Here is a 469,788-nt window from a genome sequence, read left to right on the forward strand (position 1 = left end):
GTCTCTGGGTCCAGGGAGAGCCTGTGGTGACCTATTGCTGAGCTATCCCTGCCAGTTCCCTGGTGGCCAGATAAGGGTAACTTTGACCAGTGATGATGGCTAGACTTAACCTTGAAGACCAAAAGGCATGAGCTCTGTTCTTCATGCTTACTTATTTGTTTCAGGAGACAGGAAATCAGAGGGAGAGATGATCAGATGGTAAGTGGAAGCCTGCCTTACTCCCCCCACACATATCCTCCCAGTTCTGGGTTCTCAGACTATGAGTATAAAGGGTGGGTATTTCCAGGAGAATCGAATCAAAATGGCCACCAGGTAATGCTGGAACAAGGCCCTAAATCACCTTTCAATGTTGGCGTTAGTCCGTTGGTTACTGGATCATGAGGAAGCTCGAGGAGGAGGAGTTATTTGGGCTTGGCTAGTGTCACCTGCCGTGTACTCTCTCAAACAGGGTGTCTGGAATTCCCATTCTTACCTGGAGTGCGATGGAGTTAGAAGGTGAACATGAGACTTTCTTAGTTCAGTGTATGATTAGTTGCAAACAGTAGACGTTTCTTTCTCTTTAAATTTGTGCTTGGGTTGGTTCCTTCAGATCCATGTGGAATATCATTTTCCATTAACTTTTAACTAAGGCCTCCCTTTTCCCTACTCCTCAAACACATGTATTTTACATTATAGCCCGAAAGCAGCATTTTGGTGTATCTCAATATTCTGACAACCAGAATACCTATACCAAAGTGAACTAATTGATTGTCACTTCTGTCCAGGGGTCTGATTGCGAACAATGGAGCATCATGGTGATGCAATTTGGGAGCAGAAAAGTTATCAGTTGGCCACTAGATCTGGGAAGCTGTCTTAATGTAAAATTTCACCAGATAAAGAAATTGAGGATTTTTGCTGCAGGACTGACTCAGGAAACCAGGCAAGATAGAGCTGGGAAATAAGTGTTTTTGAAGTAGGGAGACGAATTACAAGTTGCGTGGCTGTTTTGTTCATTATTTTATCCTCAGTGTGTCTAGTACATGTCACATAGTAAATGCTTAATGAATGTTGTAAAGCAGAACCATAAGAAATGAGTTGGGTCTTATTAATGAGAGATGACATACATATAAAATAAAAACACCTTAAAGGCTCCACTAAAAAACTGTTATAACTAATAAACGAATTCAGTAAAGTAGCAGGATGCAAAGTCAACATACAGAAATCATTTATATTTCTATACACTAACAACAAACTATCTGAAAGGAGAATCAAGAAAGCAATTCCATTTAAAATTCCATCAAAAACAACAACAAAAAAATTAAGAATAAGTTTAACCAAGTAGGTGAAAGACCTGTTCACTGAAAACTATAGGACAGTGATTCCAGAGATTAAAGAAAATGCAAATAAATAGAAAGATATCCTCGGTTCTTGAATTGGAAGAATTAATATGGTAAAAAATGTCCATACTACCCAAAGCAATCTATAGAGTCAGTGCAATCCCCATCAAAATTCCACTGGCATTTTTTCACAGAAATAGAAAAAAAAAATCCCCAAATTTGTATGGAACCACAGAAGACCCCACATAGACTCTCCTTCTCAAACTATTCCTAAAAATTCAAGAGGATGGAAAACTCCCAAGGTCATTTTACAAGGCCGGCATTATTCTAATTTCAAAACCAGATAAAGATACTACAAAGAAAGAAAATTATAGGCCAATATCCCTGATAAAAATGGATGCAAACATTTTCAATGAAATATTAGCAAACCAAATTCAGCAATACAATAAAAGGACCATACACCATGAACAAGTGGGATTTATCCTGGGGATGTAAGGTCGGTACACTACCTGCAAATCAATTACCAGGATATACCACATAAACAAAATGAAGGATAAAAATCATATGATCATATCAATAGATACAGAAGAACAGTTTAAAAAATCTATCACCCATTTATAATAAAAACTTGCAGTAATGTGGGAATGGAGGGAACATACCAGCAATCCAGCCATATATGACAGACCCATAGCTAATGTTATGCTCAACAGGGAAAAACCAAAAGTGTTTTAAGATCAGGAGTAAGAGAGGGATGTCCACTTTGCTGCTCTTATTCCACATAGTACTGAATGCCTAGCCACAGCAATCAGACAAGAAGAAGAAATAAAAGACATCCAAATTGGAATGGAAGAAGTAAAACTGATTATATAATACTGTATATAGAGAAGCATAAAGACTCCACACAAAAAGAAACCCCTAAAATTAATAAATGAATTCAGTAAAGTAGCAAGATATAAAATAAATATTCAGAAATCCGTTTCATTGTTATACACAAATAATGAGCTATCAGAAAGGGAAACTAATAAAACAATGCCATTTATAATTGCTTAAAAACAAAAACAAAAACTCCTTGGAATAAATTTAACCAAGGAGGTAAAAGTTCTGTACCTGGAAAATTATAAGACACTGAAGAAAGAAATTGAAGAAGTTACATATAAATGAAAGCATATACAATGCTCATGGTTAGAAAGAATTTACATCATTAAAATATTCACACTGCCCAAAGCAATCTAGATATTTAACACAATTTTTATCAAAATGCCAAATGGTTTATTTCACAAAACTAGAAGACATAATCCAGAAATTTATATTGAACCACAAAAGACCTTGAATAGATACGGCAATCTTGAGAAAAAAGAACAAAGTTGGAGGGATCATGCTACCTGATATCAAACTATACTAAATGGCCATAGTAATCAAAACAACATAGTATTGGCATAAAAACAGACATACAGATCAATGGAACAGAATAGAGATCACAGAAATAAACCCACATCTATATGATCAATTAAAACAGGGTGGGGCAAAAGTAGGTTTTTAGCTGTTTGTATGGAAAATAATACAAAAATTAATAATACAAGAATAAACTCTGTTTTGTGTACTCACGTCTGTGACACCTATTTTTGCCCCATTTTGTATCTGACAAAGGAGGCAAGAACATACAATGGGGTAAAGAAAGTCTATTCATAAACAGTGCTTGGAAAATTGGACAGATGCACTTATAAAAATGAAACTAGACCACTTCCTTACACCATACACAGGAATGAACTAAAAATAAATTAAAGACTTAAGTGTAAGACTTAAATGTAAGACTTAAAACCATAAAAATCCTACAAGGAAATATAGGCAGTAAAATCTTGGGCATTTCTCATAGCAATATTTTTTTTCTGATATACCTGGTCAGGTAAGGGGAACAAAAGAAAAAAAAATAAATGAGACTACATCAAATTATAAAGTTTTTGCACATAACAGAAAACCATCAACAAAATGAAAATACAACCCACTGAATATGAGAATATACTTGCCAATGATACAGTCAATAAGAAGTTAATAAAAAAATTTATATTACTCAAAATTAAAAGTAACATAATCCAATTAAAAAGTGTTCAGAGGACCCAAATACACATTTCTCCAAATAGCCAAAAAACATAGAAAAAGATGCTCAACATTATTAATCAGAGAAATGAAGATTAAAACCACAATGAGATATCACCTAACACCTCTCAGAATGGCTATCATTAGTAATAAATCAACGAACAGCAAGTGTTGGAAAAAATGTGGAAAAAAGGAAAACTTCGTGTACTGTTGGTGGAAATACAGATTGGTGCATCCTCTATGGAAAAGAGTATGGAGGGTTCTCAAAAATTTTTAAATGGAACAGCCTTATGACCCTGTGATTCCACTTCTGGGTGTGTGTTCGAAGAAACCCAAACACTAATTTGAAAGAATATATGAACCCCTATGTTCGTTGCAGAATTATTTACAATAGCCAATTTGTGGAAGCAAGCCAAGTGCTCGTCAATAGATGAGTGTATAAAACAGCAGTGCTACATATATATAATGAAATTTTACTCAGACATAAAAAAGAATAAAATCTTACCAATGCAACAGTGTGGATGGACCTAAGTGAAATAAATCAGAGAAAGACAAATACCATATGATTTCACTTATATGTGGAATCTAAAGAATAGAATAAACAAACAAAATTGAAACAAATTCATTGATACAGAGAGCAGATTGATGGGAGCCAGAGAGGAGGTGGGTTAGGGAGCTGAGTGGAAAAGGTGAAGGGATTGAAAAGTACAAATATGATAGTCTATCAACTATGCTGTATACCTGAAACTAATACAAAATGATATTGAATGTAAATTGTAATTGAAAAATAAAAGAAGAAGAACAAAGCTAGAGACATCACACTTACTAAATTATATTATAATGCTATAGTAATCCAACAGTATGATACTGGCACTAAAAACAGGCACATAGATATAGATTAGTGAAACAGAGTAGGGAGCCCAGACATAGCCCCCCACATATATGGTCAAGTAATTTTTGATATGGGTTATCAAGTACATATAATGAGGAAAGGACAATTTCTTCAATAAATGGTGGTGGGAAAACTGGACAACCACATACAAAGAAAGGAAACCGAACCCCTATCTTATTTCACTCACAAAAATTAACTCAAAATGGATCAAAGATTTAAATGTAAGACCCGAGTCCATAAAACTGCTAGAAGAAAATATAGAGAAAAAGATCCATATCAGTCATGGCAATGAATTCTTGGATAAGTTACCAAAAGCACAGGCAGTGAAAACTAAAATAAACAAGTGGGTCTACATTCAACTAAAGAGCTCCTTCCCTGCCAAGGAAACAACCAATAAATTGAAAAGACAACCTACAGAATGGGAGAAAATGTTCTTTTTTCCTGTTTTAAGTTTTCAATCTTGAAATTGCATACTAATATTGACAGCGCTTTCTTCAACTTTATGTATGGCTCCTAAATATTCTAATATGCCTCCTAGGAAAGTGTGTCTCTCTGACTGAAAATGATTATTGTAGAAACCATTACTCTAATGACGTAATCTAAGATCAAATTATCTTTTATTGTTTGACAGCTGCATATGTTAATCTTGCTTTCAAATAAAACTCCCTTGTCATTTCATAGGTTATTGTTAAACTTTCTCCATATTCTGTAGCTTTGTGATTCATTTTTAGGTAAAAGAGGTAGATCTTCTACCAACTCCTATCAAATGTCGCCTTGATAGTTTTAGTGCTTTGTTTCTTTGGGTTTGATGGTGATTTTCACTGCATTCTTCATTCCTTCCAACAGCATATCATCCATAAAGTTGATGTATCCACCCATAATACAGAGTCAAAGGAAGCAGGAGTTTTTAAGATAGAAATATCTTTCTGATGGAGCTCTACTCTGTACAGAAACAATTTCTGTGGCATTTGAGTGTAAGAGTACAATAGAGTGAAACATTCCTGCAGCTTCTTCCATTCCCTTGGTTTCATGTTCTCAATAGGACTTAATTTGCACATTTAATATAAAGTTTCTTGCTTTGTTAAAGGCAGCAGAAAAGTTTATAGCAAGTGTTGTTTAACTATTTATAACTTCACATATTGTATTGTTAAACTAGGAACAGTTAATGCTGGTACTTATGGAAACTGAACCAGGGAGAAATTATCACTTAACTAATAGAATTAAATTCAAATGCAGTCTCTTGGCTCGGGAGTTCTTTCCTTGAAGGATTTATATACTTCGTCAAGATGTAAAAATTCAACTTGAAACTCTATATAGGCCTTACAGTGGAAGACCAAATTTTGATGAGTTAAATATTAACGCAGCATATTTATGTACAATTCAATAATATTTATTATACTTAACTTGACATTCACAGTGAAATCATACCTCTATTTTATCATTTACATTTGAAAATTTACAGCATATATGTCATAATCATTTCAAACTCTTTAGGAAATTTTAGAAAATTTCAGCTCAAATGTTAGAATTAAGGATGACAGGCACAGCCAAAACTAAAGAAACAACATTCAAACAAATGTACAAATATTGATTCCACAAATACTGTGGTGGAAAACATAAATGTCACGAATCAGGGCGGGAGCGTTCATTCTGTCTCGGTGACGTCTGAAGGCACCTGCGGAAGAGCCACAGCGCGGATTAAACAGGCACACGGTGCGTTTAGCTGTCCCAAGTTAATCGGATTGCGGATGGGCGCCCCGCATACTCCGCATGAAATTCTATGAAGACCCGATGTGAGGAGGCCACGAAGGGGGCTATGTTAGTGTCCTAAAATTGAAAAGAAAAGAGGTAGCAAGTTTTATTTTTCACAAATTTGAATATTAAAAAATGTTAACATAGTAAAAATAGTACCACATAAAGCAGTAAAAATTTACAGTAAATTGTCATGTATGTGTAGCAGTAATCTTGTTAAGAATTACTGTACATACTTTATAAAAGAACATTGCTGGAGTTAGGGGTTGAATGGGATGTTATGGATACAGAGTTTCCATTACTGGGACTGAAGAGTAATGAAAATGTTTTAAAATTGATGGTAGTGATGATAGCTACACAACTTTCAATCTACTAAAAACTACTAATTATACACTACATGAATTATACCTTAGTAAAATTATCATTACAAATGGAATTTCCAATTCAAGTTCTCACTAAATTTTAATTTATCTGATAAATACTCATATTTGCAACTAAAACAATCACATGAGTATATTACTCTCTCTCCTTAATATCTATAGTTTTCTTTGAGTATTTATTTTCATGTCCTTTCTGTGGAACAATGTGTGTTTGGGGGAGGGACTAGTAAATGGGTCTCAGCTTTCTCTCATTTCCTAATCATTCATTTAACAAATATTTATCAAGGGACTTCCCTGTTGCCGGCATTATTTTTGGCATTGTGGATATAAAAATTGAACCAAACAGTTAAAAGGCCTTGCTCTGGTGAAGGGACATTCTCACAGGAGGCTGCGAACCATGAGCCACGTGAGTCAGTAAACTACACAGCAGGTGGAGATTGTCCTGAAGTTTGCAGACTGGGGCCTGCTCCTCCGTTCTGCTGGTCTCACTGCATCAGTCTGTCCCAAGAGCCATCAAAAGGCAGTAAATGATTCAAGTTGAGTGCAGCACAGAGGATTTTTTCCCAAAGAGCTATATCAAGGTATATACAGTATCATATATTCTCAAATGTGTGCAATTTTTTTCTTTCCATTTTAATCTGCTCCCAAATTTCCACTTATTATTTTATGCTGGAAAACAAGTGTGAACGAACAGTTAACCAAAGTTTTAAACTCTCCTTTGATTCTCCTCACTTTTCCTGTTATTCTTTCATGTTTAGATTTTGTAACTGAGGGTGAACAATGATATTTGTTTTCTCATACAAGCTACATCTTCAAATCATCACATGATTAACAACCTAAGGAGTGACTGTTTACTTTCCATCGCTCTGGAAAGTAAACTGATTTTGTTGAACTTGAAATGCTAAAGAAATCAGTTATATCTCTAATTTAAAAAAAGAAAACAATTACTCTTAAAATGATGTCCACATTTATCAAAGAAAACATAAAACTGGTAAAATATTGTAAACACCCACAGTTAAAAAAAACCCTAACATATCTAGTTATAGACCTTGAGTTAATGTGACATTGGTCTAAGTGGTAGTTAAGTTCTCCTCTCAGTGCCTCAGTTTTCTTTTATCTGCAAAACCCACATTTTCCTTGTTCTTTCCACATCACAGAATTGTCACTGTGGGGAGCAACTGGAGTTGTATGTTTGAAAGTCGCTGAAAACAAAACAAAAAAAAGCCATTTGGATATAAATTAATGGTGCTGTTAAAGTGGCCTCTTTTCCTCCCTTTTGAAATGTTTACAAATTTCAATGTTTACAAACATCTAAGACCTAGTCAGCCTCTAAATCTGAAATGTGAAACACTGACTGGCTTCTCTTTTCTGTGAATCCCCCTGAACAACAGCGATTCAGTATCTACTGGCCAGTTGACTAAAATTGCTCCCCAGGTAATTAACACTGTATATAGAACTAGAGCTACCAGAGAGTTTTTGAAAGTGTTGTCTATAAACCAGAGAAGTTTTGTTGAATAATGGAATGCCATTCAGTGATTAAATACAATACACCAGAGATTTTATTGGTATGGTAAGATGTTAATGATATTTGGGTAAGTGAAAAAACATACCACAAAACAGTATAAAATATGTGTGCATATGCAAACATGCTCATGAAAGGTATTTTTAAAAAATACATGGCAGAATTTCCAGGGATTTTAAAAAATGTATTTTCTGATAATTCTGAAAATAACATTGATCAATTTTATGAATAGTGTTATCTTAAAAAAAAAAAGAAAAAAAGAACCTACGTAAATTTCCAAGTGATGTAATTCTGTCAGGTTTGATTAGAAAGCCTAAATGGCTTGAGAGCAGAACAGTGAGAAGCATAGACCCTCTCCTCAGCTGTCACATTTTACCAGAAGTAAAAAGGAGAGAGCCATCAGGGCTCATGCCAGCAATGCTGAGTCAGTATCAGAAGTCTAACTTGATGTTTAGGGAACATCTAGTTCATCAGAATTTTACAAAAACAATCAACCTACTTGTCACCAGACCAATCTTTAATATCTGTGTACTTCTTCAAAGAATAACCACAATTTTCAAGAAGAAGTAGATGAAATGGACCCAAGCATTTACATTTTCTAAAGTTCTAATCATGGAGAAACCAACATGGGTATTCAACCTTGAGTGGTACATTGAAATGGAGCTTTTAAAAAACTACGTGCAGTGGCTCCTCCCCCAGAAATTCTGATGCAGTAGGTGTGAGTACTGGAAGTCTGCAATGTAATAACTGTAACTGTAACTGAATAGGTGATTACTATGTAAAAAACTGTAAATAACTGCATAGGTAATTCCAATGCACATTGAGATTGGTAACTATATTACTATTATTTTAACGCAATGCCCACTAGGTGGCACTTGTGCTCCTCAAAATAGAAAAGTCAGAAAATTGTACAGAATATGTAAAAGTACATTGTGCTTTGTACTTCGCATGTGTCTGCCTTTAAAAGTGTATACGAAGTTACTTTCATTATTTAAACATAATAAATGGGAATTTGAAAATCTGGCTTTACTCACTGTGCCACAATATGGTGCAGAGAATGGAGAATTAACATCTGGTCCATCATGGAGTATAAGATAGTTCTGGACACAGTCTCCTGGATCATCAATGCTGATGAAATAAAAGTGGACAGTGACATGTCTTCCAGCAGGAGCAATGATGGTCCATTCGCAGTGAGTGTGGTTTGGGTAAGTGCCTGGATAGCCTGGGCTGGTGAAGGAGCCACTGTCTCCATAAAGAGTGCCACCACAACCTGTAAGAAATAATTGTGAAAAGTTTGATATGACAAAGTAGCTGGAGTCCTTTAGTGCACTTGTACGGCAATAAAATGAGTTGTTTCCTTAAGGTGCTGAGATCCTCTTTAGGAATAGTGAAGGTGGAAACGTTTTTCCTGTTTCTCTTTGGGGCCAAATCCCTCCCACTCCCTCACCACCTGGCCTCCCCAACCCCACCCTCCACACTTTTCTCCACCATATATTCCTTTCCCTCTAACATGACTTAGGGACAGCTCTCTTCAGGTCCGTTCTTTGAAAATGGTGTGTTGTGAACACCACGGGAAAACCAAGAACTACGTTAAACAACTATAGGAGAACGTAATTAAATTTGCTGTGTATTTTTGATGGTGTAGAGCTCTCCATAAGCAGTGAGTTCTTGATAATGATGTGGGTGAAGTAAATTAAAAGTGAAATTCTAGGCCTGAACAAAAAAAGAATGTATTATTGGAGGTTTGGGGAGTAATTATAAAAGGGACTTTACCAGGCTTATAACTGACAGTTCCAAGATTGACATACTTAAAGCCAAAACACTGTAAGTATTGGTGTTAATTTGTATAATTTGTTCATTTGTATATGAAAACTACCATTATTTAGGCCAGTAGCCCTGGGCATCCAGGTTGGTGCTGCACAGGAAGAAGGCACATGGCCTGACATGAAAAAACCGGGTTGGGCTCTGACTGCCTGAGTGTGGTCCTTCCTTTGCCAAGATCTAGCTTTGCATTTTGGGCAACTCATTGATTTGGTGTCTTATTTTCTCATCTGTGAAATGAGGGCACTGAAGATCCTCTTTAAGCATCTTTAGGTGCCAAGATTTTATTATGTATGATTGTCTTGATAGAACCCTTTTCTTGTTCCTCAGTTTGTTTGTTTACTTATTTATTTTCTCCATAGAAAGCAGGAGAATAATTTATTCCCAAAGATGGTGAAGTAAGAGAGTAATCCAGAAAATACACTTTGGTGTAATTCATTTGGGACAGATCTACCCTTTTTAAAAAAAAAATAATTTGTTTGTTTGTTCGTTTAATTTTTAGAGAGAGGGGAAAGGAGAAAGAGAGGGACGGAAACATCACTGTGTGGTTGCCTCTCACGCACACCCAACAGGGGACCTGACGTGCAACCTAGTAATGTGCCCTGACTGGGAATCAAACGAGCAACACTTGGCTCGCGGGCCAACACTCAATCCACTGAGCCACAGCAGCCAGGTCCAGATCTACCCTTGAACATGCGCTCCTGTTGGCTGCTGCACTAGAGTCTTGCTGTCTCATGACAGCTTTTAAACACTTCAGGGATTCCCATGTCATGAGCAGGCGGGAGCCATCTTAACATCCACAGGTTGCAAGGAAAGAGTGCGTGTTTCTCAGAAGAATAGCACCTTCGATCACAGAAGAGTGCACAAACATTTTATGCCATCAGCACAGTTTAAAATACTGCTTTGTCGAATATGGTATTCAACTGTGGCGTGAATGTTAAAGGCAGCTGATGGCCAAAACAGGTGAATCAAGGAAGATGGTCTGGGTTTGGAGGTGATTTTGCATCTAGACTTCGGTGGCTGAGCACTGGAGAGTGGGTCTTCTTCCTCAAGGCCGGTGGTGCTTGAGAAACCAGATGGTTTTATGTTACAACTGTGGTCCAAAGAGAGGATTGAGTTGGGCCAGAACTGCAGTCAGCCAAAAAAGATGGTAGCAAACTGAACGGGTCACCAGCAGGTAACTCCCTGGTTGGAACTTAGGGATGAACCAAGGCACCAGGAGGCCAAGAATTCCCCAGAACATGCTCACCACGATCAGAGGCACCGTGAGACTGCTGTATACCATGGTCACGCTGGTGCTGCCAGCCCCTGCCCCATTGCCATGCTTTGGTCCCACCCAGTCCTCAGTATATTTAAAATGAGTCATTTTAATCATTCTTATTTTGAAAGTGTTTAGGTATTTTGAGAACATTTCACAAAGTATTCTTCCTCTCTTAAGTTAAAGGCACTGACATGACTTAAATTTCCTTCAGTTATTTGATAATCAACCAATCAAAAATGTACAAAGGTACTTATTGCCCTGTAAAAAGCAGTGAACCCCAGAACTACCAAGAAATGACTGGAATTGCAAGGAACACAGCTGCTTATATATGCACACATATGTGTTATTAATGTGCCTTTTTGGTAAACTCTGTTTTTGATACTCAGAGAACTACCATGATCAAACCAAATGTTAAAAATATGACAAAAGCAAAATTTATAAAGGAGGTCTAAAAATCTTTATATTTTATCTTTTCTTTATATGTAAGTATATACTTTAATATATACTAATATACAGAAATGAGTAAAAGCAGAATTGAAAAGAAACTCTGTGTTTCATTATTAAAAATCTTTCTTTTTATGAGAAAATAATCAAGCATACAAATGGTTAAAAAGATAAGGTCATTTTAATGGCCTTTTCCTGTCAGACACATTGTGTTTTTCTCACCTACGTTTACTTTACCGTACAAAGTGTAAATGTCTTACCAGAGTGTGACGAGGTCCAGATAATTTCATATCCATGACCGGAAGTTGCACTGTCACTCTTAAAATGCAGGTATAGTTCATTATTTTGAGGGAAGATAGGATTTGGCAACAGAATTCCACAATATGTGCCGAGTAATGGTGAACTGCTATCACTTCCGTTTCTTACCTTTAAAAATGAGTCATTAATTATTAATCTTAAGCATTACGGTATACTTTCTTCTTCAACTTATCATTGCTATATATTAGCATACGAGGGGGACCCAAAAACGAATTTATTTATTAAAAATTGTGTATTTATTCTTTCATGTTTAAACTTCAGTCACCTTCAAAGTACTTTCCATTTGATACAACTATTGAGACATTTTTTCAACTGCTCAAAACAGTTTTTGAACTCATCAATTTTGATGCTTTTTAGCGCTTCTGCCACTTTGTGTTTCACCTCTTCCACATCAGCAAAATGTTTCCCTTTGAGGACTTTTTTCATTCAGGGAAACAAAAAACAAAGTCACTAGGGGTGAGACTGGGTGAATAGGGAGGGTGGGGCATGGGGGTCATGCCATTTTTGGTCAAAAACTGCTGAACACTCTGCACGGTGTGGGCAGGTGCGCTGGTAAATCACCCATCATGAAATGGGCAAATGCATTGAAGAGTCTTCAAAAAAAAATTCACTGCAGCTGACCACAGCCTCTCACAACAGTGCCAGCTGGTAGACTGATACAGATGGGTTCCTAGAACACTCACCTACTCAGGAAGCCTGTACTACAAGGGTCCACCCTCCAGAAGGCAATTCCTGTTTTTCTTGGTTCCCCCTTGTATAAAATAATGTTCAAACAAAAGGAATTTTTGTGTGGCAAAAGGAGACAACTCAATAAATTTACAGAATTTCTGACTATTAAGATATGCAGCGTGCAGCAAGAGTAGGTTACAGTTGTGAGTATGTAAAACACAGCCTATTCTTGTATTATTATTTATTAATTATTATATTATTTTCCATAAGAACAATTGGATACCTACTTTTGCCCCTCCCTGTATTTTAAAAACACATTCTGTAGCTAAATAGATTTTTTTTCATTGACTGCATGGAGTAAACATATATTAAAAACAGGAAATAAGTCAGTATGTATATAACCACATATACACGGTGAAAACAGCCACATTCTGTCGCCAAGCCTGGCTCCTGCTGTGCATTCTCAACCAGCCCAACTCTGAGGAGCACGTCAGTCATGCAGGTATTGAACCACCTCGATATGTTTGAATGATGGTTTTATTGATATCGTCGTCGGCAGCCGTCCGTCTCGAGAGACGATGGTGTAGCTTCTTAAGAGTCTATCTGCACCGCCGAGAATAGCTGTGCAGTCCGACTCGGGAGTGACACGGTATCTGTCTCCTCCCGTGTTGAATCGACATCTTGCGATGACGCTGGAGTGTCCTCTCCAGTGAAGCTGAAGCTACAGAGCCTGGGCAGGGTGATATGGAGGGTCTGCTGTTGCCCATGCAGCAGACCCCCCCTCTCTTCGCAGCTGAAGGATCCAAGGGAAAGACGGAGTCAATACAGCTTGGCTTCAGGTGCGCCGCAGGAGTTGCCGGTATTGACTACAACGTCAAACCGCCTTAGGGACTCCGACTCCGGATTTTCTGTCGGGGTTTACTCCCTTAGCCTTTCCCCTGAAGAGGTATGCCGCAAGGCAGCGGAGGTTTTTTGGAGTCAGAGTTTTCCTTCTCTGATGTGCCCTGACTGGAAGATCGAACCAGCGACACTTAGCTCGCAGGCCGACGCTCAATCCACTGAGTGAAACCAGCCAGGGAGTATATATGTAATATATGTATATATATATAAATATATCGAGAGGGGAAGAGGGGAAGAGAGAGAGAGGATGTTTACATTGATAGAATCTGAAAAGATGCTTCCCAGTAGCAATGAACTCTGTGTAGGCGGGATTTAAGTAGGCAATGACAGGCATCCTTGGGCTATATTAAGAACAAATTATAGCACAGAAAAGCAGATGTAACTAAAAATAGTGGTTGACACATATCACTACCATAAGAGCAACCAGAAGCTATATAACAAATGAAGATTTGTTTCCTGTAAGTAAATTTAAATGTAAAAATATAATGATAATAACCTCAAGGAATGACAGTTTTCAAAAGTACAAATGTGTACAATGAATTCTACTCTCAAATGAAATATTTCTTAAAAAGCAGAAATCACTTCTTGCTATTTCTGTGCTTGATGTTGGGTGGTGGTAGAATAAATATTTTAGAGGTTATATCTCAGGAATAAACCATGTCATCATTTTCAGAGTGCTTTCAAATTTCTACTTTGGTTCACTCATTCATCTCTCACTTAATTACCCCTTTCTCAGTGTTATGGATCTACTTACTCATTCCCCTTTTAGCTCTTAGTAGCTACACTTTTTTCCCATTCTCTTGTTAAGTTGCATGTTAAATGTCTATGTAAGTAACTGTTGCATAGGGAAACCAGGAGCAAAGTTCCTCTCCTCGTGGAATCCCACAAACAACACAATTCTCCCAGCCACAACGTGTAACAACACATGTGAAGTGTTCCTAACCAACGAATTCACCCAGGCCTTGGTATCCAGAATTTTAAATGATTTTCAGTCATGTAGGCATGCAGCACCCATGTGACTGACGTTAGCTAATCATTCTCCAGCCCCCCACCAGAGGTAAAGCTGACACAGCATGGCCCATACTAGACATACACCTAAAATAATTGAAAGCAGGAGTTCAAACAAAACTTTGTAAACAAATTGTTCATAGCAGTACTGTTGACAAAGCTGACAAGTTGAAACACCCAGATGTCCATCAAAAGATGAATGAATCAATGATTCTTTTCGAGTCATGTGATAGAACGTTACTCAGCCATAAAAAGGAACAAAGAACTAATTCATGCCACAACACGGATAAATCAAAAACATGATATACATACTCAAAATCTTGGAAGTTTCTCCATTCCCTTTATAATTTCATAATTTAACATTTGGTCTACTGTGATTGTCTTAAGTCATAGAGTTTCTTAGAGGTTTAGTGGCTAATCTTGCTGGGTTGTATTGATCTGCAGAGGCTCCTTTTAGGTCTATGTAGTAGCCCATGGGAGAGAATAATGCCTTTCTGGTGCTTTTTGGAGTATTGTGCTAGGGGTTTAAACCAAGTGCCTTGCTATGGATAGAGTAGCCAGTGATCTACCAGGAGACAGAAGTGGGTGCCATATCCAAGAAGACCAGATCTGCTGCCACTATACTCTTGGCTTTGGATCTTGTCCCTGCTGATTATCTTTTAGAAAGTTGATGTTCTGAGAGGAAGAGTGAGATATGAATCCCTACTGAGCATGCGAATGACTTGTTCTAGTCATTTTTCTCTTCACAGGAACCGTGACAGTGGTAGACATTAGAGAGCCCTGGAAGGGAGGGGGAAATTCTGAAGACAAATGCAAACTCCAGATGTGATCTAGGGCTTGGCCTTCGTGTGGTATTAATACAGTTGGAATCCTCAGTGAGAACTTTCCGTCCCTGCCATAGTTAGCACAGATGGAACGCTGAGGCTTGCTGGTACGGCTGCACTCGATAAGCCTAAGTCGCAGTTTCATCTCTTTGCTTATTGGACAGAAAGTTTCAGACCCATTTCTATGGAGAAGGGAAGGACAGCTGGGGGGAGAAATTCTCACCCTTCAATGCCTGAGAGCTGGCCTTAACTCCAGTCAGTAATGGTCAACTCAGGCTTGAGGTGAGAGGGAAGCAGCTGCGGGGGGACTCAAAATGACAGGATAATTCTGTCCTTTCTCCATATCCCACTCCTCCTCTCATTTCTGCTTTGCACTTCATAGAAATATTTAGACTCTGCAGTGAGTGGGGTCTATAGGTCTGGATTTAACACCCTGATGGACACGAACAATATTATATTTCTCTCCCCATCTCCTCCCTGCTACAACACTCTCCTTCAGTTTTCTACCATGGCAAGTATTGCCCTAGAAAAAGGCATAAGCTTCCTCCCAGTACCTGTCACACTATAGGTTATGAATATTCATTAGAAAAGGACTTAGACAAAGATTATAGGTGAGAACTTTCCAGGAAAGTAAAAACACCATAATGGGTGTAAAGGAGTAAACACACTTTTTGGAAACCTTACAAAAACTCCCCTGTACATGAAACAAAGAGAACTTCAGTAAAGTCAAGATTCAAGCTCAATTCTCCGAGGAATTCAGCATCCCTTCCATATATGAGTTTATTTCCTGAGAATAAATTGATTTTCCACAGAGCTTGCAAAGGACATCCAGGTGAGCCCTGGGATTTTTATGGAAAAATGAAGGTACCAAGCTTCACAGTCTGCATTAGATATGGGCTCATTTAGAACATCTTCCCATGAATAATAGCGTAACAGTCCTCTCACTTACACAATGTAGGTGAAGAGGGGCCAAAGAAATGCAGAGGGGGCTCTTCTGGTTTACAGGAAATAACAAGGGTGCAAGAGCTCAAGAAGTGTGGTTTTGCTTGCTCCAGGCCCAGGAGGTTCTCTCCTGTTGTGTTTGGGGAGACAGAGCGGAGGGGGGAGGAGGGAGGAGGGCAGCACATGGCAAAGCTGCTTCTTTGTCCAATTAGAGCTTTCCAGCAGCCGTTGAGGAGAAAGGAACACACACCCCTCCTGCCCCTGCCAAACACTGGGTCAGAGAATCATTCTCCTTGGAGAACCCTGAGGATGCCTCCCACTAACTGTGGCTGTCAGGGACATCAGGCTAACTATTTAGTATCATTTGGTTTTACTTTTGTCTCCACACAAAGCACACTTCTTATAGTCAGTGCTGTGGTCCACCTCCAAAGTAGCACTTTGCACTTGAACATCCCTCTGGTCCTTCCAGTCTGAACTCCCACAACAGCTCCTCCAGGAAGCCTTCTGTGTCCCTGAAGTGACAGTGTTAGTCCTTTGCACATTAAGTGGGAGTTGACTCTTTTCTTTCTGTCTTTCCCACTGGACTATGAGCCTCCTGGGGGCCCTGAATATATCTTGTTGCCTATTGGGTTTCCTTCTGGTGCCTGGTCACAGAAGGTGCTTGGTAAATATTTAGGGAATGAAATTATAATGAATAAATTAATGAAATGAGCATGGATATATTTTTAGCAGTAGCAGAGAAAAGGGTAAAAAATCTGAAGTGATCCATCATCTTTTATATAATTCATTCACATGAGATCCAAATGTATGTTACCTCCAGGAAATCATGGCTGCATTCACTTGAGTCCTCGATGCCAAAGGAATGAAAGAAGAGGGAAATCGTGTGGTTCTGTGGGGCTGTGAGAGTCACTGTGCAGTCCATGTTGTTGTCATAACTATCGGGCCACCCGGGACTCTTCAGGTGGCCAAATGCCTTGTTATAGTGCCTGTTACAATCTTAGAGAAAACAATATTCACAATTAATGTATGTGTATCAATATATAGTGTTCTTTCAGTCTGACAGGAATAATTTAAAAATGATTACATTTAAACGCTTTAGGAAAAAGCTAACCCAGCCTTTGTATTTGCTTTGAGATCACTGAGCTCCCTGGAGGTGAGGTGAAGGGCACAAGGTGCAAGTGCAGAGAGGTGTCTTGTTAACAGGAAATGCCCCCATGTAAATGTAGAATACAAGCACTCGCCTTTGACGATGAATATTCTAGAATCCTCTGTATTTGTTCTGATCACATTGAGGTGGAATTGGCTGACATTAAGACTCTTTTCAAGAATAAATCCTCTATTTCCAAGATAGAGTCTTGTCTGAGGATTTCCCTTTAAAACCTTCAATGAATTATCTCTTCTGATAGAACTGGCAAATTGTTGTTCTTTATCATTTTTGGTAAAAATACACAGAGTATATTTACTTGTTTTGATCAAAGGAAGTATTAGTTTTAATCAATCTTGAAATACACATCAAATAAAGTGTTCTTGGGAAGTAAACTTCTCAGTTTTACTAATCAACCCTTTCAAAGCTTCTTGGTTTTGACATTCAAATGAATAATTAATAAAATAACTTGTATAATTTTAAATTATGCAACAACATAAACCTTGAAGAATATGCTGGCATTCTAAACATTTTAATTAGCATTATTCACGTTATCTCTTTGGAAACCAGCTTTAGTGATTTGCTAAATTGAGCCTGGATTCTAGGGAGGAGCCTTAGCTCCTATGAGTGTGGTTCACATGAACAAACCATGAGTTCCCCACAGGAGTCCGTTCTAGCAGAAACTGTGATGATGGCAGATTTTCTGTACAGAAGATAAAGTTCCAGGGCGTACCTGCAATCTGGTAGGTAAAACCCACTCTAGAGTTTTCGTTAAAAACTTCGAATTTGAAAATGACAATTGCAGTGCTCATAGAAGAATAAAACGTTGGTACAGCTGAAGCATTTCTGCCACAGAAGTGGATTCTTGGATGTCCACTACTCTGAAATGACATGAAAGGCAAATCACATTAGATTTTGCTTCAAAAGAGAAGAGGCCATAGCAGAAATTAAATGCATATAAAATGTGCTTAAATATTTAGCCATGGAAACTAGTTATAGTGTTTGAAGCACTCCGCAATAAGACTGACATTGGCCTTGGAATCCAGAACTGTCTCACATTCTCTAAGGGACAGAAAGCAGGAGGCCGAGTTTATGCTGAAACCGCCAGACAGATACTTGCCTCCTGCAAATGAGACCCTTCTGCTCTCTTCATAACTGCATTCTGTGCCCTTGCTCTGAACACATCACTGTCCAAGCTCACTCCAGTTCTCCTACTGAGGTTTTTCCTAGACTGGAGCTCCATAAGACTAACCTAGCACTGCTTCTTGCCCTCACTACCCCTTAGCAACTCTAACCAGAGACTTCGGTACTGCTATGAACCCCACAAGGCTACGAGTGACTGTAATGAGGTCCCTGTTTCCCCTGTGTAACACCTGCGCAGCCCGCATCGCTTCCCAAGCAGGTAAGATAAAGGCAGTCTAACGCCTATCAATCCTTGCATAAAAACAACGTGTATTCAAGTCAGGACATCTGCTGCCTGCCACCTAGATTCCTAACACCTGTAGTTATTGGGCATCTCCTGAAAGGCCCACTCCCCAGTCCTGCACAAAGTCCTGCTACTGTTCTGTGCTTCTACCCTGCCCTGTCTCCTGCTGTTGGTGCTTTCCTAACCTTGCCTGTTATACCCTCTGAACTTTAACTGCATTGTTAACCACTCCAATATACATCCTCAACCTTTTCCATTGTGGCCTTGAGTGAAACCTGGTCTCCAGCAGCCTCTTGGTGGAGGCCATTCTTTTCCCACACTTCAGTTCACTGAGTAGGAACAGGGTGGGGGAGGTCAGGGATTCCCAGGCTGCTGCTTCCATCAAAGCCAATTCTCCTTTGGGAGTCTCTACAATCGGCCAGAGATGTTCTCTGACTCTTCTCATCATTCTCACTTACCTTCTTTCTGGTTACTTCCCTGCCTTAACTAAACACTTGTGGTATTTTAGCTCAGTCATTTTATGAACCCTTTATGAACAGTTCAGTGTTCTTACGGGGAATCCATTGACCATCCTATTTGCATTCCTTGATACCAGTGACTAATCTCTACTCTCTGTGGTTGCCCACCCCAATGCCAGTTATCCAGTCAGGTCTTTTTATTACTTGCAATGCCTCTGCCCCTCATTCTTTCACGATCCTCCAACTATAGCTTCTCTTTTTACTCTTGGACACCTTGGATCTTCCAGTCCCTCTTAGTTATCAGTCGATTTCTTATCTTTCTCCCTCCTTACTCAGATTGAAACATTTTGTTCTTTTCTTTTATTCATTCAGTTGAAGGACATTATTCATTCATGACATAATACTGAGTGTTATTTGAGGACACTCCAGATGTCATTATGACACAGAGCTGTCTGGGTCCCTATAAGTAGCAAGTCTGCAACCAGATGGTAGTCTGTTCTGATCCACATTGGGAAGTTTGGATTCATGAAGCAAAGAGAAATTGAAAAGAGCTTTAACCAGAGGGTTTTTCCCACTTGGTTTTACTTCCTTCCAGGAAGAGTACCACTGGGGTACACAAACAGTATTCTGAAAACCAATAGGATGATGATAACCTAGCATCCTGACCATGTGGGGGCATAGGATGTGCTTCAATGTCTCTCCTTTGTAATAATTCAGCAAATCCGGTGTCTATGTGGCAGCCGGTACTTCTCAAACCTCTCTCCACATTGGGGTCAGCCAAACTGCCTTTTCCACCTCCACCAAGATACATGTGCTTAGGATGAGGATGACTTGAAAACTCAGAAAGAGATAGACTGGATTCTCTACTATTTCCAGCCAGTCCGTGGAGGGATTGAACATGACACCCCCAAAATGAACTGAGGTACATTGACTAATCTCCAACTGCAGTGAGACAATCCAGGTATTCCCAGGTGTCCTCCAGGCAGTCACCCTCAGCTCCCGGCTCCTTGCTTTACACACGTTCCCTGGATAATCTCATTATTCTCATTGTTTGAGTCATGTGATGACAACAACCAAACCTTCAGGCCTGCCATCTCTATCACGTCTTTATGTCCAATTGTCTCCTCAATATCTTACTCCACGGGCAATTTGTACTCATCTTTTTTTTTAACCAAAACAACATTTTTTTCTCTTTTGGATTACCATAAATATAGTCCCACTAGATTAGAGCCATATGGCCTCTTAATTGATTTCCCTGTGTTCTGCACTGGCTCCTTCAGTTAACCCTATACATAGATTCCACTGCCTATAGAAGTGTTTCTCCAAGCATGGCCCATGAAGGACCAGCGTCAGAACACCAGAGACGCTCATCAGAAATTCAGAATAATGGGTGCTATGTGGGGAAATCAGTCTCTGAGGGAGATGCCCAGGGGAATGTACTTGTATCAAGACACCCAGATATTTCTGCTGCACACAAAACTTTGAGAGCTCCTGACCTAAAGACCAAGTCTAGATTTCTTAACACTGAAATAGAAGGTTTGTATGTAGCTAAAATACACATTAAGCTGGAAGTAACTGACAATTTATTTCATTATGCCCTCATTATTTCAAGTGTATTGCAAGTACTAATAAAAAGGTCACTAGATGTGACTGTCATTCAAACTATAATTATTACCTCCGGCGTGTCCTGGAACTCTAAGTAATTCTGGTGGCAGTCTTGCGAGTGCAGCTGTAATGCCCACACAGTTATCTCGACCTGCTGATGTGGTGGAGCTTCAAAAACCCAAGTACAGGTGGAAATTGGGACATCGGGGTTTGATGAATTGGGTGATGAAATATTTTGTGGGGTCCAACTTGCATTATATGTTCCCCCGCAAGTCACTGAGATGAGAAAAAAGAACAAATTTTAAGACAAATTTTACTCATATCTCATCACACATAAAATATTTAAAATTCTGCCTTCCCTATGCTTCCAGCACAAAGGAACTATATTTACATCACTCTATGGAGAATTTAGAATATATATTCTGGACCAAGAGTGGTAACAAATTTGTATTATAAATTAAACACAGAGTAGTTAACATGGTATTTAGTCATTGACATTGAGTTTAGATATGTGTGACATTATTTTTAGTGTATAAATACACATGTTTCATAATATATTAAAATGTCTCAATTTACTCACTGTCGATGAAGGTATATGTAGCATTAAATCCTTCCTTTTCTAAAGTTGTGTCACTGACAAATTGAACTGTCAGGAAGTTTCCAGAAGAGACAAAGGGAGCAGGTACAATGGAACCACAAAACGTTCCAGCCAGCCTGGCATTTTCACTCTCTCCGTCATATAACTGAAAGGAAAAGAGTTCATTAGTTCTCCATTATTCACAAAGAAGTTGCAGATTTTACACTAAAATGGATGTGAAGTCCCAATAGGTTATGATAAATAATCTTACATTGATGTACTTAGAGCTAGATTTCATTTAGGAACAGAATAGCTATTAAATCAATTATAATATAATGAGTTTCAGTAGAACCCTGGTATGATGCTTACAATTGTTTTCTAATGGTGAAAATAACATATGATTGTAAAAACAATGTGTCATTACAGTTAGCAAACCCATCACTAGCCTCACATCCGCTCTCACTACCGTGCTGGTCCAACCCTTGCCTGGGTTCTCACTGCAGCCTCCCCATGGAGCACCCCACTTCCACCCTTGTCCCTCTTTAGCTTGCCCTCAACATGTCAGCCAGAGGATACAGTTAAAGCATAAGCCGGGCCAGGTCACCACTCTAAGACCCCATCTCACTGCTTGCCATCCCCTCAACATAAAAGCCAAGCCACTAAAATGGCCTCAAAGGCCTAATAGAGTCTGCTCTTCACTTCCCCTCCCCACCCCCCCAAACTTCCACTCTGCTAGCTTACTGTCTCCACTTTGTTTTTTCAGCTCCTTGAGCAAATCAGGCACACTGCTGCTTTGTAGCTGTTGCGTTTGCTGTTCCCTTTGCCTGGAACACTCTTCTCCTACATAAGCATGTGGTCTGTTCCCCTTTCCTTCGGTTCTTTATTCAAATAGTACTGACTCAATAAGGTCTTCCTTGGCCACTCTTTCTAAAATAGAAACTTGGTCATTATTCTCCTTCTTTCCTGCTTTATATTTTCTTCAGCACATGCATTGCCTCTACATACTGTATGTATTACTTATGTTATTGTCTTCCATTCTGCAGGAAATGCAAGTTCCATGGAAGCACAGATTACTGTCTGTTCTATGCATTAGGAGAGTGTCTGGCACAGAAGAGGCACTCAATAAATAGCTAATAACTGAATAAGTGCTTTGATTCTTCCCTTCCAATATCCACCCGCTGCAACCCTGTTCTGTCCCAATCTTCTTTGTATCGGTAAATGGCTCTAGCTTAACATTTCAGTCATCCTTGATTCCTCTCTCTTTTCTCCTACTTGATATTTATCCCATTCTACCTTCAAAATCTATCTCAGAGGCTCCTCTCCACTGCACAACCACCATCGTCCCTCACCTTAGTCTTGTAACATCTTCCTGATAGATGTGTTTCCACACAGCAGCCACAGAGTTCTCCACCAAATGGCCTCGTGTTTGCACACTTAAGTCAGGTCACATTCCTGCTCATCCTAAGATGCTCCAGTGGATTCCCATTGCACTTAATGTAAAATCCAAGCTCTTTATGGGGGTTTGCAAGCTCCTACCTGGTCTGGCCCAGGCCCGGGCCTGCTCTCAGCCCCCTCCCACTCTCCTGCTTCCTATAACTCCTCCATCCCAGGCCCAGTCCCTGCTGGGCCCCAGGCCTCTGCATGCTGTTCTTTTGCCAGAAGCATTCTCTCCTCAGCTCTTGGACAACAGGTCACATTTATGAGATCTCAGCTCAAATGCCACTTCTTGAGAGAGGCCAGCTTTCTCTAATGTGGCCCTCCCTCAATGTCTTCCTGTTCTATTTTCTTATTATAATCAAAATGTATTTTATTTGTTACTTATCTACTTCTTCTGTTTTCTTTCCCTACAAGATTATAAATTCCACAGGGGAGAAGGCTGATTTTTCACTGTGGTATCACCAGCACCCAGAACAAGTCCAAGCCATAAGACCCATTGACAAATGCCTGTTGAAATAGTGGGTACTTGGTTTTTTGTCCATTACTAGAAAACAAAGTTTTCTCCAGCTGAGTAATCTTCATAGAATTTTTAAAATCCGTATGTGTGTAGATCTAAATATTGAGTTTCTAAAAAAACTGTGGTGTGTTGTAAACCTGAGAATAGCCATGGCCACTGACAGTATTTTAAAATGCTAGGAAAACATAAAATGGAAATAGTTAAAAAAAATAATAATTTTATAATAAACAAAAAAAATGACCACTAGATGGCACTGTCTCCTCTGCTTAAACATGATTTTAGTGAATTTAGAGACAAGAAATTCAAGAGTTGAGTCGTCTATCTCCTCATTTTGTAAAAATAGCTTGTCCAAGTTTTAGCTAATGTACTTTTTCTGGTTAGCGAGTTGAACTTTTATTTTAAACATTGCTGCCTTTATCAGTACTTTCATATTAGCAAGCATTTTTATTCTATGTACTGTGTGGCAGGCCTCTTGTGGTAGGTCCTGTACATACGAGGATGTATAAGGCACTTCCCATACATTCAAGATACTAATCTGACACTCACAAATTAGTGGGAGAGAGCGATCCATAAATTAAACGCACATATATAACTGTGTATGAATTATATATAAAATAAAGAAAAATAAATGCTACAATAAAAGAATAAATGTGACAGGGGAACTCTGATGATGGAGTCAGAGAAGACCAAACACAAGCATTTGAACTATTGTTTAAAGTTAAGTGGAGACCTCCCATCCCTACAGAAGAGGGAGTGTATCCCAACCAGATGGTCCATGAAGCAGACGGCCACCGAGGTACAAAAGGCATGCACGTCTCAACTGCTTGCCACCTTCTGACATGCTTGGGGATTAGGGTGAGAGGACAGACTCAGGATTGGAAGGCACATTGGGACAAGACTGAAGTTCCATATGTTTCATGCAAAGAGGTTTGCATCTTCTGCTGTAGAAGTGATAAGATCTGCTTTGGTTTTTGAGTAAATAGCTAGTAAAAGAGATGGAAGGGAATTGCATAATGCCTGGCTTCAAGATGGTGTTCACATTAGCTCATTCACTGCCACAGTAAGATTTCTCTTCATTGAGTTAAAGTAGACAGGTTGTGGCCTCCAGACTATTGATATGGGCTCCTGAGCTTCTCGTAGCCAAAGCCAAGATTTCCTCCATCTCCTCTCCCATTCCCTGGTATTGCTAAATCTCCACTGTGGACTTTTGCAGGGTAGCTCCAGAGCATGTAACAGCAGGTGCACTGTATGGTGCTGGCGATGGGAGTCACATGGACTAGGACGTAAAGGGTGCCCTTAGGACCTGCACAGTCACTCGCTGCGACTTACTGCATCGTGGGCACATATGTTGCCTGGCATAACTGCTTCAGACCTGGAACTTAAATTATATTCTAAGTCTTGTGGATATAGATAAGTTCAGAGAAGAATTTTGTGTTTTCTCAGCTCTTAAAACTTGTTGATATTAGAATCTACTTAAGATCTTAAAGGAACTGTACAAATAATTTAGTAGAAGACAGCCACTCACTACAACTACTACAAGATCCTGCACTTTATCCAGCCATCGACTTGAGCAGTAGAAAATGGGGACAGATATGTTTGAATTTTAATTTCTATGAACTTTAAATGCAAAAGGACAATAGATTTTGATATTGGACTTTAATTCTTTATGATTTAACGTTATTTTAGACATTAATTTTGGGGGGAATTTATCTTTTAATGTTTTCCTGGAAATTTGATAACAGGAAGATTTTTATGTTCTTATTTGGAGCATCTCTACATTACATCTTAGAGTATCTTCATAAATTCTTTGATTTTATTGAGGACCCTCTGTAAGAGTCTGCTGGACAGCATGCTTGGGCATAATTTGGGATAGGAAAAAGAGAAGACAGTGATTTTTCAGGGCTGAGCTCTGATCGATTACAGAACCTTCTGGGAAAAATGTTATACTGGTCCCAATGGTCTTGGGAATGATTAGAATCAATGATTAGACACAATAATTAGAATCAGCTGTATAAATGCAGGAATTTTTGTATCATTATTATGATTATATCTCAATGTTCTTTTCCAGTACTTGGAATAGTATCTGGAATAAAGTGAGTGCTTGAATAAACATTTATTGAATGAATGAATGGATGAGTGAATGAATGAATTAATAGTACCTACTGCCTCATAAGGAAAGGAGCCTGAGACCTTGATAGACTGCAGATCTTCTCCCCAGATACGGACACCCCTCTCCAGTGACTGACCACAGACTGAATGATTAAGCCCAGTGTGTTATGATAGATTTCTCAATGAAGACAGTACTGTCCCCTGGGGGGACAGCAAAAGTGTGATATTTTTGGGTCATCAAAAATTTGGTGCTATAACTGACATTTAATATTCAGCAGCCACCTGGAAGGATCCCATTGTGTAATTCACAGGAAAGTTATGCAAAGTGAGGATTTACTTTATGTCCACATAAATGAATGGCCTGCCAGACATTTGTGTATAAAAAACTGTTTACAATTATTTGATTCCAGAACCTAAATTCATTCAATATATAAACACAAAAATATTTTTGCACAGCTTTAACATTCACCCAATTTCCAAGAATGCAACTGCTGTGTAAGTTGAAGGGAGAATATCCTTTATTTTCTTTAGAACTATTTTATTTTAGTTTTTCTATCATTTTAGAAATTCATATTGCAGATGGTGATGCTGCTATTGGCATTTAAGTTACAAATACAACGCACCCATAGTAGTTTAAATTTATGCTTTTACATTTGCCATGATTCCACGTAGAAAAAGAATCTGACTACTTTACCATCTGACTTTGTGTAGTTGTGTCAGAAAATTGCTATATTGAAATCTGCACTATTTAATGGACTACTTTTCTTTTATTTCTCCTTTTCATCGCCATTAGTACATTAAACTGATTTTTTGAAACTATGTATGTGGGTAGGCTATGGCATAGATGACTTTCACCCTGGATGGTCAAAGAAATTTTACAAAATATTGGTGGAAAATGTTAGGAAGAAGCCATCTCTTTTCTGCTAGTTCCATATTTCCTGGCAGAGACATGCCAGCTAGGGTCCCAGTTCTGAGCGTTGTCTGACATTTCAGTCACTGACCATAACAGATGAGAAACTTGACCAATCGACAAATTGGTGCCAGGAAGCTGGGCACACTCTGCATAGCTTGTAGCCCCTCTGTCTTTTCTTCCCTTTGGTAGCCAGCCTTCACTGGAAGCTTGCTTTGTGGTATTCTTCCAAAGCTTGGCTCAGTGAGTGATCCCATCTAAGAAGACTTTCCTAACCCTAGAATGATATCATTCTCTCTTCTGTTCTACTTCTCTATGTCGTTCATATTTATCATTTTGTCACGTTGTATAATAATTTCTGTGCTTCCATGTCTAGTCTCCTCACTCCACAGTTCCTTGAGGAACTGTAGTTTTACCTTTCCATATCTCTAGTGCAGGCAACAATACACAGCACAGAATGATGACACATGACTCTTTATGGAACAGATGTGATTTGATTTCAAAAGCAACCATTCAGTGAAATGCACAATTCACTATGTATCTTAATAATTTTCCAAGTAAACCCTTTTAAAAACAATAGAGATATAATTATGGATGAATAATGGAACTGGCAAGTTTTCACTTATGTATCTACCTACAGAATTGAATTAAGATAGCTTTTCTAAAAAGTGGTTTGATTATAATATCTAAGAAACAATCTAAAAGGAATCAAATGTCCCATTTATAACAGAGACTCTCTTTAGTAAAGATACCTCCAGGCTTCCCATTCCAAAGACTGTTCTTTGATGTGCCCATTTAGTGTAAGCTGAAAAGGTTGCCAAGTGAGGAAAATTGCTTTTCGAAGAATAACAATAAAAGTAGATCTGAACAGAATTTTTTCTCTTTTTTAATTACAACTCAAAACTAGAAAATAACCCCTTGTTTTCAATATTGCTATTTCTGTCCTAAAATTACTAGTTGTTTTAATGACATTATCAAATCACAATCCTCTATATAGAAATGGATCTTAAGAATAAATCTTATCAACCTTCTTAGCAGGACTAAACCCAAAATACCTTATATGAATTTATATTTAAAATAATATATATGTAAGTCAATTATTTTTAATATGTTAATATTAAGAAATATTTCTTGATATTTATTAAGAAATATTTCTTAATATTTAATATTAAGAAAAGGAGATTGTACAACCTCATGCCCATCTGTAATTTTACAAAGGGAAAAATAAAGAAATAAATTTGTTTACAAATTATGTCAGGCACAGTGCTGAACACTAGCATACATTATCTTTATCCTCAGAATTACCTTGCAAGATCGGTATGGCTCTGTGGTCTTTTCATTTGTTTTTTAATAGATGCAGTGATACAATCAGAGAGACATGAAATTTGTTGGGTGGCAAAATTGGGTTTGAGTCCAAATTATCTTCCTCTAATACTTATTACCTTTTTGTAAAATCAAGGTAACTCTTGAACTGTTTTGGACATCAGCTTTTCTGCTGCTCCCAGCCATTTTGGTCTCATTTTAGGAAGGAAGAATTCAACCTAAACTGACATTTCTTGTTATCTCTAGTTTTTCAGGAACTCCCTCTGATCCTGCTTTTGTGCCAGTACTTTATTTAAATGGTTGTCATCCAATCCAATGAGTTTTTCCTTCATCTTAACCTTTCCTGGCCTCTAATTTACAATTCAAAAGTACTGCCTACCCATCCTTGGGAAAAGACTCTCACCTTGCTGGGACACTACACTATTCCTGGTTGTTTTTGGTATTTTTGCCTTTTGTTCTCCAGCTGCCTCACTGTGAACCTTTCCAGGAATTGAGGGGAGCCTGGCTTTCCAGCCCCAGGCTGACCCCCTAAAAGAAAGCTCTGGTTCCCCTGATTTCAGAAGTGTTCTTGTGCTGTCTCCTTTCCTGTCTGTTTGCTTGCTGGTTCAGTCCATCCTCTGCCCGCAGCAATGCCATCAGTCTGCCCTGCTGTGATCCAGCCCGCCCATCAGTTACAAATGAATGGTCTATTCCTGGCAGCAAGGACTTACGCTCTCCCAATGAAAAGGGGAAACCGAGGAGACCATATATAATTTAGTGCTCAAATGTGTGTTTCACCTGTGACTTTTTCTTCCCTCTTTTAAGGAAAACAATTTCTTTAAAATTTAACATGATTTTCAACTTAAAAGTTTCTCTTGCACCAGGCTTGTCATCTGTACCATCTCTGTACCCTCCTGACATGACGGTAACCTCTCCTTGGGGCACTAACTCCAGACTCTCCCTGTGACAATTCACCCTGAATCCTGATTCCAGATTAGACTCCTTAAATTCCGCTTTCAATATACCACTCTCTGGAAAACCTCCAATCACTCCGTACTTTTAACTGCATAAAATCTAAATTCATTAGTTTGACTTTCAAGATCCTTCGGTCTGAGCATTCCTCCACTTACATGATCTTGTTTCTTGCTACTCTTTAGCAATATTCTGCTCTAACAAAGCCAGCCTCGTTGCTCCTTTTCAAGAACATGCGCGTTCCAATTTCTATGCCTTCCTTTATGCTCACCTGGCCTAGAATGCCTTCTCTCCTGACTCGAGTAAGGTTTTCCCCTCACTCTAAGAGTCTGTCTTGTTCACACCAGACTATCCTGAACTTTCCAACCTTTCAAACTTGCACATTGCTTCAATCCTGCATTCAATGCATTAGCTAGCACTTAAATATGACTATCCTGATTGCTTATTATAGACTTGCCTAGCCATCCCTTAACTTGGTAAACAGATTTAGCCTCCTCAGGGTCAGAAGTCTTGCCATGCTCACACTTTCCCCTCCCCCACAAGAATATAGTAGTATATATTGATTGACACTACTTAGAACTCTAAATTTAAATTCATATAGCTAGAGACTTCCGGCCAAGATGGAGGCTTAGACGGACGTGCTAGGTCTCCCTCTACAACTAGAGAGGAATACAACTACTTCAAAACAAAGGATAACTAGAAATTCCAGAAAATAAAACTACACGGAAGCCCAACATATGAAGTTATAAACCAGCGGCGCCCTTTGGGCAGGTAAGAGCAAAAGAGGGCGGCGCTGTTTGCGTTCGCACCTGGGACAGCGGCGGGGAGAACAATCCCGGCTGCAGTCGAACCCCCGGCAGCTCGCGACCCCAACGCTGGGGAAAGCAGCCACCACATCGCCTTGAACAGTGAGGCCCAGGGGGGCGGGAGGACGGATCCCGGTCTCCTAGCAGAATAACTGTGTGAATCCATCTTGGACCCCCGCCCCCAAAGAAAGCGCCACAGGGCTGCGAAATAGGTCGCGGACAGTCACCAGTTGCTGGATTGTGACGACAAAGCACCACGGCACAGCAAGAAAGGCTGCCGAACGGCGCCGGTTGCTGGGTCATTACGAGTACACAGGCACTGCCCCCTACAGCCGGCCCAAGAAAACAAAACGCATCTGTCAAAATGAGGCAGACAACTATAGAAATCCCGGTGGCACAGCTCACCAGGCAACAGATGGAGAACCTGACAGATGAACAGATAAGAAACCTGTCAGATGCTCAGTTCTGGGCCATTGTTATCAGGTGGCTTACAGAATTCACAAAAGATCTGGAAAAAGATAAGAAAGAAGCGAAAAACACTCATAACGAAAGGAACAAAACCACATACGAGACAGATGGTGAGGAAAAAAAATCCAGAGTTCATTTCAACAAACTGGAATATGGAGAAGGAACAAGCAGTCAACCAATGCAGAGAGAGGAAATGGGAAGCAACGATGAGAGGATCAGAAACCTCTGGGACAGCTATAAAAGGCCCAACATAAGAATCATTGGTTTGCCAGAGAGCGAGGAAGATGAACTAGAACTTGAAAAATTGAGTGAAAATATAATAAAGGAGAACTTCCCAGACTTGGGGAAGGGAATAGACTTGCAGGTCCAGGAAGCAAGGAGAGTTCCCAAGAGACTGGACCCAGGGAGAACCACTCCAAGACACATTATAATCAAAATGTCAAAAATTAAAGATAAAGAGAGAATCTTAAAAGCAGCAAGAGAGAAGAAAAGAATTATGTACAAAGGGGTCCCAATTAGACTATCAGCTGACTTCTCAAGGGAGACCCTGCAGGTAAGAAGGGACTGGCAAGAAATATTCAAAGTAATGAAAATCCAAAACCTACAACCACGAATACTCTATCCAGCGAAATTGTCATTCAGAATAGAAGGACAGAGAAAGTGTTTCCAGGACAAAATAAAACTGAAAGAGTTCATTAGATCCAAACCACTGTTATATGAGATGTTAAAGGGACTGGTTTAGAAAAAGGAGGGTCAAGACAATGAAATCTAAAATGAAAACTGCATCACAAGAAACAACAGAAGCTAGGGAATTGAAACAAAGGCAAACTAAACAGGCAACGAGAGTGGAAAAAGAACTATAGGTACGGGGAACATATTGGGGGGAGGTCAACAGGGAGGGGGAATGGGGAGAGGGAGGGAGATGATATAGGAATTAAGGATCATGGTAGGAGGGAATGGAATAGACAGAGAGAGGTTGAGAAGAACTGTATGCACAACTAATGGACATGATCTAAAAGGGGGGGACAACTGGAGGGAGGGGGGCCACCGGGTGGAGGGGAGCAGAGGGAAGGGAAATTGGCACAAATGTAATATTATAATCAATAAAACACATTAAAAAAAAAAGAAAAAGAAATCAAAAAAAAAATTCATATAGCTAGATAGGTACAATAGTTTAATATTGAAGAGTCATTAAAAATTGAGAAGTCTCTTGATTTATTTTTAGTGAGACTTAGAACTAAAATATTTTCCACATCTAAAGTTAATATAAAAAGTGAATATATAAACTTTAAAAATAGATAAATTAAGGGGTGATTATTTTTATGCAGGGTTTGCCAAAAGTCCTTTGAGTATTTTTTTCTATATAAGTTCATCCACAGATCATCTTCTGACGAGGCATGGATAAACAGTGCATCTTAGAGCAAAAGTTAGATGCTACACAAAGTTTTTGATTCACCCATATTAAAGATTAATTTGATATGAAGATACAGAATATGTACCATTATACATCATATTCTTGAAGAATTTGTCATTTTAAAACTTAGTGGTACTCACAATTTTTAAAACTTCCTGTGTGGTTTAAAATGGAACATACCATGTGACAGTATAGATTAGAATACTGTGCTAAGAAATATAGCAGCCTTACCTTTACATAATCATAAACGCATCTTCGCATGACAGATACTGACTCCAGAGAAAATGTATTGAAGGTGAATTTAATTACTTTGTTTACAGGTGCAATTATGAACCATATGCAGTTTAAATTCTTGTCATATCTTCCATTGGAATCAGAATCAGGAGACACAAAGGTGTGATTTGAGCCTGTCAGATAACCACCACATCCTTGCCGAGGCCCTGTGTTAAAACAAAGACATCACTAAGCAGGTAGAAGAGAACAGATCTTAAATTCTGCATGGAGGCTTTAAAAAATCATATCATTTCTATTTTCTCCCATACTTTATAAACATTATCAGCCTGTTCACTGAGCTTCGGTGGGCTTACGCAGGTGTTGTTATTTGCCTTAAGTTCTTTCTTACCTCTTTCCACTCCGCTCCTTTTGCCAACCCCTCAGTCCATTTCTTCTCACTCACACACAGTTGCTTAGAAAAGCAAGTGACCAGAATGGTTCTATGAGCATTTTTAGACCTGCTGATGTGATTTATTAATGATTTCTCCAACCTCAAAAAACCCAATTTTATAAAAAACAGTGTTTTGCATAATAAAACTGGTGGAAACTGTGAACATGTTTTAATTTTATGGTTTTGTTTTATGAACATTATCCAATTAAAAATTGAACTTATGAAGAATTTACCCAACATGCTAAGAAAATTTGCTCCTAACAAACCATTTATTTAAATAATCTGTTAGAAAGAGGCTGACAGGCATTTAACACTATGGTTCAGTTTATATTAAACCACATTCTATATGTAATTGTTTCTCCCCCCCCCCCCTCAAAGAAGGGAAAGCTAAAGAAGGCCTTCACTGAAGAAAAAAAATCTACTTTAAAATAAAAACTTTGAAATTCAGAATAAAAAAAGAGATTAAAAATATCCCTGATATACCTAAATGATCTAGTATGAAAAGAATATGGAAAAACCTCAGAACATTGGACTTAGTTTCATTCACTCTGCAGCCTAAGCCAACACCTCAGAAATGATGTAAGAAGAACATAACGGAAAGAAAAACTGGATAATTTCAAAAGAAACAGTGAGGATGAATTAAGCTCAAAATAGCCCTAAGAACACTGGGGATTGAATAGGCGCTCAAAGTAATATCCATAAAGCTTGCACTCTACACAAATATAGATCATTACTACTTTCAAAGTTAAATTTCACTGACATTGGCCTTCACCAATTTTTCTCATTTCATTTATTTAGCTGTTAAAAGTGAAAGAGTTGCTTTCAACATTAGGGGGCACTAAGATTTTGGACTTGGGGCTTGGCCGGAAATACGCACAATGGCAACCCTCCTCCAACACAAAAGATATCCACTCGCAGTGCTTTTCAGGAGAGATGCATTATTTTGTAGGTCAGACTGTCTTGGTCATAGTTCTAAGTCAGGTCAAATTATAGATTATTTGCACAGATGTTTACTGGGACTGAAATGCTTCCAAAAGCCCCATTTTCTGATATTTCCATATATGGTATTTAGGACAAAATTATTCTGAAATCAAAGCAATGCACAATGCTTTGTGACATAACTCTAATACTTCTTTTCATAGTAAACAGGCCTGTGAAGTAAAAAAAGAATTGGAGTTTGCACAGCCCTTATTTTGGTATCAACTAATTGTTACTTAAGGAAGCCACTTAAGCTTATTGACATATAAAGCAGGGAAGGACAATTACTTAGGGTATTAATGAATTAATAACTTTATTTATTCAATAAATATTGTTTTAATATTCAAAAAATATATTTAGTATTGAGGTAGGAAAAAGATGAATAGTAGTCTAATAACAATGATAGGACATAAGTAATGACAGTACAATTTAGAAACTGATAGGTGCCATAGAAGAGGCAGGAAAGGTTTGTGAGTTTTGCAAGAAGTGGGGAATTACTTCAAGCTATAAGGATCTAAAATGTTTAAGGAGGAAGTGACATTTGATCTGGATCTTGAAGGATAAATAGGACAAAGACCATATAGAGATGGGGTTGGTACTGGCAATTACAGGCTGACAGAACCTCAGAAATAAATGCTAAGTATGCACAGGAAAGCATAATTCTGTCTGTAAAGACAATAGAGAACTTGAAAGAATAGTGAGAAGTAAGATTAGGAAACAGATGGGCTGTTCTATAGAGGGCCTCCATGTCAGAGCATTAAATTTGACATTTAGACTTCATTCTGTGGACAAAGGGGTCCACTTGAAAGGTTTTTGATCAGGTAAGTGGTAGGGTCAGAACGCACTATCTAGTCAAATCTGATATAAAATTGTACCTGGTAGTATGGGACTAGCAGAAATGACACCAAGTAGGGGGACACCACCCTGGTTTGGGCTGGAGGCAGCAAGGGGAGAGGAAGAGTTGGAGGTTTGTATATAGGAAAATGGGGTTGTTTGACTATTTTATTAAACATCAGCTCTAGAAAACTAAGTGCTATCTTTTAAAATTCAAGCTATATATTTTATCACTACTTGTTTATTAATTGTTACTGATAAGTTAGTAAGGGCAGAATGACAGCTGTAGTTGGGCACATTAAGTGCCATTAAACACACTTATTTTTCTACCATCTAGTGAATTCCCATCCATCAGCATTTCCTTCATCAGTCAAGTTGCATCAGAAGCACTCTGTAATGTCACTCTAATCTTCTTCCCCAAATTGGAAACACTTCTGACAGAAGAGCTATTTCTCCAGAGAAAGAAATACTACTACTACTACTACTACTACTACTACTACTACTACTACTGCTACTGCTACTACTACTACTAACTAACAATAATAATGTCACCAGACAGAAAGACCCTTCCTCCAGGGACCCCAGAGCAAGAATCCAGACATCATAGTCATGTACTGGCATAGACTGAATGATAGATCAGATGATTCTCAATTCTCCATTCTCTCTGTCTTCAGTTTTTCTCTTTGAAGTGCACTAGAATGGACAGAGGATATATTTCTGTCCACTTGATGTTAGGCTTGGCCATGTGACTTGCTTTAGACATTGGAATATTGGTGGTCATGAAGAGGAAAGAGGTCTTAAATAGACTTGTATTTTTGCTTGGCCTTTTGTACTCCCATGGTTCACCCAGAGCTCATGCCCTAGGTGACTGCTGGTAAAAGAGAAAGTAGATGTAGAGCTCACCTGAACCCAGCTTGAAGTCTAGGGCCAAGTACATTTAACCTGCAAGCAAAACAGTCTGCAGACCCATACATGATAAAAATAAATGCTTTGAGTGTAAACCACTAATATTTGATGGTTTGTTATGTGCCCTTATTGTGGTAATAGCTGACTAATAAATAGCTTGGGTTATCAAACTGCAATGAAGCACATTGCTTAATTCTTAAAATACACACACAAAATTTAAAAATTGAAAAACTAAGATCACAGATAATCCTTTCCAAAATAGTCAAATAATTAAGTAAATAAAACATTATATGACTGAATAACCATATTTTTTTTGCGCTATAAGATGCATCTGACCATAAGACACATCTAAGTTTAGAGGAGGAAAACAAGAAAAAAAAATTCTGAACCAAATGGTGTACTAAAATATTTAATAAAATGTAACAAAATAATATTTCAACCATGTAAAGTGAACAGCAGTCAACAGTGGTATTAAGGACCATAATCACTGTCATTAACAAATGAGAGACTTTAAGGTTCAAGTACTCTTCTAGTTTTCTGGGAATCCCAAGAACTCATCTCTAGTGTCAGAATTTATGACGTTCAGCTGCTCACAATCACTGATATCACCTTCTTCACTGTCTTCATACTGACCAGATGCCCTGAGATTAAGCAGTAAAGTGGGACATTTAAGCATCCCCAGGGGTTTTGTGTGGGCCTATCACTTCCTCTTCTAACAGCTGTCACCACCACTGACAGACAGGTCAGGTAATACACATCTTGGTCTGTGATGCAATATTCCCTCCATAAGATGCACAGACAAATCCCCCCCCCCACTTTCTTTGGGAAAAAAGTGTCTTACAGAACAAAAAATATGGTATATAACTCATATATGATTATGAGCAAATATATTATATGAGTGAATACTCAAATGATTGAAGTAAATGTATGAGTAATATGAGTAAAGTAACATAAGTAAATGTCTTCTGGTTTTCGTATGATATAGGAAATTATTATTATTGCTCTGATCCCCCCACTCTTTTAAAAAATTTTTCCAATTACACTTCACATTCAATATTATTCTGTATGTTCCACCCATTTTTATAATTAAACAATACAAATGTTCTGTGCTTTTGTTCATCCTATGGCAAAACATGTGTCTTTGGGAAATATAAAGATGAATATTAACAAAAGAAGGGTTTCCCACAAAAAAGTACTACTGCCATATTATATTGCTATATTTTGACAATAATTGAGTAGAATAGGAGCACTTTGACTATGAAATAGTTTCATACATAAAAAAATAATATTTACTGATAAATACATTGGTATTTTATTATAAAATGCCTTTTAAAAAAACGAGTATAAGACCTTAACCTTGACATGTGGCTTAGCATCATAAATCCATCATCTTCCTTGTTACTACACAGTAAGTGCCATTAAACACACTTATTTTTCTACCATCTAGTGAATTCCCATCCATCAGCACCTCCTTCATCAGTCAGCTTGCGTCAGAAGCACTCTGTAATGTCACCCTAACCTTCTTCCCCAAATTGGAAACACTTCTGACAGAAGAGCTATTTCTCCAGAGAAAGAAAATGTTTGGCTACAAAACTATTGGAAATAAAAACCCATAGTAAGCAGTGAGATCTGGGTCAAGATCTACTTAATTAAAAATCAGTAACTGAATTCTAAATTACTTCTCTCCAGTTATTAAACTTCAGAGTGAAGCTCAAGCCAGGATAAATCTGATAAGGTAAGAAGTAGCTATATTATCTAAGCAAAAAAATAAATATTGAAGGCTTTGTGGAGTCACATACAATTCTAAATAGTTATTTTGAGAATTGAAATTTTTGTGATGGACATTACATGTGGCTAATATTTTGTTGAAGTCATCTGGATAGCATCTCTCTCCATCGCTAGACACCTACTGCTCGGACAAATGGTGGGTCGCTGGCATACCTACAATAAGGAGTGGCCTGACTGCAGGCATCTGCCTGTTCCCCAGTGGGCCAGCTGCAGCTAGCTGTAGGTTGTAGTTGAAGAAACTTCAGTTTTGCACAGGACATGAAAAAATTGAAAGCTGTTGCCTTAGAGAACTGGGGGTGAACCAAGGGAGCTTGTTATTTTGAAAGCTGTATGTAGTGTATAACTGCCCTAAAGCAGCTGAATCCACTTTAAAAATTTAACTAGGTTCCAGATGAACCCGTTTTGTCTCTTTCTCTAAAAGTACATTGAATTGCCCTGGCCAATGTGGCTCAGTGGGTAGAAGCATTGTACTGTAACCAAGAGGTTGTGGTTCCATCCCTGGTGCTGGCAAGTACGGGAGACAACCAATCGATGCTTCTCTCTCATACCAATGTTCCTCTCTCTCCTTTCCCCTCCCTCTAGAAGCAATGAAAAAAATGTCCTCTGGGAAGGGTAAAAAAAAAAAAAAAGTAAGTTGAATGTATTATTTCACTCCCTAACTTCCATCATATGCATCCTTTAAGGTATTATATTTATGTTACACACAAAAAATTTTCTTAATGGTTTTTGTAATATGAGTTGCATGATTTTTTCCTGGTTGTTTTTACTAACATCACTTGATTTGACTTATTTTAGATATCCTAATTTGAAACCCAAACTAATTTAACTTAGAATGCATATTTAGTCTGGTAATATTTGGGAAGCATAAAACTAAATTACTAAAAGAAAGGTAATTTATTAAAAGAAAAGTAATTCCAGCAGCTAATCAGTAGCTAAAGTCATGAGAAAAAGAGCAAAGGAATGTATAAGAAACTTAGAATAATAATAATTTTATTATCTTTTAATTTATTTTGCTTTATTTGGGTATTCCCCTGGCTGGTTTGGCTCAGTGGATTGAGCGTCGGCCTGCGAGCTAAGTGTCGCTGGTTCGATCTTCCAGTCAGGGCACATCAGAGAAGGAAAACTCTGACTCCAAAAAACCTCCGCTGCCTTGCGGCATACCTCTTCAGGGGAAAGGCTAGGGGAGTAAACCCCGACAGAAAATCCGGAGCCGGAGTCCCTAAGGCGGTTTGACGTTGTAGTCATCACCGGCAACTCCTGCGGCGCACCTGAAGCCAAGCTGTATTGACTCCGTCTTTCCCTTGGACCCTTCAGCTGCGAAGAGAGGGGGGGTCTGCTGCATGGGCAACAGCAGACCCTCCATATCACCCCGCCCAGGCTCTGTAGCTTCAGCTTCACTGGAGAGGACACTCCAGCGTCATCGCAAGATGTCGATTCAACACGGGAGGAGACAGATACCGTGTCACTCCCAAGTCGGACTGCACAGCCATTCTCGGCGATGCAGATAGACTCTTAAGAAGCTACACCATCGTCTCTCGAGACAGACGGCTGCCGACGATTTGGGTATTATTGAAAATACCATAAGTATCCATGATTAGTCCCAGGGCATTTCATGAGGATCATTCTTGCCAACTTTGAAATTTAAAAAATGATTTACTAAGGAAAATGATATGATCATACCAGCTGATGCAGAAAAAGGATTTGACAAGATCTAACACACATTCATGATAAAAACATGTAGCAAACCAGGAATAAAAAGGAATTTTCTCAACTGGATAAAGAGTATCTACAAAGATTCCACAGCTAATATGATATTTAATGGTGAAAAACTAAATGCTTTTCTTCCAAGATTAGAAACAAGGCAAGAATATTTTTTTCTCACTACTCTCATTTAGCATAGTACTGGAAGTTCTTGCCAGTGTAGTAGGCAAGGAAAACAATATATACACTGGAAAGAAAAAAGTAAAATTGCCAGTATTTGTAGATGTAAAAATCCCAAGGAATGCACAAAAATTCCTAGAACACTTACAGTAAATTCAGCAAAAACGTTGGATATAAGAACAATACACAAAAATCAATCACATTTATATATACTAACAATAAACATGTGGAAACCAAAATTAAACACTCAATTACTCCAAAGAAAATGTTATATTTAGGTATACACAATGAAACATATATGGAATCTGTTTGCTAAAAATTACAAAATGATAAAAGAAATTAGAGAAGATCAAACCAAATGAAGAGCCATATGTGTTCAAGGAATGGAAAACTCAACATAATAAAGATGACAATTATTTCCAAATTGATGAATAAGTATAAAGCAATTTCTATCACCCAGCAAGAGTTTTCTGTCAACATAAAAAGTTTATATGAAGTTTTCATGGAAGGGCACAGGCCTTTGAATAGCTAAAACAATCTGGACAAAGAAGAATGAAGTAGCAGCATCAGTCTATCTAATATTAAGGCTTAGTGTATAGCAATAGTAATCGAAACAGTGTAATATTGGTGGAGGTTTAGTCACTTAGATCAATGGAACAGAATAGAGGACCCAGAAAGAGACCCTCCTCACAAATATGCCTGACATGTTTTCCAAAGTTGCAAAAGCAACTTAACAGTGGAAAAAGAGCCCTTTCAACAAATGGTGCTAGAGCAATTGGACATCTAAAGGTGAAAAAAGCTAGCTCCAACCTTATTCTCAGACATTAAACAAAAATTACATCAAAATGGATCATAAACATAAAATGAAAGATATAAACCATGAAACTTTTATATGAAATCATAGCAGAATATCTTTAATAGTTCAGGACAGGCAAAGAGTTCTTAGCATTAACACCAAAAACACTATATATATATATAGATATCTATATATATATATAAAGTTGATAACCTGGGCTTTATCAAAAATAAAAACTTTTGTGCTAAGAAAGGTCTTGTTAAGAGGATGAAAAGTTAAGCTATGAATTGGGAGAAAATATTTGTAAACCACATAAAACTACTATTTCAGAATACATAAAGAACTCTCAAAACCCAATAGTAAACAAAACAAAAATCCAATTAGAAAATAGCAAAAGATATAAACAGATATTTCAGAAAAGATGATTTACATATGAGAAAAGAGCACATAGAAATTGTTTAGCATTAAGGAAATGTGAATTAAACCACATTGTCACCTGGAATCCTGGCCAAAGTAGTTAGTCTCACACACACACACACACACACACACACAGAGCTCATTGTAGAATAAGGCACTCTACAATGGGATGGTGGGGCTTGGGAGTTTCAAGTATGGATAGCACAGAGAGTACTCTTCAGTGACTTTCTAACCAAAATGACAGAAAACAGATGACAATGGAATAGCATCTTAGTGCTGAATAAAATAAATGCCAAATTATAATTCTACATCCAGAAAAAAATCCCACAAAATTGAAGATAAAGACTTTTTCAACAAAACAACAAAAAATTTGAACCAGAAGTTTAGCAATAAATTAAAAATAAACTAAATGGAATTCTAAAAGAAAGAAATTGATCCCATATGGAAGCATAGAAAATTCAAGAAGAAAAAATAAAAAACAATGGTAAATGTATGTAATTACTAATTGCATAAAACAATAAAAATGCTTTATTGCTTAAAATATACATATAATTAATACAGTTAACATTAATAGCACAAAACAGGAAGTGGGTAAATGAAGTTAAAATGTTTTAAGGTCCTTGCACTTACCATGAAGTAGTAAAGAACTAGTTTTAAGTTAGACTCTAATGAGTCAAGAGTGAATATTATAATCTTTAAAGTAACATCCAAAAGAAGAGTGAAACAATATTTAAGTAATAATTTTTAAAGAGTATAAAAACTGATCAATTCAAAAAGGTGAGAAAAAGTAATTAAAAAAAACGTACGAAAAGGTTGGACAAAAAGGATCCAAGTAATATAATGACCTGTTTAAATCCAATAATATTTGTAATTTTATTTGTTATAAACACATTAAATTCTTCAATTGAAAGATAAAGAAAAACAAAATCCAAACATATTCTTTGAGATAGGAAAAGATTGACAGTGAAGAAGTTGAACAATATATACCATGCAAACATGAATTGAAAGAAAGTTAGGGAAGCTGTACTATATTGAAGAAAGACAGTAAGGCAAGAAGCATTAAAAAAGGAAATTGCAGTATGATACAAGTTAATTCATTGAGAAGATATAATGATTTTTTAAGTATATTTTATTGCTTATGCTGTTATAGTTGTCCCAACTTTTTCCCCTTTGCCCCTATCCACTCAGTATCCCCTTCTGGCCAGCAATCTCCCCCAACTTGCTTCATGTTCATGGGTCAGTCATGTGTATAAGTTCTTTGGCTTCTCTCTTCCCTATACTATTCTTAGCATCCCCTTGTCTATTTTGTTCCTGACAATTATGCTTCTTAATCTCTGCACCATTAACTCCTCTCTCCCCCTCCCCCCTCCTAGCTGATAACCCTCCAAATGATTCCCATACCTATGATTCTGTTCCTGTTCTGGTTGTTTGCTTAGTTTGTTTTTGTTTTTTAAGATTCAGTTGTTGATAGTTGTGAATCTGTTGCCTTTCTAAAGTTTATGGTTTTGGTCTTTTTCTTAAATAAGTCCCTTTAATAGTTCATGTAATAATGACATGGTGATGATAAATTCCTTTAGTTTTACCTCGTCTGGGAAGCACTTTATCTGCCCTTGCATTCTAAATGATAGCTTTGCTGGATAGAGTAGCCATGGCTGTAGTCCTTGGTTTTCATCACATTGAATACTTCTTGCCAGTCCCTTCTTGCCTGCAAAGTTTCTTTTGAGAAATCAGCCGACAGTCTTATGGGAACTCCTTTGTGGTAACTCTCTGCTTTTCTCTTGCTGTTTTTAAGATTCTCTCTTTATCTTTAACCTTTAGCATTTTAATTATGATGTGTCTTGGTGTGGTCCTCTTAGGGTCTAGCTTGTTTGGGACTCTGTGCTTCCTGGACTTGTAGGTATATTTCCTTTGCCAAATTAGGGAAGTTTTCTTTCATTATTTTTTCAAATAAGTTTTCAATTTTTTGCTCTTCCTCTTCTTTTTCTGGCATCCTTATAATTCAGATATTGGTACATTTAAAGTTGTCCCAGAGGTTCTTAAGCCTCTCCTCATTATTTTGCATTTTTGTTTCTTCATTCAGTTCTGGTTGAATGTTTATTTCTTCCTCTTGTTACAAATTGTTAATTTGAATTTCAGCTTCCTTCCCTTCACTGATGGTTCCTTATATATTTTTCTTTACTTCACTTTGTGTAACCTTCATTTCTTCCCTTATTTTTTTAGTGTATTGAGTTCTCTAAGCATCCTGATCACCAATATTTTGAACTCTGTACCACGTAGGTTGGTTATCTCCATTTCATTTAGTTCCTTTTCTAGAGTTTTGGTCTGTTCTTTCATTGGACCACATATGTTTGCCTCCTCAATTTGGCAGCTTCCCTGTGTTTGTTTCTGTGCATTAGGTAGAGCTTCTTTGATTTCCTGTCTTAGTAGCATGGCCTGTGTAGCAAAGGCACCTATAAATTGTGTGTGGTGGAACCTTAGGTAATTGCCAGGATGGGGCTACCCACTTCACTGCTTTGTGGCTCTGTTTTTGGTGAGGGGCTCAGAGAGGGAACAACACTGCTGCCTGGCTTCTGGCAATTTTCCCAGCACTTGCCCCATTTCCAGTCACTTTGTCCACTTCCTGTATGTGATTGGTGGCCTTCCAGTTGTTGCTATGGGTTTTGCGTATATTCTAAGACCATGTGGGCCCTTTAAGTAGAAAAAGTCTGGCAGTTTCTTCCACTGCTCCAACCCCCTCTGGGTTTTACAGCCAGACGTAATGGGTTTTTTTCTCAGAGATGGAACACTGGACTATGCAGTCTGGCCTGGGACTGGGATCGCTTGTTCTCAGGGTATCCCTCCTGATTTTTATTCACCACATGTGAATGTGCGACCATCTATTCTGCTGCTGCCTGCCTGAGCCACAACACCTCTCCACCCCAACTCCATGACTCTGCCCCTCCTACCTGTCTGGATGAATGTGGCTTCTTTAAATCCATATACCTTGAATTTCTGACAGTTCTGGTTCTTGAGATCTGGTTGTAATTATTTCTATGGTTGTAAGAGGAGGAAAAGCATGTCTACCTACACCTCTGTCTTGACTGGAAGTCCAAAGAGATATAATAACTTTTAACGTATATATGCCATGTAGACAAGGACAAAACTCTAGCCCAGACCTTCCTACTGAGCTCCCAATTCTCATTAGCTGGATATCTTAAAGGCACCCAATTCTCCATACCAAAACTGAAAATTATTAGTTCTACAAAATATGGTCTTTTTCTATTAATTTTATATCTGGTAGTGGCATATTGTCCAGAAACCTTAGGATCCCCATTTTTTCCTGTTCCCTCACTACCTCATTCATATACTATTGTGTCCTGTTGATTCTCCATCTTTAGTATTTCTCCTTCGATCCTGTTCTTCTTTTTTTCAAAATGCCACTGCTCTCATTACCCCCTGCCTTAACTACTGCAATACTTTCTTAATTATTTCCTTCCTAAAATTGCTGCCCCTACTTCAAAACATCATCCTCACACATGCCTTCTAAAACAAATCTAATTAGATCATAGTATTCTTCAGCTCAAAACAATCAATGGTTCCATCAACGTTTCCATTTTGCCTATGAGACGGAGTCCCCCACCTCTAGCCCTTCTTATCTCTACTGTCTCAGTGTCTGCTGTTATCTGCCTTATACCCCAAAGCGCACCAATGTGTAGATAAGTCTGCAACCTTTGAAATGTGTTGCATCTGTAACTTTGTACCCATTTTATTTTCCCCACAGAATGCCTGTTTCCCAATGAAGGCCTTCTCTCCCTTCCAAGTTAATACTATTGCTCAAATTTATGGCATGCTAAATGAGAGCCAGGGAATGTTTAGTATAATCTTTACTACAGCCCTATGTGGTAGTTACTATTACTGTGCTCATTTTACAGAGGAGAAAATCAAGACAAAGGACAGGTGATTTGTCTAAGGTCAAACTTGGGACTTATAAGAGCTGGGTTTGAACCTAGGAAGTCTAGCTCCAGAGCTTACATTCATATCAATTACATTATAATTGAGGGTTCATAATATTTGTGCTCCTTTCTCTAATAATCCTGTCCTCTTTACTATTACCAAAGTACCACTGAGCCTTTTTTTTTTTTTTGTCCAAAAGCATTTATCATACCAAATTTACAATTATTTGCTGACTCTCCTACTCAAGTAAACTTCTCAACAATAGGGAAAAGTTCATTGACAGCATAAAAAGTAGCTGGTGAATATTATTGAACAAGCAGTAAAGGAATAAATAGAAAATATAAACAGTTATTAGATGGATCTTTGCTTTCTAGTATAAGTTTATATGAAAAAAATTAAATTAAATATACTTCTTGATTTATAAAGCTGTTACTATATTATAAACATTATGTATGTGTGCATGTGTATGAACATATGTGTATATATATAATTTTTTAAACAAATTACTTTTTGGTTCTATGTATCAACCTATTTTTAAACTAGTTGAGTTGACTTTTGTGGCATATTTGATTGTGAAAAAACAATTAGCAGGATAACAATAAAAATATGAAAATATTTTAAATGCTGCCTAAGGGGCAGGTTTTCAGTAGGAAAATGCTTCTCTAGCCAAAAATTTCCAATGATAAATGGTGTTAGATGTCTGTTACTTAAGAAAATTTAATCCCTGAGTATTAGATTTTAGCAGGCAGAGCAAATTTAATAACATAAAATTCAGGACACATTAGTGTACAGCAACACTATTTTTAAAAAGTAAAACTATTTACTCAACATTGACAATTACAAAATCAAAAGTTATCAATAATTTGAAAATGCTCTGTTTAGAGAGATCAGGATAAATAGCAATGTGCTACCTAATAGTCATAAAATAGGTTACAATAAAAAGGTGGAATTCATAAAGTCAGGTCAAGCATCCAATAGTTTTTAAATAATAATTAAAATAAGGAATTGTTTTATTTTTCTTGTTGATATATTAGGTTGCGCATGATTCTATGGACATTTCAACTTTTATTACTATAGTGACAGTATTATTTAATTGACACTGGGATTATTTTCCCAGTTCTGTTCAAGATTTGCTAAGGGACCTTGGCAATTCACTATTTCTTTGTATTTAAGTCCCCCAATTTGTAAGTTAAACTATATAATAAGAATACCATCAGGGTTATATCTTAAAAATAAATGTCCAAACTCCTTCATTTTGTTAAAATTTTGTGGTAGGGAATTTTACTAGATTGGAGGCCATAATTTGGCACTAGAGTTCTTTTGTTATACAAAGATTTATTATTGCTATATTCCAATTCAATTATACATTACATAACTGTGTTAATTCTTTACCTTTATGCCATGCAAAGCCAATGAGAGAAATGTGACGTTTCAAAATCAGAAAGATATCTGGCTTTTATTGCATATACATAATGTATAATATATTATAAAATACACATATTATATAATACATATATATAAATATAAATATTATTTATAATCTAAATACTATAATTATTTACTTTTCTATATTAGAAAATATATTATTTTACATATTTATATAAGTATATTATGTAAGGTTTATATTATAAATATAACAAATTTATAATATATTATATAACCATCTTTTTATATATATAATTATTTATAATACAAAATTATAGTATATAAGTATTATGAATATAACTACACTGTATTCTACTCTGTATAGATAGTATATTTTATTAAATACATATTATATCTTTCTTTGTGAAAAGGAGGGAAAGTGACTGCTATATTTATGTGAGATATTTAGATACAACAGGATATTACCAAGTATACTATATGGGAATAGGTACAAATTTGAATGCTACTACTAGAAAGCAGACAATGTTAAATGAGAAGATAAAAGTGGAGAAAAGCAGCTCCTACCTACTCAAAAGAGTAAGAAAAAAAGAAAATGACTTGCCTCTCAGAAAAAGTCCCCAGAATCTCCCTGCATGTCTGCGTAAATTTGTTGATGGCCACAGAAGTGATCTGGGCTACCTGGCTCAAAGCTTAGCTTTATCTCTTAGGTACCCTGGACTGCTGATAAATTACTTAATTTCTTTACACCTTATTTCCTGTCTTTTGGGTGGTTGTGAGGATTAGATGAGATGTTCTATATGAAGCTCCTTGTGTGGATGCTCAAGGACAGGGGCTGTTATCATTATGTCCTGGGATTCTGTGACAAGTCTTCACCTGGGAGTGAGCAGAACAGAACATAGAGCTACCACACAAAGGTAACAGATTTGTTCATGTCAAAATGAAGGGAAGAATACAGTCCTATAGACCTCATAATGTTTTGTTTTTAAACAATTGATTTACAGCCAAAGAATTTTTTAAATGTTTACTGCTAACTAGATATGCTTTGCTTGTATGCTCCTGGGAACACTACAGCAAAGCCAAGCCAAGCTGAGTAAGAATAATGATTATTATAGGGAATCTATGGTTACACAAAATTTAACCCCAAACATCCAATTATCTGAGACAAAACTGGGTTACATTTTAAGGAGTTCTGTGGCTTAAGTTATAAAGGATAATTGTTTCCCAGTTCTTGTTTACCTGAATGTTTTTTGAAGTGTTATCTTACAATTTATCATTAACTCACTTCTATCACTCAGCTTGGTCTCCACAATACCATCTGGTTTTATTTTGCTACAGTCACCCATTTAAGACCAGGGGTAGCAATCTGGTCATTTATGTGTGTGGGGGGCAGGGTAGGGGGTCACAGACTCTGGTGCTGGAATATATTTAATAAAAACCTTTCTTTTCTTTTTGCTGATGTGGAATTTTACTCCTCTCTACTTGCTTTTGTAAGGTTTTGGTGAACTAAGCATTTGTTAGTTTCTTTATTGTATTTCTACATTCTCAGCTCAGCAAAAAACCCTTTTCAGTAAAATGTACAAAGAATAAACTGCAGATAACCTTGTCTTTGGTATCAGCTCCCAAGAGGAGCCCAATCACCAGTGAAAGTTACAAGACTTAAAAAGGGCGGAAATAAGCTTAGTCTAGTTTTCTGCAAATGGGTTTACAATTTCAGCTCATCTCATTGTCAGACTTTATCAGAGGGAGCAAATGACATTAAGAGAATAGACAACATTGCTTTCGCGTAATACCCCCATTATTGTTAAACTCAGAGCTATTTAACAGTGGCTTAACAAAATTATCCAAGCTATAATTCTACTATCTTATTGCACTTGTACTTTTATTTTTTAGATTTAATCCTTATGGTATTTTTTTCCATTACAATTTAGTCTCCTTTATAACCCCCTACCCCCCAGCAATCACCATGCTGTGGTTTGGCAGCTTATATCAGGCCGCTAATTAAGAACAGACATATAGATCAATGGAACAGAATAGAGAGCCCAGAAATAAACTCAGATCTCTATGGTCAGTTAGTATTTGACAAAGGGGGAAGGAACATAAAATAGAGTGAAAATAGCCTTTTCAACAAATGGTGTTGGGATAGCTGGACAGGGACATGAAAAAAAAATGACACTAGACCACCAACTTACACCATACACCAGAATAAACTCAAAATGGATGAAAGACTTAAATGTAAGCTGTGACAGCATAAAAGTCTAGAAGCAAACATAGGCAAAAAAAATTTCAGATATCCCATACAGTAATATTTTCACCAATATATCTCCTAGGACAAGGGAAATAAAGAAAAGAATGAACAAATGGGATTACATTAAACTAAAGAGTTTCTACTCAGCAAAAGAAAACATCAGCAAGATGAAAAGGGAACTGACTGTATCGGAGAACATATTTGCCAATGATACCTCAGACAAGAGTTTTATCCCCAAAATATCATATATAAAGAACTTATATGACTCAATAGCAGGAAGACGGACAATCCAATTAAAACATGGGCAGAGGACCTGAAGAGACACTCCTCCAAGGAGGACATACAGAGGGCCCATAGGCATATGAAAGGATGCTCAACATCACTAGCCGCCAGAATGACGCAAATTAAAAAAAAACACACAATGAGATACCACCTCACACCTGTCATAATGTCCATCTTTAACAAATCAACAAACAAGTGCTGGTGAGGATGTGGAGAAAAGAGAACCCTAGTGCACTGTTGGTGGGAATGCAGACTGGTGCAGCCACTGTGGAAAAAAGTATGGAATTTCCTCAAAAAACCTAAAAATGGAACTGCCTTTTGATCCAGCAATTCCTTTGCTAGGATTATACCTGAAGAATCCTGAAACATCAATTCAGAAGAACCTATGCACCCCTACATTCATAGCAGCGCTATTTACAATAGCCAAACACTGGAAATAGCCTAATTGCCATCAGTGGATGAGTGGATCAAAAAACTGTGGTACATTTACACAGAGGAATACTATGCAGCAGAAAGAAAGAAGGAACTCTTCCTTTTGCAACAACATAGATGGAACTGGAGAGAATTATGTTTAGTGAAATAAGTCAGGCAGTGAAAGACAAATGCCATATGATCTCACCTAATACAGGAAACTAATGAATGAAACAAACAAGCAAAATAGAACCAGAGGCATGGAAACAAGTAACAGACTGACAGTGATCAGAGGGGAGTAAGGAGAGGGAGGAAGGGGAAAAGAAGGGGAAGGGTCTAGTCAAGGAACTAGTATGAATGACCCATAGACATGGACAACAGGGTGGGGATTGACTGTAGGAGAGGGACAGGTGTGGGCGGGGCAGGAGAGAGCCATGGGGGAAAAATGGGACAACTGTAATCGAATAACAATTTAAAAAATGGAAAAGAAAAAAAAAGACAATAAAATAAAAAAATAAAATAAAATAAAACACACACTTTCTATACTTTCCAATCAATTTTGCTGTGAACCTAAAACTCCTCTAAAAAATAAAGTCTTTAAAAAAAGATCATACTATAAAAAAATCAAAAAAAGAGTTCTCTAGGCCCAGCTATTTCCTCTTTATTTTTTTTGATGTTTTAAAATTATGAATTAAATTCCCTTAATAGTTAGATGGCTGTTTATATTATCTACTTTATATTGAATGACTTGTGGTAGTTTGTAGTTTTCAAGGAATTGAAAAATTTTATCTAAGTTGTAAAATTTATGAGTATAGAGTTATTCATAATACTTCCTTATTGTTCTTTTTAAAATATCTTTCAGGTCTGCAGTGAAAAAAAAAGAATAAATAAATAAATAAATAATTTTAAAGGAAAGAAGTGCATAAGACATATACACATTGATATTTAGTGTCTTTGAATATTCTTATGTTTACTCTTTTATTGTTCTGCTACAGAATTTTAGAATGCCTCCCAAGGTCCAAGTTTAACACCAAAACTGTAAAATTTAAAAATAACCAGAAACTAAAAGGAATTTCACATGTTCTTATATTTTCTCCATTTCTTGTGATCTTATTTTCCATCACTGGGGCTCCAGGCTCATCAGCTTTCTCTGTTTCCCTTTTTTCTTTTTGATTCCCTCTTACAATAAACCCTTGTTCACCTCCCTCAACTTCATTCCAACATGGCACATGTTTTCCTTTAGCATGTTTGAGAGACATTTTCCAAATGTTAAGGCAGCAGGTAAAAAATCCAGAGATCAGACACACATGACCCAAATGTTGAATCTGATTCTATAATCCTAAGTCTCTGAGAATGAAAGTGATCCAATTTACCCTTCCAAATAATAGCTGAACTATAGAAAGCATAACTGCATTTTGAAAGTGAAGCAAATCTAGATATAATATATAATATGTTGTATATATTTTATACAATATAAGGTAATTATAAAGTAGGTATAATTTATTCACTTATCTTTTAATATGTTCATACAGCCAATATTGTTGAAGTGACAGTTATGTGCTAGGCCTCTGCAAATCCTTAGAACTTAATTGGAAATTGGCTTTTCATTTCAGATTTAAATTATAAAATGTACTTTAGGGTTTTTGGGTTAGATTTCATGACAAAGCGAGTAAGAACCAGAAATCACTGTACTGTGAAATGAACCTGTGGCTAATAATGACCTGTCACCCCTCCCCCACTTTAGAGATAAGGTGGTGTGGGTCATGGAGCGCTGTAAAAATCCAGGACTTCAATATGACTTTCTAATACAAACAGTCTTTCTCTTTGATATGTATGATATTTTACAGGAATTATCTACTTTATCCCCACCGCATGCTTAGAAGATACAGAAAGTGGTAATACTTCAAACTGTTCTTTATGAGTAAAATTGAGCTCAGATCTATTACAGGACTTTTCTAAAACATCTCACCAGGCGAAGACATAATGAAGCAATTGGTTCTTGGCCACCTACTTTCTAGTGTATAGCTCTTCCCATTTGGGTGTGTTCCCTCCCACCTTGTGGATTGTGATTCACTTTGTCCTTGTTAAACATGCACTTTGGTATTTTTGCCTTTCTTTAATAGCACAAGTCTATGAGTGTGACCTAATGCCACCTGACTCATTCTCTATATGAGACATATTCTGGATAAAGGAAGACACACAGTGGCCCCCATCCTCAGCAGGTTGGCCGTGGGCAACAGGGGGCCAGGAGTGTTAGTCATGTGTCCAGGATTTATAGCTTTAGGTGACATGAACCTCTTGTCACTGATATCCCCTTGTCCCTAATATTGCCATCTTCTCCAGGGCGATACCTTGTCCTTCTAGGACATGTCATCCTGAAGTGGTCAGGCTTCACACTCTCCTTGGCAATTCACTGATCCAAATGCCTACAAATGTCATACCTAATTGGTCCAGCTTCAGTTTTTGACTTTGACATTTTGCCAAAGTGTTATACAATACATTCCTTTAGAAACAAATAAAATGGCTGTGGTACTGAACAGTAAATAAATATACTGTAAATCCACAGTCTAATCCTATAGCTACAAGTTTGGTGTCTAATGTAATGAACATGTCATGGTTAGACTGACTGAGTAGCACTCTGTCATGTACCAATACAGTAAGAGGATATGGGGGCTTTGCTGGTTTAAAAACATGTTTGCAAGCCTGAAATGCTTTATGAGTGATGCAGGTGAGCAAGGTTATGGTCAAAGCAGATGCTGGTGGTACAGGAGGGGCTGAAACTCAAGTAGCAGAAGTTAATAAAGAAAGGGTGCTTGTAAGTGTCGATTGTGCACTGTGGAGCATGCCCACTTCAGACAGATCCACAGGACTGATGTCTTTTAAACTTTATGAGATTATAGATACCATTGACAATCAGATGAAAGTTATGCACTCTCTGGAGAAAAATGCTCATATTTGCAGATAATTCCAGGGTTTCACAGATCCCCAAAGACCAGTAAGATCACTTTGCTGATTATCAGTCATTTGGGATCAATTATTCATGTTGTGTTGGAGTGCAGGAGGGAAAGAGAAGACAGGTTTCCATTACAGTGAGATGTCAGCGTCTGTGAAGTGCCTGATTTGCTCTTCCTGCCCTGGTATCCCACCAGGTGGGCTCTTAGCAGCTGCAGCTCCATGGCAGAATGAGACCCAATTTCACTACCTATTTAGTAATTAATAACAAACGAGGAGACATTTTCCCCAAATGTGTCAAAACTCATTAGCAATACAAATATAACACATGCACGAAGAGACACTTACCTAATAATCACATAATTATGTGAGCTGGCTCTTTACTGATTTCTGAAAAATTAGAGCTGGTGTTTCTAAAGTATCACCAAATGTCTAATCTAAATAGCAAAACTGCCAAGCTCTGGTGTTTTAATCAAGATGAACTGAACTGGGATGTTGCGGACTAAAACGGTCTCTTCTCTACATTAATTATGTACTCTGTGAGGATATTGATTTCCGGGCTGAACTGACAGCATTGGAAACAAAACTCCACTGTCCGGTCCACAAGGTTGCTTTCCTCGCTACAGGAAACAGTGGTTTTAAATGGATGAGATGGGCATGAAGGGGGGGCATCCCATTAGCCGAGTCTAAGTTTTTTCACCCAGATCACTTCCATAAACTCTAGAATTCCATCTCCTCTTATTCTTCCTCCCTTTTTTCTCACCAGAAACAACAAAAAATAAACAAAGCAAGATTAAAATTATGCAGAATGATTGGTTAATTCATATGTGTAGCCTCGAAAGCTTTCTGATGCCATTCAATTCAAAATTATAACACTTAGGTTTTCATTAAAAAATTACCACTAAAAATTACTTAGAATTACCTAAATATTTCCAAGTGGCTGATGGTGTGTAAAGATGAAAAAGAGTTCAAAGCCACCATCGTGAGGGACAGAAGTAGCACAGTGCAGGGAAGTAGTGACACTCCACTTCTCTCTGCACTTGAACCTTTTCTCCGTCTGTGAGCAGAGGGAAATGGTAATTGACTCAAAGTGCTCAGTGCTCACAGATGAATGGTGCCTCTGACAGTATAAGATTTTTCTTCCTATGCTATTTCAGTTCAGTGAAAATCACAGTTAAGTCCAAAAGTGTCTACTTTGTAGCCAGAAACGCATAGCAATTTAATGAGGCTAGAGAACACCGGCTAACTTGGCGAGCCTCGTGCAGATGACGACCATGTGGAGTGCTTAAGACTCTTTCAATATCATGTGAGAAAACAGGAGGGAAAACAACAATTTGAAAGCAGGTAATAAGAGCAAATACAAATAGATGCCATTTGATTCTAAAATATGTGCTAAAGGCGAGTATATGGGTTCTATTGCACAATAACAATCTTTAAGGGAAAATTAATTTTTCTTTCAAAATAGCCTCCTGTGTTTTGTACACCACTCCACTTAGGCAGGGCCATTAAGGTAATGATGCTCTCTGCCCCTGAGACTTGCTTTCAAGTTATTGTTGGTACAGCTCAGTAAGGTAGGTGATGAAGTGATTTTCAGATACAATTTGTCATGATGACTGGCTTGTTGTGAAGCCTTCTAAACACAATGTCTAATTGTTTCCCTCAAGAAACACACACACATAAAAAAATCATGCTAAATGCAAAGAAGTTTAAGGTAAGCTCTGCTTTGAATCAGAGTGATGAAGGTTACCCACAGCATGTGGTGAAGAGAAATAAAGAATTTGAACAATAAGTCAGGATTCTTGTAGAAAACTTCCCAGATTTCTCTGAGACTTCACAGAACATGTGACTTGTTTGGTGAGCTGTTCATTTTCAGAACACTAATTACATCTCTATTCAAATGGAAGAATCAAAACATTTTCCAGAGTCAAATGTAAATTATCTTAGATTGTGCTACTGGGGCTATGAGGATAGATAAACAGAGGATTGATTAGCCACCTTATATGATTTAAAGCTCTTTGTTAATTTTATATAGATATTATTTCTCACATGCAGTGAGAATAAACTGAGGTATTATTTTTGATTTCTCTTCACATTTAGCTTTTCCTTTTACCTCAAGATAGTGCCTAGATCATTATTTCCAGCCCAAACTACAACTTCCTACGATATATATTTTTAAATATCTCACAGGCCCTCCAACCCTAAATGCTCCAAACAAAATATAATATTTCTTTCCTAAATCTTAAGTCTCCTAAAGCACCACTATCCAACAATTTACTCATAAAATGTCATCAACAATGCATGTCCTTATGTAATAACCCAAGGTCCAAATGCTGTTTTTCGCATGTACCTTCTGAATACCCCTGCAATCTCTGCCCTTTCTTCTGTTTCCATTCCGGCTGTGCTAGTTTGAACCTTAAACATTTCCCATCCGGCATTCTATGATAAGCTTTTTCCTTCTCCTTCTCAGGTCATAAGGTCCCCCAGTACTTTCTCCACACTGGTACCACTATGATCTTCCCAGGAGTGATCTGCCCATTCAGTATTTACCTAAAATTCTCCATGACTCTTATCCATTTTAAGGATAAAGTCAACATAGGCTATGGGACCTTCTTTCTTGATCTGGTCCTGGACTGCCTTTAGGCTCAACTTTCACCATTTCCATGGATGATAAACTAAGGTTCAGGCCTCACTGGAGGTGGTTTTGTAGACAGGCTTTACCTTATTATACTAGAGAAGTACATTTGTTGAGTGATTTTTAAAAAAATCAGAATATATTATACATAATTTTAAAAAATCATAGTTTTATGTGACATTCCTCTAAAGGTAAAATGAAAAGCAACTTTAGTCAGGTGAAAAACTTAAATAAAGCAAAAGTAACAATCATGAAAAATAGATTTACATGTCCAAAATTCTTACCCAGTGTTTGTCGGAAAGATATCTTCCAACCTCTTGCTGTTTGAAATGAATCTGTCTTGAACACCAGAAGCATATTATTATTGCTGCTCTTAAAATTTGGTGGAATCTTGGAACCACAGAATTTGCCAAGAAGGGGGTCACTGATGTTATAACCATCATATATTGCCAGGTAGTCTTGGGAGCAGGAAATGGAGGGAACCACATCAAAATCAATGAACCTGTGAAATGAACCTTGTCAATATTGATGTTCTCCATTTGGATTTCCACTAAATAGTATCTTTACTTCCTGATCCTCCCCCGCCAAAAGACAAAGGATAAAAGCAGAACATCCCAGCTTTCTTGACAGGAAATATTAGAAACAAAATACTACTTTACTAATCAATTCAAAAGTTTAGCCAAATTTTTTAAGTGACTTCAATATGTCAAAAAGTGTGATAAGTACTGAGGATATAAAAATGAATTAGATATGGATTCTGGGAGTTTAGAGTCAAGGACATATTAAGTCTACCTGAGATTAAGTTATGGCAAGTTGAACTTGTATGTGTGTATATATATATATATATATATATATATATATATATATATATATATATTTCATTTCAGTTTCATTAAGAGTATAGATTTAGCCCTGACTGGCATGACTAAGTTGGCTGGGTATTGTCCTGCAAAGCAAAGGGTCACCAGTTTAATTCCCAGTCAGAGCACGTGCCTGGGTTGTGGGCCTGGTCCCTGGTTGGGGTGCACGCAGGAGGCAACAGATAGATATTTCTCTCTCACATTGATGTTTCTCTCCCTTTCTTTCTCCTTACCACCCCATCCAAATAAATAAATAAATATATTTTTTAAAGTATAGCATTTACTCTGTTCTCGTGTTGTTTTATGCCATTAAGTGGTACTATCACCTATGGGGAGGCACTAAGGGTGGAGGAAGTGCTGGTTTTAGAATCAGAGCTCCAGCCTCATTCTCACAGTCATTGTTTCCCTCTTTTAATGTTGAAGTTTGTAGTAAAGTTAACTGAAACAAAATGCAAAAACAAACTATGGCATCTGGCACATAACAGGTGTTTTTTTTTTTTTTTAAAGACAAAACAAGTGATTGTTATTGTCATTTTGAAAACCATTAAGAGGTGTTCTGATACACAAAAGTAAATCTCTTAGGCAGTTAGAAAATGTACTCTTTCCGAGGCAGCATGGGGAGATACCAGAGACATGGTTTTGGGAAGAAATTTTAAATGGATTCAGATACAGACTCTTCATTTAATAATGTATCAATTTGGGAAAGTTATTTCACCTTCTGGAGATTCGGTTTTCTCATTAATAAAATGGGATTAGTAATATATACCTTACATGACTGCTTTAAGAATTAAATAACAGAATTATGAAAAGTGTTAAAGTTTTTTGTGTGTATAATAAATGCCCAAGAAATGGAAACTGCTTTCTTTTACCCTACTCATGCCCTTTGATTTCAAGATAGACTTGTAAATTTACACCTATAACATGAAGCTCCTTTGAAGCTGTTGGAAAATTATAGCAGCCATTTTAACAAGTGTAGTGCCTGTTTTCCCCCCTTAACCATGCACTATTGGCGTGTGTGAAGGGTAGGAGGCTCATTTCCCAGGTTACCATTCTCTTCTACACTTCTGTTGAGAATCAATGCTCTCCATAATTAAGGAAGACCTTACTGTAAATAGAGCTAAAATCATATCTTAAGAAGGTAAATTTGTCTTACATACTTGAGCAGAATCACTTTGTTGTCTCTAACAGTGATGTTATACAAACAGTGCATATCATTAGGGTAGTCTGAATTTAAATAGGCTGGGCTAGCGATGAGTCCAATGGAGAAGTTGAACACACCACCACAGGCTGCAACAGAAGAAAGGAGAATGTGCAGAGAGCCATTAGTACTCCTACCATGGAAAAGTAATTTTTAGATCATCTTTAATATTATATCTTTCCCCCTAAGAGTTATACTAATTATTTTTTTCTTAAAGCAACTTTAAAGCTCCCTTTATTGTGTTTACAATTAATTCTGATTTTTCCATCGAGGTGAAAGGAGGAGACAGTAAGCGAGTGGAAGCAGGGAAGAATATTTTAAGGCACATCTTGGAATAGAATAAGTCTGAGTCAAATTAATGGCCAAGAAAAAAAAAAACATTTCATGCATTGGAATGTAACTGTCCTTTCTCTATATTTAATTCACAGATTCAGAGGGAGTATAGTGATAACTGGAAATTTAGAAAAGACCTGCAGAATTCAAGGCACATTTTTGGCATCTGAACTCAGGAAGGTCTGCTATCTAGATTCAAATTTCCTCTGTCAAAAATAGACTTTTAAAAGGTGAAATATTGGAAATCATTCTGGGAACGTTTGAACTTAGTTCTCTCTGTGGGCTCAAATGCATAGCTCCTGGGTCCTCTGTATGTCTATTTAGCTGTGAGACTGGTAAGGACTATACTTGCCCAAATTTATCTTATTGGTACCCAACAAGCATGAGGAGGCTAAACCACTCCCCAGCCTGACCCCAGCAATCCACAGCCCAGAGCCGTTATTTACTCTCATTAGTCAACAAAACAAACAACCATAACAATATAATAAACCTATTATAAAAATATAAAATTATTTTTTTTGGAGCTACATATAAGGAGGATTAGGTTGTGCAGCCTAATGATGGACAGTGCACTCCTCTCATTGCAGTGAGGAAGGTTTATATTTAATTTAGTATGATTCTAAAATTAGAATGAGGTTAGTATATTTTGATGTTATTTCTATGGTTTATAAACTATCTATGGATATGTTCCACTTATATCTCTTAGAAAGGGGAAACAAATTGTGGCTGCCATTTAAGGCTATTTACTTATTGATGTGTTTCACCTTAGCTGAGTCCACTTTGCAGGGAAAGCTGTTCTCTATATGCCCATGAGTATTACTCTGCTCAGACCCCAGTGGACATCTGTAGTGAATTAAATGTCAGATCTGTGTAGCCATTACTCAGTTTCATCTTGTACACAATTATGTGGCCTCTGAAAGCTTATCAAAGCCTAAATAACTCCCAAATTTGTACCTTGTCAAGATTTGAAATCTTATCAACAACTCTTTAAATGAGACTCTCCTGGCAGATATGTGGAGCTTTGCACACAGTGTTTTAGAAAGATGAGGGATTAAAGAATATTAAAAGAATATAAAGCAATGCTGTAACTCCCCCCAAAAAACAGTTATACACAAAGAGTAAAACAATTCAATCTTTTTTTTTATTTAACAAGGCAACTGGGGGATGTTCACTGTTCAGTTCTATTCAGGCTGTGCCAACAGACCTACAAAGCCACAAACAATAACACTTTACCAAAGGGGGTCAGGACTCTGATAGCTGTTCATGTGAATGAATTGTGAGGGCCTTTTTTCATGAGTAGCATTTTCAGTCTTCTCTGTGGATGGAAACAGTCATTTACTTGAGAGATAATTATTTAACTTTCTACTTTTAGAAAAGGGCTTGGTCAAGTAGAGACAAAACAAAAGTTTTGCAAGATTTCTGTGTCCCTTTCACTGAAGTTGGAAGTGGGAAAAACATTGTCAGCAAACTAACTAACCAATTTTATTGCAGGAGAGGAAAGGGCTATTCAAAATAGGGAAATATACTTTCATGATTTTCAAATAAACAGAAATTGAATTGTCTTTAAAGAATTGAAGCAATCCTGGTTGCTACAAAGTCCTTTGCCCAGTGTGTGACTTGCCTTCTCACATTGACTTTGACATAGAGAAACTATACATTATAACAAAGTTAAATACATCAATTTTTCCTTTTCATTTAAGACTTGCACTTTTTATATATTGTTGAAAAACCCTACTGGAAGATCATAAAGTTATTCTCTTAGATTTTTTAAATAACTTTTTACAATATTGCTTTTCACATTAGCAAAGTGACTTGGAGAAAAAGAAATAGGCATCTAGATAGTCCAGGACAAAAAGTCACCTCAATGCAACGTACAAACATTTAAAGATGGCAAAAATATTCATTTTAACTTAAATTATCAAAATGAATCTCAAAGTTTCATTTGATTTTCAAAAATAGTTCTAACCAAGTTCATGAGAGACTCCCCATTTAAAAAAAAATGTCTAAATATTCAATATTTCTGGACCATGAAATTCATTGATCACTTTTGCCCTTAAGGTCTTTGAATTTTCAAGTTGGTGATCTATGAATCACAATTGAAACTCCTTATGGAAATCACTCAAGAAGAAAAGGAAATTTCACACATCAGTATGGTTACTCACAGGTTGTATGATAGGAAAACTTGAATCCAAAGTCAGTGGTGTGTGAATTAGAGTAGAAGTTAAGCAGCAATGGACCAGAGAGGGTAACAGGAGAGAGGAGCTCATCACCACACACAGTAGCAAAAGGTGGGGAGGCAATGCTTTGACCCCTGATGATGTGCACACCGTCACTGTCACAGCTTCCTGTTATGGCTGAGCGAGCTGTACAAAGCATGAAACAACAAGCATTTTAATCAGAAGCAATATAAACAATTAATGCTGTAAACATTCAAACAAAAACAATGAAGATTTATGCAATTTACATAGAAAAGGAAAAGAGAATCAAGACCTTTTTTGGTAAGTCATGATTTAACCTGGTTTCCTGGAGAAGTGAGGTTTACCCTAGTTACATAACAAGCATGAGTATAAGAATACAGGTAGAACTTCATAAGAGGTAAATTCACTTTGATATAACCCAGAATTTTCTTCCTCTATCAAATAGTTTTTTAATTCGGTGATTATAAACTTAGGACAGTTTTGCCCCCCATGGACATTTGGTAATATCTGGACATTTTCAGCTGTCATGCTGGGGTATGCCACTGGCATGGAGTGGGGGGAGCCTAGGGATGCTGCTAACTATGCTGCAATGCACAAGACAGTCCCACACCCCATATCCTGCATCCACAACAAAAGTTGCCTGGCCCCAAACATCCACAGTGCTGCTGTTGAAAAACCCTACTTGAATTTGAAGCTATGCTCAGATAAAGAATTCCTATCACGGAGAGACAATTAGAAATCCCTTAATGTCTTTTGAACAATGGTTATAAATGTTCACACAAACAATATTAGCTTGAGTTTAATGATTGTAAAATATATATCACCATTTTGTTTTCTAATTATAAGTAAACACATGTTACAACCCACCCTAAAGAGAAATAAAATAACAGAATAAGAAAAACATTAAAACCTTTTATCACAACTTATGAAGTCACTTTTATATATGAATTTATACTATTAAAACATTAATTGAGATTCTACTGAACATGCTCTTTCATAACCTAATTTTTATTAACATAAAATAACATAACATATGTATTTTATATGATTAACTATTCTTCTAAAACATCAAATTTAATGTGTATAACAAATTTTAATATATAGATGCATCATGCCATGTTCAAGTAATCCCCTAAGCTTAGTAATTCTATTATTTTCCACTTCTTGTGATTAAAAATACTCTTGAAACAAATATTCTGTACATAAGTATTTGTGGATGTTTTTCATTATTTCATTAGAATAAATTTTTAGAAGTTGAGTTACTGGTACTAAGGTAACTAGCTAAAACTACACTACAATATTTTATATAATTGCATATTATGACATGGTGGACTCTGAAATCAGACTACTTGTTTGCTGTCAGAACTCTCTTATAAATTAAATAAATTATGATATACATTTACTTTATAGTTTCAGGTTCCCAGTCTAAAGACCTTGCTTTAAGGGGAACCATGAGACCTAAGACAATTCAGTTAGGTTAAATTTCAAGACCTGGAATTAACAATAAATGTTAACTGTGCTGGTAAATATTAACAATCAACTCTCCAAAGAGAAAAAAATAGCTCTGATTTGTAGTATTTGCCAATTTTCATGGTATAAATACCAATATAGTGCAATGCCTGGCACATAGCAAAGGTGCCATAGGTCAGCTCTGTTAGGCAGAAGCAATTTGTTTTTGGGCAGACCCCTGACCGCAACCTCTCCTCTGTTAGGAAGGCTCTTTGTATTATTTATTTTATTAGATTAAAGTCGTCTCACAAAGAGGGCCGTTTACACTTGCAGGTGGAACCTTTGTTGTTTAAATTCTCCCAGGATCATTGCCTTTTGCCTTTTATCTAATCGTTGAATGCTGGGCTTCCGTTTCTAAGTGGAGCTTGTTAGGAAGGAATTGCTTAGAGGAAGGCACCCTTCTCCACTGTGGGGAATCATAGCAGGTGGCAGGTGCAGCTGAGAGCAGAGAGGTGACACTGCTAGGCACTGACCTGGGCCTTGTTCCTGGCACAGGGCAGTGTTTGAGTGTCTCCAGCAGTTGGCTGGAATATGCCTAGGTGCTGGAAGCTGGCAGAGAAAACTCCAAACTATGACCCTGGGGACTTTCAGGGACACACAGCAGCAGATGTCTATTCTTGGCTAGGGCAATTAGCCTCAAAGAGGAAAGTCAGCAGGAAGAGAAAAAGGCTTTCACTCAGGGAGGGACACTACTGATGTACATTTGGTACAGTTTTCAGCTGCAGGAGAGAGAAGGCAGCTAATTAGATGAAATAATACTACCTGGAGATTTTAGCTGATCCAGGTGGGGACAGAAAGAAGCATAACACAGATAGGAAATTTTATTGTGGTGTTTTTGAGGCAGCCATTTTGACATTGGTGTGGCAAAAAGAAAAAAAAAAGATGTGCATACCAGACATTACTGACCCTTAACTCTAGGTTTGCACGATTTGACCATCTTCCTCCAATTTCCCCGACCTCTGCCTCTGGTATTTGAGTTTGTTGTTTGTTTAGCTTTTTTTTGGGGGGGGGGTGATGGTGGGGAGGAAATTCCACATGTGCTCTTGAAAAGAATGTATATTCTGCTGCTTTGGGGTGAAATGCTCTGAAGATAACAGTTAAATTCATCTGATCTCATGTGTCATTTAAAGCCCCGTTTCCTTTTTGATTTTCTGTCTATCCATTGAAGTCAATGGGGTATTAAAATCCCCAACTATGACTGTATTACTGTCAAAGTCTCCCTTTATATCCATCAAGATTTGCTTTACATATTTAGGTGCTCCTGTGTTGGGTGCATAAATGTTTACCAGAGTTATATCCTCTTGTTGGATTGCTCCTTTTATCATTATGTAGTGTCTTTCTCTATCCGAAATGTAGCCTTTGTTTTAAAATCTGTTTTGTCAGCTATACATATTGCTTCCCCAGGTTTTTTGTTTCCTTTCCATTTTAATGACATATCTTTTTCCATCACTTTACTTTTAGTCTGTGTGTATCTTTCATTCTGAGGGGGGTCTCTTATAGACAGCATGTATAAGGGTCTTACATCTTATTCATCTACCCTCTTTTGACTGGAGCATTTAAGCAATAAATATTAAAGTGATTATTTATAAGTATCTATTGCCATTTTATTCTTTAAACTGTGTTCCTTTTTTTTTTTTAAACCTTCTCTTCTTAAAGCAGGACCTTTAATATTTGTTCTAATACAGTTTGATGGTAACAAACTCCTTTAGCCTTTTTTTTTTGTCTGGGAAGCTCTATTTCTCCTTCAATTTTAATTGATAGCCTTGCTGGGTAAAGTAATTTGGCTGTAGGTTACTTTTCATCATTTTGAATACTTTATGCCTTCTGACTTGAAATTTTTAATTGGAGAGATCAGCTGACAGTCTTAAGGGAGCTCCCTTATAGGCTGCTATCTCCCCTTTTCTCATCCCAGATCCCAAAACCCCAGACTCTCCTCAGGTGACTCCAGTCTGCATTGCCCTCCCTCCACTGGAGCACAGGGCACGTGTCTGTGAACAAAATTTTGCCTGTTGGCTCTTTAACAGGGTGCTTGTGTCTCCAGAGGACGCTGCCTCTCCTTGGTGGACAGAAACCCTGCCTCTTCACAGATGCTATGTGCCTGCCTCTTCCCCCCTGCCCCCATCTCTCAGCAGGGGCTCTTGCAGCTAAGAGATATCACTCTGGCACCTCAGTCATGGCCCAAGGAAGTGGGGTGGGGGCAGTCCCTTTTATGTCTCCGCCCTTCCTACCAGTCTTGATATGACTTCTGCAAATCCATGGTTATAAGACCCCTTTCCTGCTAGTCTCTAGTTGGTTTTTCAGTATGGCTGTCCCCCAATTTTGTTGTATTTCCATTTTGGCCCTTGGAGGAGGTGTGTTCAAGATCCACCTACTCCACAGCCATCTTGGAAATCAATTGACAGTTTTTTCTTTCATTACTTTGAACCAGTGTCGCTGGTTCGATCTTCCAGTCAGGGCACATCAGAGAAGGAAAACTCTGACTCCAAAAAACCTCCGCTGCCTTGCGGCATACCTCTTCAGGGGAAAGGCTAAGGGAGTAAACCCCGACAGAAAATCCGGAGCCGGAGTCCCTAAGGCGGTTTGACGTTGTAGTCAACACCGGCAACTCCTGCGGCGCACCTGAAGCCAAGCTGTATTGACTCCGTCTTTCCCTTGGATCCTTCAGCTGCGAAGAGAGGGGGGGTCTGCTGCATGGGCAACAGCAGACCCTCCATATTACCCTGCCCAGGCTCTGTAGCTTCAGCTTCACTGGAGAGGACACTCCAGCGTCATAGCAAGATGTCGATTCAACACGGGAGGAGACAGATACCGTGTCACTCCCGAGTCAGACTGCACAGCCATTCTCGGCGGTGCAGATAGACTCTTAAGAAGCTACACCATCGTCTCTCGAGACGGACGGCTGCCGACGACTTTGAAATATCACCCCCCTTCCCCATATCCAGTTTCATGCTACCAACGTGAGGTCATTAAATGCAGAATTTGGAATAGAATCAATAGCATAATTGATTGTTGCCAGATGGTATAAGTTAGCTTCAGCACACCACTGCATAGCTGCTCTCTCTCTTCCTAGACATACCTGAGGAGCACACTACCCTCACACTGAGAGCAGCTACCCTACAGCCAGGAAAGAAACCAGCCTTAGGATGAGGCTCCCATTGAGAAGCACAGAGTGAGAATAAAAAAAGTAGAATATCTGGTGACTTAATTAAAATGCTAGATCAAGCAGATTTGAGGCACACCCAACTTTGAGGTCTTCTATAAGTAAAACCAACAAATTGACCTTTTATGTGTAAACCAGGTTGAACTAAGTTTCCTATTAACTATACCACAGAAATTCCTAATCAATATAGTATGTGTTGCCACAATCATAATCACTGTTGTTACAATTTTTTTATAGAACCCCACCATCCTGAGTACTGTTGATAAATTGATTACTCCAAGGTACAATATCAGACCCAGTCTAGGCCAATCCATTGTGTTCAAATTATAACTTAGGAAGAGGGAGTCAGTAGTAGAAGTCAGAGATGTTCAACTTGGAAAATAGCAGCATTTATCTCTCCTGACACATGATGGAAGCCAGGCTGTAGTTAGGGAAAATGGAGTTGTCATACAGAAAGCAGCAATAAGAGAGGGGAAAAGAGAGAGCATTCTGAAGGCTCTTGTTCTTGCTTCTACATGTTCTGGGAGTCCTTCCTATTTTTAAACCTTCCTTTGGGGAGACGAGATAACCCACTGTCCTTCTTATAAACTTTAATTTACATCTAAGGTAACTTGAAGATAATCTGCCACTTTAACTGAAATATGCTTGGTGAATGCATTTTTTACATATCTGTACATTAAAAAAATTCCCTCTGCTTTTTACACTTAAGTATTATCTTAGATAAAATTGATATTTTTATCAGGAAATATCTATGCAATTTATATCTTAAGTCATTTTAGGAATGTATTTGGCTCCTCAGATAAGTGCCTATCTAATTTGAAGAAATCTTGAGGTATCAATTCAAGATACATATATTAAACTAACCTCAAATAATTCCTTTAGTTTGAAAATCCCAGAACAGATATGCTTCTAATTGGGCGTAAATCTACAAGTTAAAAATGTGAAATACTTAATTTCAATGACCTTATCATATAATTAGAAGCAATATAATTTTAGAAAATAGGACAAAAAGGAATAGATTAAACTCAGATTAACAGTTTGAATACTGCGAGATTATGTATCTTAATTATAACCTCGAATTAGTCTTGAAGACACCAATAGCTCCACTGGAATTTTAAAAGTTTAGAGTAGGTTAGTTTAAGGGAGAAAAAGATATGCACTGCTTACAAAAATATCTTCAGCCAGCAAAAATATATAAAGTTATAAGTACAAAACCACAGATATCTGAAAAGAAATATTGTTGATGCTAGATTAAAATGTTGACCTCACACTGACAAAGCTCCTACTATGCAGTTATTCTCTAAGTATTTAAGTAGTTGGCAAGGTGATATACAAGTTCTGTCTGGAAAAAGTCCAGCCGTTGTTAATATAATGAGAACAGTTTGTACAACATTGATGTAACCTGGCAGCCAAGGAGAGTGGACTGGAATGTGCATGGGTGAACAGTGATGACTTCACTGTACTAGTCAGTGGGTATGGTAGACACCAATGAGTGAGAATGTGTACTGTGTGGCTGTCACATTCAAAGTGACTGAGCAAGTAGGACAATGAATCTGCATCATATTTTACGTTAAGCTTGAACAGTCCTCTGTGAAAACTAGTTGGAGGATTCAGAAGGCTGCAACTATGGGCAACTGGTAATTGACAGCTACATCACAACAACATGTCCACTCATGCATTACATCTCATGCAGAGTTTTTTGGCAAAACATCAAATCACCCAGGGGACTCAGCTCCCCTACGGCCCAGAGTTGGTACTCTACAACTTTTGCCTTTTCCCAAAACTAAAATCACCTTTAAATGGAAAAAGATTTAGACCATCAGTGTAATTCAGGAAAATAAGAAAGGGTAGCGGTGGCAAGTGGGAGAACTGAGCGAGGTCCAAGGTACCTGCTTTGAAGGGACTGAGGTGTCATTGTCCTATGTACAATGTTTCTTGTATCTTCTATCTTCTTTAATAAATGTCTCTATTTTTCATATTACATGGCTGGGTACTTTCTGAGCAGACCTCATAGATCACAGTGATAGTTTTAAAAAATAATAAAAAGACCATGAAAAATAAGGTAAGATGCATCATGTGCTTGATTATTTTTTCAAATAATTAATTAAAAGAACTAGTTTAATTATAGAAATGTCACCATAAAATAGAGGTGATATATCTCTATTGAGACATAATCAAAATTCATTGATTGTTTATAAAAGGTTTGTATTTAACAATAAGGAAGTTGGGCAGAGGAAGTTGAGAGGGGATTTTAATATTCTGTAGATAGCAACAGAATATTAAATAACTAAATAAACCATTAAAGATAATCTGTTCATTCTCAAGGCCTGACTCAATAAATTGTGAAAGTTATGATATTTGGCAAGTTGCTTGATGGATTAAAACATTCTTGTATCCTTTCCAGTAGTCATTTCTTTTTTTTTTTTTTTTCCAGTAGTCATTTCTTTAAAGCAGAAATGGGTGTCCTTCCAATTTTTTTTTCCACAAGAAATCAAGCATTACATAATATCAGATCTTATAAAGTTACCTAAAGTCTGAGAACATATCAAGGATTATTATTATAAAAAGGGTGATATACCAGAAACTGATATATAAAGATGTCATTAGACATCAAGTAATTCACACATATACAGCTTTTTCTCAAGCTCTGCATAACCTATCACTGTATTAAATCAAAGATATCAGCTTTAATTTTCAGTGGGAAGACACTTGGTGATAAAGACCACAGGCATCAGAAAATAATGATAGTAAACACTTTTCTATAGTAATAGGGGGAACCAATTAAATATATGAGCAAAACATACACAAAACTCTTAAGTAGAATAGGTATAGTTAAATACAACCAGGATGATTGCCTTTTAGAACTTAGGTCTGTAAAAAGTTCTTTAAGGAGCAAGATGAATATCAAAGTTGAGTTTATGACCAACAGGTAGCATTCAATCAAACATATGAGAATGTGTCAGGAAGAGAAATATCCTGGAATTGAACAATACTTTCTCCTTGGACTAGAGCTCATTTTGTGGGACAAGGAGCTACATTTATTCTTAATTCTATCTTCAGTAAGCAATTTGATATATATTCACTACTGAAATCTCTGAGGTGTAAGATGACCCTCCAGGATTTGTTTTTATGACTATTTTCCAACCTTCTAAAAACCTTTAAAACACATCTATTGTTTAAAATTGGTAGGCTCTATTCAACATACTAAAATATAATTTTCATCATATTTGGCTTTATTATGACACAACATTCAATTCTGAATTCCATTATGATTCCAAGAACTTGGAGAGAATTGAAAGGGAACCAGGAATGAGTAATTCAGCAAATTATATCGTCGGCAGCCGTCCGTCTCGAGAGACGATGGTGTAGCTTCTTAAGAGTCTATCTGCACCGCCGAGAATGGCTGTGCAGTCCGACTCGGGAGTGACACGGTATCTGTCTCCTCCCGTGTTGAATCGACATCTTGCGATGACGCTGAAGCTACAGAGCCTGGGCAGGGTAATATGGAGGGTCTGCTGTTGCCCATGCAGCAGACCCCCCCTCTCTTCGCAGCTGAAGGGTCCAAGGGAAAGACGGAGTCAATACAGCTTGGCTTCAGGTGCGCCGCAGGAGTTGCCGGTGTTGACTACAACGTCAAACCGCCTTAGGGACTCCGGCTCCGGATTTTCTGTCGGGGTTTACTCCCTTAGCCTTTCCCCTGAAGAGGTATGCCGCAAGGCAGCGGAGGTTTTTTGGAGTCAGAGTTTTCCTTCTCTGATGTACCCTGACTGGAAGATCGAACCAGCGACACTTAGCTCGCAGGCCGACGCTCAATCCACTGAGCTAAACCAGCCAGGGCATAGCAAATTATATAAACTTGTGGAATTAAGATTCAGACTGCAATGTTTTTTTCCTGAGAGTCATAGATAGGCAGAGATGCCTAAGAGGAGTACAGATAGAAAAAAATTTTTTGGTTGAAACATTTTAATATTGTAGATAAGATAAAGTTTTTTTCCAGTAAAGTTGCAAAGGGCTCTAGGGAGAGGTGGGTGAATTAGGGGACAGCTGTTGAATGAGGTCTGTTGTCTGTCTAATTACCTTTGCTCCAAGTAGCTGGTTACCTCAATGGAGGTCCTGATTCAGCAGGAGAGAGAAGCATGTACTAGTATCAAACTAAGCTCCACAGAGTGTGCAGGCCAAAGTTTAAACCACAGGCAAGTGAAGAATCTCATATAACTAAAGTTTCTCCTCTAGTGCTAGACCAATTTGCATAAAATATCAATAGAAACTATTTCAAAAGAACCATTGCCCAATGCTTTCTAAGGTAATGAATTGTGAAATGTGCCTACATACTGATTTCTTTAGAAATGATTGAGAAAGCAAAGAGAAGACATGGTGAATAGTTGAGTAATGTCACTTAAAAAACTTAGATTAAATGATGAGGTGGAATGTGAACTAAGAGAACTGACAAAACTCAGTTTTTGTGCTTCTTAGTGGAAAAAAGGGCAAAGGAAAAAGTCTACAATTAAAGTTTTTCTTTTTCCTTTTAGCTTTATATTAGGTGTAGCTTGTAAACCAGGTCTTCTAAGTTAATAAAGGAGAATTCAGCCCTGGCTGGTATGGCTCAGTGGATTGAGCACTGGCCTGCGAAGTAAAGGGTTGCTGGTTTGATACCCAGTCAGGGCATAGGCTGGGATTGTGATCCAGGTCCCTGGTTGGGGCGCATGAGAGGCAACCAAACATTGATGTCTCTATCCCTCTCTTTGTTCTTCCCTTCCCCTCTCTCTAGAAATAAGTAAATAAAATCTTTAAAAAGAGAGAGGGAGAATTCAAGCAAATATTATATAGGACTTCCTATCTGGCTGTTCTGGAAATCTAGCCCTATTCCTCTGGGGGCTTATGAGGCCATCCCCTTAGGACAGTAAACAAAAGCATTTGCCTTTCTCATTCTCTCCACTTCCTGTGCTTACCTGCTACTCTTCTATTGAGTTCTTATCAAAAGATACTCTGGATCTGAGAAAATTGAGTTTAGAATTTGCCTAGATATAGGAATGTTTTTGTTAACAGCTTCTAAACTCTTCATTATCATCATGTGAATCAATGTTATTAATGAATTTTAATGATAGAAAAATCAAGGTACAGAAGGTATTCACTTGCCTTAGGTTATTACATCCACAAATTGCATTACCTTATGAAGTAAAAAAGAAATATGGCCTATAATCTTCCCAGCAACTTGGAGGCAGCTACTTGACCACGTGAATGATAAAAACACAAAAATATACTTCTACACTGTTCAATATTTGAGAAAATAAAATAAGTATTTATTTAATGACAACGGATTACACAGTAAGTACCAACATTGGAAGTTTCTTGCTTATCCTTTGCTGTTAACTTTTGTCTGTTTCTGGTTTCATTTTTGACCAAAAGAAACATTTTGAATTTTGTCCATTCCCACTTTACAACTTTTGAAGACACTGTTCAGGATACCAAAGCCATTTTAGTGTTGAGTTTATATTCAGAAAAAAAAAGTTGTTATATAAATAAATGTTCAGATGAAAATTTCTCCTATGACTTTTATTTTTAAAAATATATTTATTTACTTTTTAAAAAAATTTTAACTTATTTGTTTTTAGAGAGAATGGAAAGGAGAGAGAGAGGGGGGAAAGGAGAAAGAGAGGGAGAGAAACATTACTGTGGTTGCCTTTCACACACCCCCAACTGGGGACCTGGTGTGCAACCTAGGCATGTGCCCTGACTGGGAATTGAACCAGTGACACTTGGTTCGCATCCCATGACTTTTAAATGATTTCATTGGAATTTATATATTAAGTAGCGATTATACAGAAAAGATAAGTCTGTCATTTATAGAATGACTAATATTGAAAATGTAATAATAATAAGAAAGATGGAGAAACTTAGGCCAACGTAAAATATCATAACATACTTTTAAAGCAACTTTAGTGGAAAATATTTTAAAAAGAAAAAATAAAGTAGTTACTGACCCGTTGTAACCTTTCTGTATGAAGAGCACTGGTATGTAACTGAATAATTGCTATACCAGCCTGAAGAGAAAACCTTTCCTAACCAGCTGTCAGTGCTTAGTAATCACAATGTGTGAACAAATGTGTCTGCAGTATTTTACAGCCTGGGTTAGCCCACCAAAAGAACAGATCTAGAACCCTCCTCTCCGCCTAGGTCAACGACGGCTCTGCTGGTATATTAGGCTCAGAAAGACTTAGTCATTGGGACTTGGTCCCTCAGAAACAGTTCCTATGGACTATAGCAGTTTGAAGGGCCAATGATCCTGGGGAAAAAAAAAAAAGGCTGTGATCTATCCTGAGAGCAATTCTCAGTTTTATCACAACATACTGCACATGAATTCTTTGGTTCATTTTAGAAAGAGTAGAAGGTTATTTTTACTGTAGCTAATGAATCTCTAGCTTCTTAATGTTATTCAATGAACATCAGCATTGATATGATCAGTGATAAGAATCTAATTATAAGTTTGATTAATGTTGCCCTTTCTGGTAATCATTATAATTTAATTAATCTGTAGCCAGAAATTATCTATTTAGCAGTTCGAAAATACTGAGTACTTGTAACACTGGAAATGTCAGAAGGCATTATAAGAATATTATCTTATTTTTTAAAGTCAGTCTTTTCAACTGGGGCATGATTAGCAAATCTATTAGTAGAAGTTGAAATCACTTAATCTGCAAAACCAAATATCTGCTTTCAGGCAACTTGTAAGGGCACATCTGGAGATTTGATAAGACAATGGCCACTCAGATGAATTATACTTCAAAAAATATGCTTCTACAGGCATTATCTGCCTTTTATAACTACTATTTTATATTTTTAAAAGAGAAAGTGATTATCAAAAAGATTAAGCAATTTTCACAGTCAGGTGACTAAGTTAAGTGGTCAACCTGGCATTTGGGGACCCATCTAAAATGCTGTGCTCTCCCCTGCCACACCCCATGTCAGGTACTCAGAGTATGCCGCCCTTTATCCCACCTAGTCAGCGGAACTCAGGGAGCTCCAGTTTAGAGTAAGTATAGGTTCCCTTGTAATAATACACATCTCATTGGTATGAGTAGTGTGTTTTTGTGGCCATAGTACATAGTACATCGTACATCTGATACTGTCTCCTTTTTCACTCTCAGTAATATTGGCATATGATATTCTTCTGTTTATATCATTTAATTTAATGAGAACAAATACCCATACAAATACACAATCTAAGCCACATGTTTCCTCCTATTACTAAAACAACTTTCCCCCGAACATAAAAATAATAGAAAAGGTATGAAGAAAATAAGTATCACAATCTATGGCATAGTGGTCACAACTCTTCAAGAATGGCCTAAGAACCTTACAGATTTATTCACATGTACTTATGTTAAAGAGAAAACTGGATCATCTTACATAAAGTGTTTTACTTTCTCTTAATACTGTATAAATCATGGATATCTTTTTACATTACTGGGATGTGGTGCCAGCAAATGCTGAAAAGATCATATTTAACTTCATATTTCATTTCTACAATGACATACATCTATGCATACTCAGAATTTTCTAGGAAACACATGTGCCCCAAACCACAACTTGTGAAAGGTAGGAAAAGGAGGTCAGAGAAAAAGGATCAAATGAGAGAGAGCCTTTGTATAATTTATCAGTGCTTGAGGACTGACAAGTCATTTCTATTTTTATGAAAACTAAATTTCCCAGATACTGACTACTGTAGAACATTTTGCTAAATATAAGTTTTCACTGCAATGGTAGACTACCTAAAAAGAAAGAAGTTTTCATTGTGCAGAAATAGCTTGATAAATTTACAGGTTTATTACAATTAAGAAACGGAAATTTAATTTGTAAAAAATATTAGTAGGACTGAGTGGTTGAGAACACCCATCTACTTGAAGAGACCTATCTTCTGCAGTATCAAAGCACCCATTAACCATCAAGTTGTGTCTATTGTAGACACAGCCCAGCCCAAACCAGAAGCTCCACTGTTCTCTTAGCCAACAGCCCATTCCCTACAGTTGTAATGAATCCAAAGAGGTAGTTGTGGTTAGAGATTTCACAAACTTATGGGATTGATGAAGATGATAAAAGAGAAAAGAGATGAGAAGTGTCCCATAATAACACTTAAAAGTACAGTTCAGATATTTATTAATCTTACTTTAATAGCTTCTCTTGCTAGTTACAGGGTGTTCATGACTGTGGGTGTGATCATCCACATGGATGTCCATAGAGTATAAATGCAAATGGATTAATTAAAAGCTATTATTAAAACGTAATGCATTTCAGACTTACTTTCCTTAATCTACTTACTTGATGCTGTGTTCTTAAAGCTCTTGTGTTATTATTTTCACTTCTGGATGGAATATATAGCATGGTAAATGTGTTCTTGAAACATTGGATGGAATTTTAATGAAGTTTATACCAAATACACTCTGTGACATTTTAAATGTTTTCTTCAAATGGTGATTTTAGATGATCTCTGCCTCTACTTATTTCTTATTTACGTATTAAGAATTGACTGCAGGACTTCCGGCCAAGATGGAGGCTTAGACGGACACGCTAGGTCTCCCTCTATAACTAGAGAGGAATACAACTACTTCAAAACAAAGGATAACTAGAAATTCCAGAAAATAAAACTACACGGAAGCCCAACATATGAAGTTATAAACCAGCGGTGCCATTTGGGCAGGTAAGAGTTAAAGAGGACAGCGCTGTTTGCGGTCGCACCTGGGACAGCGGTGGGGCAGCGAGGAATCCAGGCTGCGGTCAAGCCCCTGGCGGTGCGCGACCCCAACGCTGGGGAGAGCAGCCGCCGCATCGCCTTGAACAGTGAGGCCCAGGGGGGCGGGAGGACGGATCCCGGTCTCCTAGCTGAATAATTGTGTGAATCCATCTTGGACCCCCACCCCCAAAGAAAGCACCACAGGGCTGCGAAATAGGTCGCAGACAGGCAGGCGCCGGTCGCTAATTTGTGACGCGTACACAGGCACTGCCCCCGACAGCCGGCCCAAGAAAACAAAACGCATCTGTCAAAATGAGGCAGACAACTATAGAAATCCCAGTGGCACAGCTCACCAGGCATCAGATAGAGAACCTGACAGATGAACAGATAAGAAACCTGTCAGAGGCTCAGTTCTGGGCCATTGTTATCAGGTGGCTTACAGAATTCACAAAAGAGCAGGAAAAAGATAAGAAAGAAGCGAAAAACATTCATAACGAAAGGAACAAAACCACATACGAGACAGATGGTGAGGAAAAAAAATCCAGAGTTCATTTCAACAAACTGGAAGATGGAGAAGGAACAAGCAGTCAACCAATGCAGAGAGAGGAAATGGGAAGCAACAATGAGAGGATCAGAAACCTCTGGGACAGCTATAAAAGGCCCAACATAAGAATCATTGGTTTGCCAGAGAGTGAGGAAGATGAACTAGAACTTGAAAAATTGAGTGAAAATATAATAAAGGAGAACTTCCCAGACTTGGGGAAGGGAATAGACTTGCAGGTCCAGGAAGCAAGGAGAGTTCCCAAGAGACTGGACCCAGGGAGAACCACTCCAAGACACATTATAATCAAAATGTCAAAAATTAAAGATAAAGAGAGAATCTTAAAAGCAGCAAGAGAGAAGAAAAGAATTATGTACAAAGGGGTCCCAATTAGACTATCAGCTGACTTCTCAAGGGAGACCCTGCAGGTAAGAAGGGACTGGCAAGAAATATTCAAAGTAATGAAAATCCAAAACCTACAACCACGAATACTCTATCCAGCGAAATTGTCATTCAGAATAGAAGGACAGAGAAAGTGTTTCCAGGACAAAATAAAACTGAAAGAGTTCATTAGATCCAAACCACTGTTATATGAGATGTTAAAGGGACTGGTTTAAAAAACAGAAGCTAGGGAGATGAAACAAAGGCAAACTAAACAGGCAACGAGAGTGGAAAAGGAACTGTGGGTACGGGAAGCATATTGGGGGGAGGTCAACAGGGAGGGGGAGTGGGGAGAGGGAGGGAGATGATATAGGAATTGGGGATCAGGGTAGGAGGGAATGGAATAGACGGAGAGAGGTTGGGAGGAACTGTATGCACAACTAATGGACATAATCTAAAAGGGGGGGACAACTGGAGGGAGGGGGGCCACCGGGTGGAGGGGAGCAGAGGGAAGGGAAATTGGCACAAATGTAATATTTTAATCAATAAAACACATTAAATCTGAAAAAAAAAAAAAAAAGAATTGACTGCAATTTACATAAGAAAAAACTTACCTTCCAAATGGAAAGACACAAAAGTCAAGAGCACCACAGACTGAGGATTAGCCTCTATGAAATAGGTGCAATTCATGTTGTTGTCATATTGCCTTGGGTAGTTTGGAGAAACAATGTAACCTGAAGGTTTGGTGAAATTACTTCCACATCCTGTGTAGGGAGAAAAAGGCATTATCAGGACATTCATTCTCACACACAGTATCTTTTTATCAGTGAGAAAAAGACTCAAGTTTCCTAAATTCTACTGAGATGTATTCCCTGAAGTACTCAAATGGAAGAAACAATAACAAAGAGAATGGAGTTCTCATTTTAAAAAACAATTGAGAACATTACATATTTTTTTAGAAAATACTGCAGGTTTTGAGCTAAATAGTAGAAAATTTTACCACAAAACTATTTCAAATCACTTAATTTTAAGATAGTAAAGAAAGGATAACTTTTCTATTTAAAGATTTAATTTTGTTCATGTAGGTAAAATAATAAGAGTGATGAAAAGTGATTTGTACCAGATTGGTACACCTGATGGTTTTAAAATATCTTATTATGTTACTAAAAACTATATTATTTACCACTGTAATCTGACCATAACAAATACCTGCTTTAAAAAAAAATGGTTGAATGTACTAATCCCAACTCTTGGAATCCCTGGTGTCAGAAACAGAGCTATTTTTTTTATCACTAAAATGACATTTGTTTCCATATCACCACTAACAAGTTAATCCACATTACTTGCTGGTCTATCACATATTAAGCACACATGGTTATACACATATTCACATAACACAAGGAACCTGGTGAAGACTTAAGGTTAGGTCTAGATTTGTCTTCCGTTACCTCCATTCTTTCTTTTATTTGTTTCGGAAGTAACCTTTCACTGAATTATTTCCTCCAATTCCTTTCATCAAACTTTTTCCTAAATGGTGGTTTGCAGTTAGTAGCTACTTGATTCAATTCGGCCAGTAGGCACACACCATTGGCTCTGAGGCTTAAACACTGCTACATTTCCTGCTAACCTCATTTGTGAGTAGTAACAGGAGAAGGAAGGGAAAATTCTGAAGAAAGTGGCTCGCAAAGTTTACTTACCATGAGAGTCATCTAGGTGAGAGCTAAAATATGCCCGGCCATGCCCACAGAAATTCTGAATTCAGACAGGTTGGCTGAGGGCCTAGAATCAGCATGTTTTAAAGCCCCAGGTAACTTCAGTGCAGACAATCAATGTGCCTGGTTGTCTACTAATTATCAGCCTCCTGGGCACCTGCCAAATTCCTGGCCACTCTGAATTTTAGAGTTTATTTTATTTTATTTTTTAATTTCTTTTTTATTATTGTTTTATTAAAGTGGTCCCATTTTCCCCCCATTGCTCGCCCCTGCTCTGCCATCCCTGCCCCTTTCCCACAGTCAATCCCCACCCAGTTGTCCATGTCCATGGGCTATTTACACTAGTTCCTTGACTAGACCCTTCCCCTTCTTTTCCCCCTTCTCCCTCACCCGCCTGCTCTCTGGTCACTGTCAGTCTGTCTTAGTGGCACTCAGGCATTTTATATCATTGCTCAATTGACCTATCATTTCATTCAATTCCATTCTCACTGACTTTTGAAAGGTGGGAGTTCTCTCAGGATTAGGTGACCAAGACACACGCTTCCACGTGGACCCCCACTTCCAGCCAACCCTGGTGCAGTCTTCCACTCTCCCCTAGCCTACCTGTGGCAGTCACACCCCTTCAAGGACCTCTCAGTTTGGTTTTTAGTGCCACTTACGGCTCACGAAGGAAGCAGAGAAGCCCTGAGCTGGGGCCTCCTGAGACTGGAAGACAGCGGTGAATGCATTTCTTGGTGTGATGATGGCACTGGGAGCCATGTTCCCACAGCTTGTGGACAACAGCGTTTTGTCTGCCGCCTCCGTTCCTGCCCACACCTATACAGCCACAAATGTAGTTGAATACTCAAGCTTTTTTCATCAATATTTTAATGTAACTATACTGAAAATCATGGTATGAAGGCGTATATTAGCCTAAACATAATTGTAAATAAAGCACATGCAGACCTGCAATATTTTCTTTTAAGAATACTAGTTTTAAGCTGCATTTTAACTGCATGTCTCATTTTTGCCTTGTCGAAGGAGATTGTGTTTATTTTCTGTAGGTAGGCAGTAGTAACTGAAAAAAAAAAATCTGTCACTATTCAGTTTCCTCTTACCTTCTCTAGGTGCCCTGATCTAGGTAGCTGAGCTTGCTAGGTGCCAAGAGGGAGATGAGAGAGAGAGAGAGAGAGAGAGAGAGAGAGAGAGAGAGAGAGAGAGAGAAATGTGTGGGGCTTAACATTTGTCCTGAGTGGATGGAAAATTGTGGGTTATGAGTAGAGAAACATTAACAAGCAAGAAGCCTGTGGAAATTAATACTTTTGTGGAGCATAAAGAAAGTGGGTGTGAATTCCAAGTATACCAGGTCTGCTAGGGAAAGTCCAGCCATTGTTAATACAACAAGAATAAGTTGCGTGACATCGATGTAATCTAGCAGCCAAGGAGAGTGCACTGGAATGCGCATGTGTGAACAATAACGACTTCATGTACTAGTCAGTGGGGGCAGTAGATGCCGTTGAGTGAGCATGTGTGACCATCACATTCAAAATGGCTGAGCAAGAAGAGCAACAAATCTGCATCAAATTTTGCATTAAGCTTGAACATTTCTCTGTGGAAACTAGCTGGATGATTCAGAAGGCCACAGCTGTGGGCAAACAGTGATTGGCAGCTTCATCACGACAATGTGCCCGCTCTTGCAGATTTTTTTGGTGAAGCATCAAATTACCCAGGGACTCAGCCCCTTTACAGCCCAAATTGGGTGCCCAGTGACTTCTGGTTTTTCCCAAAACTAAAATCACCTTTTTTTTTTTTAAAGATTTTCTTTTTTTAACAAGTAATTAAATTAATTAATTAATCAATTTATTTATTTTTAGAGAGAGGGGAAAGGAGAAAGAAAGGGAGAGAAACATCACTGTGTGATTGCCTCTTACATGTCCCCAAGTGGGGACCTGATGTGCAACCTAGTCATGTGCCCTGACTGGGAATCGAACCAGCGACACTTGGTTGGTTCGCAGGCTGACTCTCAATCCACTGAGCCACAGCAACCAGGGCAGTAAAATCACCTTTGAAAGGGAAGAGATTTAAGGCCATCAATGAGATTCAGGAACATATGACAGGGCAGCTGATGGTGATTGGGAGAACAGTGTGAGTGAGGTCCCAAGGTGCCTACTTTGAAGGGGACTGAGGCGTCATTGTCCTGTGTACAATGCTTCTTGTATATTGTATCTTCTTTAATAAATGTCTCTATTTTTCATGTTACATGGCTGGATACCTTCTGAACAGACCTTGTAAATGTAACTAGCATAGTACATTGAAATAAATCATAACAGAATTTCTGCCAAGGTTGAACTTTAAGGCTCAAGTTGAGGAAAGAATGAGATTCAGTCACTATGTTCTATTATTCACTCAAGACTGTGTTAGCAACTTCTGCGTAGATTTGGTCTGTCATTTAGTTAGTTTGGTCACTTAAAAACAAATTACTGATATACTCATTGGAAAAATAGTTGCTGAGGAATAAATGGGAAGCATCAAAGTTCCAAATTAAGCCAATACTGACCAGCCTAGTGAAGGCCATTCATCATAGAATCACAAATTTAAATACAAAATTCCAACTTTGAAAGGGGCTGTAAAAGAACTCTGAGAGCATATAATTAAGGAGTTCTACCTGATTTGGGGAGCGGTGATCCTGCCTAAGGAAGCCCCATGGCATGAAAAGGCATGTCTAGTTCAAAGAATAGAGAGAAACTAAGTAAGGGGAGAGGAGAGGCAAAGAGTCCATGCAGGCCTTGTGGTATGTTAGAAATCTGGGCCACTGTCCTGAAAATGGCAAGGAGCCTCTGGGAAGCTTAAGACTTGAAGACATTTGGTTTTTAGAAGATATTACCATGTGAAGAATAGAAAGAAAAGAGAAGATGCTGGGAGATCTGCCAGGAGGGTTTTGCAGTAGTTCAGGCAAAACATTGTGGCATCTAAAATGTTGAGTCACTCAAGAAAAATATTGATATTAGGTAATGAATACATATTATTGGGGAAAAAATATTATTAAACACGTTTAATCAGGGAAGATACTCCTAGATGAAAGAGTCATTTTGCCATTCTCAGAGCAAAATTATTATAAGCAATGTCTGGAGGCCTTTTTGTCATACTTGGTGTGTGGGTGGCATGTAGTGGTTCAGGGCCAGGGATGCACAGGACAACTCTCCCCAGCTAATAATTATCTAGCTCAAGAAAGCAAGAAAGTTATTAGATTTGGGTCAGTCTTTCTTGACTGTTTGATTTTTTTTATATCAATTTGTACAAAATTACTCATTTGAACATACCACTTTCAGGACTATTTTCAACAAAGCAATAACACATCAAGCCATTAAAAATATTTTTGTTGGCATATTAGTTGATAGGAAGAGGAGTGAAACAGCATGGATTCATAGCACCAATTCAATACTTCTCAGTTCTTTAAAGAGATATCATTTCAACTGAGTTTTTAAACACTTGAATCCATTAAAGTCATTTTATTAAAATCAAATTTTATTTCCAATTATTAGATATGAGAGGAGCCTGGCACTGGAGCTACTGTGAACAAAGCACAGATATTCTGTCAAATACCTAAGATAAAAATGTGCCAGGATACAACTGAACACCAAAGAAACACACAATCCAATTTAAAAATGAGCAGACTACTTGAATAGACACTTCTGGAAAGAGGATAGATATACTGATGGTGAATAAACATATGAAAAGATGTTCAATGTCACTAATCATCAGAGAAATTTAAATTGAAACCAAAATGATATATCACCTAACACCTGTCAGAATGGCTGCCATTAATAAATCAACAGATAACAAATGTTGGTGAGGATGTGGAGAAAAGGGAACCCTACCTAGTGCACTGTTGGTGGGAATGCAGACTGGTGCAGCCACTGTGGAAAACAGTATGGAATTTCCTCCAAAAATTAAAAATGGAATTGCCTTATGATCCAGTGATTCTACTTTTGGGTGAAAATCTAAAGAAATCCAAAACACTAATTCAAAAGAATAAGCACCCCTATGTTCACTGCAATATTATTTAGAATAGCTAAGATATGGAAGCAACTCAAGTGTCCACCAATAGACGAGTGGAAAAAACAGTGGTTGTACATATATATGATAGAACATTACTTGGCCATAAAAAAGAATGAAATCTTACCATTGTGACAGCATGGATGGACCTAGAGGGTATTATGCTAAGTGAAGTAAGTCAGAGAAAGACAAATATATATGATTTCACTTATATGTGTAATCTACAGAACAAAATAAATGAACCAGCAAAAGTGAAAAAGACTCATCAATACAGAGAGCAGATTGATGGTTGCTAGAGTGGAGGGGTGTTTGGGGGCTGCACCCAAAGATGATGGGATTAAGTAAAAATTGATAACTATAAAATAGCCATGGGGATGTGAAGTATAGCATAAGGAATATAGTTAATAATACTGTAATAACTATGTATGGTGCCAGGTGGGTACTGAAAATATCAGGGAAACACTTTGTAAAGTTTATGATTGTCTAACCAGTATGCTTGTACACAACTATTACAAAGTAATATTGAATGTAAATTGCAATTTAAAAAAATTTTAAATATATGTCAGGAAAGGAATGCACACTACCAATTTTCCCTAATATCCCTTTTAGTTTTTAATTTTTCCCTTAACTATCCAGGGAAAGAGTATAGAGAAGTTTTCTAGCCACATTTAGTAAAATTATAAACATGATTTACTAATATCTGCATATACTATTTTTACAAATATTACTGAAAGGCAAGGTGATAGAAGCTAACTTTCAATAAAGTACCTCAAGTTCTTTAACAAAAAACTTCAAGAATTATTTATACCTTTCTGAAGTCATTAATTATGGATCTGACAGCTCTACCTTTTGGCCCAAGACACAAATGTTGTAATGATAATAACTTTAAAGAATAATTAAGTATTCATTGCTGTCTTGTCAGTCAGGAACTCATGTTATTAGCTATATGACACAGGAATCATCAAACTACTGGATCTACAAAATATGACAAAATTGTCATCAGGTCCAAAACTTTTTGACTTACTTAAGTTTTCTATAAGTTAGTGATATTTTATCATTCAAGTAATTTAAAAAAAAACTAATATTTATTGAGAGAACTCCAGATTTATATGTGCTTATAAGATATAAAATAGAGAAATCCCTGTACACATATTCCTGGTTTCCCCAACATTGGTAACCTGGAAAACTATAGTGTATTGTAAAATACGGACATTGATAGAATCCAATAATCTTGCTCACTTTCCCAGTTTTCCTTGTACTTACACTGATGTGTGCATATTCAGTTATATACAAGTTCTACACCACTGCATTCAACAGCTCCAACACCATGAGGATATCTAGAGTTGCCCTTTTATAATCACACAATTGACTTCTGCACCCCTGGCTCTCTAACCTCTGTCTTTCTGTCCCCCATTCCTAAAATATTGCCATTTTTAAAACATTATATGAATGGAACAAGAGATTATGTAACTCTTTGAGGTTGGCTTTTTTCACTTGGCGAAACTCCCTGGTGATTTGTCTAAATTGTCAGTCTATCAATAGTGTGCTTTTATAGAGTTGTACTCCATGGTTTGTATGGACTAGAGTTCATGTAATCATTTAACTGTTGAAGGACATTTGCACTGATTCCAATTTGGGGCTATTACAAATAAAACTGCTATGAACATTGATACATGGGTTTTTGTGTAGATATAGTTTGCATAACTCTGGATAAATGCCCAAAGTGAAATTGCTAGATCTTAAGGTAAGTGTATGTTTAATTGTATAAGAAATGGCCAGACTGTTTTTCAGAGCAGCTATACCATTTTACATGTCCACTAGCAATGGATAAGTGATGTATCTTTTCACATTCTTGCTGGGATTTGGTGTTTGTCATCGTTCTTAATTTTAGCCATTTTGAGAGGTATATAGCAGTATCTGAGTGTGGTTTAATGTGCACTTTCCCTAGCAGGTAGTGATGTTGAACATCTTCCCATATGCTTATTTACCACCTAACTATCATCTTTGGTGAAATACCTGTTTATATCTGTTACCCATATTCTAATGAAATTTTGTATTTTTACTGTTGGGTTTCAGAGTTACATATATATCTGGGTAGTAGTCAGTTGTCAGGTGCATGGTTTATAAATCTTTTCTCCCAGTCTTTTGCCTGTTTTTTCATCTTCTTCACAGAAGAATTTACAAAACAAACAATTTTCAATTTTGATTAAAAAAATTAATTTTTCTTTTTATAGATCATTCTTTTTACATGTGGTCTAAGAAGTTATCACCTATTTCTAGGTCCTGAAGATCTGCTATTTTTTCCCCTGGAAGTTTATAGCTGTATATTTTACATTTCAGTCTATGCTCTATTTTTGAGTTAATTTTTGCATAAGGTGCAAGTTTTAAGTTGGCTTGCTATAGTTGGATTCTTCTTGATGGTTTTGCCCACCGACTTTTGTATCTGTTATCTGAAACAGGAGTCTCAGGTCAGTAGGGAAAAGACCGCTTAGTTTCAGCAGGGCCCTGACTTGCCCCCGTCTGCTAGTGCTGTTGCTTTGACCTGATCTCAGAAGGATTTATATTGTACCCGGAGGATAAATGGGCCTAAGAAATTCCTCATATCCATATTGACAATTAAAAGACTTTGAAGTCTTACGTCTATATAGATGTTGACTCAGTCCATGAGAGAGAGAATTCATTTGTTTCATGAAAAAAAGCTATTAGGAAAAGTGTATATTAAAGGTGTTTTATCATACACATATTTTATATACGTGTGGGATTTTTATTTAAACAGTCGTCGGCAGCCGTCCATCTCGAGAGACGATGGTGTAGCTTCTTAAGAGTCTATCTGCACCGCCGAGAATGGTTGTGCAGTCCGACTCAGGAGTGACATGGTATCTGTCTCCTCCCGTGTTGAATCGACATCTTGCAATGACGCTGGAGTGTCCTCTCCAGTGAAGCTGAAGCTACAGAGCCTGGGCAGGGTGATATGGAGGGTCTGCTGTTGCCCATGCAGCAGACCCCCCCTCTCTTCGCAGCTGAAGGATCCAAGGGAAAGACGGAGTCAATACAGCTTGGCTTCAGGTGCGCCGCAGGAGTTGCCGATGTTGACTACAACGTCAAACCGCCTTAGGGACTCCGGCTCCGGATTTTCTGTCGGGGTTTACTCCCTTAGCCTTTCCCCTGAAGAGGTATGCCGCAAGGCAGTGGAGGTTTTTTGGAATCAGAGTTTTCCTTCTCTGATTTAAACAGTAAGCATATATTAATTAGATATAAAACATAATGTGAGAGATGAGGTAATAATAATATTAACAATAAAAACCACTTTTATTCATTAGGTGGTTTTATATCCCCAGTACTGAACACTATGTTATACTCTGTTACCTCTAATGCTTAAAACAATCCTACTAAAGTAGGAATTGTTCTCTTTATTTTATAGTTGAGTAATTTTAAGTTCAAGTGTTTAATTAGCTCACAGAGGAACATGCAGGTGGTAAATGTAAGAGATTTGAATAGAGTCCAGGCTAATGTAAACTGAAGCCGATGTTCTTCCCACTAAAAGGCAAAGCCTATTAGAAATAAAGCATATAAGATGCAAAAGAGCACAGATGGAATGAATACATAATACAGTCGTCATGGTCAAAAGTCAATGAAAAGTGAGGTCAGTGCCACATGAGCAGCAATTGTAAGACAGCCTTGCTGACTGCCCCACTGTCATTGTTTTACATGGGTTTCTCTCATGGTCTTTTCAGCTTGTGGGCTCTCAAGGCCAAGGTGAAGGCTGCACTAGCCACTCCTCTAACCTTCTGTAATTTTTATCGTATAGTCTAAATAGTGTCTGTAATGGCACTTCACATTTATTTTGTCCCAGAGGATTTATTAGGGAGAGAGAATAAGAAGAAAAAAGAACAAAATCTGACCTTATCTTTAGTTTCTACAGAAAGGAAGAACCATTAGTGCACACGAGAATTTAGTAAGACCAGAACACAATCTCCTTAAGTCACTTTTCTTATGTATTAGTAAAGGAAAAGTCACACAACTCACATGGCAATATGTGTGTTGTGGTTCAAAGTTTAACTCCTAATATTTGATATTTCTCGCTTTTTTAATTCAAGAAATCCAAGCAGCAAAATTGTCCTTTTCTTACTTTGAGAGGCAATGAGTCATTTTTACTCTAAATGTTTATGTTCACAAAACCAGTTCTGCTCCAATTAAATAAACAAGCCAACTAACCTTCACAAAGCTGTTTTGACACTGTCCATCACTGCTAGGAATTAGGAAGTTGTTGTCAAAGCTGATTTCCAAGTGATTGCTTTCATGAGTAATGACTGTCCAGGAACATCTGCTGTTCTCAGGAAAGTTCTGAGGCCAGCCAGGGGATCTGATTGTACCATTATCCGAATGAAGTATTCCACCACAACCTTCAAAATTGTCATGGAAAAAGTCATTAATTTGGAGGAAAATAACAACTTTGATAACCCAGGACTTCTAGAGAAGATAAATTGCTAAATGCGAGATTTTAGCTTGTCTTTTGTTATGCATAAGTCCCTGGTCTTTGGGGCAAGCATACAACAAGAACGTTCAGTCAGCAGCAGGTACACTGAACCCATAGGAAGTGCCAGCTGCTGCTGTTTTGTCACACCTCTAGGAACTCAACTGAGAACTCTCATCCTTGTCACAAAGAGGATGGGTTTCTATCCTGTTTTCAGACAATACCAATATGTTATATTCCCCTGGAGGCTGTGTAATATTTGTGGCCCAGCAATCCCAAATTGTATATTTTATTACCACAAACTCATGAGAATACAAGTCTTTACTCATTTGCAATTTTACTCTAACACACAGGACTAGAGAAAGTGATTTTGAGAAGGGGAAATTCTTCCATTAATCATCCTGGTTAATTCATATTAAAACACTGATGAGTGGAAATAAAGTACATGAACTGACAAAAAAAAAATCTAGAATTATTTTATGTTACTGAAATACATAAGACATGACAAAAGAAAAAAGTATGAAACTCAAGACAAAATAAAGTTAAATTAAAGAGTATTTCCTATTTCTTTTGCTTTTAAATCAGTGGTTCATCTAAAACTCCCCTCTGACTCCAATAGCAACCGGTGCTTTAATGAGGGAAAATTTGACTCATTCCATAAAGATCTTCATAATAACTCTGACTCTCCTGGAAAGAATTGCCCTATGTGTGTGACATTACAAGGCTCTAAAAATATCCTGACTAAAGTATCTGATGCAAGTTCTTATATTTTCTGGGAACTTCCAGGAAGTTCATACTTTATATACACAAATGTTACATTATTTGAAATCAAATGTATAATAATTTGTCATGTAGCACAGGTAGAGCACTCATTCATAAATCACAAATCTTGTTAATTTGTTGCTTAGCACTCTTCAATGGCTCCCCACTACCTAAGGGATAATATGGAAGCCAAGACTTCACATGACGTGACATACGCTCACTATTCATCAGTCTTCCTTCAGGCTTCCAATATGTTTAGTTACTTGCAATTCTAACACATCTTTTCTATTACTTGTGATTCTGTGGTTAGGCTTTGCCCTTTTTCCTATGGAGGCAGAGTGGTGAAGTGTTAAGACCAAAGTTTCTGGGCTCCAGTGTCTTTATTCAAACCCCGACTCTACCAATTATTAGCTACATGACCTAGGTAAATTATTAACCCATGTATCTTAAGTTTCCGCCTGTGTAAAATGGAAAAAAACATGTATTGGTGCTGTGTCTTCCTTACAGGGGTGTTACATGAGATAACACATTTAGAACTGAGTCTTGCAGAGAGTATACAAAATATATACTTGCTGAGTTAGTTTTTAAAAATTTTAAATATCTCAATGAAAAAAGACAGTAAGTACAGACAATGTTTTCTTACCTAAAGTTTGTGTGCTCCACGTAGCATAAAATCCACCATTTTGCACTGAATGGTCCGAGTTAAAAATCACCACCAGCTGGTTTGAACCAGACTGGATTGGGCTGGGGTTGGAACTTCCACAGTATTGTCCTATTATGGGTGATCCAGGAGAACCACCATTCCTTACAGTGACAGAGTCCCAAGCACAGGTTGCATGGATTTCAATATCAAAGTCACTGAATGTAAGCTGCAGGAGAGGAAAGAAACAATGAAGCACTCATTATTTTATGAGTTGTGAGTCTATCTACCTAGAGTTAGATAAGGTCCCTATAAATCCTTTTATTTTGTTTTAATTTATATAATTTTATATTTGTCTCTTATTTAATTCTCCCTTGCCTTCATCTCTTTTTATTTATTGAAGTTTCTCTTGGAAATTATGAAAAAGAATATTTCTCTCCCAACTAGAGTTATTAGGGAGAACTCCTCAGTCCCCTGAGCTGGTATGGCAAGTCATATCAAGCACATGAATACACCTCACTCCTGGGTGTGGAATTATCTTCTACATATTGCTTCTCCAATGCTTGAAAAGGAGAGTTTATTCTTCATTAATTGTAAACTTATAGATGTCACTCTACAAGAGAGAATTTTATGGATAAAATAATCTGATTGTAAGATCAAAGCCTAATATTTGCTTATTGAAAGAACTCTGTTCCCATACAAGACATAAAACTGTAGTTCTACAGTCTCAGAAGTAATTTTCTCAGTCATCAGAACTCACAGTGATGGTGTGGTCTTGTGGGGCTTCCAACAACCAAGAACAGTGGGTCAAGCTGTCATAAGAGGCTGGATAGTTGGGGCTTGCAATCACTCCACTCTCACCTATCTGTATTCCACCACAGTCTGAAATTAGATTTGTAACCTTCTAAATAAGATAGGAAAACAAAACAAACAAACAAAACCCTGCACAACCAACATACATAATACTTAAAGCTTTCATATATTATGATTTAAAAATAAAATAAATGAATGAAGAGATTAAATTGGATAAAAACAAAGAAAAACTGGGTTCAAGATTAGAAATAAAAAGAATCCAATATACAGAATCACATGGTGAAAACAGACTCAAATTTAGTACAAGGCAAAAAGAAGATAATATGTATCATAATGCAGAATAATTAGATGTGTCTGGGTAACTAAGAGTAAAGGTACTAGAGACAAAGTAAATAAAATAGCTTTTCTTGAAAAAACTAGGCCAATGAAAATAAGTATAAGTAGGAAGATTATGATTAGTTCTATAACTAAAGACTTTGTCACTTGATAACAAGCACATGTGTCTGTAGTCAGTTATTAAAGTATACTCATATATATTAGCATAGCAGTTGAAAAAAAATACATATATAAAGCATAGTATGGTATGATGTTTCACACAAATAACACTGCTTCCTGAAGTCTGACTCTTTTCTTTCAATCTGATAAGGAAAAATAAACTGGCAAAATGGTTGGCTGGGTAATTAATCACACTCCTTTTCCCAAACAACCATTTGATTATAGCATAAAAAATGTTAGATAAAATTATAACCGAAATATATTTTGATTCATGTTGTAACTTAATGGGAAGATAGATCTCCAAAATCAACAAATAATAACTGGACTCAAGTTCTGAGAGATAATCTAAAACAGAAAGTGTATTAGTCCGAGAGGATACAGAACCAAGATGTGGGTCCCAGGGGTGGGAGTCTAAGGTTCTGATGACCAGAGAAAGAGAACAAATAACCTCACACCTCCAGAAAATTGAGAACTAGAGTTGAGAGTTTACATAAAGTTGGGAATCTAAAAGGACTGCCACATTAGTGAAAAGGAACTTAAAAACTTCAAGGGCCCAAAGAAGCAGCAAGGAGTAGTTCTGCCTGTCTTGGGTGAAATTTTCAGGTGCAAACTGAATGTCACAGATGCAAATCCAACACAAAACATTAGAAATAATATCCAGTAATATTCTCAAAACATACATCATGACTAAGTAGGGTTTATCCTGGAAATCAAAGAATGGTTTAACAAGAAAGATCATTCAACATAATTTATCACATTAGCATATTAAAGGAGGAAAATAGGGTCATTTCAATAGATGCAGAAAAGATATTCAGAGACTTCTGGCCAAGATGGAGGCATAGATAGACATGCTGCATCTCCCTCCACAACTAAGAAGGAATACAACTACCTCAAAACTAGAAACAACCAGAAGTTCCAGAAAATTGAACTGCATGGAAGTTCAGCAAACAAAGATATAAAAAAGAAATACTCATCCAGACAGGTAGGAGGGGCAGAGCTGGGGGCAGAGAGGACGTGGTGTGGTGGCAGCAGCAGTGGTGGTGGCAGCAGTGGCAGCAGTGGCAGCGGTAGGCCGGCAGAAAGCACAGTCACAGGTTTTAAAAAGTCAGGAGGGATACCTGGGGAGCTTTCCCAGCTCCTCACCAAACCTCACAGCTCATGGTCCCAGCACAGGGGAAAATCAAGCCTCATTGCTTCTGACTGCAGACCAGTGGGGGTTGGGCTGGAGGCAGAAACTGCTTGTCTCAGCAGAATCCGCTTGTTTAAAGGGTCCCCACGGTCCTAGAACATCCACAGACCCACCCACTCTGGGAACAATGGCCAGGGCAGCAACTAGACGGGCGCCAATCCAGTGCAGAAGTGGGAGAGGAGCCTGGAAAAGGGGCAAGTGCGGGGCAGGCAGCATTGTTCCCTCTCAGACCCCTCCCCCACATACGGTGCCACAACATGGTGAAACAGGTCGCCCTAAACTGACGAATCCCTAAAGCTCCGCCCCTTACAACATAAAAGGAGCTGCAGCTCTACCTGGGATGTGGAGGCAAACAAACACAGGAGCCTGTCAGAATGAGGAGACAGAGAAGTATGGCCCAAAAAGGGGAACAGATCAAGGTTCCAGCGGGAGAACTAAGCGATGAGGACAGAGCCAACCTAACAGATGAGGAGATAGACAACCTAAAAGATGAAGAATTCAAAACACTGGTGATAAAGATGCTCACAGGCTTGACAGATATGCTTCAGTATGGCAAACACATAAGGGAAGAAGTGGAGGCTATGCTAACTGAAACGAATGAAAATCCACACAAAACCAATGATGAAGGCAAAGAAACCGGGGCTCAAATCAATGATTTGGAATATAAGGAAGAAAAAAACAGTCAACCAGTGCAGAATGAGGAAGCAAGAATTGAACAAAATGAGGAAAACTTCCCAAATTTTGTGAAGGAGATGGACATTCAGGTCCGGGAAGCATGGAGAGTTCCAGGCGAGCTGGACCCAGAGGAGAACACACCAGAATGTATCATGATTGAGATGCCAAAGGTGAAAGATAAAGACAGAGTCCTGGGGGCAGCAAGAGAGAGGCAGAGAGTTGCCTACAGGGGGTGCCTATAGGACTATCGGCTGGTTTCTCAGAGGACACTCTGCAGGCAGGAAGGGACTGGCAAGTAGTATTCAATGTGTTGAAAGGCAACCTGCAACCAGGATTACTCTATCCAGCAAAGCTATCATTTGGAATGGAAGGGCAGATGAAGTGCTTCCCAGACAAGGTAAAGTTAAAGGAGCTCATCATCACCAAGCCATTATTATATGAAATGTCGAAGGGACTTACTTAAGAAAAAGAAGATCAAAACTATGAACATTAAAATGACAACAAACTCACAATTATCAACAACTGAATCTAAAAAATAAAAACAAAATCCAACTAAGCAAACCAGAATAGGAACAGAATCATAGGTATGGGGATCATTTGGAGGATTATCAGCTGGGAGGGTGGAGTGGGAGAAATGAGGATATGGTGCAGGGATAAAGAAGCATAATCAGTTGGTACAGAATAGACAGGGGGATGTTAAGAATAATATAGGAAAGGGTGAAGCCAAAGAACTTATATGCATGACCCATGAACATGAACTAAAGGGGGTGAGCTTGCTGGAGGGAAGGGGGGTACTGGGCAGATGGGAGCAAAGGGAAAAAATTAGGAACTATTGTAATAATCAATAAAATATACTTAAAAAATATTTGATAAAATCTCATATCCACTCCCAGTTTAAAAAAAAAAAAAAACACCTTTTTTTACACTATGAATTTAAGGGACTTTCTTCATTCTGATAAGGAGTATTTATTAAAAACGTAAGAGCAACCCATATATTTAACAATGAAATGTCACAGGCATTGACATTAAGGTCAAGAAAAGATGCTATAATCTGTTTCAGTCAAAAGTATGATGATAGCTAGTGAAACAATACAAGAAAAAAAAATGAAGTTTTGGGGCTGAAAAAAGCACTATCATTTGCAGAAGATATGATTATTTACACAAAAAGAACAAAGATAATTATAGATACAATACTCAACTAATGAAAGTATAGGAAGATCGATTGGCTAAAAATCAATGTAAAAATTAAAAAATTCCTAGATATCAGCAACAACCAATCAGAAAACGTAATTTAGAATGTCTTATTGACATTAGCAACAAAACCAGTAGCAACTTAGAAATAAATCTAACAAAATATATATGAAATCTTTATGGAAAATATTATTAAAATGTTATCTATCATTTTATTGCCAGAGTTTGAGAGCTTAATAACTCTTACCTGTAAAGGAATACTCTGCATGGAATCCAATATGCTCTACACGTTCATTGGTGACAAAGTGTATCCATACCTGAGGATAAGGTATAACCAATGGCACTGTAGGTGCTGAAGGTCCACAAAGTCTCCATATCAGAGGCCCATCAGCATAATCTGAACAAAACGACACATCAAGTGCCATTATTTATATAGCTTTTAAGAAATATAGTCAGTGAATTCAGTAGGCATCGATAAAAAGTACTTCAAGGTATTCATTGACACCTATTTAAATTTTTCATTAAAAGCAGACATTTCAAAAATTTCCTTTTCATCTTTGTCAACTGCAAAAAGAAGAGACCTTCCAAAACAAAAAACGAACAAGCAACAGCAGAAAAACATGTCTTTTTGGTATGGGCCCTTTCTCTAATGTAGGTGCCATTTTGTTCCAATTTGTGTTTTCATAACTATTTTAGCAAATCTAAACTGAGATGCAATTAATTTTTTTTTTTTGCAATTAATTTTTTAAAATAGTGTTTTGGTTATGCCTTGTATAAGAAATATAATACCAACAGTGACAAACTATATTAGATAGATAAAAGTGGTTAAGTGCCTAATATTTTAATGATTTTTTCACTGTATTTAATCAACTAAAATAAATGGCGTGTTCAGTACTCAGGCCAAGAATTATCATATTTAGAGCTGAATATTTTTATGAAGCCAATGATTAATTTTATAGAGAACTTATTTGCTCTTTTCTTAGTCAAACAACATCACTGATCTTATAAGTCAACAAAATACAGTATGTTTAACTGCCTCTAAAATGAGGGAATAGAGAGAAGACTGCATTCAACTGATATACAGCTGCTTTATTTGATTCTATAAGCCAGCGGCTTTGAGCCAGTGGCAGTGGTGAGGGCTTACCAGAATCACATGCAGAACATTCTCAAACTGCTACTTCCATTTCTCTCTTAAGCCTTTTTTAGATTTATCTATCTCAGAGAGCCCACATGATTCTCCTGCTGAGCTCATTGATTTGTGATCACAGAGTTTATCGAATTCTCTTTCTAGAAATTTATGTCCTCCATGTTCTCAAACTTGTCATTGATTCCTAAAGCTGCCCCAGAACATTGCCACCAGCAAACAACATTAGCCATTGTTGCTTTCGGCCTCCTTTTCTTTAAATTTTGCAATAACATGGACCTTGGTGAACCCTGGATGACATAGATGGTCTACAATGTTACTTTCCTTCTCTATTTATTTTTTTAATGTGGAAAAGCATGGCAGTGTATTGATGCAGGCAATTCAATGGATAACCTCTACCTTGACCATGGGAAAGAACTAAAATGGACTCATCTTTTTTAAGTGATGATAGTTAAACATTCTTAAGGAATTATGGTTTACCAAGTACACCTCCATCCTTTTCTGTCATGAAATCAAAGACAAACTTGACTGCTCTGGAGATGATTCCTCATATAGCCCCCATGGACTTCTCCATCTCGTGTATTTCAAAACTTCCTCTGACTTCTAAGGCCTAGGTAGAATTCCGTCGCTGCCTTTGTGAATCCTGCAAGTTCATTAAACCACTGACATTCTGACCATTTTTTTTTTTTTTGTTCCACTCTTTGAAGAGAGGAGTCCTGAGTACAGTAATAGATTTCAGTTGAAGGGACCACCTGAACTCATTAAGAGCATGAAGACAACTCAGAATCTCTCCTGGGTAAATCTCACACAACTGAGACATGCAGTTAGGTTTTAGACACTGATTCATCACTCTCACTGTTCATAGGGCATGTTTTCGTCAGCTGAGCACACAGAGTTTTGTGCTCTGTCTTACCAACATTGTTTTGGATCTTATGTATGTATTTTACAGACATCTGACTGCTTTAATTGTTGGTGGCCTCCAGACATAAGAAGAATACTGTACATAAATGGGAGAATGGTCCTTGATTGAACTCACCCACTCGGAACTCCAGGACGTCAAATTGACAGTCTTGGTGACTTTCTAGGTAAAAATCTTCAAAATGAATATAAATGGATGAATTTCCCTGATTTGGATTGCTGAGTATCCATTCACAGTTTAGGTTTCTTGAGTAATTACTGACTCCATTATAGCCAGGAGAAGTAAAGTTTCCTTCAGGGGAATTTGTAAGGGACCCACCACACACTAGAAAACAAAAGGTAACAGAGAAAGTAGTAGTAAAATTCATGCCATAACGGAAGATACAAACAATATAGAAACAAGCACTAAAACAACAGCAGCAACATTTTTACTGCTTTCATTATTTTTTTATGGTGAAGTCAAGGTTGTGGGTGAAGGGCTGGCTCAGGCATGCAAACCCATGGAAAAAATTTCTGTAGGTTTAGAACAAATATGTGCAAAAATAATCCCCTTCCTTATTTCTCTGTAGGTGAAGAATAGGTGCATGGGATTTGGCAGTGCATTAATATCTCCTAATTTGATCCCACTGTTCATTAATATTTAATTTAGAAGAATATCAAAATACAACAGTGGTCCCAATGGCTTCTGCTTAGCAATTTTCCACTTGATCTAAGAATTTAATTGGATCAAACAGATGATATAACATTACACTGCCAATGAATTTGCCCTTTTCAATAGGGAATAAACACTCTGGGTATCAATAAAATAACTTAAAGCATTTCTTAATACTCAGTTTCACTCTTCATAAATTTAAAACCTCTTGGAGAGTAACACCAATCCAGAAAGTAGGACGATATCTGGACTAGAAAGACCATACCTTGCTTAATTTTTAAATACTCTCTGTCAAATGTGAACCCCTCATTAATTTACACTGAAATGTGTATATAGATCAATGACTAAGAAATAATCAAATCTGTCTGTCTTAAATTAATGTAGTTACTCTCTGGAAGTGAGTTACCTTCTAAGAGGCAGATCATCTCTCAGCATGAAAGAACGACGGAAGACCACAGAGCTGGAAACCAACTATAATGGCAACATTGCGTGGAACTGAGCTAGCACCTCTTTTAACAGCATTTTTTTTTAAGTTTTAATTCACAACGGCAGTTCTCTTTCCAAAACCAAAGGTTTTTTCATTTTTATTTTTTAATGTTTTAAAATTTTTTATCAACTTGGGTTTTCTATCTAGTATATAGATCTGTTTCACGCAGAAGATCCTGGATGTAACTTTTAATCACTGAAGTGAAATAGATGGCTCTGCTGCTGTAGGGACACCTGCAATGCATATGGTTTTATAACATTCTGTATTACCTGCATCTTCATTGGATGTATAGGAAGCAGTGAAGCCTCCATAAGGCCTGGATCCATCAGTGAAATAAATGACTTTCATTGTATTTCCTGAAGATTTGATCTCATCACTTATATTCACACTGCTACACAGCTTCTCGAGTTGGGGTGAGTTACTTCTAATGCCATTGAATACCTGTTAGAAAAACAGTTTAACCTTTAGACACACAGTCCATCTTACTGAGTACGTCCTCTGAGGTTATATGACCAGTCCAGACACACTTCCTTCTAAGGAAAGCCTGTGCTAAAATGAATTACTTAACAATACATCTCCTAGCCTAGTGCCACAAACCACTATATTACACAGTGTACATTTTGTGGCCTCAGGATCATTTCACTAAATGAAAATACAGCACTAAAACTCTCCTGCCATGTGATGACAAATGAAAACCTGCTATACTCTTTGTAACAGGAAACAGTGCTCTAAATGTAAAGTAGATGTGCCAACACACTTCCACTGTACTTAGTTCACACAGTTCACTGACAGGCAGTTTTTCCTAACAATGCATCAGGACCTTTAAGAATGAAGGTTTAACTTTTAGTCTCTGATCATGTGAAATATGTAATCAAATATTTTAAAATGCCTTGAAAAGCCAATCTCAATATCAATAATTCTTTCCTAATTACTAGTAGGCTTAAGCTTCAATTCTTTTAGTAATTTGAATTGAAAAACATAGATTAGAGTATTGACTCCAAAATATTAAACAATAACTCTAGCTATGCACATAGTTATAAAAATTAGCAATGTATTATTTCACTTCTGTACAAAACCAAGTCAATGTTTTAGCATACTTGGTTTTCACAGTACAAGAAATATCTAGAAGTAACAAAACAGTAATTGAATGAGTGATTGTTTGACATTCTTTTTTTAAAAAGGATTTGAGTGGATCACAATTAGAAATAATGATTCAGAGTATCATACTAATAGCTATGGAGAAAGAAAATGTACCCCATCACAAAAGATATAGGCTTTATTATTTACTATAATTTATCATTAAACTTAGCTCCTTCCTTCCTTCTTTTCTTCCTTCACCCCTCCCTCCTTCCTTCCTTCTTTTCTTCCTTCACCCCTCCCTCCTTCCCTCCCTTCCTCCTGTGTTCCCTTCCTTCCTTCCTTCCTTCCTTCCTTCCTTCTTTCCTTTCTTTCTGATAAGTTCTCAAGTAAATAAAGGGCGAGCAAAGGGCAACCCACATCCCCTTGTTTGGAGTAGAGTGACTAGCAAACAAACAAACAAACAAAGCATTGAACCTATAAAAATCTATTGAAAAAAAAGGGAATATGGACATCATATTGAAAATTCAGAAATTAATTCTGAAACTCTTTCTTTGTTGGAGTGTTAACCTCCCCAGGAGAAAAGACCTATAGATGTGGCATTTGTAGTTTCCACTAATTAAATACCCAAGTCTCCTCCCTTGTAACCTCCCATGAAGCCCACACGTTGATGGCCCCAGTCATGTACACAGAGCTTCCAGTGAGCTGTTGAGTACTTCATCCTAAATATAAATAAACAGCCAAGGGTTATCAGACATTTAGAGAAACATCTAATGTCAAAGGCAGAGACAAATACAGTAAATAGGAAACAGGAACTTAAAGGAAATTGACTGCAACAAAAGCAAATACTTTAAAATCATGATTAATATAGCATATATGTATGTGAATGTATTAAATATATAGACTTTTAAATATATGATATATACAAGAATAAGAGTAAAATAAGTAGAATTCTAGGTATACACATTCTCAAAACTTTATCACTCATCTCCATTTCCTGACCCTTAAGAAACTGAAAGAGCATATGCCTTTCCAAAAACAGGAAATTAACCAAGATAAGGAAATGCTTATATCATAAAGCCAGGTATCCAGCCCAGGAGAGGAATAAAGGGATTTGTAAATTTGAAGGGAAATCCCAACATGCAGCTGGCATGAGGCTTGCAGCTGATGAACAAAGGCTCAAGGAAGAATCGTTGGCAGCCGTCCGTCTCGAGAGACGATGGTGTAGCTTCTCAAGAGTCTATCTGCACCGCCGAGAATGGCTGTGCAGTCCGACTCGGGAGTGATATGGTATCTGTCTCCTCCCGTGTTGAATCGACATCTTGTGATGACGCTGAAGCTACAGAGCCTGGGCAGGGTGATATGGAGGGTCTGCTGTTGCCCATGCAGCAGACCCCCCCTCTCTTCGCAGCTGAAGGATCCAAGGGAAAGACGGAGTCAATACAGCTTGGCTTCAGGTGCGCCGCAGGAGTTGCCGGTGTTGACTACAACGTCAAACCGCCTTAGGGACTCCGGCTCCGGATTTTCTGTCGGGGTTTACTCCCTTAGCCTTTCCCCTGAAGAGGTATGCCGCAAGGCAGCGGAGGTTTTTTGGAGTCAGAGTTTTCCTTCTCTGGCAAGGAAGAATATTGCTAAGGAAAATGAATGAAAATGATAAGGGTGCTTCATTATACAAGGTAGGGATATATGCCTGGAGTGGAAAATATGTGGAAGAAAGAATTAGTGATGAGTTTATAGAAAACCAAGAAAATGTAAAAAGGACACTATAATTATTATTATATTTTTTAAAAAAAGCAAATGCTACCTGGCTCAGTTGCAAGTTGTATTTACATAATTATAGTAATGTAAACATTAAATAACAATTTAAGCAAACTGGGACATAGTATTTTTGTAGGAAGTTGGGGGAGTATGTGAAGTGTGCATACCACTGTGTGTATTTGGAGGGCAGTGGGGCTGGTCTGTGAAGAGAGCTAAATCCTCATCATCCATAGTTAGGGGTAGAGAGATAATGTCTAAAATCCAAAAATATTAAGAAGTAACAGAATAGAAACATTAATTTGAAATAATAACTGAAATTTCATAAGAAATAGCTAAAAGAGTTGAAAGTGGGTGTCTTTGGCATCTATGATTCAGAAATGGGGAAATGACAAGACATAATTCAGAATTTGTGGTTATCATTGTAAATTTCATTTTAATTGTTTGAGTTCTAAAACTGTGACTCTTCATATTATCTTTCCTGTAGGGCATGTGAATATTCTGCTGGCAAGATCCTTAATTATCATTATATTCAGTATGATCTCAACTATGAAAACCATTTCAGAGAAAAAATAAGCTAACATATACATCAGCATTTTAACAATGAGTCTGTAGAATTCCAAGTATTTTTATATTTTTTATTTTTCTAAACTCTCCTAATTTCAGTCAATAACATCCATTATATTTATAATCAGCAAAATAGATTAAAATTAGTACACAAATGAGTTTATGTCACATGTTTACAATTACATAATATTATTCATTGCCAAAAACTAAAAATGTATCAAAATATGATATAGTAGGAGTACTTAATTTTTTTTCTTCAGATATTAGAACTTAGCAAAATTTTAAGCTTAAATATGATCATTTTAGGGTAATAGATAGTGGTAGAAACATGCAAAGATATTTTATATTTCTGAAACTCACTACCCAACAAGAGACAATTAAATGGAAAACAAAAGCGACTTGTTCTCAAAAAGAATAATGATAGTACTTCCACTACTTATTCATTCAACAATTATTGTCCTCCTTACATGTTAGGCACTGAAAGTTCAGCATTGAAGAAAGCTGAGTGCATGTCCTAATGGAGTTCACATCCTAGTTGGGGGAGCAGACAATAAATAGCAAACACATAAATATGTGGACTGTCAGCTGGTCCAATGTGCTGTGAAGATGATAATGTAGGCAAAGGGAGAGGCCAAGCTGAGGTCTATTTAAAGGATCAGCTTTTGAGCAGAGACCTGAATGAAGTGAAAGAATAAACCAGGCAGCCATCAAGACAAAGGCAATAGTGCATGTGAAGTGGGTTGGGGGAGGGTCTTGGCATATTCAATGAACTGAAAAGAGGCCAGTGTTGCTGGATCCTGGGAGTGTGAGATAAGATGCAGGGGTAGAAAGGGGAGGGGCAGAAAATAATGTAGGGCCAGTGGGCCATTGTAAAGATTTGGGATTTTCCTCTGAGTGAGATGAGAGGATTTTCAATGAGAGCAACATGATCTGATTTACATTTAAACCCATCACACTGGCTGCTGTATTGAGAATGCAGGGAGACAGGGCTGGAAGTTATTAAAATAAATCTAAATAAGTGGTAATGGTGGTAATAGCAGATATGATACAAGTGGTTAGATTCTGGATCTTTTTAAAAGATACAGCCAAAGGGATTTGCTTATGGATGTTATATAAGGTGTGAGAAAAAGGACTCCAAACAGACATTATGGTTTTTGACTTGAGCAATCAGGAGTTTGGAATTATATAATTTTCTGAGATAACACCCTGAAGAAAGGACAAGTTGGGTGGGAAAATATGCTAATATTAATCTACCACCACAAGTAAATATGCATATAGATCTGTCACTTCACAATTAACAATCTTCTTTCACACTCATGGATCTCACTTTTGTCTTTCGCTAAGGGCAGGCAAAAATGCAGAGGGTACACCTCAAAGCATTTGAGCTTGACAACACGGAGGGTAAGTCACTCAGCACCTCGGGCATGGAACAGTGTTATGCAAGACCACTCATCTGCTTAAAACTTCTGGTGGTGGGTTGTTCTGTGACTGGTCCCATTCTGCCATGTGCTACCCAAAGGTTTAATTTCTCTGTTTACCCCATTTTGCCATGTATAATAGTGATTAGTTCTTAAAATTTATCCTGCCTATGACCCTGATGTATGTTGTGACAATAGTTTCTTAAAACAGCTTTTACAAATATTGCAGCAGTTTATCATGATTTTGTTCTATCTAAAACACTTAGAATTTCCCAGAGATACAGTTGTACAATGGTAATATTCCTGACCTAGTTTTCTGACTATGATTTACGAGTCAATAAACCCCTTTACCAATGGAATGTAATATCTCTGACTGCACGGGACACTTACAGTCACATGCTCGCTGCTGCAGGACGAATGAGCTTCCAGCCTCAGGTTGTTAAAAGTTAGGGTGACCTGCTTTCCTTCCTGCACAGTGATTCTCCACTCACAGATCCGGCCATGAGGATTTGGGTTTGGATAGTTGGGAGAAGTGAATGTCCCAGTAGGGCCCTGGAGATCCCCACCACATTCTGAAGGGAGGAAACAAAAAACAAAAAGCAAGGGAACTTCCAATGAAACCAAATTGACACTTTTTATAAAAACGTAAGTGTTTTTCTTTTCATTCTCACACTAGACAAAAATCATTGCTCTTATTTATGTGAACCCTGAGAAAGAAGACACCTACTAAGAAGGGATCTCGGTTACCTGTGCTCAAAATTAAAAAGCAAAGCCTAGAAGCCATTTCTGCACAGGGGCCTCTCAGGGAGAAGCTTGCACTGAACTGCTCGCCACACTATGTTTTTGCCATCTGAGCCAGCCCTTATAAAGGAGGTCCTGGAATACTATTTCTACCAGTAAGCCTGAAGCTTCCCCATCCAATTGGAGCTGCACAGCTATATCTCCATCAGCTTCTCCATCAGTCAATCAGAGTGGCTCCATTCTGTCTAATCAGGCCAGTACCTTGTAGATGAATCAAACTGTGAAACTGAGAGTCCTCAAACCAATCAGGTACCAGGAGTGGGACCTTCTGCCTATATATAAAGTTAGCTTTCCTGTGCTTTGGGAGCAGTTTCTCTTTCCACCCAAGACTGTGTTTCCCCCACTAGAGGTGAAGCACCAAAGATGTGTCATCAGAGCAGAGAAGAGCATACCAGTGCGAGGTAGAGCAGACCACAGCAGAGCTGTCTAGCCAGAGAGGGGCCTGGCCTCAGGGCTTCCTAGTCTCAGAGTCATCTCCCAGCCATGCTGTATCACAGTTGAGTCATTCTGCACAGAACAAACTTTCCTCTTCACTGCACCCCAAATTGGGGATTCCTATTGGCACTGAATTGGTGCCAAAGACCATCGGTTGACATTTGTAACTATATGTATGTGAGGGCTTTTAGAGAACATTTGTATTCACTTCCTATTTCTAATACTAATATTTAATCTTTGTTTCCATGGGTGATAGTTCACAGCTTTTATCGTCATGGCCCAAGAAATATGGCAGACCAATAAATACAGTAACCTCAGAGTCAGGAAACCATAGGGCTAAAGTAATTATCCTTTTTTTTTTTTTTTTTCAAACAAGATCTTTATTTCACCTGTCTTTCAGGGAATTTGGAATACAAATTCTGAGTAGGAATAACAGGCCAGCTTCCTTAAGATGAGTAATGTAGTACAGCTCCAGCCCCTTATGTCTCCCCCTTCTGCTAGTTCCCTTCCTGTAACATTGCTCACAGTTGTGGTTTTTCACTTATTGGTGTGACTGTTGGATTAACATCCACCTCTCCAATAAGCTGAAGACAGGGGTAATTTTTGTTTGTTTGTTTTTTGCCCAACTGTTACAACATCAGTCAGTGCCTAGCATAGTGTCTATCCAGTGTAGGTGCTCAATAATATATATATATATATATATATATATATATATTAAAATAAATCCATGAACTTACCTTCCAGACTGGACTCAAACCGTAGTCTGAATCCTGAGGCAGTCAGAGAGCCATCTGTGACAAACCTGACCAAAGCAACATTGCTAGAAGTATCTATGCTGTCAGGAATGATGTTTCCACAGTACCTGCCCAGTAAGTTTCCTGTGAGAGTCAAATAAGTAAGTATGTATATGTCCAGGTGAAGAAGATAGAAAAAGATAAGATTAGCCATGGAGAAAGGATAACCTCTGTCAAGAGAAGCAGGACAAACATGAATAAAAATCAGTATATTCAAATATATGAAGGGTAACAAAAATGGCAATCAATCAAGGCTAGGGCACAAGGAGGAAAACTAGCTTATTTCGTTAAGCAGATGGTCTGAAGAAATAGAGTGCCATGTGTCCACCTCATATTATTTCCAGGCTAAATTACCCTTTCCTCTCCTTACTGGACAGGATGTCCCACAAATAATTGTGTATGACACTGGAACGTCTCAGCAGGAAGAAGATGCCTTCCCTACATTGTGTCTTCTCAGTGTGGTCTCCATGGTAAGCAACAGGACACCTGTGTCTCAGGACACTCATTGTTCATGCGTGCATCCAGGGAGAAAAAGCTGGCACTTCCCACATCTGTTTGATCTGTACTTCTTTGCCAAAAATAGACATAGTTTTGCTTTTCTTGGAACTGAGGAAACTTCAAAGGCTGAATGGGTACATGTGAAAATAAACACCCCCCAAAAGAGAGCAGGCATATTTTACTGACCAGAGGTATAGCTTTCCCAGATCTCAACAAAGTCTTTTTCACAGCCAGAGGAATTCTGAAGGTTAAAGTCTTCAAAATGGATGGTGAGAGAGCGTCCCGAGGCACCCTGGAGATGCCACTCACAGAATAAGCCGTCTGTGTACGGAAGCGTTGGATATCCAATGCTTTGGATGACACCACTTTGCCCTGTCACTCTTCCCCCACAATGAGCTGCAAAATCAAAGAACAGTATTCTATTAGAAGTTTAACAGATTTCACCAGCACATTTGATAACTTTTAGGTGTCAAGTGAACATGAATTGAAGTTTTAAAAATTCTGAAAATGTTTGTTCAGTGCTTCCCTTACTATTGGAAATCTACTGTGGACGCAAAGAGAAATGACACAAGTGCAGTTCAATAATGGCAAATGGAAGCCCAGGAGACTGTCAAAGGCATATTCTGGGTCACCTCTAATTCTCTTGGGACGCCATGGAAAAGCTACTAGTCGTAATTACGTTTTATTTCAAGAACCCACTGATAGACTGATAGGGCCTGCCTAGTATTCTGTGTTGGTGATTCTGAAGACAGTAGAAATTCTGCTGCAAAGGGTGCTGTGGTTCATTTCTGATGCCTGCCGTTTCCAGTTTAACTATCAAATATATGTTTTACTGCAGTAACTGGTACCTCAGGGCCTGGAAAATAACTATTCAATTATTTTTCATTAGCTGGATGTGATAGACTGAATTATATACAATTTGTATCAGGCTATGAAACAACCTATAGTGTAGGTTAAATGTTGCTCAACTATGTTTTCCAAGTCCTGGATGTATTAAAATAAATGTTTGGTTAGTGTCCAGACTCACCTTCAATTCTATGTAATTGTGACCATATTATAGTGAATTTTCAGTATGCATATTTATTGCTCATTTTTAAAGAAGGAAATTGAGCCACTGAAGAGACATTTGCTTTTTGTATAGTGACTGATTTGGCACTAAAGGCTTAGGGGAAAGGTATCTCAATTATCTATTAATGACAAGGAGTTCAAAATCACTGTTCGAAACATAATTAATATTTACTAAAGAGTTTCACTATTTAAAGTAATACATGTTTTATAACTGGAAAAAATAAGAATTTAACTGAATATGTTTTTCACAAACGACTTAGAAAAAATACAAAATATTCAAGTTTATTTTTTATAAGTGTTTTAAAATGCAAATCAAAGTAACAATTAAAATTAATAAATGACTTGAAGTTTTAAACATTTATATTCTTTACTTATTTCTGTCATTACAATAATTATTAAAGTTATTATAATTTAGTAATTATAAAAGAAATACTTCTTTCATAATAAATGGTGTGTTTTTTAAAAGAATTTTAATATATTTATTCTATCACTACTTTTTTATTGAATATGAAAAGTATTGTTACCTATAGAGTACTTGGCCTTGAATCCCATATGAGTGGAGCTGTTGTCAGACCGGAATCTCAAATACATCACCTCTCCTGAGGACAACTGACTGCTGGGCAAAGATGTCCCACAAAACTTGGAAATTACTGGTGCGTTTGAATCAGCTCCATCTCGCAACTCAAGGTAATTGGATGTACAGCTAAAGTGAAGGAAATTTCTGTTTAATATATAAAGACAATTGCTTTGACACATTTTGTTTAAAAGAAGATTTCTCTCACTTTTTCCAAGAGCATTACTAAACTATCCTTTTCAAAGGAGAAGGCACTGTGACAGAGTCGATTTAAGTGGTGTGTCACTTCAGAATAGTTTTCCTAATTATCACACACCCTTTATTTAGTTAGTAGCTCAAAAAGACAGGTTCTATATGTGCCACACTGAAGAATATTCACTTGCCTTTCGTGCTCTGTATTAGTTTTACAAATTTAAAAGTCATTCTCAAATTACCCCCTAGGAATTAAAAAATAAACAAACAATTATTTTGTTTCACATGGTGATTCAACACATTACACACGACACAGATGAACTCTCTCTTGACAGCTCTGTGACCAGGACTAACGGAGAGTCTCAGCTGGAATTTTCTATGTCTGTAAAAGAGGGCAAATATTTACCCAATATTTCTTGGAAAAGTCAACCAGCCAATAAATGCCAACTGAGGGGGAAGAGTGACATTGTATAAAGTGCCCAGAAATGGTAAACAAAAGCTCCTGTATATGTTTTGTACCATGCACCTATTCATGCAAATGGATGTACACTTGTTAAATGAAAGAAGAAATACAGATTTTTTTTTGTCTGTGTAGTCATTTGCTTTGTGTTCATCATAGTAAGACTAATTTCCAGTATGTTATCTTTCAGAATTCTTATTAAATAAGGATTCAAATTTGTATTGTACCTGCTTGAGTCCTGTTTCTGACACCCGTGGTGTCACATAACAGAAATCTCCACCTTTTAAACAAATGTTTTATCATTTATGACACTCAGGATGAGGTTGGGCAAATAAATACTAATCTACCAGACACTATTTTTCCTGTGAGAGGAAGAGCAGATCACATAAATCTCAAACAGCCATCCTCAATGTCTATTGGAGGATGTACATGGGGTCACCAGGCACGATATATGTACAGAATCTGCTCAGCGGACGGGAGAGAGAGTGGCTGTCAGGCAATGTTTTCAGGCTGGAGGCACTGAACATTTTCCTTCTCCATTCCTAGATTCCCTATGCCTTCATTGCTAAGAAATGAAGATGGAAATTGTACTGAGACATGACAGCAAAAAAAGAAAAAAAGAAAAAGGACTAACTCTGGGTAGGTGAAAATTAGATGGATGTGACCTACTTGGGTGTTACTTCGATACTGAATTGATCTTCAAACTGAAGACTTATGAGCTTTCCAGAAGGAGCAGCTATGAGCCAAATGCAATCAGCGTGTTGGGGATAATTGTCTGGGTAGTTGGGGGAGGTCACATATCCAACAGAATCCGCATCATGGACGTAGATATTGCCCCCACAGGCTGTCAGGAAACACAGTTAAATCAATCTATAATCTGGAGAAAGAGGATGCAACCAACTACCATAATCATTTTTAAAAGTCTCTTTATCTGTATTTCCAATCTCAATTTCCTTTTATCTAAAATTTTCCTTATTTACTTATAAGCAAATAAATTCTGAATTTGCTATCAAGTACCAAGTGTGTTACTTTTTAATTTGCCAAACTCATATATCCTCTTTGGAAGTTTCACTTTTCCTTAAAGCCAGCAAAATGCCCAGCGCACAGTGTATGCAGTAGGACATCACAGAAGCATTACTATCACCCACCACTTAACCAGGTGTGTAAATGCACTAGTACCTGTAACTGCCCACTGCCTGTCCAGTTCACCAGAATGATGCAGTCTTGATCTTAATGTGTTTGTTTAAAAGACTTAGCAGATATATATTGGCACAACTTTGTGGGCATTGACTCATTGTGTTTCTTGCAGATATAGATGCATTTGCAGAGCAAGGGATGACTGGCATGAGAGAATTTATTAGCCAGTTTTTGCAAGAAGATAAATGAGCTTTCTACATTTTTCTAAAAGACCAAAGTATTATGTAAAAAATACTTCCATTTTATCAGCAAACAATTTTTTGACAATCTTAGCAAGTGAACCAAGCAATAAACTGGCTAAACTGGGTACTTGGAATGCTAATGAAACTAATGTGTCCAATACATTATAGCCTCACAGATATAGGATCTACTAAATTCTATTGACATTTATTTCCACTATCATTCAGCCACTTATGGCCATTTCCTGAATTTTGTCACTACCCAGAACTCCTTCATCTCTGAAACCTTAAAATGCAAATCTCTTTGATTGCCTTTAACTCCCTCTCTCCTAGTCTTTCTTTCAGAATTCTTGCGAATTCTCGGTTTCGTGGTAGTATTCAACTCAAATCATCAAAATTTCTGCCACTACAAATGCATGTTCTTCAGTGTCAACACTGCCAAGCAATTCTCCCATTTTTCCATATAGCCCTGGCCCATTGCTCAGTTGGTTGGAGCATCGTTTTATACACCAAAAGGTGGTTGGTTTGATCCCCAGTCAGGGCATATACCTAGGTTGTGGGTTTGATCCCTAGTCAGGTTATGCAAGTCTACCAATCAATGTTTCTCTCTCTCTCTCTCTCTCTCTCTCTCTCTCTCTCTCTCTCTCCCCCCCTCTTTGTCCCCCCACTACCTCCCTCCTTCCCTCTCTAAAAATCAATTAAAAATATATATTTGGGTGAGGATTAAAATTAAATTCTTTTTTATAACAACAGCTATTTAAAACTTGACTATATGCCCCAAACTCTTCATTCTCTCCCTTTCGTGTCTAGTCTCAGCACAGGACTTTGAGTTTTACTTTAGAAAGAAAGTAGAAGTCAGATGAGACCTCTCTCAATTTGTTACTCCCTCTTTTGTTACTTTTCTTAAAAAATTCATTTGGTTCTCTACCCTCCTTTAGTTTTCCCCTGTACGCTGCCTTCCTGTATCACTGGGTCGGGCTCCCATTCCATTCTGTCTCCTCAGAGACCTCTCCCTCCACTTACACTTTTAATCACTCTCTCCCTTCACTCCTCTTTGCTCCTTTGATCTTTCCATATATTACAAGCTCAAGTCATGTACAGTCACTTTCTTTACTTCCTCACCATCTTCTTTTTTTATTCTCTTCATCTTCCCTTTACTTTTCAACCCCATGAAAGCACTCTTGTGCAGGGCCACAACCGCCTCACAGTGTGTACCCAGAGGTCTTTTAAAATCTTTATCCCATATCCACAGCATTTAACGTGGTTGGCCACATCTTCCTTCTTTACATTTTGTCTCTCAGATTCTGGGACCTTAAGCTCTCCTCTCCTTCTTTGACCCATCTCACTACTCCTCTTTTGGTCTCTGAGTGCCTCTTTCTAGGCCTTTCCTAGCACTGCTGGAGATCTGAGGAATCCCTCCAGAGGCCCTTCATCTTCTCAATCTAAATAATTTTCTGATTAATGTCATTCATCTGCAATACTTAAACTATTATATAACCAGTTTGCTAATGAGTCACATATTGCTAGATTCAGTCCAGATCCCTGTTCTGACCTGAGTCTTAGACTCCCATTCCAACAGCCTACAGGATGTCTCCAATGGATGTAATTTAGAGATATCAAACTGACCACATCCCAAACTGACCCTATTATCTACTTCTTATCTATAGGTCCACATGAGTTAATGATAGTATCATCTCTTCTTACTGACTCCCTATCCATCTTCACTGCCTTAGTTTTCTTCTTAATATATTTTACCATATGACATACTGTATATCATTTATTATCTATTTTAACACTAAAATTAAGTTCCATGAGGACATGGATTTTATTTGTTTACTGCCCTAGCCCCAGGACCTAGTATAGTGTCTGTCACATACTGACTTCTTAAATTTGTGAGATTGAAGTATTCAACCAGCCAGAAACCTATGGGTCATCCACAGGGCCTCCCATCTCTTCCCTCCTTTCCCACATCCAACTGACCTCAAAATCCACTAAATTCCATATTTATAACATCTCTCAATATGCCTTCTCTTCTACATTCTTACTGACATTGCCTTAGTTCAGGGCTAATACTCTTTCCCTGAATTAGTCTTTCACCCCATCTCTCTACCTTAGTTTTTTCCCTTTCAATGTGTTTTTAGTGCTGCAACCACACTGATGTTGCTAATCTGGTCATGCCACTCATGCTTTGCATTAAAATCTTTCAAGAGCTCCCCACTGCCTTTCAGTTAAGATCATAACTCCTTATGATGGCAGCTATGGCCCTTACCCTATGATTCCTGCCTGCTTCATCACCATTACATTTATCTCCTTTTGACTCTGTTCTCCAGCAGCAGTGAATTCTTTCAAACCCATGGTTATGCCTTATCGCATATCGCTTAACCATTGAGACTTTATATGTTGTCCCATCTTTTCCTCACTGATTAGCATGCCTCTGTTCACCTCCTTCCTCTGGAGCCTTCTCTGATCCTTTAAGCTAGGATAGGTGTTTCTCTTATGAGTCTGCATTGCTCCTAATGCGCTCTTCCATCTAGTACTTACCATGCCATGTTTATATTGTACTTTGCTGGTCTGTCTCCTCCACTGCACTGTGAACTCCTTGACCAATATTGGTAGCTTGCAAGGTATAAAGTACTTGGTAAATGCTTTATTAATTAATAAGCCAGTTAACTGGTAAAGATATAGAGCACTGAGCATAGGAACATGGAAATCTCAATCGATCATACTTAAGGAGTGTCTCTGGGGAAAGATGGTATAGAACTAGGAGGATCTGTTGTCAAAAGTTGTTTTTCAAATACCATGTTGAAGGCTGAGAAATGGTAGTGGTGGGGAAGTTAAGTGTGGTGGAAAGATAGATGGTGGAAGTAGAAGGCTAATTGTATATAGTTAGGGAAAATGGTTAAATTAAAAAGTTGGGTGAAACAAGAATGATCAAATTGTTGGGGTTTCCCAGCAGTAGGTTTTAAAATCAAAGGACAGCTAAGTCTAATATTAAGATCCAAAAGATGGGCAGAAGGTAATAGTCATCCATTCTTGTATGACTGGAGGGTCCACAAAGGAATAATAAAAGTCAGTGTCTGCAAACAGACCTTTAGTTTATCTGGATTTGCACTAAATGTTGACTTTAAAAATATAATGCAAGACTGAGTCTAGCATGGGTAAAAATGGAGAAGTGGAGTGGGCTGAAGTCTCCTCACTAAACATAGACACTGCTACTCTACAAAGTCTTGGGACCAGGTGAAATCTTGCCCAGTCAGGACTCAGCAGCAAAGCTCAGCATCAAGACAGGGAGATATGAGAAATTCCTGACCTACAACATGATGGTGCTGGTGTCACAGAGGTGTATTTTTAAAGGCTCCTTTCAAGTGCCAAAGCCATGTGTGCTGCGATATGACAAAATGACATTTCCTGTAGTCACAGAACCTACTTGAACTACTAGCTGATTTTATTTTTTTTGTATCTGTTGGTGGAGACTTATTTCTTTTCCTTTCCCAAAATGAAGAAATTATGCTGACATTTTAAATTCTCATATTTTGGAGAATTCAGATCTGACTTCATAGATTAGTATGTATTGGTATGTATTTTGAAATATATTCAAAAATCTGAAATGGAGATCATAGGGTTATTCTGAAATCCATATTATCTAAGTTTGAAGCAAAAACATACTCTCTTTTGATACTACTCCCTTGTCTGAAGTTATTCTTATTTACTTCTTTATTCAATGAAACATTATGTAAAAATAAATATTACAAAAATTAAATCATTATTAAATATAATTATAATCAAGTATAATTAAGTAAAGGTAATTAAATAAAGATCACTACTCTAGTATATAGTTAAATGGGTAATAATGGAGAATTTTGCTTTGTTCATTCACTTATTACAACATAGCCTTGGAAAAAGAACTGAGCCCTATTTTACTTATCTGTAGAACGGAAACAATGATATCTTCCTTAAAAAGTAGTCATAATGAGATATTGAATGTATTGAGCACAGAGCAAGTACTTGATAACAGGTAGCTATTCTCGTTACTCTTGTTTCAGAAAAGAAAACTTTACATATTTTTCTCAAATCTATTTAAACAAGGAAGACCAAACAATTGCAGGGAAAGTACAGAGATTATTCTCAATGAAAATACTTACCTAAACTCTTTGCCTCATATCTGATCTTAAATCCTTGCCCCCCGTTACTATGATCAGAAATGAACTGAACAAACATTTGATTGTCTGAGGTGAACAGAGTGGATGAAGGACGACTGCCACAAAAATGGCCATTTCCTCCATGGGGTCCCAAGGGTGGAGAATGGATGTCAGGTCCATTTTTTAGCTGGAAATACAAATTAAAATTGTATATATTCCTTCATATCAATAAGGATGAAGTACAAAAGTTCTATTGATTTATGTTCCAGGAGAGAAAAATCATCATTTTATTTTCTGAATGAAATCTGCAGAGAAAATAATGAGAAAAAAGTAGCAAACAAGACCTACCACCAAGGAATCCCCCTGGTTACAAGAAGAGTCTGTATTTGGAATCTGGAAGGGCTGCTCAAAATGGACAGCGACGGTCAGACCACTCTGGACCAGGACGTGCCAAGAGCAGTTGAGATTGGGAGGGTAGGTCTCCGGATAGTTGGGTGATGTGATAATCCCTCTGTTAGCATGCAAATATCCACCACAACCTTCCCAGGAAGAAACAAAGGAAATTAATTTTTTAATTGAAAAATTAAAAAACCCTTCTAAATAACAGTTACAACGAGATTTTTGGGCTTTTCTGTTTTTCTTGAGAATTTTCAAACTTAGGCAATGGAAATGTGGTTTGAAACTAACTGAGGCCAAAGTGCAGTGGAGGAGACAGACAAGCAAAGAACAAATTAGAGCATGGCATTTCGCGAGTGTACACTATACTGGCTCCTTGTTGCTAACATTGGGAAAGGGAAGTAAGCAACAGAGACAAATAACTTTCATGAAGCTTACTTTACAGCTAAGTAAGACATACAATAAATACATGTAATATGTGAGATGGTGTTAACTTTTCCAAGGAAAAATGGACAAGGAAAGGGATAATGGCACTGAATTGGCTGTGGAAGTTAGAAAAGCAAGGTCATTGGAGTAACATCTGAGCAGGACCTGAATGAATTGAGAGGTTGAGCTGCAGGCATTCCAGTTGAGAAGACATTTGGTGAAAAGGCTTGAGTTAGTGGTAAATACATCATGGAAGTCAGACTGGATGAAGCAGAATGAGAGATCCAAAAGGTAGCAGGGTAGGTCATTCAAGAAACTAAAAGGACTTATTTTTAGTGAGAAAAGGAAGATATTGAAGAGTTTTGAGTGTCAGAATGGCACAATCTGACTTAAATTTTAAAAGAATCACTCTTTCTGTAAACTTAATCTGTAAGAGGGGGCAGGGAAAAGCAGAAGCAGTGTGTGCAATAAGGAGTGGTTTCTTGAGTCCAAGGAGAGATGATAGATGCCTGGACTAGGGTGGTGAGGTAGGAATGTGGAAAGGGGTTGGAATATAGATATATTGTGTGAATAGAACCATTTTTATGTGTTGATGATTAGGATTTATAGAATGAGAAAAGATGAATTAAGAATGATTACCAAGCTTTTTTGCTTAAATAACTAGAAGAAAGTACTTCCTATTTACTAAAATTGAGAAGATGGAGGCATGAGAGAGGCTGGGGGAGGTGGTGGAAGATGGTGGGAGTCAAGAGTTCAGTTGTCCATATGGCAACTTTAAATATCATGGGCTGTCATACACACATACATGTAATAATAAATGATAAAGAGTGAGAGGTTGGAAGTTAAGGAGAGGGAGTGGTCAGAGCAGGTGGAAGCTTGCCAGCTACCAGGCACCAATCAAGCTCATCAGTGAGTAAGAGTAGAAGAGTGAGTTCGAGGAGCTAAATCTCAGAGGTGGAAATTCATCTTGCATCTGTCTAATTCCAAAGTCCATTCCATTAAATCACTATGCAGCCTGGCTCCCTTGAGGAAGACAATTTATCTTCAATTGTTCTCTGCTCCACGAAAGGCATACATAATAGTGAAGAGTATTAATGTTTAAGCTCTAGACTGATCATCTACCTTAAAATTATGTTTTTCAGTTAAAAAAACATGAGAGTCTTTTGATACTCCATGTTCCAAAGGCTACTTCTCAAACTTGAATCTAGTTTGAATTTAAAGTTATTATTGAACTTCACATTTTGTCAAGTTTTGAAACTCAGTCACATACACATGACAGCCTGTCATATACAGTGCACATTCTCTGACTCATCAAATTCATATTTCAAGACCAACAAGCTCTTTCTGTCACCCTTTCATGAATTTTTCAACTAACGGCTTGTGAAGATATCTTCTGTATTACTTTGGTTATTTCTTAGACTGATGATAACTCTGACTTGTTAACTTCTTTGAGGCATAATGACTTTGTGCTGTCTCCTAGTTCCAGCTACAGCTAGGCTGAAAATTTGTTTTAAAGATCTTACTCATCTGCCTACTGTGGAGTGAAGATAGAGACCTAAAAGCAGGGGATTCTTTTGTACAACTTGGCTAGTTTCTTGGATCAGGACTTGGTGCCTGACATAAGGATAACCACCCAGAGGCTGGGCAGAGACCTCTGGGCTCCGACTTACAGGAAACTTGTGTCCTGGCCTGAAAAAATGAGCAGAGTATATTAGGGAGTGAGCAAGAGATAGGTGAGATGAAATGAGATGAGACAAAAGAAATTCAAACAAAGTCTTAGAACACCTTACTCTTGTGAAAGGATGCATTAAAGCCTGCCCCGGTGATACTGAAGTCCGAGGTAAACCGGATCCACATGTACTCTCCAGTAGACCGAATGGGTCCAGGGATCTCTCTGCCACAGAGAACTGCTAGTTGTTGGGCCATGTTATTGTCACCTAGGACCAAAGAAAGGTAACACCCACATGAAATATGTGTTCAGAATCACCTCCACCATCATCAGCAACCCCACGAAAGCAGCTCACACATTTTTCTCAGAACATCATCATTCCTAGCATATAACAGGAGTCTCTAATACAAGGACACTCCGGGGACTATATCACTGTGGCTCCAGTTTGTAATGGTGCCACCTGCCTTCTTCTCTACCCTTTATGATAAAGACTTCTTTGACAGTTCCCACTGTCTTTCTAAGAACTGGCTGACAGTTCTTGCTGGTGCTAAAACTCAAAATCAGAATATGAGGGATTGGGAGTAATTGTGAAACAGTGCTAATGTGTGCATTAGACATTGATCTAAGTTATTCTGATTGCTGAAGATCAAGCATCTAAAGGAGAAAAAAGGTTGGTTCTTCAGCCTCAGATCGTATACTAATGTTATAAGGTGATTTGCCAAGATGTGTGCCTTCAGCTCCAGAGATGTTTTCTTATTTTTCTTGTTTTCACCCTACATTTGTTTATTATTCATTTTGCTGTTAAAAGGGCACACTTAATGTCCATGTGTGGAGGAGGAGAAAAAAGAATAGATTCAGCGAGTGTGCTCCTCCAGAGACACAAAGAAGAGCTGGGTCACCTCACGGTCCTTTTTTCTTTGGCTTCCCTTAGAGAAGTTCAGTAAATGCAACCAGTCAAAGCCAGAAGGGAGCAAAGGGAACTAGAACATTAGAATTCCTTGGCTGGGAAAACACATTATTTATTCCTGAAGGCTGAGAATTAATGAACTTCAAGCTTATAAAAAAATAAAAATAGAATATGAGACGAAGAAATTTGTCCTTTCACGCAACCAGCAAAATGAATCCCTTTGGACACTGACCACTAACTAAAACTCACTCATTATTAACTATTTTAATAAACAAGTTACTGTCTGCAGTTACAAATGTAATGGCATAGCTCTAAATACAAGACATTTGAAAAGGCATTCTTAGGAGTGTTTCTAACTTCTAGAAACCTTAGTATTTTTTTACAGTTTAAAATTTATCTCTAACCTTTTTTGCACTTATCTTCACTGTGCAATTTTGCTACACATTTCACCCAAAATTGTTTCTGTTGACTTATTATCTAACCATGTGTAATGCCAAATTTTGAAGTTACTATATATTAGTATTTATTTCATGAGTATATGTCAACTTTTAGTGAGAATGGGGGTTTCTATTCTAAACTTCACCCAGACTGACGAAACAATGCTTATCTCTAAATAAATACTTATTAACTAACTGGTTTATAGATAACCCAATAACCACAAGATGATTTGTCCCTCCCTTCAAATCCTTAATAAATACTGCAGTATTTCTAGAGCTTTCCACAACCTCAACATACGCATTGTAGCAGGAATGAACCTGATTTTTATTTATGCAGTCTTTGGTTTATTCTTGTATGTACCTTGACCAGGGATCAAACCCACAACCTTGGCATACTGGGAAAATGCTCTAACCAGCTGAGATACCCAGCCAGGATTGAACTTGGTCTTTAAAAGAGAGGGGCAAGTCTAAGAAAAGTAAAGGACTAGGACTAGCAAGTAATTTTGTGACTCACTCTCCAGTTCAGCATCCTTATTTTAGAGAAGGAGAAGTTAAGGCCCCATGCTTATTAGTAGCTGGCGTTTACTGAGCAATTACAGTACTATTACCACTTCGAGTGCTTTACATATAAGATTTAATTTTATCTTCACAGCAACACTATTAGGTAGGTAATACTATTACGCTCATTTCATAGCTAAGAAACAACCTTAAAGGGGATATACAATTTGCCTAAGGGCATAGCACAAAGAAGTCAACAAGGGTTTGAAACTTTGGCCAGTTAACTCTAGATGCCCAGACTATGCTCTCAAATGATTTATTTAATATTATAAAGTAAAATAAGATCTAGGAATAAAAGTATTACTGATTTTTGTTACATGTTTTTTTCTTTTCTTTTTCCTTCCTTTCTCCCTCTCTTTCTTCCTTCTTTTAACTATTTTTTTTTTTAGGCCCAATGTAGCATCATGGACTCTCAGTTTGTGGTCATCTTTGGTATGCAGAAATTTCTGGTACATGGCCTGGAAAATACTGATTCAATTTTGAAACATGACAACTCTGCAGAATGAATAAGCAGGGGGAAGATGACTCAGTTCTCCCAGGAAAGCCACAGGGACCTCTCCCGGGTGGCTCCAGAATGTCCACAGCCACCATGGGGCAAGAGGCTATAATTACTGACCAAACTACCATTGCCTGTGGCCAATGGGTTCTAGATATTTGCTTCAAAATGTTCTATGACCTTGCTACTCAGAAGCAGAATTATGATTGGACAAAGAACAAATAATTGAAATGGGACTTAAAATTTAATTCTAAAAGTATATTACTACTGTGCAAATGGGAAAAAAATACCCAGCAATAAACACATATTCACTCAATAACTATTTCTTAGATGAGTAAATAAATAGATAAGGAAAGAACGAACTTGTTGGGTGTCTACTCACATTGTTAGAGAATAAAAAAGAATCTATATGGATAGGTGACAACCAATTTAAAATACTGTCATTGTTTTTGGTACATATTTCAATTCACTGAGTGCTCTCAAGCAGCTCTTTGTCTCAGCAACACTTTCATTCTATAAAGAGGATATGATGAAAACTCTTTTAGAAATATCTCTATCAAAGTAAATTGAAATTTGCTAGAGAGTTTTGCGTTCATTACTTTCCCAGAGCCTCGCAACAACCTCATGAGGTAGATGTTAGTCTCTGTTTCACAGATGATAAAACAGACTTGGATCCATTTAATAATTTGTGCAAGGTCACACAGAAGGAGAAAAGGACAGCTCCTTAGGTGTGAGGCTTCCAAGAAAAATTATTGGTGGAACAGAATCAATAAAAGTAACTTTTTAAAATAACCATAATTTGTCCATTGATGCAGTTACCTACTAAAGATATTTTTTAAGTTTCCATTGGGCTCTGAAAATTCAGAATATGTATGAAAAAACATACAAACTTTATTGCATGAAAAATTTAAAATTTTAATATTCACAGAAATGCTTTGATATGAGGAAAGATAATAATTTCTCTGGGCAATCAGATGATAGCTGGTTGTTAATAATAATGGGAGAAAAGTTATGATTTATTATCTCATCCTGTTCGTATGACTGATTTGAGTCTCTACTAGGGTTCAGCCTCTGCAGAAGAAAAATAAGGCACCTTTACCATTTGATTTTTCTCAATGTACTTACTGCATCTAGGGTTGAAGGGAAAAGGGAACCACAAGTTTGTACACTAGCAACCAGGGAGCCAAAAGCAAGCACGTTTGTTTGATCCAAAGGGAAAAAAAAAAAGCCCTGAAGCATTTTTCATCAATTTAACATTTGGAAATTTTAACATTTGGGAAATTCATACAAAGCTTTGCATCTCTCACACACCCTAAAAACTAAGATCTGTAATATTGAGCCTGCATTCCTATTTAACAGCTGCCTGTTTAATTCTGTTCTCCAGTTTAACACTTCACTGGTTATGTTACCTGTTTGTCCAGCATCTATCATATAGAGAAGTGGTTCTCAAACTCTAAAAACCATCAGAATCACCTGGAGCAGGCACTGGAGTCAGGCAAGTAAAGCACCTTGAATCAGGGCAAAATTTTAGGAGGTGCCATACCTCAGAAATCAAGATAAACAAATTTGTAGTGTAATGTTTTACAAATTGACTTTAATGTAAAATAAACAAAATATTAGAATCCTACTCTGCACTTTGCCTGGTCCTGCCGTACTCTCCTCGCCCTCATTTTGGCCCTTAAATGACAGGGCTTCTTAAATGACAGATCTAGGACCCATCCTGAGAGGTTCTAGTTTAGTAGGTCTGGGGAGGGGCTCCCTCTTTGCATGTCTAACAAATTCCTAAGTGATGTTGATGCCGCTGGTCTGGGGACCACACTAAGAAACACTGATCTCGTCAGCGGGTACGGCCTCCTTATTCTTCTCGGCCCCATGCAAACTGTGAAGCACAGTTTGTATATGCTGTTTATTGGTATTATTCATATACTTCAATCAATGCATAGCAATATCACACCTATGTATAGAGGAAAAGATAAAAAATATTGGCCCTTGATTCTACCCATTCTACCCAGAGATTCAGTAGACAAAGAGAATTGAATACATTGCAATTATAAATACTTTTCTTGCTTGGATCTTAAAGTCATAGATATAAAATATCAAGATATACTTTCAAAGCCTTTTAACAAGACAGCAGCACTACCTGGAAACTCCGACTATTACTTCCTACTTAAGCCATGGGTTGTGTTTCTTCTTAGGAATGTAATGTTGTTCCTGACACAGTTTCGTGGATGATTTTTTAGAGACAATTTCAGTTTCTTTCTGTTCCTCAGAAACTGTAGCTAATTCTAGTATTTGATGCCTTCATTGACCATAATATCTGTAAAATTCCTTGCAAATGAATGAAGGTAGTAAACAATTATGATCATAACTGAATGTAACTAAATATGTGCCAGTGTGTAAACTTGGTAGTTTTTTGTTTTATTTACTTATTTTTAGTGTTTCTCACCATCTCGTATCACAAGTTTGTCATAGTTGCATGTTCCATGAGATTCAATGTCCAGGGAGAGGATGTTGAGTTCCACAGTGGAATCAGGAGCCTGGAGAAGCCACGTGCAGTCCGCATTATTATCGTAGGTTTGAGGCCAGCCTGGGGAAAAGAGAAAGCCTGGCGCCTCGCCTGTCCTCAGGAGCCCACCACAAGCACCTGGAGAAGGAAAAAGCAGCATCTTTGGAATACCTCTTTCACTTTAGTGCCAGTCCTGTGCTGAAATAAAATAGCCAATTAAGATCATTTTCTCAAAGAAATCTATAAATATTTTTATTACACTCACTGATTCAGACAGCTGTGGTTAACATAAATTTTCTTTTTGTGAACTAAAACAGATTGTATTTTACTTTTTCACCTTAATTTTGCCACATAACCCATTCATTAATGAGTGCTTATTGTTTGTTAAGCATGAAGCAAGCTTAGTTAGAAAAGCTTATTGTTGTTATTATCTAAGTAGAATTCTGTTTTCTGTGTACTTCAATCTTTATCTTTTTTAGTACAGCTATTCATCATGTAATGTACAGCTAGGCAATTTTGAAACAATTTTCAATTTGGTAAACTGAAATGTTTAAAAAGCACATGAACTTATAATAACAGCCTTCATTATCTTATTCAGTTTTTTAAAAATAACAGCTTTATTGAGCTATTATTCACATAACATAAAATATACCCTTTTGAAGCGTACAGTTGAGTGATTTTTAGTATACTCACAAAGTTTTGCAGTCATCGCTGGTATCTAATCTTAGAACATTTTTATCATGCCAACAAGTAAGTTCATACTCATTAGCATTGGTTCTCTATTATCCACTCCATCAGTCCATGGAAATCACCCCTCTACTTTCTATCTCTATGGATTTGCCTGTTTAGAACATTTTTTTATTTTTTTAAAATTATATATTGATGATGTTATTAGGGTTGTCCCAATTTTTCCCCCTTCACCCCTCTCTACCCAGCATTCTCCACTCCCTCAGGCAACCCCCCACCATTGTTCATGTCCATGGGTCATGGGTATAAGTTCCTTGGCTACTGCCTTACCTGTACCGTAGTTTACATTCCCATGGCTATTGTACTTCTTAATCTCCTCACTTCTTCACCCATTCACCCACAATCCCTCCCATCTGGCAACCATCAAAACGCCCTCTGTATCCATGATTCTGTCTCTGTTCTTCTTTTTTGCTTAGTTTGTTTTTTAGATTCAATTGTTGATAGATATGCATTTATTGCTATTTTATTGCTCATAGTTTTGATCTCCTTCTTTTTCTTAAATAAGTTCCTTTCATATTACATAAAAATAATGGTTTGGTGATGATGAACTCCTTTGATTTTTTTCTTGTTTTGGAAGCTCTTTATCTGCCCTTAAGTTCTAAATGATAGCTTTGCTGGGTAGAGCAATCTTGGTTGTAGATTGCTGCCTTTCATGACTTTGAATATTTCTTTCCAATCCCTTCTAGCCTGCACATATCAGTCCCTAAAAAGAATGTCATTTATTACCAAACACACCTGTAGCAATGGTAGGTAAGGGACCAACAGAAGCATTCATTGCAAACCACTCCAGAAGGAATCCTTTCCCTGAGACTGAAGAGTCAGAAGAAAACTGAAATGTCAAAGAATTTCCTGTGGAGCTAAAGGATTCAATCTGGGTACCACAGTAAGTTCCAGTCAGGCGGGAATGAATGCCAACACCATCATAAATCTGCATATAAAAAACAGATAATAAAGCATAGTATTAAGGCAATTACCTCTGTTTTCATCCTTAAAAACTAAAAGAATGCCTAATGTTATTATAATTTTATCATAATGGGAAAGTAATAAATGAGAAAACATAAATGTCTTAAAATAAAAATGTCATTAAATGTATAATATGATTGCAATGATTTAATGTGTTTTAAAATTACTTATACCTTTGCTGTTGAATTATAGTTATAAACATATTCTATGTGATACAGCTCATTGTATGACTTAAAGTAAAATTTGGTGGTAGAAAAGTAGAAACCAAGATAATCATACAAAAATAACACTTATTGACTGTGCTTTGGGGCCTCAAAGGGAATTAGGAAGAAAGGAAAACAGTAACAAGAGGAAAGGTTTAATGAGAGAGAGTGGACAGGCATCGTAAAGAAGCTCCTATCTCCACCGAAGTCGTCGTCGGCAGCCGTCCGTCTCGAGGGACGATGGCGTAGCTTCTTGAGAGTCTATCTGCACCGCCGAGAATGGCTGTGCAGTCCGACTCGGGAGTGACAATCCCTGCCGCACTTGTTACAGGTGAAGGCAGATGGCCGTTGTTGCTGCTGTTGACGCTGCTTCCGCCTCGATCTTTTCTGGACTGCCTCCTCGTTGCGCGCAGCCTCTGCACGTGACGTACCTTGCCTGACCGCGAGCCTCAGCACACCTTCAAAGCACTCAATAAATCTTTTACATTTGGCTTAAAGTATTAAATTACTTATTTAGAAATGTATTTTATGATAGTTCCCAAACACACAGCACAGAGCACATTTTTAAAAAATTTCGCACGTGGATGAATGCTATCCAACCACATTGGCTATTCTCTCTCCATCTTCTTCTAAATAGTTTGGAACAAATCCATTGTAATTGTTATCATAAATTTCTCTACTGAAGCTACAATATAAGCTCAGTTTTTCAAATTATGTAATAATTATTTTCTCATATACTGAGCATCTACCAGGTACTGAGTTCTATGTGAGCCACTGTGAACCTAAGATTAATGAGAAATCATGACCTTCAAGGATATGGTAGTAAAGTATTCAAACTCATATATTTCACATATATCAAAACATCAAATTGTACATCTTCAATATATACAGTATCCGTTTGTCAAATATACCTCAATAAAGCTGGGGGGGAATCTGATAGTGTTTTGAAATTGATATGATAATCAATGTCTGGATGTGGATGGCAGCGATCACCACAATTTTTATATTTTTAATTATTTACTTATTTTTAAGTGATTCTTTAAATTTTAATATCCTAGTATAAGAATAAACAGGAAATAAGGTATAAGATAAAATAAATAATTAAGCTATACATATTGCTCAGACAAAGCTCAAGAGGCAAATTACAATAATGATTTAAAAAATACAAATAAATGTAATACCAAAATTACCTCTGTACAAGTAATCCAGAGGGGGTAATCCTGATTTAAGACAAACAGACCATCCCATACAATTTGCAAATGCTTGAATAGACATTAACTTGGATTTATTTTTGCCAATAGCAATTCACTAAAGTTATAAGCATCAGTTGCACTTGGAAACTCACCCTTAATTTGTCATAATAGCAGTTATACGTTGATTCAATGTCCATCTCCAAGATTCTGCCATGGACAACTTGAGAGGCATTCACATTCACTATCCACTGGTAATCAGAGTTGTGGGGGTAATTTGTAGGCCATAAGGGAGAGGCAACTTTCCCATGAGTTCCCACAATATTATCATTGCCAAACACTGGGAAGAAAAACAGAGGAGTAAATCAGACCTACTTAGAATAACACTTTAATCAAATGACAGAAACAAAAGGCAAGGGGTATTGAAAAAGAAGAACTTTTAATCAGCTGTGATGTCTTTTCTGAACACTGAAAGAAATACAACTTCCTTTTGGGTTTCTGTGCTATCTATTGGTTCCTGGAGGAGGGTGATTTTGTGAATGGTATTCCATCTCCTTATAGAAAGTTGCATGGTGTGAAAACAAAAAATAAATTCCCACTTGAAAAAAAGATTCCCAACCCCCAGGAGACTTGGGGACATGGGAAGGTGGGGGTGACCAGTCCCATTATCTAATTTTCTAATTTTGGTTTACCTATTTTGCTTTGTCTTACGAGAGAATAAAATATGTTTGTAAAGACAAGAGAAACAGACACCTGAGAACCATATATGTAATAGCTAATTATGGATAAGTTGAGTTAGAAAATAAAAATGTTTAATATTTTATGCTATTAAAAGAATATCCTGTTGTTACAATAGCTGAGCATTTAAAGTCAATCCCAAAGTAATACTAAATGTTTCTAATTTGAAGAATATAGAGTTTATAGGATCAAATGAAATACACTTGATATAAATGCACCAAATCTGAACTATAATACCTTAAAGACTAAATGCTATCATGAAAAGAGTTTAATTTAACAATGAGGTAGAACTAAGGCTTAAGAAAAATATTAGAACCCTTGAGCAGTCTCACCCCATATGTAATTTGAAAATAGTGTTATCTTTTCTTGTCTGCAACATTCATTCTGGAAGCCATCACTAAATAGAACCAACTTACCCTTGGCAAATGTGGCCTGGAAGCCTATGCCACTGCCTGAGCCATCGGAGACAAACCTAACCCACAGCACATGCGCAACCACGGATGAGTAATTGAGGGGGAGGGTGCTGCCACAGTATCGCCCCACCAAGTGACCATTGGCGTCATCTTCCCGAATCTCTACAAAATCTCTGCTACAATCCTGAGAATCTTCTAACTGGAAAGTTCTGATTTGAAAAGAAGAAATAAAATTTAGGGAGAGTAAGTTGACAGAATAAACTTGGGGATTATCCTGAACCACATGCTGAGCTAACCTGCTCACTTTTTAAAAATGTATCTAAGTTTTATCACAGTTTTTGCTAACAAAAAATGTCTTTCATTCCAATTTGTGAAAATATCTGATCAAGAGATACAAAGATAATTGAAACACTGTTTTCTAGGAATTTTTTCTTTAGGGGAAAACTTGGTCAAGAATACAGAAAATATATATAAGGGGGGATACTCTAAGTGCCATCAGAACTATAAAGAGGTGTAATAACTTTGATACAGAGGCACCACATTTGATTGTTGGGCTCAATAATAGCTTGATGAAGAGATTTTTTTTAAATATGGAAAGGTAAATATTGGTTGAGTGTAGGCACAGAAATGGTGAGCAGAGAATGCATGCCAGCAGTAGCATATATGCAAGAAAGGGTGGGCATATTTAGAAATCATGAGAGGTCTAGTTTGGTTAGAACTTTGAGTAGTTTACTCAAAAAATAAAATAAAATAAAAAGACATAGCTGGGAGCAGAATGATGGGCTAATTTTGGCAGACCTTTAATGTCAATGAAAGGCACACTCAATTCCTAAAAAGGTAGAAAAAATATAGAATCTGTAATTACACAGGCTAGTGTTCAAGCATGTCCTATTCAATTTGTCTTTTATTCTGCAATTATGATGGCATGAGGGAATGAAGGGTAGGAAATAATATCTATCTCATGTAATGGTCTTTAGTAACATATATAAAAAGTCTGAAACATGTAGGTACTAAATCAATGCTTTTAAAACTTGGCTTTCATGCTTTTAAATTTTGAATAGAATCGGGATAGTGTGATATTGGTGTAAGGGGTAGACAAGTGAATGACATAGAAGAGAAAGTCCAGAGAAAAATCCACAAATATTGAGCCAGTACAACCCAATCCATAGTGTCAAGAGAATTCAATGGGGAAAGAAGTTGTTTTAACAACTGGTGCTGGAATAACTGGATATCTTTATGGAGGAGAAAAAGAACCTCAATCCCTGCCTCTCTTCATACACAGAAACTAATTTAATATTTCTCATATGTATAAACTTATAAAACCTAAAACCATAAAGCTCTTAGAAGAAAACATAGACTATCTGTATAACTTTGGGATAATATTTTCTCAGAATGCAAAAGGCACTACATACATGATTGAAAAATTAATAAATTTGACTTAATAAAAATTAAAAATATATCTTAATTAAATACATGAATTAAAAAATGAATAGGCAAGTCACAGAGTTTGGAGAAGAGGGAAGGAGAGACCAGTAGAAAACAAATCTAAGAAAAGACTCAGATCTGGAATATAAAAGGAATTCCTACAAATAATGAAAAATTAGTCAAATTAAATATGGACAAAGGACTTGAACATACACTTTGAAACAGATATGAGTGAATGGATAATGAGAATGTAAAAAGTACATCACTAGTCATCAGAGCAATGTAAATTAAATATCACAATACCATTTCACACCCATCAGAATGGCTAAATTAAAAAAAAGATTGACAAGATCAAATGTTGCTGAACATGCAGAGCAACTGGAAGTTGCATATATTTCTAGTAGGAATGTATAATACATTAATACCACCAATTTGAATAATTACTTGGCAGTTTCTTATAAAAACACACAATTAATGCCCCCAAAATTTCACTCCTAGATTTTTATCCCAGGAAAATAAAAAAAAAATGATCATGCTAGTATCCTGAATGTAGTAGAACTCTTGCAACTCAAAAATACAAAGACAAATAACTCAATTTAAAAATGGCTAAGGACTGGATAGAGCTTTCTCCAAAGAAGATACATGAGTGGCCAATAAAAATATGAAAAGGTACTCATCATTATTAGTTATTAGAAAAATGGAAATCAAAATCACAGTGAAATATCACTTCATATTCATTAGGATGGCTATTATATTTTAAAAAGTGGACTATAACAAGTATTGATAAAGACGTGGAGAAATCATTACTGTTCTGCACTGTTGGTGAAAATATAAAATGGTGCAGCCACTGTGAAAGACAATTTAGCGGTTCCTAAAAAACTTAAATATAGAATTATCATGAGATGCAATAATTCCATTTCTAGGTATACACCCAAAGGATATATAATTATACCCAAAGGATATATTTAAAAAATATATAAAGCTATTTAACTATATCTATCTTATATAAACAACTCTATATAATTATATATAATATAGGTATAAACAAAACTATATATATAACTTCTTTGATAAATAAACAAAACATATATAAAAATACACATGCAACTATATCTATAATATCACATTTATATATGTACATACTCTAGAATATTATTCAGCCTTAAAAAAGAATGAAATTCTGATATATGCTGCAACATAGATGAGCCTTGAAAACATTATGCTAAGTAACATGAGCACAGAGGTGCACATATTGTGTGATTCTACTTATATGAGAAATTCGGAATTTGGGAGTTCATAAAGACAGGAAGTAGAATGGAGGTTACTAGGGGTTGGGAGCAGAAGAAAAGGGGAATTGTTACTTAATGAGTACAAAGTCTCTGTTTAGTATGATGAACAGGTACTGGAAGTGAACCACAGTAGTAGTGGCAGCAAATTGCGGATAAGTGTAATGCCACTGAATTATACACATAAAAATGGGTAAAATGTTGATGTGTACATTGTGTCTTTTCACCACATTAAAAAATATTGAGGAAGTCTGAGTGGTAAAATTAGATAATCAGAGCTCTGTTTGAGAATATTATCTTGCAGTAACATGTAATAGTAATGACTACCAGCAACAGAAAAATATATTTGTTTCTTTGCTATAGGGAATCTAAAAAAATGATATATCACCCAAGTGGAGCTATCTATTGGAGCTAATATGCAGGTTAGGACTTCAGAAGAGACCCTGGGGTTGTGCTTGGAAATCACCTATATGTATATGGTAATAGTTGAAAGCATGGCTAGACTGGGGGTTTAGAAATCAAAGATTGGGACTAATAAGTAGAGAGAGATAAGAGATGAGAGCAGAAACTTAAGCAAGACTCATTTTCTGAGTACAGTGGTCTCTCTCTACACTATATCTGGTTCACTTATCGCAGTCTCACTGTATCGCAGGATTTAAAAAAATATTATATTTAATTATTTATTGCAGATTTTTTGCTATATCACGGGGTTTTGTGGTACTGTATACGTATGTTGTTAAAGTTATGTAGGTTTAAGAGTGTAGAATAAATATAAGGTTCCTACTTTGCAGGGGGGTCTGGAACGTAATACCCGCAATAAGTGAGGGAATACTGTACAGTGAAAGGAGGAGAAAACAACAGACACAGGAGTGGTCTGAGAAGTGTGTGTGCAGTTTTGTTAGCCATAATAGTATCATCATTGGAAAATATGCTCAAATTGTTTTCTTTTGCTTCTCAGGAAAAAAAAGAAGAGAGGGAGATCATTTTCCTGAGCAGATGATTTACATGACTCTGCTTCTGAACCTTTCTACTCAATGTGTGGTTCGTGATCCCGCAGCCTCAGCACCACAAGAGAGCATGTGTGAAAGGAAGAATCAGGGACTGCCAACCAACTGAATCAGACTATGGATTTTAGCAAGATCTCAAGTGGTCAGTATGCACATTAAAGTTTGGTCCACAGGTCCAGCAGATTACTAAATGCAAGTTTTTTCTGTTTTGGTACCAGACGGGTATGATCCAGTGCTAAATGCAGAAAAGACATTTTTATTAGAAGTGATGGTAACATGATATTCACTAGAACCAAATTAAACTTAGCTCAGTACATTTTAGAAGCAAATCTGCTTTTCCAAACACTTTGGCTAAGGTCTGTTAGTAAAAATATGATGTGGAACAAAAATAGTACAATCACTGTTTCTCATTATCTCATTTTGATTTCTGAACCAAGATCAATCACTTTCTAAAAGCACTCTGCAAGCATAAAATATGTATTTTGTTAATTCCTTGACAAAAAAACTTCTTTTTAATTTTTATTTCTCCCTGGTCCTTTTTGTTGCAGATTCAAGCATAAAATTTCTTCAGTTTTTCTCCCTACTCAATTTCACCACAGTGTCCGCGATCCAAACCCCATGTTTCAGAACTCGAAGTATTCCATATGCTTCTCTCACACCCCAGAGGAATGTTTCCAAGCACTCATCTGGATATAGTTTAGAGCAGGGCAGAAATAACTTGCAGGCCTTGCCATAAAGACTTTCTCATTATCATCTACATAGAGAGGGACATCTTGCATTCTACAAAATTTATTTAAAAAAAAAAAAAAACTCAAGCAAGTAACAAGAAACAATAAAATTAACTTCTTATGTATAAGAATGGAAAAAGCTGAGTCATTACGATTTGTCTCTACAAATATTAGGATTTTAGTCCCTTAAAGAGTAAAATGAATGAAACTTGCTTTTTTTGTGTTTAGCTCCCATCTTCCAGGAGAGTCCAGTGTAGTCCAATTGGATTTGACTGTGACTTACCACACAAGATACTTTAGAAATGGCAAAGTGAGAGAGTTTAACAGCCATTGAACATCTGGTATGCATCAGCCTTGTGCTATACATTTTAAATCTGACATTTAAAATCTTAACAGTGGCCCTTTATGTATATGATTATCTGCTATAGATTAAATGAATTTTCTTATGTTTTAAATAAATAGCTTCTTGACATTAATTTATTAGTAACTTATCAAGAAATAGAATCTTATTGGTCTTAAACATTACAATGCCTGGTGCAGTTCCTGGCAACTACCAAGTATTAAATTGGTCAACAATGTAAATGTGGTAGAGATCGAGAAGAAAAAGATAAAAAATAAGCTCTTTTATTGGGCAATTATGAGACCTAATAAGCCATGTGAAGAACTTTGGACTTCATCATTAGGATAATGATCATGTTTTATTCATTACTATATATAAAGCATCTAGCACAGGAGTAATATCTGCCCATTATATGCCAAGCATGTAGTAGGGGCTTAACAAATATTGAGTACAGGAATACATATATATCAGATAAAAATTATGTATATTTCTTCTCATACAGAACTTCGTGCTTTTAGTAAAGACAAAGCAAACAAAAACCTCTCTTTCTTGTGTGGCAACTTAAACTGTCAGTGACTTTCAGGCACTCAGAGACCTTTGTTTTAACACAATGCCACTTGTACACTGAAGAGGCATTGTCTAATTGATGGACTGAAAGCAAGCAACTTGAGATGTCTGAACATGGTCCAATTTTAAATCAATTTTTAAAAGTCATTCTTGATGCACAGGATAGCATGTCTAGGAGAAGGAGCAAGACTATTTTGAATAAACAGGCCAAGTGTCTTCTAAACAATTCTCTCCCCTCAACACTAGCTTATTATAATTTCTTCAAAAACAGAACTAGCTATCTCAACCAAACCCCAATAATATGTAATATAGTATAATAAATACTTTTAATTTAAAATGTGAATTTAAATACCAAAGTGTTATTATTCAACATTCATTAAGCATTCATTACCCGTGTGGCATGTCACAGGCACCTCTGTATTGATGACTAAAATGTTCCATTTCATTTAACACATGCTTTTCTTTCTTTTCTAATTATATTTTATTGATTATGCTATTATAGTTGTCCTGATTTTTCCCCTTTGCCCCCCTCCACCCAGAACCCCCATTCCCTCAGGCAATCCCCACACCATTGCTCATGTCCATGGGTCATGTGTATAAGTTCTTTGGTAACTCCATCTCCTATAGTACTTTACCTCCCCATGGCTATTCTGTAACTACTATTTGTACTTCTCAATCCCATCACCTCTTCCCTCATTCAATGTTTTTTACTATCTACTTATAGACAATTCATTTATTGTTGTTTAATTTAATTTAAGACCACTCAGATCAGGTGGGATCCTCTGGTTAATTCCATATCCATAGTCCATATTGGTACAGTCATAGTTCATTGAGGACCATGAGAGTGATTTTACAAATAAACAACTAAGTTCCAAAAGTTCCAAAAAAATTACTAAATTATTCTTCATAGGAACAGAAGGAAAGGTAGATCAGGGTTGGGGGAAGGGGAAGCAAGGTATATGGGTAAGAAGGCTTAAGAATCTAAATGTTTGTAATTAAAAATAAGACATAAAATTACTGTTCTCTGAAAATGAACACTCCACAAATTAATGCTCAGACATGTACTTCTGGTAATATTAGGCAGGACTCTAGAACAATTATCAAGAGAGTTTTAATACTATTTATAACCCAAACTATGACTAAACTAGAGGAAATTTGGAAACAGACTTCCTAAAGTTCCGAATGTATTAACAGTTGCTTGGACACATGCTATTAGTTGTCCATCCTATTAGTAACAGTGCTTCCTTCCTGCAGATTCACTGAAACAATGCACCATAAAAAAGGATTTACATAAAAGACAGCTGGAGCCGGTTGCCAGGGGAACTGACGATGTTCCAAACACATTCCACATTAGAGGGATAAACTTCTGGGTAGCCAGGGCTGTTGAAGTTGCCTTCAGTCATGTGAAAGTCTCCACCACAAGCTAGAAGAAAAGAGAAAAAAGTGAGTGCCTGAACAGATCAAATACAAGAAGACACCACAAGATAAAGGAGAAAGAATGCTAAAAGGAGATGTTAATAGCATTTTTTTTTACATTAAAAAGAAGTGCATGCCATATAAAATAAGGAAAAGATTGTGAAAACTAAAAGCAACAGGGTATGATAGATCAGAAGAAATCTCTGCAATTTTTTTTCTAAAAGACTATTCTCCCTGTACACTATAACTTTATGTAATAGAAGACTTGTTTTAATCCTACAAGGACTCAGTATTTCTAACCAAGATGATTTCAACCCTGGCCTAGAGCAGAAGGCAGTATTCCAACCTTTTCCTCTCAGGAGACAAATACATACAGATCTCCTAGGTGTTCTAAGGCTTTTAAATGTTAATAACAAAGAAGTGGGCAGCTGAAAAACACACAGACTGAAAGACCCAGTACTGTGTGGCTCCTCTTTCCTCTCATTCCCATGTGCCACCATCCATCAAGCCATCAGTGACAACACACAAACCGTGCCTGAGTTCAGCTGTGTGGTCAGGGAGACGGGAGAACAACAGTTCCCCATTCATAAGGGATGCCATTGGACATTGTCAATTAGAGGTTGCCTTAACCAACAAATCATGGAGGAGAACACCAACACACTGACAAGCAAGCCATCTGGAATCATTCCAGTCAATTCTCCTCACTTCCTGAGTTCACTATGAGCAGCATTAGTCACAATAGCCAAGGTTTGGAAACGCCCTAAGCATCTATCAGCGGATGAATGGGTACACAAGCTGCAGTACAGAGTTCACTACTACTAGAATTTGTAAGTATGTTAATCTAATTTGGAGGAATGTAAGATTAGGCACAGAGGTGATCTCAGGAAACTAGCTTCCAACTCTAAAGGTAAAAAGAGTCCTGAATAACAAACCTAGAAATTCAACCACATTTCGCTTAATTCAGGAGCACCATTTGTTAACATGACTTACCTGACGACGATGCGGCATAGGTAGCATGGAAACCATCAGAGGTCATACTCGAATCAGAGATGAACCTCAGTGTCAGAGCGTTGCTGAAGGAGGTGATGGGGTGGGGCATGGAGCGGCCACAATAGCGGCCTAAATAATGAAAACAATGACAAGGGAATGAACAATAACATGCATGGGCCATTATTTCCAGTAAATGTGGGTTTACTAAAATCACAAGAAACCAAAGAAAAGAGAAGAAATCACTATGAGGAGGAACCATTTAAATCAGGGTCAATGTTTAAGACTATTTTGAGAATTAAAAATTATATAAAAATATAAGCACAGGAGAGTTGGTTCATAAACATGATAAAGGACTTTAGAGAAAGGTAAGAACAATGTAGATAGCCTGGTTCCAAATGTAACTAATCCTAAAATCTCTCGCACAGTAAGAACCTGCACAAATAAATGTAGTAATATTTAAAAAGCAAAATATTGTAGCTGAGAAAAGTGTGGGTGCTAGAACCAGAATACTTGGCTTGAACACCTAGCTCTGCCATCTATCTACTAGCTATGTGACCTGGGCAAATTATTTAAGTTCTCTGTGTCTTGGTTTCCTCATTTAAATGCTCTGTGCCTCAGTTTTCCCACTTGAGAAAAGAGAATATTGATAAATAATGAAAACTATATCGTAAGTGTATGAGGATTGAGTTACAATTTGTTAAGTTCTTAGAGCAGTGCTCAGTACAATGTGAGTTTTCTATGGGTTTGTTGAATACTATACCCTCGTTATTGGTCAAATGCTTATAGATAAGCAATACAATCAGAAGTGTGCACTGAGCAGAGTGTATTCATTGATTGCCCACTATTGCCTCAGGCACACTTCTGGACCCTGGGGATAAACAATGAGCCAAACAAAGGCCCTTCTCTGAGGGAGCCCAGCCCATCTTCCAGTACAGCATGAGAAGTTCAAATAGGAGTCACTCATGGAGAAAATAGAAATAACCTGAGATTATTTTACTTGAGGGCATTTCAGAAACTAGATAGCAGCAATGTTTACTTTTACTGGGATACCTTACAAATCAAATTCCATATTATTTACTTATGATTTTTTTTTTTGCTTCCACTGAAGAACAAAACCAGAAAAAATATACTCATTTCAATAAAATATTAATAAGAAATTTCTCACAGAATAGTATTTAATGCTGGGGTAGACTGCATTTCACTGCTATATAAATTAAAACTTTTTAGTGCTCGCTTTGGCAGCACATATACTAAATTAAAACTTTTTAAATTTAAAAACGTACATAAACTAGTCACATTGTTGCATATGAATAAGCTGAGTTTTTCAAACCCCACACTGAATCTTGGTTTCATAACCACTAATCATCTTTACTTGGCTTATACTGCTCTTCATGTTTATTGGAAACATTCTAACCTTGAATGACAGCACACACATATGCAAGAATATAAATAAAACCCAGACAAGGCCACAGATGGAAACGAGAGCACCAGCCACAGTACCTCGGAGGGGCGCGTCATCGTAATTGCCATCCAAAATTTCTAAGAAGTCCTGTGCACACGTTGTGCTGCTTTCAAGTTCAAAGTGGGTAAAGGAGAGGGTAATATGATTGACTGTAAGGAAAAAGAGAAGTCCGTTTAGTAAAGTACTGGCAAATGAAACATACAGGGGGAGAAATTTTACCTCTGATGATTTCGTAGGTGGGTTCTCCAGCAGGGAGGCCATGAATCGGGCAGACACACACAGGGGCTGAAGGGATTAAAGTGAGAACGGCTCTGCTGCAAGGTTTCCTTCGAAGAGCAATGGAATCCATGCGTTTGAAAATGCCTATAGCATCTGAAACGCTAGTCGAGAAGAGGACTCTTGGGTAGGTATATACTTCATGGACTATGGGGAATAGCTTGTTGGAATACAGAATCTTCACACATTTTTATATCAGCCATAGCTATGTTCTTCCCCTAAGTATTTTTCTCAATAGAATAGTTTCTTAAATCATGGTTCTTTATGTATGCTTGTAAATAAGACACTCTTTTATCACTGCCACACATATCCTACCTAGCATTGCCAGTTTTACTTTTAAGTCCAGGCCCTCAAGGAGGTTCAGTCATTTAAAAAGAAACCTTTGACAATAGCGTGGTGATTATGGAGGTGGAAGAAGGGGGTAAAAGGGAGATAAATGGTAGTGGAAAGAATACAACAACAACAACAAAAAAACAAAATTAAAAAAAAATAGCAAGCTGTGAATTGCCCAGCAGCAAGTATGTTTTCCTTTTGTTGTTCTTCCAGGGCCCCTAATCTTTGGAATAGAATCTGCCCTTGTTGCTGGCTTTGAACCAGTGAGATCTTTCAGCTAAATGCTTTACAACTCATTATAAATTATCCTTAGGTGCAGAACAGCTGGTTCAAGGTTGGGATGGAGGGGGACTCTTTGCCTAAGGCTGTTTCTGGAGGGCTAGCAACTTGCTTTGGGGCTCTGTGCTCTAGGCTGCAATCTGCTGAGGACTACATTACCAACCTCCGAACCATATGCACATCAGTAAAGATATCCATTTAACTCTTAACATCCCTAGGACTAGCATTAGAGAATATTTAAGCCAAAACTAGTCATTTTTTAGATTACCTAATGGGGCCTCATTAGCTTAAGTGACTTCCCTATTATCACACAGGCCATTACTTATAGATTGGAGTCGAGAGCTTAATGCCTTTCTCACATTGTGTCTGAAATCATAAATTTTTCCCGAAAACCTGAATGAAGGGCAGCGCTCATCTGAAACAAAGTTCATAATGACCCTAGGATCACCCTCTTTGCAGTCACTTTGCTTGAGTCCTTAAGGGTCTCCTCAGTTTCTTTGTCTATAAAAGGTGAACAGTAATCCTTACCATCAGATTATTACCAGGTCAGAAAATGAGACTCTAGGATTTCAAAAGCAAAATAATGTAAGTACTCATTAAGTGCTTCCTCCGGGCCTGTGCTGAGATTTCTTTTTTTTTTTTTTTAATACACGCACTGCAGGAGAGACCAAGTTTTATAATTAACTTCCACTTCGATTAAAGATCCATACACTTATGGCATTGCTTCCCAAACTATGAGATATTAATTTTCCAGTCTATAGTTCCTACTACTTTATTCACTTAGCAACTGTTTTTATGCACATGTGTCAAAAACTATTTATCAATTATTCTTAACTTCAATCTCACATGCCTGTTAATATAGCAAGGTTATAGGTTTTTATTTTTCCTTTGTTAGGCCTTGGAACTTAAAACAAAATTTAAATTAAGAATAAAAGGTAAAATAACTCCACTATCCAATTAGGAAACGCTTGTTCTTGATAAGAAATTAGTCATAGATGGACTTTCCCACAGGCACCCTCCGTCCTGGATTCCTTTTCTTCTTTATTTTTGTTACTTACATGGAGGTTGAGCTTGAATTATCCAGCTGCAGTTCTGATTGTCTGGATACTTAGCAGGGAACAATGGAGAGGATATTGTGTCAAATGAGTTGGTGAGGATGTAGCCTCCACAGACTGGGGAACAAACAAACACACAAAGGTTATATACTTTTGATGCCCACTGACTATGCACAACAATTATTTGATGAATGAAAACATAATTGATTTTTTCTTATTTCCAAAATTCAGGCCAAGGAAGTAATCTGCCAAGGAAGCTGCACATAAACCGTGAGAAAATGGGAATGCACTGTACATTTACAACAATATTCTTCAATTACAGGAAGTGGGTAGTGACATAGTACACAAGATTAAATGGCTATGAATTGACCAAATAACTGAAACAAAACTCTGGCATTGATTCACTTACTCTGACTACTCATTAGTTATATGTATAGAAATAACCTGTTTAGGGAGAGGTTTTTCTACGAAATCAATATGCAATTGAATAAGACTTTACCAGGATAGCTGTGGATTATCAGAGAAGTGGGAATACAGGAGGAGAGAGTCTGCTACCAGTCAGTGTGTAAGAGGAGTCTCAGGGAGGAGACAGTGGCTACGGGAGGAATTGTGGGTGAGGAACACAGTGCGGGGAAGAGTGGTCTGAGCAAAAACAGCAGACAGGACTGCAACTGCACAGACTTGGCTGAAGCATGTGGCACTTGGAGAGTATTGGAAGTTACATTGAATAAAAGATCAGAGCAGGTCTTGGGCTCTCGAGTAACATCTGGAGGAGCTTGGGCTCCATTCCCTAGGCAGTGCGGTGCCAGGACAGATATCATCACTTCCAAGGGCATGATCAGAATGAGGTTTTTGTGAGTGGACTTTGAAGGAAGATGGGGGAAGCATGGGTGAGATTGAGTAGGCCTATTGGGGACTTTTTTTTTTTTAAACTCTGAAGCAAAACATAAGTGTTTAATTAATGGAAAAAAGATGTGTTCACAAACCTCCTTCTCTATAAAAGAACAGAGATTGATTAACTTATGCACTCTGTCTCACTCCAAAGTGTACAGTGTATCTCTGGGATACCTCAATCCAGAACTATCCCTAGCCAGGGCTCTTTTCCAATAGAATGCAAGCAAGGGTATGGAAACAGACAAACAATTAAGCAGCCTAAACTTATTTGAAATGGCAAGGATCATCTGAATAAAAATCAGAAGCTTATTGAAGCCAGCCAACAACCCTTCCTATTCTGGGTTCCATCTTTGACAGGGGATAAAGGGTTCATTTCTAGGAATTACCAGATAAAAGACAATGGGTATGAAATCTAGTAAGAAGAACTGGAAAGTGGTGATTAAAGAACAAGAACAATGGAAAACAACCTTGACAGGTAAACAATGGCGGGATTCAGAAATGCGGGCAACCGCTGCCTCAAGGGTTAGAATCTGACTCTGCAATACATTATAAGCAAGTCTTGTAACTTACAGAGGTATGTTTCCTTCTGTCCTATAACCTTGGATAAATGCTAGGTAACTTATCTATGGATAAGTGAATTTGGATAGACACTTAAAAAAAAAATCGTATCTCTAGTATTAAAGCTACTTTTAAGTATTATTCCAAAAACTGTTTGAGAGGTACAGACATCCAAAGGAAGTTAGCACCAACTTAGACAATAGGAATATTGAAAGGATCAACAATTGGAACAATTGCAAATCAGAGTTTCTTGGTTCTAATATTTAAGTTTTTACGTAGTAAGTAGAAAGCTGGGACCAATTTCTAAGGATCGGTTTCACTTTATTGTAGCACCAGGAGAGGCACTTAAGCATAGATGGCCTGTGCCTCCAAGATCCCCACTGGTACCTACTTTGCTGGAAATGAGCTCGGAAGCCCCTGTTCTGTCTAGAAGGGCCAGACTGAAATCTCACAAAGAGGCTGTTTTTTGAAGAAGTGATGGAGTTAGTTAGCTGCTGTCTTCCACACACACGGGCAAGGCGGGCACTGGCGGAGCTTAAACCATCGTATGCCTACAAAGAAAGACGGCAGGGAAAATAATTGTCCAGAACTTTATACTTACAACCATGGACTATCTGCACATTGGTGAGCTACTGGGAAACAACACATTTGCTTGATCGGGTGCTTTGTTTTGTTGCTGTATCACACAGTTCCATGGGAATGTCCTAGTCTTTGGCCATTTCTAAGGACGTGCTAGGGATTTCAGCAGGAGTGTCTCTGCCAGAACCACTGTTAGAGCTCAGATGACTTTAATACCATCACTGTCACAGCCCTCCTTCCTCTTCCAATTCCAGTGCAGTCACATCACAGGTCATACCCACAATATGTTTTGAAAATGTTTGATGAAAAAGTGAATACAGGAGCAAATCAATTAAATATAATGGTGAGCAACGAGTCATTTTCAGAAAGCCAACATTTGACAGCACTTTTTGTCCTTCATAGGGTTGTGCTCAAGAAGCAAGAGAAATGATAGAATTCACTTAAATGATACAGGGATGTGAGTTTGATTTAGAAAATTACCTCAAAAAATATATTGTCTGCTCAGTACGATGCTGGGACTAAATGACATCCCATACTTACCAATGGAATAGAGTTTACATTACATGCACCCAAAATTTCTGTACTGGTTTGTGAAGCTTGCTCATTTTCTTGGAACTCTGTGTGTCAGTGTGAAATTTTGAATGCTCCTATGTGCGAATCAGTGGCAAATGAATTCTTCTCCTTTGGGTGATTATAATAATAGCAACTACTCATTAAGTGCTTATTATGTGCCAGAAACTGGATTCAGTCTTTCACATACCTTAGCCCATTTTTTTCCTCCCAAGAATTCCTCTATTTTTAACAAGAGGAAAATTGATGTACAAATAGCCTAAGTAATGTGGCCAAGTCACACAATTCCTGAGAGGGAGCAGGTCATATTGAACCAGACAGCTAGATTCCAGAGTACAGAATTGAAACTCTCATTGTGTTCAATGAAAGATATCAAGTAAGTAGAATAGATGCATACACTGGCCAACTACCAGGGTGGAATTAAAATATGAAATTAAAATATGGTTGTTTCATTCAAAATAAATTGTGACTTACATATAATTAAGGAAGTCTTGGGAAAAATGTGAAGTTCAGGGAAGGGACACACCAATAACTTTAAGTATCTAGTGATGATTACAATCAGTGTTCTCTTTGGCACATGAGTATGATTGGGAAGTATTCTCAGTTGAGTTTATACAAGTACATGAATCAAACATTAAGAGAATTTTTAACTCTCTCACAAGGGGGGCTAAATATTTTACAATAATAAATTTTAAATAAATGTGGTTCTGAAGCAGCAATTATTTCTTTTTGTTTTACTTTTCCTTTTTTTTACTTAATGTTCAAATTTTAAATCTATATATCCAATAAATAAAACATTAAAACTTATTTTTATTCAACATTTAAAGATGGATTAAACTCTAAATTACATTTTCTTAACCAATTCAAAATATACTTTCCAATCTCGTATGACTGCTTTTTTTTTTTTTTTTTTGAACATTTTGGATACCTTAAATAGTAGTCAAAATAACATAAATCATCATTACAAAGAGGACATACAGATGGCCATTAGACATATGTAAAGATGCTCAATATCACTCATCATCAGAGAAATGCAAATCAAACTCATAATGAGACACTTCATACCTGTCAGAATGTCTCCTTTCACAAAGTCAACAAGTAACAAGCATGGGCAAGAATATGGAGGAAAAAACCCACATGCACTATTCATAAGAGTGTAAAATATTGTAGCCACTATGAAAAACAGTATGGAGGTTCCTCAAAAAATTAAACATAGAATTACCATATGACCCAGCAATTCCACTTCTGGAGATTTAGCCAAAGAAAACAAAAACACTAATTTGAAAATGTATATGCACTCCAATGTTCAATGCAGCATTATTTGCAATAGACAAGATATAGAAACAAATTAGGTATCCATCAATAGATGGATAAAGAAGTGATATATATGAATATGAATATTATTAACCAATAATATATATAATGGAATATTATTCAGAAATAAAAAATAATGAAATCTTATCATTTGTGACAACATGGATAGACCTAAAGAATTATTATGCTAAGTGAAATAAGTCAGAGAGAAAGACAAGTACTATATTTTCACTTACATGTGGAATCTGAAAAAAAAAAAACAAAAACAGAAATAGAGTCATAGATACAGAGAAAAAGATGATGGTTGCCAGAGGGAAGGAGAGCAGAGGAATGGGTGAAAAAAGATAAGGGGAAATAAGAGTTACAACCTTCCATTATAAAATAAATGTCATTGAGATATAATGCACAGCCCAGGGAATATGGTCAATGTAATAACTTTGTATAGTGACAGATGGGTACTAAACGTCTATTGCGGCATAAAATGTAAAATAACTATATTTTATACCTGAAAATAATATATTATTGTATGTCAACTGTATTTTAATAAAAAATAGTCATGAGAATCATAAGCCCCAATTCTTTTAAGTGGTTTCCTCTGGGATGGAAGCAGGGAACGTATCAGTGTGGGCTCCACATGGGACTTCACTGTCTTTTTATAAATTTATTTCTTTGGGAAAAAAATAACTTGAAGCAAATATGACAAAATATTAATATTTAGCAAGTCCAGACAGTGAAATATTTTTGTTCATTATACATATTTTATATGTATTACATGGGCTGTACTTTTCTATATACTTAAAATATTTCATAATAGAGTTTTCAATTAAAAAAGAGAATTTATATAAAGGAAATAAATTGGAAATGTAGACTAAGATTCATATATAAATATGCTCTTCATAGAATTTTTATAAGAAAAAGTCCAGATGTTATCTAAGTAGAAAATAATAAGCTAATAGCTATCTGAATTCCAATTTTATATAGTTGATCATATAGCCAAAGATAATATTTTTAAGAAGAAGTGTATTAAATAATGTTAAGTAAAAAGGCAAGATACAAAATGATGTGCAGTTTCACCTCATCTCTGTTTATGTGTGCATAAACATGTATGTGCAGGTTTGCATGTATTTGTGTGGGTAGGAAATAAGCCAAACTTTTAATAGTGTGTCTCTGTATTGCAGTATTATGGATAGCATTAATTTCTTTTCTGTATTTTAAAAATGTAATATCAGGAGCATGTAAAAATTTTAAATAAGTTATATATTTAAACTGTTTAAGTGTTTAGCCAACCAGACATGTAAATGATCACATACACAGACATGACAATATACTATTCATATAACAGTACTGCAGTATTTAAGCCAGATGAATATTAATGCTGCTTAACTGAACCTTTTGCTGCCTGACAGGAATGTATCGAGTCACATGGCTATGCTTCTGCTTTAAGATCTGCAAGATATGTGTTAGTTAACCAATATCGACAACTGTAACAGACCTCTCTCCAAGCTCCAGGCTCATATATCCAATGGCATTCCAGACCTCATGCTTGTATGGCCCCATAAACCTTGAAAGTGAACATCACAAATGGAAGTAACCTCCTTTCCCCTAATTCCTCCTTTACTTCCGTTCCTTGCCTCAGGAAATGCCAGAAGCGTGTATACAGTTGCTAAGCCATTTTAGATCTCTCCCTTATTCCCCTCAATCCAATGGATCTTGTGTTCTGTCAATTCCCCTCTGATGTATCTCTCGGCTGCCTTCCCACCACCTGCCCTGCAGATCCTCCTCTTGGTGTTTTGGTGTGGGACCACATCACATCTTGCCTAAGTCACCACAGCAGCCTGACATTCTCCCTGCCTAAATTTGTGCCCTCATCAATTCAGTATCCAAATTACTGTCACTGTGTAGTGTGTTCTTTCAAAAATGTAAAATGTGATACAAAAGGAAAGGTGCGCATACCAATACTTTAAAAAACTGAACTACATAAAGACAGGCAATCACTGACACTGCTGGAGAACCAAAGAGCAAGTGGCTGGCACGGATGCAGTGCCCTTCGGCCCACAGCCCGCCTCTGTGGTCAAAGCCTGGCTCACTGAGAAACTTGTGCTCACCTTACTGAAAGTCAGGAATACAACATGATTGAGTGGGGGGAAATGAACATTAGCTTCCTCCATAATTCTTGTATTTTCACTTCTAGGAATATATTTCCTCACATTGTTGGAGAGCAGAGGGTGGGAAACTATTTCTACTGAATCTCCTATCCTCTTGTTTTACTAACTTTTATCTTGTTCATGGAGAAAATAAACCAACTAAATGGGTGAGTTAAAATTACTAAAAACTGGAGTAAAGAGATATCTATTTTAATTTAAAAGCAAAATACAGCATATTTTACAATCCTCAAAGTATGGCAATGCTTCAATGTTGAGCATTTCATGCAATTTATAAATGTAAATGAATATATGCTTCTGTTTTCATTTTCTGCACTATTACTTTTTTTCTTCTTAACTCATTTGTGGCTCTTCTAAAAGGTATCAAAATAACACACTTATGAAGTGATAAAATTCACTGAGATGATATATTGAAGAATGTGTGAAAAATTATAATATATATTTTAAGAATAACAATACTTTAAGATAGAACAAAGTGAATCTATTTATAAACTAATGAGAGTTAGCAATGAACTGAGGATTATGAATCCAGTTCTGTAGCTCTGTGTGCCTAAGGTTCACAATTTTTAGAAAGGAAGTGAGGACCTTTAACATAGTTTGAGTAGTAATAGAAGCAGTAGTTGCAATAACATAAAAATTAGGAGTAGCAGCTAGCACTTATCTGTACCAGACACTGTGGTAAATGCTTTAATACATTCTTTAAAATTCAATCTTTCTTACAGTTTTATTTTTCAGTTGCTAAGATTGAGACTCAGAAAACATGATTAACTTGCTCAGTCACACTCTGAGTAGTGTAGAGCTGGTCAGTATCCATCTGATTCCATCCATCTGACATCTCATCAATTATCATTAAACCAACTGAAAAGATAAAATCAAGTATCACTCATTGAGAGTAGAATATTGAGTTAACCATCAGTCTATGAAGCTAAGTGAGATGTTTGTGGTATCTGAGAAAGATAATCATGGGAGCTCTGGAAGTATAGAATGGAAGTCTCCTCTCACTTACCCAGCTCTAAAATAAAGCATCCTGTGGCATTTTAGAAATTCTTATGGGGGCCCTGTGGATTTCAGAGTCATTGGCACCTGTCATGCATTCCATCCCACTGAATATGCATGGGATTACCAGCATGGCTAATTTAGCAGACTATGTAACAAAGGCACAATGTCTGGGACCAATAAATAAACCTAAAATTTATATTCTCAATTGCTAAATTCAGTTCTATTTTTGAATTCAGATATAAATCACTCACGTCCTTTTCTGGTTTAACCACAACCTGTCTGGTCCAGCACGGTCTCTTTTCTCACCTCGTCCCTTGGCTTTCAACATGGTCTGTACTCTTTACTTCACTTTAAATTCCTTTTTGCAACACGTTTACTGCTTTAGATTGCTTTAAAGCTTGTCAGGGTAAAAAAAAAAAAAAATGCAGTGAAGAATAAGATATTTAGAGTCCAGAAAGGATCATTTCCATGAGGTTGTGAAGTCAGTTTTGAGGATAAGAGTCCATAAAATATTTTCACATGTTGCATAAGGAAATACAGCTGCTGATGGAATTCCCATTTTGGAATACTAACTGCTCGAAGATAGAGGAAATGTTAAGTGATAGGGAGGGGAATCCCTCAGGAAATTATCCAAGCTGTTAAAGTCATAAATGTGAGGACAAAAATGAAAATATTACTCATTGTAGCTGCCTTTCTTTGGGGTGGGGAACTGGGAAGCATCGGTTTCCTCAGTGACATTTTCCAGCTGTGCTTTCTGAAATTAAATACCAAGTTAGATTCATAGTCGTACATCTCATGGACATTGTCGCTCTTATCCCTTTGTTCTACTTATCACACTTAGTCTTCAAATTTTACTCGAGACTATAAAGGCTAATAATTTGCTATTGTTCCAAGCAGTGACTCCAATGTTAATATAACGAGAAACCCAAAATCATTTTATTCACAAATAAACAAGCGTTTAAGGAGATTCTGAGCTAACATATAAACAAAACAAAACAAAGCCTGTGTACAAAGACTGAGAACTGCAGCTTTACAGCTTTTGGTGACTAATTTGGCCCTGGCATGTGAAATGGCTAAGCAGGTTTTGAAAAGTAAGTCACAACTTATTTTTATTTATTTATTTAAATAGAAGATAATACTTTTATTTTTATTTATTAATTTTTTATTGATTGACTTCAGAAAGAGAGAAACATTGATTTGCTGTTCCACTTATTTATGCATTCATTGGTTGATTCTTGTATGTGCCCTGACCGGGGATTGAACCCGCAACCTTGACACATCGGCTTAACCAAATGAGCTACCCAGCCAGGGCACAAATAAAATATTTTAAAGAGGTCATCCTCAAGTATAAAATAGAAACTAAATTTTCTGTGGTGAGAAGTGAAGGAGAAAATGAAGAAATGAAGGTGAGGGAGAAGAGATTGATTTGTCTTGGATTTATTTATGAAACGACAAATACCTAAGGAGGAATTGTTTCCATCATCTCTTTGAAGCACTGAGTCCTATTATTCCTGGGTCTACTTGCTCTGTTTTGGAAATGAACAATGTTTTAAAAGGAAACACATTATGGGTAGTGTCATAAAAAATAAAACAAAGTGTGGGAACTGCTGTGTTCCACCCTGTACCTTACTGTCAAATAATGTTCATAACAACAGACACTGTAGCTTTGGGGTGATGGTGGGGGCATCTGGTTTTCTTCAGTTTAAACCAAACACTTTGCTTTCCTTCTCCTTGATCAGTATAAAACGTTTGGAAAAGAAAGCGGTTACTTATCTTTGTACTAGGCTCCCTGAGCCCTAGTGTATGTTTTCTCAAACCAGAGCCTGGCTCTGGACTGTGGTCCGCTTGCTTTTATCTGTTTCTTACTAATTCTCACAAGGCACACATTCCATTGTGCTGAGCAAGAGGATGCTGAAATCAGAGGTCAGAGCCTCCAGGGCGGGGGAGTGGGGTGGGGGTTGGTGCTGCTGAACTGATTTCTCTCCCACTCTCCCACTGAGCGACATGCAGCATTTCCCAGAGATCAGTAAGAACGTGCGGGGCTACATGAATTTGAGGCTAAGAAGAGAGACTCTAATTAAGCAATTAAACTGTCAGTCGGAGATCACTTTAAAACTCAGCCTTCCTGAAAGGAAACATAATGGAGCCATTTTCCCGTTGACCGTACAGAGTCATGCCCAGCCAGTGCTGCCTTAACAAGAATGTGTGTCGTTCAGGAGCCAGGAGCAGAGCCCCCGAGGTTAATTAAACCGGCCAGTCCAAAGAGATGGCGCAAGCGTATTACCAAATTAGTTGAAACTTGAGTACAAGTCGAGCTTTGTCATTAGCACTCCATGATGCCATGGTCATTTTAATAGAAGTCAGAAAATTCAGTTTCTCTCTTTTCTCATTATAGCAGCATGTAATTCTAGAAAACCCACTTCTGTGATGTTATCTAAGTTCTCATGTGGCTCGAAATAGTGAGATTGTCTATCCATAGTTGTGTCAGAGAGTGAACTCTACACAGCACATTCCCAAGTGTGTCATCGGCAATTTTCCACTGATCACTGCAGGAGCAGAGATAGCAAAAATTTATTTATTCCTCTACTCAGCCACACATCTATTAGTAATCCACGCATTGTATAGATTTGTGTCTCTGAAATACAAAGATGGCTGCTGTGGGTTGTATGAGAAGGAACGGAGGTTGTGTATTACTGTTCCATTTAAAAATTTTCATTCCTTTCTTCCACTTGCTGAATTTCGCCTTCAGTTCCATGAAACCAAGAGTGATGACTCGGGGCTGCATGTGGGGTTACCCTGCCTCCACTTACAACCCCTGGGGACCAGGCCAACTATTGGAGGAGCTCTCTTCTGTATAGCAAGTGGGATGTGGAGCTCCTCTCCTACCCAATGCCTGGTAGCCTTGTGGCCCAGAGGGTGACCAGAAGTTTACTGTGTGTGAGTCTGACTGAGACCTCCGGAATGAACCCACCACTGGTTTTGCCGGACCCTTAGGGTCCATTCCTTCAACTGCTACCTTGCTCTCCTCTTTCTGCCCATAAACAGAACTCCAAACAGGAGCCTCTTCACCAGTTTCTCTCTTTCTGTGTGGGCTCCCCAGGCCCTTGATTTTATAAATGAGAATTAAAGATCTCCAGGCCATGAAGAGTGAGTGGTGGTACCATGCCCAGATACTGGTGCCTAGCAATGCCCAGCACTTACTAGACACCACAAATTGAATGGATGAATGGAATACACAGACACTATCCACTTCATATTTGAAATCCTAACACTTCCTTATATCAGGCTCATCTTAAGGAGAATATATGATGGTTCCAAAGTAACCCTAATTTTATTTTCTCTCCTTATTTTCCCAGGTGTCCTGTATTCTGCCATTCAGTTCCTTGTACATAGGCTATAATTTTTATATTTTACCAAAACACTTATTCTTACTTCAGGTTTGCCTGTGTTTCAGTGCTGATTCTGCTGTTAAGTTCTACCTGGTGTTGATGCTGACCCATCTGGACATCAGTTTTCTTATTTTTAAAATAAGGAGATGACAGTAAATTATCTCTAATTTCTCCTGTTCCAACTTTAACATTCTATGTATCTAAGTGTGTATGACTATCAACCATAATGACTGTTAAAATTAATATTTCTACTTCTGACAATCCAAATTGTTACGGGAGTTTAAAAACCAAAACAAAACAAAACATGATGGCTGGTCTCATCCAAGCACAATTTACCTTGGTATTAAATAGTACACTTGAGTTCTATTAAAAATTCCATGAACACAAACATTATCTGGCAACATCACTGGCAGCTAAATGTTTTTCTCCTTGCTAATGACTCTAAGTAACAGGAGCATGAAATTAACTTGCATGTCTCCAGAATGAATGATGGGCTTTGTATGAAATCCGACTGCAGAGATATTGTGTAAGATATTGGACTTTAAGGTACGTTTCACATCCAGTGTCCATTTGCCTGTAAACACTGGATGGCTGGCGCTTCAGTGCCTGCCTTCATGAATCCCTGGACAACTAACTGTAACTTGGAGCCAGGTATCCAGACTCGCCAGGACATTGCCTGCCTGGTTCCAAACTGCTGCCGACCTCCCATCTCTGTAATTGAGTCCATTTGGCAACCATTCACAGCAGATCTCTACCCCAATTTACCTGAACAGTCTTTATCTTTTTGTATGGGTGATTTGTAAATTGCAAAAACAAAAGTGATTTTAGTTTGTATATGATTTATTCAATTTTTCAATATAAATAAATTTGAAAGTCAAAAAAATATCTTATGGACAAGAATGTGTTCCAATTTCTCATTCTGAAAGTATGAAATTTATAGGACTAATCCAGTCTTCTTTAGGTATCTGCTCTGATAACATGCCTTCATCAGTTATTCAGTTCCATTTACCTCTTACATTCAGCTGGTCTTTTTCCACCAGCACCTTGTTCTTTTGACATGCCTAAGTTTCTCCATCATTAAAAAAAATAACTTCCCATTGATCTTGCCTTCTCTCCATATCATTCACTTCCATAATTCTGGTAAAAAGCTAAGATGCTCCTGCACCCTCTAACCCACTGTGATCTGAAGTCTTCTACTACTACACACACCATCCTGTTCTTATAAAGTCATCAAAGACCAAATCCAGCTCCCGCTCTTTTCCAGTTCTCCACCTACCTCTCTGAGTATCCTTCCTCAGTCTCCTTTTCCCCTGTTCCTTCATCTGCCTCTACAATGGTGGCATTTCCCAAAGAGTTTACTTGGCCCTTTTGTCTATACAAAATACTCCTATAAGTGACTACACTTACCTATGTGGTGTTAACAACCATCCAACTATACAGAAATTATCCTCAAATGGGTATGTCCAGCTCACACCCCATGCAGAGCACTGAATTCATGTGTTGGACTCTATAAAGGATATAGTGTAGACCTTTAAGTTCCAGTTCCCTTCCTCAGTAGTCTACCCCTTTACTCACTTAGTTAGCAGCAACACCATTCACCTATTCTTCAAGAGAATAGTCTTAACTTCTCTATCACCCAGCCCATCCTCCACCATGTAATTAGCCTCTAAGTTTTGGCAATTACAGCACTTAAAGAGTTCTCCAATATGGCCTTTCTCTTCATCCCTGAGGCCCCTGCCCACGGTTTTTCCATAGCTTCCCAAAGAGCCTTTATCCCATCTTTCTCTTTCTCTGCCAACCGTATTGTAACAACTGCCCGTTATCAGTGTAAAGTGTGGTTTTGAGTATATTGATTCTTTGTTTTACAGAAAACTTTCATCAGCCCCATGTTGTCTATAGGATTATTTCAAATTCTTCACAGAGCATAAAAAAGCTTGTCCAATTTGGATGTCTTCTGTAGAACCTTGGTCTCCAACACATAGCTACACTCCAGGCACAACACTCTGCTTTCCTGTTCCCAAATGTCTGGGCACGTTCATACCTCTGTGCACCATATCCCACATTCTTTCCCTAAAGCTTCCTGTCCTTGCCTCACCACCACATTTCTACCACTGAAATTCGGCCAGTTAAATGTCATCTTCAGTGAGACCTTCCCTGGCTTCTGGGCCTCAATGTATCATTCTTGTTTTCTCCTGATTATTACTGCAACTTTTTGAGTCCTAAGTACACTAAATGCTAGGCACTGTGCTAAAGCCAAGATTAATAAATAGGTTTTTCTTTTACTGAAGACCTTGAGGCTTAGGATCACAAGAGGGAAGTGCTGGGTCCTGAGGCCATTGTTCCTCCTAGCAGCCCACACCATCTTCCTCTTTTCAGTGCTAATTGATACGCCTCTGGGGACACTCAATAGTGGCATTGTAATAACGTGAACTTTCTATATGACAAACAGGTCACTTAGGTCATCTCAAATAACCCAACAACAAATCTGACACAATCCCATTTCATAGTTAAGGAAACTGAAGTGGAATGATTCACTTTCCTCCAGGCAACACAGCCAGAAAAGGGCAAAACCCAGACTCAGTGCCAGGTCCGCATCACCACAGAGCTAGATTTCTCAACCATGGTACTGGGTGTTTCCCATGGCTGGTGTAGTTCACTATGTATATCAATGTATCACTTAAGTGCTTAGTGGCATTAGCTTCTGAATGGCCCAGCCACCTACTGGCAGGGATACTTCAACTACTTCATACAGGACTTTCTGATTCCAAAAACTTGTTTGGACTATTATTTTTTGTGCTTTGCCTTATTATTCAGACTGGACTCCTCCCGGCACCTGTCATTGGGTTTATTTTCCTATCTCCATGCCTATAACCAGGTCATATTTGAGCTTTCACTTCCTCCAATCTGTTCTCTCTTGCTACAGTTAAAGTCACGCCCAGCTGCAGGCTGAGATATGGCAGTGATTAATAGAAAAGCCAGGCTGTGTATTTATATCTCCAGTAGATGGAAAATTCCCCTCACAACCATGGGAGGGAAATAATGCATCCATGCTGTGTGTGCTTTTGACCTAGGCTTTGTGTTGTTCACATACCATTGTATGTTGAATTCCATGGTTTATGGACTTTGTCAAAGACAAGAAATTGTACCTGGCACCATCCAGAGGGAGGGCACAAGTGATAGAAATGTCCACCGCAAGCAGAACTATGAGGTAGACAGGTTGTCTCTGGCCCAGTCTAACTTCTCTTGAAGACCCCTCTTCTGCTTCAAAGCTGTATTTTGCCTTCGTTTTAAAAGGCTATTTAGGAGAGTACAGAGTTCCTGATTGGTAGGTATTTTCTTTCTTCAAACTGAAAATATCACACCATTGTCTTTTTCTGGCTTCCAATGATCACTATTGAAAAGTTAGCATTCAGTCTGCCACTTCCTAAACGGTAATCTGTTCTCCCACCCACCCACTCCTCTGACTGAATGGAACATTTTTCTTTATCTTTATTTTTTTTAAGATAATATGACTTTCTATTTAATGTGCTTAGCTGTTTGGGTTCCTTGGAATTGTTGTTTCTGTACATTGATGTCTTTCATCAGTTTTAGAAAAGTCTTAACTATTAGCTCTTCATATATTGCTTCTCCTCTAATTTTCTCTTTTCCTTCTGGGATCACATTAATACATGTCATGCCCTTTTATATCTGTTCTGTATGTGTTTTAACCTCTCCTTTGTATTTTTTTATCCTTCTGTTTATGCATGCTTTTTGCTAGATAGTTTCTTTTGACTTATCTTCCAGCTCAATATGTATAGCTTCATCTCTGTCTAATTAGTCTAATATGTCAAAAACAAACTTCTACTGAGAATTTAATTTCATCTATTACATCTATCCAATTATATTTTTTCAGTTAGTTCTTTTTTTCTTGCAATGTCACTTTTTTATAGCTTGTAGTCTTTAACAGTATTTTTATTTTTACCTCCCAAAGTTTAGTAACCATAGTTATTTACCAACTTGTGCCTGAAAGTTTTAGAATCTGGCATGTTGGTGTATTTGTTTCCATTGTCTGTTAATAATGTTGTATCTCATTCGTGCTGTATCATTTTCTCGTGTACTTGAATATATGGACAAAAGCAGTCTCAAGTGCTAGGCTCACATCTCTCTCTGATATTAACTCGGAATTTCTTACTAGTTGTGAGGTCTTTGTTGCACATAGGAAGATGGTTGTGAGGTCTTCATTGCATATAGGAAGATGTTTTTAAATATCAGCTAAAATTTTAAATTGTCTATGTCAGGAGAGTTGGTCTGAGTTACCACTACAGAAAGGAGATATCCTAAACCTTAAGTTTGTATAATGATTTGCTAATTTAGATTGTGCAGATTCATTTGGAAGGTTAAAACATAGTCATAATTCAACTGAACTTTCAAGTATATTAATAATTTAATTTTATAAAATAATACTTAAAATTACACCATTGGACTGGACCTCTTTGAAAAATGTAAAACAATTTTTGACTTTTCTTGAGTTAAATCTGAAAGCTAGCCAGTTGGAGTTCACATAAGAATCTGTCAGGAAATTAAAATAGAAATATCCATTAGCTAGGAAAATTTGGTTAGTATTTTAATAAAGTATTACAAAATACAAATAAAAGATAAAAACCTTTTGTTAAAAAATAACTGAAACAAAAAAATCTCAAAATAAAACCTTATTCACTTTTAAATTCAGCATATAGCATTAATTACAGGTGAGAATGTATTAAAGTTTTGGGCAGTAACAGAACCTTTTTGTCATCTAACCAACTAATAGCTATATCCCTTCTCTTCCACCCCAATCTCCCAATATATTCTGTCCTATCAGACACTTATTTGTTCAAATAGCAGATTGAGATATTCCGATGTCAAGAAAAGTAGAACCCTGTGAGAACTTCCAAAGGCTTAAAAATAATTTATTTAAAGTTATGATAAATCCATTCCTCCACTCCACATATACTTTCCTAATCTCTATTGCAGCCAGTTCTGGACAATGATATATAAGGGGACTTCTATGAAAAGTTGTCTTTCTTTTATTTTTTTAAAGATTTTATTTATTTATTTTTAGAGAGAGCAGAAGGGAGGGGGAAAGAGCACGAGAGAAACATTGATATATGAGAGAAACATCGATGGCTGCCTCTCACATGCCCCCAGCTGGAATCCTGGCCTGAAATCCAAGCATGTACCCCAACTGGGAATCGAATCAGTGAACTTTTGGTTTGAGCGACAACACCCAACCCAATGAGCCACACCAATGAGGGCAAATTTTCCTATCTTAGATAACAAAACACAAAACAGAAACAACTAATCCTACTGCTTCTCTGTTTCCCTAGGTTTGAACTCCACAAAATGTTTGGAACTGCTGCAGCCATTTTTTACCATGAGGTAACAAACACAAAATGAAAAGGCAACACACTAAGAAAGGTAGAGCAGAAATTGAGTTTCTAAGTAATCCTGAAATTTCCTACCTTCTGATTTGTATGTAGATAAAAAAATAAGTAACTTCATATTTTTAAGTTGCTAATCGGTAGATTTCATATGATTTGATGTTGAAAACACCCATAACTAATATATTTGTTGAATATGCTCACATGGCAATGTTTTGACCCAGGTTTGACTCCACACAATGCTTGGAATTTGTGTTACTTACTATAATACAAGAGTCCTGAGGTTCAAGGTCAAAGTCAGTGAAGTTCAAGAGAACACGGTGACTTCTCTCCACTTGAATGACCCAGGAACAGTCACTGTTACTTCTATAAGGACTGGGGTAATTTGGAGAATGAAACTCTCCACTAGGAGCCTGGAAAATCCCACCACAACCTGTAGGTAAGAAACTCAGTTCAATAATGAGAAGAATCCCTGATCCATAAAACTTTACCCCATAATCTGGTAGCATAGGACAATATGCTGCTTTATTTGACTAGCACTTCTATGTAGTCCATGCTAAACATTTTGAAGACATGAATACCCACCATTAATTCATTCATCCCAACAAAACAAAGAAAGACAACTAAGAAAATACTTCAAATACTTTAACTACTGATGCTAAAATTTATTTTAAAAATACTGAAAGGTAAATGCAAATGAAATCATGTTTCCATAAAGCCATTAAATGCCTCATCATGGTTCTCTAAAAATATAGCAAACTGCAAGAAGAACACATTTCTTTCCAAAGATTTGATTAATTTAGTAGTACATGCTTTTATAAGTAATTTAATATCTGCCTTTTAAAATTTAATATTCTAGACCTGGTACAGTTATTCAGTTTTTTTATTCCCATGACATTATCAAATACATATCAACCTTTATCTCCATGACCTACAATTTCTTGCATTGATGATGACATATACAAACCAATAATGAAAAAATTCAGTATTATTTTCTAACAACTGCAAATCATTTGGGGGTAATTTAAATAATATATATTTATAATTCTCATTAAATTTATATGTTTTTGACTCCAGGAAAGATGTGATATACTTATTATATCACCTTACTGTTGCAAATGTAGGACCATTAAGTAGCTTTAGATTATTTTTTGCTCAGGCATTGTCTAGAAGTCACTAACTTCTCTAAGCTTTGATTTCCTCTTTACTATGATGAGTATATGAAATGAACTTACCTCACAGGGTGGTTGTGAGGATAAAATGAGAGGATTCCTATAGAATAGTTAGGAAAGTTCCTGGCACATAGTAAGCACTCAGTAAATTTGGCTACTATGAGTAATTGAATGGGTTAACATTTGCTAAAATATTTTGTGCATTAATTTTTTATTTAGACTATCTGCAACAGGTAATTTAATCAGACTGCCTAAATTCTTAGGCAGACTGTCACTGGTAATTCCTTGGAATTTACAAAGTTAACATTTACAGCTTTGGCATTTGCCAAAAATCCAAAGGTCTAAACTATGGCATGAAGTAATTTACCACTTCACTGATGCCCCAGCTTGAGGCTGGTGAACAGGCACAATTCCTTAGAGAGGAAGGGGCTCTAACCAATCACCCCACTCCTGCTCTCACCATGGATTCTCATATGTTCCTTGTTTTTACATACACTGTGGCTCCTCCGCAGTTAAAATCTACCCCGTGTTTTAGGGAAGAGGATATGCCAAAGCAGTATTCACCTTTTGGGAAGCCACAGAGTTGTTAGGATGTAGCCTTCATACCTCTCTCCACTCATTTCATGAACGTGAACAAGGGCTTGGCTTCAGTACTTTGAGATTTCTCTTTGGTTCACTCACCTCCAGGGACTGCTTGCCATGAGACATTGAAGCCTCTCCCACTTATGAGGCTGTCAGTCTTAAATCGGACTGCTAGCTCATTTCCTGTGCTGGAGACCTGCATGGGATTCTGTGATGATCTCCGGGAACAAAACTGGGCTATCCTGGGAGACTGGAAATCAGGGCCTCCATAGATCTAGGATGAGATGTAGAAAACAAAGACTTAAGAGATACATTCAGCAATTACAGCCCCCCACCCCCTGATTCACTTTTACCACCAGTTCTTGGGTTTTATTATCATTAGAAATTGGAATCTCAGCCTCCCTGGGTGGGGATGAACAGTAAAACTTGAACTGGAATTTCAAAGGCACTCCCTCTGTCTTGGGAACATACAAGTTCAACCACCCACAAAATTCCTGTTTGTTTTATCACCCAAAATTGTAGAGTTGAACTGAATGGATAATCCAGAATCTTTCCTATCTCCCCTCTTCCTCTCTTTCATATCTTTACTGGCTTTCCTGTTTCTTTGGCATAGGTACTACAGATAATGCAGCTTCAAGTCTGACTGTCTAACGTTTCAGACATGTTAGAGTAGGGTTAGTATAAAGCCATTTTGTTTGTGAACATCAAGTTTATTGAAAGCTATTGATCTCCCAATTACATTTTTAGGATTTTCTACTTTATAATCTGAATATAAGATTAGGCATTTAACTATTATTTTTGCTTCTTTGGAGGGAGTGAAAATATGACTTCTATTGATGTGTTCTGTGGTACCTTTAAGAGTGGAATACTTCTCTGTTCCTACTACCAACATGCCCACATGGAGAGACATGACCAAGATCACCCAACTTCTACTCAGGAATTGCCATGTATTCTCTGCCTCAGTATCTGGATGGTGTCCCTTAGATACATCTCTTTTGTCCTCAGACGTAGGCTTCTCCTATTTGCAACTATCTATCTGACCAGCATCTGACACCCCAGTGACACATTTCTCCCAGCAAGTGCCCCCTTGGTCTCACGTCCAGCATCTTGCAAGCAAGTCCAGTGCAGCCCAGACCAGGCCTCCAGAACACCTCACACACAGGTTTCTCAATCACTAGTTGGCCTGCTTATCCAGTGTATGTGTTATGAGGAGGTGGGTGAGAAATGTGGGGAAGATAACAATCAAACAGAAGATATTGAAGAATAAAATTAGGCTTTCAGTTAAGATGGCAATGTAGGTATTAATAAATACACTATTCACATTTTCTCACAACCACATCAAAATTACAACTAAACTACAGAATAACCATCATTCAGAGCTGCCTGAAATCTAGCTGAATGGAGGTTCTACAACTAAGGATATAAAGAATAAAACACATCAAGACTGGTAGGAGAAACAGAGACATAGAACAAACCGGTCCAACATCCACATGTGGCAGATAAAAACTGGAAGGGATATCTGGGCTGTGGAGGTTTTCCTTAAGGAGCGGTGGGTACCAGCCCCACATCAGGTTCCCCAGCTCAGGGTTCCCGTGCTGGGAAGGGAACACCCTATAACCTCTGGTTGTAAAAATTGGTAGAAATTGTGGCTGAGTGAGACAGAGGGTGGCTAGAATCCCAGATATTCCTCTTAAAGAGCCCACACATGGACTTACTTGGATTTACTTCCTCTGAGTTCTAGTACTGGGGCAACAGCTTGAAAGGCACCAGGGACAAACAGGAAGGAACAGAACTGTCTGTTGTAAGAGTGAGAGGTAGAGGGGCATATTCCTCCCAAACAGACGAGCCAGCAGAGGTCATTATTCCTTTTTTGAGCAAGCAGGTAGGTGCCATATCTGACTCTCCATCAACCTGGAGACTTTTTGCTTCAGCTTGGTGATTCCCAGAGACCCTGCCCCACCAACTGGCAGGCCCACTCAAACTGTTTTCAGTGGCCTGTCTTGGCTCATGCTTCAGACTTTCCTAAAAATCTCTCAAACTAGCAGCATATGGCTTCAGCAGGCCCTCTACACCTCACTAAGTGGCCCCAGGCCTGGCACTAGCAACATCTGGCCTTGGTTTGTAGCTTGGCTTCTCCTGGACAGCTCCAAGCCCAGCATAAGTAGCAGCCATCTGAAGATCACTTTGTAGTTCATGCTGGGAGGTCCTGTGCAGAACATAGGCAATGGCTGATATTGGCATGTACCTCCTGAGAGGCCCCAGAGCATCAGACCATATCAAAGCACCACCCAACCACCTCCACAAACAACACACTAAAGCATGGACTCAGCAGGCACCAGAGCACTGCTGAAGTAAGTTCTGCTCTGTGGGTTGGGCCCCTGCACATCTGGTCCTCCACAGTGGTCCCAGCCAGTCCTTGGAGTCTATCAGCCTGTGGGTAAGCCCCTCCCATTAAGATCCCAACAGCAATCAAGGCTCAACTACAGCACGAGGGTGTATACAATCCACACAAGGGGGCACACTTGGAGTGCCCATTTTGTGTGACAGGGGAGGCTGTGCCACTGGACTCTACATGACAGCTACTACATTAGGCAACTCTACCAAGCCTGGGAGATGTAGCAGCTCTACCTAATACATAGAAACCAACACAGAGAAGAAACCAAAATAAGGGGACAAAGAAACAGATCCCAAGTAAAAGAAAAAGAAAAAGGACTAAATGAAATGGAGGCAAGCTAACTAACAGATACAGAGTTTAAACAATAGTTTATAAGGATGCTCAAGGAACTTATTGAGAACTTCAACAGTGTGAAAAGGACATAGAAACCATACAAAGAACCAGTCAGACAAGAAAGATACAGTAACTAAAATGAAGAATAATTTACAGGAAATCAACAGTAAAGAAGATGGAACTGAGACTCAAATAAGTAATTTGGAATATAAGGAAGCAAAAAACACTTGATCAGAACAGCAAAAATAAAAAAGAATTTTAAAAAATGAGGTTAGTATAAGGAGTTTATGGGACAACTTCAAGAATACCAACATTCACATAGTGAAGGTGCCAAAAAGAGAAGAGAAAGAGCAAGAAATTAAAAAACTATCTGAAAAATTAATAGAAGAAAACTTTTCTGACCTGGTGAAGGAAATAGGCATACAAGTACAGGAAGTACAGAGGGTCCCAAACAAGATGAGCACAAAGAGGCCCACCCCAAGAAATATCATAATTAAAATGCAAAAGGTTAAAGACAAAGGAGAATCTTAAACACAGCAAGAGAAAAGCAGTTACCTACAAAAGATCTCCAATAAGACTGTCAGCAGATTTCTCAAAAGGACCTTTGCCAGAAGGGACTGGCAAGAAATATTCAAAGTGATGAAAAGCAAGAATCTACAGCCCAGATTACTCTACCAAGCAAAGCTATTATTTAAACTCAAAGAACATATAAAGAGCTTCCCAATCAAGACAGACTAAAGAAGTTCATCACCACCAAGCAAATATTACATGAAATGTTAAAGGTTCTTCTTCCAGAAGAAGAAAAAACGATAAAAAAGATGAATACTAAATGGCAATAAATATATAGCTATAAAAAAAAAAGAAAAGGTTTGCATAAAATAAAAAGTTGACAAATATATAACACTAGGTAAAACAGGATGCTCTGGATTTTGAGCAACAGAGAAGAAAATAAGTCACTTTCCCTAAATTTCAGAGAGATAGATAAGATGACGTCTTACAAGAAAACAGATGGAATTCAGAATCAGAGGCTGCTTCTGAGTTTATCGTATGATTTTCTTTTTTATATTTTTCATATCTGTGCTTTGATATGTTTGCCTAAAGAAAGAAATGGTAGCATTTCAAACTTTAAAAAATAAATTAATTTAATTTAATTAAAATAAAAAAAGATATTGACCCCCTATCCTCCTCAGGTCTTGTGAAACTGAAACTTGTGGAAGAAAGACCATTTTGGGTGACAGTTTTGAGACATATTGGTCCCTGGGTCCACCCCTTTGTCCCGCATGTATGCTCATAATTCTATACTCAGGATTGGAACCAGGAAAGCAAGGCTCAGGAAGACTTCTGTGCAGCACCCTCCTAACTGTGATCTGCGCTGCTCTCCACCCCCAGTTACTCCCCTACCATTCCTCGGGCCCCACCCCTTGCCCACCCCTCAGGGATGCTGTTGACTGATAGGAGAAACACTCAAGTGTTCTCTGGGGATAGAGAGTGAGAACAGCAATCCCAGTTTGGGGAAGTATGTGATTTGAATCTATAATGATTTCTTTGTCTGATTAATTTTCCCAGCCATGTGGGAAAGGCCAAAATGAATGAAACTGCTGTTCCACAGAAGGCTGAGCACAAGCACTGTAATTGCAAAGGAATGAAGCAGGCTGACAGCATCATGCTTATTTTCATTAGGAGGAGCTATGTTTGTGTGGCCCCTCAGTCCCATCCAAAGCAGGGTTTCAGGAAGAGCCCTGTGTGGCCCTTTACATGTACACATATGCAAATGCAAGAAACAAGACTGCTTCTTGTTTAGGGTGTCCTTTCCCATTTTGAAGATTCCCCCACCGCCCCCACCCCCACTTCGTCCAGTGCAGTCCTCAGAGAGAGAAACTGACAGCATGTGCTCCTAATCATCCAAGCCCAATAAGCAGCACACATTTGGAGGGAACTCAACTGAGCACAGGGGTTTAGTTCTAACAAAGAAAAGTTGCACATTGGCAAAACAGTCTTTGTTTTCCCTGCTCATGGGTCCCCTTGAGAATACAAACATAACGGGTATGAGTCAGCAAGGCCTAGAAGCCTCCAGAAGAATAAACACTACCACTTTTGCTTCCCTTCTTACTGGGATGGGCTCAAAAGACCACCACTGAGAGAGCAGAGGAGCTAACTGCCCACACCAAGCAATGGTCTAGGGTTATTGGACCAAGGAGTGGATTTCCTTTTTTGCTGTATGCCGGTTCAGACTCCCTTCTTAGAGACTGAAGAAAAATCAGCCAGAGTGTTTCCATGACCCAGACAATAGATGGTGCATTTGGCTTCCATAAATAAAAGCAATAGTTAGCACATGACTCCTTAAAAGAGGAAAAAGTTGGAAAGAATTTCAGGGTGTGGTTCATTCGACTACGGCATATGACTAAACTTTAGGGGGAAGAGAATAGGTCTAAGGATTAGAGATTTAAAAATGTGTTTTTAGCAAATTCTTAGAATATAGAACTTTTCAAAGGCTATGGTTTTAATCTGTTTTGAATATTTCTTTCTGCTCTGTTAGCTCCATTTATTGTTACAATCAAATCAGCATTCCAGGGTTATGAGTAACCAAACAGCTGTTGATTAATGCAATTGGCCACTTTCTGGACATGGATTTTTGAAGAAAAATATTGATTCCTACTGAAATTTGGTGACACCCAAGTAAGCCCAATACCTGGTGACAGTGAGGTCCTTCTTGGCTCCACTCAGCAAAACAGGAAAGGATAATGTGCAAGCTAAGAACAGATGGGTCAGTGTTTCTAGGCCACACACCCACCATGGGTAACAAGTTGTGAGACCTCATGCTAACACATTATCAGCATCTATGGTATGAGGGATAGAAAAATTTATTTTGTCATGTAGATGGAAAAGGGGATCCATACGAAACCTGACAAGCTCAGGAGAGGCCTGCATGGCAGCCTTGAAAACTCAGAGACTAAAAGTAACCACATAGGATGATCTGCACATAAAAATTTTTAACTAAAAGTAGGCCACAGCAGGTAGTCATGTCCTAGGCCTGTAGCTTTCTTTTTTATGAGTAACTTTTTAATTGTATTTTTTCCATTTCCATTTATGCCCCTTTACAATGCCCTCCCTCCAGTAATTACCATGCTTTTGCCCATGTCTCTGAGTTCTTTTTCCTTTTTGCTCAATCCCTCCACACAATATAATCTCCTCCATAGCTGTCAGCCTGCTCTCTATCTATGAGTCTGTCACTATTTTGCTTGTTAGTTCAGTTTGTTCATTAGATTCCACATGTCGTCGTCGGCGGCGGCAGCCGTCCGTCTCGAGGGACAATGGTGTAGCTTCTCAAGAGTCTATCTGCACCGCCGAGAATGGTTGTGCAGTCCGACTCGGGAGTGACACGGTATCTGTCTCCTCCCGTGTTGAATCGACATCTTGCGATGACGCTGGAGTGTCCTCTCCAGTGAAGCTGAAGCTACAGAGCCTGGGCAGGGTGATATGGAGGGTCTGCTGTTGCCCATGCCTGCCTTTCTCTGACTGGCTTATTCATTCAGCATAACATTCTCCAGGGCCATTCATACTGTTGCAAATGGTAAAATGAAGTAGCCCAAGTGTCCATCAGTAGATGAGTGAATATAACTACTCTGGGACATTGACACAATGGAATCCTACTCTGTGGTAAAAAAGAAGGCCTGTAGCTTTTTTGACAAAGGTCAATCCTTACTTTAATTGAGCCTGTCTATCTTTTTGCCTCTAAGATAACATACCTTTGAAATGTCAGTGAAATCCCCTTTCCAAACCCCTCAGGGCAATCCAGCACACCAGAGCACCAGACCGAAGAACCTTTCTTTGGTACCTTGTTCTCCGAATACCATCTCTATGTGCTACAAGTGTTAATTATTGACTGTCCTATGCTCACCAATGTAAGTATGTGCCTCTCATTTTACTCTTTATACAATTCCAGAGATTTCCCTCTTCACTTTCTCCCACCCCCTTGATCCATCATGAGTGGATTTCATGTAACCCACTTTATGTCTCCTCCATTGATTCTAATGTATAAAATAAGCTGCAAAACTGCTGTTCTCCAGAGTATTTATTGAGATTTTGCTTTCCAGCAATTGTCAACAGTTTGGCTCAGAGGAACTCATAAAAATTATTTCTAGGTTTGGGCGATTCTTATATCAATGATTGTCATTAACATAAATTTATCACAACATTTTCCACCTGACTTGACCATTTTCAGAGAGGTCAAACTAGGTTTCTAAACAAAAAGTAAGGAAGTTACTCATTTCAGCCTTAAAGAAAAACAAAAAAACCTCAAAGTATTTTTCCAAGCTCTGATTTTGATGGAACGTTGAGAGACCACCTTGTCCAAATAAGAGCAAGCCCCACACAGACTGCAGCCCCCTCTCCCAGCCCTCTCTGCGCAGGCACAGCGCCCTGCTTGATGCTGCGGCCTGGAGAGCCGCTCTGTCCTTCGGTCCCCAAAGCTGCTGCAGGGAATGGCTCTGCTCTTTTCTTTCTCACGTAGTGGTGGGTGTGACAAAACCCAAAGCACAATGAGCCCATTTACATTTGCCAAGTGGGCAACAATCTCCCGAGCTTTGGAACACGAAAATGAAGAGTTTGGAACACTTTTCATTACTGCAGAGAAGTCTGCCGCCAGCCTTTTGTAAGTGTCAAGGGGTTTACGCAACTGAAGATCTCCTTGCCAGCAAGAGACCGTTTGAAGATTCCACATTGGAGTGTCAGTCCTACTTCATGCTGAGTGTGAATTTTGGTTGCTACCTTATTCTCTCCTTCTAACATACAGTTCCTCTTCTGAGATGGAGTCATGGCTTGGCAACAGTACTTATATGAAGATGAGGGGATGAGTGTTAACCCAAGGACTTACCAGCTGTCCAATTTCACTTACTGCTGCAGCATTATCTTCTTTTAGAGATACCTGAGCTGTTAAATGCAATTCCTAGTGACTGCCATCACTCTGTGAAGGCATTCTTTGAGAACCCCATTTTTTTTCAAGGAAAGAATTTGTTTTATAATTAAATAAAGTTGTTAAGTGTTCAAGTTTTCATAAAGTACATGCCAGTTATTTCAATGCCTGGTGTACTGCCCACCTCTGTCTTTTTATACTGGTTTACATGGAGTGCTGAGTGGTGAATGCATTCAGTCCACAGCTCCTCCACTCACCAGCCACCCTTGTCATGAAAAATCCATCAATCTTTTTGAGCCTCTGTTGACAATGGTAAAATGGGGACAAAATTCCCCTTCACCTCACAGGATTATTGAACATTCAAATGGGAAAATGGATGTCAAAATCCTTTTGTAAATCACCGCAAACATGTGTTATTATTATGGTGTGTCAATCACAAAGACATTTGGATGTTTTCATTCATTCTAAATACATATGAGTGTTCACTATTTGCCAAGTATTCTGTGGCCCCAGGGGTATAGCAGTAAAATCAACAAACAAAGAAATCAGACAAGTACCCGCCCTCACAGAGTTTAGGTTCTACCAGATATAGAACCCTTGTCATGATGCGCTATACAGTGCCTCTTCTTAGGGGGTTGGAGTTCTGTGTATACCTGGAAGCCTTACATTTTGCAGATAGGTCAAAGTTCAGGATATATACTATAAAATCTTCTGATGACTAGATCCCTGCAGTAAAAAGCAAATTATAATGAATTCTCAAAGGCAGTCATAATTATCTGAGATAAACCCTTTGCAGTAGTGTTGGAAAAGTTCTTATTTTCAAATGCCTCTAACTGCCTAAGGGACCATTTTGTTAGAAACCTGCAGCAGATGCGTTTTGCACCCTGCTCCATGTGGGCCCTCTCCCGCTGCAGCTGCAGCCCAGGCGGCCAGTTCCTTTGCTTAGGGCCATGCCCCACGCAGTGCCTCTTCTCTACACTCTGCCTCCCCACTGCCTCTCCCAGGGGACCTTCCTCAGACAGAAAGTGTGGGGCTGGGGCATTAACAAGGCCAAGTGCATTCTTCCATCATTGGTGGGAACTCAAACACCAGTGCCTCAGTCTGGTATCCTTAGAGGGATGTGTCTAGGGTGAAGTCTTCACAGGAGCTCAGAGGGTACTGGAAGGATTAAGCCCAAACTGCCCTCAGGGGCTCCTACTCCTGTACTCTCTCGTTCACGAGCTATGCTCCCTCCACTCCTGATTAAACTGCCTCCGTCAAGCTTTTAGAGAAAACCAACCCCAGATATTAATCCCATTTGTCTGCAAGTATCATTCACAAAAAGCTGATGCTCATCAAAATTTCTAAGAATAGAACACCACTCTGAACACTGGAAAGAATTTAGAATTTTTGCAGTGATTTCCAGTTCTACCCCAAATTCTGGAATGTGCTGAAAAGCAATCTAAATTCCTACCTCCAGGACGTCAAACTTGCAGCTTTGGTGATACTCCACATCAAAGTCATGGATGGTGAGCTGAATGCTACTCCCAGGGGCAGTGTGAATGTACCATATACACTCCTTGCTGGGGGGGTACGTGTTAGGGTACCCGGGGCTGCTGAAGGAGCCTGTGTTCCCTGAAAGCTCCGCACCACAACCTGTTGAAACACCAAGGCTCAATCAGTTCAAAGTGATCACTGGCCACTGAGAAAAGTTAAAAATTCAACTAACCAAAAGATAATTGGAAATGCACATGACTAATTTAGGAGAAGAACCATAAAGTTATAATAAAGCTATTAATTAAGCAGTTATAAAACAATGAGGAAAAATCATGACTGCAACTTATTAAAGTTGTTCTCTTAAAAATACATTAATTATATCATTTTTGCAATAATTTTCAAGTCCTTATTCTCACCACATCAAACCTTTGGTAATATTTTCAAAATGTCATTCTAATTTTCAGTTTTTTCTTTATATTTAGGTAAGAGTTACCTAGTAAGAAGTACAATGGACTAAGTGGGCAATGTCCGACAGTGAACACCATGTCTCTCAGTCTTTACCTCCTTGTATTTAATACATTATTTCTAAGTGCTTTTCAGACTTAAGATATAGAACTGTAAGTGTGTATTAATAAGGAAAGAAGCCAGTCTGAAAAAATATGATTCCAAATATATGACAAAACCGTTAGAACGTGCAACACTAAGAGTGAACCCAATGGACTTTAGATGATTATAATGTGTCAATGTGGGTCCATCAATTGTAACAAATGTCCCACCTGGTGGGAAATTTCGATAATAGAGGAGGCTGTACCTGTGCGGGGACACAGGTATATGGGAACTCTACCTTCCACTCAATTTTGCAATGAACCTAAAACTCTTCTAAAAATTAATTCTGTTTAAAAAATAAATTATATAGGTCCTTATCCAAGCAACTTTTATCTAAGAACCAAAGAAACAAATAAAAACCAATATATTAAATACAAGCATGGGAAAAGCCTGAAGCATGTGTCTTATGAATGTTTATGTAGCATACTGCAGAAGGTGATTACGGCAAATCATTACAATAAGCAATCAAATGCTGCAATGTGGTATACAGTAAAGAAAGAAAGAGAGAAAGACAGAAAGAAAAAAAGCACCACTTACTGAGTTCTTAGCTGTGTTTTACATACATTTCCTATTTTAATTCTCATAATAACCAAATGAGGCAGGTATTATTAGTATCTGCATTTCTCAAATGAACAAATTGATGCAAACAAGTGGCTTGCCCAAGGTCATCCAGCTCACTTGGTGCAGCCAGGACACCAGTGCAGGCAATGTGGCCATGCCAGAGTACCTCATTCCTATGTTCTACAGACTCACATGGTTTGCAGGAATTCAGACGGAGATTTGAGAATGGAGAGGGAGAGAAAACTTTATGGAAGAAATAAAATTTGAGGAAGGCCTAAATTTTAAAGACAAAATTAGAAAATAATTAAAGATAAAATTAGAAAAAAAAAGATTATCTTAATTCCTAATAGCAAGTTTTGTTTTGGTGATTAAAAAACAGTTTGCTTTGTTAACGTATTTGGGCCTCCTTTTCTATTTTTTTCAGAATATTCTTTATGGATTGGTAAATTCCTTCAAGTACCTTTTCTTATTCTGCATCAAGGATTTTTCATGTGTAAAAAATAATAGTGTCTCCTAATTCCATTATGAATATATATGCATTTGCACATGAATGGAATTAAACTCTTATGACTAGAAACTAAACTGCCATGACTGAAAATCTAAGGCACTAAAGCTGAGATCATGTCTCCTCTCCACCCTACACACATTTGTCCTGTATAGTGATTTAGAAAACAGTTTTTTCAAAGTTCAAAACATATATTCTCTACACAGAATCTCCACTTAACTAAAAAGAACTGAGGAGAATTCTAAAAATTTTGATGTGCTCAAGAAATCTAATTCCAGCTCAACAAGTTACCATCTTCTTGAGTTATTATTTTCCTGCTTCTATTTGAAAACCTCTGTGTTCTCAGACTTGAGATTTGTTGCAGAGCAGTATCTTTCCTATGGCCTATAAAGTTCCTATTTTTATTTCTGTTTAAAGTCCTGTGAAGAGGTTGTTTTAAAATTAGACATGGAGACATTGTTTATAGACTGTGGTGAATGTTAAAAAAACATAAATGCCATGAAAGATAAGAAAATGTTTCCCCTACTACAACAATACATGGAAAGTATGTCTGAAGCCAAAATCAGCAGATCGTATATATCCTCAGTACCAGTGCACAACTCCAGAGGGCACCATTCACAGAATATTTCATCAAATGATACTTTTTAAAGTTGTCCAATTCAGTGGGCCATATAAATCACCTTAACATATAAAACCTTTTACTAAAATAGGTTTTAGGTAAGCAAAGTCATTCTGTTACCTGATATTTTCTAAGATAGATTTTCAGCTCCTATATTTCTTGATATCAGTTTTTATCACATTAAGTAATTCAATGGGGAAAATTTTAGAGAAAAATAACTCTGTGGCCAAATAATGTAAAAGTGAGCAAGAAAGGGAAGCTTGGGTACCTCATCTCTGCATTTTTATTTGCCTCAGTTCACCAGACAATCTAATACAATTATTTTATTACAGCTGATTCACCTAAAAAGCTATACAACATTTTTCCATTGTCATTTCCAATTGTTTTAGGTTTCCTTGTAAATTCCTTTGCAAATAACAGGATGCCAGTAGCCTTTAACTAGTCACTGTAAACTGAAATGATAATATCAGGTTCTTGGTATTCAGGAATGCTTTGAAAAATCATAGTACTTCTTTTATTTACCCACTTACAGCCCTTAAGACCCACAGTGTGCTTTCCCTAAAATTTTAAAGAAACAAAAACAAGGTTTATAAAAACATAACAAAATTTTAACTTTCTCTTCTCATCAATGGTGCTTATGTGTATGCCTTCTAAAGAGAAATTCCAATACTATTAACAGTGATACCCTATTGGTGAAATACACAGTGTAAGTTGTGAGAAACAGAGAAAAACTCTAGGAGCTTTCTGTCTCTCCTTCATGCTCTCACTGCCTCTAAGGTTTAACATATCAGAAGGCAACAACTTCGAATTAAAAGTTCACATGCAAATAGTATAAATTAAATTAGCGATATTGTGAAGTACTTGAAACTATGAAGTAACTGGAAAATAGATTTTATTCCGATAATTACGGTAGAAACTCTGTCTTTGAATATTTAAATGCTCAAAGAGATAAAATTAAATTTCCAGTTCCCATTCATTCAATAAATATTTACTAAGCATATGCCATAGTACAAGTCATGCTGTAGAAGTCAGGTATAGTTAATGTCTGTTGAAAAAAAATTCAGTCATAGACATAAAAAGTGCTATTACCACATCCCTCCTGCAAGTCATTTAACTCTTTGCTTTCCTTCATTTTCAAAGAGTAATTTCAATAAGTTTTGATTTTAAAATAAACAATCAGTGAATTATCTTATTCTTCACATGTTAATTGGTGATAAGTTATGATAAGAATGAATAAATTGTCATGCTGAGGTTTCAGGAGTACAAAGTTAGCATTCAGCCAATTATGCTTCACCCTCTTGGGTATCATCACTTGTTCCTAGATTTTGGGACACTGACCAATGTGTAGTTGGTACTAGGAAAAAGAAAATATGCCAAAATATATATTTTAAAAACTGGAAAGAGGAACAATGCCTGTTTTTCCTATGCTCAATTTTAGTGACAAGGGAAAACATATTCACAACAAAATTAGAAAAATTTCTATTAACAAAAAAATTAAATATATAATGAATTATTTGATACTCTCGAGACGGACGGCTGCCGACGATTTGATACTTTGTTTCATAAATTCAAGCTATCATTAGGCTAACTGTGAAACAATTAGAACATGAATTTGGAATTTTATAGTTATGGATAAAAATAAAAAATTATAAATTCTTACCAAGAGTTAAACTTTTAAAATTATAAATGAAAGCAAATAATTATAACTCAATAGATTTACAGTTTTTTAAATGTGTAATGTGAGTCTTCTGAGTGGAATTTTTATTGTTTTCCACTTCATTAGGTGCAGAAAAGGGAGTCAGTTACAATATAGAAAATGTGATTTAGGACCAGTATCAACACATACTAACCCATTTCCAGCAAAAGAAGTACCAAGATAATTTAAAAATCCTATTGTGTGTAATTCTGAATATCAGAAATGTTTTTTAAAAGCTGAAATGAATCATAAGCTAAATGATTTAATTCTACGTCATCAACAATTTTTGTTCATATTGAATAGCAAAGCTGTTCATTTTATTTGATTTACTATCTTTCCATTTCCTGTGGTAGAGTCAAGATTTGTTTTTGTTTTATTTTTAATAAAGATTGTGGAATTCAAAAAACTAATTTGGTAAGCTGCTTTACCTGTTTAGTTGTTCTCAGTGTTGCTAATGTCTAATACTAAAATCTTTCTACATAAAGTATCTACATTTTACTTTCCTATTAAACTTAAATTTATTTGGGGCCAGGAAGGGGGAAAAGTGTTTTGTTCACTGCACTACTTCCCTTTGTGTGGGGTTTAGGATTTTACAGCTCTTGTTAAAATGCAGTTTCCCCTGAATGAGTCACAGAAGAAAATCTGTTTTTAAATCCATCTGCCCATTTTGGAGATGGAAACAACAAGGTTTTTGGAAAACATCAGGTGTCTACATCATTTAGAGTAAAAATAATGGTACAGGCATATCTGCAAATATTAAAATAAATGAAACTGCTGAGAAGACACAGTTTAGCAGCCTATGCAATAATTTTAAAAATCATGTCATTGTCAGGCATGCTTATGACTTTGGGTGGGTGACTAGGGGGTCAGAACAATGGGAAAGAGAAATGGAAGAGAGACAAGTCTGGAGATAAATGTTATAGCAAACAATCGCTATCATGAAATAAGAGATGATGTTTAAACTTCTAATATTCTCTTCATCATCATGTTATCTGGTTGAATAAATGATAAAATATAAAAGAAAATTTTCAATTTCTTCCTTTGTAACAGAATTAGTATTCAACCTCATAGGGTTGTTATATAGATTAAATGAAATAACCAAAGTAAGGTTTTTAGCTAAGTGCTGCATATTATAATTCCTGTACATGTGTTGTAAATTAACAGTTATCCAGATACAGAATGATATTAGAGAAATACCTGCAGCTAGAAGAGGAATTACCATACCAGCTAAAGAGCCATTATGAATAGCTGAGATGTAAGAAGTCAATTATTAATCAGTTAATAATTAAGCTACAATAAAGGTAGTTCATATTTGCATGGTAATTCAGTTTTTAAAAGAGCTTTTAACAAGCATATTATCTTATTTAAAATTTATAGCCACTCTATAAAGGTGGGCCCACTTTAGAGATGAGCTAAGTGAGGTTCAAGAGGCTACTGGATTTGTAGCTTACATAGTGAAGGGAAGATCTCGGGCCAAACCCAGATCCTCTCCCACCATGCACCCCACTACTCCCAGTTCTGTGTTCTCTTCATGCTGCCTTATTGGGCACTGCAGCCTTAAGGTGCTGGAATGGCAGTGCTGAACACTGACTGGCTCCATTACTGTTCTGTCCAACTACGAGGAAAACATCACCATAGCAACCTGAAAAAATAAATACAGCAAAAATCTTCTTCATTTAATTTGAGACAAATGTGACAAAATCTAATATATTAACATCAATAGACATCAGCTGAACTGGAATAAAATAATGTCCTAAAGAGAATCCTATGCTTTTCAGCTTTAATTAGTTAATCCTTGCAAAATGTTTAGTACTGGTGACTGATAATCTAGTTGATTCTTTTTCCTCCAAACACCGTCATGAGCTGAAAGGAAGTGCTTACTTTATCAACAGGAAGCACATTGATGTACTGAACTCATACCAAGAAAGAGTTAAAAATTGTTCCTAAACCTGTTTACTCATGAAGATAATCTGAATCTTTCCCATTAAAGGACTTTGCAAACACTTTTCTGTTGTTTAAAGCAAGAAATGAGTTATAATTTTTAAAAAATTTATCATACTCTTTATGACAGAACACAATGTATGTTCTATTTTCAAGGTTTTGGGGTTGCTGTTTTTAAATGAAAGAGCTTTATTAAAAGCAAATCAGCAATAAAGCAGCTAAGTGGAATCAGAGGCAGAGTTTCAATGGTATATTCCATATTTCCCTATGATTGCAGTCACCTTTTTGCACTTGGAATTTTCCTGAAACTGTGTTCCATAAACCAATAGCAGCAGGAGGGCTGCCAGTTTGGAACTGATGAAGCCCACCTAGGCTAGAAGGACAGAGACAGAGAGCAGCCCAAGAAGACATCTTCACATACCTTATCTTCTAATTTTTTGAGGAAAACGCCTTATAAATTAGTGGTCAATGTTAAAAAGATGTTGAAAAGCCTAAGTGTAACAAAAGCATAAATCTTAAACACTCTAAAGTATGATGCTCCCATGCTTCATTAAAATGACTAATTTGTATTTCAGTAATTTTCTATAACTTAAAAACTCTCTTCTTCAATACCTCATTGGTTAGTCCACTTTCCTTCTGAAAGGTACCAGGGAAGCATGTGGAGGGTGTGGGGTCACAGGGAGAAGTTACCAATAAATACTCTTTTGGTGGGGCAGGTATGACATGAAATGGTGACTAAGTGCTCAGAATTTGGGGAAGACCCAAACCAAGGCAAAATGAACTGCTTTCTAGAATAAACAGGCCCCACTTCTGATACAATGAGATATGCAAATATTATAATTAAGATGATTTTGAACAGAAACTTTCAGGTCGGGGATGGGGTGTTATGGGGTGCAGGACCAAAAAAATGACATCAGTCTGGTCAAGATAGCATAAAGTATATAAAACAAAATGAAGTCACTCCTGTCAACCAAGAGGGCTGTCAGTCAGCTATGACACTTTGGTTCAAGAAGGAACCTACCTAAGTCACCCTAGACACATATGGCAAGGAGACTCACCTAAGATATCTGGATATGTGACCAGAGCAGCTGTGTCTACAGAGGGACAACCCATAGATAGGTTCCTGGGGAAATTCCACAGTTGCCATCAGGGGTGCCAAAACACTTATCAAAAGACCCAGAAGGGTGGAATACACCACTTTCAGACCATTGCTGAGATAGCCGAGCTCCACACACCAGAGTGCTGTTCCATTCAGTGCTGATCTCCTGACTGCCGTGCCACCAGAGGCTCTGCCGTGCTGGACTAAGAACTTTGTCTGCTCCACTGCCCACCTTGCTCTGGATTCTTCCTTGAAAGATGCTGATGTCTCCCCTGCCCACAGTGCTGTCTCACAGACCTGTTGACTGAGACTCTGTGTGTGTATTATATTTCCCTTAGATTGTTAGAGTGTGAGTAGGATATCAATGTATGTTGATGTTCTACTTTGAGTGAACCTGCATTCAATAAAAGCTGAGCAAATAGCATAGTTACCTTGTGTGACTCTTGCCCATTCTTTGGTGCCAGGTTGGTCAGTAGGCAGCTAGCTGAGAAGTTGCCCAGCTAACTTATAGGATAGACAGGTATGGAGGTGAAGAAGAATGTGAGCTCCTTAAAATGACCAAAGCCATCTGAAGGTGACTGTGACATGTATAAGAACCATAAAAAGTCAGCGATTCTTGGTTTGATTTTACCAGTTAATTCCCCAATAGTATAAGAGTGTATGCCACTCTCCTGAGAAAGACAAATGATAGGTATATATCCTATGAAGAGAGAAGACTAAAATCTGTTCACTAGTACTCTCTGAAGACAGAGCCAAGGGTGAAGCCCCAGAATTCATCTGATCTTAAGGATATGCAGATCAATTTTCTGGGGGAACTTTGTGGGTTAGCAATTATTCCGTAAGGACAGAGACACAAGCTGGAGCAATAATGTGATGAAATCAGAGAAGAAAACCAAGTAATATAAAGACCAAGGAATGTGAAATTCTTCTGAGGAAAAAGGAAGAAGAAAGAGGACAAGGCAAGGTGACTCCAGGAGCTGAGAAAGTTATCAAAAGCTCTGGAACCTCCTGTAGTGGGTTGAATAGTATCCCCAGACATTATGTCCATGTGCAAAGTGTAATGTGACCTTATTTGGAAGTAGGGTCTTTGCAGATGCTATGAAGTTAAAATGAAGTCATACTGGATTAAAGCAGTACTGAAATTCAATATAATTGGTGTCCTTATAAGAAAAGGAAAATTTGGACACAGGCATATAGAAGGAAGAAGGCCATATGAAGAAGATGGAGGCAGAGTTTGGCGCTACACATCTACAAACCAAGGAAAGAGGATTGCCAGCAGCCAACAGAAGCTAGAGGAGGTAAATAAGGATTCCACTCTAAACCCTTACAAGGGTGGCCCTGGTGACACCTTGCTTTTGTCCTTCTAGCCCCCAGAACTTCAAAAGAATAAATTTCTGTTGTTTTGAGCCATCTAGTTTGTGGTATTTTGTTATAGCATCCCTCTGAATCTAATATACCCCCATCCTTTTCCCAGTTAAGAGGATATACAACTCAAAGGCAGGCAAAAAATGGTAGCAACTATGAGTGTAACATCTGAAGGAGTATGAGTTTGTAAGCGCACCTTACTCCCTCTTATATTAACTAGTTCCCATTATCACACAGAAGTTTAGATGATGGTTGACTGAGGATAAGGGTAGAAGATAGTCTATATTAGTCTGTTTGGGCTGCTGTAATAAAATCCCATAAGCCGAGTAGCTTATAAACAACAGAAATTGATTCACTGGTTGACTGATAGATTGATTGTTGGGTAAGGGCCCTCCTTGAAATCACAGAACTCACATGGTAGAAGGGTACAAGGGATCTCTCCAAAAACTCTTTTAAAAGGGCATTAATCCCTTTTGCTGAGCAGAAACTCTTTAGTTTGATGTAATCTAATTTGTTTATTCTTTCCTTTATTTCCCTTGCCTGAGGAGATGTATTGGTGAAAATATTGCTACGTGGAATATCTGAAATTTTCCTGCCCGTGTTTTCCTCTAGGACTTTTAAGTGTCATGGCTTACATTTAAGTCTTTGACCCATCTTGAGTTTATTCTGGTGTGTGGTATAAGTTGGTGGTCTAGTTTCATTTTTTTACACATACCTGTCCAGTTTCCCAACACCATTTGTTGAAGAGGCTCTTCTCACTCCATTTTATGTTCCTTCCCCGTTTGTCGAATATTAGTTGACCATGTAAATCTGGATTTATTTCTGGGCTTTCTATTCTGTTCCATTGATCTATATGTCTGTTCTTAAGCCAGTGCCAGACTCTTTTGATTACAGTGGCTTTGAAGTATAGTTTGATATAAGGTATTGTGATTCTTCCTACTGTGTTCTTCTGTCTCAAAATTGCTGTGGCTATTTGGGATCTTTTTTGGTTCCATATAAATTTTTGAAGTATTTGTTCTAGGTCTGTGAAATATGTCACTGGTACTTTAATAGGAATTGCGTTGAATCTATGAATTGCTTTGGGTAGTATGGATGTTTTAATGCTGTTGATTCTTCCCATCCACGAACATGGTATATGATTCCATTTATTTGTATCTTTCTTAATTTCTTTCTTCACTGTTATGTAGTTTTCTGAGTACAGGTCTTTTAGTTCTTTGGTTAAGTTTACTCCTAGGTACTTTATTGTTCTTGTTGCTACAGTAAATAAGTTTTTTTTTTTCTAGTTTCTATCTCTGATATTTTATTGTTGGTGTACAGAAATGCCTTTGATTTCTGAATGTTGAGTTTGTACCCTATTTTTTGCCAAATTCAATTCTTATGTTGAGTAGTTTTTTAGTGGAGTCTATAGCATTTTCTATGTACACTCTCATGTCGTCTGCAAATAATGACAGTTTTACTTCCTCTTTTCCACTTTATATGTCTTTTATTCCTTTTTCTTGTCTGATTGCTGTGGCTAGAACTTCAAGACTATGTTGAACAGGAGTGGAGAGAGTGGACAGCCTTGTCTTGTTCCTGATCTCAGGGGGAATGCTTTCAGTTTTTGTCCATTGAGTATGATGCTGGCTTCAGGTTTCTCATATATGACCTTTATTATGTTGAGGTATGCTCCCTCTATTCTCATTTTGCTGAGTGTTTTTATCATGAATGGGTGCTGTACTTTATCAAATGCTTTTTCAGCATCTATTGATATGATCATGTGATTTTTGTCTTTCATTTTGTTTATGTGGTATATTACTTTTATTGATTTGCAAATATTAAACCATCCACATCAAACTAAAGAGTTTCAGCTCACTGAAAGAAAACATCAGCAAGATGAAAAGGAACCAGCTGTATGGGAAAACATATTTGCCAATGATACCTCAGACAAGTGATTGATCTCCAAAATATATAAAGAACTTATATGTCTCAACACCAAGAAGACAGACAACCCAATTAAAAAATGGTCAAAGGACCTGAACAGACACTTCTCCAAGGAGGACATACAGAGGGTCCATAGGCATATGAAAGAATGCTCAATATCACTAGCCATCAGAGAGATGCAAGTAAAAACCACAATGAGATACCACCTCACACCTGTCAGAATGGCCATCATCAACAAATCAACAAACAACAAGTGTTGGCGAGGATGTGGAGAAACAGGAACCCTATTGCACTGTTGGTGGGAATGCAGACTGGTGGAGCCACTATGGAAAACAGTATGGAATTTCCTCAAAAAACTAAAAATGGAACTGCCTTTTGAACCAGTGGTTCCATTGCTAGCATTATACCCAAAGAATTTTGAAACCCCAATTCAAAAAAACTTAAGCACCCTTATGTTCATAGCAGTACTATTTATAATAGCCAAGTGCTGGAAATTGCCTAAGTGCCCGTCTGTAGATGAGTGGATCAAAAAACTGTGGTACATTTACACAATGGAGTACCATGCAGCAGAAAGAAAGAAGGAACTCCTACCATTTGTGATAATATGGATCGAACTAGAGAGAATTATGCTTAGGGAAATAAGCCAGGCAATGAAAGAAAAATACCATATGATATCACCTAATACAGGAAACTAATAAACAACACAAACAAATGAGCAAAACAGAACCAGAGGCATGTAAACAGGGAGCAGACTAACAGTGACAAGGGGGGAAGGGGGAGGGAGAGAAAGGTGCTAAGTAGGGGAAGGGTCTAGTAAAGGAACTAGTATAAATGACCCATGGACATGTACAATGAGGTGGGGATTGACTCTGGGAGAAGGGGTAAGCTGCATAGAGGGAGCAATGGAGGAAAAAGTGGGACACTATAATAGAAAAACAATAAATAAAAAAAAATAAAATGTTCCTTCAAATTAATTAATTAAATAAATAAATAAATAAATAAAAAGGCACTAATCCCAATCACCCTATCACCTGCCAAATGCCCCACTTCCTAGTACCATCACCTTAGGGGTTAGGTTTCAACACATGAATGGAATTTTCAGGGAACACAAACACTCAGACTCAGGTAGGTCTACTATTGAGAAAACTAGAGACAAACGTAGGGCTAGGTACCACATTAGGAGGAAACAAGCAAACTCAAGAACTAAGGACAATAATTTGTAGCATGGAGGAGTCAGTAAGGGTTTAGAAAGTTTCATCTTCCCTAAGGACTTCATCCCAGCCCAGATTTTGTGACAATCATTTTGTCTCACTGATTGACATATAGCCATGGATACAGAGTAATCTGTTATCATTGCAGGAACAAATTAAAAAGGAAAAAAAGTGAAAGAATAAGACCATAACATAAAGTTAATGACTTGTAAAACAGCCACAAGGAGCTTAAATATCAATGTTGTCCATAGTTACAAAATGACTTTTAAATTACTATATGTTATATGAATATTCAAAGTTAAGATTATCATAGCCTTCTGACATTTTAAGATGTCCTAAATCTTAATATTACTATGTTCTACCTTAGTACACCATTAAAGAGACGTGAACCCAATGAGCCATATTTTATAACTTTTCATGAAATGTAAAACTTAATTTCCTATATATTAAAGAATAAAAATCTTTTATTTTTCACCCAGAAAATTATAGCCAATCTCATCATCTTTTTATTTTGATCAACTATATCATTTTCTTTCTAATCTAGCCATGCCAACCAAATTTTAAAAAATGGTTTTCCAGAAGGAATTCTTTGCTTACAATTCAGGGGAAATCAATCAATCAGTATCTCTCTTAGACATTTTTAGAAAAAATTATTGAATATTTCTGAACAAAATATATTTTTAAAAAGTATAAAATATCTTCCAAGAAAATGAAATGAGACCAAGGCAACTGGTCTCGTAAGCAGTCCCGCCAAAGGCTACTTTATGAAATCCTCAAACAAACAAAGACAGGGAAATGTGTTCTCTTTATGCAATTTCCAAGTTCAACCCTCATACTTTTATCTAAAAGTATTCATTCTAATCCTGCTTTGTGTCAATTTAGTTATTTTTGGTACAAAGTGCTCTTGTAGGAAAAAACTCAAGCCTCTCCCCTAGGTCTCTGCATCACTTGACACCATGCCCTCGCCCCCCGCACCACCGCCCCCTCCCCACACAAATTCCTTCTGTCACCTTTTCCTGACTCCTAACCTTTCTTCCCCATGGACAAATGATCAGACACAGGCGCACCAGGCCGACAGTTGTGATGTTCTCTGACTCTCCGAGCTCTGTCCAAGCAGAGCCATGAGACAGTTTTCCATGACTGCAATAGCAGGATAAGGGTCCTTTGCAGGGCAAATGCTGCAGGCATCCAACCAGCCAAGATCCTTAGCCTACAGGAGGCACAGCTCCCTCTGGGTGGACTCCTAAATTAACCAAATCCTCAAGGGCTCCACTCCACCCCTCATTGTTTACCTCTCTCAAACCAATCTGTTTGGGGACAGCTGTCCTTTCACTCCCCTTATAAACTAGTGGTAACAGAGTAAATAATCTCTGTGGTCAATATCAACAGTACGTAGCAACTCCAAAAGAAGAGAACTTTTAAATAACTAATGAAGCAGATACTGTGTTGAAGAACAGACAAACATCTGCTATTTTGAACTAGGTCATTTACTAAGTAATCTGCTTCCCTGCATTATTGCTACTTGACCCTGAAGAAAGAACAAACTGTGTATTTCAGTGGGAAGACCTTGAAACCAGAACATTTTTTATGTGAGAAAGATAGCATGCACTCATTTAAAAACACTCATGTTCCTCAGTGGGAATTTAGTTGCAAAATTGCCTGCGGTAAACTCCAAACTTCTCTGCATTATAGTATCATTTAACCTTTTTTTTGCAATGAAAAGTTTTAGGGGAAATTTTTGGCTTTTAGGCAAAGTGCAACTATTAAAAACACCGCCTCTGAGTTTGATACCACACACTTGGTTTTGTGTTCTGATTTTATCACTTACTGGATTTGTGAGTTTGGGAAAGTTACTTAACTTCTCCACAACTCTTTCCTCAGTTTTCTTATCCATAATATGGGGGTGATGATGCTCATTTCAGAGAATTATTGGGAGGAGACATGAGATAATATTTTTAAAACTCTAATCAAAGAACCCAGTACATGATATTATTTTTTAAATCAAGTGTCATTTTTTTAAATGATGACATCAATATTTTTATGTGATAACATCATTTTTAAATAACATCAATATTTTAAAAATAATTGCTTGGTCCAGTAATAATAAATGAGATGTCAATCAAATCAATGCACCAAGCATTTAAATCACCTTTTCATTCACTCTGTACAGGGCAACATGGTTTATTTTTATCATAACTAATGTCTTAAAATAAATTTTAAATTACATTTAGGTAGTAAAATTGATATTATTTAGCCTGAGAGTAGTCTTATAAGTATAATTAGGAGGAGAAAAATCAGGGACAAACTAAATTAATGTGATTACTTATATAGAGAATATAAAATTCTATTAAATCTTCTAGAATGTTATTACTGCCCTATACCAGAGATTCATTCTTTGTTTGGTGAGTCACTGCCACTGAAGGCGGGCACTAGCTTCTCTGAGTACATGGTGACATACACATTAAACAAGTCCTTGGATACATAATGTTAGAGACAAATATGGCAATATTTAAATAAATGCTCAAAAAAAGAAACCTCTGGGGACAAAAATTAAGGTTCTACAATGAACCTCATGTCTGTTCTGTGTGGGTTTAGTTATTTTCGGTGCCTACAAAATTTGAAACTGAAAAAGTGTGTGGTTTCTTTTTTCACATTGTACGAAAAAGTGTGGAATCCCCTAGAAAGTATGTGCAATATCTGTCAGAGATTCTGTTGCTAGGGAAACAGAACACAAACAAAAGATTCCAAAAGCCCTTCCTTTGGCCTAAATCTCAAGGACAATTACAAATTATGCAATATATGATTTGGGAAGGTCATAGTTGCTTGAGGGTTACTATTTTTCTTTTTATAACTGTTTCAAAAAGTAGTAATGGAAACTGAACTACAACTTTTTCACAGTAGTGACATGGGAATTGTACCCACTGGTTACAAAACTCGGAGCCAACATTAAACGAAGGTCAGCTATGTGTATGTGTATATTCTGCTGTTGTCAAGGAGGCAAGTAATGTCAGGATTTAGCTTTTCCACTCATTTTGAAATGTCTGCATTTGTTTAATGCTGTCTCTGATTGCTAGGACCCTGCTGAAAAAATGCTGAGGCCAAGGCAAAAAGAGCTGCAAGATTTTTTCAGTAAATTATTATTCCAGTTTTACAAATGTGAATTACTTTATAAACAGATTTTTTTTAATTAGCATCATCCATAAAGAACTTCTTCGCAAAAAAATGACATAAGTGAGAATTTGCCAAAAATAAATATCAGACACAGTGTCGTAATTCTGAAATCTTTGCTTTGGTTCTACACTAAGGCTGTATTCATTTGCAGTCTCCAAGCTTAAAAATTTTCTAAGAGTATCACAAAGACAAAGGTTCAAAATATCAAATAGGCTGAAGTGGCTAGAATAAACACAACAGGACATAGCGTGTAGGAATGTGAAAGAAAGACCACTCAGCATTTAGGGAAATCGGTTTTAACTTCAACAGGATTGTTTCTTAAAAGTGTCTATTGTACTTATGTTTCTACCCAAACTAAACAGGATTTCTTTCATCTTATTTCACACCATACAATAAAACAATCCCAAGAGTTTATGTTTGTCTATATCAAAAAATTGCTTACAAAATCACTGAATAAAGGATGCATTTTTTTTTAATCATAAATAAGGTTATTTTAGAGACAGATTGGGACGGGTGTTTTACCACTTCTCTCTTTGGGATATTATATATCACCACTTATCAGGAAGTAACACTGAGAAAGCCATTCATCACCAGCAGAGAGAAAGGTCTCTGCCTGAGATTAGGACCAGACGGCATGACTCACATCCTACTCTTGTGAGCACACCCTGGAATCTTTGCAAACCACGATTCATAAATTTACTTTCATTGCAAGCATCATACCTCCAGATTGTGAATGTCTGCGCTGTGCAGAAGCAAGGCTCAGGACAGACAAGAAATAAAATCCAAGTTCTGGCAATGGCTCTTATCAATTGGTCTCTTACAACCTGTCTTGTCTCAAATTCAGTAACTTCCTTTAGCTCAGTATTTCTCAACAATTTTTGGCTCATTATTGCCCTTCAAAGGAGCCTTCTTAGTTATTTTTTCCCAGATTCTCCCCCACAAAAGTTAATAATACAGATTTACTACATATCTATTATGTGTTTTATATAATATATATGCATATATATAGTTGTTATGTATTATATATACCTGTACTTTATGCATAAAAACCTTGTTTTTTTTTTACCTTTTCAAGAACCAATTTTCATCTCCTTGGGGTTGATATTGAGAATATGTGCTCTAGGTAAAATACTTGCCAGTTACAAAATGTTGGTGTTATCCTAAGCTTCCCTGCTTCTACTTAAGAAATGTCTTCCTGTCTTGCATATTCATCTGACTCACCAATTCTTGTACTACAGCTGCCTGGAGGATCTCTTGAACTCCCCCAGGCTCTCCAGGATCTCTTCCCTGCCTCACAGTCAAGGATTATGGATTTACCCCTACACGTGTTTTCCATACTAAATTACTAACTCCCTGAGGTCCAGGATGCTATCTCCCTCTTCTCTACTATAAATAAATTGAGCCTCACCCCTAAATTAATATATTGAAGCCTTATTGCCCAGTATCTCTGAATATCATTGTACTTGGGCATAGGGATATAATAGAGGTGATTAAGTCAAAATAAGGCCCCTAGGGTGGGCCCTAATCTAATCTTATTGATGCCCTTATATGAAGAGGAAACCTGGACTCACAAAGAGTTACCAGGATGTGCAGAGAAAAGGTCATGTGAAGATACAGTGAGACGGTGCCACCTGCAAGCCAACCAGAGAGACCTCAGGAAAAATCAAACCCACTGACATGTCAAGTTTGGACTTCCAGCCTCCAGAACAGTGAGAAATAAATTTCTGCTGTTTATTTACCCAATCTGAGATCTTTTGTTATGGTCACCTGAGCTAACTAATACACTCTCTATATTCTAATTTTCAAGCCCTGAACGTGATAGTGAATCAATATGTGTCAGTTAGTTGGTTGAACAAATGATTGAATGAAAACATGGTCTCAATAAATACCTGCTTACAGAAGGTATGTCTAATCACTATAACATGGTTAACAATGGCAAACTGTCTATCCTTTGGAGGGTAGGCACCACAGATCTGATAGAGCACAGTTTATCCAGGTGATTACCAGCACTCGGGAAAAGGCAAATGGATAATGAAATTACAAAAGGTAAAACTTTGTCCTCAAAGGGTGAACCTTCCTGAATCCCCCCCACCCCACCCCATCTCCCACACATACTCTTAAGTCCCAGAAGGAATAAAAACTACAAGTTAGAAGATTTCCCTTGAAAGACTAGCAATAAAGGACAATTGAAAAGTCTGTGTGAGGGAAAGAGAACTGGAGGGAAGGTTTAAGACCTTCCTGGAATGTTGCTGACCTCCTGGAGGTTCTTTGCCAGGGCTCTAAAAGATATATATTTTAAAGAAGTGCTCTGATACTGAGTTGCACATCCCCAGGTAGTCAAGAAGGCGCTAGCTCATGTTCAAACCAAGCCAGCCACGGAGGATCCTGATTTTTAAAGTGTTCTTCCCAAGCCAATTTCTGAAAACTCTCAAGGCCTGAGAAATCTCATTAATAGCTAAAAAGAAAATAAAATGAACCAGCCCCATTCAAGAGACTGATGTCATCTCTCTTCCCAAAGAAAAGGCTACACTTTCCTTTGTGAAAATCCAGGGTGACATCACCTCCTGGTCACATGCCACTCAGCCTTTCCCCGCTACCGCCAGCCTCATGAGGGGTCCTCTTCCTTTGCAAATATCACTCTTTCACTCACAAAGCTCCTTGCCCTTGTTTGTGTGTGGAATTCCATTGCCAAGTGAAAGCTGGGAGGGAGAGCAGAAGAGACAGGGGTGTGCACAGCTGGCCAGGAGGCCCTATTCACACAGCTTGCAGCACGTTCTATATTCCCTTCAGCAGCCCAGGCGGAGGCCCCCGAGGTGAATTCAACCTCCAGACAATGCTGTCAGTGCTGAATACTGTGAATGGTTTAGTCAGGCAGGGAAACTGTGGCCATTTCTTTCTTTTCAGGGGGGACTCCCTTTGATGGCTCGCATAAAGGCCAGGCAGTGTGCTTTAATCTCCTGTCTACAACGCCACTTTAAAAATGGGCCCACAAACTAAGCCTGATTCTAGTTCCATTTTCTTAAAGCAAATAGAAGATTTGTGCCGTCAACAAAGAAGCATATTTTGGAAACGGGTTTATTTGTTAATGGACAAAATGAAATGTGTGGGGATTCTTCCTCAGCAGCAATGTTCAGAAAATGATGTGTCAGACTGGGTGGGCCCTGGAACTTGAACCTGAATCTGAGATGGAGACTTAGAGAGGTTTTGTAGAGACAATTTTTTGAATCACGTACACATTCACACATTCGTGTGCACACACAAACACACATTCAAGAATATTACTATTATGGTTTTCTTTTTAATTGAAATCTTGTTTTCTGATTATAAAAGTAACATATACTTACTATAAAAGTTCAGTAACTTCAAAATTGTGTCAGTAATTTCATTCCCCAGTTGGAAAAAAAAGAGTATTACCGTTACACTTAAAAATTGAGACTAATTTTTACATTTATTTTGTATCAATTTGTATTTTGACTTTTATTTTATATTCTGAGCCCCCAACTTGCCTTGTTACTTCAGTCCTTCAGGATCCTATTCAAAACCCAATTCCATGAAGTTGGATAGATTTACATAAAAGAGAGGATGGGTCCCTCTCCCTGCCAGTCCCTAAATGTGTGTGACCCGAATGCTCTGACCACTGCTCAGCTCAGCACTGTTCCCTTTGACTCTGGACCCTAGCCAGTTTGGATTTTGGGGTCCCTCCTACTCACCCTGTATGTTCCATCCACAGGATCATTCTTCTACTTGGAATCCTTTCTTTCTCCTACTTGTCTAGTTAACTCCTGTTCACTCTTAAATTTCAGTTCAAAGGACCTATTTCTGTGAAGGACTCCTCTGACTTCCTCAACTTCAAATCCCCTTGTGTGTGCTTCCTGGGACCTATCATTTATATTTGTTTGTGTGCTTTTTGCTTGGTGGCTACTTCTCCCGATCACCCATAAGCTCTAGGACAGTTGGACCCAGGTCTGCTGGTAGGAGTCACACACTGTCCCTAGCTCTTACACAGCACATGGACCAAAACAGTTCCTTAACATCTGTGGGATGAACACATGGATAACTGAGAAATCAGATTTATGTCTTCAGTTCACTTACGATGAGTAAGAAGTGGGGGAAATGTGTCCCATTAAAAACTTTTCCCTGATTCTCATCTATTCTGTTGGCCAGTCTTCTTAGGCTATTATCTCAAGTTAAAGACCTAGTTCAGATGCAGAGTATAAGCACTGTGTACTTATGGCACTGCATGATTATAGTATATGATTAGTTAATTAGTTAATTTTGCACAGATATAGATCACTACTCATCCCCTTACAGAAGATTCTTCCCATGTATTTTGTATATAGTGGGTAACACAGAGTTAAATTTTTTTCAGTTCTGGTCCCAGCTGGCAAAGTTTTGTTACGTAATTCTGGGTCCAAGCTTAGCAAGTTTTCCGCAAAGTTTCGAAATAGTAAACGGGAAAAGACAATAGACAGAGTGTGTCTTTGACTCCCCTATGAAGACAAATTTCAAAGAGAACTGATAGAAAAAATATTTTCCCAACAAAAACACAACACTGTCAGCAAGGAGTCATCCATGTCTAGTATGTTGGCTGGAAGAACCCAGTGATACAGTAATCGGTATAGTTAATGACCATTAAATCGTACTCCCTAGGGTGGCCTTGGCTAGAACAGCCTGGAAGGGAGGGGAAGCAGTCCATTGAGGAGAAAGGCATAACTAGCAAAGTCACTGATCCTAAAACTCTCCATCCTTGAATTACTCAGGGAGGTTTTTAATTAAGGAATAGCCAAGGCCCCACTGCAGACCAATTGAATCCTACCTCTGGAGATTGGAACCCAGGCACAGTACTCATTGAAAAAAAAAAAAAAAACAGGCAAGTATAGTGGGTATGTAGGGCTGAGAATCTCTCCCTTAGGCCCTGAGCCTCAGTCTCCTGGTCAGCATTTCTAACCTCCCATCTTTGTCTCCTGTGAAAGCTTTGGATCTCTTAAGCAGTAAGGTTCTTTTCCTTATAGGGGTCCCCACTCTTTGCCTGAGTTTGAAAGACTGAAGATATTATTCTGCTGTTATTACAATGAGCCCTGGGAATGCCTTGAAGCTTTCTCAAGATTTGTAACAGAGCAGGGGAGGGATCCCAAAATTCCCCACAGCCTATGGTTTTGGGGATGAGGGAAGAAGATAATACAGCTTTTAAGGTACTTTGCATATCTGTAGCAAGTTGGTAGCTACATAATAGCCGTGCTGCTGCCTTGGTAAAAGGGCTGATGATATTGCTTAAGATATTTTTCATAACAATGATGTATGGTGCCTGGGGTCAGCATTTAAAATTAGGGGGAGCCATGAAAGAAGGGGCTATGAAGTTTGAAAGGAGGCGGAAGGGCCCCCCCACCCTGTCTGCATGAGGTCTGATGTGAAGGAAGATACCGTGTGCTTTCGGATTTAGAGCTGGAGTAAGAGGAGCATGATGAAGAAGCATGTTGTAGCAGGCATGTGGGAAGCAGCAGCTATTGAGTTTGTTGCCAGGGTTTGGCCATTCGGCCTGGGCTGATAAGAAAGCAGGCATGCTGCTGCTTTGATTGTGCCCACTCTAGCTGACTCCAAAGTCACCAAGGACTCTGCTTTGCAGATCCAGACTCTATCTGGACTCTTGGAACTCAGGACATATGGAGAGGACACTCAGAACTACTGCCTTTCCCGGACTTCACTATGATCCAGTGTAACATGGCACATGCTTTCCTGGACTATTATACGAAGGCTGATGACATCATACCCCAGAACCTGAAGGACAGAGCTGACAGATAAGGGATGGGAAACTGTTGGGCTTGGTTTTAGTTTATAGCCTTTTGGGGAGCAAGGAAAGTGCGGATCTTGTAGAAGAACAGGTTTCTGAGCAAGAGTGCTCCCAGCTCCTCCAAGGTTGGAACATTGTAAATAAAGACCTATTTTTCTTAACACTAATCATTGGGTCATACACCAAGGTGCAAGAGGAATGGGCCCTGCTTTGCTTGGTAACAGAATCAATGGATGCTGTCTTTCTATAATTTTATTTCTCCACAGTAGCATCTGCTCTTGACTTGTTCATCCAAGTGTGGTTTACAGAAGAACATCATCAGCATTAGTTATGAGTTTTTAAGAAATGAAGATTTATGTGCCTTACCTCAGCCCCCCTGTATCAGAAAGTGCATTTTAACAAGTGATTCATGAACACATGAAAATCTGGGACATTTTCCCAGATTTTCCTGTTTCTTCTAGGTCTTTTCACAGTCTCTAGTTTTCTTAGAATCACACAGTTCTAAATTACAGAATACTGGAGATGAACTGAATCAATCTAGTGTCTTCATTTAATAGATCAATACATTGACATTCCAAGGTTAAATGTACCTACTTGATGAAGAGGATGGTGGAGAATTTCTACAAGCTTAATAACTATAGTTTATTAACTTTGGGACTTGATAATCTGTATTTCAAGCTACAAGTGGATCTGTGGATAACCACTGAATGGTTTTAAACATTGAAAATCCCATTCTTTGAGACTTCTGGGCAAGATGGAGGTATAGACAGATACGCTGCATCTCCCTCCACAACTAAGAAGGAATAAAACTACCTCAAAACTAGAAACAACCAGAAGTTTCAGAAAATCAAACTGCATGGAAGTCCAGCAAACAAAGATGTAAAGAAGAAATACTCATCCAGACAGGTAGGAGGGGTGGAGCCAGGGCAGAGAGGATGTGGTGTGGTGGCAGCAGCAGTGGTGGCAGTGGCAGGCCAGCAGAAAGCACAGTCACACATTTTAGAAAGTCAGAAGGGACACCTGGGGAGTGTTCCCAGCTCCTCACTGGACCTCACAGCCCTTGGTCCCAGCACCAGGGAAAATCAAGCTTCATTGCTTCTGACTGTGCAGACCAGTGGGGGTTGGGGTGGAAGAAGAAGCTGCTGGTATCAGCAGATTCCACCTGTTTAAAGGGTCCCCACAGTCATAGAACAACCGCAGACACACCCACGCTGGGAACGACAGTCCTAGAATGTCCGCAGACCCACCCACCCTGGGAACGATGGCCAGGGCAGCAGCTAGAGGGGCACCAGCCCGGTACAGAAGTGGAAGAGGTGCCTGGAAAAGGAGCAAGTGCTGGGCAGGGGGCATTGTTCCCTCTTGGACCCCTCCTCCACATACAGCACCACAACGTGGTGAAACAGGTCGCCCTGTACTGATGAATCCCTAAGGCTCCACCCCTTACAGGGAGCATAACAGGAGTGACAGCTTGACTTGGGACCCGGAGGTAAACAAACACAGGAGCCTGTCAGAATAAGGAGATAGAGCAGTATGGCCCAAAAGGGGGAACGGATCAAGATTCCAGTGGGAGAAGTAAGTGACGAGGAAATAACCAACCTAACAGATGAGGAGGTAGACAACCTAACAAACCCAGAATACAAAACACTGGTGATAAAGATGCTCACAGGCTTGACAGATATGCTTCAGTATGGCAAACACATAAGAGAAGTGAAAGCTATGCTAACTGAAATGAAGGAAAATCCACACAAAACCAATAGTGAAGGGAAGGAAATGGGTTCAAATCAATGATTTGGAACATAAGGAAGAAAAAAAGTCAACCAGTGCAGAATGAAGAAGCGAAAATTGAGGAAAACTTTCCAAATTTTGTGAAGGAGATGGACATTCAGGTCCAGGAAGCACAGAGGGTCCCAGGCGAGCTGGACCCAGAGGGGACCACACCAGGACACATCATGACTAAGATACCAAAGGTGAAAGATAAAGACAGAGTCCTGGGGGCAGCAAGAGAGAGGCAGAGAATTGTCTACAGGGGGTTGCCTATAGGACTATCAGCTGATTTCTCAGAGGATACTTTGCAGGAAGGAAGGGACTGGCAAGAAGTATTCAATGTGATGAAAAGCAACCTACAACCAAGATTACTCTATCCAGCAAAGCTATCATTTGGAACGGAAGGGCAGATGAAGTGCTTCCCAGATAAGGTGAAGCTAAAGGAGTTCATCATCACCAAGCTATTATTATATGAAATGTACAAGGGACTTACTTAAGAAAAACAAGATCAAAACTATGAACATTAAAATGACAACAAATTCATAATTATCAACAACTGAATCTAAAAAAATAAAAACAAAATCCAACTAAGGAAACCAGAATAGGAACAGAATCATAGGTATAGGGATCATTTGGAAGGTTATCAGCTGGGAGTGGGGAGGGAGAGAAATGGGGAAATGGTGCAGGGACTAAGAAGCATAATTGGTTGGTACAAAGTAGACAGAGGGATGTTAAGAATATAGGAAAGGGTGAAGCCAAAGAACTTATATGCATGACCCATGGACATGAACTAAAGGGGGTGAGCTTGCTGGAGGGAAGGGGGGTACTGGGCAGAGGGGAGCAAAGGGGAAAAAATTGGAGCTACTGTAACAACATAATCAACAAAATATACTTAAATTTTTTTTTTTAAATTACCAGTACTAAAAAAAAAAAGAAAATCCCATTCTTATGTTTGAACAGAAACACACTCAGTCTCCAGTTTATAATCTCAGAATGGCTAACACCTAGATATATAACAGGGCTATTCAGTTAAATATAGCACTGAGATTCATATAATAAATGCACTGTCATGCTAACAACCCTCAAGAGTCAACCACGACACACATTTAGGCCTCATCTGTGCTCACCCCTGACTTTGGCAGTAAGGCCACTGCCCCAACGTCTGTATGTGGTTCCTGGTATAACACTGCAACTCTTCTTCTCTTTCAAATTGATTGAAACAGACCAGTGAGCCCTAAAACCTTAGTTGAGAACTGCTACTATAATTTTCACAAGGACTGTAATTATCAAGTCTGGATCACTCTAGGAGAGTGGTTCTCAAACATTAATCACCATGGAGACCAGTTAAGACACAGTTTATTGGCCCTTCTTTTAGAGCTTGTGATTTTGTAGGTCTGGGATGGGGCCTGAGAATTTGTAATTCTAACAAGTTCAGGTGACTCTGACGCTGCTTTGGGGGGAGTGTGTTTAAAGACCACGGGTTTGGGGCCTTTTCTTTTTAGGCGGGGCCACATGAGTTCAGTCAAGAAGTTTCAGAACTCCTGTTAAAAATGAATTATCATCTTCAGAGAAATGATTATGCTACCTGCTCTCTGAATCTCCTACCGTTTGATAGGTGGGCTCTGGCGTGCCCCTACCTAAGTGGCAGGTACAGCGCACACTCCTGGCTGAGCACATCACTAGCTTACATCTCTGCTTCTGCTCCCTCAGTGCAGTTCTTGTCCTTCCCTTTCTCTCTCTGATTGATTCTCATCCTTTCCCTTCCATCCCATCATTCCTTCTCTTGGGGCTGTCAGAGTAAGCCTGAAATCTCATTCTATTTCACCCCTCAACCTACCTTGCAATTTGCTTGCCACACCCAGGTAAAGATCTTTATCTTTAAAAACTTCATACTGCTTCCTCCTTCCTCTTAATTTAAGCAATCTATCACTGCACCTACTTAAGCAGTTATCCAAATCCTGTCCACTTTGACATCACTTCCTCTTTTGGCCCTAACAAGATTTCTCTCTCCAAGAGCCACCAATGTCTGAGTAAACTTTCTAAGGCCCAGCACCAGATCACTACCCAGGTTCAATGAGTATTAATGGAATTGTTTCCAAATACAGAACTAGAATGGGGACAATTCTTGGTCAAATAACACTTATGAAATATGACTGAGATCAGCATTGGACTTACCGTGAATGAACCACTGTATCTGGAATCCTTTCTCATGGTGACCAACCCCATCGGTATGGAATAGCACTTGGAGAATGGAGCCTGTGGTACTTCCTGAAGGTGGAATATCTGCTCCACAGTAGCGTCCTATCTTCTGTGAGCCATCATAGAGCTAAAATCAAAGAAAAACTTTCCAATGTAAAAAAAAACTTCACATGGTTTGTCAGATGGAAAAGGCAAAGTCTACTCATATAGCAAAAACTGTTCCTTGGCTCAAAAGTTAAGGTTAAATCTGCTGAGGTGGGTTGAGTACATATGCTTAACATAGGATTCAAAACAGAAAATTATATTGCAAGAGTTGTAGGGCTAATTTCTAAGCCAAACAATTTGAAAATCCAAATATTCGTTGGTTTTATGTCAGTCTAGCAAATTCCCTTAAAAGTATGATCCAGACACAGAATAAGGAGAAAAAGTAAGCTGAATAAGATGTGTTAACACATCGACACATAAGAGTTGTTCAATAAATAGTAGTATTATAAGTGTAAGAGGTAAGTTTTTAAATAAATACTAATTGTAAAAGATCAGACATTTTAGAAAGCTATGAAAAAGGAAAGTAAAAAGTTAATCCCATTGAAGATAATTACTGTTGATATTTTAATACTAGAAATTTAGTTGGCCAACATTTTTTGGTTTGTATATGTGTACATACATATGTATAAAGGTATATCAATATATGTATAAATATCAGCTACACATTTTATTGTGTTCCCTATTTTATACTAAGAATTTCATTAAATTGTCCATGATAACTTTTTTAGTGGTAGTATAAGATGTTAGTAATACACTTATTTATATTATAATTGTTTTTGTTCATTTAGGATATTTTCAATCTTTTTTGCAATATAACCATTTATCTAAGATGTTGAACTTTCCCCAGGAAAGATTTCTATAAGGGAAATGAATGAAAGAGTATACAGTTTTCCCTTGCTTATCACGGGTATTACATTCTAGAGCCCCCCCCCCCAATGATAAGTGAAAATCCACGAAGTAGGAACCTTATATTTATTTTAGTATTTATATATATTTTAAGGCTTTATAAGCCCTTCTGACACACTTATAAACCGTTCCCAGTCCCTTATTAACCTTTCCCACTCCTTTATAAACACTACTTATGTTCTTTAACATATTCTACACTCTTAAACCTACGTAACTTTAACAACAAACATATACAGTACTGCAAAATCCTGCGATATAGCGAAAACTCTGCAATAAATAATTAAATATAATATTTTTTAAAATCCCGCAATACAGTGAGGCCACGATAAGTGAACCGCGATACAGAGAGGGACTACTGTAATCTTTTGTTGCTCTTCATGTGTATTATTTAATTTCTTACCAGAAAGTTTATGCAATTTACCCTCTCACTAGCAGTTTACAGAAATGTTTTGTGCAGTGGAACTTCCGCAACTATGACTATTATTTTTAAAATTGGTGCAGACAGTAAAAATTTATGGGGTTTTCTTTGGCAATTGTATTAATTTTTGTTACTTTGATACTGAAGTTTTTTCATGCTATTGGTCATTTATATTTCTTCTCTTGGAACTTCTGCTAAGGTCTTTGCCCATTTTCCCACAAAGATATATATGCATCCTGTTGTGCACCGTTTACCTGCCTCATTTAATAATTTCAACAGATACACAGCTTTAAACTGAAAAAATAAACCTCTCAGCCATATCTCTTCAGTCAGGAAAGATGATCCTCATGACTCACACCACAATGTTTTCTTTTAATCTAATACTTTAAACACTTTGTGCCAGTTCCCCTTGGGACAGACTGACTCCTCATGACAACAAAGTGGAAGGTATCTGATCATAGATTCGTGGAGACTCACACATGTAAGAGTGTGTGGAAGTGTATGTGTTTGCATGTCTCTGTAAGGGACATATATAATTTGCATTCAACAAATTGCAAATTGACCAAATTATTTTTATTTACTAAAATGTTATGATGAAAAATACTGTTTGAAGCATACTGATTTGAGCATGAAAAACTTCATAATCAAATTCCACAAAGCACCTCCATGGCAACTTCCCTAATCCCTAGAGCAGGTCATTATATGTACATTTTTCTTTGAAATGCCTAGGCTCTTTATTTGAGCTTCTGCGTAAGGATGGTCTCATTCCATTGCATTCTAGTTACAGGCACATGTGTCTTATCTCCCCTGCTGACTATGAATTTCCTCAGAGCCCAGACCTCCTCTGCAATCCCCTCAGTACCCAGAGCAGGGCAGCTTCCCAATACATCCTCAGTGGATGAACACAATAATTTCCCCGCAGCTGCATTTATTTTAATGGGACTTATCTGCGCTATTTCTTGAAACCTGCAGAGTTAGATACACATTAGGCTCTAACAGTCCTAAATTTTAGCATGTTCCTTTTAGGCAACAAATGGTCTGGATCCTTTGTGGCCATTCTATGAAGTGGGGCAGGGTCTGGTCCAGGTCATAATAAATTTCAGATTTATAAATCTTGGCTTGTCTCATTCTGTGTTCTCAAAAATGGCTGTTCAATAGATATACATCCTTGTGAGAATTGGGGAGAGGCCAGTAAAGATTTAAAAAGGAACTCAGAAATCCATTATATCACTCACTCTTCAGTACGAAACCTAAGCATTTTAAGCAAAGGAATAAAGATGAGATTTATTTTTCAGGTTTACCACTTTGACTTCCTTTTTACTTTTTTAATACTGCTTCAAATGTGTATATTTATTATCAAGTTTCTAATATTCTAGATATTTGACAGAACCCATAATGAGGGAGCAAAAGTAAGAAGAACAAAATGAACATAAAAAAAACATGTAAAAACAACCAAAGCCCTTGGTCTCAGACCAGAGGCCGCACCATCTAATGCAGGAGGTGGAGGTGGGGGTGGAGGCCCATGTTGCAATCTGTTTACTGCTAAATTACTGCTTCACTGTAGGCTATTTATCTCAGCTCTACTTTATTAAATGCAGTGTAGGAATTCCAATTCAAAACTAATTAATACAAAAATAAACATACTGTTCCCAAGCAGAGACTTAATAAACAAGAAAACACTCTGCTGTTTTCTACTTCAAAAGGCTCATTCTTAACTTTGAATTGTTGTTCAGTGACCAAACCTTTAATTACTTCATTTTTATCCAACACAACTTAAGGTAAGACTTCTCTATAACCATAATTGCTCTAAACTTGATGGATCTTCTGAGATACTAGCTAGTGACATTTGGAAGCCATATTTTAGATTCTACTTAAGGTCATAAGCAGTAGTTTTGTCTCCTGGCTCAGCAAGGTTAAGAAACCTGATATTTTCACATAACTTGGAGATTTCTTTTTCCCCTTCCTTCCGGATGGGATTACTTCATTGAAGGAAAGTCCCTGAAGCCTAGTTGTTCTGAAATAACACATTGTGAATGGGATGGAGGCAGGGGCAAAGGGAGTGGGTTTGGGGGGAGCACTGATGAATGACAATTAGTTTCTTCTTGCTTTTGAAAGGAACAGAATGATACATTAAAATAAACATCAAATAGAGATGGATGAAAATACTTAAATATAATGTCAAATAAATTAACAAATTAATTAGTATAAAACAATACCTCTTTACGAAAAAGTCCCATACCCCCAATTTTATATCCTTCTAAAATTTACACTTAATTAAGTCAGTTTTTTTGTTTGTATTCACACAGATGGCTAACGTCACCTCTATCATTCATTTCAATGTAAATTTACCACACAAAACAGGAACAGTCATTTTTCAAAGTATACAAATACTGGTAACCATGGCAACCAGTAGGCACCCTCTGATTCTGTTTTCAGATCAAAATGTTAACCACAGGACATTCCAGCTGTGACTCATTGCAACTGCTGGCAAGCAATGGGCCTGCTAAGGGTATGATTTCCCCTGCTTTTGGAAAGCCTAAAGATCTACTAGGTTGAAACAAATATTTGAGGTTGGAATTAAATTCATATAAAGGCAAACTAGTAGAAGTTAAGAAGAAAAAGAATAAGATTCTCACTTTGAATGTGCACATCTAATTTAACTGTGTTTAGAGATTGTTGTTGTTTTTAAATACCTGAAATGATGCTTTTATTTTCAAGGTAGCCATTAAATGTATTTTCAAATGCAGATTTGTATTTATACAAAACCTCTTGTAGAATGTTTTCAGTTATTCCTTTAAGGATACTATTCATTTAGGATTTATGTGGTTTCAGTCCTTCCCCCACCCTGAAATATCTTAACCACTCTTAGGACACTCGAAGAGGAAGGAAATCTCTTGCCTAGCCGCATTGAAAAATTTTTATCTACTTCCTTTGCATGGGTTTGATCATTTGACACATGCAGAGGTTATCAGACCATTAGTAACTTCAGACTCCAGTTGCAATGTAAAATGGTTTGTGGATTCCCACTAAATATTAAGGTGGAAGGTACAAAACCAAAAGCACATCACTGACAGAAAACCTACCTTACAATTTTTTGTAAGATTAAGGGTTTTGAGAGTACTTTAGGAGTTACTGGGCCTCAAGTCTGGAGGAACCCAGAGGCAGCTAATGTTCTTTCGGTGGGAATTAAGTTTATGAACTGTAAGGACTCAGAACAGAAATGTGCTTTTCAAGTGCCTCTACGTCACTAAGTTATTTTTTTATTTTGAAAATTTGTGACTAAAATTGTAACTAAATGTCTCATATGTATGAGGTTGGATGTATAAATTGACTTCTAAACTCATTTTAGAAACACAGTAACAAATAAAACTCAGCCTTTTCTATTTTAGATTGGCACCAATTCATACTTTTTAAAACTAATTGCTTTTCTTATTTACTTGAAATTTTTCTGGAAGAAAATTCTTTGTTATAGTGAAGTATTAATTTTAAGAAGTAATTAAATATAGTCCATGTAGATAAATCAATAGTTTATTTAGGATAATGTCATTAAAATATAGAGAAACTTCTGGGAAAAATTGGTCCATTTTCTATTGTAAATCTTTAAAACCCCAAAAACTTTATCCTTCAGAGTTTAATATATAATTGAAATAATTAATTTGCAGTGAGGTAGAGTTCTAGGTGTAGTACAGAATCTCCTAATAATTGTAGAGAACAAAAATTCTAGTCAGTGTAAGGAAGATAGTTAAATTTCTAAGAACTACACTTAATGAATTCATACAGCAATTTTTTGAAGTCAATGTCACTAATAGAAGATTAGAATTGAGTTGGAAGCCGGAAAGAAATTTTACTGTAGGAACATAATAGGGTATATTCAATGTGGTCAGGGTCTAGGTTCATTGTTCAGTCCAGCTCTAAAATTTGCTTAGAATATCATGTTGTGAAAATTACTGAACCTCTTGAATTAAAAGTTCTTTATAAATTTGGCATCACAATGGTTCTTATCTCATAAGCTTGTTTTAAATAGCAAATGAGACAAATCCTGTACTAGGTTAAGTGTGAGGACTGGCATGTGGAATATGCTCAAAATGTTATTCTTACTCTTGGTCAGAGGCAAAGGGAACCAACATTTTTCCCAAAGAAACCACTCCAGAAATAGCTTTGAGAGAAAAAAAAATATGATGGCTATAGAGAACTGGAGCTGACTTATGTACAACATTGCACAGAAGTCATTCCTGACTGACCAGAGAGGGAAGCAACAAATCAATGAATCACCTATGAGGGAATGGAACGGCATGACTTGCAGCACGTTCAGCCTAGTGATGTGTGGAGACTGAGCCCAATCCAGATGCATGGGGTGCACAGCCCAACACCAATCATATTGTGGAGGAAAATTAAACATCGTGCGTGTGTCAGGTGGAGGGAGACGGGAGACTGTGGATCATCACAGGAGATGGTAGTGAAGAGAACATTAGAAAATTTGCCAGGGATGCCCTGGTGAGGTGGAGAGGGGAGAGACAACTGGAAAGGAAAATGGATCTATGTGAGGTTTTTCCTGTGGCAGCCTCCTCTGCCCTTTCTGCCTGGCCCCCCTACAGCTCTGGCTGCTTAGCTATGGGAGCTCCAAAAGGGTGGAGATGGAGAATTCTTGGAGCACCTCTTCAGATTTCCCCACCCTGAAAAACAACTATAACAGGACCCACTTAATAACTTAATAACTAGTCTAATAACTAGCCTCATTAAACTAGTTATTAAGAATGTTGTGGCTGAAGTTTACTCACAAATCTGGATAAACTTGGACCTTTCAGAATTTACTTGACATTTGAAGGGCTTTGAACTGTTCCTGTAACAACAGTAGAAATTGCCAAACAAGCATCATAGAGTAGGGCAAAAGGCTCTCATCGTGGAGAGAAGCCCAGAGGGTAAAAACTAATCAAACTGTGGAGCATAAATCAGATGAAAGTTGAAGAGGAGAGCTAGTGAGCAGAGCATGGTGGACTCCAGATAGCTCTGTGATGGCTGAGGAGGTGAAGTCTCTTCCAGTAGGTGGTAGGCAGTTAGACAGGCAGGAGCAGAACAAGGACGACAGGCCAGGTATGAAATGTCACCAGGGTGGAAAGCCCTAGGTGCTTAGCAACAGGCAAAACTGGAAAAAGTAGGACCTCACCCCCAGGGCAAGTTTCCTCCCCTACCATATCGCTGGTCATGAAGTTTAGCCCCTGACCTATGATATAGCTGGTCATGTGGTTTGGACCTGTGCCTGACCTTTCCTTCCCTAGCATGCCGCAAGTCCTGGGTAGATCGCCTGAGAGGAGGAACAGGGGGGCCAGAGAATAGCCTCACAGGACTCCCATACAAGCCCTTGCATGACCATTTCCCCCAGCATTAAGCCCTCAGAACAATGAGGTTCTGACCTGCATCAAATGATCTTGGAAGCAATCTTGGATCAGAGTTAACCACAGAGACACTTTGGTCAAACTAGAGATGACATCTAGGTCTCAGTTGTGTTTCAGCTCCAGGCCCAGAAAAGCAGCAAGGCGAGGAGGGTGACGCCATGGCTGTCATCAGGATCAGCTGTAATGACTAATAATGCCCTACCCTAGCGCTGACCAATCAGTACAGACCACGACCCTGAAAGGACACACCTGAAAAGCTGATGAATATTCTACTGAGATCCTTCCCTGAAACCGCCCCTGAAGTCTTGGCCTTCAATCCCTCAAGAGAGGAACCCAGGGCGAGCTCTCGCTCTCTAGACCATTCCTGCTAGAACCTTCTTTCCCAGTGTTCTTTGCTCTCTTTCTCCTAAGCTGCAAGGGCTCTCCTTTTGCCTCTGTAACTTGTTTCCTGAGCCCACACCCAGCTGGCTCTGTTTTCCTACTTCTGTGACTTTCTAAATAAAATTTCACTACAATTTGAAATCCTTGGCTCTGAATTCTTCTCCTAGCCGAACTCAAGAATCAAGGTTGCTGAGGGCGAATCACTGAAAACAACGGGTGCCATTTCGCCGCCAACAATTAGACTCAGGGCCACACAGTGTACTCCCACACACGGGCACACAGCTTCCCCCAGGCACAGGAAGAGCTGTGCAGCCCTGTGCTGACAGGGTGGGGCAGGAAATGTGAAATACCCATCTAAAATTAAACAATTACTCACAATGCTGGACATTGCATGACAGCACCAAACCCACCAAAAGACCACATTCGCAGTTACTTTGTGTCACTCAGAAGTAGAGGTCTGTCTCAAACACAGACCAGATAGTCTCCTTTCCAGGCGGTGGCTGCTGTTGTCTGCTCTTAATCGCGCACTCACATTTTTATTTCTGCTTTCTTCATAGTACTCGTTTTAGAAGCCACAGAGGCTAATTTGTTTTGCTTTTTCCTATTTTTAAAAATCATTGTTTAGTCATAATTGTGTGTAAAAGATTTAACTACAAAGATATTTATGTGGGCATTGTTTTAACAGTAGATATTTGAAAAGATTCTAAATGCTCTACAACAAGAATTGGTGGCCGCATTGTGACACTGGAAGATGTGCTGTTGTAAATGATATGGTCCAGTAAATGACATGAAGAAACATTCACGAGCCCTTGCTACGTGGAAGAAAAAGTCATTATAGGACAGTACGTACAGGATGATCCCCTTTGAATATTAACATAAAGTAAATATATAAGGAGAGACTGCAGGAAATAAATACAACCAAATATTATTATTAGTGATGTAATTTAGGTTATTTTTATTTTATCTAGGCTTTTCCATATTTTCCAAATTTCCTGCAATGACTATATATTCTTGTGTGATCAGATAAGCTTTTTTTTTTTTTTTAATGTGGATTTTTTTTGTTGGAATAGCAGGGTTTTTTTAAAGGTTTTATTTATTTATTTTTAGAGAGAGGGTTAGGGAGGGAGAACGTGAGGGAGAGAAACATCAATGCGTGGTTGCCTCTCATGCGCCCCCAACTGGGGACCTGGCCGGCAACCCAGGCATGCGTCCTGACTGGGAATTGAACCAGCGACCCTGTGGTTTACAGGCTGGTGCTCAATCCACTGAGCCACACCAGCCAGAGCCAGATAAGCTTATTTTTAAAGCATTATCTTTGGGGACCAATTGATATAACAATGTAGATATACACTGGTAATGTTTTTCATACCCTTTTAGGTTCTCAATACCCAGCTGCTCTAATAAAAACATTATATTGTCTATCTCCATGGTCTTTTATATGCATCTCAAAATTATGCATAAAAATTAGTCCATTAAAATGTTATTAAATAAGGTCATCTCCCCAGTATTAACTTAAAACCATATTTTGTCTCTAGTGCTTCTGTTTTATAAAAACTAAGTTTTTATTATTCATTAGACTAATTCTTTATTAAAGAGGAATTTCTTTAGATGTTCAGGGACTAAATACTCCTGACAAGCCTAAGCTGTGATAGTCACAGATGGAGACCTAAATGCCTCTTTCCCTCCCTTAGTGGTAAGTGAAATACTTTGAGAGCCACGCGCACTCTCCTGTGGGCACATGAACATTTAATTCCGTGAACCACAGCCATCCTCTGCCAACTGCACCGTTACAGTGAAACTCTAAACGTTTTTTTTAAAAGTATTCAGCCTCCTAAAAGCCTCACCATCTGCTACAGATGAACTCAGAAACAGGGAGGAACCTGGTTTGTAGAACAATGTGAAATCACAGGACCTTGAGCTGGAAGGCCTTGAGAACTGCCACGCAGACTCTTCCCCAGCTCAGGGAGAGTAGAAGAAGAAAGCTTCTAAATAGTAAATGTAAGACCTGAAGGGTCATAATGACAGTTCTTTTAAAAACTTCTGAAATGTTACAATTGGAAATCTTTCCTATTTTAAAGCAGACAATCAGTGCAATTCACTGAAACCCACAACAATTTCTAATTTTAAAATCTAGCATTCTGATCAATGTGTTCTTGTCTATGCTGTGTGCCTGTTAGATGGGGCAAGAGACTTTCCACTTTCTTACCTCTGGTGGTCTAGCTGAGCAGAGCTAGGTGAGGATCACCAGGAAAGGAAGGTGGATAGAGCAATTCCGAGTTCTGAGCAAGCATCTAATGTAATTTTTAGTGGCTTCTGGGAAGTGTGGAAATGATCAGTAGATCTGATTATTTTTCATCCTGATTCTGTCCATGTTTGAGAGGCTACTGAGAGGGGAAACACAGTTTCTTTGGAATCTGAGAGAGCAGAGGCACTCTTTTGAAGGCTGATGTGTTTGCCTCATTAACTGCAGCATATTAACTCAATGGCATGAAAATTCTTCATTGTGAGGGATGGTCAGGAAAGAAAAGCATTTCCTTCTGAGAAAAGGGGTGTTAAGCACACTGAATTATCTCTCTTTTTAATGTTTATAATTAAATAACATTTTACTCAGGCAACTTTAGACTTTTAAAATATCTTATAAAATGTTTCTTGTTATGCTTAATGACACTAAAAAGTATTTGGTTTAATTAACCAAAAGATAACACTTCATTCTAAACTGCTTTTGAATCCAGATCATGCTTAGTGCCTTGCTAGACTCATATCTGGTAGAGAGACATAGAGCTGTTTGCTATACAGTTGTCGCTTTTTATGCAAGTTTTTGAATAGCAGTTGTACTCAGACTGAAACAACTTATCTCTGAATTATAAGCAACGTGCCGGCATCCTAGAAGCAAACTTTCTCTGACAGTCCAGGAAGCATGACTCATCTGCTCAGGAAGTGTTTAAGTCAGTGCTATGATGATAAAAGTCAGCTTAGACTTAGTGCTTCTAACACATAAAATTTTGCCTGCTTCTGTGCAGTCCTCCAACTGGCAAAGGGGATTTTAACTCCCCACTTCTTAGATTCAGATATAGAATCCATGTGAGTTCTGCAGGAAAACTGAGAGGTGAGGGACCGAAACCCTGCTATCAACACATGGGGCCAATCTCTGTTAATCACAGCTGGGAAGGTTGTTTTGGAAATAGCTCTTCGTTCACTGCAAAATGTTTTAGAGAGCAAAAATTAATCCATAATACTGTGCTTACATTGAAATAATAATAGACAATATTTATAAGCACTTAAAAATAATATTTATTAGCTGAGTATTATTACAAGCCCTTCATCTGTGTTGCCTGATTTAAAAATCTCAGCAGCTCTATAATGCCCATTTTAGAGTTTTGGAAACTGAGGATGTAAAAGTTTAGTAATTCTACATTTTATTTTTTTTATCTTTTTTATTTTTTTTTCAGATTTAATGTGTTTTATTGATTAAAATATTACATTTGTGCCAATTTCCCTTCCCTCTGCTCCCCTCCACCCGGTGGCCCCCCTCCCTCCAGTTGTCCCCCCCTTTTAGATTATGTCCATTAGTTGTGCATACAGTTCCTCCCAACCTCTCTCCGTCTATTCCATTCCCTCCTACCCTGATCCCCAATTCCTATATCATCTCCCTCCTTCTCCCCACTCCCCCTCCCTGTTGACCTCCCCCCAATATGCTTCCCGTACCCACAGTTCCTTTTCCACTCTCGTTGCCTGTTTAGTTTGCCTTTGTTTCATCTCCCTAGCTTCTGTTTTTTAAACCAGTCCCTTTAACATCTCATATAACAGTGGTTTGGATCTAATGAACTCTTTCAGTTTTATTTTATCCTGGAAACACTTTCTCTGTCCTTCTATTCTGAATGACAATTTCGCTGGATAGAATATTCGTGGCTGTAGGTTTTGGATTTTCATTACTTTGAATATTTCTTGCCAGTCCCTTCTTGCCTGTAGGGTCTCTCTTGAGAAGTCAGCTGATAGTCTAATTGGGACCCCTTTGTACATAATTCTTTTCTTCTCTCTTGCTGCTTTTAAGATTCTCTCTTTATCTTTAATTTTTGACATTTTGATTATAATGTGTCTTGGAGTGGTTCTCCCTGGGTCCAGTCTCTTGGGAACTCTCCTTGCTTCCTGGACCTGCAAGTCTATTCCCTTCCCCAAGTCTGGGAAGTTCTCCTTTATTATATTTTCACTCAATTTTTCAAGTTCTAGTTCATCTTCCTCACTCTCTGGCAAACCAATGATTCTTATGTTGGGCCTTTTATAGCTGTCCCAGAGGTTTCCGATCCTCTCATTGTTGCTTCCCATTTCCTCTCGCTGCATTGGTTGACTGCTTGTTCCTTCTCCATATTCCAGTTTGTTGAAATGAACTCTGGATTTTTTTTCCTCACCATCTGTCTCGTATGTGGTTTTGTTCCTTTCGTTATGAATGTTTTTCGCTTCTTTCTTATCTTTTTCCTGCTCTTTTGTGAATTCTGTAAGCCACCTGATAACAATGGCCCAGAACTGAGCCTCTGACAGGTTTCTTATCTGTTCATCTGTCAGGTTCTCTATCTGTTGCCTGGTGAGCTGTGCCACCGGGATTTCTATAGTTGTCTGCCTCATTTTGACAGATGCGTTTTGTTTTCTTGGGCTGGCTATAGGGGGCAGTGCCTGCGTACGCGTCACAAATCAGCGACCGGTGCCTGTCTACGACCTATTTCGCAGCCCTGTGGTGCTTTCTTTGGGGGCGTGGGGGTCCAAGATGGATTCACACAGTTATTCCGCTAGGAGACCGGATCCGTCCTCCCGCCCCCCTGGGCCTCACTGTTCAAGGCGATGCGGCGGCCGCTCTCCCCAGCGCCGGGGTCGCGCACCGCCAGGGGCTTGACCGCAGCCGGGATTCCTCTCGCCGCGCCGCCGCTCCAGGTGCGACCGCAAACAGCGCTGCCCTCTTTAACTCTTACCAGCCCAAATGGCACCGCTGGTTTATAACTTCATATGTTGGGCTTCCGTGTAGTTTTATTTTCTGGAATTTCCAGTTATCCTTTGTTTTGAAGTAGTTGTATTCCTCTCTAGTTGTAGAGGGAGACCTAGCGTGTCCGTCTAAGCCTCCATCTTGGCCGGAAGTCCCTACATTTTAAAAGGCATCAAATCCTCAAGAAGATATTTTTGTTTCCTTCATTGTTAATTTTTTAAAATTAAGAATTGTTAACTTCAAGAATTTAATAAAGTCCCTATTCTCTATAATAATAGAGAATAACAAAAATATTCTTAAGTTTACAGTGATAATATAAAAAACTCCTGTTAGTCAGTGGAATCAACATTATATTTCTTAACCATAAGTGGACTAAAATGTTGGCTTTATCATTTATCATGTATCCTTTGTGAGAAGCGTCAAAACACATTAATGAAGCAGGCTGCAGACAGAAAGCAAGAGGAAAATTAAGTGTCTTAAGAAATGAACCATTAATCATATCTCAACCTAAAAAATTGAGTGCTCTTTATTTGTGAATTTCTCTCTATCTAACTCAGGTGCTTCTCTTATATTAGGATTGGTGCAAATAATGACAGTGAATGTTTATGTAAGTGCTTACCTTGTGCCAAACTTTATTCTGACTATCTACCTATATAGATATATATATTCATTTACAGTGACTATACCATTTTATTGATGGGGAAATTGGGGCACCTAGAAGCTAAGTAACTTGCTCAAGGTAACATGGCTATTAAGTGATTAAGTCTGGGTTTAAACCCAGGCTACCTGGTTCCAGAGGCTTCAGTCTTAAGCACCATGCTAGACTGAACAAGTATGGAGGCGACTGAGCAAGACTGCATATTCTATTATGTAGCCTGGGCACCTGTAAGGTATTCTCTATGAGTGAGCAGTAGATGAGGCACAAATCTTTGCTTATTATTAGCTTTCCACAGAGTCAGCAGATATAAGAGCTGGTTTAAGCAGTTCTAATTCCAATGAGTCCCCCAGAAAGAGACCGAAAGATCCACAACAGAGAGTAGTGTCTGGAGCTGCTTCCATCTTTGGTTTATGTTTAAACCCCAAAATTTGGAAAGTGAGGTAATAATTGTTTCTGAGACCTGTACAGAATCATGTGACCAAAAGTGTTGTGAGCCACACACACAAACTGTTTACATTTCACTTATTAGAGAGGATGCAAAGTCTTTAAGGAATAAAAGAAATCCAAATACTATCAGGTGCTGTACACATGGAGTAGGGAATTTGGAGGAGAAAGAGAACAAACTGAACTGTCCGAGCCACTGAACAGACTGGACCAAAGCTCTGCCTGAGAGAGGAAGAGAGACTTCACGAGGGAGGAGCAGTCATTCATAAGTGGCAGGTCACGAGGAATGGAGATGGCATTTCCAAGAGAAGGAAACTGTTATAAGGGTAAGAAACAGTGTCCTGAATGTTTGGAGGCAGAATCTCAATGGCCACAAGGCAGCTTTGCTCTCTCTAGAAGAACTGTGGGGGGGATTGGGGGGATGGATAATAATAAACATTTCTTGAATACCAAATATTTGCCAGGTGTGTAGATTACCTTATAACAATTTTATGAGTAATGCAATTGTTCCCTCCATCTTACACATGAGGAAACTGAGGCAGCAAGAGGTTAAATTTCATGTCCAAGGTCACAGCTAGTGTGGGGAAGCCAAGCCTTGAACCCCAGTGGGCTCCAGAGTCCTCACTCCAGTAAGAAAGGACGGAGCATGAACTGGGTTCCATAACCTTCTTACAGTGTAATCTTGAGTACTGTTACTCATCCGAGTCCCAGTTCTCCTGTCTGCTAATAAGTGTAAAAAATCCAATTATTAGACTACTGTGAGGATAAGCAATAATATCTATCAATGTGCCTATAACAGTGCCTAGCACATTGTAGTAATTTATTGTTGTCATTCTCAAAATAAACATCTGAGATGTAAAAGAGAGCTTTCTAATATCTCACAAACTTTAAAATTTCACTTATTTGTATAAGGATAAAAACAGGAAATATTTAGAAAGTATCTCTAGACTAATGCTTTCCTTAAAATGGTCTGTGTTAGTTAGAATTCTGGGCAAAGACTAATCTACCTGGAAGGCTGCCTTTGGTGTCCCCTCTGTTTCCTCCTTTGGGGGCAGCCCCACTCTCTTCCCTGGTTGGTACCCTCTGTGGTTCTAATAGGCGGAATCCTGGTGTCTTTGTTCCCTTCACCGCATTACCCCCTCTCATTCTAAGTGCTGAGGAATCCATCCATTACATCCTACTCCACACAATGTGAAGAACTGTTGCCACCTGTCTCACCTGGATGGCAGAAACCCCTCACTGAATCTGCAGTTACCCTTACCTTCCTTCAATTTATTCTGGGAACCAGAATTTTAAAAAGTACCAATCTGAGCAATCTTTTTCCCTGCTCACACTCTTGAGAGCTCTCCTGCTGCCCTTGACAAGGTTACCGGGACTACACACATACCCACACACTCTGCACCTGCAGGGCCCTGCCCACCTAGGAGCCCAGCTCAGCCTCAGCCACGCTGGTCTCCTCTCAGTTCTGACAAAGATTCTCTCCTTGGCCCAACTCTAGTTAGGCTCCTTTGAGCCACCTTATCTACCAGGCCTCAAATTCAGCCTATGGAAACTACAGACTCCCAGCACAAATGATTTTATCTACTTTTCCCCCCACATTAAAAGACTTCAACACTAATGTGGTTTCTGACAGCCCAAGGCCACAGACCTAGGATGACACTGGCTGCCCTGAAATGCCTCCCTGAGAAAATACAAGACTGCCAAGGCCAGCCAACACCTGAAGATAGGCTCCCACTACCCCTCTTAGAGCACTTACTAAAAAGAGCTTAAAATTGTGAGCCTCCCAGTGGGCCTTTGAGAAGTATATGTATCTCCAGTGATTCAGAGTGTCTTTCTCAAGGATCTGAAAACCATTCCTCTGAAATGTCATCATCAGAAAGGATAGGGCCCTGGTCTTCCAGTCTCTGTGAGAGGAAGAATCCTAACTCCCACACTGCCAACTTCCAACAGACTCAGCTGGCTTGATCGCACTTAACTGGCCAAGCCTCTGTCATCTTTCACTTCTGGACTCTGCTGGAGCTCCCGCCGGTGCCCTCCCAACTCCCTCATTTTCCCTTTAAAACACCCACTCACATCTATGCAAACTGAAGTTGAGTTCAGCACATACTGGGTCCTTGTCCCTATAGTAGTAGTATATTACGAATCAAAATCTGTCCTTCCCACTGTGACTAGTGTCTGCCTTTATCCTTGACAGCCCTTCAAACCTGCAGCTTCCTTCACAGCTTGCTCAGTTATTCCTCCTCAGGACAACTTCCCTCACCCACAAATGAGCTTGGTGCTCCCATTTCATGTCATCAGAGCACTCAATAATATTCCCTGATAGCACATAACACAACTTGTAATTAAATTTGTACTGTGTGATAAACTGATTAACATGTCTCCTCTGTGAAGACAAGCAAAACTGATGTTAAAATAGTTATTTCCATAGCTTATGTGTCTAAAACACATTTAAAGAACTGAATGAATGGGTAATGTATGAGCAATGCATATTTACAATAATGACAGCTTGAGGAAGTACCACAGCAAAAAAACAGAACAAAAGAACAAACCCTATTTTTATGTAATTCAGCTTTCCCAGATTTAATAGAATTTGGGTCTCTTGATTTGTGAAGCATCTATCAACATCTGTCATGGAAAGAGCTATAGAATTTCCCCATAGCTCTTTGTGACTCTCACTTACATGGGTTCCTAAGTCACCATGTGGAAAACGAGGAGTCCCTGCACAAAACTTGAATATGATTGAGAAATAAACTTGTATTAAGTGTCTGAGAATTTATGAGTTCTGTGCTGCAACAGCTAGTATTACCTTAACTAATTACAATGTCACAGGGACCTGACATTTTACAGTCGCAGCTGGAAAATGATGCTCAGACTGCAGACTCAGAAAACAGGGATATTGATGATATTTTCATCCATTCTTTTATTTAAAATGCATTATTTTGTACTTGAAAGGAGGACATGGTTGTGTAATAAACAATGATATGAACATCTGGTGAACACAATGACATCAGCAAGAGGATTTGGCAAGAGGTGAAATGAATCTTATGAAGACTAGTGGGAAATGCACTTGACAGAATCCACTGGCATAATCAAGAGGACCTGAAACTGGCATAATGGAAAAGGAAAAGGAATGAAAGGATGTGATAGAAGACAATAATGGCAAAGATGCCAAACAAAGAAAGGTGGGAGAATGTTTAGGATCAGAATTCAAAAAATTTAAAGTACATCACATTTTTACATAATGAGATAAATGTAATAACAGTATTGCCAGGCGTTGATGAGACAAAGCATATAATTCAGCTATAGCAATGGGAAAACAAGACATGTTGAAAAAGAAACTTTGGTAGCATTCAAAGGTATATGTTAAGAGGATACCTATTAAAATACTTAAAATTTCCCAGAAGAGAGCTTTGAAGTGAGGATGCAGTGTGCTGTTGAGGTAGAAGTGGGCTACAGACTAGGAGGTTTTGGGGCTCCCCTATTGAAATCCCCAGAGATTTTGATTGAGTGTGTCTAGGGTGACGTCTAGGAATATGTTTTTATAGCACGATCCCCGGGTGATTCTGGAATGCAGCCAGAGTTAGCAGCTGGTTGTAGGGGCTTTATCCTCTAGTATCAGCTTGTTCCTCAGTAGAGACCACAATTTTTAACACAGGAAAAACTGAAGCAAAAAGAGATAAATGGGAATGACCATGGGGACATGATTTCAACTATCCAGACATCTCTCAGATGTCTCTTTCTGGAAAAAGCACGATACCTGATTAATTCTTTCTGTGTTCTTCTCTCTCAGAGTGTAAGAGTGAAGAAAAGTGCTACCTTGTACTAATTCTGGCCAGCAAAGAGGTGGTTGCTAACGTAGAAATGACCAAAAAATTAGGAGAGCAGGATCGATTTCCTTAGCACCTGCGATGGGTACACACAGTAGTCCTAGGCCTCAGGTTTCGTGGAGCCTGACTTCCAAAGGACATTTGAGTCCATGGACCAATGAAACAAAAGAAGGGCAATAGAAAAAGGATAGAGTCCACAAAGTCAAGCATAACTTTGACAACAGTAAAAGGAAAAACCTCTGAAAAAAAAAAAAAGAAATTCACATGGCTCCATAGGACCTTTATGACCATTTTATGAGCATATATACAAATCAGCTAACTTTGGGAAACAGCACAGTTAGAAAAAAAAAAAAAAAGTATTTTTTAAAGCTATCATTAAGGCAAAGAAAGATAGTGATGTGGATTGGGCCAACACCTGCAGAGATAGCATAACATGGTGAAGAGGAAGTAGAAACTTGCCTCATGTGTTTTGAAACTGGAAGAAGACACTGAAATCCAATTTAAAAGATAAGACAATCAAGCCTTTAAAAGAACTTTTTCAGGTTTGAATGAATTACATACTGTAGTACTTAAAGGTACAGTCACTACAGAACTAATCTAATTTGCCGAATGTGTATAAGAAATGTTTTAGTGTGAGAGCAGAATGCATGCTCCTGCGCAAAGATCGTGCCTCTGCCCACACATGTGAACTGTGGACAGAGACAGATGTGTGATCTGGTCAAACTGCCTGGAGGAACACCCAGCCACATACTGGCTGGACTCCTGCCTTTGCTGTCAGGCTCAAAAAGGTGAGCCACCTGTGCTGGTAATTTGTTGACAATGGTAGGTCTGGTTGGTTGGAAATGCTTGAGGTGAAAGGTCATGTACAGATGTAAAGTCATGGCTGGGGTGGTCATATTGAAACTAAGATTGTGAGGTTGCAGAAACTCAGGACATTTTTAGGGAGAGAGATAGGAGTGGCAAATACAATGCAGGGAGAAGCCGCAAAGGAATGAAACAGAGAGGAGCATCCACTAAGCTCCTTTTGTTTCTGCCCTCTCCCAGCCTTTTAGTTTATTCTGTGTGTCATGAGGCTTTTCACTTTCCCCAGAGTAACAGTCCTTTCACAAACACTAATCTTTCCTACAGGGTTCAGTCTGAGTGTGTACCTGCAATCGAGAATATAAGGCAGAACAATGAAAAATAGGACTGCCAGAAATCTGAAGGAAAAATTATTCAACTTCCAAAATATGGGAAAGATTTATCTGGAAATCTTATAGATGAGTAAAATTAACAGTAATTTTTTGAAAAATTCTAAATTGGACTCTAAAAATAATTTGTCAGCAATAACAAAGAAGTGATTATAATAAATGACCATGTGCTAAAATAACATAACATCTTTTTGTGATGGTGTCATGAAAGTGGTAGACCCAAGGGCTTCATGGACACTCCCTTGTATCACTGATGACAGAGAACAGAAAATTGTGAAAGAGTGTATAGGTGGAGGGTTATGGTGTTATGGTTAAGAGCATCGGTCTGGAGCCATAGAGACTGGTAGAAAGCTTGGCTTTGCCCTATAATCTTTGTGATTGTGGACAACCTGTATTTACCTCAATTGTCTCTCTTGCCAAACGGGTATAATATTTCCTGCATTAGAAGGTTGCTGTCATAATTATCTAGCAAATAATAAGTGCTTGATAAATATCAGCTCATACTATTACCAAGTTGTTTGAATGGTGCTATTGTAAAAGTGTTCAATAATAAATAATTTTAACCAAAGAAACCTATCATTCTGGAATATTTGAAACAGGCACCATTTTGTCTGACATTTTTGTCAATTATTTTTGAGGAAGTAGTAGGCCAATAGCCAAAGAGTCTATTTACAGATAAATAATGCTCTACAGACCAGAGAATCAGGATTTAGAGGAACCATGAAGTGATAGAATTCTCAGCAAAGCAGTCAAATATAACTTACTAGGAACAATATCCTGGGGATGGCTATGCAACCATTATAATTCATGTAAAAGTGACCTGGAGATTATAGGTCTTACTATAGTCCTGATTTATGACTTGACTAACAATAAACTCATTTAACCTCAGCCTACGAATTCCAGCAGTATATGAACCAGGTGATGTAGTCCCAGCATACTTGTCCTGGAGAGGTTAGTGGGGTGTTGCATCCAATCCTGGCCCACATTTTAAGAGAACACGCGAAGGTGGGTGTGCCACAGAAGCTTGCCACTTGAGGACCAGCCACGGAAATGAAGGATGAGGATTGGAGAAAAGAGGTCTAGACTTAACGATGATTTGTTTGAGCAAACTCAGACATTAAACTCGTGCCTCTTCACACTACAGTCTTGCTCCTGCCCCTACCACCCCTCAAACACTGCTCTGCCCAGAGTCACATTGATCTCCAAGGGACACTGCTCAAACCTGACCTTTCTTGACCCCTTGGGAGAATCTCACCTGATTGATGGCTTCCACCTTCTAGTATACTCTCTTACTTCAGTTTCCATAACATAATAACCTCCTAGTTTTCCTTCTTCCTTTTCTCACCACACACATACTCCCTGTTGACCCAATACATGCTCTGGCCTTCCTATACATCTGTGTGTTAATTTCTCACATTTCCATCGCTTCTGCTTGTATATTCAATCACCTATAAAAATCTTCTCTTCCACATGAAGACTCAGACCCAAAGTAAAAATAAAAAAATGAAATCAAGTTGTAAGATACAGGAAGAATTCCCATAATTGTATGAGCAACATGGTGTTACTCCTTCCTCCCATTGAATATTTTATTTCCAAACTTAACTTGGAATCTTAGAAGAGTGTTTTGTTTTGTTGCCCAGAAAACAAAATAATGAAGGATGGGTTAGATTCCCAATGGGCTTATACCAACCCACACCTCTCAGCAAAGTTGGGCACAATGTCCAACCAGCACCTAATCAAGTCTTTTCATAGTTTCAGTTTTATTAATTCAAAATAACTCAATTCTGGCTGCAGTTATAGTCATTCAATTGAAACTTGGCTAAATCACTTGAAAAAAAAGGAGAACCTTTAACTACAAGTTATTAAAATAATGAAAACTATATTTTATGTTTGTGGCTTTGCTCTCTTTTAATGGCTATTTGTGCTTTTAAATTTTCCTTCATAGACCCGCCATTGTAGATTGCTCTTGCCCCTTGGCTTAAAGAAATGGAAAAAATCTCCTCCCTCTGGCAACAGCATCATTCTTTGGAAGCCTTTACTGAACTTCTGGTTCTCATTCTGTATTTTCGCTGCTTTCACCATCAGTGTTGCACAAGATAGAGGGCATGCCTGTAACATCATCTATGAAAGGCCTCTCATGAGCTGCTCTGCAGTTATTGAAACAAGCACTTTTTATTTGACAGTTTTCAAACACCTCCAAAAATCACCTGATGGGCCTCCATCCTCAAGTAAGTTCAGAGATATGGAGTTCAGTCCCTGGAAAAGTTTCATTTCATTTCCTCTGCATTCTTACTGCCAAAGCCTGCTTTAAAGTCAAGTTCAAAAGCTTCCTCCTCTCTGCAGCTTTCTCCATTGTGCTTTATCAAATCACTACATGGTGCCAAGCATATTTTAATACATGCAATGCCCTGCAAGGCATGAGTTCTATTTTGGTTTGTGCTCAAAGTGACAGAATTGCTATGTCTGTGTAGGACTTATACCAAAAGGCCACTTTGGAATTCAGGTTTTTCTCATTAATTAATAGGTATCATTAAGCTGATGGTAAAATATGGCTGTGATATTCAATTTAACCTGAACTTACTAAACTCTTACAAGATTCCAACTCTATAGAGTCCCTGGGTTCTAAAGTTAGTAGAAGACAACTCCCATCCTCACAAATCTTAGAGTCCAGTAGGGCATGTGGACACGATCACAACTGGTAAAACTATAATATAACCTGCTATGTTTGTGATATGAAAAAGGAGCTTTGAAAGCAACTTTTCAATTTTTTTTTTCTAAAGAATGATCAAGATCTCACCATGTAAAGAAAGAAAAAATGGGTGCCTTGGACCAGTAGCTCAGTTGGTTAGAACATTCTCCCAATATGACAAAGTTGCAGGTTTGATCCCTTTTCAGGGCACAGACAAGAAGCAACCAATAAATGTATAAATCAGTGGAACAACAGATCCATCTCTTTCTCTCTCTCTCTCCCTTCCCCTATTTCTCTAAACTTCAATTTAAAATTTTTTAAAAAAAGAAAAGAATGGCAACTTCAGGTAAATGGAATGAGATAAGTACACCATTATTAAGCTTGTGAAGACCATCCAAACACTAGACCAAAAAAAGTAGACTTTAAAACTGTTGTCAAGTTCATATTTATGTGTGTTTTATGTTGTATCATACTGTCTCTGAATACTAGTAAATATAACTTTCTAATGGGTAAATACTATGGATACTATTTCTATAATATTGAACTTTTCTAAATACAAGGCATGGTTTTCTTTAACCTATACAATTATCCCTCAAAAACAAGGCAATCCATATACTCAGGACCTTAGAAAACCTCTCAAGATACAGGAAGTTTTTCTTTTCTGTTTTGAAAAAAAAAGTGCTATTTGGAAAAGATATGTTAACTTCAAACAACCTCGATCAATGGTAGTTTTTGTAAAGAATTGGTAAAAAGATGGTTAACTTTTTTTTACAAGGATAAAGTATATTTTTTCCTGGGAATATGTCCTCAAAATTTCAAATGCTAGATGTTGAAAGTCTTTACAAGAAAGACCTCTAAAAATCACTGATCACTTTAAAAAGAAACACACTGAATCATTGTGCTGTGGACAGGTGGGATGGGGGAAAATGTCATAATGGTATCAGAGTTGGTACTTGTTTCTTCAGAAAAGACTTCTAGTTCAAAACCACATGTGGATTCAAAAGTATTTTATATTAATAATGAAGATGGATATAAAGCTGATATGTTAGATCACTCAAAAAGTAATTTTATTAATGATGAAAATTAGAAGTCAAAATATATGTAAACTGTTTGAGTAAAATTACTTCATGAAGTATGAGAGTAGAAATCAATATTTCTAATTTAATATCATAGTATATAAAATATATAATTTTATACATGAGGGTACAATTACATTAATAAAATAAAAAACTATCTGCCTAACTTTACAATCTATAGCCCTAAAAAGTTGCATAGAAAAGTTAGCAAGAAGGCTTTTGTAAATAAAATATAAAAATAGCAGGTTACCTTATATCTTGAGTTCCCTAATTTTCAAGCAACTTTTATAGCATAGCATTGTAGATAGAGAGTTAAATAAGTGTTACTTATTGTCATTATTATAATAAATAGAAACTCTATTTTACAAAAAAGAAAAATTAACTAAAATGAGCATAAATTTAAATAAAAACAAAAATCAAAATCATGATTCTTAGTATCAGGCACATTAAATATTAAATAAAGTCATGGCATCCAAATATTTTCTGATCTCTTGTTTATAGAGCACAAATAAAAACAACCAACAAAAAATAGAAGTTATTCTTCTACTTCTGCCTTATTTAAATATAAGGTTGGTCAGTCCAGGAGTTATAATGAAACCTAAAAGCATAGATAGTTCTTTGTGTATATAATTTAGGAGATTAAATATCCTTCATATTAAGATGATGCAGAGAAAGAGACGTGAAATCTTGCTGTTAAACACCATGGTTAGTTGGTATATCACAGGTGTGTAGGACAAGGTTAGGGATTTGGTTTTTCAAAGCATGATGAGTCCTAGTTTGGCTTACTTAATGATCTGAAAGTACAGTGATTTACTTAGCTTCAGAATACATACCTCTAAGTAGTCTGTGGAGCAGTTTGTGTGATTTTCCAACTCAAATTCTAAAAATGTGTAGTTCACAGTGTTGCCAGTTGTTGCTTGGATGGTCCAGTTGCAACGCTGATTTTCAGAATAGGGATTTGGAAAATGTATACTCTCTAAGATGCCATAGGTTTGATTCACAATCTTCACGTTTTTACACGCTGGAAAAAATAACCATGATTGTTAGGAACCACTATTAAATATGTCAAAATTGCCCTAAAATGTGTGTGAGACTTTCTTTTTAAGAATCTAGGTTTAGAGACTTCCGGCCAAGATGGAGGCTTAGACGGACACGCTAGGTCTCCCTCTACAACTAGAGAGGAATACAACTACTTCAAAACAAAGGATAACTAGAAATTCCAGAAAATAAAACTACACGGAAGCCCAACATATGAAGTTATAAACCAGCGGTGCCATTTGGGCAGGTAAGAGTTAAAGAGGGCAAAGCTGTTTGCGGAGCGGCGGGGCGGCGAAAAATCCGGGCGGCAGTCAAGCCCCTGGCGGTGCGCGACTCCGGCGCTGGGGAGAGCGGCCGCCGCATCGCCTTGAACAGTGAGGCCCAGGGGGGCGGGAGGACGGATCCCGGTCTCCTAGCTGAATAACTGTGTGAATCCATCTTGGACCCCCGCCCCCAAAGAAAGAAAGCGCCACAGGGCTGCGAAATAGGTCGCAGGCAGTCGCCGGTCGCTGATTTGTGACGCGTACACAGGCACTGCCCCCGACAGCCGGCCCAAGAAAACAAAACGCATCTGTCAAAATGAGGCAGACAACTATAGAAATCCCGGTGACACAGCTCACCAGGCAGCAGATAGAGAACCTGACAGATGAACAGATAAGAAACCTGTCAGAGGCTCAGTTCTGGGCCATTGTTATCAGGTGGCTTACAGAATTCACAAAAGAGCAGGAAAAAGATAAGAAAGAAGCGAAAAACTTTCATAACGAAAGGAACAAAACCGCATACGAGACAGATGGTGAGGAAAAAAAATCCAGAGTTCATTTCAACAAACTGGAATATGGAGAAGGAACAAGCAGTCAACCAATGCAGCGAGAGGAAATGGGAAGCAACAATGAGAGGATCAGAAACCTCTGGGACAGCTATAAAAGACCCAACATAAGAATCATTGGTTTGCCAGAGAATGAGGAAGATGAACTAGAACTTGAAAAATTGAGTGAAAATATAATAAAGGAGAACTTCCCAGACTTGGGGAAGGGAATAGACTTGCAGGTCCAGGAAGCAAGAAGAGTTCCCAAGAGACTGGACCCAGGGAGAACCACTCCAAGACACATTATAATCAAAATGTCAAAAATTAAAGATAAAGAGAGAATCTTAAAAGCAGCAAGAGAGAAGAAAAGAATTATGTACAAAGGGGTCCCAATTAGACTATCAGCTGACTTCTCAAGGGAAACCCTGCAGGCAAGAAGGGACTGGCAAGAAATATTCAAAGTAATGAAAATCCAAAACCTACAACCACGAATACTCTATCCAGCGAAATTGTCATTCAGAATAGAAGGACAGAGAAAGTGTTTCCAGGACAAAATAAAACTGAAAGAGTTCATTAGATCCAAACCACTGTTATATGAGATGTTAAAGGGACTGGTTTAAAAAACAGAAGCTAGGGAGATGAAACAAAGGCAAACTAAATAGGCAACGAGAGTGGAAAAGGAACTGTGGGTACAGGAAGCATATTGGGGGGAGGTCAACAGGGAGGGGGAATGGGGAGAGGGAGGGAGATGATATAGGAATTGGGGATCAAGGTAGGAGGGAATGGAATAGACGGAGAGAGGTTGGGAGGAACTGTAGGCACAACTAATGGACATAATCTAAAAGGGGGGGACAACTGGAGGGAGGGGGGCCACCGGGTGGAGGGGAGCAGAGGGAAGGGAAATCGGCACAAATGTAATATTTTAATCAATAAAACACATTAAATCTGAAAAAAAAAAAGAATCTAGGTTTAAAAAATGTGTGTATAAATATATTTGGTGTGATATTTTTAGAGTGAAAGGGTCTCCATTTAGAACAAATGTGAAATACTGCTTAAATTATTGCACCAAATTTCAAGTGTCATAAAAATTGCCTATGTTAGCATGGGCATCCTATTCCTGTGAATTGGTGGAATGCCGAATAGGCTTAGCACTACTCAGAGATCTGTTTCTTTAGAGAAGTGTATTAAATGTTCTATGCTTCTGTTTTTCTAACTTTAACATTTAGAAGGGACAGAAATCTTGACCTTTAAATTCAACAGTTTAAAAACACAAAGGTCTATGTGAATGCTAAAAATGAATAACAACATGGCTTTGTTAAATTCAAAAGTCAGCATGAAATTTACAATAAAGGCTCCATTATTCCTCTAGTTAGTCAGCAGAAAGTACCAAACAAATGGGAGAATGTACAGGATTTAAATCTTAAATTTTAAAAGAGTCTTCAATCCAATGGTGACATTTTCTTCAGGTTATTTTTCAACAAAACTATCTTAGTTATCTGTAGCCTAGCATGGTTTGTCCTGGGAGTTAGTGCCAAATTCAGACAAATTTAATGATTTTTTTTTTTGTATTATCTGTATGGCGTGCAATTTAAAAAATGGGAAAATAAATATTACATTGAATAAGTTGTCTCTGAAGAATGTGGTTCATATATGCATTTCTACCATGACACAGCTTCCTGGCAGATGCCTGGAACACTATTTATAAACTTTGGTTTGTGGCTCTTCAAAAAATCTTCCACTGCTAGAGCAGGGGAATGCTCAAATTGTCTCTCTTTGAATATATTTAGATCATATTTTTGTCCACACAGGACTTCTGAAGAATTATCTTGAGGTTTTAGATGCCTGCAAGAAGTTACACCTACTAGGCAGACAGGTCTCATGTGCCTCAATGACAACAAAACTGAGCAGAGGAAAATATATTCCATTAAATGACAAGGGTTATTATTAATGCTCAAAGATTATATTATCTGCAAACCTCTAATTTCAAATGGCAAATTATATGGAAAATCTCAGTGGTTACTTCTGATTTTTCCTTTAAGGACCTACAAGCACTAAATTACTCCTTTAGTATTCTGAAATTATGGGAGAAAAATAAAATATCATAGAAATAAAAAGTATCTAAGAAACAAATTAGCACAGTAATAATAAAATTAGAGAAAGTATTATATGTTCACTCAAAAAGATATATTCTTGCTAAAATTTGGGAGGGCTTTTCATGCACTAAAGATGAATTTCTGAAGAACAAAACTATATATAATTAAAACTCAGTATTCAAAGCTATCTAGGATTCAGCCTAAACCCCAGATATAAGTAAATGTGAATCTTCAAATAGTTAAAGTTAAACATTAATACTCTCAACTAATCTGAAAAGATATTGTATATTCAGATTATAATTCTGTGATTTTCAATTCCATTTTTAGGTAGTTGTGTCAAAATTATGAATAAACTTAGAATTTGTGGGACAAGGAGCTATACTTTCAAAAACAGAAGTGTTAATTAAGTAACAAATTCAAGAAAACTTCGTTTCTTGAACGTCCATTTTGAAGCTAGCTAGAAAGTATTTAATTCTAGAGCTAGAAGGGAGCCTTCACAATTACCTTATTTAATCTCTGTTTTTAAGAGAAAAAGTCATGGAATCCCAGAGAAGAAGTGACCTTCCCAGGCAGGACAAACCTCTCAGCCCCTGGACTTTCTGCTCCATACTTCTTTAATTACACCAGGTAGCCTCATGGGTAAGCAGATTTAATATGGCATCACTACAAAGACCAGATTTTTCACAGTAAAGAATGTGCCTATTCTATGTGTGACTCACAAGTACCAGAGAATCTTTTGCAGCACAAGACAAAAAAAAATTCGTGGGAGATAGTATGTACAATGGAATAATGCCTAATTAGAAGATTATTATGTTTGATACAAATGAAAACCCATTAGCTGTTAATCTGTTACACTAATCTTTAGCTGAATTGCAACTATTTCGGCATATTTTTATAACTTATTACATGCTTTAATTATAAGCATTTCTCATTCAAATAGTTAAAATTTTCTCAGTAAGGAGATAAGATTTATTTTAATGGCTCAAACCAATGGCTTGTCCTTGTTTTAGTTTGTTTCATTAATCAAAAAATCGAATATCCACTACAGGCATCAAGCAGCCAGTATGCATACTTACTCTGCTGGTATTTGGCCAAGAAGCCACCTCCTTGTTGACCTTCATCTGTCCTCAGTTTTAAAAACATGCTGTCTCCACTAGATCGAATGAGAGGTGGCTTCTCATTCCCACAAAGCTGAGTTAGCAGGTGAGAGTTGCTACTTGGGCCATCATATACCTTTAATAAAACATTATAAGTGTCAGATGATATGACTTTAAATATTATGTAAAGGTCTCCATAATCTTTAAGAACTGAGGATGAAATACATTTATGACATAACAAAAGAATAGTTCTGAATCAAAATAGCTTTAAAAACTAAATTTAAATGTCTATAGACTTGGGCCGTGAACTTAGGCCATTTAGCCATGGCTGTGTATAGTTAAGGTGTGAACCCAGGCTGAAATAGAAATATTGAAAAATAAAAGAATGATACATATTTTTGAGGCCATACCTGTTATCAGTAGCCCACCTTGCTTTTTTATTTCAAAGTTTATAATTTATGACTCTTTAATATATTTTTAATTTATATTGGTTTTTAAAAGAAAAGGCAGAATTGCTGGTAGTGTAAAATGTTGTACATGATGAGTTCAATTATCTTCTCTAATTCCCCATATAATCCTCTATATTGTTATTTTGTACTGCATATATAGAAAGTGTATAGATAATAATCATGATGAATCTCATAAAACCTCTAGTAAGCTTTTAATCATATTTACTATATTTTAATATTCAGTGTATATATAGTTCATATTCAATATATTTTAAAACTTATGTATCTAAATACCTAGTCATTCAGTAATATAGGATATACTTAGAAGGTGAGTCATTTTCATCAAATTTTCTTTTAATTTTTAATTTTGTTTAAAATGCTTGTATGGATGTTTTGTTTAAATGTTACCCTCTTTCAAATCTCAAAAATAAAAATAAATGAATTTATGTGTGTTGGGCGAGTAGAAAGCAGGGGATAATACAACTGAAACTTTTATACATACAGCTAGATAATCCAAAGTGCAGTTTGGATGGTGCTCCAAGTGAAACTCTTCAAATTCCAGTTCAAACGGACTGCCATGGCTGGATTTCAACCACCAGGAGCATTCGGAGCTGTGGTAATAGGGCATCGGGTAGTTGGGAGATGTGAACGTGCCAGTGGGAGTGGTGAGATTACCCCCGCAGCCTATAGGAGAAAGAGATGGAACAATGCAGAGCCTTTCTTTCTGGTAAAACTGAGCCTTCTTGGCTATGTCAAACTGGTGCTACTATTACTCACCCTTTAAACCAAGTTGCAAAACAACTACATCACCAAAGATTAGCCTAGAATTTTAGTTCATGTCAATGTACTTTCCTATTCCTAACCAAGATGATCAGCTTAATGAAATATACCAGGGAGCCAGAACATTTTCCCTTACTTTGTCTTTCAAAAGCAAAAGACTGCTTTTAATTCAGAAGTTCATTATACATAGCAATCACAAAACACAGATGGAAAAATATGGATGAGTATGGCAATGCAAGAACCAAGAAACCAACTCCATTGGACTCACCAATAAAGGACAGCTCTTTGGTATTTACCTGTTAATGATCCATCCCAGTAAGCTGAGAATCCAGAACTTGAACCGAAGAAATCGCTCTTAAATTGTAACCATAATTTGTTACTGTGAGAGATGATTCGTGGAGGTGGATTTGAACCACAATATTTTCCCAGGGGTGGTGAAGTTTCATAGCCTCCATCTCTGTAACAAAACACAGATGTGAATATTCATTAGGTTATTGATAATATTACTGTATAAACATTTGACATTACTTGAACTTTGAGACTGCAAACAGATTAGTTTATGCCTATCAATGTCTCTCAAAAACACTCTAAAAAAATTTCAAGTTTTCAATTTATTAAGTAGTATTGAATAATTTAATAAAGACTAACCATCATTTATGGTTAGCATAATGTTTTATATAATCAACTGGAAACTGAGACAAAGTGTTTTTAGTCTTTTCCTTCTCAAATAAAGTGTCTGGCAAATGTCAGAGACCACCAAATAAAGAAAACTATAATTATTAAAGTAAAAACAAATGTTGCTTAATTTTACAGAGAAACCTTACACGTTTTCCTTATAAAATTTTTCTTCTAAGAAAATATTAAAAATCTAATATATCATATTTGACTTACATAGCAAAAATTTTAAAATAATTCTTTCCTCAAGAACTTTTGGGGTCTTAATTCTAATTTATAACCTGTAGCATCTTCAACATTAAAGTTCAATGAATAATTGTTGTAAATTAAGATAATTATGTCATTTTAGAATGATAGGTACAGTTTTGATTTTTTTTTTAGTATCTTACTTTATATCATGGAATAAAATTTACTGTAAAATAATATAAGATTCTAGGCTTTTAAAACACTGAATAAAATACTTAACACAGATGCATACCAAATTGATTAGCCTGATTTAACTCAATTTAATGATCTGGAGAGATATCAATAGATAGGCTAACTTATCTTTACTGCAAATATAACTTTTTAAGCACATTCTTTCAAAGTAGCAAAGAATTAAATAAAAAAATGTCTTACACTAAAATTGGTAAGTCTAGATTTCTATTATTTGAAAACATAAACTCTGTGAAAACCCTAAGATAAAATTACTACCTTAGCATCATTTTGTGATATAGACTAAAAGGACACTGAAGAGCTTAAAATCTAAACTGATTTTACATTAAGTAATTATTCAGCAATAACAAGTATCTAATTTCAGATTGGTAGTACATTTGTTTATTCTGCCCAAATAAAATCTGGAGTTTATTTTCGAATATTTGCAATAAAAGAATTGTTTCAAAATAACCATGGAATCTTACGCAATTTTCTGTTTTTCTTCTAATTAAGTCAGGCTCCAAATAACAAACTTTATGTCTTATAAGAGTACTACAAGGAGTTTTATGGAGAATTTCTATATTTTTAATTAACATTTCCAGAAAATATTATGAATAAAAATAGTGAAAAACATCATGATGAAATAAAGGTGCTTACCTGATTTCCAGAAAATCTGCTACACATTCTCCACCAATGGCCTCCTCCAAGCTGAAGTTTGTGAAATGCAGTGCAAGCTGATGGCTGGTTCCCACCGTGATCCTATAAATGCATTTCGAGTTGTCAGGGTAATTATTGGGGTAGTTTGGAGAAGTGAGTGTACCATCGTCTTCTGTGTAGTCTTTCAAGCATACTGTGAAAGAAATAGACCATGAGAGGGAAAATAAAAAATATTATGCTACATTCATGAAACATTCAGTAATATACACTTGATTAATTTCTGTCAATGTGCTTGATTTTTAACAGAATGTTCAAAGAATATTTTTATTTCAGAATGAAGTTTTTGAAATCTCAAAGTCAAAAACAATTGTTAATAGTAAACCTAAGCTAAGTAGTGAAAATTTGTTATATAGATATCATAAGTGAACAAATTTTCATTTTCTAGGAAGTGCTATAATTTTTATAATTCATGCAAATTACCATGAACATTAAAAATGAGGATCAACTCCAGAAGTCATAGACAGGGCCTAGAAATAATTTAATTTTGTTCTTCTTTTCATAAGCTTCTTTTCAAGTGGTTTTCACCAAAGCATGCATTTATGAGAAATGACAAAGCAGGCACCTCAATTGAAAGGTGCAGAATAGATGAGACTCAGGGTCAGAGTGATCATGAATCAGGGTCCAGCTCAAATGCTAACAAGCTTTGAACCAAAGACAAATTACTTCACCTCTCTGAGCATCATCTCTAAAATGGAGATGGTAACTATCTTTGAGTATACATGTAAAACTTAAAGACAATGCAGTTAAGGGCTTTGGCACAGGGTATATACTCAATAAACTGTAGTACTCATTAGGTTTCAAAATAGACCAGAATGATGTAAGAAAAACAGAGCATAAATTACGAGGAATAAATTAGACCACCTAAAGCATTTATATAGTACTTGGACAATCTTTTGTCCTAAATAAATATTAACTGTTCTGCTGAAATATTTGAAGAGTTTAACTTCACCTAGCCAGTCCTTGATATTTACTATCCAACCCACTAAATCCATACACTCTCCAAATCTGAGATATTTCCCAAAGAAAATCTGGTTTCAAAGCATTTTTAATGTATCTTCAATTAAATGCAGTAATAATATAAATCTAGGGTGCAGGAGTAGACACAGATCTCCTACTGAAAGGTTCTGGGGGAGAGTAAACTGTTAACTTAATCATAAGTAAAAACAAAATGAGGATGTTTAAGTGTGTTATGTCCCCAGGTGCTGATGTGTAATCATACTCAGAAGAGAACAGAGGGCCCACTGGTGCTGAGAGCACGGAGACCTACAGAAAATATTGCAGGTCCTACTGCCTATGTATAGCTCTCAGAGTAACAGGCATTCACCAGCTATTTGGTTTACTCTATTTTAAGCAGCAAGCAATCAAGGTTTTACTGTATTGAAGGAATCAACAGTGGTATTTTCATATATATCTCTGTAATTTTTTAAAGATTTTATTTTTAGAGAGAGGAGGAGGAGAGGGATGAAAAGAGTGAGAGAAACATTGATGTGAGAGAGAAACATAGATCAGTTGTCTCTCGCACATGCTCCAACCAGGGACAAAACTGGCAACCCAGGCATGTGCCCCTAATAAGAATTGAACCAGCGAGCTTTTGCTTTGCAGGATGATGCCCGACCAAATGAGCCACACCAATTTGGGCTTTTCTGTATTTTTGTAAAATTTGCCAACATATTTCTTCAAGTGGGGAGAAAGAAAGGAAAAAGGATGGAAGGAAGAAAGGGAGAGATGGAGGGAGGGGAAAAAACAGAAGAAGACAGGGGAGGGAGGGAGAGGGGCAGAGAGAGAGAAGTGGGAATAGAGGTGGTAGATTAAGTATTTCAGACCCAGTAATAAGCATTGCTAAGATACAAATTCATGAATCACATGGACATTGAATAAAGGCTATGAACAGTCGCTGAGCTGGCAGACTAAGGCTCCTTAACTACCCCAACATTCAGATAGCTTTAGCCAGTAAATCAAATTTCTAGAGCAAATTATCTGCTCGTGTCATTTGTACTTAAAGGGATAATGTTTCTTGCTTATCCACTCTATTCCCAAAGGGGAAATACAATTGTACTGAATATTTCTAATGTAACTTGCAATAAGCCTGCAGCAGAATGGAATGAATAATCAGGTTCCCATGTAAAAAACCTAATTTAATGAATTTTTTGAGAAGTAATGATGAGCAATTTTCCTGTACCTTGCCAAGATGCAAGTTGTTACTGCTGCATAAAGGTGGTTGTTTGTTAATCCCTGCTGAAATTTTGATTTACATATCAATCTTCTTTTCTGTTGCTGGCTCAAAGGTAAACACATTCCCTAATGTATTCAAACAATCTTTACTCTTCACTTTGTCTGAAATGCTTTATCTAACAACTTCCCCTCCTCTCCCAACACACCCTTTAACAAATAAACTCTTGCCTATCATTTAAGGTCAAATTCAACAATGACTTCCTTTGTGAAGCCTTTCCTAACCAAGTAAAATTAATTTCCTTTTGCTCAATAAAACTTTATGCAAATAGTAATTTGAGTCCCAAACATATTTTATTGTGGTTGGTTTTATATGAATATATATCCTCTACTAGGTCTTCACATATAAACGGGACCTTATTAACCATTAACTTTTCACTTATACTACTGGCCCAGATCGCATCTAATAAATATTTGTTAAAACTATATTACACAATGCATTGGAAACTGAGAGGGGTGGGACAACTTTCTAATTTCCTCCCACCCTATTACCCCCTCCACTTTTCTCACTTCATTTTCCCTCTCCTTCAGATCCTCTCTCCTGAGTTTGAAAAGATTCTTTAATATTTTTATGTTTATTAATTCTAAATTATAGAAACCAATGAGTCTCAGTTCTGCCAGCTCAGTGAGACTGGTCATAGCCTTTATTTAATGTCCATGTGATTCATAAATTTTTATCTTAGTAATACTTATTACTGGGTCTGAAATACTTAATCTACCACCTCTATTCCCACTTCTCTCTCTCTGCCCCTCTCCCTCCCTCCCGTCTTCCCCTGGTTTTTTCCCTCCGCATCTGCTTCCAGCCATGACAAATAACTGTTACTAGATTAGTCCCATTCCAATGAAACTAAAATAATAATGTAATTCTATCTGCCTACCCTCTTCTTTATGAAATTTTAGTTATATTATTTAATTCTACTTATATTATAAATTCTAGCTTACTATTATTTTTGCTTTGAATCATCAGTCGTCTTTTAAAGAAATAACGAGAAGAAAAAGCAATCTATATTTTTCCAGTTATTTACCATTTCTAGTGCTCTTCATTCCTTCGTATAGATACATATTTCTCTTTGGTATCATTTCCTTTTGACATGATGAACACTGTTAATATTCCATGTCGTATAAGTATTCTAGTGATAAATTCTCTCAACTTCTCTTTGTCTAAAAATGCCACTTTTGCCCTCTCATTTTGAAAATACTTTCTGCTGGAAATTTAAAATTTCCCCCGCTCTCAACCCTTTACTAATGCATTACATTTTCTTTACCTCCATTATCTCTAATGAGAATCCAGCTGTCATGTATACCATGGTTTCCCTGTATACAGTGTCTCCTTCTCCTCTTTATGTCCCATTAAATTGTGAAATGGGAAGAGAAGTGTGTGAAATACAAAGTGCCAGGTATAGCAGAAGATGTGAAGTGTGAAGTAGAAGCATATTAACTAAGCAGACTTACTGATAAATTAAGAACATATATTGTTAGCCTTTGAGCAAACACACAAAAGTGAGGTATCATTTAAAAGTCAATGAAGGAAATAGAGTGGATTTCAAAAACAAGACAGGAAAGTAGCAACAGAAGAGGAAGGACATCTATGAAAACCCACACTTTACATCATCCTTCAGTAGCAAAGGACTAAATGTTTTGCCCTCAAGATGAAGAACAAGACCAGCATGTCCAATCTCATCCTTTTTAGTCAACATTGTACAGAACGTACTAGTCACTGCAAATATGGCAAAGAGAGAGAGAGAGACAGATAGATATTGAAAAGGAGAAAATAAAACTGTCCTTATTCACAAATATGGTCAACTGTAGAATACACTAAGGAATCTACTAAAAATTTACTAGAACTAATAGCTGAGTTTAATGAAAAACAGCATACAAGATAAGAGTCTTCCAAAAAATAGTGTTTGAACAATTAAATACAATTTGCTAAGCAAACAAACAAACTTGGATACATAACTCACATGGTATGGAAAAATTAACTCAAAATGGATTAGAAACAGAAATGTAAAAAAGAAAATCAAACTATAAAATTTGTACAAGAATGCACAAGAGAAAATCTTCACAACTTTAGTAGGCACACATTTCTTAGCCAACACACACATACACACACACACACACATGCACACACTAACCATAAAAGAAGAAAAGGATATATTAAACTTCTGCTCTTTAAACAATACCATAAGAAAAATAAAAGGCTAGCTGTACACACTGGGAAAAAAATGTTTGCAATAGATTTATCTGACAAAGCACATACTTGTATCCAGAATATATAACCTACAGCAATAAGACAATTAACACAAACAAAAATGAACAAAACAGGTTTAATGTATACCTCACAAAGCAAGATATGTAAATTGTCAATAAATATGTGAAAAGGTACTCAACACTGTTAGTCACCAGAGACATACAACTTAAAACAACAGCGAGGCACTACTACACAACTACTAGAGGCTAAAAATTAAAATATTGACAATACCAAGGGCTGGCAAAGATGTGAAGAAAGTAGACTTCTCATTCATTGCAGGTGGGAATATAAAATGACATAACCACTTTGGAAAAAATGCCTAGCATTTTCTCATAATATTAAACATAACATTGCCATGTGATGCAGAAACCCTATTCTTGGTTATTGCCCAAGAGAAAGGATAACATAAGCCCACAAAAAAACATTTATATCAATGTTCATAGCAGCTTATTTCATAATAGCTAAAAACTAGAAGCAACCCAACTGTCCAGGTAATCAAATTGTGATATATCCATACAATCAAAGGTTATTCATTAATAAAAAGAAAAAACTAGTTATAAATAGAACCATGTAAAGAAATTATAGAAGCATTATGTTAAATGAAAGAAGCCAAACATAAAAGGGTGCATACTGTGTGTTCCCACTCATACCTGTCTTCTGAACAGGCAGAACTAATCAATAGCGATAATAATCAGGTCTGCAGTTGTTGAGATGGAACTTGTGGAAGGATCAATCAAGGAGACTCTATGATGTCTTCTGGGGTGAAAAAGCTGTTATATATTTTGAATGGAGTAGTGATTACATGGATATACATATTTGTTAAAACTACAGATGAATTTTACCTAATAAAATTACAAAATAAAAATCTATGTTATGTTAAAATCTGCAGAGGCCACAGTTAAAAAAATTACAAGTGCAGGTTGTGTGTATTGGAGAGATACATTCATTACTAGCATGTGCTGAAATTTGAAAAAAAATTACCTTAAAAACACAGCAAATTTGCATTTATTGTATTTATATAATAAAATATATAATTTTTTTCATTTATTTTCAGTTATAATCTAGAAATTTAAACAAAGAAAAATAAAAATAAAGAATAAAAAATTTTCTTTTCAAATAATGGAAACATGGATATTGTTTAAAAAACTCTTTGATAGTAATTAATCAGAATCTTTAATAGTTGGTTTTGCAAAATGTTTCCAATAGTCATTGCAAACAATATTGCTATGCTCAAGGCACCAACACAGACTTTGGAGGTCACAGTATCTCTCAGATACAATTTACTATTGAATATCACACACCCTTATGAACATGTGTTATAATCAAACTGACAGCTTAAGCATTATGGCTTACCATTAGTTATCGACAAATACACAGCTAGTCATGACCTTGAACCTATGCACCCGATATATGTAATGTTATTTAAGAAAAGAATTAACTTGTATCTCTCAGATCAGCCATGACCTCCACAAGGTTAAAAGTGTGTAAGTTCTGTGCAAAAACAGGTTGGGTTTTCTAAAGCAAATCCAGTAAATAATTCAAATACCTAATAAATAATATATAAAACTAAAATAGAGCAATACAAAATATTTTTGAAGTTATATCTGCTATAAATCTTAACAAAGGAATATTTAATATTAAAATTTGCAGTTTTATGAGTTACAATATCTAATTTAATGTAGAAAAAAAACACTGGTTCACTGAACTTAATGTGTCTAATGCTTAAAAGGCTAGTAACTCCTTTTATCTAACACTGATGTCGGTATACAATGTTCATGTTTTCTTCCCTTGACAGAATAAATAGCTCTTTTTAGAATAATATTAAAAGAGAAATATGAATGTTAGGCTTTGATTTCCTCTTATGCTTTGCAATAAGCACAAATAATTAAAACTGAATATATTTCCATAATCATGTGTTGGCATAATTCTGACTACATCAATACAAAATGTAAATATAAAAAATCCCTTTTGTTTATAACCTATGTTGCCAAAGGAAAACTTCTGTTCAGTGGCCTTTTATGATACTCTAACAGCATTTACAACGAGATGAAAAAGAAAAGTATATTTCTTCCATCTGTTATATTCAACTGAACTAGCAATGGAAAAGCACATCTCTCAAGATCAAAGACAACTATTGATAAGCCTTGCATATCTTTCTTTCTTACCAACCTCAAAAAAAAAAAAAAAAAAGTTAAGAAAGAAAAGAGAAAATATACAAATTTCCCCTGTGGACTATTACAACATCACAAAGCTATATCTTTCTAAAAATCATGTTGTATCTTTGCCTCCAATAAGTTTTCAAATAAGTTTTAGTAAGAGCATTCAATTCATTATGAAAGGGGAAAAATCCAAAATACAGATAATCCCTCCAATCCACAAAGCGGTGATGATATCAGCCCCATATGATTAGGTGACAGGGACAGGATAAGGGGATCCTGTGGATTTGAGAACATACTTCCTTGGAAGACCTTAGATTACGGGTAACTGCTCCACCATCTCCCTTCTTTGCCTCATGTAATGATGTCATTATCCAATTACATTAGGGATCAGTCTATAAGTGGTACTTTCTGAAATCATTCATGAGTTGTTTTGTGTCTACATGAATCCATATGCCTTCAGATTTTCTAGATATGTGTTAAATAATAGTCAGACCAGGAAGCATCAGTTTCTATTGGCATATGTGATATAACAATTCTCCAAAGTGAGTCCTTGAAGGGAGGTAAAATTACAGATTCAATTTCTCCTTTAAGAAAGAAGCCTCCCTAACCAAAATTGAACATTTCACTCTACAATCTGCTGCCAGGTGGCAACAGGCATGGCTTTCCATTCTTCCTCTAGATGACCAATGCAAATGAATATGAATATAAGTTAACTTACTAAAGCAGCTATTATAAAACTGCACTTATACATCACTCATTATACTTTTAACCAGGCACAGTCATCATGCTTTACAGCTAATATGTAATTTTTATTGAGTGTATCATTTTATCTTCCCAACTATGTGAAACAGCCAGTGATTATAACCTCTACTTTTTAGAGAGGTACGGATGAGGGATCTGAGACTCTTGGAGGTTAAGTTCTAAAATCACTTAGTTTGGACATGCCAAAGATAAAAATTCAAACCCAAGTCCTCCTTTTCCAAATCCTGTGCTCTTTAATAATCCCTGATTTCTATGCATAGGAAATGTCAACTCATATATGAGAGTGAGTAGAAAACTAGGACTATCAGGATTAGATGCTTTCTTTAGCATTTTCATTCTAAGAATTAAGAAATCAAATAATAAATAAGTCTGGGCTGGGAAGTGCTGGGATACACATTTATACAAAATATGAGAAAGTACTGACCATTAAAAAAAATCTTTATAAGATCAATAGACTTACTAAAAACCCTTTCCAGGGGGGAAATATCTGAATATCTCATAGCAGAAAACACAGAATTCAAAGTGGAAAGAACCAGAGAGGCTCTGACTTGCCCAAAGCTTTCCAAGTAAGTATCAATGCTGGAACTAGAACCCAGACTTCTGACTTCGTCTTCAGCCTTCTTTCACCATACCATGGGAAGGACTTGCCACCATGAGCAGTTGTAATCTTGTCTACACTTACATCTCAGTTGTAATCATATAGCAATTTATGTTCTAAGACTTGTCTTTCAGAGTCTTGAGGAACTGCAAAGTTGCGTTAGAATCATTTGAATTGCTTGGTGAAAACCACCCAGACCTATTTGAATCAGAATTTCCAGTTGAACCCTGATACCCAAATTTGTAACAAGAAAATCCTACCCTAAGTTTCTTATGAGCAGTAGAATTTGGGAACATTGCTCTGCTGGATTTAACTTTTAAAGGAGAATCAGAACTCTTTCTACTCATTTTTTCTAAAGAAACATTCTTTTGCCCTCTGGTAATCATTTCTTGACTCCTAACTCTCATCTGCCTCTTCTAGGCTCGTTCCACAATGAGAAACATCACGGAACATACATTGGGGGGGGGGCAGGAGGGAACTCTTTGGTGGGAATAAGGAGACTGGGAAATCCCACTAGGGCCCACTTTTAACCCTGTATTGATGTGGTTCTGATTCTTCCTGGCCATTTCCCCAGACAATTATAAAGCACTTCTATTGTAAACAAACAGGAAAGTCTACCACAATTCTACTATAGCTGTGAATTGAGTGTTACCAGCCACACAATGTGCAGTTCATCTAGAGCATTTCCACCAACTAATCCAGAGATGGTAAAATGGGTCGGATGTTGGGGCTGGATTGTTTGGGTTTGGCTTCTAAACCAAATAGCTGTGTGTTCTTCAGAGGATAAATTCAGTTCTGGACTTCAATTTCCCTCATATAAAAAATCAGGTAATTGGACTAGTGTTCAAACTTTCTGACACACCATAAAAATACATTTACATTAATCACACATATGCCTAGATATTGCACAGGTTTCATGAAATAACACCTAACTTGATATGATGAACTCTGATACTTTCTATGCTATTCCATGCTTTTAGCAAATGTAAATAATAACCTAATAAGTTAATTTCATGGTCCACTAATGAGTCATGAACGTTTTAATGTTTGAAAAACAGTGAACTAGATATTACATAGGCTTTCATTTAAAGTTAAATTAGAAAATGCATAAGGTACGTCTCTCAATTCTTTTTTATACTTTTAAAGTCCTCTCTTGGTAGGGTTATATTAATGAACATGCAATAGATTTTAACAGACAATGAAATCACCATTTAAATCAGTCAAGTTAACTAGTAGATTAAATTTGAAAATTTCACCCCATGTTTCTTATGAACAGTAAAACTTGGGAACATTGCACTACTGGATTTAATTTACAAATTAAATGAGTTGAGTTAAGTAATCTCTCAGATTTCAAATATTTCATACTTTATATCAGCAAACATTTAAAACCTAGTCTTATAATCAGTTACTAAGAAAAGCTTGAGTTTCTACCCAAAAGCTCTTTACTGGTTACTTTTGTGTTTCTATTTGCCCAGGCACATCTGGACCAAGGGAGAAACAAGGATGAGGGAAGGAGCCAAAGTAATGACCAGAAGTCAATCTCTTTCCTCCCAAACACATACTTAGAGGCTGACATCAGAGCTCCATGGCCTGCACTACAGATGGAAAAGTAACTGGATTCAAGTCAGGAAATTTAATCTTTATCAGATCAAGACAGGAAAGACTTCAGCAAAGAAACTCACACCTGTTGTGCTAAAGAACTAGAAATCAAGAACCAAAAACTGTCATTATTGCTCTGAAAATAACTTCTTGCTAGAGCAATAAACTAGAACAAGGGCCAAAGATCGAGCTTCCATATATGCTTTTCCATGACACTGTTTTATTCTGCACAAAGTATAATGACAACCGAAAAGAAAGTGTCCTTTCAATTTCCAGCCAGGGCACATGCCTGGGTTGCATGCCAGGCCCCCAGTTGGGAGCATGAGTGAGGCAACCACACATTGATGTTTCTCTCTCTCTCTTTCTCGTTTCCCCTCTCTCTAAAAACAAATAAATAAAATAAAATAATAAAAATATTTTAAAAAGAAAAGAAAAGAAAGTGTCCTAACTTCTCCCCGTTTCCAGGCGGGAACTCACTTGGGCACAGGCTGCCTGGCTGTCACCTGCCAACCCCAAGAACAGCCTCGTGAGCCTGGTCCAGTTCTTCCCTGAGCAAAAAAGCAAGCACCTAATGACCAGCCAGGCTTTGTCAGCCAAGGGGTGGAAAGCAAACACTCCCTGGTCTGCCATTTCAGCCCTGCCTGACCAAACAAAAGCCAAAGTAATGGTAAGCACACAGGGAGGCAGACTGGAGAGTCTTTCCAGTCTGTCACCTACGGGTCCTCTTCTCTGGCATCGCTTGTCTTGTGTTCTTTTTCTCTCAGTTTCTCTTTCTGTCCAGCTTGCGCCTTTCCTTTTTCTAGACTTACTTTTATTTTTCCTGTATCTTATCCTTCTGGAGAAAAGTTATTTAATTAGAGTTTAACTTTAACACCCTCCCTGCCAGATTATTTGGATTGCTCTTGGTTCTTCTTCCTGTATTAGATACTGCTTTCCTAGCTAGTGTGGTATGAGCAGGGCTGTTTTAGTTATTAGAGAGATATGCCTTATTTGCATAGTTACAAAGATTTCCATAACATTGTCAGGAGGCCCTGCCTGCATCATATGTTATCGAAGATATAGCTAGTTTACTCATGCAGCAAATTAAACTCGTGTTCATATAATTTTACAGATGAGAAAACTGTGGCCCAGAGAGTTCAAGTGACTTGTTACAAAACATAATTTAATATTCAGTGTCATTCAGGCCAAATACTCGAGGCAGAAAAAACCACCAAAGTATGTAAACTTGTGTGCACACAGTAATTTTTGGAAAAGTTAATTTTGGTCATTGGATGTTAAACACCTGAAAAAAATGCCACCAAATATGTCAATCATATAACATGAACTGTTTTAATCGCTGTGGATTTAATTTCCTATGTACTTGAGCTGGATAATGAACTATTTCCTAGAGAGGTCCCCGCAGGAGAGAAAGGTGCATGATTCTCTTATGCAGGATTCTGAAGAGATCTAAAGCCATGCTACCAAAACATAGAACTTGAATTCCTACAGAGAACAGCAGTTTTGCCTGAAATGAAAAGTTGTGGCTAGCCACTCTGAGGCAAAATCAATGAGAAACTGGGTAAGAATTCTGAGTGAGAGATTTTTAAAAATTAATCAATTAGTTTGTTAGTTAATTATTATTTATGGGAGTGGGGACTTTAAAGGATGAGCACCTGGAGCTCTCTGAATGCATGACTATATCAGAGAGAGAACATCCTGGCACAGGAAAAACTCCCAGGACTTTCTCAAGGGAGCAGCAGCAAATTGCACCAAGCTTCTGGGGCAAACCAAGGCTGGAAAGCTCACTCAGCATCTGTTTCCTATCATTTACACTGTATAGTATTTTAGAGCATTAAATCTCTCTCTAAATATGAGGCAAAAGGAAAGCCCAGCCTCTCTAAGATAGTACGCATCCCAGGTGGAACATAGTCCTAAAGAAACATAACATTCTCATAAATCCCGTAGGCTTTGGGGTTGGGGTATCTCTGGTTTACATATTACCTCAAAGACCCTCCTTGCAAAGAATATGTGTTTCCTATGCTGCATTTACAAAGAGCAAAACAATGATGAAAATTAAATAATAGGAGAAGTACAATAAAAGGATAAATGCTGAAAAGTTTCAATTTTATTAAGTCAGATTTAGAAATGCATATTTTATCAAGAAAGTTTCCATTTCCTGTCATAGAATTCCATGTAGTAGCCTCTTATTCTTACCTGCTGGGTTTTTGTTGTTGTTGTTTGTTTGCTTGTTTGTTTGTTTGATTTTTCCCTAATTTCTCAAAACACCTATTTGGTTTCTTTGGTAGAATTTTAAACTCATAGAAAAAATTGTGCCCTAGCTGGTGTGGCTCAGTGGATTGAGCCTTTGAACCAAAAGTCACTGGTTCTATTCCCAGTCAGGGCACATGCCTGGGTTGCGGGCCCGATCCCTAGATGGGGGTGTAAGAGAGGCAACCAATCAATGTTTCTCTTGTACACTGATGTTTTACTCCCTCTTTTTCTCCCTCCCTTGCCCTCTTTCTAAAAAATAAATAAAATCATTTAAAAAAATCATTGTTACAATTTTTTTTAAAAGAAAAATTGTAAGAGATATTTCCTGAATTCCTTTTACCCAGATTTATGACATATTTGCATGTTGCCCCACTGCTTTCCCTCTCTCCCCCACCCCACCTCTGACTTGTTCACTCCCTTATTCTCTGAACCACTTGAGAGTAATCTGAAGACACTGCATGCCTTTACTCCTGAAGATGTCAGGGTATAGTTCCTAAGAAGAAAAGCATTCTCTTACAAAACCACCTTCCAATGATCAATGTTAGAAAATTTAACACTAATAAAATACTCTTGTCTAATTATTATTGTATTTTTAATAGGGAAAACACTGAAGTCACTACACTTTGTTCTAAACATAGCTTTCATTGTGTGCCACAGGTTTGGTAATGAAGTATTCTTATAGTATTATTTCATAATGTAGTAAAGGAAACAAAGTATACAAATGCTGTTTTGTTACCTGCTGATGCATTAGTCACTTCATAGTTTATTAAAAAGCCTTCATAAGCAAGGTGAGAGTCAGCCACAAACACAATCTTCAATGAGTTGGTACTGCTGGTAAGAGAGGGCGGGATCGATTTTCCACAATATCTATTTGATACCAAGAAAGAACACAGGTTTAAAAATTTTTAGAACACTTGAAGTAATACACCAACATTAATATATGTAAAAAAAGTAATAATAATACCCCTTATTACCCTTAAAAATACAAATATATTTTAGGCAAAAACAGAAAGTTTCAAAGACCTTCCTATTCATGATTGCTTCCTTGAAACAGGATCTTTTTTTTTAATTGCTTTTTAGAGAGAGAGGAAGGGAGAGAGAAAAAATATCAGTGCAAGAGAGAAACATCAATTGGTTGCCCCCAGTACGTCCTTGGACGAGGGATCAAACCCACAACCTAAGTACGTGGCTTGGCTGAGAATTGAACCTGCAGTCTTTTGGTTATGGGAGGACGCTCTAACCAACTGAGCCACAAAAGCTAGGGCTCCCTGAAATAGTTTTATGTGCGTATCTAGCTATATGACTTACCATTTATAAGTTTAATGAAATTAGAAATTATAAGCTATACTAGATTGCCATATAGCATATAATTGAACTTTTAACAGAACTATAACAAATTTTCGCAACAAGGTGAAACCATAGATCATAAATGCATAAAATATAGACACATCAGCTCTATCATTTAGAGCCATTATGACTTCAAGCAGGTCACTCAATTTCTATGCCTCAGTTTTTCCATCACTAAACTGGGGGTGATGATAGTACCTACTTCACAGAGCTGTTTTGAGAATTTTATGAGTTAATATACTGTATATAAAGGATTAGAAAAGTGTCTAGAATATTAAGTCCTACATAGGTGAATCTATTTTATTTAAACAGCTAGCTTATGCAGAGGATAGGAGTTTGATTACTGAGCCATGTCATGTTTTTGCTGAATAAAAGCAATTTCACTCAGAAAAATTCTTCTAGTAATGCTAAAAGTAGAGTTGTGATAAAAGTCATGCCGTGAGAATTTTTCTAGAGAAACATCTGTAAGGAGTGGCTAGAAAATAGAAATCACAAATCAAAGCACACTTGGTAAAATCAACCAAATGTAATGAGAGAGAAAAAACAGAAACTACAGTACAACAAAAAGTTGAATATGGAAAATGAATTAATTTCTGAGGCAGAAAAAGAAAAATTGATGTATAATGTCATTTCAGTGTTAAAATAGATTTGATATCTTGATCAAAATAGATGAGTTAATTATTTTATTTATTTTTAATTTTTGACACTATTACAAATTTCCCTGTTTCCTTCCCTTTTGCCTTCCTCCACCCAGCCCTTGCCTTGCCCCCTTGCCTTCACCACATAGTTGTCTGTATCCATGAGCTATGTATATATGCATAGATGTTCTTTGGTTAATCTCTTCTAGACCCCTCCCAAACCCTTCCCTTTGAGATATTTCTGTCTGTTAATCAATATTCCAAATGTCTCTGTATATGCCTATCTATGTTGGCCAAATTGAGCAAGAGTATTATAGTAGTTTATGCTACTTAGCAAAAACTGTATTTTTTCAGTGATTATGAGTTGAGTACCATAAAAAAGAAATGGTTTAAAAAACGAAAGATTAAGATAAATAAGAGAAAAATTAAAGAGAAAGAATAAAAGAAAAAAATAAGCTAAGAAAATAAAAAGTAAAGGGAAAATGTTTAAAAATAGATTTAAAAAATGAAATACAAGAAAAAGAAATGAAAAATCAGGAGATTTCCAATTCCAACAAAGATGTTATAACAGGGGCTGAATGTAATCTTGCACTGGAAACAACTAAAATATATAAAACAATGGCTTTCAGGACACTGACTATCAAGCAGTAAAAGTAAACAAGTGACTTTAAAAGCAAAACTGGACACGATCAAACTGTTTCCAAATAACTGCATCCCAAAACAAAGCTCAAGAATACTTAAAGGTATACAGTAATGTCCATTGTACAAAAACACAAAGTTGAAAATGTCTGGAGTCCTATCAAATATTACCAGACATGAAAAGAAAGAGGAAAGTATAACTCATGAGAAGAAAGACTGACCAACCAAAACATAGCAAGAAACGCTACAGATGACTATATTAAAGTCAAAGACATTAACAGTTGTAACTGAATCCCACAGATTTAGAAAGCTAGAGGAAAAAATGTGCACAGTAAACACATGGAAGATATAAAAGATGGCCCAAATGAAATGAAAACTATGATGTCTAAGGTGAAAAATAACACACGTTAGAGTAAACAGCAGACCAGACACTACAGAAGAACAGATTCGGGTACTTAATTGAATACGCAACAATAGAAACTTTCCAAAATGAAACACACAAAGAACAAAGAGTCAAAATAAAATGAACAGCGTATCAGTTAGTTGTGGCACAATATCAAATTATCTAAGATACAAGTAAATCAGAGTCCTCACAGGAAAGAGAAGAAAGAATTTCAAGTATTTCAAGAACCAATGGCCAAAAATGTCTCAAATTTGATAAAATTATAAGCCCTCAGATACAAGAAACTCAACAAAAACATTATGTTGAGTAGGAAAAGTTAGTTTAAAAAATAGTATATACATTGAGTATCGGCCTGCGAACCAAGTGTCTAGGTTGCACGTCAGGTCTCAAGTTGGGGGCATGTGAGAGGCAACCACACAGTGATGTTTCTCTTTTTCTCTTTCTCCTTTCCCCTCTCTCTAAAAATAAATAAATATATATATATATATATATATATATATATATATATATGTGTGTGTGTATATATATATATATATGTGTGTGTATATATATATATATAAACTATTTAAAAAAATAAAAGACTAAAGAATGCCTAAAAAAAAAAGTATATACAGTATGATTCCAATTCCAGAATATGCAAACTAATTTACAGTGATAGAAAGCATGTTAGGGGGTTCCTTGGGCAGGAAGAAGGGTTAGGACATAATGGATGTGATTTTAGTGATGCCTTCATGGGTACACACATATGTCAAAACTTAACTAAGACCAAGGCTACAGAGTAGTGATATCTAAATGGTCATTGAGAAACATGTTAATCTCATATGGTTTATATAACACAACATGGTGGATTTTAACATCCTTCACTGAAGCAAGAACACTTTTGTGTGAAAAAATAAATAAAAACAAAATAATCTCACCTCCCAAGAGATGTCCCAGAACCAGTGTCATAAACTTCCAGATAGTCGTTTGTGCAATTGTAATGAAACTCCAGATGAAATCTCCTGAATATCAAATTTATCAGGTAGCCAGGCTGGACCGATATATGCCATGTACAGTTAATACCATGGGGGTAGATATTTGGATGACCAGGACTTTGAATAATTCCTCTTGGCTCTGTAAGAATTTTTCCACATGCTATTGAAATAAAAATAATAATTGTCAGAACAAGTAACCAACAAATTACCTGAAATTCAAGATCAAACAATCTGACCACAACCTCTTAACAGCTCAAAAAGAAAAATTTTCCTTATATGCCACTTCATATAACTTGGTTTTTCTCTTATTAATAGACATCAACTAACTATCAACATATACTGATTAAGAAATACATACTTCGCCTTTGAGGGCATGCTCAAGATTTACAGTGTAGATAAATACACATATAAAGTATAGATAAAATTTTTATAATAATTTACTTACATTGTTTTGTTATTCTGATATAAGCCCGAAAGGGAAAGCAGAGGAAAGAGATATCACTTACCCAAATCTTCAGTACTGAACTTAGCAATGAAACCATGATTCTCAGTAGAAGAACTTTTCACAAACATGACATAAAGAAAATTGTATATGGATGTTATTAATGAAGGTATGTCTGCGCCACAATATTTTTTATTTTCAGTAGAACCCAAAATGGAACTGCTACCGATCTAAGATTATAAAAATAGATATATTCAAATTTATTGTTAGATATGTATTTTGAAAAACTGTTTTAAGAATAATTATTTCTAGAATGTTTTTATTAATATAATAAAAATCAATTTCAGAATATTTTTGTCATCTCAAAAGAAACTTCATGCCCATTAGCAGACATTCCCCATTCCCCTCAAACCCCAGCCTCAGGCAGCCATTAATTTACTCTCCATCTCTGTACATAGTCTCTTCTGCATTTCAAATAAATGGCATCATACAAAATGTGGCCTTTTGTGACTAGCTTTTCCACTTAGCAAAATGTTTTCAAAGTTATGTGTCACTACTATATTCCTTTTTGATGTCATACAATATTTCATTCTATGGATACAGCACATTTCATTAATTCATTCATTAGTTGATAGACACCTACATTGTTATACTATTTTACTATTATGAATAATGATTGTAGTCACTCAGGTATAATTTTTTGTGTAGGCACATATTTTATTTCCCTTGCATAGACAAGAGGTCTGTCCAGAAAATACCCAGCCATGTACTATAAAAAATAGAAACATTTACTGAAGAAGACACAAGATACAAGAAACATTGTACATAAGACAATGATGCCTCAGTCCCCTTCAAAGTAGGCACCTTGGGACCTCACAGAGTTCTCCCAGTCACCATCAGCTGCCGTGTCATATTTTCCTGAATCTCATCAATGGTCTGAAATCTCTTCTCTTTCAAAGGTGATTTTAGTTTTGGGAAAAGCCAGAAGTTGCAGAGTGCCAAACCTACACTGTAGGGGTGCTGAGTCATTTGGGTGATTGCAGGCCTTCCAGAACATGGATCACTTGCAACAGATTGTCGACCATTTTGAAGTGTTCATGCCACACTTCTATTTGAGCTGCACTCATTTCATCATCCCCAAAAGCCTTCTGAATCATCCAAATATTTTCCACAGAGGAATGTTCAAGCTTAACACAAGATTTGATGCAGAGCCATTGCTTGCTCATTTTGAATGCGAGGCCACATAGTACACAGGCTCACTCAACAGCGTCTACCACCCCCACTGACTACTACAGTGAAGTTGTCACTGTTCACATATGCATATTCCAATCCACTTTCCTTGGCTGCCAGGCTACATCAATGTTGTGCAAACCGTTCTCATTATACTAACAATGGCTGGACTTTTTCTGGACAGACCTCATATAACTAGAAGTGAAATTGCTGGATCAAATGATAATTTTATGTTTAACTTTTTGAGAAACTGCCAACTCTTTTCCAAAGCAGCCACACCATTTTAAATACTCACTAGCAATGTACAAATATAAAAGGATTCCAACTTCTCCAAATCCTTGCAAACAAGTCAAACCACAATGAGGTAGTGCTTCATACCCACTAGGTTTGACTTGTATTTCCCTGATGATTAGTGATGTTGAGCATATTTTATATACTTATTGTCCACTTGGGTATCTTCTTTGAAGAAATATATTCATATTATTTGCACACTTTAAAAATTAGGTTATTTTTAATTTTGATGAAATCTAATTTTTCTATCTTTTTCTTATCTTGTTTGAGCTTTTGTGTGCCATATCTAAGAAGGCTTTGCCTAAGCCACGGTCACAAATACTTACTCCTATGTTTTCTCCTAGGAGCTCAGGGTTTTAGTGCTGACATTTAGTTCTATGATTCATTTTGAGTTAATTTTTTGTGAATGGTATAGGAGGGGGTCAGATTTTATAATTTTGCATGCAGATATTCAGCACCATTTGTTCAAAAAACTATTTTTTCCTCATTAAAATGTCTTGGTACTCTTTTGAAAAATCCATTGACCAAAAAGATATGGATTTATTTCTCAATGTTCTATTCTGACCCATTGTTTTGCATTTTTATCCTTATTCAAATAACACAGTTTTTGATCACCATAGCTTTGTTCTATGTTTTGAAAGCAGGAAGTGTGAGTCTTCCAAATTTCTTCTTTTTCAAGAAAACTTTGGTCATTCTGTTTCCCGTGCACAATATTTCCACATAAATTTATAGTCAGCTTGTGAATTTTTGCAAAAGTGCCAGCTGGGATTTTGATAGAGATTGAATTGAATCTTTAGATAAATTTGGAAGGTATTGCCATCTTAACAACATTAAGTCTTCTAATGTGTGAACACAAGATGTCTCTCCATTCATTTAGCTCTTTAATATCCTTCAACAGTGGTTTTTAGTTTTGGAGCACAAGTCATTTAAAAGATGTATTTTTCAATATTTATTCTATTTTATGCTATTATAAACAGAATTGTTGCCTTGATTTTATTTTCCAATTGTTCATTGCTAGTATATAGAAAAAGAAATTACTTTCACATTTTGATCTTGTATCCTGCAACCTGCTGAATGTGCTTATTAGTTCTAATAGTTTGTGTGTATGCATCTATCTCTTAGAATTTTCTTATATCTAAGATCATGTTATTTGTGAATAGAGATAGTTTAAATCCTTCCTTTTCATTCTGGGTGCATTTTATTTCCTTTCCTTGCTTAATTATCTAGCTAGAATTTCAAGTATAATGCTGAATAGAAGTTGTGAGAATACATCTTTGTCTTTATACTGACCACAGGGGCAAAGCTTTTAGTGTTTCATCATTAAATATGATGTTAGCTATGTTTTTTTTTTTTTCACAGATATTCTTTATCAGATTGAGGAAGTATCCTTCTATTCTTAATTTGTTGAGTGTTTTTTATCATGAAGAGATTTTATACTTTGTCAAGTGCCTTTTCAGTATCTATTGAGGTAATCATGTGACTTTTTTCTTTATTTAGTTTTACAATGAATAATTTTTGGGTGTATACCAATCTTGCATTCCTGAGATAAATCCCACTTGGGCATGGTATATGAGTATAATCCTTTTTATATACTGCTGGATTCAGTTAGCTAGTAATTTTTTTTGAGGATTTTTACATCTATATTCATAAGACATAGTGGTCTGTACAAACTAGCTTTTCATGTAACTGATTTGAAGACAACATAACTTCAATATTTTTAATAACAGCCAACCAAATATAAATATTCAAAGGTGTTTTATACTTACCTCAATATAATCTGTATCACAGTGGTCAGAACTTCCAATGTGAAAGCCAGTGAAATTGAGAAGAACTACTTGGCTTTCAGGTTGGTAGATAGTCCACCAGCAGATCCTTTCTCCTGGATACATATTTGGGTAAAAAGGCGAGCGAATGACCCCTTCTCCAGTGAATTCACCTCCACAAGCTATAATTATGAAAATGAGAGCAGTGTTTTTCAGAGAGAAATGAACCCCATCCTCAATTTTATTACACATTCTAATTATGTGCAAGGATATAATGGAATGTGACATTACTATTGGAATTTTTTATTGCCATTTGAGAACATAAAATAACAAAAGTATTTCAAGAAATTAAAATGTTACAATCATAGAAATTATACATTTAAAAATTAAGGCATAAGTTTTCTTACCCACTTGATAAACAGCTTGGAAACCAGCTCTTACAACAGAAGCGTCGATTATAAACCTGATCCAGATACTATTAGTGATGGATTTAATGTGTGAGAGGGTTTCATTGCCACAGAATTTTCCAAGTAAGGTATCATAATCTCGAACCTAAACAGAAAAATAAAATAGATCTGTAATTCTAATTTTTTAAAAAATAGATTCCTTGACACAGTGGTATTCTTTGGAGAGGAGAAAATGACAGATTCAAAATTAGTTATAATCTAATTTGGGCTACATATTTATATTACATTTAAAAGTAGTCAATGGGTCATTTAACACAATAGAATAACACTAAATATTGATAACAAAATCTTAAGCTGAAAAGATCCAAAAACATAAGATTCAAAAGCAAAGCTATTTTTCTTTATAATTTCTACAATATCATTGAGAAAAATAGATGTACAATTTTGGCTATTTAGAAAACAATAAAATATGAAAAAATAGCATATCAAAACATGCAAGTTTTACTCACATCTGTAATCAAAAGAAGTCATAGACTAAACTGTTTTTGTTATTGAAAGAAAAACAAAAGTACACAAAAAAGGGAGAGAATATAAAGAATAAACTTAAAAATTAGAAGAAAGTATTAAAATGAAAAGCAATGAAGTAAAAATTAAATCAAATTCTAATAAAAAAGAATTCATGAATATATTCAAGAATTGCTTTTCAAAGAAAGTTAGAGTGAGTATGCAAATATAAAGACACATATTTGGTAATACAGATAAAAGAAAGTAAAGAAAAAGGAAATATAAAAGAAGCACAAACACACAAAATTAAAAATGACAAACATAATACAAATGCACAGGTACTGATGAATTTATTTAATATGATAATTCTTTGTATAATTCTAATAATATTGTTGAATGCTTGAAATGGTTATTTCCAGAAAAAATAATAAATTACTAAAATTATCTCAAAGAGAAGAAAAATAAAGTTTGAATAGACAAGAAGCCATAGATAAAATTGAAAACATTATCCAGAAGATGCTCTACTTGGTAAATTATTTTAAAGTTTTAAGGAAGAGATAATTTCTGTGTATAATTTGTTCTAAGTTACCCTCAAACATGGAACAATTCCCAACTAATTTTTCTCAGAATCATTTTACCAAGTCCCCAAATAAATACAAATGAAAACTATGTGCTGGAGGGAAGGGGGTTGCTGGGTGGAGGGAAACAAAGGGGAAAAAAATTGGGACAACTGTAACAGCATAATCAATAAAATATACTTTAAAGAAAACAAAACTATGTATTGATCTCACCCGTTAACATAGATACAAAAATTTAAACCCAGTTGTACAAAAATGAATTCATTCCATTGTTAGGCTTATATACCAAATCAAATATGAGCAAGGATTGTCTGAAATGACAAATTATAAATTAAGCTCACCAATAAGTTCAATAAGATAAACCATATATCTTCACAGAAGTCAGAAAGTTTTTTACCATTACTACTTTTTAGAAGGAAAACTTAGAAAGGTAGGATCAAAAGAAACTATTTTCATATAATAAAGACCACTTGTTTTAATCAATAGTAAGTATCTTGGGACTTCCGGCCAAGATGGAGGCTTAGACGGACACGCTAGGTCTCCCTCTACAACTAGAGAGGAATACAACCACTTCAAAACAAAGGATAACTAGAAATTCCAGAAAATAAAACTACACGGAAGCCCAACATTTGAAGTTATAAACCAGCGGTGCCATTTGGGCAGGTAAGAGTTAAAGAGGGCAGAGCTGTTTGCGATCGCACCTGAGACCCGGCGGGGTGGCAAGAAATCCCGGCTGCGGGCGGGCCCCTGGCGGTGCGCGACCCCGGCGAGGAATCCCGGCTGCGGTCAAGCCCCTGGCGGTGCGCGACCCCGGCGCTGGGGAGAGCGGCCACCGCATCGCCTTGAACAGTGAGGCCCAGGGGGGCGGGAGGACGGATCCCGGTCTCCTAGCTGAATAACTGTGTGAATCCATCTTGGACCCCCGCCCCCAAAGAAAGAAAGCGCCACAGGGCTGCGAAATAGGTCGCAGGCAGTCGCCGGTCGCTGATTTGTGACGGGTACACAGGCACTGCCCCCGACAGCCGGCCCAAGAAAACAAAACGCATCTGTCAAAATGAGGCAGACAACTATAGAAATCCCGGTAGCACAGCTCACCAGACAACAGATAGAGAACCTGACAGATGAACAGATAAGAAACCTGTCAGAGGCTCAGTTCTGGGCCATTGTTAGCAGGTGGCTTACAGAATTCACAAAAGAGCAGGAAAAAGATAAGAAAGAAGTGAAAAACTTTCATAACGAAAGGAACAAAACCGCATACGAGACAGATGGTGAGGAAAAAAAATCCAGAGTTCATTTCAACAAACTGGAATATGGAGAAGGAACAAGCAGTCAACCAATGCAGAGAGAGGAAATGGGAAGCAACAATGAGAGGATCGGAAACCTCTGGGACAGCTATAAAAGGCCCAACATAAGAATCATTGGTTTGCCAGAGAGTGAGGAAGATGAACTAGAACTTGAAAAATTGAGTGAAAATATAATAAAGGAGAACTTCCCAGACTTGGGGAAGGGAATAGACTTGCAGGTCCAGGAAGCAAGGAGAGTTCCCAAGAGACTGGACCCAGGGAGAACCACTCCAAGACACATTATAATCAAAATGTCAAAAATTAAAGATAAAGAGAGAATCTTAAAAGCAGCAAGAGAGAAGAAAAGAATTATGTACAAAGGGGTCCCAATTAGACTATCAGCTGACTTCTCAAGGGAAACCCTACAGGCAAGAAGGGACTGGCAAGAAATATTCAAAGTAATGAAAATCCAAAACCTACAACCACGAATACTCTATCCAGCGAAATTGTCATTCAGAATAGAAGGACAGAGAAAGTGTTTCCAGGACAAAATAAAACTGAAAGAGTTCATTAGATCCAAACCACTGTTATATGAGATGTTAAAGGGACTGGTTTAAAAAACAGAAGCTAGGGAGATGAAACAAAGGCAAACTAAACAGGCAACGAGAGTGGAAAAGGAACTGTGGGTACGGGAAGCATATTGGGGGGAGGTCAACAGGGAGGGAGAGTGGGGAGAGGGAGGGAGATGATATAGGAATTGGGGATCAGGGTAGGAGGGAATGGAATAGACGGAGAGAGGTTGGGAGGAACTGTATGCACAACTAATGGACATAATCTAAAAGGGGGGGACAACTGGAGGGAGGGGGGCCACCGGGTGGAGGGGAGCAGAGGGAAGGGAAATTGGCGCAGGTGTAATGTTTTAATCAATAAAACACATTAAATCTGAAAAAAAAAATAGTAAGTATCTTATAGTGTAGAGGCCATGAGCACTATCTTCGGAGTCATATAGACCTGGCTGGGTTCAATTCCCACCTCTGTCACAAAAATTCCTCACTTAATAACTTTGAACAAGTTACTAAGTCTAAGCCTAGCTCAAGGAGTTGTTGAAGCAAACAGATAAAACACTAGTGTGAATCCTTTAGCAAAATGCTTATTAATAGAAAATGTGGACTACTGTTAGTCCTGCTACTAGCGCTTCCCACCAAAATCAGAAATTATTCCATGGATATACATGCTACTCCCTATAGACAATTATTTTGGAAGATCTAGTCATCTAAATATTAATTCTTCCCTCCATGAGCATTATCAAGGCATCAGTAAAGGCCAGCCCTTGTTGCTGGGGATATCACTGTGAAAGAGTCACTACGTGCAAGGAACTTAGAACAAGTGAGCCCATTTTTTGTTTGTTTTAAAGCATGACTGTCATGTTTGAAAAAGTGCAGAGTACTACATTATTACTATACAATGGTTCTCAGTAGGTACCACAATTAGGCATTTCGGAAATCTGTGAAGGCATTTTTGGTTTTTGTTTTAATTATCAACACAAATGGTGGTGGGGTATTATTGGCATTTAGTGGTTGAGGATTAAAGATACTAAATACCCTGAAATGTGAGAAACAGTCACACGCAAGAATTCTCCTGTGTCCTGTGTGACATTCATATAAGTGACAGTTCTATTACTGAGTGTAAAATCTAGCTCTATCTTACATACTAAACACAAACTATATTTGCCCAATTATAATATACACTGAATTTTCCAGAATTACAAGTATAGTGTAAATCAAAGAATTTTTTTTTTTTTTTTTTGCCCTCCTGGAAATCTGCCAAGAGCTAATCACCATTTCAGAAAATGTGTCACCAACCTACCCAGCCATGTCAGCCTGTGTTTGTACTGTGGCATTCACAGTGACTCAGGGAGCAAACAATTTACTACTTTCACTCTGTTTTCAAGTGCATCTTGCCCAGGCTTTAGGATACTAAAATAAATATATACATTTCTGAATTTATTTCTACTAAATTTTATACTTATAACTTTAAATATTTTATGTAAATATGTATATTGAGGTTATATCATCTATAGACTTCATTTCAGAATAGGGAGAGGGTGATATAAAAAGGTCTTCAAGTGTAAAGAACCCTTGACTTAACGAAAAACTCTGAACTCATACAAGGAATTATGGAATATTTCTCAGCAGAAAACCCTTTAAACTGAGATTTAAAGGATTATCCAGGCCAAGGGGAACAGGGAGTAAAGGAAAGATTTTAAAAGTATGATACTCAAAGTTACTGGACATATGGTAACATAGTTACTCTTATCTGTAACTGGTGGAAGTATTAATTTCTGGAAAATAATTTGACAGTATCAGTAGTCTTGAAAATGTTCCTAGTTTTAGACCCTCTAACTCCACTCTAACACTACCATAAGAAAATCATTTGAGATACAGGCAGACACACAAGGAGCCACATCAAAGTATGTTCTATAGTAACAAGAATTAAAATATTCCAAATGTCTAATAATAGGAGGGTGATTAAATACATTATGGCACAGCCATATGATAGTCTTACAGAGACATTAAAAAGCACATGCCTCTCCACTGACTCACACCAAATCAGTTCCTTTCTGTGAGCTGTAACACAAATCCGCTGCGTGCTGTTATCAAGTTCTACTAAATACCTCTCTAACCACACAGCGAATCTCTGAAAGAAGAAAAATTTCGATATCCCCTTTAGCACCTAAACACAGAACTTTATAAACAGGTATTTAACAAATACTCGTTGATTCACTAATTTGAAGGCAGGGTATGATGCAGACAGTTCTTAGAAGCCAGGTAGCCTGAAACACAGAGTAAGATATCTTCCTGCTTTCTAATTCTCTAGGGTTTCACTGGCATCTGCTAAGATTGCAGTCTCTTTTCTTTTTTGCCCCTTAGAAGATGACTAGAAGGAAGAACCACATCCCAATAGCATCCGAGCCAGCTCAAGTGAGCCATTCCCCTGGGCCTCACTAATGAAATTCAAGGGCACTAGCAAGGAAAACGGCAGCTGCAGTCCAAATGTTTGCAGAGGATCTTATAGTGCATGAGGGCCCTAAACCTAGAGGCACAATTGATTTTGGCTGTGTTTCTCTCTGTGTGAAAATGAAACCTCATTAATTCTGAAAGCCAGTATTCTCCCTGGATCCCAGACATAGCGATACCTTAACCACAACCTCTTTGAAAAAAGACATTCAAATAAAATTCACTAAATGTTCTAAAGTGACCCCGAATACTTTTGTAGCACATCTTCCATTCAATATTCTAGGACTTATGAATTTGCAATCCCCATTTTTCCACCCGCGCTTCTCCCAGAAAACCTTCTTCCCCTTGTGCTTGCGCACTGGAATAGACTAGTATTTCCCTATGCTCATTGCCGTGTGACTTGCAATGCCTCCCCATGGAAAATACTTATCCTTCCCACTGCTTTGGCCACAGGGCTTGCTTTGTCCATAGAATGTGAGCAGCAGTGATGGACAATTTCTGAGTAGAAGCTTTGGGAGGTGATTGCATTATTCAATGATCTCTTACTTGTCCTACTCACAAGACAAGAGCCTGGGTTCCAGGGACTGACAGGACAGGGAACAGATCAAAAGAGCTGCTACTGACCCCCAACCAAGATGTTAACATGAGCAAAGAGTAAATGGACATTGTTTTAAGCCACAGAAATTTTTGTTACTGTTTTTGATTTGTTTTATTGATTTTGACTATTTGTTATTAGAGCATCATCTAGAGAAAGATGACTCATTTGAACATGGTTTGTAGTAACAAAGAGTTTTTCTTAAGAAGTCAGGTGGAGCCACGCCAGGTGAAGTCACTTGCATTATCACACCAAATTCATTCTTTATAATGGATCACATATGCAAAGAAATGACAAAGACCAATTCAATATTCTAGTGTTCTGAGGCCCAGACCCAGATTTCTCATTGATCGCCTTCTTCATCCAGCAACCACTGGTTGTTTCAGGCCCAGAGACCCAATATATAACCTGCGACCCATGATTTTTAGCCTGTAGCTAGAGCTAAAATAACTGGGTCAAAAAACCAGTTTATCTGAAATTCTTAATGTGAAATCTGGAGCCCAGTGGTAAGCTTTAATATCTGTAATGGATCAGATCCCAAAACCACATCTTAATGCATGTGTTAATTTGTTCTTATCTGCTATGTATCCAGATTTTTTTATAGAACAATTTCAGAAATCTATTTTAGTATTAAATTTTAATTCAAAGCAAGCCAAATGTGCTGTCATTTGGGCTTGACCCAACCAAGAGCTGAAAACAGAACCCTACCATACAGTAGTGTTTAACATGTGGCTTCTTGCGAAGTGGGGTTCAGGTCGGAATGGCCCTGATGAATTATAAAAAAGATCCTGGAGACTAGCCTTGGGTTAATGTGGGTGCACAGGCAAGGGGAGGCAACCCCATTCGAAATGAGAGAATAAAGGGTGGGGATAAGAGATGAGAGAAGCTACACAGGAACTAAAAATTATTTTCTTAGGTTATTATCCTTTGGTATTCATTATTGTGTTTCATGATTTCATAGTTAAGATTTTAAAGCTTTTTATGCCTCATGAAACAATGCCCCTTCTAACATCTCTATCAGTAAACTTATCCTTCATCTGATGTTTTAAAAATCTGCTTTTCTATAACCAGGAATATTTGTCTAGTTTTGTACAGAAGTGTGATCCTACATGATGGCAAACTTCAGTCTGTCACCTTTTCCTCCCCATTATCACCATCATCATCATCATCATCATGTTAACTTTTAGTAGCTGTTCACTGGTGTGTGAAGCAATGCACTAAGAACATTCTAACTGTTTTCACCTCATTTAGCAAAGCTCAGTTCTCTATCTCCTGCTACAAAGCCATACAAGCTCAACTAGCTGCTGCCTAACTCTTGTTTGTGTCTTCCTCTCCTTTGTGATTCTAGCCACTCTAAACTATTTTCAATTCTTGGAATTTATCAAGTTTGTTTCTCAATGAAGTCTCCAAGGCTATGTTGGCACCTCTAATCTGGATTCCTCCTTCTCTTGGTTCTTTGCATTGCTAACTACTCTAATACTTCACAATTTCAGGCTCAAAATGTGATCATTCAACTAAAGTCAATAGCCCTGTTATGCTCTCACAGTACTGTCTCTTTCATTCATGATGCTCTTCCAAATTTGAAATGATGTATGTTTAATATTTGTCTGTTTTACACACCCATTCAGCACCATGCTTGGTATGCATGTGGTTTGGTAAAAATTGAGAGAATGGATAAATAAATGACATCTTTTAATCCTTCTAAGAAGAGTAATAGTACTGTTCCTGCTATGGATGAGGAAACTGAAACTTTCTGATATTAAATATCTTGTCTTTAGTAAAACAGAGTTGAATTTCTTTATTGTATTTCCATGTATATCAGAGAGTACTTGCATCCTCTCAATCTGCCCTAACAGGGTGCAGCCTCCCTGACTGCTGCCCTTCTGTAGCTCTCCTTCCCACTCGTTCCACGGGGCCTGTGGTCCCCCATGACCCTGCAACTCCTGTATAGACAGGAAACATTTATGTTATACAATCTTTTGCAACTCCAAAACTAGGTGGTTCTACCACCTTAATCTTTTTCCTGGCTCCCACTACGCCAGTCTATAGAATTATTTCACATGAACAATGACATGTTTTATCACTTCAATAAAAAGCACCAGGATGGTGGAGCAATTGCCAAAAAAACTGTGTTGATAACCATAGAGCTATGAAACTAACCCAATGTTTCTAGTCTCTGCCAAAACCCCAAACCCAATATGCAAAACAATGTAAATTTTTGAATATCTCCCAATTTCTTCTTTTCTGGGGGTGAAAGGGAGCACAGCTCTAGAAAGATATTTCTCTGACCTAAATTTAATTTCATTATGTACTTAACTTGAAAACAATGCTCCTCGATGTGCTCTGGTGTATATGCTGCAGCTGTATCCCAGCTTAGTTGTCAAAGTCAAATTCTTTCTCTGCTACTTGGACTTAAAATCCTTATGAATTATTCTGTGAATCACAGCCATGAGACTCTGACCAGTTTGTCTCCTTGAGGGTAATAAGCATTTTCAGGCAGACCAGAAATCATGGACCTCCCTCAAACAATCCCAAGGCTAGAGCTGGATAACTTCCATGCCTGACAGAGAACAGGAGGGAGTCCTTTATGCATTAGATTGCTCTAAAGACACATGGAGATGTGGGAATGCTCTGTAGAGCCAGCTGGGGGTAGTTGGGTGGAGAGTAGACAGAAGGAGAGAGGGAAATGATAAAAGGTTTAGAGGGAGGATAAATCTTCAATGTTCCAGCTCATACTCTCCCATTTTCCCAATTTTGAGATTCCTTATTTAAAATCTTAGAGATTTTACTTGGAAGTTGAGTTTCATCATGTCTCTCAGGTTTTGATACATAGTATTTTCTCTTTGTTGTTTTTACTTTGTCTTTCATTTCATTTTCTACTTCCTTCCTTAACCCAGTACTTATTTAGGAGAGAGTTTATAGATTTACAAGTAGTTGAACATTTTAAAATATTTTATCAGAACTTCTAGTTGCAGTACACTATAAAGACTTACAGTACAATTTCTGCTTTGTGAATTTTGGGGTTTTGGCAAAAGTTTAAGATATGATTAATCTGTCATTTAATGAGACTTGTAGAATAGTTACACATGCCCTAGATTTCAGAAACCAAATTTAATGTAATTTACTTCTACCTATCTTATTAACAATAGTTTTTAATTTTTTCTCCGCAGTTTATTTTTGTTTGCTTTCCATTTCCAAGAAAAAACAACTTCCCTGAAGTCTTCCTGTTTCCCCAGAAGGTACTTCCCCTCCTCCTTCTCCTCTCAATCCTTCAGTGAGTGTTTCCTTCCCACTTCCCCACAGTCTTGGAGGGGTGGGAGGCAGTTGGTATGGAACTGGCCGAGGAGATTTAGTGGTATAAACTATTTTATCCATTTCCTTCCACATCTTATTTAAAGCCCTGGCCTTAGCATTCTGTATGCTTCTGAAACTATTATTCAGCCTACTAGTTGCATTCTCTGGGATTAAAAATTAAAATTTCATTATTACCTTATGTGTCTTTCACTCAGAATTCTGATGGCTTAAATCACTTATAAAGTATTAATGAGTGGAGCTACTTCTAATTCTGGAAAGATACTTCTATCACATTTATTGAACTGTTCTATACAATTTCAAAGGTCTCCTGGAAAAAAGCAGATGAATTAACAGGTGATCTGTTCATACTATACTCACATCACACCACCCATGGGCAATGTTTTTTTTTGCAGTAGAAAATTGAGTTGAAAGAGATATATTAAATCCAAGGATTAATACATAAATGTGTGCTTCTTGTTAAAAAGAAAAAAAAATAGGAAAAAAATAGGGGCTCAGCAATACCACTTTATTATTTTTTGTAGTTAACTTTTATTCTCAAACTACTATGGAGCTCGCTTACTGAGCAAAAAGTAAGTCTTGCAAAACCACACATTTAAAAAATATATTCATATGGTAACAAGACATCTGGACCACATCTGTATCTAGGGTTCTAGAAGTACATCTAGTCACACTCAAAAGAAAATCTTTTTCTTTGTTCTTCATTCTTCAAAAAGTTTTTGGTGGTATCCTCTCTGTCATAAATAGTAAATGGCAATCAACTCCCCTCCAAACCACCAATGTATCTTAAATACCATTATTCTTTTTAAAAATATTTCTTTGCTTAAACATTTCACTTTTTTGGTATACCTTTTAAAAATAAAACCACCATTCTGGGGAACAATGTACTGAGTCACAAAAATGTAATTTGTATTTGGTTCTGGTATCACTTTCTTTCATGCCCCCCGTCTAAAAGACATGAAAAGAAGTGGATGTACTTTATAAAAAATGGGCTTATGTCACAAATTATCCCAATAGATAGATATGATTGAATGGTAAGAATTGTGACCTAAGTCAATATATGTCTACCTAGAATCCCAGGGAGATGCCTCTAAATCTTATTGTGCCAATAACTAGAGTTTGAGCTTTGTGACCTCAATTTCCTCATTTGTAATATTAAGAGTTTAGATTAGATGACCTCTAGGCTTTTGATGGTGCTAAAATTCTACAGATCAATTGGCTATATTCCCTTAGGATGGATGGTCAAGGGTATAGAAAAGTCCGCTCAATTATTCAAATTACTATACATGACCTATCCTTCCAATAATAGAGTTCTCTTATTTTTTTCCATCAACTACCCTTGAGGGAAATTTGGTCAAGACTAGGTATGTGTGCACATCAGAGTTAGATACTTCAGTGGCCAACCATGAAAAAGGATCTCATCAGCTGTCTCTAAACTGATAAGTTCAAGGCAAGAGTTGAAAATTTGGCCTGGGAAAACATTGCATTTTATGTTTTTAACTCTTTAATCTCCTTTTATCATTCATTGCTCTGATTTATCCTCACAAAGGTTGTAGGAATAGGTAGGGCAATTTATGAAAGAAGGATCAGCATCATCCAGATGAAGAATTGTCCAAGGTTATACAGTAATTAAATGACTGAACTAAAGTTAGAAATGAACTCTAATCCCTTTCTGGCTACAAAGTTTAATCTTTCATGATTTTTTTCCTGATAACTTTTCTGAACAATTAAGAGTTCACATAACTCCTTAACAAAATTCAATTAAAGTGTGCTGCACTGTCAGGGAGGCTATATCATTTCAGATGCTTTTATGACTCCTTAGAGTCATTAGAATCCTCATAAAGAATCTAATAGAAAGGTACTCAAATTTCCCCAAAAATTAGTTCTATTTTTGCCTGTCTGAGAAAAGCATTGTTCCTAGTTCCCTGGTATAGTACTGTGATCAGGGAGCTGATTATGAAATTGAGAAATCCACAAGAGCTTCCTCCACAGGAAAGGCAAGCCATCTCTTCTAGTTACAGACACACTATTGCATTTCTGTTCTTGTCAGAGAACAGTACACCTGGAACTACTAAATTCCAATTCCTAGTTCCTCCTCTCCCCAGACATGTAACCATCAGCAAGGAACAACTTCTCTAAGCCTTCATTTCCTATTATCAAAATAGGAATGATGGCTGTTGCAAAGATTCAATGAATTAATTCGTGTAAAGCATGTACCATATCCAACAGGCAGTGAGATGACAGTAAATGCTATCTACTTAATTTATTACAGTATTTTAATGCCTTAAATAGCACCTGGTGCATAAGTACTCTCTAAGTGTGAGCTATTTTCACTGTTATCAAAATAAAACAAACAAACAACAACAACAAAAAAAACATGTTGGAAACTTAATTTCTATTTACATAAAAATATCTAAAATTGCTCCACAGCATAAAACTTGAATGTACTTTAGAAAACATAAATTGAAATGAATATGCACATTTACCTCACTATCTGAGATTAAAAAAATCTCTGGGTTAAAAATCATTGCTGTGGTGGCATGGCCAATGTACTCTATTCTTCAGCTAAGTCCTGATCATATGCTGTTAAAATCCTTTGTTTCCTTTCTCTACATGTGAAGGAGGAAAGAGTACAAGAGATTATATATGTTTTTTCTAGTAAAATTAACTGGCCTAACTTACATGAGCAAGCAAAATTGTCAAAGCCTCTCTGACTTCATATACAATGTTTGTGTTCAGTAAAAAGTATTTTGTTTCTCCTGCTCAGCACTTTAATCTATAGCTTGATCAAGAATTAAGCAAAAGTAATTCTAGGCCAGGCAAAGAGAAACCACTGTTTTGTTTCAGATAATTCTTGTCACATTTATTACACATACTTAAATCAGAATTAAAGTTTTCTGAAGGACAGTAAGCAGAAGCAATGAAAAAAATTTATACTTTAAAATAAGAGTTTTTCAATGCTTTCACTTAGCTCTCTGCAACTGACTAGCTAGCTCACTTGGGCAAATGCTTTTACTCCTCTGGGTTGAGTTTTCTTACAAATAAAATTGTTCTGGAAGATCTCTGAAATCCATATGCCATTACTAAATACTATTTTTCTTACTTCTTTGAAGTCATCTTAGTTATTAGAGCTCAAATTTAGTGGCTTGTAATTTAGGATTTTTATGTTTCTTGTGTCAGCTTTCATTTTTGTCCTTTGCTATTCCATCACCAATTCCCTGTTTCACCATCCATAGATATGTTTTTGGAAAATTCTTCCATACTCTCTAGAACAGTTGTCCTTAGACTCTAGACTGCTTCAGAACTACCTGAGGGTCTGTTAAAAGGCAGATGGCTGGCCTACCCCTAGAGGTTCTGACTCAGTTTGTCTGAAATAGTGTATAGAATAGCTTTTCTAACATTCAGGTCATCTAAGTGAGCTAGACACTGCTGGCCCAACTACCATTTGAAGACCACTGCTCTACCAAACATAAAAACATTAAAAATAGGGAGATCCAGTCAAAATGGAGGCCAACAGGGATGTGGCTCACTGCTTCACACAACATCAAAATTACAATTAAAATATAGAACAACCATCAGCCAGAACCATCAGAAATCAAAGTGAATGGAAGCCTGGCAACCATGGAATTAGAGACCACATTCATCCAGACTGGTAGGAGAGGCCCAGATATGGAATGGGCTGGTCTCTCACCCACATTTAGTGGATAAAAATTCAGGAGGGATATCTCAGGAGTGAGGGGTCCCAGCCCCACACCAGGCCCCCAGCCCACGGTTCCACTTCCAGGAAGATAAGTCCCCATAGCTTCTGGCTGCAAAAACCAGTGAGGATTGAGTTGGGGAGAGAAATTGCTGAAGCCCCAAGCAGTTCTTCTTAAATAACCCACACATGGACTCACCTACTCAGACTTATTCCCTCAGAGCTCCAGCACTGGGGTAGCAGCGTGAAAGGCACCAGTGGCACACAGGGAGAAACTAAAGTGTCTGGCATCAAGGCCAATGGAGGCCATTGCTATTTTCTAAACCCTTCCCCCACAAAGACAGCAAGCTGGTGCCATATCTGAGACTCAATTAACCTGGTTAGCACTGTATGACCTGCCTTGGAGATCCCCAGGGACTCCATCCCACCCAACTTACTGGCCCACTGAACATGCTTTTCCATATGAATGGCTGGTCTTGGCTTATGCTTCACAACTTCCTAAACCCTATCAAACAAGCATAAGCTGGCTTCAGTGAGCTCCAGGCCCAGCACTATAAGCAGAAAGCTTAGATTCACAGTTTGGTTTTGCCTGGGAATCTCCAAGCCCAGCACAAGTAATATTCATCTCAGATTGCTTTATAGCTCAGGCATGGTGCCCTGGGCAAAACACAGGTGGGAGCTGACCTTGGTCTGCACCACCTGAGAAAGCCAGGGCCAGCACACATAGTGTATAGTTACAAACCACATAGGAACACCACCACACAGCTTATCCTCTATGGAGGGGGAAGGTTAGTAGTAGGTAGTCATAGTCAGTCCTTGCAGCTAACTGGCCTGGGTAAATCCTTCCTGTTGGTCTGTCAACAGCAACCAAGGCTCAACTACAAGAGGAGGGTGTACTCAGCCCACACAAAGGGTGCACCTGAAGTACCCAGCTTGGATGATAGGGGAGGTTGTGCCACTGGAACCTACAAGACACCTACTGCATTAGGTCATAATACCAAGACATGGATTCAAGGCAGCTCTATCCAATACACAGAAACAAATACAGGGAGGCTGCCAAATTGAGAAGGCAAAGAAATATGGCCCAAAGAAAGAACAGAACAAAACCCCATAAAAATAACTAAATTAAACAGAGATGCAAAGTTCAAAACACTTACAATCAGGATGCTCAGATAAATGATTGAGTACAGCAACAAAATAAAGAAAGAAATGAAGTTTATACAAAGTGAAATAAAGAAAAATATACAGGGAACCAATAGTGATGGGAAGGAAGCCAGGATTCAAACAAATGATTTGAAACAAAAAGAAGAAATAAACATTCACCCAGAACAGAAAGAAGAAACAAGAATTGAAAAAAGTGAGGAGAGGATTAGGAACCCTTGGGACAACTTTAAGTGTACCAACATCTGAATCAGAGGGGTGCCAGAAGGAGAAATGGAAGAGCAAGAAATTGAAAACTTATGTGAAAAAAAATAGTGAAAAAAAAAAACTTCCCTGATTTGGCAAAGGAAATAGACATACAAGTCCAGGAAGAAGAGAGAGTCCCAAAGAAGTTGGACCTGAAGAGGACTACACCAAGACACATCATAATTAAAATGCCAAAGGTTAATGATAAAGAGAGAATCATAAAAGCAGCAAGAGAAGAGAGTAACCTACAAAGGTGTTCTTATAAAATTATCAGCTGATTTCTCAAAAGAAACTTTGCAGGCAAGAAGGGGCTGGTGAGAAGTATTCAAAGTGATGAAAATCAAGGACCTACAACCAAGATTACTCCATCCAGAAAAGCTATCATTGAGAATGGAAAGGTAGACTAAGTGCTTCTCAGACAAGGTAAAGCTAAAAGGGTTCATCATCACCAATTCATTATTATATAAAATGCTAAAGGAACTTAATTTTAAAAAATAAGATCAAAATTATGCACATTATAAGGACTACAAACTCACAACTATCAACAACTGAATCTAAAATAAAAACAAAACAAAGCAAAACAAAAACAAAGTAAGCAAACAACCAGAATAGGAACAGAATCATAGGTAGGAGGATCATTTGGAGGGTTATCAGCTGGGAGGGGGAAGGGGGGTAATTGGGGAAAAGGTACAGGGACCAAGAAGCATAATTGGTAGGTACAAAATAGACAGGGGGAAGTTAAGAATAATATAGGAAAGGGTAAAGCCAAAGAACTTACATTTATGACCCATGCACATGAACTAAGAGGAAGGTTATTGGAGGGAAGGAGGGTACCTGGCAGAAGAGGGCAAAGGGAACAAAAATTGGGACAACTGTAACAGCATAATCAATAAAATATACTTTTTAAAAAGTAGGCTGGAAAAAAAAACATTGAAAAACACTATAAGCACCTCCTAGTAGTTAACAGTTACCTCAATGTAACTCTGAGAACAGCCGCTCTGGCTTTCCAGCTCCACATGGGTGAAGTTGATCTGTATTTGTTCACCAAGGGGCTGCGTTATGATATAGATGCAATGTTTGTTGTGAGTAAAAGGTCCAGACAAGTCAAGAGAGAGAAGACCTTCTGGATCTGTGTAGTTCCCTCCGCAAGGTGAATCCGCTGAAGAGAAGGGAACAGAAAGAGAAGTTCATGTGGATGGACATTCCTCTGGCTCCCAGGCATTAGGTACAATTTTCAAAAACTTATACACAAACACACACAATCATATACCCACTTTATTCACCCTATACAGGTTTACATATTTATATACTTTATCTGATTATAACATTTTCAGTTTGACATGCATTCGTGTGACAACCATGTAGTACCTACAGAAACAGGTGTCAAGATGTGTAATCTAAATTTCAATCTAACATCCTCTTCTATAAATTGCTTTTTAAATACGTTTATCATCTCCTTCATTCCAAAAAGATCTGAGGCTTTTTATAAAATACGTATAACAATATAAAATACATAACTAGAAAAATGAATCAGATTAAAAGAATAATGAATATGGAATAGCAAGATGCTGTCATGGGAAAGTTGATACGCACAGAAAACAGGTGTGGACTGCAGAAATTACAGAAAGTCAGCTGTAGATTCAGCCTAAAGCCAAAGTAAATAGAGAAAGGGAACCAGTAAAAAGATGTTCATTGTTAATTTTCTGATATTGAGACTTAAATGATGTTTTTCCTGTGAATCTTCATCAAGACACAATAAGGTATATTAAGAACAAAATCTTCTACAGCCTTAAAATAAAAATCACAGAGCATTTACTTCTGGCCATGATGGCGGTCTAGACAGACATGTTGCATCTCCCTCCATAGCTGAGGGGGAGTGCAACTGCCTCAAGGCTGGGGACGAACAGAGCTTCCAGGGAATCGAGCTGCATGGAGGTCCAACAAGTGAAGATGTGGAGAGGAGGTGCTCATCCAGACGGGTGGGAGGGACAGGGCCAGGGCGGAGAGGACACGGTGTGGTGGCGGCAGTGGCAGCAGCGGTGGTGGTCTGGCGGAGGGTGCAGTCACACATTTTGGGAGGTCAGAAGGGACACCTGGGTAGCGCTCCTGGCATCAGGCCAGACCACGCGGTTCACAGTCCCAGCGCTGGGGAAAATGAAGTCTCATTGCTTCTGACTGTGCAAACCAGTTGGGGTTGGGGCAGAGTAGGAAACTGCCAGTCTCTCAGTGGAGTTTGCTTATTTAAAGAGCTCCCATCGTCCTGGAGTATTCGAGGACCCACCCACTCTGGGGACAATGGCCAGGGTGGCAGCTGGAGAAGCACCAGTCCCATGCAGAAGTGGGAGGGGTGCCTGGAGAAGTGGCGAGTGGTGGGCAAGTGGCATTGTTCTCTCTCGGACCCCTCCCCCATGTATAGCGCCACAGCGTGGTGAAACAGGTCGCCCTATACTTAGGAATACCAAAGGCTCCACCCCTTACAATGTAACAGGTGCAACAGCCCTACCTAAGACACAGAGGCAAACAAACACAGGAGCCTCTCAAGTTGAGGAGACAGAGAAGTATGGCCCAAAACAGGGAACAGGTCAAGGTTCCAGTGGAAGAACTAAGCGACAAGGAAATAGCCAACCTAACAAACGAGGAAATAGCCAACCTAACAGATGCAGAGTTCAAAACACTGGTGATAAAGATGCTCACAGACTTGACAGATATCCTTAAGTATGGCAAATGCATAACGGAAGAAGTGAAATCTATGCTAAATGAAACGGAGGAAAATCCACACAAAACCAGTGGTGAAGGGAAGGATACCAGGGTTCAAATCAATTATTTGGAACATAAAGAAGGAAAAAACAGTCAACTAGTACAGAATAAGGAAACAAGAACTGAAAAAAATGAGGAGAAACTTAGGAACCTCTGGGACAACTTTAAATGTGCAAACCTCCGAACCATAGGGGTGCCAGAAGGAGAAGATAAACAGCAAGAAATGGAAAACTTATGTGAGAAAATAATGAAGAAAAACTCCCCAAATTTCATTAAGGAAATAGACATACAAGTCCAGGAAGCACAAAGAGTTCCAAATAAGCTACACCCAAAGAGGACCACACTAAGACACATCATAATTAAAATGCCAAAAGTTAAAGATAAACAGAGAAGCTTAAAAGCAGCAAGAGAAAAGCAGAGAGTTACCTACAAAGGAGTGCCTATAAAACTGTCAGCTGATTTCTCAAAAGAAACTTTGCAGGCAAGAAGGAACTGGTAAGAAGTATTCAAGGTGATGAAAAACAAGGACTTACAACCAAGATTACTCTATCCAGAACAGCTATCATTTAGAATGGAGGGGCAGATAAAGTGCTTCCCAGACAATGTAAAGCTAAAGGAGTTCATCATCACCAAACTATTATTATATGAAATGTCAAAGGGACTTACTTAAGAAAAAGAAGATCAAAACTATGAACATTAAAATGACAACAAACTCACAACTCTCAACTGAATCTAGAAAATAAAAACAAAATCCAACTAAACAAACCAGAATAGGAACAGAATCATAGGTAGGAGGATCATTTGGAGGGTTATCAGCTGGGAGGGGGAAGGGGGATAGTTGGGGAAAAGGTGCAGGGACTAAGAAGCATAATCGGTTTGTACAAAATAGAAAGCGGGAAGTTATGAGTAATATAGGAAAGGGTGAAGCCAAAGAACTTATATGCAGGACCCATGGACATGAACTAAGAGGAGTGGGATTCATAGAGGGAAGGGGGGGTACTGGGCAGAGGGGAGCAAAGGGGGAAAAAGTTGTGCTACTGTAACAACATAATCAATAAAATATACTTTAAAAAATCATAGAGCACTTCATTGTTTTTGTTGTTGTATTTGTTGGTGCCTTATTGTTTTTTTTTTTTAAGTATCAATGCAAATTAAAAGCATGCTAGCCATAAAACCTGACATATTTCAAAATAGACTATATTTCTTTCATGAACAACATCTAACACAACAAAACACTAAGTAATAACTAGGGAACTGATGTGTAAATTATTTATTTTTAAGGACCTCACACATAGTTACCATAAAATGGACCTCATAATTTAGGAAAAGAGGGGTATTATAGCATTGATAATAGAACATTGGGAAGATAAAGAAAAAGGAACATCTAGAACTATAAATAAATGTTTATAAACACATGTTATTGGTCAAGAAAGTAAGTCATCTGCACTATCACACTAAAAAATAAAACAGTATAAGCAAAACACTGTCCTTCACATACATATTATATTCCCCATTATCAGGTTACTTACAAGGTGATGTTAAGTAGGTGATATGGAAGCCTTGGTCATTAATCTGGTTGTCAGAATGAAAATGAATTCTGGCAAAGGGACCTGTGGTCTGGAGTGGTGGAGCAGACAGAGTGGAGCAGAATTTCCCAAGAATAGGGTCCTGATTCAAAGGACCATCTCGAATCTTAAAAAAAAAAAAAAAAAAAAAAAATGATTAAGCTTTAATGGTCAGATTTTAACAAACCGAATAATTTTGTACATCAATTTCAGAAAACCCGTCATTTAGAAGTGATGTTGCTGGGAGGTCTTCCATTCACATATGTATCTACCATAAGCCTGGGGCTCAATAAAGGGTAGTCTGCTTCTTCCGTCATTCCGGATGCCTTATCTTCTGTCTGAATTTCAATTCAGAGGCTGGACATATACTTTGAATTTTTCTCACAATGTTACTAATCTCAATGTTTTCTTTCCTAGGTTTTCTCCCCAGCTATTTGTTTTGAAATTGTGAGTCCCTAGTTATCTAAAAGAAGAAAATGAATATATACAAATAAAATAGGAGAAGGAATGACAACAATATCAACTGATTCACAGCTAGCTTTAGGGAGGATCAGAGGTGGAAAGAAAGTGAAGTAGATTAGAAATGACAGAAAAATGGATTAATGAAAATTTTAAAATGCAACTTTAATAGTAATTAAGTACCATAACAATAATGATGTGACCTTAGAAATCAAATTCTTTTTTAATTGTTGGTTTTTAATCTATTAAATAATCATGTTAACTTCTCTATAATTGTGTTGCAATTATAAATTCAGCACTACATAGAACACCAACTCAGCAAAGGACTGGATAATATCTTAATGTGGCCAATTTTGTCCGTTCAAATTACTTTTACTGTTGTCAGCAGTTACAGGGCAGCATTACTTTATTCCTACATTTAACTCATTCCTTGAAATATTAGAGCCTTTTGAGAAATGAGAGGCATTCAAATATTGTCAGGGTAATTGATACTTTCTATTATGAGTATCTGAATTAATATATAGAAGTGAAAAGATGCTCCTAATTTTAATTTGATAAAATTTATTGAAAGTTAATTTCAAAAAAGTTCACTTTAATGTCAACATTCAAAAGATTATGTTCATGAAATTTTCCAGGGAGAGGTAGATCTTCCAGTAATTCCCAAAGGTTTCAGATCCATTACAACTGCTAAATTACTAATGGCTTTAACTTGTGAAGATCCCTATTTGACATCCACATCCTTCTAACCTTTATGAATAATTCCATAGCATTACACTCTTCTCTAATGGACTTGGAAAAGCATATTGACTTTTGTCACTACTGCAAAGGGTACTAAGATTTACGGTGATAAGACAGGAACAACATAAGAACTCAATCTTCTCAATGATCTTTCAGTCTACAATGGAGAGCACATTTTTTATATACCGATATGCATATGGCATTAGACTATAACAGCCTTTTCTTTTTCCATATTTTAATCTTTTACTAATGATAAGCAGGAGGGACACAGGCTGACTCCACTACTCCCAATGACAATTATTCAATATATTCCAGCAAGGCTCATCCTTTGTCAATTCATTTCAGCACTATCACTACTGTTTTTTTTTTAATGGAACACTATGGTCAATTTGTGAAATACCATAGTAGTTTACCACAAACAACTGAAGGTTTGACTCTGCACTGGAGAAGATAGCCATTGTGTAGTGATTATTTCATTAATGATACTATTCCCTGAGCTCTGAGCTTCCAGTAAATGACAGGAGCAAGCAAGGTAGTCTCTTTCACAGATTCAAATGGAACTCAGAAGAAGTAACAATCTGGCACAATTAAGAAAGAAGATTTAGCAAGGCTTAGACATTAGCTACTTATTGAAGAATACATTCAACTATTGCTAATAAATTGTGGTCATCCATGGGTATCACCAAACCATAGTTCCCTGCATTCTAATTATATTATAGTAAGATCTATCTAAATGTAATTGTTTACCTCAAGATAATCTTTGCTGCAATCATTATGGTGCTCTAGACTCAAGGTCCCAAAAGTAAACGTTATCAGAAGGCCAGGGCTGGTTATAACTTTCCAGACACAATCTCTTCCCGCGGGGTAGTTCCCAGGATATCCCGGAGATTTAATAGATCCATAAGTACCAGTCAGTATACCACCACATTCTAAAAAAAAAAAAAAACAATAACTTTACATTTGTGTACAAGTTATAATTCATGGAGAATTATCATAGACCTTGCCGGGAGAAAACCTGCTTTATTTAAATAACTATGTGTAGTCTTAAACAAAACTTTCAGTCCTCGGGTTTGATAAAGTCATAAACATTAATAAGTAAACAAATTACCCATGCATTGAGCCTTATACTTATCAGCCACCATATAGTTATATGATTTAACATAGTGCTGAGCTGAGGAATGAACAATAGGATGATAGATTCACTTTTTTAATGTTGAGAGAAATTTAATGTTTTTTAAAGATTTTATTTATTTGTTCTTAGAGAAAGGGGAAGAGGGAGAAACACATTAACGTGTGAGAGAAACATCAGTCGATCAGCTGCCTCTCACATGCCCCCAGCTGGGACCTGGCCCACAAACTAAGCATGTGCCCTGACTGGGAATCGAACCTATGACCTTTTAGTTTCTGGGACAATGCTAACCCACTGAACCACATCAGTCAGGGCCGTACATTAATTATTTAAAAATTCTGAAAATTCTGTCAGTCCCTATGTCTTTCTACAAACCAGATCATTAAAATACTTTAGCACCACATAATTTTCATTTGAGGTTTCTTAACACTAAGATATTGTTAAAACACTCATTTCACAGGTGAAGAAATTCAAATGTCTGTAGTGGTTGAGCCACTTGCCAAGAGGTGGAGCAAGTGAAGGACTGGGCTGGACTTGCTGATCCACTTCATGACCATCTCCACTACAGCCCACCAGCCCTGCAAAGTTGCTTGCCAATGACAGGAAGAATCTTTTTTTTATTAATAACCACATTATTTAACAGAACACTGAAGGGGGCTTATTAGAAGTGCTACTGCAAAATCAAAACATAAAAACACTAAATATAAATCTAGACTGCTGCATACATAATTAGAAAATAAGAAAATATGATGACATTTCAAATATGCAAGATATGAGATTTATGTAATTATGCAGGTTATTTAGACAACGTTTGTGTTGCCAAGGCAAAAAATGAAACAAATTAGTTACATGATTCTCACTGTTTATAATGAGAATACATCTCAGTTGCTCAGATAAAGAGACTTTTTCAAAACTTATTATTTAAAACATCATCATATGGGTCGCCGGCAGCCGTCCATCTCGAGAGACAATGGTGTAGCTTCTTAAGAGTCTATCTGCACCGCCAAGAATGGTTGTGCAGTCCGACTCGGGAGTGGCACGGTATCTGTCTCCTCCCGTGTTGAATCGACATCTTGCGATGACGCTGGAGTGTCCTCTCCAGTGAAGCTGAAGCTACAGAGCCTGGGCAGGGTGATATGGAGGGTCTGCTGTTGCCCATGCAGCAGACCCCCCCTCTCTTCGCAGCTGAAGGATCCAAGGGAAAGACGGAGTCAATACAGCTTGGCTTCAGGTGCGCCGCAGGAGTTGCCGGTGTTGACTACAACGTCAAACCGCCTTAGGGACTCCGGCTCCGGATTTTCTGTCAGGGTTTACTCCCTTAGCCTTTCCCCTGAAGAGGTATGCCGCAAGGCAGCGGAGGTTTTTTGGAGTCAGAGTTTTCCTTCTCTGATGTGCCCTGACTGGAAGATCGAACCAGCGACACTTAGCTCGCAGGCCGACGCTCAATCCATCATATGGGTAAAAGTATATATATAACACCATAAGCAAAGTAAAATGTTAATGAAAAACTGGGAAAAATGCAAAGAATTAAATCCCTAATATATGAAGAGGTTTTTTAAAAATAGAGATATAAGCAGAGTTCACTGAAAAAATTCAAATGACTTTTAAAATACTGTACATATAAAAAGATGCTCAACCTCATTTATAATAGGGAGAACATAAGTATACTAAAAACAAATGGAAAATTAAATCTTAGAAAAATAATGTCATTTAATATAAAATAAAATATCAAATAGCTAAAAGATATAACAAAAGATGTGGAAGAAGTAAACACTGAAATCATAAACCGTTGCTAAAATAAATTAAAAGAGATCTATATCAATATAGCAATAATCCAAGTTCACAGATTGATATGGTCAAAATCTTTAAGAAGTCATTTCTTTCCAAGTTGATTATGGACTCAATGCAATGCCAACAAATTCCTAGGAGATTGTTAGAGGAAATTAATAAGTTTATTCTAACATTTATGTGGAAATGTAAAGAACCTAGCACATTTTTAAAAGTAATAAAATTTATACAACCAGACTTCAAACTTCAGTAATTAAGCCAATGTGGTGTAAGGACAGATAAACCAATAGAAAAAAAAAAAGAAAGCAAAATCTGAGAAATAGTTCTATATATTTATTGATAAATGAATTGGAGTTTTGGTATACTGTTTTTCCTATTCTTCATGTTTAAAAATATCATATTGAAAAAAAAAAGTGTTTTAAACAGGCCACCAAAACCAAAAATACAACAAAAAACAAATGATCAGTTAGTCATTAAGAAATACTAAGTGAAGTAGTGGTCAGTGTCCTCAATAACATCCCTGCAGCAATTTACTAGTTAAGCTTATAAAAATGCTGTTCAGTAATTTTATAAGGGACCCAATAATACTCATTGTTTTTAATCTCTCCCATCTCATCCACATTTTCTTATTTCTGAACACAAAATCAAATACATATTGATTATAGATTTATTTGATAGAAAAATAATTATAAAAATATTATCTAACACTGGATTTTCAAATATCTAATGTATCCAAAAGTTAAATATTGATCAAAAACACTTAATAACCCAATATTTTGCTTAACTTTTCTCCATATTTATACCTACCAGGTTGCCATGTTTCCCATCTTATTGTAAAGCCTCTCTCAGTTCTTAAATGCTCAGAATAGAAATGGAAATAGAGAGCACTGTCACTGCTGAGGAGTTCATGAGGGGGACTGGAGCCACAGAACCTTCCAAGCTGAAATGCTGCAGAGGAATCTCCATCATAAATCTGAAGAAACTCATGTGGACAATTGCTCACAGAGTCTAATTGGAAAAAAGTGAAAGTGATTCGCAGCACCTAAAAATATATAAGTCACAAGAGATTATTTTTCATTTCGGTATTACTTCTAAAGTATCTCCCACTAATTAGGAAGCATTTATAGTGAGTCACTTTTAAAAGATATATCTAAAATGTCCTAATTATCCATAATACATATGAGAATTCTACTGGTAAAGTGACTTATGTAAAAAATTGCTTAGACTTATCTTCAACTAATATCAACATATATTTTTTAAAATTTTTTTTGGTGTGAGGTAAAATTTCACCTATTTTCCCCCCAGATATACAGCCAATTATGCCAAAATCTTAATGTTAATTAAATAGGTTTTACAGCTATATTGAGGTATAATTGATACACAAAGAACCGCACATATTTAATGTGGAAAATTTCATGAGAGTTTGGAATTTGCAAATGCCAGTGGAACCATCACAGCAATCAATATGATAGATATAACCAACACTCTGAGTTCCTCTCTCTCTATCTCTCTCTCTTACTTTTTTATAATAAGAATGTAATCTATCCTCTTAACAAATTTTAAAGAGCAAAATACCATATTAGTAACTATAGGTACTATGTTGTACAGAGATCTCTTAGAGTTGATTCATTTAGCATCACTGAAACTTCAAATTCCAATGGGTTAATGAAATAGATTTACCTACATTCCTTTAAACTGTTAAATCCATTAAACAAATGCTTCCAAATCAGTGAAATACATTGGACACTTGAAAAATTTACCTTGAATTAAATTTAATTGACTAATATTACCATTCACAAGACTTTATACCTTGATCACCTGAATAAACATTTAGCTCACACCAGATGTTCATCACTGACCCTAGAGATATCAATTTCTTAGGGATCTCTGAACTTTTCAACCAGCTGCTGATGCCCAGCCCAGATTGACAACCTCAAGTATAGACTGAGTAGGCATGGTGTAGGCATGTGTGAAGTCTGCAGTCTTCAGTGGTTACATATCATAAGAGATTAGTAATGAGAGCAGAGAATGGGCAAAGGTAATATGAAGAGTTCTGAGCATACAAGTAGGAGAAAATAAACACAAACGCGTGTCTCCAAGTTAAAATGTTAAAATACACAGAAAAATACAGTAATATAGTTAATTACATATGAAAGATTTCGTACTAACAACATCATGTATAACAAACAACCAAAAGAAGGCTGTTGTATTTAATTTCCATTATGATTTAAAACCACAACAGCATCAACTAATGAAAAAGGGTATCATAATATTTTAAAATACATGCTAGGGTATTTTTAATATCTGCTTTATAGCATGACATCATGTTTGCCCTTGAAGCATTTTCAATAAAAATAAATAAATGTTCATAAATTGAACTATCCTGATTTCTACATAATTTCCATTATAATATGTAAATTGTGTTGGGAATAAAAAGATAGAATCACAGCAATCAAGAAAAACAGCATACATTTTCTTTAAAATGTATTAAAATATCAAAATTTTTTCACAAAATTTTCTGAAGAAAAATTGTTTTCAATGTCAGGAAATAGAATTCTTAAAAACTAAATGGAAGGAAGGAAACTCACATAACACACTCACTGGGAAATTGATTTTTGAGTTTATTCTATTGTAGGTTACCAGGCCCCAAAGAGTCCTCCCTCTACAGAAAAAAATTGTTTCCTGACCTTGTACAATGACCTCTACAATACTGTTGAAAAAAGTTAATAGGATTTCAAGCGAAAATCTTATCTGTTCAGAAGTACATCTTCATTTCAATGAGCCTAAGAACTGGCTGAAAATAAATATTTGGGAAAGTTGAATAGTAAATATTGGAGACAAAAACACTAAAAACCTCAGGCTCAGATGTTAATTTGAAGATTGTTCATGCAGCAGTTCAGGTTCAGAATCAGCGATGCTGAATGGCCTGAGTTCAAGTGACTACATGCCTCTTACAAACCACATGCCCCTGGATAAGTTTCTCAGCTGCTCTAGGCTCCATTTCCTTATATGTAAAATGAGGATATGTAGATAATTCCTGTCTTTGAAGATTATTATAGTTAAAAATACAATAATATAGTCTGTGGAAAAGTTGCCATAGGACATTGGCACATGCAATGGCCCAGAGAAGATACTGATAAGAAAATCCTCTTAACAGCAGTTCCCATTTTTACATAATAATCATCATTATTGAGTGATCATCTTCAAACACTACTGTCTCAGAAAGAACCTGCCCTTACAAATCACTGACTCGCAGTTAGCCCATCCATGTAGAGAATCACCCATACTGGACAAAGCATGAACTGTGGAAACAAAAGACTGAAATCGACCAGTCCAATTACCAAACAGCTAATGAGTGTTTTAAAAAATCTAGTACACTTCTCTTAGTTTCCATTCTCATCTATAAAATAAGGATACTATTCCTTATTTCAAAGAGTTACTGTAAGATTAGAGAAAGGCACTTCAATTGCCTAGCCCAAAGCCTGACCTTTAGTAAATCCTCCATACAAGAAGGATGAATTATCACTGTATGTATTTTATGTAATATACATGCATATTACAGATGCATATATAAATGAAACCTACATTGAACAGGAAACACTACATTTACCTTTCTCTCCTCAGTTCGGACTACCCAGAAGCAGTTAACGTCATGAATGTAACCAACATCAGGGCTCTTGTAGCTGAAGCTTCCATTCACCCCTGAGAGGGACCCTCCACAAACTGCAAAGGAAAAGAAGGTGAACCATGCTTTTCAGAGACTCCACAGAGGAAGAGGCTAGGCAACCCTGCTGATGAACTATCTAGAAAAGTATGAGTAATTAACATTAGAGACAAAGCCTTGCCATTCTTTCTTCTCCCATCCCCCTTTTCCTTGGATATCCACCCATTTCTCGCTTCTTGTTCAAAGTCCCGTTCATGTCTCCTCATCTCTGCCGTGAACTTCCAGCCTCTGTGTATTCTCTCTGCTTCCCATTCTCTCTACCTCTGCGATACTTGACCCCACACAATTTAGTTCTTATCTTTAGTTCTTGTCTCTTCTCTGCCATCTTGTATTAGTCTTGTCTCTTCAACTGGAAGATAAGCAGCTAATATGTGGAGACAGTACTTCATGCTTTTGTGTTTCTCCACAGGGTCTACCACAGTGTGCAACACACAATGAAGTCTCAGTAAATGTGCTGATTCAGAATCAGGAGTAATAAGTGAGGGGTGGAGAGGTTATAAGAAGCTTTATGGTGAAGGTTGAATGTGATACACTCTTGAGGGTCAGATACATTTGGAGAAGTTTGGGGGAAGAAATATCTGGAATAAAGGAACAAGGCAAAAATATTCATGGAAGCCCATGGGGTCAGGTAGTAAGGAAAGATGTCTGGGTTAAGAGAAAGTATTTTTAAAGAACTACTGAAAAATAAGCTAAGAGGGATTGATGAGGCCTGGTCATAGCAGATAATTGAAAAACAGTCTCAATCTTTATTTAACAGGGAAAGGGGAATCCAGTATTTTCTAAAGCAGAAGAGTAACATGATTAAGTGGAATATTATAAGGAAATTAAATGGCTGCTCTAGAGAAAACTCAAACTTAGAAAACTACAATATCTTAGCATATTTTGTTTTCAGAATGGATATAATGAAAATGGCAAATATTTTCTTTGAGGAAAGGACCTCTGGCTAAAATTACAATATATATTTATCTTGTGAATTCTATAAAGTTTCTGCAAAGAAACACTTAGTTCTAAGCACTTGAGCAATTAGGCAAGGAAGTATGTTCAGTAGAGAAATCTGCAGTATGATTCATTAAATTATGATAATTTTAAGCTGTGAGCATCTGTGGTATAAGAAATGCTGAGCATACCTTGCTGAGGAGTCTGACAGAGAAATCCAGTCCAGAAATGTGTGCATTCACAACTGAAAGCATTAATACCATCTACACATGTTCCCCCATTCAAACAGGGGTTGCTCAGACACTCATTGATGTTTTCTGTGCAATTGATACCAGCCCAACCTGGTTCACACTTACAAAGATAACCAGAGACTGTTTCCTAAGGAAAGAAAAAACAATGCCACAAAACAAATGGATAGACAATAAATTCTAATCTACACAAATAATAAAGGAAAGTGATGCCAAGTGATACATGCAGAAGGCGTTGAGCCACAAGCAGCTTCCAGTAGCCTAACCTGTGCTAATTCATTTAAATGGTGACCGCTACGTATTGAAGTATCACTTGGATCTATTTGGAACAAACTGTATAGGCTTTGTTTTACTACTTTGTAAATCACTGAGAGAAAAAAGTAACTCAATTGTTTTTCCTGGCAACTAAAGTTACTACCTACCTTTCATATGAAATTTATTGATAGTTCCTTACCTTAAGCTTAATAATTACCTTAAAATTAATAAATCACAGAAAATATATTGCGTAGATGTGAAACTAAAATTATTCTCTATCTCCTCAGCAAGATTGAAGGACTCACAATGCATTGTCCATTTAAACAGGGACGACTCAGGCAAATATTACTGAGCTGCACACATCCGTTTGGGCCAAAACCATTTCCAGTATATCCCGGGGGACAAGTACAGAGAGGTAAGGAACCTGTTCAGAAATAAAAATGAAAGTGTAAACACAGGTCTCCCGATTCCAATCCAGTAACAAAACTCAGGGTCTCTTGTCTAGACAAGAAATCATCAAAGTCTCTAGGGGCAGGCAAGACACGGTATAAGGAGAATATACTAGAATTTTTATTTTTCTATTTTTATCTTAAAAATAAGAAAGGCATAACATTTTTTCAATACTTTATATACAAAGTGACACTGATCCATACGCCATGGCTGTGCACAAATGTGAGGTACACTAAGCACAAGGGGAGTTTCTCATCATGCAGCGGTTGACAGCAGAAAAGAGGATTAGTGTGATGATCGCATCTGTTGCAAACACTGTACATATATTAACTAAATCCTCTCAAGTAGGTACTATTATTATCCCCACTCAGATGAGACAAAGCTAGAATATGGCAGCGCCCAGGGGAAAGTCAAAATTCCAGAAGTCTTATTCTAAAATTCATGCTCCTAACTACATTAGTATTTTGTTAATCATTTAATAAACATTTAAATAATCACAAGTGTGTATATATATATGTATTCTTTTATATATGGGCATTTACGTAACATGTTAGTGAAAATAAAACTGGTATTTTGAAATAACAAAATGTATGATACATTATTCAATAAATAGAGCTGGGGGCCAGTCACCCATTTGGACAAAAATAGCAAGCTAGATCTCTGTTTGATGCTATTGATGAAAATAAATCCTAAAAAGATCAAAGATCTTAATTTTTAAGATAAATACAAATAAAACAAAATAAATAAAAATATAAAATAACATGTATTAATACCTGAATATTTTTAAAGGGTTTGTTTGGTAGGGAAGGCCTAATTTTAAGGTGGAGAAAATAGTTACCTTTTTAACTGCATGAAATTTTGGACTTCTAAACAGAAAATACAGCTATAAAGTGAAAAAATAAAAACAACATCCCAGAATAAAATACATGTGAAATATAAGACAGATAATGAAATAATGTCCTCAGTACATAATGCAATTTTACAAATCAATAAGATAGCAGATGAACAGAAGACATGAACACATAGAAAAAAATGGCCAGTAATCAAAAGCTAAATTTTAATTTAGTCAAAATTTTACCTATAAAATAGATTAAATTAAAAATAACAATAGTATCCATTATTGTTAATGGTGGTGTAAATGTTTATTTTCATACACTGTTGGTGAGTATATAAATTGATACAACATTTCTGAGAGAAGTTTAGCAAAGTAATATACATTTTAAAAATTATAGGAGTTGAAGCTTCTTTTACACAGCATTGCAGACACTGTTGATTATCTCCCGAGCTCCATTTTTCCCTTCCTTATTCTTTAATTTAATTGGGGGCATGAGCACTTGAAATAAAGACTACATATCCTAGTCCCCCTTGCAGCCAGGGTTAGCCACCGTGCTCAGTCCTGGCCAATGGCACAGAAATAAAAGTGTCCTTAAAGGAAGTGGACATGTCCACCCTCTTTCCTTTTCACCTTCCTGCTTGCTGAAATAAAATAATGAATTACTTAGCTGACTTAATTATCTTGGAGAATAATTGCTAAATTAGAATAGATCATAAAGAGCACAGTCCGTTGCATTTTTAAAAATACCAATGTATATATTATACCATGGATTAATTTTTGGTTTGAAGATCAAAATAAGAATTTTGAGGATAGAGAAATTCGGTTTTAAAAAGTTGATTTGTTTTATAAGGTCATATTAAAGTACCCCAACGCAGGAGAGAGGAGTCGTTACCTAGAACCGAGGAGCAGGACGCATGTGGGTGGCAGCCTCCGTTATTGACTGAGCAGAGGTCTGTGAGAGTGCACACTCTTCCGTCACCCTGGTACCCTGATCACAGCGAGGGCAGGGGTGTGACAAACAACATTAAGGATACTCAAGAAGAAGAATCCCAATCTGAGAGTCAAATATCACAAACCAGACCCACCTGGGAGCCTCTATCACCAAACAGAAAAGGTGTATATTAAAATGCCATAAAAAAAATTACATAATTAAGAAAAAGGACTACAAAAAATAGGAACCTAATTTCAAAAACAATGTTGTTGGTTGTTTTTACTTACAAAATTAAAAAAATAAAGATAAAAGGATGTATGAAACTACTTGTAGATTTAGAAAGTGCTGACACTAAAAAAGTTTACATTTTTTAATTACAGCGACTTGATGATCTTAGAGCTAAATTACTGTAGAAGTCCAAAGTACTGTTGTTTTGTGTTAATGAAACATATAGTGTTTCAGTTAATCCCTTAGAACACTTTGAACTTCCTGGATAGTAACTCAATTTAGATTAGAGAATAGTAGTAATGACTTATTTCCAGAAGAGAGAGAAAACTAACATATATTACATCATACCTACTATGATGCCTGTTATTTAGTAAACCTTATATGTAAAGCCACTCATGTACACATTATATTAATAACTTATTTGTAGGAGTGTAGGTCTATGATTTACAGATAAAATTTTTCAAATTCTGCATTAGCTCAGTAGGCTATTTCACAGTTTTTAAATGTTTGTTATTTTCCTTGGATATTCAACCTTTTTTATTTCTTTCATATAATACAGCTGTACTAATGTGCCGTGAATCTATAAGTTAAGTAAAACTTTCCCAACTATTCAGTTTCTCTCCTTAGATGGAAGTCATCTAAAATAGAGGAAAAGGTTCTATTTTCAAATGTGTGGTTTGCCTGTAATGGAATCAGGAAATTTAGTATAGTACCTGGTGGACAGGGCTGGCAGTGGTAAGATCCAGGTGTATTCATGCATTGAACAGGTGGAGCCACAGAACAACCACCATTATTGATCTCACATTCATTGATATCTTTGCAATCATATCCATTTCCTTGCCAGCCTAGAAAAATAAGATTTGAAAAGTTAGCTCTATGGATGAGTCAATAAAGAAGAAAAGCAAATGGTCAATAACCTATTTAAAAAACTGGTTTTACTATAAGGAACTATAAATTAAAATGAGACATACTGTACTTATCAGACTTGCAAAAACTGTTTTAAATTTTTAGAATCAAATTCTGGCAAAGAGGTGGGCAAATGGGGTACTCTTATAGGCTGGTTAATCAGAAGTTAAACTAATAACTTCTTTGAAAAGAGATCTAGCAGTATTCCTTGAATTTCTTAAAATACATACCTTTTGACTACAAATTCCACTTCTTAAAATGTATTCTACAGTGATAAAACTGCCAGTATATAAAGATATAGGCAAGATTATGTCCATTGCAGCATCATTTAATGGGGAAAAAATTCTCAATGGTCAATAGGGGTGTAGCTGATTACATTATGAATCATCTATACCACTGAAATACTACAAACTACATAAACACACATGTAAAAATAATGAATGAAAAATACAAAAATATTTTAGGATAATACGCAGAGTGTGATTGAACCCAATTTGGGGAAAGAATTTTTTTTTTTTAACTTGCATATGTGTCTGTGTTTTTGTATGAGCGGAGGGCAAGGCAGAAGAGGAATGAGGACAAATTGTTAACAGTGGTCTCTTCAGAAGACTGGAGTTTAAACAAGGAAATGTCACATTACTTTAAACATTTCTGTTTTATTCATTTGTTATGAATTTTATTACTTGTAATTCAAATGATCAAAACTATAAGAATGTTTCAAACATTTTACATGAATTCACTAATCCAAAAGTCACTAAATAAAGCAACAGGGGGCGGGGTTCTAGGTGAATTAGAACAGCAGAGTCTTCAGCCACACAGCTCAGATCTAGAGTCAGGCAGACCTGAGGTGGATGCTGGCTGACGATAAGCTATGTGATCTTGGGAAAGTCGTTTACCTTCTCTAAGCCTCAGGTTCTTATATTTTAAAATGGGAATAATACAATTTGCTACCATTTCTCGTTTTTGTTTTAGCTGCAAGAATTAAAAATTGCCAAGCACAGTGCCTTAATGACACTTCCATAAAAGAAGAGCTATTATTATATTCTCTTTGTGCTCTACTTTCTAAGAACACCCAAGGAGTGCAGATAAGACTTTAAATTCTCTGAGCTCTGCTTGTTACCAATGTACCCAGCACGCTTTGCTCAGAGTAGGTGGACTACAAATATGCATTAAAAGAGTGATAGTGGTCCTACATAGTAAGGGATGAAGCTTGGACTCAAACCCAGGCAGTCTATGAGTCCAGGGTCCATGTTTTTAGTGACTCCACATTTGACCTTCCCTGGAGATTTGGTCCCTGTACATCTATGATGGAGCTGGACATCCCAATTTACAGCAAGGCCCTGGGATTTCTAATGATGATAACTACTGAACTCTAGTGGAGACACTAAGAGGCAAATAATTTGCCCAAGTTTACAAATATCTGGTTAATAGGAAAGGTGGAACTAGAGCACGTCTTTTGATCTTGCCTAGTCAGTTGACAGCAACATAAAATGTTTGACATCACAAACTATGGCTAACCCTGCCCCCAGTGTCTGACTCTAGCACAGGATGGGACAAACCTCCCACTCCTGTTGTTGAATTGTTAAAGCAGGAAGATGGTCTGGAGTAGGAGTTAGTGAAACAGGACACGGGACTGGATTAGAGCACCTCCTAATAACGGTCTTCTTATCTTTCAGCAGTGGAAGGAAATTGGTTCGGGCAGCTTGCCCGGCTGACACGCAGAACAAGTATGGTGCCTCTGGCTGGCTGCAGACATGCTCACATACCTGTGGGACAGGCCCCACAGTAGAAAGAGCCTGGAGTGTTGAAACACTGCACAAGTGTTGAGCAAGGCTTAGGCCATAGGCTGCACTCATCTCTGTCCATTGTGCAAGCAGAACTGTTCTGTGGGGACATCCAACCAGCATCGCAGATGCAGCTGTACTTGGGCTGGCAGGGTGACAAGGTGTGAATAAAGACAATCAGGGAAATGAGCAAGAAAAGCTTTGAAAATCTCACCAAGCCTCTACATGTTTATCCTCTAACTTTCATTTCCATAAGGCTGATTGAATGGCTTCTCCTTTCCTCCCATATGATTAAGCATTTAGACCAGACCATGCAAAAAGAAAAACATCTTTATTTCAGAGTAAGGGAAACCATTCATTTGCCCCAAAGATGCCAGGGAAAGAGCAACAACAATTGAGGACTGTAAGTCAATATAATTAAAGTCAATCAACTCAGCCTGTGGTGTTTTTAGAGGGAAAAACACCCATGTAGGCACAGACCTTGGAAAACCAATATTGTTTGTTTCCTTTTTGCAAGGCTCTCCTGCCCCTCCCATCCACCATCATTGGAGGGGAACCATTTTCCATCACATAAGTAGAAAAAAAATAGAACTAAAAATAGAGACCTGTAGGTCTTATGCAAGGCCAAGCAACAGGGACTGCATGACCTTTAGGGTCAGGAGTCAAGGTTGTCAGGACCTAGAGCTCGGGGCACTCAGGGAAGTGGGTTCACAGAGTCTGCAGCAGTCACAGGGACCAGTAAAAAAATCCAGACTCCTTCGAAGTGCATCTTGCTGACAAGAGTGGACCTTTTGCGAATCCATGTCCTGTCACTGCTAACACCCACATGGCCAAGGGACAGTCCTATCTCACAGAGAGATTCATGGAGGAATGAGAAAAATTTTAGTAAATGTATATAATGAAGCCTTAACTTCTGGGTTCAGTTTTCTGTTCTCGTCCCCTTCCTCACCACGGTCTCACAGGGACATGATTGTATACAGTCACTCAGGATGACAGACTAATGACCCTTCCTCCCTCTGAGAAGTCAGGGTCTGGAAAGAACCCACCTCTCCAGGCTGTACGCGGACTAGATCCTCACAGATGCCGTGGACACAGAGTGCCTTGGAGCCTCTTTCACAGTCATTGTATTTGAATGCACACTGGGGGCCATGTGTCTCAGGTGAGCAGCGACAACTGTTGGTTACACAAGAGCACAATGTCTGGGCTTGTGTCAGATGAGTGTCTTTTTCTTAGCACCAATAAAAGGTAATTCCAATTACAGGTCAATGATGTTCACATGTAATCATAAATCAGCAAACCAGATATACCAGCTGACGTCTCTGCTCTGCTTCCAGCGGTGCATTCAGTAAATGTGTCTTCTCCTCAAATACAGTGTGAGAACTACTATCTGGGCAAGAACTGCCACTATTTTTCTGATATCATGTCATAAAACCTTTCAAAGGTCAGACATCTATAAACTAAGAGTTTGTTCAAGATAGTCAAAGGAGAGATCAACAAGCCCATTCATTGTTTGTCCAACTGGACCCACTGGTAAGCACAGGTGACCTTGACTGAACTAATACATTCCTAAATGTTCTTTGGGACTATAACCTGACAAGCAATATGATATACACATTTATGATAATTATTATTAAATTGCAAAGGGCAACACTTCTTTTCTCCATGAGATGTTGTTATCATGGTAACATTTCTCCCAGAGTCACATTTTAAAATGTAATTATTACATAATACCTAAGCTAGTTATGGATTCTTTGTTGCAAGAAGATTTCAGTTCAACAATAACCAAATAGGCAAAGTTGTTTTAAATTTTTGTTAAGCTTTGTGTAATTCTTAATATTGTTGAGTATACCTATACTGCATCTTCAAAGGGAATGTGGAAGGTATAAGAGCAGCATTTGAGGGAGGTGCAGTCCCTGAGCCCAGTCTTATTTACACATATCTGAGCATAGTGGATGGAGTGGAGAGCCAGGCCCAGAGGTCATTGTCTGCCTAACTTAAACAGGATTGACTTCATGGAGGAAACTGACTATTGGGGCTAAGGGGTCAGAGGCAAGGAATGGGGAGGACCTGAAAACATGAACCATGAACTCATTTCTGAGGGTTCTGGAAAAGGGTCCACACTGCAAGGCAAAGAAGATCTTTTAACACACATGTTGAGGCACAAGGAGTTCAGCTGATGTCCATGGATGAAACAAATATGAGATTGATAGTGTGGAGAATGAGAGTTTGGCTGTTTGAGAAGCATCAAGAGTCACACTCTGAGCATAGAACTTGGTGTACCCATGGAGCATTCCAGAAACAATTGTCAGGGTGGCGTCTTTGAGTGGGTTCAATGGAAGAAGATATCAATGAATGTAGCCAGGATACAGAGTAAGAATAGGGTGAGTACCATTCAGGCACTCACATGAAGTGTTGCCAGACCTAGCAAATAAAGTTACAGGATGCCCAGTTAAGTGTGAATTTCAGATAAATGAATACTTTTTTGGTATGCATATGTCCTATGCAATTTCCAACACCAATATGTAATTGTGTAAAAGCTGTCAATAAGAAATCACATTCCTGAGCATTCCAAGGTTGCCTTTCTCATTAAAATTAGGTCATAGATTAATAGCAATCAATGATTAAAGTTAAAAAGAAATTCAATTATTCATTCCCTACCAAAAGTTAGCCTCCTTTCCTCTCTCTTTCCATACTCACCCTCTCTTACTCTCTTCCCTTTCCTCTGCTTTCTCCCTTCCTTAGAAGAGCTATTCTTTCAGAGAATTTAGATTCCTAGAGATTATAGAACTTCAGACAATTTCATATACATATTTGAGCATTTAATCCAGGCGGCCCTCTTGCTGAAAGTTTAGTTTATCACCACCTTCACCTACCAAAAAAAAATTTTTTTAAACTTTAATATAAACTATTCCCAGTTTTCTGAGTCTATCTGTATGAGAGATCTGAGTATTCTGTACCTCACGGGACATGACTGCTGGGGTTTAAATCCTGACCATGCCTATTAACTGTTCATCTCAGACAATGGCATAACTCCCTCTGCTTCTGCTTCTTATAAATTAGCAGTGCCAACCTATACACACTACTTTCATCTTGGGATCAAAAGGTATTTTCCTGTAGGGAGTGCTCAGGAAATTGTGTTTATCTTATCCCTGAGTGCTTTACTATTAGAAAAGGACTTAAGATTTGAGAGGAGATTCTGGTTCAAGGATTTGCAGTTAAATCCTTTCACTTTACCTCTCTCTTCCTTCTTCCTTGCTAGTATCACTTGGATTTAAGTTAATTTTAATCCCATATTCTTCTCTAAACAGCTACAAGGTACACTTCTTTCATTTAAGCTTAGATCATTTGATAAGAAGAAAGAGGTTGGGAGGAAGAAGCCACATTATCAACTTCCTTGCTATGATCCTCAAAGAAAGGTCAAGTTAGTTAAAGACTTTTCCTTTTTATGTCTTTTTCGAAGAACAGTGTTTGTATGTAAAATGTATTCTCAAAGTATCTGGATATGGCTTGTAAAGAAAAAGAGTAATAGAAGTCACTTTTGTAATGACCTTCTCCTGATGATTTGGTTCTAGAAGAACAAAACTAGATTTTTCAGTCTTCAGAAACACTGAAAGTGCACTTGGCAATAGAAAGAAGTCAAATATACTTTCATAGTCATAGTTTAACTTTCTTTAGAGTCCATGGTTCAATATTAATATAACTGACTAACTGAAACATGTAATAAGTTTAATACCTAACTACCACCTGAGCTAAAACCAGACCATCTTCATGGTTCAAACTCTCCATGTTTTAAAATCCACCAGTGATAAGAATGGAGATAAATAAAATAAAATATGCTAGTTAGTCATCATTGTGCTCCTGGAGAAGGAAAAAAAAAAAAAAAAACTCAACTTTTTTTTTTCTAGAAAGCCTTCTCAATCTGAGCCTGGAGTATATATAATATACACCCGCCATGTGTGGCAAATGTGGACCCCAAGGGCTGTCTTCATCCAAAGTAAGCAGGGAATAAGATTCAATTCTTCAGAACAAAGAAGCAATGACAGCATTGTGAAGCGACTAAATATCATCTGATAGCTGTCTGAGTAGAGGACAAGACCTGTAGTCATAAGACCTCCTGGTAGAAACAGACAAGGGTACTCCTTGCTCTACTTTCATTATTCTAAAAAAATAATTTTAACAAGAAATGTTCCTATGAAATAGGGCTTCCAATTAATTGGCATTTGCATAGTGCTTTATCTTTCAAAGTAGGAATTATAATCCCCTTAAATAAAGACTCCTTTGTCTCCCCAGTCAATGGCTTCCCAGAGTTAAAGAGACTGAAGGAGGCCCCAAACACAGAGCAAACTCTGCCCACCCTGACCCCATTGTTACAGCTCCAGATTATTCATAGCCTCTCAAATTGAACTTTAGCAAATGCCTGAAGTTTCTCGAAAGGGTTACTAGCCTCAGAGAAACTACTGATTGACAAGGATTTCACCTCACATAATTAATAGACCTCAAGGAAGCATCCAAGTCATTGCTGTTTCATTACACAGACACAAAGCATGAATTTCTCGTGTACATTTTTCTTTGTATTTTTATTCCTTCAAAATTCTCTATCACATGCCTGAATCACAGTGTTTATGTTGTAGAAAATCAATTGGACTTCATGAGGCTTCATAAATTATCCCTATATCAAGAAAAAGAAACTATCAAGGGCAGAGATTAGAAACCAGAACCATTTCCAGAGTCAACACAATGAGTCTTTGGGTTTTTCTTTTCTGTAGGTGGGTGCAAGAGAGACTTCAGCGTTGCTCTTAAAAGTTGGATCTGCTGTTTACTGTTTAGGCAGCCTTCAACAGAAAAACATGTCTAACATCTTCCCATTCTCCTTTGTATCTGACAATGAATTCTTACCCCTAGCATACAGCAAACAGTTGTGTTCAAGATTTTTATTCCTTTTTGCAGGGGTAAGGGGGAGGGCAGCTGTGGAATTAATGTGCTGGGGAAGAAAACAATTTTGCCTTGTTCTATAGATCTCATCCCTTGCACATCTTTGATATTCTGTTGGCTTGGAAGACCCCAGGAGACAATGACGATAAAGGAAGACCAGAGTGAGATCTAATATCCAAGACATTCCTAGATATCAGGAAGCCAATAAAATATTAGTGCTAGGAGTCACAACATCTGCCACTAATGTCTACAAGCAACACTTCTCCTTGATAAATGCCCATAACCATAAATCAGGAGATAATGCTTTCAAGAGAATGAAAGATTAGACCCACATTCTGGATCTTGTCCAAGATTTAATGTTTATAAAAGAAGGAAGGGAAGGGGGTGTCATTTTAATGAGAAACAAAATCCTGACAGCAAAAAGCTCTTTGATAACATACTTAATTTAAGTTAAAGGTGGTTAATTTTGGTTTTGCACAATGATTAACTCATAGATATATCTAACAGAACTTTCAATAAGGTAAGCTTATAACTTAGAAGGAGCAAATAAGTTTTTAAGATCAGATCGAAAGAACAAAAGAATAAATTAAGTGAAAAAGAGAAGGGTTGTGACTGCTTTATGGAAAAAAATAGTGTGTTTATAGATAACCAGGAAAGAAAAACAAAGTTACTGTATTATTTTTGCTGGAAAGAAGAGAATGAATATTGCTATGAGGGAATTGTAGGACATGATAGCAGAGATACTAGTAAGAGCAAATAATCACTCTTTACTCCAATGAAATTACGTCCCGAAGAATTGAAGGACCGTTCATGCTGCGACAAAATCAATTTATCTATCTTTCAATAATCACAGAGTACAAGAGTCCAACCAATAAAAGGAGAAAGATAATGTTGAGATGTCTTTAGAAAGTGATTTTAAAAAACCATACAGAAGTTAAGTTTGATGCTGATGTGCCATAAATTTTTGGACTTGATTATTTAAAAAGATAATGTGTCAACCAGTATGTCTAGCATTTGATGGGAACATGGAGGAAGTGTCCTGGAGAGGAAAGTGCCTGAGCTGGGCTGGAGAATGCTGTGTACTAGTCATTTGACAGAATCAATAAGAAGAGAAGACAGGAGATAGACGATGATTGTGGTCAGGGGCCTTGTAACTAATTGAAAAAAAAGCAGTGAGAGTTAACTAGTTGAAAAATACCTCAGTCCAAGCCCTGATCTTGCTATGCTCAACATTGTGCGTAGCACTTGAATGCAGATATTCTTACGAAATCTGTTCATGAGTACTGCAGTGGTTCACTGCTATGCGGGGGTAGCCCTCGGTGATGTAAGAATGTCCAAACCAGTGGCGAACTTTGTTTAACAACTTATTTGAGTCAAACCAGGAAGCAGGTCTCAACAGACTGAGAAAAATGTTCCTCAGAATAACAGTTTGCCATTTCTTTTATGCTTGTGAGACTAAGCAGAAAACATAAGGAAGATTCCATGAAAGTGGGAGAAAGAAAGGCAAGAACTGGATTACAGAATAGTTAAGATTACATACTGTTTTGAGGGTGGTCAAGCTTTAGAAGAAGGGGTCTGAAAGGGGTCACATCAAAGATGTGGGTGTGTTACCCTAGATGCACAGAAACCATAGACAGGGTTTGCTTATGGCAAAGATAAGCCTTTTACTAAAGAAGTTACCGGTCTGACTACCCACCATGACCTGCCCAGTTAGAAATTTAGGGTCAGATCACCCTGAGAGGTTACTTTCCCTAGAACTCCATTTTCACCCACACCCTCTTCTGTTTAAAACTCTGAAATGGCTGTTCCTTTGAACTCAGCCTCATCATGTACCTGGCCATCCTTACTCTCTGTGGCAGCCACAGGGGCCTTCTTCCAGTTCCCCATGGCCTCCAAAGGAAGGATTTCTTTGTGGGCTGAGAGTTGAGAATGCACAGATTTTCTTCCTCTAAGAAAATATTTCTGTGTACTTTAAACCAGAGCCACATATTTCCCCAAGGAGCTCCTAATTTTGCTGCTAATACAAATAGTTAATCTCAGATGCTCTTAACTATAGGACGCTTTAGTCCTTCAAAAACACACCCTAATATATATTTTTTAATATGCAAAAATGATAGTTTTTAATCCAAAGCTTTAAGAGACTTTGTTCATTTCTGCTCACCCCTCTGGGGGCTTTTGTCCTCCCTGGGGAGAAGGATGCTCCTCAGGCTAATGTCGTGCCTCAGGTCCCAGCCCAAGGCAACATGCAGACCGAACCTAAACTGCAGCAGAGGCCCCATGACCAATCTACAGACCCAGGAGTATGAAAAATAAATGCTTGTTGTTTAAAAAAGAAAAAAAGTTACCTGTAACTCCCTACTGTATTTATGCATGTGGCTCCGTTCTGACAGCTGAAGGGTGTTCCTGAGTAAATCTCACATTCGTTAACATCAACTGAGCACAGAGAACCCTGTGTGCAGATAAGGAACAAAGTTAGTGCCACAGGCTACAGAGGGATCTGGGTCCCATGTTCAAATGAAATGTTTAAGGATCTACACATGGACAGTAAAGAAGTCCTCAGTCAAGCCAAATATAATAATACTCGTCGGCAGCCGTCCGTCTCGAGAGACGATGGTGTAGCTTCTTAAGAGTCTATCTGCACCGCCAAGAATGGCTGTGCAGTCTGACTCGGGAGTGACACGGTATCTGTCTCCTCCCATGTTGATGACGCTGGAGTGTCCTCTCCAGTGAAACTGAAGCTACAGAGCCTGGGCAGGGTGATATGGAGGGTCTGCTGTTGCCCATGCAGCAGACCCCCCCTCTCTTCGCAGCTGAAGGATCCAAGGGAAAGACGGAGTCGATACAGCTTGGCTTCAGGTGCGCCGCAGGAGTTGCCGGTGTTGACTACAACATCAAACCGCCTTAGGGACTCCGGCTCCGGATTTTCTGTCGGGGTTTACTCCCTTAGCCTTTCCCCTGAAGAGGTATGCCGCAAGGCAGCGGAGGTTTTTTGGAGTCAGAGTTTTCCTTCTCTGATGTGCCCTGACTGGAAGATCGAACCAGCTTCAGCTCTGTATAATAATACTAATACTAATATTAATCTCTGGTTGTCCTTCCTTTGGAACTCAGATTTCACCTCCTAGAGCCAAAGAGCTCTTTATAAAAAAGCACTAGTCACACAAGAAAAATCCTATATGAACTAATTCTCATTTCACTGTGGTGCTATGTCTGGGAATACTCACTTAACAATTTTATTTTAATAAACATGTCAGGAACATTTTCACCATTAATAGAAAAGAGCAAGAAAATGTACATGGCTATGTTAGAGTTGTTGAGTACATTTGATGCTAAACAATTTAAATTAATGTTAGCCAAAATATCATGCTCTCCATGTAGTTATCTGCTCAAGTGAACCCCTCCTTAAGGTGGCTTAGCGTTTAGTAGGTTATGCATTCTTGCTTGCCATTGTTTGGATTTTGACATACATGGTATAATTCATTTTAATTCAGAAGACCACAAAATCCTAGAAACTTTGGATGGAAAATTAAATATGTCTGAATGATTCCAAGGAAACCACAGATGCTGACTCATCATCATTTGTAACCTGAGACCAAGTAACTCACCTTCCACTGTGAAGGACAGATACAAAAAAAGGAATCATAAAGATTGAGGCAGGTTCCACCATTTTGGCAGGGATTGCTACTGCAAACCTTGTTGTCAACAGTCTGAAACAAAGACAGAACGGTCGGTGAGATCATTGGACTTGCAGTAGGCAGCCATGAAATGTGTGCTTCAGCACAGGAGTGTATATAAAACACATTTTACAGTCACAAGGCATCTTCCTCCAGATATTAAATCGATTAATGAAATTCTTCTTCAAATCAATCCTCTTGTGAAAAGGAAGATGTTTTGTATAGTCCCTATCAATATTCCTTCACTGTTTACATGCATTTAACTATGGACAGGATGAAGCAGGAAGTGAGAAGATTCTCATTCTATCCCTCAGAAAAGCATTGTTTACCAGAGAAATACATGTTGGTAGACAAGCGCAAAGATTTCAGGTGTGGGAATAATAATGAACATTTCTATTGTGCTAAGAAAATAAAATGGAAATTCCAGTTCTTTTGCTGGTATTGTTATCTTTGGTACCTCCAGATAAGCATTTGAAATATGATCATCTTTTGCTGTCACCCCTCCTCCAAGGGTTAAGATGACTGATCTCTTTTCATCCAAGTCCCTTTGTTTGAAATGTGACCAGCTTAGATACACCCTCCACTCTCAGGCTCACGTGACTACTTTCAGACAGAGTCACAAACAGACCGTCTTTGTCTATGTAACCTGGGGAACGTGTCAGCTACCAGTTCCAATCCTGTAAGGTTTCTAATGGTTTTGGGGGCAGAGAAAATGTCTTTAGAGAGGACAACTCATAAGGCAAGGAAATGTATTCTATTAATTTCACCTAATCATAGTCTAATTCTACGTTTTAAAAATTAAATAGGAGCAAATTATTCACTGCATTCTTTTTTTAATGTTCAGCAACTCACAGAGAAAATCAAGTCTGTTCCTTTTATTCTACAGAAGAAACTGGGAGCCAGAGGATAGTCAACTAAATATCTCAGCACCATTTATTGCAAAGCCCATTACTCTTCACCTTTGTCATAAGTCAGGTGACCATACACATGAGGGTCTCTTTCTAGACTATCCTTTCTTCCATTGTTCTATGTGTTCATCTTTGTGCTAGTATCACAATTGGTCCTTTTGTCAAAGGACATTATTAAGAAAGTTAATCACAATCTCATTAAAAGTTTTTCTAGCATACAAAAGCAATTCTGTCTGGGGAATAGAAACACAAAAGCCTATGAGGGCCCAACAGGAAATGAAATCAATAAGTAGTCAGGAGGAAGACAATAGGGAACAGTGGAGACTGTGGTGCCAGAGAGCACTTGCTCTGTACCAAAGGATAAAAGCACTTACATTCAGACATCATTAAAAATTCTTCTTGGGGGATGGCCAGAAGGACAGTCTGAGTTAATTTTGATCATAGCCTCCAGTCCTTGATGTTGGATCAGAAGAACAAAGCACTCTAGGAAACTGAAAACTCTAGTGGCATGTCTTTCTCCATAAGCATGACCACTTGCTCATTTTCCTTCACTCAACTACTCTCTTAAAAGATTAAGGCTAAGTGTGCAGTTTAGTATCAAAGTCAGGAAAAGGAATACGTGAACTTGTTTGCCAAATTTAAAACACCAAAGTAGAAGACAAACTTTGAAGCATAATCAAAACAGATCAAGAACACTAGGGCAGAAATATTATCCTGGAATTCCCTGACTTCTATTTAAATTTTTAAATACAGGACATTCTGTGCATTTCTTTGGGTAGAATGTTATGGCTTCCATGAAACTCTTAAAAATGCCATCTACCTACAAAAGAGGTAAAAGTCTAAAATTACAAGGACTGGTTTATAAACATGTAATAAAGTAATGGAAGATATATTCTAGAAATGGTTCAAATTCAATTACCAGCAAATAAACTTCTAAGGACATTTGGAATATTTTGTGTTACACCCCAAATTTCTGAATTTAGTGTTGGAGAGGATTTCATGACCTTTCAAAACTTAGTTCTCGATCCCAGAATCAGCATGTTAGGTGGTCACTAGCTGCCCAGATACAGCACACACAAGCCTGTCATAACACCACTAAAGTGTACGAGGAAGAGCAAGTGGACTACTGGACTCAGAGTCAGAAGGCCCCACATGCTAACATGGCTCACATGCCCAGTGACCTTGGGCAGGTCACTTAATCTCTCTGAGACTCAGGTATCCTGGGAAGCATAAACTATGATGAGAACTAAATTTCAGAAAAAAATCAAAGTCCTAGATATTAATCATTCATGTGTCATAAGATAACACTAGATCCATCAATGACTCTAGTGTATTTTAAGTAAAAGATGTTAGATATGTAGTAGTTATGGGACTTACCTGCTGTAAGCTTTGAACGTTTCTCTGAAGATCCATAAGCTAGAAGTTGGGAGGGAAGAGCATCAGTTAGCTGTTTCAAAGGCATTTAATATAAAATATTATGCCCTTGACATGCTTTCCTAATACCCTCTTTTGGGGACTTATTCTGTTTGTTTCTTTTTTTATTGCCATACCCTCTCCTCATCCCTCTGTCCTCCAAGCTTCCCTTCATTTCTACTCTCTTTCATTACATAGATTCTTTAAAAGCATTTTTAAAAAGAACTACAACCCACTGATAAGTTGAGTCATTGCTTTTCTGCACACAGGGACTATGGGGATCTTTATAAATGACAGGGATTCACCCACTTCTCCTATAAGAAGGTTGTTATCAGAACAAGAGCAAGCTACCTATGCAACAAGTTCTAGCCACAGCATTTCCATTATTTTGCCCATCACCACATCCACATCCCCTATTAGAGCCATGTCACATAACCAAAAAGTCCATAATTACAATGTTAAATTTCTACAGAGCACACAAGGTTCACATATCTCCTGCAAAATGGTTACTTATGAAGTTGAATTAAGGAGAACCTGTTTGCTCTAACGGCACAGAAGTAAGACTTACCTTAGAATTAAGCTGATAGATTTGACTGGAAATATTTTGAGGCAGGCCAATTGCACTCCTTTTTAAATCTGTAATGTCATCTTTGTTTTTCTGGATCTAATTTAAAAAGGAAGATGGAAGAGGAGAAGAAAGAGGAGGAGGAACAGAATGCTGGTGAAAAATGTATGTATGTTATAGGAGTAAAATTTTGAAATTTGAGTAGTATTTGATTTTAAGCACTAAGATCTTGCCCATTATTATAAAAATCCCAAACAGTGCCATGTATAATAAACATCAGGCTAAAATAGCCATGGCACAATTCCATTTACCTTTTTCAGCAACAATCCATCAAAGTATTTTCCATTTGCATTTCCCCCAAGCCTGGCTTGGAATCAGACTGTTTAGGTTTTAAATCTTGGCTCAGCCATTTTTTTTCTGTGCCCTTGGGTAAGTCAGGGAACTGATACAGGCTTCCTTTATTGCCCCTATGAGTGGGGTCATAAGCCAACCTCACAAGGCAGCTGTGAGGGTTAGATGAGATCATGTGCATAAGTCCGGAGCACAGTGCATAACCCATGGGAAACCTAAAGTAATGCCAGCTTCTACACTGTGACTGACACACTGGCATGATGTAGCAAATAATGAATGCTGAAAATACCCAATAAAGCAGGAAAGTAATTGGCTAATTCTGTTCTGTGGTAGAGGTGAACTGGCCCCTTATACTCCTTTCTCTGGTCCCCCTCCATCCTTGCTCCCTTGTGGAGGAGTCCCACAGTACTACCTTCTGCACCTCCTTTGAACTAGAGTACATGAGTCTGCACATTAATAGCATTACTCTCTTTACCAATCATTAATCCTCGGGCATTGTTCTTTACAAGGACTTCTTTTCCCTCCAATTATGTTCTCTGTACTAAAAATTCCAAATTAATACAGATTTGTTCAATTAAGTGACCATATAGAGATATACAAAATTATTTCAATATATTTCCAGTGTATTACCTGATGTAAGCATTCGCCAAGGTCTTCATCATTTAATTTAATTTTCCCAAGGGATCCAGTTTTAAATTCAATGTTTTGAGCAGACCCAGTAAGAAACACTAAATTTCCTCTCTCTGTAGCCATTCGAGGCCTAAATAATTCAATCCAGAGAATGCATCAGTAATGAGCACATATAATTTTGAAATCCAAAGAATGAAGTTTCTCATTGAATAACTATAAACTGCATACACCTCCACTTAGTGATCAACTCAACCAAATTTTCCCTGTTCATTTGTCATTTCTCTCTGCAAATTTCTTAAACATATCTCCTAGTAATTGCATACTTGCCTTATTTGAAAAATGATAAATTATTTGTGTATAAGAAGATAATTCCATATGTCAATTCAAATGTTTTTCCCTATTTGTTTTTAACACAATTATTTTCTCAAGATAAATTACACACTTGCTTTGTGAAAATGGTTGAGGCACTACCCTAGTCTGTCAGCAGAAATAATCCATGTGTGTCTACTTACTGTTGGAGGTCAGTATTCCTTTTCTGTCTCTGCAACTCAAGTCTTCCAGCTTCACCATTTGATTCAGCAAATGTCAATAAAACAACCACACTCCAAAGGAAAGGTGAGGACATTTTCCTCACCAACCCTCCAACTGAGAGTAGGAGTTCAGAGAGAGCAAACCAGAGAGATGTACTTCGACCTGTGGAATGTCCTGCAATTTTTCAGTCCTTTCTTCTTTGCCCTAGAAGGCTGTTATTTTCCCTTCCTGGGGGATGTAAATGATCTTAGATCTTCCTTACTCTTCAACCCTTAAGTGATGTACAACTTAATCATTATCTGTTTGACCTTTGAAATGGTAACAAACTGCTTTGGAAACACCCACTAAAACAATCCTTGCTTAAGATGTAGCTACCTTTCAACAAATGGTGCTGGGAAAAGTTTTGCATGATATTCACAGGCAAAAGAATGAAGTTCTTACAGTATAGCATGCATGAAGATTATCTCAAAATGAATCAAATGCCTAAGTATAAGAGCTAAAACTTTAACAATCCTAGAAGAAAACATAGGGAGGAAGCTTCATGATGTTGGATTTGGCAATGATTTCTTAGATGTGACACCAAAACCACAGGCAACAACAAAAAGATAAATTGGACTACTTCAAAGTGAGAAACTTTTGTGTATCAGAGGTCACCATCAACAGATTGTAGAGGCAACTCACAGAATAGGAAAAGATATTTGCAAAATACATATATAATAAAAGGTTACTATTCAGAATATAGAGAGAATGCCTATACCTGAGCAACAACAACAACAAAAACCCCAAATAACCCAATTAAGAAATTGGCAGAGGAAATAGACATTTCTCCAATGAAGACATACAAATGGCCAAAAAACAAAAAAACAAAAACAAAAAACCCACCAGATGAAAAAATACTCAGCATCATTAATCATTAGGGAAATGCAAATTAAAACCACAATGAGATACCACTTCAGACCAATTAGGATGGTCATGTTGAGAAAAAAAGAGAAAGAAAAATAAAATAAAACAGAAAAGAACAAGATGATGGTGAGGATGTAAAAAGAAACTGGAACCTTTGTGTACTGTTGGTGGGAATGGTGCAACCACTATAAAACAGTATGGCAGCGCCTCAAAAAATTAAACACAGAGTTATCATATAGCACAGCAGTTCCTGGACATATACACACAATAAGTGAAAACAGAGACTCAAAAGATATTTTTGCAATCATGTTCATAACAGCATTATTCACAATAGTTAAAAGGTAGAAGCAACCCAAGTGTCCATTGACAGATATGAGTGGATAAACAAAATGTGTTACATACATAGACAATGAAATATTATCCAGCCTTAAAAAGGAAGGAAATTCTGAAACATGCTGCAACCTGGATGATACTATGCTAAGTAAAACAAGCCAAACAAAAAAGGGCAAATACTCTATGTTTCTGCTTAAATAAAGAACCTAAGGTAGTCAAAATCATTGAGACAGAAAGTAGAATGGTGGTTTCCATGGCTGGGGTAAGGAGATTTTGGAGAAAAGATCATAAGTTCAGGTGTGAATGCATAGATGTGTGAGAAATATCCACCACCACCCCTGCTGCCTCAAGGGCTCACTCCAAGGACCCAGCACAGGCATCATCCATGAGCCTGTTGGAATGCAAATCTGAGAGAGACTTCTGCCCTAGATGGAGGCCTAGACAGACATGCTGGGTCTCCTTCCAACACTAAGAAGGAATACAACTACCTCCAAACTAGAGACAACCAGAAGTTCCAGAAAATCAAGCTGCAGGCCATCAGAAAGCACAGTCAAACATTTTAAAAAGTGGGGAGGGACACCTGGGGAGCATTCCCAGCTCCTGACCAAACTGTGCAGCTCACGGTCCCAGCGCCAGGGAAATCAAGCCTCATTGCTTCTGACTGTGCAGACCAGTGGGGGTTGGGGCAGAGGCAGAAACTGCTGGTCTCTCAGCAGAGTCCACTTGTTTAAAGGGTCCCCATGGTTCTAGAACATCTGCAGACCCACCCACTCTGGGAACAACAACTAGGGCAAAGCTAGAGAGGCACCAGTCCCATATGAAAGTGGGAGAAGTATCTGGAAAAGGGACAAGTGCTGAGCAAGTGATATTGTTCCCTCTCTGACCCCTCCCCCACAAACAGCACCACAACGTGGTGAAACCAGTTGCCCTGTACTGAATGAATACCTAAGGCCCCACCCCTTACAGTGTAACAGGAGTGACAGTTCTACCTAAGACACAGAGGAGCCTGTCAAGATGAGGAGACAGAGAACTATGGCCCAAAAGGGGTTACGGAATAAGGTTGCAGTGGGAGAACTAAGTGATGAGGAGATAGCCAATCTAACAGATGAAGAGCTAGCCAACCTAACAGACACAGAATTCAAAACACTGGTGATAAAGGTGCTCACAGGCTTGACAGATATGCTTGAATATGGCAAACACATAAGGGAAGAAGAATAATTTACACAAAACCAGTGGTGAAGGGAAGGAAAACGGGGTTCAAATCAATGATTTGGAACATAAGGAAGAAAACAACAGTCGATCGGTACCAAATGAGGAAACAAGAAATGAAAAAAAAAAAAAATGAGGAGAGGCTTAGGAACCTCTCAGACAACTTTAAACATGGCAACATCTGAATCATAGAGATGCCAGAAGGAGAAGAGAAAAAGCAAGAAATTGAAAGCTTATGTGAAAAAATAATGAAGGAAAACTTCCCAAATTTGGTGAAGGAAATAGACATACAAGTCCAGGAAGCACAGAAGTCCCAAAGAAGCTAGACCTAAAGAGGACCACACCAAGACACATCATCATTAAAATGCCAAAAGTTCAAGATAAAGAGAGAATCTTAAAAGCAACAAGAGAAAAGCCAAGAGTTACCTACAAACGGGTGCCTCTAAGATCCCAGCTGATTTCTCAAAACAAACTTTGCAGGCAAGAAGAGACTGGCAAGAAGTATTCGATGTGACGAAAAGCAAGGACCTACAACCAAGATTACTCTATCCAGCAAAGCTATCATTTAGAATGGAAGGGCAGATGAAATGCTTCCCTGACAAGGTAAAGCTAGAAGAGTTCATTATCACCAAGCCATTATTATATGAAATGTTAAAGGGACTTATTTAAGAAAAAGAAGATCAAAACTATGAACACTAAAATGACAACAAATTCACAACTATCAACAACTGAATCTAAAAAATAAAAACAAAATCCAACTAAGCGAACGAGAATAGAAACAGAATCATAAGTATAGGGATCATTTGGAGGGTTATCAGCGGGGAGGGGAAAGAGGGAGAAATGGAGAAATGGTGCAGGGATTAAGAAGCATAATTGGTTGATATGAAATAGACAGGGGGAAGTTAAGAATAATATAGGAAAGGGTGAAGCCAAAGAACTTATATGCAGAACCCATGGACATGAACTAAGGGGGGTGGGATTGCTGGGAGAAGGGGGTTACTGGGCAGAGGGGAGCAAAGGGGAAAAAACTGGGACTGTAACAACATAATCAATAAAATATACTAAAAAAATAAAAAAACCTGAGGTGCAACCTCCGACCCACTGAATCCAAATCTGCATTTTACAGAATCCTCCCTCCTGACCCATAGGCTGAAGGCATCTTGCTCAGGAGAGTCCCAGGGTCCCTCCACCACTGCAGCTCTATTTCTATTTCTCTATTTTTATTAGATTGATCTTCTAATTTTTCATAACTTTTTTTCTTTTTCCTAGCTCTTTATCTTCTTTTGTTATACTTTCTGAGAAAGTCTTTGTAGTTGTCTTTTATATTTTCTATTGATTTTTAAATTTTTTCTATCTTTTAATTTCAAAACATTTTGTTTCATGATTGTAACGTTTTTCCCCTATTACTCTAAACATATTATGGTTGCTTGTTGAAGTTTTCTGCTGTTTACAGCAGATTCTCTGATTTCTCAAAGTTCTTTTTCTTTTGTTGGCTTGTTTAGGTCTTTCTATTCAATGTTGGAGGCTTTCCTCAAATGTCTGTTGATCCCATATGTTCACCTGAATTCAGGAATATGACACTAAAGAGTGGCTGACAGCTCCATGTGCATGGATGATGTGCATAACTACTAGCAGGCTTCATCAGGTAGTGATTGAATGACAGGCGATTTCATTGGGGAACCCCAAATGTCAATTTTTGATAATACGTTTTCCTGTGGGGACATTCACTTTATTTAGCCCTTCATTTCTTCAATTTCTTACAGAGTATCTCAATACTACATTAATATAATTCCTATAACTATTATTAATATGCCAAAGTTTGCTTTTTATTCCTACTAGATTCATCCAAATTACATTGTTTCATAGTCTTTATAAGCATTTGTTGTAAACATATGATGTCCACAACAATAAGGGAAATTAAAAATAAATAAAGGTCATAACCTTCTCTGCCTTCCAATAAAGGCATCTTTATAAATCTAGAGAAGATGGGTGTCTAGCAACATTAGACAAAATATGTAATAATATGATGTTTAGAAAACAGCATGTACCAGACCATAGACAGAGTGGCTCTATAAGTCCAGGAGGTTATTTTGGAGAAAGGTGATTGGGTAATGGTGGGGGCATTGATGATGGGCCTTAAGTGACAGGTTGAAAAAGTTTTATTTGATCTTTTTGATTTAATAGGGGCTGCTCATATATCTTGAGTGACATAATCCTTCTGTGATATTTCTGGTAAGCCAGCTGAACATATCTGAAGCACTAGATCAGTGTGGCAGTCATGTGATAAGGAGAGGGTTTAAATGAAGAGAGGTTTTAGAGGAAGGATGGCAAGATATTCACACCCTGTATTCCAGCTCTCATCTCATTTTACAGCTTCAGTCCAGCTTTAGTGCTTTCTTTAGTCCCTTTCATTTTCATATCAGTTTAAAACATAATCCTATAGAATTAATCTGTTTTAGTCACTTATAAAAATTTTTTGAATATAATACTCCTTTTTAACCTTTATAACACTTAACTCGTTCTTTATTTCAGCGGCATAACATTGCTTAAACAGTACATTTACATATGCCAATTTGGTGATTTTCTATAAAATTTCTGGGCAATAAAATATTGCTCCAATTTTCTATTCATTTTCCACGAAGCATTACATAGTTATGGAAATTTGTGTAAGTTTAAAACTATTCATTTGCTCATTTCATGGGACATGTGTTACCTCCTAAGATATTAGTAAGTCCACTACTGCGTTGATCTTTTGAATATAGTGTGACCTTGTCTCAGGGAAAATAATCCGGATATTTGTTCTCCATGCTCATTACTGCAATGATTGCAATTATCCTTGAGTATAACAAAAAAGAACTATGAGTTAGTCATTATCATTTGAATAATTCAGGTTTGGCAGAGATTTTCCTGAGAAGGTAGATTGTTACACATTATTGAGAGTTTGGAGAACTTTTCCGCTTTTTTCAGAATTTTTTTCTGAAGTACAATAATAAACAAAAAGAATATGATTTAAAAAAATTCACATCCAGAGCAAGAAATGTAATAGGGGAATAGGTCTTTTGATAAGGACTACAGGCATGCTAATGGCACATGTTACACACACACACACACACACACTCACACTCACACCACTACTACTACTACTCAAGTTCTTACACAAAACTACTCAAGTTCTAGAAAACATAAAGTAAGTGTTGGGAGATCTTGTGTCATTGTGAGACAGAGACTGGTGAAGGATAGGGCACCTAGCAAAGCAACCATAAATTGCTAGGATTAATGGCTCCAAAGTCAGCAAGGAGACAAACACAGCTTGCTCTGCCTCCAACACCTCAAGTCACCAGAATTTCAGTACTTACACTGGATTAATCCAAACTCGAGTTCACCATTGGTAAACATTTCCACTATCCCTTTCCAAGGTAACCTAAAAAGAACAAAATAAAGTTTCCTACTTGGTGACTTTTAAAATTCCCTGAACAAGGCAATTAAAATGAAAGATTTAGACACCACTCATACCATAATGAAAGGAAAATGCCAAATTGCACTACCACTGCAATGTGACTGACTGTAGAACTGTAGGTGGTAAATACACAAGCACAATTTATATTGAATTGGATATTTTGAGAAGGGGGAAATTAATTCTTATAACAATGTTTTGTGTTTGAAGAGAGGAAGAGACCAAGTGAGGTTAAGTGGGTCACCATGGCAGGGAAGGATGAGGAAGAGTTTAGAGATACTTGGCATGCTATTGAACGCTGCTTCTTGTACTTTTAATTGGAAAGATACAAATGGGAGCAGTACAGAGGCATCTTTATCTGGTAGGGGAAGCTTTGCTTCAGTGATGTGATTTATGATGGGAAGAGTTTTAACAAGGCTGATGCTTAACAAAGGGCCATCACTCCCAGGGTTTTGTAAATTGAAGTGCCACACAGATCTGTGGGAAGATTCAAGGTGTCATTATCAAGGGCAGAAAGAAGGACAGATGACCTCACCTCTCAGCTTTTCAGTGCCATTATTCTAAGATCTACTATAAAACCCAAAGCCTTTGTCCCCTTGTAAGTTTTCTTCTATAGTGGCTTGGGCTATATTTATTACAGAAGTACTGCTAAATCAGGCTTTGTCAATAATTCCTAGACTATGTTTAGAGCAGACATAAACAATTGCCTGGGACATATAAACAATTCTATTATTAAATACTTTTCCTATAAAATTTAATGTGCAATTCTTGTTTAGGCTGACTGATAGAGTCCAACAAGTCATGAAAGACCATAATAATTCTGCTATAATACTCAGCATACACATATTCAAGTCAGGTTAACTGGGCAATTACAGTATATATTAGATACCCAGAATTTGTCATCATCTGAGGGAGGTGCTGATGAGACAGAACTGGGTAAGATACAGCCTCTGTACTGGAGGAAGAAAATGTGGGGAGGAGACTGTATTATGAGACATCAGAATGCAAATGAAATAGTGACTTGAAAGCTAGTTTAAAATGATCAGAGTCTGTGGTAGAAACTTGAATAAAGTGTTGATTTTGAATGAAAGAATGTTTCTAATTATAAAAATTATATTACATTAAATTTTCAATGTATAAACAGGAAAATTTAGAAGTTATTTACTCTCACATAACTCTTATTATTTTAATCCAATCTATTTTCCAATGAATAATTTCAGAGTTATAATCATAGGATATACCTGTGTAAAATTGTGTCCCTCCCTTTCTTCTTTGTTTTATTTCACATGAGCCAGATCCAATGTCACTACCTGGTCTCCCTAACAATAAGTGTAAAAAGTTGTACAAAACCTGGTACTGGCACAAGAACAAGCATATAGATCAATGGAACAGAGTAGAGAGCCCATAAATAAACCCAGGTTTATATGGTCAATTAATATTTGACAAAGGGAGAAGGAGCATAAAATGGAGTGTAAATAGCCTCTTCAAAAAATGGTGCTGGAAGAACTGGACAGGGACATGCAAAAAAATGAAACTAGACCACCAATTTACACCATACACCAGAATAAATTCAAGATGGGTCAAAGACTTAAATGTAAGCTGTGACACCATAAAAATCCTAGAGGAAAACATAGGCAGTAAAATCTCAGATATCCCACACAACAATATTTTTGCAGATATATATCTTCTCGTCGTCGTCGGCAGCCGTCCGTCTCGAGAGACGATGGTGTAGCTTCTTAAGAGTCTATCTGCACCACCAAGAATGGCTGTGCAGTCTGACTCGGGAGTGACACGGTATCTGTCTCCTCCCGTGTTGATGACGCTGGAGTGTCCTCTCCAGTGAAACTGAAGCTACAGAGCCTGGGCAGGGTGATATGGAGGGTCTGCTGTTGCCCATGCAGCAGACCCCCCCTCTCTTCGCAGCTGAAGGATCCAAGGGAAAGACGGAGTCAATACAGCTTGGCTTCAGGTGCGCCGCAGGAGTTGCCGGTGTTGACTACAACATCAAACCGCCTTAGGGACTCCGGCTCCGGATTTTCTGTCGGGGTTTACTCCCTTAGCCTTTCCCCTGAAGAGGTATGCCGCAAGGCAGCGGAGGTTTTTTGGAGTCAGAGTTTTCCTTCTCTGATGTGCCCTGACTGGAAGATCGAACCAGCTTCAGCTCTGTATAATAATACTAATACTAATATTAATCTCTGGTTGTCCTTCCTTTGGAACTCAGATTTCACCTCCTAGAGCCAAAGAGCTTTTTATATTATAAAGAGATATATATCTTAGGGCAAGGGAAATAGAGGAAAGAATAAACAAACCGAACAACATCCAACTGAACAACATCCAACTAAAGAGTTTCTGCTCCACAAAAGGAAACCTCAGCAAGACGAAAAGGGAACCAACCATATGGCGAAACATATTTGCCAATGATCCCTCAGACAAGGATTTGATCTCCAAAATATATAAAGAACTTACATGACTCAGTGCCAAGAAGACCGACAATCCAATTAAAAAATGTGTGAAGGATCTGAACAGACACTTCTCCAAGGAGGACATACAGAGGGCCCATAGGCATATGAAGGAAAGCTCAACATCATTAACCAGCAGAGAGATGCAAATAAAAACCACAATGAGATACCACTTCAAGCCAGTCAGAATGGACATCACCAACAAATCAATCAACAAACAAGTGCTGGCGAGGATGTGGAGAAATGGGAACCCTAGTGCACCATTGGTGGGAATATAGACTGATGTAGCCACTGTGGAAAACAGTATGGAATTTCCTCAAAAAACTAAAAATGGAACTACCTTTTGAACCAGCAATTCTATTGCTAGGATTATTCCCAAAGAATCCTGAAACACCAATTCAAAAGAATCTATGCACCCCTATGTTCACAGCAGTGCTATTTACAATAGTCAAATACGGGAAACAGCCTAAGTGCCCATCAGCAGATGAGTGGATCAAAAAAGGGTACATTTACACACTGGAATACTACACAGCAGAAAGAAAGAAGAAACTCCTCCCTCTTGTGACAACATGGATGGAACTGGAGAGTATTATGCTTAGTGAAATAAGCCAGGCAGCAAAAGAAAAGAACCATATGATCTCACCTAATACAGAAAACTAATAAACAAAACAAATAGATGAGAAAAATAGAACCAGAGGCATGAAAACAAGGAACAGACTGATAGTGACTAGAGGAGAGGAGGGAGGGGGAGAAGGGGGAAAAGAAAGAAAAGTGTCTAGCCAAGGAACTAATATAAATGATCCATGGACATGTACAACAGGGTGGGGATTGACTCTGGAAGATGGGGGAGGTGGGAGGAGCAGGAGAGAACAATGGGGGAAAATGGGACAACTGTAATAGAACAATAAAAAAATGAAGACTTCTGGCCAAGATGAAGGCCTAGACTGACATGCTCCATCTCCCTCTACAACTAAGAAGGACTACAACTACCACAAAACCAGAAATAACCAGAAGTTCCAGAAAATAAAGCTACATGGAAGTCCAATGTATGAAGTTATGAAGAAGTGGTGCTCGCCTGAACGGGTGGCAGGAGAGGTGAAGCTGTGTTGATGACAGCAGCTGTGGCGATGGCGGTGGGACAGTGGTAAACACAGACATCCGTATTTAAAAAGAGGTGAGAAACACCTGGGGAGCACCCCCGACTGCAGACCAGACCTGTCAGCTCGCGATTCCAATGCCAAGGAAGGCAGACCTCCATTGCCTCGAACTATGAAGTCCAGAGGGGATGAGGATGGAGGAAGAAGCTCCCAGCCTCTCAGCGGAGAGTAAATGGCAATACACCTTGGACCCCCGCCCCCACTCAAAACACCACAGCGTGGTGAGAAGGGTTGCTCGTTAGTGATGAGTGCACAGGGCTCCACCTCCTATTGCATAGGATGTGTGACAGCCCCGCCCAGGAAGCAAAGGTAAACACAAAACTGTCAGAATGGCACAGATCATGATAGAGATCCCGATGACACAGTTGACCAGACAGCAAATATCTAATCTAATGGATTAGCAGATAGGAAATCTTTCTGAGGCACAGTTCAGAGCTTTGGTTATAAGAATGCTTATAGACCTGACAGCAGATCTTAAACAAGATGGGAAAGGAGTGAAGGCTAGTCCTGCTGAAATGAATGAAAACACATACAAAACAAGTGGTGAGGAAAAAAAACCAGGGATCAAGTCAACAAATCGGAACACAGGGAAGAGACAGTCAACCAGTGCAGAAAGAGGAAAGGAAAAGTGAGGAAAATGAGGAGAGGCTCAGAAACCTATGGGACAGCTATAAACGGGCCAACATCCGAATCATAGGGTTGCCAGAAGGTAAAGAGGAAGAACTAGAAATTGAAAAATTATGTGAAAAAATAATGAAGCAGAACTTCCCTAACTTGGGGAAGGAAATAGACTTACAGGTCCAGGAAGCACAGACAGTTCAAAAAAACTGGACCCAGGGAGAACCACACCAAGACACATTAGAATCAAAATGTCAAAAATTAAAGATAAAGAGAGAATCTTAAAAGCAGCAAGACAGAAGAAGAGAATTACATACAGAGAGGTCCCAATAAGACTATTAGCTGATTTCTCAAAAGAAACTCTGCAGGCAAGAAGGGACTGGCAAGAAATATTCAAAGGAATGAAAAGCAAAAACCTACAACCATGATTACTCTATCCAGTGAAGCTGTCATTCACAATAGAAGGGCAGAGAAAGTGCTTCCAGGACAAAGTAAAACTGAAGGAGTTCATCAGATCCAAAGCACTATTACATGAAATGTTAAAGGGACTTGTTTAGGAGAAAGAGGATCAAAACTATGAACATTAAAATAAAAACTGGGCTGAACTAAGTGGCTTGGTTGGTGAAGAATGGGGTGATCTGTGGGCTTCACTTTAAAACTGGTTTCTCTTTTCTATCCTAATGGGTTAGACAGAAAGGGCCCAGAGGTCGGAGAGGGGGGAACCTAAAATATTTCCCTCAGCCCAAACTAAGTATAATGGGCAAAAGAGTTTTGGACAGGTGTGATGTGTCTGGCACACCTTCCTCCAAAGAAGCCCTTTTTTTCCCGTGTGGGACATTGAAAAATTAATACCTGCCTTTTGTCATCTAGAGGTTATGGATTGAATGATGTCTTTTAACTCTATTGCCAAATCAGTTGCCCCCAGAATACAAGAATGCCAACCTGTTAAAGCAAGCACACCATTGTCTGGGGACAGCCAACTGACCTGGAGTCTGCAAGATCCTTCCCCATGTGGGAAGGCCACCCTCCCTTCAACACCCCCACTCTTATTAGGGATTTCTGGACCGAAGGGTAAGTAGGACGATGACCATGCCCAGCTTGAAGCAGCTAGAGGAGCTCGAGACCTTTGCCCATTGTCCTTTATAAGATTATAAAGGGTATTAAGTCTGAGAGGAGGAGAATGTTATTTTTTATTGTTATAAAAATTAATTAATTATTTTTAAAAAGAATAATATAGGAAAGAGTGAATCCAGACAACTTGTATGCATGACCCATGGGCATGGACTGTGAGGGAGAGGTGGGACTGCTGGGGAGGAGGGGTACAGGGTGGAGGGGAGCAAAGGGGAAATAATTGGAACTATTGTAACAATATAATCAATAAAATATACTTTAAAAAATTAAAAAATAAAATAAAAACTGTATCACACCAACCAACAACAGAAGCTAGGGAACTGAAACAAAGGCAAACTAAGTAGGCAATGAGAGAGGAAGAAGAATCATAGGTATGGGGAACATATTGGGGGGAGGTCAGCAGGGAGGGGGAAGGGGGAAAAGGGAGGGAGATGGTACAGGAATTAAGAAGCACAGTAGGAAGGAGTGGAGTAGGTAGGAGGATATTGAGAAGAACTATATGCACAACCAATGGGCATGGACTAAGGGTGGGGGGACAACTGGAGGGAGGGGGGTCCCTGGGTGGAGGGGAACAAAGGGAAAAGAAATTGGGACAACTGTAACAGCATAATCAATAAATCATATTAAAAAGAATGAAAAAATGTACAAGGCTTTATATACATGAAGAGAAAGACACACAGAGACACACTCAGAGAGTTAGAGAGATACAATTCATATACCATAAAGTTCACCTTAAGTTTACAATTAAATTTTTTAGTATATTCAGAATTTACTACCATCCCCACAATTTAATTCCAGAACTTTTTGATCACCCCAAAAAGAAATCCTGTACCTTTCTTAATTCTCCTCTTTCCTTGAAATCACTAATGTACCTTGTATGTTCTGGACATTTCATAGAAAATGTAATTATATGTGTTCTTTTGTTTCTGGCTTCTTTCACTTAACATAATGTTTCAAGGTTCATCTGCTGCAGCTGGTATCAGTACTTCATTCCTTTTGATGATGACTCCATTGTATAGATGTACACATTTTGTTTACGCATTCATCAATTGATAAACATAATAGTCATTTCCACTTTTTGGCTATTATGAATAATGCCTCTATGAATATTCATGTACCAGTTTGTGTGTAGACATACGTTTTCAATTCTCTTCATCCTAAGGGCAAAGTACAAGCACTGTCCTAGAATTATTTTTAAAATCACGTGTTTGAAACTTCAGTAAACTTGGCTATTCTTTTGTGCATGAGGAAGTGGCAATAACAAATTAAATAATTCTCAGGAGAATGACTTAAAGACACTGTTTCAACTCCACAGGGTGAAGACCTTGACACAGCTTTCATAGCTGTCCACACAGTCAAGTGTGCTCACTCATTGTCATCGGAAAAGCAGTGCTGCAGAGGCCTGCTCAGTTATATCTACTACACAAGGGGCGTCATGTTCCACTAGGCGTTTTCAGTCATCTGTGTGTTTGTTTGTGTGAAATTTAACTGTATATGTGTAAGGAACTAGCTAAATGAGTAACCATTTTAGTAAAAATGATATTCATGCTAGATTAAATTCAGAAGGCTAACATGTCTACATGTTTAGCTAAGCATAGAAATCTGATTGCAAATATACAGGTATGTATCAGGATTTTTAAAGTGACTTTTTCTCAGTTTTCCTAAAATGAATCGTGGTTCAGGAAAAACCTTTTGGGAAGCCTATTTATTAACAGAAATAGAGGAGAAAGGTGAAGAAGATCTTGGCTGATGCGGTTTGAACTCGGGAGACTGGGACAGAAGCTGTACCATAAAGAAAAATATTGAAGTTAGTCATGGGTTGAACTGATTTTATAATGGAGGACAACTGATTTATTTTCAAATATACTAAATTTAATGTGACAGGAAGATATTTAAGTTTAAACTGTCCCAGCATGAAAATTCTAGAAAAGGGCTTAGGAAAAATATCAGACCAGGAGTCACCTGGGTGGGTGAAAAGGTAAAAGTTGTAGGAAAGAGTAAGATCTCTGAGAAGAATGCTTTGGACAGTGAAGGGCAGAATCCTGAGGACTGAATTTTCTGAAACACAGTTCAGCTCCAAACCTCTGCAATCCTCTCTTTCTCTTTCTCTCCCTCCCAATCCCCCCCGCCCCTGTCCAACTTTATACTCTTTAGATTATGATCTCATCTGATTATAGGGCCGACTTGGCTAAATAAACATGTTCCTTATTTACACTCTCATAATTTAAATCTGCCTTGATATGAATAGATATAAAGATACAAAGAAAATAAAATACTGAGCAAATGTTTGAAGCAAACAATGAAACCATAGTATGTACAGCAGAGAAATGAGAACTAAGGGCTATAAAGAAGAGTCCTATGGGAAAAGTAACTTCTTGTTTTTGTGAAAACTTGTACCTACATTCAAATTTGTAAGAAAAATAAGATTTTGAAAGCTTTTAGAATCAAATATGGTGTACCTGAGGGAGAGTTGTGACTGTTGGATGTAGTTGAAAATAAGACTCAGAACCTACATTTACCTATGGTAAATATAAACCAATTTATTGGAGAATTTGGGGAGTAAGAAGCCAAAAAAGTTATTTGCACATGCTCATATTTATTGAAAAAATAAATTTAAGAGGAAGTAAATTCACAAATCAAGACAAAAATAGTAATGTAGTTTTGGGGTCATGGCTTTCATAAAGATTTTTGAAGAGTACAGTATCTTACTGCAAGATGTTCTTAGAAGTCCTAAAGAGGGAAACAGAGACAGAGAGGCTTGGGGGAAAAATGAAATTCTCATTCCAGGACATGTTCTTAAATTTTTTTCAGAGAAGGAAAGGGGAGAGAAGAGAGAGAGAGAGGAACATCCATGTGAGAGAGAAACATTAATCCATTGCCTCCCATACACTCCCCAACCGGGGAATCCACCCTGCAACCTAGGTATGTGCCCTGACTGGGAATCAAACCTGTGACCTTTCAGTGTATGCGACAATGCTCCAGCCAACTAAGCCCCATTGGCCAGAGTAGAAAATAAATTTTTATAAAACTAAAGTTTTAAAATTTTAGAGGGAAAGTAAAGAAATAACAGGAGAGGGGAAAGGATGCAGGCAGGTTCACTGGTATCAACTGAAATTGAAGAACATGTTTAGCATTCTTACTGCCTTATAATAAAATGAAATATTTTTGGCATAACTAGATATCTCAGTGAGTGTGACGAATAGAGAAAGAAGAGGCTGGATTGAAGGTGGATCAAAAAATGGATGTAAAGAAGTTGACAGCTGTATGCAGCACACTTTGACATTCAAAGTAGAAAGAGTTCTAGTACAGGAAGGTTCAAAGGCTCTCTTGAAAAATTACATAATATGTTCAATCATAGGCTATGAAAAAACTGCTGAGTCCATATGACCCTCACTCAATTTCAAAGTCCAAAGTTATTAGTACGTTTGTAATTGGTAGCCTCAAATAGTCATAGATCCAAGCTGAAGAGCAAATTATGAAAAATTAACCTTCTTTTCAATAACATAATCAACTCAGAAAAACAATTTAACTACTTTGTCTGTATGGGTTTAAAATTAGATCCTGATTGTGTTATCTTGGCTTATTTGGGAACCTCTTGTTTCTACATTTTGGTTCTAAATAATGAAGTTATCAAAAACAAAAAGAGCAACCAGAACTATTTTAGTTTGGGTGCAGACACGACAGCTGGCCCGCGGACTGCACCCTTCAGTATGTGCTTGAGGTTGTTGACATAGTAGTTGCTTCTTTTAAAAAATTTTTTTTATTTAATTTATTGGGGTGATATTGTTAAAGAAGAATATCAAAGACAAATTCAAAGAATATTGGATCTAGGAGATTTCTAACTGTTGTCATTGTTTTTAATATAGAAGAGACTTGAACATAGTAAATGCTAGGAATGATTGAAATTGTGAGTTTGAATATTTAAGAGGGAGAAGAAACAATAATGTAAGCTTCTTGAAAAGTTGTAAGTATATTGACCCAAAACAAATAAAACACTTTTTGAGACCCCCTCATAAACGATTATCAAGCTCTGGCTCTTTCTCCTATGATGATTACCCAATCTCCTCTTCAAAATCATTTTCTAATATGACCCATTTTTAAATATTAACTCATTTGATTATCTCTTATTCGTCATTATTTTGGGGTTCATAAAACCTACTAAAAATATGAGGCAGGTTAATAAATAAAGTTATTTGGCAAGCCAGTTAAAAGAACACAAGTGATGCAAATAGGAGAGTGAACAATCATGTTAGAATGACACAGATTTAATTACATGTAATTATTTTTAAAGAAGAGGCTATATTTTCCAAAATATTGAATAAATATATAATAAATCTAAATAAATTTCCAGAGCAAATTTTATGTATATTACCAATAGCATGTAGTAGGCATTCAATAAAATGACATTTCTAAATTAATTATGCATGTATATATAAATTAAGGTGTGAGTTTTATGCTTGCTGTTGCATATTTTCAATTATGAAATAAGACAAGAATCACTATCTGCCCATGAAAAAACTTCAACAATTTAAAAGATCTCACAAAGCTGTATTCTATCTTCTAGTTTGTTAGGGAATGTCTTCACAGAGCTTTCATGTGTTTATAGTTAGTGGACTGAATGTAACTCAACACTTATTTTGTGTGACATTGCTCAGTGGAGCATAGGACACTATAATTAAAATCATAGTAAAACCCTGAAATTTTTTATTGGTAAAAATCTTTCCAAAATGAAGAGAACTTAGTAAAAGAATGCCAAAGTAATTTCAGATTGTTGTACACTAAAATTAATGAAACTTGTATTAAGGTATGCCTTTAAACACATACACAAAATGTAGATAGTGAGACAATACATATGGAGTTGGCAAAAGTAGGTTTACAGTTGTTTGCATGGAAAGATATGCAGGTTATGATTATTATCATAGCTTTATTACAATACAAGTATAAACTCTGTTTTGCATACTCACACTATAAAGCTACTTTTGCCCACATCTGTATATGCATTGGCCTACAATTGCCCTATATCCATATTTGTCTCTGAGTTCTTCTTTAAAAAAAATGGTGATGGGGAATGATTGTTGGGGGTTTTTTGGTGGTAAAATGTACATGACATACAATTTGCCATTTTAATGATTTTAAGTACACAGTTTGGTGGCATTAATTACATTCACAATGTTGTGTAACTATCACCATCACCCTTGTCCAGAATATTTTCACCACACCAAACTGAAATGCCATAGCCATTAAACACAAACACCCATTCCTAAGGTCCCACAAGCCATGGTAACAACTATACTTTTTCTCTCTATGCACTGGATTATTTCATATACTTCATTTAAGTGGAATCATACAAAATTTGTCCTTTTGTGTATGACTTATTTCACTGAGCATAATGCCCTCAGTGTTCATCCATGTTGTAGCATATGTCAGAATTTCCTTTTTATGACTGAATTATATTCCATCGTAGGTATACACCATATTTTGCTTATTCATTCATCTGCCAATGAGCACTTTTGTGAACACTTTCTGGCTATTGTGAATAATGCTGCTATGAACACTGATGTACAAATATCTGTTCAAGTCCCCACTTTCAATCCTTTTGGGTAATATCCAGAAGAGGAATTGCTGGATTATATGGTAATTCTATGTTTATTTTTTAAAGAAATTATCATCTATTTTCTACAGTTGCTGTACCATTTTACATTCCCACCAGCAATGTAATTTCTCCACATCAAATTATTTTTTAAGGATAAAAATATGAGTTAAAATTTTGTGATACAATTTCTGTTCATAGTTCTTTTCATTTTCTTCTCCTTTTGTCACTTGCTTTTACCACTGAAATCAAAACCACAGGATTTTTGATGCAAGACTTAGTCTGATTAGAAACCCTAATTCCAAGAAGTCTACTGAAAGGAAGAGACAGAAAGTTAAAAGTTATAAAAGTTAATTCACAGAATAGTTAAAAGAAATGGGGTCAGAAAGCAGAGTTTCCACCCTACAATCTTACTATGATGCTACATTCCTTAGAATGTGATGTCAACAAGACACTAAAAAGAAAAAGATCTAATAACAGTAACTAAAAGGAAATGTGAAGAAATGAAGAAGGAATGAGTTTTGCCTTTCAAGTGGAGGTAGAATTAAAGATAAGGTGTACCTACATGTTCTGTGGCCTCCTGATAAAGAGGTAATCAAGAATTTAGGATTATTTTTTCTGACATTTTCTTCAGACTGCTGAATAAGGCAAATGATGATAATTTGGCTTAAAATATGATAAGCATTGAAGTAAAATAAAGGAATGTTTAAGGGATGGAAAGTAAAACATTCAATATTTGAAACAGGCTAGAATTAGAATTATTATTTTAGAATTAGGAATAATCATCTAACAAAAAAGTAAAATGACAAGATCCATAAAGCAACTTCTTTAATTAACACAAAAATATATCTTATCAGGTTCATTATAATATGGCTATTGTGACATTTTACAAAATATTGATGTAGGCATTAAAATTCTAGTGTTCCAAAATCTGTTTATAGCATACTATAGAGAGAATATTTCACATATATATTTAACAACTTCATATGAAAATATGTTTACCTAAAGCATTACAACAATTTCACTTTACAAAACACAACAGTATAAATTTAAGGAAATAAATTGGCATTTTTGTGGTAAATTCAAGTTTCTTAGTAAAGTGAGATTAAAGTAATTTAGTTGAACTTCATCAAAGTTAATTCTAATTAGAATATCAGAATTATCATCCGGATATGAAGGAATGCTGTGACCATATTTCAGAGTCATTTTAAAATTATTCACATAGGACTTTGATTAGTTTAGCTACTACATGCACGTTGAGACTATTTCCAAGTAGACGATAACGCTGTTTCACTGTTATGTTCTCAGGAAATCCTAGAAAAAGAGAGAAAACAATTTATACTACAATAATTTATAATAATAACTTCCAGAGATCAAGGATATATGCTTTAGTAAGGGCACAGTGGTCATAAACATAAATAAGTCCCTGAGGCCTCCAAGAAGTTCAATTAACAAATGATATTGTCATATCACATTACATATTATATTATGCACAGTGAACACACATATATACATTTAACATCCACAGAAAACTCCTAGAAATCTGTATGTTTGTGCACTTTAGGAAAATCAGTAGCTACCATTATTTCACAGTTGTTTTATTTAATAACAGATTTATGAAGATACAATTCACATTCTATAAAGTTCACCCTTTTAAAATGCACAATTCATTGATTTTTAGTATAGTCACAAGTTTTTCATACACCTCTACTATTTAATCTCAGAACATTTTAATCACCTGGAAAAGAAAGGCAGCCCACAGTTAACATCATACTCAATGGTAAAAAGCTGAAAATTTTCCTTTAAGATCAGGAACAAGACAAGGATGTCCATTCTTGTCAATTTTATTCAACATAGTATTGAAAGTCCTTGCCAGAATAATTAGGCAAGAAAAAGAAGTAAAAGGCATTCACATTGGAAAGGAAGAAGTAAGACTATCACTATTGTAGATTACATGATACTGGATAAAAAAAACCTAACTACTGGTTAGAATAAACAAATTCAGTAAAATTGCAGATATGAAATCAAAACACAAAAATCTGTTGTTTCTGTACACTAATAATGAACTATCAGATGAAGAAATTCAGAAAACAATCCAATTTACAACTGCATCAAAAAGAATAAAATACTTAGGAAGACTTTCAACCAAAGAGGTGGAAGACCTGTAGCCTAAAAACTATGAGACACTGATGAAGGAAACTGAAGACAAAAATAAATGTAAAGATATTCTGTACTCATGGATTGAAAGAACTAACATTGTTTGAATGTCCACCTTACTCAAAGCAATCTACAGATTCAATGCAATATCTAATGAAATTCCCATGGCTGTTTTCACAGAAATAGAATATACAATATGAAAATTCATTTGGAGCCACAAAAATACCCAAAGAGCAAAAACATTTTGAGAAAGAACAAACCTGGAAGCATCATGTTCAAGACAATAAAATGGGGGAAAGGATGGTTTTTCAGTTACTGTGTTGGAAAAACTGGACAGTCATATGTAAAAGAATGAAACCAGACTATCTTACATTGTACACAAAAATTAACTCAAACTGGATTAAAGACCTGAACATATTGAGACCTGAAACCATAAAACTCTTAGAAGAAAAAATAAATGGTAAGCTCCTTGACATATCTTGTGAACAGTTTTTTTGTGTATGACTCCAAAACCAAATGCAACAGAGGCAAAAATAAAGAAGACTACAACTAAAAAACTTCTGCATAGAAAAGGAAATCATCAAAAAAACAGAACAACAAGGCAACCTACGGAATGGGAGAAATTATCTTTGACTCCGATAAAGGGTTAATATCCAAAATATATAAAGAACTCATATAACTCCATAGCAAAAAGCAAAAACAAAACAAAACAAAAAACAATTAAATGTTGGCAGAGGATCTGAATAGACATTTTTCCAAAGAAGACATACAGACAGCCAACAGGCTCATAAACACAAACCCAACATCTCAAAGCATCAGGGAATGCAACTCAACACTGTAATGAGATATTACTTTACACCTGTTAGAATGGCTATTTTCAAAAAGACAAGTACAAAGAAGCATTGGTGAGGATGTGGAATAAGGGAACTCTTGTGCACTGTTTGATGGGAATGCAAATAGGTTAAGCCACTGTGGTGGAAGTATGGAGGCTCCTCAAAAACTAAAAAAAATTTAAATTAAACTATCATATAATTTCACTTCTGGGTATTTATCCTATAAAAACAAAAGTACTAATTAGAAAAGATATATGCACTTCCATGTTTACTGCAGCATTATTTATGGTAACTAAGACATAGAAATAAGCCGCGTCCACCAATAAGTAAATAGAAAAGAAAGTGTCATCTATACAGTATACACAATGGAATACAATTGAGCCATAGAAAAGAATGAAATCCTGACATCTGTGACAACATGGATGGAGAGTAAGGGCATTATGTTAAGTAAGTCAGAGAGAGAAAGACAAATGCCATGTAATCCTGCTCATATGTGGAACCTAAAAAAACAAACCAAGGAAGAAAACAAACAAAGCTCACAGATACAGAGGACAGACTAGTGGTGATAGGGGTGGGGGGACAAAATGGGAGAAGGGGATAAAAAGGTACACAACTCCAGCTATAAAATAAGTAAGCTATGAAGATGTAATATACAGCATGGGTGACTATAATTAATAATATTGTATTCCATATTTGAAAACCTCTCAGAGGGTCGATCTTAAAAGCCCTCATCACAAGAAAAAAAAGAAAAAAATTATAACTATGTATGGTGACGGATATTAACTAGATTTATTGTGGTGACCATTTCACAATGTGTAGAAATATCTAATCTTTTTTGTATACCTGAAACTAACACAATACTATATGTTAATTATACCTCAATTTAAAAAAGCCAATACCCATTAGCAGTCACTCACCATTTCCCCTCTTTACCCCTAAACCAGTTATCTATTTTCTTTCTCTACGGACTTGAAAATTCTGAACATTTCATATAAATGAATACATACAATATGTTGCTTTTGTTTCTGACTTCTTTCACTTAACATAATGTTTTCAAGGTTCATTTATGTTACAGACTGTACCAATACTTCATTCCTCTTAATGGCCAAATAATATTCTATTGTATGGATATACTATATTTTATTTATCCATTCAGAAATTTGGGTAGTTTCTACTTTTTTATTATTTTGAATAATGCTGTTATGAACATTATATATAAGTTTTTACATGGACATTATTTTTAATTCTCTTGGATATACACCCAGAGGTGAAAATGTTGGGTCAAACAAGAACTCCATGTCTAATATTTGAGGAACTTTCAGACTACTTTCCAAAGCAGCTATACAATCTGATATTCTCATCAGAAGTAGTATAAGGGATTTCTCCACATCTTTTTCTACAGTTATTGTCTTTTTGTGAAATGGTATGTATTGTGGTTTTGATTTACATTTCCCTCATAACTAATGATGTTGAGCATCTTTTTATGTGCTTATTGGCTATTTGTCTATCTTCTTCAGAGACGTGTCTATTCAAATCCTTTGCCCATTTTAAAATTTGATTAATATTATTCTTATTGTTGAGTTGTAAGAGTTCTTCATATATTCTAGATACAAGTTCCCCACAGTTGTTTTTTATATTTTGCTTCCACAAACTGACTTTCTCATGGTGACCTTCTATTTGCTACATTCTTTTTCAAAACAAAATGCCCCACAGATACTACATTTGCTGGAACAAAGCCTTCTGAGTATCAACATAAAAGACTGTCTATGCCTCAGAGTGTACAGCATAATGTTAGTTACAATGTTAGAAATTTGCATTCAGTATCCCTTGGCATAGCAATTATATAAAAGAAAAGCAAGTTACATGCTGAAAAGAAGGAATTGAAAAGCTTTAAGAACAGCAAAATTTCATACACTTGTGAGGACCAAAAGGTAGAGATGATTGGCATAAAGTTGCTTCATCAACACTTGACATTATACTTACAATAAAATAACAGTGATTGCTATAATAAAACTATATTTGCAATTGAGCATAACCATAATATTGCTATTATAAAGATAATACGTCTTAGGCAAGCATATTAGTCATCTCAAAAATTAGAATGTTCAAAGTAGCCACAGGTACAAATACATCTACAAGGATATAAAGATGATCCTTTGCAATGTTAAGATTACATCAGAGAGGAAGAAACATTTGAGAATAAGTCAGACTTGGCCCTGACCAGTGTGGCTCAGATGGCTGGATGTCTTCTTCAAAACAAAAGGTTACCAGTTCAATTCCCAGTCAGGGCAAATGCCTGGGTTGTGGGTTTAGTCCTCAGGTGGAGTTATGAGACGGAATTGATTTTTTCTCTCTTACAGCCATGTTTCTCTCCCTTTCTTTCTCCCTTCCTTGACCTCTCTCTAAAATAAGTAAAATCTTTTAAAAAAAGAAGTTGGATTTGTAAAAATTATATATGTGTGTGCATTTTACATATAAATACTGATATTAAAATCTAACCAACTTCTAAGGAAAAATTATGTAGTTTTTTTTAAGGGGCTTTCAAAAAAACTTATGTACACTCAAAATAATAATAATCCTCATAAACAAAAAACATAGAATTAATGAGGTCAAGCTAGCAGCTTTCATTTAGTAAGTGTAGGTTAGTGTTCTTCTCTTCCAAAACCTGCTATTGCACAAATGCATGCCACTAGCCACAAAGGAAACCAGGACAAAATGTACGAAAAAATCAATCCAAAACCATCATTGCCAGTGGACAGGCAATGAATACCCATTTTGGAGCTAGAGTCAATAATGTCAAAAGCACACATGAAGGACAGTTCTGTCAAAGTGCTACTTAGTGGTGACATCAGGGCAAGTCTGGCTATAGAAATAGATCACATATTTAAAAAAAAGGTAAGCAATGAAAAAGGCTTTTTAAAAATGTATTATACATATATTCTACCCATCCAAAATTTGTAAGTAATGAGAAAAACATATATGAAGTAAAGGCTATAAAAACAAGTAAATGTTTATGACTTACAAAATAAAAGCTAACACTTAAATTTTATATTGTGTCAATGTGTAAACATTTTACATATACTAACTTACTTAACTGTCACAACAACCCTATGAATTTGGTGCAACTATCCCCATTTTACAGATGTGTAAACTAAGGCAGAGAGTGGTTAAGGTATAGGTAGGGTTCAGACTCAATCAGTTTGACTCTGGGGTCCATGCTAAGTTTCAATATTATGAAAGTGATGACTACTGTTTGCAAAAGCATTCATATAAAACTTAGCAATTAGCTGGTATTAGATATTAATCTATTTTCTCTTTTTAGTACTATCAAAATTACCTTTGCTCATTCTAAAAAAGAAAAGAAAAAAATACTAACAAGGAAAGTAGATTGGGAATTAAATTCTTGAGTTTAATTCTCAGCTCTTTGTTTTATGATATTCTCACTCACTTTGTGACATAAACTAAGACAAGGAAAGTCTGTGTTTTTCTTAAATAACACTCCCCAGGATATTTGTGACTGAATGAGATCACCAAGAAAAAGGCAAAGGACAAAATAAACCTGTTTGTTGTGACTACACTAAGAGAAACAAAGACCAAGAGGATGGTCACATTATATTAACAGTTTGTTCCCACTGTACAAAAGAATGTGTTCTAAAACTTGATCTGTAAATCCATTACTTAGAATTTTAAACATAATCCATTCAGCCCATTATGTGCTTCAAGGATAGTACTATTACAACAACATTGGATTTGGTAGTTTGGCTATTCTGCCTTCAAACTCCAATCAGAGATAACAAAAACACATTCCCTCCTTGTGTAGCCCTGGAAGTTTGCTGAGGAGGTCCATCTTTCCCCTTCTTATGAACCAGGTATGAGAACATACCTACCCCATCCTAAGACAAGGCATCCATAGAGGGGAGGGCACGGGCACCAAGGAGACGGGGTCAGGAAGGGTGCAGGGCTGCTCTGAGAAGCAATGGCAATGTGTCCCCTCCTAATAGCAACAACCCCTGGAATTCCTGGACTGCAAAGTTAGGACTTCGTCTTACTCTAGAACTTTATCTATCTTATTTTTGTTCTTGAGATGCCCTAATTTTTGCCAGTTCTGGCATATGTGTTTCTGAGTCACCCTTTCTTCCCACGAGGACAACTCTTTCCTAGACCACTTCTTCACCTTCTCTGTTCTCCCCTTAAACCTTGTAAGGAAGGACAAAGGCACATACTTGATAAGAATGCATCTTCGAGGAGAATAAATCCCTTACACAAAAATAAATAAATAAATTCTTCAACCACATTTTAATTTAATTTAATTTCTTTATAAAAATGGCAATTCTAGGCCTTCTTTCACGTGATTTAGTATTGGGTTATTAGAATAGGACCTCTGGAAGCAAGAAAATAAGCTGGAAAAAGATATTATTAATATCGATCCATGGGAAAGGTGAGGAATTGTTGATTTGGTCCTCTGTGCCTGAACATCACTCAGACCACTACTAGAATAAAGGGAGATGGAGAATAAGTCTGAAGGGACTGGATGGAGGCAGGTTATAAACAAACGGGGAAAGATGAGGGAAGAAAAATGTCAATAACTGCACAATCAGGAAAGAAACGTTTTCTTACATCTATCTCTCTGAGCGAGGGTTTCTTCATAAAATACACATATGATTCCCAAAGGAATTTTGGGACCTTTAACAAATGAAAGCTGAGATCTGTGTGTATCCCACATACCAAACTCCAGAGGAAATCCAAGGAGATTTGCTATTTCTTTAGGAGTGAAATATCGAAGTTTAAGCATTAACAACTTTTTAATCTTTTCTTCTTGTGACAAATTAGTAAGAGATTTGTAGATATTCTCAATCTGTAAGAAAAAATCCAAGATAATTGATAAAATGGAATGCAACTAGATTTGTTAAGACCACCCATTGTGAGACAGTTTAACAATAATGGATGTATTGTCTGCTATAACACACGGCAGCACATGGAAAATGTCTCTTCAATAAACTATTTAATTGGCTCATCAGTGGTGATACAAACTTTGAAAATGAATAAAAGCTAATATTCAACAGATCAGGATACTTGTAGTATACCCATCATTTTTGATCCCTCAAAAATTAAATCATAAAATAAAAATAACAAATGACAATATAACATAAAAGACGTATAGGGAAAGATTAAACAAAAAAACTTGATGAACCATGCAGTCAATTTTACAATGCTTAACATCTTTAAAATGTTTACTGTTTATGATCAATTTCATCTAATTTTGTTCTTAAAATGATAAAATATATTTAGTAAATATAATTTCTCAAATACAGACATTCATGCATATGATAGGATTTTTACCATGGGTAAATTTTATTAATAGTAAGAGTTTAATTCAGCATAAAAGAAGATAATGTCATTTCATTTCAAACTTACTCAAAAGTATAAAACTTGCAATACATCAAGCTTATAATCAACCAGGACACCATAAAAAGTTTATAATTGAAGTATTAATAAGATGTCTTGCTAAAACAGATTTCTTTCCTTAAAAGTCAGTTTTATAGTATGTGCTTCAAAGGAAGACTCCAATATTAAGATATTTGTGCATAATTTTAGAGAAATTAACTATTGAGCACTGTATGTCAATTTACTCTTTATGGAATAAAAAAATAGAGAAGGTAAGAACAAAAAGAAAATAAAAACAAAATATTTTTGTATATAAACTTATGCAACTAGAAAAAGAAAATTTTCTATAGTAAAGAATTACTATCTCTTAATATAAATATGAATAAATTATATATATATTCATTCTCAATGGAACATGTAAAATTATTTTGACATCAAATATTAAGTATGAAACATAATTTTATTTAAAATAATTTTCAAAAAATTTACTTCTAAAGCATGCATATAATACCTGCACATCCTCTGCAGTCTGTAACACAGATCCTGTCCCTTCTATGTACCTTCCATAACTGAAAAATTAACACAAACATTATATTGCATCTAATTATTTGTTAATAAAAATTTTTTAAATATTTCCTGAGTAAATTAATCAATCTTGCATATAATTATATCCTTCTGAAACATTTTGAATATCATCACATAAAGATGCTTAGTAATTGAAAATTACTAGGTGAGGAACATAAGAGCATTCTATTTAAACTTCTTAAACACTAAAGTTGGCATAATTTTTTGAATAGTGTAAATACTATTCTGAATTATGTATTATCAACTGTCATTTTTAAGTGTTCATCACCAGTGAGTATGCACTTGTAACAATTTGGTATCCAAATACTATTCAATATTTGCATTCCTTCCACTTTAAAGCAAATGTTATGAAGGTGAAAATAAAGTGCTGCTCTTTTTGACAATGCCAGAGCCATCATTTCTTCTAATGAACACAAGACCCTGCTCTCCAAGACCATGGCAAAATATTCCTAACATTTCTTGCCTAAGATAATTGCCAATGTGGTTGTTCAACATACTATCACTATTATTTTTCCTAATAGATTAATATAAAATACAAATTAAAGAAAAAGTTCACATTGGGGAATAATTGTTTTCAAATTATTTTCTCACATCATTATATACATATGTTTATATTATCTCACTAAAATAGACTTTTACAGTAAGACTTTTTTTATACTATCTTTATAATTACAAAAAAACTCAAGGTTGTTTTTTTATTACAAAATTGATGTCTTGTTTTATTAGAATCCTAAAAAGAACCTATTGGACTTGGAAATAGACAACAACTGAGTGAAGTCTTTTAAGGTAATGAAAAGCAATAAACCCATTCCCCTGGAAGTACAAGGTCAAAGTATGATAAAATCAGAATGAGTCTAGTATGATTACATCAGAAGCATAATGTCTTGTGCAAGTAGGTAAAAAGAGAAGGTTTGAAGTTGCAAGTTATACAACTACTTATCAAATAAAGATGAATGCCATTAACAAAGCAGTCAGGAATCTTTTACAAAATTTTCTGGAGAGGTCTAATTTTTTCCTTCTTTTTAGGTTTTAAAAAATTGATGAAAAAATATTACATTTAAGAAATAACCCAAAGGTAACCAGTAAAAGAAATTATAATATACACATACTATAAGAATAGAAAAGTTCTTTATGTACTTACATGCCGTAATATCCAATTAATATTGTGCAATAAAAAAGGGCACATAATAATGGATATATTACCACTTAAAGAAGGAGTAAAACTATAGTTGTATATTTAAATCCACTCTCATATATAATACCTCTGGAAGATTAGACAGTAAATTGAAATTACTGGTTGTATGTAGAGAGGGAAACTGAATGGCCAAAAGACAGAGCGGGAGTCTTAAAACCTTTTGTATTTTGAGCCATGAGAATATATTACTTATTTTGAAAACTGAATAAAATTAATTAATTCTTACCTGAGTATATGTTTCTTGATTTTAGAGAGAAAGGAAGGGAGAGAGGGAGAAAAGGAGAGAGGGAGAGAGAGAGAGAAAGAGAGAGAGAGAGAGAGACTGCCTCCCTCCCGTATGCTCCCTGATTGGGGATGGAACCTGCAACCGTTTGTGTGCGGCCCAATACTTTAACCAGCTGACCCAACCGGCCAAGCAAAACTGAACAAAATTTAAAATGTACTCTAGCATGTGTCAGATGATTCAATTTTATATTTTTGATACTAAAATTTAATTTCTTCTTCTATACTGATCATGAGTGGACATATTTTTGAAGTCTGATGTGCCTTAAGAAAAAGGGTGCTAAAAATTTGCAATTCAGCATCTTTAGAAACTGTGTTTCCACCATGGGTAATGAAGCTCCTATGAAAGCCACCAAACAAATAGCATCATCTTTTATAAGCAGTTTTGTGGGATGGGTTGTGCACATAATGTTCTGCCAGAAGGAATTCTCACTTGTGCATTCTATTAGAACATGAAAGCAGGCAATTAAGGGGAAAAAATCATTCTAGCAGAAACATTTTATAAAATGCTCCTTGTTTTGAGAAGAACTAAATAAAACAATAGGCATAAAAACCCAGTTATTTTGGATATACTATGAATAGAGTCTCTTTAAAACCTACCCTTTCGTAAAGCACATGGACCTTCTGCAAGTGGGTTTAACAATGTCTAACAAAAGAGCATATCGCAGCAATGACTTTGGTGGTAAAAAGTACTGATTCATATCAACATCATCTTCAAGAAAATCTTTTAGCATCTGCACAGAGAGATCACTGTCCTGTTGATGTTTCCGGTTAATTTCTTCTGCAGTTTCAAGCTTAAAAAGAATGGCTTCTTTTCCCAAACATTGTCTGCTGCTAACAAAGCAAACATTTGGTTCAATTTTCTTTCCTTCAGTGTCCTTTTCTGCATCTATTTCATGTTTTTGAGGATGTTCAAATTCAATTCGGGGAAACTCCATCAGTACCTGGCATTAAGCAAAAAATATAGAAATTGTCCAAAGCTTTATTAAGTATAAAAGAAATTTTAAAAATTCTGTCAGCATTATATAAAAAATCTTTTAGTTTTTATAAAGTTGTCATTATAAAGGTAAAATGTGCTTTACTTGTATTTATATAAGTTATTACAAGTTATTCTTCATACAGCTATAGGGTCATCTGGCTGTATATGATTTATTTCATGGAGCTACTACTCTGTATTTATTAATAAAAAACTCAACAAAGTAACAGACCTGATGAATAAATGTAAAACATATCTGTGAAAAAACTTTAGAAAGCAACATTAGCATTTCTAGAAAATGTGCTTTGGAAAAGTTTGCCTTACCTTTTCATCAAAGAAGAAAATCTAGAACACACACATGGTCTAAAAGAAAACTAGTAATTAAAAAAAGAAAAACACTTTTAACCCTGAAAGATTATTTCTACTCCTGAGTCCGATAGGAAAAACTTGTTCCTGCAAAACATGTAACCATGTATAAAGTCCTATTTTGTTAAAAAAAAAAAAAAGTTCCAAGAATTTTTAATGATGAATCTTTGTTAATATACTTTATACATTCTTTTTGGAACTGCCCACTATGAGAAAGGAGGTGTATTGGTATTGTATTGTAGGGGACTGAAATGACACTACTGAGCCCCTTAGCAGGATATGACTTGAAGTTCTTCCCTGTGATGGTTATGGAGACCTTCACTTGAACCGCTGAAACTCTGTTATTCAGACTAACTGCTGACAGAAGCACATACTACTGCCTACATAATTAGGTATCCTATCTATAGGAACTGAGCATTTTATTTTTAGTTTCTAATAATCATTGCTACTTTTAATCAATTAAGGCTAAATAGCATTGACTTCAACAAAAATGCAACCAATGTGTTAAAATACTCTTCAGCCATTTTTTAAAGATAATTTAATTGAATTTTATCAAAAGTAGTCAATGGATTTTGTTGGGGGAGTTATGATAAATGCAAAATAGCCAATGGTCAGAAGGTAAATTATAGAAGGAAAAGGAGGGTAACAATACTAATGGTATTTTTTTTAAACTTTTAACTCATTTTTTTCTAATGATGAAAGAAAACTTTTTGTTTTGTTTTATTTCAAGCAATAAAAATGGCATCATTAGAAAAATGATAGACCTAGGGCATGGTCTATATTATAGGCTCACTAAGACATATATACACCTCCACAAAGTAGTACTTAAAATAAGTTAGCGCACTGAGATATATTTCCAAGAGATAAATAATAATAATGACAATAACAACAACAATAATAATACCTGACCAGGGACTTGAAATGGTAATGGCTCTGACTGAAGCTTTGCAATAAGGAAATACCGAAGCCTTGAATTTGGAATGCCAAGCTGGAAATTAAAGAGATCTGTATCAACTTTTAGCACCAAGTAGAGAAACTCATACAGGTATACAATTAGCTTCTGCCATAAAAAAATTCTATTACTAAGTTGTGGAAGACTTCTTTGTATAAATTTTTAAAACATTTGAACTGCTGCTTTATACCTTTATTTTGAATGAAATAAAGATTGAATACGATAAATCATATGTCTATGAGTCACTTTCATTTTATATTTCCCAGGAAAGAAGTTATATAGACATTTTTACATTCATTATTGATAATACGTAACTATAAAAAATAAAATACAGCTATTCTTGGCAATTTATTACCTCATTTTATTAAAAAAAGGATTTACCAAATTTTAAAGTTAAAAGGCAATAAATATGAAATATAATTTGAGATCAGATATATTGCTATTTCCACAGTTGGACATCTAATTTTTTTATATTGATGTTAATTTAGTTTTAGGTTCAAAGTATAACATTAGCCTATACAGTCCATTAAAGATATTTCCATGTGCGAAGCGTTCATTCAATAAAAATTTGTTGAACAAAGGAACATACTGAAACTAGGAAGATGGATAGAAGTTACAATCCCCTTATTACCTACAGCATCTATCACCCCTGTCCACAGCAATTTGGGTTGACCATAAATTAGTGAGACAATTCTGATCCTAGAGAGAAGTCATTGTGAATGGTAAGTTTTTTTTAACATACTCTCTTTGCGGTCTTAGGGTACACTTAAGTTTAATAACAACAACAACAATATGGACATTAATTTTTTAAATAGGTTTTCTTCTAACTTTAGGACAAAGAATTGTAAAATATGTAAAAGATGATAATAGGCTAACAAATGCAAAGACAAAAGAAAAAACAGATATTGACATTTGTAATATCAAAGATCTACCAAATTCTTATCATAATCAATTTCTTAACCATGAAATAGAAGCAATGTTTGCATTTTAATGGTATGCCCCCAAAAAGGGTTTGAAAATTATCTTATGTTCATTTTGTTTTCTATTTTGGACTATTTTGATTACTAAACTACAGCATACCTAGTTTGTAAATACTATATTTAACATTTTCAAAATATACTTTTCTTTTCTGTGTAGAAAGAAAAATATATTCTCTGTGAGCCTCGAGTTATATATTTTTCATATGTATAAATGAATCTACATGTCTGTACCATATTCTTGGGGGAAAAAAACCCATGACTGAAGTAATTTTAAGATTTACCTATAATATTATCCATATAGATCCATTCTTCTTACTGATTCAAATTCCCTTTGAGAAAATGTATTAAAAAGTTTATAATTTTGGTACCTACAGAGGTTGGTGATAATAGAAATTCTTGGTACTGAAAGCCACAATTTCCTATTGTGTTTATTAACAGGTCTCTGAAAAGACAAAATATAAAAGAAAAAAGAAAAGCTTTCACCCTACAGCTGGAAATGGAGTTCTTATATAAAATATTATACATAAAACTTCATTTTAAGTGAAAACTGAACCTCCAGTCAAATTATTTAGAAAGAATAATCCTATGTCTTTATTAAGTCCAGTATTTAAGAAATTATATTACTCAAAAAAACTAGATCATTTCTACTGTAAGTAAATACAGTTATCAAATAATTTATCCAAACTGGTGAGAAATAGAATCACTCATCCACTGATAATAAATTTGCTATGGGAAGTGGAACTATCTATAGTAAATCAGATGAGGCAACACTGTTAGAGACAGCAGCTAGATCAAAAACTTGGATGTTCTCTCTCCAGCTAGGCTACCATCTGAAAGGGCCCTGACACATGGCTTGCTTCTCCCATCTAACTGTATGACAGAGAATGCCTGTCCACAAGACCAAATCTAATTATTTTTTCCTTTTTTCAATTAAGTTTATTGGGGTGACACTGGTTAATAAAATAAATACAATAATAAATAAATAAATAATAAACATTGCATAGGTTTCACATATACGATTCTATGATACATCATCTGTACATTGCATTGTGTGCCCACCATCCAAGGTCAAATCTTCCATCATCATATGCCTGTTTGATCCTCCTATCCCCTTCTTTCTGGTAACCACCATACTGCTGTCTGTATCTATGAGATTTACTTGTTTGTTTTACTTGTTTGTTCATTTCTTGCTTTCAGTTCAGTTTTATATCCCACATGAGTGAAATCATATGGCTCTTAACTTTTTGGCTTATTTTGCTTAACATGATATTCTCAAGATTCTTCAACAGATGACTGGATAAAGAAGATGTGATACATACATACAATGAAACACTACTCAGCCATGATAAAATATAAAATACTGCCATTTGCAACAACATGGATGGATCTTAAAGACCAATTCTTATTGAAACATTCCTACTGCTACAGAAATAGGCACCAATACAAGCAGCTAAAAATTGAGAAATACCTTCTCATTAAAATGGGTACTCATTCTAGAAAATTCAAACATCAGAATGGAAGAGAATCAGTTAAACTTAACCTTGTGATGCTTTACATTATTAGTCAAAATCAACATTAATGAATAAAATATATAACATGATATAAAATGTCAGAATGTACATGTTTATTTTTAAGATCTTTATTTCACAATAGTTCCTACTATAAAATATACTATCTCTAAGATGAACACAAGACAAAAACATTTTTACCTTGTAGAAGATACTTCAAAACCTTTAACATTTTCTAAAAGAATATACTTCGGTAATTTTTGTAATCTGAGAAAATACAAAAACAAAAACAAATGGAATTCCAAAAATCTCTTTGCTAAGAAGTAAGTAATAAAGAAAATCCTTACTTGTGGGAAACATGATGTAAGTAATTTTCTGAACTCTTTTTATAAAAGAATTTTATAAAGGATGAAGACAACTCATATTTTATTCATTTTTCCCCATAATCATGGCACACCTGATAAAGTTAACATTTGAAATGTTAATCTCCATTGAGTTTATCTCAAAACATGAGTTCACACAGAGCCTCTGAACTGCAACTCAAAGGGCTGCCATGTACACAGAATGGTGACTCCCAAGGTTAGCACATGCTTCCAGGCAACAGCTTTTGCTAACATAAGCTTCATCTGCATTAATACTATGAGCCCAGGCAATAGAATTCAGCTATTGGGCTGTAACTCCCTGTCACTCACTGCAGTGGCAACTGTGGAATCAGCAAACACTTGCAGTTATTCTATCGGTCATGACAGAAGATAAATGACTGTACAGTATCTCCAGGCAGCATGAATAAACTGCTAATCTCTGTAAAAAGACCAACATCACATTCTTCCAAGTCCAAAGTTTTAAATTTAAGACAAGTTTGTACAGGAATCTAAGGTTTTACCTTGGGAGAATATCTAGAATATATAAGAAGCTATTTGTCCTGGGATCAGTTGCATCACCTTGCAGACCAATTCTAAAGGGATTGAGAAAGCACATATAAGTTTATCAAGAATCTTACATAAATATACCAAACCACTTTGAAAAAGTCAAAACCAAGTCATCATTTTTGTTGCTACAGTGAACAAAATGCACTTATTCATTTAATTTTTAGAGAGTTTTGTCTAATAAACACACTTAAATTTATTTTTAAAAAACAATATGCCAAATAATTTACATAAGGCAAAAAACAGGAAGTCAATGAAGAATAAAGTCAATTACCCTCTTAAAATAACTTGGATTAGGAAAGGTACACACACACACACACGCACACACACACTTGCTGATGGCAACCTTGGCTCTGCCCCAGATGAGACAACAAGAGTTCTAATGAACAAGCTGCTTGGGTAGGGGGGCAAGATAGATATGATGGAATTGATGACTTTTACCATCTAAGCAGATCAAAGTTAGTAAGGAAAACAGAGATTCTTGTCAAATGTAAAAAGAAGAGACTTAAGGCAGCTGAAGCCTTGAGATTCTACAAGCAAGAGCTGCAACTTGGTTACTTACACTAACTAGGACAAAACAGACGACTAAAACAGGCAGTATTTGGACCAGCAATTATATCTTACAAATAAGATTCAACAGAGTTAATTGTCTAACCTGAATGCTGTATACTTGAAACTTATATAAAGTATTACTGAATGTCAGCTGTAATTGAAAAAAAATTTTTTTTAAAGGTTCATATTATCAAGCAGAAAGGAAGGCTTGGATTGGGCCTCAGGAATAGAAACGGAGGACCGTGCTACTTACTAACCTCATAGTCTTAAATAAGTTACCATACTTAATATTATGTGTCAGTTTCCTCATACCTGACAGTAAAGCCAAACCATTAGTGGACCTGAGGTTCAGATGGGAGATTAGAGTGGATTTGAATAGATTCCTCAGAAATCTTGTGTTCTTCTCATTCTGGCCCTTTCCTTTCAGCATTCCAAGTGATGACAGTAGTACAGAATCAGTAACTGCTACCATCAGCATAAGACTATATAATGGAGCTGGAAAATTCGTATTGCCTAGTGACAATGTAGCCATCAAAACATGGTACATAGCCAATGCACTACCTGTCTGTGGTGATACTGACATAAACAAACCTACTGCACTGCCAGTCCTATGAAAGTATAGCACAAATAATTATGTACAGTACATAATACTTAGTAATAATAATAATCGGCGTTGTTGGTTAAGTAATGGTTTATCTACTATGGTATACTTTTTATTATTTTAGAGTGCACTCTTTCTACTTATTAAAATAAGTTTGCTGTAAAACAGTATGCCAGGTTACACTGGCAACAGCTTTATATATATAATGTTTTCACCATGTCTCTTGATTGCATCATTTTGTCTTGTTTAATCTCGTGTTGTTTTATAAATTAGTGTGCCTACGTGTACAGTGTGAATAAAGCCTACAGTAGTGTACAGTAATGCCCTGGGCCTTCACACTCACTCACATTCACTTAACCACCAGAGCAACTTCCAGTCCTACAAGGTCCATTCACAATAAATACTTTATACCAGTGTACCATATTTTAGATTTTATAGCATATTTTCATGGTACCTTTTCTATGTTTAGATACCTAAATGCTTACCATTGTGTTATACTTGCCTACAGCATTCAATACTGTAACATGCTGTACAGGTTTGTAGCCTGGGAGCAACAGGCTAGAGCATATAACCATGTAACCTAGATTCGTGTAGGCGCACTCTGTGATGTGTTGCAGAGATGACATCGCCTGACCACACACATTTCTCAGAACATATCCCTAAGCTGCACATGGTTGTTATCTTCTTAGGCTGGTATAAAAGAGGTCCCTTATAGTCACTGCATATCTACTACTGACCAAATTACTTTGCTCATGTGGCAGTAATTGCTATTTTCTTCATAATTAATGCTGAATTATAAACATAAGTAGATTAAAGAAATTACTTATGAAAAATTTTAAAACTATGAAAATATAACTGATGTACTTCAAAGTGTCCATGCTCAAAACTATGGTATGATTTGATTTAATGAGTCCTTCAAAAGTACTCTCTACAGAGAAATATTATTATACATACCGTGTGAATGGCTGACAGGGAGGGCTCATTAAAATCATATTGAAAGATAATCTGTCAAACTCTTCTAGTGTAATGCCCTAAGGAATGAACATTTGGGGAGAGAATGTAAAAATGTATAGAATGATAAAGGAGTAAAAATGCCAATTATAGCTATTTCTGATATAAATATATCAGAAATTATACCAGTTAATGATTTTATTTACAATACCAAAAAGTTTATATAACACAATACTTTTCAAATCAGCTTCATTTAAACTAACTTTCTAACCCAATATTGTGAAGGAACCAATTACAAAAAGTTAAGTGACTTACCCCAAGTTCCCAGAGCCAACCATATGATATGCAACTTATTAATTTCATAACTAAAATGTGGACCAGTTAAAGCTAAGTTCCTAAAACTAAAGTAAAAATTAAACAATCTTTTACATCAGAAGCATACTGATGTAAACAGAGCTAATATCTCCAATACACAAAAAATTACAATTTTAAAGGATTCTTGAAAACAGTCATTTTTTAAAAATAGTACAATCCAAATGATAGAATAGTTATGCAAAAAAACCTCATACCACTCACAATTTTATTTAACCAGGTATTCTAGGTCATAAATGTGTTGGAGTACAAATTATGAATATACAAAAATTATCTTTAATACAGTTAACTCTTGAACCATGTGGGTATGAATTTCACAGGTCCACTTATCCATGGATTTTAAAAAATAAATAACCGTACTGTTTTCGCACTACATTTGGGAGTCCACAGATATGGAGGGCTGACCATATGCATAGATCTATACCAGAGATTTTCAACCTTTTTGATCTCCTGGCACATATAAACTAATTACTAAAATTCTACAGCACACCAAAAACTGTATTATATTTTTTGTTGATCTGACAAAAAAAAAGGCACAATTTTGATTTATTCACACTGGACACTTATTGTTGTGTTGGCTGTTGTCATTTTTTTATTTGACAAGCTAAGGTAAAAGAGGTCAGTGCCACTGACTAAACAGTCAGGTGTATCACGTTTTAAAAATTATTTTATTTTATTTTATTTTTTTATTTAATCTTTATTGTATTCTTTCCATTACCATTTAACCTCTTACAACCCCCTGGCCCCAGCAATCACCACACTGTTGTCATGTCCATGAGTCCTTTTTCTTTTTAGCTCAATCCCTCCACTCCCTAACCAGCAGCCCCCCTCCAACTAGCTGTCATCCTGCTCTCTATGAATCTGTTTCTGTTTTGTTTGTCAGTTCAATTTGTTCATTAGATTCCACATGTGAATGAAATCACATGGTATTTCTTTCTTTGATTATTTCACTAAGCATAACATTTTTCAGGTCCATCCATACTGTTGCAAAGAGTAAAATTTTCTTCTTTTTTACAGCTGAGTAGAATTCCAATGTGTAAATGTCCCATAGTTGCCTTATCCACTCATCTATTGATGGACACTTGGCTTGCTTCCGTATCTTGAAGATTATAAATGATGATGCAATAAACATAGAACTTTTTATGTTCTTTCAAAGTAGTGTTTTGGGTTCCTTTGGATATATTCCCTGAAGTGGGATTGCTGGGTCAAGAGGCAGATCCATTTTTAATTTTTTGAGGTATCTCTATTCTGCTTTCCACAGTGGCTGCACAAGTCTGCATTCCCACCTACAGTGCACTAGGGTTCCCTTTTCTCCACATCCTCACCAGCACTTGTTGTTTGTTGATTTGTTGATGATGGCCATTCTGACATGTGTGAGACAGTATCTCATTGTGGCTTTAGTTTTCATCTCACTGATGATTAGTGGTGTTGAGCATCTTTTCAAATGTCTATTGGCCATTTGTATGTCCTCTTTGGAGAAGTGTCTATTCAAGTCATTTTTTAATTGAGATGTTTGTTTTCTTGGTGTTGAGTTTATAAGTTCTTTATAAATTCTGGATATTAACTACTTATCAGATGTATCAGCGAATATGTTCTCCCATTCTATGGGATGTCTTTATTTTGTTGATGATTTCCTTTCCTGTGTAGAAAATTTTTAGTTTGATATAGTACCTCTTGTTTATTTTTTATTGTTTCCCTTGCTTAAGGAGATATATCTGATAAAAAAATTTCTATGAGCAATGTCCAAGATTTTGCTGCCTATGTATTCTTCTAGGATTTTTATGCTTTCTGTTCTAACATTTAAGTCTTTGACCCAATTTGAGTTTATTCTTGTGTATGGTATAAGAATATGGTCTAGTTTCATTTTTCTGCATGTATTTGTCCAATTTTTCCAACACTATTTATTGAATAAACTACTTTAGCCCATTGTATGTGTTTGCTTCCTCTGTCAAGTATTAAATGATGATAAAGTGGTGGGTTTATTTCTGGGCTCTCTATTCTGTTCCATTGATGCATGTGTCTGTTTTTATGCCAGTACCAACCTATTTTGATTACTATGGCCTTGCAGTTTGATATTAGGTAGCGTGATTCCTCCAACTTTGTTCTTCTTTCTCAGGATCACTGTTGCTATGCAAAGCCTTTTGTGGTTCCATATACATTTTGAAAAATTTGTTCCAGTTCTGTGAAATATGTCATTGGAATCTTGATAGGAATTGCATTGACACTATAGATTGCTTTGGGTATTATGGACATTTTAATGATGTTAATTCTTCCTATCCATGAACATGGTACGTGCTTCCACTTATTTGTATCTTCTTCAATTTCTTTCTTCAGTGTCTTATAATTTTCCAAGTACAGGTCTTTTACATCCTTAGTTAGGCTTATTCCCAGGCATTTGATTCTTTTTGAAGCAATTGTGAATGGAATCGTTTCCTTAATTTCCCTTTCTGTTAGTTTGTTATCGTCATATAAAAATGTAACTGATTTCTGGATATTAATTTTGTATCCTGCTACTTTCCTGAATTCATTTATCGAACTAGTAGTTTCTTGGTGGAGGTCTTTGAGGTTCTCTATGTACAGTATTATATCATCTGCAAATAAAAAGTTTTATGTCTTCCAATTTGAATGTCTTTATTTCTTCCTCTTGTTTGATTGCTGTGGCTAGGACTTGCAGTACTATGTTGAATAAGAGAGATGAAAACAGACATCCCTTTCTTGTTCCAGATCTTAAAGGGAATGCTTGTAATTTTTGCTCATTGAACATGATGCTGGCAGTGGGTTTGTCATATATGGCCTTTATTATGTTTATGTATGTTCTCTCTATTCACACTTTGCTGAGAGTTTTTATCATAAATTGGTGCTGGATTTTATCAAAAGCTTTTTCTGCAATACTGATATGATCATGTGGTTTTTATCCTTCATTTTGTTTATGTGATGAATCACATTTATTAATTTGCAAATGTTGGACCAACCTTGCATTCCTGGTATAAATCCTACTTGATGATGGAGTATGATCTTTTTTGACACATTTCTGTGTTCTATTTGCTATTATTTTGTTAAGGATTTTAGTATCTATGTTCATCAGGGATACTGGCCTATAATTTTCTTTCTTTACCTGGTTTTGGAATTAGGATAATGCTGGCCTTGTAAAATGCATTTGGGAGCCTTTCATCCTCTTGAATTTTATGAAATAATTTGAGAAAGAGAGGTTTTAGTTCTCAGAATATTCAGTAAAATTCCCCTGTGAAGCCAACCAGTCCAGGGCTTTTGTTTGTTGGGAGTTTTTTGATTACTGCTCTAATTTCAGTAGGTGTAATCTGTCTATTCGGATTCTCTGATTATTCCTGATTTAGTTTTGGAGAATTGTATGCTCCTAAGGAATTTATCAATTTTTTCCAGGGTGTCCAGTTTGTTGGTATATAATTGTTCATATATTTTCTTACAATCCTTTGTATTTCTTTGTTGTCAGTTGTCATTTCTCTTATTTCTGATTTTATTTGGGTCCTTTTTCTTTTTTTCTCAACAAGCCTGATTAAAGGATTTTCAATCTTGCTTATCTTTTCAAAGAACTAGCTCTTGTATCCATTGATTTTTTGTATCATACTTTAGACTCTATTTCATTTATTTCTGTTCTAATGTTTATTATTTCTTTTTTTTCTGCTCACTTTGGGGTTTGTTGTTATTTTTCAAGATCCTTTAAGTGTGGTTTTAGATCATTTGAGCTTTTTCTTTTTCTTTTTTCTTTCTTTCTTTTTTTTTTTTTTGTTTGTTTTTTGAGATAGGCCTGTAATGAATCTCCCTCCTAGGATTGTTTTCCCCATGTCCTACTGATTTTTGGGTTGTTGTGTTCATTTTCATTTGTTTCCAGGTATCTTTTGATTTCTTCCTTGATCTCATTCTTAACCCATTCATTGTTTAATAATATGTTATTTAGCTTCCATTTCTTCACATATTTTTCAGTGTTCATCTTGTGATTAGTTTCTACTTTTATAGCACTGTGGTCAGAGAAAATGCTTAATATGATTTTAATGTTCTTAAATTTATTGAGGCTTATTTTGTATCCTAACTTGTAGTCTATCCTAGAAAATGCTCCATGCACACTTCAATAGTATGTATATCTTGGTGCTTTGGGGTAAAATGCTCTGAGACAGCAATTAAATCCATTTGAGCTAGTGTATCATTTAAGGCCACTGTTTCCTTACTGATTTTCTCCCTGGAAGATCTATCCATTGAAGTCAATTTTGTGTTAAAATCCCTGACCATGACTTGTAGTTCTGTCAGTCTCTCCCTTTATGTCCATCAAGATTTGCTTTACATATTTAGGTGCTATTATATTGGGGACATAAATGTTTACTAGGGTTATGTCCTCTTGTTGGATTGTTTCCTTTATCATTATGTAATGTCCTTCTTTGTCTCTTACTATAGCCTTTGTTTTAAAGTCTATTTTGTTGGATATAAGTACTGCTATCCCAGCTTTTTTTTTTTTTCTTTTCCATTTGCATGGAATATCTTTTTCCAACCCTTTACTTTTAGTCTGTGTGTATCTTTTGATCTGAGATGGGTCTCTTGGAGGCAGTATATATATAGTTCTTGTTTTCTTATCCATTCATCTACCCTCTGTCTTTTGGTTGGAGCATTTAAGCCATTTACATTTAAGGTAATTATTGATTGATAAGTATGTAGTGCCATTATACTTTTAGAATATTTTCCTCTTTTTTTTTCTCCCTCTCTTTTTCTTCTTTTTCTTAAAGCAAACCATTTAATAACTGTTGCAGTACTGGTTTGGTGTTAACAAACTCCTTTAGCTTTTTCTTGTCTGGAAGTTCCTTATTTCTCCTTTGATTTTAAATGATAGCCTTGCTGGGTAAAGTAGCCTTGGTTATAAGTCTTTGCTTTTCATGACTTTGAATGTTTCAAGGCCTGAAATGTTTCTGTTGAGTAATCAGATGCCAGTGTAATTGGTGCTCCCTTGTAGGTAACTCCGTGCTTTTCTCTTGTGGCTTTTAGGATTCTCTCCTTGTCTTTTTTTTTTTTTTTTTTTTTTTTTCAGATTTAATGTGTTTTATTGATTAAAATATTACATTTGTGCCAATTTCCCTTCCCTCTGCTCCCCTCCACCCGGTGGCCCCCCTCCCTCCAGTTGTCCCCCCCTTTTAGATTATGTCCATTAGTTGTGCATACAGTTCCTCCCAATCTCTCTCCGTCTATTCCATTCCCTCCTACCTTGATCCCCAATTCCTATATCATCTCCCTCCCTCTCCCCACTCCCCCTCCCTGTTGACCTCCCCCCACTATGCTTCCCTTACCCACAGTTCCTTTTCCACTCTCGTTGCCTGTTTCGTTTGCCTTTGTTTCATCTCCCTAGCTTCTGTTTTTTAAACCAGTCCCTTTAACATCTCATATAACAGTAGTTTGGATCTAATGAACTCTTTCAGTTTTATTTTGTCCTGGAAACACTTTCTCTGTCCTTCTATTCTGAATGACAATTTCGCTGGATAGAGTATTCGTGGTTGTAGGTTTTGGATTTTCATTACTTTGAATATTTCTTGCCAGTCCCTTCTTGTCTGTAGTGTTTCCCTTGAGAAGTCAGCTGATAGTCTAATTGGGACCCCTTTGTACATAATTCTTTTCTTCTCTCTTGCTGCTTTTAAGATTCTCTCTTTATCCTTAATTTTTGACATTTTGATTATAATGTGTCTTGGAGTGGTTCTCCCTGGGTCCAGTCTCTTGGGAACTCTCCTTGCTTCCTGGACCTGCATGTCTATTCCCTTCCCCAAGTCTGGGAAGTTCTCCTTTATTATATTTTCACTCAATTTTTCAAGTTCTAGTTCATCTTCCTCATTCTCTGGCAAACCAATGATTCTTATGTTGGGCCTTTTATAGCTGTCCCAGAGGTTTCTGATCCTCTCATTGTTGCTTCCTATTTCCTCTCGCTGCATTGGTTGACTTCTTTTTCCTTCTCCATATTCCAGTTTGTTGAAATGAACTCTGGATTCCTCACCATCTGTCTCGTATGTTGTTTTGTTCCTTTCGTTATGAAAGTTTTTCGCTTCTTTCATATCTTTTTCCTGCTCTTTTGTGAATTCTGTAAGCCACCTGATAATGGCCCAGAACTGAGCCTCTGACAGGTTTCTTATCTGTTCATCTGTCAGGTTCTCTATCTGCTGTCTGGTGAGTTGTGCCACCGGGATCTCTATATTTGTCTGCCACATTTTGACAGATGCGTTTTGTTTTCCTGGGCTGGCTGTCCGGGGCGGTGCCTGTGTACGCGTCACAAATTAGCGACCAGTGCCTGTCTGCGACCTATTTCGCAGCCCTGTGGTGCTTTCTGTGGGGGCGGGGGTCCAAGATGGATTCACACAGTTATTCAGCTAGGAGACCGGGATCCGTCCTCCTGCCCCCCTGGGCCTCACTGTTCAAGGCGATGCTGCGACTGCTCTCCCCAGCGCCCGGAGTCGCGCACGCCAGGGGCTTGAATGGAGTCGCGCACGCCAGGGGCTTGATTGCCTCCGGGATTTTTCCCGCCCCGCCCGCCGCTCCGCAAACAGCTTTGCCTTCTTTAACTCTTACCTGCCCAAATGGCACCGCTGGTTTATAACTTCATATGTTGGGCTTCCGTGTAGTTTTATTTTCTGGAATTTCTAGTTATCCTTTGTTTTGAAGTAGTTGTATTCCTCTATAGTTGTAGAGGAAGACCTAGCGTGTCCGTCTAAGCCTCCATCTTGGCCGGAAGTCCTCGTCTCTCCTTGTCTTTAAGCCTTGCCATTTTAATTATGATGTGTCTTGGTGTAGGCCTCTTCAGGTCCAACTTGTTTGTGACTTTTTGAACTTCCTGAACTTGTGTGACTTTTCCCTTCACCAGATTAAGAAAGTTTTTGGTCATTATTTCTTCAAATAGGTTCTCAATCCCTTCCTTGCTCTCTTCTCCTGCTGGTATTCCCATGATGTGGATATTGTTACACTTCATGTTGTCCAAAATGTTTCTTAAGCTCTCATCATTTTTTAAAATTCTTTTCTCCTTTTGCTGCTATGCCTGCTTGTTTTTTTCTACCTTGTCTTCCAAAACACTGATTCTGTCCTCTACTTCATCTAATCCTGTTTATTCCTTCCAATATATTATTTATTTCAGATATTGCATTCTTTATTTCTAACTAGTCCTTTTTTATGGTTTTTATGTCTTTCTTCATGCTGTTGAGTATCATTCTAATCATTACTCTACATTCCCTATCTGATAAATTGCTTGCCTCCCTTTCATCTAGTTCTCGAAAATTAACTTGTTTTTTCATTTTGGATCTCTTTTTTTTTTTTTTTGTCTTCCCATCTGACTGCTTTGTATTTTCCACCCTAGTTGTTAAACTAATCAGTTTTTAAATGAATCAGTTGTTAATCTAATGCAGCTGTAATCAGCAGCTTAGTTTAAAAACCACAGGATGGGGCAGAGTAATTCCTCAGGGTGTGGGTATTGCTTCCCCTGAGGAATGACTCAGCATAGGGATCTTGGTGGCTATTCCTTCGGTTTTATCCCCAGAGCCACCAAACCCAGACTCTCCTCAAGCATCACTAGTCCACTCTGCCCTCCCTTTGCCAGCACCCAGGGTAGGTGGCTGTAAATAATATTTTGTGCTTTGGTCCTTTAAGAGGCTCTCAGCATCTCCAGCTGTCTCTCCCTGGCAGACAGAAACCCTGCTGCTTTTCACAGCTGGATGTATCTGGATTCCTTTCCAGCACTGGTGTTGTAGGCTGGGGAGCCTACATTGGGGTTTAGGCCCCATACTTCTCAGGGGGAACCCCCCAGCCACACTTCCTACCAGTAACATTGTGAAGTGGTTTCTTCTGTCTGTCTGTGGTTATAAGTCTTCTCTCTAGCTAGTGTTCTGCTGGTTATGCTAGATGATTTCTCTACAATTCAGTTTTAATTCCAGATTGGTCCTGGGAGGAAAGTAGAGCAGCTTCCACTTAGTCCTCTGCCATCTTGGATCCTCCTAAAAATTCTTACAGCACATCTGCAAATTTTGGCATAAACAGTGGGGTCCTGGTACTAACCCCCCACAGATATTGAGGGAAAACTTAAGTTTTTGGAAAGTCAAAAATTGTATGTGATGCTTTTTTACAGACATGGAGCAGTTACTGCCTGCTGCTAAGGTTATAGTGCAGATGCAAGAAAAAAGGGTCCTCGCATTCTGTGTCTTTCTGATTGTGACAGCCAAGATTGAATGGGTGACCATAGAATGCAAAAAAAGCTGTACATGGATTTTCAATGTGTAGGGGGCAGTTCCCCTGATCACCCATGTTGTTCAAAGGTCAGCCATAATTTGACATTTAAAGCTAATGGAAATCTATTCTTTTTTCCATAACTTGGCCATACAAGTTAATAAAAACACCTTTGCTTTCATAAAACATTAAATTAACTCAATGTGGTAAGAATATTTATCACATATTTATGAGCAGTTTTATTTGTCTTTATATTTTCTTTATTCCTTCTTTCTCAGAATGTTTCCTGGCTATTCTTATACTTAATTTTCATTTAAACTTAGGAAGAACTTCACTTTAAACAATTATTCTAACTCCTGACAGCTCAGTTCTCTTTCCCAGCTCAACTGAGTGCCTCACAATGACACTAAATATTGCCCTAAAAATCTATAGCTTCATTTACCTTTCAAAGAACAGACATACTTTTTGAGTCTCATTTTCATTTTCCTTTCCTATTCCAATTACATTATTATCTCTATACTGCAAAGGTTTACATTTTCACTCTGTTTTCTAACCAATTTCTTCCTAATAAGGCAGCTTCATTCCTGGGTTTTCTACTTGGATTCATCTCTTGCTTTATTAGATTAAGTGATCGAGTCATTTTTTTTTCTTTTTTTCAATAAAGGGCTGTGGGTAGTATAGTTCATGAACTGTTTTAATTTTAGGAATTTTTTCATTTATTTTTGTTAATATTTTTGTTCCATTTGTTTATCATCTTCTTCAGACACACTATATTTATTAAGGATCACTTTTATCTTCAGTAGTTATCATTTATTCTGCAACATTCTGACCTGTATTATTTTCCGTTTTATTTTGCTTTATTTTTCTCAAGTTCCATCTTTCATGACCCAATTTGCAGAACTAGCTATTTTACTTTTTGCTTTTCTGACATGACTTTTATTTCTGTAATTATTTCATTTTTCTCCTCTGTTTTGTTTTTTCCAGACCACTGATATATTTCAAGTGCTACTACTGTCTTATTGTTTTTTGAATATTTATCTGAGTTCCTGTTTTGAAAATACCATGTTTTATTTTAATGCTTCAAGCTCCCATAGGCATGTTTGAAATTTTCTTCTGATTCTTAACATAATTTCTCTGTTGTATATTCTATTTTTTTATGTTCCTTACTTTCTTTAAAAAATACTATCTTAGTACATCCTCAAACTGGCTCCTTTCTAACTATTATTCATTTTTTAATGAAAGGCTACATGAACCTAGGAGTTTGCTAAAAGACAAGGTGAAACTGTGGCAGCTCTATTCAGGTACACTGTGGCACACTGTTCCTAAAGGATATTGCAGTATCCTTTAATCTAAGAGCCTGCCTTTGACCCTAATCCACATCACATTCAGGGCAGGTAGAAGGGTGCAGAGGCTGCAATGATCTTTTCGGCCTAGTGATTTAAATTTTTAAATGTCTCTTCTCCTGACTTTGAGCAAACACTTGCTGGTATATTTTGTCTCTTCCCTTGTTAGTCTGTCCATTTTAATTCTTCACTAAATATGTAGACATTTGCATGCTGTTTTGCCACCCTCATTCAGGTTTGTCCCAACTCCACTGCACTGACACTATTCTTCATAGCTTTTTGTTTTGGCTTATGGCTAAATTCTATTTTAATTAGTAATGATTTTCCATCCCCTCTTCATCCCCAAAGAAAATGGTTTACACGTACAACTTCTGCACTAAATAGTAAGTTCTTAAAAGCAAAGACTGTATCTTAGTCATATTTAACTTACCTTGAAAAGCTGAATGCCTTGCATAAAGCAAGTGTTTGAATAATCAGTATATGTTGTTTTATAAAACAGAAAATCCCTAAACTCCTAAGTTCTCTATTAACCTTCTATCCCTTTTTAAATATGAGGCAGAATCTATCAATAGAAACAGACCCAACAATGTAAGAGATGATGAAATTAGCCAAGGTTTTAGAACAGTCATTATCAATATTATAAATTTGTTCAAAGACCTAAAGGGAAAAAAGAAAACCTTAGGAAACAAATTGAAAACATTAAACAAAAAAAATGAATGAAAAAAATATCTGAAATGAAAAATTATGCAATAAAAAGAAAATACACACACACCCAAAAGCCCGAAGATACAGCAATATAGGGTGCTTCCAGTAGAATAATATGAAGAATATATATATTATATATACACACACACACAGATACATATACGCACACACAAGAACACATATAAAATTAGAGGTAAGTAAAGATAGGAGACAGAGAAAATATTTGAAGCTATGATGGCCAAAACAGTCCCAAATTTGATATAAACCAGACACAAGAGAGCATAATGAAGTCCAAGCAGTATGAATAAAAATATGTATACAAAAGCATATCAAAATAAAATTTATAAAAACAAGTGATAAAGACAAATCTTAATTGTAACCAGAGAAATAAATAATACATTAGGAGAAATGAAAAGATTAAACTTCTAGTCACAAATTAAGCAAACCAGAAAACAATGACAAGTGATGAAATGTTTAAAATTCATTGAATGCTATGAAAATATCCTTGAAAGGTGAATGCAACCAAGGAGTCAGTGAAAATTCTATTTCACAATGGAGACACATAAAATACTTCTCTACTCTAAAAGAGATGAGATAGTTTGTCACCTGCCAAATGTACATGACAGGAGATGCTAATGGAAGCGTTTCAGGGAGAAAAAACAATTATATCACATAAAAACTTTGATTAAAAACAATGAAAAGTGCAGGAAACAATAGAAACATAGGTAAATATAAAATACTTCCTGTCCTTTAGAACCTCTTAATAAATATTTGACTACTTAATTCAAAAAACAACAAATTTTGGGGTTTGTAACACATGTAACAGTAAAATGCATGACAACAACAGCAAAACAGAGAGGAGGGTAAAATGAAAGTACACTGTTGTAATTTCTCGTCGGCAGCCGTCCGTCTCGAGAGACGATGGTGTAGCTTCTTAAGAGTCTATCTGCACCGCCGAGAATGGCTGTGCAGTCCGACTCGGGAGTGACACGGTATCTGTCTCCTCCCGTGTTGAATCGACATCTTACGATGGCGCTGGAGTGTCCTCTCCAGTGAAGCTGAAGCTACAGAGCCTGGGCAACTGTTGTAATTTACACATGAAGTATTATAATGACATTTGAAAGAAGCCTCCCATAAGTTCAAAATACACATTGTAAGCCCTAGAAGAGTCACTTAAAAAATAAAAGATATATAATGAAATATACCTAATAAGATAAAAGAATAACAAAATATTAAAAAATCAAAAGGAAGGTAGAAAAAGAGGAAATTTTTTTTTAATTCTGGAAAAATAGAAATGACAAGGTAGTAAAAGAATTAAGTCCAACAATATTAACAACAAGACTAAAAGCAAATGGTACAAACACTCCAATTAAAAGGTAGAGATTCCCAGAATAGGTAAAAAGTCAAGAATGAACTATATGTTGTCTACAATAAATCTAATTTCAATATAAAGACACAGGTAGGATAAAATTAAAAGCATGAAAAATACATACACACAAATACTAATCATAAGAGAGCAGAACGGGATATATTAATACCAGGCAAAGTCGACTTCAGAAGAAAACAGGCAAAATGGGGTAAAACAAAGATTTCTAAGGGCGTTGAAATGTGTACCATAAAAGAAAAAAGTAATAAACTTCTGCATTTTGATAAACTCAGTTAAGGAAATAAAAACACAAGTTACAAAAGTAGAGAAAATTATTTGTTACACATATTTCTAACAAACAACTTGAATCCAGAAAACTTAACTCTTAAAACTAAATAACACAAACATACCAAGTAATAAAAATTGGGCAAGAAATTTCAACACAGAAGACAGAAATGGCCAACAAGCATATGAAAATATACTCAACATTGTTCATCATCGGAAAAGTACAAATTAAATTCACAATACCACAAAAAGAAAATCACAATCCTACTATATGCTCATGGAGCAGCTAAATTTAAAAGGCAGACAAGAGCAAGTGTTGATTAAGTGTGAAACAACTAAAACACTTAAACATTGTCTTTGAGAATGTAACATGGTACCAACAGAATGGAAAACAATTAGAATTTTCTCATAAAGGTAAAGAAACTTACCATATAACCCAACAATTCTATTCTTAGGTATCTACAAGAAATAACAACAAAGGTCCACACAAAGACTTGATCATGAATGTCCATAAGAACTTTTTTTGTAATAGTCAAACAATGGAAACAAACTAAATATCTATCTATATCATGAGTGGATATACATATTACAGTATATAATATTGCATTCTACAGAATATTACTCAGCAGTGATAAACAAAAAAGAGCAGACTACTGATATACACAAAACATGGATGAATTTCAAAAACAGTACACTAAATAAAATATGTTACTCACAAAAAATTATACTTAAGATTTTTATTTATGATATACTTGAAATCAAAAATTTAATCTGTAATGACAAAAGCAGATCAGCGGTTTGCTGGGGTTGGCATCAGAGACTGACTGAAACAGTAAGGAACATTTCAGAGGTGATGGATGTTCTAGGTGCAGGTTATGATGTTGGTGGTTACACTTGTATGCATTGGTCAAAACTCAAACTGTACTCTTAAAATAGGTGTAGTTTATTGTATATAAATGATGGCTTCATGAGAAATTCATGTGCAAAATTTTTCACAAGAAATTGGGAGAAAAAAACACAATTTCATATTGTTTTAGAAATAATGTACTTCAGTGTTAAATACTTCTGCTTAGTTCATCATATGTGAAATAGTACCTTTAACTTTGACAAGCTGGCTCAAATAAGTAATAGCAATTTTTTTGCCAAGTTGTGCCTTTCTTTCTGAAATTGTAAGTCAGCACAATAATAGTACTTATTTATGCTATGAAGTGGATATTATTAAAGAACGCTCCAGAGGCTTTCTCACTGTTGAGCTAATAATGCGTGTGAATGCATGATCTACAGAGAAACCACTGTAGTTTTCCCTGCTGATGCTGTCGGTAAGAGAAGAAATTTTAGGTGTCCTTTCCCCTCCCCTCTCCGCAAAAAGTAATAACCAGTGACTGCCTCTCTTATTCTCACTCCCGCTACACTACACATATACAGTGCATGAGTATTGCTTAAAAGTAAAGAATCAACCAAAATTTGACATAATTACAAAACCAAGCATTTAGAAGTCAAGCATCCTCTTATATTTCAATCCTTTCTCTCAGAGACCAAAATACTGGTCTTGGTCCTTCTCTCTCTCTCAAGCTGGAGATTTTAAAAAATAATAAGGCAAAAAAATAAAAAAAATAGTGTGTTATATTTTGATAGAATATAAAACATTAATCTTCTTCTCCTAAACTTTTTCATTTATACATGACTCATCCTTGAACTTAGATACTAGTATCTTGCAGTGTTTGTCAATCACATTTTCCTCACTTTATACTTATAAAAACAATAATAATAGTTACTCACTTCAATTGTCTTGGCCAGTAACTGTGTGTGAGGAAAATTATACTTGTATACTTCATTAGCAACATTGTTTACATCAACGGCAGCAACCACATGTGCAGGTATACAGCTTTCTGTAAGGAGAAATGGAATATATTAAAATGTAAAGCCCTTAACATAGATTTGTTCATTATAGAGAAAAGTCAAAATAACAAATTTTGCAGCACATTTCCTCATTTCCACAATTATCTTCTGCAGCAATTTTTCAACCAGTATGCTGTGGCATGCACACTGGTGTGCCGCAAAAATATTTTAAACACGCCATGCCTGACTAGACAGTGGCACTGCCCCTTTTCCCTTACATTGTCAAATTAAAAAATGACAATAGCCAACATAACAATAGCCATCAAGTGTGAATGAATCAAACTTATGCCTATTTTTGTCAGATTAGCAAAAATATATATATTTTTGGTGTGCCACAGAATTTTAGTAATTAGTTTACGTGTGCCAGGAGATGAAAAAGGTTGAAAATCGCTGATCTATTTGGATTTCAGACTGTCAACCGATGACCAGGTCAGGCATGAAGTGAAATATTTAGTACTCCTGGTTCATCTAATAACATTCCAATGCTAAAATTAAGATTTAAATATTTTAGTCATATTTTTTATTTGCTTTCTACACTCCATTAATATATACACTTATAAGTTATACAGAAAGTTTTCCTAAGTTAAACAAAAAAATAGGAAAGAGAAGTATATTCTTAAAAGCTGTATCATTTGGAATCTTAGATAAATTGACTATTACTTGTTCCTCAATTTGTAACATTAATACAAAGTTGTTTCCCAGTATCACCAAAAATGCTTTTAGCTAAGTTCAAGGTAAGTTCTTTGCTTTTCTCTCTCTTTCTTTTTTTTAAATAAAAACAGCCTGATTAAGATGTAACTCACATACCACAAAATTCACCTGTTTAAGGTTTAGGTAAGTTTTTAAATGACAGAAACAATTAACACAGGGGAACAATTTTTAACATAATTCCATTGAGTTCGACTTTTCAGCTGTTTTAGACTTAAATTGGCATGCTGATTTCAAAATTGCAGTTAGTTTTCTTCTATCACGTCAAGTTTTTTCTGTACAGCTTATCTTAATGCGACCACTCTAGGCTGGATCGGGTCTGGATTGAGAGAAGCACTAGTGCTCTCCTATGGGCTGAGAACAAACCTCCCTCTAGTGGGGAGGGGTGGGGGACGACCTTGGACACCAGCAGCAGGTTCATACTTGTCTAGGCTATTCAGTTACACACAAGACACTGTGGTGAGAGGTTGTGTGCCGCTCTATACAGTGAATCGTATTCCAAAGCGTAGTCCGAGTTCTTGTCTGTATACAAGGAGTTAGCAGAATTTATTTTTTATTTACATATGTACTTATTTCCTTTCCTTCAGATCATGTCTGCCTCTGCTATTTCTCATCGTTAGTGCCTAAACAACCCTGATTCATTTTGTTCTATCTGTGGCAGTTTCACCATTCTCAGTCAAAGAACTAACATCAGCACATTTGTCAGGGAATCCTATTTTGCATATTTTAAAGTAAAACTTTGTGATCAAGATAAGTCTTGGGCCCCTCACAAGGTGTGCAAGCAGTGTGTCGAGAGTTTACAGATGTAGACAAAGGGAACACGTGATAAATTGCCATTTGGTACCTATGGTTTGGCAAGAGCCCAGAGATCACTGAAGTGACTGTTGCTTTTATATAGTGAAAACATCAGGATATAACAAGAAAAATAAATGTAAAATAGAGTATCCTAGTTTACCATCAGCTATATGCCCAGTGCCACATTTAGCTGAAATCCTGGTGCCAATTTTCATTGAACTATCCTCTTTCGAAAAACAGGAGTATGATGAAGAACTAAGTGACAGAAACGATGAAGATTTTGAAATTGAAGATGACTCAGTTTGTAAGGGATTTGATCAGCATGAGTTGAATGATTTGGCATGAGATTTGGGACTATCCAAAAGGCTCCAGAACTCCTAGCATCAAGACTACACAAGAAAAACTTGCTTGAAAAAGGAGTGAAGGCATCCCACTTTTGATCCAGAGAAAGTGCCTTTCTGCAGTACTTTTGAAGTGACAGTAGCTTTGTGTATTGCCATAACATAGATGGTTTAATGGAGCAATTGAGAATTATATACAATCTCTAACACAAGTGAATGGTGACTGTTCATCGATAGCTCAAAGCGGAACTTGAAGTGTGTCCTCCTCCACAATGGCAATTTATTTGGTGCAGTCCCAACTGGCCATTCAGTTTGTTTTCATGAAGAATATGAAAACATAAAGAGAGTCATTGATCTGTTCCAATATCAAAAGCACAATTGGATAATCTGTGGTGACCTTAAAACAATCTGCTTCCTTCTTGGTCAACAACGCAGATACACCAAGTATCCCGTTTTCTGTGTATGTGGGACAGCAGAGCTCATGAGAAGCATTGGGTGGAGTCAAATTGGCCTCCAAGATCTGACCTCAAACCTGGTGATCCAAACATTCTACATGAGCCATTTGTTGACAGAAAGAACATTATATTCCCACCTCTGCACACAAAACTGGGTCTCATGAAGCAATTTGTTAAAGCTTTCCCAACTGAAGGGGACTGTTTCAAGTATCTCATTTTGGCATTTCCTAGCCTGTTGTTTGAAAAGATAAAATACCTTAATATGTATGTTTGGTAGCAGAACTTTACTACTTGTACACAATTTGACTTACAGCAACAATATATAGCCTTTATATGAATAAAATAACTCTAAATAAACAGTATATTCAGGTAATTTTTTCTTTATTCTCCTTTATATGTACATTTTGTATGATTCTGGGGACAAAGGGAGGGTATCCTGTACCTTAAAAAGTTGACATGATAGAGAAAAACTGGGGTCATTTTTGGATTCAGGTGCCAAGAGTTAGTCAAAAACAAGTGTCAGATCTAACTCAACAAAAATTGTGTTCCCCAGTGAATTGGTACCCAAATACAAAAAGTTCACAGACCAGATATTAGAAATCTGGACAGACCAAGAGAGGCTATGAGAAGAGTGAGGGAAATCATTACAAGGGCATACCTTCCCTGTCTTGCTGCTAAAGAAAAGCATGTTCAAAATGCTTTCAGATTCAGAAAATTCTGCCAGTCTTTAAATGGCAGTCAAAATTTGAACTATGTAAACATAGCTGCTGTTATATTTTGCCATCACCACCTTCTTTGTCCGTCTTCCCCAATACACACACAAAATCAGTTACGTGTGCATCCTGTTTCAAATCAAAAGAAAATGTAAAGAGTTTTAAAAATAAAAGTATTTGAAACTTCTTAGGAAAACCATCAGAGAAAATATTATAAAACTACACAGTAGCTCCAAATAGCTATTTAATACCAATTAGCTGCTAACAGCTTAGATAGCCCAAATATTTTTTTTAATGAAAAAAATTAGGATATGAGGAGCTGGGGTTTATGAAGAAGACATCTGGAAATAAAATCAGATCACAGAAGATGGGACAAGGGGAAGGCTCACACACAATCAGAAATCACAACCATACACTGAGGCCTAAAGAAGATGATGCCAGAGAAAAAACAAATATATACTATACTCAAGATACTCGGCTATGACCAATTATCTCCTAGGTACCCTGCTGCCTTCTACCTAGGTCACTGGAAACTTTGAGATCCAGTTAGTAATATCATAGGTAGCTGACTCAAATTGAGTGTAAATTCAATAACTAGTTACTTGTCCTAATATAAAATAAATTTAAGTTATAAACTGTATCTTTGTCAAAAGTATTTGAAAGACGTTGAAACATAAATCAAGAAGGCTTTTAAACAAACAAAAAAAAATAGTATATAAAGATCACTTTGTAAAATCACAAACCTGTTATATACAAGGTCTGTCTGGAAAAAGTCCAGCCATTTAACAATGAACATATAACATGAATGGTTTGTGCAACATTGATATAACGTGGCAGCCAAGGAGAGTGGACTGGAATGTGCATACGTGAACAATGACGACTTCACTGTACTAGTCAGTGGAGGCAGTATATGCCATTGAGTGAGCATGTATACTGTGTGGCCATCACATTCAAAATGACTGAGTGTGCCCTGGCTGGTGTGGCTCAGTGGATTGAGTGCTGGCCTGAAAACCAAAAGGTCACAGGTTTGGTTCTGGTCAGGGCACATGTCTGGGTTGAGGGCCAGGTCCCAGTTGGGGTAGTGCAAGAGGCAACTAAAATGAATGAGCAAGTAGAGCAATGAATCTGCATCAAATTTTGCATTAAGCTTTAACGTTCCTCTGCAGAAACCATTTGATGATTCAAAAGGCTGCAGCTATGAGCAACTGGTGCTTGGCAGCTTTATCACGACAACACACCCACTCATGCATCACATCTTGTGCAGAGTGTTTTGGCAAAACATCAAATCACTTAGGTGACTCAGCCCTACTACAGCCTATATTTGATGCCCTGCAACTCTGGCTTTTCCCAAAAGTAAAATCACCTTTGAAAGGGAAGAGATTTCAGACCATCAATAAGATTCAGGAAAACTCAACAGGGCAGCTGATGGCGACTGAGGTCCGAAGGTGCCTATTTTCATGGGGACTGAGGTGTCACTGTCCTATGTACAATGTTTCTTATATCTTGTATCTTCTTCAATAAATGTCTCTACTTTTCATATTACATGGCTGGATGCCTTCTGGATAGACTTCGTATAATTCAGGTCAAGAACTAAGCTACATCTAAGCTACATCCTAACAGCTCAGAATTAAACAAACTTTACTGAACTATTTAATTGTTTTGCTAAATAGTATATGCTGTAATTTGCAAGATGCAGTCTGCTTGCATTTTCACTTTATGTGCAGCAAAATGAGAGTGCCTGGAGTTGGTAAATACAACTTTTTTTTTTTTCAGACTGGTTGAAAATCCAAGTGATGTGCTGGATCTGTACTATGGTCAATAATTAATTTTATGTTCTTCTATTATGTGCCTGGCAGACATAAAAATGGACAAAAAGCAATTGCTAAATGATTGTTTCATGTGGTGATCAAATAGTGATGAACTGAAAATTCTTCCCCAGGAAACAATGGATTTTTAAAGTCAGTAAACAAGGACACTGTTTGTATTGACTGATGCACATGTTTTAGGCTCTTATAAAATCAGAATCTACTGCATAACCTAATAAGTTATTTCCAAGATGAGAAATGATCGTACTAAGATATTAGTGATACTATTTTTTTCCTGCCTTTTCAAAACAATTGTTTGGGGTTATGGATGAATTTCTAAGGAAAATGTTAAACACATAACAATTTAAAAGAAAAAACCTGTCAATTCTGTCAAAATATTGAGTTCCAAAGATAAAATTGTCTTGGTATTTCCTACTGTATTTAAATGCATAGCCTCCAAAACTCTTTATTAGGCTGCATATACATGTTTTGAAAATGTTTAACTAAAAATATCAAAGTGAATACAATTAATAGAATTTTGCCTGAATAAGCTTCTTCACTTAAGTGATCCAGGAGTAGTAATTCACAAAGAGGAGAGAGAACTAGGGGAAAGGCACCCATCAAGACATCTTGATGGAAGTGAAATGAGGGGATGTGCTTTCAGTATTTTGATTTATCATTACAGCTGGATTTTATTCATGATATTTTAGTTATTATTCCAGATTGCGTATCTATCAACAGGAAGCACTGGTATAAAAGATGAGACACTCAAGTTAGAGAAATGTAATATAAATAATTTTAAAAGGTTGTCAGATTGGATCTTTCAAAGAATAAGGGATATCATGCTCCCACTACTATGATCAGTGAACTAAAAAAGGCAGATTCAGTTATATAAGAGAAACTTCTAGGTGAGATGTCAGAAATGTCACTGACAATACATGCATAATTCCTGCTCTCAAATATGTTTCTTAGTAAAGTAGGCAATAATCACTCACACACACACACACACACACACACACACACACACACACACCATTTGAATAGTAATAATGTTCCTTCTTTTTCTTATCACTCTTTCTGGAAAAATTAAGGGGAAGAACCTCTGATTGACAGTAATAAAAGAATAAATTCCTTTTCTTTTCTTTCTTTATAATTTCTTTTCTTATCTACACCTCATATAGGTGAGTAATTATTTGAATTACCTTCTCAAAATCACACCTGAGACAACTAATCAGGTATGTTAATACTGACATCTAGTTGTCAAGTGGAAGACCAGCTGAATACATGCAATGACTATTTCCTTTTATTTAAAGTGATAGTTTAAGAATAAAAGTACTAAGAAAAAAACAGGCCTGCAAGAATTCTAAATTTTCTAGACATTCTAAACATTGCCAAATATTTTATTACTATTAGCAAAATGCACTTCTTGTTTAATTTTGAAGATTATTTTTTCATTTCAAAAATAAGTAAATTATTTCTGTGAATTAAATAAAAAAAAAATAAGTTTGAAAAAAATTTAATCCTTAGAAGTTTAGCTAGTCATCAACCCAAACTAATTTACTTTGGGTTAAGACATATTTTAGATCAGTGTTACTAAGATCTGACTAAATACAAGAGCCCATCAATCAGAAAGTGGATGAGACTGCTGGAGATCTATGTACAGACCAGAGCTGGAGAAGTGGAATGCCAAATTAGTATTTTTTAAAAGGTACACTTAAAGAGTTTACATAGAAAGGAAAATAAAGATGCTATGTTAGGTAATATGAAGTAGAGGCCATGAATCTTGAAGAGGACCACAAGAAAAGATATTAAATCTTTCTTGCAAGCCTTTGGAAAAGCCCATTTAAAATGGTATTGGCATAATGAAGTAGTTAATGCAACTACTGCTCTCCACGTCTCTCTCCCCACTAACAACCATACCTTAAGCTGCCCAGTGCAGAAAAAAAGCAAGAGAAAATGCAGTTTTGCTAGAGGCCACACCACCCTGCATAGTCCTGCATTACCCTTAGCCTTGAGGGGCGCAGGGAGCCTCAGTTTCTAGGGACATAGGCTGGTCCCTAAATGAAAGTTTAACAGGTAGTTGAAATTAGTGTTAACTTGAAATTCTAGAACAGCTTAGTACAGCAATATTCAACCTTTTTTATCTCATGGTACACATAAACTAATTACTAAAATTATGCAGCACATCAAAAAATATATTTGCCAATATGACAAAGGTATGATTTTGATTGATTTACAAAATGATAATAGTAATTACCTACCCTTTTTGCTCCAAAGTGACTTTTCAAAAAAATCAGGTACCTATACTTGTATATAAGGATTTCTGGTACCAAGAATTACGGTAACCAACCAGACACAATTTTATTATGCGACATGACAAATAAGATGCAAACCTATTATATCACCTATATATTTATGGTTCAAGACAGGAGATTCACACTGGATGGCTATGGCTGTGTTGGCTGTTGTCATTTTTTTATTTGACAATCTAAAGGAAAAGAGTTCAGTGCTCCCTGACTAAGAGGTCAGATATTGCATGTCTTAATAATTCTTGTGGCATACTGGTTGGAAATCGCTGGCTTAGTACATCAGTAATAAACTGTAATGACGAAAATATTCTGTATCTGTGCTTTCCAATATGGTAGTCACTACCCATATGTGGTTACTGAGTCATTTAAATGTGGCTAGATCAACTGAGGAAATGAATTTTAATTTAATTTAATCAATTTAAACTTCAATAGCTCCTTATGCTGAGGCTCCCACACTGGGCAGCACAGCTCTGTAATGGGTGGGGTTGCCAGCATCAGCAGTCCTGGATGGAAGCATTATGTAGAGTGGGTGTCATGATAGCCTATGGAGTCAGAGACATTCATGTTCAATTTGTGGATCTGACATTTATTATGTAGCCTTGGAAAATTTATTTTTCCTCTCTAAGCCTCAATTTCCTTATCAATGAAGTGGACATAACAGCAATTCCCACAAAGGGCTGCTATAAAAAGTAAATGAGCCCTTGCTGTGTGGCTCAGTTGGTTGGAGTGTTGTCCCAAACACCAAAAGTTTCTTCTCACATCTATGTTTCTCATACTTCTCTCTCCCTCTCTCTCTTCAAAATCAATAAACATACACGCATGGGAGGATTGAAAAAAATAAATGAAATAACATATGTAAAATACCTAGTATATAGTAGAGTCCCAATTATTATTAAAACTCCTATTCATTGCCTGACTTCTAACTGGAATATTATAGATTAAATAGACAAAATAATATTACTTTAGTTATTATTTTATTAATGCTAACATAGTATACTAGTAAGAAAAGTTTAAGAGTTATAACCGTTCATCTGGGTGAAAATTTCAGGAAAAATATTTTTTAAAGATTTTAGGGTGACATAAGAAGGGATCTTCTTTACAAATTACAATAACTAATTGTTCAAATCTCTACTATAAAACACTAAGAGAAAATAGACTAAAATTTAATCCCAAGAGATCAGCATTAATAAAAGGAAAAACTTTCCTAACCCTACCATCAAACTTTGGCATGAAAGGGAAATATTTGGCAGTAAAGGGAAATATTTTTCAAAACAGGGCAGAATCTTTTCTCTCCAGGATATTTATTACTTGTTTTGTCCAATATGGAGGACAGTCCAACTAAACTAACTTATAAAGATAATTTCTATCCCTACTACTCCATGAGTATTTAGAAAAGAGTAGGTCTTCAGATCATCTTCTATTACCTACAATTTTTGACAATGATCTTGGTCTTTTCTCCCTAATTAACTGGTTAGAAACTAGAGAACTGACACAAGAGAAATGCTGTTCTATGGTTAAGTTTGTCTATCAATATGCCTTTTCTAGTTACTATATTATTAAAATTAAGGGATAAAATAGTAAGTCTATAATTACATTATGATATAATGTAAAGTTTCTGTTTCCATATTCAGTGATGACATAAAGTAAAGTGATTTGTAGGTACCACACTGCAAGAACACTATATAAATGCTTAGTTTTTTCCTCCTCATTATATGTAGTTATTAAGGAGAAACAGCTATCACTTTATAAACAAAGCTAGATCTTAGGTGAAATACTGCCACATCTTTTTTGATGATGTCAATCTTCAAATCCCTTGTTCTTCTTCCCGTTTCAAACTACCTAAGCAATACTCAAACATCACTAAACAAATGAGTACTTTTTTAAAAAAGTATAGAAACTGGACAGCAAACATCATCATCTTCATATTAGAGTTCAAAAAATTTCATTGAGTCATACTATCTCTACAGAAATTATTTACCTAACCTAACATTTATTTTCCCATTCTCTTCAATAACCAAACATCATATGTATTCACTGTGGCAATGCATCCAGGTAAAAAGACTATATCCCACCCCATCTGTAGCTAGAGAGCCTTGGAGCTAAGTTCTGACCACTGAGATACAGGTAGAAGTATATCACACCCTCAGGAAGTGTCTTTAAAAAGAAGAAGGTGATAGATGCTTGTGCTTTCTGGCCTTCCTACTATTGGTTTGGAAAATAAATGTAGTGGCTGGAATTCTAATCAACATGTTAGACCATGAAGAAGACCACTCTATAGGACTGGCAAAGAAAAAAATGAGGAACTGAGGATTAGAATGATTTCATGAAGCCTCCATAGCAGCCCTTGATTACCACAGTTAGACTTATTTCTTCTGAGAAACAAACTTCTACCTTCTTTTAGTAATTATTATTTTGGCTGTTTTTATTATTGACAGTCAAACCTAAACCTAACACATAGCTCAGGTGTTTAGATGGCATGCTTGTGTGTCTGTATTCTATAATGGGAGATGGTCAGAGTTCTATGGACATGTTTATTTACAACGTCAATTTTTTAAAAAATATAAAAGTGTCAAATGCTCTTTTTTCTGAACTCACATCAGTAAATTTACACTTAAGGAGTTCACCAGGATTCTTTCTAGATTCTAGCCAAATCATTTACTGCTTACAAGCCTGGTAATTCACCAGATGCCTTCCTGATAAAATCCACAATTCTTAGCATAATCTTGATGCTGCATACCTATACAACCTCCTCTTTCAACAACTGTCCCTTGACCAATCCCACACTCTCTTCCAACTCACGCTTGCTACACTCATACACATATACTTTTCCCTCAGGTAATAGCAAACTACTTATCATGTCAGAAATGGGTCATAATTTCTCAAACCTAGTATTTCTGCACATAGTTAAAAGACCTATCTTAACCTGCCCAACCTCTGACACAATCTTTTCTGCCCTTTGTCATTCTTAATGGTCCCTCAGCACTCACTCAGTTCAGGCAGTCTCCTCCAGGAAGCTTTCAGAAGAAAAGTTTCACATTTATCCCAGGACACTGTCTTTCTCACTAGACTATGTGATCTGACAGAGCTCAAGCGTGTCTCATGCATCTGGGTACGCTCAGCACTCAAGATACTGCTGTAACTGGCACCCACAGGCCCTCAATAAACATCTCTGGACTGAAGAAATACATGAGTACGAGTGAATTTGATTTCTAAAATCAACTCCTGATTACTGTTGATTATCCTCTTCACTGTCCTATTCCTGAGAACAGAACTAGCTTAAAAAGTCTCTAATAAGCCTGTAGTTACGTGATTATAAATGTCTACTACAAAGGTCATTTTTAAGTAGGTTGACATGTAGGTCAAATTTTTACCTTGGAAACAAAATTAGTTTCCAGAATGGCCTACAAAATTTTATTTATCTTATCTTATAAATATCTTAACTACAATACCAACAGTGCTGCCATCAGGCAATTAGTTAAGTATTTATGATAGAACCTATGTCATGTACTGGGCACTCTTCTAGGTACTGAGTCACAAGATGAGTGGATATTTGTGTTCTGCTTTGCCAGCATCCACTCCCCCTTTTCTGGTAACAGCCCCAGATTTTCTTTGGGAGTCTTCCCTCATTCACTATCCGTCAAAGTGGTTCAAACAGCCTCAAATTCTCCACCCCCAGTTTCTATGAAAGCACGAAGTACCTGCTCCAATAAGACTTGCCAGAGTGGTTTTAGGATAAGCAGAGAACTCAAGATAATCAGGCACAAGAAGGAATGCCTGGCTTTTTCTTGGGTAACTGGGAAGAGATGCTTGATCTTTCTTACTGAGTTTAACCTTCGAAGGATATAAGTTCAGAGGCTACTTGATGCCACAAGGGAAAAGTGTATATAAAAATGCACTCAATCCAGAAGGAACAAGGCTGAGATATATAGGGATATATAGGGTTTCTGGTGACATGAATTGAGCCCCTTCAAACTTTACCCCAAACCAAGCCTACATTTGGGCTTCATCATTACATGAGTATTTACAACTTTTATGGAAACCAGTTTGGGTTGAGTTTTCTGTAACTTGAAAATAACAGTTCTAATAGGCATTCAAAAGAACACACTTAAATATCTTTTGTCACTATGAGGAAATGCATTTCACATTCCAACTTGGCAAGCAGAGCAACATGAATGCCAAAAGCTTTGTGAATGAGTAATTAACTATCTACAAAATAGAAGCACTTCTCTTTAAATGTCCTAAATTAAGGCAATAGTGGCAGGAGTCCCAATTTGGGGAGCCAGGGCTTCATTATGGGGCTACCCAATTACCTAAGCCTATATACATAGTCTAAATAAAACAAATATGCTCAAAACCATCCGTAACCTGTTATCTCTAATGTCTTTTAAAAAGCACATATTTTCAGTTGTACAGTCCTATCAATTCTTATAAAATTCAAGTTCTGAAAATAAAAACAATTAAAATCAATACTTCAGACAATTCAAAAATAATTTTAAATGATCAATTAACATATCTCTAACAGTGACAAAAACCCACATTAATCAGTTTTAACTAGCAAAGATTTTATAAGATTAACACTGTCTAGTACTAGCAAGTATTTAAGAAAATGTACCCTTCCTCATGTCAGCTGTACTATAGATTGATTCAATGCTTCTATTATTAGATCTCACTATTCCACTTCTGACAATTTATGCTATGGAAATATTTGGACAAGTAAGTGAAAGTGTAACTGTTAAGACCATACACGTATGAGAATAAACGTATTGAAAATGATACCCATATATATTGACATGAAGTGATATACACATTTTCAAGTACAAAAAGCAAGTTACTAAATAGCCTGTTGAGTAATAATCCAAGTTTTGTGACGTGAATGTGTATATGTATATATGCACATTGAGGAAAAAAAAAAAACTCAGCAAATGTCAATAGGTGCTCTCTTGGTGGTAGAGGTGGAATTTGGAGGTAATTCTTATTTTCTTCCTTAAACCTTTTTGAATTATTTGGGTTTTTTCTTTACAATAAAAATACAGTATTTTTATAATCAGTAGAAAGCAAACAAACAACTTCTTAATTTTTGGAACAAAATAATTAAATATTTCTCTTGCTTGTGAGCCTGAGAAATAACAAAAGTAAAGTAGATATCAGGGACAGAAGCAAGCTTTGGATACATTCTCAAAACATGATCATTGGACTGTGCACAGACAGACACCAGTGGACAGTTGTACGTCAGTGCATTATTTTATCTCACCACCTCAATAATAGTTTTTTTAAAAAAAAGCTAAAGTGACATAGTTTTTATGGTGATCAACAAGTAAGTGGCATATGGCCAAAAGTGTAACAAGCTGAAAGCTACCTATTTACATATTACAGAATTCAAAGGATATAAATCTGTCTTCTCTATTTTTCCCATAACATTTAAGACCTTCCTCTTAAATTCTAAAATTAAGAGCGCTACCAATGTTTAAAAACTCATACTTAAATAGTTAAGAAATAAACACATGCAGTCCAGCCTATTACAGGTTATGTAAAGACTTTGCTTTACATAAATTTTCTTTCTGAATCAACACCTATAAATGGCTCATCACTATAAAATGGTAAAATGTTCTTTGCTGATATTTTCTCATAATTTAAAAGGTGACAATTTCTGATATATTTGTGGAAATCAATGAAGAAATGATATAAGTATTCATACTCTGTAATCTAGTTAACTGTGAATTAAAAAGAGAAGCCTTCTTGTAAAAACTATAATTATGTTGTCGATAATAAAGATCCCCAAAATTAAACTACAAATTTCTGTCTAAATTTGTCGCGTGATTCTAGGTCCTTCTTTGCTTTATACTAAACCTTGAAAACTTTTCATCATTATTGACTTTATAAAATTTTAAACCCTACCCTAAATTTCTGCTAAAGCATCTCTAAAAAAAGAATTAAGTTTTACAATTTTTTACTAGGGCAGAAAGTATAAGTTAGTCATAACTTATACTTTCCTCAGAGGAAAATGCACTTCAATCACTCCATTTCTCAGTTTCCTCTTGTACATGTCCTCCTGACTATATGTTTCTCTGCAAACCTTATCCCATTAAGCCACATAGTATTCAACAAATAGTGCTCATTATTTTTTTTAATCCAGGCTGTCATACACATACCCTATAGAGATATTTTATTCAGAGAGAGAGAGCAAGGGATGTCCCTATGTCCTGAAGAGAAAGATTTAGGATATGAATATCTAACTATCTAGATCTTTCTTTGCTGTGTTTGAATCTTTTGCCCCCATTTCCAAATGTGTAACTTAGCAAATTACTTGACCACATTATGCCTCAGTGTCTTTATCTGTAAAACAGAGATAATAAAGTTCTTATGTGGTTTTTGAGGATTACATAATTAATACCTTTAAGCTCTTACATTTGTACTATTCAATCACTTAATAAATGCTTGCTATTATCATCATCTAACGTACAAATATCACATGGGAGAAAGGGTGGGTGTGGCAGGAAGTCACACAGAATAGAGAGTAATTTGCCAGTATGTATCTAAAGCCTTAAAAATTGCTTTGGAACTTATCTATTTTAATCATTTTTTAATTTTTTCAATTACAGTTGTCATACATTATATTAGTTTCAGGTGTCCACCCCAATGATTAGACATTATGTAACTTACTAAGTGATCATTGCAAAAAAAATCTCATACCCATCTGACACCATACTTAGTTATTAGAATATTAATGACTATATTCCCTGTGCTGCACTTTACAGCCTCATGACTCTTCTGTAACAACCAATCTGTACTTCTCTATCTCTTCACCTTTTTCTCCGAGCCCCCTGACACCCTCCCATCTGGCAACCGTCAAAACGTTTTCTGTATCTATGAGTCTGTTTCTGTTCTACTTGCTCCTTTATTTTGTTTTTTAGATTCAATTATTGATAGATATGTACTTATTGCCATTTGATTGTTCATATTTTTAATGCTTTTTTTCCTTCCTCTTCTTAAAGAAGACCCTTTTAACATTCCATGTAATATAGGTTTGGTGGTGATGATTCATTTAGCTTTTTCTTGTCTGGGAAGGTCAATATCTGCTCCCTGATTCTAAATGAAAACTTTGCTGGGTAGAGTACTCTTGGTTGTAGGTCCTTGTTTTTCATAACTTTGAACATTTCTTGCCACTTCCTTCTGGCCTGCAAAGTCTCTTTTGAGAAAGTAGCCAACAGTCTTATAGGAGCTCCCCTGAAGGTAATTAACTGCTTTTCTTTTGCTGCTTTTAAGATTCTCTCTTGTCTTTAAGCTTCTGTATTTTAATTATAATGTGTCTTAGTGTGGGCCTCCTTAGGTGCATCTTGTTTGGGACTCTGCACTTCCTGGACTTGTATCAGGAGAGACAAAAAAATATCAGATTTTCTAGGGGGTGGGCTCCTTGTAGTACAGGCTTCCCCTGTGAGGTGAGTGTTCTTGGAACCCATCTGTATCAGTGTACAAGCTGGCATTGTTGTGAGAGGCTGCGTTTGGCTTCAGTGAAAAATTTTAAGGCTGTTACAATGCATTTGCCCATTTCATGATAGGTGATTTATGAGATCACCTGCCTGCAATATGCTGGGTGATCAGCAGTTTTTGACCAAGGCAGCATGACCCCCGTGCCGCACCCTACCTATTCACCCAATCTCAGCCTGAGTGACTTTTTTTCTGTTTTCCCAGATGAAAAAAAGTCCTCTAAGAGAAACGTTTTTGCCAGTGTGGAAGAGGTGAAACAAAAATGGCAGAAGTACTAAAAAGTATCAAAATCAACAAATTCAAAAATGGTTTTTAGCAGTGAAAAAACTGTCTCAACAGGTGTATTGCATCAGATGGAGAGTATCTTGAAGGTGACTGAAGTGTAAGCATGTTAGATTAAATACACAATTTTTTATAAATAAATTCCAGTGTTTTGGGGGGTCCCTCCCTTGTGTGTCTATTTCCTTCACCAGGTTAAGGAATTTTTCTGTCATTATTTTTTCAAATAAGTTTTCAATTTCTTACTTTCTCTCTTCTCCTAGTACCCTCATGATATATACGTTGGTACACTTGAAGTTGTCCCAGAGACTTCTCATACTATCTTCATTTGTTTGGATTCTTTTTTCTTTTTGCTGTTCTGATTGGCTGTTTTTTGCTTCCATATATTCCAATTGCTGATTTGCTTCTCAGCTTCATCTACTCTACTATTGATTCCCAATAAATTACTCTCCATTTTAGTGTATCCTTGAGGTCTGACAGGCTCTTTTTATGGTTTCTATGTCCCTTTTTATGTTGATGAAGTTCTCACTAAGTTCCTTGTGCATCCTTATAACCAATGTTTTGAACTCTACATCTAGTGGGTTGCTTGTCTTCATTTTGTTTAGTTCTTTTTCTGGAGTTTTTTTTTCTGTTCTTCCATTTAAGACCCATGTCTTTGTCTTCTCATTTTGGCAGCCTCCCTGTGTTTATTTCTATGTTTTAGGTGGAGCTGCTATGTCTCTCAGGCTTCATAGAATGGTATTATGTAGTAGATGCTCTCTAGGGTCCCATGGCCCAGCCTCCCCAATCACCCAAGCTGGGCATTCCAGGTGTAAGCCCGAAACCCCCATGTGGGCTGTGTACACCCTCCTGTTGTAGTTGAGCCTTGATTGCTATTGGCACATTAATGGGAAAGGTTTACCCCCAGGAAGATCAGCTGCAAAAACTGACTACAACCACCAGACACCATGGAGGATCCACTGTGCAGGAACCCACCCCATGGAGGACTTAATCTGGCAGGGATCTGGTGCCCACTGAGAAAACCCCTTGAGTGTGGCACTTATGGAAGTGGTTGGATGGTGCTTTGATGTAGTCTGTAACCGTCCACCAGGTATACTGGCTCTGGGGCAATCTGTGAGGTGCTGGCCAAGGTCAGACAGTGCCTGTGTTCTGTCTGGGGCCACCTGGCATAAGCTGCAAAAAGTCTGCTGATGGCTGCTACTTGTGCTGGACATGGAGGTGCATAGGCGAGGCCAAGCTGGGAAACAAGGATGGCTGCTACTAGTGCTGGGCCTGAGGCCACTTAGCAAGAGATATGGGGCATGCTGAGGCCTGATGATGGCTGAGTGATTTTAGGAAAGTCTAAAGCATGAGCCAAGACAGCCATTCGTATGGAAAAGCCACTAGAAACAGTTTGAGTGGACCCATCAGTTGGGTGGAGCAGGGTCTCAGGGAATCACCAGGGCAGGCCAAACTCTTTGTGTCATATTGATGGAGTCTCAGATATGGTGTCCACCTGCTGGCTCTGGGGGAATTGGGGCTCATCAAAGGAACAATGACCTCTGTCAACACTTCTGTCTGGGAGAAAGCTACCAGCTCATGCCCTGATGCGAGACAATTCAGTTCCTCCCCATATGTCTCCGGTCCCTTTCAAGCTGCTGCCCTAGCTCTGGAGCTCATTGGGAGTGAGTCCAACTAGATCCATACACGGGCCCTTTAAGAGGAACTGCCTCAGACTCCAGAAGCCCTTTGTCTCACTCAGTCACAATCCCCACTGGTTTTTATAGGTAGAAGTTAGGAGGACTTCTTTTCTTGGCACTGGAACCCTGGGCTGGGAGGTCTGGTGTGGGGGCTGTGACCCCTTGCTCTACATGGGAGACCTCAACACTGATACCCTCCCATCTGTCACATGTGGGTGTGGGATCAGCCAGTTTTGTGGCATTTCTGTCCCTCCTACCAGCCTCTATGTAACTTCTTTATATCCTTAGTTGTAGGACTTCCATTCAGCTAGATTTCAGGTGGTTCTGAACAATGATTGTTCTGTAGTTTACTGTAATTTTGATGTGGTTGTGGGAGGATTCAAATATCACATTTTTTTGGACTTATCAATATTATATCTGGGCATATACCATAAGACATAGTAGGCAGAATAATGACTGCCTCCCCCCAAAGATGTCCATATCCTAATCCCTGGAACATGAGAAAATGTGACCTTACATGGCAATAGGAACTTTGCAGATATGATTAAGGATCTTAAAAAGAGGATATTATCCTGGGTTATGCAGATATGCACAAATAAGAAGAACAGAAGAGGGTTAAAGTCAGAGAAGTAGATGTAATAAGGGAAGGAGAGGTCAGAGAGAAAGACTGGAAGATGCTACACTTCTGGCTTTGAAAATGGAGAAAGGGATCACATGCCAAGAAATGTAGGTGTCCTCTAGAGGCTGGAATAGGCAAGGAAATGGATCCTCCCCTACAGCTTCCAGTAGGAACACAGCCCTGGCAACACCTCCAGAACAGTAAGACGATCATTTATGTTAATTTAAGCCAATAATTTTTTGGTAATTCATTACAGCAACAGTAATAGAAATGTGGAGAAAAATATTTATATAAAGGATATATGCTATTTTATTTATAACAGTGAAAAATTATAAGCAATCTAAATGTCCAAAAATAGGTAATTGCTTTGAACAGTATGGTACTTCCATATAGAAGAATGTCACACAGCCATTAAAAACCAAGTTTAAAAATATATTTAATGGCAAGAAAAAAATTCAAGGTATTCTAAGTGAAAACAGAAAGCTATAATTTATTTTAATATTCATGGATACATGCAGAATAAAGATTAAAAAGATATAATCTAAATCTCTAACCGTTTTCTATTTCTGCATGAGCATAATGTATCATTTTTATTTTTAAATTCCTCCTTCATCTGTGTAGCTTTAGTATTTTCTAGTAGAACATAATGTCTGGAGGAAAAGAACATGGTTATCCTGTTAATGCTGTATCCTCATTACACAGTACAGTACCTGACACAGAAACCACTCAATAATTACATGCTGAATTAATTAATGCATATGTTTTCAGTATGTCTCAATTTTTAAACAAATGTATCATTAGATAAAAACAAAAACAATATAAATGTAAAATGGCATCTTAAAATACTCAACTTCAATATTGATCAAAAAATTAAAATAATATCACCTAGTAAATTATGTAGTTTTAAATATTATATTAGCATATTTATGGTTACAGTTTATTGGATTATCCCTTTAAAATGTAAGTTGACAATACCATAAATTTTTAAAACGTTCATGCTCTACAAATTATTCACTCATTCAACAAATATTTATTGAGCATCCACTTTGCAATAAGCACTATTCTAGGTGCCAATAATACAACAGTGAGAAAAATAGAAAATAAACTAATCCTCACACAAAACAAATAAAAATTCCAAGCAAAAATATCTCCACCTTCACGGAGCTTACATCTTAGAAAGATAGGCAGTCAATTAAAAACATAAACAAGTAAAATATATAGTATGATATGCAGCAATAAGTGCTAAGAGGAAAATAAAACAGGTGGGTAGGGAGAATGAGCAGAGGCTGCAGTTTGATAGTGGTCAGGGAAGCCCTGAGATGACAGTAAAGACAAGGGACTAGTCATGTGGATATCTAGGGGACAGCATTCCAGGCAGAGGGAACAGCAAGTGCAATGGCCCTGAAGCAGGGATTTTCTTGATTTTTTTTTTAAATGTGTTTTGTTGATTATAACGTTACATTTGTCCCAATTTCCCTTCCCTCTTCTCCCCTCCACCCGGTGGCCCCCCTCCCTCCAGTTGTCCCCCCCTTTTAGACCATGTCCATTAGTTGTGCATATAGTTCTTCTCAACCTCTGTCTATTCCATTCACACCTACCATGATCCTTAATTCCTATATCATCTCCCTCCCTCTCCCCCTTCCCCCTCCCTGCTGACCTCCCCCCAATATTTTCCCCATACCTATAGTTCTTTTTCCACTCTCGTTGCCTGTTTAGTTTGCCTTTGTTTCAATTCCCTAGCTTCTGTTGTTGTTTCTTGTGATGCAGTTTTCATTTTAGTGTTCATAGTTTTGATCCTCCTTTTTCTAAACCAGTCCCTTTAACATCTCATAGAACAGTGGTTTGGATCTGATGAACTCTTTCAGCTTTATTTTGTCCTGGAAACACTTTCTCTGCCCTTCTATTCTGAATGGCAATTTCACTGGATAGAGTATTCATGGTTGTAGGTTTTTGCTTTTCATTACTTTGAATATTTCTTGCCAGTCCCTTCTTGCCTGCAGGGTCTCCCTTGAGAAGTCAGCTGATAATCTAATTGGGACCCCTTTGTAGATGATTCTTTTCTTCTCTCTTGCTGCTTTTAAGATTCTCTCTTTATCTTTAACTTTTGACATTTTGATTATAATGTGTCTTTGAGTGGTTCTCCCTGGGTCCAGTTTTTTTGGAACTCTCTGTGCTTCCTGGACCTGTAAGTCTATTTCCTTCCCCAAGTTTGGGAAGTTCTGCTTTATTATATTTTCACTTAATTTTTCCATTTCTAGTTCATCTTCATTGCCCTCTGGCAAACCAATGATTCTTATGTTGGGCCTTTTATAGCTGTCCCAGAGGTTTCTGATCCTCTCATCATTTTCCTTGCTTCCCATTTTTTCTCTCTGCGCTGGTTGACTGTTTGTTCCTTCTCTATGTTCTGGTTTGTGGATTTGAACTCTGGATTTTATTTCCTCACCATCTGTCTTGTATGTGGTTTTGCTCCTTTCAGTATGAGTATTTTTTGATTCTTTCTCATCTTTTTCCAGATCTTTTGTTAATTCTGTAAGCCACCTGATAACAATGGCCCTGAACTGAGCCTCTGACAGGTTTCTTATTTGTTCATCTGTCAGATTCTTCATCTGTTGCCTGGTGAGCTGTGCCACCAGGATTTCTATAGTTGTCTGCCTCATTTTGACAGATGCGTTTTGTTTTCTTGGGCCGGCTATAGGGGGCAGTGCCTGTGTACTCATCACGACCCAGCGACCTGCGGCAATCCGCAACCTTTTTCGCCGGCGCTGTGGCCCTTTGTCGTCACAACCCAGCGACTGGCGGTGGTCCAGCAACCTTTGTCGCCGCGCTGTGGTGCTTTGTGGTCACAACCCAGCGACCGGCATGTTCCGCAACCTTTCTCGCTGCGCTATGGTGCTTTGTCGTCACAACCCAGCGACTGGCGCCTATCTGCAACCTATTTCGCAGCCCTGTGGCACTTTGTGTGGGGGCAGGGGTCCAAGATGGATTCACAGTTATTCCGCTAGGAGACCGGGATCTGTCCTCCCGCCCTCTGGGCCTCACTGTTCAAGGCGATGTGGTGGCTGCTTTCCCCAGCGTTGGGGTCGAGAGCCACTGGGGTTTGACTGCAGCCGGGATTGTTCTCCCTGCTGCTGGGATTGTTCTCCCTGCCACTGCCCCTGGTGCAACTGCAAACAGCACCACCCACTTTCGCTCTTCCTACCTGCCCAAAGGGCGCCGCTGGTTTATAACTTCATACGTTGGGCTTCCGTGTAGTTTTATTTTCTGGAATTTCTAGTTATCTTTTGTTTTGAATTAGTTGTATTCCTCTCTAGTTGTAGAGGGAGACTGAGCGTGTCCGTCTAAGCCTCCATCTTGGCCAGAAGTCCTTGATGTGTTTACTGGTAGCAAGGAGACCACCATCTCTAATCCACTCCCCAGGAGCTAAAACTGGTAACTAGACAATGTGCATCCTTCCTAACCTTTTTCTAAGTCCAAACTCAAACACACACACACACACACACACACACACACACACACACAACACATATGTATCCAAATATAAGACACCTAGAATAAAAGTCACACACACACACACACACACACACACACACACCCCACCATTTTCCCCATGAAAATATCCCAAATTAGGTGTGTGGCTATTTTCATTATAGATGATTAAAAATACAGCAGGAGGGCTCTGTGGATCACAGGATCACCCAAGGAAGGCAACTCTGAAGAGGCCACATATGAACCAAGACATGAAAAATGAACTGTATCTGCTCAGGAAAAGTGTGGGCTTAGAGCACCCTGGGTGGAGACTATAGCAAAGGCCAGAATGTAGCAGGAATATGAAAGGTTTGCAGAATACAAAGAAAGAAGACCAGTGAGCCCAAAAAAAGAGAACCGGGGGAAGAGTGGCAGATAATGTTGAAGAGGCAGACAGAAGCCATACCTCACACGCCTAGTAAGAAGATGGGACTGTGATCCTAACCTCAAAGGGAAGCCAGTTAAGCAAGAAAGTGACATGATCCAGTTTACTGTACAAAAAGAGCATTCTGTTGCTACATGGAGAAAGGATGGAGTCACAAAGCAGAGTGGTAGCAGGGGAGGAGTAGGGAAACTATTTTAATATTTTAAATAAGAGATGGCATAGCTTAGATTCAGGATTGTGGCAGTAGTGATAGAAATAAATATGTGTAAAAATTCACTGGCTGATAGAAAATATTTAAATGTTTAATTAACAAAAAAGTTCAAATTAAAATTATTTAATTTCCCCTATCAAATTAGCAAAAGTTAAAAATGTATAATACAAATTCCAATGAGGGACGCGCTCATATTAATAATTTTTGACTTAGTAACTGATACATAGTCAGTCTTTTCTGTTGTTGTTGAACAAATTAATTCAACTTTTTGAAAACATACTTAAAGAGAAATCAGGATTTATGCTCAAGGATTTAACTGTAGCACATTTATACTTGCAAAAAAATGGGGTATTGTCTAATATTCAACACTTCAGGATTGGCTAAATTATAGCTTATGGTACTAAGCAACATTTAAGATCACAGTTCACTATATAGGGAAAATGCTGACATTGTACAATCTTATAAAATTAACTAAGGAAGCAAATAGTACTAAAGTTTTGTTTTTATGCTAGTAATTTATGATATGACAACTGAACATAGAGAGCTAGCAAATAATTGCTAATAAAAATTTAACAATAATCTAGTCTGGAATCAAAACTCAATACATATTCTCAGAAAACTTACATGCTCAACTCATTACACATTGTCTGTATTTTGTAGGGAACCGCTCCTCGTGGTTTAGGGAATTGTAGCCCCGGCCTGAGCATGACTGCTGCCGGCGTCCCGGTTGTGCTTGTCTTTAAGTCTCAACATAAGGCTGCATGGGAGACATAACCGAAAACCACTCAGAGGGTTCCCATGGGAACTGGATTTAAAGAACTTGCTCTGCTTATCTTTTAACATAACATAAACAATCTCTAGCAAGAAATGTATGAAACCTTGCACCTACTGCCAGTGTGGCATCAGGATGTTTGATAGATCCTGACACAGACTGGTCACTGTACCCTCTGTGCCAGTACATGTAATCTGTTACTGTCAACTGTAACCCTAACGCCTCCAAACTATTGATGATTCATGGATCTTGATCTTGTATCTCTCATGTGTATCCTCAATAAAAGGCATAAGGGAAGAAGGTCCAATTGCTGTTCTCCGCTAAAGAGGCAGTCAGTTTCCTTCCCCCAGACATAATAAAGTGTCCTGGGTAAAAGTTATTTCATCGGACATAATAAAGTATCCTAGGTAAGAGTTTGTTCCGCTGTGGTCAGAAGCCTCTGCTAGGCAGAGTGACTTCCAACCTAGCCTAGGGTGTGTGAGGTACCTCCGCCTCAGTATCTTACAGTATCAACCTCTTGTTACCCTTTGTACTAAATGAGGAAGCAGAGAAGTTTCAGTTTTGTGGTTGTCATGGTAATTTAAGTATAAATATTCACATTCAAAGTCTGTATGTCACTGTATCTCCGGTGCCTACACAGTAGCTGGCACCGAACAGGACCTCACTCAATCCTTAAATCCTTATCTTTTGAGTATCACGAAAAACAAAAAAAAGAGTTAGTTCCAACTAAGCACCAAAAAAATGTAAAATGTCAAAATGGGAAAGGTACATAGAAGTAATAGTGATAAGAGCAATTTATAATATTTTGAGTGGCTACAATGTACCCTCAGGCATTATTAAACACTTCATGCGCCTTGTCTTAACACTCCTCATAAAAATCCTTTAGTGAAAGAATTACTTTTCACGTTTTAAAACCAGGAAACATGTTCAAAAATGTGAAAGAACTATTCCAAGGTCACACTGCAACTAAGCTTGAACTCAACTCTTCCCACACCTAAATGTATATAGACAATGTAGCAAGTCTTTTAAGTGATCAGAAACGACCTTTATGCTTCCCCTACAGTTCCTAGTGTTCACTAAGTTATACCTTGAATTGTAGTTACTATCCCTTTGAAGAGCCACGCGTCACCAGACAGGACCTGCTCAGCGACCTCCCCTCCCCCACAGTGACCTCCTCGAGGAGCAGGGACCGACTCGCCACGCCTCTCGGTGACAGCCGCACTAGGAATAGGGGGTTCCCACTAGCCAGGGGCCTCGCCCCTCCCACTCTGTGGGTACCATTTTAGTTTGCCTTTGTAGCCTAGCCTTGCGGATCAGGACTCACAAACTGAGTCCTCTAAGGCGCCGTAGCTGCCCTTAGGAACACTGTCCCGGACGGGAAGACGGAGTCTCGGCCAGAAGCAGCTGAAGGAGGTGACACGCTGGAGCAGTTTCCAGGACAACCAAGTTCCCCCCTACCGCGGTCTCCGCCCCTAGCGTCCCGCCGCTCCGCCCCTCCCTGGAGCCTGGGCTCGGAGAGGCGCGGTCGGGGGAATAAGTGGAGGGGCTCTCTGGGCACTCTCACCTCTTAGCGCCTGGTGCATGCCTCCAACGCCGCTGTAAAGCTCCAGAACCCGCAAAGGTTCCATCCCCTCGCAGTAGCCGCCACCTCCGCGAAACTAGGCCTGCCGGTCCCTCAGCTTCTCCTCCCTCCGCTCGCCGGGCTCCCTGGCCTTGGGTTCCGCGGCTTTTCAGTTCCGCCCCTTCCAGCTGCAGGGGCTGAGGGCTTCACTGAGCAGCGTGGGGGCTGGGGACTGGCGGGGTCAGCAGGAGGAGCGAGAGCATGTAACAGCGAGGGCTCCCAAAGGAAGAGCAGCCGCTCCGTGGCCTCGTTTACACTTAGTCATCTTTCTAAGGTGTTTTCAGGGACCTTGGGAGGGAAAATTCCAGAGCTCAGGGGAAGGGCAAAATCTGCCTTTGATTCAAAATAAATTAATACAGGTCAGAATCTAGAAAACTCACTTTTCAGGATGCTGCTTTTCCAAAAGTCCCTCGAGTGCCTGAATGTCCCAACATTTCTCCCCTTATCCTTGGGCACATGACACGTGCTTGGGTTTAGGAGATCAATCAGACCATCCTCTTCCCCAGGAAAGGGCCCAGAGTAACAAGTACGGAAATAGCACGCATGCAGGAGAGCCCTGGTGCTTGCTGTAATTGTTAGTGGGGTTCACTGTATTTTAGCTTGAGAAATACCTCCCAAACATAGAATCTGCTGTCACTATATAATATAGGACTACTTATGGACCACCAAGTTGTCCACTGACCAAACTGTTAGGAGCTGGGTTACAACTTAAGAAAAAAATGGCCAGGTGCTGCAGAGGAAATGTTTTCATTGTGAAGTGTCCTTCTGTTGTTCCTATTACTGCCGCAGGTTTTGTGTGACTTTGCATTGAGCCTGGTGTCCTCATCGGTAAAATAAAGGGGAAGGAAGGAAGGGAAATGACTGCTGAAGGCCAAACCGTTCCAAGTTTCTGTGCTTAACTTAGTCTCTGAAAAGGGGGTCTGGATTTGGCCACATGTTAATTATCTGCTCAAGTTGAAATTATGTAGAAAGTAGATATTTTTAAAATCTACTTTAAGCAAATGTACTCTTAAAACAACTCAGAAATCATATACACAATAACATATAATGCGTGAAGCATTTTTTCTCATATATATTACATAATATTAGTACCATAAATATATATCAGGACATATAAAGGGATCTTTTTGGTTACAATGATTTATATACAGTCAACAATCAACATATTAAAAAGATCTAGAATCTGTTTAGCATTAGTGCTATGAGTCCAAATAAATAGATCAAGGATCTTACCCAGAAATATATGGAAGAGTTCATGAAAAATACCAACCTCCTTAGTGGACACGAGGTAGAATACCATCCCCACACAAGCTGATTACAAACTGTTCACTCTGTTACATAAGGGTCTTCACATAGAACCCCAGACTTACCTTTATTTGTTAACTTTGCTTTCTCCCCTTGAACTCGGCTGCAAACCAGACCATTCGGCATTCCCCAAGCACCATTTTCTGTTTGCATTCTTTACCTTGCCCAGAATTCTTCTAGACTCATACTTGAAGTGGAACCTTCCCTCCAGACTCCCAGGCTAGAAACCCCAGCTTGTTTCACTTCCTTAACCTACCCCACCATCCCAGGTCTCTGAAATACAGATTCCACCTGCTCCTATCACTAACTCCTTTCAGTTCTCTCTAGCCCAGTTTTGACTTCCTATATGCCACATTATCTTTTCATGTAGTATTTCTTCTCTAAAGCCTATCATGCATGATAATCATTTCAAGAATATAAACTTTCTCCATAACCGCAATTTACAGTCTCCATGGAAGCATCTGTAGATGTTAGGCCCCCTTGGATTATGTATGCATTCTCTTCCAATCACTGGCATAAGTTTTGTGAGTTGGGTGTGGAAGGGGTGCCACAACCAGGAGTAGGTGAGGATGACTGTAGGATGGGCAAATAAATTTTCAAAAGAAAACATACATTGTTTACTTTTTCCCAAAGAAAATCCCAAATGTTCTCACAGGATTAATTTGGGTCTCTAATTCTATAGTGTAGGGAACTGCTCCTCATGGTTTAGGGAAATATAGCCCCAGCCTGAGCATGACTGCTATCGGCATCCCGGCCATGCTTGTCGTTAAGTCTCAACACAAGGCTGTGTGTGGAACATGACTGAAAACCACTCAGAGGGTTTCCGTGGGAATTGGATTTAAAGAATGCTTATTATACTTTAGAACTTGCTCTACTTTCTTTAGCATTAATGTAACATAAACAATCTCTAGCAAGAAATGTATGAAACCTTGCACCTACTGCCAGTGTGGCATCAAGATGTTTGATAGACCCTGACACAGACTGGTCACTGTACCCTCTGTACTCGTACATGTAATCTGTTACTGTCAACTGTAATCCTAATGCCTCCAAACTATTGATGATTCATGGATCTTGACCTTGTATCTCTCATGTGTATCCTCCTCAATAAAAGGCATGAGGGAAGAAGGTCTAATTGCTGTTCTCCACTAAAGAGGCAGCCACCTTCCTTCCCCCAGACATAATGAAATGTCCTGGATAAAAGTTTGTTCCACCGTGGTCACAAAGCCTCTGCTGGACAGAGCAACTTCCAACTGAGCCTAGGGTGTCTGAGGCACCTCTGCCTAACTATAGTTTCCCATAAAGTCATCCTCAATGATAAACCCAACAGAGCTTGTAGTCTCATCAGAGAAGCTCAACACACTTTTTGAAAACACAAAAATCAGAACTTGGACTTCAGGATATTTAGTGCATTTTCCCTCAAAACAGAGAAAATATGCTTATAAAAAAAATGCTATTTCTCACCTGGCATATCAGAAATTATTAAGGGTCACAGTATAATTCTAAGGGTTATATTAAAATGATAATAACATACTCTCGATTATTTAAGGGATCATTACTTAACTCGAAATCTCATGATATTCTATTCTTCCTCTCTTGTCTGTTATTTCTCTGATCATTAATACCTAAAAAAATCAAAGTTTGCCAAATACATAAAATACTTTTTGCAATCCTCTTTGAGGTTCCATGATCCCGGCAATACTTGATTCCCCTGTAAAACGTGATGTGGATTCCTATACAGGTTTGTCAACAGGGAGAGCATATCCTGCTTATGCCAATTTGAATAATGAATAAATTACATTCTGGTTTTACACAGAAAAAAAAAAGGTCTTTATGAATTGCATGAAAAGTTAAAAAGTAGTCATATGGGAGTAAACTGGCAATAAGTGTCCTCAAGAGAGAAAATGTTATTCAAAAGAAGTTTGAATTGGAAAGGCCTAGAGAGTTCTACTTATTCCAGAATACCCTTTATGGTGTTTCTGATCAGCCAACATTAGTCCTTGGCTTGTGAGCTGCTAATGAGAAAATGAGAGACACAGTGTTCTTCACAGATGGGTGATGGTGAAGAACTTGAATTATTAGAAACCCTTTTTTAAATTATTTTTATAGTCACCTAAAATCCAGTTCCTTTAAGATTTGCCCTCTGCACTGGTTTTAAAGATCTCTCCCTGTTCTGTAAAGAATTATGTTGCTTTAGAACCAAAGAGTATAAATAGGAATTATAGATGTGCCGCTCCCTAACTGTTTGACTTTGGGAAAGTCACTTAACCTCTCTGAGCCTAGCAAATGTCTAAAATGTGTAAAAATAGAATATGCGATTGCTATGAGGGTCAAATGAGAATTAAAAGCATTCAGCCCAGTGCCTAGCACAATATAACTGTATGTTTTATAAATAGTATCTATATAATAACATTCTCTAAGTGATGCCTTCTCAGTCCCTTCAGTTGTGTCACGTGGCATGACTCTGATCCCTGGAGTCAATCACACTGTAGTGTGGTGATGCCCATTTTAGGAGCCATAACTGAATGCTGGGTCCTAAACAAGGTCATATCAGCACACTACAGAGTGGTCCAGATGACCACAGACAGGGAAAGCCCTAAGTGTGTTGTTGGGGGAGAAGCCAGGGCTCAGAGCGGAGTGTAGAAAGGCTGGAAGTCTGGAAACCATAGGAGTGGCTGAAGGTGGTGCTGAGCATTGAAGCATAGAAAGTCAGCAGAGAAACAACAGCAAACACCCTAAGAGAGAGGCCACCTAGCTCTTAACTCCTGGAAAGACCAGGAGAGCTGTGAAATGTGGGTCTACCAATCTTCAATTCTAGGGCAAAATTGTTCAAGTAACCTTAAAAGCGGGATATATTTGTTGGGGAGACCTGGGATGGAGGTGAGGGAGAACCTATTAATACCATCCAATCATGTATTGACTTTTTTATGTGCCAGGTACTAAAGAAACTTTTCATCAAAACAACCTTAAAAGTGTAAAAAGCTATATTCTATTTTGATCATAAAGGAGCCAATAATTTAAAAAAAATTTTAATACCTTTTACTCCTGTAGATAGCACTATTTATAGAATTTCTAAACTAAAAATTTCATTGCTTCTCTAGACCTACACTGTCCAATAGGGTAGCCATAGTCATATTTGATGATTTGAGTTTAACTACCTTAATTAACTTTCAAAATTTATCTCATGAGTCACACTAGGTACCTTTCAAGTGTTCAGAGGCCGCCTGTGGTTGGTGGCTACTGTACTGCTCAGCAGAAATAGAGATCATTCCCATCATCACAGAAAGTTCTGCTGGACAGAACTGCTAGAGTGACAGTCTTGAAGTTATGACCTTTCTGGGTAGCCCATCATTATATGAACAGCATTGAAATGTGCAGCAATTGCTTAATTACTGCACATTGAACCCTTACTGAAAATGTTTCAAAAAAATATGGAATAAAAGGAACTCAACAAAAGCAGACTTTGTAATCAAACATTTGTCTTCTTTCTCTAATGCCCAGTCTCCATATTCACAGGCTATCACAAAGAAAAAGAAACAGGAAACAGAGATGTGTTCTTTCAATGACGTGATAAACTTCCAAGAGAAAAAGAACAGATGGAAAATAATGAAACTCATGGTGTCGTAAAGGAGTGCTACTTTTCTGCTGTGAGGTATATTCTAGTGTCTTTTGGTTGTGAATACTGTCTTACACTTACCTCCAAAGAAGAAAAAGAATAAATATTTTACAAAACTGGAATCAAAAGGAATATAATTATAGATATTCTACTGAAAAAGCATAGACACTATGAAGTTTGTCTCATAGTTTTCCATTTCAAAATAATCAAAGATTTTGACATTGATTTTTCTCTTTGGGGTTATTCCTGAAAAAAATACATAATTTTAAAATAGTTTGCAGCAAATTTTAAACCTTAAACTTTAGTTAAATTAAAGATAGTGAAATTCTCTATCTTTAAAACTACTTGTATACACTCATGGAAAGTTAGAACTCGAAGGAAACTATTTTCCTTCATCCCAACTAGAAGACCTACTTTTCATGTTTTTTTTTTCAACTATTTTTAGATATAGAACTCTGTTCAAACAGAATGGCATCTAGAATCAGGGCAAACAGAGAGAGGTAGAGTGAGTACACATGCACACACATGTGCACACATGCACACATGTGAACACATGCACACAGAGAGCTTTTGTGTGGTTGAAGCATGGATGATAGGAGGCCTGGAACAATGCCAGGTCATGTACTCCCATTGACACCTATAGCTGCCTTTAAGTGACCCCATAGGCATAGGACATGGATTGTAAACTATTGATTCCATCCAACCTCAGTTTTAGAGATGAAGACACAGAAATCTGGAAGGTTTAGGTAACGTGCACCAGCCCACAATTAGGTGGAGAACAGGGAATTCCAACTTAAGTTTCTTCCAGAGGTCTTGCCATAAAACCATAATTTAATACATGCCTGCTAGGCCCTGAGTACAGCCAGGCGTCTAAACTAAAGCAGCCCTCGTCAGAATGCATTGCTTCCTGAGAACAAACAGGTTGGCCTGAGAAATGTGAGCTCAGTGAAGGAAACCTGAAGTGATGTGGCAATGCATGTTATAAAAGTCAAACAAAAAGGTTAATTCTGCTTCACAAAAAAGAAACAATCTCAAAGGCTAATTACTAACATTTATAATAGACTCTCTTCCCAGTCACTCCTGCAAAGACAACTTGATACAAGGCAAGAAAAGAAACATGGTCCTCAGAGCAGATGGATTAATATGAATCCTGCTTTTAGTACTCACTTTCTTCATCTATGAATTAGGAATAATATGTGTTAACAAGCTGGTATTCTGTATTCAATTATTAATTTAATATATATGTAATGTGCCTAGAACTTCCTTCCACTTAACAACGTTGTCATAAGATATAACTATTTTTTCTAACAATTACATAGAGAATATTGTTTTCCTAGTATGTTTTCAAAAACGATGTAGTACCGAGACTAATTTGCATGTTATCTAATAAGATGTATTTCCTTATTATTTTCTTATTGCTTATAACCTTGATTATTTCAGGTGGAAAAACAAGCCTCACAATGGGAATAGAGAAGAAAAAAGTGTAATGACTTTGAGAGCTATTATTACTTTGTTCCTTTTCTCTAAAATTAACCTGAACATTCAGAACTGTTCAAGGTAACCCAATCCCACAAACCAGATCCAGCACAACGAGAAAACATACACACACACAAAAAAAAACACACACACCAGACTTGCCACACACATATACCACATGGACACACACATGCGCATACACACAAAATCCATAAAAACCCTTAGTCTTTTTCATAGTCTTTTTTTCTAAATTATTGTTACAGCTGTCAGTACTGACAAACCAAAATCCAGAGAACAACCCTCTATAAGGGTTTTTATTTTACCCTTGCTAGTTAGGTACTAGTTTAGATATACAACAGAATCAATTAGCATCACTTTCATTTGATCCAATAGTCATTTTAAAAAGCTGACATAATAACACATCCATAGTACTTCCCTTACTGTATCTATTCACGATGTAAGGAAAAAATAAGTCAATTTTGTGATTTACTTACAATTGTTAATATTTACTGTATCAGCTTTCGAAGTCACTTATGTAAACATTATACTACACAAAAACAATTTCACACTTGGAATGTACCAGAGGCCAATAAACCTTGTATTAAAGAGTTAAATATTTCTCCAAATCATAACTATCAGTGTTTCATTTCCATCTAAGGCAACAAATGTGAAGTTAAAATATCGTACAAGTCCCAAAGGGATTTGTTCTATGTTTAGTCATTCAGAGAATTCATAATGACTAAAATTGACTATGTTTTGGAAGATGGCAAAAGTATATTTTAATAACAGGATAATATCAATAATAAATGATAATATAGGCCTGTAAGTTTCAAAGACCTTCATGAATGTTTAAAATGTTTATTAATTTAATTTAAACCTAATCAACTTTTCTTTTTTTATTATCCTGTTTTTTACAAAGAATAAAAAAGAGAAGAAAAAACTTCACATGATTTGCTCTGTGTCACATATATCAATATTCTCCAGGATAACAGATTTATTTACAAGTCACATAATCACATTTTTAAAAAGAGGAATTGGAAGAAAGTACTCAGCATTTTATTTGTTTAAGGTCTGGAAGGCACCAAATAATAAATGAAAGAAGAGAGTCATTATATATATTTGAGGGAACAATTCACATTAAGAGTTAAAAATCATCCTGGTTCAGAAAGAATGTCAGGAATCTGCATGTCATTTCTTGTTTTACTCCTTTCATTTTAAGACTAAATTCTCCAGTAGGGTGGGAAAAGAATGCAACAAAAAGCACTACTTATATATCCTTGTAGAATTCACAGTTTTAAATTTCAAAGCCTTCAAATGGTTGTTTCATTATATGACTTGTTCCCTATAAAGATGAGACATTGTTATTTGAAAAACAGGTATTTGATTATCACCAGAAGTGGAAGAGTCCTAATAAACACACATCAGAAGTACCCAGCATATTGAAAATCCAACCCAACTGTAAGAGCCTCTCTTTTGCCCTTTCTTTCTCTCTTTTACTACTCATTTGGAAAATTAAGAAATATATTTTAAAAAGAAAATTTAGAAACCACAATAGAGAACTATGGCCAACTCTGATCTTTGCATTAATTATATTTTACGAAAATCATAATCTTCTTGTATATATATTTTATACCCTGACCCTTTTTCAACTAACATTTTATCATTACCAGTTCTGAATCTCATTTACTATATCAAGGAAATATACAGTTTTTAAGTGTTATCTTGATTTTTTCTGAAATTTAGAAATATACATGCTAATTTTGAGGAGTAAAGCAAATCATAAAAATATAAAACAATTAAAAAGCACATCCTCCCATAAAATTGTGATTCCATCCTTACCCCTAAAAAATAGCCACTTTTAACAGTTTATTTGATATTTTTACTGACTTGTTCTGTAGTACATAAATTACAATAATTTGTTTTTTATTCTCTCAGTAAGAATATTTAACAGTTTTCAGTTTGTCACTACATGAATATTATAATAAACATTTTTAATATTCATATTCAAAATAATAAAACTTAAAGTAGTCAAGATATAAAAATAAAACCTTTCTCTTTTTTTTATAATTGGTAACAAAATACAGACTTTGCTTTATTTGTTAATCAAAGTTGTGGCAATGTTTTATTATTATTTATTTATTTTAACTATGTGCAATTTTAGTAGTATGTTCTAATACTTCAGAATCCCTTTGGGTGGATGGATATTTAGTCATTATCTCATGGTTTTACTACCCAAATCTCCCATGCTAATCAAGCACATTTCAAAAATAACCAAATTGATATTAATAATTACTAGAAAAAGGTACCTAACATACCAAATTATCAAATTCCCAGGAAGCTGTAAAAGGTAATTATCACAATAGTATCTGGGATCCACAGGACAAGCATGCCAACAAGAAGACTTACGTAACATTCCAAGTCCATATTCATATTTCACTTAGGTACCCACTTCTAAGACTATCACAAAGCGATCTCAGATATTTTTAGCAAAAGCTCAGAGTTGCATGTTTCAGTACATATATGCCTGTGTCTGAATTTTCATATTAAAAAAAGTTATGCCTTCAATCCAAAAGAAACAACAACAACTAATAATTTAAGCACAATATAAAATACGAGGCCTGTCCAGAAAAAGTCCAGCCATAGTTAACATGAGAACAAATTGTGCAATATCAATGTAACCTGGAAGCCAAGAAGAGGGGACTGGTATGTACATGTGTGAACAATGGCTTCACTGTATTATTCAGTGGGGGGTAATAGACACCATTGAGTGAGCATGTGTACTGTGTGGCCGTCGCATACAAAATGAGCAAGTAGAACAACAAATCTGCATCAAATTTTGCATTAAGCTTTAACATTCCTCCCTGGAAACTATTCAGATGATTCAGCTATGGGCACCTGGTGAATGGCAGCTTCATCACAACAATGCACCTACTCATGCATCACCTCTGATGCAGAGTTTTTTGGCAAAACATTACTTCACCCAGGTGAATTAGCCCTAGAACCCAGATTTGGTGCCCTGTGAATTCTGGCTTTTCCCAAAACTAAAATAACCTTTGAAACAGAAGGTATTTCCGACAGTTGATACAAGAGAGGAAGGGGCGGGGAGAGAGAGAGGGAAAGAGAAGAGATCCAGTACTTCCATATTCTATGGCTCCTTGCCTCCAGCACTCACACTAAGGGAGGAAAGACATGTAACTTTAAAGTAGGATTGAAATTTTGATTATTACATGGACATGCATATTATAAATCATGAGATTAATTTTTTCAATCAAAAGTGATTAGACTTGTTTGATTTTTTTAAGTACGTTTAAGTAGATTTTCATTACGTTGTTACCGTAGCCCCAATATTTTTCCCTTTACTTCCCTCTGCCCAGTACCCCCTTTCCCTCCAGCAATCCCACCCCCCTTATATGGGTCATGCATATAAGTTCTTTGGCTTCACCCTTTCCTATATTATTCTTAACTTCCCCTTGTCTATTTTGTACAAACCGATTATGCTTCTTAATCCCTGCACCATTTCCCCATTTCTCCCCCTTCCCTCTCCCAGCTGATAACCCTCCAAATGATCCCCATACCTATGATTCTGTTTCTAATCTTGTTTGCTTAGTTGGATTTTGTTTTTATTTTTTAGATTCAGTTGATAGTTGTTTGTTGTTATTTTAATGTTCATAATTTTGATCTTCTTTTTCTTAAGTAAGTCCCTTTGACATTTCATATAATGACTTGGTGATGATGAGCTCCTTTAGCTTTACATTGTCTGGCAAGCACTTTATCTGCCCTTCCATTCTAAATGATAGCTTTGCTGGATAGAGTAATCTTAGTTGTAAGTCCTTGCTTTTCATCACCTTGAATACTTCTTGCCTGTCCCTTCTTTCCTGCAAAGTTTCCTTTGAGAAATCAGCTGATAGTCTTATAGGAACCCCTTTGTAGGTAACTCTCTGCTTTTCTCTTGCTGCTTTTAAGATTCTCTCTTTATCCTGAACCTTTGGCATTTTAATTATGATATGTCTTGGTGTGGTCCTCTTTGGATCTAGGTTGTTTGAAACTCTCTGTGCTACCTGGACTTGTATGTTTATTTCCTTAATGAAATTTGGGGAGTTTTTTCTTCATTATTTTCTCATGTAAGTTTTCAATTTCTTGCTCCTCTCTTCCTTTCCTCTTCTCCTTCTGGCACCCCTGTGTTTGGATGTTGTCATGTTTAAAGTTGTCCCAGAGGTTCCTAACTCTCTCCTCATTTTTTTCAATTCTTGTTTTCTCATTCTGCACTGGTTGACTGCTATTTTTTCTTCCTTATGTTCCAAATCATTGATTTGAACCCTGGTTTCCTTCCCTTCACCATTGGTTTTGTGTGGGTTTTCCTTCGTTTCATTTAGCATAGCCTTCATTTCTTCCCTTATGCATTTGCCGTACTTAAGCATATCTGTCAAGCCTGTGAGCATCTTTATCACTAGTGATTTGAACTCTTCATCTGTTAGGTTGGCTATCTCTTCGTTTGTTCGATTGACTATCTCCTTGTTGCTTAGTTCTCCCACTAAAATCTTGATTTGTTCCCCTTTTGGGGCCATACTTCTCTGTCTCCTCATCTTGACAGGCTCCTGTGTTTGCTTACCTCTATGTCTTAGGCAGAGCTGTCACTCCTGTTACATTGTAAGGGGCGGAGCCTTAGGGACCCATCAGTACAGGGCGACCCATTTCACCACATTGCGGCACTGTATGTGGGACAGGGGTCTGAGAGGGAACAATGCCACTTGGTCAGCATTTTCCCCTTTTCCGGGCACTTCTCCCACTTTCATATGGGACTGGTGCCCTTCTAGCTGTTGTCCTGGCCCATTGTTCCCAGAGTGAGTGGGTCTGCTGATGTTCTTAGACTGTGGGCGCCCTTTAAACAAGCAGACTCTGCTGAGAAATAGGCAGTTTCTTCCTCCACACCAACCCCCACTGGTTGCACAGTCAGAAGCAATGAGGCTTTATTTTCCCAGGTGCTGGGACCATGAGCTACGTGGTCAGGTATGGTGCTGGGAGTGCTCCCCAGGCGTCCCTCCCAACTTTTTAAAACATGTGACTGTGCTTTCCGCCGGCCTGCTGCTGCCACCACCACACAAGATCCTCTCTGTCCCTCCTACCTGTCTGGATGAGCATTTCTTCTTTCTATCTTTGTTGGACTTCTTTGCAGCTTGATTTTCTGGAACTTCTGGTTGTCTCTAGTTTTGAGGTAGTTGTGTTCCTTCTTAGTTGTGGAGGGAGATGCAGCATGTCTTTCTACACCTCCATCTTGGCCGGAAGTCTGAGACTTGTTTGATTTTAATAAGAGTGCCCAGAACAGTTATAGGAACTCCTTGAATTTTCATTTGTAAAATGATCAGGTCATTTCATCAGCTGTCCCCTTCCTTTATTCTCCCCTGCCCTTAACTTTCAGTCACAGGCTTTTATTCTCCTCTTCATGCTAGAGTTTAATAATAACAACAACAACCCACATTACTGAATACTTACTCTGTTGTAGGCACTCTACTATGTATTTTCTGTACATTTCTCATTAATCTTCATGCAACTCTATAGTATCATCACCCCCATTTTACACATGGGGAAACTGAGCTTTATCCATGGGTGCACTATTAGTAAGTAGAGGACCTGGGAATTTACCCAGGTAGCCTGACTTAGGAGTCTGTCATCTTTCCACAAAAGAATGAGTGAAGTGTCATCTCTTAGTTCAAAGGATAAAAATATCAGGCTTGATTTCTTTAATAAAATATAGATCTCCTTTATTTTTTTAGAAACAGAAACATTCTACTGAAGGAGAATTAGTAGAAAAGTAAACATAGCTATTTTTTGTAATCGTACAGTCTGCTGATGTACACACTTATTCCAAACTCCTGGATGATGTCACTATGTCAACAATTATAAGGCATCCTCAATCCTGACTTATAATAACAACAATATCTAAACTTTGTAATGTTTGACCTTTAAAAACTGCTTTTTTATATTTTAATCTGATTTTATTCCCCCAACAGTCCTCTGAGTAGGTATTGTTAATACTATGTATTTGACGGGGAAATTAAGATTAAAACCTTTTACTTAACATCAAAAATTAATACATGACAGAGCCAGAACTAAAAGGGGAGGATGTCAAAGGGAAGTTAAAATATCCATTTTTGTATCAACTTCTAAACCCCACTTCACCATCAATATTTGTATTAATCACTGTTGATCCTTATGCTTCACATTTTTCCATGCTCCATATGCCTCACAAATCCTTTTACATATATTGACTCCCTCACTTCATTCCAATGAAATAATTCATGGAGAGTAACAATGCATACACAGATGGTTTTCAGATGTTGACACTACAGCTTTAAGAGGCAAACGAGTTGGCCTAGTTAATGGAATATAAGAATTTTATAGAATTGTACAAACCTGAGTTGAAGTTATGTTCTAATATAAAAATGTATGCCTTTCTCACTAGAAAAACTACTCTAGAATTTCAGAACTGTGCCAATATATTTCACAGTAACCTAGTCATATGAGAGCTTGCTCTTCTCTGAGAAGGCAAAGGTTCATGCAAGCAATTAGTTCTGACAATTAAGTTCTAGGCTTTTTCTTTTTGGACTTCCCAAAGGTATAATATTTTTTCTATCTATTCTTTATTTCCTCATAAGCAAAGACTCATCAACATGTCCACTCCCCAACCTCTATATTTTTCATACTCTCCATGGCCACAAGTACTAACAATTTGCTGGCACAATGGTTCTCAGACTTTAACATTTCTCAGAATCATCTGGGATTCTTGTTAAAACACCCCCAGAGTTTCTTATTCAGTCAGTCTGGAGTCAGGAAGGATAGCCGGCATTTCTAACAGATTTCCAGGTGATGCTGATGCTGCTGGTCTGGGTACCACACTTGGGAACCACCGGACTAGCACTTCTCCCACATGTTCCCTGAAACGGTCCCCACAGAGAAGTGTTCAGCAGCTAAGGTTCATGAATCACACAAATGGTGCTCAGTGCTTTGGTCTCACACTGAAGGCTTCTAACTGGAGAAAAAAGAATGGTTGTCATGACTCACTGTCTTTTCAAGCTTTGCCAGCCCACAAAATTAAAAACAGAAAAGGGCTACAATGAAAACAGCTAAAGTTATGCTGTCTAAAATTTGAGACTTATAGCATGATTTGTGGAGTTAGGACAAAAGCTATAATAGTGGTTCAGGTCCACGGCAGGCTGAGCACACTCAGCGCTGGCACCACCAAGAAGGACTGAAAAGCCTAGCGCTCCTGTCCAAATCCCAGACGGCAGTCAGACACTTGGCTCCCAGTTCCCTTTAACTGTCAACAATAAGTTCTTCCACAGAGTTCTCCAAACACATTATCAACCTACAACTCTTTGAATTAACTAACTCCTTCCACAATGCCTCTACTAGTTTTTAACAAAGAAAAAAATCAATTATTAGTAAGCAAATACTGTTGAAAGATCAAGTAGATGGACAGAAAATTTGAATACAGGACCTGGCAAAGGAGTTTCCTTCAATTTACTTTATTTTTATAATTATCATCTCTCAGCAACTCTCACAGGAGACTTTAATTTCATTTTTCATCTCTTTGGAAAACATAAGGCATTTTATAAAATAAAATAAAATAAAAGTATTTATAAAATACTTCAGGATTCTAGTTTATCAAATGTATGACTAGTCTTTTAAATGACACTGTTACATTAAATAAAAAATGAAACTCACAAGAAATATTATTTTAAGATATAACATTTCTGCTTAGAAAACAAGCTGTTAGTTTTACCTTTATTTAATACAACAATATTTTGCAGAAACTACTGACCTTTTACTCTGATCACCACGAGTCCATTAACTTTCAAAATATGGGCCAGCCAGTGAATACTATGCTAAAAAATAAACCTGTGCCATCCAAATGTACTTTTTCTGTCCCAGTCCAGAGAAAAAGAAAACATGCATAATGGTAAGGTCTCTGAATACACCGATTTTGAAAGAAGTCGTTCTGTATGAGCGTGAGTCACCAGAACTACTTCCTTAATGATAAAAGTTGCCTAAGCAACCTAGATGTCTGTGCTGAGAAATACATGGGTAGTGTGCTGGGTTTTAAACACACTAGTCATTTCCGTTATTTAATTGCTAACTGCTCTTCCCCACTGCAGTTTAGGGCCTGTGTTTTATGTAGTAACCCAGCAACTAGTTATTATGCCCTATTTTATCAAGGACAACAAAATGATAAACTTTACATTTCCATGGATTTCAGAGTAAAAGTCAGTGCTATCTCACTCTAACTTTATTGGGAATAATTATGTTAAACTGGGTCTCCATGGGACGGAACAATCATGTAAGACTTGGAGACAAAATGATTTAACAGAGAAGAGAGAAGTAGATCAGGTGCTCCCTGAACACAAGGAAGGTGCTAGATTCATTTCTGGGCCCTTACAACCCAGCAGAGAGCTTGGCACACAAGAGGACTCAAAATATATTGCTGGAAGGGGGTCACTAGTTCTCTTCAAAATAATCCAATCTATTAAGTTATTGTGCCACTACCAAGTTAGGATTTCATTGGGTTGTTTAACACTTTCATGCATTCTTTTTTACACTTAGATCCACAAAGGAGTGTGATTATGTGTTGCTCTTGCCCTTGCACACATGCAAAGTGCTTTAAAGATGCTCTGTTGATAAGTATTGCTTGGAAAATCTTATATGCAATGGCAAGAAGATTAGTATTATGCCATAAATATTAAAATCTGGATAATAAGCTCATATGTGTTATCAGTACTGTTGCTTTAGTTTGGCCTTGAGAATCTTGGTTGTCCTGTACTTCACTGAATCTCTCATTTCACACAGCTCTCCCATGGTGCTTGGACTGTGCAATACTAGTATCTCACATGTTAATAAATTTCCCTAAAATTCAAACTAACAAAGAGTAAGTGTGGGTTAGCGTTATGTGTACCAAAAATGTGGGCAGTTTATTTCTTTTCCACTAGCAAATGTGGTTAAGGATTTTTATTCATTTAATTATATGCAGGAGTCATATGCCATATGTATCAAATCATTCTGGTGGGTTGAGTCAGAATTAAGAAGTGAGATCTCCACAGAAAACCCCTAAACTGTCCATAACTGTCTTGATGATTCATGAAGGGTATCATATTCTCTAGATCAAAAAGGGGTCCTATTGCTGCAACACAACAGTAAAAAATAGTAGTCTAAAGAGGTAAGATGGACACCATGATAAGAATGCCAAAGACACCTGGGGATGTTACCAATAGTAGCACAAAAACCACGGTATGTGAGGTACCATACAGTCCAGTGCAGTTTTGAATGTGGAGTCTAGAGCCAGAAGTCCTGGATTCAAATTCCAGGTCTGCCACTTCCTGGCTGTGTGAGCTTAAGTAAGTTACTTACTTTCTCTGTGCTTCAGAGAAGGTAATTTAATGTTACTTCCTTAATATGCCTAAATGGCTGTTGAGAGAATTAAATAAGTTAACACATGGCAAATAAGTTAACACTTGACATAGAACACAGGCTCAGTATATGCAAGCTATCATGATCACCGTTCATTTTTCTATCTGGATGAGACTCTGATTCCAGTAATGAAATCACAGTATGCCTACTTATATCATGGACTCTGAAAACCAACCCAGAGTTAGCAAAATAAAAACCCTGATCTAGACATGCAAATATCTCTGCACTATATTCAGTTCACACATGTCTAACCTCCTAAAGTTCTAAAGAGGACAGACAAATTAATTACGACATTGTAACCAGAACAGTTTTTCATAATTTATGCTATGAAGAAATTATGAATCTATATTAAGCTAAACTTCCATAATATTTTTTGCAGTTATTCCACATACCCACATGAGTCACGTTAGAGGGCATATTTCCAGTACTTACCTAATTAGAAATATGAAACCTTACACAATTTAGAAACCATTGTAATAGAATTATAAAGAGGGTTGTTCCTTTATTCTGCTAGTTTACTCAGAATGGTCTTTCTTTACTTATTTCTTGTCATTTTAATAAATTCTAATTATATTTTGTCTTGCATAGTTTTATTATTGTGGCATCTTAAATAACTGTTACAATACCATCTGGGATCCACAAGATCAAACACACTGACACAGAAGACTTACATGATATTCCAGTTACAAGTACATACAGTATTCCTTCACTTATCATGCGTATTACGTTCTAGACACCCCCATGGTAGGTGAAAATCCGTGAAGTAGGAACCGTGCATTTATTTAGTATTTTAGTATTTATAAACCATTCCCAGTCTCTTATTAACCTTTCCCACTCCCTCATTAACCTTTTCCACACTTTTATAAACACTACTTTTATTCTTAAACATATTCTACACTCTTAAACCTATGTAACTTTAACAACATACGTGTACAGTACCGCAAAATTCTGCGATACAGCAAAAAATCCGTGATAAATAACTAAATATAATATTTTTTAAAACCCCGTGATACAGTGAGGCCATGATAAGTGAACCATGATATAGAGATGGACTACTGTATACATATTATACTCAGGTAACCCACCTCCAAAACTATCACGAGGCAATCAGGGGTATTTTTGCAATGAGCTCAGGGTTGCATATATCTGCACACATATGTCTGTGTCTGCATTTTCACATTTAAGAAATTATGCCAGAAATGCAAAAAATAATAATTTAAACACAATACATGATATATTTCATTTAATTTGTCTCAAGACTAGTTTATGTGAATGCACATGGGAATCCAGGATCATATACAATCAATAAAACTTAACATTTTTTTAACGTCATAACTGAACATAATTTTAAGACAAATTTTAGCTTCCAAAACAATAGCATAATTTAGTTCCAAGTGATATGTCAGTTGCTTTAAAAAAAAAAAAAGCTGCATATGAGAAAAAGATTAAATATCAACATCTAAAAAATCACATTTAAAGCTTTACTTTGTGATCAGCATGGGCTTTCCATTTGCCACATGATATCACATAATGTTACTTTGATTTATGTGTTTATAGTTTTTCTAATACTTGGTCTGTTGATATTCAGTTCTAAGTCCATAAATCTTAATGATCTCCATCAGCATACACATACATTGAACCAAAGTTTGATGGGATGTATTTTAAACTGTGAATTTATAAAATATATTCAAAAGTAAGTTGAATATTCAAGATTCTGAAGCAAATCATTTCAGTGGCTCAATGAATGTGGTATGCCAGAATGACAGCATCCCCAAATTTTTGGAAAGATTGGTCAGTTCATTAATCAGTTTTGAGTTACAGGGGACTTCTTTCATTTCTTCCAAATACACAGGAAAGAGACCTTGACTATATAGATAATGATATTTCCTTTCCAACTTCACAGGCTACCATAAATACAAATCAGAAATTATTGTTTTAACTTGTTCAGTTCTTTAAAAGAAAACTGTGCTATTAAACAGTTATCATTAGGCCCTTTACCCAAATACCTCCTGAAAAAAATTTTCACCACTTAGGAACTAGACGACCTTATCAAAACAGGCAGAGGAAATTTCTAGGACACCAAAGCACTTGGCCAGTTTTTTGGCAGTGACAGGACCTTCTTCTCTACCCTGAAAAATGGTACAAACAATATTATAGTCCAGGGGTCAGACACCTCTATGGGATCTTTTTTGTGGTAGTCTCACTAAACTGTGACAGTATCTTTTAGGTCTCTTTCAAATAAGGCCTGGTTTTTGTAACTGGGCTGGTTTTGTTTTGTGTCTTGGATTAGGTGAACCAAAACTGAAAATGTAGCTTCACGTCTTTGTCTAACATCAACTTGAATTTGTTTTGGCACCAGGTTTTCCCTCCATATATTACATTGTTTATTCCTTCTACGTACATACTGACCACCATCCTTTTCCTTAGTCATAAACTTTCATGAGACTTTGATGAAATTATAAATTATAAATTACACATAGTTCTGTGGGGAACTATAATCTGCATTTTCCCCAAAGAAATATTCAAAGAGATTTTTGGGAGTTTGTCTTTAAGCTTTTTTTTCTCTAAACTTAAAAAAAAAAAAAAAAAGAAAATATTTGGAGAAAGCTGAATAAGTTCCTGATTTTTCATCAGCTATGGAGACCAAACCAATACACTCACATCAGATAAGGAAGACTAAGGCAATCAAAAATACCATGTCAGTAGATTAGAACTACTATAAAGGGTAAAACTCCATGATTCGGCTTATCCTCCACCTTTCTCATTAAGTTTGACTTTATATAGACTAGAGAAGGGAAGACAATTCCAGGTACAGGGATTCCAATTAACTCTCTCTCACTTCAAATCAATGTTCCACCTACATCTTTCTGTGTCTAATGCCTCCATTCTCTCAGTTACTCTGCCCACACGCTCAGTCCTGTGACTTGCCTGTCCTCTCTCTAACTTCAGGGCCTCTAACAATCATTCCCCTTCATCATCATGGTATTCCCCAGGTCAGACTCCCGTTACCATTCACCTGATCTACTGCAAACAGCCCTCAAATAGGTCTCTTCGTCTCAGCCTCCAGGGCATGCTGAAACCATCTTCCTAAAAATGCAGCTACAAGCGTGCCTTTCTCCTTGTCTCGAATGCTGTGAATTCCCACTGCCCACCACGTTAATTACAAACTCCTCTCTCTTGCATTTCATCCTCCAATGCATGGTCTCAAGTTAGTTTTCAATTCCCTTTCTCGCCTACAACTGCTCCATAATGCAGCCACCCTGGGACTCCCGCTATTGCCTAAATGTCTTCCAAACTCTGACATCTAGGCATTCCATGCTTATACTGTCTCACCAGTTTTAAACATCCTTTCTCTACCATGGTAAGTTATAAAAATCATACCCATTCCTCAGACACAACCTTTTCTAACTACATTTCCTGATCTCCCTCAAATGGATATGATCACTTCTCCATTGAAACCCCTTCAGTATTTCCTTCATGTCTCCATTAGACCGCTCACCCACCACATCCTGCTGTGTATTACAGCTCTTTTTTTTTTTTTAAGTATATTTTATTGATTATATTGTTACAATAGTTCCAATTTTTTTTCCCCTTTGCTCCCCTCCGCCCAGCACCCCCCTTCCCCAACAATCCCCTCTCCAAGTCCATGCCCATGGGTCGTACATACAAGCTCTCCCGCCTCACCCTTTCATATATTCTTCTTCTTCTTTTTTTAAAATTAATTAATTAATTAGTTAAATATTTTAACAATAAAAAATAACAATTCCTCCCTCTCAGACTTAAGACCCTTTACAATCTTATAAAGGACAATGGATGAAGGTCTCGAGCTCCTCTAGCTGCTTCAAGCTGGACATGGTCGTCGTCCTACCTACCCGTGGGTCAAGAAATCCCTAATAAGAGTGGGGATGTGGAGGGGAGGGTGGCCTTCCCACAAGGGGAAGGATCGTGCAGACTCCAGGTTGGTTGGCTGTCTCTGGACAACGGCATGCTTGGTTTGACAGGCTAGCATCCTTGTTGTATTCTGGGGGCAACAGGGTTAAAGGACATCATTTAATCCGTAACCACTAGATGACAAAAGACAGGTATTAATTTTTCAATGTCCCACATTAGGGAAAAGAAGGGCTTCTTTGGAGGAAGGTGTGCCAGGTACATCTCACCTGTCCAAAACCCTTTTGCCCATTATACTTATTTTGGACTGAGGGAAATATTTTAGGTTTCCCCCATCTCAGGCCTCTGGGCTTTTTCTGTCCAAGCCATTAGGATAGAAAAGAGAAACCAGTTTTAAAGTGAAGCCCACAGACCACCCCGTTCTTCACCAACCCAGCCACTTAGTTCAGCCAAACCATTGAGTCTCAGGAGGCAGCAATGCAGACAGGATTAAGTGAGGCCTATACGTACAGACAATCACTCAGGTAATGAGATCGTAGGCTTATGCCCTTTGAAAACAGAAAACACATGTTAATTTATGTAACATAACCCACATACAAGTCTCTAAATCTGTAGGACTGTCTTATCGGAAGGAAAATCCTTGTCCTTCTAATATTCACTGAACTTGCATTTCTAATCTTTATATTTTTATTCCCCCCCCACTAAAAAAATTTCTGTTTGTTTGTTTTTCCACTACAGTTGTCTCACTTTTTTTCCCCCTCTTGCTTCCCTGCACCCTGCCCCCCCCCACAGTCAGTCCCCACCCAGTTGTCCATGTCCATGGGTCATTCATACATGTTCTTTGACTAGACCCTTCCCCTTCTTACCCCTTCTCTCCCTCCCATCTCCCCCTTTGTTACTGTTAGTTTATTCCTTGTTTACATACCTCTGGTTCAATTTTGCTCATTTGTTTGTGTTGTTCATTAGTTTCCTGTAACAGGTGACAGCATAAGGTAATTTTCTTTTGTTGCCTGGCTTATTTTGCTAAGCATAATTCTCTCTAGTTCCAATCATGTTGTTGCAAATGGTAGAAGTTCCTTCTTTCTTTCAGTACTTATTCATTGTCATTTTCCCCCTTTGTACTCGTGTTCCTCTCTGTCTCTCTGTTTCTTCATCTTCTTAAAGCAGACCCTTTAGCATCTCTTGCAATGCTGGTTTGGTGGAGATGTATTCTTTTAGCCTTCTTTTGTCTTGGAAACTCCTTATTTCACCTTCCATTTTGAATGAAAGCCTTGCTGGGTAGAGTATTCTTGGTTGTAGGCCTTTGTTTTTCATTGCTTGGAATATTTTTTGCCATTCCCTTCTGGCTTGTAGTGTTTCTGCTGAGAAATCTGATGATAGCCTTATTGGAGCTCCCTTGTATGTTATTAGTTGTTTCTCTCTTGCTGCTTTTAGGATTCTCTCTTTGTCTTTGAATGTTGGCATTTTAATTATGATGTGTCTTGAAGTGGGCCTGTTGGGGTTCATCTTCATTGGGACCCTCTGTGCTTCCTGGACTTGCGTGACTCTTTCTCTCGTCATGTTAGGAAAGTTTTCTGTCATTAGTTTTTCAAAGAGGTTTTCTATCCCTTGCTCTTCTTCTTCTCCTTCTGGAATTCCTATGATACGGATATTATTACGTTTCATGTTGTCCTGCAGCTGTCTTAGAACCTCTTCAGTCTTGTTCAGTCTTTTTTCATTTTGTTGCATTGTCTGGGAGTTTTTGTGTAGGTTGTCCTCCAGCTCGCTGATCCGATCTTCTGCTTCCTCTAGCCTGCTTTTAATTCCTTCTACTGTGTTCTTCAATTCAGAGATCGTATTTTTCATTTCCTCCTGGCTCTTATTGATAGCTTCTATGTCCTTTTTCATGCTCACGTAATTTTCTGTGAGTTCCTTGTAGTTTTTCTGGAGTTCTTTGAAGTTTCCGCTGAGCTCATTCAGCTTCTCCATAATCCATGTTTTGAATTCCATATCTGATAGTTCGCTCCCCTCTATTTCATTTAGCACTCTTTCTGGGGATTCTACCTTTCCTTTTGATGGGAGGTTGTTTCTCTGTCTCCCCATTTTTTTGACTCCTATTGTTTGTTGGTGCTTCTTGGAATGTTCTGCACTTCCTGGATCTGCCTCTGGTGGCGTCAGATCATGTACCAGTCTGGCCCTAGGCAGCCTGTTGGAGACTTCCAGGGATCTACTGCTGTTGTCTGTCTTCTTTGATTGTTAATCTATTCAATCTGTGATTAGCTGTCAGGCTTAAGGACTGTGGGTGTGGCAGCTTTATTCCTGTAGGCAGGGCTTTTGCTTCCCCTCAGGCTGACGCCACTTGGAGGGGAATGGTCTACCCGCAGTACTGGGGATGAGTCAGCACTGGGACCCAGTCAGCTGCTCCTCCAGTTCTCCCCTCAAAGCCACCGTGCCAAATTCTCCCCAAGTGTCTCCAGTCCTCTCTGCCTTCCCTCTGCTTGAGCCCAAGGTAAGTGGTGGCCAAAATATTTTCGTATGTGATCCACTTAAGAGCTCTTTTTCTCCTGCTGTTTCTCTCCGGCTAGCAAGAAAGCCTGTGGCTTTTCGCTTTTCACAGCTGATACTATTTTACTTTCCACTCTGTCGCTGTAGGCTGGGAAGCCCAGCTGGGGGTTTAGACACTGCCCTTCTCAGGGGGAATCCCCGGCTGCTGAGCTGTTTCTCAGCCCCTTCAGCTGCCACCCGTGGGAGCCCAGCCAGCCCTTCCACGTCTCCGCACTCCCTACCGGTCACGTTGTGATGTAGCGGCCTTTTCTGTCTCTCCGTGGTTATAAGACTTCTCTCCAGCTGGTGTTCGGTTCGTTATTCCAGATGATTTCTCCAAAATTACATTGTAAATCCAGACTAGTTCTAGGAGGAAGTTAGTGTAGCTTCCACTTACTCCTCCGCCATCTTGTTTCTCCTGTGTATTACAGCTCTTTATGTGGTTTCTAATCCGTTCACAAAGTTAGGAGCTCCCTGAGACATTAAAAGTTTCCTACGTACCTGAATATACTAAGAAGCATTGCAGGCAGTGCAGAAAATGGTTAACACTTACCTGTTGAATGGAATACAAGCAAAGAGCTGGGCATGGGAAGAATGTGGTGCATTCGTAGAACAGAGAGAAGCTTGGGGCCCCACTGAAACTGCTCTCTGGTGGGGTCAGTGGAAATAAAGATGTATGTGCATACTCAGCATGGCTTTTGAAGGCCACAGTTGAACTATGCACTTCAACCTCCTCTGTAGCAAAATTTCTGGTTCCTTCATCTTTATTACAAGCTGTAATTACTTTTTCCCCCTTATTTTCTCTCTGAGTCACACATACACATACCCAGCCTTCCTCTCTCCCACCCTCTCTCTATTCCTTCCTATCTTCCTTCCTTCCTCTCTGAACTACTCCTGCACCAATTCATACATTCAATAAACACATCAGACTGCTCTCCAGGCACTAAAAATAGGATGATGAACAAAAGAGAAAATAACTCTGCCCTCATGGAGCTTACACTCTAATGAGGAAATGACTGATTCATTTTGGATCTTCAGGGAGTCTTACAAATGCAGTAACTAGGAAAAAGGGGTTGTGGCTTGAAGACAGAAACACTGGGGAGGGAAAGGAGAACCTGGAAGGAGGGAAGCTGGTTACAGTACCACAGGGGTGTGGCAAAAAAGGCTTGGATGAGTGACAGCAACACAAGAGTGGATAAGGAAGCAATGGGACAGAACGCCCACCAGATCTGTGTGATTCAAGACTAGAAAGTGGCAATGATGATTAAAGTTTCGAATCTTGTTAGTTTGCTGTGTTGCTCTGATTAGACAAGGAAGTTAAAAGGGGAAGTTGCTGTGGTTCATGGGTTTTAGGGTGTGGGATGAGCTACATTCAATTTTGGATATGATGCTTCTGAAGAAATCTGGGTGAAAATGTTCAACTCTCAAAGTAAGGATTTAGAGTGCAGGTGAAAACCAAATTCCTTTCTTATCATTGCCACATCATCTGAATAACATAAAACCTGATATTCTAAGTATCTGCCAGACTCCTCTAGGAATCTTCTCCTTCACAATGGATTCCGATAATTATTCTCTCTTTTCAGTTCCTGGAACACAGTAGGGCCCTAAATAATATTTGTGAATTGAGTTGGTTGATAGTAAGCAAAATGTCATTGTCAGGGCAAAGAGAAAAGTGTGTGTGGAGCCAGGTCTCTATTCAAATTCTTGCCTCCTTCCTCCCTCCCCTACTAATTATAAGCCCATGAGCAAATTGTGAGCCTGCATCTTAGACTTCTCATCTGTGAAATGAATTATCAGATCTATCCTGCAGTATGCTACAGGAGTAATGAAGTTAAATCAAATGCATGCAAAGTTCCTGTCATCCAGTAGGCACAAAAATTAAAGCATTTATCATAGTACTGATTTTATTTTATTTTTTAATGACCATGCCTTTTAGGTTTTGCCATGCCTTTCACCACCTCACTTATGTTCTCATGTTACATTCCACCCAAGCAGGCCTGCTAAGAGCTGTCCTCTTGGTGAGACCACCTGCCAGCCAGCTCTCCCAAAGCTCCCACAGGCCACTAAGCTCCTCTCTGCATGGCTGGCTGGTCCATTAGCTTGAATCACCCAATTCAGTTGACATCACCACAGCTTGCAAATTCCAAAATCACTGCTAGGACTTTAGATTTAATCATGTTTATGCCTGGCTTACAAATTGTACTACTGTTTCCTTATTTATACACAACTTGCCTCATGCAGTGTTTGAAGCAGCTTCATAGTCCAGCATTTAAAAATACTCCTAAGGTAGGTTTTCACAGCAATCAAAAAATAAATATGAAAACCCAGAAAGCTATGTCTGTATACTGTTTACTTCCATAACGTAAGAACATGGGGTACATATATAGCAGGATTGGTTATGATAGTCAAGAACGTTAGTTCTGACAATGATCCCCCTCAATGATGACTGTCACCCATTGACTGAGGCACTGTGCTAGCCACTGTATAATTTATCTCACAATGAAATTAATTTTTCCCAAAGTCTCATACAGTCGAAATAAGTGAGTAAAAGTGAGTTTGAAACCCTCAGTCCAACCCAAGCTATGGCAATTTCTAATAGCAAAGACATGCTGAACACTGTGTGTGTGTGTGTGTGTTTGTGCATGCGCGCACATGTACTATATGGCAGGTGCTATGGTTTGAATGTTTACGTCCTTCCTCCCCTTCCAAATTCATATGTTGGAGGCCTGCTCTCCAAAGTGATGGTTTTTGGAGGTGAGGCCTTTGGGAGGTAATTAGGCTTATATGAGATGTGGAAGGTAGAACCCCACAATGGGATAGTGCTCTTACACGAAAAGGGAGAGACCAGAGCTTGCTCTCTCCCCAAAGTGAAGACACAGTAAGAAAGCAGCCGTCTGCAAACCAGGAAGCAGATCTTCACCAGACACCAAATCTGCCAGCACCCTGATCTTGGACTTCCTGACTCCAAAACTGTGAGAAATAAATGTCTGTTGTTTAAGCCACCCAGCCTGTGGTATTTTGTTACAGCAGCCTGAGCTACAAGTGCAAGTGGACATATCACAGTCCTGAGAACACAGAGGGGACAGTTTAGAAAGGAGAAGGGATCCCCCGGAGATGATGAGGAGGGCCACAGTCATCCCAGAGGAAGTCACTACAGCCCTGAGGAATTTGCTGTGGTCACCAATACAGCACACTGCCACACCACACCAGATCCTTGCCCTCATTTTCCATGGTGAGTCAGTCAGCAAGCATCCTCTGATAGCACTGCCCTGGGATCAGCATTTTAGGTGGGAGTAAGGTCTTCCCCCACACTGAGATGGCTTTTTCTCATCCTAAGGGTTCCAGGCAAACTCACAATAGTGATATTTGCTGAGCAGTGGCATGAATAAAGGTCTCTCAGAGAGCAAAATGGAAGTATGGAGCATCATAGCTAGTCTGCCAGGGCACGGAGCCCATGGACTGCTCCTTGGAAGGAACTCACAGCCTCCACTAACCAAGAGAATTTTAAAAAAAGAAAGAAAAAGAAAAATCCACAGCAGGAGAGCTGTGCAGCAAAGGGTCCTGCACAGCGCGACCTTGGCAGCACCACTGGCCAAAACTAACTGAAATGAAGTAAACAAAATACTGCCTAAAAGTGGTTTGTACTGAGAAGCTAGAATAAACCCTTCGTTTGATTCTAACCTATTTTTTTCTTAAATGCCAGGTAAGCTCCAGTACCTTTCCTGCCCCCCCCCGGGGGGGGGGATTTTACCCTCCCCTATCTGTTCACTATAGAATCAAGAGGGTTTGGAGTTCATCCTTTTTGTACTTCCTAAGTCCTTTAAATATTTTTTAAACCAAACCCCTGTGGTTTTTAAATTAAATAATAAAAAGACTGGCTTGCCTTTGTTGTCTCCATCTCCCTTTAGAGGTAACCATTCTGTTTTGCATGTTACTAACACTGCAACAATAGCTTTAGAGTGATTTACCTAGAAAGGCATTGGTGGTGGATCTGAGGAATCTGAACACTGCCATGGTGCCCTGGACCGACCAGCAGGTTTTTGCTCTGCAGTTTTATCTGCACAAATTCTGGAAAACAAGCCAAAATGACTTGTGATATTTCCCAGTCAAGTCACCAAGACCCTGTAGTGGGCATTGCTGAACTCAGATGAACACGTAAATCTATTTTCCCCAAACATTCTGACATTTGAGTTATATAATTGCCTCTCGTTAATCAAACTGGAGTTTTAAAGCAACACCTAATTAATTCCATAATTAGCGCAGATTATACCTTTAATGACTTCCACTGTAACACAAAAACCAATGATCACTGAATTTGATTTTGAAACCACAGACTCTGAATTTCCTCTTTCACCCAGAACTTTCAGATAGTGTTCAAAGTCGGGTGTGGTTTCATGGCATGTGGGGGGTGGGGGGATGAGAGGAGACCAGAGGGAAGGGTGGGAAGGAAGTTGGCAAAGAAAACCTGTTAGGGACGCCTATGGAAGATCTGCAGAAGTTTCTTGTTAACAGGTCCGCACGTAGGAGTAAGATCAGGCTTTGGTGAGTTCTTAAAAACTTCGAGGCGCTCTAGTCTCCCCCGCAGGCGAGCCGTACACAAAAAAGCAAAGGCTCAGCTTCAAGTTGGGTAAAACTTGGAACGAACCTCGCGCAGGACGTGGATAGACCTGAGTCAGTCCCGTCTAACGGTTCCCGAGAACCGCTAGGAGCCCTCAACTTCGGGGGCAGAGGGCGTGGTGACTCACAGCTTGTGACTCAGGGACCCCACCCAGATTCCCGGGCCTTACACACCGCCGCCCAGCAGCTCGTGGGGTCCAAAGCCGAACCAGACCGTTAGGTTTCTAAACAGGAACTGTCAGACAAGAGGGTTTAAAGACTTGAGAACCCAAACGGTGCCCCTGGCTAAGTGCACGGAGCACAAGGCTGCGCAGGGCAGACCCTGCGTCCTGGGCAGCACCATTCAATCTCAGGCATTCTTTGTTTCACTCTGAGCCTTCCCATCGGCTGGATCCTTTACTCCCCCTCTTCCTGTTCCTTTGCCCGCGGGTCTCTCCTCCCGCTCTCCGCAGGCAGATTGCAGCCCTGTAGTCGCGCGCCCCTCCCACCCGCGCGCAGCTTGCCAAGCTTCTTTGTCGCGGTGCCCCGGACCCCTTTGATCCAGTGTTAGTCCCGTTCCCTCACCACTGCACGACCCCGCCTTCTGCAGCACTTAGAGAGTGAGCAGAGGTTGGGTCATCATCAGGGAAGCCCCCGAAATTCCCAGTCCAAACAAGAAGTAACTAAGGGGACAGTGCCCAGTCTCGAAGAGCCCAGCAGTTGGGAGGAGAAGGCTCGAGGGCGCCCCCGCCCCAACTGCCGTCCCACCCCTCCCGCTACTTGCCGGGTCCCCATTGGCTGGGATGGCAGTGGGAGGGAAGGTACAGGTTATAAAAAGTGCGCCCTCGGCGGGGTCCAGTCCTCTGCTACTCTCGCACCGGGGTCCTCGCGCCAGAGACGCAGCAGCGCCGACACCCACCGCGTGCCTCGCTCGCCTCTCCGCCAGTCCCACAGCCGCTGCGCCTAGCCCACCGCCACCCTCCGCAGCCATGTCCACCAGGTCCGTGTCCTCCTCTTCCTACCGCCGGATGTTCGGCGGTCCCGGTACCGCCAGCCGGCCGAGCTCCAGCCGGAGCTACGTGACCACGTCCTCCCGCACCTACAGCCTGGGCAGCGCGCTGCGCCCCAGCACCAGCCGCAGCCTCTACGCCTCGTCCCCCGGCGGCATGTACGCCACGCGCTCCTCGGCCGTGCGCCTGCGGAGCAGTGTACCCGGCGTGCGGCTGCTGCAGGACTCCGTAGACTTCTCGCTGGCCGACGCTATCAACACCGAGTTCAAGAACACCCGCACCAACGAGAAGGTGGAGCTGCAGGAGCTGAATGACCGCTTTGCCAACTACATCGACAAGGTGCGCTTCCTGGAGCAGCAGAACAAGATCCTGCTGGCCGAGCTCGAGCAGCTCAAGGGCCAGGGCAAGTCGCGCCTGGGGGACCTCTACGAGGAGGAGATGCGGGAGCTGCGCCGGCAGGTGGACCAGCTCACCAACGACAAGGCCCGCGTCGAGGTGGAGCGCGACAACCTGGCTGAGGACCTGATGCGGCTCCGGGAGAAGTAAGGCTGTGCCCGCGAGGGGCCCAAGGAGGGAAAGAGGGGAACGCCCCCCACCCCTGCGCCCGAGGTGCTGCCACGCCCTTGGGTTGCTTCCGGCTGCAGCGGCTGCGGCTGCGGGGTGGGGGTTGGGGTGGGGAGTGGGGAGTGGGGAGTGGGGAGAGGGACTTCGGGGGAGCGGGGATGTGGCTGCAGTGGCGCAGCCCCGCCGGAACCCAGAAGTTACACTTAGCGTTTCCCCTCTGCCCCCACTTGTTGCTTAAGTACGCCTGTTTCAGTTTACAGATTTCTGGACTACCACTTTGTAGTAGAAGGCTCTAAGGCAGTATCTGCAAACTTTTAGAAAGTTTCCTGGCCCCCTCTGGCGGGCTGCCGGCCTGAGGGCGGAGGAGGGAGGAAAGGGGTGGCTGTGCAGCAGGAAAGACAAAGGGTTGCCGAGGCTTCTCGGGGTGGGGTGACTGCGCTCCCGTGCAGGTCAGTGCGGGGATGTGATTGCTCTTCCACGCTGCAGCCCTAGTCCAGCTAAAACTTGCACAGTGCGGCGCTGCGCTTGCAGGCTGCCTGCGGAGGTGGCGCATCAACTCTAGTCCCGCAGACCTGCGGCGGCTCGGTGGTTGGGTGTGGCCGCCCCGCCCCTGGCGGTTGTTTCCCGTTTCCCTTTTGCTCATTGTGCGACTGTTTTCAGGCTGCAGGAGGAGATGCTTCAGAGAGAGGAAGCGGAGAGCACCCTGCAGTCCTTCAGACAGGTTTGTACATCGTCTCCCACTCGCAACCACTGGACCACACCCACCCTACCCCGTGGGGGCGGGGGAGGGGAGGACTGATTGAAAGAAGGTGAAGGGATTAGTCAAAGAACGTGTATGAAGGACCCATGAACAACAGTGAGAGGGTGAACTGGGTGGAGGGGGGCGAAGGAGGAAAAAGTGGGACAACGGCAAAAGCATAAACAATAAAATAAATAAATAGATAGATAAATAAATAAATATTACTTGCCCCAAGTCTAAATAGTGCAAACCTGCACGTCTGTATGCAAGGCCCCCTAGTGGCAGAAAGGCCCCAGGGTGGGGCTTCTGGGGATTAAAACTATTGGATGATTTAAACCGTTCCTTAGGACATAAAGAGAATGTTTGATTTCTTTTACTTTGTTTCCATATTTCTTCCAGAGAAATTTTTTTTCCGTTTTGATTCTGTAACACATTGATATTCTGATTTACAGCAGTTACAGTTTGAGTTGGATTGTGGCTGGCTAAGTTAGCTAACTTTTACAAGGCCACAAAAAGCGCAATTCTGCCCTGTAGTTAAAAATGTTAAGCGTGTTGGAGCATAAGAAACTTGGTTTAATTGGCATCAAGCCAGAAAGTTTCTTTTCTCCCCTGCAAGTTCTATTGTGGCGCTAAAGTTAGATGGAAGTATCAGTATGCACAACTATTTTGTGATCTAATAAGGGTGAAAAGGAGCCATCTGTCCCCTGGCTGAAAGGTATTAATGGTTTCTCTGGGCTTCACTATGGAATGTAGATACAGACATTCTGGCTAGTGTGGTGGCTCTGGACAGAAATAATAGGAGTCTTTGTGTTCTTAGAGAAGCTTTGCAACAGGCTACTTTCTTATTGAATATGTAATGATGTAAGCACAGTTCTAATTGGACACAAGTATTTGCTAACATCCCATATCTAATATCTGGCCCAGACTTCTGAAGTATGTGATGTGAGTAGTTCTTAAAGCTACATTCATGCCTCACATTTGGAAAGGCCTTTCTTTATTAGATCCTTATATTATTTAGTATTCTCTCCATAAATGAAGAAGAACCCTAAGGCTGAAAAATGAAATTTAAATTAAAGATATTTTTTCTCCAAAGTTAGATGGACTTAAAGGATTTTTTAACTTAAAATTAGAATCCAAAAACAGAAGAGTTCCAGCACAGTTTTATTCTTATGGGGGATTAGCTATAAAAACACTCTCGTATGAAAAGTCTAGAATAACATTTTAAGCAGAAATACGTTTGCCAAATTAATTTAAACGTATCAGTGTGTGGTTCATTTTAGTCATTGAGCATTTATGATCATTATATTTATAATGTTTTCTGCAGAGTAGTGAGTTAATGTAAAACAATATTAGTTTACGAACCATGGGTATGGACTTGGGGGGGGATGCTGGAGGAGGGAGATACTGGGTGGAGGGGAGTAAAGGGGAAAAAATTGGAACTACTGTAACAACATAATCAATAAAATATACTTTAAAAAAATAAATAAATAAAGCCAGGATGAGGTAGGTTCTTTTTAAATATAAAGTGACATTTCCTATTAAAAAAAAAAAACATTATTAGTATAAACGTCTATTTAGGGATTAGGTAACACCACTCATATTCTCTTTAATGAAGTAGAATGTCACATTGCATTTTTTATAGCGGCTAGTAAATTATCTTTTATATCTTTTTGAGGGCTTAGCAACAAGCAAAAGTAATCTTTTTCTCAAGCCTGATTTTGTTTATCATCACTACTTTCTCATTCACATTTCCATGAAGGGGATAGAAGGGTCTCAACATTTTACTATTAAAGCTGTAAACTGTACTCCACATATAATAACCTATAAAACAAGAAGCATAAAAATCCTTATAATGTTCCTTTGGGGGAATAAAATCTGAGTTGCAAAATTACACATTTTTATTTGGAATGTAGTAGTTTACAAATGGTGGAAACTCAGAAGGAGTGGTGAAGCAGCAAGAATTCTACATATACAATAATTTCATTATGTTTAAGCATTTTGACAAGTCATTCTGAAACAAGCTAAGAAACTGAGGTGACAGACACAGTACTAAGTAAAACGGATGGACACACCCTTGTAGGATGAGATAGGAGTTCAGAAAGAAAAAAAACCACCAGAGAAAGAAAAGCAAATACAGATTTATGTTTCTTTTCCTGATTTGCCTGACCTGCATCTTTGCCAGCGCCCATCCTAAATTGGATATAAATCTAGTCTTGTAACATGAATGTCAGATGACTACGTATATGCTTCGGGTCATAAGGATTCATTTCAGATGATTTGAGTAGAGAAACAAGAGCTTAGGTATACACAAACTTTTCATGCAGGAATTTCTGTTCTACATGGACTCGTATTGATAGGATATCTGGTCAACTCCTGTCACCATGTCATTTCATGACATTACCAAAAAAATTAAAAACCTTAAATGTTATGGCATTGATTTTCTAGATTTAAAATAAGTTCACTAGTATAATGTACATTCAGTAGTAATTCATTGAGTGCAGTTTACCATGTTGCTATACATTTATTTATTTTTAAATTGTTAACTACCTTGAATATAACGCAGTGGGTAACAATTCACATCTATTAAGGAAAGAAAACATAGTATATTGAGCACTGGATGATTTACAAACTTATTCAAAGGCCATAAATTTGTCAAAATTCTTTTTATAGTAAAGACAACCAGCTCATAGAGTTACTGTAAAATAAATAAACTTTCTCCTCCTCCATCTCCCATCTTTTCTCAAAATAGGATGTGGACAATGCTTCTTTGGCACGTCTTGACCTTGAGCGTAAAGTGGAATCCTTGCAGGAAGAGATTGCCTTTTTGAAGAAACTCCACGATGAGGTAAGTGGAGTCACCTTCTGTGAATGAATGCGGGTGAACCTGTTACCATACTCAGCATGGCTGACCTTCTGTCTGTTCTTTCTTTAGGAAATCCAGGAGCTGCAGGCCCAGATTCAGGAGCAGCACGTCCAAATCGATGTGGATGTCTCCAAGCCTGACCTCACAGCTGCCCTGCGTGATGTACGTCAGCAGTATGAAAGTGTGGCTGCCAAGAACCTTCAGGAGGCTGAGGAATGGTACAAGTCCAAGGTATGAAACAAGTTAGTGCGACTAGAACAAAAGAAATACATTTTGTTCTGCAGACACTGTACCTGCTTCTGATTCCTAAATATCCTTTAGCTCCCATCAGAAAGCTGGCTTTAACTTCAAGTTCAAGTTTCATTTGTTGCTATAGCCTCTACCACTGACAGCAGATTCCCTTTCCATTATTCTTCCTTGATTCTACTGCATAGCAAACTCCAATGCCATGCTCTTGACTTCTGCCCTTTTAAAATAAGGGTAATAGAGTGAGTTTCTACTTGAAAAGATCAGTGTCAGCATTCCACTGCTTTTTGTCTGGTTTTCAAAACAGAAATTTAGACATATTTTGGCAGATGTTGAGATTTGAACTTAAGATATAAATTTGGTTTGTATCATCCCTTTGTTTGCTACCTTTAAGCTTTCTCGCTTGCTCAGATAAGGTAGATTCTTAAATGGAATCAAATCACTCAGATGATCTACATTTCTAATTTCTTTCTGACAGTTTGCTGACCTCTCTGAGGCTGCTAACCGAAACAACGATGCCCTGCGCCAGGCGAAGCAGGAGTCAAATGAGTACCGGAGACAGGTGCAGTCCCTCACCTGCGAAGTGGATGCACTCAAAGGAACTGTGAGTATCACACTGCAATAAAAGAGGGAAAATAACTCACTTGGATCTATTCAATTGACCAAGCTCATGGCGGTGACATTTAAACAGAACTTCAAATGAAGAGAAATAGATATTTTTATCCACAGAAAATGACAGATGTGAAAAGTAGTTGTGATCTGAAGGTTTTAGCTTATATTATTGTTTCTATTAAAAAGAATCTTGGTACTTGTATTCTCCACCTAAAATTGGAGCATTCATCATTTCCCACTAAGGGAAATGGTTCCAAGTGGTCTGTAAGTGGTTCTGGAAATAGCTGGGTTTTCCTGGGAAGTAACATTGGAAGCCTTTTTCACCCTTGCAGAATGAGTCCCTGGAACGCCAGATGCGTGAAATGGAAGAGAACTTTGCTGTTGAAGCTGCTAACTACCAAGACACTATTGGCCGCCTGCAGGATGAGATTCAGAATATGAAGGAAGAAATGGCTCGTCACCTTCGTGAATACCAGGACCTGCTGAATGTTAAGATGGCTCTTGACATTGAAATTGCCACCTACAGGAAGCTGCTGGAAGGCGAGGAGAGCAGGTATAAAACAAGGACCACTGTGTGCATGAATTAACAGCTGCCATTTGCTCAGTGTTATATTACTCACTTTATATAGTATCTCGTTTCATCTTCAGACCATTTCTTCAAGGTAGCCGCTTACCACTTTTTATAAATAAGGAACCTTAGGTTCAGAGAGATGAGTAACCTGTCCTAGGCAGTTAATTAATAGCAGAGCTGGGATTTGAACCTATGATTCTGTGAAAGCCAATGCTGTACCCACTCTATGAGGCCTCCAGCTCATGCCCCTATGGTGAAGTGCTTGGAGTAAAATATTTGAATGTACTAGTGAGATCTATCAGGAGAAAATGTTTCTGAAGTAATCCCTCATTTATGAAATAGAAGAGAAAATGTTTTTATTTGATGAAAACTAGAGTATATAAATTCATTTCTTATTGTTTGAGTGATTTTTCAAAAATTTTATGGATTTTCTTTTATCTTTTGTAGGATTTCTCTGCCTCTTCCCACCTTTTCTTCTCTGAACTTGAGGGGTAAGCATTTTATTGCCATTTATGAAAAATTTTAGCAATTTGCTACCATTCTGTTTATAAATCACTCGATTTTAAAATAATACTTGAAAAATGCCATATAAGAAAAAGTTCTATAAAACATGATTTTCAAACTGCCTTACCTTCTATGCAAACTCCATTGGACTTACTCCTAATGGAGCGTACACTTTGTAGTTGATCTCATCCTGATGCTACAGTGGTGTCAGACTGGGTTTTAAAATAGGTACTAGTCTTTAGAATTATTTGGGGAGTAGTGCTTTAAACAATTGTGAACAAAAATCATAATTATTTGGGAAAAATGGTTACTTGTGTTTTTGCAATTTCTTTTTTATTCATTTTGGGCCTATTTTCCTTATTCAGAAACCAACCTGGATTCGCTCCCTCTGGTTGACACCCACTCAAAAAGAACACTTCTGATTAAGACTGTTGAAACTAGAGATGGACAGGTTGGTATCTTTAAGTCAAAACTAGAGAAATCTCAGATAGGCACTGATATCCTTTTAAATAAATTAATAAGTCTGGCTCAGATACAGCCAGCTAATTTGGGGAGATTTCAGTTTCTCTTGTGCCTATTAGAAAGAAAAGTGGCCTCTTCTTCTAAAACTATACACAGCCAACTAAGTATTTGGCTCCTAATTGTGAAGGTGAGATAGCAATCTTTCCTACAGTCCAAAATTAGTGATTTTTCTAAGATCCTTAATTTAAAGTTGGAGTACAGCTTCCTTAAGTTACTTTCCAGACTAGCTTTATGAACTGTTCTTTACACTACAAAAAATGTCTTGATCCTGAACATATGCCCTTCCCTAAACACCCCTGGGCTCTTATATAATACAAGGACATGCCATATGATCAGGTAGTTTTCCAGTTACCTCTCTGCTAGGAAAGAAGTGGTCGAAATTTATTGTAGTCATCCTGTAATCTTCCCTTGCACACAAACCTAAAAGTGCACACACAAAAAAAAAAAACCTTAGAAATGGTTGAAATTTATTATAATCTTGATATAATCTTCCCTTGCACATGAACTTAAAAGTATTTTAATTGCTTTCCAACTTTGCTGCATAGAATTACTACAGCATCCTTCCTCATAAACACAGGTTTTTTTCAAAAGTGTCTTTTTTTAGTCATAACATCCCATTGGATACTTACTTTGCTTATAGGTGAAGAGCATCTTATATATTATCTGTCTCACTAGTTGTGACCCTTTGTCACGTGGAACCAACATAACCTTCCGACTTTCCCAATAAATTACATATAATTAGGATTTTCTTTGTTGAGCTTTATGGGGTAATCTAATCTTTAGCATGTGGTATTATATTTGATTTGAATTTTATCTTTTGTAACAGGTCATTAATGAAACTTCTCAGCATCATGATGATCTGGAATGAAAATCGCACACAGTCTGTGCAGCAATATATTACCAGCAAGAATAAAAAACAAATCCATATCTTAAAGAAACAGCTTTCAAGTGCCTTTCTGCAGTTTTTCAGGAGCGCAAGATAGATTTGGAATAGGAATAAGCTCTAGTTCTTAAGAAACAACACTCCTAAGAGATTTAGAAAAAAGTTTACAACATAATCTAGTTTACGAAGAAGCCTTGTGCTGGAATACTTTTTAAAAAGTATTTTTGAGTACCATAAAAACTGCTTTTTTCCAACAAGTATCTGACCAATTTGTTTCTGCTTCAATAAATCTTTGGAAAACTCTTGATGTCTTACTTATTTGAAAATATCTATACAGTTCTCTAAATTTTATAGAGCTCTATCTTTTAGTTAAATATTCTTGGTCCTTTTTGTTACTTTAACACAAAATATCAAGTTCAGTTTAATTTGATTTATGCTTGAGGTATAATTCTTATTTTGGTCATTTGAGGCAGACTAAACTTCCTTTTAATTAAGTTTTTTATTTGCAAATAAATGATACATATAAAAAAAGGTACAAAAATGATGATAGGTCTTTTCATAAAATGAGTTCAGCTGGGTCTTAGAGTTCTTTCTAAGTCCACCTCTCTGAAATGTGGAATATGAGCTGGCCTCCCTTAACGGATGGTCAGAAATTTGCCTGTCATGGGAGGCCTCACAGAGGCCCGCCTCATAGGAACTCAAATCTATTTAAATCTTTTAGCTTTAATCATACATTAGCATTTTCCTTATCTCCCATTTTGAAAAACTAATAAAAAGAAGCTATGTCTCACTATGGTGAAGCAAAGATTAATGCTTGATTCTTTTATTTATAACAACATTAATTCAAGATTAAAAGATAAAGTAAGGGATGGGGGAAGGAAATGATGACATAAAGTTAAGTGTGAAAAAAAGTTACCAAGGGGACTACGAAGTCCATGGAAATAATGTGAAAATTAAATCCTGCTAAATTTTCTCACAGTACTGACAGATGGAAGAGGTGGCTGGTGAATGAGACAAGGGTGTGATTTAGTTATAGCATGACTAACATAGGACCCACCTTCCCATGGCCAACCTCCAACAGAGGCACTAGGAAACTAAGTGTCTTCTGAGGTTGTGAGACTAAGGGAGTAAGTGTGTGCAGTGATGAGGGAAGGGCTCAGGAGGGGCAGGGGCTGGAAGGACACCTGCCTTCACGCCTGTTTGGAAGCAAAGATAAAGCAGACATTATGCCTGCAACAAGGCTCTCCAGCCTGCAAGACTTCAGCTAAATAGAAGTATCTACATTAATCCCCTTGGGCTACCATAATAAAAACACCACTATTCTCTTTAAGATCAAGAAGAACAAAGATACCCACTATTCTACTCCTATCCAATATTGTAGTATAAGGAAAAAATAATTAAAAGGCATAGTAATAGAAAAAAGATAAAACTCTCATTAATTGTAATTGATATTATTATTGCTTATTTGGACAGCCCAAAACTCTGCAGACAAATTATGTGCAAAGAAAACAAAGGTCCAAAAAGACATAAGGCACTCTTAAATAAGATAAAAAATAAGATAAACATCAAGATAGGAAAATATGTCCAGATAGGGCTCTAATATAATAGTGTAGCATTCGTGTAGAGATAGACGTCAAGAGAAGATAACGAAGTATCCTAAAATAAACTCATGTATCTTAGTCAGTTTGGGTTGTTATAACAAAATACCATAGACTAGGTGGCTTAACCTACAAACATTTATTTCTCACAGTTCTGGGGGCTAAAGTTCCAAGATCAAGGTGCCGGCAGATTTGGCGTCTTATAAGAGCCCACTATTTGGTTTGCAGACAGCTACCTTTTTGCTCTGTCCTCACATCATGGAGCGAAAGGGACCTAGCTCTCTGGTCTTTTACAAAGCACTAATCCCATCATGAGGACCCACTCTTATAATCCCATCTAACCCTAATTACCTCCACAGGCCCCACAATACCAAAGGCCTCTGCAAATACCATCACATTAGGGGTTAGGGCTTTCAACATATACCTGTTGAGGGGACACAAGCATTCAGTCTGTGACACCAAGTATATGAAAATTTGCTTTATGATAGACCGAGCATTGTCATACTATTAATTGAAAAATCACTTGGAGAAGGATTCTTCAAGTTTTTTCTGAAGGCTTTCTGCAATGTGGGCCCAATATTCTTTTTCTGGGCACTTTCATCTTGAACTTGAAGCAGGATGTGTCTCCTGGAGGAAAAGAGACGATGACTAAAGGGTTTTAATGTCCCTTTAACAGTTCACAAAGATTTATTTGACAACGTACAAATTCCATACCTAATTGTTCACTGTCTATGAACAAGATTAATTTTATATAAATACATTATCCAATGTTAACTCTAGGAAGCATGCATCATGTCTAACAATAGCAAAATCCTTTCTCTTCCCATGCATCACCTATTTCAACCCTACTACAACATATTTCCTCTTCCAATTCCAATTAAATATGGATAATATAAACAACCTTTATATACTCTAATATGTATGTGTAGGGTTATGGGTATAGGAAGCTAATCAAATGTTCTCCTCACCAGCTCCAGATAAACTCACTTCCCCACTGTGAGTCCCTGATCAGAAATTGGTTTACTGCAAGAAGAAAAAATGGATAGGTAGGAAGCTGTCCCCAGGTGGTAGATAGGAAAAACTGTCTAGGAAACAATGCAATCAGCCCCAGGTGGAATACATTTCAAAATGTTTTTCCCTGTGGGGTTTGACAGAAACAGGCAATTTTTGTTCCAATTGCCATGTGCTTCAGCAAATCATTTTGGCTGTTCTAAGTATAGTCACCTTGCAATCCCATGAGTTACTGTTTGAGTTCCTTTGCTTCAAACTGATTTAACAAAGTGGAAATAGAATGGCATTCGTGCAGTTCCAGTCTGTTCTAGTCAAGAATTTGACAGACTCAGAACAAGGCTTGGCTTTCAGTACCATCGGGTAATGACATATCCTGGCTTAATCATAAACTTCTCTTGACAATACTGTGTTGATGCTACTTTATGGTTTTCGCTAAAATTAACAAGTGAGATTTTGTGATGGGAACAACCTTCTAAAATGGTTGATCAGAAAAACTACCAGGTGGCCTGTTCCACAGCAACTCTGCTTTCACATAATTTGACTAATGGACCTTCTTTTTAATAGATTTCTGTACATAAAGTTTGAGTTCATAAAATTTGAGCCCATCATGACATAAATTTAAATTTCAAATACTGTGTGTGTGTGTGTGTGTGTGTTCTAAAAATATGTTGTAAACATGTTCCTGCCAAGGATGGACTACTATCTTCAGGCCAAAGCTAGCAAAGATGAAGTATAACATCTAACCAGATGCCCAAAAGAGAAAGGGCCATGCATTTTAAGGGCAAAGAACCCCCAAAACTGTAAATGGCCCACCTGTGGGCAGACTTTCTTGAATGTGCTAATCAGAGCCCGCAGTAGCTAGATTGCCTTGGGAAGTGTGGCCCATGGATAGCCTCTGAGTCTGCCTCTGAGACCACTCTGTTCACATGACCACTGCTCCAGGTATAGAGTGATCCATAGGAATGACTGGTTAATATTGTTGTGTTAGGTGTTGGGGGGTCGGCAGAGGTAGAGAAGTCCAGCAGACAAATGTTGAAAAAGAGGGTTTATTGAGTATGCGATACAGCAGGCTGGGATCTCAGAGTCAGAAGTCAGTAGCTAGGATCAGAGCGGAGTGAGTGTTTTAAGGAATTCTGAGACTTGAAATAAGTAAGCAGTACAGGATAGGCTAAGTTGCCTCCTTGTACAGCCAGCAGGTTGGTGGTTGGACAGTTGCCATCTCCTGATAGCCACCTGAGTCTAGGACAGTTAGGGGCGGCGGGGAGGAAGGTGAGCTGCCTTGTGGTGGGTGTTTGTACCATTTTTGTTTACAATGGTAGGCTTCTACCTCACAAGTTGGCCGAGTCATTTTCTCTAAATTTCATTGTTCAGTGTCCTTTCTGTGATGAGATGCTTTCTAGTGGGCATTAATATGTGATATAAAAATCTGAATACTTATGCATCTCCAAATGCCAGTCATGGCTCTACGCCAGCCCTCCTATGTCTAGCAGGCCAATTCCTTTTCTTTCCAGGCCCTTCATCAGCCAGCATTCTATTGGTCTTAGCCCAAGGATCTCTATATAGCTTCACCTCAAGCCACTTCTATTATATGCCAGGTGCACTACTTGCATCCCTGCTCATTAGAAAGATTTTTTCCCCTCCCCACTTTCTTTCAAGGCCACCTCTGAATGTTGCTGCAATAGACCCACCAGGCATTCCAGCTTATACCCACAAACTGAGCCAACCCACCTGCAAACCAAATGCAAGTTCTGACTGGTCATATGGCACCTTGTCCCCACATGGCTACAGATGTGAGCTGCAAAAGGGATGCTAATACAACCACAGACAGTGATGGGTGTCTGGGCTACCTGCTCCAGCAGCTTAATTGTGCTCTCTGGTCCTGCTCAGACTCAATTTTGGATGGACCATTTCCCTCTTTACTAGGGCCCATAATGAGAACTATTCCCCTAAAGATAAATAATTCTCCACTGTGGATGATAGAGCCTTTCTGTAGAACCTGGAGGTCTGTGTAGCATTTCTCTCACTAGGGCTTTCCATGAACTATATGCTGTGCTTTTGCTCATCACAGACCCTCCCACACTGTAGAGTCAGCAGGATAACATGGCCAAAGCTCTTGTACCACAGATTGGACCTGCAGCAGGGCCCAAAGTGGAGTGTTTGGACCAGAGCAGCATTCCTGTGAGGAACATGGCACTCCCATAGCCCACAGAAATCTGACAGGTATTGTATTTCTTTTAGGAGAAAAAGATGTGAGCTGCAGTAATTGTTTTTCACATTGGAGAGAATATCCAGGCATGCTCCTAGTGCTTTACTGAAGTGACTCTCAGGGGTTTCATCCCACCCTCTGCAGTGCATGTTTGTTTGTTTTTTAAAGTATATTTTATTGGTTTTCTTGTTACAGTAGTCTCATTTTTTTCCTTTGCTCCCCTCTGCCCAGTATCCCTCTTCCTTCCAGCAATCCCATCCCCTTTAGTTCATGTCCATGGGTTGTGCATATAAGTTCTTTGGCTTCCCCCTTTCCTATATTATTCTTAACTTCACCCTGTCTATTTTGTACCAACCAATTATGCTTCTTAATCCCTGCACCATTTCCCTATTACTCCCCCTCCTCCCTTCCAGCTGATAACCACCCAAATGATCCCCATTCCTATGATTCTGTTTCTATTCTGGTTTGCTTAGTTGAATTTTGTTTTTATTTTTTAGATTCAGTTGTTGATAGCTGTGAGTTTGTTGTCATTTTAATGTTTATAATTTTTATTTTCTTTTTATTAAGTAAGCCCCTTTGAAATTTCAAATAAAAATAGCTTGGTGATGATGAACTCCTTAGCTTTATCTTGTCTGGGAAGCACTTCATCAGCCCTTCCATTCAAAATGATAGCTTTGCTGGATAGAGTAATCTTGGTTGTAGGTCCTTGCTTTTCATCACCTTGAATACTTGCCAGCCCCTCCTTGCCTGCAAAGTTTCCTTTGAGAAATCAGCTGAGAGTCTTATAGGAACCCCTTTGTAGGTGACTCTTATCTTCTGTTTTTAAGATTCTCTCTTTATCTTAAACCTTTGGCATTTTAATTATGATGTGTCTTGGTGTGGTCCTCTTTGGGTCTAGCTTGTTTGGGACTCTCTGTGCCTCCTAGACTTGTATGTCTATTTCCTTTGCCAAATTTGGGGAGTTTTACTTCATTATTTTCTCATGTAAGTTTTCAATTTCTTGTTCTTCCTCTTCTCCTTCTGGCACCCCTATGGTTCAGATGTTGGCATGTTTAAAGTTGTCCCAGAGGTTCCTAAGCCTCTCCTCATTTTTTTCAATTCTTGTTTCCTCATTCTGTACTGGTTGACTGTTTTGTTCTTTCTTGTGTTTGAAATCATTGATTTGAACCCCAGTTTCCTTCCCTTCACCATTAGTTTTGTGTGGATTTTTCTTCATTTCATTTAGCATAGTCTTCACTTCTTCCCTTATGCATTTGCCATACTTAAGCATATCTGTCAAGTCTGTGAGCATCTTTATCACCAGTGTTTTGAACTCTACATCTGTTAGGTTGGCTATCTCCTTTTCTATTAGGTTGGCTATTTCCTTGTCATTTAGTTCTCCCACTGGAACCTTGATCCGAAACCCTTTTGGGTCATACTTCTCTGTCTCCTCATCTTGACAGGCTCCTGTGTTTGTTTGCCTCTGTGTCTTAGGTAGAGCTGTTGCTCCTGTTACATTATAACGGGAGGAGCCTTAGGAATTCATCACTACAGGGTGACCGATTTCACCATGTTGTGATGCTGTATGTGGGGGAGGGGTCGGAGAGGGAATAATGCCACTTGCTCAGCCCTTACCCCTTTTCCAGGCACTTCTCCCACTTCCATATGAGGCTGGTGCCTCTAGCTGTTGCCTGGCCATCGGTCCCAGGGTGGGTGGGTCTGCAGATGTTCTAGGACGGTGGGGGCCCTTTAAACAAGCAGACTCTTGAGCGACCGGCAGTTTCTTCCTCTGCCCCAACCCCCACTGGTTTGCATAGTCAGAGGCAATGAGGCTTTATTGTCCCTGGTGCTGGGACCATGAGCTGCACGATCTGGTCTGGTGCTGGGAGCGCTCCCCAGGTGTCCCTCCCTACTTTTAAATACGTGACTGCACTTTCCAGTGGCCTGCTGCTGTCACTGCTGCTGCTGCTGTCACTGCTGCTGCTGCTGCTGCTGCTGCTGCCACCACACCACATCCTTTCCACCCTGGCTGTGCCCCTCCTACCTGTCTGGATCTGGATGAGTATTTCTTTATATCTTTGTTTCTTGGACTCCCATGCAGCTTGATTTTCTGGAACTTCTGTTTGTCTCTAGCTTTGAGGTAGTTGTATTCCTTCTTAGTTGTGGAGGGAGATCCAGCATGTCTGTTTCAGCCTCCATCTTGGCTGGAAGTCCTCTGGAGTGCATTTGTTTTACCAAGGCCTTCAGGGTACCAGCCACCTCTTCCTTGCCTCTCACAATCATCATGGTGGCATTGGTTTGGTGGATCCATGCAACGGCCCATGGGATATCTAGATCTCTTTGGATAACACTATGACTGAGGGTGGGAGAGGTAACAAAAGCCTGGAGCAAAACTGTGAATGAATGTTCCCATGTATCCCATGTGAATGCCAACTGTTTCTGACAGGAGGGGGAAAATGCCCCCTGCCACCATTTACCTGATGCATTATTAATCTGCTTCAGCAATAATGCTGTGTCTAGCTAGCACAGCAGCTAAAATTGGGACCACTACTTGGCTTAGTGTGCAAGTCAGTGAGTCATTGTCCTGGATGCAGCTGGTTTCTGCAAGACTCAGATTGGTGAATTAAATGAAGGTATGATCAAGATCATCACCCTGGCATTCTTTGTTTTTTAATGGTGGCATTTACCTTTGCCATTCCCCTGGGATGTAATACTGTTTGTGATTTACTGTCTCGGCTGGGAATGTGGAGGAGGGAGAACATTTCACAGACTTCCACTTGGTCTTTCCTAACAGTGATAGCCCTTAGTTTATAGTCCAAGGTCTCAACAAGGGGATACTTCAACAGTCTTGGATGCCTATTTTAATTATATTCTCAGAGTTGGGGAGAATGACCAGTGGTGAGTCTGTGAACACCCTATGTACTGGGCCTTCTCCAGAATTATGTTTGTTTCCTGACCCCTGTAACTCTATTTCAGCAGGAGCCACAATACTTCTCTGGATCTCTGGATACCATTGTTAATTCAGGCCTTGTGTCAAAAAGTCCTCAAGCCCTGGCCAGGTAGCTCAGTTGGTTAGAATGTCATTTCAATACAAGTTTGCATGGTCAATTCCCAGCCAGGGCACATACAAGAATCAACCAATGAATGCATAAATAATTGGAACAACAAATCTCTCTCAAAACCAATCAATAAAAAAAAATTATTGTAGTCCTCAAAAGGTCTGGATGTTCCTCTTTCTAGTCACTCAAGTCAGTAATTAATTGCAGGTCCCCATGGAGGAAGGACTTAAAATAATTACAGGAATTATTGCTATAACATTTCAGGGTTCTTTATCCTCAAAACCCAGGCACCTCTTCAGTCAGCGTGTTCTAGGTCTAAAAATTGGTTCAAACTGAGAACTGAGCAAGGGATATATGTATTGATTTTTGAGAGAGAGAGAGAGAGAAATCTATCAGTTGCCTCCCGTATAAACCCTGATTTGGGATTGAACCTGTAACCTTTTGGTGTATGGGATGGTTCTCCAACTAACTGAGCCATCCAGCCGGGGCAGAGCAAAAGTCTTTATTGGGTGATTGCCACTAGCCTTCTGCTCCTCCATTCTTGCCTTCTTCAGTTTGTAGAAATTAAGAAGCATCCTTGTTGGCTAACTGTCCATTTTGCTCCTAAGGAAGCTAGGGTCTATTAACTGTCTCCTTTGACTGCTCTTCCAACCTTGCTGGTTGTCTGATGATTAAGGGACCCCTGTGACTTTATCCTTTGGTCTGAAAACATGCCCTTCTCTGAGTCTGTCTCACCTACCATGAGCCCTGGTCCACAGACCTCATCTTAACTACTTGTTTTCTCTGACCACTCCTGTTGGTATTAACTGTGTCTGTTCAGGTGTTCCAAGAAGTAAAAGCCAGGAAAGGATTAGATATACAAATGATTTATTGGAGCAAATCCCTGTGAAGGATAAGAAGGGATGGAGAAGTAGGGAGAAGAAACTTCAGACTCAATGCAGGTCTGATATATGTAAAAGGGCAGAGGTAATGGAGAATTGGTTAAGTAGAGTTTCAGACTACAATGCTGCTCTAAAAAAAAAAAGTATTGGTTGAACCAATAGGGAGTCTTGGGCAAAAAGTCATACAATCAAGGAATCTTGCATCTGGCAGATGGTCCTATTGTCGCACACACACCAAGCTCAACTATCAGCTGGGACAGGCTAGGGGGAACATTGGTTGAGAAGGAATAGAGAAGCGGATCCCAGAGTGTGACAGCTTGAGACGGTCATCAGCTATGTTCCATTGTGAATCCTCTTGAAGGGAGTTCTGAACCTCCGTGGTCCTCTCTCCCAGGACCACACATTTCTCTATGGAACATAATCCGCAAAGATTCCTCTGACCCTCCAGTGAGGATAAAATATTACATTATTAGAGCAGTGTCTGCACCTTTTTAGTTTTCTAACTGTTTAGACTGTACCCGACTCTGTGTTTGAGGAAAGAAATCCATTAACTTACCCATTCATCTTTTGATGGCCTCTCTTAGAGACATGAAGACTCTGCTGAAGTTCTGAAATGATCATTTTCCTTTAGTATCTCAAAGAGACTTTTCTTGACTTTCTTCTTCTCTTTCTTTTTAAAAAATGAACAATTAATTAATTTTATTTTTCCATCATCATTTATCCCCCCATACTTTCTTCTACCTCCACCCACCTGATCCCCTTCAATCACCGCACTGTTGTCCATGTCCATGAGTTCTTTTTCTTTTTCTTTTTTGTTCAATCCTTCCACCCCCAGCCCCTTCTCCTTCACTTTCCATTCCTTTACTCTACCTTATTTTTCTCCAATACACTTATTATTGTGTATGTTATTACATATACACGTGTTTGTTTACTTGATCATTTTTCTGTATAAATTCCATGAAAGCAGGAACCTCCTCTGTCTTGTTCACAGCCATATCTTCAGTATTCAGCACATACATGCCTGGCACAGTATGTGCTTAATATGTGATTATTGAATATATACATCAAGTCTTATCAGGATAGCCTCCTCCACACATGATCTAAAACCAGTCCCTGGGTTAGGGAATGAGATAGAGAAAAGATGTTCTGGTTACCTTATAACTCACAATAGCCCTGGCCAGGTACTCAGTTGGTTAGAGCATTGTCCCAGTATACCACGGCTGCATGTTTGCTCTTTGGTCAGGGCACATACAAGAATTAACAAAGGAATACATAAAGAAGTGGAATAACAAATTGATTATTTTTCTCTCTCTCTCTCTCTCAAATCAATAATTTTAAAAAGTCTTTAAAAAAATTTACAATAATCCTATAAATTGTAGGATTTATATAGTTCCCATCTTGAAAATAAGAAAGCAGGAAATATTCACAAAGTCATCCAGCTAGCAAATTATGAAGTTGTAATTTGACTCCAAACCCAAAGTGTTTGCTCTCAACCATTGTAGGGTACCAACAACAAATCTTCAAACCCAGCTTGTAAATAGATGAGTTCTGAGAGACACTAGCTCATTTCCAAAATTCCAATAAATCTCACCATCAATTGACATAATTGCTAAATTACAAAATAGGCATATAACCCTAAAGCACTTCTAAATATTCCAGCTAACGACTGATAACATCCTCTTCTTGCAAAGTGAAGTAAAACTGCTTGCTAATCAGGTCTCTGTAGGGTTTAAATGTTCCATACCGAATATCTGAAATCTAGAGAACCATTAAGTCGTTACCTAGTGCCAAATTGAATGCTACAGTGTATTTTTCTGGTATTTTAACCTGTCTAGCAGCTAATGACTCAGAAAGTGTTCCTCTTATTTAATCCCTCTCAGGATTTTTTCCTCACCAAGAATCTACTAATAACCTCCCTCGTCAGGGATGTTAGTCTCTTCAGATACCTGTCAAGTGATTTTATGTGGCTGATCTAAAGCAAAGGTTTTTTTTTAAAATAGCAGAATCATCCCAGAAAGCAAACAAGAAAAAGCCATCAGCTGGGGAGAGGGTCATTGTTCTAGTGCATCCACCACTGGTGGGAGCATGAAAACACCACACAAATTGAACACTAATATCCAAAATCAAATGCACACCAACTTAAATTCTAGCCTTCTGTTAACCTGATAAATTATTCTGCCTTCTTACACATTTAATGACTCTCTGAAACAAGTCCCAGAAAAAAATTTGCATATAAAATATAATATGAGAAATAAATAAAGCCTTGGTAGGAAGCTTCGGTCTTACCCAAGTTAAGGCTGACAAAAGTATTCAAAGCAAACTCTGTCCTACTGATTCATTCTCCAGTCACTTTTTTCAAAGGACAATTCTTTTTGGGTTGGCCTTCAGCATGTGGTGGTTGCCTCATTCCTGGAGAGTGAGGTGGGATTGATTTATGAGCCAGAGGGTTTGACGGAATCTGCCTTTAGTATCCTCAAATGTATTTTCCCAACCTCTGCACAGAAAGATCTTGGAAGAAAATCCTTCATTTGGATCTTTCCCACAAAATGTGTGTATGCGTGTGTGAGAGAGACAGAGACAAAAACATTGCTTTGGGGTCATTAACATCCTTGAAGATATTTATCTCAGAAGAATTGCTCCAACAAAATGAAAATGTATAAGAAACCGCTGCCCATCCTTCAAAGACAGTTAATTGACAGAGAATGGTAAGGCAAAACCTGAGGTCACTGTAGTGTTTGAAGAAATACTGACATCTACTGGTGGGTTTAGAAGACACAGGCCTCTTCCAAGGGCCATAGTCAGTTGTTTGACTTTAGAGGGATTAAAATCCAACGAATACAACTCAAAACTATTCTAAGAAAATAAGTAAATTTATTACTAATGATGTGATATTTTCTGAGTTTTTCTATGATTTATCATCACCATTTTATCTACAAGATAGATAATCATGGACTAAATGTCTACACCTGACATTTAGCCAGCAAGACCCATGGTCAAAGAAAGTAAAATGAACCAAGTTCCTTACTTTTTGTGATCTCCAAACATATGCCTTCAAAAGCAGTGCTTCCAAAAGCAGTAAGAACAATGGGAAGTGATATTGCTTAGAAGATAGACATTTGTTCAAATTCAGGAACCTCCAGTTGGCTTTGTAATTTCTACCAATTTACTTAATTTCTCTGAACCGCAATATTCCCAGTTGAAATAGAGGATTAAGAATACTCACATTAAACATTCAGTAATGGTGTTGTTATATTTAAAGAGAGGGACTATCCTTGGCGCATTTGGTTCTTGACTCACCAAGCTGGGTCTTAGGAGAGTGCTTCCCAAACTTTAACTGGCACACAAATCACCAGGGACTCTAGTTAAAGTGAGGATTCTGATTCAGTCAGTCAGGAGCACGTACCTAGACGCCAAAATTCTACCAAGCTCCTGGGTGCTGCCACTCCTGGTAGGGACAGCACCGTGGAGCAAAGATCTGTGAGGTCCAATGCCCTCTAGTGGCCATGAGTGTTTAGATGGCCTCTAGCAATTGTCTTCTCAATTAAATTTTTTAAATGAGCATAAATAGTTCTGAAAACTTCAGTTATTCCAATTCATAGATCAGTTCATAAGAAAGCTCTTGGAGATGAATTTGGATGATGTAGAAAACTTTAAAACCTCATCCTCACCTCATCCTCAGCCCTTTCCAATTTGTGAATTCCACTTCGCATGACAGAGACTAAGTGTTTTGGTTCTAAATCAAAACTGCGCTCATAAGAGGGGTCTGATGAATTAAAGCCCAGCAGTTCATTTCAACTCTAGGCTTTCTGAAGAATTTAGCAACAGTGAGCAATTAAGATCCTGAAGTTTAGAGTCACACACAAATTTGAATCCCGGTTTTGCCACCTGCCATCATGCCATCTGCAAGGTCTTGGGCAACGATTGAATATGTGAAAGTTAAACAAGGTAATACAGATAAGATGATGCATATTGCACAATAGATGAATTATCATTGTTTTCATGACAAAATAGCAAAGCATCTGTTTTCCTTATTTCTTAAATACAGTTCTGCAACTTTGGAGAAGCATATATTAGACCAGGCAGTGGGATATCGTAGAATAAGGTTTTGGAGAAATCAAGATGGTAGTTTAAAATCCAATTTCCACCACCAGCTGGGATAACTTCAGGCAAAATTACATAATACCTCTGGGCCTCAGGGTCCATCTGCACACAGGGAAATTATAACCTATTTGGATGGTGTGAGGATTAGAAATGCTGAGCTCCTTATGGATAATGAGCCCTCACAATCAGTTGCTATTAGTATCAATGAGGAAAACATTACACTGTGAATCAGGAGATGTGAGTTCTAAACCTCCTCATTCTTCTGACTTCTCTAGATACACAATGTTTTAGGTAAATCAATTAATATCCTTGGACTAGTAAACTACAAAATGGTGATAGGAAGTGTTGGTCATAGGGTAATTGGGTGAATCAGGTTTTTACAGTTATTATTATTGTAACCAATTTAGTTATATTATAAAGTATTTTTACATGCATGTAGTTTTAAAAGTATACAAAATATTTTGTCTTATCACAATTATTTTGTACAACAATGTCATAAGGTAAAAATAATGGATATATCTGCATATTTTACAGGTAAAAGGACAGAGGCTCAGAGAGAGTAAGTGGCTTGTTTAAGACTATGGAGTTAGAAAAAAAAAGAAAAATATCTGAACTCGGAACTCGGGGGTCTTCACTGTCACAGAACTTTGCAGAGCAAAAAAGTGCTATTTTAGTGAGCAAACAAAAATGCTCCATGGTTTCACCACTAAAGTTGCAACTTAACATTGGATGACTGTGACTTGTCATTGTTTGTAGGTTTGGAAGACATAGGTTTGAGTTCTGGTGCTACCACTCTCTAGAAGTGATGTTGGGCAAGCCACAATCTCTCAGAACCTCACAGTAACTATCAAAGGAGGTCTTTGGACTGGGTAATGCCCAAGATCCTTCTTTTCTTTTAATTAGTCTCATGGGTTGCAGTCATTGTTAGAGGAAAAGAGATAAGATGAAATGTAAGAATATATTACATTCTCAGATAAGCTTGTCTTTGAATGTTGGGAATTTATGCCATTCAAGGGGTTGTCCAACATCCAAACTACCCTTTTATTAGCACCCTATTCTCCATTTTAGGAAATCTCCTATTTTCTGTGGAAATTTTTCTACATAATCAGACCCTTTGCCTTTATACCTCAAAGCAGTCAGGAAGATGAGGCTCTCCTTGGACTTCAGATCCCGGGTGGGTGTGAGGAAAGCACAGGGATGGCTCTCGTTCATAGTCATGGCCTCATTACTAGACTATAGTAAAACCTCCCGCGCAGGTCCTGCTGTCTAGTGTTCCCATGTGTCTGTGTTTCTTGGTTGTTTTCCAAGCCTGATCTCCCAGCTCTCCTATCATTCCAACAAATTCCCTTTATGTTTGACACAGCCAGAGTTGGACTCCAGTGCTCGCCACTAAGACCCTGACTAACTGCACAGGAGCTTAGCTTCTGTTCTGCATTTTCTTCTTTGATAAAGCTACTACCAACATTCTTATAATGAGCTGAACCAACACAATTCAAACCATAGTTTATAATTGTGCAATGTACAAGAGATGCTAACAAAGGCAGAGTGGGGAATTAAAGAGTAGTTATTCTTCTTACAAAATTTTTAATTCAAAAGTCACTTCATTCTCTGTGAATCAGGCATTCATGTCCCTTTCTAAAAATGTATGACCACACCAAAAAAAAAAAAAGTACCACAACAATAAATGAAAATCTGTTTGATAAGATATATTTATGTACAAATCTGGTACCTTAAAATACTGTGAGCATAGTTAAAAATATTATGTGCTTTATAAATTTAGAACTTCATTTTCCTAAATGTCAAGTGTTTATAACCTGGAAAAATAAATGAGAAACAACTCTACACTTTAAACATGTTCTGTAGCTTCTTTGATGAAACATTTTAAGATTCACTTGTTTTCTAAGTAGCAATAATATTTTAGAGAGGGGAAGAATATTAAAGATCATTCTCTAGTTTAAGATTATATCCTTTACCTTGCAATAAAGCTGTAAACTCAAGCAAGCATTTTGCACACTGGTTATTCCAAGTTATCATTCCTTGCTCTCCCCCTCCAAGGCTGCTTCTTCACTTTGAAGACAAATGCACATGAAAATATCCAGCACAGGGCCAGCCTGCAGCAAGGGCTTAATACATAAGATTACCTTCCTTTCTTCTTCACTGAATAGACAGAGTAAATTCTATGTCTGTAATCTGAGGGTTAAAAAAACTTTATCTCTGAGTTTCATGGACTAGCTGTGTCTTGTGCTGTGGTTCCTGGAAATGAATTTTGTCAGAAGGAAATAATAATTTTGAAAAAAAATCTGCTTATGATTTTTAGAAGGGATAATAACATAAAAGAATACTGGTTTTCTATCTCTGACAAACTGTCTTTCATCTGATTTCTTTTCAATCCTTTCTGTATTCATTTAAGACTCTAGGGCAGGGGTCCCCAACCCCCCAGGCCAGACCAGCATTGGTCTGTGGCCTGTTAGGAACTGAGCTACACAGCAGGAGGTGAGTGGCAGGCCAGCAAGCAAAGCTTCACTTGCATTACTGCCTGAGCTTCAACTCCTCTCTCAGCCCCCTGCCTCCCCCCCGCATCCGTGAAAGAATTATCTTCCATTAAACCAATCTCTGGTGCCAAAAAGGTTGGGAACTTTTGCTTTAAGGCCATAGTAATCAAAACAGCATGGTACTGGCAAAAAAAGAGACACACAGATCAATGGAACAGAATAGAGTCCAGAAATAAACCCACACCTTTATAGTCAATTAAGATTGGACAGAGGAAGCAAGCACATACGATGAGCTAAAAATAGTTTATTCAATAAATGGTGTTGGGAAAATTGGACAGATATGTGCAGAAAAAATTTGTAAGTCACATGCACGGATAAATTCAAATGGATGAAAGGCTTAAATATTAGGCCAGAAACCATAAAAATCCTAGAAGAAAAAATAGATAGTAAAACCTCAGACATTGCTCATAGCAATATTTTATCTGATATATTGCCTCAGATAAGGGAAACAAAAGAAAAAAATCATCAAATGGGACTATATCAAACTAAAAGGTTTTTGCACAACAAAAGAAACTATCAACAAAATAAAAAGACTACCCACGGAAGAGGAGAACATATTTACTGATACATCTGATACAGGTTTTATATCCAAAATTTATAAAGAACTTATAAAACTCAACCTCAAAAAAAAAAAATCCCAAAATATCAAATTTAAAAATTCAGGGCAAAGGTCATGAATAGATACTTCTCCAAAGAGAACATACAGATGGCCAAAAGATATATTAAAATATGCTCAATGTCGCTAACCATCAGAGAAATGCAAATTAAAACCACAATGAGATACCATCTCACACCTGTCAGAACGGCCATCATCAACAAATCAACAAACAACAAGTGCTGGTGAGGATGTGGAGAAAAGGGGACCATAGTGCACTGTTGGTGGGAATGCACACTGGTGCAGCCACTGTGGAAAGCAATATAGAGATACCTCAGAAAATTAAAACTGGATCTGCCTTTTACCCAGTGATCCCACTTCTGGGAATATATCCAAAGGAACCTAAAAAGTCATTCAAAAGAACATAAGTTTTGTTATGTTCATTGCAACATTATTTACAATCACCAGGATATGAAAGCAGCCCAAGTGTCCTTAGTAGATGAGTAGATATGTTACAGAACCCCTGGGCTGCTTCAATTGAAACAGAACCCACGGGCTCTTTAGTTAGGGGCCCGATTGCCCGTCGCCAGAATTATAACTCTCAATCCCAGAGTTTAGTGAAAAGAAAAAGAATTGTTTATTTAACAGTATATAGATTTAGATTATTTGCAGATTTCTGCCATTGAGTTTTATGTTCCTTAAAACACCCGTAAACACATATCCTTGCTTCCCCCTGCCAAACCAGGCTAGTTTTAGAAAAGTTAGAGAAACCGTTTCCCTACTTTCCAAACACAGTTCAGCTTTACCAGAAGCTGCCAATCATTCAATTCTGATTGGGGAAACCTCATCTGTGTTATGGTGTCCACCAGCTTTTAATCCAGAACCTTGTGGAATCTCAGCCTCCTTGTAAACTGCGTAGTTAGTCCTTTGTAATCCACATGGTCAGTCTGTTCCTTTTCAAAGCAGCAAGGTACGTCCCTTCCTTAAAACTGCACCATCAGACCCCGTTAAATCTGCATGGTCAGCCTGGCTAAAATGTCTGCCGCTCATTTTTAAATCCTTGACTGTGTCCTGTGAAGAAGTGGGCACGACAACCAGTTATGACCATTCACAGAATCTCACACAGGCTCTGTGTGCCTTTTCCATACCATCCCCTGGTCCAAGACCCCTCCCATCTACCTGAAGCTTTGGACGCATTAAAGACATTTTGCATAACAAAGACACTAGCCACTAGCCTCAGGCAAGTGGAGGCATTCTAAAAGCTGCTTCCTTCTCCCCATCCCCCAGCCACAAACTTTGGGGCTTTTTGGACACCCCTGTTTCTGTAACAGATAAAGCAACTATGAGACATTTACACAGTGGACTAGAACTTGACTGTAAAAAAGGAGAAAAGTTTACCATTTGTGACAGCATGGATGGACTTGGAGAACACAAGCAAAATAGAGGGGGAGGACAGCTTTGAGGGAGGAAGTTAGGACATGGTAGGATCGTGCTAAAAGGAAAAAGGACTCATAGACATGGACAACAGTGTGGTGACTGTGGGGGTTGGGGGTGGGGGAGGTAAATGATAATGGAAGAAAGTACAATAAAAAAATACTGTGCAAAAAATTAATAAAGTGCAGTTACTGTTCTTGTCTGAGGACATGCTTGGGGTAGGGGACCTAGGCAGTGACCTCACTACATTGAGCTACATAGAACAGTGACCTCATTTCCTGAGGACAAAGCCCAACATAAATTGGAACCCTGGGAGCAGGCAGCCATATCCTAAAACTGCCCCTTCCTGGCTTATTTGGCTGGATACTTTGACATCCGATAGGATGTTTTCATGTTGTCTGTTCGTGTCCTGATGCCATGGACCCCAAAAAGGCAGTGGTGATGGTATATTCCACTGTGGCCAATGTTAGGTCAACACTAATCCCAGACACCTGTGGCCATTTTCACAGGGGGACCCAGAGGTAACACAGGGTGGCCCAGGGCAGTTCTGTTCAAGCCAGGCTGCCACTCTGATCCCACCTGAATAGCCCTATGGCCCCTCCCCTTGTGTGTGTGTACATGTGTGTGTGTATGGAAGGGGGTGCATGTCGGGATGGTCTGCCCCAGTGGGAACAGGCTATGGAGCAAGAGGTCAGAAGCCTGGTGGGACAATCATGTTCACACTACATGTCAAGGCTGGCTGGGGGGACATGGATTGTGGGTGGAGCCCTCTGCCCATGGTTTATCCCGAGCCCTGGAGGTAAATCTCATCTCCCCTGGGTGGAGGTTGTACAGACACAGCTCTGGGCCAGATCCAGAAGCAGAAGGTCCAGTGGGCAGAAGCAGCAGCAACCAAACAACTAGGGCTGGGCGGGGCTTGTGGCCACTGGACCGGCTGCCAATCACTGTCATTGCAGAGCTCCATCCAGATCATGGAGGTTAGGCAGCGAAGAACCCCGCCCCATGTTCACCAGCAAGAGGCAGGTGTGCCACACCACCGAGGGCCAGAGTAGGCCCAAGGTGACTGTGGCCACCTGGAGGTCTGAGGAACCAGGGCTGGTAGACAGCCAGAGAAGGACACCATCCCTGAAGCCACCTTGGCTCCACAGCCAGCTCACCATTTTTGACTGCAGCCTGGAGCATGGTGCCCCAGTTAAACACAGAGGGATGGATAACCTGTAGCCCAAGGAGGGAGAGCCCAAGAGTGAGAAGGTAGGGGAGGTGGGGGTGGAGGCACATGCGAACTTATGGGGAGGGGTCAGTGCCAGACACACAGGGATCACCCACAGAGGTTGGCCAGGATCAAAGACCAGCTTCATACCACCTATGTGCTGGACTGCCTGTGGGAAGGCTATCCAGGGGTGGGTCCTGGGCTCTGGCTGTGTTCTGTCTTTGGGGGGCGCATGGAAGTGCTTCAGGCACATGGGTGATCTTTGCTTCTCTCGCAACTCCAGCCCCAGTCTAGGAGGCAGAGCTGGCTCCTGCTTCAACACCTGTCATACATCCTGAGGAGCTCAATGCAGGGGTAGACCAGGAGGATGCTCCAGACCTGGATGGGTGTCTGCCTCCAGCAGCCATACCAGGAGCCAGGGCTGACCTGTGCAGCATCTCCTGACCTGATTGAAGCCCTACCCGCCCTGCCTGAAGAACCTTCTCTCGAACCTGCCCTGGTTCCTGCCACAGAGGATGAGCTGCCTCTGGAAAATGCAACAGGGCCAGCTCTAGAGCTGCCTGTTGAACCTGTTGAATTTGTTTTACCTTTACTCTTTAATCTGTCTCTTTTATTTGCTTTCATTGTTATGTTTTTTGTTTCTCCATGGCGTGATTCAGTTTTCTATTTTTTAATTTTATTATTTGGGGTTCTTTTGGGTTTTTTCTTGTATTCTTTTCTTTTTTTTATTTTATCCTTCATTTTTCCATAGCATGATTAATTTTAAATAATAACTAAAATATATTGTTTGTGTGTTAAATTTGTGCCTTTCTGAGCATGACATACACTCATGTGCAAACATCACCACCACCATCTAGTTGCAGGACACTTCATCACCCCAAAGGGAAACCCTGCACCAGAAGTACTCACTCCCCCTCCTCCTTCCCCTGGCAGCCCTTGATCTGCTTTCTGTCTGTGTTCCTTTACCTATTCTGGAAGATTCCTATCAATGGAATCTTAAAATAGGTACCTTTCTGTGTCTGCTTACATATTCTGTTTGTTTTTATCTGAAATAGTATTTTGATTATTTCAAAGGGAAATTCCAGGTGAATTAGTGATCATAGGTTTAAAAAAAAAAAAAGCCTTTTAATAAGTGTGTTGATAATCTTAGGGTAGAGACTACTGCTCCAAGTGTGACCCCAGGGCCAGTAACCAGTCAGGACTATTAAAAAAAATTCAACAGGAAGGAAGACTCCCAAGCTTGTTTTAGAGGCCAGCATTATCCTAATACTAAAGCCAGACAGACACTACAAAGAAAGAAAATTACAGGCCAATATTCCTGGTGAACAACGATGCAAATATCCTCAATAAAATATTAGCAAACTGAACCCATCATTCATTAAAAATATCATACACTATGATCACATAGGATTTATTCCTGGGCTGCAAGGTTGGTACAATATCTGCAAATCAGTTAATGTAAGATACCATATAACAAAATGAAGGATAAAAATTATATAATCACATCAATAGATACAGAAAGAGCATTTGACATAACCTAGTGCCTATTTATAATAAAAGCTCTCAGCAAAGTGGGGATAAAAGGAACACACCTGCATACAACAAAGGTCATATGTGACAAACCTACAGTCAGCTTCATACTCAATAGGCAAAATCTGAAAGTGTTTCCCTTCAGATCGGGGAAAAGGCACTGATGTCTGCTTTCACCACTCTTACCCAGCATAGTACTGCAAATTCTAGCCACAGCAATCAGACAAGAAGAGGAATTTAAAGCCAACCAAACTGGAAAGAAGTAAAACTGTCATCATTTGCAGGTGACATAATACTGTACAGAGAGAACCCTAAAGATTCTACCTACAGACTACTGAAGCTGATAAATGGATTCAGCAAGGTAGCAGGATACAAAATTAATATACAAAAATCAGATGCATCGTTATACACCAATAATGAACTATGAGAAAAGGAAACTGAGAAAACTATCCCATTTACAATTGAATCAAAAACATAACAATAAAACACCTAGGAATATAGTTAACAAAGGATGTGAAATACCAATACTTGGAAAAATATAAGACATTGAAGAAAGTAATTTAAGAAAATAGAAATAAGTCGAAGTACATGCCATGTTTATGGATAGGAAGAATTAACATCATTGAAATATGCCTAGGGAGAAACAAGATGGCGGAGGAGTAAGTGGAAGCTACACTAACTTCCTCCCAGAACTAGTCTGGATTTACAACGTAATTTTGGAGAAATCATCTGGAATAACCAACCAAACACCAGCTGGAGAGAAGTCATAACCACGGAGAGACAAAAAAGGCCGCTACATGACAACGTGACCGGTAGGGAGTGCGGAGACGCAGAGGGCTGGCTGGGCTCACACGGGTGGCAGCTGAAGGGGCTGAGAAACAGCTCAGCAGCCGGGGATTCCCCCTGAAAAGGGCAGGGTCTAAACCCCCAGCCGGGCTCCCCAACCTACAGCAACAGAGTGGAAAGTAAAATAGTATCCAGCTGAGAAAAGCGAAAAGCCACAGGGCTTCTTGCTAGCCGGAGAGAAACAGGTGGAGAAAAAGAGCTCTTAAGCGGATCACATACAAAAATATTTTGGCCCCCACTTACCCTGAGCACAAGCAGAGGGAAGGCAGAGAGGACTGGAAATGCTTGGAGAGAGTTTGGTGTGGTGGCTTTGAGGGGAGAGCTGGGGAAGCGGCCGGCCGGGTCCCAGTGCTGACTCATCCCCACACTGCAGGCAGACAGTTCCCGGCCAAGTGGCGTCAGCCTGAGGGGAAGCAAAGGCCCTGCCTACAGGAATTAAGCTGCCACACCCACGGTCCTTAAGCCTGACAACTAATCACAGATTGAATAGATTAACAACTAAAGGAGACAGACAAAGGCAGTAGATCCCTGGAAGTCTCCAATAGGCTGCCTAGGGCCAGACTGGTACAGGATCTGACGCCACCGGGGGGCAGACCCAGGAAGTGCAGATCATTCTAAGAAGCACCAACAAACAATAGGAGTCACAAAAATGGGGAGACAGAGAAACAACCCCCCATCGAAAGGAAAGATAGAGTCCCCAGAAAGAATGCTAAATGAAATAGAGGGGAGCAAACTATCAGATATGGAATTGAAAGCATGTATTATGGAGAAGCTCAATGAGCTCAGCGGAAACTACAAAGAACTCCAGAAGAACTATAAGGAACTTACTGAGAATTACACCAGCATCAAAAAGGACATGGAAGCTATCAATAAGAGCCAGGAGGAAATGAAGAATACGATCTCTGAATTGAAGAACACAGTAGAAGGAATTAAAAACAGGCTAGAGGAAGCAGAAAATCGGATCAGCGAGCTGGAGGACAATGTAGACAAAAACTCACAGACAGTGCAACAAAATGAAAAAAGGCTGAACAAGACCGAAGAGGCTCTAAGACAGCTGCAGGACAACATGAAATGTAATAATATCCGTATCATAGGAATTCCAGAAGGAGAAGAAGAAGAACAAGGAATAGAAAACCTCTTTGAAAAACTAATGACAGAAAACTTCCCTAACATGGAGAAAGAATCATGCAAGTCCAGGAAGCACAGGGGGTCCCAATGAAGATGAACCCCAACAGGCCCACTTCAAGACACATCATAATTAAAATGCCAACATTCAAAGACAAAGAGAGAATCCTAAAAACAACAAGAGAGAAACAACTAATAACATACAAGGGAGCTCCAATAAGGCTATCATCAGATTTCTCAGCAGAAACACTACAAACCAGAAGGGAATGGCAAAATATATTCCAAGTAATGAAAAACAAAGGCCTACAACCAAGAATACTCTACCCAGCAAGGCTCTCATTCAAAATGGAAGGTGAAATAAGGAGTTTCCAAGACAAAAGAAAGTTAAAAGAATACATCTCCACCAAACCAGTATTGCAAGAGATGCTAAAGGGTCTGCTTTAAGAAGATGAAGAAACAGAGAGAGACAGAGAGGAACACGAGTACAAAGGGGGAAAATGACAATGAATAAGTACTGAAAGAAAGAAGGAACTTCTACCATTTGCAACAACATGATTGGAACTAGAGAGAATTATGCTTAGCGAAATAAGCCAGGCAACAAAAGAAAATTACCTTATGCTATCACCTGTTAAAGGAAACTAATGAACAACACAAACAAATGAGCAAAATTGAACCAGAGGTATGTAAACGAGGAATAAACTAACAGTAACAAAGGGGGAGATGGGAGGGAGAGAAGTGGTAAGAAGGGGAAGGGTCTAGTCAAAGAACATGTATAAATGACCCATGGACATGGACAACTGGGTGGGGACTGAATGTGGGAGAAGGGAGGGACAGGGTGCAGAGAAGCAAGAGCGGGAAAAAAGTGAGACAACTGTAATGGAAAAACAAACAAACAGAAAAATTTTTAGCAGGGGGAAAAAATAAAAATATAAAGAATAGAAATGCAAGTTCAGTGAATATTAGAAGGACAAGGATTTTCCTTCACACTGTATATATTTTCTCCCTATCTGATCCCTCCAGAATTTGGCATTCTAAAGAAGTAAGTAATGACCTAAGTTTCTTTGCATAAAACTAATAAGACCAGTTGTTAATAACGATTTTTTGACTAAGACTTTGATTGGAATGTCATGCCTAAAGGAGACATGATTGGGCTTTGGTTGTTACCAAAAAGCCCTGAGCAACTGGGACTGACTTTCAAAGGCAATAAAGGTCCACGAGATAAAAGGCCTGGTACCTTGGATGGATGAGCGGTCCATAGCAATCTTTCCAGGGAAGGAATGAAGGTTGTTTTCCTGAAAGATGGCTAGAAGGGACCTTAAGGCACAATGGAAAACCAGGAGGACCTGGAAAAGACAGGTGTTTACAGGCAAGGCTGAATGCCAGGTATGTGGCTCAACTTCTGTGCCCTGAAGGGCAGACTGAAGGTCACCCTAAATGTTCCTTGCATAAGTTCCAGCAAAGCAGAACTAAAGATCATAAGTGATCTTTTGCTGCTCTTGTTGTGTTTATGCAAATGAACAGGATAAATTAAAAATGAACTTAATGCAGTCCCTTTAATGACAAGGAGGGTAATCTTAGGGAGAAAAATCAAGATTCAAGGAAGATTACAATGCTCAGTGGTAGACTATAAAGTAGTGCAGCTAACCGTCTTTAAAGTTTCTTTTCATTTAAAATTTGTTTTCATTTGAAAGTTAAACTATGTCTGTGGCATTATCAAAGATGTTTAATTTACAGGCGAGAAGAATGTCAAATGCCTTGCAACTGGATGTCTTTCCGATAAGACAGTCCTACAGATTTAGAGACTTGTTTGTGGGTTATGTTACATAAATTAACGTGTGTTTTCTGTTTTCAAAGGGCATAAGTCTATGATATCATTACCTGAGTGATTGTCTGTATGTATAGGCCTCACTTAATCCTGTCTGCATTGCTGCCTCCTGAGACTCAATGGTTTAGCTGAACTAAGTGGCTGGGTTGGTGAAGAATGGGGTGGTCTGTGGGCTTCACTTTAAAACTGGTTTCTCTTTTCCATCCTAATGGCTTGGACAGAAAGAGCCCAGAGGCCTGAGAGGGGGGAAACCTAAAATATTTCCCTCAGTCCAAACTAAGTATAATGGGCAAAAGGGTTTTGGACAGGTGAGATGTACCTGACATACCTTCCTCCAAAGAAGCCCTTCTTTTCCCTAATGTGGGACATTGAAAAATTAATACCTGTCTTTTGTCATCTAGTGGTTACGGATTGAATGATGTCCTTTAATCCTGTTGCCCCCAGAATACAACAAGGATGCCAGCCTGTTAAACCAAGCATGCCGTTGTCCAGAGACAGCCAACCAACCTGGAGTCTGCACGATCCTTCCCCTTGTGGGAAGGCCACCCTCCCCTCCACGCCCCCACTCTTATTAGGGATTTCTTGACCCAAGGGTAGGTAGGACGACGACCATGTCCAGCTTGAAGCAGCTAGAGGAGCTCGAGACCTTCGTCCATTGTCCTTTATAAGATTGTAAAGGGTCTTAAGTCTGAGAGGGAGGGATTGTTATTTTTTATTGTTAAAATATTTAACTAATTAATTAATTATTTTAAAAAAAAAGAAGAAGAGTATATGAAAGGGTGAGCCATGGGCATGGACTTGGGGAGGGGATTGTCGGGGAAGGGGGGTGCTGGGTGGAGGGGAGCAAAGGGGAAAAAAATGGAACTATTGTAACAATATAATCAATAAAATATACTAAAAAAAAAAAAAAAGAAAGAAATATGCCTACTACCCGAAGCAATCACAGATTCAATGCAATTCTCATCAATATTCCTATGACATATTTCACAGCACTAAAAGAAACATTTCAAAAGTTTACATGGAAGCACAAAAGGCCCATATGGCAACAGCAATGCTGAGAAAGAAGAACAAAGTTGGAGGAATTATGCTACCTTGTATCAAATTATACTCTAGGGATTATATATCTAATTGTCTAGAGGTCAGCCTCAGAACCTTTTCAGGCCTCAAAGAAGGTCAGTTGATTTTTTTGCCTGATGGTTTATGATGTGAATTATTAAAGGAAATCTTTCCTCAATTGCCTCCTTCATTTTTACTTTTGTTTTGCTCTGTGAAGTCTGGGGTATAACCAGGCTCAGTGCTGGTATTTCCTAGAAATTAATGTCAGGACATTAATTCTGGGAGATGTGCTTTCACAAGTAAAAAACATGAAGGAGAGTTATTGCTAATGGGTGCAGGTTTTGCAGTAAGAACATTCACAGATAAGTAAACACAATTCTTTTGGATGAAGCAAGCAGTTTGAACTAGCTTGTCTTGACCTCACTTTTGCAGACTGCAGAGTTGATTTCAGAGTGGTCCCTCTAAATCTCTGAAACTTTTCTTAAATCGGTGCTTGCCACAAGCAGCTTCAAAATCTCAAATAAATGCCACTCCAGCAGCCACCATTTACTACACACACTGTATGCGAAGAATGACTGACTAGGGTACAGAACTTCATAATGACAATACACCTTTTCAAAAAAATATGTAGTTCAACATAGACAAAATGTGCATGTTTCACAACAATCTAGGTATTAAACTATCCCTTAGAAAAGAGAGCTTAGTGGCAGGAGACAGGGAGTCCCTTTTACAGGACTATTAAGTACAAAAGGGCACAGAATGAGGGTCAGGGGGAAGCAGCTGGCAGTGTTCCCAGAGATAAAACGGTCCAAACTGCACTAAGAGAAACGCACTCTTGAGGCAGGAGAATGGCAATCAGACAGATGGTGGAGCCTCGGTCTCCGATGTATACCACCATGCTGGAGATTTGATTAGCTTGGCACATAGCTTGCTAATATGGTAGTTTGAAAGTCAGCAAATTGGGCCCTTTTCCTTCTCCATCAGACTAACCTCTCAGGTGGCTTGCTGGCCCTCCTCAGGACAGCTCTTCTGGGGTTGGAAGGATTTAGGATCTTCTGGAGACTCTCTAGGATAAAGATTGGTTCCTGGCTGACACTGAAAGATGAAACAGAACCCTCTTGTATGACACAGCAGTGATTCTTTATAGGAAATACTTCTAGAAAGTTGAAGCTGTAGTCCAACATTCATAATGATTAACACAGATTATCATTGCTGGTGTTTCATAGTGGGCATCTGAAAGACTAAGTGTATGGATTGAGACAGTTCTAGGAACCTCAAGGCCAGAAGTTCCCCACTGGTCCCTTGTCTCTGTCTTCTGTCAGCTGCAGGGTTGATGTGGGACTCACTGAACCACCCTGAGCTGTAGCTTACCTTTGCAAAATGGAAAAGATCACCCAAAGGGACCGTATGAGGCAATGATACATGTAAAATCACTATGAAATCAACAATGTTTCACCCACGTATCAGTGTCTCACCTATCAGATGACCAACGAACTGGAAAGAAAAGACTGATTCATGGTCCACAGAAGAGTAAAACCTCACAGAAGGAAATTAATGAGGACTAGAGATTTAAATAATCAAGGATGAAGAGATTTGCTAGCACAGGCCAACTTTTATGTTCCTTTCTAGTTCATGTGATCGTGGTGCATAAAGTAACCCAGAAATGAGCTGAAATTTGTTTAGCTGAGTTGATGTGCAGGGAGGGCAATTATTTCCTATCAAGTGCACATGAGGAAGCTGGGCAGCCTCATTTCCCATAAGAACACACTGCTGATCTATTAGCTGGATAATTAAACACATTTTATGTCAAAAAGCAAGCATGTTTTACTATGATGGTGCAAGGTTTATAGCATGAGTAAAGAAGAATCAATATGATGAATTTTTCTTCCTTCAAGAATGAGTATCATTTTAACCTGAGAAATAAAAACCATTATACCATGATGCAATCTATAGTTATAGTTAATATTTTGAGGAAGCTTTAAAGCATGCTGCATAATAAACCACATTACCAGAAGATTAAATCCAAATTATAGCATTATTCAGAAAGAAATTGGCTCAGTCAAAAATAGCAATTTCCTTCCTCCTTCAAACCCTCTAATTATTTCCTTAACCTTGAGTTCCATTCGATTTGCAATGATTTTTTTTAAGTTTATAAGAAATGAATTTCAAAGTTTGAATGACATTCCTTTACAGTTCCTTCAAACTCTTCACTTTGCAGATGGAGAAAGCCCAGTATTATAGTAGAAAAATCCCATTTACTTTTGATACCCCAAAAAGAATTGAGTTGGGGATGATCAAACAAAACAAAACAAAAACCTCAAAGTAAAATAACATCATAACCTTCCTTTAATCAGAAATGTAAGCGTTTACAATTTGTTTTATTAAGAAAAATGAAAATTTTTATTCTGTTCCTTAAAATTCAGCCTCTGGTCTGCAAGTTTATTTGAAAACCACATTATTACTATTTTTGTTTATTTTAAAATCTGAAGTTCATTGCTCTAAACGTAAGTCAATTATCCCATGTTTACCCCCATATTTTTGTTGATTCATGTTCCTTCCATCTACCTTGAACTGTAAATATAAAAATCTCACATTAGCGGGAAGCTCAGATTTGGAGGTAAACTAACACTGCAAATGCCTGGAAGAATTTTGCTTCTATCTGCTTAGCCATGTTATATATCACTCTTCTACAGAATTCTAAAGCATCTATTGCTGTCACAGATCAAAATCATGAAGTAATTTTGCACTTACTTCAAATATTTTTTAAAAAACTTTATGTGAAAGCTTGTCCTATTTCTCTCTTACCAAACAGATGAGGTCAGAATACTCCTAAACTATTAGCCTTATTTTAGATTTCATTTTCATATATTTATTTCCCGTCAAAGAGAAAAAAATGAGATTTAGTGAAGATTTCTTGGAAGCCGGAGGGAATTACCTTTTAGCATCTCTTTCCCAGGACTTACATAAGTGCCCTCAAGTACATCACATACCCTCTTTACAAACCAGATCCTAGCTGTATAAATTAAGGAATATGTTATATGTTGTGGCAGCTGTTGCTTTTTTTCCCCCTAAATAAGCAGTTACTGTGCAAATATTATGGGCTTTTCTGTGAAAATAAACATTGGATATGATATCTTTGAATTGATAAAGCAAAATGAATAAAAATAAGATGAAACACAATAAAGCCAGGAAATAAATGAAAGCTTTATGAGAACTCAAATGTATGCAGTCTCCTCCATTTTTGTTTTTATTAACACCTGAAATTTGATATACATGTTAATATCTACTAAGGAATTCTTTGTGGTTGTAGGAAGACATTCAAAAAATCAAAATAGTTGACTCAAAATGTTAAAGCTACAGCAAGAAAATCATAAGAAAAAAGTCCATGAGTATATATATATATATATATATATATATATATATATATATATATATTAAATACAGTCTTTACTGTATTCCAGGCAATATGTTATGTTCAGGGAATACACAGTGAACAAAGACTCTGCCCTCCACAACCACTTTAAATATTGCTAACATGAACTCAAAAATATATGTTGAATTCTTACCTTTTTTCTTTATCTTAGACTGTAAGCTTAAGGGAAATTTTGAAATAATACATTTATGGAGGTGAACACCAAAAATATTCCAGTCCTCACAAATGAAGTATTAATTCCCCCTTTCTCTTTGGGAATGAAATCTTTTCTCTGTATTAGCCACCTGGACCAACATTATTCACTGGATAAATGATCATTTGTTAGACTCTAGTGATTAATTGCAATGAACTAATTTATCAAGCGCCATATGAAAGATGCAGTCAGGCACTAAAACAGATGCACTCAATGTGAGATAGAATGCCTAGCCTTTAAGGCAGCTAGAATTTACATATATGAAACACAAGCACATAAGGCTTTGATAAAGTACCTTTCTAAGTCATGTAAAGGAGAGGATCTGCTTTGTAGATGACAAACTTTGATTTAAAGTTTCTCTTTGCCTTGGTCTAGTTGAGGGTAAATAAAACTATAATGTTTCTAAAATTCCCATCGTGGGGTCCCATCTATGCCTTCAGCACCTCCCCATTTCTGCCATGGGAAAACCTTGTGTTATGCTGTTTTTCAGGCTCACTGTATACTGTCATTCTTTTCATCCCCTCCCTGCTACCCAGATTGGGAAGGTTCCAAGAGAGAGTCAAGTAGAGACTCTGACAGAAAACAATTCACTCTAAAATGTTTACCCAGCCTGACATTGCATTTTCTTTAAATGTCTTATCTTCTGCCTTTCCCCATCCTGCATCTCTCTACAACATTTCTATCCCAAACTTGTAACAAAAAGGTTTTAACAATTTCAGAATCCAGGGGACTCCTGAGATTACATTAGGCCTTTTCAACTGGTCTAAAGTCATGATTATCAATTGGTGTTCCACTAGAATTTCTAAAACAGGGGCACTGACCTTTTTTCCCTTAGACTGTCAAACCAAAAACAAACATAGCCAACACAACAATAGCTGTCCAGTTGCATTTTATTGGTCACGTTGCATGGTAAGGTTACATCTGATTAATTCTTGGTACCAGAAATACTTACACTATATAATTACAGGCATCTGATTTTTTTTTTTTAAAGTCACTTTGGAGCAAAAAGGGTAGGTAACTACTACTATGTTTTTTTTTTTTTGTAATTCAGTCAAAATTATACCTATTTTTGACAGATGGACATAAAATTTATTTTTTGGTGTGCTGCAGAATTTCAGTAGTTTATGAGATGAAAAAGGCTGAAAATCGCTGGTCTAAATGAAAACCTGACATTGAACTTTTGATGGATTACAAGGGGAAAAGGAAGTCAACAGGCAATCTTGGGATGTGTTCCCATGAGAGCTGAAGGAGGTCAGGGTCGCTGGGAGAGTCTTATTCCAGGTGACATTGCTAAAGGAGAAAGATGCTAGGTCACTTCATCACTGACATCTTTAAACAAGATTGACAAATCCCCAAACCCTTAACACAGGCTCCTCTAGGTAAGCAGTTTTCCATTTTGTCTTTTCAACTGGTAGTCGTGAGAGATGAGAGTCTGCTCTCTCATGCAACTCACTCTCAGGGCTGCTTAGGAAATACACAGTTCTGCTTCGTAGCTGTCGCTGTCTCTTTCTTTCTCAAAGAAAGCACTCCAGACAGTTAATGGAGATAAACTTAAATTCACTATGTTTTATTTCTTAAAAAGTAAATCATTCCTGGCTGCTGTGGCTCAGTGGATTGAGCATCGGCCTGTGAGCCAAGTGTTGCTGGTTCGATTCCCAGTCAGGACACATGACTAAGTTGCACGTCAGGTCCCCAGTTTGGGGTGCAAGTGAGAGGCAACCACACAATGATGTTTCTCTCCCTCTCTTTCTCCTTTCCCCTCTCTCTAAAAATAAACAAACAAGTAAATAAATAATATTTTTTAAAAAAGTAAATCATTTACAAACTTGGGCAATTTTAACTCTTACAAGTTACAACTTACCTCACAGCTAATACCAATATTTCTATTGAGAGCTACTACCAGAGACCTTCTAATCCAGTAGTTCTCAACCTTCCTAATGCCGTGACACTTTAATACAGTTTCTCATGTTGTGGTGACCCCCAACCATAAAATTATTTTTGTTGCTACTTCATAACTGTAATTTTGCTACTGTTATGAATCATAATGTAAGCAATATGTAGGATGTATTTTCATTGTTACAAATTGAACATAATTAAAGCATAGTGATTAATCACAAAAACAATATGAAATTATATATGTGTTTTCTGATGGTCTTAGGCGACCCCTGTGAAAGGGTAGTTCGACCCCCAAAGGGGTTGCGACCCACAGGTTGAGAACTGCTGCTCTAACCAAAGGGTCAGGAAGCTTCTTCTGTAAAAAGCCAGATCATAGATATTTTCACTTTCGCGGGCCATATAGTTTTTGTGACAACCATTCGGTTTTGTCGCTCTGGCTGTAAATGATGCCAAAGTGAATGAGTGTGCTGTGTTCTAATAAAACTTTATTTACAACAACAAGCAGGCTGGATAAGTCCCATGAGCCATGGTTTGCTGACTCCCCTCCAATCAACTCTTACCCTGTTCTCAGGCTCAGACAGGATCTCTCCCAGCTCATCTAGTCTCGGCCCATCTTTGGTGGCCTTCTTTCCTTTTATTCAATACACCATCCTTTCCCCTCCAAAAAAACCTCCCCAGATGTATTTTATTCTTTCCTGAACAGCTGATGTTATTTTACTTGCATTTTTTAAGCTGCTGTTTTCCTTCAATCTGAACCTGAAACATATACCTATGCCTTCTCTTATTCTGCCCATTGTAATACATACTTTTGATAGAGAAATGCTTTTCCTTCAATAACTCAGAGTGTATTTCCCCCATTAAAAAGAGTAACTACTGCATTTATAAATTTTCCAGTCAGCAGTACTTACTGCTAGAGAGAGCAAGACTTCTAATTAATAAGCAAATTCCAAATTCTAAATTGTGTGCTGGACTACTTAATTTGATCTGTTGCTTTTTAATTCCCCTACCAAGTCTCAGGCTTGACTTTATCCTCATCCAGTCAGTTCTTTTCTTTAGCTTACTCTTGTTTGTACTCTTGGTCATATTAATTATTCCCACTAATGGGTTCACTTGCTTCTAGTAGAGGAGGTCTTAGTCTATAGTTTTGGGGAGTGTCAAAAAATCTCCTTGACCCATAGTTCTACTGGTTTTACCCTGTACAACAAATGCAATTCCTGACTGTGGCTTTGTTTGCTTTTCAAGCCTAACTAACTCTCTCTCTCTCTCTCTCTCTCTCTCTCCCTTCCTCCTTCTCTCCCTCCCTCCCTCTTTCTTTTTTATCTCCAACTTCTACCTTTATAACCTAATAGAACATTAAAATTCAAACAAATGACACAAAATCTTTCTTAGTTTTACTAAAAAAGTCAAGTCCACAGACAAAGTGAAGGTACGGTGCTGGAGAATGGCAGGTGTAAGGTTAACAAGGTAAGTGATGAGGAATTTAGCAAGATGACACTGTGAAAGCTTTCATACTGTCCTCCCCTCTTGACTCCAATTTCCAGCTATTCTGCACAGCCTGCACCTGCTTGCCATGAGCAGACCTGGGGGATGTGAGCAAAGCCTCTGATCAGGCCAATAGAAGGAAACTTCCTTCTTGATGCCAGATCAACTGTATTAGTTTCCTGTTGCTGCTGTAACAAATCATCACAAACTTAGTGGCTTAAACAACATGGACTTATTATCTTATACTTTTAAATGTCCAAGATGGGTTTCACTGGGCTAAAATCGAGAGGTCAACAGGGCTGAATTCCTTTAGGAGGCATCTTGGGAAAATAGTTTCCTTGCCTTTTCTAGTTTCTAGAGGCTGCCCACATTCCTTGACTCCTGCTCCTTCTTCCATCTTCAAAGCAGCACAGTACAATCTTTAATATTTGCCTCATCTTGACCCTCTTGCTTCCTCCATTCACTTATGAGAACTGTTGTCATCACCTGGGCCCACCCAGATATCCAAGATAATTTCCTCATCTCAAGATCAGCTGATTAATCCCATCTATAAACTTAATTCTCCCTTGTGATTTAATATAACCTACTCACAGGTTCTGGGGATTAAGACATTTTTGAGGGGCCATTATTCAGCCTACAACAATAACTGAATCTAGATTTTCACTACTGAGAGTTCTGGAGGCATCTTTATGCATGTCTTGTCAAATTCCTGGGTTCTAAAACCAAATAAATTTTTACAAGATTCTGGACAGAAAATATAGTAATTTATATACACACACAACACACCAGACTGACATTTAGTTCATCTGTAAAATGCACATGGAAGATGATGGACATCTGAAGATTATTGGGAAAAAGAACACCTTGTAAACCCAGGAACATGTATCTATCTAAGATACATCCACAAGTTAAGGAAAACAAAGGTATTTCTTTATGAATATGCAAGGATTCTAAAAATATATTCCCTGAATCTCATTCAAAGACAATATTCAAGAAAAAATGTTTAGAAAAACAAAAAAATATTCAGAACTATGATCAGAAGGTAAAGATGAAACAGTGATCAGTAATGAACCTTAAAGTTTATAAATCATTAAATCTAAATGAAGAGAGAACGAGAAGGAAGGAGAGAAAATGGCGTCCACTGATTACAGTACCTGCAGCCAAGCTGCAGCCCAGCAGGGCTATAGTGCTTATGCCACCCAGCCCACTCATGAATATGCACAGACCACCCAGGCACATGGGCAACAAAGTTATCGAACCTATGGACAGCCCACTGACGTAAGCTATACCCAGGCTCAAACCACTGCTAACTATAGGCAGATGGTCTATGCAACTTCTTATGGACAGCCTCCCACAGGTTATACTGCTCCAACTGTCCCCCAGGCACACAGTCAGCCTGTCCAGGGGTATGGCACTTGTTCTTGCGATATCATCACTGCTACAGTCACTACCACCCAGGCCTCCTATGCAGCTCAGTCCGCCTATGGCACTCAGCCTGCTTACCCAGCCTATGGGCAACAGCCAGCAGCCACAGCACCTGCAAGACCACAGGATGGTAACAAACCTGCTGAGACTAGTCAACCTCAGTCTAGCACAGGGGGTTATAACCAGCCCGGCCTGGGCTATGGACAGAGTAACTATAGCTATCCCCAGGTGCCTGGGAGCTACCTCATGCAGCCAGTCACAGCACCACCATCCTATCCTCCTACCAGCTATTCCTCTACACAGCCAAGTAGTTATGATCAGAGCAGTTACTCTCAGCAGAACACCTATGGGCAGCCGAGCAGCTATGGACAGCCGAGTAGCTATGGACAGCAGAGTAGCTATGGTCAACAAAGCAGCTATGGGCACCAGCCACCCACTAGTTATCCCCACCCCCAAACTGGATCCTACAGCCAGGCTCCAAGTCAATATAGCCAACAGAGCAGCAGCTACGGGGAGCAGAGTTCATTCTGACAGGACCACCCCAGTAGCATGGGTGCTTATGGGCAGGAGTCTGGAGGATTTTCTGGGCCAGGAGAGAACCGAAGCATGAGTGGCCCTGATAACCAGGGCAGGGGAAGAGGGGGATTTGATCATGGAGGCATGAGCAGAGGTGGGCGGGGTGGAGACGCGGTGGAATGGGCAGCACTGGAGAGCAAGGTGGTTTCAATAAGCCTGGTGGACCCATGGATGATGGACCGGATCTTGATCTAGGCCCACCTGTGATCCAAATGAAGACTCTGACAACAGTGCAATTTATGTACAAGGATTAAATGACAATGTGACTCTAGATGATCTGGCAGACTTCTTTAAGCAGTGTGGCGTTGTTAAGATGAACAAGAGAACCAGATGACCCATGATTCATATCTACTTGGACCAAGAAACAGGAAAGCCCAAAGGTGATGCTACAGTGTCCTATGAAGATCTTTCAACTGCCAAGGCTGCTGTGGAGTAGTTTGATGGGAAAGATTTTCAAGGTAGCAAATTTAAAGTATCTCTTGCTCAGAAGAAGCCTCCGATGAACAGCATGCGGGGGCGTATGCCGCCCAGAGAGGGCAGGGGGATGCCGCCGCCACTCCGTGGAGGTCTAGGGAGCCCAGGAGGTCCTGGGGGACCCATGGGTCGCATGGGAGGCCATGGAGGACACAGAGGAGGCTTTCCCCCAAGAGGACCTCCGGGTTCCCGAGGGAACCCATCAGGAGAAGGAAACGTCTAGCACCATGCGGGAGACTGGCAGTGTCCCAATCCAGGGTGTGGAAACCAGAACTTTGCCTGGAGAACAGAATGCAACCAGTGTAAGGCCCTGAAGCCTGAAGGCTTCCTCCCACCACCCTTCCCACCCCGGGGCGGTGACCATGGCAGAGGTGGCCCTGGTGGCATGCGGGGAGGAAGAGGTGGCCTCATGGACTGTGGTGGTCCTGGTACCATGTTCAGAGGTGGCCGTGGTGGAGACAGAAGTGGCTTCCATGGTGGTCGGGGCATGGACTGAGGTGGCTTTGGTGGAGGAAGATGAGGTGGCCCTGGGGGTCCTCCTCGACCTTTGATGGAACAGATGGGAGGAAGAAGAGGCAAGCGTGGCGGACCTGGAAAAATGGGTAAAGGTGAACACCATCAGGAACACAGAGACTGGCCCTACTAGATGCAGAGACCCCGCAGAGCTACAATGACTACCAGATTTATTTTTTAAACCAGAAAATGTTTTAAATTTATAATTCCATATTTATAATGTTATTCACAACATTATGATTATTCCTTGTCTGTACTTTAGTATTTTTCACCATTTGTGAAGAAACATTAAAACAAGTTAAATGGTAAAAAAAACAAACAAAAAAAAACCTATATAAAGAATGGTAGAATATGAATGTAAGAAATTAGAGACTTAACTTTTTGACTGACCTTAGCTAAAGAAATCTAATTTACATTCTTAATTGATGGGAAGCCTTGAGAGGAAACTAGTCTTTTTTTTTTAAGTATTTTTTAAATATGTTTTATTGATTATGCTGTTACAGCTGTCCCAATTTCTTTTCCCCTCCACCCAGTGACCCCCCTCCCTCCACTTGTCCCCCCACTTTAGACCATGTCCATTGGTTGTGCATATAGTTCTTCTCAACTTCTTCTGGTCTACTCCATTTCCTGCTACTATGCTTCTTAATTCCTGCATCATCTCCCTCCCTTTTTCCCCTTCCCCCTCTCCGCTGACCTCCCCCCAATATGTTCCCCATACCTATAATTCTTTTTCCACTCTCGTTGCCTACTAAGTTTGCCTTTGTTTCAATTCCCTAGCTTCTGTTGTTGGTTGTTGTGATACAGTTTTCATTTTAATGTTCATAGTTTTGATCCTCCTTCTTCTAAACCAGTCCCTTTAACATCTCATAGAACAGTGGTTTGGATCTAATGAACTCCTTCAGTTTTATTTTGTCCTGGAAGCATTTTCTCTGCCCTTCTACTCTGAATGACAGTTTTGCTGAATAGAGTATTTGTGGCTGCAGGTTTTAGATTTTCATTACTTTGAATATTTCTTGCCAGTCCCTTCTTGCCTGCAGGGTCTCCTTTGAGAAATCAGCTGATACTCTTATTGGGGCCCCTTTGTACATAATTCTCTTCTTCTGTCTTGCTGCTTTTAAGATTCTCTCTTTATCTTTAATTTGTGACATTTTGATTATAATGTGTCTTGGAGTCATTCTTCCTGGGTCCAGTTTTTCTGGAACTCTCTGTGCTTCCTGGATCTGTAAGTCTAGTTCCTTCCCCAAGTTAGGGAAGTTCTGCTTCATTATTTTTTCACATAATTTTTCAATTTCTAGTTCTTCTTCTTCACATTCTGGCATGTTTGTTTGCTTATAGCTGTCCCAGAGGTTTCTGAGCCTCTCCTCATATTCCTCACTTTTTGTTTCCTCTTTCTGCACTGGTTGACTGTTTGTTCCTTCCCTGTGTTCTGATTTGTTGATTTGATCTCTGGTTTTCTTTCCTCACCACTTGTTTCATGTATGTTTTCATTCATTTCAGCAGGGCTAGCCTATTCTTTCCCTGTCGTGTTCAATATCTTGTTATTTCTATAAGCTGCCTTATGACTGTAGCTCTGAACTGAGCCTCAGAAAGTTTTTCTACTTGTTCATTGGTTAATTCCTTTATCTGCTTTTTTGTTAGCTTCATGACTGGTATATCAATCATTATTCCTGCCATCCTGACTGTTTTCGTTTATCTTTCCCATTTTCATTTATCTTTCCTTCTTGGGTGGGGCTGTCACACTTCCTATGCTATCGGGTGCAGTGCCCTGAGCACTGGTCACAACCCACCAACCTCTTTCACCACACTGTGGCACTTTGTGTAGGGGTGGGGGTCCAAGATGGATTCCTGCCATTACTCTCCGCTGAGAGACTGGGAGCCTCTTCCTCCATCCCCACTCCCTCTGGGCCTCACAGTCCGAGGCAATGGGGGTCTGCCTTCTGCAGCATTAGAATCGCGAGCTTCTGCAGCATTAGAATCGTGAGCTGATGGGTCTCAACTGCTGCCGGGATTGCTCCCCTGGCATTTCTCGCAGTCCCACCGCTATCCCCACTGCTACTGCGGACAGCACAGCCCGACCTTTCTGTCTGGGTTTCGCTCCTCCTACCCATCCGGACGATCACCACTGGTTAATAACTTCATATGTTGGACTTCCATGTAGTTTTATTTTCTGGAATTTCTGGTTATTTTTGGTTTTGAGGTAGTTGTATTCCTTCTTAGTTGTGGAGGGAGACAGCGTGTCAGTCTAAGCCTCCATCTTGGCTGGAAGTTCAAGGAAACTAGTCTTGATGACGTAAGTCTTCAAGGGTTGTATTGAGATTGTTTTTTTATTTGTTTTTTGTTTATTTGTTTTTTTAAGCAAGAGAATGGTAAAACATATTTACATCCTGGCAGATAGTAGAGCACTCTAAACATACACAAAAAGAAAAAACTAAACAAATAAACAAGCAGTGCTGAAAACTACTCAGAAGGGTCTCTGGTCTTTCAGATTAAATTTATTCAGAGATGCTGTCCTTATACTTACTGACAGTTATGAGAAAAAATAAGACTTCTTGAGAAATATAAGTATTTGGCAACCAGGCTTATAAATATAATGGTTTAACTGCAAAGCTTGAAAACATTGTTATAGGAAATTGATTTTATTCACTTCAGCTTTAAATTAACTCCGCAGACTTGTGATAAATAACCTACCACTCTGAATGTGAACTTTCTGGCCTTGTAATAATGAATCTACCACACTGCACCTTCTTTTGTTTTTCAGAAAGCTTTTGTTTTTTTTCTCTTCCCAACATCTACAGAAGTAATTCAAGCTGCTTCTGATAGGTCTGATCCATTTACACCCCAAAGTTTATTTCTCCCATACACAGTGAGTGAAATGCTAATAGTCTTGTACTAAAAATTATAAATTCAGCAAAACTTAGGAGGTAAGGGAGTGGGAGAGAGTAAAGTAAAATTAAAAGTCTTATACATGTATGTTCTCTCAGGTGCATGGGGGAAAGCAGTGGAGAGACAGAATATCTAACTGTAAAGAAATAGCATCTTGTTTTCACATAATAGTAGAAAATGATGTTTGATTATGAATGTACTTGTTCACAAAGAGGAAAAACAGACACATTTTCAAAATCTGGAATTTTAAAGATCCCATTCTCTGATCATTATCTAATAACATGAGATACAAAATAAAAATATGCTTCTGTTACTCAGAAAATAAGAAATTTACTTCTAAATATATCTTGAATAAAAGAGAATAATCATAATGAAGTCATGAACTGTAGAAAAAGTAATCAAAGGAAGACACTGCATTCTAAAGCCTCTGAAACACAGTGAAAACTTTGCTCAGTGGAAAATTATAACCTGGAATGCTGTGTCTGGGGTCCCCAAGACCACTCTCAGGCTTAAGGATTCACTAGAAGGACTCATAGGACTCATAAAAGCTCTTATCATCACAGTTATGGTTTATTGTAGGAAAAGACATAGATTAAAATCAGCAAAGGGAAAAAGTGCATGAGATGATGTCCAGGAGAATCAGATGCAAGCTTTCACATATCCTCTCCCAGTGCAGTAATGCAGATTTACTTAATTCTCCCAGAAAGCTGTTGCCAACCAGGAAAGCTCACTTGATCTTTGGTGTGTAAGGGTTTTACTAGGGGTCAGAAACATAGGCACATGGTGTTTGAGTGACTGGCTTCAACTCTTCAGATTTCAGCTCACCAGAGCAAAAATAGATTTTCACCAAAAAAATCACACTGTTAGCAGAAACTATGTGATTAAACTGGTACCATGTGGCCAAAGGCCTCAGGCACGTGAAAACATTCTGGTTGGGTAGACTATGCTAAGGGCTTGGAGCTGATCTCCCAGGGGTCAGGCTAAGGCCAATCCTGAAGAAAGGCCTTTCTTGGGAATGTGCAAAATTTGAGCAGCCAGACCTGCTTTGTTAGTACTTTCTTGCACCTTCATGATTATAAAACAAATAAATTAAGAAATTGTGAGATAGCTTTAAGAAAGTAGGAACAAAATAGAAAACAAAATAGCAGAAAAGGGAATGAAGATAACAAAGAGAAACAGGAAAAAAACCCTCATAATAGGTTAAATGTATCCCAGTGCCAGATCTTCCAGAAGATCAATAAAATAGACAAACTTTCCTGAGCTTAATCAAAAAAGAAAGAGAACAGACATTATAACTAATGCCACAGAAATAAAAAGGGTTCTAAGAGACTATTATACACAGTTATACGTTGAAAAATTGGATAACAGAAAAAAAATGAATAAGTTCCTAGAAATACACAACATGCCAAGGCTGAATCATAAAGAAATAGAAAACTTGAACAGGCTCAGCCTGCCCAGGGTGTGGGGTTTCAGCTTCTGTGAGTGCAGTTAGCGTTAACATCTGTTTTGTTGCAGGATATTCCAGCAGGACTGTGGCTGTCATAGCTTTGCCCTCACCTAGAGACCTGTCCCCTGCCTCCTGATGAGAAAGTGTGTGGCAGAAGTTGAGATGGCCTGACCTGCTGCCAGAGAGGTGGCAGGGATGTTGGTGGCTCTTGTGTTAACTGTGTACAGTTACGTTACATGGTGTGAACACACATGCTTGTCTGAACTCTAGTTCTTCAGTTGGCTTCATTGATAAATTCTATCAAACATTTAAAAAGGAATTAACATCAATACTTCTTATTCTTTTCCAAGGAAAGTGGAAGAGGAAACACTTCCAAACTTATTTTATAAGGCCAACATTGTTCTAACACCAGAGCCAAAGATAGTACAACAAAAAACAACAACAACAACAAAAAAAAAAACTATAGGTCAGTATCCCTGATAATGTACATAGATGCAAAAATCCTTAACAAAATCTAACAAACTGAATTAAATAGCACATTAAAAGGATCATACACCATGATCAAGCGGGATTTATCCCTGAGATGCAAGGATAATTCAATACATGCAAATCAATGTGAAGAATGATTCAATACATGCAAATCAATCAATGTGATACACTACATTAACAGATTGAGAGATAAAAATTAGATGATTTCATAATTAGATGTAGGAAAAAACATTTTACAAAATTCAACATTCTTTCATGATAAAAACCCCTCAACAAACTAAGTATAGGAGGAATATACCTCAACACAATAAAGGTTATATGTGAAAAGTCCACAGTTTAACACCATACTCAACAGTGAAAAATTATATGACTCGGCAATCCCACCTGTGGATATTTAGCCAAAAGAGTTGAAATCAGGATCATGAAGAGATATTAACATTCTCATGTTTATTGTAGCATTATTCACAATAGCCAAGATATGTCCATTGATGGATAAATGGATAAAGAAAATGAGGTATACACACACAATGGAATGTTAATCAGTCTAAAAAAGGGAGGATAGCCTGTCAATGCAACAACATATATAAACTTAGTGTGCTAAATGAAATAACCCAGTTATGGAAAGACAAATATATAAGGTATGTAAATAGTCAAATTCATAGAAGCAGAGAGTAGATTGGTTGTTGCCAAGGGCTGGGGGTGAGGGAAATGAATAGTTGTGCAATGTGTATAATGTTTCAGTTATACAGGAAGAATAAGTTTTAGAGATCTGCTGTACAACATAGTACCTGTACTTCACAGTACAGTATTGTACACTGAAGAGTTTGATAAGACAAAAGTAGGTCTCAAGTTCTGTTTTTACTACAAAATGGGGTGGGGTAGAAAGAAACTTTTGAAGGTAATGGTTGCATGTTTATGTTCAAACTCATTAAATGTACATTAAATATGTGTGCCTTTTTGTATATCAATTACATCTCAATAAAGCTGTTAAAAATAAAATAACTAGCTTCCAAAAACTGAAAGAGAACAAAAATATACAGGATTAAAACTGAGAAAGAAAACATAAAGAACAGATAAGACCTTAAAATCATTTTAAGAAAATCCTAAATATAACTCATAGCAATACAGTTCAACACCTAGCGGATACGGGGTCCAGTCAAGATGTCAGCACAGGCAGATATGGCTCATCTCTTTGCACAACCACATTAAAATTACAATTAAAATATAGAAAAACCACCAGCCAAAACCATCAGAAATCAAGTTAAGTGGAAGTCTGACAACTACAGATTTAAAGAGACCACATCCATTGAGCTGGTCAGGAGGTGAATAGATGAAGAATGGGCTGGTCTTTCACCCACCTATAGTGGATAAAAATTTGGAGGGATATCTTAGGAGCAAGGAGTCCCAGCCCCACACCAGGCCCCTCCGCCCAGGGTTCCAGTGCCAGAAAGATAAGTTCCTACAACTTCTGGCTAAAAAACCAGCAGGGACTGAGTCAGTGGAAGAAACTGCTGGACCCTCAAGCACTTCATCTTAAAAAACCCTCATACAGAGCCACCTACTCAGACTCACTCCCTCTGAGCTCCAGCACCTGGGTAGCAGCTTGAAGGTCACCAGTGGCATACAGCGATAAACTGAAGTATCTGGCATCAAGGTGAGAAGAGACCATTGTCTCTTTTCTAAACCCTCCCCCCCCACCCCCCCCAGCCAGCAATCCAGTGCCTTATCTGAGATTCAATCAACCTAGCTGACACTGTTTGACTTGCCTTAGAGATCTCCAGAGACTCTGCCCCACCCAACTTATAGGCCCACCCAAGCTGCTTTTCCAAATAAATGGCTTGTCCTGGCTCACACTTCACAACTTCCTAAATCCTATCAAACAAGCAACAGCTGGCCTCAGTAAACCCCAGACCCAGCACAGGCAGACAGTTTTATATTCACAGCTTGACTTTGCCTGGATATCTCCAAGCCCAGCACAAATAGCAGCCATCTCAGATTGCTTTATAGCTCAGGCAGAGTTATCCAGGGAAAACACAGGTGAGGGCTGACCTTGTCCTGCACCACCTAGGAAACACCAGGGTCACTGCACCCAGTGGACAGCTACAGCGTATGTCGGAGCATCACCACACTGCCCCTGCACAGTTGACCCTCTACAGAGGGTGGAGGTTGGTTGTCAGCAGTAGCAGCCAATCCCTGCAGCTGATTGGCCTGGGTAAATCCCTCCCATTTATCTCCCAACAGCAATCAAGGCTCAACTACAAGAGGAAGGTGTACTCAGTGCACATGAAGGGTGTACCTGAAGTACCCAGCTTGGGTGACAGGGGAGGCTGTGCTACTGAACCCTACAGGACACCTAATACATTAGGCCATACTACCAAGACACAAAGTGAAAGCAGCTCGACCCAATACACAAAAACAAACACAAGGAGGTTGCCAAATTGAGGAGACAAAGAAATATGATCCTGATGAAAGAACACAACCCCAGAAAAAGAATTAAAAGAAATGGAGATATCCAGTCTATCAGGTAAAGAGTTCAAAACACTAGTGATCAGGATGCTTGGAGAAATAATTGCGTATGGCCATAAAATAAAGGAAGAAGTGAAGGTTATACAAAGTGAAATTTAAGAATAGATATAGGAAACCAACAGTGATGGGAAGGAAGCCAGGGTTGAAATCAACAATTTGGAACAAAAAGAAGAAATACATATTCACATGGAACAGAAAGAAGAAACAAGAATTGAAACAAAATGAGGAGAGGATTAGGAACCTCTGGTACAACGTTAAATGTACAAACATCCAAATTATAAGGGTGACAAAAGGAGAAGAGGAATAAGGGGAATTGAAAACTTATTTGAAAAAATAATGATAGAAAACTTCTCTGATTTGGCAAAGGAAATAGACATACAAGTCCAGGAAGCACAGAGAGTCCCAAACAAGTTGGACCTAAAGAGGATCACACCAAGACACATCATAATTAAAATAGATAAAGAGAGAATCTTAAAAACAGCAAGAGAAAAGAAAAGCATTACCTACAAAGGAATTCCCATAAGACTGTCAGCTGATTTCTCAAAAAGAACTTTGCAGGCAAGAAGGAGTTGGCAAGTAGTATTTAAAGTGATGAGAGAGAGGAAGATGGTGGAGGGGTGAGGGGAGGCTGCGCTCTCAGGCTCCGAGACCTGTCTGTAGTTTGGACTAATTGCAGACAGAACATGTCAGTGAGCAGCTGGACACTGGCAGGAGTTGAGCCTTGGCACTGCTGGGTTAGAGAAAAACCATCTGGGAACAACCTGTTTAGTGAGGATAGCAGAAGAAAAAGGGACGAAACAGGATTCCTGACTGGGGTGGCTGACTGAGCTTTGGCTGGAAGGACACAAAGGCTTTTTGGCGACCACAGGCTTCCCCAGAGGGGAGTCAGGAGGAAAGCGGATCTCTGCCCACTGGCAGAGACGGGACTCGACCAGGTGGCATTGATGCTGGAAGATGGGAGACAGTGTGCTGCTGTGCAAGTGAAAACGTAATTTTTCCTTTGTATTTTTCTCTTATGAACTGCGGAGAGTGGGGAAAAGTTTGGGGGTGATAGGACATTCTTGAGGAGCACAGGCACAGAAGTGCGCTCACTCACTCCCCAACCCTCCCCTTGGGTCACGCAGGTGCGCATAGGGAAGTGCCCTCATCCACTGGACCAGGTGCGCAGGGCTGCGCATCCAGGTGACCCCCAGACACACCCCAACAGATGCAGGGAGGGCCCACTGGACACACAGAAGACTGTGCGCAGTCGCCCCTGGCCAGCTCCAGTGGGCGCCAGGCCGGAGTGCCAGGCTGGAGCACAGAGCACTTGCTCAGGCTCTGCTCATGCCTTCCCAGGTAGGCGCAGAAACGGTTGGTGGCTGTGGCGTGGGAACAGCGGGCAGCAGTGACTCACAGACACTCACTTCTACTGAGCACAAGTGTCTGGGGCCCTGCCCTAAGAGGCAAGAGACCAACTCTCGGAACATAGTGCAGCAGGCCTGAGGCAAGCTCTCCAGCAGCCTTGGACACGCAGGGGGGCGCGAGCACAAAAGCACCTCGCCTGCTTCAATAGGCGCCAATCGCTCACTTCCACTGTGCACGAGTGTCGGGGCCCCGCCCTAGGAGGCGAGAGACCAACTCCCGGAGAGGGGCTTGGCAGGCCTGAGGTGGTCTCTCAATTGCCTTGTGCGCAGGGGCACCTCAGCTAGCTCCAACGGGCACCAAAGAACATGCCATGTGGCCATGGCGCACGCATCCACACACCGCTACTGCAAGGAATAGGAACCTCTGACCCACCACATTAGACCAGCTGTGGACGGAGAAAAAAAAGACGACACACAAAGGCTGAACTGATTAAAAATATTCCTTTTTTTTTTTTTCCTTTTCCTTTTTCTTTTTCTTCCTGAAAGGGGAAGGGAAGGAGGGAACAGGGGAAGGGGAAAAAAAAAAATACTATATCTCTAATTTGTTTCATATAATCTCTCTTTCTCATCCTTCCTCTTTAATCGTTGTTTATTTGTTTGTGTGTCTAGTTTAGCCTCCCTTTCACTCTAAATAGAATATAATTACTATATAAATTCAATACTATACAATCCCACTTTCTTACTATATTCTGCATTTTCCATCCTTTCATCCTTTTCTTCTATTGTTATTAACATACAATGTAAATATTACCTACTGTCTTGCATAGTCTCAACTATTATTAATCTATCATCCCCTCTCTCAAAAATCATATTTTTCCTCCCTAAAAACAACTCTTATCTATTCTTCCTATAGTATAAAAGCTCTAATCTCTCTACATTTATATTAATACTGGTTCGTTGGCTGATGATAGCGGGATAGAGAGTGCGGGATATTTTTGAGGGTGTGAGTCTCCTGCCTGGGCTGTGTGTTTATGTTTTTAACAGCATCTCCACAAAAGAACTCAAGACAAAGTTGATAGAGTGACTCTCAATCAAGTAGCCAGAAGGAAGATCCTACCAAAGAACATCTGAAATATAACCAGACATCATAAACAAATGACATAAAGGGTAACCCAAGAACATCAGGCTCAGGAGATCAAAGAGACTGCATCACTGAAACCCCCAGATGTCCTATAAAGAATCTCATACCACAAAGGTGGAAAGTCAAAGCAGACAAACCCCAAAAGTAAAAACAAATAAGAAGAATCCAACATGGTAAGATGCAGAAACAACCTCTCAATAAAAGAAAATAGAAATCCCCAGAAAGAGAGGTAGATGAAATAGACATAGCCCAAATGTCAGACACGGAATTCAAAACAATGGTGGTGAAGAAGCTCAATATACTCAACAACCTTAAAAACAACTATGACAACCTCCAAGGAAGTTACCAACAGCTCCAAGAAAATTACAGGGAACTTGCAGAGAACTACACCAGCATTAAAAAAAGACATCAAAACTATTAACAAAAACCAGGAAGAAATGAAGAATTCAAACTCTGAACTGAAAAACACAGTAGAGTCAGTCAAAAACAGACTAAACGAGGCAGAGGATTGGATTAGTGAGTTAGAAAATAATGTAGAGAAAAATTCCCAGACAATACAGCAAAATGAAAAAAAGATTGAAAAAATATGAAGAAGAAATAAGGGAATTACAGGATAGCATAAGGAAAAACAATATCAGAATAATTGGAATTAAAGAGGGATCAGAAGAACAAGGAATAGAAAAACTGAAAGGAGAAATAGTGACAGCAAATTTTCCCAACCTAATGAGAGAAAAAGGTATACAAGTTCATGAAGCACAGAGAGTTCCAATGAAGAGGAAACCCCCAAAACCCACTCCAAGGCACATCATAATTAAAATGGCAACATTCCAAGACAAAGAGAGAATCCTAAAAGCAGCAAGAGAAAAACAGCAAATAACATACAAGGGAGCTCCGATAAGGCTATCATCAGATTTCTCAACAGAAACACTACAAGCCAGAAGGGAATGGTCAAAATATTTCAAGCAATGAAAAACAAAGGCCTACAGTCAAGAATACTCTACCCAGCAAGGTTCTCATTCAAAATAGAAGGTGAAATAAGGAACTTCTCAGACAAAGGAAGACTAAAAACATACATCTCCACCAAACCAGCATTGCAAGAGATGCTAAAGGGAATGTTCTAAGAAAAAAAATAAGAAAAAAAAGGGGGGGAGAGGAACAGAGGTACAAAGGGAAATGAATAAATACATGTCAATAATAACCTTAAATGTAAATGGATTAAATGCTCCAATTAAAAGACATAGGGTAACAGAATGGATAAAAAAACAGGACCCACATATTTGCTGTCTACAAGAAACACACCTCAAAACAAAAGATTTACATACACTGAAAGTAAAGGGATATAAAAAAGTATTCCAAGCAAATGGACCGGAAAAAAAAGCCGGGGTAGCAGTCCTCATATCAGACAAAACAGATTTCAAAGCAAGGGCAATAAAAAGAGACAAAGGAAGGACATTTCATAATACTTAAAGGAACAATCCATCAAGAAGATATAACACTGATAAACATATATGCACCCAACATAGGAGCACCCAAATACATAAAGCAAATACTAGGAGAGCACAAGAAGGATATTAACAACAACACACTCATAGTAGGGGACTTCAACACTCCATTTTCAACAATAGACAGATCATCGAAGCAAAGAAACACCAAGGATATACAGGCATTGAACAACACACTAAACCACATGGACTTAACTGATATATATATAGAACTTTCCACCCCAAAGAAGCAAAATATACATTCTTTTCCAATGCACATGGGGCATTTTCAAAGATAGACCACATGATAGGACACAAAACAAGCCTCAACAAATTCAAGAAAATTGAAATCATATCAAGCATCTTTTCAGACCACAATGCCTTGAAACTAAAAATCAACCTCAGAGAAAAAAACCAAAGACACCCAAACTCATGGAGAATGAATAACATGCTATTGAATAATGAATGGGTTAACAATGACATCAAAGAAGAAATCAAGAAATTTCTAGAAACTAATGATAATGAACACACAACAGCCCAAAACCTGTGGGACACAGCAAAAACAGTCCTAAGAGGGAAGTTCATAGCAATACAGGCATATCTGAAAAGGATAGAAGAATCTCAAATAAAAAATCTAACCCTAAAGCTACAAGAACTAGAACAACAACAAACAAAGCCTAGGGCAAAAAGAAGGAAGGAAATCATCAAGATCAGAGCAGAATTAAATGACATAGAGACTAAACAAACAATCCTAAAGATCAACGAAACTAGGTGCTGGTTCTTCAAAAAAATAAACAAAATCGACAAGCCTCTAGCCAGGCTCATCAAGAAAACAAGAGAGAAGACCCAAATTAACAAAATCAGAAATGAAAGAGGAGAAATCACGCCTGTACCACAGAAATACAAACGATAGAAAGAAATTACTACAAACAACTGTATGGCAAGAAATTTGACAACCTAGAAGAAATGGACAAATTTCTAGAAACATATAACCTTCCAAAACTGAATCAAGAAGAAGTAGAAAGTCTCAACAGACCAATAACAAAGAAGGAAATTGAAACAGTAATCAAAAATCTCCCTGCACACAAAAGCCCTGGACCGGATGGATTCACGGGCGAATTTTACAAAACATTAAGGGAAGAACTAACTCCTACCCTCCTCAAACCATTCCAAAAAATCCAAGAAGAGGGAAAAATCCCAAACTCTTTCTATGAAGCCAGTATTACCCTAATCCCAAAACCAGGTCAAGACACAACAAAGAAAGAAAACTACAGGCCAATATCACTGATGAACATACATGCTAAAATCCTCAACAAAATATTGGCAAACAGGATCCAGCAATACATCAAAAAGATCATACACCACGATCAAGTGGGATTCATCCCAGGGATGCAAGGATGGTTTAATATTCGCAAATCAATAAATATAATACATCACCTAAACAAAATGAAAGACAAAAATCACATGATCATATCAATAGATGCAGAGAAAGCATTTGATAAAGTACAACACCCATTTATGATGAAAACACTCAGCAAAATGGGAATAGAGGGAGCATACCTAAACATAATTAAGGCTATATATGAGAAGCCTGAAGCCAACATCATACTCAATGGACAAAAACTGAAAGCATTCCCCTGAAATCAGGAACTAGACAAGGCTGTCCACTCTCTCCACTTCTATTCGAGATAATGTTGGAAGTCCTAGCCACAGCAATCAGACAAGAAAAGGAAATAAAATGCATCCAGATTGGGAAAGAAGAAATAAAACTATCACTATATGCAGATGACATGATAGTATACCTAGATAACCCTATAAACTCCACTAAAAGACTATTCGATATAATAAGTGAATTTGGCAAAATAGCAGGGTACAAAATAAATATACAGAAATCTAAGGCATTTCTTTACACCAACAATAAAATATCGAAGACAGAGACAAAAAAGAAAATACCATTTACTATAGCAACAAGAAAAATAAAGTACCTAGGAGTAAACTTAACCAAAGAGATAAAAGAACTGTACACTGAAAATTACACAACATTGAAGAAAGAAATTAAGGAAGATACAAATAAATGGAAGCAAATACCATGTTCTTGGATGGGAAGAATCAACATCATCAAAATGGCCATACTACCCAAAGCAATTTACAGATTCAATGCAATCCCTATTAAAATACCAATGACATATTTCACAGACCTAGAACAAATACTCCAAAAATTCATATGGAACCAAAAAAGACCCCAAATAGCAAAAGCAATCTTGAAACAGAAGAACACAGCAGGAGGAATCACGATACCAGACATCAAACAATACTACAAAGCCACTGTGATCAAAACAGTCTGGTACTGGCATAAGAACAGACATATAGATCAGTGGAACAGAATAGAGAGCCCAGAAATAAACCCAGGCCTCTATGGTCAACTAATATTTGATAAAGAAGGAAGGAACCTAAAATGGAGTGAGAAGAGCCTCTTTAACAAATGGTACTGGGAGAACTGGACAGGGACTTGCAAAAAAGTGAAACTAGACCACTAACTTACACCACACACAAGAATAAACTCAAGATGGATCAAAGACTTAAATGTAAGCCGTGACACCACAGAAATCCTAGAGGAAAACATGGGCAGGAAAATTTCAGATATCCCACGTAACAATATCTTCACGGATACATCTCTTAAGGCAAGAGAAATAAAGGAAAAAATAAACAAATGGGACTACATCAAACTAAAAAGTTTCTGCTCAGCAAAAGAAAACATCAGCAAGATGAAAAGGAAACCAACCATATGGGAAAACATATTTGCCAATGATATCACAGACAGGGGACTAATCTCCAAAATATATAAAGAGCTTATATGACTCAACATCAAGAAAACAAATAACCTAATTCAAAATTTGGCAAAGGACCTGAACAAACACGTCTCCGAAGAGGACATACAGAAGGTCCATAGACACATGAATAAATGCTCAACATCATTGGCCATCGGAGAGATGCAAATAAAAACCACAATGAGATACCACTTTACACCAGTCAGAATGGCCATCATCAACAAATCAACAAACAACAAATGCTGGCGAGGATGTGGAGAAATGGGAACCCTACTGCACTGTTGGAGGGAATGCAGACTAGTGCAGCCAATATGGAAAACAGTATGGAATTACCTCAAAAAACTGAAAATGGAACTGCCTTTTGAACCAGCGATTCCACTGCTAGGATTATACCCAAAAAATCCTAAAAACCTAATTCAAAAAAACTTATGCACCCTTATGTTCATAGCAGCCCTGTTTACAACAGCTAAGTACTGAAAACAGCCTAAGTGCCCCTCTGTAGATGAGTGGATCAAAAACTGTGGTACATTTACACAATGGAATACTATGTAGCAGAAAGAAAGAAGGAACTCCTGCCATTTGCGACAACATGGATGGAACTAGAGAGAATTATGCTTAGTGAAATAAGCCAGGCAAAGAAAGCAAATACCATATGATATCACCTAATACAGGAAACTAAAGAACAACACAAACAAACGAACTAAATAGGACAAAGAGTAGAATAGTAGTCAATAGGGGGGAGGGGGGCGGGAGAGAAGGGAAATAAGTAAGGGAAGGGTCTAGTCAAGGAACGTGTATAAATGACTCATGGACATGAACAACGGGGAGGGATATGATTGCGGGAGAAGGGGTGGGCTGGGTGGGGGGGGAGCAATGGGGGAAAAATGGGACAACTGTAATTTAAAAACCAAAAAAAGAAAAGAAAAATAAATAAATAAAGTGTTGAAAAGCAAGAACCTACAACCAAAATTAGTCTATCCAGAGAGACTATCATTGAGAATGGAAGGGCAGATAAAGTACTTCCCAGACAAAAGGAGTTCATCATCACTAAGCCCTTATTACATGAAATGTTAAAGGGACTTACTTAAGAAAAAGAAGAAGATCAAAACTATGAACATTGAACTGACAACAAATTCATAACTCTCAACAACTGAATCTAAAAAATAAAAACAATCTAAGCAAACAACTAGAAGGAACAGAATCATAGGTATGGGGATTGTTTGGAGGGTTATCAGCTGGGAGTGGGAAGGGGGAGAAATGGGAAAATGGTGCAGGAACTAAGAAGCATAATTGGTAGAAACACAATAGACAAGGGTATGTTAAGAATAATATAGGAAAGGGTGAAGTTAAAGCACTCACATGCATGATCCATGGACATGAACTAAGGGTGGAGAGATCGTTGGAGGGAAAGAGGTTACAGGGAGAAAGGGGGAAAGGGAAAACAATTGGGACAACTATAACATCATAATCAGTAAAATATACTTGATAAAACCTAGAGGAAATGTATATTTTTTGAGCAAAATATAAAATTCTAAGATTGATCCCAGATTAAACAAATTGCCAGAGAATAGATTGGAAAGGTGAATAACAATTTACCATAAAAATGACAGTAGTACTATTGTCACAGCTGAAATCCAAGGATACAAAGTCTAATTTCGGTGTTGTTTATACAATTCTAGACCATAAAAAAAAAGATTAAAGTTTCCCAAATTCATTTTATGAAACCTTTATAACCTCTATTTAAAAACAGATAAAAATTGAATGAAAGGAAAAGGAAATATAGACCAATTTTACAAAAATGTAAATGCAAAACATTCTATTAGCAAATAGTATCCAGCAACGTATCAAAGAAATCATACATTATGATCAATAAAAGTTATTTCATAAAATCATGGATGTTTTAATATTATGAAATCAACATAATTTATTATATCAACAAATGCAGAGTAAAAGCATATACAGTATTATGACAATGGATGATGAAAAGTCAGTTGATAAAACTTAACAACTTAGTCTAATAAAATTCTAAATAATAAGACTGGAAGAGAGATACATTAATAAGATAAATTCTGCTTACAAAAAGATATATCAAACATCATCCTAAATTATGTAGCACTAAAACCATTTTCATTAAAACCAGAAACAAGGCAAGGGTACCTGTTATTCACATTAAGATGCAATGCTGCTTTAGAAAGTCTGGTAAAATAGCAACGGGGTTGGGGCGGGACGATAATGTATTTGAAGAGAGAAAATTTTTTGCTTTATATGATTGTATGCCTAGAAAACCCCAAAGTCCTAGTTAAAACAAAAAAAAAAAACTAGTAGATTAATACAGGAATTATTTACAGTATATAGATATAAGAAAAACATATAAAAATCCCTATAGTAATAATTGTCTCTATATGATAATAATCAGCTACAGATTGAGATGTGGAAAATTGCATTCTCAATTGTATAAACATTTTTTAATATGTAAAATTATTTTAGCAAAGGACCTGTAATAGTAAAAACTATAAAGTTTTAATGAAGGACATAAAAGTACACAGAATAAACAAAAATTACATTATGGAAAGATAAAGCTGTAATGTCAAAAATAGTTTATAAGTGCAATTCTCATATGAATATAATTTTTCTGAATTTGATTCAAATAAATAATCCAAGTTTATATGAAAGAACAAGTGCTTGGGACTAGTCAAAAGTTATAAAAATAAATAGCAAGAGGAAATTTGACTTGCCAAGTATTTTGAGCTCATTGTAATCAAAATAGTATATTATTTTCATTTGGTTGGACAAATATATTCGTGAAGCAGAACAGATTTCCTTGAAACATATCTTATTATGTAGGACACATGGGAGTTAAATGTAAGCTAACACTCATTTCACTGGGGGGAAAAGATGATTATAGCTAATAAATGGTGCTGGCATAGCTGGCTCTCCATAGCTTTGTCTACGAGTCAGTCTGGGTCTGTTTGGTCTCAGATTCATTCATTGTCCTGCCACTGTTCTCTGAATAGCAGCAGCTGAGCCCTGCAGGCTGCATTTTCCCGTCTCCTCTGATAAATGGTCTGTCTGGGTTCCAGTCAGTGGATGGCTATGGAGGCTATTGACATCAGGAGGAAAGGAAAAGACAAGGCGTTCCTCTGCCTCAGGTGGCATACCTAGTGGCAGTTGCGTCTTTTGGTCGTAATTATGTCAGCTCCTGTACATCAGGTCTTCCAGGAAATCCAGCTTCAATCAAGAAAACATGCAATAGACGATCCCTGAACACAACAAATGACTATTCTTTGGGGCTAGGTTCCCCAAGACATGGAGACAAGGATTCAAGTATTGTAATTGGGAGTGGGAAAGTGAGACAGGGAGGTTAAAAAGTCAATAAAAGATCCATCATTAAGTAAGTCAGCATCATTAGGAACTGGAGTTGAATGTTGGTGGGAGCTCTAAGGAACAATGTAGACGTGTAATTCAGAGTTATCGTGTTGTTCTGCTCAAGAGGTGAAAGAGCTCCCATTACTCACTGGTGGAAGACCTCTCCCAGTGTGAGCTCCACAGCATTTTGGCTTGTCATGTATTTGGGCAGAGTAGATCCCAGCAGACAGATAAAGCCTTCTTGGAAAGAAATGCAGGTGCTGGAATCTGGAAGTCAGCTGACATTCACAGAAAATGTTGAGTGAAGAGATATGGCAGGACACTAAAATTATCTGCTACAATTACACACACACACACACACACACACACACACACACACACACACATTCAATTGCTGGTAGATAGGAAAATGCAAATTTTTAAAAAAGCAAATATCATTTAATTCCATAATATTTGTAATTACAAAAAGAAATTACAGACACTTACTGCTGGTGGTCCACAGGGAAAAAGACTCTCTTATACTTGGTAGTAAAAATATAAATTGTTACTATATTTTGAAAAGCAATCTGATAATATCCATTAAAATCCAGAGTATATATCAGTATACATATGTAGTTTTAGCAATCTCTCTCAATCTTGGAATCCACCTCATAGAAATAAGTGCAACAGTCTGTAAAAACATATGTTCATGACCATTTTAAAGCAATATTGTGGAGTTTTTTTAACAAGTCTATGCCCATCAATAGGAAAATGGTTAAAGAAATATTGACACCTTCATGTCGTGTACAGTTTTGGAGTCATTTAAAAACAAACAACTCAGAAGGACTTTCCCGATGTATTTTTAAGTGAGAAAACTAATATATGGATAAGTGTACATGATATGATTCTCCATTTTAGTAAGTGGTGGGGAGAGATGAAAGCAATGCCAGTATTTGGGAAGGAAAGAGAGAAAGGAACATGGAGAAGTGCCCGTGATTAAATATCATGTATATTTCTGTGTCATTCTCTATACTTGTGGTTATAGAGAGATGAAAGGAAGGTCTCCTAAATTAAATGCTGATGGATGTATGAATGAGATGATTTACTGCACACACACATATATATATATATATATATATATACACATGCGTGCAGTAAATTTTACTTTCTTCTCTAAGCTAGAATTTCTCAAACAAGAAAAATGTTGTGAAATATTTATTCGATGTAGCTGAATTTGAGAACTCTGTGATCGAGTAAGTTGAGAAAACACTGCAATAAATTAAGTCAAATGACTTATTTTGGATCTTTCAGAGCCTTCCATGTGCTTATGTGCACAGTCGATCCCTGAGTACAGGATGTGGTACAAATGTTTCTTGACCTTAATTTAACCATAGAATGCTCCAACTCCTGTCTTTTTGGAGTGAGCAGCACTTTGAGACTCTAGTATTCCCTAGACCTCTCAGGAAGGGAAAGCCAGTGAAGGCTTTTAAGCAGGTGAATAAATGTTTTAGAAAAATAATGTAGAGCAATGTGCTAGACCAGCCATTTTCAACTTCTTTCATCCCTGACACATATAATCTAATTGTTAAAACTCTATGGCACACCAAAAATATATCATATTTTTTGCCAATATGACAAAAAATAGGTATAATTTGGATTGATTTATTTTTAAAAAAGTAATTATCTACCCTTTTTGCTCCAAAATGGCTTAAAAAATCAGGTGCCTATACTTGTATATAAGGATTTCTGGCACCAAGAATTAACCAATCAAATGCAACCTTATTATGCAACATGAGCACTAAGATGCAACTCTATTATATGACCTATATATTAATGACTCAATACAGGGCATTCACACCAGACAGCTGCTGTCATTGTTTTACTTGACAGTCTAAGGGAAAAATAGTCAGTGGTCCTGACTAAACAGTCAGGTATTGCATGCTTTAAAAATTCTTGCAGCATACTGGTTGAAAATTGCTGTGCTAGACATTAATGATTTTTCTTTGTGAAGACATAAATCCCTGCCTGGAAGCTGAGGTTTTCACAAGCTGAGATCATCAGTGGAACATTTTTTTTCTTCACTTGTCACATGGCTGCCTCTAGTGATTTATATAATTTTACAACTTGTAGTTTCCTTATCTATGGAACAAGGAGAGGAAAAGAAGTTAACATAAGCTATATTCTAAAATACCTGGTGGGAAATAGACCTCATGTAATCTCACTGATGAATTCTGCTATAATTGGTGTTAAAAGAAATGGAATATCACTGTAGCAGTCTTAATGAAAGACATTAGCATTCATCATTTAACCATTTCATACTTTCTTTTAAATATGCCAAGACTTTATTTTATTTTTACACATATCCACCTCATAGGGAGGCCCAGATCAAATGGTCCCTTATCTCTGCAGTCTTTCCTGATCCCTAACTAGCTTGTAAAGTTCTTGAGCATAAGATCAATATCTAATTTATTCTTGGAAAGGTGCAAAATTGTGACAGCCTTGGTGGAACCTAGAAACTCATGACACAAAACAAATCATCAGAAATTTATTTGTGCAGTAAAAATCACTTCTCTGATACATAATGCATCGTGGTGTGGTCAAGATGTCCTCAGCTGCAATTATTCAGTTCATTGCCCTTAGCACCTTTTGAGTTCTGTACAATAGTTGACTGTCTTGACAGTGATCTCTTATTTACCAGGGAGTTAGAGATTTCACCTGCTTCCTAAATACTTTTTTCTTTCATAGTGGTGGGAAGTTAAGGGAGTCCAATAATCTGTAATAGTGTGTGCTTAATCTATACCACATTTTCCAAGCCACTCAAGGGAACATTCCATCTGATGCTATGCAGGTATAACATTTATTTTAGACAGTTATTAGAATTTAACCATGTACCTGGTAAGAGTTTAAGTTAGGTGAATAGTTGGCATAGATTATAGAAGGTACTCAGTAAATATTTGTAGTTTGAATAAACCTAATTCAACTCATCCTTGCAGATGCATAAATCAAACAGGCAAACACACACAGCTCCTGTATACACTGGGGAAAGTCCAAATGATCTGTCTTCTCAGTAATCCTTTAAAACATATTGGGTCAGCATTGTTGGGTGGATATTTTTTTTTTTCCTTTTAAATCAAGATATAAAACTTCTTTTAACTGTTGATTAAGCGCTGCTACCTCAAAGGCTTCACAGAATGAATTAGAAGGCAATAGATATAATTCCTTTTTACAATCTAGTGTCAATACTACTTATGTGGTCAAATGGCTCTTTGTAGCACTTCCTATTACTGTTTGGTCAGTAATAGTCAGAATCAGTTAAAAACACAAACACTGTCTTACACACATTCAAACATACATATATACATAAAAAGCAAGAAGTATTTCCTTTGAACTACTGTATTTCAGAATGACAGGATTACCATATCTAGCCTGAGAAAGTTGGGAAAGAGAATAAACTTTTTATTGAGTGCTATTTTTTTTTTAAAAGAAACACTTATTCTTTCATTTCTACCAGTCACTTGTATCACATTATAAGTTTATGAATCAATAAATATTTTGTAGTTCCCACTAAGTCATATATGACATAGGAGACTCATTTCATCCAAGAGATACAGACTAGAATTTTTCAAATTGTCTACAAGCAAGATCACACAAACTGAAATTTATGAGTACTGGAGGCTTTACAAGCCAAAGCCAGAGCAAGTAAATTGAAGAACTCCTCTATTGCACTTCTAATTGAGGGTGTAAAATTGTCCTCACAATGAGGAGGTGAGAATTTTATTTACCTTTGAAACAAAAAGGAGTATTGGGCAATGAGCAAGCCAAAATGTCCTTAGAAACCTTTGAAAGTCAGACACTGCAGATCTTACCATCCTGGAACAATCTGGAGCACTTGGTTTAATTCTTGAGTCCCATTATGGTGATCTACAAAGTGGCAGTGCCAATTTTAAAACTATGCAGAATTTATAGCTTGTTGGGATCATTTTGTGTACACATAAGAGAGTAAATCCATTTCCAATGGCTGCCAGCATTCTGCATTCTACGGGACATCTTTGTTCCATCCAGTGCCAACAACTCTTGCCTTTCTTAAACTGCAGAAAGTAGAAGCTTACATCAAATTGCCATTTCAGCACCTTCAATTCTACTAATCTTTCATTTTAATAGAAGCACAAATCTGATTTAGCCACACTGCAAGTTATTGGGAAATAATGGTGATTATGAAACTACTGTCTCCTGATAGCTACTATCAGCTAAAAGAGAATAATCCTTTAAGAAAATATGACTGCTCCCTTTCTTCATCCCTTAAATATTTGTTTTGTACCCAGTGAATGAAGTAAAATAACACATTGAGGAAAATCTCTTGACAGCAAGATTGAGTTGAAGACCTGCGTGGCCTGAAACATTATCATTTCACCTCTTGTACTGGGTACTGATTAAAATGAGCTTTGGAGATAGTGGTGCAGTCTCTAGAGGGCCCTACAAGATAGTAAATTCATATCAAGAAGCCATTGTATGTAAGAATTTGTGCTGATTTTATGGGACAGCTGGTTTTCATTTAGACAGGTTCAAGCACCACAGACCAGAATCACTTTTCTCCTCCTTATAAGACTAAACATGGAACCATTTTTGAACAGAATCCTTTGCCTGGTGTTCTTTTTCTTATTACTTCTGTTTTTCCAGAGTCATAAAATCTTAAGTCTCCTGATGACAGCAAATATTTCAGCCTCTTCACCTTCATTGCTCCTTATAGAACAGAAGTACCATAACTAGGAAGCCAGCTGGTGTAAAACGCATTTCTTCATTTTGGTCATGAAGGAGAATCACAAGGCTCCAACATCAGCCAATAACCAGCCTCTGGAATTCAAAAGTGTCACTTCATGGAGAATTGTTTCTACTCAGTGGGTCTCACATTTCTGTCTATTGATGAATTAAATATTTTTAATATTTATTTTTTGGGAAATGCAAATGGCTTAAAGGGGAAATAAATTAATAGAAAGGCTTTTAGGTCTTACTAATTTTTATTTCTCCAGCATGTATTAGTGTTGGAGAATACTATGGGAGAAAACTAGTTCCTTGGAAATTTATTAAAATCCCTAATAACAATTGTTATGGCCATAATGGGATATCTATTCATTTAGGATGTATATACACTTGAATCCAGATAGTGAAAATAGAAGACAGTGATTCAAAGAACTGCTGATTAATACTCTACACAATGAGCTGAGTGAAAATTCAACAATATGAGTCTTGGATTCACACAGACCCAAGATGAAATATTTCTGGTTCTCCCCCTGTTAGCAGCTTTGGTCTTGCAATGTCTCAGTTTCCTTAGTTTTCTTATTTTTAGAATGGGGGTTGTAGCACACATGTCTTTTAGGGTGTCTGCTTAGCTCAGGATAGACAGCCCCCATTTTCTGAGTATGGTCCCTTCATGTATGTCTCTGCTCTGACTGGGGTATTAGTGGCCATGTTTTGGGCTGTGTGACTATTGCCTGAAATGGACACTTGCCCCACACCAGAACCATCAGATTTCCACTCTGAAAGATATCATTGAGTTGGAGTAGCTGTCACTGAGTCTCTGCTTGTGGCTAGCACCATGTGCAAGGAGAGGAAGAGAAAGACAGCAAAGAGAAAATGAACTAGGAGTCAGATGTAGAAATAAAAATCAATGTGGTTCAGAAACATGGAGCAATGACTGAAGTGGCTGTCTTGGTGTCCAATGGCTTCCCATTTCTTGGCTTAATGCACACATGAGGCCAAATTGCTCTTAAGTAAGATAGTAAATTTTAGTAAATCTCCTCTTTTTTTAATAGATAGTTTAAAGTAAATTTCCTGCTGATAGAAATCAAAATAACCATGCCCACTAGAGAAATAATAGTACATATATAAGAGGGTAATTGAGAAAGTTAAATAATACAAATGAAATGCTAGCTCAATTACATTCAGTAAATGGTAACTATTATTATGTCACCCTTTTTAGAGTAAAATGGAAATACACTTGTGATGACAAAAATTAGAGATTTAAAGTATGTTCAGTTAATAGAGAAAAACAGTAAATTGGTAGAAAACACAGCTGTTATAATTTATGCTAACATATTTTCCTAGTAACCCAGATATCTAGCTTTCTCAGTGACACTGCTAATGGGTCACAGGCTCTTATTTGGTTATAATGTGTGTAGGTGTGTAGTTGCTTGTGAATGTACAAATAAATGTGTTTGTGTGTGTCAGTGGGTATATTTGTAGAGGAAGATAATACATGTTCATCACTTACTAAAATCAGATGACTATTATAATAAGGGCAATTGACTATCACCCAGTGAATAATATGTTAGATTTTATTACATGCTTGTCCCATTTATACAGCACTAAGTTGAGAATTATAAGTTATATTTATGAATGCTAAAGTTTCAACTAAAAATAAGTTGTTAACAGCAGCATTTACTACATTTAAATCATGGTGTTTGAGCAGTGGCAATCTTCAGTAAAAAAATAATTGGTCATATATCTTACTGCAAGGGTCCAGAAGCAGGGGCTCTCTCATCTTTCCAGTCACCAGATTTATGGTCTCACTCTATTCTCTTCCGTCATCTGTGTCTCACACCAGCCATCCCTTGCTTGTGATACTTCACTAAATATAAGTGGTAACAACTAACTAACATTCATAATGTTCTGTTTTCCAAGTTCTAGCCTGACAGTTAGGGCACTTGGTCTGATTTCTAATCTGTTGCAGTGTCAGCTTGGCCAAAGATTTGCTTCAGCCTACCAAGCCTTCCCAGGCTTCTGGGCTGCTGTACTTTCTTCTCCTTGCCTCAAGGAAACCAAAAATAATTGAGAAAAAGAGGCCAGAGAGGAAGCAAGAAAATTAGTCTTGATGCTTATATCTAGAAAAAAAAAATCTTGGGCTTAGTTACTAACACAGAAAATCTACTAGAAGTAAGAAACCAAAGGCTTCTTACCTTTCTGAAAGATCACATTGCCAGGGAAGTCATGAACCAAGAATAAAAGAAATACCTTAGACTGTTCACTCCTTAAAACATTCCTTAGTCTCCCAAATTTACACAAGTAGGAAGTGGACTATATAAGCAATATGTATCCCCCAAAGAGAGATACACACACATTGCTAATATATAACATATGAGTATATATATATATATACACATGCACACACACACATATAGTTATGGAAGAAAACTGAACAAGGAAAAACCTCCTAGAATGCTTTGTTAGGGGAAATATCCAGCAAGGTGCTTCAGAGATGAACATAAAATGCACGTCTTTCAAAGAAAAGGACCTCCCTCTGCCTGTCCAGTCCCACAGGATTTCATTATTGCGTTGAAACAGTGATTATTCTATTTGTCTCAAACTCACTCTTTTCTTTTTTTTCCTACAGATAATTTATTATGGTTATCCTGACCATGAGGGCAAGGGGTACAGATGACTGGCCCTTTAATTTATAGATCTTCAAAATGACAAGTGCCACACCTGGGCCTTATGGAGAAGATTATTCATCACCTGGAGACTCTCTGGTCCTTAAGGTCTATTCATGAACTGGATAATATTTTGGGTTATCCTCCTTTAGGGAGAGAGTAAGTGTGTTCTACATGGGGAGAAAAACCATGCAAAAAAGATGTCTGAATTCAAGAGATTTCCAGCTGCTCACCCAGACCTGTTTCTATTCCTTCCTATACACATAGATAATATTTCTTACTCTTCTGTGCATTGGGTCTGGCCACATGACTCTGCCAGTGACACGTGAACAGAAATGTTGGGTACCATATTCAGATCTGGCCCATAAAAAGCACTCAAATCTGTACTATTTCATGTTTGTTCCCTTTCTGTTGGATAAATGTGGATGGTAAACTTAGAAATCATGTGTTGAAGACAGCAGAACACAAAAAGCAAAGAATCAGAGTCTTAGAATTTCTGCTTGGTAGGGAGTGGCTTACCAATTAGCAACTTTACACAAATTAGAAATGAACATCAATATTGTTTGAACCATTGTACATTTTGAGCTTTGTTGGTTATGCTCACTTGCCTTACCCTACATCACATGCTTAATATTTTTAATTCATTTAACTTTTTGATATAATTTTCTGATCAAAGTAATTGTGTTGTAAGTCAGAAATTTCCTGAAATGCAAATAACACGACTGTAGGTATATTCTACTTAGCAGTAGTCCATGAAGTTAAATACCTGAAGAAATTCATTAGACAAATACTCTTTTTGAATTTACATCAGTGAAAGCACAAAAAAATGTATAGCCCATCCTTATTATAAAACATAAATACTAAAATACCAATAATAGGTATAGAATTCTAAAGAAATGACCAATAATGAACCAAATGGATCTTTATAGCTCTTCAAAAATTTAAGCACAAAGCACAATTACTGAAAGACCTTAATATTAGATTTGTACTTTAAAAGCAAGCACAAATGTATTAATTTTGCCACTTCCAAATATTAATTAGTATTTTTCAGGCGCCATTCCTATACATCTTGGAAACCAGTTACTATTAATTAATTCTGAAAAATAAAAAGTGAAGTATAGAATTCTAAAACCTGTAGGAAACTGTTATTATAGGATCTATTACACTGCAAGAAAAATAATGTAGAGAAACAAAGGGCACCTACAAAAATTTCTCCACTCAAAAATTAAAAACAGAAGACAGTCACTTATATACCATAATAAAAGAGTACAAGACACTTTACAGTATGTTGTCTTGATTAATTGCAATATAAATACAATTATGGAGAAGTTTTTAATATATAATATTGACTTTATTTTATTAGAAGTTACATTTGTGTATTATTAGAGTTTAGGGTTTTTTTTTAAAGTACAAAAGAAATGTATGTGGTGACTTCTGGCCAAGATGGAGGCCTAGACTGACATGCTCTGTGTCACTCCACAACTAAGGAGGAAGACATCTACCACAGAAACAGAAATAACCAGAATTTCCAGAAAGTAAAGCTACATGGAAGTCCAACATATGAAGTTATAAAGAAATGGTGCTCGTCTGGATGGGTAGGAGGAGCGAAGCTGGGGCAGAGAGATCAAGCTGTGCTGGCGGTGGCAACTGCATCGACGATGATAAGCACAGACACCCATATTTTAAAAGAGGTTAGAAACACCTGGGGAGCACCCCCAGCTGCAGACCAGACCTGTCAGCTCTCGATTCCGATGCCAGGGAAGGCAGAACCCCATTGCCTCGGACTGTGAAGGCTGGAGGGAGTGGGGATGGAGGAAAAAGCTCCCAGTCTCTCAGCAGAGAGTAAACGGCAAGAATCTATCTTGAGCACCCACTGCCACACAAAACACCACAGCATGGTGAGAAGGGTCACGGGGTAGAGATGATTGCATTGGGCTTAGGAGGTGTGACAGCCCCACCCAGGAAGCAAAGGTAAACACAAAACTGTCAGAATGGCACAGATCATGATAGAGATTCCAGTCATGCAGCACATCAGACAACAAACATCGGATCTAACAGATCAGCAGATAGGAAATCTTTCTGAGGCACAGTTCAGAACTTTGGTTATAAGAATGCTTACAGACCTGACAGCAGATCTTAAACAAGATGAGGAAGGAATGAAGGCTAGTCCTGCTGAAATGAACAAAAACACATATGAAAGTAGTGGTGGGAGAAAGAAAACCAGGGATCAAATCAACAAATTGGAACATAGGGAAGAAACAAACAGTCAACCAGTGGCAGAAAGAGGAAAGGAGAAGTGAGGAAAATGAGGAGAGGATCAGAAACCTATGGGACAGCTATAAGTGGGCCAACATCTGAATCTTGGGGTTGCCAGAAGGTAAAGAAGAAGAACTAGAAATTGAAAAATTATGTGACAAAATAATGAAGCAGAACTTCCCTAACTTGGGGAAGGAAATAGACTTACAGGTCCAGGAAGCACAGACAGTTCCAAAAAAAATGGACCCAGGGAGAACCACACCAAGACACATTAGAATCAAAATGTCAAAAATTAAGGATAAAGAGAGAATCTTAAAAGCAGCAAGAGAGAAGAAGAGAATTACATACAAAGGGGTCCCAATAAGATTATCAGCTGATTTCTCAAAAGAAACTCTGCAGGCAAGGAGGGAATGGCAAGAAATATTCAAAGGAATGAAAAGCAAAAACCTACAACCACTATTACTCTATCCAGCAAAGCTGTCATTCAGAATAGAAGGGCAGAGAAAGTGCTTCCAGGACAAAGTAAAACTGAAGGAGTTCATCAGATCCAAACCACTGTTATATGAAATGTTAAAGGGACTTGTTTAGGAGAAGGAGGATTAAAACTATGAACTTTAAAATGAAAACTGTGTCACAACAACCAACAACAGAAGCTAGGGAACCGAAACAAAGGCAAACTAAGTCAGCAATGAGAGTTGAAAAAGAGTCATAGGTATGGGGAACACATTGGGGAAAAGTCAACTGGGAGTGGAGAGGGGTAAATGGAGGGAGATTGTACAGGAATTAGGAAGCATTGTCGGAGGGAGTGGAGTAAATAGGAAGATGTTCAGAAGAACTATATGCTCAACCAATGGGCATGTACTAAGGAGGGGAGACAACTGGAGGGAGGGGTGTCCCCGGGTGGAGGGGAACAAAGGGAAAAGAAATTGGGACAACTGTAACAGCATAATCAATAAAGTATATTTTTAAAAAAGGAATGTATGTGGGATAATGATGATGATAACAGTGGCTGTATGTATTGAATCCTTATGTACTTACCACTGTGCTTACCACTCTACATGATCATTTAATCTTCCTCAGAGTCTTATGGATAGGTACTGTTAATGACTGCACAACTCCAGAGGGCGACACTCATATAATGGTGCCTCCTGGAGTTGTGCAATGCACAGACTCCACAGCCATATGTGGCAGTCCTGACTTTTATGAATCTCATATTAAAGATGAGGAAACTGAGTCATAAAGAAAGAGGACAAAAACTTTTTAAAAAGTGAAACCTATAGCAGAGGCTCTCTTAGCTTGAGGAGTAGGCTTGAAATTAATTCATTTTGAAAAGACCAGTAACATTCATACTGCTAATAAGTATTAAAGTAATGAAATTAAGTTTGACAAGAATCTACTGTAGAACCCCTACCTAGTACTGGGCATCTGCCTTTTAAGTGGATGAGAAAGTCTTCATCTACCAATCTGCAGCCAGGCACAGTTAGGGCAACTCTTCTGTGTTTCTATTGCTCTCCAAGCATTTATCTCTGATTAGATAACTACATTATATTGTAATTCTTTAACATGCAAGTCATCTCCCTGGAATCTGAGTTCCTTAAGGGAAAACTTACCCATATTCGTCTCTCTAGGAACCAACACATATTGGAAATCCTATTCATTTTAGGAGAATTAGTGAAAGGGACATTAGTTTTCATGTAAAACAGAATGCTAGATTTTAAAATTGGCTTTCTCTCAATCAATCACATTTGAGAACCAAAACCTCAACACAATTCAGAAGTGAAGCTGAAAGGAAATGAAAGGTAATGTTATAGCAATCAAAGGCAGCTTTCTCGAAGAATTTCCTTATCATGAAATCCCATGAGTTCACCTGTGTTTGGTTACTTGGCAAATACCAATATCACATATTTCATATTAAGACAAATTTAATGGTAAAAAAAAACCCCGCTATTTTCTTATTACAGTTGCAATTGTTCATTCAAGTTTGCACTAATTTGAGCTATTAGATGATTTAATGTTGAAGAAAAAATAATTATTTATTTACAGTTTAGAGCCAAGTACTTCCAAAGTTTTTAAAGCCCCTTGAAGAAATAATTTACAGTACCTAAAATCATTTGAAGTGCTATTTTGCTTCTAAAATGTCCTCTTTCTTTGTTTGCACATTTGTTCTTGTCTTGGGATAAATACTCTCCACTAGTTGTTGATGTTTTTGGAATAAAGTAAAGAACTTTATAGATGAGGACAATAAGCCCCTGAGAATTTGCATCCCTGAGACCTCTTCTGGGGCCTGGCGGGTTGTTATGCAGTGTATCTGATACAGAGTGAAAACACTGGAAACTTAAAGAATATGACATATTTAAGCTGTGAGATCTTAGATATATGGAAAATACAATTAGAATATCACTGTCTCCTCAGGAATCTATCTTACATGAAGTGTCAGAGGCAAGACAGGTGTTAGGTTTACTGTCAGCAATGCCACTTCACACTGCTCACTAATAAACAAAGGTACTTTGCAGTCCCATGTGTCTCAGAAAATGACAAATCATACTTCCATGTGTCTAGTGTTATACATACATGTTTAGTGTGTGTCTACTGAGGGACTTGAATTAAAAGTCAAATTTGTCACTTGTGATGGAATAAGGTGGGAGGCCGGTTGGGTTTTGTATCTTGGCTGGCTATGCTGCCTATGTTGAGAGATCACAAAGTGGTAATAGGTGTGTGGCTCAACACAGAAAATTTAATAGAGTCATGGAGGTCAGAATTCATTGGTTCCAGTACACGTTATGGAGAGGAAAAGAAAACATTGTTAGAATACATGCCATAGGACCCTTCAGAGTTCCCTGCTCAAGGAAATAGTAAAAGCAGGCCCATTGTTCTGAGGGTCAGGAAGTGAAAGATGGGGGAAACAGAAAACCTTCCAGTATTTAGTCATAACCCTCAGAAAGTCCATGAGAAGAACAACTTTAACACTTTCTTAAGGCATACAGAAGTCAAAGACTTTTAAAAAAAGGTTTAATGTATTTATTTTTAGAGAGAGAGGAAGGGAAGAAGAAAGACATGGAGAGAAACATTGATGTGTGAGAGAAACATTGACTGTTTGCCTCTCACACCCCAGTGGGGAACTGGGGCCACAACCCAGGCATGTGCCCTGACCAGGAATTGAACCAGCAACCTTTCTCTTTGCAGGATGATGCTCAACCAACTGAGCCACACAAGTCAGGGCTGCTTTTGAAGACCCAAAGGTTCTCTTTTGTTTGATTCAGTGCAGTCACTTTACTGAATAATATTGTGGGAGAGGAAACCTGCTGACTCTTTATCTCTTAGTTTTCTAATTTGCATCCAAAGGCTATATATAGTTAAAAAAGCTGGCTCAAAATGAGTTTTAATAATAAAAATTTTGTGAACAGTTTTCAGACTGTAATTACTGACAACTCAAAATAGCACTTGCTGGTTAACTGATAAATATGCCAAAAACTAGAACATTATTCACAGGAAGAAAACCAATGTACTGACTCAAGGGCCACATTTATAAGTCACGATCATGTTCTTCATCTAGAGTGGGGAGATAATCTAGCATATTGGTTATGAAGAAAATTTGTTTCCTGAAATCCATTAATAATTATACTGTGTTTATGTAAGAGAATTATCTTATTCTTGGATAATATGTGCTGATTTAGGATAAAAGATCACGATATCTTTACTTTTCCTTCAAATATATAGTTGATTTCTATGTGTAAAATATGGGTATATGAAGTACTTATTATCCTATTATTATACTATTCTTGCTAATTTTCTATAAGTTTAAAATATTTAAAAGTAAAGAGTTTAAGAAAAGAATGTAGGTTCCTTAGTCTTCCACTTATCAGCTATCTAATCTAGTTCAAGGTACTTGTGTTTTGAAACTTCAATTTCCTCATCCATAAAATGAGAACACCAACCTCAAAAAGCTCAATAAAATAATCAATAACTCAAAAAGTTAGTAATAAATACAAATCTTAAGAATTATTTTCCACCTATGCTTAATTACACATCTTTGTTTTGACCAATTAGAAGTAGCTTAATACATACATGATATCCACTATGATAACAAAATATGCTGGCATGATCTTTATTAAATAACCATCAGTGTGAAATGGTATTCAATTTTTGTAAATGCAAACATTATATAACATGCTATAACTGAAGTGCTCTATTTAACTATAAAACAACTATATACATCCAAAGCTACTTACTAAATAAAACTGAATGGATTAAGAATTCATGAGACATTAAAATTTATGCAGAAACTGTGGAATTTTTAGTTGTTTCTCAAAAAAACAGGAAAGGCAGACCAAAAACAAGAAGCAAAGTGATGTTTCCTTAAGTTTTTCTAGATGCAGTAAAAATATTGTTTTTGGCATTTATAGCCAATGAAGCCATTTACTGATATCACTGTCATGGTGGTGGAAGAAATATTTAATCAGCAAAGAAAATAAGTATCAACACCTCTTCTTGAGTAAGCAGATACCAGTGTTATAATTAAATCAAGTGCTATTTTTCAAACAATGGATTGTTTTTCAGACCCTCATGAGAGCTATAACTGCTCTAGCAACTTCAATCTTAACTTTAATTCTACTTATATTTTGACATTGACAGGACTTAAATACATTAAAATAATGAAAATGATAGGTTGCCCTGCCTTTAAAACACTGAACATGTTAAATCTGTGAAGATACTCTGTGCATAGGTATACCTGTCCATATTTCTTAGCATAAGAAAGGAAGGACATTAAGTATATTCACAGCTTTTACAGAAAGCTGGTATTAGAATGGCCCAGGGAGTCCTGAAACTGACCATATAGCCTTCTAATTATATGCTTTCTAGAGAGCTGCACATTCAGAAAACAAAATCTATTCACTGTGGAGACAAAAAGCATTCAAAATCCAGTTCTCATGAACTTTACACTACAGTGAGACCAGTACCACTGTTCTCTTGTATCTCAGAGAGGTGGAAATATTTTCTCTGAGTTTTTAGAACCCTAACTTTAAACTTTTAACTAAATTATATGGTACAGCCCCACCAATTCTGCTTATGAAATTCTAATTTCAAATAACTTGGGTGGCCACATATGTTACCATTCAAACTGGACACTTCTGAGAATGAAAGGAAATAAACTAGCCTGCCTAGGCAAACCAGAACATATTATTATTAATAATCAACTTTCAATAAGCTATTACTTTAATGATACAAAATGGAAGGACATAGTCTCTTCAGAGAATGCCAGAGGATCAAAGATTCATCTATGACTAGAACTACTATGGTGCTTCTACTATATAAGAACTTGCATGATTCATAGAAGAGCAACTTGGGCAAATACCTACTGAGAAGGCTACTATTCTGGAAGGCTATCAGCATTGGGTTTGTTATACAAAGCTGTTAAAATATCTTTATATTTACCCAAAGATCAGTAAGCCCAGAAAGTGTACTTACTATATAAGTAAAAAGTCTTTGTAGTTATTACTAAGACTCACAAATGAGCAAATATTTCAATTCATATATTTGTTGAAAATTAATCAAGGCACTGTCTTATGAGTAAAACGAGAGTACTGGATGCCACATATTACCCTTTGATTAATACAGAGGGAGATCAGTGGCCAAAATTAAAAATTCAAGAGATATCATTCATAGAACAATTGCTTCTGGAGTGAATACATTTAATGTCTAGCAACTCATTTCATGGAAAAAGTTTAAACCCTGGGAGAGTCATGCCATTGACTGGAAAGTCGTGGGTTTGATCCCCAGGTGGGGCCAATCGATGTTTCTCTCCTACATCAATGCCTATCTGTCTGTCTGTCTGTCTCTCTCTCTCTCTCTCTCTCTCTCTCTCTCTCTCTCTCTTCCTTTCTCTCTTCCTAAAAAGCAATAACAAATGTCCTTAGATGAGGATAGAAAAAAGAAAAGAAACAATTTAAATGTCACATTGCATATTTTCTTCATGATCAGGATGGCATACTAAGAAGCTTCAGGATTTGAAAGACCACACAATTTGGAGTCAGGACTACTTGGGCTCAAACTTTAGTTGGTGGCACAGGGAAAATTACTAGTAGCAAATACAGTTAGATGCCTGTCTAACTCTCTGCCTTCTTCTTTCTCAACAGAACCCTAATTTGTTCAGGTACACCCCTGTTCCCCTTGATGCCTACATATCCCAGAAACAAGACTGATTTTTAAAGATTAACTCCATATTCCCTTTATTCTTTTTGCTAATGATTAATTCATGAATGTATATGTAACCAATTTTAACTAATGAGAAACAGGGGAAGGTTTGATGGGGGTTGGGGAAAAGTTCTTCCTCCTTCTGTTCTTTGGATATGTACAGAGGTACGCACATGAGGCCTGAATGTGCTGCTTTTGTTCAACAACCAGTCTTCAAATGAAATAAACACACAGAGGTAAGCTGGATTAAGACTCTCATGGAGATACGGAGCCAGAACCAAAATTCTTATCTACCTTGTCTCTGGACCTATAGATTGGTGGACAAAGAATTCCATAGAGTTTAAGCTGTTTGATGGTACTTTTTGATATTTTCAGCTAAAGGCACTTGGATCTTCCTGAGTCAGTTTCTCATCTTTGAAAATCAGATTGATAGCTACATTACAATCTTACAAGAAATCATGATAATACATATAAAGTATTATGCACAGTGCTTGGTGCAAGCTTTTAATAAATAGTATCAGGCTTCAGGTGTGGCTGCCTGGCACACTGAGTGCCTGCTATTAACTTTGCAAATTTTTAACAGTCTTAAGTTTTTATTGCTTACTTTTTATATCAGATAAGGCTGTTGACATGAACCTCCAAAGATCACATTGTAATAGCCAAAGCAAGGATTTTAAATTTCTGAGATCCTCAGAAGACACAGAATATAGCAATAATACATTAGTACTTCCTTGGGTAACCCCCACACACACACCTTATAACAAATAAAATAAAATCAGGCTGAGAAATTAATTTATTATAGTAAATGCTCATTTTAAAAGGAAATCAAAGGATTGCAACATATTAGATACTTCAAAACTTAATTAAATTAAAAATGAATATAGAATATATAAAAATTTATAGTATAAGCTTTAGTTATAATTCCTTAATTTAGAAAAACTAAAAATTGAAAATTATCAAGAATAATCAGGCAATTTAAAAATAAAACTTAATTTGATGAAGTAAAATTCTAAAATTAAAAAATTGGGGGTAGTTTTATTTTTCCAAATAAAACAACATTAACAACAATGAAACTAAAGATGGTATAAAATACTGATTGATTAAGCACATAGTCTTTGGGCATTCAACCTGAATTTGAAACTTGGCTCTGACACTTATACACTGTATAACCTTGAGGGAGTTTCTTCGCCTCTCTCAGCCTCAGTTTTCTTATATATAAAATAGAGACAATAAAATCAACCTCATATACTTAGGTTTAAATAAAATAGGATAATGTAAGCCAAGTTTTTATATAGGTGCCAAGTTATAGTAAGCACTCAATAGAAACATTTTATTATATTCTTATAATAAAGTCTATCACAGAACTATGGGTTTAAGAAATGAGTACAAATTTCCATGGACAAGGGGAAATCCTGGAAGATATTTCCAGTGACCACAACAAAATACAGGTGGCAAACATTATGAAAATAACACCATATGGGAATTTCTCCTTCTTAATAAGATAGAATGATAAGGACTAGATTTAACCTCCTGTCTGAAACAATTTTAAAAATTCAGACAAGATATATGAAACAATGGTTTTCAGACAGTGAACATTAGGCAACTCAGGACAATGACCCCTGATAAAAACAGAAATAAATGAGGTGAGCCCAATAATTGTCTGAGTTTACTGTCTAAATGGTCTTCAGGCCACAGCACAAGGAAGGGAAACTGAGGCAAAGTCCAGCAGTCTCCATGAGTGGAGATGACTTCACAGAGAGAAATCTCCACAGAGGATTCTCCTTTAGTCTTCAGCTGAGTACTAATCAGCAGTGAAGCTACTGGAACCTGAGAAAACAATCACCCAAAGGAGCAGAAGGAACAACTCCTGATACTTAAGAAATCAAGTAATAATTCATATTTTCATGGGATGAAAGGGAAAACCTAGTAACATGGGGTATTGAGTAGGGTACTCATTAAGTATATTCCCACTGCAGGGGGAAAATTTACCCTAGAATAAATTCTGCTCTGGTTCCAAATGACAAAGACTAAAAGTAAACCACTGAAAGGAACAAACTGTTTAGAAGTAACTTAATTTCTTCTCAGAACAAATATTAGGATATTTATTGAAATACCAAAATATTCAATACACATCCAAGTAAAATTTGCAATATCTGGCATTTAATAAAAAGTTATCAGGCATTCAAAGAAGCAGGAAAAAATTGAAGGAAAAAATCTATCAGTAGACACAGATCCTGGAATTATTCTGATGAATTTTTCTGAATTAGAAGAAAAGGATTTTAAAAGGGTTATATATCCCATATATTCCAGAAGGCAGAGGAATGATCAAACATGTTAAATATAGACATATAAAATACAAAAAGATGCAAATCAAACTTCTGCAATGCTTGAAATGCAAAGCATACTGCATGGAATTAACATCACATTAGACATGGCAAAAAATAAAATACTAGTGAAGTTGAAGATATACAAAAGAAACTATCCAGAATTAAGAATGAGTAGGAAAAAAATAAATGAAGAGAGAAAATCAGTGAGCTGCAGAACAAATTCAAATGGTGCAATATATGTGTAATTGGAGTTCCTAAAAAAGGAGGAGAGACAGAAAAAACATTTGAAAATAATGGCCGAAATATTTCCAAATTTAATGAAAGCTACAAGCCCACAGATGCAAAAAGACAAACAACCTCAAGTACAAAAAACATAAGGTATGTCAACACACATAATAATAAAGTGCTCAAAACTAGTGATAGAAGAAAAATTTAGAGGAACCAAAGGGGGTGGGGGTGCATTATGTACATGGGAACAAAGGCAAGGATAACAACAGACTTTTTTTGGAAACAAGGCAACTCAGAAGATAGTAGAGCAACAGCTTTAAAATATTGAAAGGTAACATACTGTTAATCTATAATTTCATGCCCAACAGAAAATATTTTTGAACTTAAGGCAATGTAAACACTTTTGAAATATATAGAATCTGAAAGAATTATTACTAGCAGTCCACTCCTATAATAAATTGTAAAAGAAGTCCTTCAGAAGAATAATACCCAATTAAACTGTAAACATACACAAAATATGGAGAGCACTGAAAATGGTTAATAGGTGGGAAAATAGAAAAAACATTTAATTTTTTCAAATGATAACTGACAGTTTAAATTAAAAAATAGGTATGGGGATCATTTGGAGGATTATCAGCTGAGAAGGGGAAGGGGGAAAAAGGGAGAAATGGTGCAGGGACTAAGAAGCATAACTGGTAGGAACAAAATAGACAGGGGGATGTTAAGAATAGTACAGGAAAGGGTGAAGCCAAAGAACTTACATGCAGGACCCATGGACATGAACTAAGGGGGGTGGGATTGCTGGAGGGAAAGGGGGTACTGGGTGGAAGGGGGGGCAAAGAGAAAAATTGGGACAACTGCAACAGCATAACCAATAAAACATACTTTAAAAATAAAAAATACAATAAGGTATTGTGTGGTTTATAATATATACAGAAGTAAAATGTATGACATTAATTTAAATAGTATAAACACACCAAGTAAAAGGTAGATAGACTAGATTTTTTTAAAGCAAGATTTAATTACATGCTGTATATAAGAAAACCACTTTCAATATGAAAAAACAAACTTGTTCAAAGTAAAATTATAAAAAAGAGATATGCTAATTCTATATAAAATGTTGGAGTGGCTATATTAATATCAGACAAAGTATATTTCAGAGAAAAGAATATTACTGGAGATAAAGAAGATAATTTCAGAATGATATGGGCCATTTATCAAGAAAACATAGCAATCTGAAATATTCATGCATCTACTAATAGAACTTCAAAATATATGAAGCAAAAATTGATAGAACTGCATGAAGAAGTAGATACATCTACAATGAGAGTCAAGGATTTAATATTATTCTCCTAATAATTGATAGAACAAGTACACAAATATCAGGAAAGACATAGGAGTTTGGAATAGCAGCATCAACCAATCTGATCTAATTGACATTAGTAGAACACTCCACCCAACAACATCAGAGTACACATTCTTTTCAAGTACATACAGAACATTTACCAAGGAAGATTATATTCTGGTCCATAAAAATAAAGTCTCAGTGCATTTAAACAGATTCAAATCATACAAAGCATGTTAAATGACTTCACTCATTTTAAAATAATCTATAGTAACACACCTAAAACAACCAAGAAATATTTGGAATCTAAATAACACACTTTCTAAAAAACCCAAGGTACAAAGAAGGTATCAAAAGTCAGAAACTGACTGAATTAAAATAATATGTGACAGGAGAAACAAGATGGCAGAGGAGTAAGTGGAAGCTACACTAACCTCTTCCCAGAACTAGTCTGGATTTACAACTTAATTCTGGAGAAATCATCTGGAATAACCAACCGAACACTAGCTGGAAAGAAGTCTTATAACCACGGAGAGACAGAAAAGGCCGCTACATCACAACATGACTGGTAGGGAGTGCGGAGACGTGGAAGGGCTGGCTGGGCTCACACGGGTGGCAGCTGAAGGGACTGAGAAACAGCTCAGCAGCCAGGGGTTCTCCCTGAGAAGGGCAGTGTCTAAACCCCCAGCTGGGCTTCCTGACCTACAGCAACAGAGTGGAAAGTAAAATAGTATCCAGCTGAGAAAAGCAAAAAGCCACAGGGTTTCTTGCTAGCTGGAGAGAAACAGCTGGAAAAAAGAGCTCTTAAGCGGATCACATACAAAAATATTTTGGCCCCCACTTACCCTGGGCTCAAGCAGAGGGAAGACAGAGAGGACTGGAGACACTTGGGGAGAGTTTGGTGTGGTGGCTTTGTAGGGAGAACTGGAGAAGCGGCCAACTGGGTCCTGGTGCTGGCTCATCCCCGGTGCTGCAGGCAGACCATTCCCCTCCAAGTGGCATCAGCCTGAGGGGAAGCAGGGGCCCAGCCTACAGGAATTAAGCTGCCACACCCACAGTCCTTAAGCCTGATGGCTAACCACAGATTGAATAGATTAACAACTAAAGACGTCAGACAAAGGCAGTAGATCCCTGGAAGTCTCCAACAGGCTGCCTAGGCCCAGACTAGTACAGGATCTGATGCCACCAGGGGCAGAGCCAGGAAGTGCAGATCATTCTAAGAAGCACCAACAAACAATAGCAGTCACAAAAATGGGGAGACAGAGAAACAACCCCCCATCAAAAGGAAAGGTAGAATCCCCAGAAAGAGTGTTAAATGAAATAGAGGGGAGCAAACTATCAGATATGGAATTGAAAGCATGGATTATGGAGAAGCTCAATGAGCTCAGCAGAAACTACAAAGAACTCCAGGGAAACTACAAGGAACTCCAGAAAAACTACAAGGAACTTACTGAGAATTATACCAGCATGAAAAAGGACATAGAAGTTATCAATAAGAGCCAGGAGGAAATGAAGAATACAATCTCTGAGTTGAAGAACACAATAGAAGGAATTAAAAGCAGGCTAGTGGAAGCAGAAGATTGGATCAGCGAGCTGGAAGACAATGTAGACAAAACTCCCAGACAGTGCAACAAAATGAAAAAAGACTGAACAACACTGAAGGGCTCTAAGACAGCTGCAGGACAACATGAAATGTAATAATATCCATATCATAGAAATTCCAGAAGGAGAAGAAGAAAGGCAAGGGATAGAAAACCTCTTTGAAAAACTAATGACAGAAAACTTCCCTCACATGAGGAGAGAAAGAGCCATGCAAGTCCAGGAAGCACAGAGGGTCCCAATGAAGATGAACCCCAACAGGCCCACTTCAAGACACATCATGATTAAAATGGCAACATTCAAAGACAAAGAGAGAATCCTAAAAGCAGCAAGAGAGAAACAACTAATAACGTACAAGGGAGCTCCAATAAGGCTATCATCAGATTTCTCAGCAGAAACACTACAAGCCAGAAGGGAATGGCAAACAATATTCCAAGGAATGAAAAAGAAAGGCCTACAACCAAGGATACTCTACCCAGCAAGACTCTCATTCAAAATGGAAGGTGAAATAAGGAGTTTCCAAGACAAAAGAAGGCTAAAAGAATACATCTCCACCAAACCAGCATTGCAAGAGATGCTAAAGGGTCTGCTTTAAGAAGATGAAGAAACAGAGAGAGACAGAGAGGAACACGAGTACAAAGGGGGAAAAGGACAATGAATAAGTACTGAAAGAAATAAGAAACTTCTACCATTTGCAACAACATGGATGGAACGAGAGAGAACTATGCTTAGTGAAATAAGCCAGGCAATGAAAGAAAAATACCTTATGCTATCACCTGTTAAGGGAAACTAATGAACAACACAAACAAATGAGCAAAATTGAACCAGAGGTATGTAAACAAGAAATAAACTAACAGTAACAAAGGAGGAGATGGGAGGGAGAGAAGGGGGTAAGAAGGGGAAGGGTCTAGTCAAAGAACATGTATAAATGACCCATGGACATGGACAACTGGGTGGGGACTGAATGTGGGAGAAGGGGGGGCAGCGTGCAGGGAAGCAAGAGGGGGAAAAAAGTGGGACAACTGTAATGAAAAAATGAACAAAAATTTTTAGTGGGGGAAAAAATAAAAATATAAAGAATAGAAATGCAAGTTCAGTGAATATTAGAAGGACAAGGATTTTCCATCATACTGTATATTTTTCTCCCTATCTGATCCCTCCAGAGTTTGGCATTCTAAAGAAGTAAGTAATGAGATAAGTTTCTTTGCATAAAACTAATAAGAACAGTTGTTAATAGAGGTTTGTTTGACTAAGACTTTGACTGGAATGTCATGCCTAAAGGAGACATTCTTGGGCTTTGGTTGTTACCAAAAAGCACTGAGGAACTGGGATTGACTTTCAACGGTAATAAAAGCCCACGAGATTAAAGGCCTGGTACCTTGGTTGGATGTGCGGTCCATGGCAATCTTTCCAGGGAAGGAATAAAGGTCGTTTTCCTGAAAGGTGACTAGAAGGGAGCTTAAGGCACAATGGAAAACCAGAAGGACTTGGAAAAGACAGGTGTGTACAGGCAAGGCTGAATGCCAGGTATGTGGTTCTGCTTCTGTGCCCTGAAGGGCAGACTGAAGGTCACCGTAAATGTTCCTTGCGTAAGCTCCAGCAAAGCAGAAATAAAAATCATAAGTGATCATTTTCTGCTCTTGTTGTGTTTATGCAAATGAACAGGATAAATTAAAAATAGACAATGCAGTCCCTTTAAAGACAAGGATGGTAATCTTAGGGAGAAAAATCGTGATTCAAGGAAAATCACAATGCTCAGTGGTAGACTATAAAGTAGTGCAGCTAACCATCTTTAAAGTTTCTTTTCATTTAAAGTATGTTTTGATTTGAAAATTAAACTATGTCTGTGGTATTATCAAAGATATTTAATTTACAGGCAAGAAGAATGTCAAATGACTTGCAACTGGATGTCTTTCCAATAACACAGTCCTACAGATTTAGAGACTTGTATGTGGGTTATGCTACCTAAATTAACATGTGTTTTCTGTTTTCAAAGGGCAGAAGCCTATGATCTCATTACCTGAGTGATTGTCTGTACGTATAGGCCTCACTTAATCCTGTCTGCGTTGCTGCCTCCTGAGACTCAATGGTTTGGCTGAACTAAGTGGCTGGGTTGGTGAAGAATGGGGTGGTCTGTGGACTTCACTTTAAAACTGGTTTCTCTTTTCTGTCCTAAAGGCTTGGGCAGAAAGAGCCCAGAGGTCTGAGAGGGGGGAAAGCTAAACTATTTCCCTCAGCCCAAACTAAGTATAATGGGCAAAAGGGTTTTGGACAGGTGAGATGTGCCTGGCACACCTTCCTCCAAAGAAGCCCTTCTTTTCCCTAATGTGGGACATTGAAAAATTAATACCTGCCTTTTGTCATCTAGCAGTTATGGATTGAATGATGTCTTTTAACCCTGTTGCCAAATCTGTTGCCTCTAGAATACAACAAGGATGCCAGCCTGTTAAATCAAGCATGCAGTTGTCCGGGGACAGCCAGCCAACCTGGAGTCTGCATGATCCTTCCTCATGTGGGAAGGCCACCCTCCCCTCCACACCCCCACTCTCATTAGGGATTTCTGGACCCAAGGGTAGGTAGGATGATGACCATGTCCAGCTTGAAGCAGCTAGAGGAGCTCGAGACCTTCGACCATTGTCCTTTACAAGATTATAAAGGGTCTTAAGTCTGAGAGGGAGAGATAGTTATTTTTTATTGTTAAAATAATTAATTAATTAATTATTTTTTTAAAGAAAAGAAGAAGAAGAATATATGAAAGGGTGAGGCAGGAGAGCTTGTATATACGACCCATGGGCATGGACTTGGGGAGGGGGTATTTTTTGGGGAGGGGTGCTGGGCAGAGGGGAGCAAAGGGGAAAAAATTGAAACTGTTGTAACAATATAATCAATAAAATATACTTATAAAAAAATAGTATGTGACATATTGGAATTTGTAGAAAGCAGCTCAAGTTTTTAGAGGATATTTTATAGCACTAAAATCCATGTTAAAAACAAAAAGAGGTCTCACATCAATTACTTTACACCACCAAAAAAAGAAAGGTAAGTGAAGCCCCAAGAAATAAGAAGTAAGGAAATAATAAAAATCAGAGCAGAAATTAAAGAAACCCAAAGGCTGTTTCTTTTAGATGATCAATAAAATTGATAAACCCCTAAGCATACATATAAGGAATAAAAGAGAGAACAAACACAAATAACTAATATGAGAAATGAGATCAGAGGCATCATTGCTAACTCTACTATATTAAAAAGATAAGAGAATATTATAAACAACTTTATGACACAAAAACCCAGAGCTTTGACAAAGAGGATAAATTCCTTGAAAGACACAGACTACCAAATCTCAAAAAGAAATAGAAAACCTGAATGGCCCCATATCTGTTAAAGAAATTGTTCAAAATTTAAAATCTTCCCTCAGGGAAACTGGAGAATCAGAAAGCTTCACTGCTGAATTTGACCAAACATGTAAGAAAAAAATAATTAACGATTCTATACAAATTCTTCCAGAGTTGCCCCTTTCCCTTTCCCCCAGAAAAACTTTGTAAAAGAATAAAATTGGAGGATTCACACTCTCTTATTTCAAGTATTATTATAAAATTACATCAGTCAAGACAGTATAGAATTGGTATAAAGACAGATAAATCAATGGAGCAGAATCGAGAGCACATGAATAAGTAAATATAAATCAGTTGATTTTCAACATAGGTGCCAAAGCAATACAATGAAGAAATTCTCTTCAACAAATTCTACTTGGACAATTGAATGCAAAATATGAATTTTGACCTTTACCCTACACACAAAAAGTAACTCAAAATGACTCAAGACTAAATGTTAAGAGCCAAACTATAAGCATTCTAGAACAAAGAATAAAAGAAAATCTTAGAGATCATGGATTTGGCAAAGATTTCTTCAATTTGACACACACACAAAAATCAATATATTGGACTTCAGTAAAATTGGAAACTTTTGCTACTCAAGAAATGCTATTAAGAAAATGAAAAGACAAACCACAGACTGAGAGAAAATAATTGTAAAACATATATCTGACAAAAGACTTGTATCTAGAATATATAAATCTCTCTCATAACTCAATTATGAGAAGACAATCCAATTAAAACTGGTCAAAATATTTGAACAGGCCACCAAAAAAGATATACAAAAGGCAAATAAACATATCAGGAGAGAAATTTAAGTAAAATCACAAAGCACACTATACATCCAACAGAATGTCTAAAACTTAAAGGATTTACTGACCATACCATTGGTAGTTACAAAATAGGGATGTAAGTACAGCATAGTGAATATAGTCAATAATAGTGTAATAACTATGTATGGTGTCAGGTGGGTACTCAATTTATCATGGCGATCACTTCGTAAGTTGTATAAATGTCTCACCGTTGTGCTGTACACCTGAAACTAACACTGTAATAGTGACTGTTAACTGTGGTTAAAATTTTTTAATTTTATTTTTATTTGTAGAGGGGAAGGGAGAGCATAAGAGAGAGAGAGAAACACTGGTGTGAAAAACATTGATTGGCTGCCTTCCATATGTGCCTTGACCGGGGACTGAACCTGCAACCTAAGCATGTGCCCTGACCAAGAATGCAACTAGTGACCTTTTGGTTTTCAGGGCAACACCCAACCAACTGATCCACACCAACCAAGGCTATAATTGAAAATTTTTAAACAATTTTTTAATAAGTAAAACACTGACCATATCAAATATCATGAAAGATGTGAGTCAACTACAGCTGGTATACACTACTTGAAAGAAACATGAAACATTATGAACACTTTCGAAAACTGTTGACAGTTTTTAAAAAATGTTAGACATACATTGACCATGTGCCCCAGCCATTTTGATACTAGATATTTTCCCTGAAGGAAATGAAAGTAGATGTCCACACAAATACTTGTACATAAATGTTCATGATAGCTGTATTTGTAATAGCCAAAAACTGGAGACAACTAAAATGTACATCAACTGGTGAATGGATAAACAAATTGTGGTGCATTCATATGATAGAATTCTACTCAGCAAATAAAATAATAAACTAATGATATACAAACAACATGAATGATGTTTTTACGCTGAGTGAAAGCAGCACAAGAAAACATTTTGGGGTAATGTAATGTACATTGTTTATTTTAAAGATGGTTTCATGGGTGTGGCTGTAGAGTCAGATTGCATTTGAATGCTAGCTCTGGTCTTATAATGCAAACTTACAGAAGTTACTCATCCATATAAATCTCGGCTTCTATAGTTTTGTGGTAGTGAGACTATTTTATGTATGGATAAGAATACGAGCTCTGTCCATAAAATATCCAGCCATAATTAACATAATGAGAACAGCTTGTGCAACATAAATGTAACCTGGCAGCCAAGGAGAGTGGACTGGAATGTGCATATATGAACAATGACAACTTCACTCTGCTAGTCAGTGGAGGCAGTAGACACCCTTGAGTGAGCATGTGTACTGTTTGGCCATTGCATTCAAGATGACAGAGCAGGTAGAGCAATGACTGAGCAGGTAGAGCAACAAATCTGCATCAGATTTTGCATTAAGCTTGAACATTTCCCCATGGAAACTATTCAAATGATTCAGAAGGCTGCAGCTATGCACAGCTGGTAATTGGCAGCTTCATCACTATAACATGCCCACTCATGCATCATGTCTCCTGCAGAGCTTTTTAGTGAAACATTAAATCACCCAGGTCACTCAGCCCCACTACAGCTCAGATTCAGTGCCCTATGACTTCTGGCTTTTCCCAAAACTAAAATCACTGTTGAAAGGAAAGAGATTTCAGACCATTGATAAGATTCAGGAAAAAATTGCAGAGCAGCTGATTTCAATTGGGAGAACTGAGTGTGGTCCCAAGGTGCCTCCTTTGAGGGGGACTGAGGTGTCCTTGTCCTGTGTACAATGTTTCTTGTATCTTGTATCTTCTTCAATAAATGTCTCTTTTTCATCTTACATGGCTGGATACATTCTGGACAGACCTCTATATCCAAAGGCTTGCTCTATTAAACATGATGACATATATAAAGTATTCCACATAGTATTCGCATAACAAAAATGTGTATTTCCATATAGTATGCATTTTCTTCTCTTGCTCATTTGTAGTACATCTCTGCCCTTCTGTAACAAACCTCCTGAGCACTACTGCTTTTCTACTACAGGACATCGGTCCGATCCTCTTGGAAAACAGAAAATTTATTTTGGTGTTGTTTTAGAACTTTCACTTTTTCAAACTAACATTATTTTATTTTATTTTTGCTTCAAAATGAGAGTTGAGTTCATCATTAGACTCTTTTTCTATGGTATACTCAGTAGCCATTGTCTCTGCAAGGCCCTTTTAGTGTGTTATTTATTTTTTCCCTTTATCCCTAAAACCACTCCACTGCCTTCTCCTAAATGGGCACTCTTCTAGTGTTTAACATGTGTTCTTGAATATGTGTATGTATATGTATGTATATATATGTATATGTATGTACAGGCTTAAATGCCTTTAAGTGGCATTGTGCTACACCTCTTATTTTCCCCTTTACGCTACATTTTAAGGATCTATCCTAGCTGCTCCATAAGCATCCAAGAAGTTGCTTCTAACTGCTGCCATGTGTTCCATACTACACCTTTGTCAAAGCTAACTCATCAACTCCCTTAGAGATGGACACCTGTGCAGCCAACTTCCTGCTACAACAAAAAATAATGAAATAAACATCTTAGTATCAGACTATCAGACTCCTATGGACCTCTACAAGAAGTTCTCTGGGGCATGTATCAAAAGGTGGAATTGCTGGCCCACTGGTCAAATAATTAATATAACTAGCTCAGTACTTCCAGACTACTTTCCAAAATGGTTAAATCAGTTTAAACTTCCACCAGCATTTAGAATTATGACCTTACTAATTCTAGCCAAAATAATATAATATCTCCTCTTGATTTTTATTTCTCAGGTACTAATAAGCTGGAGCATCACTCTCTTATCTTATTAGCTACTTAACATTTCCCTTTGTAGACCACATTCTTATCTTTTGTTCATTTTTACATTGAGATTCCTGTCTTTTACTTCTTGATTTGCAGTTCCTAGTATGTTTCTATATTAATGTCATTAGTTTTACACATTGCTAAAAGCTATTCCAGTCTGTCACCAGCCTATTCACTTTAAGGTGCTGTTCACTGACTAGAGACCCTTCATTTTGATATACCTATAGACACCATTTCTTAACTTATTTAAAAAAATTATTTTAGGGTTACATTTAATAAATACAGCCTCTCACTAACATTTAGTTCTATTAGCTTTACAGCTTACATTTGAATCCATCTTTAATATCTCCCTGCTGTCCAACATTTTTATTGTGCAATGTAGAAATTTTTCTCTATATCGTAAGCTCATGTTCCAATACCATCAACTAAAGAGTTTGTCTTTTCTCCATTATGTGAATGATGTATCTTTATCATATATCACTCACTTTTTTTTTTATTAAAAGCAGAATGGTCTTGGAAAGGTGATGACCCAGATAGAACAATGGAAAAGAGAAATTTCTTGCCCAAATATCTTCAGGAGGGTAATGTTGACTCTTTGTCATGAAGTCAGCCTTTTGAAGCCACATGCAAACAGGGACCCTTGAACTCACCCAGCAGCTCTAACTGACTTTTCAAAAATCAAGAATAAAGAAAGAAATAGTCTAATGAGGTCAAGTGCTTCAGATATTTTATGTTAATTCCTGCAGTTCCTATAGTGTTTAGTAGCATAACACGGGTTTTTTCATGTCATGTTACATAAATAAAATGTTTTGTTGTAACTATCATTCTGTAGTAGCTATTTAGGATGTGAACAGGCCTGTCATTCACAAAATTTTCTAATTTCCCAAAGCTTCCTGAGATTCATGGAATGATTTAGGGTACTTGACATGATATAATATCTAACTGGTAAGTTTTTTTGTAAGCAAGGCAAAAAATCTAGCTCCAAACAGGTCTGATTTATGGTTTAATTCAGTATTCTATACATAGAAAGTCCTCAAAAAATGTCCTTGGGTGATTACCTGGCTGAAAGCCCACAAATTTACTGAGTAGGATTTACATGCAGTAGGAAATCTTTCATGAAAGTGAAGATCCATTTGCCTTTGCCTTTTCTTAGGAGGGAAAAACACTAGAGTCTTTAAGGACTATTCTATTAGGTAAAACTTAAATCTATACTAGTGTTTATGGAGTCCTTTCCAGGGACCATACAGCAGTTTGGACTACATGCTTCTGTGACTATTTCAGCCTTACCTTTGGATTGGGATTGAAATCCTTTTAGAATCTTATTATTCAGTTACATTGACCAGAGGTGCTGCACAACAAGCAGAAAATAGAATCCAGAAAACCAATATTGACCTTAGAAACTGGTGGTATGTGGTTTTGGGAGCTAGAGTATGAATTAAAGATTTAGTACTCTCTTGCTTCAGTACTCAGACTTTCTGTTTTCAATGCCCATGGATGCTCTTCAAGTTTAAAAACAGAAGATCAAGCCCGACCCACCTGAAAACATTTAAGCAATGCTCAATACACCCAGAAATTTCTTGAGAGTGTCACACCAAGACCTGGTTATGGCTCATTTACAAATCTAAGAGATGGAGTATGTTTTCCTTTTTGTTTTGATCTTGGTGAAAAAACTTGTAAAATTCACCAATACAGAACAAAGAGAACTATGACTTACAATTCTCAGAGCTGATATGTTACCTTATAAAAATTCATGTTCTATATTTTAGAAAATTTTTAAAAATTCTGTCTAGGAACAGAAGGACATTATTTGCACATCACAATAGAACATGTGGAAGGTCATCATTTGCCAGGGAGAAAATGTTATAATGTGAATGAGGTCACCCACTTCTTTTATTTCTCCACAAACTATTAACATACTAGAGAGAGTGAAGCAGAGTTTCAACTCATGGCAGATAACTACAAGATATTGAGATTTCACAACAGCCACAGAACTGCTTGGGAAACAGAGATAATGAATGCACATGTTCTTTTTGACCAAAGACTTTTAGCTAATGTGAATCTGGCTGGGATTGCTGTATAATTTCAACATGCTTTTAGGATGGCAACAAAAATGTTAATATAAATTTTAAACAAGAAACCAACTTCAGTCGTGTTCATGTAGGTAGGTCTACAATTTTCTCCACAACTTAAAAATTTGTTTTCTACTGAACTTTTACTAGAACATGGGTGTCATAGAAAATTGCTCCTTAGTTTCATACCATTTTGAATATTTCTCAAATTGATCAGTGACATTGATGACCTTGTTTTGATATTCTAGAGAAAATCTCCAAAGTTAAAATAGGAGGTTATATGGGAGAAACTTAAGTAAGCTCTAAATATCCTAATCATATATAACTTTTATTAAAATAACTAATAAAGTCTCCATATTGTATATTTAATTATTTATTTCAGTATATTCTATTACTTTTACTCATCAATTATATATTTCCAATACCATTAAAAAACATTGTACTAACTGTAAAATATTGGAACTCTCTGATCTATTTTTAATAATCCATTGCTAGTAACATGATAGAGACATTACCAATATTGCTAGCAGGTTTTTAAAAGCTAATTAAACTCATTAGAAGTAGTAAAAATCAGCCACTTATTTATCATCACAAAAAGAAAGATAAATGAATTAAGACTTTATAGAACTAAAAGCATGTTTCCTTTGGAAAATATTTACATATGAACTTTTAATCAATTTGTGGAGCTAATAGGTTTCATTTGATATAGGAGAACAAATGAAAAATGTGAACTGAGAATAGCATCACAAATGTCAACTACAATCAAATTAAAGATGTACTTTATCAAAATAAGCAATTTACAGCAGAGTGCTCTTACAAGTGAACATTTAGTAAAACAATAATATGGCTAAAGTAAGAATTTAGAATTAAGAGTTGTAATTAATTTGGCATGCTGCCTAATCTATGCCACTCTTATTTCCGCTCACCTTGCAATAGATGGTACAAAGACAAGCAGAAAAATATGCACATAATTACTTAAGTCAAATAACTTATTCAGTAGATGCAGAAATGACCTTTTGTTTTAGTTTTTGTTTTGCTTAATCCCTTCATCTTTTTCACCCAGCCCTTCCAACCCCAAGGATGATCTATATTAACAAGTATCATCATAATGTAACAGAGTACAGTGAAAATGCTAATATTCAATATCTATTCAAGCTTCATTTAAGATTGATGTTTAATTGATGAGTCTTATTTCTCACATAAGCACATACCTTTCCTTATGAGAAAGAAGATCTTATGTTTTAATCCTTACAGCTCTCCTATTATTCCCATTTCACAGATTTTTTTGGCAAAGACCATGACCTACCTTCAAATCTACTAGTTTTAATGAATCAGAATCCAGCGGAGAGCTTTTTCCCCTGTCATATTCCCTCTCCCTAGAATCAACTTTATTTGATAAAACCTAACTCATCTAGGCTGAATTCAAAAATTACCTCTTCTGTCAAATAGATTCCACTGAAGTAGGTTTAATCATTCCTGCCTCTATTCCTCACAGTACTTTATTCATAACTGCTGTAATAACATGTATCATACCACATCATAGTTGATGACATGAATGTGCATTTCCTTCTGTGGGACTAGGTCATCTTTGTATCCTGCTCACAGAGTTTGTTAGGGTTGAAGTAGCTCTTTGATAATTAAAAAAAAATAAATTCAGTAAGTGAGCCCACAGACAAGTTAACAAGTAAGAAAAATTGGATATTGTAAAC

The 469,788-nt window shown here is 37.6% G+C and overlaps 3 protein-coding genes, 1 long non-coding RNA gene and 2 pseudogenes across 4 annotated transcripts; 3 read left to right on the forward strand and 3 right to left on the reverse strand.

The window, feature by feature from the left end:
• Positions 1-5,684: 5,684 nt before the first annotated feature.
• On the reverse strand, positions 5,685-276,901 carry CUBN (cubilin). Its single transcript, XM_090268020.1, has 67 exons — positions 276,789-276,901; positions 276,277-276,406; positions 275,299-275,394; positions 274,695-274,733; positions 272,341-272,442; positions 271,084-271,187; positions 264,853-264,979; positions 263,789-263,951; positions 261,830-261,961; positions 260,850-260,945; positions 258,978-259,096; positions 258,361-258,547; positions 257,120-257,232; positions 254,317-254,551; positions 251,340-251,521; positions 249,360-249,522; positions 246,045-246,232; positions 230,681-230,825; positions 230,277-230,455; positions 227,054-227,219; positions 226,491-226,707; positions 223,283-223,413; positions 210,642-210,834; positions 209,192-209,352; positions 208,618-208,799; positions 207,646-207,802; positions 203,467-203,654; positions 180,611-180,761; positions 156,167-156,348; positions 147,173-147,347; positions 145,583-145,752; positions 131,299-131,458; positions 129,459-129,572; positions 127,551-127,661; positions 126,051-126,179; positions 124,935-125,067; positions 118,295-118,500; positions 117,296-117,480; positions 115,520-115,712; positions 113,978-114,175; positions 109,255-109,401; positions 106,991-107,181; positions 106,646-106,829; positions 101,797-101,971; positions 100,426-100,604; positions 99,020-99,229; positions 98,279-98,419; positions 96,696-96,877; positions 91,758-91,929; positions 90,468-90,674; positions 88,535-88,684; positions 84,685-84,806; positions 83,928-84,153; positions 82,264-82,451; positions 74,673-74,829; positions 72,916-73,065; positions 57,947-58,147; positions 55,411-55,540; positions 53,678-53,895; positions 31,520-31,728; positions 21,357-21,519; positions 20,847-21,052; positions 18,021-18,168; positions 16,958-17,139; positions 11,743-11,908; positions 8,991-9,226; positions 5,685-6,129 (listed from the first exon to the last, which is right to left on the reverse strand). The coding sequence occupies exons 1-67, from the start codon at positions 276,899-276,901 to the stop codon at positions 6,022-6,024; spliced, it is 10,863 nt and encodes a 3,620-aa protein (XP_090124146.1). The 3' UTR covers positions 5,685-6,021.
• Positions 10,826-11,062, reverse strand: LOC150019648 (V-type proton ATPase subunit e 1 pseudogene; annotated as a pseudogene).
• A 17,595-nt stretch (positions 276,902-294,496) lies between the features above and the next one.
• On the reverse strand, positions 294,497-350,052 carry TRDMT1 (tRNA aspartic acid methyltransferase 1). Its single transcript, XM_090268021.1, has 11 exons — positions 349,737-350,052; positions 325,972-326,081; positions 311,914-311,990; positions 309,764-309,835; positions 309,082-309,147; positions 307,745-307,814; positions 306,345-306,428; positions 304,699-305,042; positions 302,548-302,605; positions 301,377-301,506; positions 294,497-294,975 (listed from the first exon to the last, which is right to left on the reverse strand). Exons 1-11 carry the CDS (start codon positions 349,798-349,800, stop codon positions 294,875-294,877), a joined length of 1,176 nt encoding a protein of 391 aa, XP_090124147.1. The 5' UTR covers positions 349,801-350,052; the 3' UTR covers positions 294,497-294,874.
• Positions 349,459-356,541, forward strand: LOC150019650 (uncharacterized). The gene is made up of 3 exons (XR_016509280.1): positions 349,459-349,585; positions 354,612-354,747; positions 356,152-356,541. It is a non-coding gene; the product is annotated as an uncharacterized LOC150019650 (long non-coding RNA).
• A 21,058-nt stretch (positions 356,542-377,599) lies between these two features.
• Positions 377,600-385,978, forward strand: VIM (vimentin). The gene is made up of 9 exons (XM_090266568.1): positions 377,600-378,205; positions 378,888-378,948; positions 381,716-381,811; positions 381,899-382,060; positions 382,554-382,679; positions 383,020-383,240; positions 383,706-383,749; positions 384,128-384,213; positions 385,111-385,978. Exons 1-9 carry the CDS (start codon positions 377,643-377,645, stop codon positions 385,150-385,152), a joined length of 1,401 nt encoding a protein of 466 aa, XP_090122694.1. The 5' UTR covers positions 377,600-377,642; the 3' UTR covers positions 385,153-385,978.
• Positions 385,979-418,297: 32,319 nt separating this feature from the next.
• On the forward strand, positions 418,298-420,300 carry LOC150019652 (RNA-binding protein EWS pseudogene; annotated as a pseudogene).
• Positions 420,301-469,788: the final 49,488 nt, after the last annotated feature.

This window comes from Furipterus horrens, unplaced genomic scaffold (assembly GCF_987537825.1).
Source record: "Furipterus horrens unplaced genomic scaffold, mFurHor1.1.pri manual_scaffold_2, whole genome shotgun sequence".
Lineage (NCBI taxonomy): Eukaryota > Metazoa > Chordata > Mammalia > Chiroptera > Furipteridae > Furipterus > Furipterus horrens.

Bases quoted from the DNA above. Each gene is read 5' to 3' on its own strand.
- CUBN (XM_090268020.1), bottom strand. From the start codon at position 276,901: ATGTCCTCACCTTTCCTTTGGAGTGTGGTTGTTTTATTGACATTTGCT. The intron at 249,523-251,339 runs GTAAACAATTAC...TTTTTTTTTAAG, and splicing joins GCAGCAAAGATTATCTTGAG to ATTCGAGATGGTCCTTTGAA. The intron at 6,130-8,990 runs GTGAGTAAAGCC...TTTCAATTTTAG, and splicing joins CTGCACCATATTGTGGCACA to GACACTAACATAGCCCCCTT.
- VIM (XM_090266568.1), top strand. From the start codon at position 377,643: ATGTCCACCAGGTCCGTGTCCTCCTCTTCCTACCGCCGGATGTTCGGC. The intron at 382,061-382,553 runs GTATGAAACAAG...TCTTTCTGACAG, and splicing joins AGGAATGGTACAAGTCCAAG to TTTGCTGACCTCTCTGAGGC. The intron at 383,750-384,127 runs GTAAGCATTTTA...TTCCTTATTCAG, and splicing joins TTCTTCTCTGAACTTGAGGG to AAACCAACCTGGATTCGCTC.
- TRDMT1 (XM_090268021.1), bottom strand. From the start codon at position 349,800: ATGGAACCTTTGCGGGTTCTGGAGCTTTACAGCGGCGTTGGAGGCATG. The intron at 309,836-311,913 runs GTATGTATAATA...CAATCCCTTTAG, and splicing joins CCCTGTCAGCCATTCACACG to AATTGGTCTGCAAGGTGATG. The intron at 294,976-301,376 runs GTATGTGGGATA...CTCTTTTTCTAG, and splicing joins TGGATTTCCTCTGGAGTTTG to GATTTCCTGAGAACATAACA.